Here is a 576,716-nt window from a genome sequence, read left to right as displayed (position 1 = left end):
GTTGTTTGTGTGGTGGCTTGGCTCAGAGTCCTCTGTCTTTCCACAAGTCTGGTGCAAGTCTGGCAGGTTGTCATGGTATAATATCCAAAGTCTCTGAGCTCTAACAGCTTTTTTTTGTATCTCTGCGGCAAACATACGTGTATAAGGAGGCATATGCATGTATGTAGACATGCTCTGTGCACACACAGATACACGCCGTGAGTCAGGTCAGTTGTGCTGCTCAGCCAATCGTGACAGCATGTCAGTCAAGATAAACCATTTCTCACCAATCAGATGCAGGGAAGGAGGTCGGAATACACAGCGCTGGTTCTCCCTCACTGTGAGCGAGTGTGTGTTATCTTCCCTGGACTAACAGAAGCCCTCATTCATACTCAGGTCTTTATAACTGGCCAAAGAAAGACTAATTTGGGTGGAGGTTTTTTTTTTTTTTGGCGGAGGGGGCAGTATGGGGGAGCTGTATTGTTTGCCTAATCCGCAGTGACTGCGAAGTTGTACGCTGTGCAAATAACGCATATTTGAGCAGCTCTGCTCCAAAGTAAAGCTCCTTCCCCCCCGAATGTTGAGATAAGCATTGGGCTTGGTTTTATTCAGGGAGCAATGCCTTAACGGTCAATTTTCCTTTTTTTTGGCACTCTCTTTCATGCACATTTTGTTTTCCATCGGAGCTGCACAACACATTAAATCACACGGGATATACAGGCACCAGGAACGACTTGAATGCTGTTGCAGAAGCAAATTGTGGAATTCTTATCTTGCAGCAATTTTGCTTATCAGCACCTGTATCTGTTGAGAGATAGGAAAGGATGAGTTATGGCATTTTTTCTTTTCTGTAGCAGACACTAGAGAGTGACAGAAGAGATACGGCTCATTGATGGAAAATGGGAGGAGGCTGCATATCTGAGTTTTTAGTTATTAGAATTTCTTTCCCACTCACTTTGTGCCTTCTTCTCTTCACACCTCTTCTCCTTTACATGCCCCGCTGTGGGGTTAAATGTGCACTGCATCCATCCATCCAACCATCCATCCGTCCATGCAAAAAAACAAATGAAAACAACCACAAACAGACGCTAAACAAGAGCACTTAGAGAGCACGGACCACTGCCAAGGCTAAGCAATCCCCCACTTACATGTTATTCCACCCAAACTTCTCATTCCCATCTCCATCTGACCTTCATATTTTTAAAATGTTATGTATATTTGAAGATATGACTCAGAATGTCGAGGTTTGCCCTATCTCGCAATCTTCAAAAAACATTCCTGGAACCAGATCCGGATCTGGATCTCTCCCAAAATTTGATCACGTGTTACCATGGGCCGAGACCTATCTTTGAGGAAAATATTCGTCAAATCCGTCCCTAGCTTTTTTTTGGTAATCCTGCTAACAAACAGAGAAAAGACAGACAAACTGAACCAATCACATACCCTCCCTCGCAGAGGCAATAACCAGCTGATGAGTCGGACAGTAAACCAGTTAGTCATTTTTGATGCTGCAGTAATGATGCCATCCTCCTTTCTTAGTTAATGATGATGAGACAGATGTTTATTGTCTGACAGTAAAAGTCACCGGGCACATGCGTTGTGTGTGTCTGTGTCTGTGTGATGGTTAGTTGGCACAGTCAGGCCTCAGTGAAATGTTTCACCTTGACGTGGAGCAGCCCGGCTCCTGACGTGGCCCCGGGCTGGATGCGGAGTGTTTTGACGATGCGTCAGTGTAAATCTAAATGCCCTGACACATGTGGCTTCTCGACAACTTCACAAGTTTCCTTTCACATGGCCCCCGGGCTGACTCTACTATCTTGCCCCACTATTTGACTCTCAGATCAATCTGTAACATTACCATGGCATTGGTTGTCAAACAACAGCAGAGTCTCTGGCTTGGAGCACATAAGTCAAACAGAGTGCACCAAAAAGGCTTGATAAGGAATATGGGACTAACAGCCAAATCCCCTGTTTATTCTATAGCGTTTTAAGGCTCAATAAATTCAGACAGCTGCAGCGGTTAGTGCCATTGTGTTACCTTTTGAGTTAGTGCGATAGATCCCACTATCAGAACTTTAAAGGCCTTGTGTAGTCCAGGCCTTTTCCTAATCTCCCAGTCATCTGCATAGAACTGCATAAAACTACCGCTCACAATGGCAGCGCACATCAACACCAACAAGGCTAACTTGTCCAACAAAGTGCTGCTTTATTTCAGCCACCCTTTAAAACACACACACTATAATCTATGGGGGGAGTGTTTGGATTTGAGGTCTGAATCTCTCAAAAGCAGTGCTCCCCTTTCTTTCCCTTTTTTTTTGCTGTATTGAGGAATTCCCTTATCTCGCCCCACCAGTGGCGTAGTGCAGAAAAGAGCAGGCCGCTCCATTGTCAACCCCTTAGAGTTCCAGTCTTGTTTGATAGTGTTTTCTGCGGGTCACTTGACAACCCCCCCTCCTTCTTCTTTTCCAACACCACCCCATGCCCGCTCATTGTTTTCCTCTTCTATTATTCCCCTAACCAGATTCAGGGTGTTTTGGGGCTCTTTTTGAAGGGGGGTGCTGTGGGGCGTATTGAGAAGTAGGATGAAGGGAGGATAGGGAAGTTTGTCATCATTTTGAAACAGTGAAAGGCCTCAGTCTGCTCGCAGTCAGCCAGGGTGAACCGAAAAGCCACGGAACCATATGGAGCCTCCAGACAATCAAATTAAGGTTTTTTTTTCTCCTCTTGTCTTCCACCCGCTTCTTCTTTCTTCCTTTCAGTTTCTTAAAGAAATTATCACAGAGCCCTGCATTCGACACCCCAAGGCAGGGATGGCATAAGTGAAATATGTGACCAGATTCCGCCGCTCCTAATAAGTTAATGAAATAATGAGATCATCTGTTGTCCATCACGTCCTAAAGAATTCTGGGGGGGGGGGGGTATTCTATACCTCCATAGAAAAATGTGTCCTTTTTAAAAAAAAGGTTTTACAGCACAACATAATATGCCTATTCATGTTTCATAATTCAGATTAAAATTCCAATAGATAAATATAAAATCTATCTTCACTACATTTCTCCACACTTCTTGTGCCCCTAATAATTATCATATTATTCAGATTTATTCAGATGAACTGGCTGCAGTGACACAGACAAATGAAACGTTGAAACGCATGAAACATTTCATGCTGTATGAATATTTGCAGTCACAGCTGCAGACAGGACCAAAGCTGATGTGAAGTATGACTTTTTACAGTCCTACTGAAAAAAAGGTTTTCACTATGTCTTCTATTAGTCGCTTCTACTTGCCATGGTAACGTGCCCCCCCCCCCCTTCCTCTTCGCCATTTAAAGGGCAAGGTGAGTGGCGAACAGCCAGTGGGTGTTTCATGGGGCTGAGGGACATGCACGTGTTTTGGGAGTAGAACTCATGCCAGAGTCAATGCCTGGGTGGCCAATTAGCCAAAAGGAAAGAAAAGACCCTGTGCCATCGACCAATGACGGCCGGGAGAGCAGAGAAGGGGGAAGTTTTTTTTGTGTGTCTGTTTTCCTCTCCCCTCTCCTCCCTCCCCCTGTTCCTCTTTTACTCTCTAACTCTGTCTGTCAACTTGGGAATACCCAATGAGGATTACTAGACTGGAAGCAGTGGGATTTCTTGAGTTGTGTGTGTGTGTGTGTGTGTGTGTGTGTGTGTGTGTGTGTGTGTGTATCACTTGTTGGTGGAACAAAAATGTCCTAGTGTGTCCCTCGACAGACATTTGGCTGTGTCCCATTGGCCGTAGAGGATTACAAACCCTCTCTTTGCCTCTTCACACTGGCCCACAGTGCTCCACTCCCCCCATGGCTAATGACCCAGTGAGACACATTCATTCCTTCAAACAGTCCTCAGAACCGGCCTCATCCCCGATATTTCCCCTGCATTAAACATTTGAACGCCAGAAGGCTGATGATCAGGAAATCAGTGGATTCTTGTGCACTTCCTCGGGCTATTGCTTCACAAATTTTGACAAGTTCAAGTTGCGGTAAGCGTCTGCTAAAAACAATTTTCCCCATATATTCTAGTCCGCGGATCTTCAAAGCACCACAGAGTCGAAACTTTATCTCAAAATTGAAGGGCTTGCGGGCTCGTATTGACGCCAATGCCGTTAGGAAGAGGTCTTGCTGTTCAGCGCCGTGGCTGCTCTACTGCTATCGGGAGGTCAACGAGGCGGTGGTTTGGGCCCAGTTAGCCTCGTCCCTCCCAGGGCCTGCTCATTAATGATTTGGGGGTAGATGGAGTAAGAGAGACCTGTGGGAGCCTGTTCTTCAACACTTCTTCACTTCAAGTCTTCATCTTCTCGCCCAACCCCTGCAGATATTCTGCTCCTCCCTGATGCCACGCCAAGCCCTCAGCATGTTTCTTACTCCCAGAAATGTGTTGTGATCAAAGAGAGTTCATTGGAACGTTGAATGTGAATGTTTCGATTTTTTTCCCCTATACTTTGAAAACATTTCATTTCATTTCTTGAAGGAAACACAAGACGCTTCCCACAAATGAGTGAATACTACTGGGAATGAACGTGCATTAACACGAGCTGGTTTGCAATATCCTAATCGACCTGTCGGACAAAGGCAGTAAATGCGATTAAAGTGTAGTGCTTCATGTACCGTATGTGCATGTGTGTATGAGAATGACTGTGTCCGTGCTTTTGCACCGGCAGCTCACTTTAATGACTGCGGGCCTCGCTGTTAAAATTGAGAATAACTAATGAGTGTGTGCCGGTGTGAGTGTGTGTGTGTGTGTGTGTGTGTGTGTGCGTGTGTGTGTGTGTGTGTGTGTGTGCATTTGTGTGCAAGCATGCAATTTTGTGTGTGTGTCTTGCGTGTACGGGTGCGTGTTGAGGAGCACGGGCCTGGAGTGGGGTGCTGCTACTGCATTTGGGTCTTTGTGGCGCTCTGTGAAGCGAGGTCGACCTTGTGGGGCTCTCCTCTGGGGCCCAGACAAAGCCAGTGCAGGATTATCCACCCCGGGACAAAGTGTGTGATTACCATGAGAAAACGGCCAGCTCCAGCCCCACAGCCAAGGACTGCCAGGCCTGCTGGAGAGGTGGGCCGCCACTCATTAGCCGCAGGGAGATTTTTGAATGCATGCGCACACTCACCACGTTCGAGGCGCACACATGGAAACACAATGGACACACACGCACATAGTGATACGCATGCTCATAGTGATACACAGATGCAAGGCACCGACGCAGGTTTACACAACTTTTAACTGTTGTATACTACATAACTTTTCAGAATTTGTGAACTGTGCCTACAAGCGAGCCTGAATTTAGCTCATGAATGCAAAAGATTTGAGTTGTCTGGACTAAACTTTGAACCTAGATGAACAAAAACCAAAAGCAAGCAGACCTACTAACAATCTTATAAACTTACTAACGCAAACTCAACTTAACTTCAACTGTTAACACCACGAATATAGAAAAATAACCACATTGCTTTTATGGAAAAATTGCATCTCTTCATGAATAATATGATGATCAATTTGTGCTTTGTGTACAAAAATGATTCTGACAAAAAGGAGTATGCACCTCTTAGGCCTGGGTGAGAGCAAAATTGCCTTGAATGTTATTATTTAGCGATGGTATGATCCTAGTGTGAATTAATTTTTTCAAAAGGATGTTGCCCAAATTAATGATTCTGAGTAAATTGTGACTCAAAACCAACAAAATCATAAATTCAGGTTTTTGTTTAGTTTTTGTAACGACGTTTGTCAAATGTAATGTAGAACAGCACTTCACTTCACTGAACATGAACCAGTTTTCGTGTGCATTTTAATGTATATTCACCATATCATTCATGATATGTGTCAAAATTGGCAAATATGTTGGATGTTGGATGACAACATATATTTCTATTTGTGTGTCTGTGTACGAATGCGCCACATGATGAAGGTAGTGTTACTATAGTGTGTGTTTCTCAATGTGCATTAACTCTTTTATCAAGTATGCTGTAGGTGGTTTGAAACTGGAGTGTGTGCGCTCCACAATGCAGAGATTGTTGTCCCAGCCTGCGGCGACGACAGCCACAGGTCCATTGTGGCGTTTGTGTCCTAAGCTCCAGATCAGTGGATTTCCCACCTCTTCACTGAAGAGTCTCTCCGTCCACCATGGATTAAAGGGATGAGCTGATACTCCTCCGTCTCCTCATCCCCCTGTCTCCTCGGAGGAGGACGAAGGGGAAGGTGTCCTTTGTTTGAGGGAGAGGCAACCCACTTGAGCTGAGCCCGGAGAGGGTCTGCGACGGAGGAGGCCTGGAGAGGAGCAGAAGGAGGGGAGGATGGGGAGACATGATTATTGATGAAGAAAAGTAAAGACGCCTACCGGGAGCTTTCTCAATCCAAAGGCAGTGAAAGACGAGCGCTGAGAGCGAGGGCGAGAGATTATGAGTGTATTGTTTTAACTGGGTGGCAGCCCTCAGTCATCGGGGAGGTCAAGAGTTCGGTGCCCTGCCACTTTGACCCCTCACTGTTACAGCAGTTTTTTGTGCGAAGCAACTCTTTTATATTTCTTTTCTTTTTTACAACTCTGTGCTATTTTACGGCCTCTTTGTCTCCTCGTGGTTGGGAGGAGTAGAAGTAGCAGTGGGCAGGACGGATTGAGCTGGTGGGGAAATGTGTTGCTCCAGACATATGCCTCGCCGAAAATGACTTCTCTTGCTCTGTTTGACGTCATCTTTGTTTTTTTGTTCTCGTTGCTGTTACTATTGTCTGACTGATTCAGGACTCCTTTTTCCTCTTCCCCTCCACTTTCATTTATCCTTGAAGAGGCTTCTTTCCTTCTTTCAGTCCGACTCTTCTCCCTTTCTGTTCTTCTTTTCCTCTCCAGGGTGGGAGACAGGTCACAGCTGTAGGGGGACGGCGAGCCTGTCACGTGTGGCTTTGTCCTCGGCCCTCACCAAAACATACCGTCACAAGTTGCCCAGGCAACTGCCTCTCCGTTTAACCACCCTACTGTAGTTTGGTGGAAATGGCAGCAGCATTCCTCCTCTGGCCAGTGACTCTCCAGTGACTCCCCGAAAAGGTCACTTTGACTTTTAATTTCTCTCCTCCGGGTATGATTCGCATTTTGCTCCCTTATATGGCTGGCGTGATGTTTATATTTGACTTGTAGAAAAGCTCAAATAAATTCCAATCCGATTGGCCCACTCCATTTATCTACCTGAAGCAGGTTGCCAAAATGCTATTCGCTGAAGCAGGAGTTAGTGAATGTCGAGGGAGAGAAATGAATCCTGGTGCGTTGCTCTATAAATATTTGACTCTCCTTCCTCGAGCTCTCACCGTAAGAGGAGGCTCTGCCTATTCCTGCTCTCCTCACCAGAGGGAACAGGGTGGCAAGCCGCCTGATTAATTGACTTGAGGAAAACATACATCATGTTTTTTGGGAGACCTAGAAAAAGTTTGGGCCCATTCTCTGTATCCTACAGAACCTCTTCTTCAGCAGTAAATTTGAGCCTGTTATCAGTAAAATGCCGCTAAAGCCCATGGCCTGCTTCTTCCCACATTCATTTTGCAGTCTCTTCACAGACCTGAGCCGTGTACGAGTGCAGGACCCGATATCTCGGAGATGGTTAGTGCAAAGGTACTGGAATTATTTCAGTTCTGAGAATAAGACACTTTTCCTCTTCAGTCTAAGACCTAAATTTGGAACATATGTTGTGTCTGTCACAGACCTGGAAACGTGTGTATATGTTCCTCCTCTTTGCAACATACTTCCCAAGGCGACAGCTTTCACATGAGAGTGAATGTGTGTGTGTGTGTGTGTGCGTGCGTGCGTTTGTGTGTGCGGCGTACACGCTATGAGATCATCTGTGAGTATCACAGATGGCCTGAGGTCCCTTTGCTGACATGACTCTCATTTATAACCATCAGGGGTGGATGCTGCACCCTTGTCTCTTCTACTTCACACACACACACTCTCTCTCTCTCTCTATCTTCACACACACACACACACACACACACACACACACACACAAACTATGGACTAGTGCACTCTGCCTAGCAACGCTCTGCACTGGAAGGCATCACACTGCTCCGTGGTCTATAGTCAGCTGAATCAATGGACGGCTGATGCTTGAGGATCTGGCTGCTGTCCACAAGGGGGACTGTTTGTCTTTGCTGGTTTTGTCATCACAGTCACGCCAGAGTTATGTCACCTTCTATTTATTCCGATTTCCAGATTTAGCAGGGAGGAAAAAAAAAAATGGAATTATTGTCAAGAAATCTCCAGGTTTTGGTGGTGTTTAAATCCTTTTTTTTTTTTTTTTTAACTCATCCTCTGCTCTGTTCAACAGTTACTTTGAAATTTCGAATTCCTCAAGTGAGGGAACTCAACAAGCTGTTACACACACGCCCCCCTCCCCACCTTCCTATCCATCTAGAGCAACCAGTGTTCACTGAAGAAAAAAGGATCAGCTCCTTCTGGTGTGTTCCCTCAACCCGTTTAGCATAGGTCCCCACCCCGGGGCCTTACAGGCATGGCTCTGTGCCCTGACACCAGAGTCTGGGGGAATGCGCACCCTGCTGAACGCTTTCCAATGGCTCCGAATGGCCTTTAATGAGCTTGAAGATGCAAGCGCTCCGTATGGCGTTGTTCACCTGGGAAAATCACAATCTGTGCATCGGACACAGGCCTGTGTTTAGTAGAGGCACACACTCACACACACTCACACAAGCGCGCGCGCGCACACACACACACACACACACTCTCAACGTTTTTGCAGCCTCAGCACACTATTGTCCTTTAAGTGAATAGAGCTGGAACGTGGTCAGTCACGGTTCCATTAGGGTGTGTTGTGTGTTTGAGGACTGATGTGTGCTCCTGTGTGTGTGTGTGTGTGTGTGTCTTAATGTTTTTTTTTTATCGTATTATGTCTAATTATGGGCTTGTCTTCTCCAGTATGGCGCTCCTTGGGACTAACATCTTCAAAGGATAAATATTGTATTCACGCAATTCACCAATATTGCCAGCAGATTATGTAAAAAGACATCACCGCCCTAATTAACAATAGCAGTGCCACATATAACCTCCGTTCGTTCCCTCGCTCCACCCCTCCAGCCCCCTCTCAGTTCCAACAGTCTACTCTCTGCCTCACAAGTCTCTGGGGTCTCATAAACTAGCACACTGAATTTGGACAATCCAACATGTGATTTGTTTCCCCTGACCGGGGCTTTGTCCTCATTATTAATTTCCCTGTCATCCAACCGTTTGGGTTTTTCTGTGCAAAAAAGTTTTTCTCAACAATTTGGGTATATATATATATATATATATATATATATATATATATATATACACACCTGCATTTTAATTTTCTGTATTTTATGTCAACCCTTTTTTACCCTTCGTATGCATATAAGTTGGAAATCAAGGACGTTTGGTGTGGGGGTTTGTTTCTTCTTCATCCTTGTCTTAAATCCATCTTTTACACTGTACATCACTCTGCTGCTGTGTCTGTCTTCCCCTCCCATCACCTCCATTTGTGCCCATACAGCTGCAGCCAGGGCTTTCTAACACCCGTGTCCAGCAGTGAGAGGTGCTCTATCAGCAGAGGGTGTGGACGTGACCAAGCGGGGACTTCCCTCTCTTCCTTGGGGCCACAAAGGCAGGACGGCCCGCTACAGAACATCAGCACCGAACAGAAAGGCACCCGCTTTTGTTTGCACTTAATGGATGCTGCCCATTCACTTATACGCTCCCCTCGTCAGTCTTAGCTCCTTTTATTTTTTGGGGCTTTCTGTCTTCGGTTCTATTGTCCTTTTCTGTGCCGTCAGATATAAAATCTTTTGCCGGGGCGTGAATACAGTTGAGTGAACTTCTCACACAAAAGTCAAAGGTGTCTTTTGATGTCAACCTATGTAAATCCTCGACTTTATCCATCTTTCTGTTAAAGCGCCCTGCAGATGTGCGCCTCCCCCTCCTCCTCACCTGAGCTTTACTGTTCCACTTCACAGAGCCTCTGTGGTCAGGTCAGCAGACCACGGTGAGCCGCTACTTGTGGGCCCCCCTGTGTCAGGAGTTCAGGGTCCCTACTGCCCCCCAGAGGGAGTGCCCATGGATGCAAGGGGAGGGCCGGGGTGGCCCCGTTTGACAGCTCAACACACAGGGTCTGCTGGTGACCAGGGGGCCATCGAGGGGGCCACACTATGCTGCTTTAGATAGAAACACACCCCGGTTCCATCCCCCAAACCTCCGGGCTGTTGTTCCCCAAGAGAAGAGGGTGTGTTTGCAGGAGAGACCAGGCGAGGAGAGGCAGGGCCCGGGACAAAAGACGATCCACCGGCCAGCACTGTTCTGCATGGTAGCGGCTATATTCTTCTCCCCTCTTTTTTTCGCCTTTTCTTTTCTTCGGGTTAGCTTCCTTTGTGGGGACGTGATGGAAGCCGGGGGGCAGATATGATGGATGGAACTTGGTGGGGGTGTGGGGGCCACAGGGGCCCAGTGTCGTGCTCCCTGTCTGAGAGGAACGTGCAAGGCATGGGGTAGCCCTAGGTGGTAGGCGGACTTGGGCGGGGGGGGTGGGGGGTTATGGTTTTCTATGTTTCATTCTGAGGGAGTGTGGATGGAAATAGGGGGAGGAGGAGGAGGAGGAGGAGGAGCAAGCCTTGGTGAGAAGAAGTGTGTAAGAGATGCGAGGGTCCGTGCAGGAAGAACGTGTGAGGAGGGACGTTGCTGCGGGTGGGGCATGTTGAGGAAAAAGAATCACTTTTGAGCATCGTGTGGGATCCAGCTCCCGTGATGAATCTGCAAAAATATCTACCAGAAGCAGATACATTATAAACATTACCTACTATTGCAAAAATGTATAGGATGTTTATGTGATGCAATTAAATACAGAAATACATTAAATATATCAAATATCTTTGTTTTACTTAGATAAACTGGTGTCAAATTTCCATACATTTTTAAGAAGAAAATAAAGTAAATTTCAGTAGAGAGAGACGATGTTTGCATTGTATTAACTTAACATGTGTGCGCACACATAGCGGACGCTGCCGTATGTGGAGCTCCACTCTCTGGGGGTTAAAAGACAGATGAGGGTGCAGAGTTGGGATGAGGCCACAATATTTCATCACAGACAGTATAGAACCAGGGCTGGGTAAATTGTTTAAAATAATCATCGTGTGGCTATCCTTTGGCCAACGACACATAATACCACACACGCGGTGCACGGCGCTGTCATCAATTCTGAATGCCTCACTCTCCTCTCTGTTTCTCTTGTAATCTATCTGACATCTTCCATTTCATAAGGATTAGAAATACTAGTATTCCCCAGGGGACCGACCTCCTCCTACAGCTTCCTAACTGCACCTTGCACTGCGGAATGTCCTCTCTGCAAATCAATGACAGCTCTCCTGCTGCCCACCTTGCACTGTGGAATGCCCAGATCCATACAAATACATGAGCAAGTGCCTATAACCACAGGAATACTTTTCACCAATTTGCATAAGCCTACGCCGTTCAAATTCAGAATTTTTCTCGTCATTAATGCTGAGTATTTTGCAAAAAATGAATTTAACGTTGAGCAATGTCATCTTATCAGGAGCAGGATGGGCTTGATCTCTCTGGTTAACAGGTTATTTGTTTTCCATACGGGTTTGAAACGCCTCGGATTGTTGCTGAGGTCATTGAATGGGGGCTTTAAGACAAACAGTAACAGTGAGTAGCAACCTCATACCACTCGCACTGTAGTCTTTCAGACGAACTGCAGCTCTTTGTTGACCCACGCAGACCACCTGCTGCATGACAAAGCGCCCCTACGCCACACTTTCACTATCCTCCGGCCGAGAGAGATAGCGAACCTCCTCTCGGAGAGGAGGGGGGTAAAAAAGAGAAAGAAAAAAAGGCGAAAAACAAAGAGGAAATCAGGACAGACGCCAAATCTTCCGTCCATCAGATACCAATCGGGTCCTGGCAACCTGCTGGCATCCCTCTGGAGGACTGAGATCACTATCTGGCAACATGCTGGCTGTCCAGTAGCAGGCAGCCTGGTGGCTGTCACCCAGTGCCCAGAGAGAGACATCCTCTGAGGGCTGGGACAAAGGTGGCTGGTCCTCAGGGATTACCCATTAGCATGCTAGTCTGTGTGTTTAACACTGGCCTGAATGGAAAAGGACAAGAGCCAGCACCCCAGTCTATTCTTAAGCAGGGAAGTGTTACTGTTTCAGCTGCTAATGCCGCTCTGACTTATGCATATATACGCATACATGCATATATATGAGAGGAATTTTTGTTTCTATCGGTATTTCCTCGCTGATTTAATCACAGCTCTGGTATTTGAGAGTGAAAATTTGATGAAGTCAAAGTTTGAATTGCAAAAATGTTGATTGAAACATTATCATTCAACTGAATTAGTCATTCAATAACCGGTTATCTTTATCGTTTACAAAAGAATTGAGGCTATAGTCCAAAAAATGGTGTCCCATGAACTTGTCTTTGACTTCCTCCCAACAATGTGTTTGTCTTTGAACTTGTGCACTGGGCCTTTGGTGATTATCAGACTGTGACATGCACTGGTTCGTCGACAGATGTGCAGAATCAGCTTGACTAGACACTTTATGGCATGAAAGAATGAATTGAACATAACTATGAACATCACTGAGAGCACAAGATGACTGCATGCACCATCTCTGTCCCATTCTGGGATTCATTCTATAACCACAAAACATGGAAGCTGAAACCAGGTGATCGTCTCTCAGTCAGTGAAACAAGCTGATTCCCTGGATGGTGATGTGTGTGTGTTTTGCGGTGACCACATAATCCTTATTTTTCTGTGCGTACATGTGTAGGCCTAAAGATGGGTAAAGACGCCTGTATGGAAATGTGTATTTGCAATTCCCCTCGTTGATTGTGTTTTTGTGTGTTTGTGTGTGTCTGCGATTGTGTCAAATGTTCCTCTTTTTCGTGCTGCTGCTGCTGCCGTTGGATGTGTGTGTGTGTGATTATGTTCTCAGACTTGCTGGCTGGTGGCTGATAATATAACACAAGAGGCCGTGTGTTTGTGGATCTCTTAGCCGAGGAGATTCCCACCGTGCTCAGCGTGTCTGGGCTCTGTGTGTTTTCGGGGTTGCACGCGTGACTCCGCCAGCTGTTCTATTCTCCTGTTGGCCCCCTCAACCCTGCCCGGCCCTCGCCCCTCGCCGGCCCCTCCCTCCCTCCCTCAGAGGCCTGCTCTTCATCTGATAAGGGCCGCGCTGGCCAAACCCTCGGCGGAGCTCCTCGGAGCCCCTCAGAGCCGCTCCGCGCTAACAATGCACCCGCCTTCCCCTCCACGCTCACACCATTTACATGTGAAAACAGTGGGTCTTATCTCCAGTTCACTGGAGCTATGGCACAACAGCCGAGTGAGTGTGCACGTCGGTGTATGTGTGAGTGAAAAGTGGACTTGAGGGAGAGAGAGAGAGAGAGCTGCATGTGTCGAAGCAAAGTGAACAGTGAAACACTCGTGGAGCTAAATCTTGATCTATTTACGTCCCTACTTGTGCTTTAGTTCCCTTCCCCTTTCCAGGAAGGAAATATTATGAGACATTACACAGTATCGCTCAGCATTAGTTGAAAGAATGAAAGGCCTTTGTTATGAGTAGCATATCAGCCAGTTTTATCACACATCCAATAGCTAGCGGCTGCGGTAATGCCGAATGAAAGACCCCCAAGAGAGCAAAACTAGTCTCTCTCATCCATCATCTTGGACTATTGCCATGGTGTCGGTTACAAATAATCCTCATCTGCATGAACATGTGCTACACCCAAGGCAACTACGACTATTGCTGCTTTTGTGGTCATCTTTTGCATCATTGTTTACTTTCCTCATCATCATCGCCCTCTGAAGGTCCACTTGGTCTTGGTCTCATCTCCAGCATCAAACTATTTCGCGGCACATTTGCAAAAATTCTCCCCTCTGCCGGGCAGAGCGAGGGACGGGGACGGGCGGCAAAGAGAGGAGCGTGCAGGCTTTTAATTAAAGTCTGCATGGTTTAGGGTGCGGGCTAAGCAAACACGGGGGCCTCCAGCATCAGAGTTTAAGATGAGTTAGAGGACGGCGGTGCGATGAAAAGAACAGCTCCGCACAATGAACGAGGGGTGAGGGGCGAGGGGACTGAAAATGAGAGATGTGTGAGGGGCGAGGAGATAAAAAGATGAGCATAAAGGGCGATCAGGAAGCGAGGGGGCAGGTAGAGTGATGGGGAGGACAAGAGAGGGGATGGGTGTGTGCTGTCAGGGATCGGTATCGCATGTTATCTAATGCATCATTATGTGATACGGATATTGGGACGGGAGGGGCAAGATGAGATGTAGGGCTAAGGGGGAAAATTTAAATTAAATCTGTGTGTGTGTGTGTGTGGGGGGGGGGGGGGACTACGACGACGACGACGACGAGTGAGATTGTCCAGGTTGCACATAGTTGCCATGAATCCAAGATATATACAAGTGAGCTAGAAAAAACAGCTTTTAAAAAATACCAAATACATATTAAAAGCTACATGACTAGACCAGAACTTGAAGATCACACCGATGTGGCAGAGCTGACGACTCTGCTCTGAGCTCTGTCCATCATGGTGACATGGTGCCATCTATTGGTGGAAATGTAGAACTGCAGGGTTCCTCTCAGCTGCCACTATACATGAGTGGGGGGATAATATGGATATACGAGGGGACTCCAGATGTTTGCTAAATGATTATTACCTCAATTTTACTGGGTTTTCTTGAGCAGTTTATTAAAAAACGCAGGATTCCGTTGATTCCATTGTCATGTTTCATTTGTCTACGAGCTGTTAACAGTTCCACCCAAGAGAGAGATTTCCCATCTAAACTTCTCTTGTGGTTGGATTTATGTAAAAGGCTCATGACAGAGAAATCATCCAATATTTCACAAAAAAGATTGGGGGGGGGGGGGGGGGGGGGGGGGGAGTCAGCACAGCTCCAGACTTACCAATAAACACACTCTGACTCTATATTAAGCCACTCTAATTATAAAATCTGCAGGGAGACGTCATACACATGAATTCATGAGTCAATATTTTATATTACTTTAAATATAAGATATACAGGGGATAAAGAGATCACATTGGGCAAAATTGCAAAATATGTAAATATCTAATCTAATGAGAACAAATCAGAGAAAAAAATGGAATTTGATTTTTTAACATTACTTAAAAACAAAACTAAGATATAAACAAACACAGACAGACTGGTATCAAATTTTCTCCTGAGAAATATTTTCCAGTTTTACAGCAAATAACACAACTTCTGTTTGAATCTCAATAAGCCTTTGCCCACATTTTCATATCATAAAGGTTTTGATATAATAAAGGCACAAACGTTTGTGACACAATCATTCCTTTGGAGGGTAATATATCCTGGGAGAAAAGATCAATAATGATTATCTTTGGTTTGATTGTTTGTCTTTTGCCTGCAGTTTTCGCTGCTGGCTCCAGAAGAAAAGGAAGATGCAAAACACGATCACATTTTACTGTTACACATTCGACTCTTGCTTTAAGCTTCAAACTTTTTTAGATTTCATTAATTTCCAATCTCCTATGTACAGTGCCATAAGAACCACTTCGAAATGCACGAAGGTCAAACGACAATAGTAAATGTATAACACAGATCCTTCAGATATGGATTTCATCAATCACTGTTTAATACTTCTGAGGATGATTTTCCTGCATGCCAAACATCCTACGTAATGTACATTAGCTGATCCCGAAACAGAATTTGAACAATTTGATCTAAGATGAGATCATCTTCAATGGTTGTTATGTCAAATCCCTCCTGTTAAATCTCAGATCAGGCTGCTTCCGCCTTAAAACACATCACGTATAAAGGCACCACGGGCCAAGCTGGCGTTGAATAAGGCCTCAACAAAATCCTTTTAAATCAATTTTCTTTTTGTATTTACATAAAAAAATTATTGGCCTGTTTTTCAGACGGAATTGTAATAAAACTTTCCAAGCAGAGCTGTTTCTTTTGCTCAGAGGAATGATATATGAAATGTAACTTGGTAAAGATATATACACATAATCTATGTCGAGCATTATTCAATCAAAACTCAATGGTCCTTTTTACCTCTTAACTGGAATTTAATTGATATTGTGAAGAAAAAAACCCCTCAGTAAATCCTCGGCTGATCTTTAAGGAATATCTCTAATTTTTAAGTTCCACTAAAACAAAAGAGGGAACAGAATCTCTGACTGGGCCTCGCCTGTAGATCTCAACTGCACGTGTTTCTGTTAACTTCTTAATAAATCGCACACAACACCACTGTACCATTTTGGATCAATCTGAAAAACTGTACCAACTTCACCGAGAGTGAGGAAGCACGACCGAGTACAGCAAGTCATCTCAAATGTCCGTGGGTGAGTGAGCCGTTACTCGGCTGCTTTCACACACATGCCCTGCGTCTCTGAACTTTTCGAGACATCAGCCGCAGGAGCTGTTTGTGTGATTCGTCTGAATCAGTTGAACCAGACATTAAACTGACTTTTACTCTCCCAAGCTCTTTGTACAAAGTCTGCGTACAATGCCCCAACTCAGCTGATGTCCAAGCAGATGAAAGGACCGATAAAAACCGACAAGACACTAAACGCAGAATGCAAATACGACATCATAACATCATGGATATGCTAACTGGCCAATTGGGGTTCCAGTTTTCAACTATGTCCAACAGTATACTAACTTTTTGACCTATAGCCTTGTTATATAGTGTTCAGGTATTTTACAATTTTAACACAATAAATCAATGATCTCTTATAAAGTTTTCTATGGAAAACATTGTATATGTGAAATGTAAAGTCGCGTGAGGAGTATTAAAAAAAGGCTGGGTGATCTTCATTGACGTCTTCAAGTGCTGCCACTGGGAAGAAGAACACCACTCGAACTTGATTTTATAATAACACAATGACCTTTTTAAGTGCTGCCACTTCCTGCTCTCATCATATATGATGTGTTAACCAGTGGCAGTTTACTCCCTCTACTTTGGGCGCGCAGACTGTAATCACAGCACTCCTCCAAGGGGAGCGCAATTGTCCCTTGCAGTGAGCTGAAATGATTGACTATAATAATTGAGGTGTAGTGCAGCCATGACCCCAGCAGGGTGAGCCAGCATACCGGATCAGTCCCAGCAGGAGAAGCTGGTCTTGGTCCAGCGCTTCAGTACGCCGGACGATGTGTGGGAAGAAAGTTAGGAACGCGGTTGAGTCTCCCAGTGCCCGTTGAATATCCTCGGCAGGTCTTTGTCGAGGACTGTCCCCGGCCTCGGGCGACCCTCCTGGCGCTTCAGTCCTGCGGTCCCAAAAGTTCCAACTGTTACCAGTTTACAAGAGAGAGCGAGAGAGTGCGGCTACAGCTGCTCCAGCTCCTCCCTGGGGCTCGAACTCGGCTGTTGTGTGCCCGAGGCCACAGTCCGGGGTGCGGAGGACTGTGCAGTGGGACGCGCCGGATGGAGGCTCGGCGGGTCTTGTGAGGCCTCGTACTGAGGCAGCTCGTCGGCTGACGGAAGTTCCCGACCTGGGAGGTACGGAGGAGGAGGGAGGTCGAACCAAGGAGGCCGACTAGGGACAAGTGGAAGGGTGGAAAAGATTAGTGATTTTGAGAAAAAGATGTCAAGTTCATGAGGTATCACATAAAGTTACACACCGTTCAATTACAATTTTGAACGGTATCTAAAGATTCAGGCTGTGCAGGCCTTTCCCGGAAATAACGTGGTTATTTAGGAGACCCGCATTATTTAAGGACGCCTGTAAGCCAGTCTGATTCTCGTTTGTGTTAAATGAGTTATTGTCATTCAACCCTTTATGATTTTTCACAATTTCCACCATATTGTGATTCTCTACGCCAATTTTTTTTGAGTGAAGATGACAGAAGCAAACAAAGGGATGTTTTCCAGTGGAATATTATTGAGGTATTAAAACAAGTGCTCTCAATTTACTGATTTACAATTAGTGTTTTATTGGCAGCACGCTGCTTTCATTAAATAAATGAATATATGATCTAAATGAGTACTATGAGTATGTAGAGGATTGATTGATTTACAACAGATTTGGTGTGTGTATGGAAATTGACAGCATGGGACAAAACTAGCAAAAGACTAAATTAAATTACGCTTTTATTAGGATGTATTATACTGAATTAGCTCATAATCTGCAATCCTGCAACTCTCAACATAGGCTTTTGGTGTCGTCTTGGATTACAGTAGAAATGATACTTCATGGCTACAGACAAACGATAATGCATTTCTATAAAAACCATTAGCATCATTATTCCTTTCACCTGACATCCAGAACAGCCTGTGAGTATGACGGAGGTGAGTCCATGGAGAGTCCGGAGGGATACAGGGTCCCAGACAGCAGCTGCAGAGCCTGCGTGGTTGAGCTGTACTGGCCCGCTGCAGTGGGCGAGCCGGGGGAGAGACCAGGACCTCCGGGATGGACGTGGCCGCGGTCCAAGATGACCAGACGGGACAGCAGCAGGGGCTGGTGGTGGTGGTGGTGGTGATGTGAGCCCCCTCTCACGCCCCTGGGCAGCAGGACGCTGCGCTTCCTCTGGTGATGGAGCACCAGGGCCAGTAATGCCACCACCAGGACGAAGATGACAGCGCTGCCGATGACGGCGTAGGTGATGCTGGGATAGTAGCGCAGACGGTAGTCCAGTGTCACAAAGTCCTGGCCAGGGGCTTCTGCAGGAGAGAGGGAGGAGATGAAGAGAAAAATGAACGACGAATGATGTAGGAGGATGTGGAAGAGGGAGAGCGAGTGGTGCTGAGGGAGACACAGAGGGGAAAGAAGGGAGGAAAGGAGGAGAAGAGGTGAACAATTTAGTGGAATAGGAGGCTGAGTAAATGGGAGGATGAGTTGAGGAGTTGCAGAGCCAGGGGATTGGAGAGGGGAATTGAAGTGGATGGCTGTGAATACCAAGGAGTAAATTGTTTTCGGGTTCATTCTGAAACGCATTCCATATGATTCAATAGAGGCAGCCTCTCTCGGAGATGAGAGCGCAACATAATGAGCATGACAGCAGTCAGACGTTTCCCCGAGCGCTCCCAGAGATAAGGAGAACAAATGGAGCAGCGTGCACAGTGCAGAGGCTACTTTTGAAAAGCAGCGGCTCAGTTTAACATTTACGGACCCCACTCTTCATTGTGAAGGAGGAGGAAGAACAGAGGGGCTAAATAATTCTTTGCGGGGGCAAAAGCGCTTACAGCTGGCAACTTGAATCGCTCGGTGTGGAGAGATGAGAGAAGGCAGAGGACCACCAGGGGCCGTCACAGATTACCACAGTGTGCAGACTACTTAGTAGTCCAGGGAATGTTCACGAAGGGATCCATGGCCAGCCGTAGGAGACGCACAGCAGCCAACTGGCTGGCCTGGAATGAGGAAAGGGACTACTGTAATGCCAGCGCGGCTTATTGTTCCGGATGGGGGGAGGGAGCAGCACTTAAACATTTCCGCCGACTGATATTGCAGAGCGAGAATTTCAATCAGGCACTTAGCGTGAGGCTCACGTAAATGGTGTTTTCCGCTGCTGCTTACCGGCAGACAGTCCTGTTGTACTACGGCGCGAAGGGAGGGTGGGAGGATGGAAGGGAAACCTATTCACTGTGCAGAGAGGCAGTGCTAATGAGGAAACCTCACAAAAGGTTCCAAACACGCGTTGGGACACCTTCTATATTCTGCGGGTTTCGTATCGCTGCTTAATGCGCCGTGTGTATCAAACTTGAAAACTCCGAAGAACTCACACCTTTGGTCCACTAGCCGTCACGCTGACATTCGAGGCTACTGTGCAGAAAGCTTGCCGGGAAACGGACTATTACGAGATACTGTAACTCGAGGTTGAATCAATAGCGCGAAAAAGAGGCTTCCATCTGCGAGGATTCGATCTCCTGGAGATTTTCGAATGTATTTCAGGCTTACAGACTCTTGGGGGGGTATTGTGTTTAGCACAGGGATGAGATTCCCTCCGGGTGGCCAAGCGTGAGCCCACGGGTCGGGAGACTCAAGGCAAACGTGCACGAAAAGGCAAGTGTGAGGCACCCGGGTGAACGAACGCCCCACGAGGAGCGACCGCAGATGCTTGGGCCCAACCCGCTGTCCTGTTGCTACATGTCGTAACCTCGCCACTGCCCCCTTTCAGTCTAGTATTTCTGCCAAATGAATATTATTTATTCATTTCAACAGGGACAGTGCGTATCAATGCACATTGCTGCGAACGTGCCAGAGTTAGCCAAGAGGCTATTTTTCATCTGCAGTCCCTGGAATAAAGGTTAAGATGCACCAAAAATGTTCTTTTTAACAAAAAGGTGCTGGGGGTCAGAGAGATTGCAACGCCTCGCTATTTTTGTCAGAGCGTTTAATTGAGCATTACGTTATCATCAGAGGAGCAGTTTTTGTTCGGCAGCTTGCTCTGTTTCTTCCAGACACCACGCATGTTTCCCCTGTCTACCTGACCTTGAAGGCCTTGCTCATATGTGCGTGGGCACGTACTGTTGAATCCTCAGCAACCAGCCCGGCATACGGCCTATTTTGGTACCAATGTGTAGTCAGGGGCCCCATGCCTTAATTAAAACTAATCTAATTCAGATGCTCCACCCGCCCGCTGCCCCCAAACCAGACACCAGCCAATAAAACAAGGGCCCCTCGACCCCTCCCTTGTTATTTAAAATTGGCAGGTCCTTCGTGCTCCCAATTAATTATGAACTGGACCGTCAGCAGAGAAAAGGCCAAAACAAAGAGGAATTATTTCCATAATTACCTAGTTTGAGAACCAACAAAGAGATCCCACCACTGCCACCCAATGCCGCCTATCAGGTTTCAGTGCGCTGCTCCTCTGGGAGCAGAAGAGCAGCGCACACAAAAGGAACTCATGTTGTTACATTCACAATGGGAGCCCGCTCGGTATATCCGCAATAGAGGCCTGAAAGGCTGTTTCAAGAGATGAAAAGACAGGGAGGAAAAAAAACAGAAAGAGGGAGAGGGGTCCTGTGTGTGTGTCTGTAAACCCCTCCCTCAGAAGCTGAGGAAGCTCAGCGCTCTGCGTCACAGCCAATTTTGTGTCGTTATACAAAAGGTTATACGAAAGGTGTGACCGACGCGTGTAACGATAGGTGAAGGGAGGACACACACACACACACACACATGCATTTTACACACTTTCAAATAGAAGTTACTGATACACAAATCCCTTTGCCTACACTACATGAACTCAAACATGCCGGTCCCCGCGATCATCTCCTGACAGTTGTTGCTTTGCACCACATTCACTCGATTGAACTGTCATGATGATCAAATGTTGCACATCAAAGTTCACTGGATGCCTTTTCCTGTCCTGTCACACTTGACGTGAGAGAATCAAGACCATTCGCGCATCTCGGCCAATCGCGAATCGTGGTTGGACACCGTTGAACCGTTGACGGGGGGGGGGGAAGCCCAAAGTGATGGAAGCTTTTTACTTCAATCTCATTCAATTTCATACACGAGTCTAGTGTGACCAAGCAAAAATTGAAAGTCTAAAGAGCTCGCTGACGTGACTCGTCATCAAGCTGAAGTCGACAGCTGAAATAGATATCTTGTACCGTACTAGTCAGCAAACAGGCAGGGAAGTTTAAACAGTTTTCATTTTAAGTCTAGATAAAGAATCAAATGTTTCAATGGTTTAAAGTAGTAGGTAATGGTTAATAAAACAAGATCAGTTCAGGACAATGTCCGGACTTCAGTGATGTCTCGACTTTGCCTCGGATTAAAAGAAAAAAGAAGACCACATTTCTAAGGTTTCAGTTAACTTTTTTAGAAAAAAATAGTAGCCGGGAGTGTCACAACTGCCCAACAAACACTGCCCCCCTCACGAAACCTTTGGAGCATTTCCAGGTGAAACTGCTTGAAAAAGAAACAGAAGAGGAAGAAAAGGTCGGCACACAAGTGCACTGGTGTTCCACATTAATAACCTCATACTCTGCAGTTCTCCTGGAGACGTTGGCACCTGCAACAATGCTCCCATACTGTCTTCATATACTCATAAACCTGCCACTGTATGTAGTGTACAGGCTTGGGGGGGGGGGGGGGGTCCACTTCAATTACTTGAGAGTGCCTTCTCCCCACATCTCTCCATCTCATCCTCCCCGGTCCTTTTCTGCCCTCTCGCCTCCGCTCCTCCACCACTGGTGCCTTTTTTATGTCCCTCTCTTGTTCCTCCTCGCATTTCGCCTCCCCCCTCTCAGTTTTGTGCTCTCCACAGCTCTTTCCTCTCTTCTCCACCCTCCTGTCTTGTTGGTAATTTACTGACATGAACCTGACATGTTCCTTGTTGCTTTATAAAATGCAACAACTGCACTCAGCCACAACAACAACAACAACAACAACATAAGACCAAACATTATAGTTCAATGTTTCTCCACCGTCTCTTTTGCACTATTCATCCCCGTTCCCATTTTTCGCTGTCTTTATTTCTCCAATAAAGTCTACTATTCTTTTTCTTTTTTCTTTTTTGCATTTCATTATCCCCCCGCCTGCATCAATCTTATTACCCCTGCAAGAGAGGAGAAAAATTATAGGGACGCAGAGAGGTCACAGGCAGCACAATAGTGGACAATGGTGGAGGAGAGGAGCTGAAAGAGAAGAGAGCTGGAGACGGATGTGAATATGTCTGATGGGAAAGGTAAGAGTCTTTTGTGTCTTTTTAAGTTACATGTGCACACATCTCCTCTACACAATCTAAAAAAGAACAACCCCCAGCTCCACATGCGCTGCACCAAACAGACCCCCCGCTGAACGCCTTCAGTGCTTGGAATGCACTCTGTCTGCCTGCATCCTTTCCTCTTTTTTGCGCCATCTTTTTTTAAGATCCATCAGTTCTCATTTTCCTTTGACAGTTTTTTTTGTCTCTCTTCAACATTTTGTGTAAAATGAAAGGCCCTATGCTCAAGGACTGTGGTTGTCAGGGTGCAGACTATAGACCTCGCTGAGTAAAGTCTCCACTAATTTGTGCTGCAAATACACACGGCACAACACATCCAAAAAGACAAGTAACACAGAGGATAACGAACGTGTTTCCAGGCCACAGGAAAAAAGTGATGAACCCAGCAGGGTTACTACATCATAGCTTATTTTCCAACTCCAGTAACTTCAATAAAGTCACAAATTCAAAAAAATCCCTTTTTGCAAGAAACTAAGAGCTTGTTTTTTTGTATTTGCAAAGGCATGTTTTGTCAAATTGATCAAGATGTTTTCATGACATATTGACATTGATGGCACTATAGGCCTATTTAAATGTATCATATACATGACACACTGTACGTCTGAGGCCATTTTGAAAGTGTGTGGCAATTAAATGATATGTTTGTCCACCGTAGAACCAGGCACACCAGCTAAAAGTCACAGTGAAATTAATTATTCAGAAATGGGATGTATTTCCATTACTATTATTGGTTACAGTGTACGCAAATATCACCAAGGAAATATATCACTATCATTTATTTTTTTATCCTCATGAGACTGTAATGATTCCGTCCATGTGACAACATCTAAATTACTATCTCTGATAATACCTTTTTACTCCCTTATTTGTGTGTGTGTGTGTGTTTTACCCACACATTACTCTGGAAAACACCACCTTCTAAAGATTTGCAGTGCAGCAGAGCCCCCGAGCAATAAGAGAAGAAGCTTTCACATCAAAAATATTTCTCAGTTGCAGTTAAATGAAAACAGAAATCCATTGAGAGATGCAGAACAAGATGACACAGAATACTGTAGCACACATGCCCACAAACACAGCTATAGTGTGCAGCTATACGGAAGCAAAGTGAGGGCCGATGTAAGTGCACAACGGGCCATTGAGCATCCAGTGATTAAAACGATCTATGGAGCACTCTATTGTCCGACGTTAATCAAACTATGCTGCAGATCAACAGTGGACGAGCCATTAGGGTTGCCGAGATTCAAGCTATTTCTTTTAACGGAGCGCATTCTTTTTATCCTGATTGGCTACCTGGCACTGAATATTTGAACCAACAACTGTCAGAATACACTTTTCTGACGATGAATGAGCGAAGATAAAATTAATGGAAATCGGGGCTAATAAAAGACTCCGCATATCCTAATTGCCACACTTAAAACGCCCCCGTATAAAGGGAATGGAGATATTTCTCCCCCCTCCGGCTCGTTCCTGGGGGAAAAGACACGGGCTGCACAGATGTGCTGTACTTTCCCCATGCACTGAAGACTCATTTCACATTCACCGAGTGCCATCTTTGAAAAGAATCCAAAGTGGTTGCAAAAAAAAAAGAAGAAAAAAGAAAAAAAGAAAAAGGAGTTCCTTGGCTTCAGCCCTTTCCAGGGTTTCTCTGCTGCATGTCGGGCACGGCTGAGAGAGGCCGGTCCCCGCAGTGCCTTCTCTTAATGCAGAGTCACTTCTGACTTGACGGTAATTACAGGCGTGCGGCTGCTCGGCCATTTGTCCACCCTGTCGCCGCAATTACGACCGCGGCGACAGAGTGATGAAAATGAGGTGCGGGACCTCGTGACAGCTCCTCACAGTAAATTCAAGAGAAGAGAAGAGAAGAGAAGCAGCATCAGGAACTGGGTTTCGATACAGATGCCCCAACCGAGAATAGAAATATATACAGGCCTTAAATTGATAATGATAAGATAAAAAGATAAGAATGTAAAAAGGAGAAGAGAAGAGAAGAGAAGAGAACCACTAGGGGGCAGACAGTTCACAGTTTTACTTGGCTACATGTACATAAACTGCACACCGGATCTGTTAACGTGGGAAAGGCACCCGGGGCAGGGGAAGGGAGGGGGGGCTCGTGACATCTGGCTTCAAACATACCGACAAAGGGGTGCAACACATGTGCGATTAACATGCAGTCCCCAAATGCAGAGTGCGTGCCAGCCAGGCCCGTACAGTAGCGTACAGCAAGTTGAAAGGTAAAGTTCAAACGCCTTCACACACAGTCTGCTTTCTGACGACGAGGCGAGCAAAAACAAGCAACACGAGCACAAATCCCAGAAATCCTTTCATCCCGGTCCAGAGAGAGAGAGAGCGAGCGAGCGAGCGAGCGAGCGAGAGCTAAACCCGTGTCACATGGTGGCGGGGAAATGGGAAAAATAAAATGAAAATTTGCAGGGGACACAACAAACAGCCACTCACGCCTTTGCTCTGTGCAGACGTGGAATCAAGATGGGGAAAAACAAACTCTTAAAAGTGAGTGTGGTGGCTGTGGTTCCAAAACCCCCCCCCCCGCGCCCCCCCCCCCCCCCCGCTAATAAAGGACTGAAATCCAGCTTTTCCAGTCTTTCTGGCCCAATTCAGGATTTAATAATCTCAAGTCATTCACTTATTAATTCCCTGCACGACTGTCTTTCTCCCAGTCTGCATTGTGGCCGCTTTGCACTTTGGTCCCATTTTGATGCGAACTATGGCGGACAGGCGAGTGGGTGGGAGGTTTCATGTGGCGTCAAGGAAAAACATGAAGGTGACGTGAGGATACAACACCCGAGCGTGTGCTTTTCTCTTTTCTCTCCGGGAGCCCTTTGAAAACAAGACGCTGATTGTGTTTTGTAAGCAACTATGAATGTCCCATTGTTTTGTGTTTTTTTAACGTCGACGTTGGTTGTGAGGATCGTGCTTTTTTTTTTTTAAAAGGGCACGTCGTCATGGCTGGCAGCGCAGCGCGAGTGGACAACCAACGTCGAATGCGATCTCGCGTGTCTGCCGGCATGATCGACTCCGGAGGAGGTCTGTCAGATCATGTCCCGTTCAGCACTGGCAGCTTCCATTGACATCCCGTCTCCTTCTCCGTCTCAGATAAGATACAGACCGAGCTTTAATTCCATGCACAAAAGGACAAAACATGTCTCATCTCCATCCCAGCTCACTTTAACAACTGCACCCGAAGTGTATGATATTTTGTTTGTGTGCTGTATCTTACAGATGAGACACGTCCACTCGGGCGACTCTGACCAATGGCTTTGGATGCACGGCGTCCCTGCGAACAATCTCTGAAACACTGCCGTGTGCTTTCTCCCGACACACAAAGTTTGCAAGCAGACTCCTTGCAAATCCGCAGCTCTCTGGGCGAGCGCGGGGGATTTTTTCATCAGGTGGCTGCTTTGCTTCACACAATGTATTTGCGGCGAATTAAACACTTTATCGCTCTGACCTACGCCCACTGCTAAAAGCCCTTTGAGCATTTCCCTTCAGGCCGGCTGCTTTTTAAACCAGAGCAGAGCGCGGGAGCTTCATTCAGTCCAGTTTGCTATCAACACACTTGACTTATGGAATTTCAGAATAAAAATGGCCGTTTAAAGAAACCCCAAAACATTGAGCAATTTCATCAACATTTTCGGCCTCTATACTCGCTCGATACCTCGGCGGTTCGCACCCCTCCGATTGAACACGCGAGCGGCCTCGTCGTCCTCTGTCATGCGTTATTGTTTTTTAATAAAACCTTACCGCCAGCAGACTTCCCCCTGGCGGGACATGAAAGATTGCTCGGTTGGAAGCCGCTCTGCCAAAGCAGGCCTGTCGCAGAGCGCGTTAACGGCTCTGCGACAGGCCTGCTCCAGATCCCCTTGGCATCCCGGTGTTAATATTCATGTCCCATGCTGTCACCCCGTTTCCTCTCGCCGTGCCCTGTCATGTACTCTATGTCTGTTCTCGTTAGCGTGCACAAAGAAAGAAGGCATTAATGTGCAGGCTCTCTCTCTCTCTCTCTCTCTGTGTTTGTGCGTGAGCGTGTTACATTGTATAATCAAATTCTGATTTTTTTTCTCTCAAAAGGAACTTGTGTATGTCTTTGTCTTGTCTTGGGATCTGTAAAAAAAAAAAAAAAAGTGCCTGAAATAATTTGTGTTGAATGCGCTTGCGTGTGATTTGTCTGTATATCCCACAGTATATGTGTGCGTGTGTGTGTGTGTGTGTGTGTGTGTGTGTTTGTGGCGCTTTGGGGAGAGGAGGTTTTCATGCTTCATCGGGCCTCTATTTGCCTGTCCTGTAATAACTTGTCCGCTCTATTGCTTGCCCCTATCAGACCCCCACCATAACACTCAGTCACAGCTTACTGTGGGTGGCCAGAGGAGTGTAAGGGAGGTGGGTTAGAGTTAATGGATGTCTTGAGCATCTGGAGAACATCCACAGAGCAGAGAGGACGCGGAGATGGGGAAGGAGCCGGGACACGCAAGGTTGAAGGGCGGGTGAGAGAAAGAAAGACGAGTGACTCATACATTTATGGAGCAACGCTTGTGTATGAGCAGGGTTAAATGCTGACTGTGAAATAATAGAGAGCAAGGTTGGAGGGTAGCACAGCTGATGAATGCAGTAAGTGCTACGACAATAAGTATTTCTAATAACAGCACCGTGAGGCTGATTTAATAAGCCATAACAAAGCAAATTACTGCAACTGCTTTACTATAATAACGATATTTGCATGATGATGACAGCACAAAGGGCAGGACAGACACAGGCGGGCTAAATATAGTTAATGCCTAATATTGAAATTAATGTATGAAGCCACATTCAGATGCTGTTAAAGCGAGGTGCCGTACTGTTTGCGTATGTTTAATGGTCCGTGTATGTATGAATATATGTGGATATGCATACAGTATATGTGAGCTTATACAGTAGATGTGTTTTGTTTTATGTGCTTTGATCTTGTCTAGTCCTTGTTGTTGCAGTCAAATAAAGAAAAGAAAGAAAGAATGGAAATAATACAAAACAAAACAACAAAAGAGAGACACGGGTCAGGTGAGTAGCCGCTGTAGCACAGTGGGGATAGACTCCGAGGTATGTTCGTGAATAAAAGGCTGTGGGTACTGGTGGAAAAAAAAAGGGCTTTGAATATCACTTTTGCTTGAATATCACAGAGAATCAGACTCTCTGGGAGCCGCGGCAACAAAGAACTCGTCACTCAGCGCGCTATTCGTAACATGTTGCACACTTTAACAGAGGCAAGACAAGTGGGAGATTCCACTCTTTTCTTTTTGGAAAACCTTTCAATTGATGTTTTTTTTCTTTCCACGGAGGACATGAAAGAATGGGGAGGGTGAGAGGTTGCACAGGAATCGTTGAGAGGCTTTGACTGGAAGCCCGTCCCACCAAACCTGACGGGTGCAGTCACCATGGCAACTACTCTTTGGGGGCGAAAGGTGATTTAGGAAGCCTGAGAGCAGAACTCACACGCCTGAAGCACGCACGCACGCACACACACACACACACACACACACACACACACACACACACACACACACACACACACACAGGCCCAAAGCCTGGATGTGATGGTGATGAGTGATAAGACTGTGGAGAATAATAGTCTTATCCAGGACAGTGTGTGTGTGTGTGTGTGTGTGTGTGTGTGTGTGTGTGTGTGTGTGTGTGTGTGCAGGGACAGGACCTGCAGGCTACAACCAGCCTGCCCAGAAGGGACAGGAGACCATTACAAACTGCAGCCTGCAGCAGCCAGGGCGACATGCAGGAGTCACGGAGGAGATGACGACTCATCCGACAGCCCGAGTGACAGGAGGATGATAGAGAACGACCGACTGTTGGGTGAAAATTGGATTCGGTGATTTATACAACTTTAATATAAGAAACAGAAGAAGTGCAAGTTGAGGTTCAACGTTGAAGAAGAGCGCTGGCTCACATTCACAGAGAACTGGGAGGATCATTAAGCGTAAGTTTGGAAATACAGAATGTGAATAACTTACATGGATGTATTCTTTTTCTTTCTCCTTTGTTGAAATATCTTCCAGCCAGGAGAATGATTTAACACCATTAAGTATGCCATAATCTGTTAAAATCTGCGAGGACAGAGCTATGTGAGAAGCGGTGCTGAATTTGAATGCCCTGCTTTCACATCAAACTGCTATACGTCCTGGAGCAGAGAAGCAAGCTGCGCAAATGCTTTGCAGGGGCAATGGATGAGCATCTTTCAACCATAAAACTCCAGGATCTCAACTAAAATGCCACATTTTATTTTCCATTATCATTTGGCTCCTACTATAAGGATTTATTAGTTGTCAGATATAAGGTGTGATGAAATGGCGGCGGTGGCAGCCTGGCAGGAAGGACGATGAACGAGATTTTTTTAATGCAGAGGACGATAAGAAGAGTTGATCAGCAAATGATGCTGCCACGTGGTTATTTGGAGACACTTTCAGAAGCAGGCACAGTGAAGGAGAAAGATATTTAAAACTGGGTCCAATTACTGAGAGTCTGGCAGGGTGTTACTACTGTAACAGAGCCAGTACTATGGGCGGCCCTCGTACTCCCCGTTCTTCATCTTACTCACTCTCAATTGTTCCTTATTTCTCCATTCTCACGTTTCTCACTCACAGAGATGTTTTTTTGTTCTCCTCGCCACTAATTTGAGTTTCACTGTCAGCTAAAAATCTTTGTTTCGTAGCTCTTCAAAGCATTGGGAGATGTGTCATCGAGAGCTTCGGCTGAAGAGGATTTCTCAACTTCAAGTGTTCTTGTCCTAAACCAACGACTAAGTGTGCACCTTTTCCCAGAAGATGAAAAGCATCTCTGAAGGCGTTGATGATATTATTATTATATTGATGGTTCAGATTGTTTTAGGTCATCACCTCCTGGAGGCATGGTGAATATTGTCCAATGGTTTCCAGCACACATGAAAGAATTTAGAAACATCTCCTCTTCCTTTCGTTTCTTGGTGATTTACTCTTTGGAGAATCAACTTTTGGAGACAGAAAGCTTATTTGAAATTGTTCATCCATCTCAATGACCCTTTCCCTTGTTTAGTCATTGCTGGATGTTGTTGCATGGTGATTTAACTGCACACAATTCCTTCAGCAGTCTAGTCAATGAATTCAAGAGAAAACAATACTACGGAATTTAGAGGCGCTACTTCTGAAAACGGCAAAAATGTTGCAAAATTAAGTTTAAAAGACACAACCAATAAATACTTAATGAACTCGGATGGCTGAAGCCCCACGCTAACTTTGCATAGAAGGGGGAGCTGAAGATTTTGTCACCCATCATTTGTAATTTGTAATTTTTAATACATCCTTCGATAGAAACTCCAACGTTTGAGCATATAGAAGCTATGTTGTTGGGAGGCAAACGCTCGAAGAAGCCCGCAGAGATGACATGAAAAGGATACTGCGAATATTGTCATTTCTGCCATTATAACATTTGCATTGCAGTAGATGACGCTCAAATCCCCCATGTCACAGCGTCCTTGAATACACTAACGCTGAAAACTCTCGCCTTGCCAGGAAATCAATCCTAAAATGTCAAACACTATTAAAAATTGTCGGCAGGAACGAGGAACGGTGTGCAGGAAAGGCATTTTTTGCCAAATCTAGCTGCAGAGGTGTATACAGTTGCTGTCACTGTTGTCCCAATACAACAGTGTGAGTTAACCCTGCTACCACACATCCAACTCTCCGAAGGCAGCTAACGATCACGCAGGGGCACGGATACTGCTGCTTGTTTTTTTTACGGTGAGCGTGCAAATTTCATGTCAACGTTATTGATCACATCAGTGGCAGCCGAGCGATCAGTCATTCTCAAGCTGCCGCTCAACGGTGCAACCTGCTGAGTTTGTCACAAAGTGCCCTGGTGGCTGGCAGGTCTGCAGATGACATCAGAGCTGGTTGATGCCATCTTTTAAAAAAAAAAATTCTGTACAGTGTTGGATTCTATGGGGGGGGGGGGGGGGGGGGGGGAAATCCCCTTGTGAGAATTTCATGACATCTTTTTTTAATACTTGTACAGAAAGTTGCAATACTTTGAAGTGAATTAATGTGACCACATTTCAGGATGTGTTAACGGTTGATGCTTGACGGTTACAAAAAAAAACGTTCAATTTGAATTCCTACACAGGAATGTCATAGTGCTACAGGTAAATGACGCAGCACTCTCAGGTGCAACTTTGAAACTGATTTGTTCACTGAGGGACGACCACACTCACTCGCAGGCACATGCACTGGCACACAGGCAAAAGCAAATACATTCCTCCTGGTAACCTCATCTGCTGAGGAGCGGTGGCGACGGGAGCGAGGCTCCACTTCAAAGCACTTGAGTGAGTCCTCAGAGCACAGATCACAGTTGCACACACAGGATTAATTAAGGTATGTAGAGAACATTTTTTCGTAATCACAGTGAAGAAAATCAACCGCCGTAGAATAATTCAAGGAATTTTCTACCTATAGTTTACCATATTACCTACCAATATCAGATTGACAGATTGACTGTCACTTTCCTATATTGTTGTCTAAGCTGGCCTTCTTCAGAAAAATGTGACAAGTTGCAAATAAAAAACAACAACACATGCACACGTATGTTGTTTCCTTGTGCACCCATTAGTATGCACAAGGGCCGACGGAATGTCAGTCGAGGCCAAAGGACGGCAAGGACAGCCTGCTCGAGACTTATCTGTTACAGGTACAGTGAACAGCAGCTCCACCGCACACGCATGCCGACTTCACTCTGGCGAGCCACGCTACAGTAAGTCTGAGCTCAGATAGGGGAGGGGCACAGGGAAGTCAGGCGCACACACACATGCCAACATGGGCGCACCGGAAAAAGCCTGCAAAGGGAAAGGGGCGTGAATGGTTTTTTTTCACACGCCATGCACATACACACAAAATATCAGTGCCCGCTTACAATGCCCGCCCTGCCTCGGCTGAGCTTTCGACACCGTTCTTCTCCTGGTTAAGAAACAGAGCGGGGCCCCTGATGCCCATTCCACCATCTAATCCGCTCTCCGACAACAATGGCACTGGTCAGGCTGGTGGAAGGAGCCCCTGCCTCTTTTATCAGTCAAACAACAGAACAACACGGCCCGTTGCTGCAGGTCCGTGGCTCCCGCTGATATCTCTGTGTTTTGCCAGAGTGACATCAATGAGCCCCTGTCTGAGTGATAAGAGGTGGACCATGATGGTCAGTTGTTGTGCTGCTTGTACATATTTACCCCCACGTGTGACAGCATGGGTTGAGGGAAGATCGGAGATTCGCGCCTAAAGGAAGGCTGGTAACTGGAGGTCAGAGATAAGGCTGGTTCAACAGCGTTCTCTGAGATTAGTGTTTGAACTCGTGACCCTTTTTCACGCGTGGGACGGCAGGGAGGAGCTGATCTGTGAAGAATACCGCTCATGTGCGGTCCAGACAACAATAAGGAGCCGAGCTGACAATAATGATGAGAAAATTCCCGGCAGGAAGCTTCTGGTTTGCATCACCAGAAGGTATGCTAAGCATGTCATACTTTTGTAGTCTTTTGCATACTTGCTAGCTACTACTCCTGCATCTCAATATTCCTCTCGTCTGTCACCGTCTTTTTTTCTCTCCCCCCTGCACATCGCCTTACATCTTCTCACACATCAAGCGAAGCACACGGCTGGAAATAGCTGACTGACGTCTTCTTGAAGACCACAACGCAATTGGGAATATGAAGTGAACAGCATTCTTCGGCACCTCTTCTCATGGCTATTTAAAACACAGCCGCCTCATTAACCAGAACAGAAATAGAACAAAAAGTCCTTTTGTCGCTGAAGGGAAAGGCTTTAACACAACACAGCCAATTAGGATCAATGGTTCTAAAAATCAATTATGCACGTACTGTACAGCAGGGGTGCTCATGCTATTCTCACTGAAGGACCACTTGTGTTTTTTGAAGAATTCCCAAGGACCATCTTCCCAAATAAATGAGAAAAAAAAGCATAAGATGTTACAAAAGGAGAAATAATAATAAACTGGGCTGTAAACATGTTGTTATGCCACTGTGAACTGCACTGACCAAAACAGCTGCTTACCATCAGAACCATCACGAGACATTTGGGCTTGCTTCAGGGATGAGATCAAGTCGTGGTGGGATGGGTGAGACGCTGACTTGCAGAGCAGCATTCAAAGTTGCCTTTGGTTTGTTCCTTGCCTTCGATTTTGTAATGGTTCACAATGGAAAAGTCGAGTTAAAATAAATTTGATTGGCTGAGAGGGATATTGCCTGGCAGCCGCTATTCAGAGTGAAGCAAGCTCAACTTGAGCGAGTTAATTTCAGGCTGTGCAGAGAGTCTTCTGAAGGAGTATCCACAGAGAAAGGTTACACAATCCAAAGGTTTTTAATGTCCTGGGTCCTATAGGGAAGTTGTCTGCAGACCTTTCGGGACAACAAAGTTAAATGCTGATGATTATAGTATTGGATATGTTGGCATATGTGTTTCACTTAGGGGTGAAATGTGATTTGGGAAGGTTTCGGAAAACTAATCAATGTTGTGTTACTGCATCTGCGGAAACATCAGCTAGGGAAGAGTGAAACAAGATATTTCTCTATATCTGATCATTGTGTTCGTCAAAATTTTAGTTTGACATTTGTTATTTCTGTAAATTCTTGAGCACATATGCATAGACAGCTTTGTAGAAGAAGAAAAAAGAAAACTAGGCATTTCTGAAACCCACCATTGGGCCACAGCCCATTGGTTGGGAATGGCTGCTCTACAATACCTGTATATTGATCGTATGCATAATAGTCCATTGGTTATTGGTTTGATCTAAGCAGTGGGGCTCAGTGTGTGTTTTTTTCTTATTCTACACTTCCTATACGGGGTACTTGTTCAATATCTTTTCCTCGTTCCTTCCCTTGTGTTTTCATTCCTCCGCACTGCCTTGAGTTATTTGTCCATCTTTATTGACGGAATTCTTTCCATCGTTTGATCACCAAACCTTCAATGAATGTTTGTTTTTGCTTTCTCTTTCCCAGAAGTCTTTGTCGGCTGGTATCAAACAGTGGTGTTCCCTTTATATGCCTTATTCTCAGCAGGGGCCTGTTTTAATGGGTCTGACATCCACATTAATGGGTATACGTTAAGGTACAGAGCTGCATCATTACCAACGTCATTGATCCCGGTCTATTGCTCACTTTCTGACACACGTTTGTTTCACACCCTGTAATTATTGCTTTCGAAAGTGTGTACATTTGTTGAAGATCCCATCAATCAGCACCATGCTCAGGCATGTTATGCACATATACTGTAACAACGGAACACAATCTGTCGCCCACGCAACCGGGGAGATGAGATGAGACCACACTTCAAGCTGTGGCACACCGTGCAATTGACTCAACTTCACGCCAATCTAACCGTTAATGCGGGGTGATCATGTCGCATAATTACCCTTTTTCTCATTTGCACACATCTAAGGCTTAGTGAACAGGAGGTATTTTGATCTCTTGGTGATGCTTAATGAAACATATGGATACTACTAAATCAATGAAGCAAAATTAAACAGCAATCCATCTGAGGTATTTTACTTGGAACCACCGTCCTGGACAGACTGACACGCCCACGTACACCGGCAGCATGGACAAAGGGTGAAATGAAATAAGAGCGGAAACAATGACATGAGAATTCAAAATGATAAATACCACTTTCTAAAAGGTGAACAACATTCACTGCGCATTTCGGTGCAATGCGCTAAATAAGCCTGCTGTTTTAGAAGTCCCGTAATGTGTCAAGACATTCTTGGAGAGAAAGTGAAAAAAAAAAAAAGACAAGTTAAGGAAAATCACAGCCCCGAGTTTTGAAGACATTTCCATGAATACCGATGCTGCGAGGAAACGTCTCCCAGTAGACTGGCAGAAATGGAAGATTGCTGCTTTGAGGAAACTAGGCTAGCGACTATAAAACATCACTCGGATACCATCCCTCAGGAATACACCCAGTTGGTTTAAACATGCATGTCAGTTGAGCATACACTACATGGAGATCACCTATAGCTCGGCGCACAAAAAACAAAGGCACGTAAAGAAGTATTTCACATTCAGAAGAGTGAAGAGATGCACATTAAAGCCGAGCGATGAGCTTTTGCAGGCAGTAAGCCAGCGCAGAGAGTGGATGGCAGATAACCCAGAAGAAAGAACTGTGATGCTTCACTGTTATTTACACATGTAAGAATATGTGAATATGAAGCTATTCTTCTGAATGCAATAATCCATTGAGAATAGTCCAGATGATATAGTTGGATCTTCATATATCTGAGATTATTGTTGGCAACGAAGCTTGTTTAGGTGATTCATACCCCACGTAATAATTTCTCATACAACACCGAAAATGTACTGCATTTTGCAACGCCCTAGCAGAGGTAGCCACACGTACATTGTTATTGTTCCATTTTTTATCCTGCAAGTAATGGGGAAATGCAATGCTGCAACCCTGGACCGCCATCTTCTGACAATCGAACTGACTACTGACCAAACCAGAACTGTAAGGAAGGTACGTCAATATCTGTAATTGATTCAGTATCAAACTGTAAATGTACAATCAAGTGTGCTGTGTTTTGCTGTTGTCTTAATATTATCTCCAACACATTAACAGTCTTTGATTTATAATGAAATTCATCATGGAAATACTCCTCTTTGTCCATTCACAGGGCTTCTTTTCAAAAACCCAGGTCACAGTGCTTCACACAAGGCAGCAAAGTGAAATCAAGTCCAAAATGCATTTCTATACGCTTCAAGATTTGCGCTCATCTCAGAGTCAGAACAGCTTGTGATTTGTGTTTTTCAGATATGCAACCCCAGCAGATATCATATCCGTGGATCACACAAACCAAAATGTACTCTCATGCAAAACTGATCGCTGGATAGATACCGCTCCAAATGAAAATACACGTATGTTTAGCCTCCAGTCATAAACCAATGTAAAGAAGACATGGCGTCGATAACAAGGTTCACTAAAATGAATTTTACTGTCTGGATTGCAAGTTTTACACAGGTTTATACTATGTGAAAAGTATTCAAGAGCTGACAGCATGCCGATCAGTTTGGTTTAATCGCTTTGTAGTCTATTGATTTATCAATCAATAAAAGATTTGCAATTTCTCAAGTGCACTGTCCAAGTTAGGATTTCAGCCTTAAACTCTCTGCATCTCTGTCACAACCATCTACACTGTAATTGCATCTACCCAGCTGCTGACATACAGTACATACACCCACACACTTGTCCTTGCTTTTTATACAGTATACATCCACCAAACAAAGCTGCTTAGGAGAAAGGCCAAAGGTGAAAAAACACACCACAAAAATCTCTTGTTCACTGTATCCCTCGCCTTTCACTCCCCATCCCCGACGCTCTCTCTTAATCCCAGACATGGCTCTATAACATGCCTCTGGCATGGGGGCGTCCGTGTGAGAGCATCCGACAATGGAGAGCAACGGAGAGGACGGGTGAGACAGAGACAGAGACCACAGGCTGCCAGGGGAAGCAGGAGCAGAGAACAGAGGCGAGGGGAGAACGCCTGTGATGAGAGGAGACAGGACAGCGGGGCACGAGGAGGTGAAAAAGTAAGAGGAAGTGATGAGAGAAGGGTGGAGACGGGGGCCAAACATCAGAACTGCGTGAAGCTGATGCGAGGGTAATGGTACATGAGCGGAGTGAGTCAGACAGAAAGGGGAGAGAGGGCGATATGAAGAAAAAAAAAAGGGACTGCAATTGAGAAAGAGTGCTCAGAAGCCGGTAATTACCATGAATTAGATCACTGTTCCATGCAGGGACCACTCGAGGCCCCTATTCACCGTCTGAGCTCCAAACATGACCCCCATCGGAACAGCCCGTAGTTCCCCTCTCATCCCTCCTCTGTCCTGTACCCATGCACACTCTTCTTCTCCATTTTGTTTACATATTGTTCGCTCCCCCGGTTCGTTTCTCTGCCCAGCGTTGTTTCATTCCCACCTCACCCCTCTGGCTCGACTTCAGTCGTCCTGATCCTGATCACTCGCTTTGTTGTTTCCCATTCCCCCAGCGCTCCCCCCTCTGTTCTGCTCCTACCTTTGCTTCCTGCACCCGTCTCTCTGCTTTCTGTCTGCTTTATTCCCATCTCTGAACATGTCCAGCTTGCTTGTCTTTTCCTCCACTCGGTTCCTCTCTTTACCCTCCTTAGTGGGTTTTTTTGTCCTCTCTCTACCAGCAACCATGACCCCTTCCCCAGCTGCTGTTTCCATCTCCTCTGCTTCTTTGTCCTCCCCCTTGATTCCCTGTCTTTCTGTACAATGAATCCTCAGGGTTTTTATCTTTTTTTTTTTTTTTTTACCCCTCAATGGCTTTGCCACTCTCCCTAATCCCGCATCTCCGTCAGCTTCCCTCACGCTCTCTATCACTCTCTCCCTTGTGCTTTCCTTCCCTCATTCGCTCCATTGCCCCCCACCCCCAACCCCATATCGTCCTCCATTTCGGTCTCTCATACACTCTGACATGCAATTCCTCTTTTATTTCTCCACAGCACTCTCCTCCCCCCCCCCCCCCCCCCCCCCCCCCCCCCGTTTTACCCTTAAGCCTTCCTTCTTTTTGCATTTCACTGATGGACACACACCAAGCACATACAATATATGGACACTCAAACCACCAATGCATCCCATCGCACCTCGATTGCAGTGGATCCTTCTCTGTCAATCTTGATATTTTCAGCTCAACCATATCCTGTGCGAACACACACTTAAAGAGTATTGGCAGAAAACGCATTTGGAGAAAATTCCCCCGGCCCATTAGAGTGAAAGGTGACTCGCCCCTAATGCATCACTCAGGAGTATATGTCTGTTTACTACTAATAGCTGCACACCTCCTCAGTAGATGCATGGGGGATAATGCTGTCCTGGATACTTAATACTTCAACAGTAAACGTCAGACGTACCAATAAATGGACGCACCATCACGGAGAAAACATGCATTGACAGGTTTCGCAGTATTCAGTACTGAGACTGTCGGTGCCAAATAATTCATAGCGACCTGACAGGAAATCAATGGGATTTCGTGGCTTAAAGTATAGTGGCAGCAGTGGGACTTAGTTGTTTTGATGAGATGCAACAGAGCACCTGATGCCTGCGTTGATCACTCCCATTTCATATTGATATTTTAGCCACTCTCATTTGCATTAAAACACGATATATATACGATATACTCCAGCAGACTAGAGCTTGTAAATGCCACTAAGGGATTCTGCCACTAATACACGGGTGCCTTATATACAAGCCGGAATAAAAGATAAAAAAAGTTATGAAGGCGGAAATTAAATCGAGCTCTGGGTATACAACCATCTCATGAAACGGCTGCATGTACATTTTCGCCAATAACCATTAAGGCTATCCTAGAGGATCAAATCCATTTCAGTTCACTCCTTCGCTTTCATTTTCGTAATTTTTTCCAGTTTGAAGTCAGCGCAATTCAAAAGTGCAAAAACAGCATTTCACTCTTCTCTCAGGCCACGACAAGCCCACACAGATAAAAGAAAAAAAACATCCAGCGCAAGCTAATGGAAACATTTCTAAGAGAAAGCGAAAACAAGGGGTGATTAAATTTCCCTTTTAAGTTTCTTTTGCTGCACACAGACCCTATCAAAGACTTCATTAGTAATTTCTATTTCTTACTTTTGCACAAAAAAAAAGAATGGTTATAGTATCCGCCACCATTTTACAGCTAGTGAGGACTTCAGCAGAGAGAATAATGGGCAGTCGATATCTATGTAGTTGCAGCCACAACACCTCTTGGTTTCTCTTTAATGTGACATCGTTGTAGAAAGATAATGGCCTTCATTTGAGTTTGCACAAAGCAAAGTGGGTAAGTTCTTCTGAAAAGGCTTGTGTATTGTGAAGAGAGTGACGGTAGAGATGGAGAGATGAAAAGGAAAAGACTTTGAGAGAGAGAGAGAGAGAGAGAGAGAGAGAGAGAGAGAGAGAGAGAGAGAGAGAGAGAGAGCCTCATTCAAAAAACTGCACACTTTACATTGTGATCTCGCCTCCTTTCTGCTGTCAGCCAACCGGTGTGTCCCCGCCGAGGGGCCACAAAGGGGCACGTTTTTCAAGCCAAGTGTCCATGGAGCAGGGAAACGCGGCAGCGGAGGCCGAGGTTAACGCACTCTGATGCAAATGCGACGCTCGGACAAGCACAAATCAGTGCGCTGATGAGCCTGTTTTGGGGGTTTTCCATTTTTATGGTGTCAAAATTAGACCACACAACATGACTCAATGCTTCGGGCTGGTTCATGGGCATCGCAGGAGCAGCCAGCTCAACCAGAGATTGACACTTGTGCTTTATCAACAAATTAACCGCAAACTGGGACTTTTCTCTGCACTCATCGGGCCAAATTAGACTAAAACGGTAGGAGAGTAGAATGAACGGTTTCAAGAAGTGCGTGAAAACAATGACTCGAACGCCCACACATGAACACAAAAGCACCCTCGCTCAAAGTATAACTCATTCAGCACCGACAGCAGAGCTTTTGTTCACGGTGAAATTCCTCCACTCGTCCGTGGGTGCAGGTCGCCTCTTGACCACCATCACCATGGTGATTGAACGGGGAGATGTTTAGCAAGGAGAGGCTGTTCATTTACAGGAGCCGGAGCAGCAACGGCTGACTGGTCCTGATTCAAGGACGGGGATGATTCATGCAGACTCTGGTCCCGGGAGAGCCCCCCCCCCCCACTGAGCAGCCATTGCCAATGGCAACCAGGCCTTTAAACAACAGATAGAGGCTCTGAAAGGACCGATTCTCGGAAGGAAGGAAGGAAGTACGAGGAATAAAAGATTAAAATAAGTGTGAATATAATCTCAGGTAAGGCAGAGAAAACACACACACATGACCAAGATGTAAGAACGTAAGAACACGTATGACCCTAAAGGTTACCCCGACTATAAAATGCACTCTTATAATCCCACACAACAGTTTTAACTACAGTTCAACGGGGCCAGAAGCAACAGCAGCAGCAGCTAACAGCGTCTTGACATCTTCTCCTCGTGCAGACCAACAGCCAAGAGCCCCTCAGCACTGCTTTCTCTTACAACTTTTCCAGAGTTCAAATCCATGTGCAACCTCCCCTATTTGTGCCTGTCAAGCGTGCGTCGGCCCTGACAAACTGACGCCATTACATTCCTCTCCCACACCTCAGTCTACTGCCATTGTATTAACCGGCGCCATTTCACGCTGCCTCCCACACCTCTTCTCTCTTACCGCCAGAGCCACGGGCGAGGGGCATGAGCAGATCAACATCTCAGCGGTGCGCACGTCTCCCCCGCAAAAATTGCACACGGATTAACTTGTCATTTTAATCTATGGAGCCTTTACTATACTGGCAGCAGTCAATGGGGGATGACATGGCACGTGTGAAAAGCTATTAGCAGGCTTAGAGGACACTGATCATAAATCAAGACCAAGGGACTTTTAATTTTTTGTTCTTTATATATCTGACTGGCAGTATATTCATTTCTAGTTTACTGGTGATGCACATGGAGAGGCCAGAGTTACGGTTATGTCAGAAGACACACACACACACACACACACACACACACGTATATATTCATACAGCCACATCTGAATTACTAGTATTTATTGGCCGTGTAAATGGCAGGGCTGTGAAGACAGGTTGTTGAATACATAGTGCTTATGCAAAACACCAGATGCAGTGCTAGTGGATCTAGCGCGTAGTTCTGACACAGCCTTAGGAGGATATAACAAATAGAAAGCTGCAGATTACTCACCGTAGGATGGGGAACATCCCTGGAGTTTAAAATGAGGGATTTGACTTCTCAGAGAGAGAGCCTCCGCACACATTGCATATTGCAGCCTGCTGTCTGCGGGAAACGAAGAGCGGCTGTGAACGCGTGGCGATGTTGGCCAACATGAAGCTTCCGAGAGTATAAGTGTTTTACTGAACAGACACTATTAAAGTAAGATCCACCCACAAGCGCCGTGAGAAGTAGTTCTCACGTGAGAAGCCAAACAAAATGTACAAAAGAACGTGAAAGGTTTTATAATACCAAAGTCGTGTCTTGGTGCCACAGACCTTCTTTTTTTTTCGTGGGTGGGCTAACATTCATCAAACCAGTGAGGGTCAGGGGTGGTGTCAGCTGCCAATGTTTTTGACAGTATAATCATGTTGCAAGCTAATGTTAATTGTCAGACTGCTGCTCAACATCTCGCTCTGACTGAAAGTTCTCTGAGGACCTGTAGGTCAATGATTACTTTGATCGGGTCACTGAAAACCATATTACGAGAAAGAAAAAGAAAAATGATTGGGAGAGTTCTGTTTCCCGGACCGCACGGGATGAGCCGCCTTCAGTTTGCTACGGGACGCCCCGGCTGTCTCCACAGGGGTCTGGACATGACATGAATATGTTTATTAATACAGCACACTTTCAGGCAGTGCGCAAACAAAGGCCCACCCTTGGGCAGGATTCCTTCATTGTAGGAGTGATACAAGACAGCCCTGAGCAGAAAGACAAATGTGTGTCTGCAGTGCATTGTAAATGAAACCATGTGTAAAGGGCTTCATGCTGCAAACACTGTAAATGTATTCGAAGATGTGATGTGTCAGGGATGTCGACATTTTTGTAACCATCTTGCAGATTTGAAAACTGGCCCTTTTGTAAAAAAAAAAAGGTGTTTCGGTAGTTGTGTCCCTCTGTTCCAACCTCAAACCCCCCCCCCCCCCCCCCCCCCTCGGTTACCTCAGAACAACTTGACTTCGGAAGAAGGAGAAGAAGAAGAAGAAGAGAAGAGCCAAGATGAAGCTCCTCCGAGATGGAAGAGAGATGTGAGGATGAATCACTATCACGCCATCTGATGCTCTTTGTCTGCTCGTGTTCATTAATGTGTAATGAGAGACGCTGATGTGTGCATTTTAAAATCTATTACGTTTGCTAAGCAGCACAAAAGGGATTCTCTTTACAGTTTTTTTTTTTTTTTTTTAAAGGCGTCAGCTACTGTGCTGCTCATCACTTTTTTCCTAGCGGTTTCTTGAACTTGTCGGAGCCGTGGCCTTCATGACAAAGTTCCTCCAGGAGTTTACAGAAGCTATTTCTTGCAATAAAAATAAGCAGATCAGATGGATACTGGACTGGACTCAGTGAGTTTTGGTCGACCCGGTTGTGTGTATCTTTGTCTTCCTTGAACATGCAGAGTAGTGGCCCACTTGTTCTCAGCTCCCCCCAGCATTCAGCCAAGTCCTGTGTGCCCTTGGGCTGTGCTTCAACAACGATTTGTTACAGGGGCAAACATGCGCTCTGTCACCGAACTCTCTCTGCTTCCTGCTACGAGCAGACTGGAAGACCCGGGCACCGCGAAGAGAAGCTCCGCGTTTTGCACAAAACTAGCTTTCATGTCATTTCTCTTTCGAGAGTTACACTGCTCGGCCTCAGGGGCTCGACTCGCGATGGATGCCCCTCTCATCCTTTGCGGCTTATCGCTACCCCTCACTCAATCCAAATCCCTGCCTCTCTCTTTCAAATCGCCTAACTCTCTTTGCTTACCTCCATCTTCCTGCCCATTGCTATTCATTGCTCCTCGCGACTCCCTTTTCAGGTTCACTATATTGTGTTTATGTGGTGCGCTTTCCATTTCCTTATCGCCGCTCTCCGTTACAGACTCCCCGTCCCACTCCGTCTATCTCTCTGCGCGACGATTGCACCAATGCATTCATAGAAGATTGTGTATTGTTACATTGCAATGTTTGCCACTTTGCCTCCTCTCTGCTATTTCAAAAATCAATTACACATTAAATAAAACGATACCAAAAAGCAGCTCTTTCTGGGCATAACGGTGCCAAATTGTTCAAAATCAATCAACAACACGGGACACAAAAAATATCCAAGATGGTTTCTTATTTTCTTTCCTGATCTAATTGTCTGACACATTTGGCAGGATAACCAATCGCTAGGCACGCCATAATGATCAGTCCGCCGACAGGCTGCGTGCCGGATTGCGCACCGAAACCCCGCGTGTCGAGGAAGCAACTGTGGACACGTTGAAGCAAGTAATTATGGGTGAGGAGAAGAGACGCTGAACAGAGCGAGGGAAGCAGAGGTACAGGAGAGGACGTGAGGAAGGAGATGCTGCACTCAGGTGGCTTAGCGGATATTGTGTGCCTTATCTGTCACCTGCAGGTCTGTGCTTATTATAGAGAGAGGGAAAGTCAGCGCAGAACGTAAGGTGAGTGTAAGGTAGGGTGTGTGTTTATGTGTGTGTGTGTGTGTGTGTGTGTGTGTGTGTGTGTGTGTGTGTGTGCGTGCGTGTCTGTGTGTGTGCAAACAGGAAAGAATTAAAGGGAAATATAGAGATGCCTTTATATCCTCCGAAACAGGAGGTGATGATATAATAAATAAATAAAGAAAAAATCAAAGAAAAACAAAAGAAGCTTCACTTCCTTGATCTGTTCTGAAGGCCACCGCGAGCTCCAAAGTTTTTTCCACAGCAAAATGAGCAGGAGAATATTTAGGGACAGTTGCGCTTCATACATGCCGATACGACTAAAAATTCAGCGGTGACAGGGAGACCCTGGGAACGCCACAACACATCCAAACAGGCTCAGGTTACAGGACGGTGCAATGAAACGTTCCGCAAGTGTGAAACGTGCACATCTACTCTGCTGCCGCCGCCGCACAGACTGCTGCAGGCGTCTCAGTCAACCAAAGAGCACCGGGCCCTGCTAATAAAACTTTGCAAGGCTGAACACTGGCGATAGGATGTCATGAATCAGCCCATTGATCTCCACTAGGCACACATTAAGTTGGACAAACATTCTGCCCGTCGAAACAGAGTGATAAGGTTTTCTAGTGCTACCTCGATTCCTTAATTGCAAACAAACACTGTAGCAGTAGAATCGTTATCTCCTGCAGTCATTATCTGGTCTGTAGTTTGTCGGATCGCGCGTCAGATCAAAGGCAACTTTTTCCGCAGCCGAGGAAATTCAAAGAGACGAGTGGTGTTGAAACGTTTCACCGGGACTCAGTCTTCATATTTTGAAAGTGTACGGTGCGACTGCCGCCGAGCTCCTCCCCTGTTTGTCAGAGCTGTTCTGCCTCTTGAGTTTGGATCCAGTTTCTGCCGACTGCTGCACAATCTTACTACGGGGTAATAACGTTATTGTCTTGTGGGCCCCCTGCGCTCCAAAGTTAGCCCGTTCGGACAAATCTTTCTTTTCTTACAGAGTAAAATCAACATTACAGCAGCACCTCAACACAACACAGAAAAGATTAAAGGGAAAAAAAAAAGAATCCACAGACAGTGGTCCACATTTCATTGCCTGGGGGTTTTATGCACATTCAGGGTTGGACTGCTGGCAGAGAACGAGTCGGCTTGGCCAGTGGAAGTGTGGCTGAAGTGGTGACAGAAGCCGACTGTGGAGCCCCGGTGGCAGGAGCTGCCAGTGGAATTATCATGGCATTCCAGATGTAAGTGGTACCTGCCAGCGAATAAGACATTTGTTGTTCATTTCAAAACAGAAGACTCCCTGTCGGGGGGAGATGATCCATCTGCTACTTGGGCTACAACAAGAAACTCATAATGTCCTCAACGGCATTGTGTTAACAACATTATGCTAACGATGCCATATGTTTTAAGTTCAACGAACATCGGAGGGAGTGCTCTTCAGGTCTCAGGAGAGTAAAATCACAGCAGCTTATGTCTTCTGAAGCGTTGAGTTTAATCCGTCAGCGGTTTCCGCTGCGTCTTCATGAAGCGCCGACTGTAAAATACATATCCAAAGTGACGCCCACGGAAATATCAGATGCCGTGACACACCGAGTGAAAGAATATTTCAACTGCTCTATCATCATTGTACCCTAATAGAAAAGAAAAATATTGTTATCAACAAGCCAGCACCCGTTCTGAAATCTGCTTCAAAGTTCACCGACCATATTTTTTCTGTAGACGGACGCATCCTGATCAATAGAACAAACACTGGTCTGTCACAACAGGCGAGAATATTGACACCGTTCACATTTCTGAGACAGTGCGAATGAACACCGGATGGAGGGAACTAATCAAATGATGGCTATTTTGAGACTTTCCCCTTTTTAAATGCGAGACGAAAACATATCTAACTTATTCGGCATAATTGGTCTCTGCAGCTGTGTCTGCCAAGCCGACTCACAGCACATCAAGGCTCTTACTGTTTCGTGTGCAGTGTTTTCCCCCAATCAGTATCACCACAACCCCCCCCCCCCAAAAAAAGATAATGACCTATATGACCTAGCACCCTTGGTACTGTGCAATGGCAATACACGTGAAAGGAACGACTCATTATCATCTCCACACCGAGATATGTTAATATTTTCATATTTCATGGAATATATTTCAGATACAATTTTCTAGATTGGCGATTATACTTAAAAAAAAAAAAAAAATCTTTTCACAGATGATGAGTACATCATCAGGCCCCTCCATCTGGAGTTTATAAACAGCCTCTGGTTTAATTGATTACATATTGCCCTTGTTTCAATTGTATTATATTGAAATGTGTCTGTTCGCAACCACAACTACGTGAGTGAGAGGCCAAATCAGAGGGATCAAGAATGTCTCTGACCTCAGCGTGTCCCTGTGTTGGATATCAATGGACTGGGTAGATGTTCCATTTCCAGTGTAGAAGATCCTTTTTGTGACATCACAACCTCGCCTTTTGACTCCGTGACGTACCTGCTGTCGTCAGGCAGAGCTCCTCATCGCTGTTGTCCTGGCAGTTGTCCTGGCCGTTGCACAAGAAGCTGCGGTCCACACAGCGGCCATTTCGACACTTGAAGCGAGACTCGGAGCACACCAGTGGGTTGCCTGCTGGGGTGGAGACAGAGCAGAGGTCAAACGTGTCAGTTCATACAAGGTCACGGTGAAAAGGTTTTCGTGTCAGAGTTAACCGAGAGACAGAAGCACCCGCGTAACTTTCCCCTCTGAGAAACCAACTTCTGTGCATAAACAAATCATTTCAAAAGCGAAATTCATTCGCATTCTGTAGCGGTAGTTTGTGCAATTTGTTAGAAGTCGATTCTGTATACTTGTTGATCGCATCCAATCTGTAACACTTTGATATGATTGAATTTAAAATAAAAACATGGGTGTTAGATTTTCACAGGGATTTGAGAGAAAAAAAATATGAAACATTGAAAAGCATTTCATCGGGGGGCGTCTGATAAAAATCAAAGTTAAACTCAAAGGAAGGAGAAAAAAAATGATAATTCAAAACCCTGTCCTTGCCCTACCACTTGTTTTTATCTCGTGTCTTTGTCCTAGTTTTCGGCAAAAAATGAGACAAAATGATCTTGTGGGAAGATCCAGACAATTGCACCGTCGTGACGCAGTATCTGCTGGGAGTGTGGAGCAAAGCCCCATTTAAATGGCTAGATTAGATTTGTGGTCCCTTCATGCGGGGAACACTGCCTCCGACAATGGCGAGTGATCGGCTTGATGCACTTTCCCCCACTGGGGAAGCGGGGACGAGGTCAAGTGAGGACAAGGTATGTCCCCGATAATACAAACCGCAGCTAAAATCCCTCTATCCACCTTGTCTTTGAATTAAATGAATTTAAGCATTTCTATCACCAAGTGTTGATATTCCCCCATTATTGTGCACTGGTCCTTTTTTTTTCTCTGTTTGCAGTTTATTGATGAAGCCAATATCTTAAAGGGGCACTCCAGCACGTCAGTATTGTGTTTCAATTACGTGAGGGGACTCAAAAGAGACAGATTAAATTGTTGTTCCGGATACCGCGGCCCCACATCACAATCACTACTGTACAGACTCTGGGTCCAAATGACGTCACCAGCACAACATGGAGGCAGCCGCATTAGAGATATTTTGGCATCAGTTTGTGGAGACGTGTCGACCGTCTTTATAAACAGTCTACGGTTAAGAGCCACAAGCACTTGATCCTACATTTCCTACACTTATCTTTCAGACTACGCATTCTGTTTGGCTTATTTCATTGTGCATTTTATATATAAGATGAAAAAACATTGATTACGTGCCTATGACATGATGAGTAAACTGACCATCATGTTATGGTTAAAATTGCTTATGTTGCTCAGCTTTTACAGCAACTTTTTTTGGAAGAACATATTCAATACCCTCCCGTCCACCAACTGTGTGATGAGTTAGCTGCAGCAATAACTGTGACGGCTGGAGGAGTAGTACATCACTGAAAAGGCCGCGGCGCCCGGTGTCATGACGGCATGAGACTGATTGCTTTCATCGGACTCGGTTGCTGTGTGAGACTCACTGCAGTTCTCCTCGTCACTCCCGTCAGGACAGTCGCTGAAGCCGTTGCAGCGGAAGCGTCCGATGATGCAGTGGACGCCGTTGGCGCAGGCGAAGAACGTAGGAGCGCACTTCGACTTGACCTTAGCTAAGAACAGATGGGAGTTGGGGGGGGGGGGATTTGAGGGAGAGTAGAAACATGGATTAGTCTGTGGGCGATGGGAAGATGATGCAGCAATTTCCAAAGCAATTCCACCGATAAGGCCCGCTGAATTTTTTATGATAACAACGTAACGACCATGACATTGTAATCTAAAATGAAACAGGAAACAATTCATGGTTCAAACGGCCAAACAACTGCTGTGTAATAGAGACCAATTAATTATTCAGCTCATTCTGTTCTCTAATGCTCTATCTTCAAGTTCTCTTAAGTATGACAAGTAAAGGGGTTGGATCCCCAGCACTCAGTGCTGATAGGAGAGGAAAAACAACTGAATTGCCAAGACAAAGAGAGCAAATGGTGTGGGAGAGTGTGTGTATGGATTCTGCCATTGATCAGCCTAAGCAGGCCACGGGTCTTATCTCCCAGGACAGGCCTGAGACTGAGTGACGAGCCTGCAGAACATCAATGTCTGGCGTCCTCCGCTTAGCGCTAACCCCCAGTTTTGACTCATACATATTGATCTTCGCCGGCAGAGTAGAAAAAACAAGATAGCAGCAAGATGCAAGCAAAGGCTTCGCAAAATATTAGAACTGGCTTTATCTTGATTTCTTTGAAGTGAAGATTTTAACGGGGCTGACGGCAGGCGAGGAGAAAAAAAAGACACCAATAGGACACAGCAGTGCACTGGGGCCACCGCCACTGTATCTACAGTTTGTGATAATGAGCCACAACTGTATGAAATACAGAATTAGGTCCCAGACATCTGTATCTGTACATTGGCCTCGGTCAAACTGCAAATGGATAATTCCCGTCTTGGAATTTGCATCACAATATGAACTTTGTAAATGTGGCTGAGTGGGAGAACGACTCCTGATGAACTTCACTGAAGACGGAGAAAGGGAACAGCTACCGATAACAGATATCGCTATAACAGTCGTTAAATAAGACGCGAAGTAAATTCCAGGGAAGGAATATTATGATAAACACTGCATCACATCAACAACAAAAGGCTGTAAAGGAGAACAACCCACACACACACACACACACACACACACATGAAGGGGTGTGTGTGTGTGTGTGTGTGTGTGTGTGGGCATCTCAAAATGAGCCACCGCACAGTCTTGCTGTTTGTTTTTTCCCCCTCTATGCCGAATACAAAGGGTGGAACTGGCCTCCTCATAGGTTGGCATTGTGCCGTCTCAAATGCCAGGGGCGCACATTTTTCCCTCCACGATATAGTGTGGTTGGCTGATTTATGAGCTCTTTCAAGCTGCGGTGATTATGTGTAGCGAGGGGGGGAGGGCATGGGCATAAAAAAAAACAACCCACGAGGGTTTGGAGCACCCGTCAACGGGATGAAATGCAATCCGCCGAACGTGGGAGGGTTGCTGGGACCGAGCCCAATCTGTGTGTCTTTAGACTGGGAAGCTTTTGTTTACCTGGACAGCAGAGGCCCCAACCACCCAAAGCTCATTTTGCATGGTATATCACAATCATTAAATCCGGGGGAAAAACACAGACATGGCTTCGAGCTGCGGCGGCACATGGAAGAAGAGATACAAAAACATACTGCTGTTGGGGGGATACTTAAATTGGAATTCCTCTGGTTAAAAACAAAGGCAACATCCTCCTTTTGTTCTTGATTTCTTTTTCTTTTGCATGTCTTGAATTCATCCCTGTATTCCTAGATTTTGTGTTATTTCAACGTGTTGTGGAAAATGAATGGACGCATGTTCCGGTCTTCTGGAGACACACAGTTCCCCGCCGCACGCCCGCCTCAGAGCACCTTAAGGCAGCACCGCGTGCAATGAAAGAGTCTTTTGGTCGTTTCTGGAACCCAACGCAGTTTTCCTTTTCCTGTCCAGCGCGCATGATGGTGATGGAAAAGCAAATGCACTTGTGACCGTGGCGTGTTGGTGCAAAAAAAAACGTGGTGCTGTCAAGCTGCATTGTTTACCTCATGCCTTTTCTGAGAAGGTGGAAAGTGAATGTGCTTTTCATTTACAGAAAAACCTGGTCTGAGCACCGGGCCCCCGACGCTCTGGAACGACCTGCCCGGGGAGATCGGGTCAACTGAGTCAGTGACCTCTTTTATCCCAAAGTCTTCACTGATTTTATTTGGGTTTTAATTTTCCTGTTTCTGTTTTCGCACACCAGATTGGTTTTTATGAATCAAATTTATTTTGACCTGTTATATTTTATTTCTGCTGATTTTTTTTTTATGGCTAATCTGCTTTAATGTGCTGCCATCGTAAAGCACTTCGTAATGTGGATTTTGAAAAGTGCTCTAGAAATAACGTATATTATATTATTATTATTATTATTATTATACAGTAATATGCTCTCACATTAGTCGGTGCATGATGAGGTTAGACTCTGCTTGTTAAACACACAGATAGAGCTGCAAAAGTTAATTGATTAATCTATAAGTAATCGATTACTAAATTAATCGCCAAATATTTTAATAATCGGTTTTCATGAAATAAAGAGGTCAAAATTCTTTGCTCCTCTATGACGTGGTGTGTGGACAACACAAAACACTGTCTTGGAGCTTTGGGAAACACGACAGATTCATTGATTATGAAAAGAATCGTAAGTTGCAGCCCTACGCACAGATGATCTGCTTGTGCGCAAAATGAAACCGTTTCCTGAAGCCTGTATTCTCTCAAATGACCAGCAGAGGAGATCAGGGAGTTGGTCTTGATTGGTTTATTGAATGTTACGCCCGGAAATACACCTACATGAAGTAATAAGAAACCAGGCACGCCTATTTTGAACAACGCACCTGGCGTAGCAAACTTTTTTTTCTCTCCATCGGGGCACGGTCACACACACATATGCAAATGGGGCAACGGCGAACCCTCGCCACCGATTCATTTCCAACCAGTGTGAGCACGGGGGCGGATAAAACATTCGCATGATTCGTCGAAGCAAATCAGCATCATGACTTTGCGTGGAGTTCCCTTACTGTAGAAAATGCAGATTTGGACACGCCCTTAGTGCACTTGTGCCATGAGCTTAGATCATTAAAAACTAGATCTCATAGAGTTTCTTATTGCAAAATGCAAATGTATTTTCCCTGTATAGTCATGGATCCTGGCTGCTTTCTGTATCAGCTCAGCAGACCTGGTTTAGAAAGACAGCTCTGTTATTGCTCTGACGTTCCTCATTCACCGCCTCCCTCATCCGAGTCCTCATTACCACTGCTGCCGCTGGCGGAAATTCTTTTGACCCCGTGTTTGTTTTCCAAATTAGCTCGAAAGTCACACGAAGGGCAGGCTCACAAAGGGGAACTTCGTGGGCAGGAGAGACAGCGCTCATCGGAAGGACAGAGCTAATGTGCATGGCTTTGTTTTGGGGATGCGTGGCCCTTCATAGCCTGTGCCGAGCAGATTTCGGAGCAAGACGAGATTTAATTAGAAGTAGCAAGTTGAGGGTGGAAGAGAACACAGACTTAATACGTTTCATTGGGTAATTCTGTATATTCCATGTCCAGGACTTTGTCCGATCAAATTGAAATACCAGGCAATGCCGATTCATTCCAGCACCTCAGCCTCACTCTTCAAACTATAACCCTTCCCCGTGCGTTGCGTCGTCACAGCGTTCCTCGGTTTGCTCCAGTTTCTTGCCAATTTCTCATTTCGCTCCTTCGAGCCTTCCGTAGCAGTTGTTGGCGTAAAGCAGGCGGGGGGTTGGACGGCTTCCAAACTTGGCCCAGTTGTTCACCGAGCAGCACAAATGAAAACGAATGACTCCAGCAGCCGCGCTGATTCCTTCAGGTGAAACTATCACTCGCAGAAAAACGTGGCTGCGAGATCACAATGAAATGCACAGCTAGAGGACACACAACCAGCACGCATAAAAGACACGGAGAAACCCTTTGTTACTGTCTCCTACACACACACACACACAAGCACACACACACACACGATATGGAGGTTTTTGGGGATTTATGAGTAAACCATTTGATATTCGAACATGATGCTGATACAGAGTACGACTGTCTCTTCCCCGATGTGCGCCTCGGTGCCCTTCTCCACACTTTTCTCCTCTCTTTTTCTCACTCTCCTTTATGTTCCCCAGAGAACAGAATAAGTTGTTTTCGGCACAGGTAGGCCGAGGGTCGTGACGGGCATGCGTGATTGGCAGGAGCGGGGGAGAAGGACCGGGGGAAGAGGCCGACAAGAAAGAAAACAGCGGAGCAGCGGAGAAAGAGCAGAGGCAGCTGAAGACTTCAAAAGGTTCCTCTGACCTTGCTGTGCATTTCTGAAAGGGAGGGAATCAATAGGTAATGGAGTCAGGGAGTAAGCAAGAAGGGCAGGGGTAGTTTCAGTCTGGAGGGCATGGGGATCAAAATAATCATTCCGCACATTTCACTGTCTGAGCCCTGCACTGCAGTTGTACATTACAATAACCTTATCTGTGCAGAGAGGGGCATTGCAACATTATAGAGCTGCCTTCGACTCAGGGAGCCGAACGCTTTCACGCCATCAAAGTTCATAAGGGATGTGGCCCGTACACTGTGCAAGAGGCGCATGTGCAAAAACGCAGTAATATTTCAAAGGCTGACGATTAAAAAGGGAGGGAAGCCGGGGGGCGCGTGGACATGTCGGATAATAACTCTGCTGCAATATTCATCAGAGAAGGCGACTTACTGCTGAAATCGCCTTGTTTGAACTGCTCGTGTCCAACACTGTATTGGAAAAAATGACGAGATGGCGTTCCTTCTTCTTTTGCCTAATTTGTGACTATGCTGATGGAACAAAGACAGCGTCGGACCTAAAAGAGAAGACCAGAAAAAGATAGAGGAGAAAAAAGACGGCAAGAGACGGAACCAGAGTAAGAGGCTAGACCCTAATCAGTATTTGATCCAGGTCCCCTGGTATTAATTACACTTGCTCGTTGATCAGTCAACCATCTAGCACATGTGATGCCCCAGACTAAGTCCCATGAAACCTCTCTCTGCTTCCTTTACTCTCCGTATTGCTGTTCCCCAGTCTCTCCATTTTTCCCCCCCTTAATTATTCTCTTTTCTCTCCTGTCAGTTTTTAATCTGAGCTGGGCTAAACACACACACACACACACACACACACACACACAAACACACACACACACACACACACACACACACACACACACACACACACACACACACACACACACACACACTAAGACATACTCCAGGTCTTTGTGTTAAGAGTCAGTGCATTGGTCATTGCTCTTATCATATAAACGCACACTCCTAATCTCAACGGCCCGTTCCCGTACCCGTGTTCCGTTTGATAAAGCATTGTCAGTGCCCGAGCCTCGATATCTAAATCATAACCAACCTTGTCTCAGGAGTCTTCTTAGCTGTTTACGCCCCCTTCTGTCAAGTAGAACTTTGCTGTTAATAAGCATTTAGCGGCTCTCCTGAACTCAGTGTCTCGTGGGCATTTTTGTGGAGGTCGAAAAACCACCAAAAAAAACAACTATTGATGTCGCTCCAGGCTTTTTGGCTGGGTTATGACTGCAAAGGGTGATAATGTGATAATATCAGAGTAATCCAATGAACTGAATTCATTTTGCTCCAAATTGACATGATCAATAAACAGTGCATCAGGTAATGAAAACTCCAAATGGCTTTATCTCTCTCCGTCTCTCTGTGTCACGCTAATGAAGTATTAATAGACTTATAAAATAACTGAAGAAACAGCAGCCCTCCCTGTGCCCACTATTGGGCTGTACAGTGCATTCCACAAACGTACATATCAAAGACTGTATGTACAGATGGACAATGCTCGTCCGCTTCCTCCCACTGTACAAAAATGAAGCCAAAATATCCTGGATATTCCACGTGCCGCCATCTTAGGCTTTGGACTTAATTTTGGAGCTAGAGCCTGCACCAGTAGTGGTCGTGGCGTGGAGCTGCAGTGTCCACACCTCAGTCTCATCTGTCAATCACAACGTTTCACCCTGTTTTTATAGCATCAAAATGGCTGATTTGACCCATGTCCCATCCACTTTAACATGGGAGGCAGTGGGATTTATGACCTGTCCTGCAGCCAGCCACCAGGGGGCGACCAAGGTGATTTGGCTTCACTGTCGGAGAGCTGCTGTGTTGTCCCTCTTTGGATACAGTCGATGGTACAAATAGATTTGATCTTGCAGCAAATCCCATAAGCAAAAAGAGAGTTTGCACCATGGCACAGGTGTGACTATGACTGGTGACCAGTTCAAACAAAGTTATTTTTCCTTCTCATGTTTCTAGGGCCAAACTGCTGCAGTGTGCAGCTCCAGTAAAAGAATCGCCCAGTGTCATCACGTTAGCAAACTCTGCAATGTCTGAAATATTCATCTACACTCAGCTGCCATTTGCCAAAATTTGCCATCATCAGCTCCTGGACACTTGCAGGCGAAATAACGCAGCTGTAGCAGTAAAAAACCTCGCGCAAGTATTTTAGTGAGAAATTATGCATTTTACTGCCTATGAATTCAGGATCCCGACTGAAGTGCAAGACCTATGTCTTTCTAGTCTTGGTTTTAATGGCCAGACGACCACAACTATCAAGCATTTCGCAGGAAAAAGGGAGTTGTTCGAGAGAACCTTTTTTTTTTCAATATGAGGGGGGAAAAATCTCCTTCCAAACCCAACCAAGAACAGGACACACGGTCTGCTGAGGGCAAAATGGACAACTAGAGCAAGTGACAATGAAGGCACATCAGCCTCGACCGCCTCGATTCATGCTGACATGAAAACAACTTGATTTTGAGCAGCGTACGGGGACACGAGCAGCTCCTTTTGTGCAGTTGATGTATTCTGATGTTTGTTCGTGGAGAGCCGGTGGCCCTGCTGTTGGCTCTTTTGGTTTGAAAAGTTGTATAATTCTGGATTCAGCCTCAGCCTAAAGGACTGCTAGTTGAGAAACTCTGTCTCACTTTCTCTCAACGACATTGTGATTCCCCCCACTTCTTGCTTCATACATCATGTCCCCTCTCCCTTTCACCCCGACTACATATCACTGCTCTCTCGCCCGCTCTCGCCCGGCCCAGACAAGGGCAAAGAGGCTAATCCTGGCTCTGAGGCCTAGTGAGCTCAGTCAGCTCTCTGCTCCTTCGCTCCTCTGTCAGTTTCCATTTTGTCCGACGCTCTCCGAGGCCGTCGTTATGGACACCAGAGAGCAGGATGGTACTCTTGACCTCTTTGTGTGAGGAATTAGTCAGCAGCCCGTATCTGGAGCATTGCTCGAAAACCCCTCAGACCTGCCAACACATATATACACACACACTAGCACACCCGCGCAGAGCAGATGGGAGATATTGTAAAAAAGAATACTGTAAAAATGAATAAAACAAGAATAAAGATTTTTCTTTAATCTAAAATGTTGACACATCCATGTGGAGCAAAGCAGAGGTTACACCCCATAAAAAAACTGTACTTGATGAAAAGGATTTGAAGGGGCTCCTCCTCGCAGCAAGACAGTAATACAATAAGCGACATCTTTAATGCAATAAGACTCGGGCCGGAGCTGTTGCCTCTCTTCTTACATCATGTTATTTAAGAGCCGGCAAAAGATATTTACATGACTCAAGTTGACCCCCGTGCCAGAGGGGACCGGAAGAAGCAACAAACAAGAGGGGAGCAGTGGGGCTTGGCGGAGAGAGAGAGAGGGGGGGGGACCCGTATATCTAGGTGAATAAACATTCAAGAGACAATTCCTGGCCCATGAGGCGTAGCAGACTGGGACACGTCTACAATACGTAAATAAATAAAGGACAGAAGCGAGCAAATGTAGACCGGGTTTGCACTGTTCTCTACTGAAACCACCGGTAGTAGTAGAATCAAATCTGAATAATGTTTTTGGGCCACACAGTGGCATCATAAGCTCCTGGGTGAGTGGTTCTATCTTGTGCAAGGGAGTGATGTTTTACACATTTCGCACAGGTCCAGATAATTCACAAGGCCAAGCTGATTTGTTCTTCTTTGTGTTTCCGCAATTTCACTACACGGGTTTCCGAAAAACAAAATCCCTCCTTGACGCGCTGCCGAGACAGAGGGAGATGTTGTCACATGTGACCTTTACCTCGGGCTCTGCAGATGAATTCCTTAGATCGGAGAAACCCGCGTCACAGCACAGTCTGCTGGCTAAACGCCGTGACCTCACAGGGGATCTCCGCTCCCCAACTTTACATGCAGCTGATGCAAAGTCATGTGGTGAAAATACCTTTTCACCACATGAATATGGTTATTGTGCATATTGTATGTATGAATGCAGAAAGCAAAAACTGCCAGTGCCTCACAGCGACAGTAACAGAGTTACAGAAAGAGAAGCCGGGGGATTGCTAATAACATAATGCTTGGCTGATCTACATTAGTCTCATTACTTACATTTTCCATAAAATTTGACTAATCGGAGACAGAAGTGAAAGAGAAATGTAAAAAAAAAATCACATCGATGGTGAATTACGACACACGTTCCTGGAAACCTCCTGGCAGAAGCCAGCGGCTCATACAGACGGCAGGAAATTTAATATCCTGTGATGGTCAACACTGCTCTGCCTCCATGGTAATGACTGTGCTTGCGAGGGACAGTGGGCGGTGGACGTCATCAGATACCCCGTGCGATTTCTTACTCGGTTGGATAGACGTAGACGTAATAATAAAAAATAAAAAGCAATATTTCACAGAATAAATTGTCTGAGCGGGCTGCAGCCTCAGCGTTTCCAGGCATTGTGCTCCTCTCAGATAAAAGACACCCAGACAGAAGCCCCCGCTGTAGCCAGCATAACGAGTCCTCGTCTCGGTCTCCCTTCCTTCCCTCGCTCCCTTGTTTCCCCTCCCTCCATCTGTCAGTCCGTCCCCACGGAGGCCCCTAATGGAGCCAGAGGTCTGTCTGGGGACCTCTGTGAAGCAGTCGCCGGAGATATCGACTGACAACTGGCCAGCTATCTGAGGATAATAAGCCCCCCCACTTACCGAATGCCAGAGCGGAAAGTGTGAACGTCGAAAACAAACACATACAGTCCCTCTGACGACGGGAGACGCTGAGCGGTGATGCCTTATGATATCTTGCTTTTATCTACAGCGGTGTTGTGTGTAGTGTTGGCAGCTGCCAAAAACAGGGAGAAGTGCTCAAAGCACTTGAGGTGTTTTTGATTAAAAATATAACAAACTGACACTTGAACTGCATGATGAGATGGAAAAAGGAAGATTTACCGTATTCACTTCTGATGTAATTTGTCTCATTCGTTGACAGTTTAAGGTCACTGAGTGATGAAATTCTGCGGCACACAACCCATCAATTGAAGTTGTTTGTTCACGCATAAGACTCGTCAGTAATAAAGGAGTGAAGACGACAGCCTGGGACACCGAATTCTCCCGTGTACACACAGTGTACCTTAAATGACCAAGGCAATGCAAACTAAAGAGATTGATGACTACAAAGCCTAAAGCTTTATAGGGTGTGTGTGTGTGAGTGTGTGTGTGTGTGTGTGTGCGTGTGTGTGTGTGCGTGTGTGCGCATGTGTGCGTGTGTGTGTGCCTTTGTGCGTGTGTGTGCGTGTGTGCGTGTGTTTGTGTGTGGTGTGCGTGTGTGCGTGTGTTTGTGTGTGGTGTGTGTGTGTGTGTGTGTGTGTGTGCCGGTATGCCAGCGGACACAACTTTGTCAAGAGTAGTCTGCTTATTCCCTGATCTGAAAACAAGAGACAACAATGAAGAAGAAGAAGAAGAAGACAGCTGGAGGAAGAGGAGAGGAGCAGGAGGAAGTGGCAACACAATGAAGGGGCAGACCATAAGAGATTTCTTTTTGGCAGCAAATTAGCTGGAGGGGGGAATAAGGTATGCTTTTTTTTTTTTGGCGTTATGCTTTTTTAATTGAAAACAAGCCTCTATGCAGCAATTTACAAGCCAAAAGCCCAGAAATCATCAGATGAGACAAAGAGGGAGGGCGTGGAGTGGAGTGAAAAACGGTAGTGTGAGACATTGGGAGAGATGAATACAACAGGAGATGGGGGGGGGGGGGGGGGGGGGGGGGGGGGGGGGGGGGGGGTCCATTCAGTGTGGCAGGGCCTCAGAGTCAATCTTCATCAGCGATCCCATCTTCGTGCTCGTCTCTCGCTGGGACGCAAGGGGGGAGAGGGAGGAGCAGCCCACCAGAAAGATCAAACCCAACTTAGAGTGAGGATCAAATCTGAGCTATTACTGTAGCATAACAGTCGAATTATGCATGCACTACTATTTCGGCACACAGAAGTAATCGGCCCTCTGCTTTGATGGTATTAAGTTTTGCCCTGGCGCTTAACTCGGGCCGAGGGTCTTGCAGGGAGGGGAGGGAAGAGGAGGAGGAGGAGGAGGGGTGCTCGCCGTGCGGGAGAGCGAGCTGAGGAGCGAAGAGGGGAGTCCATTCAAGTTGGCCTAGAAAATGAGGTTTAAATGGCCCTTATGGCTCTGTGGATAGGGAAGGGAGACAAACTTTGATTGCAATATTGCACAGTGAGAGGCGTTCAGGAGCTGAAGAAGACATGGCTGAATTATCAATCTGGATACATTGCTCCAAGGCACGGCTAAGAGCTAAAAAAAAAAAAGACTCGATGGAGGAACTGAAACTGGACTTACGACAGCCCTTCTCGTCGCTCTTGTCAAAGCAGTCGGGCAATCCGTCACACTGCCACCCGCCCGGGACACACTTCCCATCTCCGCACATGAAGTTTCCCGGGATGTTACACTCTGTGGTGAAGTTGTTCCCGGGAAGCAGCTGGCTCTCTGGTGGATAAGAGAGAGGGAGAGAGAGCGTAAGGGGAGGAGGAAAGCAACAACAAGAGAGAACAGACAATTACATTCGTACTCCGTAACGAAATCCGACAGGTAAGGGGATATTGCATTCCGGCGATATTCATCAACACAGTCAAAAATGAAAAGACCCTTGTTATCTCCATCCCGTGCTCTATTCAAAGAGCCCTATGAATCTGCAGGGGCAAACAAACAGAGGGACGACGCCATGAATACAGAAGCACAGGAGGTCATCCGGTGTTAACAGCCCTGTGGGCATATGCGTCACGGTAAAGCTGGGCAATATCATAATAGGGTAGATAAGAATACAAAAACAAAAGACAGACAAACAAAGCCGAAATGTTATGCCTCGGACACAGATGCTCGGATACCAACGGCCCCGAAATAAACCCATTCTGTTACAAGGGATGGGCCCCCCCGAAAGTGGTCCAGGGCATTTCTAGGTGACGCAGTGCAGCTGTGGCATAATGGGCCAGGAATGTGAAACAAGGCCCGTTGGCTGAGGTCTGACACTGCGTGGCGCGGAGTTCAGCTCGTAAACACACCTATAGGGCAGCGGGACACGGGGGCTGCGCAGCCTACCAAGGGGTGCGGCCCTTTAAGTCTTAAAGTGGCGGCGTGGTTCACCCAAACACACCGACATGAATATTGATGTTAAGTATTCCACGAATACCAGCGTTTTTTTAACATGTCAAACAGAGAGATTGACTATCCGAACCCGTCCTTTCGCTGCTCCTGCTCTTGCGATATTTCAGAAATGAATCACATGAATGAATTCACTTTGTGCAGAAGAAAGGGGGTTTGTTTTCTATATTTAATCATTACAGGGACACAGTCTCGACAAGGCGGTATTCATTACTGAATAATCTGCGAATAGGAAACTTTGACACCCCCCCCCCCCCCCCTCTCGAACGCTTGTGAATTCAGAACCAGAGCTCCCGGGTTCAACGCACTTCGTTGATATTCAGCTAGTAGACGTAGCCGCTTCCCAGAGAACAGCCGAGCGGCTGACACAGAAATCGACTGTTCGTACATCATCCTGCTCCCGTTGCCCTTTTACCGCAGCAGGTTCGGGAAGAAAAACATGCATAGGTCCTCGTGAATGATGCAGCACGACCCTCCTGAACCCTTGGGGGATGATGCAAAACCCTCTTTTGTCTCTGACAATAAAGAAAAAAAGGGAAGTGATGGATGAGACAAAATTAGGCTCTTTGTAATTTATGAGGACTGGATATTTTTTAGATCATTTAATTGGTGGGAGAACATGTCAAACGCAATAGATGACAAGTAGATGCGACCAGAATTGTTATAATAACACCTCTTCTTACCCGCGGTATGACGTTTCAGCCAATAGATTTACATAAATCTCAAACAATGCTGTGGAGACCTATTGCATGATGCAGAGCCTCTTGGATACACAATGTAAACTGACATCCAGATATTGTATGTGGGGAAAAAATGTACATTTTTGGTTATCTGTTTGAGAAAACACCCCAGTCTCCACGCGTTCTCCCCTGGATGTTCCCCTGCCACCCGTGTTTGTTCAGCTCTCTCTCTCACAAGGGGAACTGAAACAAACACGGGGCACTTTGGGAGGGGAAAAGGAATGAAACAACACAGTCACAGTTGCGCCGGAACGGGTAAACTGAGACTGTGGAGCTGCTGCGAAGGCTCAAGATAAAGTTAGTCCACTAATTTTGGTGAGAATGGAACTTTTCAGCAAAGTTCGAAACAAAATAACAGGTGTGAAATGGGACAATGTCCGGACCAACAGACGGCCCCCGTCCGTTTGTAGAGTGAAAACAACTTCGGATCAGTTGTAGGAAGTAAAGGCAGGAAGGAAACAAATAATGGTGTGTGGTACCACACGGGGAGAGAAATATTTAATTGCAATTTTTTTCGCAGCAATTGCTTGCAGTCTTCGCCTCGGACGATATAAAGTAGCGTCAAGTACTTCGCCTGAAGTCGGTGATGCTGGTTGAAAATACCATCGTGATATTACGGTGGAAAAGAAATTAAGAAAAATATACCATTTCATCAATGTACTACATTCAAACGCTAAGACCACTGCCCGCCGAGTTGACAGCACGCTGATGTCAGACGCCCGGCCGTCTACACACCGATCAACGTCAAAGATAGGCGGTCGTCCATGTAGCTGTTGATGACAGGAAGTACGTGTATCAGGCAAAATTCTTGGTGCGCTCCCTGAATTGAAATGTGAAAACAAAACTCACCCAGTCAAATGTAAACAACGAAAGACATGAACCTCGGTCAGGATTTCCAGTTGTTGACCATCTTTCAGGCCAATGGGACAGAGGTCCGAGAGGCGTCGGGTTAATTGGAGAGTTGCTTGGAGACCATGTGAGAGAAAGAGGGAAAGGACAGAGGGAGACGACTGTGTGTGTGTGTGTGTGTGTGTGTGTGTGTGCGTGCGCGCGTGTTTGACAGGCAGCTTATCTTTTCCTAAGAGTCTCTCCGTCACCGCCAAACCTTTTGCTTCCACTCCTCACGCCCGGTTTCAGACCCTCTTTTGGCTTCACACACAACTCATCCCAACGTCCCTGTCGTTCTATCAATACAGTAATAAGCCTGAATACCTACAGTGGTTTACCGTTGAGGTAAAAACGAACAAGCCCACCTCATTGCCGCCGCGAGTGGGGCTACACGGCGGCTCATTGACAGGCGTCCCTTTCAGCTCGTTAGCGGTGCCATGGCTCAATGCGGTAACTCCGCACTTCTCTGTGGGCCTCAGCTGCAGAGCACACTCCCAAGGTGACGCGGACAATTTGAACGGACACGACAGCGTCCGCGCCCGGTAGCGGCGCTCATTCATCTACAGGCTTTTAACTGTTATGTTGCGGACGGCTCGGGGCGTTATCCGCGGCGGCACAACAACACCGCTGTGTGGAACTGTTGTCCTCGCAGCGTGAGGGAGAGCTGGAGGAGATAAGGCAGGCACAACGCCGGATGCCGAGCGTATCTCGCAAGTGTAGCCCAAATTACTTGGGGTAAATATTGACTGTACCATCCTTGCCCTTGATCACCCATCTTCTGCTTCCCAACTTTTTTTTCCCCCAGCGTTCATGGATGTGTCCACTGAGGCCCGTTCGATCCGAGGACCTTATCTTCAATTGGTGCCAAACACAAAGTGTCTGGCTAGTTTCAGTTTGAATGGTTTTACCAGTGGCTTCCTGTTTTGTTAGTGGTGTGCGCATGCACAGGGATGCAAAACCCTTTTTTTGCTGCTACTTCCACTCCACCATTTTTGGGGGGGGGGGGGAGAAATGCACAAAAGAAAAGAAACTTTTCTGGAAGCGAGGATGTAAACAATGCTGGATTCGGCAGTTGGCTTTGTGAATGTTGTATGAGGAAGGACTTGTTCCCAATCTGTTTGTTAGACCTTGAGGATAAGCGTTGTGGGGTTTTTTGTAGATTAAAAAAACTAGGTTTATAAGAAAACTCAACAAAAAAAAACTACATTTCTTGGTTACATAAGTGAGGAAAAATGGGTTATCGCACATGCAAACATAATCATGAAATTAAATTGTTGTGGCTATGGAACTGGAACCATCCGGCGAACGTGTTCCCACAATCTCTTAAAAGGCCCGTCATTTATTCAATAACTCTGACCAACATTGCCCATTTGAAGGAGCCAAAAAAAAATCCAGTCAATGCACAAATGGCAAGCTTCCAACTTTTACGCCAAGAGTTTTTTTTTCTTTTATGGGTTAAACTTCATACATAATGATTCTGTAAATGGCAGCCGGGAGAATTCAGCGTACCCCTTAGCAATTCTCTGCATATGCATATAACAGGCCAAGGCAAGCCGCCTACGGTCCAGCCACCCACATCTGCCACTGTCTCCCAAGTCTTATGAATAGTTTCATACCAAATGTCAGCGTACCACCGCCAACACTGGACAGCTAATTTGACAGTAAAATCTTAAACTTATATCCTCTACAGTGTTTCCCCTAGGTTTAATGGTTGGGGGGGGGGGGTTAGGGCTCATTAGGGTTAGGTTTCACGAATCACGTTTCATCCACAATCTTTTATACAGGAATGAGGAATAAGATACATATGGAAAGTGACCATGAATTACTTCTGCTTGGCATTATGTATAAAAAATAAAATTTACATTTTTTTTAAAGTTAATTATCATTTTCAAGGGGGGTATGCTCTGTAAGATCGTACGGGCTATATTAAGGACTTTTGGGTTGTGTTGCCTGTGATGCTCAATAGGGTGGTTGTGGAAAGTAATATGTGGTGGGAGGGAGAAGGAGAGCGAGAGGATAAAAGTCAAGATTGAAAGCTCGTTCAGGAAAAGTGGAGAGGAAAAAATAAAAGGTGAGTAGATAAAGGGCAACTATGGTCAGGGAAGGAAGAATCCAGGTAAAGGTGGACAAGAGTTATATGGACCAATCATGGGAGAAAAAAGGAGAGGGGTATGAGAAAAAGAAACAAAGAGATGGACAGTTACATTTATTGAAAGTAAATTGTTTACCCTGTGTTCTGGAAAGGTCAGTGATATGAATATGTGTCTCAGCTGCCGCTGCTCTAACCCAATCTTCTTCAGCGAGTTTAGACATCTGACCTGCATTGATTAGCCCCGGTGGAAAGAGTGAGCCCCAACCAAAAAGTGGCTGCTTTACGAGCTAGAAGTGAAAGTTATACCGAGGCTATACGGAAGAGGTACTGCAATAAATTGTTTATAGAGGGGAGCTGTTGAGCTCTCCGCAGGAGGAAAACATGTTTCATCCGTATGAATATTCCCACGTTCTCATCAACCGTCCCTTCGCGTCGGCTTTTTGTCCTCAACAACACACCTCGCAGGGCAAAACAGTCTCAAGGGAAACGTGCACTTGGAATAAAAAGAATTTAAAAGAGAACTTTTTCAGGTTTGAGAGAAGAAACTTACTTTTCAGTTACACACTGGGCTGGATGTACGAGCATGGCTCTGCGGGGAGCGGGGGGGGGGGGGGATTTGGCTGTGGCTCTTATTGTGTGTGGGTGGTGGAGAGAGAGTTTCCCAGAAAAAGGAAATGCGCTCACTGAAGCACCATGTATATAAATAAGCACTGAGTGTAAAGAACCTGGTCGGCATTACTTAAAGACACCCGACAGACAGACGGGCAGACAACAAAGTCAGGACAGCATGGGCTCAGATCAACAGAGCAAGCAGGGCCTTAATGGAGAGAGATGAACAAAAGGGGGAAGTCGTGCATTGGAAACAGTCAGAATAATGTGGCACTGGCTACATTTCGGCCCCGGCCTCTTTCAGACACTGTTCAGTCCTTTTCTCAGCTCTTAAAATAGAGTTACGGTGAAGTAACTTTTTTCTGCTGTTTTTGTAGCATCACTGAAATGCTCGGGTCAACAAATGCACGCTTTGTACACACTCACTCAAATCACTCAATTATTAAATCCTCCGCAAAATCCGCATCAGAGTTGACCCGGTGAAGAGAAAATACGAAAGAAATGATGATTATGAATGTGAATACTGCAATTAAAAAGTGGAGTATCTAGTCGTTATGCAGATTGCAGAGAGGGCAAACACTTGCTCAACATTAACATACTTAGACAAAAGAGCTAATTGCAGTTCGTGGATCGAGATTGGCTATTCTACAAGTTACCTTGGCGAAGGATTATATAATTTTTGTTGCATATTATCACCTGTGTCTGCAAAAAATTAATGAATTTTACAGAACTTAGCGGAGGCATGGGACACGGGAAGAACCCATTACATCTTGGTGCAGATCCAGTTACTCTCCTCAACATTGTGAAATTAAGCACTCAGGTATAAATTATGGATCTTGATATTAAAAAAACCCATCTCATATAAACTAGGATAAAACGTTGAGATGATGAGTTTGTACAGGTCGGTACAGATCCGCATAATAAGAGGTATCTCTAGTTTTCATGTGGTGCTCATGGGTTTATTCACATCACAAAGCCGCTATAGATTATAGTGAAAATATGATTCTATTGATTAATTCCTTATCTAATTCAGTACAGTTAAATAATGCATTTGCACCATCTGCATCCCGTGTTCCAGTATAATATAATCTTAGACAAAGACTCATTTGTCATGTGTGCACAATATTGCTTTCCCATATGTTCCAATTTCCATGTATGCGCAATGCCGTATTCCCATAGCCTCCCGTCTTCAATGCAAAAGTTGTGCCTGTTTATTTTGCGGTGTGTCAGGCATACTTGATATGTAGGCCATATCTTTTATTGTTGCTTTTTACTGTGACTCCCAAAAATAAGATTTCCCTAAAAGGGAAAAACAGTGAGGGTGTTGATGTGCGTCAGTCTTCAGCCTCTGTTGTTCCCAGAGCCGAGGAGCGTGGATATGAGCGGCCAGGAAAGAAACGATAAATCTATTTATTTTTTTCAATAGGCAATATTTTGGACAGCGGTTTACATTCTTCCACATGTTTTAGACACTGCTGGTGGTATGACATGACAGCTGTCACTTATAAAACGTATGCACGCTGTCGTCGGTGCTTGTCAAGGATAGTTTGTGAGGGATGAACCACCACTCCAATGTAGAACTATGAATGTTTACAACAAATGCTGAGACGTCTTTTTTTCCTGCTTGCGGATCACATCACATCACCGTCAGCGGTGCCATTCTCCCAACTGAACGTTCATTCATTTCATATCAGCGATCGGCAAATTAAAAAATGAGTATTCATCAGTGAGGAATGATGGCTGAACCGGTCACCAAAAACCACTCTAGCAGTAATGATGAGACAAAATCATCTGTGCCTGTGGTGAACCTGGAGCGGCTGTCGCGAGCATGCTTTTATGTAACTCTGATTAGTGCAATGCTACAAGCGCCTCAAGCGAAAATGTGAAACAGCTCAGAGGCCGCGAGGTTTGTCATTTTAAATCACGTCTCAAGCTGGAAGGCTTTTTAAAGTGAATTTGTGATGGAGACATATTGATCTCTCATCTGGTAATAAGTTAATTTGTAATCGTAAAAAAGAGGAAGTAATACAGTGAAGACAAACACCACCATTAGATTTGTAAATCCTTTTTTACAGAAGACAAATGAGATGATTCTGATTATTTTAGATCCATGATGTCAGTCCTGTTCTAAAGTACGATGTCTGCGACCTCACTTCTATTGTGTCAGGCAACATGAGGTTCGACTTAAACATCACTTTTCTAACTTGGTGAAACAAAATGTAACTAATATACCAATAATATAAATACATACACGCAAAAGAAATGTGCGATGGTATTTATCTGTTGAGATATATGCTTTCCAGGTGAACCTGGTGTTGCTTATTGGTGCAGTATAGTAATATATCAGTTTTGAATATTTCCCTTCCCTCTGTTTGACAAAGAAGCGGAGCATTCCTGTGAAATGGAAATGCATCTGCGGTTCGTGCATTTTATTTTTATCAGGGTACTATGCACATATACGCACAGAGAGAGACAAACAGTAGAAACAGAGCGGGGGAGGCATATGAGCAAGAGAGTTAAACAAAGGCAGCATGATAGCAGATGAAGAGAGTCGAATAAAAGTTTAAGAATGCTCCATCAATAAAGTCTGTGGCAAGACTGTGTTGTCCCCATTTAGGCCCGTGGAATTTAAAATGTTCAAAGGACAAAACAGAACTTAGAATGCTCTCTAAACTGCACATACGTGTTTCCACGACTAATGGCATGAACACTTTAGTGCATGTATATGAAAACAATATGTAGCTGCTATAGATCAGTGGGTTATACCGCTAACTTTGGTGCAGGGGTTTGGGGGGTTCAATTCCCGGTCAGGGCGTGGCTAAAATCAAGTGTGAGCCCTTAGGGAAGGCCCTTGATGCTATCTGCCTGATAGGACTGAAACTGGTTATTGTAAGTCGCCTCGGACGATGAATTTAATGTAATGTGATGTAACATCCTGAGGAAACTAATATAATGAAAATTCTTCAGACTTTATTGCTTAACTGCAGAGCCTAGAAGGTGGACATGGGATGTTATTTTTATCAACCCAGGGGTGCTAGTTATAACTCGTGGGCACAGTTTAGTAATTTGACAGGTGAGGTGCCCGCCCCCCCTTCCCATTGGCATTGCGGTTCACAGTTTGCGTGCTACAAGCGGGGACGTGCATCTCAGGAAGTCGCAAACCACGCATGCAAATTAGAAAAACAAATTTGGCCCATATCACCTGCCGGGCTCCAATCTAAATGATCATACACTAAATGCAGTAGAAGTTTATAATCATAAATGATACTTAATCTTTGGAATGAAATCTGTGATTTGTGTGACTGTGTTGGCGGTTAACTGTGCTCAGGGTGTATGAGACACAGTGGCGGTTGTAACGTTGGTGCACGCCACGCGTGCCCGTCGGCATCTCAAGGTTTTGCGTATTCATATGGATGAGGACTAAGGAGTAGATGCAATATTAATACTTTGCAGCAGTTTGTTAAAACATGTTTTCGGGGGGGAGGAAAACATATTAGGCAAAATATTATTCAGTGATGAGTATTTTTACATGTATTGAAAAACGTAACTGGAGGGGATCTTAACCAAATAAAACAGCCGGGTTGAGACTGAGAAAAGAGAAAAGTGAGACGAAGGATTCCCTGAGTTGTAACAACACAGCAACAGCAGAAAGCGGTGAACATTTTGTACAGGCAAAATTAAAACTCCACGACAACCAGGCGGATTGATGCCAGCTAACTCCACGACCCTGGGAAATGGAATTAAAGTCTATTTAAGTCCATCTAATGGAAGGCGGATGAGGATGTGAGCTATAGATTGTATAGTACATAATATTGAGAACAACATAGCATAAATTATTTTGTTATTTTTGACGCACAGTAAGTGAACAACAAAGACAAAAAGGTTTGTAAATGGTTCATGTGCTTTAATGGACAATAATTGTCAGTCATTGCCTTCTCGTCCCTCTTTCTGTAATTCTGTTTTTGAAAATAAGGATAATACGGCAACATCAGGGCGCAATCATTTTCCAGAGGGGCATAATACACAGATACTTTTCTTTCTGCACTGCAACTGCCCGCTAAGACTCACATCAACCATGGCACTGTGTTTTCAGTTAAACAGTAGTTTTCTAGCCTCCAACAGCTTATGGCATCCTCACAGATATTGGAGGATAACCATGATTTCAGAGAGCATTACTCAGAATACAAACACGCCGCCATTCATCAAGATCCCCGCGTAAATAATCCAAACACACACACACTCACACACACACACACACACACACACACACACACACACACACAAAATTAAGCAGGCTGCACCACTTGGGTTTTGCCTGAAAGGAGTTGAAGTTCACAGACAGTGCAGCACGAGGCTTTCTAGGGTTTGCAATATGCCACACAAGCCTTCTGTTGTCGGCGTAGAAATGCAAACAAAATATGTACGAGTTAGAATATGAACTTTGGAGAGCAACGGAGCGGCTGTGTTTCCTTCTCCCTCTATGCCTACAGCTACGCAGTCAGTGCTTAGTTCTTTGCGTCCCTGGCGAGACAGCGGCTTCTTGCCCTATCAGTATTAAGTGCTCTCCAGCATTGTTGAGGTTCAAAAAGAAAAAGGCTCAATAATGACAAAAAATAAATTCTCTGTTCACGGCGGGTTTATTTCTGGTTTCAGAACAAAATCTTAGGACTTCTCAGCCAGCGTGTGGCCACCCGGCGTCTAGCAGGCATCCTGAAGGGAGGGGCGCAGACAAAGCCCCCCTTAACAGCCTCAGCTTTGTTAAAGGGGCTGCATTATTGATGGTGCATCTGTGGTTTGAAATAGCACCAGAGTGGGTGAGACGGAGAACACCAGCCCACAGAGACGACGTTGGATGGAGAAATGTGGTTTTCAAAGACCAGTTGCTTCGTGTGAAAATTGCACAGCCTCAATGTGAACAACTGATATTCCATGGTGAATGACTCAAATCATCCATACTGTACATACATACGAAAAAAAAAACTACAGAGCCATTTCTTCCTAGCCTTAAAATACTCTTCATGGACAATGGAAGTATAGTTTATATTATGCAATATCAACAAATGTAAGTTTAGATTTATGTCTATTTACATTTTGGAATCCTTTATTAATGTGTGAAGTGTGTACAAAGGTAAATGATGTGGCATAACAAAGTGTAATGTAAACTCATGCAGGGTAACAGATCTGTGGAGAAAATAAATGAGTGGGTGCAAAAAGTAGCGGATATATATATATATATATATATATATATATATATATATATATATATATATATATATATATATACATAGCCATGTGTGTGTGTGTGCGTTATGTTTGTATTACAAAATGTACAGTTGACTGTTTAAGTAATGATTTCCTGCATCTGGTTGCCTGAAGCTATTCCTGTGCTCATGTGTCCATCCATAGAGGTTATTGGAAACATGAAGATGCATACGTTGCAGACAAATAAGCGCACACACACACACACACACACACACACACAGCTCCCTGGGAACACAACACTGGTTGGTTTCATCAGCCCCTGCCTTATTATTATGCATTCATTTAGCAGCCTCTCCTTTATCAAATAAGCCTTGATATGACTCCCTTACACACCGCCTTTGGTTCTTTGGAAGGGTGACTGGCCAAAGTTAGCCCGACTTGGCAAAACAGGGCCCCCTATTAATCACACGCTGCTCCTCTATTAATCTGGGATCACGAATCACACTGAGCCTATAATCTCATTGCATCGGTTTATTATGGCTGTTTATGGGTCCATCTGTGGTTAATTATGTAGATCACAACATACAGAAAATGCGTTACAGTGGAAACTCAATATTCAGGGCGTTAAGTCCAGTACAGTGCCCAAAAAAGGCTGAAAAGACTTTGCACTCGCACACTGACGCAACAAGGCATTTTGAGAAAAGCTGTTTTGTTGCCGTGTCTTTTAAGCACTTGGCTTGGGTTTCAGAGAAAGCAATTGTCCATCTAATCCTGTGAGAGATGACAGTGGCATTTTCAACAGCATCGTAACATAGTAACATCACCTTGGGATTACCTTCACCGAGAGGGGGACCTGACGGAGACGGGGGTCGGGGACGAGGATGAGGAGGATAGAGATGACTAAAAATGAGATTTAGTTGTTGGCAGGCTGCTCACAACTGACAATCAGACCAATAAGTGACACTGTTTAACACACAGGCCGAAAAGAAGGACAAGAATGCACACAGAGTATGACCACGGAGAGACGGGCGCCCATCACGCCCACGTACAGACACACATCCTCTTAGGGCCTTGAATTCTACATCCGCCCTGAGAGGGACGCTTCTCCTGTCACAGACACACATCCGTCCCATTTATTCTGATTCGGCACTTCGGCCCTTCAGCGGCACCAAAACTAAATGTCAACACTCCCCTGCATCCCTTTCATCATGTGTACATCGGTAAACAGCGCGCAGCGAACACACACCCTTCATCCACCGCTACGCCGCCAGACACTTTGCAGAGCAAATTGGCATTTCCGCAGAGCCAGTCAGACGGTGAGAAATGGTGCAGACAGTGGCACGGAGGGAAGCCGCCAGAGCTGACCTCCTGTTACACCTCTGAGACTCATGTTGCGCAGTTTGCTCCGAGTCACACCAGCCTGAGCTCTGAACACGACGGGGAGAAAACAACTGCGAATGAAGGCATCAGATTGTACAAAGCAAAAAGAAAAAAAAGGCACTTTAGCTTACGTGATGCTAAATGAGCCAGAAAATGGCACGTGGAAACTCAAATGTCCTATGCGTTGATAGCGTTAATCAATTAATCGATTAGTAATCGACTGCCAAATTCATCAACAACTATTTTGATAATGGATTAATCGGTTCAAGTAGTTTTTATGGAAAAGAAAGTCAGTTCTCTGATTTGTGAATATTTCCTGTTTTCTTTGCTCCTCTATGACAGTAAACTAAATATCGTTGATGTGTGGACAAAACAAAACCTCATCTTAGGGTTTTGGGGAAACACGATCAACATTTTTTTACCATTTTATGACATTTTATGGACCAAACAACTGATCGGTTAATGGAGAAAACAATCGTCAGATTAATCGATTATGAAATGAATCGTTAGTTGTGGCCTTAGATGAGCGTACATTTAATTTAACTAAAGCAATGCTCGAAAGATGGAAACTGAGAAGGAGAAGGAAGAGAAATTGCACCCTTTGACTTCAAAAGTGCCTTGGGAGAGAGAGAGAGATAAAGTAATGGAAGACAACAACAGGAAAAAACACAAAAAACACCACAGACTGCTTTTGTCTGTCATCTCGTCTGTGGAATTAGCAAGTAATGAGCTCCTTGTTGTGAAGCTGGGCCACGGTGTCACAGCGGGGGCTGAAAAAATCAGTGGGAATGAACTCTGATATCTGCCGAGAACGCCGGGGCAAAGGGAGCGATGGTGGAGCAGAGAGAGAGATCACAAGGTGAACGGGAGGAGAAATGAAGGGATGCGCGATAGAGACACCACTTTAAGGGAACGGGGTGAACGGGGGAATGGCGACCGCACCACAGTAGAAATGTTTATTTCGGCAGGATGTGGATGAGGGGAAAAGGGTGCCGGAGCGCCCGTGCCGCGTGCTCTCAGTGTCTGGCTCTGCGTCTGTCAATCTGTATAATGTGATATCTCCCCGACCGAATGATGATGAGTCGAAATGGTAATAGGTCCAATGGAGGGCCTGGGTTCAAAAGGCAGCAGGTGTATGAATGGTTGGCAGCTGATGGTTGTAACTAAAGGTCATTCCGATGAGATTCGTCTCTGTGCTGCCTGTAAAAGGCCAACACAAGAAGTGCCGTGACAGGAGAAGACGTGAACGTCGATGAGAGAGGTCACATTAGGTGACCAATTTTTTTTCCAGCTGGTAATTACAGCCATGGCAACGAGTTCATACCGTACGGATATCTCACTCATAGTCTCCATGCCCCCCCCCCCCCCTCTTTCTTCTGTGTGATAGAACGTGGCAGCGCTGGAGGGCTCCATTTCTGTTTTCTGTCGATTCATGCGGTGCTCGTTTTGGCGAGTTTACGTGTGCAGTATTTGTTCATTTAAATCGGTCTCGACGCGATCGCAGCGTCACAGTCCACCATCTTTTCTCCTGGCTGCCGCTTAGTTCATCTTTGCTGGTACGGCCGCGTCATGCGGCTTCACTTCACCTCTTCGGCCGCATTACTCAGACCCCTAATTCTGTTATACCCACTCACACACAGAGCCCCGGACCTTTATGTTGTCATGGTTATGGCTGAAATGTACTCTCACACTGCATTGAGAAAAAAAAAAGAAGCTTCATACGCTCATAGGGCACGAATTATGAAAGCCATTTCCTTCTCACAGCGTAAGATTGGTACCTTCCCCCTGGGTCAATTCCGACATCTGCAGTATATTCTTACTCTTGAGCCATTGTTTCTGATGGACTTTGGTCCACTTCAAAGCAGGGAATAATGCAAAAAAGCAGAGCTTTTAGAGGCTTGCCGACAAGGAGATGAATCATGCATCAGCCTGCACCAGTGGTTTTGCGCCATCCACCTTATTTCTCCTCACTGTGTGCTGCTACACCAGCACGGCCCTTGGTAACGGAACCAGTGGCAGCGCTGGAGGGCTCCATTTCTGTTTTCTGTCGATTCATGCGGTGCTCGTTTTGGCGAGTTTACGTGTGCAGTATTTGTTCATTTAAATCGGTCTCGACGCGATCGCAGCGTCACAGTCCACCATCTTTTCTCCTGGCTGCCGCTTAGTTCATCTTTGCTGGTACGGCCGCGTCATGCGGCTTCACTTCACCTCTTCGGCCGCATTACTCAGACCCCTAATTCTGTTATACCCACTCACACACAGAGCCCCGGACCTTTATGTTGTCATGGTTATGGCTGAAATGTACTCTCACACTGCATTGAGAAAAAAAAAAGAAGCTTCATACGCTCATAGGGCACGAATTATGAAAGCCATTTCCTTCTCACAGCGTAAGATTGGTACCTTCCCCCTGGGTCAATTCCGACATCTGCAGTATATTCTTACTCTTGAGCCATTGTTTCTGATGGACTTTGGTCCACTTCAAAGCAGGGAATAATGCAAAAAAGCAGAGCTTTTAGAGGCTTGCCGACAAGGAGATGAATCATGCATCAGCCTGCACCAGTGGTTTTGCGCCATCCACCTTATTTCTCCTCACTGTGTGCTGCTACACCAGCACGGCCCTTGGTAACGGAACCAGGGGCAGTGGTTGCAGGTGGAGGTGGCTGGTTTGACAGAGAGCTGGCCGTCGACCGCTCTGAACTGACCTCTGAGAAGGTCAGTTTAAAGCAAGATTCCGTGGCACCGCACGGTGTAAAGTTGCATAACACGTATGTCAAGTGCGTGTGTGTGTGTGTAAACTCACTCTGTGTCTATATGTGACTGTATGTCTGACCTTGGGTGAATATACCTTGCCACTGCAACACGAACATGTCTGTGAAAATGTGCACACTTTTGTGTTTTAATTGACATTTGTCTGGGTCCATAAAGTTGAGTTTCTATTTGAGTGAGTGTGAGTGTGTGTGTGTGTGTGTGTGTGCGTGTGCGTGTGCGTGTGTGTGTGTATGTGCGTGTGCGTGTGTGTGTGTGTGTGTGTGTGGGATAGTTTGTATGGAGAGAGTGTGTGAGTGGCTGCAGAGGTCAGTCAAGGAGGAAACTATCATAATCCATTATAATCAGCTGCTGTGCTCCTCCTTCAGGCCAGATGAGCACCAGATCCGTGGCGGACACAGTGGAGATGTGAATCACATGAGGTCGAATTGTGACATTTATCAGATTGTCTACAGGACATCTGCAACTCTATCGGAGGCTACGTGCTCAACGCAGCATGTTTAAAAGCATGTGGCTATTGAGGAAGCACAGGACATTTTTTTGTGCACTTTTTTTCCCCAAGTGCCACTTGCACCTCAAAGATCAGACAGGACATGCTGTTGTTTGTGAATGGTTTGTGTAAGTGGGCGGTATAATTACCAACACAAACACCCATGGGAATTAAGTTAAATAACTTTGCACAGTATGTCAACATATTTGGAGGGAGGATTTTCTCACTGGCACGGGTAGGAGGAATGAGAAGCACAGGGCATTTGGCAGAGCTCAGCTTCATTGTCCAAAAATTCTTTATGGCATGGATAATTTAATGTCGGTCCAAACTCAATAAGGGAGACTCGTACTATAGAAATACTGGCATGAAGATGAACAGAAATAAAACAGCACTTACGATCAGTGGCACAGTGTGCACTGACAGGACATCAGGAGCCTTGTAATGCCATCACGCAAGCCCCCCGAGTGCACTTACTCTCAAAGTACAATAATACAGAGCTCCATCCGAGTCTCGGAAGATTCCACCAATCCTTCATTAAGTCCTGGGAGTCATTAGGCGCAGGACGGCCAGGCTGACGTACCATCCTGGGCATATAAGAAATTAGTCAAATCTTAGGCCTGCAGCTCCTCATTAGAGCAGGCTGCACAGTGACAGACTCAATTACCGTCTCTGGCCAGGACTGAACCTTTTGCCCCTTCCCTCCACAACGAACCAACCCTCACTTTCATTAGCCAACCCGCACCGCTCTCCTTGTCACATTCTTGCCTGGACTAGTTTTTCCTGTTGTATTTCGAAATTACGACATTTTACTTAATGTCTTTTGGCTGTGTGTCTGTATCACCAGAGTCTCATTAGTCAGTCGGTCCGTTGTTCTTGTCTTTCTCCCTCTCAGTTGCCTGAGTGTTATGTTAAGCTTAGTTGCTGTGTGTTTCTTTCCCTGGTTCCTCGTGTTATCTTGTGTTTTGACCCTGAAGCCCTGCTGTTTGTGGATTTTCAGATTCTTGCCTGTGCCTTTAGGATTTGTTTGCCTGTTTTTGGACTGCCTTTGCTGCCTTACCGCCTCACCCTCCCATAAGCCTTTTGTTCTTCTCCTTTTTAAAAACTCACTGACCTGTGTTCTGCTCCCTAGGAGAGAGAATAAAGAGACTGTACAGATGCAGGCAGGCTTAGAAACATCCTCGAAACCGTTGGCCGTGGAATTCCTCACCTGACTGGCTTCAGGACGTTCTTGACAACCCTGTTGGCCAGCCTCCAGTCTGTGCCCTAGTTTGCAAGCCGTCAGCCGTCAAGTCTCCAGCATGCCAGCCATCAGTATGCCATCAGTCGTCTTAGGTCAGCTACCCCGCCTGCTAGCCTCCAGCATAGCCCTCAGCCTGCTCAAACAACCAACCAGATTCCTGTCTGATCCTGATTTGCCTGGCAGTGGCTCAGAGATGAAGCCCCAAGACGGAAGCGTAGGTCTCAGAGACGTCAATCCCCCGAGCTGCCCGGCACCACAGATCCTCTGTTGCCCAGCGTCGTCATCGACGCCCTGCCGCCTCGGACATTCGTTCTGTTACCTCATTGGAGGTCCTGTCTGCTTTGCCAAAGCCTGGATTTGGGTCCGAGTCTCTGTGTTTAAGGTTACCCTTCCTGCACCAGTTGTTGCACTTCTGCACTTCCCAAGTCAATATAGAAGCGGGTAAAAGATTGATGCAGAAAAAGAAGATGCGGGGACCGTCTTTTCCTCTTTGGTATTCATTGAACAAGGCCTGGCGCCGGGGGCTTCTGCCAAGCCATGGTTGACAGGGAGGCAGCATTAAAGCAATTAACATGGGCTTTGCATTTGATTTTGGCTGGCGAGACTGCCTCTGTAAACAGCAGGCGGGATCGGGTGATTAGTTCCTGTGAAGATGAGCGCCTCGCCTCCCCTGGTCCCTGTCCAAGAGGGGATTATCCTTTCTGCATATTGTGCATACACACTGCACCTTAAACATACAGCAAACAAACACACACACACACACACACACACATACGGGTTTATATGATTTAGCAGGACATTTTCTCCAAACAGGCCCGGTGGTGGTTAAGGTGGACTACCCTTTCCTGAGGTCCTAGAGCTATGGGAGTTAGGTTAAAACGCTCTAAAAAATCTGAAAAAAATTTGGGTGACTTTAGCTTTCAGTTACACCCTTCCCAACCTCATACATCCTCATAGACAGCACCCAGACACTATTATGGTTTATGTAGACCGTTCTCTTTTTGAGAAAAACGTGGTTAATGGGGTCCAAACAAACATTAAATGGACTTTAAAGGGACAATGATGTCACTTTTTTAAATGTCTCATTAACATAAATACACAACATGACTGCATCAAGCATTAATGGAACAGTCATGATATGATGATGTTATTATCAGAAGAAATGCTCTAGCACATGAACTACTGTCCTACCTCTACATAATACTCAAATGTATGAACATATTAACAAAAATATGTGAATGAAACAAATGTGTTAAGATGTGCATAAAAATAAGTGCACTTAATCCTGAGCATAAGAAAAAAGAACACCCACAATCAATTGAGTCTTGACATTTTAAACTATTGCATTTAAATTGTAAATGTTAGAACTGTCATTCCACACAACTTTGAAAATATGTCATCCAAGATTAACACATCAGAATATCCACAAATAAAAATAAATTAATTAAAACAAAAGAGATCACTGTAGCTTCACAGCTTATTTTAACTGTATATTGGCAACTTTTTTTATAGCTACATTAGCTAAAAAACCAGACCCCTCACCCCCACACATTGTGGGTTAACAGTTTTTTTTTCTAACTTTTTGTTGCCCTCAACAAAAAATAAATAAATTAAAACAAAAGAGAATTGCTCTGGGTTCCCAGCTTGTGTGTGAAGACGTGAAAGTTTAACATATCAGCATAACGAAAACATTAAAAAAAATTATAAATTATAACAAAAGAGATCACTGTAGCTTCATATTATTTTAACTGTATATTGGCATAACTGCACAAGAACCATTAGCTTTCCTGCTTCTAACAAAAAACCCCCCCGACCCCTCACCCCCACACACAGTTTTTACAGTTTACAGTTTTTGTTGCTGCCTTTTTGCAGCCCTCCCTCTGTTTCTGACAAAGTCCCTAATATTTTGGACAGTTCTCTCTGCCAACACGGGCCCCTCTACCTCCTTGCAGTGACTGCACTCAGCTTTGGTGGCCAGTTTTCCTTCTTTTATTTGCTTGCTGAAATAGCGCATCACTGCAGCAACCTCAGCCTTAATCCACACTCTCTTCGGACACAATCTTCTGGCCCCAGCTTCGCGATGGTCAACTTTTCCTGTAAAATATTCAAGGTAGAAAAAAACCTGAGTTGAATCAATGACACAATTGACTAAAATATTCTTGTTAACTTGTTTCTTTGATGAATATGAGTATTTGCTTTAGGTTTTTATTTGATGGCTCACTTGATATAGTTCACCCTGTAGACAAGTCCACTTAGTGTGTGGACACTTTGGAATACACGGACAGGGGAAAAATTTAAGGAAAAATCTGAATAAGCGTGGAGAAACATTAACTGCAGATGGTTTGATGAAGATGAAAACAAAGTGAATCCAATCCTACAGCCTTTACAGCCACAGGAATTCAACCCAGCTGAACACGTCTAAAAGATTTTGGAGCAGCATGTAAGATGTTCTCCACCACCATCTGCAACACCAAATAATATCAGAAAAACTTTGATCTCTAAATTTTAGTTTTGTCTTGATGCCTAGTGATGACACTATGTCCCTTTGTTATGTTTGCACCTGATCTTTCTTGATCTCAAATAGATGAGCAGATTAAATAAAGATTGTACATATAAATGAGGTAATATCATTTTGAGGTGCATCTCTCCAATAGTGAATTGTGAAGCGCATTGCAGCTGTTGTCGGCTCGCCTATTACAACTTCAGCATTCCGAGCTGCAGGCAATATGGTGGACCTCTGGAGGCCAAGAGACACTTACATGCTTCTGACGTCTTTACATTCCCAGTCGTGTTTACCTTTTTCTTACATTCCAGCAATTTGAAGATGCTTACCTTCAGATGGAGGGGCAGTCTCGATTACTGTGGATGACACCGCTGACACCATTTCCGCAGCTGTGAATGTTGAGTCTGCATCATCCACAGGTTTGCTGGTTCCACACCCTGCTTCATCACTCTCAGGCTCACTTTCCCTGTCCTTGGCCTCAGCATCACTTACCGCGATTTCTTCTGGTAAATTGATAAAAAAAACAAAAACATTTTTTACATTCCATGCTTAATATATAGTAGCATAATTTCAGACCAAAATTCTGTAAATTGGTTTACAGTGTTAACTGAAGAACCCTATTAGGTGAGTTAAGAATCTAAAGCAGGGTTCTCCAAACTGACAATCATGATTGACCGGTCAGTTTTCGTGAGGATCAAAATGCATTTCACTTGAATTATCATCATCATTTTCACCTATCCCAATTTCCTATTGCCTATTGGGGCTGGATTTGACAGTACTGAATTATTCCTAATTGAAATCAATCACTAAACTTCTCTGCTGCTCTTCGTTCACAATAAAAGCTTTCAATGACAAATTACATAAAGGCTTTTTAGCAGCTACAGGAAATGCAGTCACTGAGGTTAGCACTGACTGTTATCGTTTGCTATAACTTGATCCACACAACCAGTTATGGACATATATTGTGTGCATTTACCCCTAGTGGCTCATTAACAACCACAGAGAGCAAGCTGATAGATGTTGAACTTTAAATATATATTAAAGATGTCTGTGACTGTCTCACCTCTGTGTCTTTTGTTTTGGATCAGTCTAGTTAAGTCTCAATGTTGTGGTGTTTGTAAATTTGTAATTGTAATTTAGTCATTGTAAGTCATTGTTTTTTGTTGGTGTGTGAAGCACTTTGTATACTTTTTAAAGTGTTAATAAATAAAAGCTTTACTTCCTTTCTAAATAGATTTGGAATTCAAAATTTCTATGATTTATTGGGTATTGGTGGGGGTAGAGAGCATTGTCTTACATGTTGGTCCAAAATCTTTTTATTGTTCAGCTGGGTTGAGATCTGGTGACTGTGAAGGCTTCAGGATTTTATTCACCTCATTTTAATATTCATCTGAAGCTGGGTGACAAATTAAGGTAAAAACCTGAATAAATCACAAGTAAAACCATAACAAATGCAGTTGATTCCACACAGGTGCTGACAACGCGTCATGTGACGAGACTCTCTGTCCAATCAGCAGTCGGCAGTGTTTTCACGTCACATTTTAGTATCGGCTTAGCTCGATTGGAACCTGGCCAGATGTGGGACTAAAAAGTACCAGGTTCCATCCCTAGTGGAAAAAGCTAAATAAAGCGAGCAGAGTCGAGCCAGTACTATGCAGTGGAAAAGCACCATTAGAGGACCTGCAGATCAATACAAAGCAGTTCTTAGAGACCCCCCTTATCCTATGATGAAACATTTCTATCCTGATGGGAGTGCTCTCTTCTAGGATGGCAATGCTTGTGAATCATATGCTGTGGCCTTCACAGTCCCCACGTCTAAACCCAGTTGAACTCTGGGAGATTTTGGACCGACTTGTTAGACAATGCTCTCTAGCATCATCATCAAAAAAGCCAAATGAGGGAATATCATTTGGAAGAATGATGTTCATCCCTCCAGTAGAAGCAATGCTGAGGAGTACTCTAACTCCAGTGGTGGCCAAACACCACAAGACATTTTGTGTTTTTTTTCTCTTTCACCTCATCTGTCTGTAGAGTATTTAGTTTCTAGTTAGTTTGCTTACAAATATTTATTTGGACAATATATATATTTTTTTAAAATGACAAAATCACATTGTGATTCAGTTTCCACTGAAACAATAATGCTGAATTATTACCAAGCCCTACTGTGGGCTTTTATTCCCGTTTTTCTGAACAGTGGACCTTATATATGGATATGAAAATGAAATAAATTCAAATCCTTTGACTTAAATAAGAAAAAGAAATAAACACTCAGAAACTTATCTACAAAAAAAATTTCTGTACAAACCTTCAATTTCAATCTCATCCAGTGATCTCCCCTGCATGCTGGAAAGATCTCCTTTTTCCATTGACAAAAGCAGTTTGGAAATCTTGGCCAGTTGAGTTGTGGGAACTGGTAATCTGTAGAAATCGCGGTGAACACGGATGTCGTGACCCAAGAAATCTGCAACCTGATCAAGTTCATTGTTTTTTAAATTAAGGACCTGCGAGAGTGTAGCAACATGTTTCCTGAGATGTGTTGACCTAAGGTACTCAGGGTGCTTTGCTCCACACTGACTTGCATGAACACGTAAACAGTCCTGTCCTCTGTAGTAGCTCATTGATTTGGGTCTTGCAAACAGGAAGACATTTGTGGCACAAACATCACATTCAGCTCTGTTACTGACAAGAAGTGACAGGGCATCAACCATTCTTGGTGTGAGCAGAACTGCAACCTTTCTGCCTCTTTTTCCCATTATTTCGATTCGGCTAAAATAGTTGCAGAGTCTCTTCTCAGTCTTTGACAAACCCATGGCCACATCGTCATGGAGCTTTGTGTTGTCTCTTTCATGAAAACTTTTGAGACGCATTTTTGAAACCTCCCCAGCACGTCTTCGATTGAACACAATGATTTGTGCAAGAGTGACTTTTGCAAGTTGAGCATAGTTCTGAGTGGTAGCTGTCTCCTTCAAGTTGCAAAATGAACTTTCTGCAGATTTGTCAAGGTAGCGATGAAGGGTCTGAACATCTTCTGTGAAGGGCAATGTTGATGGCTTGTTGTATTTTGCATCACTCAGTGTGTTCAGGGCTCTATGAGACACCAACTCAGACCACTTGGACATTTGCAACTTCTTGAATATTTCAGTGGACCTGATCAGTTCTTGATCTTCTGCCATGAGTGCCCTACAATGAACAATGTCACAGATTTTCTGTAGTGCATGTCCCAGTTTCAGCGCAAGGCTTGGTGTAAGGTATGAGGCTTTTTCTTCATCAAAACCTGCAACTTTCTTTACTGCTTGCACAACTCTCTGGAAGTTAGCAGGTTTAACAGCTTCCTCTAAGTTTTGTACTGAGAAATCTGTGCGCAGACATAACAACAAACGCCCCACTTCACGCAGCTTCTGTCGCAGGTACTCATGTTTTGTAGGGTCTTGTCCGTGTTTGTTGTAGAGCGACTGGGCAAACTGAATAATAGATAGGTCATTTCGCACAATGGAGGCAATCTCATCCTGTTTCATGACACCAAGGAGCTTCCACACTCCACTTGAGATCTGCTGAGAGAATGCAGACTCGTGAGCTGCAGCCAAAGCCAGCACTTTAGTTCTCCCAGGTTCTTTATCCAAATCTTGGTTTTCTGGCTTAAAGGGGCATCTGCGGACATGTCTCCAAAGCTCCTTACGAATGTACATCCCTTGACAGTGCATACAGTGAATGAACTTTCCTGGTTGTGATTTAGCTTTTGGTTTCCTTTTCACTTTGACTGGTCCTGTTCCACCTTGTAAAACTTCAGTGTTGTGTTGAAAATTTCCCTTATTCCTCATTTTTTCTAATATTGTCTTGCGCTCTTTTGAGTCTTCTGGAAGGGAAAATGCACGTACAACTTCAGCATGTGTCTTGTGTGTTCTCAAATGGCGGGAGATCTTGCTTTGTGGCTTACCACAAATGTAACAGTAATTTTTTTTACTAAAAATGAGATGTGGCAAGTCTTGTTCATGAAGTTCACCTTTACCCTCTGGATCCCTTGATGAGTCTTTGATGGAATTTCCTGAATCAGATGCGACTTCCATGGGATCTTCAAGAGGTGGATGTTTTGAAGTGCTGGGCACAACTAGGATGTTTGTGTCTGAGGCATCAGATGTTCCAACATCGGGTTTTACCACTTTCTCTTGAATTTGTGTAGCTTTCAACAGTCTTGGCATCAAGTGTATGCTTGCATCTGAATAGTCATCGTCATCATCGTGTGAGTCTGAGTTGGGTACGTAGTCCATATCGGATACGTAATCATCATCATCCAATATTTGGTTCAGTTCTGAATGTGGAAGGTCGTCTTCATCTGAAAGCAGTTCATCCCCAGAAGACCTAGGGAACTTTTGCTGCTGAAATGATGAGAAAGCAAATCATTTTATGTGGTGATGGACACTTAAAGATGGTTCAAGTTCAACAACCTTTAAGAGGATACTCACCTGTGATGGGTCTTGGATGTAATCAGTTGTTATTTGTCTGAGGCAGGATTTATGCCAGACCCCGGAACAAACTGTAACACATTTTGAGTATATTAATTTTAGCACTGTGCGGCTATATACGTTTTTCTCTTGTCATAACACTGTAGTGATCTAGAACACAAAAAACAGCAAAGACTTTTAACTGTTTAAAAAACAAAGGTGGATTCAGGAAAACAATAAGCATAACAGTGTCCATGTCAATTAGGCAAAACGAAACATCTTTAAGTAATCTGGAGCACATGCCGCGATCTAGACTCAGAGGTAGCAGTGTTCAGTTTCATCATGATACCTTTTTACTCATCATAAAACTCGAAAAATTGTTTGTATAATAGCCTATGAAAAGGAGAAGTTTTCATAGGTGTTTCTTTACAGAGTAGTTCATCATACATTAGAGCACATCAAATATATCCACTTACTGCCCTCTGTCACACTAAACATCTCACCTCTGCAGCGATAGCCAAGCCACTTGAAGGCAGATACTGGTCCCACACACTGAACGCATCTGTCCAAAGAGGAGACTGTTGTGCACACCAGGCGATGTTTGCAACACTGTTGGCAAGTGCAAGAGCAGTAAGATGTGAAAAACCTTTACATGTTGATATCTACTGAATCCTGAGAAAAATAATCCAATCAAAGACATTATAAATCTGATATTCAATATACCTTTTCACTGTTGAAAACTGTATCAGTCTCATTTGGACTCGTGAGCTGATTTTGGTTAGTCTCAGTGGTCAACTAAAAAAGAGAACAAGAGCAAACAGGTAAAAAAATTACCACAGTGTTCTGTGTCTAATTGGTTGGTTTCCTTTCTCTATAAATTGTTTAAACCAGAAAAAAGATGTAAGTTTAAAAGTGTGGGCTTTTAAAGTTCTCTGAAGAATATCTTTGAGTATTGTGGAGATTGGGACATAAAAATAATCACACTCTTTGCAGAAGTATGAAAAACAGGAGTCAGGTATGATGAAAAAAAGGAATGATGAAAAAAAACAAACTGAAACACTGTTCTCTGAATTTTTTAATTTGTCTTTCCCATACATCTATGGATTGTCTCTACGAGACCAAATAACTGTACATCGCCGCTGTTCAATTGACTCCTATACCTTCAGCTCTGGCAACCAGAGAAAATACAGACACCACAGATCAGTGTGCCCAGTCTATATTAAATCTACTCTGAAATGTGGTAGATGTGATCACTAGGTTAATAACAAAATAGCCAGAGAAAACTAGTCTTAAAACTAAAAAAGTAGATCAATTTACCTTTTCAATCTTGCCAAGTGGACCCAGAACTGGACTTGGCAGATTCCAGTAAATCGCAGCCAGCTTGTTCGGGCTGCCCTCAGCCATCATCTGTAGCAGATTAAGCAGAGGAAAGGGACAATTAACAGACATGTACTGGGGATGTACCACTAGAGATGATATTTGGGTTCTAGATAAAAGAAACAATCCAACTGTTTACAAAAGCATGACAGGGAAATTTTTGGTTTAAAGCTCACTGGGTAATTTTATACGATATAGAACAACAGGGCAAGATATTAATGGAAGTCTATGTTTTATGACAACATACCTCTTCAACATCTTCACTTGACGAAGGGCAATTTGTGGCTTCACAACCCCTCTGAGACGTGTCCTCGTCAACATACTGTAAGAAAGAAAAAACAGTAAAGATTACCATTAACATCTTGAAGACAAGGATGTTCCCTGTCTAACATTAAATGAAAAGTATCATGGTTGTGTTTTTGCATGTGTTTTGAGGGAAACAAATCTGCTTTGGAACAGGCAACATCAGTCTATACATTATGAAAACTACAATCTCCAAAGTTAATGTTAACTGATGAATTCAGCATTTTGTTGTTCCAATGTTGCTGTAAGGCTTTTTCACTAAGTGACATCATACCTGTAGACTTGTTAGATTAGATGTGGTTCATTTAAATTATATCTTGTCATGAATCCCATTTATTAATGTTGACTGGGTTCCTATTCATGACATGTAACTAGACAACTTACCATAAACATTAAACTAACATGCAGATCAAATGTAGGTGGTCCAAGTAATCTTAAAAACCAAAGTGATGCCACTATGAACACCACCTGGAGTCAGGACCACATAAACACTGAGGTCCTCCTAAGACATAAAAGGTGTTTAACTGGTCGACACACACATACACTGATATATCATAGTAGCTTGGGCTTTGAAAAGCATTTCATGTCAATGTCCTTATAAACTAAGGTCCATATAAACCATATTACACTCAGACAACTGCAGACACACACAGCATTTCCTTTCAATGTCTTTAAATATTAAGCTCCATGTAAACCATATCACACTCAGACAACTGCAGACACAGCGCATCAGTGAAACATTTTGGCAATTTCAATTTTTTGCCACAAGCAACCTCATTAATCGGTGCATTAGATTCATTCACCTTTTCAACCTTGCCAAGTGGATCCAGAACTGGACTTGGCAGATTCATGGAACTCGCAGCCAGCAAGTTCGGGCTGCCCTCAGCCATCATCTGTAGCAGATAAAGCAGAGGAAAGGGACAATTAACAGACATGTACTGGGGATGAGCCATTAGAAATGATATTTGGGGTCTAGATAAAAGAAACCATCCAACTGTTGACAAAAGCACGAGAGGGAAACTTTGGTTTAAAGCTCACTGGGTAATTTTATATGATATAGAACAACAGTGAGAGATAAAATGGAAATCAATGTTTTGTGACAACATACCTCTTCAACATCTTCACTTGACGAAGGGCAATTTGTGGCTTCACAACCCCTCTGAGACGTGTCCTCGTCAACATACTGTAAGAAAGAAAAAACAGTAAAGATTACCATTAACATCTTGAAGACAAGGATGTTCCCTGTCTAACATTAAATGAAAAGTATCATGGTTGTGTTTTTGCATGTGTTTTGAGGGAAACAAATCTGCTTTGGAACAGGCAACATCAGTCTATACATTATAAAACTACAATCTCCAAAGTTAATGTGAACTGATGAATTCAGCATTTTGTTGTTCCATTGTTGCTGTAAGGCTTTTTCACTAAGTGACATCATACCTGTAGACTTGTTAGATTAGATGTGGTTCATTTAAATTATATCTTGTCATGAATCCCATTTATTACTGTTGACTGGGTTCCTATTCATGACATCTAACTAGACAACTTACCATGAACATTAAACTAACATGCAGCTCAAACGTAGGTGGTCCAAGTAATCTTAAAAACCAAAGTGATGCCACTATGAACACCACCTGGAGTCAGGACCACATAAACACTGAGGTCCTCCTAAAACATAAAAGGGGTTTAACTGGTCGACACACATACACTGATATATCATAGTAGCTTGAGCTTTGAAAAGCATTTCATGTCAATGTCCTTATAAACTACTGTCCATATAAACCATATCACACTCAGACAACTGCATACACGTAGACACACACAGCATTTCATGTCAATGTCCTTATAAACTACGGTCCATATAAACCATATTACACTCAGACAACTGCAGACACACACAGCATTTCATTTCAATGTCCTTAAATATTAAGCTCCATGTAAACCATATCACACTCAGACAACTGCAGACACACAGAGCATCAGTGAAACATGTTGGCTGTTTAAAATTTTTGCCATAAGTAACCTCATTAATCAGTGCATTAGATTAATTTACCTTTTCAACCTTGCCAAGTGGATCCAGAACTGGACTTGGCAGATTCATGGAAATCGCAGCCAGCTTGTTCGGGCTGCCCTCAGCCATCATCTGTAGCAGATAAAGCAGAGGAAAGGGACAATTAACAGACATGTACTGGGGATGTACCATTAGAAATTATATTTGGGGTCTAGATAAAAGATACCATCCAACTGTTGACAAAAGCACGAGAGGGAAACTTTGGTTTGAAGCTTACTGGGTAATTTTATACGATATAGAACAACAGTGAGAGATAAAATGGAAATCGATGTTTTGTGACAACATACCTCTTCAACATCTTCACTTGACGAAGGGCAATTTGTGGCTTCACAACCCCTCTGAGACGTGTCCTCGTCAACAAACTGTAAGAAAGAAAAAACAGTAAAGATTACCATTAACATCTTGAAGACAAGGATGTTCCCTGTCTAACATTAAATGAAAAGTATCATGGTTGTGTTTCTGCATGTGTTTTGAGGGAAACAAATCTGCTTTGGAACAGGCAACATCAGTCTATACATTATAAAACTACAATCTCCAAAGTTAATGTTAACCGATGAATTCAGCATTTTGTTGTTCCATTGTATGTCTACGGACAACTCCGTTACTAGAATGATCTCAGACTCTACCTTGAAGAAGTTGCTGTAAGCCTTTCTCACTGAGTGACATCATACCCGTATACTTGTAAGATTAGATGTGGTTCATTTAAATGAGACCTTGTCATGAATTCCAGTTATTACTGTTGACTGGGTCCCTATTCATGACATGTAACTAGACAACTTACCATACACATTAAACTAACATGCAGATCAAATGTAGGTGGTCCAAGTAGTCTTAAAAACCAAAGTGATGCCACTATGAACCCCACCTGGGATCAGGACCACATAAACACTGTGGTCCTCCTAAGACATAAAAGGTGTTTAGCTGCTCGACACACACATACACTGAGATATCATAGTAACTTAAGCTTTTACAAACATTTCATGTCAATGTCCTTATAAATTATGGTCCATATATACCATATCACACTCAGACAACTGCATACACAGACACACAGCATTTCATGTCAATGTCCTTATAAACTACGGTCCATATAAACCATATTACACTCAGACAACTGCAGACACAGCATTTCATGCCAATGTCCTTAAATATTAAGCTCCATGTAAACCATATCGCACTCAGACAACTGCAGACACACAGAGCATCAGTGAAACATGTTGGCTGTTTAAATTTTTTGCCATAAGTAACCTCATTAATCGGTGCATTAGATTAATTTACCTTTTCAACCTTGCCAAGTGGATCCAGAAGAGGACTCGGCAGATTCATGGAACTCGCAGCCAGCTTGTTCGGGCTGCCCTCAGCCATCATCTGTAGCAGATAAAGCAGAGCAAAGGGACAATTAACAGACATGTAATGGGGATGTACCACTAGAGATGATATTTGGGGTCTAGATAAAAGAAACCATCCAACTGTTGACAAAAGCACCAAGGGGGAAACTTTGGCTAAAAGCTCACTGGGTAATTTTATACGATATAGATCAACAGTGAGAGATAAAATGGAAATCAATGTTTTATGACAACATACCTCTTCAACATCTTCACTTGACGAAGGGCAATTTGTGGCTTCACAACCCCTCTGAGACGTGTCCTCGTCAACATCCTTTAACAACAGAAAAAACAGTAAAGATTACCATAAATATCTTGAAGACAAGGTTGTTCCCTGTCTAACATTATGTTTAAATTATCATGGTTGTGTTTCTGCATGTGTTTTGAGGGAAACAAATCTGCTTTGGAACAGGCAACATCAGTCTATACATTATAAAACTACAATCTCCAAAGTTAATGTGAACTGATGAATTCAGCATTTTGTTGTTCCATTGTATATCTACAGACAACTTCGTTACTAGAATGATCTCAGACTCTACCTTGAAGAAGTTGCTGTAAGCCTTTCTCACTGAGTGACATCATACCTGTATACTTGTTAGATTAGATGTGGTTCATTTAAATGAGACCTTGTCATGAATTCCAGTTATTACTGTTGACTGGGACCCTATTCGTGACATGTAACTAGACAACTTACCATACACATTAAACTAACATGCAGATCAAATGTAGGTGGTCCAAGTACTCTTAAAAACCAAAGTGATGCCACTGTGAACACCACCTGGGATCAGGACCACATAAACACTGTGGTCCCCCTATGACATAAAAGGTGTTTAGCTAATCGACACACACGCATACACTGAAATATCATAGTAACTTAAGCTTTGACAAGCATTTCATGTCAATGTCCTTATAAACTACGGTCCATATAAACCATATCACACTCAGACAACTGCATACACACAGACACAGCATTTCATGTCAATGTCCTAATAAACTACGGTCCATATAAACCATATCACACTCAGACAACTGCATACACACAGACACACAGCATTTCATGTCAATGTCCTTATAAATTACGGTCGATATAAACCATATCACACTCAGACAACTGCATACACACAGACACACAGCATTTCATGTCAATGTCCTTATAAATTACGGTCGATATAAACCATATCACACTCAGACAACTGCATACACACAGACACAGCATTTCATAGACAATTTACCAAACACATTAAAGTAACATGCAGATCAAATGTAGGTGGTACCATACTTTTAAACGCTTCTCCACTACGATTCTATTTGATTGTGTTAGCCTTAGTTTCAAAGAGTTGAACCAATAAATGGCCTGTAGAAGCACAGTACAATTAACAGGGTCCCAGTCAACAAGTGTAGTTTTGTTCATACTACAGCAAAATGTCCTTTTATTTTTTCCACTTTAAATTCTCAAACCTGGTCATTTTAACAAAAAAAAACTACAAGTGGGTAACTAGGAAATGAGAAAAATTTTCTTTGTAGTTAGACTACAAAGAAATCATTTCTTACTTTTTCACTTGTACAAGGCTTTGATGTGGGTGGTCCCTCACCATTTATCGTCTCCAAAGACTTGCCAGGATTCTAAACATTTTAACAGACATCAGACAAATGAGATCAACTAAAATGACATTTTATAACAGTCAGTATTTTTGATGTGGCAGTTTAGTTGTTTTGTTTTACAATATCAACTAATGGTGTGAATAATGCTGTAAAGATATTTGGACAATATTTAGTATTTATGTGCAATTTTCTGTGGTTAGAGCATTTCATTTATGAGAACTATCAATTTCACAAAGTAGAATTTTAAGCACCTTGCATCTCCATGGCCAGTTTGAGTCACCATAATTGTAGGTGATCTCCTCTCCTGGACCTATGTCTCTTACTGCAAATAAGCACAGATGGGGCTTCCCTTTTACGGTAAAGTACTTCATCCTGGCATTAGGGTTTAAATGGTCATCATTTACCACTCTTCCAAATGACCCATCCTCAGTCGATGCATCAACACTACAAAAACACAAGTAACAATTAATTTCAAAACACACAATTTAGACAAGGTAAATTTGCCTGACTTAAAAATTTATGTTGAGCACACAAAGCAATTATTATCAAAATAAGCATATTAACATTAGTACGCACCACCACAGTTTTCCATTGAAATGGAACTCAAACATAAAGACTTTGAGGTGGTCATGGTAGACTCTCTGTCTCCTCTCACATTCTTGCTTGGTTATCAGTTCACCTCTGTATTCCACCAGAAAGTCTCCTTTTTCAAATGGAGCAGAGGTGAAGATACCACGACCTAGGTCATACACAAATAACAAATAAGTGACAAATAGCAAGGTGACATTTAAAAGAAAGTTTAATTATGATTATACAGACAGTGATTCAACTTACCTTTGATGGCATTGATGTATTTGATGTCAAGTGCCACTTTGTCCCTTCCAGCAGTAATATAAAATGTTGCATCTTCCTTTGGGTTAACACGTCTTCTCCTCTGCATGTTTTGCTTTCAGAAGGCAATAAACTTATCTTAATTTGTATGACAAGCATGATCAGAAAAAAAGTATAACTGTGAAAAGGCAGTGAGATCCACCTTAACTTTTTCAGTCTAAAAAAATAACCCCAACCAAACATTTCAACAGTGATTGTCTGATCTTCAGAAAATAATCTAAACTGTGACATTCACAGGACGCTCAATGAACAGACTTCATACCTCATACCTACCAGTAAAATTAGTAAAAACATTCAAACTGTGAAATAATATAAACCAACACTCACAAAATAAACCAGATAGCATGGTTTCCCCTTGTTCTTTTGTTTTTTACATTGTTAATGATATTACATTTTCATTCAACTAAATTAGAAACATCCTCTTACAGGCCCAGAAAACCAAAGCAGTTAAATGAACAGAAACTAACAATGACAATAGTCAAAACCTGAGCTCAAAGCTTGCTGCTTTCTACTTCTTCGTACAAGGCCCATTTCCACTGGCACATTTGGCCGCACCGAGCCACATTCAGCTGAGGTCCGGCGCCCGACGCCCCGACGCCCCGTCAACCCGCCGCCGCCCCGCCGCCCCGGCCCCGCTGCTGCCAGCCCCGCTGCCCCACTCCCGCTGCTGCCAGCCCCGCTGCCCCGGCCCCGCTGCCCCGGCCCCGCTGCTGCCAGCCCCGCTGCCCCACTCCCACTGCTGCCAGCCCCGCTGCCCCGGCCCCGCTGTTGCCAGCCCCGCCGCCCCGGCCCCGCCGCCCCGGCCCCGCTGCTGCCAGCCCCGCTGCCCCGGCCCCGCTGCCCCGGCCCCGCTGCTGCCAGCCCCGCTGCCCCACTCCGCCCCACTCCCACTGCTGCCAGCCCCGCTGCCCCACTCCGCCCCGGCCCCGCTGCTGCCAGCCCCGCTGCCCCACTCCGCCCCACTCCCACTGCTGCCAGCCCCGCTGCCCCACTCCGCCCCGGCCCCGCTGCTGCCAGCCCCGCTGCCCCGCTCCCACTCCGGCCCGGCCCCGCTGCTACCGGCGCCGCAGTAAAGCGAACCGGACGCCATTTGAGCTTCCAGAGTGTATTTAATCAGCTCTGGTTTTACGTTGCGCAGGAATTACACTTAACTCTGTAAGGGCAAATGTGAGGGCACCAGACCACAGTTTCCCCCCACAGCCCAAAGTGCGGCTCCGGGCGGCGCATCATCAGTTGAGAGCACACCCACAACCAGGTAGCCCTGCTGGGATGGAGAAGCAAACACCTGCCGGGCCTGGCAGATGAGCCGAGCCAGCACGTGTATATGGCTAGGCAAACGTAGCAACAAACATATTGACTTTGCCTAGCAAGCTACCAACAATCAAATAAAGGTAATTTTTTTCTGTGCTGTATACTTTATTGCTTGGTTTTGAATTAAAAAATACCTGAGCTGCCAACTTATGTTAGTTACTTCTGCCCTGTTCTCTGCCGACTGTACTCTGTTTTAATAGCAAATAAATGTATGTTCGTGGCTTAACGAGCTGCACGAAGCCGCTAAGAAACTTAGCTCTGCTAGCCTAGCACATGCACCGACTAAAAGCAACTTTGGCTTACACTGCAAAAAGCATAAAATCAACCATATGTATGTTATATTTACAAATTTAAATCCTTACCGTCGTGTACAGCGCTGTCCCAGTAGGCTTCATCAGTTACGCCATGTTGTTGTTCTCCAGGTACATTTAATTTTTAAAAGGCGACAGCCGAAACGTGGTCAGGAGTAGCGTCGACTCGTCTGGCTGTATGCCCCGCCCACATAGGTCAACCACCCAATCACAACACAGCGCGCGCAAATTGCACTTGTGTATCAGAAATGTGTAAGAAACTGCAATCTACGACCCACCGATGGGGTCCGCTGTGCTATACACTGGGATACACTCAAAATCAGGTCAAGTGGTAAAAAAGGACTTTCAAAGAAAATGAGAATATATGTTAGTTAGACACTAACAAATGCTTATACACTCTTTGAATTAGGCGGACCTTGGCATAGTCCGCCTAATCCCACTAGGTCCGCGGAGCCCAGGTGAAATGTCAGGTACAATGTCCTTCCAAACCACATATACCAACACACACACACACACACACACACACACACACACACACACACACACACACACACACACACACACACACACACACACACACACACACACACACACACACACACACACACACTGACAGAAACGCCATGATCTCTGCTGGAGAAGAAAGAGAAGAAGCACTGGCGAATCAAAGATTGTGCATATTTTAGGCAGAGAGCTTGAAGGGGCTAAGTCCTGCTTTTTGACGTGACGGAGTTGGAGTCGTGTCCTCTTCACACATTAACTTCCACCTTCTGCACCACTTCACCTCTTCTCCCTCAAACAGACAGGGGAATTATCACTGCCTGTCTTGACCCTTTTCATCATCCATTTAACACACGGACTAATTCTTTGGATTGGGCTCCATTTAATGAGCGGGTTTTCAGGTATGTAATGATGGGAAATCCAATATAAATATCAAGGGGTCTTGAGTCAAAGCTCTGAAATTAATTGTGACAAATAGGCAATTATTTCAAGTCAGCCGAATTGAGATTGATCTTATTTGCTCATTTATACGCTCGCCTGGAGGAGAGGCATCAAGCGCATAACAGCTTTCACGTTCCCTGATCGGAATTTCACCTGAGAGGTTGCTGAAATCAAACGTGCGTCCGTGTCGGTGAGCACGCGATAATAGGTGAAGAGAATTCCATTGGCACTGTCAACTAAATCTCAAGCCAGTGTGAAACGACGGGCAGGTCACATCTCTCCTGTGGACGTTTCTCTGTATACATCACAGTAACTGAGGTTTTAACCCGACTTCTTCTCTCGCTCCGCCAAGCCTCGCCAAATGCCTTTTGTCTCATAGTCAGGTCACTGAAATAAGGCGCATAAAGGCATCCAATCATCTATAGGCACGCAATCGTCACACCTGAAACAGAACCTGTCAGAATAAGAAATACAGCTATATACCATGTTCCGAAGGGGGGAGAAGAAATACAGCGCAGTCTGCACATTACAAAAATTTCACACTCGCCGCCGCCTCAATTATAGCTGCGGGGTTTCATTTCAGCAAATGGATTGTTTCATGAGCCAGCATATCACGCGAGTCCACCGCTGACCTTATTGAGCGATCCTAAATCATGGTGTTGTGTAATAGAGGCGGGGAGAGAATTCTCCATAATCCTGAAGCTAGATCTAATTCGGCAGATAAATGCATTAGCGCCCAAAACAGGTTTCCTTTATAAGAGCTAAGGCGATTTGCATGACACTGAGTGCCGGCGGAATCACACTTGGCTCGCACAAGGGACAAATATGTAAAAACAAATGTGTGATTGCGATCAAAAAACTGTGTCTCGTAAAAATAACCATTTTTACTCTGATTAGTTGTTTGGAAAATTGCTTCTAATTGCAGTGCCCAAAGCCAGTGCATGGACACGGGCCACTAACTAGAATGCTGAAACCGCCAGAGGTGTATCGCTGCAGCAAAAACAATTATACACGAGGCGGAAGGTACGCGCAGCAGTGCAGCTATGGCCACAGACCTTTGGAAACTGACAAATGCAATTCCCAACGTAGGTGATGACGCACTAGCTCACAGTGAATGATCTGTGAGCGGACAACACATAAGCACATCGACACAGTCACCTTTTGACTTGGTTCAAAAGATTGCAAATTGCTGGACTTGCTTGTTTCCGTGAATACGATCGATATCCTTGACAGTCAATCAATAAGACCAGAGTTCACCTCATGACTTCGTAACAAGAGCAAGTCGGGCTATCTGACCAAGATATCATATCCCAGCAGTCATTTCATATCCAGATGAGGATGTATGGCGTCACTCATACATTTTTTTCTTGACCATGTAAATTGGGGCCATGTCTGCTGATGTAAGTTACAAGGCCGGCCGCTATATCTCCTACCATGTTCGTGATTCACTTATTTTTTTGCCATGTGGTGATTCCTGGCTAGAAGCCTCTTACAACTTCTGACTCTGGGGCTTTGTTTTAAGCAATCGGCTGAACTTTGGTGGCTCTCACCCACAGACTCTTTCAAACTCTGTTTGACATTATTACTGTGTAGGTGGTAAAAAAAGAGAGGTTTGTGGTGTTTGAGTCTATTGTGGTCTGTGGCATAATTTGCACACAAAAAAAAGCCCTATATATCATAGTACTCCTCATACCCAAACAATGAGACAGAAGTAGAAAAATGCAACAATAAATGTTTCCTAACGTCACGTATATCGCCATTGCGCACAGCCCTGTGAGTCGCATGACGCGTCCCAAATAGTTTCTTTTTCAAAATGGACAAATCAAAGTCATATGAAGATGGAAATACACAACAAACACCACCTGCCGAATGTTTTCACATGGCTCCACCGACAAACAGAGGATCAGCTGGCCTGATGTTATCCGTGTTTCTCCCCGGGGTTTTTTCGTTGACCTTTGAGGCGGTGTTTGTTTGGTTTGACAGGGGGATGTTGGAATTCCAGACTGAAATAGCCCGTCAGCGTCCACGCCGGCTGCGGCGGCGGCTGCGAGACACAGTACAGCAAATGACTGCTGATCACTGGGCTCAGTGGGGGAGCGCCAGCTGTCAGCCTGCCAGGGTCCTGTCCCGTCCGACAGCAGGATAAAGCAACACGAGGGGACACATACAGAAGGTCGTGTTCTCCTCTGAGGAGGCCCCGCGTGGATGAAGATAAAATTGGGGGGAAACCAAGGTGACTGGGCAAAAAAAAAGAGCAAACGTGCTGTGTAAGCTCTAAACAAAATAATCCATAAATAAATAGCTGATTCAGGGTGCGGATCGTTCAAGGTCTACATTTCTAGACTGTACACGACCTAACAGGTGAACGACCTCAAGGTCATTACAAAAGGCCGCGAAACGTTGGACCAAGCCCAACAATTGCTCCTGACTGGAGCTGCAACAGTTAATCGATTAATCGATTAGTAATCGATTACCAAATTAATTGCCAACTATTTTTTACAAAAATTCTCTGATTTCAGCTTCTTAAATGTGATTTTTTTTTTCCGGTTTCTTTGCTCCTCTATGACAGCAAACTAAATTATATTTTGTGATTGGACGAGACAAAACATCATCTTGAGGTTTGCGGAAACACCATCGACATTGTTTACCATTTTATGTCACTTCATGGACCAAACAACTCATCGGTTAATGGAGAAAATAATCTAAAGATGAATCCATTATGAAAATAATCATAAGTTGCAGCCCTACTCCTGACTGCTCAGTCCCAATTGGACGACTCTAATGCAACGTCCCTGATTTCTGATTCGGTACCTGCTGAGATGCAGGCGACTGGGGTGGAACTGACCGCGTCAAACACAACTTAACTTTGCTTTGGGAAAGATATGGCTGTGCATGAATACAATATGATTTCATCAAAGATCCTGCAACACACACACGTGCTTTACTAATCACAGCGTCGTAGCGTGTTGCTACATTGGACTGATAAATGAGGAAAAAGAATCCACACAATACATGTTTGCTGTAGTTAATGCCGCACTGTTGCCGAGGTCTGCAACATGACTCCGGTCATGTGGCTTTGTTTAACAGCTCTGGGAACTAAAGCCACACTGGCCCTCCCCTTAATCCGCGTCCTTCTCGGTGCGACTATGGCTGGAAGCATATCAACCATGTCGACATCTCCTTCTCCTTTTTCCTCTCTCTCTGTCTTTCCGTGTTCCAAAGAGACACAAAGATTATCACGGGCACACAGCGGTTCACTGGTCCGACCGGACGGTCTCTGCGAGGAAGCCACGGTGCGAGAATACAAAGCGCCATTAGCAGGAGGAAATGTGATTCTGTCTGTGTGTTTCAGAGGGAGAAATGACCCGAAGAGTCGGTATTTGGTTATGAATCACCCGGCCTGGCAACACAGGGATGGTAATGAAGCGCACATTCACGTGGATCCATGTTTCATACGAGACACCGGAAATGAATTTTGGATATTAACCGTTATAGGTTTCATTCCAAGTTCCTCGCTGGAGTGAGACGTGGTGTTTGAGAGCACTGTGAGTTGACTTATTTATGAAAAAGGGTAGAATAGTCATGAGGTAATGTTGATACAAATATAAGTAGTTCTGAATCTTGAACACGTGAAGACGAGCTGAACGGGAGTCCTGCATCTTATAAGTGCATATAAATCAAAGTACACATATAAGCACAAAGCGACAGATGAGGAAATGCATTCTGAATGGTAATATCTGATGTCAGAGATAATCAATTGATTGACTGTGGGGGAACAAGAAGCTGAAATGTGAATATAACAGCTAGTAAAGAAAATATATAAATATACGCCGTATTTCGTTTACCACACACAAATCTATAAAAGTCCTAAATTTAAGGACAGTTGACCCCAGCACCACTGGGCATTAGAGCAATGTCATCATTGCATTTAAACATTTCACGGTGCCGAGCCCTAACAAGCAATGATCGTCCTCAGGTGTAGTGGGAAATAAGCGATGCAAAGCTAATTCATCTCTCTGATTTTCAACCTGAGTTTGTTTATATCAATAATCCCCCTGGTGCGTGGCAGAGCAGACCCACGGAGCGGCTTCTCTAATATATTTGCAGACTGCACACTACAATACCATAAACTGGCCTTGTTTGCAACTGCACTGCAACGTTCTACTGTCAGTGGATTATGTGGCTAAATACAATGTTACATAATAGGATGGATTTATTTCACGGCGCTCTGGTGCTAGGTGCAAGGCTGCAAGGCCGCAAGGCCACAGCTATAGTCCATTGCAATGCCAATTAAACTACAGAGTCTATTTGCATTCCATGAAGGGGAATACAAAGTGGTCTTCATTAGAGTGTTATTGTATTATGACTATGGAACAGAGAAGCTATTCATGCAGAACACAGGTTTCAATGATCCCGATCATTGAACGCAACCGCTCACGTACACTGGGCATGTGCGTACCTGAGTACACAGGAAGCAGTTTTGGATGTATAATGATTTGCAGTTGGTTGCTTAGTTGCAAAAAATACTACGAAACGAGACAGCAGCAATGGTGAAAAGTGAGAGCAGGGATTTCTAATCTTGGCCCGACGATGAAATGGAACTGGGTTCACAACGTTTTGCATTCACTGCTGGTAGTCGACTCGTGACTAATAGGAACCAGGAAGCGAATGCAGGTGACTGCGTTTCCAGAGTTCTCTGTTTCTGTCCATCCATACTACAACGATGCCCAAGTGTTTTGAAACCGAATCGTAGCCAGCAGCTTTTCCATCCAAATGTCCCGTTTTTTTGCCGCTCGAAAACTCTGCAGTAGTGCGGACGGCTGGTGTGAATCTAGCAACAGTGATGCTGATTAAAACTAACACGTAGTGGTGTGGGTGCTGCCTCAGAGACATGACTCCTTGATTCCAGTATGGCACCATAGTTGTTGGAAACCGACTTATCATAGGGTGAAGAGTGTAAAAAGACAATAGCGCTCACATGACAACTGAACGTTTGCAGATCTGCTGCATTCTGGTTCGCAATGATGTGTAGGAAGCAAAATGTTTTGAATTCTGAAGTGCATCAAATTTGGAAAAACACTGAAGCTGGTGCACAAAGCACACCTACCGTGGAAATTGTAATCCATTCATGCAAATTTAATTTGCCTTATTATTTATAACAATGACTGCGTGGGGTGCAAATTCTGCCAGTGTCAACTGTCAACTACCATATCTTAATTTGTCAATATGCTGATCATTTTAACAGGTATTACCTTAGGCCAAAATATATCTTGAAATGTATTGAAGCTTTATGCCTAATTAAATCGAAATTATTATGAAAGAATACTCAATCAAGACATAGTTTTATTGGTTTGTATATCGGCTGAAATAGTATCCTGCAGCGATGAATTATGACTGGTAATATCTATTTTCCTTTCTCAATGATATACAGACTTGGAACACGATACACGGCTGATTGTTACCCTGGTCAGGCTTTGAGCTAATAAAATACTGAAGTATAATCTGTTTTATTTTCAAAGCTGACAACACATAAACAATGCTTAAGTAAACAAACTACAGTAATATTTAGAGGGAGGGAGCAACTCTGACATCAATCATGTGCCGAGCTCCTTCAATAGAGGAAAAAAAAGATGGTGGGCGGGTTTGGCAGCCAATTCCAAAACTCTGTCCACACCTAATATAATCATATTTGCGCTTCACTCTCGCTGACATTGACAAAAGAGTTTTCGGACCAACGGACCAAAATTTACTCCGAACCAATGAGGTTTACTCGGTCCGGATGAAACGGAACCACGGCTGGGTTCGTTTGCGGTGGGACAGTTTGGACACTCGCACTAATTGCGGGAAGCTGAGACAGCACTAAAGGACAGAAGAAGAAGAGAGGTGGAAGAGAAGCAACAAATAAGGAGGAGATGAAATATTTAATTGCAATATTTGCGGGATAACTTTCAGACTCCGCCTCCGACCATAGAATGTTTGAACGACGAAGATCGAGTTCATTTGGTGCAAAAAGTCAAAACAGTGTCGGGTGCTGCGCCTGCAGTTGGTGATGCTGGTAGTGATACCATGAGGATATTACAGTGGCAATGGAATTTACATTATGAACTGGTTCATTCATATTCATCCACTCAAACTGAAAGACAAATTGACAACACACCGACATCTGACACACGCCCATTTACAAACCAACCAATGTCAAACAGATAAACGTAGACGACGGGACGTGCTTAGGTCATGCGAAACTAACAGGATCAAATTTACACAATGTAAAAAAAAAAGAGTATGAACGCTGGATGAATATATGAACTTTGCAGGTGTGAAAAAGTCCTAAAGGTGAGTCTGGCCTCTTTACATGAAGATGGATTAAAGTACATGTGCTGAGGTTGACTGTGGTCCAGCACTGGGAATGGGGCCATTAGTTATTGAGCACACTGTGATTCGTGGATCGATGTTATTGATAAAGGTTAAAGGGGGACGTGACAGTAACTGTCTGTCTGTAAACTCCTCCACCAGCAGCTGCCATGGGGGGGGGGGGGGGGGTTGTCAACACTGTCCCGTCAACAACATAACCTCTTGGCCACGACTTACAGCCACAGGGAGTCTGTGGATGGATGAACGCATGGAGGGTGTCTGGAGCAAAAAGATGACACTGACGTACATTTAAATGGACACTCTGTTCAATGCTCTGGACATGCACGGAAAAGCCCGAAGCTGCTGCTGCTGCTGCTGCTGCACTAAGAAGCCCCGGTTCAGTCGATGCAAATGGAAAAGTCATGAAACTTCTTTTCAAAGAGGTCGCTCCAACAAGTTTGCGCAAACTCGTCGAAGGGGGAAGAAAAAAAATCAGAGCAAATTGTGCCGTAGCTGCAGCGAAGTCTTCAAAAGACTTTTACGCTGCCCCCTCCTCCTCTTCCTCCTCCTCCTCCTCCTCCTCCTCTCACCCACACCGAGGCATGTCGGCGCACTGACAACACCATTAGTTTCCGTTTGCTGTGAATACAAAAACAAGTGAAAACACCACAACTCACCAGCAGTTCTCGAGCCGGACCCCGAACCAAGCAGAAGGTACCAGATCCACATCATACGGTCTCCGTGTTACCTCCCCCCGGCCTGCCCCTGCTGTCCTGCCCCGCCGCGGGGCCAAAGGCTGGGGGCTGGGGAGAAGAAGAATGAAAAGGAAGAAGGGAAAACTTGTGCGATGGCAGCGTTCTCCTTTTCCTATTGTGTCCTTCCAACTGGGGCTCCTTCTTCTTCTTCCGGCGCAGTTACGCGTTCGTCGGGCGCGGGACGGAGTTCGCGTCGGGACAAGCGGTGCGCGGAGTCCGAGAGGGGAACGGGTTGGAGAGGGAGAGAGGGAGGGAGAGAGAGAAAAAGAGAGAGGGAGAGAGAGAGGGAGAGGGAGGGGGGGAGGTGACACACGCAGGCTGGAGCTGGAAGGGGCTCCGGGCTGGCGGCAGGCTGGCGGGGGAGTCGGTCGCTCGTGTGTTGGAGCGGAGAGAGGCGGAGTCGGACGCACAGAGCCGGAGAGCAGAGGTCGACCGGTCCGGGACAGGAAGGGACGGGACGGGACGGGACGGGACAGGACGGGAAGAGACGGGACGGGACGGGAAGGGACCGGACGGGACCGGACGGGACGGGACGGGACAGGGGTTCCCTAAGTGCGGTGCTTGGGACCGTTTAACGGTCTCCAAAAAGAAAAACAAAAAAAAGAGGGACTGTTCCTTTAGATAGATAGATAGATAGATAGATAGATAGATAGATAGATAGATAGATACTTTATTCATCCCAAGCAGGGAAATTCCGGTGTAGCAGCAGCACGTTTCACACAGCACACATCAAAATTAAAAATATATACAATATCTGCAAAAGTTAACTACTGGCCGAACATTATGTCCACAGTATCTCATTGTGTTATTACTAGTGCTGTCAAACGATTAAAATATGTAATCGCGATTAATCGCATTAATGTCATAGTTAACTCGCAATTAATCGCACATTTGTATCTATTCTAAATGTCACTTGATTTCTTTTTGTCCCATTATTTTTTCCCATTTCAATGCTCTTATCAACATGGAAAAGTGGATCGGCTGGCTTTTGTGCAAATGTGTTTTTATTGAAAACAACATTGGCATAAACTGTAGTGTTCAATTTCACACTAACATTCACACTTGGAGCAAATAATCTCTCACACAATGTAACACTGTCCATCAATAAAAGGGTGAAAGAAATACTTTGTCACACAAGCAGCCCCTTCAACAGCCCTTTCTAAGGGATCAAAACGGGGCGATACAAAATAAAATAACAACGTGCACATGTAAGGTAAACTAGGACTCAGCCTATAGTGCAGTTAAACCATGGCTTAATACTTTCTTTTTCTCAAGTTTGCTTTGAACATAGCAGTCAGGCCACTGCTCTTTGTTCCCCAGAGGCTCATCGACCCAGACTCTCATTTCTCTCCAGAAAGAATGAACATGGGCTTCTGTCCCAAGTCGTCCATTGTCGCCTGGCTTTGCCGAGGGGGGGCGGAGAATTCGCATCAGCCGTGTGCTTGGCCATCAAGTGGTATTTCAAACTGGACGTGCTGCGATGATAGCTCAGTTCACGACGACAAAACACACAGATCACTTTGGTCTTGTCAATGGAACCATTTGGCGACTTTTTAAAAGTAAACTTTCCATTCAGAATCTTATTGGCATCCATTTCGGCGTCTCGCGCTCGCCTACCCTTTGGCCTGTTGTTTTGTTTCCGGTCTAGCTAGATCCGGTGTGTAGTTTTCTAACGTTACTAGTTGTTGCAACAGCATGTGACAAAACTACAAAGTTTGCTAGGCCAAAAAGAACGTTAATCTCGCGATAAAAAAATTGACGCCGTTAAAATGGGTTTGCGTTAATGCCGTTAATAACGCGTTTATCTGACAGCACTAGTTATTACATCATTAAAGTTAAAGATTGTTCTTGATTTATCAGCTAATCTGTGCATTTGAATAATTAAATAGATTAAAATGTAGTTATGGTACAATGCCTGACAAGGATAATACTGTATCCCCTTTAGGAAACAGAATTATACTTAATTATTAAATATGACAGCAGAAATGTTTTTACTCAAAGGAGTGCTTTTACTTGAGATACAGTCAGCGTGTTAATATGACTTATTCTTTTCAGTGTTTCAATTGCCCCCGAAGGCTAAAACTTTGAATTCTTTTATGAAATGTAATATTGTAGGCTTGTCCTTATTAGTGAAACCATATAAATTGTATTATTAATAAGTGCACATTATATCAAAAGATGAGGCGTGCATTTCAAGTAGTCTGTGAGTTAGGAAGGAAGATGTTTAAAATAAAAAATTACAATTGCCAACAGGTCTCCCCAACTGTAATAAAGCAGGCATACAGAAAGGCCTGCTTTATAACGCCAGTATGCATAACACGAACACTTCCTCGCGAAATAAAGTAAACTTATACTTTGTATTTGATACAATAAAAAACAAGATGTGTACGGAGGCAACAGATGACGCAGGAAGAAACAGTTTGGAGCGATCTTTTAGCAGATGGTTTGCCTTGATGAAACTTAAAAAGATGCAAATACTCGTGGAAAATGAAAAAACCATGGAGGCATTTCGGTGTTGGCACAGAAAACGAGGAAAAAGACTCTCAGAAAGAGATTTCTTCCCTCCCATTGTACACCTGGTGCTCACGCACGCACTCAGCTCAATTAACTTTGACGAACGGCTGCGCGGACATACACAATGCAAACATACAGAGATTAAGGGTTTATGGTTTATATCGGTGTTTCTGCTGCCAATGTAAGTTGAACGGAATTCAAAGGAGACGGGCGGGGAAAGGACAGGAGGCCTCACCTATCAAACCCCCACCCTTTATCGTAGAGCTGCAGCTGTGTGCAGACCTGGTTTCAAACAAACCAACGCTTTTTGATTGCATGCTTACCTGGAGGCATGTGATTGGAATGAATCCCAATATCAGACTCCTCCAGCTCACTTTGTAAACACGTAAACACACACACACACACACACACACGCCCTTATCAAGCCGAAGCCTCATGCAGACTCAGACTCCAGGGGAGGGGCTTGGCACGTCAGTCGGATTTGTTCAAACTTTGTTAAAGATTCCAGCTCGATAGCCTTTCTGCGGGGGCCTGTCGTCCTCACGTCCCTCCCCCTTCCATCGCTGCCTGTGGGACCTCATGTTTTTCCAATCTGGTAAGACGAGTCCTGGGGGTCTGCGGCTGTGCATGTGCACGTGCACTGCATAGGCGCTCTCGGAAAAGTCCACTCTTGGCGGACATGAATACTTGACTGATCTCCAGAGTTGACGAAAGGAGACGCGAGTCTCCTCGATGCAAATCCTGAATACAATCAGCACCAATAAAAACCCACTCACTCGGTCAATGTTAAATGGATTTCATCCCGCTCGCCTGGAGTTGTCATCAATGTTAATGCCGAGCAGTCTCACATATTACACAGGCTGATCCTTGAACCAGAACGGCATAATCTGTTTTGGGCGGCTCTGCACAGGCCGCAAGCTAAAAAGCAAAAAAAAGGGTCTTCAATAATGCCCATCATTCAGTTTCAGATATCTATAAACAGACCTAATTACCCACCGGGCAACAATGGAATCATCCGGGTATGAAGGTTGTTATGAACTTAATCGCAGGAGAAACCCAATTAGTGGCCCGAATTTAAAAAATGACTCTGAGGTAGTAAGATGATCTGATTGGCAACGAGGGGGGAGGGGGCGGAGCAACCTGGGATGACTTTGCCTGTGGCTGAGTGGCGGCACAGACAGGAGGAGAGAGCGAGAATCAGCCAGAGATGTGGCGAGAGCGACACAAAGGGAGTGAGTGTGTGGATGTGGAGACTGTGGAGAATACAGCACTCGCAGAGGACACGGGAATGAGCAGCCTGAGGAAGCCAGGAGCAGTGGAAGGAGGAAGTGGACGAGGAAACGGGGAGATGAAGGAGGTGGAAAAAACGTCTGTGAATAAATAATCAGGGGAGATATTGTAATGGAAAGCGAAAGGCAATGAGATGAGAAGTGTGTTTGAATATTGCATTTCTCAATGCGCACGGTATTACGCCGCATTGCCGAATATAACATGCACACTTTAGGGTGTTAATAAAAGTCAAAAGGAGCGGTTGGGTCGGAGAGGGCTTCGCTAATGTTTCACTTTCATCTAACGAGAGTGTGAAATGAGAGGGAGGGGGGGGGGGGGGGGGGGGGGGGGGCGAGCGAGAGCCACGACACAACTCACTAGAGCTTCAGAAGGGACACGTCCTTGTCATGTCAGGCCTCCGACCAGGTATAGCTGTGAAATGCCAAGGGCCCTGGCAGCGGCTGCTCCACTCTCCCGCGTGACTCTCTTGACATTTACCTTACATTTAATGACCAGCGTTCCGATGTGAAGGACGTTGTGAGTGAGTGAGTGAGTGAGTGAGTGTGGGTGTGATAGAAAAAGAGGAGAGAGGACGCGCTGGTCGCTTCGGCAAATGTTCCTGCTGGCCCGTTGAGGAGTTGACATGGTGGCTGTGAATATTCTGAGCTGCACACACACAACGCTCTGCAAACAACACTGCACCCTCACAGCGACCAATCATATATGGAAGCGCACGCTCTCTCACACACACACACACACACACACACACACACACACACACACACACACACACACACACACACACACACACACACACACACACACACACACACACACACACACACACACACACACACACACACACACACACACACACACACACGCACACGCGCGCACACACACACACACACACACACAGAGAGTGTCCTTCGTGCTCCTGCGGAACGCATTAATTGAGCAGTCATTCAATGGTGCGGTCGATGCCCTGCTCCTTTGACATTAGTTGGCCGAGCTGACGCCTTGGTGGCACTGCGGGGACATGAGAGAGGCATCGACGGGTTGAACCAGGGGGAGATGGAGAGGGGTGGCCGGGGGGCGGGCGCGCGTGACTGTCAGTCTACAAGACCCGGGCTGAGCATCAAATGAGGGAACAGATATTGATTGGGGGATTTCAGAGGCAGGGGTGAATAACAATTTGATTGAGAAATGCCCGAAGCATCAACAATCGCTTCCTTAAAGGCCGCTTTTTTTTTATATGCAAAGTATGTTTCCTGTGTTCTATTTTAAGGTTTTGGTATTCACAAGAGGAGATTTGTGGTTTTCAGTCAGAAAAACCCATCTCCCCTCTCCTGCTGTCTGTCTAATGATTGCCTGACTTTGACAACCACAGGTAAAGGGACTGTAGTCTGCTGCCGTCGCTTGTTGAAACTCACAAGGGACAGCAATTGTCAGACTGTGCTGGAATGAGCCAAACAGTAATTCTGACTAAAATGCTCTGGTATTTCAGAAAAAAACAACAAAAAAAAAGCTATTGGTCTCTAAAGGTGTAGTACGGGAGTTTCTGAGAACGCAAATATATTGCACGGCACGTTTCCTGGAAAGTTGCATGCCATCCTCCTGAGTAAGATTTCCGGAGTGTTCCGGAGATGTTCCTGCTGTTGTAAACGCGTCTGACTCAGACAATCTCCCGCTGGGTTCTTCATATGTGAACAGCAAACTGAAAACACCTTTATGTTAATATCCGGACAGGAAATAATTGTGCAGCAATTCCGCAAAAAAAACCCATTTCTGGATTGTAGCTTGATCACTGGGGGGCGGAATTCCTGACACAGTTTCTGACCTTTAAGAACCAAAAATCGAGCTTTAAAGACTGTGGGAACTTTAATCCACCGAGACAAACTGATTTGAATGATTCTACGCGTTACATAAACGTACAAAACACGTGGTTAGCACAAAATACCTGAAAATTAGCACTAGTATAAAATGATCGCGATGGAAAACCACAAGGAATTAGTCATCAAAATGTTCGCAATTAAAGAGGCCTATACAGAGGTCCTTACACCGCCATGAGAGTAATAACAATGTATTGATCAAATGCAATGCTTCGCTCTAACACATGTATAACGGTGAAACACACACACACACACACACACACACTCGGGGGAAACAGGACCACGTGGCAGTTAAACTGGGGACCAGCATTCCCTTTTGGCGAACCAGCCCTCAAGGCCGCAGCAGTCCATTATCACATCTGGGTTTCAAACAGCAGACGGTGGCGACAACAGCCTCGAACAAGGGCCAGTCGCGCTGAGCGATGGGTCATTTTCTCTCACTCAAATGTCATCGGCGCGCTCGTCTCACCCCTCGCATTTCTGTCCCTCTCTTTAGACAGAACAGTTGCTCGTTTCAATTGTAGACGTGACAGGAAATTATTGTCACTCCAGTTTTAAACTGGGGCGGATCACGGAGAGCAGATGCACTGCTTCAGCAAGTCAGGATGAGACCTTCTTCACGTGATGCCATCGGAGCTAAAGGCCGTGGGAGATCAGCCGAGGCAGCTGCGGGAATGTCATTAGTTTGACTGGCGGTAGGTCGTAAACCAAAGCGCTGGACAAAATTTAAATTCTGACCCGAGGGTAATGCCAGATGAAAAGTCAGGGTATCTATCCAAAGTTATTGCCTGTCATCGTGTGGGCAGCATAAAAGGTCTGTACCAAATGCCATTGCCACTCAACTAGTGTGACATTTCACGTTGAACTCAAACTGCCGGCTTGGGAGCGATGCCATAGGTGGAAAGTCAGGGGACCACCAGAGACTCTCCGGGCGTGGATACTTCACTGAGTTGTACAGTTCGCAGGGACACCAGAGGATGTCTGCCCTCTGTCCCCCAACAGTCAGCAATGGTTTCCCTCAACATGGACCAAGTATTTTGATGATCAAGGTGCAAATCAGCAAATGTTAATATCGTGTGATTTCTTAAAGGCACTGACAAGCAATGTCGTGCAGCAATATGGATGTCAGATCTGTGTCATTCTGGAAGGAAATTAGTCAAAACATCCGTTGGGTTGAGTGCATAATGTTCCATCCCTCTTTCTTCGCCTCTGCCAGATGTTGCTATTTTAATCCATCAAAAAGGATCCTGGCATTTTCCTCCGTCACTCTGGTTATCTAAAGGGGCTTGGCGTGGAACGGAACAAAAGAACCGCACCACTTCAAATTTGCTCCACCCCCTGTAAGTCCGGGCACACGTGACCAACCACGCAGAAAGAAAGAAAAATCAAATAAAATATTCAGCAATAGCAGGAGTAGGACTATCACAAATATCCCGTCGAGCGAATGACTGAGAAAATAAGCACAGACAAGAGGACCGGGGGCCAGAAGGTCCCGTGACGGAGCGAGCAGCCGGATGAAAAGGGGCAACCCCAGTGCTCCCAGTTGGCTCGGCCTGTTTCATGGCAATTATTCGGGCTTGGCCCACTGCGCACATCTGCAGGCCTCCTTCGTTTAGTGGAGCATCAGCCTGCTCAGCGCTCCAGGCTATATCCGTGTTAGATAAAAAGGACCCAGATTTGTGGGTAACATTGAGGGTAACCTTGAGAATATTACAGCAGCGCCGAATGAGATGCCAGCATGAGCGAATAGGCATGGAGCCAGTGCGTGAGTGGCACATGTGAGCTATTGAAGCGCGAATTGGAATAGAAGGAGCCGCAAACAGAGCAGTTGAGAACGGAGGAGAACGTCGGTGCAAACAGGGAAGAAGGAATCAGAGCACAAATATAGACAGGTGTTTGAACAGGGGGTCGGAGGGAAGGGGGCGTGAAATATCTTATCTAGACTGAACGTTACGCGTGTTAAGAGAGATTTCGTCCTGGGCATGACAGACTCCTTCACGTGTGGAGATCAAAACTGTTTCACGAGGCTAAAACAGGAGGGGGGGGGGAGGCAAGAGGTGGCGGCGCAGCTGGCTGTCCAAGGGTTTTGCAGCAAGGCCAGGACTGAAAGAGATTGTTCAAGTCTGCGTGCAGCCGGAGCATGAAGATGTACCACGACAGGAGGAAGCCGGGTCTGAAGGGCCAAGAGTCGGCACGGCGGGGGGAGTCGGGAGGCGCCGGTAAGATCGGCAAGACTCAGGGTTAATAAGCAACAGAGCCAAAGGCTTATGACTCATGCCTGGCTGCTTTGGGCTGTGATTGGAGCAGTGTGGAGAGGGAAATAAGGGGAACAGAGAGAGGCTGGTTGGGGGAGCGCAATGGGAACCGGGCCTTTGATCACAGGGCGCAGAATTACCAGCTCAATGCCCACTGCTGCTGGACCCCGGCCCCAAAGCGTGTTCTTATTTAAAAAAGAAAATCAACCCTTTTCTCGCCGCACATCTCTGATTCATCTATTGGCAGGCGGGCCAGACAGACAGCCACACTCAGCGCTTGACACACTGACAAGACACACATGAACAAATAAACGTCTGTCTTTTCTTGCCTCGCCTCGGGCGACCTCTCATTGGACTCACCGCCGAGGAGCTACAGGGCCGCGGCGCCCAGTGACACGGTTGCGCACATCTTCACGTCAGCCAGCACTGACACGCCGAGACTGAAAAGGAGGGCAGCCGTCAGAGGCATGGAAACAATAGATTGGGGGGGGTAGAACATAGTTGAAATATAGGACATCTTTTGAAGTGCAAAGTACAACACGGTTGGAAGACTGAACATGTCTCCGACTGAATGACGAGGAGGGAGCCGTTCCGATTCGAAACAATGGAGAAATGTTCGGGAGCGACATGACTCACCTTTAAAATGAGTCCCCTGACGGGCACGGAACACGGCAACCAAGCACACTGGAACATCCCGAGGATTTATGAGCGGTAATAGAAAGTTTCCAGGCAGTGTTTGGTTGCATATCTGCCTGCCCTCTCATGCATGCCTGAAGCTTACCCTGCTGGTTGATACAGAGGTGTGTGTGTGTGTGTGTGTGTGTGTGTGCGTGCGTGCGTGTGTGTGTGTGTGGCCCGATGGGGGTTTCCTGGCTGTTGTTATGAGGGGAGGAAATGTGAGCGTGCAATGAGCATGGCTTTGATCATTTCTAATCCTCAAAGGATGGGGGGGGGGGGGGGGGGGGGCACCTCTGCATGTCGGCGAGGGAGAGGCAAATCCCGCATTTAGGAAAAAAAGGGGGAGTGTCTGTGCGTGTTTGTGTGTCGCGCAGTGCCGACACAATAGCTCAACTGCAAACTTTCAAAATGGTTATTTATGTGTTGGCGTAGAAGAAGCTGAAGGAAAGCGACCGCCCTCGATAACATTTGACGAAAACTAAACACCATGCGCATTCTTTGACCCGTCAGTCGGGCTGCGGGAAGCGATGGCCTTCGTCTTTGTTTCCCCGCCGATGATTCAATTGAGAAAGTCCCATTAAATGGCGTTGCTGGCGGTGCCCGGGCTCAGACACATGCCGGGCCTGACCTTTCATCATAAGAACAATTAACATGAATGGATGCCCGTTTAATCGGCCCGCCGCTTTATTATCATTATCTTAATGGCGACTCATATATCACTGTTAAAAACCCCTTCACCAAGTTTTGGCCTCCCGCGTGATGAGGAGGGCACGGGGGTTAAATGAGCGTGATTTGCGGCGAGATGCTTAAAACGCAATCTCCGGGCGACCGCAGAGGACAGAGAGTAGATGCTAAATATGGGCGAGAGAGAGGGGGGACTTTTTATCGCATCCACTCATTATTCCACTCAGTCATACACAAAAGCTTTCGTTGGGAGAAGATTCCATGTGAACGGCGTGATTGTGACTCGAGCGGGCGAGCTGGTTATTTCTTTTTCCTTTGTTGCCGTCAGATTGGACTTTCAGGGAGCGGGTGTTCTCATGCTCATCTCTTTTCCCATTATCCGCAGTGCATGGCCCATGGTAATGGCGATAGAGTCGTCACATCTTTAGTGATTATATCCTTTTTTTTTGGAGACTGACCTTTGTAGGTGACATGTTCTCCAGGGATGGGAGTTTGTGCGAGAGGACGCAGGAAACATTCAAAGAGGGAGAGGGCTTCTTTTTTTTTTTTTGGAACGTGAAATTGTGCAAGTACATTCATGGCTGTGCGTTCCATATGGCAGAGCTCAAGAAAAAAAGGCCACTCGGAAATAGTCCGAGCCACCTCGGGACGGCTCCGCCACTCACTTCGCAGTCCTCCTGTACAACCGCGAGGCCCCGCAGGGCACTGAGACGGGTGGTCAGGACTGGAACACATTCATCTCAATCCGCTGCCTGCCAGCACTAATGGACGTCGGCCTGTTTTGGAGAGACAATGAGAGCGAAGAAAGACAGGAGTCAGGGCTCCTGGTGCTCACGCGGACTCGAACGAAAAATACAAACACATTTGCTGCCGTGTGTGTATCAGGCGATTCAAATTCAACAACAGCATCTTCTTAAGCCTTGAATGCAAAGCTTGCTTCCCCCCGTTGTTTCTCAGTAGTAGTCAGTTTACTGGGGAGTAGAATGACTTTTCATTCGCTTCCATCTCCACTCTGCTGGCCAGTTGTCGTGTCCCATATCCTATGTCCTCTACAAATGAAAGACGCATCAACGAGGCTCAAGGATAGCTGCCCACAGCTGGGAAGATACTATATATTGAATAAACCTCATGCCAAAGCTCACTGAATGCAGCAGCACCCGTATGTATGAAGTTCATCTACTCATCATAATACATTTTGTATATGGAACCAAGTGCAGAATAATCTGCCTCATGCGTTGTTTGCAGGTTTTTTTTAGTCTCTCCAGTCTTCATGGCTTTCAAACTGCAACCTCAGTTCACACGCCATACATTATGTCTCTGTCTCTGCCTGTAATGCAGTTGCTTTCATTTCTGCAGAGAAATATCACCCGTACAGTATATCATCTCCCTTACAAAGGAGAAGCAAAATCACAAACGTAACAGACTGAAATATCCATTCTGCCAATTTGCTGCTCCAGTTTCGAAGAAATCTATCAAAAAAAAAAAAAAGCATTTCTCCCTCGGTAAAATAAGAAAATCCCAATTTCTCAGTCATTTCTTTTTATTTCTCTTGTTCGGCTTAAACTTATAAAAATCTAGTGAGATGTCTACGGGGTGTTTGTGGGCCCCCACTTTCAGCCACCCAGAAATTCTAGACAACACTGTAAAAAAATGAAGATTGTAGTCTCTCAGCGACACTATCATGATCAGTGTCTGGACTTTGATGCAGAGGAAGTGTTGAAGTGTCGATGCTGCAGAGACAGTCCCGTCTTCCCTCTTGTTGAACAGAGGTCATTAGCACATCCGCCAAACCCGCAATCGGCGGTCGGCGCCTCGGCGTAGAAGTGGAGCAACACCCAAGGAGTGATAGACACATCAACAGGAAATAGTGAAGTGAGAGGAGGCTGAGCCGTTTCAAATAAATTCATGTGGTGACCCTTTTTTTCTGCACAAATTTCCAGTTGGGAGCAGGTTTTTGTAGAGGGGATAAAGAGAGACGTGTTTCTTCTATGTTGTTGAAAATACATAAAAGAGCGCATGCTTAGTGTCTTATCATCACAAATCATCATCAAATTAGGATCTGATATTCAAGCTGCCTGTCGTCTCGACTAAGTAGTCACCACGGGGAGTCTGCTGAGGAAACATTCTGCAGAGGCGGGGAAGAACAAGGACAGACAGTAAATACAGCATGTCAGTAAAGAGCAGGCCGGATAAAAATCATGTTTACTCCGCAAAACTCTTACTGATATTGTTTTTTTCTCTATTAGATCCTTTCTGTTGCGCTGTCCAAGACTCGAGGTTCTTTAGAATCTGCTTGCTCCTCATTTAGGAATAAGGTTGGTGGTGTGACCTCACAATGTGTCACTTCTTCATCAGTTCTCACACAATAAATGTGTGAAGTGATCGCAACAGCGATGAATGCACTGTCGTCAGTTCTGGCCAGCGTTTGCCGGGCAATCGAACCTGATCTTAGAATGAGAACATTTGCTTGGACGTTGCTCACACACACACTGACTTCAAAGCGGCAAAGCGGCTCAATTCCTGACATCACATGCAACATTCCTTTCTCTCTCTATCTCTCTTTTAAACGTTTGATTGCACAGTGTAAACCAAGAGTTGACTGGCTAATCGGGGCACACCCACAAAACCTCCACCTGGTTATTGACATTAACAGCCATGGTATGCTACGGGACCCGAGTCATATAGAGCAAACACACACTGCGGCAGGTTTCACGCGGATTGCTCTTACACTCAAAGCAACATTCTCACGTACCTGGAGATGAACAAACTGGCTTCTCTCTCTGTTGCGGGTGTTTGGCAAATTTGTCCTGGTAAGCTGAAGAAATACATGTACATTGTGTATACGGGGTATTCCACACCAGTGTCCGAAAACTGAACAGCGGAATTGAAGTGCAGACGTTGTGGTGTGAGAATGGCAGGATCCACTTAGCTTCACTTTTTTTTTTTTTCATTTTTCCAAAAAGGAATCGTGTGTCCTTACATTCAAAACAAAGCTGACTGATTAAATGAATGCATTCTCCCTAAACCTGGCAGCAGCTCATGCAACCCTTCCAGCTGGAAACATCTGCGAGGTTACGCTCCATTAATCACCGTGAGGAGACTGTCATCGGTATCTGACCCGTGCAAACTATTTAGCCGCGGTGGTCGGCTGTGTGGCAGCTCCGAGGGACCAAATCCAGTCCGAGGGCCTGTGCATTAGTCAGGGGTAATGATAGGTGCATTCCAATCTTAATACCTTGTTATTTAAGGACACATCCCATTCAGCACTTGCGGGGCTCAGACCCGGGGGCCTTCTTGCTGCTGCGGAGACGCGCCGTGCTCACCGCTCATCCACCGTGCCAGGTACCAGAATCTCAACTCGACAGCAGCACCTGAAACAAAAAGTACCTACTAGAGAAAATGTCAGCGAGATGTACAGTATGTATTTTACACAGCCGAGCATCCCTTTTTAATAAATCAGACATTTGGGGTGTTTTATGTATAAAGGGCCGTATGATTTCACCGGTTTCCCTCCAAATGCCGCCTTTGATTTATTTAGGATAATTTGCAGGGTAGGATATCTGGTCTTTTCCAGAGCCTGATGAAGGGGGGGGGGGGGGGGGGGGGGGCTGACACTAAGCTACTTACTTACGGCAAGAAAGCTATTGATACAACAGCAGGGAGTTAAATCTGCTGTTCTAGTGGATGGTTTGCGATGGGGGCCTGCAGCTTATGCGAAATGATGGCATTTGATCTTGGCTACTTGGCTACTACCCATGTATGCCAAATTGGTTTGGCCCAAAATGGGCATTTGCTTCCCCCATGTTATTCTCTCACCATGTTATACCTGTTGAGTTAAAATTATATAAATTCTAACTCAATTTACAGCACAAAGGAACCACGTCGCCCACTGCCTAACCAAAAAACAAGGAAGAGAATAACGTTCTCCCGGTGTCTGCCCAGCGATGGACATGGCAGACGGTGCAAAAGCAAGTTTCTCACAGTATTTTTGCAGCCAATGGCGAACTACACAGCCAAAATAATATACGGCGCTACAGTCAAACCCAATGAGGGGCAGCAGCACAAGTTTGACGGTCGACTCTGTCCCCGATAGAACTGCGAATGCCATCCATCTCATCAAACATGGACGCAGGTATCTAATCTCGTAGCCTTGGGGCAGACCCGGAGGCCAGACAGACGCAGCCTTCCCCTCCTCGGGCCAGGCCAGAGCAATTACGACTGCTGCTTCACACGCAGACCCGTGTCACCGACGCAATTAACAAGCTCCGGAGGAGCCTGGGCAAGCAGGAGGGGACAGACCGTGTACAAGGCATGAATGATGAGAGGCGTGGGGACGGGCGGGGAGGGAGGAAGAGACGGGGGGGAAAACAAGGGTGGATCAAATCGGGCTGCCACAGGGTTTTGGCGGAGCAGTCAGTGTGGGCAGATGTCGAGCACTAGTGACAATAAACATGGAATTCGAGTGCATCTTTCATACACACGCAGACACATTTGTGTCAGCAAAATCTTATACCATGAGTTGACATTGCATTATATGTTGTTCTGACCTCAACGTACCTTTGGGCCGAGATCTCGGAGAGTGAGCCTGCAAATGCTGTCGTTTGCCGCCCACTTCTTTGCATTCTGCATTCGTCCTTGTTGTGAGGACGATTCATCATAGTGGTGTCAGAGGGAGCGCAATGTGCTACAGCTACCGGAGAGCAACAGCAGTGAGCGTTATCTGGGCGAGATGTTCATTTTATTCAGAGGCACGTTCCACTATCAGCTGGAGGACACCAAGCATCCCGGCTCCTCTCCACTGCATCAGGATCAACATCTCTATTAACTCGCATGTGACCAATTTCTATTCGAAACGAATCCTCATTCTAACCCCCTGCTACGAGGCGCGCTCATCTGCTGCTCTTTTGATCACGACCTCCCCTTCAGTCCCCTTTCCCTTCCTGCTCTACAAGTCCTTTGCGATAGCGTGAGTAGGATGCTCAGACAGGGAAAGATTGCGCAGAGGTTAGAGCCCGAGGACCTCAGATGTCTCTGCTGACTCCGGGATCTAAGAGTGATGGAGGCTGTCGAGAGCAGAGATGGATTCCCCGGGCCGTCTCGTCTCCACCCAGTCATTGTTCATGAGCTGGGGGCTGCCAGACAGCTGTCTGTACCTGCCTCGTCTGACGGATGCCTGCTGTCAGTCAGTCAGGGCTGGTCCACAATATGCATCGGTTTCTCATCAGATTTTTGTTAAAAAATTTATATTTTTTAAATTCTTTATCTTTAGCCATTTGTTGAACACGTTAAATGAAATGCGCAAGTTGTTAGTGCAGGTTGCGGCTAAATCCAATGTAGAGAACACATCCTTGAAGAAGAGGCAGTTATTTTGTTGAATCGTTTCCGCTGCGCTCACCTGTTTTCTTTATTGATACATTTTTTCTCCACACCTCAGGTGGCGTTTTGAAGTTACAGTTGTTTCTTTGCCCATATTCTAATTTACACCCACACTCCACCTCCCATTTTTGTATCCATAATGCATTGCAAACACACCGGAAAAGGCACAGAACCAGACAGCTGACGATAAAAAATGATTAAATTCAAAAGTGACACTATCTTACAGTGTTCATAACGCTATGTGTGATGTTAGGTGGTGTAAAAGCCATCTCTGGTTTCAGATCAGTGAGTGGTTGTACCCAGAGCAAACAGTGGAAAATATGAAATCCGAGCTCCTATATTTCTGTGTGTGTGCGTGCGAGGAGGCTTAGGGGGATAAGATGAATAAGAAAGTATATTTACTGCGAGACAAGCAATACATTGTTTTGAATGGTACGAGAACGTGCAATCGCAACGGAGTTGTGGGTCTCGGCAAATAAAATATCATTTCACACGCGCTAATGCACATCCTCACAAATAAGCAAACACATAGACATACACATACACATGCAGCGATGCCCTCCACACACCAACCAACAAAAACACACAGGGAAATGTGTGGTTTTCTATTAGACACAATTTCTATTTCTCTTCCCGCTCTTGCGTGCTCATAAACACAGTCATTAAGGCATCTCACAGTGGGCGGATGTGTGGTGGAGCCGTTCCATTGCTGTGATACCAGAGCCTGCGACTGTCTTTTAAATGATGGCAGAGAGGAATAGGCTCGATTAAAGGCGGCAATCAAAGCTCCATCAGCACTAGCAAGCATGTCACGTAGCTAATTCAATCTCACAACCCGTGAAGCAATTAATTCATGTCAATATAACTGCACAAATAGTCTCTTTTTGCCCATCAGCGAGGAGGAGGTCTTACAGCTGCGCTCGTGTTGTGATTTGTGCATCCTTGTGGCTCGGTGAAGTGAACCTGGAAGAGCAGGTGTAATTGGGTGTGGAGGAAAAGAAAAAAAAAAGGGAAACCTTGTGGTCTCCCAGGCTAAATGAGATCAGACAATCTTCTCCTCTCCATTTCCTCCGTAGACAACAGGCACACTGCCCCGAGCCTCGGGTTTGTTACTATTTCCTTGATCAGATTGGCCTCCACCACAGATGACGGGTTAATGATTGTTCGCTGAAATCAGCCTCTCCCTCTCAGGCCAGGCGCTTGTATCTGTTGCTGTGCCTCTTCCCATCTAACTTAAAGCAACGGTGTGTAATATTTAGAAGAACTTATTCACAGAAATTGAATATATTGTCGATAACTGTGTGTTCATATACGTATAATCACCTGCAACAAAGAAACAATGTTTTTTCGTCAACTTTGAATGAGTTAAATATAGTTACATGAGGTGGACTCGACCTCCGTGTGAGTCCCCATGTTTGCTGCGTCGTGTTGAATACGGTTGTTGCCCAAAACGGTCCAGAATAGATCACATTCTCGTTGAATTTTCAGCGCTGCCGGAAACTGGAAATGGAATCAGCGGTGCGCCACCATAAAGTGTCCCCTGTCGGCTTCTCAGTTGGTTGCGGTTTGCAACTTTACCACCAGATGCTGCCAGAAAATTACACACTGGTGCTTTAAATCACTTTTGCCAAACTAAAACGCACACAAGCGACAAAATAAAATCTCTGAGTGGTTTGGGATGCTAACGTGCTTGATCCCTTGATCAGCCAGCAGTGACTTCGTAATGCTGAGGATCAATGGATCCTGCGGTAAACCATTAAGCCCCATAATTTCTGTAAAGGAAAACTCACAAGAGAATGCAAACCCACATGTGTTAGCGCTCGGATAGCAATGACCAACAGGCTAAATTAGTTTCTCTGAGTCAATATCTCAATGTGCAGAGACTGGACATGTTGAGAAATGCTTCTCGGCTGGAAAAAGCAGCTCTAGCAGGTGGGGAGCAGGTGTGAAGCCATTAAGTGCCACAAAGTGTGATTCTGACAAAGCAAGAGCAGTGGAGTGAGAAAGAAAAATGGGAGGCAGAGGTGAGACAAAGCTTTCTGATTGTGGCTACGAGATGAAAAGTGGGTTCTGGCTGGTCTAGGTCTGCAGGCATGAAACCAGTGTGCATTTGAATGCATCTTTGGAGAAGCAGAGACCATGGAGAGCTCTCCTGCCCCTCTTTGCTCCCAAACCACCTATTCCCAGTCCTATCGGGATGGGTTGCAGCTTTGAATTTCGATGAAAGAATAAAATGAGAAAGAGACAGAATTTCTCCCATTTCTGATTTCCGCTTTCACACTGCCTCTCCTCCTGTCTCCATCCATCATCACGTCTTTTAAGGTTAAGGGTTGTCTGACAATAGTGTCTAGGATAAATAAATAATGCAGGGGTGGTTCTTAAAGTGGATATATATATATATATATATATATGAATGTCAGCTGCAGCAGTCAATCTAAGAAACAGACTCTTTATTTATAGATTCAAGACAAAAAAGACAAATGAAAAGTGGAGAGATAAAAATCTGACTCCTGTCTATTGTTACACTAGAATAAAGAAAGAGCTGTTGGAGTTATTTCAATAGGCTGTTGATTCACCATCATTCCCCTTGGGTCGGCATGCAACTCAGGGGAGACGTCTCTGTGCAGTGCTACAGTAGTGAAGTCGTGTTGTTAAACATGTCCCGCATTTGTAATTTTTCCAACCCAGTTTAGAAGCAACGACGCCCATTTCTGTTTCTGACGACCGGCCCCAACGACCGACCGATGACCTTAATCAATACCGAAGTGGGCATGGCTTCATCTCAATGAAATTTTGAATCGAAGACAACAGAATCAATCACATTAAAGCAAACTGCTGATACAGACAGACCTGCGGTGGTACATCATGATGGAAAACTATTGCTGAGCGGGTCAAGGTAGAAAGTGCATTTACTTTATATATGCTAGTCTGAACGACAATCTGTCATACGCTGCAGATTGGCCGGGAGTAATGGTCCTTTACATTACAGTACACAGGAAGCTGATGCTGTGAGAGGACTACTTTGCACAGTCAAATTGCATTTCGATTTTCACCTAACAGAGACTCAGCAACATTTACCAATCAGAGGGTGTCAAAATGCCTCCCCCACTCCTGCCACTTCGGATAATAGATCTGACAAGAAGAAAAATAAGAAATCTACAAGCATAAAGAATCAGGAGGTTAGGGCAGGAGGGTGATGGCACCAGAGACGACATTATAAAACAGAAACAAGAGACACTTGCATTTCTTTTTTCTTTTTTTTTTACAATCAAAATAAGTAATCTAACACCTATAATTTATTTTTAATATATTCTCTTGACGATTTAAGGCGTTGCGTCAAATGTTCCCTTTCTGTGTCCACAAGTGTTTGTCGAAACAACCGAACCAAAATGATTCTCTGAATAAATGAAGAGCGAAGCGCAGAGTGTCACAGAATTTTCCCACTCCTGACATCTGTTGGGTTTAACAGATGCTCCGCTCGGCTGCCTACCCAGGCTTCCTCTCCGAGTCGGCCAGGCTCACCAGCATGAGCTGGCTGTGGAAACTGAGCCTGACTGTAATTGATTGCACAGAACTCTTGTGCTTCAATTAAAGAAAGTTAGCAGCTACTGGGGGGATTATAAAAAGGTTTGAGAGCAGAAAGGAACGTGGCCATCCGTATTTGTCACAGCAGCCTCCTTCAAGGTCAGCTCTCTGCCAGCGGGCAGCGGGGAGGGGCGGGGCGGTACAAAGGAGACGGCTGACAGAGCGAGGTCCAGGCTGACAGCCAAGCTGTGCTGACGGCCGGTCGGAGCAGACAGTGAAGGACAGGTGGACGCAGCGCGAGCGGGATGTGCTGCTATCAGGGGGCGTGGTCCATGGACGGTCCAGAATCATCATCTTCAAAGTCCCGTGGGTCGATGGGGGCTGCCCTCGGCTCTGGTAACCTGGAAGAGAGAGAAAAAAAAAAATAAACATACTGTACAGTAGATATATTTGATTTGGTTCTCCAACTCTCTTCTCTTTGCAGAACACCGGCATGCAGCCACACAAACAGCTCCGGCACCATGAGCACATAACATGGGAATATAATAAACCTTTGTGAAATGTAATCAGTTTCAATCAGGCTGCGCCTTAAGTAGAAATCATCCATTCTGTCCGTTTTATATTAGCAGTTCTGCGGTGACAGAGACAAAGTGATAGCCCAACTGTGGGGACCTGTAGCAATCCGAGCCGAGCTGATAGATTCATTTTCACTGGCGACAGTCTACACTAATCATATGCTCTAATTGGACAATGTCACGAGGGTGATGGAGCAGCGGTCCCACCTCAGAAGTGACTCTCTCCTGTAACTTGTCTATTTTTTACCCTCCATCATCTTTCTTGTTACGACCCCCCCCGCCCCAGATCTACCACATCCATTTTCAAAAGAATAAATCAGCATGTTTTTTTTGTAAACATACTTTGGATGCTTTTTAATTTAATAAGTTTCAATGCACTTAGGGGGTACGTGCCATGATTTAATTTCCACAATCAAAAATCTCTTTTGAAACAAACACTTCTTATGAGTTCCATATAGCATTCATAATTTGAATGTACTGTCGTCTACTGTACCAGAACAATAATTAATCCAGATATATTGCTGGTGTCATGCAATGAAGTAGAAGGAAAGTCTGTCTCTGAGTTTTTCTTTGGTTTAAAACTTGCAATACATACAAACACACAGGAAGTGAATGGAGAGCTTGAAATGAAATGAGATCAGGTAGAGTTAGCAATGGTGCGAAAAAGGCAGTTCAATGCGCAAGTTCTCAGAACAAGGTATAAAAAAAACAAATTGGTTTAATTTGCTGAAATCGAAACTGCACTAATGAGACCCTACAGCTACTCATGGGGCTCTGTCTGGCTGTGATAAATGCTTACATATCTTCGCAGGTTACACAAAGAACAGCTGATGCTGATGGCGATGATTAGTTTCACAGTTATTTTGGACAAATCAAAATTTTGACCCGATAGTGAAGCCAGATGTAAAGGTAAATGTGCTCTGAAGTTATTAAAATTCATCCCGAGGAGAACACGGATGGGACGCAATTACCAAGTTCCACAGCAAATCCATTCAATGGTTGTCTATGCATTTCACCCACAACCCCCCCCCCCCCCCCCCCAAATGTGAGCCTCATGTATGTGACTCACGGGAATCACCAGATGTATTGGGATACATCCTCTGGGGACCCTGAATTTTCTCTCATCCATCAGCCATTTTGTTTGAGGCAGTTAGTCATCCATTTCAAATAAGACTAAGAGTGAAATGTAATGTTACACATTTAGTGTTTGCAAAGTAAAATGGAACGGTTGAGTGTGGTTAACCGCGGGTTAGGGTCACCAGAGATGCAAGAAAATGCATTCTATTATTCATGGGTTCAATGTTTTTTGGGGGCTTTTAATGTTGTTTAACTTTGCTCACCTGCTGGTGTTGTGTGTGATATTCTGTCAGTGTGTGTATTTCTCCCATCTCCCTGTCAAGGACACATTTCCATCCATTACTGCCTCTCTGATGCTTCCCACTAGAGCACACGCTTCAATTCTGTTCCGCCTCCATTGCCTCAGTTTTTCTGCGACATGCAGCACAATCTCCGATCTCCTAAATCTCCCCAAAATCCTATATGTTGGTTAATGGGCGACGATATTTCTCGCTGAGCACCACTCCCAGAGTTTTTTTCCGTCTGACACACTTCTGTTGGCAGAAACAAAAGGGCTGCTTCGACTCCCTTCCTCCTGCACCTCCTCGAGGAGCACAGCGTCACAACACGAACTTGCCACACGGCATCTCATGAAAGGGCAATCACAAATATGTGTGCATGCGAGGATGCATGCTACAACACGTGTACACCCATGAGAAGAATCTTTGTCGCCTTTCAGACTTTAACAGTGCAACTCAGAAAAATGCTTAGAGGTCAGGCTATAAACACTTTTAGGTTTTTAACAAAGTATAGCAACAACAGAAACATACATATACACACACAACCTGGCACCAGTTGCCATCTCACTGATGAAAAATTATAATGTTAGAAACACACACACACATATATATAAATACCAGGTTAGTTACTGTATGGTTATGCCATTTCCCTTAAGCAAACATCTGAGACATTAATTATTCAAGTGCTCCCATTCAAAATCTTGGCAAAAGTTCCCACCTGCACTTTTCATCCACCACATACATTTGACTCGGTATTCAAATTGTCTACAGCGTCACACAGACTCCGTTCACGTCTTTGTTGTCGGCACGACACGGCACGGCACGGCACGGCACGGCACGCACGCGCGCACACACACACGTCTGCATTGAGCCATAAGCCCTGCGCTATCGCACGGCTCTATCCTTTTCCGAGACAGGGTTTGGGGTAAAAACTTATTTGTGTAAGGCAATTTCATCTTGCATCTCCAGTCAACCAAAACAGTCACCCAGGTCTTTGTAAAAAAAAAAAAAAAAGGAAAAGAAACAAATATATTCATATGGCACAAAGCAAGGTCTCTACTACAAATTGAACTATTTATATTCAGATCGTCCCTGCTAAGCCTTAGGACACATGTATTAACTTATTTATTCCACCCACAGGGAAAATATGCCATTACTTGAAAGAGAGAGAGAGAATGGCAGTGAATAGAGGGGGTGGAAGATAGAAAAGACAGAGCGGAGCTTCAACATGCGACTAAATGTCAGTGGGTGGGTGATAAATTTTCCTACCAGTTAAAGGCCTCGCTTTGGTCTCTTTTTCTGACTGTTCATCTCCCCTGGCTTAAGTAAAAGATCACCTTTCTGTGTGTGCATGTGTGTGTGCGTGTGTGTGTGTCCCCGAACCACGACTGGGTTTCTTTCCGTCCATGACTTATTCATCAGCTTTTAATGCAGTCGATGCATTATTGATCATCGCCTCCTCCCCTTGGTGTGACCATGGTCTGCGGACAGGGGCGAGCTCAGGACTGAGAGGCGAGCTGCAGAGATCGCTGTCTGGGGTTCGGTGAAACATACTGGCAGTGCTCACTGGGGACGGCTAGACAACACTGTGTGGGAATTTGGAAGAGTGTGTGTGTGTGTAGGGTTGTGTTTCTGTTTCTGTTTGTGTGTGTGTGAGAGAGAGAGAGAGAGAGAGAGAGAGAGAGAGAGAGAGAGAGAGAGAGAGAGAGAGAGAGGGAGAAAGAAGGAGAGATAAGAGAGTAGAACAAAGCGAATCTTATCAATGTCACTTTGCTCAGTGAGACAAGAGAAGTTTCTCCAATAACCCTAAAATTAACCCATCGCTCATGGAGGGTAAAACCTCTGGCTCCCCGCGAGGAGAATCAGAGGGAGGGAGGGATTGTGCATGATGCTGCCTTGACTTTGGCTTTTGTCTCTCTCTTGCTATTCCTGTTTTTGGCCTCAACCCCGCCGAGCTCTATGGGACACGGAGGCGGGAGGCGTCCACGCCCTGATTGAGTTTGAATTCCCTGCTCTTGGCAGAGAAGCGGCAGGACTCCTAAGTCATCATCTGGAAACACTCCCGTCGCGCTGTGGCAGCCCTGCAAGCTTGATCCAGCCTCATTGCCACAAGAATAATCGTTCAGCAGTGTCTTATATGCTGAATTGTTTTTTACGGCGTATGTGTGTGTGTCAATAGATGGAGAGAGGGAAAAGGAAGGAGCCGAAGAGCAAACTGGGGGCTGGTGATAGCGGAGTGAGGTTCTTCCTGATTAAGCAAACATTTAAAGGTTAAATGAGAGTGAGGCTGTGTACACAACACTGGCGGTATGAAAATAACTTTTGCAATTTGCATTTTCCAGTGATGCCATATAAGTGTACTCCATCACATAAGATGACAGGGCCCATTTCTCAAGCCCTGGGGGCCTTTGAGGTTTGGTCTAATGAGAGAGGATCCTTAATGGTTATTGATAGACCCTCGCTCTTACCCTCAATCTCTGGTGAAGCAGTGCACTATGCCACCACTTAATGGAGTAAAACTTGTCGCTGATGCAGGATGATTTAACACTGCAAACAGCTCTGCGACTAGAGATGACTGTGATGTGGAAAAATAGATGATATGAAGGAGTGAAAGAGGGGGAGAAAGTGGTGCATACCCTTAATGATGTGAGGAATGGAGAGGGGTTGAAAAAAAACAGGTATCGATTTGTAGAAAGCAATCTAATCTTGAAAAAAAAAAAAGAGAAGTCATACTGTAGGTTATTATTAATGCTCTGCAGAATCTAATTGGCCTATGTCCTGGAAAGGTTTACATCTTTCTCTTTCTGTCTCAACGTCCCTTCTTCTCTCTATGGATTTATGGTCCTTCTTTTCATCTGGGAGACCTGTCTAGGGATGTGTAATTTAGAAATGGCTCCTGCACACACACCTTTCATTTAGAGCAACCCCTCTGATCTTCCCAACACGTTGTACCGTGTTGATCCAGCCTGCTTTTTTTTTTCCACAGACGGATGTGTCCTAACAAGGAGAAATGTGAAGGAAAAACCATGGAGGACAAAGGACGGAGCGAGTCAAAGAGGTGGAGGATGGCATACGAAAGGGAAAAGACACTTTATGAGAGTTTCAGAGAGAACTGACACCATCTTCATTGGGAATTGTTGCTGAGGTTAGGGCACGAGAGAGAACTGATGTGAGACAGCCACAACTAATATATTTTTCAGGAGTTCCTATTCAAATTCCACAGTCATGGGGCAGCCGGATATCTGAACGGTTAGGGCACATATGCCTTGAGCAGCAGGTCCCCGGTTCAACTCTAGACCAGCTGGACCATTTACTACGTGTCATTCCCCGACTTTCTTTCCCTGCATTTACTGTCCTTCTTCACTGCCCCGGTCCAATAATGGGCATTAAAATACTCCAAAAGTGCATAAGAACTTTAAAATACATTTACACCTCAATTACAAAGTTCTAATTTTGAATATAGTGTGGGCATGTGCAAGAACAACTTATTTAACAGGAATGATGATATTTTCTTAACCTTTTATTAAATCTGTTTATTTTAAGGGAGATAAAGCATTTTAGAGTTGATTATACTTACATAAAAACAAATAGTATACTAGGTAATACTTATGTACAGTGATTGAAGCATGTCTAAAACATGCAATTGCACACCACACATTTATCTGGATCCAATCCAAAATTTAATTGGGTTCTTCCTTGGCCATGGCCCATCCCTCCACAAAATTTCGCAGAAATCGCTTCAATAGTTTTTGAGTAATACTGCAGACAGACAGAGAGACAGGCAGAGAGGCAGACAGACAGACAGACAGACAGACAGACAGACAGGCAGACAGGCAGACAGATAGACAGACAGGCAGACAGGCCATTAAAACATAACCTCCTTGGCAGAGGTAATAATAATGATAAACTTTAGCAACTGACATCAGTTTTATTCCTCCAGGCACAACATTTTAAACAGCAGCTCACGCCGTCCTTCCTGTCCTTGATAGATGCTCAGTGTGTTTCCCTTGACGAGTTTGAAAATCATTTAAATCTGAAAGTTTCGAGACAGGTCTTTGAGTGGGGAGAATATGCAGTAGGTTTTGACGCACACCCAGGATTTCTGGGGTGTAGCCCAGGGGTTTGTACTAGGTTGTCTTTTTTTTTGTAATCTATCGTTAGGCGACCTTGTTCAGAAATGAACTCAGTTAAATTAGATAATGCACCTAATGTGTTATTCTGAGCACAATGTATACAGTCAATGTTGTCAGTTTATCTCTTCAGAAGCATAAAAATTGTATTTGAGAATATGGCTTTTATTATCATTAAGCATTGCTCCTCATCTTATTTTGTAACTGCAGATTGCATAAATCTTGGGCAAAGTTAACACTGTGGACCAGTATGATGCGGATTGTCACTTATTTCCGCTCTTTATGTAATATAACACAGATTAGAGACGCCCACTAAACAACAACATTAAAAGCGTCCGTACTGTCATCTTGTCACATTTCACTTTGTTCTCTCTGCAGGCAAAATGAACTTAGAATCACTTCAGCTCATTCAAAATTCAGCTGCTCAGGCTTTCATTGCCAAAAAAAATATAAGGAAGAGGACTTTGTCGTGACTCTACTGACGCTTCACAGGTTACCTTTTTTTTTAGAACGGGACTATTTTAAAATCCAAGCGATTACCTTCAAAGCGTGACTGGGTTGGCCCCTTGTGATCATCAGACGTAGCCCGTCTGTTATTTTAAAAAGTAAAGGTAACCATGATCTGCACTCAAGGCTTTTCAGACTTCAAAATAAAGAACCCGAGGAGACAAGACTATGGAGAGGTCAGTGAAATCTTTTGTCACTTCTCTAACACCTTTTCATGCTTGATTATCATGTAAATTGTTACAGTTCTTATTCTTTGAAAATTCCCATTATTTCTTTTAACCTGTGGGCAATTTCATTTCATCCAGAACCTGTTTTATTTCTATTAAAATACATCTCATGTATTAAACACCATGTTCTTCGTGACACTGAGTTTCTGCCCTGCCCTGGAAGGAAGAGAAATCCTCGGCGAGCGTGACAGCAGTTTTTTTTTTAAAGGAGCGAGGACTCTATTAAGATTCTGTGGTGAGAGGCTGCTATGTGGGCACAGGTGTTACCAGCTGTGCAGGTGTTGGTCGGTTTCACAACTGTCTCTCTTAGGACGCACGTTTGAATAACTGATGCTATTCGATTTGATTAACTGACAGTTACGAAATGTGACATAAGCAGGTCACATGTGGACATTGGATGGAGGACACTCCCCTCAAAACACAACTGATGTTGTATTTGTTTGCTGTAGAAAATGCTCTGCTTTGCCCAGATTTATATTAAACAACTTGATAGCCTAAGGTTAACATACAAAAAAAATAAAAATAGATGGCTTTCCAGAATTTTATCTCCTTAAGCAAAAACTGTAGCCATGTCTAACTTCCCCTAATGCAGTCATACACACATGCACAGTTCGCACACACTGTAATTCCTGATACTAATGATACGCCTCGAGACAAAGAAAACAACCACAACACTCTTCATCCTCCGTGAGATGGAAGAAAAATCTACACGGGTTTCAAAACTCCCTGGGCATGTTAATGATGAATCCGTAAAAATCTCTTTATAGACCACATCTGTGCAGCGACTCCCGTTGAGCCACAGATGCAGAATCATTGGGTCTGTTTACATAGCTAGTGATTTATTGGGCTGCGGACGATATTCTCCCAAAGAAAAATAACACACTGTACACACTGAAAATAAATGCTGCTACAATTTAATATCCAAACTCAGCCTGATCAAGGCAAGATAAGTCTTCTCTTGCATCAGTTCTGAAGAAAACACAAGACTTCTTCCGATGTAATTTCATTCTAGGATGAAAATCTCTCAAATCCAAACAAATGTATGATCTAAACCCGGATTACAAGAAATGTATTATTGACTGTAGAGCCGGAAAATGAGTGGAAGATGAGTCTGATCACAGAGAGAGCTTCCCATCCTACTCTGTGACACACACTCTGAGCTGACTGCTACAAACAGTGACAGTCTGCTTCTTTCAGAGTCACTGGTCTATTCATACTGTTCACTGGGACTGGGACAATGCAGCACCCTGTGGTGTTTCCATGCTGTTCCAAAGACTCAATCAGTTCGTGGAGGAAGCAAAGAGACAAGGCACAACAACAGGGCAATGCATCATGGTACAGGGGACAGGGAGCCAGGGGCTGTTTAATATGACCCTTTGTGAGCAGCGCGGCTTATTCATCAGAGCAAAACGGGAGCGGCTAGGATAAATCCATCTAATCATCCACCAGATGTATCGCCTCAAGTAGCCCCCATTCAAACTCATGTTCATGCATGCCATTATTTCAAAAATGTACACGAGGAAGTGCGGTGCGTACCCACGATGGCGTGCAGTCAAAATCACTACACGATGCCAGAAATATGCTGGGGATGCCTTCTCCTGCATGCACAGTGAGGCGGAAAAGGTCAGCGATGCGGAAAGAAATTGTGCGCCGACGCTCCTCCAATCAGAACAATCACTCAGGTTCGTCGGTGCTGCGGCAGCTGCGAGCGGTTGGATGAACTCATTTCCCGACACAGGTACCTGCTGTTAATCATACACAGGAATTAATGCAGAGCAATTCAGATAAGAGCATTAGAGCACTATAAAGTCTCAGTCTTACATCGGCTCATTTAGTGATTTTCCAATTTCCGTGGCCATGGAGGGCAATTGAGGAATTAATTGAGTAGAACTGCCCATGCATGCTGTCCACAAAAAATAAAACTGCTCGTCATTGTAAACGTCAAATCCAAACTGACCTCAACATGAAGATAAGCATCCCTGTGTTGTCACTTGCTTTGGGTTTATGACTGTGTGTGGACCACCATGTGGACAAAGTACACCGTAATACTCCCTTTAAAACTTCTTTCTCACTGAGATGCAATCTGACAATCAACGATTACCCTGAACAGCACAGACAAGGGACTGTGCTTTCCAATTTTCCAGAGCTACTACCCTTGGTCACAAATTAAATGGCAATGAATGACGTTACGAAGATCCCTGATAGGAGAGCAAGGGGGAGATAATAAAATTGCCTTAATGGTTCCCCACTGTATAACAAAGAGAGGTGAGATAGTACGGACGTGTTGGATGCAGTCTGCTAATAACAGATCTGATCTTCAGGAGCTTAAACCCGTGTCATTTTCTGCAACTATTTAATTGAAATACATACAAATATGCAGCTATTCACTTTTTAAAAAACACAGTAAAACTCAGATCCATAAAGAAACCCACAGAATGTTTATGCAGCAGGATACATGGCCTCGCTGTGAATGCTATTGTTTGGAGTTTCACTGTCAAAGAGACAAGACCCATAACCCTCGAGTTGGGCTGCTCAAAATTTTACAATCTCAGAGTTGAGTTTACAGAGCGCAACAGAGGTAACAGGCCATCTGTTAATGGCTTAGAATACATTTTTTATTGCCAAAAGAGGCAGCAGGGTTCTACAAAACTGCTAAAAGCTTAACCAATGCTTCAATAACTGAAAATGACCCCATCAATAAAAGCCAACCATTAACAAAGAAATGCAAAATTTTAATTTGCTCAAGCCTGAGCTAAAAATCTTAAAAAAAAAAAAATGAGCAATACTGTGAATTATTTCAAAACATACATTTTGAGTCCAACTCAATCTCCTTTTGAAGAAAATCACCTTTTAATTTCCCTTTGTTCTTATCATTTATCTTATTTTTCAGAAAATTGTAGAGTGTCAGGGAGATTTAACCAGTGTATTCCAAATGCAGATGGGACATTTGACACTAAGCATAAAATTTCTAATGCGTAATTACTGCAGAGCCAGAATTTCGACACTATATTCATCCAAATCACTCAACTTTGGGACGTCATCTTTCCATCGAGGCGAGGTGAGAGGTGGCTTAGCATGTGGACATTAACCCCTGGAGAAATGATCGGTAGACCCCGTATTTTAACTTGCTTGGCCTACACTCAGATTGGCCAACTTGAGGGCAACTATTTGATATTTCCGTAGTAAATACTACTCCTCTGAAGCTCACAAGAGTGAGGAAAGGGGAGACAAACACAGTGGAGAGATAAACTTTTATCTGTCCTTCAGAAAGCATCGGCTCGCAGGTAAAGAATACTGAGCACCTACACTGTCCCTCACTCTCCCTTCTATTTAATTCTCCCTACATTCTTCCTTCCCTACATTCCTGTATTTTTTCAATCTGCTTTTTGTTGACTTTTTCTTCCCATCTTTCCCCTCATTTACCCACGTCTCCTTTCTGTCCCTCGCTGCCCTTTGTGGTCTCCATAGACACCATCGATTCAGGGAGTCTTTCCTAGCCCGATCTGCACAGTCTGTCAGGTGACCACTGAGCTGGCTCTGCCCCATGGCCAGACATCCATTATGAAGACTGACTGGTCACAGCAGCACCCACACACTTGGCAGGCTGGCAAAGCCGCCCCCTGTTGCCTCTTTCAAACAACCCCCTTCACTAACAGCAGAACGCCGGCGCCACGTTAAATCACTGGACTGCCCAGGTGCCCCGACGAGCTGTCTCGGGATCTGGATGGCTCTGGAGACATTTTTAAATTAACAGCCTGTTTACAGCACACTTGGAGCGATGACATGGACTCCTCCTTGGTCTGCACTGTCCTCCATCAGAGATGGAGGACTGTCAGATGCACATATGGCCGTGGGAAAAGGAGGAGCAGAGGAAAAGGGGAGAGAAAAGAGTGTGACAGAGGAAAACTGACAGAGTTGGGGAACAGACTGGCCATTAGGCAAAGCCTTCTGTCACATGAAAACTCCCCCCTCCCTGTCATCCAAGCCCTCAGTGTGAAGGACGCCCAGACAGACAGCACAGAAAACCTGGGCTCCTGACTATCACAACTCTCATCTCAGCTGATAAAAGTCTCACTCGCCTCGTCCATCGCTCACTGCTTTTTTCTCTGCAAAATGTTCGCCACACCGTGGAGTAAAGGACTTTCCTCAGGGTGCAAAATATAAACGTCTTCCTCTTGCAACAAAAAAGGATTAACTTTTATGATTTCTGTACCACAAAGAAAGTGCAAATGCAAATAGTGTTCTGTAACACATATCAAAGTATGAGCCTTTGCAGACAGTGCTGTAAAAACTGAAACTAGTTTGGGCTTCATCTGAGCTGAAATCTGTTTTTGTGTTCTTGCAGAAGCAACATTGTAATGACGTAATTCGCGCTGCGTCCGGTGTGGACGTAGCATAAGATGAAACATTGCAACAAAGTGAAACACAGGCACGGGGCTTGACAGCTCCCCAGTGCTCCCTGACTAATAACGTTTTATGTGTACTAATGCATCCTGTGAAAAAAGCAGCCATAAAAACCTGCCAAGCCTCTATTAGACATTTCATCATCAGGAAACTGGAAGCAATTTCATCATAATTCTTTTTCTTTCTTTTTTTAAAATCAAGAGGCATGCCGTTCATTTGGCAATGGATTTTATCTGTAACCACAGGTAAATTCAACTCAATTCAATTTCTAATTAAAACATGCAAAAATCCGCCTCTAACACAGTTCCACAAAGATCAAAAAGCAGAGATACTTAAAGGTTTACAAAAAACGACCAGTGAGCACACTCATGGTTCAAAAGCCCAACTCAGACCCCCATCAGAAAAAAAAGCAATTAATTTTTCGCTCACATCCCTCCCTTCACAGACCAACGCTGGATTAAGGTGATTTTGTAAAGTGCATGCTAAATCTCCCATTAGAATCCTGGGGTTGTTAAATCCCGACCATCTCCTCATCCCTCTCTAGCCTGCACTATAAATCTACATGGTGACAGGGCTTGTCTTGAAGCCGCTGAATTAAACATGCCGACATTCGCGCACTCCTCCCTTCCCTCACTTGGAGAATAACTGAGCAGAAGGACGAACTCTGGACTGGGAGAGGGAGAGTGACCCTGACAACGGCCCCGCTGAGTCGCCAGGCATGTGCTGCGACGTTGTTGCTATATCCAGCTGTGGAAGGGAGATGTTCTTAACGCTGTGTGTATGTGCTAGAGCTGGTTCTGCGTTGACAGTTCATACCTACGGCAGCAGGCTTGATAGGACACTGATTCATTGCCCCTTGGTTCAGCCTGCCACTATCATCCTCCTACATCTCCACCAAGCTGAAATCAGACCTGCAATTCCACCCAAAGGGTTACACAATATGCGTTTGTGTGTGTGTGTGTGTGTGTGTGTGTGTGTGTGTGTGTGTGTGGTTGGGGAAGCATAGCAGTAGCATCTTCCTGTCTGGTCTGAGAATAGACTATGTTGTTTGTCTTTCCATTAATTATCCTAACCATGCAAGTGTGTGTGCGTGTGACTGTGTGTGTCATGTTTAGTTGCGATTTCCAAATGAATAATGAATGTTGATACACAGTGTGACATTTTTTTTTAGCACTTTCACTTGTGTGTGCAGGAGCATTGCATGCGTGATAGGGTGCAAGGCGAAATCTCTACAGATCCACTATGGCAATCTGCCCTGTGGATATATCACACAGAGAGTGTGTGTGTGTGTTTGTGTGTGTGTGTGTGTGTGTGTGAAAGAGAGAGCGAGTGTAAAAGGACGTGCGAGAGAGAATACTGTATGTGAAGAGTTGCCAGAGAACCTATACTTCCTGTTTGCAAATGGAAATAATTCCAGGACAAGATACAAAGCAACAGAAGATCGCCTTCTTTGGAAATGTCCTCGTCAACCTAGTTTACAGAGGGTAATTTGAGCCTTACTCAAGCCAATTAATGTTTTCTCAACTAAATTCAGAAGCAGCTGCAGATTCCCTACAGCATGCAACATGTCCGTCATCAGACCAATTAGCAACTGGCTGATTGACAGGTGCTAATTTCCTGAGGTGGAGATTTCAGTTGAAAAAACAATTGTGTAGTTAAGCAGTTGAAAAGTACCAAAATCATAGAACACCAGGGACTGTATGGTTTGTTTGAAAGAGAACGTGGTTGTCTGACATGTAAATTTAGTCGCACTGGCGGCGTAGATCTGATCTGTTGCTCAATCCACCATTTTGGCCCATAAAAGTTGGTATCACACCAGCTACTGGATTAATTGTTCTGTACGAACACTCACATTCTCCAGAGGATGAACTCTAATGATTTGGGTGATTTATCGTCACCAGGCGCCAACACGGCAATGACATCTGTAGTTGATGATTCGACAACTATTCATTGAATTGCTATATTTGGTTCTGACGTGAATCCCATGAAGAAGAATCCCTAGAATTGTGAGCCCCAGAATGTTTTCCCTGGGGCTGTCATCAGGTCAAAAATACAGGCCTAACTTTCGTTCCCATCAATCTCAGCTGCACTTTGCTAATTGGCAAATGTTGGCCTGCTAACATGCTTAATTAAAATGGTGGACACGGGAAGCATCAGAATGCAGGCATTGTTTCTCTCCTTAACAGAACTCCCTCATACATGTCCTCTTGATTCTTTTATATCTCTCGTCTCCGCAAATAATTGCATGCATGCATAAATGACAACATCCACACACTAACAACAGAATCTGTTTTTGGAAGGAGAAAGTGAGCCGTAATTAACACATTTGAATTCATCATTTTTTAATACCAACTCTTGCAGCCTTTCTCTCAACAGAACACACAAACTGCAGAGGCTTCTGTGACAATGTGATTATGAGTTGGGACAGCTGGAAAAATATACGTGAGTAATTTAACGAGCAGGTGCAGAGAAAAATTATTTTCCAGGGCAGGTTGGGGAAAAAGGATTGCAGCACATAGAAATGCTGTTCTGCATTCGTAAATAATGGATGTAGATAATGACGACGCAACACAATTTACTTAATTTACTGTCACAGACAGTTAAGGAACGCGAGACCTGAGAAAATGTATTGTTGCTTGTCAGTCTAAGTGACTCAGTGCGATGTTGAACACTGAGCTACGTGTTCGATAGCTCAATGTTATCCTGTAGCGTATTTGTAGAAGCAGATATGAGAAAACATGGACCACTGCAGAGACAAAATGCTCATACCAGGAAGCTAAGTGAAGTCCACCATCAGAGACTAACCTATTGTTGCTGTCTTGTGCACTGGAGGCTTGTGAAATATTAATAGCCATGCTCTCTTTTATTTTTCATGCCTGTCCCTTTCTGTATTACCAACCTGCCCAGAAAGCTTAGTCTATTTCTCCATACAACACCCCCGTCCATTTTTTTTTGTAGATCTTTTCTCTTCAGCAGTTGCCCCACATCTCCAATGCTGGAGTGCAATAACGTCTCTGCAGCCTGGTTACACCATACCTGTGCTCAGTGTCATTGTCAAAAAATCACCATATATACCGCTACTGAATTCCTACCACATTGTTCCTTGCATGTCTTTATAATTCAGAAGCCTCCACTGATGTTAAAACACAAATGTCTACTATCTTATCTTGCACAAATTCCCTCTGGTTAAGAGCATCAGATATGTGAAATATGAATTGCAAGGGGTTCTCAACCCATTACTGTACAGCCTAGACTTTTTTTTAATACTCTAAGGCAAGAGTTCAACAAATATGAATATTTAAAGAGTCCTGTGGTGCTCCTTGTTAAATTGTTAAATCTCTCTTTTTCAATGTCAGCAGAACAAAACCGACAATCACTCGTTTTCACGCGGTATAACGTCACTATGCAGATCTTGCTCTAAAATAAAAATGACCTTCAGCACTTAAAACACATTAAACGCAGATTTAATTTCTGTGTCAGTAGAAACACACCTTTGCACACATACAGCAAACAAAACTAAAACGGAGCAGAAAGGCAAGAAAAGGTATGTGGGAGAGAGATGTATTTTACACACATGAATTAACAATCCATTATTCATAGGCACAATGGGCTCTGAGGCTCAACACAAACACAGTCGTAACCCGATTCTGCCGCACTACAGCCTTGAATGCATCACAGGCACTTAACGCTGACTCTCTGCATCCTGGGATCACAGACAACACACACAGCACTTGGCACAGCCCTCGCATCTATCTACACAGTAGATCAATACTGGAAGCACTCTTACGGCTCTGTTCAAATCTCTGTACACGGTGCCACTGGCCCTCATAGGCTTGTACTGAAGGAAATGCACTAAAGTATAATCCAGACCTACGAATTCAAAATGCTGAAATACTTATCAGCTGGCAATCGCACTGCAGTCAAATCCAATATCAAAAGAAGGAGTTTCTCTCATACCTGACATTGTCTATTTCACAAATATAGTCTTACCTGTTTGGTATCTTTTCGCATTATGACAGGTGGTGCGCAGTCATTTTTCGTACACACCACTTTAATAGGATATTCAATTAGACGACCTCCATTCCCCAATTTGCTCTATGAACCATCATATTGGACTCCAAGGTTCAGATGGAATCCAGAGGCTCCCACATGCAAACAGTGAAATAGATGGATAGTGCTAAACCAACCCTAACTCTAAACCAGAGGCCTTTTTGTAAGCAAATTACCCAATTTGTATTCAGGAAAAGTTTCGAGAGACACAAATACCTGCCATTAGTCAACACAAAAGACAAAGTCAACTGAAGCGTACACACACTTATCCTTTACAAAATTGTTCCTCTAACACCACTTCTCTCACTCCTCTCTATACTCATAACCAAAAAGTTCTCACATACAATTGAATGACGTCTAAAAAAACAAAAAAAAACTGGAGATACGTTGTGCTAGTGGCATGAATTATGCATGTTTATAGTCTCTTATCATCTAAATGCATATCTCTCTCTTTATCAGTTTGGTTTGTGTGCTTTGCATTGATGTGGGACCTCAGATCCACCCCCTGTGGAATGGTGATGGCCAAGAGACAGAAAAGACAAGAAAACAGAGGCAGCGAGAGTGGGAGAGAAAGAGAGACGGAGAAAGAAAGGGGAGAAAACTGAATTTGTGCTGTCTTAGCACAAATGGAAGAATCTCTTGCCTGTCGAAAACAACTTTACAGTCAACACTGCACTTTCTTTGGTCCTTACAAAAGGCCCGGGAAGTTTGTAGTCGATTGGACGAACGGTTGTTAAGAAAATCGAAAGAAAGAAAGACAGAAGGTAATAGTTAGGTTGTATTTGCTATGATGGTTTCTATTTGCATAATATTGTACATTTATAGTGATCTGTGAATTGATTGTCAATTTTCTGTACTGCATTGGGAGAATAGGTCTCGGATCTGTCATGTCGATAAAGTGAATTAAAGGTTAGGTTATTGTTTTCGCCCCTGTCCATTTGTTGGTTGGTTGGTTTGTTGGTTGAAAGGATTTCCAATAAACTTGGTGAATAGGTGGAACATGGGCCAAGAAAGAACCCATTTGATATTGGTGCGGATCCGGACAAAGGGGAAGATACAGGACTATATCTTTCTTTAACTTTGCAAGGTTTGGGAAGTTTTTTGACATTTTTTTATAATGGATATTGATATTTTATGGGATATTTAGGGAACTGATATCTATGAGTGTTTGCAATTTGGTGCGGCTTGATTGGATTTAAGGGGACTGTTGGGCTTTGGAGGCGGTTGGCGCTCAACTGAGTGCCATTGTAGTTTGAATGTGAATTTGAATTTAAGAGAGACAGAGGAGTAGGTGTATCAATGAGGTTTTGGTCCAGCCATAACAAGCAGCTGGTCCTTACACACAGGAAAACAGATACAGATGCATCTAGCTGAAACCTTTTAAATTATTGAATAAGGGCATGTGGACACACACACACACACACACACACACACACACACACACACACACACACACACACACACACACACACACACACACACACACACACACACACACACACACACACACACACACACACACACACACACACACACACACACACACACACACACACACACACACACACACACACACACACACACACACACACACAGAGAGAGAGAAAGGCACAAAGGCTCCTTTTGTATGAGGCGACATACATTTTTAATTAGAGGAAATGCAACTCAATCCCTCCAGGCCCTCATCTCTGGGCTCTGTCCAGTGTCCTCTGACCACACTCTCCTGACACTTCTCCACTTCACTCAACTCATCTATTTGACCCAGTGAAGGGCAAGCAGCTCAAACAGAATGATAAGCCGTGTCCCACCCATTTGGCCTCACTGTCAGTTCCCCTTTTCCTTGGTTGGTTTTTGTATTGGTTGTGGATGTTCAACATGATCGAGGGTGGTCTACAGCCTTCACTCAGTGAGACATGGTGAGCGATTTGCCCCGTTGCTCCCATCTGCTAGTGAGCATACAATGGAAGGAGTTTACAAGTATGGACTTAAAATGCAATGACTTGGACCAAAATTCAATATGTAAAATTGAAAATCAAACGAAATAGAGGTAAAGGACAGGAAGTGTTCATGACACTTCAACTGTTCAAAACATATCTGCTGCATGGATTGGATAGATTAAACATTTAGAACAGAAACTCTCAAGCTATCAAGAATAGCACGTGTCACAAAAATCTTGAGTCTTGAGGAGAAAAAGATTAAAAAAATTCACTCTGTGTCATTTCTAAACTGTCAGATTGTCTGTCTGAATGAGGGACACTAAAAATTCACTTGAAAAGATCCGGTGTAGGAATTGCCAGTACCATTTTAAATTTAAAACTAACCAGTGAGGTGTTTGTAAAAAAAATTATAATAATAACAACACCAACGCCATTTAGCGTGTAAGATATTGCAGAGCCTCAATTATCTTAAACTGGTAACACTGACAACTGCAACAACCTTAGTCAGCACATGAGATGATTGTTAGAATGGTGAAATATTAGCCATGATGTTATCCTCTGGTTGACAGGTGGACTTTGCCCCAAGGGTTGGAAATACTTCTCCATGTCCTCTAAAAATACATTTTCCAAAGTCACAACAGAAGAGGAAATTTGAGTCCAGCGAGAGGAATTCCTTAGTGTGCAACTCTTTTTCTCTCATTGACCGTCTCACTGTCTTTCAATCCATTCTCCTCTAATGCACACCATCTCAGGAGACGACATAAAAGTGGGTTTCTGGAATTAAAACTTTACTGCAGCAATAATTCCTTTCTCCTCATCCCTCATTGTGTGTGTGTATGTGTGTGTGTGTGTGTTTATGTGTGTTCAGATAGTGGGAGAAGCTCTCCTCTACTGTAATTATGCATGGCTATGCTAACTATTTATGCAACGTGGCCCTATGAGATCACCAAGGACTCAGACTGTGCCAGGACTTCGAGAAATAAATCTTAATTTAATTGTTGCTTTGAATTATTTCAAACACACAATATCATAGTACACAATAAGATGCTAGCATAGCTTATATGACAACACTAGACACATCATTTCATGTATACGCACACACAAATGATTTATGCTGATTTGCCAATGAGGAGAGTTCATACATTTACATATGCAAATAAAAAGATAAACACATAAAAGGTGTACGATAGGGACAGGGATTGCAAGGGAAGTGAGGGGGAGTAATGCAAGTGAAATTTGCATTGCAACACATTGGAGGCAGGAGGGTGTGAGCATTGGGCTGAGGGTAGTAGAGCTAGATTGATATTCAGAGGAGAACAAATCTTGGCAGGCATGGAGTACCTATGTCGAGAGGCTTGAGGAGAAGCAGGGGATCGTATTGATGAGGAGTTCTGGGAAAGATGCGTGTGGGTGTGAGATTGCGGTCCTGTGGGGACGCTCTGACTGTGGCGGTGATATGGGTCTCAGACAGCAGATTAGTGTTTCTGCTCCATAATCAATTTGCCGTCTGGATCTCATTGCACATAACCCTGAACATCCACTCCTCGCTTGATCCTGCAAAGTCCCTCCCCTTCCACTTTCTTTCTTCCTCCACCGATTTCACTTAATTTTCCTTTGTTTCCTGTTCTCAACTTTGTTTGCTTCTCCTTCAGACCCGAAGATGTTCAATCTCTAGCGCTTAAATTATATAATGCAAAACAACCAAGGTATATGTGGACTGGTTCAAGTCGAATTCATTTTCTCAAAACCTTCCCTTCTCCTATTATTTCTCTTCCAGATGTGTGTCATTTTCCACGAGCCATCGATTCCGCACCCGCTGCATTTTAGGCCGAGCTGAGGGACTTTGGGAGTAATTATATCAGGGAGTCTGTGTGTGTGTGAGAGAGTGTAGAGATGTAGAGGTTAACCTTGGCCAAGGACACACTATTAGCTCCATCTCACCCTTGGGTCTAAGCTTGCTGCCATCTGCTTCAGAGCTGAGGGGTCATAATACTGGTTGACCAATCAATAATATATTACATGTTGAGTGCCAGCCTTGGTCATGAGTTTCTTTGCTTATTAAAAGTGAGGCAGTACAGAGAGGAAATAAGAGTTCCTTTTTGTTTTAAGCAGGTAATGCTGCAATATAAATAGTACAAGGTGAAATAAAAAAATCAATTTATGTTTGCAGAAAAAAAAGCACGTTGTCCATCAAAGGTGTATTTTTGTGGACTAAACTATTTTTTTGTATCGAGCCTTCATTTTAAATATAGTATCAAAGAAAATAAGGTTCTTATCTCTGAGGACAGACGTGTTGGCATTTGCTGAAGGTATCCGAGTCTGTGTGTGTGCGCGCCTTTTGACATGAAAGCCCAGGGAGAATGTTAGGGGGGGGAGGCAGAGAGACAGTAGGGGTGCTAGGTGCGCTCCTGCAGTGTGTGAAGGAGGCAGAGAGGTTTTTTGTGTCAACAGATCAATAATGTTGGACTGGGAGAGGAATATCCATTTCATATTGTCTGACTCAGACAGAGATGAAGGCAAAAGGTGTAGCAGAAGCAAAAAAAAAATGACACAAACAAAGTGTTATAGCAGCTGAAAAATAGGGCGGCATCTGTCTAGTCTGCTTTTCTCACTCTCCCTTACACATGCCTGCAGGCTTTGGGATAGCAGAAATGTAAATTATATGCAGTGTCAGAGGTTGAGACTTGACCCCGCTAATGACAACAGCTTGTCTTAATCACGCACATACAGAAAGCATACACACAGTTACAAGCCACTGTCCGCAGCCCTGTGATTGGACCAGGCAGATTGCCACCTCTTCTGATTCCAGCGGGCGCACACACACAGCTGAGCGCTACTAATTGCCTTGCTGGGGCACGCATTTGACCGAAATGGTTCAGAGGCATGGGGTGGCTGACGTGCACAGGTGACTGTCTATGCAGTTAGTTTTTAAGTCTTCTGAGAGTAAAAGCTGGAAGTGTAAAAGGGAAAAAGAAAAGACTCAGAGAGTGTGCGCATGCGTGTGTGTTATTTTGCAAGGTGAATACTTGTCAGTCTCATGACGGTTGGTGGCACAAGGACCTGAGCAAGGAAGCTCTGAAGGGTCCTCAGTCACTGCTAAAGTGTCCTGCAATAGTGAGTAAGTGAAGTGAATCACAGTCTTACCTTGGTCTGACCTCAAAGTCCTGCTGAAAACAATGTGTGAGAGAGAGAGAGAGAGAGAGAGAGAGAGAGAGAGAGAGAGAGAGAGAGAGAGAGAGAGAGAGAGAGAGAGAATTAAACATATTTGCACAGGTGTTGTGGATGACAAAAAAAGGTAAACAACATCATTTACATTACAGCTGGTGGCTCTAAATCTGACCAATTAATTTTCGGTTTCATCCACCGGTGGTGCTCATGTATATTCATGAACTTTTTAAAGGTGCAGTGGGGAACAAAGCAGCAGATGAGCTGCGAACATTATTCATGTGCTGCCTCTTTTTGTTTTTGTTTGATTCCAACTCAGACAGTAGAAGATTTCTCAATGTCAAAATGATGGATGTGATTTATTTACTGCCAGCATGCGACACGTTGACAAACACTGAAAGGTACAGGTTCATTCGTGTGTGAAATGCTGAAAAAAAATTCATATTTGAAATTCTGTAAATTCCTGGAAGACCAAATTATTTAATTTCACAAGGCAAATCCCCATTGTTAAATTATAGCAGATATTTTTTCATATGTTAAATGGACTACACTTATAGGTTGCTTTTCTGTCGACCACTCAAAGTTACAATGCATGTCTTATTCACACACAAACGCGCGCAGGCGCGTGCACGCACACGCGCGCGCACACACACACTAATGGCAGCATCAGGTGCAGTTGGGGGATCAGCGTATTGCTCAAGGACACTTCAACACAACCACCCTTCCGCTTGAATCAGTACTTTGCATGCCAAGTTCCTAGCTCTGGTATGCATGGGTCACACTTGAAATTGCTTTTACCTGATCTCAGTCACTTTATTAATAGTCATGATGACCTTGAGCTCTCTTTCGTTACCTTTAATATTCTGCCTAGCACTAATTGTACTGTCGCAGTGGACCAGAATCACCAGTGCTAAGATGGCTGAGCCAGAGAGGAGAATTTTGAGGCTGTGTAACTAACTCGGTCTTGCAGGCAGAGGGCTCGTAGGCAGCACAGCAGATGAGAGGAGAGCTGATGAGTGGAGGCTGCGGAGCCCTGACTGGCTGTCTGCCTCACTGACTAACATTTGGCACTAACTTCAGATCTGGACAAATACTTTGTATTTTTTATAGAAATATAACACCTTTTCACTAAGTTGCAGTATTTGAAAACAATTAAGTTGCTCGGTTAAAAATATCGTTAGCAGGTGAGCCAATAAGTGGACTGTGTTTCAAAATATACTGAAGTGAGTAATGGCTAAAAATCTAAGGGGAAGTTGGCATATTTAAGTGTAACACTGGTATCATCAATTAGTCCTCAACAGCTGAAACACAAAGCTACTCCATTCATACATTAAAAACTAATTATTGAACTGTATGAATGTGAACTTTTTTTTAGCTGTTATATTAAAATAAAACATGAGTCCAATGTGATTTGATTTTAGAATACAATTCAGTGACCTCTACAATGAAAAATACATTTCATTGGCTCAGACATTATCATTAAACTGTAGAAAACAGTTGGTTGTAAAAAGTCAGAGGGCTTCATTGGTACATGGTGTATTTTTTAAGCATATAGGGTTTCACAATCATTATCACCAATTAAATATCTATAGACTACAGTTAACTACGCTGCAGGGAAAAGGGCTGCGTCGTTTGAAAAGAGCACCTTGCTGTGACCTGCATCTTGAGTCAGGGTTGTGTGGCTAATGAGCCATCTTGGCTTTGCCTTCGTGTCAGCGGGCCTTTGTAGCTTAAACGGTGTTGAGCCTCCGCCTCCACTTTTCTAAACATAATCACATAATGAAGGCAACGTACGGAATCTCTGCGGCGGAACACGTGGAAATGTGGTCCAACACAATTACACAGTGATGTAGGTGATGGAAACACAGGCACAAATGCTCAAATGCTGGCTTGCAGGAACATGTAAGTGGATTTTATATACTGTATTTCTCTTCAATCAGGGAAGAGTGATGGGCTATGTCACCTACTGTAGCATATTTACAAATCCTACGTACACAGTGTCTATATTTGTACACATCTCAGCATTTCTGTCGTCTCTTTTTAATGTGTGTGTGTTTAATAACTGTGCACACTATGCTCTCTGTATCTGTTTGAATGCCATGAATGGCACAAAAATCTTCCTGCGCCTGTGCCAGCCAGGCTCAATCCTGCCAAGTGACATATCAGTGTTTTTAATTGCTGTGTAGCGAACGGCAAATGTAAAAGTGAATGGCTGTACAAATGAGTAGTGAGTAATGAAAATGTGGAGGCAGAGTTTTTGATGATAAATGGACTGAGACCAAGTTTTTTAATGTATTCTTCCTCTAGCTGTTGCTGATTGATCCAGGTTCACCCTGCTGACCCTGCTTATTGCGTCTTCATGCATCTACACCTGTGTGTTCCTGTGCCTGCATTCAAACTAAGACGGGAGATTATTAACAGAACCGGTGGTATTTTGTTTGTTTGACCTTAATACTGAATACTAACCTCAATTATGTGGTTTATTCTTTGGGGAGGAGTTAAATGGATGGATTTTATGCAGATGAGCAAATATTTTACATCATAGTATTTTCCGCAGGCTTGCTGTTACATGGCTGCATTTTACTTGCTTGATGTTCTTACAAAGCTGCCATCACTGTTCTGACTTGGCTCTGAAGCTGCGTGTCTTGGAATTTTTTATTTTTTTTTGGAATCAGGGCTACACTTCCAAAAAGTGCCGGAGGCTGTAACTGTAGCACCCTGGCAATAGGATTAGACTGAGAGGAGAACCAAACAAAAAGCAAAACAGCAAACAAGGTCAATGTTTTTAAATATGAATTTTCACTTGAACAGAGCTGAAGGTAATAGCTTTGTTTCTAATGTCAAATCTGCTTCTATCATTGTTTCATTTATGAATTTTAATTCTCTACAGAGAGAGTACAGCGAGAATAACTATAGACTTCACACTAATGCAGTGTTAGTGGATGAACACGAAACAAAATCTTTTCAAATATGAGCAGTGATTTTCTTCTTTCTTTTCATCAATTGCTCATTGAATTTAAGCTCTTTTTTTACTGTTGGCAAGATAAAACATCAAAACATCTGTTAAGCTCTGGCAAATCAAGCTTTGTCATGTTTGACATTTTAGACAATTACTGTAAGAAATAAATCAAAAGAATTCTTGATATATTAATTTTAAGTGTGGCAGAGCCAGGGCTGAGCCGTATACCCAGATTTTTTTTTGCCGCACACATAAGAGCTTGCTTTAGAATCACTTACTGCCCCTTTAATATAGTTATATACTACTTTAATAACTAAAGCATGAAAACAAACAGGGAAATCATTTGGAATTCAATTAGGGCCTTAATGAATCTGGCTCGCGATGGATTAATTTCTCAATTCGAAAAGCAATCTGCACATCAGCTTCCACCATTACTGCGGCCTCGCTCGCACTGCGCAGTATCGCCAGGGAACACTCGAGCCTTCTTTCGTGACTGTGGGGACTAAAGTGTGGCAAGTGACAAATAGACCAGTGGCATATTTTAATTCGGGGGCTATGAGCAATAAAAGCCTCCTCTTCAGTGTTCAAATGAGGGACGAGGGACTGCGAATGCTGCAGAATCTGATGTCATGTAAGTGCATAGATGGTGCACACTTCATGGCTGACTAACGGGCTGGTATATAAAAAGAAAGGGAACAGTGCACCCAACTGCTGTGTTCAGTACCAGTCTGCCCCGAGGGGCTGAGGGGCTCCAAATCTGTTGACAAGTTTTAAAGGAAGCCAATAGCCTTCTCCTGATGTTTTTTTTTTTACCGAATGGTTGATTCATTTTTATCTCATACTGTTGTCTTAATTCTTTGTTTGAAAAAAAAAAAAATATAAATATATATATATATATACATATATATGTCTAGTCTTAACTTGCTATGTATATTACATTTTAATTTCCTTTTCTTTTGTATCGTTTTGATATAAATGGATTTAACTGCTTTCATATGAAGTACATAACGTTGCATTTTATGCATGAATTGGGCTCTAAAATTAAACTTTATAATTATAATTATTAAAACACACATTTTATATTTATTTGCATCATACAACGTATGTTGCAATGACACAAGTAACTGTATAAAAGGAAAACTGCATTTCCCGAAAATAAAGATAATTCATGTCTGGATGAATACAGCCAGTCTCTCCTTTCATTTAGAATAAAATTGTGTATAGTGGCCACAGTCGTTAGGAAGATAATTCTGTAAGTGGAAAGCCAGAGAACCATGGCTGGCTGATCCTAGGCTGATCTATGGCTTAGCCAGCATCCAGGCGGCTGAAGTATCTTGGAGCAAATCAGGAACTTTCTTTCTAGGCCACGTCACAACCACATGAAAACAGACCGAGATGCGGGTGATGACTATCCAGTGCAATTAATTATCAATAATAATTATTTATAGCTTCCAAAAAAGCTTTGCGCTGGGTGGACAATTGCCTCTAATCGTTTATTGACAAACGCAATCTTGCCTGGTTTTTAAATGGATTCCCTTATTAGCAACTTTGGCATTGGAATACAAAGTTTACATTAATTAATTATTGACCCTGCTTACTTGTGTTCTCAGCAGACCTCATGACGTCACATGATGTGATCTTTTAGGGTGTCACCTTTATTCCAAAAAGAAATGGGACAGTGGTTCAAATGCATTGTTGTTCTTTTTTTTTTCGTGTATCTGCTTTTAGGTCCAAGCTTGAATCTAATAAGTTTAAACTTACAACTTAAGTGGATCCAGTATACTTTGTTAGAGAAATTCCAATAGGTACATTTTAAAAGTTTAAAAAGCCTTCCTCAAACATAAAGTAGATTGTAACCAGGACAAAAATCCCACAAATTCCCCTTTCAAAGAAAAGTCAGAGGGCCTTATCAAGACCAATACATTCAACTACATTAATATGGTGACGTTTACAGAATTAGACTGTAGCTCACATAAAGCATACAGTATCACAATATGAGGACTAAATGGTGTGTTTCCAACTCTCCATAAAAAGGCAAACTTCAAGTAAGGCATTTCCCAAGTTATGGTTATTCAAAAAATGTTCACGGAAATTGGTACTGTGACATTCACCTTTGATGTTTAAAGGTCAAATGTGGTATATGACCTCAGAATTGGCTCTAGTTTAGATATGTTCGTGGTTGACGGGTCACCTGTAAATGTATTTTTGATAGAAAGGTCAAATTTGATGAAAATTCATGAACTTTGACCTCATTTTTCCGACAGACATATACACGCCCAAAACAATATTTCACACACCCTTTCGGAGAGGAAGTAACAATAAATCATGGAATGCTGGACGTCATTATAACTTCTGTGATATTTTCAACTTACTAACCTTTCCTTTACAGTGCAGTGAGTGAGACTCAAATATTTAAGAAGCAAAAACAAAAGAAAGAAGGAAGTAAGGCTGTTCTCACCAGCACTCTGTGGGCTGGTCCGGCCGCTGCCACGAGGGCCTGTGCTACCAAAGCAGGACCTATTGCCTGTTCTTCAGCTTGTTCCAGCAGGCAAAGCTGGTGTGTGATGTTGGCCATCTCCTCCTGCAGCCGCTCCGTTTGAACACTGATCTCTGCGATCTTCTCTGCAGCGGACGCCGTCAGGAACGCCTCTTTGAGGTCAACCAGGTGAAGGGTCCTCTTCTCTTCCAGACGCACCAGTTTGCGGAGCTCGTCGAACTGGCTGTCCACATAGGCCTCAAGCTCGTCTGTGGACATCTAAAGATATGGGGGGGGGGGGGGGGGGTAAAGGAATCAACTGGGTGAATTTATGTAGAGAAAAGGACAGCGATACTGGGTTGTCATTTCAAATTAACCTGAATTAATCATTTCAGTGTAGGTATTAATGATTGAGAATGACTAATGAAAGAGATGGAATTGAAAAATAGAGGTTAAATGACAAAACTATTTTGAAAGGTAAGAATTGTAGATCTAGCAATGAAACACAGAGATACATACAAAATGACCACAGTATTGAGGGGAGACAGAAACTTCCCTTTTTTTTACTTTGACATGTGGATATCATTGTAAGAAGCCTCTGACATGCAATAGTGAATTGTTAGCTCGTGGCACATCCCCTGAATGTAAACTGCATGCATCCCATCTGTAGATAGAGACCTCAGAGGCTCCCTCTACCACAGCAAGCCATCTGTTTGGCTTTCAAGGCAACTGAACTGCTCACTGAGAGATCGTTTTAATTCCTCTCCCTGTTCCCTGATGAGGCGCTCTTTAGCTATGACTCATTAGGCTAAAACACCTCAATAAACAGATGCCTCCCTACAAGATGGCTCCACCTCCACCTCGGATGCTGTCATGATGTAAAATCTGCTTGTCATGATCTCTGCTCCTGAACATGTTATAATCACCTCGATCTTTGAACATCAGCCGCTCGTTTCTCTCCTCTCCCCATTAGCAGAACTTCTCTCGCTTTCCTTTCTATCCATTTTATCTTGTTTGCCCTCAGCCTCCCTCTCTCCAGTGGAGCAAGGAATCATCTGTCTTCAATGAGGTTGGCAGAGCCGTGGACCCGAGGGGTCCAAAGTTTTATTGTGTATTTGTCATTTCTGCACAAGCAATCAGATTCCCCAAATTGCCCATTAAACCAAGTGCAAGACGTAAGATTTTTTAATTTACTCTGAGCAGAGACAAACATGCACGTTGTTAATTCTGACGCAGACAGACAGGGTTCATTAAAATGTTATTGGAAAACAAAGAGCCATTTTCTCTTTTTTGCCTCATCACGAATAAATGTCTTGTACATGAGGAAAAACTGGCCACAACTGGGTTGAATTACCAACAAGTTCCATTCCTGTGAAATGTATCTGTGGATATTGAAGACTGGAGAAAATGAAGCAGCACTTTCTAAATGTTTTTATGCCTCTGAAATGATAATTATTATATTTAGATGTACAGTGCAATAGAAGGAAGTGCTAAAATATAACTGATCCATACTAATTTACAACACGGGCTGATTAAATCTTCTGGAAGACTCATCATTTTAAACGTGAGCAGTGTGCACTTAAGAAATGACAAGCCATTTACTACATAATTTTGTGCCGTCACTAGAATTTAATGCTTAAGCTGTTGCTCATGTTTAGATTTCTACGACATTGTGCTCAGTGCTAACTCTGACTGAGGTGTCAGGGACGCCATGGAATATCAATAGTTCATAAACAACAAGTCCAATTCCTCAGAAAAAGCTAAATGACCCTTTAACGCATTCATTTCTAAAAGCTTTGACATCTGCTAGGCATTTACATTTATTATCCGTTAGCCAAGTCAACTAATTTCAGTGATTTGTTTTCTTTAAAATTTGAATCCATTAATTCATTAATAGCTAGCAGGAGCAGTTATCACTTCATTCATTCCATGTCAGGCGTAGCTGTAGCATTCAGCCATCATCAGGAAGATGAAAAGGCAATCCTCTTTTTGAAAAATAAAAAAAAAATTGAATTCATGGCTAGTGGCATATGGTGTTTAATGTTGGAATGTTACACAAGGTTAAACACCCAAGTTTGCTAATGTTAGCAAAAGTGAAATACAGACACATATTTCAACAGTGCATATACACTTCTAAATAAAAGTTAAATAGGCTGATTTACAGTGTGGAAATGTCTCCAGTATCTACATAATTTTGCCTTCACAGAAAAAAAACTATATATTTTTTTTAGCTGAAATCACAAAGAGCTTTGCTACCCAAGAGTAAAGCTACAAGATGAATAGGGCCGACAGAATAACAACACAATACTGATGATGTTAACCATCTTGTGTCATTAATCTGACACATTCCATCACCACAACTCCCAATCTCCAGGACCTCTGCAGAGCCCCCCCTGTCCCCATGGCCTCATCGGCAGATGGTAGCCATGATCCTGGATCAGTGCTCTTTGTGTTTGTTGAGCAGGAGCCCTTAGCCCAGGGACCTTTCACTCAGAGACAGAGATTCTCTCTGAGAATTTGTCCTGCAGGCAAGGAAGGAGCATTCATGCGAGCTAATAATCATTTGCATTGCTGCAAGCGGAGGGCACAAAATGAGGCCTTGGGAGAGATGACGGCACAGAGTTTACAAGGGCAGAGGACAGACAGACGTAGGACAGCAGATTGAGAAAGCTAATATCTCTTTCAAGCAAAGGTAGGATGTTCGGGAAGTAGATTACAAAAGCTAAATTCTTGTCTTGAACAAGCTTTGTATCATTCCTGTAAAACCTTTCTAATCTGAATAACTCCCTAATATGGAAGCAACTAAATCGACTCATATGTACAATGTAATCTGCAGCCATGCCGAACCAAAATGTTTTATTTTAACATGGCAACGGCAGCTCAAACCTTGATTTCATGGACATTATATTGCAGATGTGAAAGGTGGGATGAAAGGAAAAGAGAGAGAGAGAGAAAAAAACTTGACTGTAAATGTTTCTTCAGAAAGCTCCGATCTGGGGTTTACTAAGAATAGAAAACTTCTAAAACATTGCACTAACACTTATATCAAGGCATTCAAACTGAATTTACTTCACACACTTTGTGACTGGCTAGAAACATGGTTTAGCTACTCATAAGTGTTGATGGAAAAAGCTACAGAACCAAGGCCTTTGAGGATGAAAACCGAAAGCTGAATTACTTTAGTGAGGACACTAGAATGAGAAAAACATTATAAAAAAAAAAAGCTGAAATCATCAAAAGTTCCCCCAGCTTTTAATTGTAATCGTTTAAGTGACAGACACTTTCAGTGTCTGTCATCACAAGTGGTTTTTGTGGACAAAAACACCTTTCTTATTGCCAAGTGTATTAGAATCAAACAAAATTAGAGAATATGATGTCCCATTGACACAATGGTGCGCTGAACATTTGACCATTCTCAATTTGAGCATATGTATCGTGTCAAGTAACGAATAAGCATAAGCAGTGGAAACAAACAGTCAGAGACCACTTTTACATGAATGGTCTCAGACTTATGGAAACCACAGTTTACAATTTCAAATATGACGAGAAAGGAACAATTGTTTTATCCAACGTCGATGCCTCTGGAGGAGAGAGTTCAAATGTTTAACTTTCTTTGAATGTTGTCACTATTAAATCATAGCCCGTGCTGCAGCTTTTTCAGAGGTCTGTTTTGTGTGATGCCTTTTGCAAAAAGGGCCTAGAAAGCATTAATAGAAAATTAGGAGTAAATGAATTTGAACTGTCCTTGCCCTTGGCAATAGTGGCCCTGTTCCAAGTGAACACTACTCTGTCTCTCTCTCTTTCTCTCTCACGCTCTTTTATCTCCCCAGAAATTAGATTCTCCAATTTGGCCTCTAACACAACACGGTAATACAGAGAAAGTTAATTTGAAGAACACCAGGTCTTCAAAAGTTATATAAGGTAACAGAAGAGATGATGAAAGAGAAGTCTAAAAATAGAAGAAAAATGAGGGCCTTGGGTTTTTATAATAGTAGAGTTTCCGTATCCAGCACCTTTTATTGGTTTTGAGTGAAGAAGTGTAGCAATGTCAGCCGAGCAACTTGCTGGGTAATGATACCGAGTAATTCAATTAAAATGCTGTGAGCAGAGATAGGGCTGGAATGACAGCCTTAAAGAGCAATGGGAGAGTGGGTAGAACGAGGAAGAAAGGGGGAGGGGGAAGAAAAGGATGAGGTAGAGGAAGACAAGAAAAAAGCAGAATGGATAAAGCTAACAGCAGCAGCCAAGTCCTTTCATGCCTCTCCTGCCTGTTCCTCAGCTTTGGCTGGCTAAGACAGCTGTAATCTGTCTGCTGCTCTTGTAGATTTTATGAGGTGGGGAGAATGGATGTAGTTACTGCACACACACACACACACACACACACACACACACACACACACACACACACACACACACACACACACACACACACACACACACACACACACACACACACACACACACACACACACACACACACACACACACACACACACACACACACACACACACACACACACACACACACACACACACACAGAGTTTGGACTGGGCTGATGTTGCTATGCTGCTTCCAGATATCTGACTTCTCTCTGTGGCTGCGGAGAGTAGCTCCAGAGACAAATGTGCCCTAGATGACACCAGGCCACTGCATTAAAGTGAGTAAATAAAACATGAGAGGGGGGGTAAATATGCTTGACTACCTGCTGTCCCGATCTGAAGCCACAACCTGGCTTCACATGTCATATCCAGCTCTCTGATGATAAGTAACGCTAGCTGGCCGGTTGAGTGACAGACAGTCATTTGGACCCCTCGTGTTACGTGACGCCTCCGGCCCGCCATTAATATGTATGCAGCCTCATCACTGTTTTTGGCATTATACTCAATTCCCCTGTGGGGAATGGAGATATGAGCTTTGTGAGATTGAAAACTCCACACCTGCGGCAAAGTACATAATTAAATAAGCTAGATTTAATAAGCAAACGGCAGTTTAGGGTTAATTCTCTCCATCCAACCTTCACCTCCTCACAGACAGCTGCACACACACCTCTTCTTCCCTGAAGTCCTTTAGGATGCCAGTACTGTGCAGTTTAAACTCTTTCAACTTCTAACGTCGACCTCTTTCTGCCTCCGTCTCACACACACACACACACACACACACACACACACACACACACACACACACACACACACACACACACACACACACACACACACACACACACACACACACACACACACACACACACACACACACACACACACACACACACACACACACACACACACACACACACACACACACACACACACACACCTGTCCTCACCAGGAGCAGTCACTCTGATGGTTGCCTGTCATGCATAATAAAAAACGCTGACATTTCAGGGTGCAGAGAGGACACTGACAAATCCACATAATGTTCTCTAACACAGTGCCCTGTGACTGAGCAGGTAAGTGGATTTTGCCAAACACACTGCAACCTCCACCAGTGGAGCAGCACAAGACTAAATGTCCAGGGAGTCCTTGGGGCAGCGTTGATATTTCAGGATGATAATAGACATCAAAACCTATCAAATTAACCTTCTACCTAATCCCACTCGTGCTTGGTTCACATCTCTGCAGGTACTGAGCAACGCTCCTGTGTGCCAATGAAGCAGAGTTGTGAGGCAGAGCAGGGAGCTGCAGGTGCAGTTGAGAGAGAAGGTGCAGCCACTATCAACTGTAAATAGCTGAGACCACAACGGAGACCCAGCTGTATGTCCCTGATCCTGCCTGTAGTAAGGTTTTATTTTCAGAGGCAGAACATGACCCCACTATGTTCCCTGTACTGGAAATACGGGCACCGTTTTCAAGGTTGACTTGTCATGAAAATTCAGTTTGAGTGTAGCTTCTGTTTTGTTTGATGACTGTGGTGACTGCGTGCGAACGCACCGTGCACCATTCTTTTTCCAGTCGGCAACCTTGTATAGGTTACTCAAAAAAAGGTTGGAATAAGGTTAACGTTATTATTCGTTATTATTCCTTATTTTTTATATTTATAAAAAATAATTCTTAAGATGTTGTTATCAAACGGTTATGAATAATACATGTAACTGAGGCCTGCTATTTTACAGTTTAACCATATGCACATAAATAACTATAAATAAAAGGAAATCACAAATATAACTGAAAATGTCAAACTGGAATTAAGAAAATAAAGTATTTTTTCGTAACAAATTGTTTTTTAGATAAAAGTTTTCCTATAAGTGCATATCAACAAACAAGTGATATGACTTTGTGAATGATAGTATTGATTCATTACAGAGGGAATTTTTGAGGTTGCAGTAAGCACTGGTGCTGTAGTGGGCTACATTATATTGAAAGGGCCTTTAATATTTTTTCCACCTCATTTATTTATATGGAGGAGTAAAAAAAATATTACAAAGCCTTTACAATTTTACACAGTGTGTAATACACCATATCCACCTTGACTGAATACAAGGATTTTTGTCAACTTACCAAGTGCAAAACAGCTCGAGGGTGTTCGGTATTCAATGTTCCTCTCTTCCTATTTTATACATGACAAAGCCTGAGACACTGTCACTTTCCAAATACAACCTCCGACTTTGCACGAAAGTGCTGAGTCAAAAAAAGGGACATCAACCGAAGTCCGAAAATGACACGAGTCAGTAATCGCACTCTGATGCCCTCTCTCCCGTGCTTCAAGCAGAATTATATCTGCAGAAACTCAACAAGCAAGATCTATTATCTGTGAATGGGGAGGCAGGATTAATATATGTATTGAAATAATTGGCATTCATGTTTACTACCCCGTGCCTTTATGACATAATCTCTTGTTAATCCCTCTTTATCTCATTCTAGACTGCTGTGTCTTCATCGCTGCAGTGTCTATGCCGCTGCAGTGCTTGCTGCTGTACCCACTCAATTAGAAATGAGTAATGGTTATTTTATCCCCCTCTGTTATGGCTCCCTAAAGTTTGAGACCAGGTTGAGTCAAAAAAAAAAAACATGATACCAGAAACCTACAAAAGATAATAAATGATAGAATCCTATAGACTATTACTTTTCTGAATTATGGTAAAGCCATGAGAGATATAATAATCGCAAATACACAGCTTTTAAATCGGCTTGTGAGCAATATGTATAAAGTGGGGTCCAAAAGTCTGAGACCACAGGTCAAGATACAGTAATACTTTTGTTTTGCATTTGTTTCAAATGTAAAGCCATTTTTTTTTTTCATGACAAATGACCATATCTACTTGATTGACACAGCATGCACTCAACCTGGCATGGATTCCCCAAGTTTGTGCCAAACCTCCTGGGCTATGTTATTCCAAAGTGCTTCTTGGAATGTCACAGAATGTTTGGCTTCTCATTGAGTAAATGTTCAATGGACTTGAGGTCAGGTGACTGAGGACCATGATATTCAGGACTCCTTAGTTCTCTTTGGTCTTTGAGGTGTGTTGGGGCTCATTTTCCGTATGGATCTATCTCTTTGGTCCTGGTGTAGTCAGACCGGAACAGGTGTCCAGCTCCAGAGAGAGAGAAAAAAACCCACCCATACTTGTATATTCCCACCACCATGTTTCAAAGAGTGCAAAGAGTTTTAGAGATCCATACTTGATGTTTCATGAATATATTATTTACCTGCGTGTTATCTTCAATGGAAGGGATATAATTCAAGGAAATCTGACCTTTGGTACACAGGAGTTAAGCTGGTTAATAACCCCAATGTTCTAAAATGTGATTGCTGACCTGGAAAATAGTGCAGAACATTTCTTGTTCATTTATATGATATCATTTTTATATCAAGGTTTACGTGCAGAGATTTTCAATGTGGCCTCAGACTTTTAGACTGTGCTGTACACATGTGTAAATAACCGTGGGTCATGGAAACCATGAGAAAAAAAAATCCTGGAAAAAATATGGACCACGTCTAAAGTGAATGAAAAACTTCTGTATTCATGTTATGCGCCAATTGCAGACATTTCTACTACGCCATATGTTTGCTACACTGATTCCGCTTTGTCTGAAAAGCAAAAAGTAAATTTAACATCTAAACACAGCACTGAGAGAAATCTTTAAAAAGTAAGTCATCAGCAATTATAATGAGAGCACATGGCACAACAACAGAATGAAATGCAATGTGATGGGTTCACTGTACGCCGTCCACCACTTATTGTTGCAGAGAACTTCTCATTTATTTGGTTAAGAGTTGGTTGGAGCTCCTCACTAAATGAGAACAGTTTAATGCATCTTTGGGGAGTTGAGTATATAACTCGTATGCAGGGATTTGCACTTACTTCGGCGTTGTTCCACTTGGCATTGATATTCTCAGCAATCTGCTGTGTACAGCCGAGCAGATCATAACCCTCCCTGTTCTACAGGTGGAGCAGACAAAAATAAATAAATCAGTAAACACAACAGAGTATTCCACTACATAAGCAGGTCAAGCACAGCACATAAACATAGGCTATTTTTATATATATACATATTAATACTTTTGATCAAACATCTCAGTATTGATAATGTGAAAATACTTTTGGGATGATGTACATCCTACATGCTCAAGGAACGGTACTCCAACGGGAAATAATATCACTATTTCCGGAAGTAAAGGATTTCTTTCGCATGAACAGACTGACACAGTAAGCAGGATAAAAGCTAAAATAGGTTTAGAGTAAATAATGTGCCCTTGGGCTGTGTGTGTGTGTGTGTGTGTGGATGAGACCCCGTTTGTCTCTCATGAATCCATATGTGGCCATGATGTAAGAGCAAACTGGTGAAGTGAGCTGCTCTACTTTTGTTTTTCACATGTGCAGCCAGACACGTGTACAGTCCAAAGACCATGAGAGTTGTTATTTTCTGTAGCTAAGTGCTCCGGCCTTGCGTGATGATTTTTAAATGAGGCTCTTGCAGAGATCTCTTTGTTGTCAACAAACAAAACCCTTGACTGTTCAAAATATTAATCCAAAACTAAGTCCCGATGTCTGATACTATCACGGCCCTGTTAATTGGCTCTCTGTGAAATAACACGGTCCGCATGTGTTCAGTCAGCTGATAACATCGGACTCTAAATGGTACTATAGTCATTGAAAAACACAATGCAGAACTGAGTCCACAGTGATGGTGTGATGAGGATGGCGCTATTCTCAAAATGCAGCGCATTAACGCGGCTTACTGGAATGACTGCAATGTGAACGACTGGTGACTCACTGGACCTCTTACGTACAGTACGCCTGAAGCAAAGGGACGATCTGGGAAATGGAGGCGGATTGACGCCTTAATTTGAGCCGAGCCAAACGGACATCAGGGCATGTTCATTATGTTCAATTTTCCATTTCACATTTTTCACATTCAATTTTATGTGGCTGCATTAAGTAATCAATTTATGACTGATGTCATGTGGGTGACCACGAGACATTGTTAGGTTAAAAATATTACCAAGAGCTCTAACAGAACCCTGGTGACTTAAGGAACACAGGGCCTACAGCTATTGGCATACTACTTATTATTGACTTATAAATGCAAACCACATGACGCTCTGAATATATTAATGTTACACAGAGCTGCAGATGTTCTTGTTAACTATCAGTAGAGGGGATACAGAAAATCACACAACATTGGTGAACCATATATAAACCTATAGACTCACCTTCTGCCACATATAGGCCTCATGCAGCGTGATGATCTCGTGATCCTTGTGCTCACCCTGCACAGCGCACACCACACAGATTATCTTCTCATCTGGTTTACAGTAAAGGGAGCCTTCTTGTCCGTGCTCCTTGCAGCGCAGCCTCTCTACGGTCACAGTGTCCCTCTTCCCACTCTCTTCAGCAGCCACAGCCTCCTGCCCTGCGTCGGCGCCCTCAGCTCCTTCACCCAGCTCGGCCGCCGGAGGCAAATCCTTCTGGGCTCCCGCCCTTTCCTCAGCATCACTGCTCTCATCCCCATCAACCAACCCCACTCCGATTGGTGCCAATTCCTGATCAGCACCCATTTCCGCTGCCTTCTCTGCGTGAGCCTCATCCTCAGCTTCACCTCCAACTCTGAAATCACTCTCGGTGTCAAGTCTGTTAACTTGTGCTCCATCGTGGTTATAAGGCGTTAGCAGATGATGTGTCCTGCTGGCGTGCCTCTGGGCATGGATTGGGCAGAAGGCAAAGCTGCAGGCATGGCATACTTGTGTGGCCGGCTGGGCCTCGTCAGGCTCGCACGCATCACATGAACCGTCCATCTGTGGCAGCTCCTCCAGTTTTACCCCCTTGGTTCCTTCCTGTGGTTCCCCTTTGTGGTCCATGGTGGCTGATGATAATTCTGGGGATCAGAGGAGTAAATCTTATAAAGAGACACACAGAGCAGAGGACAGGTTATTAATAGCTGTGACATTCGGTGAACTGAGCTCATATTTGCACAGGCGAAAGGCCAAGATCCTCAGGCCTGTAATCCCTTCCAATATGATATTCTCACAACAGATGATGTATGGAGGGAGTCAAAATGCACAGGAGACTAGATACAATGGAACAATCATCACATGTGACAAAAAAAACCCACACCACTGTGCATTTAGGGAGACCCCATCTGCAATCAGTGAACTGCCCTCACACTCACTTTGTTTACTGACTCACATGTGCGCCTGTGCCCTCAACATGACCCATGACACACACACACACACACACACACACACACACACAAAGAATTCTCCCTTTTTACACTTTCCCCCCCTCCACAGAGTCTTCCTCTCCTGAGCTCAGGTTGTGTACTTCTCCCATTGCTGACACAAACAAACGGAAGAAAAAGCAATCCCCCCCCGTGTCTGACTCACACCATCACACAGAGGCATCTCACAAACACACAGAGGCATTTGGGACTTTGAGCAAGTTTGAAACTCGCTGCAGTGTGTGTGTGTGTGTGTGTGTGAGTGTGTGAGTGTGAGTGTGAGTGTGTGAGTGTGAGTGTGAGTGTGAGTGTGTGTGTGTGTGTGTGTGTGTGTGTGTGTGTACTCACTCGTCTGTCTTCCCCTTTCTTTCTTTCTGTCAAGGGCTTGTTATGAGCTAAAGTAGAGTCGGTGACGGTATTAGCTTGACAGCTAACTTCCGTAGCACAGCTGCTGTGCCATCGATTCTATTAATGTCGAATGATCAACTTTCACTTTGTAGGAGGGAGAAGAAAAAAGGCTCTCCCGGCGACTTCGACTCGACCGCGTGTACTTCCTTATTTTCATCAGCTGCTCTCTGCTTTTTCTCTCTCTCTTCTACTTCCTGCTTGCAGCGGTCTCCTGTCTGTGTGTGTTTGCGCGCGCGCGCGCGCGTGCGTCCGTCCGGCAGAGACACTCGGAGGCTGGAGAGAGACATAAGAAACCCGTTTGACGAGCTCAACAACAGAGACTGTGTGAAACAGGTAGAAGTCCAAACACTCCCACAGTAGTAAAGGTTAACAGAAATAAGTTTGTGTAAAGTCTGGAGTTTGAATTTGAATTTCTAGACATGTTAATGTAACCAAATGTTTGTCACGTGCCCACACGCCACACCTGTGCTAATGACGAGGATGTTTAGCTAACTTTAGCGCACATTAGCTATGCTATGGTTTGCTATAAAAAGGGGCTGAAATGTCATGATTTGCATTAGCAATTGAGATTGACTCGTGAATTATCCCTATCGGATCACTACTGCACAGACTCTAGCTCCAAATGACGCCAACAGGGCAAGATGGCAGTGCCCACATATATATGGGATAATTTGGCGTTATATTTATACAATCCGAGGAATTGAAGACATACTCGATATTTGTATACAGTCATCGGGAGAGATAGATTCATCGCAGAGGCTGTGTGCGTGTGTGTGTGTGCGCGTGTGTGTGTGCGCGTGCGTGTGTGTGCGTGCGTGTGTGTGATGATAAAGCAGGTTAGTGAGGTGTGGGGGGGGGGCTTTTTTATTTAGGGCTTTGAGAGAGAACAGAGGGACTTTGAAGGGGATCCGTTGTGGAACAGGAAGCGTGAAGTGAAGCTTCTGGAGGACAGGGGCGATGTGGGGTGAGTGAGCAGGGGTGAAACATAGTTCTGGATGTAGTGAAGTTTGTTCAGGACTTTGGATGATGTACCATAAAGATTTAAGTTAATGACAAGGCGCTCAATAACACAAGCACAAATAACCGTGCTGGTTTTAATGTTTGTGATGAAGTGGATTTATAGGTAAGGTGTATACACTTATTTCAGTATGGGTATAATGATTCCCCTCACATTCAATTTTCACAATTTGGCTTCAACTCACCATTTCACCTATGTTGCCAATTCCCCCCCGGTCTCCAAAAGGTGCTCCCATTCTCCTGTCAAGGTTGTTTTTATCGATCCCAAGTTTTGCATGGGAAGTGTGTGTCGTATGCCTCTTCCAGGCACCATTCTCTGCGTTGGCAACGTATGCAGCGACTTATTTTGAATGATCAATGCAAGAGTTCTATTAACAATAAAGGCAATAACTAGGGCCAGGAAATGGGATGAATCCCCCTGTGGGTTCCTTGGGGGATTAGACAACGAGAACGAAAGCAATATATGCTAATATCACAAAATGCACTCCTATTTTACCAGTGAGCATTTTAACTGTGTTGGAATGAGTAGTGCATTGATTTGAGAATACATACATTTATGAGAAATTACAGCAAAGTGAAGTGACAGCTACTAGACCAAACTAAGATGTGTTTATTGTGTGAATACAGGAAAAGTTTCAGCTGGAAAAGTAAACGCATTGTGAATTTTAACACAGGTGTTAATGGGGGGTTTATAATTATAATGTTCCCCTTCTGTTCACATCCTTACCCTCCGTAAAGCAGCACTGAGGGACAATGGAGCAGGATTAGAGGTCTTGAGAGAGAGAGAGGCAGAGATGAGGAAAAACAAGCTGCTCACTGTAGAGAGATCTAAAGAGGCTATTGAGCTGGGCTTCACACAAGCGGTATTTGGCAAAGAATTGTTGACTGTTGCTCTGATTTCTATGGCACGCCATAAATAACCGTAAGCCACGTTCCAAGTTAGCCTCCAGCAGCATCCACTTTATGTGGATGATGGTGCGTCCTTTGCCAAATATTATCAGAGTTGTTTTGAAGTGGATAACACTTACAGAGAGATTGCTACCAGGAAAGATTTAATCTAAGACCATAAACCGAAAAGATGAATCAATGAAAATATATTCTTCTGGCAAAAATTTAATTTGCCTTGCCATGACACTTGCTAATGCCATACTAACGTTTCACACTGAAACTGTCGGGATTGACAGCACAAACTGTTTCACCACACACACATTACAGTAGAATCACATCCAAACGTGTATTATTTTATGCTATTGACCCACATTTCATGGCCATGGTGAAGTTAAATGGTCAACTGACTTTGATTTAGAATATTTCACTGCATCAGGCTCTGCTAAACAGCGAGAGGCAGCCTCATCATGCACTCTGCAAAAAACAAAAACAATTAAAAGGCTCATTGACTTGCGATTTGTGAGAATAAGCACTCAATATGAATACAATATATGACTACTGATAGGAACTGCAAATTATTCTTTCTCTACCCAGGGACTGTTGGGAAACAAAAATGGAACAAGCAATAGGAGCTAGATTTGTTTACCTAAATTGTGTTTCTACAGCTCAGAAAAAGCCTGTGCTTGGAAGCTGGCATTACAAAAAAAACATCAAGCTGTGAGAAACACCAGCCAAGAATGAAGTGGGGGGGGGCTTTGGCAGACAAGCACAGCAGACAGAAAACACTTACCTAATGTAAGTCTTAAGATTATATTATTGGCATGGGGTTAGTTGTTGGTCTCAAGATAAAACGTCCTTCAGTGCATGAGCACTGGTCTGAGCTCTTTGTGTGTGTGTGTGTGTGTGTGTGTGTGTGTGTGTGTGTGTGTGTGTGTGTGTGTGTGTGTGTGTGTGTGTGTGTGTGTGTGTGTGTGTGTGTGTGTGTGTGTGTGTGTGTGTGTGTGTGTGTGTGTGTGTGTGTGTGTGTGTTTCTACAGCGGGCGCGCGCCTCTCCGTTGAAGTTTTCTTCTGTCTCCCAGAACTTTATTTGCTCTCTGGATCTTTCTCAGGATGCACTTGAATTTCCAACACTAACTTGTCATAGCTGTGCAACATAAATCAGAATCAGTGTGTTGTTATGTAAGGTTGTTTGTGGATTCATGAAACCCATCATGAAATGTTGCTGAATTAAACCCTTAAACCCCGTTCAAACCTGATCTTGAACATGAACAAGTAAGGAATGAGATTATGTGAAGTGCTGTGTGAGATTGGATAATATTTGTTTTGTGTGTGTGTGGGGGGGGACATGCAATTTAAGATTAATCAGAGGAAGTGAAGTCGCAGTAAAGACTGCGATGCAGGTGAGGGAAGTAGAAAAAAAAATTTTGTAAGGAAAGCACACATGAAAATGAAGAGCACCATTCTCCAAAAATCTTTCTATCAAAAATGTTGTAAAATCTGCAATATGTGCTCACTCCGTTTATGGAAATCGGCCCAGAAGGTACATAAGTGTTCTTTCTTACATTTCAGTACAGCAATTCAAATAAGTAAAAAATCTTTTGTCAGTCGTTCCCCCTTAGCAAAGCCTGTAATGTCTGTAATACATATAAAGTCATCCATTACTAATTTGCTGCACTGCAGCTGGTATTTCTTTTTTTCCCCCACATCATAAATATGTCCACATTGAATTGTCATATATATATCACGCAAAGCACCAATTCATCACAGTCTAAAGGGACAAATCTCTTTTCTCTCTGCCTAACCTTCCTCTTCTCCCTCTCTCTCTCTTTCTCTCTCTCTTGCCTCCTTGTCTCTTTCTCTCTTATCAAGTAGGAGAAAAAAATATTTTGTGTGCTCTCTCTTAAAATTAAGACTACTCAAGTTAGTAAGACAAGGTGGTGGTTGAGCAGAAGGCCTATTCTCACAATATTGGTGCATGAATCTCAGATTAGGTGTGAGGATGTTTTTATACTTCTAGCCATGTTGAAATGTCTAAACCTTTTAGATTAGGACAGATATATTTTTTTTTTGCCTTCTCCAAAGTTGGAATTGTGTTAATGTTGTCGAAGTTCCGCAAACATGGCAAAATAAAGTCTGACTGTAGGAGAGTACTGACTCACACCTTTTTCTATAAGCCCAGGTTCTACAGAATGTACTAGAAAGAATTGTTAAGTAAATCTGTATATCTATCCGAATCTAATGAATTGTGACTCCTTGGATTTGCTAGCAATTAAACAACGTTATTTGTGATGATTAAGAATCGGTATTGATTTTTTTATGCACGTGGATGATACAGAAAGACCAATAAGGAACAATATCAGATGGACAAAATAGACAAGTGAGGCTGAAAAACACAAAGCAGATGAACCAGGAAAGCACCATTACTGCCGTGGCATATATTCCCTCTCCTACGCCCATTTGATCTAAACGCTGCTCTTATCAGCCTCTTACACACTCCGTGAACACGGCAACTGTCTCTCACCACTAGTAGTATGGCAGTGATGTGCAACCAGCACTTTCACTGCAGAGCTCACAGTCCACTTCTGCTCAGAGCTGCAGAAACGGGGCGTCGGGGGACGACGGCTCGGAATCAAACATCCAGCTCAGCTAACGTGACAACTTTGAATTCTCACTGCCCAGCTCAGTGTGTGGAAGCAATTAAGCTTATGGGCTTGTTTTCCTGAAGCAATTTAAAATGTATCATACATCAGTAGTCTTTTCATTCATTGGTTGCACATGGGGGGAGAATTTCATGTGGGGATTACTTTTTCATTTTTAATTAGTTTTGAATATATAGCCTAGCTTGTTGGGAGGTAGAAAGAGTCGGGCAACAAGGGACACCTGCACCTTATCATACTTTGTTTTTGTAAGAGTGACTGATTTATTTATTTTGGTTTTATACAACTGAAATGGTATACAGCGTCATTTTCACAAGCAAGACTGCATAAATAACTCCATCACCATTACCACAATTTTCCAGACAAATGAAAGTGAAATTTCCTGCTGTATAATACCACACACCAACAAGATTCATGAACAGAAATTTCCCTTATATTATTTCAAGTATTACCCACATCAGGAAATTTGCAAAACTGGTTCTAGCCAACAATACCAACATCATACCAGCATATATACCAGTTTTTGTGTATCCAGGTCTATTCTTAGTCTCTTTCTCAGTTAAGACTGAAAACTGAGTCAAACACGGTGGGCGGTTGTCTAAGGTTGTTATGTCTCTGCTTTACTCATGACACGCTACATCTGTACTTCATCAGTGGCAAAACATGTGCGTACTTGCCCCTGAGTCAAGCTCAGTGGAGAACACACCACTAACAGTATATGGTTAGATCACCAACTTCCAAATATTTGAGAGATACTGTATGTAAATATTAATATGGCTGCAGATTCAAATGAGCAATTAAATAGAGCTGACATGCAAGACTGCGCTAATAAACATTGACTCACAATGCTAAGATTAAAAGCCTTTTTCAACAGTCATGCGTGCTTGGCCACAGCTGGACCACTAACTTCCATGACATCATGGCAGAGCAAACAGAGCAGATCATTGGCACTATATAACAATGACATTCAGTGTTTTCCCTCTGTGGTCCCTCTCAGCAGGCCCCTAAACGTGGGCGCCGGGTCACAATGCTCCTCTGTGCCCCCTGACGTATGGCATCCTGGCAATGATGTGGCCCTGGAAAGTTCTCCGTGCCAAAGGCCTTCCAATCTTCCAAATTCCCAGATGGCGTCCTATGTGGCTCATGCTTGATTGTCGGCTTACAAAACGCTGAAAGTGAGACGCCTCCAAGGTGAGTGTATAAACGTCATATACGACATACGACAGGCACATGAGAAAAGATGAGACCTTTGAATATTTAAAATTGGCTGCCAGGCCTTCGCAATTTGGAATGTTCTGGTAACGACTTAAGGGTTTCCACACACTTCTTGTTAGGAAAAGAAAAGGGAATTTAATTTCTCAAAGAAATAGGATAACTGGTCTTTAAAGCAAAGCCTTTGACATCACAAACCTCTTATTGTCCTATCATGTTGAAGCTGACCTAAGTCATAAGACCTAAGTCAAAAGGTGGCAACATGAGCCTTATTTCTTTCCTCGTCAGATTGTAAAACTTGGGGATGGGGGAAGATAATGGCGTCAGCGTACATTTGGCACAATTGCTGAGGTAATTACAGATTTAAAGGCGTAAAACAATCACACAATGTTCACTCAAACAGCAACGCTCGAGGCCTAACGAAATGGAGTAGTCTTTTGTGTGTGTGCGTATTGCCTGTGTGACTGATGCGAGTGGTGACAAAGAAGACGGTAGTGAGACGGGTAAGAAGAGTGAAAAAAGGGAAGAGCAGTTTAGAAGACAGAAGCAGAGACAGTTTTTTTTCTGTCAAAAGGGTGGGGTAATGTGGAGAGTAGAGAAGAACTGAGTGAAAGGATGAAGATTGAATTTCGTCTTCACAGGCGAGAACACTGCCTGCGAGCAAACAAAAGGATGAAAAGTTGACCTGCCGCTATTCTCTGAGTGACGGTCGGACAGTCCCCCATCTTCCTGATTGCAGCCCCTCCTCTTTACTTCATGTATTGCTGCAAGTCTTTCACAGCCTGTGTCCAACATCAACTCCTAAAACAATTATTGAGCTGCCAGAGGGTGGACATAGCGCAGAGTCAGCAAACAAATGTGGAAGACTACCTGTCACAGAGCGCGGAGACCGCTGAGTAAAAGGATATAGGATGAAAAGGGAAAAAAGGGACGGGGAGTAGAAAGAGTGCATGAATCATTTCAAAAATGGAAATCTAATGACAATTAAGCGCCTTAATATGAATGACACTGGAGCCGTGTGCATGTCTGTGTGTGTGCACGTGAACAGTGCACACGTGTGCTTGTGCAATCTGTTTATCTCCCGTCTTTGAATGAATACAACACTAGTCACAGGAAAAGCAGATTATGAGATTAAGTGCATCTGGGAAATAAATAAAAAAAAAAAAAACCTGGTAGATGAATGAATACAGTAAGTACACTGACACCAGAAGGAACTCTCTAATTGGTCTTTGTGGAGCGCAAATGTATAGGGGGCCTGTGGGTTTAAAGTATCAATTGGATGTTTTGTTTTGGATGTGCATTTTTGCATTTGTGCATAATATGCTATGGCACGTTGCAACATGTGGCATGGAGGGGGCGGGGGGGTTACCGTCACTTTGTAATGGCTTCACTGAGAGCAGGGGAATGAATCGCAAAATCAGTAGGATTAATAAACGGCTGTGGGAAATAACCTGCTGAGAATCACAATGACTTTGCTTTTATCTCCTGTGCGTACAGAATTGCCCTTCCTGCTCAAGATTGCCTCGCAAGTGCACCATGTAATCCCACGGGATTAAATTGTTTTTGTACATGGGACATGCATAGCATTGCAGTAGACGACTTTGTCAAAGCATTGTAAATATGAAATCAGGGCTTTGATGTTAACTACTGCAGGGCCAACTATCTGCCTTTGTTCCTATCTCTCGCTTCCCCCTCTCCTGCTCCTCTGTGTGTAGAACTAGGATCTTATAGCATACATTGAAAATGGTACTGCTCCACAACAGTCAACACATGGCAGCAGATGTGTGGCAGTATGTGAGAGGAGGGAGGGGGGTGAGATAGAGTAAGGGAGGACTGAAGGAAACAGACAGAGAAAACAGGGGACTAGTAGGAGGGGGGGACAGAGGAAGATGATATAGGTAAAGAGGGCGAGAGAGGGTGGAAATCAACAGACAGGCGTACAAGATGTGTGAGAGAGAGAGGGTAGGGAAGAGGAATGGAGAGGTGTTTAGTGGCTCTCAAACACTTTGCAATCCCAGCACAGCAGATGCCACATTCTGTCTGGCACAGCGATCTGTTGGCCTGCTCTATTTATACCCTCAGTGTGTCACCTCAGGGCCAGCAACACACTCAACTACGCACACGCACGTATCCAGCATCATGCTTTTGCAGAAGCTCCTCTGCAATGACTGAAAGGGGGCACGTTAGCGAGGACCCCTGCAAGGGGCAGAGATGGAAAACAATGCGAGGGCATACGCAGAGACAAAATTGGAACAGGGTAACTACAGGTGCTCAGTATTTTGTATACAGACCCATTAAACTCTTTACTGCCTTGTAGATTTAACTTGAAATAAAATTGCCATTTTACCCATTATTTCACCCTCAATAACGAGGAGTTGTTAGGATCTTGACACATTGGTGCAGATCAGATTTTGATTTTTACCTGAAATGAACGTGAGACAATGGGCTCCACCAAAAGGTGCAATCCCTGAGTTCTCATTCAACTTGATTATATTTAGTTTCAGCAGCAACAGTAGAAGCCTAAGAAAAGAATGTTGTTAATGCTTAATTCTATTTTGGAAATTGACCAACCCTGGTCTCATAGCTGCTGCTTCTATTGTGTGAGAAGGGCTTCTTTAGAACTTTGACAAATTTGAACCATGAGATGCTGTGGTAAGTGTGATACTCTTCTCCTTTCCAGTAGCCCTTGGTTTGACACACTCTCCATCTCCTCCGCTCTCTCCTCCTGTTCTCGCCGCCTCTCTCTACAATACAATCAGCAATCAAACCAAAATCTGGCTACATGTTGATTGTATCATAAACATATATCATTTATACATAGACATATCCAGTTATTTGGCACACACCAACCAATATCCGATGATACAAAGGCAAACCGTTAGTGCTTCATTCCATCCCATTGGGGCAAAATCAATGCTAATTATTCCATATGAGCTGACAGTCACACAGCAACACTATTGGATGCCAACTAGTCTCTTGTGCTCTCACGCTCCCTCTCCCACTTTGTAAATCACATTATTAGTTTTTCATCGCACACACTGGTGTGCCTTGAAATTTGTCTTATTCACGATGATTTATTATGACATGTCAAGGTGTGCTTTGGAAGTTTTTATAAATGATGTGCCTTGTGAGCTATCCAAGGAGGTCTCTTCCTTACCGACCTGAGGCTGTGGGCACTCACTTCCTGACTTGTCTGATGCTACACCAAGACAAGATAACTCTTCCTCCACCTCCTCAAGCCTGGCCTTCGCCTGGCTACCCCCGTAGTAAGATGCTGCCACCACCAAAGCATTTTGGTTCTGTTTGGGAGAGATATTTAAAGTAGGCTGATTGGCAAAAACACAAATTTTATCCATTGAAATGTATAACAATAATTATTATTATTATTACATATAGAAATGGATATCATGCTAATATTTCAGTTTCAAAGTTCCTCTGAAAGTTGAGGAAAAGAAAATGCAGATTTTGCTTTTTGGTAATGCCTGGCTGGTTTTATTTGGTAGGCCAGACCACAAGAAAGAGGAGAGTGAACTAACAGTGGTGTGATTAAGCAGCGGGAGGACTGGAGCCTTGTGGATCGCCCTGGTTACTGTGAATAACAGCCACCAGTTTCATCAGCTCTCCACCTTTACAATGATTTGGGAAACTCAAAGAGGAAAATCCTAGTGAGTGTTTAAACTTTGGTACATTATTGACACTGCAGTATGAAGGTGTTCATTTTATATCAGTCATCATCCAGCTCCATTCCAGTCTTTGCTGATAACTCTCGTGGGCTGAAGTAAACCTTGATAACAGAGCTTTCAGAATCGGCTCGCTGTGGACAGCCACAGTGTCTTTCTTCATGTTTAATGTGTAATCTCATCTGTAAAGCTTATGTTGCATTGTGGCAGCACCCCTGCATGTTGAATGGTCTTTGTTTGTAATCAATCAGCCCTAAAGTTACAGAGGCAAAGCAGGGTTCATTACATATCCGGCTTAGAGGAAAGACACCACTCTACACATCCATCAACCTCACACACCGCGGGCCCCTGCAGCGAAACACGAGCTGGTTGGGAAATGGAGGGAGGTGGGGGGGTCCCTTCCACACCCAAATACAAACACATACACATACACATACAATATACAAATATACATAGATGCACACATCCACGCACTCACACAGTTGTCTGTGACCTATAATGTTATAGGCAAAGTCACATAAATAAATTATTATAGTGCGGCAGGAAGTGGCATTTAAGAGCAAGAAATACTTTATGCAGATGCAATAATAAAAAGCTTGGAGGCAATCATTGAAGGGTCACCTTCAATATAATGAAAAATGAGAGGCTAAATTGTGACTGTAATAGTTCTGCATGTCGTCAACGTGCGAGAGTATGAGAGGCAAACTTTCAAGACTCCACCTATATCTATTCATGTTGTAGCAAAAAAAAGAAGAAGAAATGAAAGCTAAAATAACTGTTTGCGTGACTGTGAGTAAGCCGGTGACTGAGCACTCCAGCTGTCAGAGGGGAAGAGAGAGCCGTGCATGTGTGCACCAATAAGAGCTGGAGAGAACAACAACAAACGCTTCCTCCACTTTGAAGTGGACCCTATCACCCCCCCATCAGCAAGCCATAAATCCAGGCTCTCATCTGCCGATGTGCCTCTGAAGTTTAGGAATGTTCACGTGGGATTTGAGGCCCGGTGAGTTATGGGAGCACCTGGGCGGGGTGATGAGGAACAGGCATGGGGAAAGGAGGGGGGTGTTCAGGCATAGTTATACCTATGAAGAGCAACATGTTGACAGCCAACAAAACTGATGGATTAGTTCTGCTGGTCAACTATCTTAGGTGTGGGTAATATGCCCTTTGAATCATGGAAGAAGCATGAAATCCAATTCTGCTGCCGGCATGCGCGTTGCCCACAGACATATTTTTTCTACCTTTACGTGACCAGATCATGAGCGTGTAGTACCGGCTTGCGTGTCCAGCAGCAACTTCAGATGGAAAGAAATTGCAGAGAATTTGGGGGCAGACGGAGGGGTGATTTTGAAAGGCTGGGGGTTATAAAAACAGAACATGGCTGGGGTCGTGGCCTAGCCTGACTCCGCTGTTCCTGCTCAGCAAGCTTTGAGCCTGCACACTCAGTCACCCATCTGCCTGTCCCTATCCCAGCACAGTCACTACATTGCCCTCCACTTGTTTTGTCTCTGAGTGCAGAGGTTTATTTGAATCTGTGCACCAGGTGTGTCCTTGGCTCTCTTTTAGCGTCTTGCTCTACATGTTGTGCACATATTACATGTATGAGTCTAATGAAACCAATAACTTTAATTGATAACTAATCTTTTGAGTATTTTTTTTTTCTTTAACAATAATTAACAATGTTGTGGAAGCCACAAATACAAAAGGAGACAAGTATAATTGTGTGGGAATAAAGGAAACAAGTCAGGCCAACACGATAGCAGTCAGTAAACAGTCAGTTTGTTTATTTTCCCTACAGAATTCACATTAATTCAATTTAGTACTGCTCTATATTTTCCCTAGTCATCAACACCTCTCACTATAGTAGTCCAATACCCAGTTCGAGAAACACTGGTTAAATCCATTTAACCAGTCCGTTTGTTTTTGAAAAAACAAACACAAAAAAAAACTATACCTTCCAAACCATTTGGCTGCTCACTCATAACCAATGTAAACCACTTGATCGTGCTGTAATTGGATAATCATCAATTGGGGAAGGGATATAGTGAACGATCAAAACCGATGTCAGTAAATTTTCTGATGTGCAACAGGAAAATTTAATAACTAATTATTTCACTGTGTGTTCTTGAATGGGTGTGTGTGTTTTAAGAAAATGTAATGAAACCATGAAGGTGACAACTGTGATGTCGTCTTGACATTGTGACATTCAAAGCAGGAGGAACATAAATTCAAAGCAGGAGGAACATAAAAGTCAACAACACACAAATTAATCATTCACTTTGTCGCACTCTCTTTGCCCTTGCTGGAGATGTCATTTTTTTTGGTATTAGCGCATCTCTTAGCCAATCTCTATATCCGATCCATTACCTGATGGGAGGCTATAAATTTTGCCATTAGAGTTGACTCATACATACGAGCTGATCACAATGATATATTTCAAACCTCAAGTGTCCAATAAAACTCCCTCTTTTCTCTTTAAAAGGATAAATGATATAGAATAAATGAGGTAGTTCAAAAATCGAAGCAGTAGGGGGGAAAAAGTAAAGGAGATGTAATACTGTATATTCCCTTTGTGGTACAGAGTGCTATATTACAAGGGATTGTGGAACCCTAAAAGGATTTAGTTTGTCTTTCAGTGGCATTGATTTTGTGGGAGATATCTTTGTAACTAGCCCAGATGATTTGCCCCCTCCCGCAATCAATCAATGCTCGCTGGATCTCACAATGGCAATATTTGCACAGGCCAAATGGATGGGAAGGAGCAGAATGAGCAAGAAGGAACGGAATAAGGGACAAGGGTGAGAGAGAAAAAATACAGAAAGCAGAGAAGACCTAATAAAACTGGAACAAGGACGGGAGCCACATCACTAAATCAAAGCCTTGTTTTGTGGAATTCAACCTTGCTGATTCACAAAATGATAGGGCTCTCTGAATTTTTCTGTATCCCGCCTCGTCTGTCAAGTGCTCTTTTTTTGTTTTGTTGAGAGACTACCGAAATCTCCCACGTTCAGCATTTCAGTAGTGTTGCCAAAGGACGTGTGTTGTACAAAGTATAAGGTTAAACCCTTTCAGAGTGTTTGCTACTTGAATTGACTCTCAAAAGTGGTAGGATGTGAACCGCTACACCCTGTATTGTTCTCCCTTTCGTTTCGGGTAACGTAAGGGTGTCATGAAGTGCTAGACACCAAGGCTCACCCTGCAGTCGTGTCAGAGTACAGTATAATTGCAGTGGCTGCTGGCGTGGGAGGCCTGGATCTCTCAGACTTGTTATTTGAGATGAGTCAGGCTACAGGTGTGGAAGGAAAGACATGTCTTTTAAGTGTACATTATAACTTATAATTAAAGTTGTCCCACAGAATACAAGGGAGAGACAATGTATCGGTTTTGTCCACTTTTTTCTTCCCAGTTGAGTCTCTGCCAGATAGTCCCTGTCATTGTCAGCCATTCTGTTCGCCTGATGTGGATGTAAGACGACAACATATATCATCGTAGATCATAGAAGTATTGAGAGAGACTGTTTTCCAAGATGGAACCCCATTAATTTTCTAATCAAAGTTGCTCTCAAGGCACAAACACTGAAGTAAATGTTTGCATCTTTGTTAGCTTGTGCTCTTCTTTTTTGTCAATCAGTGGAGTACTGTGAACCAGACGTGTTGCTGTTGTGCATGTGCATGCATCTCATTATCGGGGTCCACTGGTTAAAAAATAAAAATTGACAGGATACCTTTAAGTTCGTGCGATCACAGACGATATTTCTGCACAATACCAAGATGCCCTTGAGCCTTGTGGGGGGGAAAAAGACACTACTTATTGTTCAAAATGACAGATCTCTATGACAACAGATAGTGTGTACACAGAAAACTGATTTTCTTTGGATAAGTCGAAGTAACAATACCATCATGTGATATTGTTGCCAAGGACAGAGAGGATAATAATGTCGTGGGAGCTGAGATAGCCCGACTTGCAGTGCTGCCGAGATTTGTAACAGGGTCTAAGTTTATGAAATCCTGCAGTGGGATAGCCGTGAAATCACAAAAGCTTTTATTAGGTTATATGTATATAATTGCATCACAATGTTTATACATTGCCCCATTCTTCTGTATCCTATAGGCAGTCCCATCTCGCCTTCATTAAGGCGTATCCACTGTTGAAATGACAATGATACTGCAGAGTCAGCCATAACCCCCCCCTAATGTTTGTCTCTAGTGAGCACTTCCTTCTTCCCTCTCTAAAGAGAGAGGCCAACACCTGGACACAGCCCAAAACGACTTCCAACCTCTTTTGCCTGTCTTCGTTGCTGCTAAATTCCCTCCTCTCGCTTCGGTCGACTTATCTACTTAACTGACTGACTGTCATGACATTTTTTCACATTAAGCTTTAATCATTTCAGTATAACAGTGTACCATTATGGAACATAGCTAGCCAGAGCATTTGTATGGTACAACAGCCTGTTATGGTGGCAAAGAGGGCAATTTACATAGAAATGACCAAATTACTGAGCACCGGCGCAGCCATTGGGTGCTATAATTCAAAACGACTATACGGCGAGTAGCTACACACGACAGGGCACAGCCTCCAGCCAACACTAACATTCAAAAAGCAAGTGGTCAGCCCGCAGGAAAAAATGTGCTGTTTCAGCAGGCTTAAGGTATTTTGTCATCAAGTATCACACACGTCCTCTTGCCCTTCTGTATATCGATTCTCTCTGCACTTCAGGCATGGAGAGGACGTATCTCTTATGACACAGTCGCAGCACACCAAAGAAAAACCAAAAAACCAGAAGCTCCACTAGACAAAAAAAGTATGAACAGATACTGTTATGCTGTTAAGTAGACGGAAGGTTTTCATAAATGCTATGCGGTAGCAGTCGTATGCAGCAGTCCAAATGGTGCAGCATTTGCATACACCTTTTAAGTATTAGAAAAGTCTTCCTCTCATCATTGTTATGCACACATGACCATATGTCCAGCCGGCTAATTTGGACCAATCAACTCTTTGTCTGGCAGTGGGGATGATTCATATTCTCCCCTCACAACATTTGCATATAAATATCTTAATAACGGCCACAGTCTCAGCTAGGTGCAGGTGGCCGTGAAAAAGATCCCATTCAACAGCAAAAATAATAGATAATCACCCCGTGAATGCGATCAGTCATTCTTTCCACCAAAAGAGTAATTTCCATAATCATGCCAATTCAAAATCACACAGAGATGAACTCCGATGCATACTAATGAAAGTGTATGTACTTGAAACAGGCCCACTGACTGTACTGATGTTTCAATAGGCATCTCCCAGAGGAATATCAAAATCCTTCAAGCATGTCACTCAAATGCTGTGCAACATTTCAGTTAATGTACAGAGGATGGAAGCTGGGGGGGGGGGGGGGGGGCATTTGAACACAACAAGGTTCTTACAAAGCAGCTAATGTCACGCCTGGGTAATCCTAGATTAGATAAACAAAACAGAATTTCAAGACACGTTCTCCATGGTGGAATAAAGCACACGCTGAATTTAGCTCTTTTCCTAACTTTCCATTTGGCGCTTCTGACTTAAAACTATGGCAAACTTTTTCATTTAAATGTGCTGTTAAATGTGTTGAAAGCCATCATTACACAGAAAATGTATTCATAATGTCACGGCATGTACAGTTCACATTCTGGAATGTGGCAGTAAACCTATTTTCTTTTTTTATAAAATGCTAATGTTTTACATTAAATCAAATGAGGCTTATGACTTTCTGCAGGCTATGCTCTGACATTTTGGAGACAGCTCGAGGGACAAAGCATAACAAATAGGATGGAATTAAGTGGTGAAATTAATCAGGATTTATTTTTATGTATGCTATGACTGGCATGAAGCAAATCGTATTAAGGGAACATAGAGGGAATCCAAACTGAGGTTAAACAGTTCTTGTTACAGAAACAGTTTAATGGATTATATGCAGATCTCTTTCTGTTTGTATACATACGGTAGGCTATATTACTGCTCCTTATCTAATTATGCAATTAGATGATATAATGAGCAATATCACAATGTCACAAGTCTTTTTTCTGCTGTATTTCTGTCAACATACATTAGCCTACATCAAAATCTGACTCGCTGCTTGTTGTGAAGGAGTGGAATAAATAAAATAAAAACCTAAAACAATAACAGCAACAGATTTGGGATGAAAGGGACATGGCAGCTGTAATCTGTTCCATAATCTGCAAGCGTTGCAGCCCTGAGAGGCTGGACAACAGCTGGACAGATGTATTAGTCTTTCCCATGTGACCAGAGCCAGGCACAAAAACATTCTCAACACAAGGACGCTAAGTTTATTGCCACATCAGAATTTATGGACATCTCTTGTTCATGAAAGGAGGAATCTGTTTTAGTTTTTACATGGTCGTGTGAGAGACACTCATTGCCCTGACACACAATCCATCACTTCACCTTCACTTTTGAACCTTTTTCTCAATTCACTTTTCACATTTTCATTAACTCCCATTCATCATACGCTTGTGTGCTATCACAGCTGATTGTAAAAGAACATCCATTTGGCAGAAATTAAAAGAGCTGGGTGTCCCTTGTGATGTTTCCAGGTGCGTAGTAGACTTGTGGTGACCTGTAGCTATACAAAAAAATCCAAAACTTTGTCCTATCACCAACTTTGCAGGTAAAGACGGAGAAATGGACAGTACGTCTTTAGATTTAACTTAATTTAGACATGCTGAGATGAAAACAGAGGAGGTCACTAGTACTTTCCTGCTTATTAGTTGAGGAATGTGCAGCCCACTTCTGTTACTCATTACCTTCTAATTTGTCTTGAGAAAGGCCCTGACCTTATGCTTACAACGGTGGTTTGGACAAAGCCATGCTTTGTGCCAGCTCTCCAGGCCCACCACCACTGTCTGGATGTGCAGCCCGTTACCACTACCAAATTCCCTCCAGTTGTTGCCCAAGCCCCCTAGTTTACCCTTTGTGGACCGTATCCATCCAACTGTGGCTAAGTGACTCTCCCCCTTGTGTTTCATAATGAAATCATTCAGTCATGCACAGGAAGTCCCCTGCACTGAAAGAATGTCAGTTGTGTCCGTCTGCTCGCACATGGCAGGTCCACTTGGGAAAAGGGACAGTTTCAGTCAGTCAGTCACCTGGTGTCTGGCAAAACTTTTCTTACCCAGCCTTTTATACTTGGTGTAATTTAGCAACTGTTTGGCTTTTTTACAGTCTGTCAAAGAAATTCTAAGCATTCTAATTTTTGAGTGATGATATTTTGACATTTTGTTTGAATTAATGATTTAAGTGTTAAGAGGAATAGTCAAACATTCAAGGAACAATGCTTATTTGCTTTCTTAATGAGAGTGGCATGAGAAGATTGATACATCTGTCTTTTCAATACAAAGATGCTGGCAGCCTGTTACATTAGCTTAGCTTAAAGACTAGAAATTCTGAGAGAGAAAAATTGCGGGGCTCTGTTCGTCCATAATTATCAGCAAGCAGTTTTACAGGGCTTGTGGCCTGAACTATTTCTTGGTCAGGAACAGTTACTTTCAGAGGTAACTGTTATTGCCATGCCGTTGCAAGGCAACCAGCAGAGACTTTGAGAAGTTACCCTGGCCAAGAAATAGTCTGGCACATAAACCACAGTGTGTCTTTTTGTATACTTCAGTTTTTGTGCAGATAAAAAAAAAAGCAAGATAGAATGTGTTAATTGGTGACCTTTGGTAGGCAGATGTTGTCTAGACCCAGATAGCTAAGCTGAGATAACTAACGCTTGCCTGTGTTGATTGGACAAATATAAGCTGTTTTCAGACATGAACGTTGCAAGATGTCTGCAGCAGAAGATTGTCTGAGTCAGACACCTTCACAAAACCAGGAAAATCTCCGGAACATACTGTGGCTTTTGGGTAAAGCCTAGTTAGATAATTTCAGATTGGGAAAGCAGTGTTTTTGTTTGCAGTCATCAGCACGCCCACTCGCTCACTGCGAATTCTCTGGAGATTGTCCTGATGTATTCTCACATGCGCTCACTTGGACATTCTCCAGGCATTTTAATCAGGTGCTGGCAGGGAAAGTTGTGGACGATGTCCGGAGCAACATTTTTAGACATTTGCATTCTCACATACAGCCCCTCCAGAGAAGTTAAGAAGTAAGAAAGAAGCTATATTGCATGTCTTGTCTAAGTCTCAGCTAGAACGCTACAGAAATAAGCATTAAATGCCATACAATGTCTTTGAAATGTTCATCAATATTAATACTGATAATCCCAAGTTTAAAAAGGTTAAATATCATGAAGTAAGAACTCAGCCAACTCAGTCAATGGTTTGTGTACACAGCTGGGACTCCTTACACTTGCCTGCCTGAGAAGCGCCTGTGTGCATTCGTGTGTCCATGGAGATGATCCTCCCTCGGCTCCTCTGGAATGTTTGCAATGTGCACAAAGACGGAGGAGATCAGCTTGAGTACCTGGGGTCTATGCTCGGGCCTGTTGTGGGCCCCTGGCTGTATGACTGTCTGAGCCTGCGATTCAGTCTACTGACACATACAACAAGCACATCTGGGAGGAACCACAGAACACTGGCACGTATGAGGGCATAACTAACTGCCATATTCTGCGGTGCATAATAACCTGCTGCACTGGTGCCACAAATTGCCTTCATTAGACTCTGTCACAAAGGTAAACTCAGTGCATGATGATTTGGCTGCCTCTTTGAGGGGGGAAGAAGGGGGAAAGTTTGTGCGGTGATCTGAAAGAAGCCAGGCCTCCCTGAAGAGTGAGGGAGGAACATATGCAAACAGTTAAAAGGGTGATTCAATAACCTCTTTGATATCCACCATTAGTATGATTACAGCTTGCATGGTCCCTGGTTGAAGAATTACGTTCTTCTGCTGAGGGAACCCACAAAAAAACTCATTAGGTAAATGAAAGTTTCAGTTTCATTTGGTGAATAAATGAAGTTGACGATCACCGTAACGGTGACGACAGATGTGCGACAGGAAGCGCGAGATGTGGGTGAAATGCAGAGGAAGGGAAATTGTTTGTGGCTGGAAAGGAGGAAAGGTCGTGGGTCTGGTTTAGACCTGTGGACCTAAGGTTCAGCATTGTGTTTAATCCCTGGTGCCTGCAGCCCGTCGTAAATCTCCTTGCAATGTTTGGCATTAACAGACTTGCTTAGAGCACCGGGTCCAGCTGTGCAAATGCAGTCTCTGCAGCCGCCTCGATACACACATGTTAACCCTAAACCCAACAACCAGCACATTAACATGACCTGCTTTTCCCTATACAACTGTTAGTGCATATATTGATCCCAAAGTCCCTGTTACAGCTGCAGCAGGCAGTTAGTCTCCAAAAAGCCTCCAGCTACACCTGCTTAAGCCTCCTTCTCCGCTGCTCCTCTGCGACTATGTAGTGACCTAGTGGGGAAAGCACAAATCACTGACTTTCATGCTGTAATCCATTAAATGAATCTCTAGAACAAATCAAGTCACCATATTTGAACAAGATAGATTCATCCCCTCATCCCTCTCCCAGGAGCTGTTCAAGCATGTAGTGCTGTGCCCTGAAGTTGGCCCTATATATATATATATATTTAGAAAAGTTGTAAAAGAAACCAGATGATGTGGAAGGATAGTGGAAAGGCTGGAAAGAATTAAACCTCAAAGTTTCATCATTGACTTTTCCTTCTGATGTGCTAGAACCAAAAATCAGTCAAAGGGTTGGTTTTGGGCTGGAACTAATAAGGACAGGGTGTTTCCAAACGGGTCGAATTCAAGACTGATGTGAAGTGAAACGGTAAAAAGGCAAAATCATACAGCTGACCTCCAGGCACAATACCTGCACCTTTTTTCTTTTCTTTTGAACTTTCACAAATTCAGCCTTTGGAGGAAGTGTAAATAGGACTGTCCTATGAGAGCACAGCTCTCATTAATTGCGGGTTTGGCCTCTCAGCGGCGCAGGCACCCGCTGAGGGAGTGTTCTTACTTTTCAACTGAACAGATTGAGCCAATAAGCCATCCAGCCTTGGCTGTGGACTGGCTGTTTATAGAACTGCCGTGACAAATATTCTGCAAACTCTCCTGTGGGCCCCGAAAAGGAGTATAGGTTTTGATTTAGCGAGGGCACAGTAAAACCCCTTTTCAGAGGATGTCAAACGATGTCAGTTGTCTCCTTCAGTTCATCACTCTGGGTGAGATTATGAAAGGGGATTTGAGATTCCTGTGGTAGTGGGCCTGCAGCTGACAGAATGGCCCCTGAGGAACAGCGTGCCAATACAAGACATTTTCTACAGCACAATGAGAGCACTGTAATGGGAAAGTACAGCGCTTTTTAAAATGCCCTGCTCTCTACACAAACTAGGTTTTAAATATGTGACACGCTCTAATATACAGACACGGACAACAGTTAAATTAAATTAGTGCATTTATCAAAAAAAAGAAGAGGTTTTGGAATGTAACAATGCACATTTAAATTAGTGGAGCATCAAATATCCCAAAATGGGTCGGCGGACAATATTTACAACGTACTTACAACATGTACAATAGACATATATATACACCTGTGACTTTAAGGCTGAATATGTAATTCCAAACACAATTACAAGAGTGCAGGTGCTGCTATAACAAGGTACTGTGCAAAATATTTTCTATAAAAAAGCGAGCCAGATGTCATATACAGTATTCAAGAGTCAATTCATGTTAAGGCCTAGGAGTTTATCATTAGGATTACTGAACAAAAAGGCAAGAATCCAAACAAACACACACAGACGGGGGCTGCATTATGACACCTTATAGTCACAACTACTAATACTCTTTACATTGATTTCTATTCAGGTGAGCATCAGTGGAGTGAAGCAAGACGAGCTAAAAAATGGCCTTAATCATTCCTCTCCGCGAGGCATCCAGTGGAAATCTGTGCAGGGAGTTTTATAAACGCGTGTCAAATTTGACTTATTCATAAAGTAGGCAACACATTCCGTTCAGAGGAGGTAGTTCAGCTGGATACTCAAGATGGTTTGTGTTGTCTGAATCGGAGTGTTCCACTCGCGTTGGCAGAGCTCATTGTCCATGTGCAGACACACAAATCCGTCGCCTGTGCGCGCTGGGTGTTCACAGCTGGCCGTACTTGCCTTTGCAATGCAAAATGTGTTCGTGCAACCTGCCTATCCTGTCCTGGAGGACAGCGGCGTGCTCGTCCGACAGAAAGCCCAGGTCCACGGACCACGGCTCGCTGTCTCGGTAGAGCTCCAGCAGCCGTTTCCTGGCGTCGCCGCGCCCGTGCAGCTCCGCGACGCGCCGCGCGGTCCTTCTCCTGAACACGCACACGGAGCTCAGCACCGTGCGGTGATACCTCTCCCACATGTCCAAGACGCGGAACCCGTGCACGAGTCCGGCCTCGTTGTCGATGAACACCAGGTCACCGCGGGCCGTCCGCAGGAGGTTGTTGGTCTCCCGCTCCATTACGCGCGGGTCCCACTGCAGGCTGAACAGATTGCTCACGAGTCTGTCGAAGTTCGCCGTCAGGTAGTCGAACGCGATCAGGTCGGTCCACTGCAACAGCTCCAGCAGCTCCGCCGTCGACTTGCTCCGCAGCTCCCCGAGCGCAGGGTGCAGCCCGCCGCTCTCCTGTCTGAGGGGCGCAGGTGTGACCACCCCGGTCAGGTTGGAGACCCACTGGGTGAGGGAAACCACGGCGCGCTCGCTCCACTGCAAACCGTCGATTTGCGCCCTCACAGCCCCCCATTGCTCACTGTCGCTGTTCAGCTGGGACAGGACCAGAGGCGGCAGGTTCGTGATGCCCAGCAAACTGGCGAGGTAATACGTCAACGTTTCACCTTGCACCTGGTCCGCGTTTATACCGTAGCGCACACACGCTTTGGTCCCGTCCGCGAAAGTGGCGAGCTGGTTGGATATCCTGCCGCATCCCGGCTCCAGCTTCGCCACCCGGTACGTCCTGGCTCTCTCTCGCCAACCGCGAGCGTACTCCTCCGTGAAGCCCACGGGCCGGAGGTCTTCCAGCCATTCAGCCCAAAATATCCCATCCTCCACCGGGAAGCCCGACTGGACCGGACCCTCCCGCCGCGTTGACCCCTTGTCATCCTCATGCGTACGGTAACCTCCGCTTCCTGCGGGGACAGCTCGGTGGCTGAGGTTGTGCGCCTCGAGTCTGCCGCCCAAGTGTGGTCTCTGCGCTGCCGGGACAGCGAGCAATGCCCGGAAAGTTTTGGCGGAGAGGTCCGCCGGGAGACCCTGGTGGTGAAGGGACCCTCCGCCCGGCGCCGAGAGCCTCCGCGTGTGCCGCTCCAGGCGCTCCTCCAGCGGGCTCCACACGTAGAGAACACTCGCAAGTGCGCACAGCAGGAGCAGCGCGAACAAGTTTGCCGAGACAGCCCTCATGGCGAGGGAGACGCACCGAGCTCCCGCAGAGTCAGATGAGATACAGAGCGAGAAAAGAAATCGTTCAAGCCGCAATTGAGCCGCAGCGACCGCGAGCTGCGCGCGCCGCGTCCCGCGCAGCCCCGAAGCCCCGCGGCTCACAGGCGGACTGTCTGAGATCAGAGGATGACGAGGATCTCCGGAGCACTTCGAGTCTCATCTCCCGTCCCGTTCGAATGTCTTGACATACCCTCCCTCTGCGGGCAACAGAGATGGACACTTGGTTTCGCCGCGGATATATCCTCTCACCGAACGTCCTCCTCCCTCGCAGTCCACTGGCGTGGCAGGGTGTCTCTGTCCACGGTCACCCCCTCCGCCTCTCCACATCCCTCTCTCTCTCTCTCTCTCTCTCTCCCTCTCTCTCTCTCTTTCTCTCTCTCTCTCTCTCTGTGGTAGTGTCGCCTCGCGGAGAGACAGAGAGAGGGAGACTAGGCGGTGAGTCACGTGACTCCAGTCCCGAGATGGTGGGCGGGTCGTAGGAAGGAGCGTTCAGGCGAGAGCGGAGCAAGTGCACCGTGTGTGTGTGTGTGTGTGTGTGTGTGTGTGTGTGTGTGTGTGTGTGTGTGTGTGTGTGTGTGTGTGTGTGTGTGTGTGTGTGTGTGTGTGTGTGTGTGTGTGTGTGTGTGTGTGTGTGTGTGTGTGTGTGTGGCAAAGACATCCATTATTATAATTGATACCCAAGGCAGAAATACTTTGGGAAATATAATGCCACCATTTTAAAACAAATAATTTGTGGTACCATGCTGAATATCGGAGGAGTCAACGAGAAGTGCAGGGATGAAGTGGATGGTGACGAGCCTGCCTCTGAACTCAGTTTGCCCCACATCTGTGCCAATTGTTTTTCAAGCCTATATCTCAAATGTAACACCAACAAGAGATTATTATTATTATTATAGATCACAGAGAGAGCGATAAGAGGAATCAGCAGATTTAATTTCCTGTTTTATTGTTTTGGCTCTGTGCTTCTGCACATTGGATTTGTTTTGGGGGGGGGGGGGGGTGAAAGAGTAACTGTTGGATCTAACTGCTGATTTTCAGCTGACACAGTTTGTTCACATCCATCAGTGTGGACATGCTGAGACCCATTTCGCATTTTACACCTCTAATTTTAGGACACCGTGTGAATTATAAAGACAAGGCAACCATTTGTCTCAAATATGTTGATGTTCCTGGCCAAGTCAGTCACCTGACATGAATCCAGCCAGTCATGTGTTTTACTTCAGACTAGACTGGAGGCAAAATGCTCCAGTGCAGCTGCATTAAGGCTTCATGGCAGAGGAGTTACAGCCTTCAGCCAGTCACTGAATAGAAACTAAGATGACTTAATTTTGGTTTATATTCATTTGTCATATTCATTATGGCCCCCCCAATTTTGGGAAGCGTTGTATTAGCGTGTATTAGCGTTCTATTCATCCCAAAGTCTTCCCCGGGTGTAAATACTTTTAAACAATATTCGCAGTTCTTTTGAGATCCAGTTCAGTGGAGAACAGAGCCAATATGAAAATATATGACTGTCCCGAAGACTGCATTGTATAACAGTTTCAGATCTTGTAATGTTCCGGTTATTCCTTCCATTATCACTATTTATACATATAAATAATATTTTTTTGCTGAAAAAAGTAATTTAAAATAATCTACAGTGTGATATTTTGAAAAATTGTATTTATTCCAATAACCTTTTATGTAATCTAGACCCAAAAAATACACAGAGACATTTTCAATTTTTTTGTATGTAGTGCATTTTATTATAAAGCAGCCGTCCATCCATCTAGTATCTATACTTTAAAAAAAATGTAACACTCTTTCTATGGCATTTTCAACTACTTATCACAATTCTAAAAATACTTGATCCCAAATCCTTTTTTCAGTATTTAGTAGTGTATGCTTGCTTTGTTCTCATAAGGATCTTTAGTTATTGTGTCTGGTGTTCATTTTCCTATACCTGGGGCATTACAAAGTCAACTCCCACTTGTTTCATCCTCGTCCAAGGCGTTTGTGAAACCAAACGAAACGTGCAAACTCCTTCACACACATCCGCCTTATTAAATTAATCCTCATTAGCCGCGCCTCGCTCTCTTTGCCATTCGACTCGTGTTTTCACACACTGTATCTTGAACCTTCGTTTCCTAATCAAATTAATTGGGTCATTTTTACAGCAACATCCCGGCATGCTTAATTCCCTTAGTTGAGAAGACGGCCACAGACAGGAATACTCAATTACGATAGGTCCACTAATGTATGCTCTAAACGCCGGAACCTCTGACACTCTTATCTCCAAGCTTATATTCATAATAGTTTATAACTTCAAGATAGAAATACACAAAACCACGCTAGTTTATCTGATAACGTGCAGACATAGACATGAGACGACTTCTCGGGGGCGGGACCGGTGGAATGATTCTGATGTGGCCATGTTGCTCATGCAGCCTTCAACTCTGCATTGCCGAGTTGGATCTCAAATTTGTTTTGCCATCAGAAAAATAATTTGTTCAATTCAAAGCCTGTGCTTGATTCTGCAACGCAGATTGACAGCAGTTGCAGCGGTCCAGCGGGAAACGAAAAAAATCCGAGGGGTGTGTGCGAGTAGAGAAGCATTTACAAACACGGTCGACAATGAGTTTTTCCATCTGCTGTGCTAAATAAATTAGACTTTGCAGATTGCACACTAGGTCTGTCTCCCAGAAATGTAGACATTTATACTCTCTAAATACACAACATACATATTTTGTGTGCATATATATATATATATATATATATATTAGCATTTTAAGTTGGAATCAACATGGGAAATTATCTCGCTGCATTTTCTCTGGTCTCGTTTTTACAATCCTACCTCAACTTGGTGTAGAAGATTCACTTTCACTTTCACGACCACTAACTGCAAGAGTCGAGACTTGAGGGGTCTAGACATGGGAAATGAAGAAGGCTTAAGTGCATTGCTGGAATTCCGTCTGATGTCTGTCGCTCTGTGTAGAGTGTGGAGTGACTGTACCGACCGGCTTGGTCCTGCGGCAGCGTGGCCGGTGGTTCCCCTTTTCTCTGAGCACAAGTGTGGGCATGTTCACATATCAAACCTATCTGTTTCTTGCCATGTGTTATCTGCAGGTCAGGCAGCCTCTGAGCCCACAGTACGCCCCCCTCCTGCCGCATTCCTCCCTCTGCTTTCCTCGTAAATCCCACAGCGGTCCCAGGAGGGCTGTAACGCCGGCAAAAGCTTTGCTCCACCACTCATGACTGTCCCTGGTCAAGCGTCGCAGTGACACACGAGAGGCCAGACCGTCTGTCATTCTGTCCACAGCGACACAGTACACCCATCGCCGGCCGTCTCGCCAACGGCGCAGCTGTGATACGATCTCGGGTTCTCAGTGTGGTGCCTGTCTGCCCGTGCAGATGGACGAAGGGACGCAGAGAAGACATTAAGGGGATGGGGGCAGAGGAGGAGAACGTGCACTGGGCCTTCCGTCACATCCCTTGTATTCTGAGGTTAATTCACGGTGAGCAATAACTCATGGCTCCCTTGACACTTTGCAGCACTCTGTTTCCTGGACTGAATAATGAATGTGCAGGGCTTCCATTAGTGTTGAAAGCCACGATTATTTCACAGGGCCTGACAATTACTCATGATCAGGGACTCGGGGAAAGGGTGGGGAAGATCTATTGGGACAAATTCATCGCCCCCCTGGTTTTATGTGTGTGATAAAGATTTCTGAATGTGTTCTTTGCACATGTGTGTGTGTGCTTGTATGTTTTTATTCTGAATGGAATAGTTGTGGAATGAATGGAGCAGATTATAAGCAGGAGTAATGGTGGTTTAATTTAGTATTCTAGTGGCGAGGATGTATGCAGAACTGTCAATAACTGCCTTGAATGTAGGAAGCGGGATATTGCCATCTGCTCAAGAAACCCAGCATGAACTTCTCTCTATATACAGCACGCTGAAATTTGGAGACTCGGTTGTACCATCTCAATAAATACCCCAGAGAACGATAAGGCATTTCTTTTAACTACTGTTGACGGAGACAAGATCTTGTCAGCACTTATCTCTACACAATCTCAGTTTTGGAATAGCGTATACATTTCACAAAATTTCTTCTTCATTGTCGGCCCGCTAATTTCTTGGCTTCTATTAGCAGGCAGATGCTGTTGGTGTTGAATGTGAAGTTACCCAGTTGAATTCTCAACCCTAGCATTCTCCGCTGTCTCCGTACTGGCTTTATCCTGATAGGAACCAGGCTCTCGGAGGCAGCGAGAAGAAACAAGCAGCCCATGCAGTATCAAAAACGAAGCTGTTGCTCCAACGAGAGATCTGCTGCACTGCTGGGACAGAACCATTGAGCTGCTGCCTCTTTCCACCATTCACTGCGGTTTCATTAGCCCGCCTTTGCCAATTTCCTGATGCACAGGCTCAAGGTTTTTTCTTTTTTTGCAGTGACTTTTCGTTTGCTATTTGATAATGAATTGGTGATTCTTAGTGAGTGCAGTATTATTCTCCGAGCCATGGAGAAGAAGCAGGAGGCTTGGCATATTGATGTACTTTTAGCCCTCATCCCTGTCTGGTTTCCATAAAGCAGCAGTCAAATAGGGGGTTTGAACCAGCAGAGGAGCGGGGCCATTGAAATTCAGTGCTACACAAGGGAGACCCCTCTTACAAGAGCGAAATCGGGAGGGAAGGAGGAGATGTACCATCAAGCCACTCGATTAAAGAATCAGTGTCCAATCTCCTGGATTACACCCCCTGACCTGCCACACCAAATCCCCTTTTAAATAAGTCAAGAATTGAATTCTTTTTACTTTCCCGTCTGTTAACAGGCTTATTGACTCAAGTGTGCTCAGTGCTTTGTGGTGAGGCTCGCCTTTAAATTGGCTACAGGGAGAGCTTAAGAACACCTGATCATTATTAGCAAAGTCATGACATTCACATGCCTCAGTGTATGTTTTGCAGATGAAATGCACCGTCTGATATGGCTTTGCCCCGGCTCTTATTGGGGAGGGGGTCACACAGTCGGTTAAGATTGGGGACGGAGGTTGAATGTCCTCCTAGTGTTTCGGCGGAAACATTTAGCAGCTTCAAGTTTAATGTGCAATCAGCGTGAAGCGCTTGCTCTTATCTTATCACATCAGAATGAGTATTCTGCGTGCGAGGGGGGGGAGTGCTGCGGTTTTCATGCCTCCTCTTTCTTAACTCCAGCCCTTTCTTATCTCCAGATTTCAAACCGAATCTAGCAACCGCTAATGACAAACATTTCGCCTTCTCAGCATATGGCCCGAGCTCACACGGAGGGGATTCAGTCACAGTCTCTTTTGGACACTTTTTATAGAGATGTGTTAATCAGCAGGATTCATTTTTTTTTATTCTTTGTTCCTTCTGCACCTTGTTCAGGTCGGTACAGTGTTGTACTACAAAGCTACAAGCTTTGTATATTCCAAATTCTGATTAACACATACTAGTTGGCAAGAAGCTGCAGCACCATGTGTTCTTCTTTCTGCTTTTATTCAGTTGTGGTACTTGACAGCCTGAAATGCCGCTCAGATTTAATCTAGACCTTATTTTAAAAAATATTAAATAAATATAGCCATGTCAGCAGAGAGAGGCTCATAGAACATCTTGCACCTGAAAATGTTTCTGCTATTTCCATAAGATTTCCTTGTTTTCCTTTTTACAGCTCCTCAGCTGCAGTAATACTAATAATGGTGTTGGAGGGGTGAAGGGAAAGAAAAGGCCAGAATCCTGGACACAAATGTGACCCCTTGGCATCTTGACCTTTTTCTACCCATGAGGCCGGTTGTGTTGACAGGACCCCGGTGGGGGAAGGGTAAACAAACGCGCCACATTGAAAAGACCTCTAGGCAACCGCTGCAAGTAAAACCAAACTACTGGAAAACCTTAGAACTCACTCCAGCTCTCATTCCAAATGAGTGTGCAGTGTGGGATGTTTGAGTGAGCTGGCTGCAAGTGCAACCTGACTCACAGATTTGCTTAGTTTTGGGGGTGAAATAAAGTTTTCAGCCTGAATAAATCAGAAATAATCCCTTTATTCTCATCTTTTCATCTTTGCTCATTTCTCTGAACTGTCTTCATGAGCCTCGAATCAGCACAACTGGGTTAAGGTGTAAGAATCCATCAGTTAAAACCCCTGAGAAGAGGCTCAATTCTATATGGGCAATTGATATTGGCTTTACTCTCACTGAGAGTCGGCCACGGAGCGAAAGCCTCATCATTTATGGCTGTGGCCTTGTGGTATGATAACTTATTTTTTTTTCCACATGCCTTGATGTTGAGTGTATTTTACTTTCCAATGCTTCACTGGTGCCTGGAATCTCTAATGTGGCAGATAGACGCTCACCACTGATAGATTTGTGTCCCCCGGGACGCGTTTGTATCACTGTCGGCTGTCAGTACATACATTATGCTGTTTAAGCAAGAATGATCACTGCTATTAACAACAAAGCGGACCTCAGTTGAATAATTTAAGTGGTGGGTAGTGGCAGTGGCTTGTTGCTAATAAAATAAGGGAGGGGAGGATTGATCAAACAGCCAGCCCTCACCCAACTATGGGAATATAAATAATAAAATTACATCAGAGTGATTATACTCATGGTGCCCTGTTCTGGTCTGGTGCCTACTACTTACATTTATCTCCTGCTGAGATTCTCACTGTGGACATCTTGATTCCACTTTGCTGCTTGAAATGGCAAATCAATAGGTTCCATAACAGATGGAGGAGGAAACGATGGGGAGTGCTTCCTGTGAAAACCTAGAAAGTGATGCGCTGTGGTAGTTTTTTCCTCCCTCACTCTGATCTATACAGGTTTTTGTGACTTGGCTGCAGAAAAACATCAGGCCTGTTTTTATAAATCCTCAAAGGCTACTTTAGATTCATCCCATGTCTCCCTTAAAAAAGGCTTCTCAGGGATTTGTAGGCTCTGACGCCCTCTAGAGGGAGTGAGGTTTAACAACCGAGGACAAGGAACAACACACCACCTCCTTTTAACCTTACTTAAAATATAGATTTCTGAATTAGCACCACGTGTCATTGATGAAATGAAAGCACACAAAATGTTTGATTTGTGCTTTAATTGATCTCGGCGGCTCGTGGGGTGTTGATATCCAGCCTCGGCTTCTTGTTCCAAAATGAGGTTTTTGGCATTCGTTTTTTTGCTCACTTTTTAAATTATGCGACCGCTCCTGTGTGAATATTCATTTTTGTATGAATTTGAAAGAATTGTTCCCTGATCTTTCTCATGAATATTCCTCCTCTGTGATTGAGTTTGGCGTCTTGTCTGAGGTATCCCTCTGTCTCATGGTCATGTGCAGGCTGTCCTTGTGGCAAATTTGCCCCATTTACTCTCACAAGAACATTGGACTAAATGATGGAAGGGTGAAAATAGGCATTTACGTCTTCATCTGAAGGTTAACGTCCCCACAGACACACTACGGTTGATGCAATAGTGTGCCTGCGTGCTCTATCTTGAGCTGCTTAGACATCAGTATGAGCAATGCATGATGAAACAGATCTGTAAGCGTGAATTTATTGGAGACAGAAACACGCGCTCAGCTATCAGGAGGATTTATCAGTTACTTGAGATCACGGTGCTATTTCTGGCAAATGTCTTTTTAAGTATCTCGGAATAACAGGTTTTGATCTGAGATACAATCTATTTTTTTAAGGTTATGGTTTTTGCGAGAGCATAGGTTTGCTTTTATCTTTTTGGTGGGGGCATTTATTTGTTGAATGACCAAAATAGTATGCACATTTGTTCTCTATCTCGGTTTTCATTCACATGCACTCGAGCCTCGTGAGGTGCTTGACTCTGCCGACTCTGATGTAACTTCCCTGAAAAATGGACTGGATGATTTTATCTCTCATTTCCACAGATGTTTACTTTTTTGAATCTACACTTTGATTCTTCTTCAAAGATAACTTGATATCTTAATTTACTCTGGAGGCATTTTCCCCTCACAAATTAGCTAACGCTAAACCACTGAAATTTAATGATGGTTGACTATTTTTGATATTTGTTACCTTTGAAGTATGAATGCAGTCTTAGACTCACCACCAGTCACCACCAGCTCCACACTGCTCTGCAGCAGCTGGTCAACAACGTGTAAAACAGTTGAGGGTTGTCAGATTATAGTTTCCCCAATATCCCACACAAACCCTCTGGCATGTCATAGTTTGTGAGTAGTTTTTACAACACAGAGGGATGTGAAAATGCCAAGATTGTATGAGATAGGTATGAATATGGGTAGGGATATTGGCTTGACATCGCAACTGTGCGGTGCTGAACCTTAGGCCTCTTCACCACAAGAGGCCGCTGTGTATATATTTCCCCTTTGAAGGACTTTGGCTTTAAGAACATTTAAAGCTGTTTAATGTACTTTTTGCTGCTGTTCATCATCATTCATCAGTGGACTTAATAATGTCATAGAAGTAGGGACATAAATAGTTTTATCATCTCAATTCGCTGAAACACCTGAAAACGTTTCCCCATCCTGTGAATTAATGTAATATTCCAAACACGATCACTTGATCACAGCCAGCTTGTGCACATATTAAAAGCAACACGTAACTTTATATTTTTTGACTCAACAGCTGTTATATTTCAGTTTCTGGTTATTATGGAAATTCTTTGTTTAAGTCCTCAAAACCAGTTAAGTTTTGCAGTTTAACTTGTGATTACTCATACTCATATTATTTGTGATATTAGAGCCAATAAACATTGTGTGTTATCATTTATTAAGTACACATAATCTCTCTCAGTATTGGACTTCTTTTTTTTTTGTTTTTCCAGTAACATATCCCATTTAATTGCGCTGACGCATGCTACATGGTTGGCTCAACATTTGGAATGGCAGAAAAAAATACCACCCAACATCCAATGTTATTATTATGGGTGCGGAGCAACAAACCCTCCCATAAAACTAAATTAATATCACTATAAATACACACGACAGATCAAGTATCGAGAGGGTGAAGCTCCACTCCACGCCTCCGCCCTGTACACCCTGACGTCCAGCACAATGAGCATGATTTCCCTCCCTGTTTTGTTTTCCACTTTAAGCCTCATTAAGTGGCTCTGTAAAACTGTGAATTCCTCCTGTCAACTGTTCCATTCCGCACACAAAAATGCCACTTGTGTCACCGGGAGCACGCTGAAATCACCGGCTCCGGAGTCTCCCCAAGAGCTGTAACCAATATAAAGGAAAATAGAGATCAGAGAGGAGAAACTGCTTGTGGAGGTAATGTGCTGTAAAAAAGTTGGGTTTCTGTTGATGTGCTGTCGGCGGCTGTTCTCTGCTTTAAAGTGGCTTAGTGGTTCCAATTTTGGTCTCTAAATCGACCTCACACAGCCCAACTGTTTCACCATTTTATTTTTTTTCTTCTTCTTCTTCTTTATCCCACCTCCTCTCTGTCTCTGACCAAATTATTTCCACCACAACGGCACGGCCTCGGTGCTCCACTGTGCACTATGACAGGAAGGGGATAATAAAAATAAGATGTCCAAAACAGAAGCCGAGTTGCCATGGTACACCAAAACAAACTCTCTGTGTGAGGTGGTTGTCGGGTCCATTTTCCGGCGAGGCTATTCTTTGGAGGCAGTGACACGACAAGGGTCACTTCATGATAAACACGTACGAGGGGAAGGAAATGCAACTTTCCAACAAACAAAGGCAGAGGCAGGTCTGTGGGACGCCGTGTTGCATGTCATAAACCTCATCACTCCCTTTTGGAAGCAAGAGCAGATGGAAAGTTTCCTCTTTCCGTCTGCATACCATACTCTCCCTCTGGTGTTTCCTTCCATGTCCTTCTGAGGTCGCCATTATGTGGTTCTGTCCAAGCTAGGAGCTTAGTCAACAATCACTAGAGGAGCTTCCAGTGCTACTAAGACCAGGTCCAGGTTGTTCTGACACATTCAACAGTAAAATCTTCAGCCGAGTTTTGTGGCTGTGCTCATTAGACCCGGTTTTGGACTGCACAGCCCGAGTCTACAGTCTTCCCTATAAACTTGCACTGGCTGGTCATGATTTACGATCTCGGATGACGGCATGAGACCATTCAGAGACAAATCTCACTCATAGTATTGAAAGAGAGGTTGACCTTGTTCAAACACAGTCAGTCTCCAATGTATTTTCGAGGGGAGGGCAAGTGTTCATTTGGACGATATTCAAATAATTAACTAATTTCAAGCTTTTTAACTTTTGATCAAACAATTGAAAACCAAAGTCAATATGTTGTGTGTGTCTGTCACCACGGGATGATTTTTCTTTTTTACAATTGGCTCTGAAGGGATTTGCATGCAAAGCTGAGCTCTGTTGATATTTCGCATATGCTGTAATTCGGATGAGGTTGATTCCCATTTAGATAAGTTGTTTCATGTTAAAACATTATCTGGTACGGATCAGCTTCAAAGTTCCCAATTTAAAATTACATTTATACTTTGACTTCATGCAATAGAGACTGACAGGACTGTACTGGATGTACCTCGGAGATGCACACGGAAGAGGTCATGCCGCGTGATGCTTGATATTATATGGGTGTGGAGCTCACAAGGTCACACACACACACACACACACACGTGCATGTGTTCAGATATGTGTGCACCGTATCTCTAGCATCCCATCTATAGGTAGCTATAGTAATCTTCTCTTTAATATGGTCCCCTGCTGTTGCAGTCAGGTGGACGTTTTGCTGTGGGATTGAAAGGATGTGAAATCCAAGTGTTTGTCATTTCAAGGCCAGAGCTTCATTGCATAGCTTCACTGGGTGGACAGACTCCTGCGGCCAGATTTAGAGTTTTATACAAAGCACGATGATTCGACCTGACTGTCTGTATAGTTTTAGGTAAATCAAAACCAGGCTGGGACAATTTGGAATGTGACTCAAAAGCAAAGAGCAGGTACACGTGAGCCAAAACTACGTTTGATGTCTCTGCATATAATATGCATTTGAGGCACTGAGGATACTTTGAAGTAAATCGGAGAGCCGGTGACAAAAAAATTTAATTCCCGAGGCACAGACTAATTGGACCTTATTTATTTTCTCTTTAATATTATGTCTTTATCGAACCTGTTTTTCCTCCCTTCGTATCTTTAACTTGCATGTAAAGCATTGGGACTGGTGAGGTAAGAGGACCTGCTCCTCTTTCGGGACAGATGTTAACCTTAAAGGAGTTCATTTAAACAAATTGTCTTTAAAAAGTGGAGTGTTTTCTTTTAAGTGTCGCGAATAAATGAGAGCATTCTGCATTTGGCATCCAGCTTGACGCCGCCCTGCCCTATTAAGTTACTAAACTGCACATCGTCATGGCACTTTACTCCTGGCAACAGTTGTTGCGGGCTCTGCTAAAAAGCTGCTGCAGGCATCTGTCTTACCTGTGAAGCAGGCGGCCTCCTTTCCATCCACCACATCTAATGGTGACGCCAGGCCTTGCCATGATAGAGTGAGCCAATTAATTGTTGGGGGGGGGGAAATGTGGCCGTGTTTACTCTGTGTCCACTGTGTTACCATGGAAATGGAACGAATGTGATTAGATTCCGATGTTCTGAAACCACATGGCTCCACACTGTAGCCCAGACATCTTCATCGGGTCTGGCCCTGTGAGAACCCTGGGGCCTCAAAGACAAACACAAACAAGTTAAAGCTAAATGCACTGATCAGACAACACTTTGTGACTGTACTTACTTTTACAAATAGCCTCCGAAATACGCTTTGTAATGATTGTGCAGTCAACAGTGGATTTCTCATTGCCTGTCATTAAGTGTAATGGCTCCTAGGCAATTTATTTAGCCCCTACTGCACCACTTCCTTCATGTACTTGGTAATGAGATTTTACTGTGGGCAGGGGGCCCATTCTCTTTGACCAACAACAGTCACTGATGTGCCAAATGACACACCTCTATAAAGGATGAACATGATCTGTGGGTCATGAGGAAATAAAAACTACAGTAACATGATGTATGAAGGTATCCGTAGGCTTTTGTTTGTCTCCTATAGTATGGGCAAAAGAAATACGAATGACAACATGACAGAATCAGAATCAGAATTGACTTTATTGTCATTGTACATACATACAACGAAATTAAAAATAAAGAATAATACAGGTCAGTGTATTATTGAGTTTAATGACGAATTTAACATGTGGCCACCATTGTAGGAGCCCAGTGTAATGTCTAACTTTACATTATTTGGACAAACAGAAGATGTAACGGCTGTTTCGTGTGGAATGCTAAGGAACCAATAGTTTGCACAGGGTAGAACACCAAAGCCGCACATAATCCTACAAATCAGCTGACTCATTCGTACAGCGCTTCCATACACAGCGTTTTCTCTGTCACACATCATTCGTCCACCACCGACGCAACCATCAGGGGAAATGTAGGGTCAAGTGTCTTGCCCAAGGGACACATCGACATGTGGACTGGAGGAGCTGGGGATCTGACCATAAACCCTCTGCTTGGTGAACGACCCTCTCCACCTCCCCACATCCTCCACATCCACCTTTCGCCACCTCTCTGTTGTTTGTCCAGATGCCTAATGGTTTATTATGTGAAGCCCAAGGCTTTCAGGTCGATGTGGACACTAGTTTAGTACTTTGAGCAGGACTACAGCTGTGTGAGTCTAAAGTTTTAAACACGGAAAAAGTGTATTTTCAATTGGACAATTACACACGTTCCAGTTATTCTTCCTAATTAATCAAGATGTGTGTAACTCCCTATTCACTGTTAGGTGATTTTGTGAGATTCTCCTTGAGATGTCGAGGTTTAAGATATCTGTGAACTGTCCTATAAATACCATCTAAATGTAAATGAGCAACAAGAGCACTGTTTGTAGCTTGAAACCCAGCTACTTTGCGTTTCTCAATGTTTTGTGTATAGCCTTGAAAGTAGGAGACGGGTATTGCAAGGCTCTAACACCAAAAAACGTAAGTCTGACATTGTGTAGTGCAAGCCCATTATTTCCAATGGAGAGAGCAACTGAGTTCCCTTAATTAGGATTTTGGACCTCCACAGCATGTGTCCAGTGGGATTAGATGGGAGCCAGACGTTACGGTGGTGGAAATATTACACTAGAGATCAATCATAATGCAAATTTTTTTATCCTGGTGTCCATCCTCAATTCTCAGTATGATCACAGTAGATTTACGTAAAGAGCCCACATCTTCTCTACTGTAAAATTGTATGAATTATCACGTGAAAATAATTGATGAATAAATATTATGATACATGATTGCTTTAATACTGTTTCTGTTAAAAAAAAAAATTAATAATGAAGCATTCAACTCCTTGTTCTTCTCAAGTTCACACAGCTGTAGTCCTGCCGAAAGTACTAAACCTAGTGTCCACATCAACCTGAAAGCCTTGGGCTTCACATAATAAACTGTTAGGCATCTGGACAAACAGCTAAGAGGTGGTGAAAGGTGGACAGAGGTGCAGCAAGGTAGACAATATTTCCTTTCCCCCTATCTTTCTTGTTTTTTCCCCCTGCATCCCGCCGTCGTCATTCCTGTTTTTCTTCACAAACTTTGGTCTAAATCCTGCTGTTTTAGAAAGAAAACCAAGGATATTTGACTCTCCTGCTCTGAGCCGTTTGATCTCTGTTCCCCTGTCATGCAGTTTTATTCCTTATGGGCGAACAAATTAATTAATTCCAGTGTTGCGTCCGGCTGAAATAAAACACACCCAGGGATATCATACAAAACAACAACTGTTATTTTATAAAAGCATCTTGAGCAACAGTGTTTTCACTGGCTTCTCCTCTGTTGTTACTGTAAAGTCCTCAGGCTTTGAAGAAAGAAAACTATCTAAAATAATATTCTCGAACCATTTGATTTGCATTTCCAGAGTCATAAGAAACTTAATTATGTAATTTTCATAGTCTTAGTATACTGGTGGAGTTTAGGAAACAATGCTCAACAGAGAAGCATCATTTGTGTATCCTATATTGTCGCACAGTGGTTACTGTAAAACTTCAACACTTTGTAAAGTATGCTTATTCGCTTACTGCCGGAAAATTTGATGAAAAGGTCAAAACCAATCTGAGTAATGTAGTGGACAGCTCTTAGCTTAGCAAAGCAAGGGAAACACATTGTCTGGCTCAGTCTAAAGGTAACACAATCCAAGGTCACAGTCAAGAAATAGTCTGGAAAATAATCCTTCTTTTTCCCTTTGGACTTTTCTTTTCTTACAGATATATGAAAAGTTTGTTTAATTGATGAGCCTTAGAGGCACCTGTAGTTGGATCTTGCAGACTGCCAGACTGGCTGCTCCCTCCATTTTCCAGTCTTTGCACAAAGCTTTAGCTTTAGCTTCATATATAGCATACAGACTTTAAATTAATGTCCCTCTGTGAGAAAGTTAATATTCATATTTTGCAGACTGTCAAAGTATTTCTTTTTAAGCTTTCCGAGACAACACACAGCCGCTGTGTTCGAGCTGACGGCTAGGCGTGAATTTTGAATGGACTTGACCTCGAGATTTTTAAGGCATGAACAAGTAGTGAAGCAGACATAAATTCTATCACCGCATCATTTGCCTTGAAAGTTTGGCCGGCACAGAGTGTGCAGCAGTAGCTGGTGATGTGCTTCTCCTCATCTTTCGTGCGTGTGTGTGCGTGCGCCACCATAATGAGTTAAGCATAAAGACCTGAAGCCTGCATTCATTCATGAGCAGTGACGTCGTCCTCGGAGTGGAGCGAGGGGAGTACTTGGGACACCACTACAAGTGGAACTCCTTGCGAGGCTGGGCTGAAACCTGAAGCCTAAGAGAAGTGAGAGAGAGAGAGAGGGAGTGAGGGGGAAATGGAGAAAAGGGGAGGGAAGGACTGACGGGCCGAGAGAAGATGATGTCAGCTGAGTTCAGAAAGTAAACAGAGTTCCAGGCTGCAGCATGCTGTCTGCGGGACGGGGACCACAGCTGGGGCAAACCCAACGGGGCGCCCGCACAATCCCTCGGAGCTGCACCGTTATCTCTGGGAAGGAGGGCTGGCTCTTCTTCGTCTCCTTCTTCATCTTCATCTCTTTACCCCAAGGGAGAGCCTGGCCCCACGGTAAGACATTGGCAGAGACGTTACCTCAGCTGCTCCCCTTTTCCCTCCCTCACCCTGTCTCACATCCTCTCGGTTAATGTTCTTTGTTCTTAAAAAGCCGGCATCAGCAGTCTCTCCATCCCCTCGTCCCTTTGATCCTTTAAAAGCATAACAACACTCAGAAAGGCTTGTGAAATAAGACTCACTGTAAAAAGTAGCTCTTTTGTTTTGTTTGTTTTCTACATAGGAAGCAAAGGCAAACAGCAATGACAAGTTTCTGCCATCGTTGTCTTTGCAACTTTTTATCATGAAATACAGAGTGAGGCATAGGCCCGTGTTGTTTATTGTCTTGTTTGAAAAAAAGGCTGTTGAGTCTTTGCGCTCAATCCCTTGATTGTTTACCCTCGGTGACCAGTTGAAATGCTGCAGGAAGACGTGAGTCATGTTTGAGTCGATCATGCTGACTGCGGCGATGTGTGTACCATACACTGTCTCCTAGACACAAAACCTCTGCCCTCTGGCTGATTCCCTCTCGCATAGTAACCACGGAGCAAAATAATACCTTCAATTTGTAAGGTCGGTGAATGTGGCGAAGGGCTGGGCAGTGCACAGCTGTGTTCGAAAACTTCAGTGATTCAGGGAGTTTCTGGCGGATTTATGGACTTACTGTATGTTGTTGTCAGCTGAGTCACCCTCGGCACGGCGTGTTTTGTAATCGTGTTTAATCAGCTGATGACAGATGTTTTCTGTTGAGCAACCTTCCATTTTTTTTTTTGTTTTAAAGCCCAGCAGAAGTGTTGACATGCAAATCCTAACTTCATGGAAGGGTCTGTTTCGGTGTGTGTGTGGCTCTGTGCCTGTGTTTATGTCCATTTGTGTATGTTTTTGTGTGTGACTGTTTTTTGATGTATGTAAGGCTTCCTGTTCGGGATCGCCCGCCCACATGAATCCTGAGATGCCCTGTTAGTCTGAATACACTCTGCTGATTGTGTGTTTAACTTACGTCCGCAGGGGGAAGTTGTCGGGGCTTCGGTGGGCAGCCTGGAGCAAAGACCAAACATTAAACCAATGGTATTAGAGTAGAGAAAGTGAAACACAAGAGTTTAGTTACAAGAAGAAAAACATGGCCACTGATTGAGCATTTGGAAAAATAACGTGTCAAACATCGGATTGAAACATCAAGTTTCAATTCAAGTTTGTCCCGAGTTGAGGGGCTAAATCCTCAAAACACATGTGCACACCTCTGACGGCTGTTTGCCCTATATATCGGAGTGTGTATACATGTCCCCAAAGTGGATAATGGAATGATATGTTATTTCATTTGGTTTGTGGTTTCCTATAGAGGGACATTTATTTAAAGCGAACTACAGGATGAGCACTGGGATCGGACTACATTTTAGATACACAATACTCGCAGAGCCCCTCTGGGAGTTTCCCTCGGCCGTGATGGCTAAATCACGCCGACCTCAGAATACCAGACAGCTGCTTGTGGGCAGTATGCAAAAGGAATTATACACTAGCACATACATGGACGCACAGCTGCTATAAAAGCAACTTTTTTTTCCATGATACATCAGTATGAAATAAGCACCATGTTGTCAGGAGGAAACGATTCAGACCATCATTTTTAATTCTCTTGACGGGGAACTTTTTCTGACAAGTTGTCCCTTAAAGATTTAATATGTAAGTTTTCCGCAATAATATTTTTAAGATTGAAAAAGGAAGCTTAATATTTTATTGAGTTTGGGTATTTTCATTATCCAAAATGTTTTCAGCATTTTTCAAACCGAGAGAAATCTGTAATTATAATAAAGGTAGCGGTCCGTTTCAGTTGGTCGCCTGTCAGTTGCGTTATTGCCCCTTTGCACATCGGTCAGGGTTGTGGTTGTTTGCCAGAGGCAGTAAAAATAAACAACAACAAGATTCAAGCCATTTTTTTTTTTTACTTTCTACACTTTGGTCATATTTATATTATTCAACCGGATTAAGGAATTCTGTTATCTGGATCATAAGTTATCAGAGAAATAAGCAGAGCAATCGGATCACAGGCCTCCCAGACTCCCTGTGTCTGCTGAACTGTGCCGCAAAAAACACCGATTTCTGAAAATGCTTTATTCAGTGTTGTTTCTGGATTTAATCGCCGGGTCTGTACTATTAGTGAAGAGGAGGATAATACATCTCCCAGGAAAAACCTTTTAACTGGGCGAGGCTGACTGCAGTGGTGGTGAAGACAGCAAATCCATTGATCTCATGCTGCTTCACGGCATCACCAGACTCTGTCTTCTGTTTTTTTTTTTTTTTGATTGAGAGCCATGGAGACCCGTAGTGACAGAAAATTACCTAATGTGTGTTTTAATATGGCACGGAACACATTGACCTAATGATGATGTAGCAAAGTCTATGCAGAACTTCATGGTCAATTACAAATTAAATTATCTACATTGCTTTAAGCCACAAGGGGTAAATGAGAACATATCTATTTTTTATATGTCGTTTTTGTTGAGCATGTTGAGCTCATCCTTCAGTTCTCACTGGGCGTCACTCTGCATTGTTTGGAGTTAAAAATTAGCCTAGTGGTGTTAAGCAAGACAAGACAATATCAAAGCCGATAACATACATTTTCTGATCAGCGGGCAAGGAAAAGACACACTAGGAAATAACTGGTGTAAATGTTACAGATAGCAGTGCACAGCAGCATTTCTGATAATGTTTTGAAGTCGAATTAATGCTAAGTTTCCTGAGTCTCTGAACGGCTGCGCTTGGCTGTGAAGTGAACTGGGTCAGAGGTGGATGCTGATGTGAAATCACAACAGATAAAAGAGCGGCTGCTGACCTTCAAGGTTTATTCTTAGCTGAGACAGTTGCTTGCAGGAATTGTTGGCTCGGTTGAGCTTATGACTCACTTGCAAGGTCAATTCAGCACCTACAGCACATTTTGAATGCAGTTTGTCGATGTATAAGGAATGGTGACGTCTGTGAGCTTCGCATTTGCACAGGATATGTTTTTTATGGTAAGAAAAAAGAGACCCAAAACTGGACAAGATCACAACTCCACCGAGACTGAGCAATCCCCCACCTATAAGCAGTTTCACCGAAAACTTGCATCCGGATCGCCATCTGACATGTTCTTTCTTTTTTTAATGTCATGCAATTGTGTTGTGTTGTCAAGTTTTTCTCACAAAAAATTCACGGATCTGGATCCCTCCCCAAAATTGTCATCAACTGCTACCATGACCGAGACCTATCTTTGATCAAATCTTGGCCCAAATTTGTCCACAACTTTTTAAATAATCACGCTAACAAACAAAACCAAACAGAACTAATTTCATAACCACCTTGGCGGAAGTCACAATAATGTCAAAATTCCACGACAGGAGTCAGGGTTTGCTCTGGCTCTCTTTCAGTTTAGTGGGTCAACAGGGCAGTAAGGTCAGACACTAAGGTCACAGGATGTGAGTTTAACTGACCACTTCACCCAGACGTAACGATGTCAGTGTCTGGACCCACATCAGTCTTTTGCAGCTGCGACATGCCGACAGGACTGTATGGAAGCTCTTTGTGACACTTCCATCAATCGATGGGGAGCGTTTGTTCTGACGCCCCGTGTCCGTCCTATTTTCATTACTATTGTCTCTTGACATGTACATTTAGGAGCTCAACATCTGGAATGGCACGGAAAAGGCAGATATCACTTACATCAGACCAGGGAAGCCAAAGAACCCACACAACGCTCTGTACGCTCAGCTACAAAACTGAGGAGGATAAGTTGTGTTTACATGGCTTAGTGCCAGTTGTCACTCTCTCTCTCACACACACATACTAGTCATGTGTGCACAGTGGAAATATGTAGACACCATCAAGATACAGGTTAGAAATACAGTGCCAGACAGTCGTGACGCACAATAGAAGCAAACCTGTTTATCAGATAAATATTTTTCCTAGATACCACTGTGAAAGCTGTCTGTCAACTCTTGCCGTTTGCATTGACGTACAAATCAGGGGCTTGCACACAGCACAACCTCCGTCTTGTGTTACCTTACAGGTCTAGAGGAACAGAGCCTAATGATGAAGTTTCCATCTTGTCTGTATTTGCATGAAACTGTAAAAGTATATAATGCTAAAACCAACGTCCACTCGCTGATCCGCTTGCTCCTGTGCACGTGCACTTTCACACCTGTTCAGACTTGAAAATTCAAACTGGAAATTCTTACCGTCCAGTCAGTAGTTATTGGCAGGTGTTGACCTGGAAGCCTCACTTTTACGAGGTGGCGAGCTGAGCTGGGTTGAAACAGGTAAACGCACATTTCTGGGCTGCAAGCCAAAGCAGGGGTAATTAAAAATTGCTGCTAATCAGTGAGCATTTATTACAGATTGAGTAATAGCATACAAAGAAAGATAAACAACGAATCTCAGTGTGAAATCTGTAAATCACACTCCAGAGAAGGACGTAAAAGCCTCATCAGCAGATCTGTCAGCAAACTGAATCTGTACACTGTGTTTAACGAAGGAAAAGTCTTACCTCAAGGAGGGGGGAAAAAGCAACTTGTGGCAATCTGGAGGCTAATTCTATCATGAATGCATGTACTTCCTTGTCACTGGCCGTCTGAGGTCAGTGAAAATATGATTTTCTAGCCCTTGTTATTATATTCTAAATCAGGGCCTCCGTGTGGGATTGTGCCGATGGGCATTTACAACCAAAGGATGTTTATTTCTCTGTCGAAGGGCAAGACGCACGGCAGCAAACCACTGAATGACAATACCAGACCAGCTCATAAAGTCCTTTGACACTTTCATGTTTGTGTCCCATTAATCAGGTTTCACAGTCTCCCCAGCCAGTGTTGTCCTTTACAGACTTCAATGAGGAAGCAATCAACTGGGGAGATGGTCAGCTCCTCTGTCCCCACGTGGCGGGGCATCACACCTTATAAACACTGTTTTCATCCTGCACTAATAATCATCACAGGGAAACAAATGGCTGCAGTTTACAGGCTGAAGAGTCAAATTGGCTAGTTACACAGTTGGCGACGGACTTAGTTCCTCCAGACTCTCTGGTTTGACAATCCTCAGCGTCCGACATATGTAATTTGGGTCTTATTGCAATTGTAACAAAAGTACAGGTTGTCTGAAATGTCCTGCTTTTTTTCTTGTATGTGAGTGAAAGCAGAGTTGAGTTGGACTCATGGCGTGCAGACCGAGTCAGGATACACTGCAATCAAATAATTAGCAGCCGTAATGTTTCATGGATGATGCAGTGGAGCATTGATAATTGATTTTTGTTAACACTTGCCATGGGTAGTCTTATAGAATTGTAGGAATAAAATCCTAAATCAACGCAGTACTTAAAGCATGGACTAGACTTTTTGTTTAGAATGTTGCTCGTCTCTGTGCCGTTTCTGTTTGTCAGTTAAGTGACAGTACAGTGCATAATGTCATTCTATGCACTGTGTCTTCCGCAGACTCTCCCTAAACTCTCAGGCCACGCTCATGCCGGACATGTTTGTGGTCATCACACATGGTCAAAGTAAATCCACAAAAAAACAGACAATCTCACATCTTATATTTTAAACCACAAGAATCTTTTACTGGTGGTCGGTGTGGCAACAGGGGCGTTGAGCAATTGACTGGTGTTGTATGACGCCGGCCACAAAATGTGATTGACATTAAATCAGTCGTGAGATTTACAACACGCCGCGGCACGGAGAGAGCAGACGGGTCCGCGTGTTGTCACTGGCTTGCAGCACATGGTTTAAGGGTAATGCACAAATAAAGCTGAGCCCATACTATCAAAACAATAAATGACCCGAGGTACAGGGGAATCATAAAACAGCCAGCTTTATGAAGCACGAACCCTGTTCTGGAGAAACTCGCATTAAACTTGACCCACCGGCGTCGCACCACCTACTTTCTGTTTGATTAATGGCAGTGTGCATGTCGTCCCTCATTGTGTCTTTTTGGTGGCAGAGCTGAGTCGAAGGCCAGATTTTAGCTGGACTGAGACACAATTTATGGTATCATTTATGTGGAAGGGCAACAGGGAGGACACACGCCATTCCGTCATCCATATCTGTGCTACAATGCGCTACCTCACCATCTGCAAAGCAAACCACTGAGAGATTATTCATTGGTGCTTGCTGAGTTCATTTTTGTGTCTTAAATTCCTGGTTTCAAAAATCTCATGTAAACAATAAATATATCTATTGTACAGCTTCACAAATAAAAGCAGCATGCAAGTGTGTCAGCTTGTTTTTCAGGGGGGAGGTACATTGAGAATAAACGGTGGGAATCTGTAGTTGATGCCAGCAAAGTTATCGTGGTTGCAGGGTTGGAGGGAGGGCACACACACGCACACACACACACACACACACACACACACACACACACACACACATACAAACTACTTCAAGTTTAAAGTGCAAGCTCTGTTAGTTTTCTGTCCACATCTGCCACGAGATTTTCCACTTGTCTGTTTCAGCTTTAAAAATCCATTGTTACGTAATCATAACCACTCGGGCTCAAAGGTCCTTAAATCGCTGGTCTCCAGTCCAGTTAATCATCACAATCATTGGGTGGAAAACTACAAAGAAAGAAGATCACCGTTTTCACTCGGCTTCATAAAATATTTTCTCTCATTGATTATTTGATTCCGTCTCCTTTGACAGTGACTTTACCTCTGTAGTACCATGTTGCCTGATGTTATACAGCACATAGAGGAGGTAAACCTCGGAGACTCGCGGCCCCTCCTAAAGAGGAGCTTGCAAACACATGGCTGTGGAAATAACCAGAAAGCACGGTGAAGAGCAGCAGCTTGGATAAACACTGAACTCGCCAGAATCCTTCCACTGCTGCTCAGCCTTCTGCTGACCATGACCCATGTCTGCTCACTCTTTCCCACAAGGCCAAAATATTACATCTGATGGATTTTCTCCACGTTTGACTCATCTCTTTATTGTTGTCTACTTATGATGGTTATATAAACGTGCGTGTTTGAGTGATATTGCCTAGTTGCTGGCGCTGATGTGTCGTCTTCTTTAGATCACAGGTACTTGTACAACCACTGCCCGGGCCCGGAGTGGAGCGTCATGTGCAGGGGCTGCTGTGAGTATGACATCATCCGCTGTAAATGCCCACTCCAGGGGACACCGGTGGGCTATGCTGTGCCCTGCTGTCGCAACGCCATCAACGAGTGTGACCCCTGCATCATCCATCCAGGTAGAAACATTGTGAATATGGAAGAAATACTCCCTTTGTTAATCCCCCCTTTCCTCTGTCAATTTAAAAAGTTGCTAGAATTGACCACTATCTTTATAAAGTATCTGTTGATTCAGCCTATGAGAATTTGCTGCCCATCCGCCGCACAGCTGTTTGCATTGTAGCATGACATGTAGCGTGACAGAAAGACTGAAAATAACTTCTGTATTTGTGTCTGATCTAATTTCCTGGCTAACTTCACACTGACTCCCTCTCTTGACTTACTGGCAGAATCCTCTTGGAATTGGCCGAGTGTGGGAGTGCACGATCGCACTGAGCAATGGCTTTGATTTGTACAAGAAATACCTCGCAAATCCCTGTGTTTTTGTGGTCGAAGATTAGCACACGACATTGTCTGTGTAGAGGATATAAATATGTAAGAACACAGTCACCAGCAGATGTTTGCTCAACACGCGCTGCAACTCACGCACCTAAACTCTTGTTTTCTTCTTGTTATTTTCCTACATGCCATTCGCCTAAAGACGTATGTCATGTTTTCTTCACAGTTGAATGTTGTCTTGCCTATCTTTATGAGGGAAAAACAGCTATTCACAATGAACTAGATACCTGTACATCACAATTTGCTGTTAAACACTAAAAAGAAATTTACTCTAACCTGTGCGAAGGATCATAAATCCCTGTGTGTACATCTTCATCCCATTTTGTTGTTAAAATTCATACCTGTACTCATGTTAAATGTTGGTCTTCAACTCCCCATGGACAGAGTGGCCTCTTAAGTAAAAATCCATCCTTCCTCGAAACCATTTCAGGAGGTTTTTCCCGTTTCTATTTTAGGAGGCAGCAGCATGTACGTGAACGATGAGCTTAATGAGTTTACCAGAGCTAATGTTAAGGAAATGTATGTTAATGCAAAGTGCTCCCAACTCTGACGAACAATAACAGCTCTTTTGAAAGATTGATCGTGATTTGTTTGTGTAGTTTGTATTCTGCGGGCCCGTCGGCCTGACTCCTGTTTTACAGCAATTTTTCTCCTGGCTCTACTTCTTTCAGGTTGCAGTGTATTTGAGAACTGTAAGCGCTGCAACAATGGGACGTGGGGCCCGAGGGATGACTTCTTCATTAGTGGCAAATACTGCGCCGAGTGTCGACCCGGCTGGTCCGGTGGAGATTGCATGAGTGAGTCCCTTTACTCTCCTAATTACAGATCCGGCATGGCTTCACTATAAATAATTTCCCTCTATAAGCAAAATTAATACCATGTACTCTCTTTCCTTCCCCGCTGATTTATCTTCCGTGCCAACTTGGAAGGCTGCCATAAGCCCAGGAGATTTTCCATAGAAGAGCTGAGTGACAAGTCAGAGTCAACATTCAGGAATCCCATAAAACAATTAAGCGTGTTACATTTGGACACTGACTGTAGCTTTCTCAATATGGAAATATTCCGCTACGGGGCACAAGAGAAATGCATTTTAATTAAAAGCAGAGTCCTTGAAAGCAGGCTGAAAGAGTTTGTTGGCCCGTTGCATATTGTGTTCATGCTTATTTATGTTGTTGAACACAACCTATGACTTTTTACAGGGCCCTTGGAAACTCAAATGCAATTACTTTTGGTTTGAATGGTAACCAAAGCAGCTCTAAGTAGACGCCTAGACTAATAATCAAGCTGTAATTAACAGCCTCTGAAATTTAAAGAGCACAGCTCCCATAATGAAATCCCCGTGTGTTTCAGAGTGTGGGGGAATAATCCGTAAACGACAGGGCCACTTGGTGCTGGAGAGTTACCCAAACAATGCTCGGTGTGAGTGGACCATACAGGTGGACCGTCCCTTTACCATAGACCTCAGGTAAAATCCTATACAGTCTGCTTTTGTGCTTGTGTACTTGACCTCGTTTCCAAAAATCTGTCAACATTTTCGGGTTAATATCAGCTGGGTCTCGTAACAGCAGCCAGGTTATTGAGGATATTCACTAAACTGTATTCAGGCAACAACAATGCCTCGAGCTAAATGCTAACTTCAGTGGATATACTGCATATGCGATGTTAATGCCAACATACTGATATTTCGTTTTTATAACATTTACCATGTTCACAATCATAGTATAGCATGTTGGCTTGCTAACATTAGCACCGAACGTCAATTCTGAAATTTTGTCTTTTAAGGTATTTTATCTAATACCTAAAAGTATTGACCAATTAAATACTTTTGATCTGTGATGGAGCTAAAGCAGAAAGGTCCAGATCCAGAATTTTTAATCTCGATCAAGTGATGGACTAATTGATAAAAAGACAAACCAACATTTTTATGCAAAGAGCCACGTACTCAACTTATGTGCCTAAAACCAACATAGTCAAAAGCAAAGTGTCCCACCTGTTCTGAATAATCCACAGTCTTCGCTGTCAGCAACTCCTTTATGTTACTTACCGGCCAACATATAATGACCACAGAACGAATAAATATGTGTCTGTGGAAACTAAAGGATGTGGCAAATGTATTAGTGAAATCCAGGTCACCACAGGTTAATCTGGCACTAAAGCTTCATTTTTTTGGATCCTCATTGTCCATCTGCAATAGTTATTAACGACTGGCCCACTTGAGTCAAATTTCCCCCTTGGTTCAAATATTTCAGCAAGATGTATGTCGCAGCCCGGTCGGCAAAGTCGACAACAGAGTTTGGAAACCACAGCGCCCTCCTTTTTTTTTCAGGAAAGTTATTACTTTTCAGTACTGTGATAGCTTTCTATTTCTGTCATTCTCTCCATTACACATGCAGCATTTCACAGGTCGACTGCCTGTGTAGGGGTTTAACGGAAAAAAGCTCCATACAGTTGGATTCAGACTCAGCATGCAGTCATGGCATTTGGCAGTGGTTTGTTGTGTGCATAAAAGATATTTAATGATATTTTTTCTTATAAAGCTTTTGCATTAAAACCATGAACCGTGACATATATACAGGGCCAAATACATTTGGTTAAGACAAAAATCAATTAAAATTTTCATATATCCTCCACATAAATCCAGTAAAATCCCTGAATGCAACAGCACTGCTGTGATAAGAGATTGTCGAATAGAAAGTTATTATATTGTGCCTGAGACACTGGGGGGTACGCTAGAGTTTTTTGTGTCTGAATTTACAACTGACATTAATTGCTGGAGCTGCTGAAGGCTAACATTTAGCATTACTGTAAAGCTTGTAAGCCTGAGCTTCCTTGACCTGAGGGTCTGTGAGGATAAAATTGGATGATTCGGGAACATGTCATTGAACCAAAGTTCATCTGTCCTCCGTGTCTGTTCCAGTCTTAAACTGAGGAGATTGCATCTGGAAATGAAAGCGAAGGGGAAACGCTTTGAGTTTTTTTTTTCTCCTAATCCAGCTTGCAGTCATCTCAATATCACACTGTCATTGCAACAGTACCAAACAACTCATGAATCAAAGTGTGTGTGCATTTCTTCTAACAGAACAGTCACTTAAATGCACATTTTAACAGGCCCTAAAGCCATGGCTTATGGTGTGATGAGGGAATTAATAAAGCACACAAAAAATGCTTTGGAAATGCCAACAGATTACTTTGAAATTTCACACCGCTAATTACAAAGTTGAATGACTTTCTCTGAAAATGATGTTGTGCAATCAACCTGTTAGTTCAGGATTGATGGATATATTTTATAGACATTTAAAGGCTGCAGATCCAAAATACACAACATACCTGTTTAAACTGGAATGAGTGACTGCCATTTACATAAATGTTATGGCAGTCGTATGTGCACTTTAATTTAATGAGCACATAATTAATGGTGTTAATGGTAACTCATCTATTAAATATATGGGTGAGAGAATTCTTAAGAAATTTCTAAAGCCTGCCAAAGCCATTCATCCAAAGATAGGGATCTCTTTTTTTTTTTCGTGATGTGCTATCACTTTTATTTTTGCTGTCAAGTGTGCGTCTTATCAAATGTTTAATCTTTGACCATGTAATGTTGAGGCGGCGTCAGTGCACACAGAAATACTGCGGCGGCCTTGATTGCCTTTACTTGTGCCATGTGACTGACGGTTTCATGTATCGGACTCCTTCGGCGACTTTTCTAAATTCTGGGACAGACAAATCAATTGACATTTGGGACAATCCTTAGCAGTGTGCAAAAAGACGGAGGGACAGAAAGCAAATATGATGACATATTACCATGAATGTGTTAATTAGGGCATCAGCCTTTGTCACGGCAGACATTTTGCCTAGTCACAAAGACAGAAAACCACAGCAATAAAAGGAATTGCCATAAAACTTGAATTGGACAGAGCCCCTGGTAATGCTGCCAGTCAAAATGTCTGCTTTGAAAAAGTTAAATTTATTAAACTACATCCTCAGTCTTGCACATTGACCATACACGATCCAGCCATATTGTTCTTGGTTTTGACCTGGTCTTGTTTATCTTTACTGCTGAAAACAACTTAGCTCCCATAAATCTTTGTTCCATTTAAAAAGAACTGACTGCTGTGGTGCCTGGTATAAATGAGACACATTTCACGCAACATTAAGAACAGAGAGTCATCAAATAGAGGGCAAATTGGATTCCGCTGTTAATGTATTCAGTACCTGTAATTATTGTCCATTATTGGTTTGCTAGCTGGAAATTTTAAAGCTCTTGTACCTTGATGCCAAGGAACACAGGTGATCTCATGATCTGGGAAACACACAACAGAACAATTTAGACAAAAAGTGTAGAGTTATTTTGCTTCGTTTCACCATCATATTCATAGAAATGTGTCAAATAATGAACAGCAAAAATAATTTTCAGTGCTGGACAGTTTAAATTTGACTTTTTTTTTCCTGCTTTTCTTTTCTTATACAGGTTTATGATGATGAGTCTGGAGTTTCACCATTCTTGTCGATATGACTTTGTGGAGGTCCGAGATGGTGACAGCATCAACTCACGTGTCATCGGTCGACTTTGTGGGAGCAACAGACCCGCCCTGATTCAGAGCTCCGGCAACAGTTTGCACATACTCTTTGTGTCTGATGGTTTCAAGAATTTCGATGGATTCTTTGCCACTTTTCAGGAGAGCTCAGGTAGGTCAAACGGCACTGTCAATTAAAAAAACAACGGGTTCTAGCATATGTTGCTTGCATGTCCTCTAAGGTGTCGGCGAGTGAGGTTTACACACACTGGACAGCTCAGCACTCGACTGGCTGACCAAAGTTACACGTGCACAACAAACTTTTCGCGTTACAACACTTTACTCAATTAAATTATTTAGTTATTAATTATTTTAGTCTATTGGTGAAGTAGCATTGATCACTTTGAGGGAGGGGGGGGGCATTTTGTCCCCACTGGGGATACAAATAATTCAGCAGAGGTAGGACTACATTGACCAGAAAGGGGGAAATCCCATGCATCGTCCCCCTCCGGCAAATAACCCTGTCTGTACGTTTCGGCAAAGCCTGCTCATGGACCACTGAGAAAGTGAGGTCTGACCAAAATGTCCTCCCTTTCTATAAATGACCTCATCCTCTTGGTCTAAAACCCAAAACCAGAAGCACACACACACACACACACACATACACACGTTGCCTGTAACCCATGCCAAAGCCAGATCTAGTAAAAGTAAACAGAGGCTTTCTGTGTAGAAATGCCCACACACCTTTAGAAATGAAAGGCATCAGCTTTGATCATTAATCCCTTAATGTGGCTTCAGCTGTAGACAGCCAAACAGACGGTGTCATATTTCTGCTAATAAATACAATATTCATTGTTATTTTTTTATTGTACCCCAATGTCACACGAGTACACTTGTATGTTTACAGCTTGCAGCTCCTCCCCTTGCCTGCATGATGGGACTTGTATCCTGGACAGTTCTTACTCTTACCACTGTGCTTGTCTGGCTGGCTACACAGGCAAGAGGTGTGAAGATGGTGAGTGTGTGACATAACTGAAGTCCCTAGAGTATGATCATCCTTGGAAAATGATGATATTCTATATTTTTGCGTGAAAAAAAAACATAACCTGCAGGCTCTAAACTCAGGAAGGACTAGAGAGTCTTTGCAGCAAACTGTGGGCATGACTTGAATTTTCCATCTCATGAGGCACGCGAAAGATATGCACTTTATTTTACTGACACTTACAAAATCCCCAAGAATTTCAGTATTTTCCATCTCAAATCAGACACACCCAGTTACATCGAGAGCTGACTGCAATCTGACATCCGTTCCGTTGTTGGTGATTCAGTGTCACAAGGCAGAGGTCTGAGGTTCAAACTGGTGTCAGGCCAGCCTTTCCCCATCTTTGGTTTTGGCCTGTCAGCTTTTCAAGAAATATGAAAAAAAATGTCATCAGATGGGCTGCAAATCTAGATGAACCCCTTACAGATATGTTCGCATTAAATCAAGCTGTACTGAATTGATTAATATATGAACTCACGCTGCTGCTCTTACTGCCACAGACTGACTGAGGCAAGTAAATAAAGGAAACAGATATCTAGAGATTTAAGGCTGAGGTGAAGATTTAAAAAAAAAAAAAAATTTGAGTTAGGCATTTGGGCGTGGCTGAAGTTGTTTTGGCCTACAAAGTCATTTATTTATGAGTGTCTGGACCCTGACTTTTTTGTACCTCCCTTAAGATCTTGCAAAAACAGACTTCCTGAACCCTGCACACTATTTTTCTTATGGTGTCGTTTCAGGGATAATGTCGTCTCTATGTAACTGATGGTGAAACAATTCTACTTCTAAAGCACGTGCCAGCTTTTTTCATTGGAGGACGTACCTGTAAAAAAAAAAAAGAAAAAGGCAGGCGTTTTCCTCCAACACATTGTGCATTCATCTGTGTTCTCATGAATCCTCAGCTGTTAATTTTAATGGAAGAAAACTGGAATAACACGAATGAGTCAATTTGTGGAGGAAATCTGGTCTACATTCTGTCCCAGAGTCAGATGAAGAATTTTAAGTATGTACCTGACATCAGCTGTATTTTATGTCTGCAATAATCAACCTGCCATCTGCTGTAATCCTGAGCTAAAACTTATTCAGTCTAAGAAAATCTGACGTGTTATCATAGAAACTAAAGATTGGAAATAAATTATCTTTTCCCTTCTCTCTCTCTCTGGAACAGTTTAATCTCTTTTTTGAGTCTAATCTGTTTTGGAGGGCAGTGTTCAACATAGCTTCCAGGGCATTTATGAAAGGAATGATGATTCACTTACAGTATGTGTGGTTATGCACACTTTTTTTCACATTCTACCCTTAATGACTCCAGATTCATCTCATTATGTCTGTGCACACAATCTCATATGGAAGATGGATCATGTAAGCAAAACACAAGAATGCCCACAGCACTTCGGCATTTTTTTTTTTTTAAAACAAAGGAGGTCAGATAGAGTTTACTTTTCCGCTTTTGGTTGGCCAACAGACTTCCCCTGAGGGACTGAAGGTTGGAAATGCCATAGGGCGCAAACACCCAGATTATAAGGAGGGTTCCTTGGTTTTGGAGCTATAAAACCATAGACAGTGCATCTTGTGGATCTGACATAATTTAAAGTCAACAACCCAGAAAGACCCCTGAGGGAACATTTCACAGAGATTGTCTTAATAGTATGATAACTGTGGTGTTAACATGTGTGTTTAACTCTGTGAACTCAGTTGTGGATAGTGAAGGCCTGCGCCACAACATGTTTGTCTGCACATTTTCAGTAACATAGGAATAGATACCTCATTCACACTCATTTATGCTAAAGGAATTACCCAATAATTCCCCCATTTATGACAGTTATGTTGGCAGTAGGCTGCCATATAACGGCGTTACACGTGGTATTCCACAACCACATTACCAATCCTTACTTCCCCACTTCATAAAGTCTAGCACAGGAAAATTTAACAGCTTTTATTGCATCTATTTCTTCCTCATTTACAAGCTGTGTTTAAGGCTCGCTGTGAACTGTTCACACTTTACGCTATGATCTGTGAAAATATTAATGAAAGAGCATCTGAGGTAGCAGGCGCTACGCTTTTAAAGTGCTGGACATGTTTAGATTAGGAGTCCGAGAGCAGAGACTTTGGTTTGTGGGCTCCCCGTCTGACCTGCAAACACCAGAGGGCAATGAAGTCACTGAGGGCTTATTTGTGTGGTTCTTTCCAGCAGAGAGGTCCAGTAAAACTGTTGTTAAAGGAATGCTAGAAAAAGGCCTGCTAAATCCTCTGTGCACACTAATCTTTTAATTTAGCTAAGAAAAAGAAAAGTAGGACAACATGTGCTCATAAATAAACTGTGCATGCCTGTATTTCCACTCAGTGGTGGGATGCCGCAGGCCTCCCGTGCCCGCCCATGGATCCACGAAGGGTGTGTTTCACCACTCAGGGGCACGCATCACTTTCCATTGCGACACTGGGTTTGAGCTGCGAGGGTTTCGCACCGCCATCTGTCTGCGCGACGGCACCTGGAGTGCGCCCGTCCCAGAGTGTGGTGAGACAATGATGTGAATTGCTACCAAATTATAAAAAAAATTGGGATCTGGGAAAGTAATTTGTGTGTCATTTGCTTGTGTTTGGAGGATTTTCAGCTGTTCAAAGTTAGATTTTTTTTCCTGTCTCCAGTGCCAGTGGAAAGAGTCTGTGCTCTACCACCCAAGCCAACACACGGCGACCACTTCTTGGTTTATGGACCCAATGATGTCCTGATTGCACTACAGTACCTTTGCTACCAGCCCTATGAACTCAGTGGCACTTCCCAGAGAACCTGCCTCCCCAACAACACCTGGAGTGGGACTCGTCCTGTTTGCACCAAAGGTCAGACTGCGGATTCTCTACTATTCCAGATAAAATGCATGAGTCACGCAAACGGTTTATTTTAGGATACCAGTTTTTACTGGATCAGAGAAAATGTGTCGGTGCCTGGGGATATTCCACGTGACGAGTCAACTTTGAACAAAAAAAATAAGATTTGCAATCAGCAACTAACTGACAATTCAGCAATGATCTTTCTTTTATGTTCTTTACCCACAGTGAATAACACCCTCACTGAGAGAGAAAAGGACAAAGACACGGCAAAAGAGATGGAAACCGGCAAAGACAAAGAAATATACAGTGAAAAAGACACGAACAAAACTGAAGAAAGGGGTCAAGACAACACAACTGGAGAAGAAGAAAGTGTTGGAGGGAAAGATATAAATACCGGGCATGAGAATACAACAGCAGTCGACAGAGATGATGAATATACTAGAACCATTCCAGAGAAACCTGTGGCAGAGGATAGGAATGAAGGAGAGCTAGAGGAAAGAAATACTGGGTCACAGAAACCTGCCGGAGGCAGCAGAGATAAGTTGGATAGTAAAGACCCAGATAACAGCCTGAACACAGTTGAAAGGGAGGAACCTGAGGAAGCAAAGCCGCCTGAGAAAAAAGGAGGCAGCCCAGACGTAAACCTGGGAACAGGAAAGACAGATATCACCAAAACAGTCGTAATAAAAGACAAAGGACAAGAAGAGAAGGAAAGAAAAGAGGAGCAAGTGAATGGAAAAAGAGAGGGGGACAAAGTGGGCCCTAATGACACCAAGGTGAGGACGGTCATATCCGAGGGTGAAAACACAGTTGAGATATTTGAACTGGAGATGACAAAGAACAACACGGTGACATCTGATAAAAGCGACTCAAAGAAAGAAAATAATAATAATACCATAAGTTCTGCAGATCCCGGGAGGAAGATCATTCCCACCAGAGTCAACAATACACAGTACACACTGTACAGGGCAGGAGGCGAGGAAAATGGGAAACCAAGGGAAAAACCAACAGTTGAAGAGGATAAGACAGAGAGGAAACCTGCTGAGAAAACAAACGAGGAGCTGGATAGAGAAGAGGAGAAAGAAAAGGAGAGAGAGGTCAACCAAAGCTTCCCTGGTAAGAGACTTAATTAAAACGCGTAGTACCCCAAATTTTTCCTTTTCCATCATCCACCTAATGTCCCGTTCCTCTCCCGCAGAGAAAAGCTGCCCTCCTCTGCCTCGCCTGTACCACGGCTACCAGCAGGTGGCGCCAGGGTCGGAGCCTGAAGCAGTCCAGTTCTTCTGTAACCACTCGTACGCTCTCAGTGGTGATGCCCGACGTACCTGCCAGCCAGATGGTACCTGGAGTGGAGAACAACCCCTGTGCCGCAGAGGTACCGTCATCTGATTCTTTCATGCTCTTTGGTACAGATATCTGCTACTGTTGGGAGACTTGTGGTGGGTACATTTGTGTAGATAATGTACAGTTCATAAACAGATTTTTCCCCTCGATTGTTACCTCATTAATAATTGGAAACCACATACTATTAAGGCGTCCTTCTAAAGATTTATTAGCACTGACATTCGTCAAACTCACTGTTTTTTATTAGAAAAAATGATTACTTAAATAAATGATCATGGGTTTTCTCACATTGCAACAGGCCATGAAATGCGTCGTTTGTAATAGCTTGTAAGTAAAGGGTTCTAAAATGCTAAATGAAAAATAAATGCCTAAATGCCAATGTTAAATGCCAGCGAGTAAATGATTCCTGCGATACAGCAATCCATCAAGTCTGGAGCTGTAAATGTTAATTAGTTCTTAATGGATTTTGGTCTGTCTGCTCCGCTGCTCTTTGCCAAAATGTAAATGGCTGAACCGTCTTATTAGCTCGACTTTCCTGATGAATAAAAGACGAGGTTACGCTGAAGTAGACCGCAAGTTGTTCTGAAAGTTAGATGAGGAAGAAATAAACAAGATATATAATGTTTTAGTTATACTAATTAACCTTCAAACAGAGTCCCAGTCTTCATGCTAGGCTAATCTAACTGGCTCGTGCTTGAACGCAGCAGGAGATTGTCAGATATGTTTACAACAGCAGGAACATTTCTGGAACATTCAGGCGAGGGGTTGCACCTGGGTACAGCGCCCACCCACTCGCTGCAAATCTTTTTACTCGGGAGCTGGCAGGAAAAGTTCCGGAAAATGTCCGGAGCCTCACTTTGTGGACATTTGCGTCCCGACATACAGCCTCTCCAGAAAGGTTCAGGAACGTGAGAGTGGTATAGATCTTGTTAACACTTGGGAAGACAGGAAAATATGCGTATATCCCAAAATGTCAAATGACATTTCATTTCACAATTTCCCAAAGTGACATCCCTGTTCCAATGACAGTACCTCCCTTCAAATCAAACCAGATGATAAGAGACTTTGGTATTTGTGTTGTACTTGTCATGTGTGATGTGTGTGTGTGTTCATGTGAGTGTGTTTATTTGCAGCATGTCGGGAGCCCAAAGTGTCCGAGCTGGTTAAACAGAGAGTTCTGCCTCCTCGGACACCGTCCAGGTATGTTTATCAGCACATGAAATACTGTATAAGCTGCTGTATAATATTCCAATTAGAGACTTGGAGAATAACTCCTGCACTTTGATTCATTTGGTCAAGCTAAGCATTCTGTTCACCCCTCTGACCACCTGTTTTCCCCCACAGAAAGACGCCGGTGCTCAAGCTCTACTCCTCCATACTTGGCCCACAGCTGCAGTATGACGGCCCTACTAAAAGCCCACCGGTGCTCCCTCAGTTGCCCCCGGGCTTCCACCACCTCTACACACACATAGAGTACGAGTGTGCTTCTCCGTTCTACCACCACTCCGGCAGTCCTCGTCGCACTTGCTTAAAGACGGGGAAATGGAGTGGGCGTCATGTCTCCTGCTCACCAGGTGAGGGCAGCAGAGGACCACTAGTTGGAAACAACAACCACGCAGACACAGGGCAAACACACTGGCACATAAGAGAGTGGTAATAAATTGAAGGGAAAAAAACAACAAAAAGTGTTTTAGTTAAGTGTTGTGCCACCAAGAGCTGCCAGAACAGCTTCTGTGCAACTTTACATTTATTTTCCTGGAGCAATGGATTATTATTTCTTCCAAAACACATTCCGTCACTTAGTGTTTTGATGATGGACGTGGAGAGTGCTGTCTAACATGACAGTCTAAAATATCCCATAGGTCTCTGATTTTACACCCAAACATGGGTTATGGGATATAAAACGAATGTCCACTACGGGCAAACGCAACAGCACTTTCTAAAAATAAAGTTCACTTCCTCTTATTCCTGACATTGAGCAATACCTCGTCAGCCCCCACGCTCGTCTCGTAGGGACTCTTGCCAGGCGAAGAGCTGCAGGCCTCTCATTACTACTCAGTGAACGTAGAGATGCCATTAGCTGACACATGATGTACAACAGAATTGTGAGATAGAAAGGAGTTTGAGAGCAGCTTTGATAAAAGAAGGCCTCCTCCAGACTGTGACCAAACTCCCGACAGTCATGTCTCCTCTTTGTTCATCATCAGCAACAGCGACATCTTTTGTCAAAAAAGGTGGTTTGCAGAAAACCAGAGTTTTCAACATGGGGGGGGGTCACAGTGTTGTTTTAGTTTTCACCCACATGATGATAGAATAGTTATGTATCCACCAACCCAGCGGTTTTCTCATTGATTCTCTTGTTTACTCAACAGCCACGCATTGGGAAATATTCAGTAATATTTCTGGTTTCCTTTTGGTTTTGGTCGTACTCGTTCAGCATATTCAGAACGTGGGAAACGCGGTGTAAATCCATTCTCACGGCAAGTGTTTCTAAAACCATAATATTGCAAGCTTTCAATTTAATAATAATAATTGATATTTGTCGGAGGTAGGTAAACACCTAAGGAAGCGATTATACACTAAACTTATATATCATAAAACCAGTGGTTTTCCCGAGGTTCTTTCACTCAAAATGTTATATGTGGAGCCTTTTGGCCACCAGGACTAATCGCACAGGGAAAGATAAGATGTCCTTTATTACACTCTCTAACAAACTGGTTTCTGTCTCTGTGCAGAATTTTGAAGGAATCAGATCGGACCAGCCACATTAATCAGCCTTTGTAGCAATCACAAAATGGCCGGTGACTCGTCACGGACAGCCTGCGTTATGACTCCCAAACTGAAACGTAGCCGGTCTGTGGGTAACCTTAATAAAGGAGCTCTGCGCACATCTATAACAGTGTCAACACACAGTGGAGGTAGAGTCTTCTCCTTCTTGTTGATCACGGTCTGGTTTGAAAATCTAAAACTCCTTCATGTTGTTTGATCTCTGTTTTTGGTAGGTTAACAAGTGTCCATTTATATTATTCTGAGATTTTCTCTTTTCCCTTTTAATTAAATAGATTCAATGTGCTATGGCTTCTTTCATGCATAAGGGGCCCTCACATTTAACAAGATTGTACATGGCAAGACTGGTTGTTTCATATGTTTCTCTGTCTATGCCACTGCTTTGCATTTTGGCAAACAGTGTTTCAAATAGGAAGCTTAGGTGCAAGTTTGAAATAAGAGCTCAACAATTCAAAGGCAGCGGCCACAGCAGTAAATGTTGACACAGTCTCCGTCCAAGTCTAAATTTTTCCTGTCTTTCTTTTCTCCCGTGCCCTCCCCTTGATCATGGTCGGCCTCTCGTCCTGTCACCTCCTCTTTGGAAGTGTGTGGGAAGCATCCAACCTTTGACCGCGAGAGGCCAGCGGAGGCTCACTGGCCTTGGCTGGCAGCCATCTACCGCCGCTCAACCAATGGCATAAAGACCAAGGTGACCAAGGCAGACAGCCTGGCAGGGTCGCCGAAGAAGGATGGCAGGGCAGGAACTGGAAACCACAATCAGGCTTCTGACTGGCAGCTGGTGTGCAGCGGGGCTCTGGTGAACCAAAGGAGTGTGGTGGTGGCGGCTCACTGTGTGACAGAGCTAGGGAAGGTGTATCCTCTGGTTGCAGCCAAGATCAAAGTGGTGGTGGGGAAGCATTATCGCGATGACAGCAGGGAAAGTAAAGGTCTCCAACACCTGAGGGTAAGCTGTCGGAGTTCTGCCGTACATTTTTCAAACCACACAATCAACATTTACCAATCTTTCTTATGAAATCAATACATGGCGTGCAGCAACTGAAGCCCATTGGATATTCCCTGTTTCAATAATTAGCTTTTCATCGTCTCCGCCACTTGGTTTCTAATATTTCACAGTAAGTCTGTGTCTTTCTCTTCTAGGCGGCCTCCGTTGTAGTTCATCCAAACTACGACCCCAATATCCTTGACTCTGACATCGCCGTGGTGAAGTTACTGGACAAGGCGAGGGTTGGCGAGAAGGTCCTGCCCCTGTGCTTCTCAGAAAGCCAGAGAGAAGAGGTGAGCTCTGGACACGGGCTCGTGACAGGCTGGTCCCCGCTGGCCGACTCGAGTTTAGGCGCTGATGAGAGGGCGAGGGTTGGACTCGTTCACCTCGCCGACGTGGTCCCGTGTGAGCAGCAGTACGCTCGCAACGGCGTGCCGGTCAGCGTCACAGAAAATATGCTGTGCGCCAGCCAGAAGCCCGACTATGGACTCTCCAACATTTGTCCCTCTGACACTGGGGGAGTCCTCGTTCTCCCTGCCCTCTCTGACGACACGGCCAGTAACAACCAGAAGGCCTCTCTCAGCTTCACACAGGTGCAGGGGGCGGGCAAAGGGCTGTGGAGACTCCTGGGATTGGTCAGCTTCGGTTATGACCAAGGGGATTGTGATCCTAAACTCTACACGGTTTACACACGTGTAGCCAACTTCAAAGACTGGATAGAGAGCAATATGAAATAAAATCGCCAGGTTCCCCCTCCATTCCCATTACACTTCTAAAATATTTAAACTGTCCTCTCCCTTACGTTTGTCCAATTTCACTCTATTCCTCCTTTCTAATCTTCTTTTTTTTTTGGTCTTGTGCACAAGGGCATTTTCTTATCAAATGCAGAAGCAACACTGGACAACACAGTGCTCTAACTGAAGGGGGTGCTGACGCATTAGATGTGCTGGGCATCAACCTTTTCCCTGAGAAGACCTCAGCGTCCAGGTCCCTCAACCTGAGGTTACAGACTTAAAAAAATGACCAGAAGACCATTTCAAGGCCTCTGGCTGACGATGGTTTGTATTGTACTCAACGGTATATGTATATAAATGTTACTGAATTATTCTAACTGTTCATATGACTCAAGAGATGTACATATTGTATTGAGAGACTCTACAATTTTTGACGTTTTTGATGAAAGAAAATGCTGTTGTATGTATGCACAAATGCATTCAACGTAAAAAAAAAAAAAAGGGACAGAATTTAAATCATTACATTGACGTGATGTGAAAGGAAACACCTCACATTTGCTCCGTGGAGCACACACTGGGCCTTGTGTTGTGAAGCAAACGAATCCAGGTCAGAGCAGAACACAACCATAAACGGAGCACATTATTCACAGATCAATTCTCTCTTCTGCGCTCAAATTAAATCAATTACTTCCATTCTGACCCTCCTCCATTATTCACGAGCGAGTTTACATAGATGGAGGCGCTGCATCTTATATTGACTTCCAAAAGGGGGCAATAAAAAATATATATATTTCTCTGTTTGGGAGCATCCATGGAAAAGCTCGGCTTGGGTTGTTGGTTAATTTGTTCAAAACACTTTACATCAGTAGTATATCAGTGATTAAAATAAGACTTTTCTTCAAATGGTTATGAGACTGGTGAAATCTGTCAATTAGATTCAAAGGAAATAAGAGAAATCACAACGAAATAAAACAGAATTGAATACTCAAACGGTGACGAGACATATTATAGCCGGAGAAATAAAAATTGGGGTGCAATGATTTTAAAAATTACTAAATCTGCCAGCTTCAGGCAAGAAAATCCAAAGATGACGTTTCCTGGGCATTTACATCAGGATTGTGATTCAGGAACAGTCATACGAACCCTGTATGAAGATCTGTTCTCCGGCTCATAGAATACAAGAAATCAGCAATAAGCGTCAGCTAATGAAGACCTTTAAATTTTAATTAGTGAAGTCACAAAGCACATATCTGATTTATCATCTCTTTATGTATGCTGGCTAACAAATTATGCATCCACTAGACATGGAACAACGTTAGCCCCTCTGATGGGTCGCCTAGGTTATTATTATTTATTTTATTTTTTTTCTAAGGGTGGAGACTGTTGAATGAAAAGAAAATTACCAAAATTAAGTGCTTTTGGAAGCAACAAGATAAAGCACCAAACATTTGTATTACCAGCAATCCACATCACAAAGCTTCCGACGTTCCCTATTCTTCACCCACCTATAATCTATAGTATTTTGGCATAACTGGTGGAGACATATGAAGCTTTTAAAGTCATCACAGTTTGTTTTTACATTTCTGACTACCATGATCCAACCTAGAGCAGCTGCAAAGCAAAGGCAGGCCTACACATTTTAGAATTTTTGCTCAAACTCGAACCAAAGCTTCCAGTCAACGACTCAAAAAAAATCCTTCTATGACTCGGTCAATATCAGTTCATCCCCAGAGTAAACCAATTTTATCAAATCATCATGTTTCTTCAGATAAGAATTATGTCATAATCCAACTCTTGTATTGTAGTTCCATTTCCTTCCCAAACAGCTGATCTGTTACTTTTGAGAAGAAGAAAAAACGTCATTTTTAAATTTTGATTTATTATTTTAATGAATGTCTAATGAATGATTGGCCCGGGGCTCTGTAAAACATTTTTTAACATCTTACGGGCCTGAGCACGCCTCGACACTTCCCAGATTTAACAATTTGACTGTGCTGTCATAGGCCATAAATCTGTAGTGCAGGAGAGGGTTGATCCAAATTTTAGGATGGTTGTCAAGGTTTATTTACTTTTATTTTACTACAATTAATTGTTGATGAGGCCTATTTTACAGCTATGTTTTTACTAATGTTTTATTTTCATTCACATTTTACAAGTATTTCTGATTATTTTAAATAACCCATCAATTGTACTTTGTAAGGTCTATTTCAACACGTAGAATACTGTCATTCTTTTCAAAAAACAAATATCCGGCTACTTATTACAATCGGAGACAATATGTTCGGTCACATTTGAATGCAACTGCCTCATTGCCTTTTTTTTGCGCTCCACAGCAACACCCATCAAAGACTTTCTGTCTTTGCTTCCCCCCCAGTTTACTGAGGCTCAACAACAGCTCAGTATGGTCCCATGTTTCCCAGAGGACAGTCTTGTCCACTTGGGGCTGGGAGACCGTCTTGTTCACAGGCCCCGGTTGAGCTCACAGGGCATCATCAACAGAAACACGGGCAGCACTTAACCCAAAGCTGACCGGCCTGGGAATTGTAATCCGGAGTAAAGTACCTGGATAATGATGAGAAACGGCCACCATGAGAACTCCGTCGTGCACAAGAGAGGCGGAGGGGTAAAATACTTAACACCGGACTTAAACAAAAATGTTTAGGTTTCGGTCCAGTTTCCCAGTTGGGTTCGACGGACCCTCTGTGCTTTGTTCTCGGAGTGAGGAGAAAAGCCCTCCGGACTAAAATAACTTGGCACCAAGAATCTGCACACAGCTCCACTGTTGGGCTGCTTTCAGGCAGGCAATGAAGTCTGGACACTCTCCTGTCCTTTATACCGGAGGGGCTGCATGTGAGAACGCAAATGTTGCTCCGGACATTTTCTGGAACTTTTTCCTGCCAGATGTGCGACCGCTGATGTGATGTCCTGAAACATTCCCATTAAAAGGATGAACCTGTTGTAATTCGTTAGTTTCTTGCGGTCGTGGTCCAAACGGGAGACGAGTCTTTAAAAGTAGTGATTTTTTTTCGGGGACTACTTTCAGCTGCAGTTTGATGAACTTTTGTTGCACTAGCAAATATTTTACGGCAGTAGCACTTTGTATTTGGGATTGTCTCAAAATAAACAGCAGTACCTGTTTTCATTGGGAGGAAGTGACTTGGTCTTCTCTCACCCGGTGCGAGAACGTGGCTCGTTTGTTTGGCATTGAAAAAATAAGCCGCTGTGCACAGAGAACTGGCTCCCTAAGAAATACTTGTTGGAAGGATCAATTCATTTTTGATGTTAGTTAGTTATCTAGAATCTGTAACCTTATTCTTTAAGAGGCAATGTGTTTTACTGCCCTGTGATATTATCCTCCACATCCCTACGCTTTTACCAAATGCGCCTTTAGCATCGTGCTGCTCCCAGAACCATTCTTATTCCAGCCCTGTGTTACATACACTATGAACCTAAACAGCGCAGGGCATTACGCAGGCATTACCTGCCACATACGACCATATCAAATGGACCAAAGTCATTTATACAGTGCCGCACAGCAATGAATAAATATACAAGACACTCCGTGTTTCGACACACAGAGCAATTTTGCCGTATTGATGCAAAGCCCCAGCTGTGTTTTCATCCACATGCAGGCCTGTGACTGGATATAGGTGGCTGGATGTGATTTAGAGATGTGATCGTTTGACTCTGACAGCAGCTGCAGAACGCCTGCATGAAATCTGGCTGCAGCTATACGGAACTGAAAAGAGAGTACGTGTGTGTGTGTGTGTGTGTGTGTGTGTGTGTGTGTGTGCGTGTGTGTGCGCGTGTGTGCGTGTCTGAGCAATAGGGACCCGGAGAAATGTGAATGTAACAACGGCGAGATAAGAGCGTGAATGAATGAAAGAGACAGCAGGAAATATGGAGGATGTGCGCGCAGGTGTCGTTCCTTTTCTTTGGGCAGCCATGTAACGTGCTCTCGGTTTAGTTGTTCTTTTAAACGTACCATTTACTAGCAGAGAAACCAATCTTTCAAATATACAAGGCTTAGCCCACTGTTCAACATTCTGAAGACATGCCAGTTTTATCCCTCATAACTACAATCTAGTTTTTGTGATTTATCCTCAAAAGGCTTTTATGTTATGTAAACCTTTTTTAGTGTCATCATGAATCTCGAGCAGGACAAAAACAATTGGCTCTGTACTGTGTATATACGATGATGCAAGGCATCGCCCCTTCCATGCTTTCCATTTCTTTCAACAAAAAAAAAAGCCCAAATCATGGCCTCGCTCGCTCAAACACATTTGACTTTCTCTTACAGGAATTCCTCCCTGCTTCTATTAGACCGTGCCCTTACCTGTTCGTTCATTCCAACACTCGCACTCAACCACTGCCTCCGGTAAGGGTTTGTCGGATGATCGTCACTGTAATTTTTCCGTCTTTTTCTTCTTCCCACCTCAGCGTCAGACGGAGCGTAACTCTGAGAAACGGATTCCTGCATCTAGACACAGTTGTTGCTTGGAGTTGCTACGTTAACTGATGGGTTTTCCACGTCACATTAGAATATTTGATGATTTAAATCCATGCATTTATTAATATCTTTACGGTTGAATGCACTTATTGAAAGTCGTTTTTTGGACAAAATGTGTCGGCTACATGAATGTGATGTAATGCACTGGCTGAATAACACTGTACTCTCTCATGTGGCTTCCATACGAGCATTCCTCTTTCCAGTGTTGATGGTTGCGAGGCGAAAATCCTTTGGTCTGATTCAACAATGCGAAAGTTCGAATTTAGCAACTTGCAAGGTGGAATATCATCTGGAGCAGTTTGGGGAATTTTCCTTTTCCATCACTCCCCCCATGATCTCATCTGCAGCCTAATGTGCTCTAAAACACATTCAGAGCACCGACCCGGACAAAATCGCTTGAACAAATTTCAGTTTTACTCTCTTGATGAGTTTTATCCTCTCAGAACTCTTTCTCTTTCTTAAATGATCAGCCCAAATAAGGTTACTTCTGGTTAAAAAGAAAACAAACTGGGGTTGAATAAAACAGTCTTGTATTACGTTGTTGCGTTGTGGGGAATTGCAATGCAATTTTTTTCACAATTCATAAAAGAAAAAATTTAAAATAATAGTTAGTTACGGCCCTGACACTGAATAACAACGACTTGTTTCCACCACAGACAAGTTGCTGTTATCTTCTGTAAGTGTTTCCCTCTTCACTCCTCTGATTATCTTCTTCTTGTCCTCGTCTTTTTTGCTCATCATCATCCTTGACTCCATGCACAATACTCTGCCATACTTTCTCACGCTGCGTCAACTCAGTGCCATGCCATCACCCACACTGTCCTGAGGTGTCAAACAGGTTCCCGAGCACCTCTCCTCCGGTCTCAGTTCACATCCACCGTGCAGCCCGTTTTTGCGGTGCACCCATTAGGTTTCATGAGGATTGACAAGGGTTCAAATGTGAACCTCAGCACCAAATGTGCTGTAGGAGATATTCTACACCTCCCAGTCGTGGAAATCAAACACTGCTCCCAGTCTCTATGAGCCACGAAGGTTTTTAAAACCTCCCATATTGTCCAATAAGAGGGATGAGGCTGAGAGCATTCACACCACATCCTCTGCATGTTAATACATGATTCAACACACTCGGGCTGTGGGGTTGGGGTTGGGTTTTGTTTTGGCACTTCATTTCCTCATAAACAGGTTTTGGGACCACTTGTGTGAGAATCTGTGCGTGAGGGAGAGAGAGGGGAGGGGGGGTGAGAGGAAGAGAAGAGAAAGAGAGAGGGAGACGGCTTTACGGTATAGGCTGCGTCTTCAACCAACGGGAGTTGGCATTCCCATGCAGTACAGACAAAGAGGGGGGCCACGGGCGGGGGAGGGTGGGGGAGTAAAACGCCGAGGAGCGAGGTGAGGCAGAGCTCATTCAGTGGGATTGTTGAGCTGCGGAGCTCCTCGGATTTTTCCAGCTGAACATCCCTCCGTGTGGTGGTCTGTGAAAACGCTGCGCGCCCCGTGGCCCACCGACCCAGAAGCGGATGCGACAAGAGCCTGCGAGGGGACCAGACCAACAACTTTTTTTCACCGTGGTAATCGACAAAGGTAAAGATGCAGTTTGTTCCCCCCCCCCCCCCCACCTGTTCTCCCCCCTCTGCACAATCTAGCTGGAGGTGAGGAGCAGGAGGGCGACTCGTCTCCTCGGTGACTCGCATCGGAATTGGGTTGTTCGTCGCCACAAGTTACGCGTTAATTGAAACCTCCGCGTTAATTGAGAAATGACCTCAGGTGGGACACGTCTGTCGGGGAATAAAACATAGAATAAGCTGAGCGGCTGTTGTCAAACCTCCCATTTGGACAACAGAAACGCGCCAATGTTTATTTCGTGCGCATTCCATATTCATATTCCATATGGATTGTCATCGATTAAGATGAGGGTTTGAGAGCTGCAGTGAAAAGTCCCGGAGCGCCTTCCGTCAACAATATAGATGCACATTAACATCACAAGGCTGATCAGACGGGAGTTGCTTTTACTCTCCATCTTTCTTCGGGTTCTCACAAATTACGCACTCGTGCGTTCATCGAATGAAAGTCGAATTGCTTTGCTGCAAATATAAAATCCAAACTAACATTTATAGATATGCATATTTATTTTATTTTTTGGCCCTATCAATCGCATCCTAGGGAACAAACAGTCAAAACCGTGCATGCCAGTGCAGACTCGGTGAACAGTTGTAGATCTTGATTGTCTCTCTCCTCCTGTGTGTTTGAATTGTGCGTAAAGCAGCTTCATCTGAACCCAACGCCGGACTCGGTCTCGGTCCGCGGCCAGTTGCGCGCATCATTCCATCTTCTCAGCCAGGTGACGTGTTTGTGTGTTTCTGCACAGAAAAGAAAGTAGCTCACACAGTGCAGCACTTTAGGTGGCGATCTTACAGTCAACAAGTTGTTGCTCGAGTTTACTTTAGTTTAGGACTGCTGCGACAGATTCACCATTAAATCATCCAGATTGGAAGACGGGGATGGGTTTTGGAAATGGTCAAACCGATTTAAGGTGGGGTTTTTTATTTTCTTCTACAAACTAGTTCATCTTCCCTTGTCGTTCTTTCCCCGTGTCCGTGTGTTTTCATCACGGGAGCACTTCATATGTTTTGCGCGGACCGGGGACACGGCTCCTGTTGGGAAAACTGGAATGCTCATTATTGCCTTACCATCGCCACCCACCTCTTGAGCCAATCGCGTTGCAGCCCCTTTCCCAGCTCCTTCATAACGCACACACACGCACGCACGCACAGTTTTCCGATTGCACCATCAGTGTCACCATGGAAACCAACTGTCTTGGCACCATCAGTTGATCGCCTTCAGTAGTACTCTTGGCTATGGTCAAATTTCAAATGTGTGTTTGTACAGTATGTTGTTGCAGGCAGTGGTGCTTCTCCATCTCCATGGGAACAGATAAGAGTATGTTTATTTTTGATATTTCTGCGGACATGTTGCCTTCCATGTCGGTTGTGTATTGTGTGGAAGGGGATGTGATGTGAAGAGGCCTCAGCCCTTCGGCGTTATTGTCGGCAGAGTCTGTGAAGGAAAGTGTCCATGCATCTAATGCGTTTTGTCCTTTTCCCACAGGCTGCTCATTACTGTACTGTGGCATTTATTCTGCCTGATGTGGGAATGAAGGATGAGTCGTTTGATAGAAGAAGAAAAAAACATATTTCTGTCATTTTCAGTCTTTTTTTTTTAATGAGGATGTTTAAGCGGCCATCACAAACAATTCTCACCAGCGGGAATTCCCATCCAACATCACTGGGAGTGTTGGGGCCACTTCATGCACATGATTTGCATTTGTTTACAGAGAAGAGCATCATTAGCGTTCGGCAATTCATGCAGCGACTTTTATCTGGGCGTGTTCCATTAATATTTTTTTACCTGCATTTGTCAGGAAATGATAGAAAACAAATTGTTTTCCTGGATGTTTAATGATTTCTCAAATGTCTTTCTGGCTTACATCTACTATTCTTCTCAACATATTAATGTTGTTGTTCAGCTCAAAAACGTAAACATATTTAATCTGTCTGAGTGTTAATGTAAGTAAATGAAATATTTGATGGGATTCTGCCCGGATTACTTGAAATTTCCTCACAGATAATGCAAGCTTTCACATCCATGTCCCTCATTAAGGAAGCTCCTCTCCAATATCGTTGGTGAAGCAAAATCAAGTTCCAATTCATTGTGACGTCAGTATTCAGATGTGTTTGTCACAGTTACCACTGATGGTGATAAAGAACTGCTTAAAGATGTAACGTAACTGTCGGAGGTAATCAAGTCTGACGTTGAATTATGAAAGCACCAGCCTTTCCTTCACACACACACACACACGCACACACACGCACACATGCACAAACACACACACACACACACGCACGCACACATGCACACACACGCACACATGCACAAACACACACACACACACACACACACACACATACACATGCCCAGAAAAGACCCCGCAGGCATCGCCGATCTCAGACTGGAAGTCCAATGAGTCAAAAATCATATTTCTCAGAATCTGTGGTGTTAACCATCTGTGAAGATGTAACCTTAATTAGGGTAATTGCTCAGGGTACTCGGGGGCAGGGTAGATGTTTACATGGACGTGTGTGTGTTTGTGAGTGTGTCTTTGTTCTGTTCAACTGTGAGGTGCACACACACACACACACACACACACACACACACACACACACACACACACACACACACACACACACACAAACGCACACAGGGGGAGGGTAGTTGTGTCAATATGCAAGCCAGGAGTAAATAATAAGGCGAGGGAAAGGGGAAGTTACACCATACTGGTCCAAAAAAATCAATTCTTTGTTGACTGTGAAAATGAAATTTCACCAATCGATCTCGGTAAGCTCTATGGATCGCCCGTCGTAGTGGTCTGCTGTGCTTGATAATTGTTGAAATCCGCTGGATGGATTTGTGTGAGATACTGGTCGTGCGATGGCTGGTGATGGGAGGCCAGAGGCGGAGTGATGATCAAAAGAAAATTGCATTTGCAATGCGGAGCAAGCTGAAAGATTACTGTGATTGAATCTCATAGGATGTTCATATGTGACGGAGAGAATGTGCTGATATGTTTTAAATGGCAAGAATTGGTTGTATACTGTAATACCTGCAGATACAGTGGGGGCCCCTCTATTATCCCTGTCGCCTTCTGATGTCGTGCACCGCCCCACGATGTTATGCGGTGGAGAAACAAATGAAGCCCAAGAACAATGTGGAAAACACTTCAGCCTCTGCCAGATGAACGGAGATCTTCCACTGCCAGAGAAGTGTTAGAGAGAGCGGGGGAGTAACTCTGAATATGTGGGAGTGACAGAAAGTGAGAAAAGACGAGGAGGACAGACAGTAAAATGTAGAGCTCTCTCTGTTGTTTCCGAGGAGATAACGGCCAAAGGATGAAGTGAGCGAGCGAGCGAGCGAGGGGAGGAGGTGGGGTTGTGTCTCCTCCTGGACGTTCCTCCGCGAGGCCTGCCCATGCGCGAGGAAGTGAGAAGTGGGAAGCATATGTTACCTGTCTGTCGCCGGCCAAGTGAGACCCCCACCGCTCGCTGCTGCCTGCAAAAAGGAGAGAGAGAGAGAGAGAGGGATAAAGTGTGAGAGCGCAGGAATAAAAGGAGGTGGAGAACAAGCTGAGGAAAGAAAAAGGAGGAGAAAAGGGCCGTCGGAGCGTGGGGAAAAGAGCGAAGACGGGATATAGGTGAAATACAACAGGAGGGAGACATCTAGCATGATGTTTGTGCGTTCACGTGCACGTTAGTGTGCGTGCGTGCGTCCATTCATGGAGCTTCTCTGTGGTCTTGCTGGCAGTTTGTGGCTTCTAGTGCTTGAGTAATCCTCATGGGAACACGCCGAAGCTGCCAAAGTGCCATCCAGTTCCTCTTTTCACTCTTTACCGCCCTCATGCTCGTCCGTCTCTGTCTCTTCTTTTCTCGCTCTCTCAATACTCTTTCTCTTTTTCGTCTCTCACGGCCGCTCCAATCACCCAATCTCGTTTTTTGCACTTGATTCCCCCCCCCCCCCCCCCCCCCCGTGCCCGTCTTCACCAGCTCTTGAATCGTGATTCATCTCCTCCTCCTCATCGCCGCCGTGTTCCGGGTGTGAATCTTCCCACTATGAGGGATTCATGCTCACTTTTTTGTTTTTGTTTTGTGCCCCTGTAGCCCTGCCTATAGAATCAGTGGTTCAGTTCTCAGAGAGCTGAACAGAGTGGGGCCTTTCCCATGGGGTTGACCAAACAAAGAGCCCGGCTCCCTTCACTTCTGTGTGACTGCACAGGAACAGAAACAGAGGCATTCACCCAACGAGTCTGCTGCTGGGCGGCAAAACGATAGATCTCTGCCGACCTCGGTCGAGGCATTTCTTCAGCGATCATTAACCTGCCGGAATATAGTCTCTTTATTTCACAGGACGGGAGGGAACATAACCTCCATGAGTGGAGACCACGTGTGTTTATCATTGAATGAACACTTTTCTGCTATTAATCTATATGGATTTGCTTCTCTTTTTTTTTTTAAATAACATTCTCTAGATGGAATTATATTTGGCCTGAGGATTATCCCGTATGCTGTCGTGCCATGATGACAGCTGTCATGGGATGGAAATATAGTGAACACAGATGTACATTTAGTTGAGTTATGTTAACTTATAACACAACATATAATAAAAAAAGCATTGCATATAAGAATAAAAGTATACAAAATAGCATTATATTACACATAAGTTAAAAAAAACTAAATTTACATGACACTAAAGGTTTACAAATCACATGACACATACATCTAAATATTAAAATACAGAAAATACCTTTAATTTGAAAGAAATAATTATGCAAAAACAGAACAAGAATAAGGTTTCCAAATTTGAATTCTATCATATTCGTGCTAAGCAAGCAGTCAAATTGATTTACATTAATTCTGATGAAGATGATGATGACATTTTATCGTTATTATTTCAACTATCTTGTTGTGTATCACGTGTAAAAGTGAAGTCGGACATTTTACAAATGGATGTGTAGCCTGTGCATTTGGGAAGTTTTGAGTTTGGTCCCATCTGGTAGAGACAGGTCAAAGGTCATGGTAAGGGTAGCTGACCTGCCAGGTCCTTCTCCGAATTGTCGAATTTTAAAAACACTTCTGAGAAATGTCTTTTCAGTATGACTCAGATGCGGTAGGTTCTCACAGTTACCGTTAGACATTCACACACAAGCTTGGGGCCCCCGGGGGGGGACTGAGTCAACGTTTACTGGTACAGTGACGGCCTCATCCCACCCACCCCGCCACCATCGCCAATGTCCTCCGGAAACCCCGAACCACCCACATCCCACTGGCACCTGCTACGTCGGAATCCAGGTCAGCAGGGGGAGTCACGAAATTGCTCCAGGAGCGATTGGTAAAGGAAAAGATGGGGGTTGGACAGGGGGGGTCTCGTTTTTGTTCTGTTTCGTTCCTCTTGGCACCAAAGACCATGCCACTGAGAGACAATCTGCCCATTGTGCGGCAACAAAAGAATCATAATTGAAGCACATTGAGTGATTTGCTCAAAACAAATTGAAGACTCCATCTGAAGGATCGTCACCAGATTCAGTCTGACAGACATTACATTGGTTGCAAGGTGGAGGTGCTTTGGTTTATATGCCATTGTATCCATTATGCCTCGAGACACACCGGGAGAGAAGTTCAACCGCGGACTTATCCGCTCGCACAACTTGGTTGTGACTGGCGGGTGAGGCCTGGGGAAGAGACTGACGCGACTGGTCGGTCCGTGGACCCACCAGGTGACAGTCAACACGCCCACCGATGCGGCGGCCCTCGGGGATCTGTCCCGGTGTTCCTGCTGCTCAGTCCGGCTTTGATGATATTGCAATACGAAACAATAAAGCTTTCTAATAGCTTATCTTCACTTAAACTCTATAAATCTGTTCAATAGAGCTGTCGCTGTTTGACTGCAACATCATCTCTTTAAAGAATCACGAGAAGATTCAAAATATGTGTGAGAGAAATGCGTCAAGGAGAATAGTTTTTGTTTAATTCTGTTTGTAGAAATGACGACTGAATTTATGTCCTGCAGGAGATGCTCTCGCTGCTTGTCTCCTCAGCCCCTTTTCCTTTCTAGAGCAAAGCTTTTATGACAGTTTCATAATGAGGATAATGGGGCGGGGGGATCAGTGAAAGGGGAATAAAGAGGATGAATTGGAAAAAAAGAAGGATTTGATAATGCCTAGGGGCTCCATATGGTGACAAGGATGAGGCCAGATATTATTTTTGAGCCATCAGCTGAACTCTAAGGTGACTGCCAGCGCGCACACACACACACACACACACGATCCCCTATAAATAAATAAAAAGAGTTAAAATTCAAATGAATCCATTGTCATTACCCACTTCACTCACTGCCCCTCCCCATCTCACCCACCTTCCTCCTCCTTGGCCCCCTTCTTTTTTTTTTTTACTAGTCCACAAATCCTCAATTAAGTGCGTAATGGGCCCCCGAGGCAGGTCTGTGTGCGTCTTTGTTCAGCTTTTCAGGGGATCGGTCGGCATTAATGTTCCCCTTGAGTATGTAAATAGCCCGAGCTGTGGGAGCACCGAGCCGAGTTGCCACTCGTCCGCTTAATCTCGGAGGAGCCTCCATCACTTTCGGACATTTTCGGGAGCCAGAGCGGGACACGCATGAGAACTTCAGCAGAACAAACACAATGCCCACACTCGGAGGACGGAGCATCAGCACCCAGGTCCACCTCCTACTTCTACCGGAATAAACCCCCCTCTCTCTCCCTCTCTCTCTCTCTCCCCCTCAGGACCATTCACCCTCACCCCGCCGCCCCCCCCCTCACCCCTCCTACCCCACACATGCCCCGACCAATCCCCCTGCTGCATGTGCGCTGCTCCCCACTGCTCGGCCTATCCCCGTCCGGAGCAGCCCAGCTTGACGAACCCCACAGTCGGAGTTTTGTTTACCTCAACCCACTTGTCCAGCGGAACACACAACAATCCCCTTCATTGCCTGTTTGTCTGCCCCCGTTTCAGAACTGAAAGAGGAGGGGGGGGTTACAAAAACAAAAAACGGAGGAAACAATTAACTTGCCCCCCCCCCCTCCCTCCCGATGAACCCCGTGCTAGCGGTTTCCCAGCTCTAGATTCTGTGAACTAACTTGGAGGCCCGTAAAGTGGCCCATTATTCTGGAAGGGGTGGCGTGTTCCAAGAGCGGCCTGCCTCAATGGATGATTAACACAGAGAGGGTTTTGTTCGAGGTTTTTGGCTCACCACATTATGCACTGGTTAATTAGGAGCTGCATTTATCTATCCATCTATCTATCCATCCATCTCTCTATCTATCTTGACATCATTCTGGACATTCACCTTGGAAGTGTCTGACGAAGTCTACAGGTGCTTGTTGACTACATGAGATTGTCTTTAATAGTTTCCTTGTAGCGAGGCAAGGTTATGAATGGACCTTTTGCATCGAGAAAAAAACACAACAATCGTAAATAAGACGAGAGATGAGATTAAACTTCATTGTGCAAATAATAAAAGTATACAAAAATAAGTGAGCATAGAGATGTCTAGTGTAATTAAAAGCATCAAGTGTAAGAAGTAAACGCAAGCAGACCAGTGCCTGAAAAGAAAAACAAGTAAAATGAATTTCAAAAAAGTAAAAGAATGAAATAAAAAAATTAAACTAAAATATAAGAAGTGGCAGCGACATTGACTAAGGAGAAGAAGTAATATCGCACACGATATTAATGTAAGTGTTATGGTGTAAATATAATAATGGAAGTGATTTGATAAAGAGATAATTTTGCACATGGTCATGGTGTTACTGTTTTTCAGTGTCTGATGTTTCGGTTGTCCGTCCTGCAGAAGTGGGAGGAGTTATATAGTTGGATGGCTGAATATTGTCGAGGTTCACTGTCGAGTGATATGAATCGAGATTTATGTAGTACATTTGTATACACTGTGCGGACTCCCGCTTGCACAGATCCACCCTGACATCAATGGGAATCCTCTCTCCTCTCATAACAGGAGGATCACGGTCGACGGGGATTTCAGGGGAATTTGCGTTGTGTTGCCTTGGATCTGGACCGCAGGGGGTTTACGGTCGTCTGAGCATGGCCACGATGAGATCACACTGTGGAAGTGTGTCGAAAAACACTTTTTCTGCCCAGACCTTCTGATGCGACCTGCGACTACAAGGCAGCCTGTCGGAATCTGGCAGCGGCAGAGCGAGCGCGTGTTCTCTTTAAACTCTCGGTGGCATTCCAGTGCTGCGTGTGACTGAAGAAATATTGACATAGCTTGGCAAAAGTATGCGGCGAATAACGACACGGAAAGAAAAACAACGACCTGAGCAGCGGCATGGGGTCCCTCCTGCGGCCGTTCACGGGTAACGGCAGTCGGCAATAGGCGGCGGTTCGCTCGTATTATCTCAGGATCTTTCTTAGGGATCTTTGAGGAAAAACACAGGGTGTGGATCTGAAGGAAGAGAGTCAGTGCAGTGGTCCTGAAAGGAAAGCAGGCGCGCGGGGCTTAGGGCTGTCAGATCAGGCTTGATCTTACAGCACACACTCCAATTTTGCTTTTCCAAAAGGGTTAAAGGAGTCATTGTTTAAACACAAGCCATATGTTTCCCTCAGATTATATATCCACTTCTTATTCACAATTCAAAAGGTTTTGTTGGTCTGTGTCAGTGTCCTGTGAGCTCCGGTGCCGAGAAACAAGACAAAATATCTGCCTCTGCTGAAAATGTGTCGCCCATCATCACACTAGCGTGTGTGTGTGTGTGTGTGTGTGTTTGTTTGCTTGTGTAACAAAAAGGGGCGAAAAAAAACCGGAGTGATGAAGGGACGAGAGCACACACACACACGCACGCACGCACGCACGCACGCACGCACGCACGCACGCACGCACACACACACACACACACACACACCATGAGGCAGAGAGAGTGAGACGCTGACAGCTCTGTCACACTTCCCTGCCTTCCCGATGCGCTTCCCTGTTTTGTTCTGGTCATCCTTGATGTGGTGTGTTTTCCGCGGTGCAGATACGGAGTGACAAGGACTTTTTTTTAATGATCATACCTCTTGAATATGATATGCCACAGGCCATGTCTACATATGTACCAGCTTATGTTTACAGTAATGAGCATATAGCATGGCATGCAGTCGGTAAATACCATATGGCACATTTCCAGGAAAGCACAGTTGTGCTTATTATTCAAGCAGGTCATTATGAAATAAGTTGAAATCTATATCTATGAATTTGCGTCGGCTGTGTGGAGAGCAGTCAGTACAGTTTGGCACTGTAAGTGAAAGAATGCAGCTACTATAGTTTCACCACTTATGCCTGAGGATGGTCAGCATGATACTCACATAGCACTTTTTTTTTCACATCTCTAAAGATGCATTGAAAATTGTAAAAGGTGTCTTCGATCAATCTATTTCGGAACCTTTGTCGAGATTATCTTATCTCTACACGGAAAACTCTTTCTAAACCACTTCAGATGGACAAGATATAACATCCTATTTACATATTTAATGAGTTGTGTGCAGATGTGCAGGAATGCCCTTTCTGGCGACACTGCGGGGTGGTGTGAGGAGAGCAGGGCACGGCTCAGTCTCCGCAGACCCCAGTGTTTAATTAGTGAGAGAACATCCATCCTCCTTAGTCCTGTTATTGGCAAATCCTGAGTGAGACTGTAACCCCCCCCCCCCCCCCCCCCCCCCCCCCCCCCCCCCCTCCTCCTCATCCCGCCGCAGATATACCACAGGACTGGACCCCTACACATTATTTTGAGCACAGACAAACAGTGCAGTATTTTTGTGTGTGTTTTGGAGGTGGGGTGGAGGGGCGGAGGGGCGTTGCACAGTGAGAGCATGTCTACATATATCTAAGTTTGAGTGTGGCAGGTGAGTCTAGCGATGTATGAAACGCGATTTGTGCGGCAATCGCAGGGCCAGCTGCCCCAACACAGATGTCAGCGCTTCATGTGGCCACAGAAGATAAAAGCTGGTAACACAGACGCTCGTCACATCGCTGGGGGGAAGACCTCCGTCTCATTCCCCACTTCGATTGATCACTTCAGTCTGACCCTCGTCCAACCCGTTCTCTCCACCTTCGCTCCTGTGTTTTGCCATTTTATTCCTTTGTCTCCATCCCTATACCTTCATCAGCCAAACCCTTTTCTCCTTCACCCCTCCCCCACACATTGCTGCGCGTCTATTTCCTTTTCGCCCCTCCCACCCTCCCCTCTGTCTACTATACATCTCTGTCTCTGACATCCCCTCCTCGGCAATGTAGCGGGTGTGCCATAACGGTGGTTGCAGTAGGGGGTGGGGTGGTCCTGCCTTACTGGCTGATTTAATGAGGCCCCGTGGGGATCGGGCCGAAGCCATCAAAAGCCGCGTGCTGCTGTACAGGCCTGCTCTGTCAAACACATGCGCCTTTGCTAATGATTCTACTGTAGCACTGCTTCATGCGCAGCTGACGACGTGAACGCAGGAGCGGGCTATAGGAGAAGCGGGATGAGGGATGAGCGAGAGGTGTGTGGCACCTCATCCGACGGAGGCGGCTGCGGGGAGGTGCGGCGGGAATAAATCTCACATGACTATGGATGATCTTCTTTGCTCCGCTGACCTTTCATCCGAGCAGCTTTGGGCAAACGATGGGGGTTGGGCACGTTCGGACAGTTTTGTGACTAATACATCTTTTAATATTGTGTGCGATGGATATTTTGCCTGAACCAACCTCATGTCTCGCAGATTGTTGGTCCGGGCGCCTCTGCAGGAATGCTTTGGATTGGGCAGCTTCGTGATTGTGTGGAACGACCACCCTGTCCCCGGCACTGGGATAAAATGTGTCAGAATAACAATCCTGACAAGACTTTAGGATACCTAGACCTGTTATCTGCCCCCTCCTGTTTGATATAACACTGAAATGCCTCTATTGTCTTCATGGAAGGCTTTTGGTTCGGCTGTCCTGAATGTAAGACCAAGAACCTTCTCCGTACAGTTATGTGCTGTACTAAACTCATATTCTTGTAGGGACAATTGAGGCTCATTGAGTTCATTCTCTTATTCACCACCGGTCTTCACCGGGGACGGGGGACACTGGGTGGGCAGTAACAAAGTCCCTTCAGTGTCAATTTCTCGTACAATCATGTATTAACATATACTCTGTTTAAATTGTGTTTCTGGTATGTGGGAAAGACTGTTTACGGGAAGTTAGAATTAGCTGAGCCCGGTGTGGAAATGCAGATAAGGGAAGTGGGGTTTATGAGGAGTTAATGAACAGCTGGTTTATATGGGGTAGTAAGACATTTTGGCCATGATAGAAGGATTTAGAAAGATAAAAAGGGCCAAACGCTCTTGTTGACCCCGGCCGCCCCTGGCCTTGCTATTTAAGATGTCTTTTCTGTGTGATCTGGGTCGGACCTCTGAACCATCCCATGGTGAACGAGCTCTGAACCTGCTGAACAGACTCTGTTGTACTCTTGACCTTTGCTCCCGTTAAATATGACTTGTAGACAAACTTGTTTTATTGGAATGATTTATTTGTCCGTTTCTCGAGGAAACTAAGATTTCCACCACAGCAGCTTTGCAGGACCCAACTGAAGAAGAAAAAAAAAACAGCCTCACCGTTAAAACAGCGGGAGTTGCACAGGACGGCACGCGGCACGTGAATTACCTGCGAGTTTTTCCGGGGGGTATTTCACGTGGAGTGCAACAGAAAGAGAGCAAAGATGAGACCCGAAGGTGCACAGGGAAAAATGTGGGGATGAGCATGCCATTATATTTGAGTTCCCAGCTGTAGCTGGTGAGCTGTGGTTTGATTACACGCCATCAAACTTGGTTTCCCTGTCGGTATTAACCAGATGGATGGGAATCACCATACTCATTTCTATGACAACCACTCCCCGGCATAATGGGCAGTTATTGCATAATTACAGTGGGACTGGTCACATCGGAGACGACTACAACACTGGCCTCGGGATTCCCAGAGGCTCCCTCTAATGACCGTCTCATTATTGACACAAAGAGTCGAGGGAAACAAAGGGAAACCTTAGAGGATGCTGAGGGACAGGCACGTATGGTTCAGTCATGCGTTGCCCGGATTGCCGTTGCACCCCGATTGTAAAACAGAATGGTAAAAATTGAAAAATGTGATGAAAGCAGGAACCGGGGGGGAGAACGCATGGAGCGTTTCGCAATGCTCCGGTGGCGACCGATGATACTTTACTGTTTCTGTAAACAAGAAACAGATATACATTTACCTGACATAACGTTACAGTCACAAAAACATTACAGTCCCTTCAATATGCATTTGTTCTGGACCTCAATGCCATATTTAACTGTCGGATTGATTGATTATTGCATGCAAAGTGTGCGGCAGTCTAATCTTGTCATATCATAGAAGCCTGACCTCTGGTTTGATGGCATCAGTGTGTTTTTTTTACTGTTCAGGACATGTTTGGTGTCAGAGACAATGTTGGTGGCCACAACCCATCATGACGTCACCTGTTGGTTTGTCAACTGACGTTTTGAAGCCTTGAGTTTACACATTTTTATGCAACCGAATGGTAGAACTGGGGGTGGGTCTGACTGAGAGCTCGTCCACTGCGCGGACCACCTGTCAATTGGTGATTACCTCGCTCCAATGTATACGATGCTTTATCGTCCATTTTAATCTAAATGAGACCACAAATGACAAAATGAACATCATGCTGTATTGAAGAAGACTTGAAACTAGAGATTAAGACGGTAAACTCCTCAGGAAAACGCTTACTGACGTTACAAATCAAGTGAGAAGTAGAGTCATTTTTATTTATTATTGTGAGTCGTCCTCTGCTGGGGATTCCAGAGAATACAGGCTTCAGGCACTTTCGCATTGGCTTCATTTTTAGATGCGTCAGTCTATGGGCCAAACACTTATATACCATATGATGTTGCAATACTCTTGGGTAGTCACGATCAAAGAATTAAAAAATAAAAAAAGAATTTCTTTACTCGCCCCAAAAAGACGACAGACTGAGCATCCTATTGCAGACAAATCCAGTGTGATTTTTCCAAGAGAAAAGACGATGTACTGTATCATTACATCCCAATATTTTCACATATTGTCATAGAAAATCACACAATTTGCTGCCAGATGTCAACATATGCATGTCTGTGAATTCCTGTGAAAACTTTATCTCCCGACTGATACTTGCATGTTCCCTGCTACGCTCAGGGTCATTTGTGGTAACTGCGGCCCCTTAGTCTTTACAATTGAAATTTAATGGCGTTCAAAGAATCTCTATCTATGTGCATAAATAAATCCGCCTTCAACATTTCCAATGACATGCTCTAATAACTGTTAATATTTGCTCTGTTTTGCTCCGTCAAGGCGACAGTCTGTTCAACACTAAGACTAAGTCAAACGTGACAAACTTACTCATTTGATGTTTTGAAATTGGACCTTAAACTGACATATTGTGTGACAGGTTTATGTCCATTTAGTCCGGAACTGGTGAGTAGGCAGCATGGAATGAACTTGGGTGAATATCAGCAAAAAAAAATCTGTTCATTGTGCATTCCCTTTGGCTCTCGGCCAGTCTTTGATCGGACTGTGTTCTCCCTCCAGGCTTCGCTTGGAAGCAGTTCAAGATTGCTTTTCAAGTGGACCACCGAGTGACTCCGCACACCTACATTTGTTCGGGGTCACTCTCTTAAATCAACCAAATGTAGAAAACAAAGACTGTGCTCTTTTGAACAGATACAATCTGCTTTAGCTGGGGCCAAGTGTGTTTGTGTGCTTTGGATGAGTGCAGTGAACAGCTGAGATGCATGAATATATGCAGACAGCGGACGGACACACACACACACACACACACACACACAAATTTACAAATGATTCTTCTGCCGGTCAGAGGCAGATATCGAAACACAGATTATTTTAATATTAATCTAGATGAATTTTCTTTTTGGCAGCTGTTGGAGTAAAGGCGACAGTGTTGTGTTGATCAGGTTCTGGTGTTTTAGCGTTGAGGCTGTGACGAATTTTGAGACGACGTTCACCTTCTTCCTCCATTTCAAGGAGATACCGTTTCTTGCTAGGGTCTTCTTCTCCTCTTTTGATTGCGCCAATAAAGAACAGTAGGTTCCACTGCTGATGGAGTAAACCAGATTTGCATGACGGTCCACACATCTCGCTGATCTATCACTGAAGGCATTCATCCCAACAACTATCTAGGGATACATAAATGAGAGGCGCAGAGAGACAATGCTCCCCTTTATACGAATGCTGGAATTTATCTTCCACTTCCTATGCACAGCACAACCTGAAGTGTTTGCTAAGAGCTTCATTTGTGGGGGGGGGGGCTTTTTCACAGCCATTATGTGTGAGCCCATTTCTTCCCACTGCATGGCAAGTGGTTGTGAGGCCCAGGGGGGGCCAGATATATCCGGAGTTTCTGGCCCCGCTCCAGTTGTCTTTACCTCACAGTATATTGTGATGCACCAGTCATGAGAACGGGCATCGGGCCCCCTGAGAAACCAGTGGGAAACTGGTGTTCTCATTTACATCTCCCTCTGTGCAAACGCATGGATACCAATTTATTGAATTAGACAAGTGCAACCACACAACCGGTCTCCAATGCAAACTTGTCAATTAAAATGTAAGCTGTGCCTCGTAGAGTGGCATTGATTTGCAAAATTGTGAGTAGCTCATTGACAATGCAGATGCCAAAAAAAAGGGTTTGAATACTTCATAACTCATCGAATTTTCTTTGGTGAGGTAAATGTATTAGTTTGTCGATCCATTCAAGCTTCATCCCATCTTATTATGGTGTGTGTGTGTGTGTGTGTGTGTGTGTGTGTGTGTGTGTGTGTGTGTGTGTGTGTGTGTGTGTGTGTGTGTGTGTGTGTGTGTGTGTGTGTGTGTGTGTGTGTGTGTGTGTGTGTGTGTGTGTGTGTGTGTGTGTGTGTGTGTGCAGGCTGTGTGTTTGTGTGTGTGGCTTTGAGCTTCCTCTTCCCCCTTCATCCCCTTCTCTCTTAGCCACCAAGTGTTGCTAGGACAACCCCTCGTGGTCCTTGCTGCATCGCGGCGGCCCTCAATGCCAGCACTCAGGGAGCCTCCTCACACTGGGAAGGCAGCATAAAATCGGGATAATCGCTGTCGATTATGGGACACAATGGGTGCCGCTTCTGAGAGATTCATTCATCCTGGAAAAAAGAGACTGCGGAGGGGGGGGGGAAGGGGCGCCTCGGTCCCTCCGCTGCTCTCCCACGGTGGGCACAGGCATGACATCAGTGGCCTAAAAGAACTGGCATTCTGGACATGCCCACTGCCCTCCCTCTCTCGCCTATACCCATATACCCCCATCTCATTCAAGCCCCCTCCTTTCTTTTCTCACCCCTGCCAGTTTGGATGCGGCGCTTGGCCGGGCGAGTTGGGGCCACTGCCACTGTTTGCGTGTGAAACAAAGCCCCTCAGAAGGAAGAGAGAGGAAGCAGAGAGCTTCACATGGTACCAGCCAAGAGCAGGGATGGCTGCCTCGGCCTTCCCCTCGCAGGCCCCTCTTTTGGCTGGTACTGGTGTGACCCCAGTACCCCCTTCTCCCCTAGTGTCCCTCTCGCTCCCCCCGTAACCTCTTCTTCTCTGTCTTGGTCCCTCGCTCTCGTCCCAAAAAAATGCTCCCTTTTCCCCGGGAGAGGGCCCTTTGAATGAGTATGACATGTCAAGGGATTTAGGATGAGTGATTTCACATGACACAACCTTCGCCGACGGAGACGGCATTCCTCTGGCTTTTGTTGTGCAGCCGGTCGTTTGTCTGAAGAGGAAATAGCCTTCCAACACATTTCCCTAATTAGAATAATGTGATACTGCTCAATACGATGTAAAGTCCCATGCTGCTGGGAGACTAGAGGGAAATCAGTGTGACACCATCCTTCACATGAATCACGTTGGTCATTTGTGCTTTTGGACTTCAGAGCCTTTGGAGTTGTATAGGTAATGGGGATGTGTCGGAGAGTGTGTGACTCGATTCATTTAACCGGTACCTAAAAGACGTACATTTTGTCTCCGTCTTCCCCTTGATTTTTAAATGATTATTTATTGAACTCGCCATGGTGGCACATCACATACTCTATGTCTATTGTGTCTTCGAATCGAATGGTATTAACGAGGGGTCTTATGTGACCACATACCCATTTGCAGGGAGCTTTACACAGTGGCTCTAGTGTGATATGATAATATGATGCAGCAACTACAGACAACATTAACCTCTCTCTGCTGTCCATCTGTGGCGACCTCAAAGCCCCACAATGACAACATTATGGATATTAAATCTTCCATCCCTCATTCCTTTGTCGTTTATTCCCTTCTCAGCCAAAGGGCTACTCTCCTCTGCTATCCCTCGATGCTGGAGGATTCCGCGAGTGTGATCTCTGGGGGGATTACAGGGTCCAGGGGAACGGAGGATCCCTGATGGATTTGACTCTTAAGCTCCGATATTGACTCCTCCCTCTGCTTTTTTCTTTTTAGGTATTTATTTTCTCCTAGGTGTGCGTGTGTGTGTGTGTGCGTGTGTCTTGGTGTGTAGCTGGCTGTGTGTGGCGTTGATAGTGCTGGAGTCAGGGCGGTGGGGGCTGAGAGAGGTTGGGGTGTCGGGGGGTGTTTGCAGACATCGGGATGGGGCAATTCAGGCTGCTGCGGCTGCGAATGGGTCTGCCGTCTGGGTTGTGTTGACTCGCTCCCCTCCGTGGACGCTTCGGACGGGCCGGTGGACGGACGGCTGAGAGCCTCTAGCTGTCAGCAGAGCTCGGTGTTTCCAGCCACCGGCTGTACCTGGGAACTTTTACTCGCTGACATCTGGCAACAACTCTTTTTTTTTTTTGCCGGGGGGGGGGGGGGGGGGGGGGGAGGATGGAGCAGTTTTGATCCTGCGCACAGTTTCACTCTTCAAATACCAAAGGCTGAAGATTTGATCCTAGTCAATGTATATAGCACTTAACTCAACTCCACCAGAAATGAAGTAAGTACTCTGCCTCCCATTTATAGCTCCAGGCATAATATACTTTTACTTCTATTTGTCGTCATTCACTTTAGTCACTTAATGGTTGAGTACACACACACATCCAATGTCAAGCTAAAAGTTGTTATGCATCAGCAGACAATGGGGGAACTTCTCTGGCGTACAAGACAACAGCAAATTGTACATTTCGGATCATTTGAACATCTTTCAGTTTGGATTGTGTGTCACCTAGTTGGACATCAGGTGTAGTTTTATTAAGACCTGCCTGCACGGATTCTTCATGGCTTCACGGTGCTGTAATGAAATTAATCTGACTAACCCTTTTGGATTAAGTGGATTAGGAAATGATCTCATTAGAAACCGAGGAGTGTGTGTGTGTGTGTGTGTGTGTGTGTGTGTGTGTCAGGACTTTTGAATTCTTAAGTTCTACTGGACTTTTTTCGTCAAAATCAATCACAGTCACAGAAAGTCACACAGTTAATGAGAGGCTATTAACGTCGCAGTGAAGGCTTTTGTATTCACAGCTTCCATAAGAATCAGCTCAAATCCATTTAAGTATGAGGCTGAAAAAAAATGTAATATCTCAGAATTATTCTTTCTCGAGTCGAGAGGATCAATACTGAGCTAATGCCGTGTTAATGAAAGTAAGTAAATGAGAGTAAAATTATTCTATAACATAAAAGAAACAAGGAATAACATCTCTCTGTTGCAGTGTAATGTTCTGCTATATATTTTCATTATCATCTCTCATTGGGATCGCACAAGCCCACTCCCTCATCTGTCTCTGACTCGGTGAAAGGAGTGCTAATGAGAGGAGCATGACAGAATAATATCCGACCTCTGTGACGTCCAACATCTGCTTCCTCTCGCTTTCTTCGTGCTAAAAATAGCGAAAGGGAGAGAAAAAATTCAATTAGCGGCAGTCATCCCTCTCGTGGAATGGGATCTCATGGTAATCTTTTCTGCCTTTTATTTCTGGGCCTTTTTTTACTAATTCATCCAGCTTCTGTCCGAAGCATGAAATGACGCAGCGGTAGAGTGTGATGGTGGCGACTGTTTGCCGGCTGTTTGCATGTATTTTCTCCATTTCACACCTCACTTTGAAATTAACAAGACGAGATGGGACGCGTCCATCTGCGCGCCTGGAAGCTGCCCAGGTGGTCGTCCTATGCGGCCAAGCTCACAATAATGCAGCAGCACACAAAGCCGGGGGAGGTGTGTCTTAGTGTGTGATTCCTTGTTGTCTGTGTGCTCATGTGGAATTATCAGCGACTACTTGCCCAACAACAATAACGTCATAAAGAGCCTTTGGTTCGCAAGGAAGTCCTCCGAGCCTATTGATTTGAGCTTCCTCTCTTTCCTTTGATCAAGTTTTAGCTTTCCCCCCCAAAAAAAGAAAAAGAAACCCGACAGCCCACATGATTAATATCGATCAGGTGTTCTGACTTCTTCGTGGACTACGGGGGGGAGGGGATGAGGACAAAAAAAAATTGACTCCACCATTGAGGCTTCTGTTTTGGAGTTTTAGGCCGTGAACCCCAGGGGTGAGTTGAGAGGTCAGAGTCACATTATTTCTTTCTTTGCTTCGCTTTGAAAATCCGTCACGGCGGCCTGCTGTGGAGATGAATAGCAACATTGGGATATTTCTATTTCCTCGCAGACAAAATATACGTCAAAACGAGTCAGGCAATTTGATCGATTGTTCCGGCGCCTCTCGAGGGGACAATGAATATAAAGCTGTTTCTCCCTTTCTGTTTCACTCCTGCGATTGTGCTCGAGGTTTTGTGTGATTTCTAAATGAACTCTGTTGCCGTCATCGCTGAGACAGAGGATGTATAAGAGAGTATATACGTACTAACAGACGATACGTTTGCTCCTCCTCTCTGTTATTCGTGCAACGTCTGTTCTGTCAATTTGGAATTTTCTTGTTTTGTTTTTTAGTCTATCCATCTGTTTCTCCTTTTCATTACTGTCTTAAATTATGAATACCCAAAGACATTCACTGGGGGATTAGTTGTCAGTGTCTGTCAGTGCTTCATGCAGTAATTCATTAATAACATTACATAAATACTGCTTGATTTTGCAAAATACCGCTCTGTTCTGTGGATGCAAATGCAATGTGCAATACGGCACCTCTCTGTAGAATGCTGCTTCAGAATAGAGTTAATCTGCAAAGTTGTTTTTATTATTAATCCTATTTCTTCATGCACAGTAAACCTGTCCAGGAAGTTGTTTACAAGTAAATTATTCCAAAATCCCAGAAAATAAATGCAGTTTTATCATTTTACAGAGCAACAAAGTGTCTGAGGTGTTGCTCTTCAGGCTTGTTGTTATCTTAGATCTGTTGTATCTTACGATAACCATGAATGGTTTTGGGCTGACAGCTTGAAAACACGTTTTTCATCATGCACTGCTTTTTTTAACTATGGTTGTCAAACACTATGCACATGCGGAATATCTGATTTCTGTTATATGTTGCTCTATTTTGTGACCACAGGCAACAGAGCGCGACCACGTGATGTACGCTGATTAAGAGAGTGTTCACCTCGATTGCTGTGCATTTGCTGAGTATTTTTCTTGTCGTCTGTCGCAGTGCCAACAGTATGCCTAAACAAGTGGAGGTGAGGATGCACGAGAGTCACCTGGAGCCCATCGAGGCCAGGCCTCAGTCCAAATGTGCCAAAATCTGCTCCTCGATGTGCAAGAACCTTCTGCTCACACTCACCGTTCTCGGTAAGTCGCCCCGTCACTGTTTAAAACTTTTCATTCTTTCATTCTAATTTTCCCAGGGCGTGCCGAAGGTGCGCACCACCACTGAGACCGGCGTTGTGTTAAATCTGAGCTCCATTATGCAGCTCGCTCGTGAAATGAGGTGGAGATGCCATCTGTGCTCGCTCAGTGTACCAGGCAGTGAGATGACTGGGTGTGCTGACCTTCCCCAGCTCTGTGCCACCTGTTGCCGTCCTTCAGCTCTGCGGCACTGGACAGCCAAACTGCGGAGCATGACAAGTCTCGTGATTATAGCCAGGGGCCTCGCTGCGCCGCGGGGGGAGGTTTAATGAAAAGAAGAGGAAAGGGCATGAAAGTAATGATGCAATTTGTGGTAATAGGCCTTAAATCAGAATAGTGTTCACAACCAACACATATCATTTAGACTCTGTTGTGTCTGACACCTATGTGGTCCCTTCCCAATCTGACCATTTTATATGGCTAAGCTATGAGCCAAGAATACAGATGTGTGTGTGTGCGTGTGTGTGTGTGTGTGTGTGTGTGTGTGTGTGTGTGTATGTTTCCTTTAGCCATGTGTGTGCCTCCCTATCTGCATCCTGCTTTCATGTGTGTTGGTGTGCACGCATGCGTACATCTCTCCCCACTTGGCCGGACTCTAGCAAAGCAAGTGAGCCAGCATGATCATTGATCATCTGTCACTTGGCAGATAAGAGGCTGAATGGGAACTTGCAAGTGGGCCACAGGGAAGGCACAGGAAATCAAGTGCCATCCAAAACCATTGAGTGTGCGGAATCCACAGGACGCTGCGAGACTGGAGGTCAAATTGAATCCCAGAGCACAGCTCACAGCTTTTGATTCCAGTGTGTGTGTGTTGTCAAACAACATCTTTGGGATGTATGATCTTTGGCAGTGGTGTGGTAGCAGAGGAAGTGCAGCCCAGGGAGGTGGGGAGGGAGTGTTGTGTGGCCTGATACAGACAGAGGCCAAGTACCGGGGAACTAGTGGGCCGCGCTGCATGGAGGTCAGAGGACACAGAGGTCATCTTTACATCTGGGCAGAAGTGCAGTGGAGGAGGCATACAGTAAGTCAAGGGTCAACAGTGGCTTTGTGAGAGAGGGGCTGAACTTTCAAAATGTTCAGGCTTCTAGAGTAAATGGGGTAGGCCTAGAAAAACCAATTAGATAGCTGAAATATCCCAGTGAGGCACAAGGTGAACCGGAGATTGGGGTGAACTACCTCTCCCCGTGTGTGCTAGTATTAGTCTCTTTTCACTTTCATTGGTGAATATAGAATCCTCAAAAAAAACCTCTTAGCCCCAATGCTGCAAAGAGATCTGATCTTAATCCTCCACGAGATCTACTCTCCCCGAGCAGGTTTCCATTTTATCTCCTCGACCGTCCCTCCCTGACAGCTGACAGCCTCTTGTACAGCTCATAACAACTCAATTGATACGGCTGGGGACTGTATTATTTAAGTCAGTGTTAAGGCGAAATTGTATATATACTTATATATATATATATATATATATATATATATAATATAATAGCAGAGATGGATATATAATATCCGTCTCTGCTTTTCTCTGACTTCTCAATGTGACTTCATTCACTCACTCACCCTCTCCGCTCTTCAGGTGTGATCTTGGGTGCTGTATCAGGATGCTTGCTCCGTGTCGCCTCCCCAATACACCCGGACATCGTCATGGTGATCTCTTTTCCTGGAGATATCCTGATGAGGATGCTGAAGATGCTGATCCTGCCACTCATCATCTCCAGTTTAATCACAGGTGCGGTGTGACCAGCCACGTATGGCATTAGAATTTCAACTTGATATTGTGCGTGAGCAGCTCCTTTATTTATTGAGTTTAATTGCGAGGGCAAATGAACTCTAAATGCTGTAAAACTGTTAGAAACATGATGAAGAAGACCTGTTGTAATTGTAATCCTGATTGTGAAATCATAATTGACAGTATTTCATTTCGTTCATCGTGCACATGATCCAACCCTGTGATGCAATCTCCTAATGGTCTTTGCGTTCAGCCCCACGTGCTCTGCAGTATTAAGTCAACGTTTCCATTCAATAGGACCAAGTAATGACCAGGTAAACAATGATGTTGCTTGTTTGGGCCGCAGGTCTCGCCGGTCTGGACGCCAAATCCAGCGGTCGCCTGGGCACCAGAGCTATGGTCTACTACATGAGCACCACTATTATTGCCGCTATCCTGGGAGTCATCCTGGTGTTAGTCATCCACCCTGGCAACCCCAAACTGAAGGAGAACCTGGGCGAGGGCGAGAAAAATGACGACGTGTCCAGCTTGGATGCCTTCTTTGATCTGGTCAGGAACCTGTTCCCAGAGAACCTGGTACAGGCGTGTTTCCAGCAGGTAATGGTTGGAAAATACAAATGATACGCATCTATACATAGAGCAAAGTTTAGCATCACTTAGCATAGAATATCATGTGCGGCAAAACGTACAGTTCGCCTGCATGTCTAGAAATTTGAGGGCTTGTACAAGGGGTTGTCATTGGACTGTCTTTATTGCTTTGCAGAGGATTTATCAATATACATTCCAAATACACATTAGAAAAAGAATTTCCTCGTGATACGCCCACTCTGGTGCCTGTGGAGAAACTCATTTCAAACTCGGGGATTGTCAGTGGAGTTGTGATTTAGGATCGTAATGGGCCCCAGTGTCTGTCAATAACCTCAGCACTGAAATATTTTCCCTTTGTGACCTCAGATCCAGACGGTCACAAAGAAGACGGAGGTGGCCGTGGTGGAGCAGTTCAATGCCACCACCATGGAGGGGCTGTTGGCCAACATCACCAAGGAGCCTCAGATCATCGTCAAAAAGTCCCTGCAGTACAAAAGTGGCATGAATGTTCTGGGTGTGTGACATTTCCCCCCCCCCCCCCCCCAAAAAAAAACTGTAATAAACAAACTATATGATTATTGCCATTAAAACCGAGACCAGCAGTCTACAGCCACGCTAGCCCCTGTGTAAAGATGTACAGCATGCAAACATTTTTCACAACGACAACCCTAACATGCTTAAGCTATGCGGGCACACATGTTAAGCATGTCCACCATCTTTGTCAAGTGTCTTAGCACGCCACCGTTGGCTAATTGGTGCTAAGTACAGCTGTGGCTAACAGGAAATGTCATCAGATTTTCATTTAATGTATTTAACTCGATAATACGTTAAGGAACCATGAAAGTCATTACAGTTCATTATGATTGTCTGTATGGAATGTCATAGCAATCCATTGGATATTTGTTTGGCGACTTTCAGGTCAGGGGGGTCGCCAAAGGTCATCAGGGTTAATTCTCTGGGTGCCAGGAATATCTGTAGCAAATTTAATAGAGATTCATCTGCTAATATTTGCTGAGATATTTTGGTTGTGGACCGGTGCGGTGGCCCCATATTATTTTTCAGTAGTACATCTACACAATTTGACAGAAGCAAACACCTGAATCAAACCTGACGGTTTTGGGCTGTAGATGTAAAAACGCCTCACATCCTGGTGAGAGTTCTGTCATGGCTTAGTGATGTCAGCACACACTCACACACACACACACACACACACAGACTGGTGTTCAAATTTAAGGATACATTTATGATTTTCTGTCACAGGTCTGATTGGTTTCTTTATTGCATTTGGCATCTGCATGGGCAAGATGGGAGAGAAGGCCAGACTCATGATTGAATTCTTCAACATCCTCAATGAGATTGTGATGAAAATTGTCATCATGATCATGTGGTTTGTATCACTTAAGAATCTCATTGACTCATTTTGAAACTCATTTAGCTCTCTTTAAACAGACATAAGCTGTTTATGCCAAGTTATATCTCAAGTCATTGCAACATTTTACGGACACAGCATAGTTCCAAGCGTCGGGCCTCCTGACCAAACTGTCCGTCTGTCTCGTTAGGTACTCTCCCTTCGGTATCGCCTGTCTGATCTGTGGTAAGATCATCTCCATCAATGATCTGGAGGTGGTGGCCCGGCAGTTGGGCATGTACATGGTCACTGTCATCATTGGCCTCATCATTCACGGAGCGATCTTCCTGCCCAGCATCTACTTTGTTATCGTCAGGAAAAACCCCTTCACCTTCTTCCTGGGCATCTTCCAGGCCTGGATCACCGCACTGGGCACAGCCTCCAGGTCAGCATCAGGATGAACGGATGGATGGATGGATGGATGGATGAAGGCTACTAAGTATTTATTCAGTTAATACAATGCCTAATTCAATTTTTCTGCCTTTCCCTCCAGTGCTGGAACACTGCCCGTCACCTTCCGTTGTCTGGAGGAGAACTTGGGCATTGACAAAAGAGTCACTCGTTTCGTGCTCCCAGTCGGTGCCACCATCAACATGGACGGAACTGCTCTTTATGAGGCCGTGGCCGCCATCTTCATTGCACAGATGAACGGCATCCACCTTGACCCGGGTCAGATTGTCACTGTCAGGTCAGGAAACACTTGAAATATTTGGTGTTGATGTTGATGTCAATTGCAATGTTGGGAAATGATGGGACCTCCTATGAAGTTTCAGAAAAGAGGCTTCTTTAGTGGACTAAAATGGAGCTTTTCTCAGTCATAACTCGAAGATTTCTTTATTCTCACTTATTTAAATCATAATAATGAGGACAAACACAGCAGCAGTGTGGTGGCATTGAACAGGAAGAGGAAAAACCTCAGCTGATCAAAGTGGATACAAAGTCTAGGTAGCAAATCCACCACATGGAGGAAGTAGTACGGTGCCCCACGTTATGCAGGTAGATGAATACAGGCCATTTACTTTTTCTAGAGTAACTGGAACTAACTTTCCCTCAAATGCTCTTCTGTTAATAGAGTGAGTCGAGGGCGTTTGACCTTAAAGCTTGACATTTTTATGGCGTATCAACTCATGAAGCCCTTCAATTAAACACCCCATCCCTCACATTTGAACCTCTCGCCGTGCGCGATGGAGGACCCACTCTGACACTCTTCAGCGGCTGCTTGTTACGCGAGCACCATAGGGTGGATGACTGTCTTCGCCTGCAGCAGTGAGGCGTCGCCGTTATTGGTGTCTGAAGAGTTGCATCAGGACGAAGAGCACAGTTGTGGAGGGTGCAGTTAGATGTAGCGGGGGTTTTCGGAGATTATGACCCTGTGCTGCTTTGCTGTGTCTTCATCCAGTCTCACAGCCACCCTGGCCAGTGTGGGAGCAGCCAGTATTCCCAGTGCTGGCCTGGTGACCATGCTGCTGATCCTGACTGCCGTGGGCCTGCCAACGCAAGACATCAGTCTGCTGGTTGCCGTCGACTGGCTGCTGTGAGTTTGACAAGACAAATGTCTATACTGTGGTTAACTATTGAACAGTTTGGGTTCTTTCGGCGTTGGCAAATTCCTTCGTGCATTCCCCTACATACATGAAGTGTGCCAAACCGTCTTCCTATCCGGGTTTCTTTGTCCTCAGGGATCGATTCAGGACCTCAGTGAACGTGGTGGGTGACTCCTACGGTGCAGGCATCGTGTACCACATGTCCAAGGCGGAGCTCGATGAGCTGGATGCGCAGACGGCCAAATCCGACGACATCGAAATGATGACGAAGACCCCCTCTTACTACGACGACATGAAGAACCACCACGAGAACAATTCCAACCAGTGCGTCTTAACCGCTACCGCAACCGCTTCCACCACTGCTAACAATTCTGTCGTAGTAGATGAATGCAAGGTACAATTAACGCTTACGGACATTGAGACTTGTATATAACCCTCTCCCTTGTTGCATGCTCACCCTGCACTTTTGCTCGACTATGTGTGTTTTGTTTGTTGCATCTTTGTATATGATAATGTAAATACACTCACTCTTTTATTTTATGACAGAAGTGACGGAAGAGAACAACAAATGCATGTGCATGTATGTATTTAGCTCTCCTGGAATAGCAGCTTTTGTGTTGACTGGACATCTGAGAATTTAAAATCGCTCCTACCGAAGGGGTGTTTTCCCCCAGAAAAATGGAACAAACCAAAAACGGAGTCAATTTCATAGCATGCTAGTGAGGGACGAATCATCTCCAGCTCTACAGGTAGCTAATCTGATGACTGTAGGCTCTCGGGGTTGGGCTATTACTCAAAAGGCAGCGCCACATATTCCTCACTATGACCCTGAGGAATTATTTAGCAGCTCTCCCATCTACCAAAAGTTCACACGAAAAAGTGTCACGATAAAATAATCTTTTCCCTTTTTTCCGCAAGCATTTTTTTTTTTGGTCATTTAGCTTTTATTCAGTTCAATGTCCAATTCTGCTTTCAATGGAAATATAGATGATTTTAATTGTTACACAGATTTATTTCCTCTAGAACTTAAAATGCAGAGAGGGAAAGTGTTAGAGCTAATTAGCAGTTCATATATGCCCCACATGCACACGTCTACCACGCTTATCTCTGACTCATGACACCATCTATTTCTGCCCATTGTGAAGACGATGTTGTGAAATTGGAAAGCTGTGAAGGAGCTGCCATTACGTCAAGACATAACCGCACTTTGCATTCCGTCTTTGAATGTACTCCGGGGCTTTTTAGAATAATGTATGGGAGTTCAGAGTGCTTATTCTCTCGACGCACTCTCGCGCTGGCAGAAAAGGTCTACTGATCAGCCTATTCATTTATTAAAGGGTGAAAGATGTTGCCTAGCAACACTGACAACTTGTCACACGAGCAATCTGTCCACAGTAAAAAAAAGAAAAGAAAAGAAAGTTATATCCTCCATTCCGGGTGTCCATTTATCAGCAGACATTTACATATAAATGTGACACAAAGGCTCGCTATTCGCAGCGTCCACGTGACTGTTTCCTTTTTTTGTTTGCCCGTAAAATTGATGGACTCACATTTCTAACACCACTTTTCCAAAGATGCATTTCACTGTAGAGCGCTTGCAAAGTAGCAAAAAAACGTAACAACGCATTCATTCTGTAGTGTTTGCGCCGCCGTTTTCCGCGTCATCTGTCTATTTTGCATTCATAGTGTGTTCATTTTGTATTTCTATATCAAGTGCTTTGATCCAAAGCTTCGTATGAAATGTTATATTTTGTTGTGCATCTGTGCCTTGGGTGTGTTGTTTAGATCTCCCTGCTAACTGCTTGCAGGTAACCTCAGCCACTAACGGCTCTGCTGCGGAGTGCACACTTGTTGAGGAGGAACCGTGGAAGCATGAATAATGGCAGCACAGAGATCCCCTGCTCCTGGGCTCCACAAGCTTTCCTACCTGCTGATAAAAAAAGAGTGAATGAAGAAAAAAGTCACACGAACAGAACTACTAATTGTTTATTTTTGGGGTTGTTTTTTTTAATGTAGTTTTAGTCTTCTTTTTTTTCCATTAGTCCCTTTAAAGGTTTCTGTAACTGTCTTACCTGACTGATATGTAATACTTATTCACATAACCGTGAAATGATAACAGAGGTATACTTTACCTGTTAGAGCACAATTATGTCCTTTATAGCAGATACTTGCACAACATACTTCAAGGCTTAGGGAAGGAAGGAAGAGAGAGAAAAAAAGAAGGTTATTCTCAGCAATACACCCTGGTTTGACATGACAAGTGAAAGAACAAGTGGCCACAGAACATGGGATGTCCTCGAATCATCCTCCAAGTTTCATTCAGGTGATTCATTATTGTAACGCCAGAGGAAGAGAGTCGGGGCATTAATCATGGCAACCAACCTAATCCTTGTACCCAACTGATCTTGCTTTACGTCCGTAAACGCAGAAAGGCCACTGCCTTTCATTTTCAGCCCAATCTCTCATCTTAAGACCATGAATTATCTGTCCTCTGTCCGCACCTCTCCAACATTACCCCATGATCCCGAGGCCCCGGAGAAGTGATGCAAAAAGGCCACGAGGGCAGGGAGAAGAGTAACGGACAGGAAGGACCACGCTGAGCCTCATAACCTACAAGCACAGTCACTACAGACTTATAAAGCACAAATGATACTATGGAGCCCTTTTTCTTTTTTTTATCCCTCTTTTGTTTTCCTTCTTTGACTACTGTAAAGGAAAGGGACTTTTTTATTTGAGTCACCTGTTGATGTCAGATGTAAAACTTGTTTGTGTGCGTGTGCGTGTGTGCGTGTGTGCGTGTGTGCGTGTGTGTGTGTGTGTGTGTGTGTGTGTGTGTGTGTGTGTGTGTGTGTGTGTGTGTGTGTGTGTGAGAGTGTGAGTGTGAAAGTGTGTGTGTGTGTGTGGTAGAGAGAGGGAGATCATGACCAAGTCAGGTGTAGGGACCAAACAGAAAACCAATCAACTCACAGAGGCCTTTGAACTGCCTCCATCACGCATCGCATTTTTCAGCCGTCCATTTCCAACAGGCTGCCACCGCCGCCGATATTCTCACTTTTCCTCGAAACTTTGAGCGAAGAAAAAAGGCACAACGCCCTTGATACGGACCTTTTATACAGCAATGGATCTCTTCACACACACACAAAAAATTAATTCTGCATTGCCAGTGGAATTTAAAGTGAAACTAGCGTCAATGTGATTCATTTGAGACAGATGATTGACACAACTGAAAAGAGATTTATAATAGAGCACAAAGTGACAGAGCACAAAAAAAAGCCAAAAGGCGAATGAGGATGATTGTCAGTCAGAGGTATAATCCAAGTGGTGCACATTATCGTTCCACTGAATCGCATTCCAATATTTGACAAAATGATTTTGACAACACAATAAGGGAGAGAGAGAGAGAGAGAGAGAAAGATACTCAGGCGTGTACGTTTACTCTCTTACTGAGAGAGAATATTATAATCCTTAAATGTTTACTGGCTCACTACTTGAGCTTTTCACCTCGAGAAAAAATAGCCACTTGACAGCACATCTGTGGAGAGCTGCGACTTTGCAAATGGGACTTTGTCGAGAGACGGTAGCTGCGACAGGATACACACGACAGGGAGGGACGCGCGCATGCTTCAGACGACACTGGCATCTGAGAGCACAGACCGACGAGAGCACCGAGGGAGAACCATTAGAATAAAGAAGAAGAAACAACTTAGGGGAAGGTTGCCAGCTCCTTGTTTAGCCCGAACGCAAAAAGGCAAAGTACAGTATGTATATTGTAGCCTCCAGAGCTCCAGACTGTTTCTACAAACCCTAGATGCTGCAGCTGCGTGTCCACATCGGTCAGAAGACGCATTAAGGACAGAAAAACAATGGCCACATACAGTAACGCACGTGATGCCAGAATGTTGCCAACTATCAGGTAATAGAAGTATGTTCCTCTCATGCAACCAAATGGCTTAAAAAAAAAAAAAAAAGGATCTGCAAACGTAAAAACAAAGTTGGACTGCTGGCTGTTAATCTTTTCTTCTTTTTTTTTGGGCCTGTGTGAGTGAGAGGTGAGACTTCTGTGATTCCGTGGGAGTGGATTTCTTTATCAGCGCCTCGTGTCTTTCTCCTCTGTCCTGTTTTTTGTTATCTCTGTTTCAATTTCTTCGTATTTTTTATTTCTGCTCAATGACAACCTTGCCTTGAAGATGTTCACTTCAAACAAATGCCAACAACGCACGCCACTTAAAGTACCACTATAGGAGACTTTTAAAAAGACAACACACACACGCAGCGCAGCAATCTGTCCTTTAGTTCCTGAGAGACTTCCCTTTTTGTTATTTTCTTAGCTCAGCTTACACACGACACGGTGCTCACTCGGTGTTCCGCTGGCCACCGCACAGACGGATGCACACAAAACAAAGAGAGCACACACACTCACACACACTCACACACACTCACACGCACATAAATTCCTATGTTTTTTTTCCAAGTGCGCACACAAACGCGCGTGCCACCGCTCTAAAAACCTCGAAGGTCACTACGCTTAGGAATTGAAATGGGCGAGCTGCAGAGCTCGGCAGTGACACCGCGACCTTTGAGCCTGGTCCTTTGACCTTGTGATCTCCAGGAAACAAAACAGAAAGAAGAAGAAGAAAGGAACATCTCCAGTAAGGAGAAAATGCAGACCTATCGTGTCACCACTGGGGATTGAGTGTTGGACCGATATTATGTTCACACTCACAGTTTTAGCAGCATGAATAAAATAAAGTGATAATTATTATTTTTTTGCACCACTATCTTAAAAAGCATGATATTTTGAAGTGCCTCCTTGCACTTTGTGTATATATTGTAGGTAACAGATTTTTTCCCCCCCTTTTTGTTTTCTCTTGGGGGACGTTGAAGTGGTATGTAGGAATATAGTTTCATTGCTGTGACATTTTTTATGTAATCCTCTAGAAGAAGAAAAATGTCATCTGTGTCCTGAGTAAAATATAGAATAGACAAAAATGTATAGAGAGCAAATTGTGTTATAAACTGCCTGTTTTTTTATTCTCTAATAGCTCTTAACTAGTCGTTTTACTTACATGTCACACACCAATATATAAATATCCTCTTTTTTTTTTGTATCTAATGTAAGCGTTTTGAATGTTCGTTCCATGAAGATATAAGCGGTGTGCATTCAATTTCATTGTACATAAATAAATATATAATTGTTCTGTTCAGTGGCGATGCAGATATTTCCAGAGGTTTACAGTGATCCTGAACCAAACGCTGTTTGCATGACGAAGAGAGAGAAAAAAATAAAGGGATAAAAGAGTGTCAGAATGAGAGAAAGAGAGAGAGAGAGAGGGGGGGGGGAGGAAAGAGAGCAAGGGGATGTTTTCGCTTTGACGGAAGGGGCCAACAACGAGTTATTTTGGTGGGAATTACTGCGACAGGGGCGGCGGAAGAGAGAGAGAGACACACTCAAGGAACAAGGTACAACAATTTTTGCCCAGGATGTAGAGTAGAGTGAGGAATCGAACCCAGCGCGGACGTGGTGTATCTCAGATGCCCGACACAAGCACAGAGCAACGTTCTTCAGGCGACTCATCTGAACCATTGTGTGGCTTTAGTCTCAGGCATGGCGGTTCACCAGCTGCACGTGCATTGAGAGCTGGGGGACCCAGACGTCCATCTAGAGTCTGCGTTAGGCCCGTCTGCCTGCCACGTCGTCGTCGTCACACGCTTGACCCCAATGACACTCGACGTCGCGCGAGGTTGAGAGAAATCCCAACTCGGACGAAAACCTGCCTCGACTCCACTCGCCTTCCGTTCGCTTTCTGAGCGGAAACCGTACGCACACACCGACACCTGGAACTTGCTGAGTTGAACGCTACCGAGTACGATGGATGTCGATCGGCGCGGCGGTTCACACGGAGAGCCAGTATACTGTATCTTCCAGCTGGGCCTTTTCTACTGTAACCTGTCCCTTTTTTTTTGTTGTCGAAGAAACTCCTACGTAGAGCTGATAACCCGTCTCACTCCTGCCTACTACGTGCTTTTTCCTGATCTTACTTTTCTAGGCCTTCCTTCTTTGTAAAGTTGTTGTAACTCTGATGTAAAGGCAGAGCGTGTGCGTGGGGGAGATACACTATCGAGAGAGAAAAAAGACAAAAAAAAAGACAAAAAAAGAAACATGAATTCTTTCCTCGGTCTATGGTATACACAAAAAATACTGTTTCTACATATCAAGTGTTGTACCTTTGGTGTACATATACAAATATAACTAATAAATGTTGATTCATAACTAAATTCTGGCTACTCTCATTTGTTCAAATAGACGCACAGTTACACATAAATAAACTTTTCCTATCTGTGTCTCATTGATTTGGTCTCATTATGACTCCCGGGCAGTTGGACAACATACTGAATGCAAAGCCTTCCAAGATTGCGTATCAGAAAGTAAATGTCATGTCTGCAATCTTTTTTGCGAAAGGCTCAGGGTTTGATCTGCTGAGATGGACAATAAACTTTTGATTGGCCTCTTTAAGCATGTCTTGGCTGCATTTGGTCATCCAAGTCCTCGAGTTGCTCGGGAAATAAGTGCTCATCGACAATTTTAAAGGACGACGCACATGTTGAAGAAAGAGAAAGCTTTGCTGAGGCCTCAAAAAAAATAAAAAAGAACATGTCAGTCAGTCGGACAATCGGAAGTGTCATACAGTATGAATGACTGACACATTTTACATAGAGGAATATTAGGTTTTTAGATAGAAATGGTCAGGTGGTCCAGGTAATTGTATAAACTAGAGTTCGTATGACAGTGTGGACGAAACGGCAACAGCAGTATCATCATCTAAACATATCGTATGTGTTCACAAGTAAATACAATTCAATACTATTAATTACTTTTTGCTTAGTAACCTTTTAATTCACTTATGTTTAGAAAATATTTTTAAACAAAGGGAAGATGTGAAAAATGAATGATTGGCCGTATCAAAGAAAAAATATATGGTATTTCCTTTACACATTATTCATGCATGTTTATATGAATCCGTTAGTCTCAATTGCACCACATACAGAAATAAAACATTGAAAGGTTTAATAAGCTCATGCAAAAAATGAAAAATGAGTGTCTTCAGGAAGAGGGAGCATGCTTCCTCTTCCTCAAGACTGAAATTCTAGTTATAGTTATTGCGCCTTTAAAAAACATAAGGACATGTATCTACACTGCATCATGCAGTTTAACGCTCACAAAATGGCCATCTTTGTATTCCGTGTCATGCGTGTTTTCGCGTCACGACCCCGGTGCCATGGAAACCTCACTTCCTCTTATGCGGGGGTAATGTAATCATGCCATTCACCCGCTGCTCTCTCGCCCTTTTTGTCTCAGCACATTGGGAGTAATCAGTGAGCGAACACCACATTCCAGCACAGTCTCTTTCTATATCACATTTATTTTTTTCGTTCATGACTTTACACATCTTTTCAGCGACATCTTTTGTTAATCGGTCATGAAACCTGACTCTTACACTACTTACGTTTGCTGCTTCCGCCTCGAACTGTATCACGAAAGAGCCAAAAGCAGGAAATAACAACGGAACAAGTCAGCAACAAAATCTGTTAGCAATTGCCGCATGTGATTCAGCTTTAGACCGAGGGTAAAGAAGAAGAAAAAACAAACAGAAAAAAGTAAGCTGTCACACAGGGAATAAAATTGAAATATGTACATAATATTTAACCAATGAGATGGTCAGTAGCAAAAACTGCGACATTTTGTTTACATGTCAGTGGCACGTTGACGCCGGGCTCCATTCACCACCCTCACCTCCAATCGGGGGCGTACAGACCTTTTACAACACATTATAATATGTATATTTGATATTTAGTTCCTGCTGAATATCATATATGATATTTAGTTCAGCATCTAAACTTACTCTCGCATTTTAAAAGTGATCAATCTGCTACAGATACGGTCCAATTCTTTCTTTTGCTCACCCCCCCCAATCCATGTACACACTGTGTATTCAGTATATATACATCATCATCAATATTCTGCTTATCCTCAGGATAACATCAGGGACTTCATATCACCATATTGCCGACTCAAGTATAAATTTATACCACTTTAACTGACTTCAGTCGTGCACAAATTGCACATTTTTTGGAAGCCGTACATCAAGGTGATTCATGCAACACACACTCCACTATTGCAAAATTCATTGTTTTTGTCACTGTTTACCTCAGAGGTACAGTGTCTAATTAAATGCTTCTCAAAATTGACACATTCATGTGTTTAAAAGGGATACAAAGCCCTTTCCTAATTAAAAAAAAAAAACGGGCAGCTATTGCTAAGGTATATCCAAAACATACGCTTTATATACAAAGACCAAGGGAAAAGGACTCAACGCTGCATAAATTAAGGTAGTATACTCAGTTTTCTTTCAAATGAAAAAAACAAAACAAAACTTCAGTCCACAGGCAATATCTGAAATATACACAAGGTTACGACAATCAGCAAACAAATGAAATGAAAGACATGGAAATCACCAGGAGTTTTTAAATTTCATTTTTTCTCTCTGCAGTATCTAAAAACACCCCCCCCCCCCACCCCCCGCCCTTCAGTCTCCTTCATTGATTTCCTATTTAGACTGATAGGTCCTACATTTTTTAGGATTCACCAATTCTATTACAAAGAGAATAATCTGTAATTAATATGTTCTTCACTAATGAAACCCCGACCACCCCCCCCCCCCCTTTAAATCCATGCCTCTCCAGCCCCATCGTTAACACACATACCCACAAGCCATACACACTCACAAACACAAAGAACCGACACAAAACACACTAACACAGCCTGCTATGCACCGATGCGTGACACCCCCACCACGCACGACACCCTCCGACCGCCATCACGTCCTCTAACTATGGCTCACCAGATGAGGGGCACCATGCGGGGACGACAGAGAATAACGAAAATGATGCACGTGTCGGTTTGAAAGGCCTGGTCCACCTTGAGAGGCAACAGATTCCCACCCGAAGCACAAGTTAGACATTAAACGACACACACACACACACGCACACACAAAGACCCCCACTCAGCGGCCATTCACCGCGGATCACCAAAGCAGTTTATAACCCCAGTGCTTGGATCCCCCCCACCCACCCCTGTCTACTCTCTCCACCTTCTCCTCACTCTCTCCCTCCGGCCTTCAGACTCTACGACTCCTTATCTCACGCCTGCTGTTCCTTATCCGGCGAGGACTCCTCTAGCGTGATGACGGTGAATTCCTCCGTGTTGCCGTTCTCCTGGATCTTCTCCTTGTTCATGAGGGTCACCATCTCCTGCTCTCTCTCCTGGGAGTGGGAGCCGGACGCTGACGTCGCGGCCCCGTTGCCCTCGCCGGCGTCCTTGGATGTGATCATCAGCGTCTGCCGTTTGCTGCACAAGCTGCAAATGCACATTCAAATGCACATTTACTATTGATTTTCTTTTAAAACATTTTTTTTGCCATCATCAGCCTGCAGCCAAATATGTGAAACTTGAGACTATACTGTGTGTCCAGTAAGACGGAGAAATGGGGGAGGGGTCATGTTTAAGTTCCAAAATGAACGCATTACACAACAACATTTGTCAAATCATTTTAAAGTAGCAACTGAGGTCATTACCTTTTTCTTTTGGCAACAGCTGCACATACGAGAAGAATAGCAGCGACTGCCACGATCACCCCGATGATAACCAGCCAGTCTGGTGGGAGAAATAATAAGTCGGCAGTATTACTGCTGAGTCAGTAGGAAATACAAATCACAGTCAGTTGGGGAATAAGAAATGTGAGCGTGCTTTGCTCACCCAGCGAGCTGCGGCTCTTCTGATCAGGTTCAGGCTCACCAGGACTGAGGATCCGTCCTTTAGGTTGCTGTGGAACTGTGTGTGTTTAAACCAAAAGGTAAAAATCTAATCTCAGATACACATTACTCGCTGACAAATTGAAAATAAAGGCACATTTAAAGTATAAACCTGCATGTGGCTGTATCACAGAGGATGTCTTTACATGGTCTTAAAATAAAAAAATGCATTTTCATCTGTGGCACGAGTTACTTCACGGTACATAATAGTAATCTGATTTATGGATTTGATTGGAATTTACTTGTGCGGCCAGCTAAACTACATATATATACATATATATATATATATATATATATATATATATATATATTTCAATACCTTAAAAAAAACAGCTTTACATTTGTTGTATTTGTTTAATTCACTGACTGATGATTGCAACTTCTCCTCTATGACAACTGAGGCCTGTTTTGTGGACAAATTTGCTCCACAGCTCAAACTAACACAAGGGGGCGTCGTGTGTTCTTCAAGTTCCTTCAGTCCTCTAAAACCTGTTGCATCTGATGTGAGGATGTGGTGTTCTGAAAGAACATATACCACTCTAAAAGTTATAGAGAGGAGTCAGCATTCATTCTCCTCGTGTCAGTCTCCATAAAAAACATGAATATAATTTGCACCGCTGAGGTGTTTTTCCATTACATAGACTTTGTGCAGGATTGCAGTTTTAGTCGGGTGTTACATGATTCACTGAGTTGTAATCACAAAACACAACCCTGCCTGTGTTTTGATTTTGATGTATGTATTGGTCAACTTTTGACAGTGTCTTTTTCTTACACTTTGTCGTGGCACCGTCTCCGACAGTCTCCACGTCCCCAATCCGCCCCTCCACGTCAATGGGAGGCTGTGTTTCCACCGGCTCACCAACAGGGGCCGTCGGAGAGGCTCCTTCCTCCTCAGAGAGGCGTGGCGCCATCCCAGACCCAGTGGGCTGGTCCAACTCCCCGAGGGTGAAATTGATCCCCCCGGTGCTGTTCTCGCTCCCCCCGAGGGGGTCTGCGTCTGCACCCCGATCCAGCGCGGGAGCCTTTGGATCCTTTGCACTCGCGTCGTTGGGATAAGCGGCGCCTGCGGTGGTAGTTTCATACATTTCCCTGAGGACACCGTCCCCGGGTGCTGCTGTGGGGAAGCCACCCTCACTGTCAGAAGAATCCTTGGGTTGTGTCTTGGGAGAGGGTTCTGGCCCCGTCTCACCCTGTGATACTGTTGGGGCCAGTGGCGGCGGTGAGGACTCAGCTGATTGGAGAGAAGCGAGGATCATACATTGGTTATTGTCGCCTATATATTTCACATACATGTTCTGACATTTTTTTAGCAAAATGGCAGCATCTATGTAGATACAATTGTATGGTGTTATAAAGTCTGATTATAATATTGTTGGGTACTCTGGAATGTGCTAATATATATCTATATATATATATATATATCTATATATAATATTCTTTGTAACGTCCATTTGTATATATGGTCTATAGTGTGAAAGGCCTTATTGTATTGGCCTGTTGTACTGACCTGGTTCATCTGAGGGTAAATGTACGGTTGATGCAAATGCTTTTTCACAGTTCTTCTCAGGCCCAGCTGGAACATGGGAAACAGGGAGTAGACGTAACCAAAATGAGGAAGCGAGTAGCGACAGAACTCTTGGGTGATTTGAGTATCAGAATGAGTGTGATTGACTATTTCCTGTGGTAAGCCTCACCTTTGTCGTCATGGCAGTAGGCATCTGAGTGTGCATCAGTTTTTACCTTCCCATGAACAATGAACCCGGTCATGTTCTGTGCGCAGTTATCATGGTGCGTGAGTCTGAGGATGGCAGTTTCCCCGTTGCTCATCCAGCCATACCTGAATGGACACAACAATGTTATGATTTGAAGACATGTCTCGACACAATGTGGAGACATTTGTTGTATGATACATAATCCAATCTGTCTCCAAGTAACCACATCGAAACACATTACATCATACTAAAAGCTGAACTAATTCACACTGCCCAGAGAAGTAGCGATAGAGGAACAGGTCATGATTTCAAAAGCGTCGTTCACAGTGATAAATGTAAATTGTTATCAGACATATTAAGACTTGTATTCACCTGCAGGTTTCCATGCCTTTATCAAAGGCCTCCTGGACTTGATCTCGACTTGCTATGGTGGTCCCCAGCTGCTCACACACCTTTTGAGCCATGGTAATGTCCAGGGAGTAACGGTATGCTCCCTCGACCATAAACACCCTGGCATAGCTGCAGCTCCGAGAATTCACTGTAGGAAGGGATAAAGAAAAAGTAGATCTGAGGTCATTTAGATACAGTATATGGGAGTGGGAGTGGAGGTTATTGTAAGTCACTTTGGACAAAAGAATCTGCTAAATGAATGTAATGTAAAGGTTATAGAGTCTGTCAACAGACTTTTTCTTTTCTTTGTTTTAATAATGAGTTTAAATAGTGAATTTTGTCTGAAACTTTTATTGCAGAAGTTTTGGGCTACAACATTCTGTAGATGAGATGAGAAACTGTTGCGGTCAGTCAATAAATGTTTCTTCTCATGACTGTGTGACACTGACAACAACCATTTAAAATACATGTTAAATCAATAAGTCATTTAATTTTGTTCATTTGGTAAAGATCTAAACATTTCAAAATCACATTCTTGACAGCCCAACACTGAGATAGAACATAGTTTGTGGACACACATTACTTTTAACAAAAAAACACAGCTAGGATGTGGATACTGTGACTTGTCCAATGAGAAATGATAAAACGTGTTAATTCAGCAGTTGTGACAGAGGAGCTCCTCACTGCTAATTGGCATTTTTCGTGCAGGAAAAATTTGGGGTATCAAAAGGGTTTCATCAACATGAAAACTAAAATGCAAATCTAAGGCCGCAAACCAAATGAGTATGTGCACACGTGAAGATCACCTCATGCGAATAGCCACACGCACATGCACTCTACACACCTAAACAAAAGCAGTGCTTTCAACGGGCAACAATTAGATTTCACTTGCGGTGTCTTCCTGATATGAGCAGGCGAATGTAAAAAGAGAGACAGAACCTGGGAAGAGTCTTGGAACATGAACAGGGACACTTCACACTCTCACGCTGACTATTTACCCGTGACTCTGTCTCCATAGTGATGTTTGTGCTCTTTGCGTGGTTCCCCTTCCCACACAGAAAAAAGAGAAAAGTGCAGTGCAAGAAAATATCTGTGTAAATGGATTCAAAGCCATTTTTGAAAGCATATATTAGCATGAATGCAACTAAAATCTGATGTTTGCAATTAATCATTGGGTCAGTGGTTCATAAAATTTAGGCTTAGCAAATACTTTTGACGTGAAGTGGTGAAAACAGGCATGCGACAACGTTTTGAGCAGCAAGACTCACGCGAACAAAATAAATGAATTGCACAGAGCCTGTGGGTCCCTAATATTGTGTGCTGGGGAAAAGAGGAAGATCTTTTTGACCATATCTGCATGAGCTGCTTTGCTGCTTGTGTAACTGTGTTGCCATGGCGTTGTGAAATTGTAACATACTGTATTACACATCATGCCACTTCCATTGTCAGCTTCAACTAACTGGAGGACTAAAGTTAAAGAAATCAAACTAAAAGACATTTAACAATATTGTTTTCTTCCTATTTTCTTACCTGCAGTTTAAAAAAAATAGTAATTAAATAACTTGGTGAACACCCATAAACCTGCTTCGCAGTGATCTAACTATTTACATTTTGCAGTGTTTGTGTAGTTGTGGATCACATTATATGGCATTATATTACTGCCTCGGGTATGTGCACAGCCCCAACAGACAAATTGTTGAGTTAGACCCAGTGAAGAAGGAAGTGCACTGTAAAAATACAAATTAAAAAAATACTGCATTCTGCCCTTGACTCTAATATTGAGATGAAAAAAGAAAAAACTCCTCCTGATATGACATTACACAGTACAGTAGCCCACACATACAACAGTCTTGTACGTTGCAATTATCCCCACAGCAGGAACTTACATTCCAGCTGTAAACCCCCGGGCCCCCAATGGTGATATATACATGTCCTTGTTGTGGACCAAACCTGGTTTGTAAAACTAGATGTGTTTTTTTTTTCTTTTTTCTTTTCTTTTCTTCCGGCTGCTATGAGTAAACAGATCACAGGCAACAGCAGGAAGTATAACTCTCTGCTGTTAGTGGCAGCTGGGCAACAAGAGCACCAACACTTTTGCAAGGCAGTTGCAGTTCTTTGTTGTCTCTCTCTCTTTCTTTCTTTCTTTCTTTCATCTCTCTCTCTCTCTCACTCACACACACACACACACCTGACAGCACTATAACACATGCCGCCACATGCTGCCAGTGTCCCTGAAAGTAAAAGGGGTGAAGAACAGTCCTGCACAGAGAGATCTAAGAGAGTATCCCCCGACGTGAATCCGAGGCATCGGCATTAGTATGCAGAAGGAACGGTCATGGGTGTCTTTATACAGTCCAGAGTCCTGCTACGCCAAAGCACAGACTCTCCCAAAGGCTCCATTGTCACCTAATGGAGTTGAAACCAAGGAGACCGCAAAGTCCGAGTGTACAGAAACTGGGAGAAAGGGAGCCGTAACACAGTGTCTTGCCAAGAGCTCCAGCTGCTCCAGGAGAAATAGACTATCGCCCGACTCTCACTTCACTTACGCACTCCCTCTCTTTCTACGTGTCTCTTGTTTTCTCGCAGTACTCCGTGTTTGTCTTCCCTGTGCCAGCAATAAAGTACAAATTACCCCCTGCAGACAGGTGCACACACGTCGACTTTGGCTGATGAATCGTCGCGTGGTAACCTTTGTTGAGCCATGACACAGCATGGAGAACAGCAAAACAGTATGCTCAGATGGTTAATAACCTTCAAAACACATTTTTGTCCTATCATCCGCAAAAAATCATCTTTCTTGGATACACCGTACTGTAACTGAAAATATCACGAGGGCACAATCGTATGCTTGAGCTGAGAATCTATTACGTGAATATTTCCTATCTGACCTTCTGTTTTTCCTGAATCTCCACCAAACACTGTAGAAAAGAACCACAAGTGTCCTTTTAAATATAACCCGCAGATTCACTCACTTGCCTTTCAACAACTATTGGCCTCACCGTTCTCTTCTGAAGTCAATAGAAAAGGATTCAGTGAATCCAAATGGACAATCTGCGATAAGAAACTCGACCTCTTTCGTTCTTTTCAAACATTCATGAAGGACACTTTATAGAGGAAATGACAAACTGCAGAGGGCTCATTTCACTGGTTCGTTTGCACTATTAAATGTGAAATTGGGATGCAATGTTTTCCGCCAAACTGTTGTCATGAATATTTGTCCCTCTTTCGTCTTTATTCTTCATGTAAGGTTTTAATTAAAGGTTTTCTTTGACTCTGTCCTTTATAAGAAATGGAATGAGGTTTTGGAAAATTCAAAAAAATTCATTTTCTTAAGGCTGTTAGCCTAGCTTAGCACACAGACTGAAAACAGGGAGAAACATAACTCTTGCTTGCTACAAAGAAGAAGAAAAAGAAGAAGCTTACCAGCACATTTAAAGCTTCATATCTTGTTTGAGTATTTGTATTCATGAACAGGAAGTTCAAAATATCACTTTGGACCAAGTGAGCCTTTTCCCTCTGCTTCCAGTCTCTATGCTAACAGCTAAGCTAATCACCCCTGACTTTAGCTCCATACCTACATGAGTCGTACTCATTTTTTAATATAACTCCAGGAAAGGAATTGTTTCCTTTGTTTTCTCAAAAAATATTCAATGAAACAAAGTATTTTTTATTTTGGTATGTCTGTTTGCTTTTGTTGGCCTACATTTTGTCGGTAAAGAGCATGAAGCCAACAGCTAAGCTAATCGCCCCTGACTCTAGCTTCATACCTACATGAGTAGTACAATTTTTTTTCAAGTTTAACTTCAGGAAAGGAATTTCTTTTCTTTATTTCTCAAAAAATATTCAATGAATAAAAGTATTTTTTATTTTGGTATGTCTGTTTGCTGTTGTTGGCCTACATTTTGTCGGTAAAGAGCATGAAGCTAACAGCTAAGCTAATCGCCCCTGACTCTAGCTTCATACCTACATGAGTAGTACAATTTTTTTTCAAATATAACTTCAGGAAAGGAATTTCTTTTCTTTATTTCTCAAAAAATATTCACTGAATCAAAGTATTGCTTTTTGTCTGTCTGTCTGTTTGCTGTAGTTGGCCTACATTTTGTCGGTCCAGAGCATGAAACTCATAAAATGGTGTTAAAAAGTAATTATCAGGTTTAACTGTGCACAAAGAGAAAGCCAAAAGCTGAAACTTGAGGACTCTTTTTCAGCTCAATCAGCGTCGACAGTGAAGAAGGGAAAATAAGGAGAGGACAATACGTAAGATGTCGCTGCAGGGCCATTTAGCTTCGGGGTATAAGTTGCTTTGCAAAGTACTGCAGGGTACACACGTGTCTGAGAGTCTCTCAGGTGGCAGGAGATGGTACTCTGGCTGCACAGGCACAAGCCCTCTTTGTCAGGGCCCAGTCCCAGTCCACGGGGGCCCCTGGTCACCCGTCACCTTGAAACATGACACGGGCGCATGCAGAGCGGCTTGTTCAAGCCACGGAGGCAAATACTGATCTACACTTGCCGTCTGTACGGGTTACCTTAAAAGATTGCAAGAGCACACATGAGCTAAAGTCACTGAGACTTGTGGATGTGTCGAAAGCTCTGATGTAGATCTGTACGGCTTTGATCGTCAGATCATCCCTGTTTAATCTCTTGCTGAGAAATTGGGAACATTTGCGAGGTCTCACCGATTGGTGATAACTCTTCACAGTATCGCGATCGACTAAATTATTAAAAGTCAGTAATTTAAATGATTCTAAATTGGGGTTTTTATGAGATTCCTTGCAGAGGTCGTGCCGCGAAGCTACATAATTTAAATGCATGAGATTAATCTTATGACCTCCTGAACAAAAAAAAAATTGAATGCCTTAAAGTCAAGTTCCTTTAAGAGCAACCAGTTAGCAAAACGTCCTTAAATGACTCTTTTTTTCCAGTCAGTTTTCATGGAACCATTCATGCTATTAGTGGCCATCCAGTCAGAAATGTAAAAAACCCTCCATGAATCTCATCTCGGTTTACATGGAGGTCTGGCCATGACCACAAGTCCACAAGTCCAGCTCTTAATGTTGTAGACACACGGGCCACGGGTTTAAAGTTCAAAGGCAGCGTCTGGACCAGGACCAGCAGCAACCACTTCAGGGCACTTCTCACCAGACACCCATTACTTTCAACACTCAAACGTAGAGATACAAGTACAAGCCACTAACAAAGGGGGTGGGTCCACCCTCTCCCCACATACAGTGCCCTTACAGGCTGTCTAGGCAGTCTCTTATTTGTCTTTGAATACTAAAAAGTACCGGTCAAATATATAGATTGATGCTGATCATTATTTGGTTCAGGAGTCTTTGTGAACAATCCCAAAACCAGAAACAAGCCAGAACCTGTTTGATTCAGCACCAACTTCACCTCCAGAGATAAATCGCCCCCGAGCAATAAATCCAATCAGAGCCGTACACAGAAAAGCACATGTGAGACGGAGACAAAGAGGGAGACAGTGAGGGGAGAAAAAAAAAAGCTATGGCAACTGCCGGACATCCTTTGTGTCAGAGAATGGAGCATTAAGCGTGGCAGCAGAGACTCCGGCTGTAGCAGCATGGCAAGAGGAAGAAGAAAAGAAGAGAGGAAAGAAATCTCTATTTCTGCTTCTAAGTACAAAACAAGGGCGGCTTCTGAAGACTGAACGCTAGACCGATCATCGGAAATCGCCGTTCACTGTCCGGCGTGTGAGTTGCACATGAGACGGGGAGTGAGCGAGAGTGCCGGTCTCCTTTGTGTCTGACAGGAGTCTGGGACTGCCAGACGTACGCCTGTCTGTGCTGGTGGAGCACGCGCTCTCTCTTGCCGGCATCCACTTGTCCATTCTACAGGCAGCAGAAGCAGCTGCAGAGCACAGCCTCTTTCTTTCAATGTCTTATCCTTACATGAACACACATTCTCGACTAGGCTCAAGATGGGGAAAAAAAAAGAAGAAGAAAAAAAAAAAGAACATCACCCAATATTGCCTGGTCCCAAAATCTGGAAACAAAGGAGGGTCTGCCAGACTGTCTCAATTTAGGCAGAATAAGATGGGGAGGCAGAATAAGAAGAAAAAAAATCCACAAACAAAAGCCCTCCACTGGGCAAAGGCACCGTCCCCTCACCTTGAAGTTGTTCTGACCTGGACGAGGCCAGTAATCCAAAGGTGACCCCCAAGAGAAGCGTCCACATCCTGGGCGAAGCGTCTGGCGATGAATGGGCGAGGATCTGGTGGTAAAGGTGTGTGGCAGCGCTTCCGTGGTCCTGTCTTCTCTCTGCCAGGAGTGACGAGTGGTGTGTGTGTGTGTGTGTGTGTGCGTGTGTGTGTGTGTGAGAGAGAGAGAGAGAGAGAGAGAGAGAGAGGAGGAGAGAGAGAGCGTGAATGAGTGAGAGAGCAGTAAAAACAAAAATTGAGAGGGACAGAGAGAGAGAGAGGAAAAGTGGGACTGTGGAGTGAGTTGCCGTGAGTGTCTGGTGGCTCCTGGAGCTCACTCAGACTTTGCCCCAACTTTTTCTCCCCTGTGCCCGAGAGACGCAGGGACTAGTGGCAGTCACGCAGGAGGGGGAGAGCGCTTCGTGTGAGCACACGCCCTTCTGCCTCTCCCATCTTTCTGCCCCACCTCCCGTCCCGCCCCACCTCACACAGCCTCTCTCTTCGATGGCTTCTCTTGCCCACCACCTCGCCTCTTCCTGCCTCGGCAGGATGGGAGGGGGGCAAGAGAAGAAGGTAACATAGGAAGGAGGGGATCTCTCCCTCTATGACCTCCCTACTCGTCTCATGTGCCTGACAGCAACAGATTCTGAGAGCCCTTTCCTTTTATCCAGCCTTATCAAATGATCTGTTAAAGCCGTTGGTGGCTCGGGATCACGCTGAGCCACCAATTGAAAGCGTTCACATCCATTTCAAAGAGTGAACCATTATCTTCAAGTTTTATAGATCAGTGACAGAAGACTCTCTGAATTGTGGGGCACGTTGCTCTCTACTTCCAGGTCTTCATCTGATCACACAGTAAACGGTTTACTCATTAAAAACCTTTGTCGACCACAGGAATGGCAAAAGTGATGGCGGGGAGCCATCTTTTTCCGGTTCCAGCCGAGGAACCAAGTGCTATCTGCAGAATCTCAACATCCAGAGCACGCTCCGCTTCCAGCACTCTACCCTCGGGTTACGCATTTTACTCCGCCAGACGACACGATTGAGTCATCTCAGGTTCCCGGAATTTCCCTGGCAAAAACCGTGTCTTGTTTTGTGCGCATGTGATGTGCAGTATCTCCAATAACAACTGTGAATAGAAAGCATGACCGCTCATCTCTGATCATGTGACTTCCTCTCGACGACGATAAAGCATGTGTAGTGTCTCAGCACGGCCAAGTGACTCTGTAGTCATGGGAACGGCACTCAGATACACAGATGTGAACTTGCTCGCCCCTTTCACTATGAAACCGCTATTGGAGTTTTATCATCGACAGCTCATGGCCCTTGAAATAGATACATTTGAACCCATCTATGTCTGAATGGGGTTATAGATACTATGTTATCGCAGTTTTAAAGTGTTTAAGACATTGGTGATATATAACTTGCAGATACACAAAAGTACATAAGAAGCGGTTTGATTTTGATTTTATTTCTTTTTAAAAAAAATAAAACTTAATTCACTACAAAACAGAAAATGAAAAATAAAGGCCAGTTTTCACATACCACCAAGCAAGATTTCCGGTTATGGCGTAACTTTTGGTTTTGACTCCCCACGAAGCTGGTTCTCTTCTTATCGGGGTTAATGACCATGGTAACTTACGCTGAACAACATTAAGTTCATGAGATCAAAACTATGGATCAAAGCCAGTCACCTATCCAACAACTGACCAATCGGATCACTGGAAAACCAGAGTCACCTTGCTACAGGATCCTGGCTGGAACAAAAGAGTTTCGAGAAGCATGGCAAATAATAAAGCGCCAGGGCCTCTCTGTGTGGAGTTTGCATGTTCTCCCCGTGTATGCGTGGGTTCTCTCCGGGTTCTCTGGCTTCCTCCCACAGTCCAAAGACATGCAGAATGGGGTTAGGTTCATTGGAGACTATAAATTGACCGTCTCTGTATGTGGCCCTGTGATACCGTCCTGTCCAGGGTGTACCCCGCCTCTCGCCTTAAATGGATAAAGCGGTAGACGATGAATGAAAAAAAAAAAAGATTCCCAGTAGATTGATGGGACTTGCCCCACTTGAATTCCTTAAGCTTTCACTGTTTTTTCGGTTTGGGGGCAAACTGCTGAGAGTTGAGTCAAGTTTTGCGAGCGATTATGAAAAAATAGACAGACTCACAGCCAGATTGAATTGATTGACACAGACTCTGACGCAGATATTCTGATGAATTCACACCCAGCTATGATTTAAAAAAGAGAAGAGATGGTTCTCACCACCTACCCTACAGTTACAAGTGACTTCCTGTTTTACCCCGTTGCCATAGTGACATTTGCTGAACGGCCAACTTTATCTCCAGAGAAGGTGAAGTTCAACAGATCAAAGCCAGTCACCTATCCAACTACTGACCAACCATCACTGGAAAACCAGAGTCACCTTGCTACAGGATCCTGGCTGGAACAAAAGAGTTTTGAGAAGCCAACATGGCAAATAATAAAGCGTAGCAGATTCCCAGTAAATTGATGGGACTTGCCCCTCGACATCCTTTAGCCGTCACTCGCTCCTGGTTTGGGGCAAACCACAGATAAGAGAGCTGAGTCAAGTTTTGCGAGCGATTATGAAAAATAGACGGATTCACAGCCAGATTGAATTGATTGACACAGACTCTGAGGCAGATATTCCGATGAATTCAAACCCAGCGTTGATTTAAAAAGAGATGATTCACACCTGCTTCCCCACAGATACAAGTGACTTCCTGTTTTACATTGTTGCCATAGTGACATTTACTTGTAGTTCATCTGAAGCAATAACAGCAAAGAAACAAGCATGTTTACCCCATGCATGTAACCCAGGTTGAACTTATGCTCTGTGTATGAAATGAGTGACATAAATAAAGTTTTGCTGAGCGTAATTAATAGATTTTCTCTGCAATATGAAGATGATAAAAAAAATATTATAGTCCAAACTGTGAGGTAAAAACATTGAAACAGTGATGATATAAATCCAGACGGATAATGAAAAATTGAGGAGACGGAAAAGAAACAGAGTGATAGAAACTGCAAAAAATTAATGATTATCTAGCCTGAGTTTGTTTCCCTGCTACATCTGTCCTATTTTTTTGCTCTCTCTCTATGGAGAGACAGCACTGTTGCAAACTGCAAAGAGCGATCAACTCCTCTTGAATGAATAGTTGAGTCAGTGCGGGACGTTTGCGGTGATTGATGAATCAGTTGAACACACACACTGTCCCGTGTGTGTGTTCAACTGTTCAACTCCGACACGACGGAATTCACCAAACTCTCAATCCCCGTCAGTCTAGACAGGTAAAAATAAACTTGTTGAACTCATGTGTCCGTACAAGAGCTTGTGTGAACCTGGGCGTGACCTAAGTGGGTCATATTTCCCATTTTAAGTGTGAAGTGGCTTTTGAAAGAAGCGGGACAAAGCCTGTTTGTGAGAGGACCATGCGCCTTTGCGGAGGCTGCATGGTTGTTATTATTAGTAGGGCTGACTTGGATGTCCGACGTCACGGCGGCGAGGTGAACAGCTGTATATGGGCCATGACTGTGCCCCAAATGAAACATCGGCCTGCTGAGTCAGCGCCATCCAGCAATGAAAACAAAAAGATTTCCATGATAGCTGCTCGGCGAGGACGCCCGCCACCACGCACGCATCAGACAGACGTCCCCGTGGTCGGGGATCCTTGTGGAAACAGCCGACTAATGGCAGCTGGCTCCTCGGCATTCCTCCGAGGCGACGTGGCTTTCTCCCCCCTAACCAGCTCACTCACTGGAATGTGAGCGGAGGAGAACGCAAGATGTCCATATACGTACGCGCGGGGCAGCGAGATGAAATGCAACATTCACTAAATACAAAGATTGTGGTGTGATGACTGTCAACTATTTGGCATTCCGTTTCTGGATTCAAGGATTTTTGTGTTAACTATCGGCTGGAACCACTTTTTTTTTTATTTGAGCTACTTAACGAAGGACATGTGAACCGTTTGTTTGTTTTCCTTCCACTACTTCCTCTGCAGTGAAGCTACTAAAAGTTCGAAAGTCTATGTTGCAGCATGTGCTGGAGTTCGAGGGAGGTGAGGGAGGTTGTCAGGAGTGCGTATAGCTTTGGCCGACGGCAGTGTCTCTCGGACTGAATGAGCCACCCCAGCGTCACGGGGGCATGACTGGCCTGCTTCAAAAAGCCGGGCTTTGTGCACCAACAACAAAGCAAACGTCCCGCCGCTTGTGTTTGGGTACTGGGACAGCGGAGCAGGCGTGTTTGGACAGTGGCCCGTCACGGACCGACTGTATAGCCAACTGGAATGTCCTGTGTCATGCCCAATCTGGGTCGGACTTTCAGTCAGCGTGGTCATGATAAGCCTCGGTACTAATGTTTGCAGATGCCACACTTTATTTGTTGTGTGGTGGGGTAATTCACATTACATGCCTGGGCATTTTGAAATACGCCGTGCCATCTCGGAGAGACTCGAGCTACTTTAGGTGTATTTTGGTTCGTACTGGACTCGATCTACATCCGATCTCGTCGAATTCTACAGTGTTTGAAAGCTTTTCAAAATCAATTTAGGATTTCCATTTCACTGCGACATCAGAAGACACAGCATTGGCTCAGACTCCACCTAAGTGCTTATCACACAGAGGAACAATACAGGACTTTTATTCCCCTTTTTGTGCCAATGTTAATGCCTTGATCAGTATCTCTTATACCCATTCAGTTTTTTTTTCAAGCTGGGCTTTATGAAGAGGCTTTTAAAATAAATGACAGAAAGGTCTAAATGTAGCACAATGTACGTGGAACTCAGACAGAAGAAGGATGTGGAAGTACAAGGTGGTAATTTTACAGCAGGCTTTGTATGTAAAGTCCAAAACCTGCAGTTAAAAGACGACTGAATAGAGAATTGTCGGCAGAACGGGAAAACGGAGAGACAAGAGGAAATCCTGTCAACAATGGTTTGAACAAACTTGAGCGTGAGATAATGTGGATGAGAGCAAGCCACTCCCTGACCCCGGTGATCATCCACTAAGCCTATTCACATAGGGAAATGTGTGTGTCTGCGTGCGTCAGAGGCCATAGAACAGGGCAGGGGACGGATTTGTTATAGAAAGTTGCCTGTAAAGCACCAACGCCAAAGGGAAGATTCTCCTACAAGAGGAAGAGGAAGATCCATAGTTCCAGTCAGAGCAGCAGCAGCAGCAGCAACAACAACAACAACAACAAAAACAACAACAACAACAACAACAACAACAACAACAACAACAACAAAATCATTAAATGTTTAAAGAGGAAATTCGCCCAACTGAAAACTTCACCATCACGACGTGATGAGTCAAGCGTTCGACATCAACATCGCCCTTCAGTAAACACGACTGACAACACAAGTCACAAGCTGATCACGAGGATGAGATGTCCCAAGAGCGCCTCTCTCCCCAGTGGATATACTGTACATCCCAAAGGCATGTGACAGGCATATGGTATTCACATCAATACTGTTACAAAGGCATAGAGAACAGAAACTTCATGATTCACTTACACACATTCCTGACTAACAGGGTTCATCATTGGATGATGCAACCATTAGAATTTTTCACTTCCTTCCTCCAGAAGACAGGATAATCCATTATATTCAGAATATCCAGCGGCACGGGGACTGCACCACACCCTCCTGCTGTTACTGTTTTTTTTTTGTCAATCAATAGGTGCCTCCAGCCCCTCATTGGCTGTGAAGCCAAAACCCCCTCAGACATGGACTTCAATCATTTAGACCACGTCTGCTATTTGGACCAACACGTTCCTCAGTCAGACAACATATCTGAAGGACATCCAAGTATCAGCTCAGAACAGAAGTGCCCACTTTGGTCTCCATAGCAACTGCCTCCATCACTCTGCACCACGCTGTGTGTCCATGAGTCTGACCTACACGCCTGCCCAAGCACCCCCACCCCCTGCCCACTCCCCCCCAGACTATCTTCAAGACCCCATGCACAGTTCATCAAAACCTCAGCGGGAACAAATCCAATCCCTTCTGTCTGGCGACTCTCTCATCCAGCTGTTACATATAACAAGATCGGTGGGCACAGATTGGCGGGCAGCAGTCAGAGGAGGAAAATGTCAGACTGTGAGAGGAAACCCGAGGAAATGTCAGAACCTGTTTGCTGCTTTTTTTTTTGCAGAGCTGATATTTGGAAGGGCATTGTTCAACTGCTCTGCTGAACAGATCCTGCCGCCGTCGAGCTGATTGTACAATGTGACCGAGAACAATAAAGGTTTAATAAAAGTAACATATGATCTTGACGTACAGAACTGCACTAAACATAAACAACAAACAGAACAATTATTCATATTCAAGCGCAAGAACGTCATAATACCTCAAGAAAAAGATCCTGCCTGAAATATACTGCATACTAATGACACAAGGAGGCTTCGTCCCAACACAAATATTTCATTGAGAGACATGAGAGACAATTAGCATGTGATTATCATAAGCCCCTCCCTCAGCATTTTTAACTGTCAGTGCTACTGGGAACAGATCCAACAATACTAACACAAAAACCCCTGCACATTCTGTAAATACACACACGTTCACTTCTTCCTGCCATGTTATGTTCTGTTTTTGTGAGCTGACGAGTTCACATTTGTGAGCAGTTGTGTCAATTTCTGCATTTGTCTCACCTGATACAGCGGCCAGGTTATGAGCACAGCTGACCGCGCCGTACCACATTTAAATGCAATAAGGAAGAGATGACTGGGGAGGAGGAAAGAAATAAGTCTGGTCGAGGCCCGAGAGGAGATTTTGTCAGATGATGGATTATGGCCTCCGATGTTTTATGTCAGCTAAAAAAATAAAAAAAAACTTAAAGTAATAATTAGTAGTGATTAAAATGTAGTTTTTAAAGATATTTCATTCTCAACAAAACACAATGACGAAGTAAAGCAAGGCTATGTTTTTTAAAAGTGTCTTTAGGGCAATATTTCTGTCAAATGGCAAACAGCACTTGTACTCATGTCTAGACACTTTTGGCAATATGCAATGTGTGGAAAGGAAATCTAAGACCCAGACTAATTAGTCTGTGATCATGGCTCTATCATCTTTTGTACTTTCTTCCATAATCTCTAAAAGAAACAATACCAGACTCCCGCTCACGCTTATCTAGGATAAGCGCTGCCCGACTGGTGCTGATACATACTGTATGTAAACAGCTGTTCTGCCCACGCTTACAGCAAAGATACACATCTGCCAGCAGAGGCTGACCTGTATACTCAGCCCAGCAAATTATCCTAATTGGCTTCTTTTGAAATAATAATTATGTAATCTCTTTAGATTTTAATTAAATAGAAACATAGACACACACACACACACACACACACACACACACACACATCTGGGGGTACCCTGGTAGCCGTGATACATCATGTAGGTGGGGAGAAGTATTTTTTTAATGAGCCACACAGACATCCAAAGCTTGAACAGTGTGTTTTATTGGCATCTCAGGACACCAAAACATAAATGATTGAATTTAGTTTGTATACACATGGACTTTGATAGATTCGTTTTCAGAGATGTCACAGCATCGGTTTTTAAATAAGTTATAACATATTAACATGAACGAGTTCTTAAATTTTGTTTTAATTCTGTAACAATGGGAAATGGTTTACGATGCAAGTTGACCCTCATACTACACAGCACTGCCAATGATGTTGCGTAATAAATATCTCTGACAAATGTACATAGATGGTTTTTACAGTCCCACGTTCTATTGTGCGTGTGTTGACACAGAATAGATGCACCGGTGCTGAAAAACACAACCTAGAATAACCACTTTATATATACAACACTGGTGTGATAGAGGAGCCATCGCTGTTACGCTGTACGTGAGCACCTTGCCTTGTCAGTTCTGTCTCGGTAATATTTGGCACCACCGCTACGATCCTTTGTCACAGAGGCCCAGTTTTTATTTCTGCATCACAAAGCTCGGTTATTATGTGGGAGACGAAAGTGACAAACTGAAGTTTACACTATGTACAAGACTACTTTGTAAGCCTCAACCCAATGGGAATTAGCAGGTGTTCCTTGCTTTGTCTTTCCAACAACTTTCATAGAGCTACTATATCTCTTTGTTGTGTTTTCAGGCCAGGGCCATGCGTCGCGGTTGTTCTAGGTTGGCACGGAATTTGTCAAGAAACCGCGAGGCTACTTCATCATCCACTAGCCGTCCATCGCTGGACAGTGTCACTGTCATGAGCTGATGGGTGTGCAGGGTCTGGTCATCCTGGCGCAGTCGCAGCTCGGCCCTGGAGGTCCCGACGGCGAGGATACACGCCTGGGGAGGGTTGATCACAGCGCTGAAGCCGCTGATACCGAACATCCCGAGGTTCGATATACTGCCACAGAGAGAAATGGAAGAGGGAAGCAAGAAGTTAAGCTCAGAAGGGGGAGAACATGCATTAAAATGATCTAAGTGGACATTACAGTGATTCTAAAACCAGGAACATTACCACTTGGAGTAAGTAAAAGAATAATAACTATAATTGGCTGTGAACATCTTATATTATAAATGGAACACTGATCCGAAAAGATTAATATAGAAGAACCAGCCGCCCAATTGTTTCCCTAAATGCCGTGCATGGTCAGTACGACTGATCGGAGGGCAGCTAGCCGTTTGTCTTGATGAGAATACTAGCTCAGGGGGAAACAGGAAAATGAGTAGAGGAAGGGCAAACACACGTATCCTCATGAGGACAAGGAGGGCTGCATCACCATAGGAATTCATTGCTCCTGCCTGACACAGAAACCCCATTTATGTCTCACTGACACTATTAATTCTAATGGGCTGAAGAGCCTCCCTTCAACTTTTCAGCAAATTGATGGCACATTAACTTAATTGTCCTCGTCATCCACCAGGACCACATTTAGTTCAGCATCACATGGAATGTAGAATTTGTAAATATATTGACTCAAAGGAAATTCATGACAACTATCTTGTCAAGAAAACTGAGAGAAGATGTTAGAGCTGAACATCAATTTTTTTAATGTCATGACATTCCATGCGTCTCTTTTTTACCTAAGAAATTATGTGTTTGTTTACCTGAATGAGCCTCCCTGGTACTCTTCAGGAAGAAGTTTTCCATCCCGAGCCTTCTGGGCCAATGCCTACAGAGGAAGCATAACATACATATCTTACGCAAGAGATGAGATATATGAAAAAAGGCATCAGCAATATAGCACAGCAACAGATACCTGTACAATATTCCAGGGCAAGCCATCCAAAACTTGTTGTGATATTTATGTGGTGGAGCCAAGTCCATCCCCCAATGCCATGACGCTAGCACAGCTAAAAACGTGAAAAGACCATATATATTTTCCTGGTAAAGCTAGACACGAAATATTCAATTTTTGCCACAATTTACCATAAAGTTATGCTGTACAGACAGAACATCAGAACTTGTCTATCCTAATTTATAAATAAGCCAAAAGGGACTTAACTTTTATTCGTGGCAATTCAGCAAAAGTGCTGAAAGCCTTTGAGTCAGAGTTTTACACCATCCTGAGCTTTTGGTGAAAAGGCTTTAGGGGTCAATTTTGAAAGATGTTTTAGAAAATTATCCAATTTTCCAATAACAACCACTCAGATCAATGAAATCTATCAGACTGCGTGGTGCTAAAATGAAGCTAGGGAACTGAAAACACCGAGAATGGAAAATGAGGCTCCTGGTGAGGTTAATTAGCACATAACTGCAAGCCAGTTCCTGTGAATTCATGTTCCATCAGAGCAGGAACAACCTTGTCACTGCTGGTGACAAACATGACGTTCACCCGCCCTCGTCTTCAAAAATGTCTCCATTAGGTTTTTTTGTGCCTCCGCAATGAGAAACAGTGTGAAACTCGAATCATGAGTGTGTCTGTATAAGCATGTCAGATTTTTTGTGTGTGTGTGTGAATAAATGTCTGTCCCCAGCTGCTGACTGTGAGCACGAGGTAGAGCAGGCCACTGTGACTTTGTACTCCGCCCGTGGCCAGTGACAGCTGAGACCCGCAACCTTATCATCAAAAAAATCAAATAATCTTTGATTTAATGAGATCTATCAAGTTAATTGACTACTTCTCCTCTAAACAATCTGAATATGAGGGGAAAAAATATAATAAAATCTTAGCCAGGGGCCGAAAGAATTTGTTTTGCCATACAGCTGTGCTACAGTTAGGCCTCAACTCCCCTATATATTCCCATGTAGAAGCCAACTGCGAGCCGCCATGTCCTCACGTGATGATCATTACAGAATGGTTTGTAATATTTTCTTGCCTTTAATTCCTCTCAACCTGGTAATTTTTTACCTTAGCGTTAGCTGAGATCTCCTGGACTCCTTTGTTGGCAGCATCCTTGATGATGGGGGTAATGAGGCCTTTGTCAGTCGCCACGGCGATTGAAATGTGGATCGAATCAAGTGCACGGGGTCCATCGCCGGACCAGGTCACGTTTACTTCTGGCATCTCCTGTGATTAAAAAGTCAGGGGTGAGCAAAGGGAAAAATAACTAGACAAAGACAGAGATACTGTACAAAAGCCTTGCATGCAGTTCATAACTGCAAGTCTGATACAATATATTTTATTGAGTTTTCTCCCAAAAAATATATTCATTTTACAGCAAATGTGGAAAAATAGTGAATCTATTTGGTGGTGAATGTACACACTTATCTATACAGATGCTGAAGATACATGTACATAAATAATCAGAGGATGACTTTGATCGTGGTTAATCTTCTGTGGTGGAGCATCTGTAACAGGTTCATCTACATTGCAAAACATCCATGTTGAATATTTAGGTCATGTGCCCACAAAAGGTTGAGCAGAACAGATGCCAATGCACACACCAATTTGTTAAAAAAGGGTGACACAAAAGTGGCTTTGGATGCCACTTCCTGACAGGTTATGTCAGAAGTTGCTTTTTTCCCCAGTTTTATGACGTTACATAAGCGAATCACTTATCTCAGTATTGAGCAGTAGCCAAAGAGGATTTTTGGCCATGTGGTACGTTGTACTAACAGTGACACGTCGTGTTTGGACACCGAGACAAACTTGTTCCACATTTCTCAGATTTCATGTAACACACAGCAATGTTTTACACGTGTCTTCTGGCATCTGGTATATTTAAAATACCTTAAGGTTGACACGTTCACTGAAGCGTATACAATATCCCCCTGATTTAAGTGATAAACATGCGGGAGTTGATAGGCAACGTTTTTTTGATCAGAAGCTGACCAGACATTCCCTCTGTGAAATAACTAAATTACCAGAGGGCTGCATCTATGTTTTACCTGCATTTACCTTCACACATTCCTCAGATCAAACAATTGATTTCTTTGCAGTATTCCCTTAGAAATAAAAAAAAATGTAAACAATCATTTCAGAGATGTCCTTCTCCCTCTGTTAAGGTTTTCTTACACTTTTCAGGGAGATAAACAGTTTCAGAAATTCCTCAGAACTTCCAAATGATCTGAGACTCTGCGTCTATATTTAGTCTCATCTAAAGACGGCAAGGCTACTGCTACCAGTTGATTCACCCGCTGGAAATTAACAACAGGCACAACAGTGTTGCCTAGGACATTATTTACATAACAGACTGTGTGTGTCCACAGGCTTTGTTAACAACTGAAAGACATCCTAACAATACACACTGCAATATGGGATGAATCCACAAAAAAAAGCTTGGCTTCCACAGGTTAAAGGAACAAATGACAGACGAATGAAAGACTCAGCACAATACTTACTTTGAGTGTGACAGCAGCAGCCTTGATAATGAAATCATTAACAGACACTTTGATCTGTTCTGAAAAGACAAAGAAGATACAGCATGTGAGCCCGATTCAAGCTCTAATGAGAAGAACTGTCTGCTTATTTCAACTGATTAGAGCTGGTCTGGTAGAAAGCGTCCTAAAGAAGACAGAGATGAAAATATGAGCATGTATTCTCAACAAGAAGTGTGACATATGATGGCATACAAAGCCGTTTGTTTCGGGCAAATTTCTAACTATACTATACTAGCAAAGCGCTGATAAAGGCTTTTGTTTCACACACACCTTTGTAAATAAATGATGCTACACACCCAGGCGTCTCAAAAAAAAAAAAAAATGCATATCATGTTGAGTCTTACTCCAGCTGAGTGGAATACGTTTCTCTCTATCTGACTCAGTCACTAGCATTTGCTCTGCATCCCTCTCTGTGTGTGTCACCCGCAGACCGAGCCGGTTTTGGGGTCTGGCATCGCTGCCAACTTTTACTAGTGTCCATTAGTGCTGTACTAGACAGTTATGAACGCTGCGAGCGGGGTGATTAACGAGCTAACCGTGAAATCGCCCTGCTCCTGAACAATGAGAGTCCGCAAAAACAACCGGAGAGAGAATCCCCCATACACACACAACCGCGCTAATAGGTCTGGAATGGCAAACCCTTTTCCTCTGTCAAAGGGGCAGGACGCGTGGAGATTTACCGTTTGTTCGACGGCGAGGCAAAGTTGAGCTGAATAAACCACACTGTGTGATAGTGTGTTGAACTGTTTTTTGTTTTTTTTTAATGTCGGAAATTTGAAAAAAAAAAAAAAAAGACTCTTGCCACAAAAACTGTCCCACAGCACGTACTTTTAAGGAATCCTTGAAAAGCAGCCGTTAAGGATACATATTCTGAGGCCTGAACAGCAAAATGCTAAAAAGGGTGACATCCTGATGGGTGTTGCTCAAGAACTTGTGGTTTGCCCAATTACAGTTGCCAGAAGAGGAAGTAAAGAGCGGTGCAGCCAAAACATGCAGAAGGTATGGCCAAGTCCCGCTTGTGTTTAATTTATTACTCAAGCTCTGCCAGACTCACGCTCACTGTTGGGGATGGATAGTGCCATTTCCTTTTAGCACACATTACCCTTCTGATGCGCTTCTTTATCATGAATACTGTCAGTTACAACACAGGGTGTAGCAAAGAAGAGCAAACACCCGAAATAATCCATTTGAAATACTCTGAACCCGGAGAGAAACGATTACTCTGGTAGAAAACTTAACTCTCATGAAAGCTCAAACAACTACACAAGCACATTCTCTGTTGTGAAAGAAAACAGTTTTCATTCATACAAATATTGGTTAGTGAACTTGTTTGTTGAAATATTTTGTCATTTCAACTGGAGGGAGCCACCTCAAGCAAGGAGAGGCCGCCGTGACATTGATAAAATATGAGAAGCTTTAGATCAGTGCTGATGTGCTTGACTAACTATGTGCATCTTATCAAGACATGATGAGCCTTATGTTGTGACGTATGGTGTAAACAAAGAGCAGATCTGATAAAGATCCCACAAGGCAATATTCAGCCCCATTTCTTTCCACTTCAGAACCCATAAAGCATGTGACACCATACAGGGTTGTTGTACTATATGATGTACTATGTGCATATTACAAATATATGTCTATACAGTATGTATGTAAACATCAATTTATCTGTATAAGCAAGAAAAGCCAAACATCTGTGGAACGGAGATACGGGTGTGTTAGTTGGAGCAGGGTACCATGACTGGGAGGATATGTTCTTTCTATGATTGTCATCTTTGTCAAATGTGCAGTCATGTGAAAACCCTGAAATGTACATCTTCATGGTAACGTTTCCTTCAAAACGCTACATGTGTATGTAAGTAATACTGCTAATGTGTGAGCAGTCAAAAGTCTGGTGTTTTCACCTTTTGCCAAGTCTTTGCGGAGCTGTATGATGGCAGCCATGTCGCAGTCAACGGAGGCGTAAGCATGGGGGATGGTGGTCTTTGATTGTGTCAGCCTTTGAGCGATCACGCGGCGCACATTTGTGGCTGGGATCTCTGTGAACGTGCCCTGAGGAGAAAAAGTGGAGGGGAGATGCTGGGGTAAATATTCAAATGAGAAAAAAGATGGCACTTTGAGAGACAACGGGGAAAATCAGGGACAAGAAAAAAAGCAATGATGTATCTCACCTGCTATTAATCAATCAAAAAAAAGGCACAGTACCGACAACATACAGATTCTATTCACACGTGTGTTAAAATTAGTTTAAGATTGATTAGGACTGACTGGTTATGTAAAAAGAAAATGTGTCTATCTGGTTATTTATAGCCTGTCTTTTACATCAATAGGGAATTTACAGCCATGGAAAATAAAACAGAATATGGTACAAAAAAAGAAAAAGGGGTGACAACAAGATTTGAATCCAGAAGTTCATAGCACGTGTGTGTGTGTGTGTGTGTGTGTGTGTGTGTGTGTGTGTGTGTGTGTGTGTGTGTGTGTGTGCGTGTGTGCAAGAGAGTGTCTGTGAGAGAGATGGTTTAAGGAGTGCTCACTGGTGCTCCTGGCTTCCCTGGAACAGAGAGAGGAGGTATGTTGGGTCTGCTGCCTGGGGGCGGAGGGGTAGCTGCCGGGGTGGGAACAGGACTCGGGGCCGCTGGGGCCGCCATCGCTGGGGTTGCTTTGGGGGCAGGAGACGTCTTCAAAAGATTCAATGCATCTCTGTTAAACAAACAGATAAAAGTAAGATTATAAGACCTCATCTAATACAGTAAATTTTTTACAATAAATCTATTAAATAACTCATTAATATAAACAAATTGTTCTCTGACTAGAATTCCAAATATAACTGCTCACTTTCTAATGGGATGTCTGTAATTAGTGATTTGCCACATGACTGCGCAAATATTAGATGTGGGTAGGATGACATATTCATGATGAACAGATTTTTAAAACACAAACATTGACTTGGGGAAAAATTGCTTCTCTGAGCCTATTCCCCAATTTTCTCTTTTTTTGCAGTCTGAAAGAATGTTTTTGGGTCAATTTTATTTTTGGGTTCATCTTTGTTGAATTGCACGCTGGCTGATTCCCAGTGTAGTTTCAAGGAAAACTTTTTCTTTTCATCATGTTTTTCTTCATTTCTGATATTTATTATGGTGGCCTAATTTCTTTTGCTTTGAGAGAAATGAATCAAACTTTTTCCTTTTGCATGAAAAGTTTTGTCATTTCCTCATTGTCCCTTGACCATTATTAACGGAAAAAAACCAACAAGTGTATAAAACAATATACAATGAAACATTATTAACCCACATGCTCCCACTTGGCAAAATTATAAAAAGCAGCCCTCTGCCCCTTTTGTATTGTTTCTATTTGTGTCAGGTCTTGCAGAGAGCGGGGTAACTATCGGTTGTCCTCCAGTGGATGGGCGTCATGAGAATCATTTGCAAGTCACAAACAAACTCCACCGGACCAGGAAGGATCAGGTGACAGCTGCAGCAACGGACAAGCTGTTAATTTTTTACTCTCTGCTGGTACGGTGACGCACTGACATCCCTACTTTTCATGTCTCCTCAAAGGCACTAAATTAAAACGGCACAGACCTAATGTTAAGTTGTATGTATCTGCTCTTAAAGGCTGCATACGTGAGTGCAGACTATAGAGTACTGAGAGAACTGGCCTTGATTATTTATTTTCTTTCACCCACTAGGTTTGGCAATGGAAGCAGTGGGAGGGGCAGGTATCAGGTGTGCCTGCTTGAAGCGCTGTGGTTCTAGTTCAATGCACTGGGGTCCACCAACCCATATGCATCCAGTCCTTTGTCTGGACCAGCTGTCTCTGACCTCTCTATGTAGCCGGGAACAGTCTAGGCCCAACAGCTATTTTCTTTCTTTTTCCTCTCTGAACACACTTTTTTCTTTTTCTTCCATCACACTAGTTCCTCTTTTTCTCTAACTGTTGTGAGTATTTGTTTGTGCAGGGGAAGAGGCAATTTGGAAATTCCCCAGCTAATCTGCGAGGATCTTACTGACCGTTTAATATTTGCAGATCACCAAAAACAAAAGAAAATTCAACATAGAGGTTGCAAAAAAAAAAAAGTACAGGCATATAGCAAGCAAATCGCAAAAAAAAGGTTGGTACAGTAAAGACAGAGAAAACAAAGACAAAAAGAAAGCAAAGTGCTGAGCTGTGCAAAAATTGCAAGACTACATTTAAGATCCTGTTTATAGATTCAAACAATGTTTTCACAAAGTTGAAATAAGAGCAAGTCAAGTCAACAGCAGCCTACAGTGGCCATTTGACAATGACACCATAGATACCTCTTATGCTTGCCTGTGCTTTTCACACAGACCATTTACACCCCTGCTGACGACCGAAGCAAAGGAGCCTCTGAAAGAGTGGGAGAGGGTGACTGGAATATCAAAAAGGGAATCGGGCAGCGCACACAAAATGAGCAACCGATGCAAACAGACAGACTTGACAGTCTGCTACTGCCACCTAAGGCAGGCTCAGACTGGAGTACACATACAAAAAAACGTGTGTATGAATGTGTTAGTTTAGCATTGCTGCTGACTTCAGGAGTAACACTGGAGCATTACATAAACATGTTTTCTTTCAGTGGGATTTTTTTTGTGTTCTCTGAATAATTTAAAGTAAAGTTTTGAGCTTCAGATAAAGTGTGGGGTCTGAAGTTGGACATGTCATGGAGCCGGGGAACAAGCCAACCTAATGAATATTTGTCTTGGACAAGGTCAAAAAAGGACATTAAAAAACTGCCCCTTGCTCTTTTGGGCCAGCGCCCATCACTATTTAACTCTTTTTTGTGAGTTTTGCTATACACAGTACTTAAATACTGTGACTTGAAGTAATATGATAATTAATGCTTAATGAGTGAAACCACAAAAGTTTAGATAAATGCATACCTACACTTATCTATGATATATAAAACAATTACAAGATAAAGCTTTTTACACAAATCCAGAAATGAATGGTAGTGTGTGCATTCACACAGGTTATAGTCATACAGTCATTTCTGCTTACATAAAAAACACAACCAAAGACTGGTCCAGTGTATAGTGAGGTAAAAATCATCAATCATCTATTACCCATTACTGTGTTCACCTTGCCTCTTGGCTAACATTGCTATGTATAACAATGATGAAAGATAAGTGAGAAAAGGTTGTGATACGAATGTGCCCGATCGTTTTTTTAAAACCCATAGCTGTGGATTATGTAACATGCTATGATCTCATCCCAGGGATGCATGACCTCTGCTATTCATGTCCACTATAGAGGGGCCCCACCGAGCAGAGGGTGGAATGGGAGGGGTACTTCTCCCGGGTTTCAGTCTTATCTGATGTGCCACAGGACAAAAGAAGGAAAATAAGGGCTATTCTGCCCTCTCTTGAAGGAGCTTAGCCGATGTGAAACTATTCGCATGAGGAGATCTGGTTTCCGACAAGAACACAACTCCTCAGTCTCACAACATGGCTAGGCCACAGCCCATATACCATAGGCTTAGCCATTTGCATCTAAACTTTTAAAAGACATTGGCTAAAAGTCAAACAGCAATTTTATTTTGGATGTGTCCTAAATATGAATATTTGTGCTAAACAGACAACTTCCAACCAATTTCTCAGCCTCTGGTTGGTTTTACCAAAGTGGTTAAACTAATGCTATGATTTTATGAGACCCCACACATGTCATCTACAGATTTTACCGGACACCCCTCCACACTTTACATTCACAAATTTCTGAAATGATTTCACGCTTTTCTCCAAACAAACACAAACACACAAACCCATTAGACATTTCTCTGCCCTGGTTTAGCAAACTGAGTGAAACAGCTCGTCATTCAATTGGTGAAGGCCGCTCGGCAAAGACACACATTGCTTTTTATTAAACCACTTTACTTGCAGAGTCTCTCATCTTCTCCTGTCATCTTCCAGCATTAACCTTCATTTCCAGAGACTCTGAGCTAATTAGCCAGCTGAGGTGTCAATAGGGGAATAGGCAAACCATTCATGTAAGTCTCAAAACATAGTTTAAAGAGAGGTAAATAAGAAACTGCATTTCTAAAATAATCTAAACTTCAGGACCTAGAAATCTCACAAGTCGTTGTGGTTATATCATAAATCCAGCTGTAAATTAGCCCTCTGTGTTACATTTAAAACAAGGTCTAGGGGATTTCAATGAATTGACAGTCTTTACAGTATTTGGCTAATTACCCATCACGTTTATTTCTCTTCTACTGCATAACAAACACAAGCCCCAAAAACATATGGTCTGTGTTATTATGGTCACACGTGGGTCTTGGAGAACCGGTTGCTATGGCAACAGAAGCTCGCTTAATGAGTTTCCCCAGCAGGGTGTTAGGTGGGTAACGAGAGCCTTCAATCAGGTCCCCACTGACAGCAGGTAGCCATTAGAGCTGTGTGTGTGTGTGTGTGTGTGTGTGTGTGTGTGTGTGTGTGTGTGTGTGTGTGTGTGTGTGTGTGTCTACAGCTTTCTCTAGTCTGAATTCACAACTTAACAGGACAAAAGCACCTGAAATCTAAACCACCTCTCTGTCACACTACATATCACACTGAATCTATCACCCCACAACCTAAATCATAACAGATTTGTTTGGCATAATTTTTATAATGTTATCCTCACCAGGAATAGAGACAAAATTTAAATTACAGATATATTATTCCCCTTCTTTTTTTGGTGTAAACACAGATGTATATTATGTAAAAAAAATGTCAGTGTGGATGTAGCCCTGAAGCCAACTCATTCATTTATACTCACTCCTTGGTGATAAGTCCTCTCGGTCCAGTGGGTGTGGCCAGTTTTGGGTCTAAACCGTGGGTGTCCAGGATGTTTCTTGCTGCTGGACTGAGACGTAAGCTGAAGAAGAGAGTGTATGAAAGCTTTCTTTAAAAAAACGTATCTTTAATCCTAATATTCTTGATTATAAAAATGTCAAAACCTACCTTCATTTCTTAACTTTACAGTTAATAACGGTTAGAAACACACTGATGAACGTATCGTCAAAGTCAAAGCTGTCCAATTTAAATTTTTACTAACACAACACTCAAATCTACAGTGGGGTCCAAAAGTCGGAGACCACATTCCCACTGTACATATTTGTACACAGCATCTACTGTAGCCTAGAGTGAACAAAGTTAGTGTCAAACTGTCCATCAGTGGTATTTAGATTGACATCCTTAAAATTGCCAATTTCTGCATCTATTTCCTAAAACTCCTGCTCACTGCAAAACACAAATCTTTCACACCTGTCGAACTGAAGCAGCCATGGTGCAAATCTCAATACGTGGGATGGGCTCGGCATAAAACGTTTGCATAACAAATAGTCCATCTGTTTGTTCTGTGGCAGCTGCTTTGCTTTCCACAGGAATAGGTAGGATCTCATCCAATTTGAAATGTGAACCGAGACAGATCATCTTATTCATAAAGTTAGATGGTGATGGAAACGGCAGAACCTTCAATCTGAACCAAATGAACCGAACCTGAACAAAAAAGTATTATCTTTAGTTTAGTGTTCATGCCTCTTTATGCAACCGGATCTGTTGAAAGGTTGTTTTACTAACAGAGGTAGAAATTTTAACAACCAAAGTTAAAAAGAACAAGCATGACCTGATTTTAATGCTTAAACCGCTCAAGTCTAAAGTATTAGCTTATTTGCTAAACAGATCTTTTAAAGCCACTGTGACAATGAGCTGCCTCAAATTGTGGATATCTAAACAATTCACTGACATATGAACATAATCATAATCCATCTTATTTAAGGATAAAAAGCAAATAAACCTGAATTATGTTGGTATGGATGAATTGTTATTGAGCCTTCCACAGCCACCACAGCACATATGCTGAAACCCTCTATTATTTACAGTTCGCTGTTAATTGACCAATAAAAAAAATCTATAAAATAAGATAATCCTTTATTAGTCCCACTATAAGGACATTTTCTGTGGTATAGTAGCAAAGGTTGTAGTAAAAAATATACAGTAGACCACGTGTATGATTTGAACAGGCAGCAATGAAAATGAGAGGCAGCACTCACGGTCCTGACGTGGCTGGTGTCGGTGGAGAGGGGGCTGCAGGGGGCACAACTGGGGCAGCGGCTGCATGTTTAGCAGGTGGAGCTGCGGATGGAGCCGCGGCATCTGGAGGGGGGATCTCAGCCTGCTTCCAGTCCTGCCCTTCCTCCACCATGAGGGCAATGAGAGTGCCCAGGCGCACGTTGCGACTCCCCTCCTCCATCTGTAAAGAGAGGGTGAGAGGGGGTACTTACACGGTGAGGATTAAACATTAGGCAAAACTGATAAATGCAACTAGAATAAAAAGGTTAAAGTCTCTTGCTGTATAATTTTGAAGCAGAAAATTGAGAGAGGGGAAAGTGATACCGACGTTAAATCAGTTGACCGGTGGTCCTCGAACAGATAAACCTTTGACAGCCATTGTTAGGCGGCCTCTTGAAAAGTGACACGACCTTCTCCTTCACATCAATTTCTATCACTCTGTTAACATGACAAAAGCATGACTGTTCTGGAATGGGCTCTCGGAGTGCAGTGGATGTGTTTTCATGCTGATCAAAGCCGTTAACCATTGATTCACTATCTTGTTACTGGGTAATCCAAATCCACAGCAAGCCTTGTTCTCCTCTCTCCCCAAGCTGTGCAAGGTGATGTAGCTCAGTCAATATTGATCAGTCTAAATGAAAGGCCAGGCACAACACACAAGACTGGGCTGCTGCACTCAATCTCCTTTCAAAACGGTATCCACTCGCTGTTCTGTCAATTGAGGATGTGGCTCAATACAAGGAAAGATTTCTGTCCAAAAATGGCAAAGAGACATCTGAATCCTGCCGTGCAATTTTGTTCATTCCATCAAACTTAAGTCACCGCTGACTAGCCAAGAGGTGATGACCTGCAATTCTAAACAACTGCCCCGAATGAGAAGAGAAGAAGACACAATTTCACAATAAAGCGGTGCAAACAGAAAGCACCATTAGTAGATCCACGGTTATCAACCTACTCCACCTCTACCTCCTTCTTCTTCTCACAGGCATGCAGAATCAAAAGCAGCACTCTAATAATCATATCCACCAAACTGGAAAGAACAGCAGGAGCATAAGAGCATCTGCGCTCTCACTGTTAGAAGGACCTGCTTTTCTCTGCTTATGCCATGCTGCTTTACTTCAATGTAAACCTAACTGTGCTGCAGCAAGGTTATGGATATATACGCACACTATAGTGTGATGTACGCGTTGCATTGAGGTACTGACATTTATATTTACAGACATCTGATTTAATAAATGACAAAATAACAGTTTTTTCTGTGAAAAAAAAAATAATAATGTGCAGGACTTAAAAAAAGTAAGTAAAAGTAGTAGCTATTTTAACCATATACAAAGCAACACAACATAATTTATGTGAGGTTGTAAAAAAGGAAAACCTTAAGATAAAGTAGAAATCTTAAACAATATGTTTGATAGGCGACAAAGCAAAGTTCATTGTTCTGATGTTTTTGTGCATGTGTATGCATTCATATGTTCTGCCTTTGTTGGTCATGTCTAGTGTGTCTATACATCTTGGCCAGGAGGAGGTGATGGATAAGGGTAAAGCCTATAAGGGCTACTCAGGAAAATCTAGACTTTTGTAAATTTCCACAGAAAGTGCCCATCATCAGACCTACGGGGTTTTTTCCCACATGGTAAAAACCAGACTCACACCATGTTTCCCACAACACTGCGATATGTGATCTGTTTTATATGACAGTCGTCAAGATGTATGAAGATATTTGAGGAGCATACTCCTGAAGAGACTAAATAATGTATAATACACTTGATGTATTCAATGCAGTGTGAAAGGCTTACACGTACACACATACACAAAACAGCATGTGTCATCATTTAATAGCCACAAAAGAGCATAAGAGAATGTGTCAGTATATTAACACAACTCTGTATATCAACAAATTTACCTATCATATTGTATAGAATTTATAATTCATACCTTCCAAAAAATGCTGCTTCCGTAATTTGCTTAAGTTTTTGAGGAAGTACACTTACAAGCAGAGACTGGCCGCCTTAATAAAAAGGGGAACTAACTATGAAATAATTATTAGTCAGCTTGTGAAGCCTGCTTTTGCAACTGACTGTCGTTGCTCAATACAGAGCAACTGACAATCAGAGAGAAAATGATTTGGTGGATTACTGTAGTGGTGTGGGGCTCAACACTGCCATCAAATGGTTAGAGAACAAAGTGAAACCTATGAGAGGCGTAAATGATGCTCACACTTCAGCAATTGCAATGGATCAGACACCGCTCTGCGTGAGGCAATGTTGGTTTCACTAAAACCCAAAGAGGTACAGCTGACAGAGAGGAAACTAACAATACAATCCCACATTTTGTGAGGTGACACACAGTGAACTCTTCTACGTGAATGGGGTGCAAGACTTCTGAATAAAGTAATTGGCAAATTTGTGAACCCTAATCTCCATGCCGTGTCCTCGTGGCTCAACGCAAACGTCCCCGTGAGCGTGAAGACCGTTTGCTGCCCTGATCCATTCGTTCGCCATTTTTAAATGGCAAACGTTCTCACTGTGCAAAATCCAACATCTCGGATGTGGCTCTTCAGGGACCTCTTCAGAGACCATCAGCAAGCCTAATGATATTACAAAGCCAGACAAGACCTTTCAAGAGGTTTAACCTACTTATCACCAAACTGTTATCATTCAAGCCCCCCCTGAGAGTCTTAACGGCTCAGCTACAATATGCTTTAATTTCTTTTAACTTCGACAAGGTGGATGCTCAGAAGCTTTTGATAGAGTCCATGAAAAATGTCAGCCTTGACACTCAGTTGTTGCAGCGGACATCAGCTTATGGTCAAACAGTGCACAGACGAAGGTGGTAGAGTGTGTGGGTTGAAAAAGGAAAAGAAAGAAGAGAGACTTCTCACTCAGGGAATGAGTAACGGGTAGTCTGTGATCAATAGTGCATGACAGATAATGCACGGTTTGCAGCAACATCCTTTATGTTGGCATCAGTAGTCTGCCAGCCCACTGTAATACAACACACACTTCAGACAAAATTCAAATCTTTTTCTTTTTGGAGAGTGGGTTTTAACTGTTAAGGAACCTTTATTACACATTGTCATTGAGTTGTATTTTATGGTTTAGATCTATTTTGTTCTTTACAAAGTAACCACATATTTGTGTTATAATACAGACTTCCTTCTTCTTCCTTCTCCGTCCTTAGGACCCAAGGAAACTCCACATAAAGACTAATGGAGTGCGGCCAACTTATCCTTACAGGCTTATAATACACGTTCTTGCAAGGACAGCTCAGATTCGGAAACGACAATACAACTGCTCCCTGATGCACCCATATTGACAATACATACTTAAAACAACGTAATTCCATCACCAAGCACCCTCGTTGTTTCCTTTTTTATAGACCTAAATATTCTATCACTGTCCACTTCCTGCTTTTTCTGAAGGCAAGAAATCATAAACACGTGTCAGCTCACCTTGAAGCAGACAATAGACATGGGCTTTTCACCAATTTTGACCTCAGAAGGTTAGAGAGTGATTTACAGAATATATTGATTTAGAGGACATATGGCTGTTTAAATTGATCACCTGGTTGACAGTGTGTAGAGATGAATAGTGGAAGGGGAAAGGGAATGATGAATGGGAAACTGACAGGTTAGTATCGCAGAATGTGTTGGATATCTTCATCAATTCATCCACCTATTTAACGATCTACTGCATTTTGTATCTCTGCCTAATGTATCTACCTATGAATCCTTTTTTTTATCCACTTCATCCTCAGCAGCATACATTTTTAAATACATCTTACCACAGAGGACCTATGTGTAAGTCTATGTACTGTATTTGTATTTATCATTTCCTACAGGCTATGACTGATTGTACCCAAGACAGTTTTTCCGATTGAAGCCCTCGGGTCAGTGTAGAGCCACACAGCAAGAGTATGATGAGATACAGTAATCTGCGCTCTTGGTGCTGGTGCTGCTACCCCCCAACCCCTTACAACCCAGTTTAAGCAGGATCTCTCCCCCATTCTCTCACCCCCAAGAGCCATGGTTGGAAATTGGTAGAGGACCATAGCGGTATTTGACCCCCATAAATAATCCCAGTGGAGCACAGGAAGTTCCACGTCTACTGCCGCCCCTCCAGGCATTTGGCCGCAGGCGGGTAATTACTGTAGTCTTTAAAATTAAAAACCTAGTGGGTGCATGGAGAGCCACAATTACACCACTGAGGGCTAATGTACTCAGACAAAGTGGAAGCCATGTAAAGAGATTGTACAAACCTCTGAAATAACGACACAAGCTGCTGCTTTTTTCTTATTGAATAAACACATACTCTCTGTCAAAGAGAGAGAGGGAGAGAGTGGTAGGGGGCTTATCTAATGCAGACCATCTTTCTCTGCCAGCTTCAGCGGTAAAGCCCTTACCCCCAGTTCTTGGGTGGTTGCTATGGAAACTACCTCAGCCCCACAGTAGCTCAGACAAGGATGGAGTAGCGGAATGTGGAAAAATGGTGGCAAGTGAAGTGAAAGGCAGGAATAATGAGATATAAGCCTATGGTTTTATAATAGATGCTCCTCCCTCTGATTATTAATTCATTAGTTTAGCCACTTCTACGTGTATGACTGTTTTTTTTTTTGTTTTTTTTATGTTGAACAAACAGGGACATCGCCTAATTAAACTCTGCTTCACTCAGGCGTCACCAGAAGGTGAGCATGTCCAAAATGACACGGCTAAGGAGCATGTTGTGTTATTAGATAAGACACACTTTATGGCGTGGAGCAAGGCTTTTGGTCCTTGTGTGAGAAAACATGGGAGCAAGCACAGTGACCCCTCACCAGTATCATCCTGAAGTTTTTAAAATAGGGAACTGAAACTGAAAGAAAGTGGACTTATATTTTCTTTAATTGATCTTCATTTCCTCCCACTTAACATACCGTATTCAGCTGTCTCGCCAATCAGTCAACAAATCAAACAAAGATAAAAAAACATCTTCATCTTTTCGTTCAGGCGAATGAGCATGTGGTGGAATACTGATGATAGACAGCCAATTGCTCCGACTTTGGCAGCCCATTAAAAATTCAAACAACAAACAGCACAATGGGGGGATGGAAGGAGAGAGATATTTGTCGCTGAAGACATCTTGTCAAAGCTTTGCTGTCACTGCATATGGAAAACAGATTTAACAAGTGTAGGCAATTAGCATATGCAAATAATTAACCACGAAGGGCGGGCACGCAGCTATTAACAGGACTACTCTCTCAATGAATTCAAGCTTAATAAAAACATAACCATACCTACAGTAAATTGCTGACTTTATATAGTTTGAAGGCAGAAGAACTTAAACGCAATCTAGTTAAGAAGAAGAATTTAAAATCCAGAAAATGCAGAATTTAAATACACCCTCAACCCTCTAATTTCATTGGCAAAGCCCCCAAAGCCAAGGCCCAAACAAGAGTGACTGCTATTTGCAAATAAATTTCCTCATCTGATCAGAATTTGCAGGTGAAGTCTAAGTGTGCTTATGCTCACTCACCAAGATCTTTGCCAAGACGCCATCATCATTAGACTCCAAGGTAACAACAGCCTTGTCGGTCTCAATCTCACAAAGGGCATCGCCCGCTGACACCGCCTCACCTGGAGAGGAAAAGAAACACAACTTCTGATAAATTATAAACATTTATTTGGATTTCCAAGAATCTAATTCCCAAACAAACGTTCCTTCATGAAAAGAGGTTTAAAGTGCAGATTAATAATTTCAGCTGGGTTTGGGAATGCACGCATGTATGCATCATAATCATCCGAGGAATGTTCAAAACACCGGCTCTTTCACCAAGGCTTTTCACACAGAGAACAAATTATTTGCTGTGAGAATGAAAGAATTCCACCGAAGGGACAAAAAGGTTATGCGGGAAAATATCTGCTCTGGCTGTGGCTGACGTATCAAAGGAAGGGCCCTAATCAATGTTTCATGGGAAAGAATGTGAGATAGGAAAATGCAGCACGTCTGATGGAAGGCGAGATCTTTGCCTATCCTGAGAGTCTCAATAGACTCCCATTGGTCTACTACGAGAGAGCTGGAATATATTAGCATCTGCTTAGCAGTGAAAAAGGATGGCAATTAGGAACTTCTGCTTCAGTTCCTCTGTACGCACAAATGCATTTTTTTTTCCATTTTGTGGAACAGCTCAAATGGGCTTCTAATAGAAATATACAGAGACAAATTGACCATATTGTCGCCGTGGACATAAAGCGGGGGAGAGGAAAACTGCTGTTCAGGGGTCGACAGAGCCAACAGTTTACACTGGGCAAGTTGACTGACCAGTCCCCGGTCTGCTCCGAGCCCAGTCCACTATTGAAAAGATGCTTGCTATTTTTTAAGAACTGTTGACATGGGATCCCAACACCACAGATGTTGGAATGACGCAGGTAAATTAATGTTCAGAACTGCTGGAAATCTGCTCATTAAAGTATGGCCAATTGAGGGCGTCAGCTTTATTTTGAAGCAAACGAGCTCCGGTAACCACTGAGGCTGTTTCAGGTTTAGGGTCGGGTACCAATATATAGTTTAAACGAGCAAATGTGACTTCCATGGGTTGTGATTGACACCAGCCGATGGTGTTCTTAGCTTCTTCCGAAAGACACACAGTGCCTGGCAGGGTACGTTTGATTTATTGTTCCCATCCTTGCCAAAATTGTGGACTGCCTAGCAATTCAAGATGGTGTTTGCATCAGGCAAGAATAGACAATTACAATAACAACGCAGTCAACAAAAATAATAATAAAAATGTTGTTCCTAAACTATTCTGTACCCTTTAATTAAATAATAATAATTACCAAGGAAATGCTTGGTCGAATCAATAGATTGATGTTAAAGTTAAATAATGATTTGGTTACATTATAGCTCCCCTGCAAATTTATAGACAGTCAAGCTCAATATGATTGAATCCTGTTATCGACATATGCCCATTTGTTAAGAAGCGAATAGGAGGTAAGAGTATATGAGATAGAGGTCATGGGCTATCTAAATCTGACATCTGGTCACGTTTCTATCTTTTGGTAGAAAAAGCTGCATCATCTGGGAATATAGCAAAGAGCAGAAAAATCAAGGGCGGTGCAACTGCGAAAAATAGTTCCTTGTAAAATCTCAAATTTATACCTAAATTGAAAAAGAAATGAGTATATAGGGCGTGTTTAAGGTCAGGAGAGGTGTGGGAAGGAAAAATGGGTGTGTCGAGGGAAGAGGAGCTGGAAATGGGTGGGGGGAAGGTTGAAAGACCACAGGCAGTATTGACGTTGGAAGCCCCTGAGAGCGAGCAGTAGTGGAGTCAAGATTGGATTTGTATGAGGTTTTAACACCATATGACCCCAGGGGTGAGGTTTGATGTGCAATATTAAAGATTAAACATGCGACCCCAAGCCTTTTCACCTCTCGCTCTACCAGAGAGGATGTGGGAAAACAACAACAAAAAAGGACTACTGACTACCTCTCATTTAAGTTAGTAAATAAGGTTAGTGCACATTGTTTGTGGTAAATTATCATAATTCATGCTGAAACATTCTATCCAGATAGAATCACAGTATCCCAATGAACTTAGGACGAACCTTAATTTTGCGAAAACAAATTGTGTGGAGCACAGTTGTGTGCATGGGGACACTTTCTCCTGTGTTTCACACTTTATTATAATGTTGCAAAAATGTTACATGGAAATGTACGACAAGATCAGCATATATGTTTACTGTAATTCTGTTGAACGACAGCACTTCTTGGCCAGCGAAGTCACTGTTAGCATAAAGTCCCACAGCCAAGAGGCATTCTGAGTTTTCTGTTTTTTGTTAATTGGAGTTGTTAATCTGTCATAAATGATGAAAGTCAATCAAGATGTTAACATATTAACCGTAAATAACATGTAGCAGGAACAGTACAACCAAGTGGCTACATAGCCCACTTATTTCCTGCATAAAATAACACAGCTACACAAAACGCCTAACAAATGTTCACACAATAGTCCCCTGCTGTTAATCGTGGTAACATTATGCAACAGAAGTCCTTTTTGTAAGCGCTCTTTAAACCCTTTGATGAACCCGGGGGCAGAAGGTAGCATCCCGGATGTGCTTTGCTTGTCACTGAGAATTTATCTTTCCTCCTTTCCCCTTTTCTCACTTACAAACGTGTACATATCTCACCCAGAGCCACAGAAGCACATGGCAACACAGCCGAGCAGCCAATCAGAACGCAGTGTGCTGCCTCCTGATAAATGAGAATGTGGCTGAGGCGCATGGCGACGCAGAGTTGCTAAGCAGTGATGAATAGTGACTGCCGTGCTTCCTTGAGCCAATTAGCCACCAGAGACCCTCAGGTGCTCCACTGCTCAGGCCTCTGCCTCGCAGAGGAAAGTGGTGTCAAAAGAGTAAATGATTAGTGCGGCTGTTACGCCATCATTGTGGGGGAAATAAATGTTGCGCTTTAGGATCTGGTGAATACAGATGCAGAGATTGTTACTCTTATTATTATATATGTTTTGACTGGGAGGGAGCATTCAAATAAGGTTAGCATCAACAAGAAGGGAACAATTACATGTAGAAGTATAGTTAACCATCCATTCCTTAAAAACAGTCAATAAAAGGAGTCAAGCAGAAAAGTGTGGTGATGAGAGCTGGCAAACACATCAATGTAATTGTATTAGTTTTACCTTCCTTCTTCAGCCATTTGACTATGTTTCCCTCCTCCATGGTGGGGGAGAGAGCAGGCATTTCTACTTTTACTGGGGTGACACCTAGAGGATAGAAGCAGAATAATACAACTTACACTGAGGCAGTAACAATGTCATTGGGCCATCAGGCTTGAAAATAAAGCAGAAATGTTTCCATAAAAAAGCACGTTCAGAATTTTTTGAGTTTTTCAACATGGACAAGGCTAGGTGACAGTCAAAATAAATCAAGTGATACATCCAGGAGTAGCAGTGTTTTGTTGCAACCAGGCCTCAGGGAGGTTGACAGAAGAGCGCTGGCGGGTCACTTATGTAATTGTGATTCTGGCTGACAAGGCACCAGAGGCTGCGGAGGAACTCTTTTTTCTCGCAGGCCTTCGAGGAACCACCAAAGACCCCATGCCGAGTGTCACCAGCTGCAGCCACTCAGAGGGCCAGAGTTTAACTGGCTTCAAGCACCATGTTGGTCATCAGGTCTTCAGGCCGCCAGAGGAAGCACAAATCCAAGCTGCGGAGGCATCACTGCTTTACTACAACTAGCCTGCAGCGCTGCAGATGTAAGAGCAGTCTGGGTAATCGCTCAGACATGACACACTCAAAAGAAATACCCCTTTGTCTCGTGTATTCTGTATGCTCAGTGAACTGCACAGATTGTATAGAAAGCGACATACATATGATAGATGCTAGAAAAACTAAATGTCCTTGAGATATGACGCTGCTTGTATATATTTTTTTAAATATTCACCACAGAAACTAGATACGATTACTGGAAGACATACAAGACCAAAAAGCTGCTCTGAGGTATCTTTACATGACTCTCAATTGTGGACTGCAAACTGTTTTTAATCCAATAAATCAAGAATTAAAAACTCCATGTGGCATGTGTGCATACAAACACAACTCAGATATTAATCAGCCAGCGATGATACATCAGACAAAGAAAAAACAATTCACTCCTAAAAAATAAAAAATGAAAAGAATTTAATCAATTACACATAAAATATGAATTATGTCAGGGGGGCTTGTAGGGTTTCCATCCTTGGATCATGCAAATAAATCATTTTTTTTCATAGAAATGCATTTGCGGTCTACGGTCGTTGTTGTGTGATGCTGCCCCCTGCTGGATATTTGGCAATGTCACAAAACTTGAGTGTATAAAAAAAGGGGCCACTATTTATTAGCTCCCATAACGCTATGCTGTATCACTTGTTCTATTCATCTATATTATCTGAACATTGGGATCGCCAGTAACTGTTTACACGTCAACTGTTGAACAATAAACCTTGCTAAAAATCAATGTGAATGTCTTCCCACACTGGATGGTGGCCATTTCACTACATCATTTTCACACTTTATTTGATACAGTAGTGAAATACAACGGTTCAATACCGAATGATTTGTTATGAACCTCAACAGCACTGTCCATCTTAGTGACGCTGTCATAGTGGGCAAAGTCTGGTCAACATTCTGAATATGATAATGTGACACGATTAGCCCAAACCAGAGGGTGAAGCTAGTAGGCGTCAGCAGTAGTAAAGGACACGGGAGTATCTTCCCGTGAAGCACTCACCGAGGAGCCATGGTGACGGAAAGAAACGCCTGACTTGCTCCAGCCACGGGTTCGTTGCCCGCGCACATTTGTTAAAGTGTGATAATCTGAGGCCGAATAAAATCGCCCGACGACCCAGACGCAAGGAAGCCGCCATGTTGTCGTCCGTACCCCGTCGGTGAGAGGTGCCCGCGGCGATGCCTGACTGGAAATCACCGGAGAGGGAGGACGGTGGATAATTCGCAAAAACGTAATTATTTCAAGGGAATCGTCGACTCCGGAAAATCTTCAAACACACACAATGAATTGTACCTTTGTTTCGTTTGCACAGAACATATTTTACTGATTCATTCAAATATAAACGTGTAGGCTAAAAAGCAGTAAGTCCTTTGGGTCCTTCAAGGACATATAACTGTTCTTCTGTTGCGTTCAAAATGCCTGGAATAACCAGTACTCGGTAACGTCCTGCCCCCTGCTGGTACAAGGTCACAAGCTCATGTAGAAAGTAGTCTGTGCTTAGAGATTGTGAATTAAAAAGTTTTTGTGTGGAAAGGGAGTTAATACTGATAATTATCCTAGTATTAATAATTGCTGTAACCCTATTCCCATCATCTTTTGGTTTTTAATTCTACTCATTTATTGTGAATTATGTATATTGTTTAAGGTTCAAACCATGTAGCAACGGTTTTAAATTATTACAATAAAATTTCATTGCTGGAATAAATTGGAAGTATGTTCAATTTTACTAATACAATAAATGAATCAGACAACAAAAATAAACAAAGATAAATATAAATTTCAATGCACTCAAAATCAGCTGAAATTCAGTTTGGGTTTAGGCCTCGAAAAACAAATTCCATTTTAATCGAAAAGTAAAGAAAAACCAGAAATGTGTATGTGTGTGAAGGTGGGGAAACTTCACTCAAGAGCAAGGAAACGATGGAATTCTTCTTCACGCCCTTTGTGTATGTGTGTGTGTGTGTGTGTGTGTGTGTGTGTGTGTGTGTGTGTGTGTGTGTGTGTTTGTGTTTGTGTTTGTGTGTGTGTGTGTGTGTGTGTGTGTGTGTGTGTGTTTGTGCGTGTTGTCAATTCTAAACATGTTCATGAGATAAACATGCGTAACAACTTTATTTTTTTCATTTATTTCCTCATTTGACGTGTGAGCCATTAGTGAATTAACGAGAGAATGTGAGGGTAGGAACATTAAATGATAATTTACAAAAATCCAAGTAGGACTTCATAACTGGCATTACAAATTACCTTTGAATAAACATAAATATAAATACTTCCTTGTACTTCAAGTTTTTTAGTCATCAGAAATGCAGGAAACAAACACCTGTCTGTCAATCACATATTAAGTATCAAGTGTTGACATGAGCATGGTGACTTTTTTCCCCCCCCCTGTAAATGCCAAATGAGTTGTTTGATTCAGCACTGTTGCATCTAAACTTTAGGGGGGTTTGGTAGGTTTACCACTTCACTTAGACATTTCATCGTCTTTGAGGAGATTATAAAGTGGTGTGTTGTTTCCAAATGGGCAGTGAACTGCGACGCAGTAAAACTGGCATAACTGGCACCGTTTCTAATCTGTCCGCCTCACTCCGTCTGTCGGGGCTGAACGCCTCACAGGTCTGGTGTGAAGAGAAAATGATAAGGGGGCATGATAAGCCGGGCCCGTAGATCTGCTGAGAGAACACAATAGCCGCACTGATCAGGCATGGGGTCGGCACAAAATCCCAGCTGCCAACGCTGAAGCTATCTTTCATCACTTCCCTGTCCTTTCGCCTGTCATCTATCTGATTGAATAAATGTTTCTCTTTTAAATGAATATTAAAATGCCCCGTGCGTTTGTCTGACTGTCAGAGATAAAGCCACTGGTCGACTGATATTGCATGATGTTATTTTTGGCAAAACAAAATCGGCCCTTGTTTTATCTGTGCAGCCTATTGTAACACAGGAGGATTTTGCCTGTACATACATTTAGTTGTCATCCTCCCAGACAGTCGTCTGTACCATTCGCGTTATAATGCTCACCGGGGAGGTGAGCCCCAGGCATTAAATAACTCAGGTGCACAAGGGTTTCATTTTCTTCCCTCCCAGGTCTCTTATAACTGGTTTGGGTTCATGTTTGCCTAAGGCCATCACCGCCCACAACCAGTGCCTGCTGCAAGTGCCAGTGCCCTCCAACCAAAGTTCTGCAAATACTTGTTACACTGGTTTAACGGTGCTCTCCCAGACTTTTTTTGTTTTTTTTTGTTTTTTTTGATAGATGTCTTACTGGCCTTTAACTCTTGAGGACCAGTTCAGTAGTTCTGAGAAAACACACACAAAACTCACTGCGCACAGCGTTGTGCTGCATCTCAAAGTCTCGTGACTCTGAATCAGATGTCAGGAGCAGACATGTCCCCTCGCATGCTGTGGGTATGTAAAGCTCTGGGTTTTGCCCTCACAGGGAAGTGACCCGCTAGGAAAATCAAGCTCCTGTCTTTCTTTGTGTTGAATAGGTTAGATAAGTCAAGGCAATTTGCCTAACTGTTCCCTAATCGTCAGCCAGTCCCTTCAAACATGTTCCCATATCAAAACTCGCGGCGGCATCCACATTATTCAAAAACATCAGCCAAATTTCAGAAGTTCATGCCTTTCTTCGCTACCGATCATTTAATGGAAACTATAATTTATTTCCATAATCACCTATTTGTGCATGGCCGCTCAACAGTTGCACTTTGCTTTACAGCTATCAGAAATAATTTCCTTCTCACTGACATTATTCAACATTTAAAACATATTCAACCTATAATAATAACTATAATAACAATAATCATAATATGAACATTAATCACACATTTGTTGAAATTTTGTCTATCCTTAAATGTGTGTCATGACAAGTGTTGCTCTAGACTAGAATTGAAGATGTGTGATCGCTCGATGGGAACAAATGAAACAACATAGAGTCTTAACAATGGTATATGATGGATATGCACTTGAATGTTTCATGTAACATAACAATACGGCAATCAGTAGCTATTGTCCCAAGCCAATCATGAGCAGTCACTGACTGTGCACAATTTTATCCAATCAGGGTGACCGAACATAGAGGCACGCGACAATGTGGCGATGCACTGGGGTACATTTTGAGAGGCATCAAGTAAAGATAACAGCAGATCGTGGTGTCAATCAATGCTGCACTATGTAAAGCATGGATAAAAAAGCGAGATACGTCAGAGTGAAGATTAGACCCTGCTTTAATCTGGAGACCCAGTCATTCAACTGCTGCCTGCGGGAACCAGCGTGGCAGCGATGGCACGCACTGGCGTACAGTTGCCTGTGTGGCATTTCACACTGTCACGAGAAAAACAGTACAGCTGCAGATCTAAGTCACTCTGTGTGTGAAGTCAACATTGATCGAGTCTGGGATAGAACAGCTGCAATTTGGGTTATGCTGTATAGATTGAAGCCAAAATGCTGATTGATTTCACCGTAACTGATCAGAATATTATCTCCTGGTGTTTTTCCTTCATTCACACAACGGCAGTCAAACCGTAGACATCCGATTTTGAAAGAAGGCTTTCATAAAATAAAAAGAACACAAGCTTTATTTGTATCAAACGTCAACACACATTTACCATCTTTCAGTTCGGCTCAACGAATGCAATCTATGACATGACAAGTTAGACAGAACATTCTTTTCTTCTGCCGTATACAGTTTTTGTGCAGTATTTGCACTTCATCACTTATGTATGTATCCTCATGCATGGCTGCATTGTGCTTACAGCATGTCATTTCTATAATTATGATTTTGTTTTGTTTTGAGGCCGTGATCGAGCGTCCCTTCCAAAGGTATCAATCACACTATCAATGACAAAACACTCAAGGGATTTTTCCTCCACATGCGTTTGAATGCTGTATCCACATTTTCTTGTTTGGGACTTGAACAGTATAGAAAACATCTGACCTGGGGGGGGGGGGGGGGGGGGGGGGGGGGGGGAACGAAGATTCATCAGTATTTTGACAGTTTTTTTTGACGTCTGATTCTTCAGTAAAAACCTCTTTTGAAACACGCAGCGTTGAGGTTTGACTGCCGACATGTTTTCTTTAATAAGGCACAGTAAACAACATGTCAGTGCATTGTCACAACAAAGGGATTCATTTAAAGAAAAAAGGCAACACACACAAATATCAACAATGTACAAATAGTTCAAGCATCAACTTCATCGCAAACAGTCGGTTAAACTACGGTATGATAAAAAAAAAAATTCACATTTGCACACAACGGCAAGCAAAACACAAATGAATGAAACTGTCACTTCTCCGACTCCCTCCACCCTCGCGCGTTCCTTCCGAACTTGTAAACCAGTCTGCGTCCGTCTACTCGCTCCAAGATCTCCCGTTTGTAGTAATATCTGTAACAAAGGACAGGCGCATTGGCTGGTGAATTCAAATCACCGTCAGTAGGCATTTACACACCCGCTGAAGCCTGCTGCAAGTTCAACTGCTCACGGCCTCAGTGTGTGTGACCAGCAGACTGTACACTTGTTGTGCATATTAGTCTCTAAAGTAACTGAATTGAAGCACAGCAGATTTTCAGACAAGGGGTTTTTGTTGCTTCAAGATAGCGCTGCGCCAACCAATGTGCCGGACCACACCTCATTGGCTGTCCACACGACAGGGGTGTTGCCCGCAAAAATGACAACTATGTCGGTCAGAAACTGTCAAGGGGCGCTTTCGTGGCGCGTGGCACTTAGTAATACACAACAAATTACTGTCTTCAGTTCTTGTTATTCAAGCGACACCTCCCAAAGATTCACTGTTGTGCTTATAATTAAACTGCCACTTCACACCCTTTGAATGAGTCGTCACTTCAGCTGCTCTACATGCTTCAACCGTAAGTGAAACTCCTCCACAAAAATCGGGATATTACAACTGACATTTAAGGTTTGATTAGAAAGTAACAGCTTGTAATGAAAAAAAATAAAGAAGCAATAAAATCCTTCCTTGTAAAGGTAACGTGTGTGCCAAAGTTATTTTTTTAATTGATCGAAATAATAAAAATTATGATAATAGTCTGAGACAAAGTTAGTTTGGTTGTCCCGGCTTGTGTTGCTTTTAACGGAGAGCGCAAAAGCGTTTGGTGACAATCTGCTTTGTGGTTCACAGCGACTGTACCCGCGGGCACATCTTGTAGTTCCCAGTGGTTTTGCGATACATTGAAATTAAGCTTCATTAGATGAGCTCATTTGAATGTAAAGCTGTAACTATTGCAGCAGTCGGGAAGACCTCCCGAGGAAAGGGCCATCTCAGTTCACTGTGGGGGGAAAAGTGAAACGTGTACGCGTTGTAAAATGGGTCCATTTAAGGTAATCGGCGATTGGGAATGGTAAAAATGTGTGTTTTAAAGGGTTGAGTTCACCGGTTTCTAGATGTGTAACTCCGAATGATGTCCCCAATAAGCACCTATTAGGGAAATTGGATTAGCAACAGTGCAGTTTGAATGTTATAATCCCCCTCATATATTTCACAAGCTATCGTCAGACTAAAGAAATGCAGGATGCTGAATGTATTAAGAGTTCCACTCCCTTAGGGGGGACATTTTTACCCGTATACACTTATATGATAACATTTAATGGTTTCTATCGCAGCGTATGTTTACGTTCAGCAAGCGCAAGGTTTTGTATTTGTGCAGCAGCAGGTTCACCTCATTGCCCGACTCAGTTTCTCGTAAGTCATGCTGCTGTTGTTCTTCTTCTTGCCCCATAACTGCGCCACTGCCTCCGACTTCAGGAAGCGGAACACCCCCTCCGTCCGATCCTCCCACTTGATCAGCCCCGGGTTCCGCTCCGGGTTCAGCAGAATGTCCCTGATGAACTCCCACAAGTGGGTCCCCCTTGGGTCTGTGGGAGAGGGATAGTAGGTCAAATGGTCTGATTACAAACACAAGTGTTCTCAAAAAGGAAAAAGAAATTAAGTACGAGTGTACTTACTGTGTCTTTTGACCTGATGAGGGCGACTGTAAGATCTCTTTATGTCTGAGGAGGAGAAATGACATCATTTGTTGAGTCCTTTGAGCTGACGCCAAGCTCAGTTTGGAGGGTGAACGTGTGGTTGCTGCTCAGCGTGGCAGCACAGAGGAGCATGATGGATTTGAGTTCATGTAATAGTCATTTTACGCTGGATACATTATGAATTCCTCACCTGGACTGGAAGGGGTCGGAGAGACCGCAGGTGCCAGGGGGTGAGTCGCGGGATTGAAGATCTCTGAGTTGACAGAAGCAAAGAAAAGAAAAAAAGGTTGTTATGTGATCTATTTCAAACATGTAGCATTAGTAATGAAGCAGATATTTACCATACCTCCAGGTGGATAGCTGACATCTGGAAATGGACAGGGGAAATCTACTGTGAAAGGACAAAAAAAAAAGGTAAGAGGAAGCAGTAGTAATATTTTGAATTTGATTTGATTTGGTTTCCTTATAACATGTTGGAGAGACACTCACATTCTGGTTTGAGTTCCAGTTGCCCTATGTCCACACGGCACTGGCCTGTGTCGGGACGGGAAGGGAAAAAAATGACAAATCAGGAAATAAAATTGATTAGAAAATATTTGAAGATTGATTATTCACTTCCACGTTCACAGTCAAACATCATAAAATCTCCTTTCATTTCACGTATGTATGTTTATCTCTCTCTGACAAATGCCCGTTGTAGTGCTGCTTAATGACGTCTGAGCTGCCAGTTACACCAAAAAATATTAATAATACACATGGCTCTATCTTAGCAGCCCATAGGTGAATCTGAATGGTTGACGTGTCTATCGAACCGTCAGAGTCAATATAATCGACTGACAGCCTCAAAATGTGGAAAATGATAGGCCGACCTCATTTCACATTATAAAACAACCCCCCTGGAAGCAAAAATGGATAAAAAAAAAAAAAAGGCAGGCAGGCTCTCATCTCAAAATGACGAGGAGTCTTTGCGCTAGCTCACGACGGCAGACTTTTTGCTCTTCTTCGGCTGCTGGTCGGGTGACTCTCATGTGTACGAAGCCGTTTTCCCTGGATACTGAGCTGGCTTCTCGCTGTAAGTCAGAACAATGGCAACCTTGTGCTCTGGTTTGGTTTACCTGGAATTTTTCCTAAACCTGGAGGTTAAACCTGTTGTGCCTGGTCCCCTGTGCTGTTGTTTTGACACGCCATCGAGTTCAGATGCGCAAACTCGAAACAATTAAAAATGCGGCCTGGGAGCACCGGTTTCCTTACTAACCCAAACTCAAACTCAAATTTAAAAAGCGGATGGACAAATTGTCAGCGTTTCTGTCAGCTCCACACCCCCTCTGGGCCTTGTTAGACGAACTATTGTAGCAAGAGCAAACAACAAATACACCCCCCCCCCCCTTCGCTTCATGCCTCTACAGCACCACTTAGTTCGACCCCTGACCCGCTCTGTGAAGACGCACCGTTCCACTTGAGCTCTGTGATGCTGTGGAAGAGGGTGGCTCCCATGCTGCCGGCAGCGCGTATGAAGTCCTGGTAGCTCAGGCTGCAGAGCTGATGGCCGTCCATGTCGAAGTTTTGGAAGGGAATGTTGGAGGCATCGATCTGGTGCATGTCCATGACTTGCTGCAGCCACTCCCACACCTGGTACTTACTCCAGCATTGGGGCTGGGAGTCGTGGGGCCACAGGTAGGTTGTGTAGCCGGACATCACCAAGGGCACTGGGGACGGAAATCGGTGGTCTACATTGGTGAATTCGTTTTTTTTTTTCTTTAGTGCAAATTTAAATCTGATGAGGGGGACACGTGATATCCACCACCAACGGTATTTGTCAATAATAATAATAATCTGCAGAGCGGCTGACTCAAAAGCGCTGCTGGGTGACTTCTCAGTGGGGCTATTCTTAATCCATGTCTCACGTTGTGGAATGATTCTCATTTGCGCAGTTGCACTGTCACAACCCAGTCTGAGGGCGCGACTGATGAACAGAGAGCAAATTTGCATATTTTCTAGGGACGTTTTAGGATATTAGTCAGACAAAATGAATTAAATGGATTTGTGTCAGTGGAGAGGGCATAACGCCAGGAAAGGCGTAGGGGAGGATTCATAATGAGTGTGATAGCGTGGACCCATATCCTCACCTTCAGGGTAAGAGTTGTTTGGGCCCCAGGTGGGGGTCAGCTGGCTGTCCGAGGTGGTCATTGGAGTAATGCTCATATTGCCGCTTCTGATCTCTGATGTACCATGGCCCAGGGGCTGAGGCAGGACAGGAGTAGATACAAAATGAAACCATAATCTTGACAGATTCAGGGCAGCCGGTGACACAACAAACAAATATTCCAACGTCTTTTGCTTAAATATGATCAAACTATTTGAGTCACACACACAGTGCATGTATGTTGGTGCATGTCTCATTCAGCTGGATGTTGAAGTACATCAACGTTATTGCCATCGATTTTTAAAAAATACACACTTTTTTTTGAAACTCTTTTTCGTGGAGCAGCCAAAGCAAATGCAACGTGTCTGTCATCGTAGTCAGCTTAAAACACGATCTGTAAAAGTAGCTGCACATTTTAATTGCAGCTACTGCAATTAAATGAAAACAACCTTAATTCAAAAGGTTGTTTTAAAGGTGTCTGGTTCAGTTGCACCAAGCAGTGGAGTTGACTATTATAATCAAACAGACCCCCCCTCTCCTCACCCTTCGCTTCAAAGCCTAATCTAAAAAGAAGCAAAAGACCAGTGATTTGTTTGTGTGCTCCAGGCTACTGTACAAACATATCCAACTACACAGAAGACCACCCGCTGCTGATGTAGATACAAAGGGCTCGTTTTAAGATAATACGACACAAAAACAAAAACACGATAATTCTTAGTGGGATTATGTGCTAATGGACACATTGGTATCATGTTCCATTCATTCCAGTGAATCCCATCATACATTTACTCTGACTGGACCTCTAAAACATTTATATTGCCATGCTTAATAAGTGAAAAGTGGTAACCGAAAGGAATTCTACGTCAGCAGTTTATGGGCTGTTTGAGAAAAAAGTTGCAGATAAATGGATCAGTTGAGCTTTTAATGGAGGTTTATTTGTTTTTACAGCGTGAAACATCGATTTCCATCCGCTGCCATCAGTTCTGCAGTCAGAATTGTTTTGAGCTGCTCGTCATGGTTTCAGTTCAGAAAATGCTCAAAAATCGTCACATGACCGAAACTTACAGGACATGTTTCTGATGTTGTTATATTTTATATACTTACATTGCTGCATTCTATGCTGTTCACAATGTGTTTCTAATGTTCATGGGCTTCACTCCCTCACATGGCTCAAGTTTGCAGTTATTACTGACGAGTTTGCAGTGATGTATACACATCAAAATATAGGTATGCCTAAGACTTAACCGCAAAACATATTTGCATCTGTATAAATGCAGCCTGTCATCTCCATTGAGTTGCCCAACAAGAGATGGAAGTTACACACACACACACACACACACACACACACACACACACACACACACACACAAACACACACACACACATGCTGCTCTGTCTTCTTCCGTCAACACTATAGGTTTTGTTTCATTTCTTCTATTATTCTGTTGTTCACTCCGTGGCTCAATCCCTGTCCACATTTTCCAACTTTTAAACAAAGCCTAATGACTTCAGCTAGGTTATTGACTCATCATATCATAGTCAAACTCAAAGGTCAACACGAGAGACACCATGTCTGCACGATGAAACTTATTCTTTACACAGTGACCCACATTTATCACCTGTTCCAGAGAAGAGCCTGGTCACACCTTTTGTGGTAGATTATAAACAGAAGAGTGGCTAGCCCTGTCAAACAGTAAATACCGCCAGCCAAACAACCTCCACAATATGCTGATGTCATATCAATATACTTTACCCTTTTACTGTAAATATTGCTGTTGGATCTGACCTATAATTTAAGCTAGATGCATGGCACATGCCGACCTTTGTGCGGCACCAACGAGGAGGGAACCTGTGTGGGACAGTGTGCTGAATAATCATACAGGATAATGTATTAAAGCAAAATGCATTATTCTGCGCAGTATTCAACGTGTCTTCACTTTTGTAACTGAAGATTGTTGCAAGAACAAGATACGGTAGCCGGATGTCCAAACCCACTGCACAGAATTAGAATGAAACGCCACTAAAACATGCTGAGCCTGTTAGAGCTGCAATCAGTTTGATCAAAGTCTGTTTTCCCAGCACCACCACGACAGCCTACCGGAGCAGTGGAGTGATGTCCGACCAGGCCCGATGGAGGCAGATCCGCTCTCGGCTGAATGGAGATCAATACAGTGTCCGGAGCTTCCAATCCTCTCCAGTGTTTACGGGGAGAAGCGATGAGTCCCTTTTTCTGCCCAAATATTTGACTCAACTGATGAAACTATGCAGACACACTAGGTGCTGCCCCACCACAATAGGTGTTTTATCCTCCTAACTTCCTTATCATGCTCCAATTGGATACCTGTTCAGGCTCATATCAGGTGAATGTTTGCATAATGCACACCCACACAGAGAAATATAAAACACACACGCGCGCGCGCGCACACACACACACACACACACACACACACATACGCACAAACACACCTTTGACATCATTTTTTATATTCCCTGTTGGCACTGTTCCCTCTCACTCTTTCAGAGAAGCACGCGCTCGTGAGGAGGCACGGATCCAAACGCTCAATAGCCCACGGAGGGAGCGTTAAACTTGCTTCAAGTCATTGTTGGTATGGCTGCTTAAAATAGGGTTTAACCTTTTAGAGCAGAGTTCCCCCTGCGCTATTGCGTAGCACAACATTTGTTTTCCTCATTTCATCGTGATGAATGAGCTGCTGACAGTTTCGGTAAGAGGACTTGCTAGGATTTGTTTCGTTTTTTTCCTTTTTGAACGTCGCAGAGAAAAAAAAGGAGGAGAAAAAAAAAGTTTAAAAAAAAACAAAAAACACATTAGTGGCTGTGTGCCTGAAAGGACTGTAAGAAAAATGCCTTCATTGGGTTTACACGATGGCAAAGGTCTCTAATGTTCTGTAAGTGTGCGTATGAATATCAAATGAGTACTCTGCTCTCCGTTCGAGAGCCGATCGCTATTTAGGTCGAGCTTATTTTCGCGTCTGAGTCACGGGTGACCTCACTTCAGAGCATGGCGCGTCAGACCTCGAGCAGCTCTTTGAATACATTCCACGGACTTCCAGCGACCCACAGGTGTCTGAGTGGAGACTGTCAGTTAATAATTAGCTTCAGTTCGCGCCCTGCAAATCCCAGTGAGCGTCACCCCCGGCAGTGACAGTAGTGGAGAATCAACACAAAAAAAAACTTTGTTCTTTTGCCAGCGTTCACATGTGACATTCGCAAGACGTGCGCCCTTTTGAAGAGCACATCAAAAGTGCAGGTGGCGCGTCACGCTGAGCCGAGTCGGTGCAAATAATCTCATACAAAAGCAGAAATCACGTTTCTGCACGGCAGGGCTGCGCCAACAAAGTACAGTCGTAGCTCCTTGTTCCTCCAATTTGGTTGGTTGTTGTTGTTGTTGTTTTTTTGTTTTTTTACAACTGTCATCAGTCGAATTCAAAGAATGTATTTTCCAAATCAAAATTGCACACACTATACACTATCCGTGCACAACAACCACGCCACCCTTAGACACGTATCTGTCTCTCTGCTGTTGGCTCGTACCGACAGCGATCAGAGGAAGTTCAAACTGTTCTATTTTTGCATGACACCAATTAGGGTGCGGGCAAAGTGTCACATCTTTGATCTGAGATCCAAATCCGATTCCGTGGCGTCGCACCACCGCAGCACAATACCTCTCGGGACCAGAGGCGCTAACGGTAACGTGTTGCCAGTCAAAGTGACTTTGAGCGGGGGTTGAGTCGTGTGACAGGCTGAAGCGGGGTGAGGTCTGTGAGCAGAGCATGCCAGGTTTTTTTCCGCGATGCCGAACAAGTAACCACGATTATTTCTGTGTACCCATATAATACGAGTGCACCGAGCCATGTGACCACATAAAAAGAAACTGCGAGTTCTAATGTTTAATCCTCTCAAGGGAACTGGGATGAAACATGCCTTACAGAATATCTTATTATTCCAAAAGCCTGAGATGAATGGTCCTAATTCATTCCATGGGTCCCTGTGATCAACATACCGGCCTCTGTGCTCTCCACAGTTCACACTGAGCTCGCTTTGGAAGCTCGCTCGCTCTCTTTCTCTCTCTCTCTCTCTCTCTCGCCGAGCATGTGTGACTTGGACCCCTGCCCACAGCTCAACCTCAGAGGTAATGAGGGGAATTCAGTGTCAGCATGATTATCTCGGAGAGTTCCTCTCATCTGGGGCTGCACGGTGGCAAGGTGGTTAGCACTTTCGCCTCACGGCAAGAAGGTTCTGGGTTAGAATTCCGGTTCAAACCAACCAGGGCTTTTTCTGTGTGAAGTTTCCATGTTCTCCCCGTGTATGCGTGGGTTCTCTCCGGGTTCTCCGGCTTCCTCCCACAGTCCAAAGACCATGTTAGGTAAACTGGAGACTCTAAATTGACCGTAGGTGTGAATGTGAGAGTGAATGGTTGTTCCGTCTCTGTATGTGGCCCTGGGATAGGCTGGCGACCTGTCCAGGGTGAAACCCCCCGCCTCTCGCCCAATGTTAGCTGGGATTGGCTCCAGCCCCCCCCCCGCGACCCTTAAATGGATAAAGCGGTAGACGGTGGATGGATGGTTCCTCTCATCTCCCTATGCTCACTAGATCGCTATTCACTACTAATGGTAAAAAAAAGATCTGATCCCCCCTGCAACTCTGTCACCATCCAACCCACGCAGGTTATGGATAACTCAACGGTTGCCCCCTCCCTGCGGGCCCGTCTGCCACTAATTTGTATTTGTAACACACAGGTCTTTTCTGAATTCTCCTTCCAGAGGCTGAACCGCCTCCAAGGTGTGATATGGGACCTAAACTTCGTGTGGCGCTCGCCACTGTGAATGTCTGATTCTGATACTTTATTGAAGTGAGATTAATGAACCCATCAGCAGTGAACTAAACTCCTCATTATTGTGCACCAGTGTGGCCGGCTTCACAGCTTCTTCTTCTTCTTCTTCTTCTTCTTCTTCTTTCCTCTTTCAAACACGTTTTTTTTGGGGGGGGGGGGGGGGGGGGGGGGGGGGGGGGGGGGGGGGGGGGGGGGGGGGGGGGGGGGGGGGGGGGGGGGGGGGGGGGTGTTGCCATGTCACAAGGAGTGCCTGGTATTTGGCATCTCATTTCATGGATCTTCGTTCTGCTTTTTCAGGGTGGATGTGGGTCGACATATGCAGAAGCCCGCCGGGGGGAATAGCAGAAGGGAGAAAGGGAGTGGGAGAGATCAAAGTCTGTCACATCAGCACCACTCTGGCGTGAGTCAGCCCACCAGCATCGGGAGAGGCGGTGGAGACGTCTTCCCAGACACAGGAAAATGTCATCAATAACGCTGGCGCTACAGACGGCCTAATCTGGTTCTAAATAGGAAATCACGACGAGGCTTATGTCACCCTCTATCAGTCGTTCACTCCCTGATCCGCATAGAGGCCGATAACCTGCTTACTGGTACGGTGAATTATTGATGCTTTATTTGAGGATGCGGTCAAAAAGTATCCCTTTTTGACGGGAGAGGCTGTCAAAGCTGTCAGTCAGGGGAAACAGACAAGACAGGAGGAGGGTACAGTTTGCACGCTCTAATGAACAGGAACTTATTAGCGGGAGTATGTCTGTCACTGTCCCACTTGCCTCCCCTCTTTCATTAGCTGCTTATCACGCCCGTTAGTGTCATCTTTAATACTTCACATTTTGATTAGCATATGATCCACAGGGGAAGGAGGAAAAATCATTTTATTAGTGTCAATTACGGCAACAAATCACAATTTCACTGCCTAAATCGTAATTTTCACGATCCCCCCCCCCCCCGTCAAAGAACAATGGCTGTGTGATTACAGTAATGAGAAGTGCAACAGAAAAAAATGAATTATTCACAACCCCCTCTGCCTTTCTTGTTCTTGTTTGAGCGCCACCGTTTCCCATTTGCTTGGCATCTGGCCGGCCGTGTTCATCATTCCGCACGGAGGGCGATACAAATTCTGTACGTCCCACAAAAAAACCCTGCCAGCGTCCAGGAAACCTCCACTGCACATGAAGAGGCCGTGTGTGGATTTTACTTCACGGCCTGAAGGTGACACTGTTGTCTCACACACCGCATGCACAGGCCGCGCGAGGAGTGGAAAACACAGATGTGATATGAGAATGTGTAGGCAATGGAAACGCGCTCCCTGACAGTTATTGCCCGCGCTAGCTATGGATGGTGCTGCCCATGTGGCTTACAGTAACACATACATTATCAGCTTTTACACGGAGGTGTAAGAAGGACACACGGGTGAGAAGGAGAGAGCGGAGGAGGCGGGCCGGCGCCCACTCCAAGGCGCGCAGCACCAGTTTGTGAGCTATAGCGACAGCCCCTCGTGTGTTGATAACTCCTCTCACAGATGGGCCACCGACACAGTTCGTCTGCTGTTCTGCCAGTGTCCTATACTGCAGGTACAAAACATGCCTGGGTCTTTCAGAACAAGACAGTGAAACGTACACTGAGGCAGTAACCTGTAACCTTGATATGACCATATTTAGATTCTAAAAATGTATTATTGTCATTATTTTCTATATTAAAGGGATATAGTTCAGTGATTTTGAAGTGGGGTTATATGAGTTACTTATGCATAGTTAATATGATACCTTATGGAGATGGTGATCAGCGATGTCATTTTACGTCATTGACGCCGTTTAAGTTTGCACTTTTTTTTCAAGCGTACTTCGGCCATGTATTACTGCGCCAACAAAAAAGTGCCAACTTGAACACCTGTCTGGCGGAAAACTGAAGCAGTGAAATACATCCTTAGGTGTACAATTGAACGGATGTATTTATTTTTTAGGTAACGTTTTAAAACGTTTTTCGTTGGTCCCCTCTGCGACAGTGGGACTGAGACTTGCGCTACTTCCACTTCTCCAAACATTAAATGACATCGCTGATCACCATCTCCATAAGGTAACATATTAACTATGCGTAAGTTACTCATAAAACCCCACTTCAAAATCACTAAACTATCCCTTCAACAATACACTGAAAACCCCATAGGTAAACATTACATGGCTTTTCCTTTTTACGCAGCTCTATAAAAAAACTATTGTTTCACTTTTTCGGCCCCTGGTCTTGGTTCCCGCTCACTTATCTCACTGGCTCCATTTGCAGATGCAGCAGGTGTTTCCAGCGACTACCTGCGCAGCCCCCGATCAGCACGCACAGTTAGCCACTGGCCGGTGAGCACAGTCGAGCATTTAGCCGCCAAAGAGCCAAATTTTTCACTCAGGAGTTGCTGGAGAGCGAATAGAGCGAAAAAGCAGTGTGGATATTGGACTATTCGTCTGGTGGGCAGAAACCTGACTCCACCTGTGCCTGGGTGGGGGTGTACCACCGTGAGCCGATTTCAAATGGCCGAAACATTAGTAAATGCATCGGTGGCAAACGTGCTTATTCTCTATCTGAGAAGATTGATACCAGCCTGTTAAACATGAAGATACAGCAGCGGCATTAACTACGGTCAGCTATAGAAAAACCCAAGTGTCAGTTTCTTAAGGGCTTGTGTTACAACCTCAGTATGATCCAATAAAAATCAATGCAGCAAAGGGCAAAACCATTTTTTTTTTTTTACATCATGACAAGACTAGTGGCTACAGACAAACCTATAGCATAAGCATGGAGTACTACACCAGAAAAACAACAATGGAACAATTAAAATAGAAATAAAAAAGGCTCCGAACTTCCCCCTCTCTTAAGAAAAAGGGCATTGCAGAGATTGTTCTTTTATCACAATAACTTACTGGGCATGGAGAACAAAGTTCTATACTGTTCATTCATTCAGAAATATCATATTGACGTATACAGCAACCATTTGTTTTTGACAGCTGCTGATTCGCTATTCGCTCTCACCCTGCATTAACATTTCAGTGCTGAGTCAGCCGACACTGAGCTCCCTAAGCAATTAATCTCTCAGGGAAAACAAATATATTACATCAAATAATTCTTCAACTTCACAACTTGACATAATGACTCAATTTATTCCAGGGATTTCCCAGAGATTACTTTGTTCACACTGTGGCACCAAACCGTTGCCTGACACACACAAAAAAAGCAGTAAAAATCTATCATTGAATTTTACCTTTATTTCAATTGTTAATACTATATCCCTATACATGGTGATGCCGTTTGTTTCACGCAGAAGTAATAATCAAATAGATTTTATTGATGATTATTTTGATGAGTTTTTGCCGGGATGATTGATCAGTGGATTGACTGACAGGCAGAGGAATGGACATCAAAAGAATCGGAGCTCGTGCAATTAGTCGGATGTAGGTGAGGGTCGTAGTTGCCATGGAAACACAGAGTATGCATTTGATTTTTGTCCAGCTCTTATAGAGTAACACCCCTACTTTGTACAGGCGGTTGGCCATCAAAGAGCTGAAATGTGGTGGAGAAGCGAATATATAGAAGATCATTTGACCTACCAGCACTGAAGGCTGATCCATACTGTCAGCTAACCTGTGCCAGCAGGGGGCTGATATTCTGGTCTTGGTGAATTAGCTGCAGTGCCTTCACTGCTGGCAACCTTTCCTGAAATTACCAGATACCCCTCTCTGTGGGCATATGATTCTGGCATGATAATTCGGGGAAACCACATGTTGCAGGGCAGATTAATCAATTCTGACCCCCCCCCCCCCCCCCCCCCCCCCCCCCCCCCCCCCCCCCCCCCGCTGCGTTAAAGCTGCTGTCATAGTTCAGGGTAATGAAGGTTAATATTTTTCAGCTCCGCACACTTTACATGTACTTTACAGGTAACATAAATCAGAGAACAGCGGGCCTCCGCAATAACGAGGTGTAATGTTGGCAGTTTGGCATATTTCATTTGTGAAGAAAGTGGGGAGCGCGGCTTCCGGTTTCCGCATGAGTAACACTGGTATTTATTTCTCCCGCATGGAAGCCGGATGCAACCAGACCTCCGCACCCTTACGTTTTACCTCCCTACTCACTCCACTGTCACCAACATTAAGACCTGTAGCATTTTAATAATGCAATGTATGTGTATATTTGATATTTGAAATTTAAAAGAAAACGGGGGTCCTGTGCCTCTCCTATCATGACGGCTCTGCTGTGAAAAGGTTTATTGCTGATTCGTGACTCTGGTTGTAAGCTGTGCAAAAATCCAAATAATTCCTGGAGATGGTTGGCTCATCTAAACCAGACCGGGAACAAAAAAATCTGAACCTTTGATCAAAGTATCTCATTGAAAATGTTATACTTCAATAGTTTGATGGTTGGATTTCTCTGAATATTTTTTTCTGATCAAACAGAGTCGTTCTATAAATGCAGCGATGCAAAATCACCGGTCAAAAGCAGCATTAACGCCCCCCTGCCGTCCCTCTTCATGCAGGAACTGACCCATCTGTGATGGCAAACACTCATAAGACTTAAGAGCTGTGCAATTAGTGACCCCTCCCGCTGACCACCTCCTCATCGGCGTGCACTTTCTTTGCTGACCTTTTCCCTCATATGAGCAGCCATCGATGGATGATGAAGTGAGAGGTGGGGAGACAGACAACATTGTTTCAGGACATGTGACTAACACATGTGGATTCTAACAGTGACTAATGTCTACGGCGCCTTCGTGCCTGCCATCGGTACCTTTGCTGTTCTTTTTTTTTGCCTCGCTGTCCCTCTCCGTCTGTCTCTCTCTGCCTCCATTAAGAGTTAATCGTTTCTCAGCTGGGAAATTTAAACTGTAATCTGGAGGCTTTCATGAACAACATTGACAGTCTTCAAGTGGCACACTATGCCACCTGCAGAGCCAACAAGCAAGGGGTAAGAGGGAGGATGTGAGAAGCTGCACAGAAAGAAATGCGAGACGGGGAGGAGGAGAGCAACAATTAGCATTCCTGGGGCTGCATGTGTAACTAATTATGTGCGAGTATTGTGACAGGGAGGCTGCAGAGTGCAGTAATGGGATCCCTGTTTCTTAATGAACACGTCACCAGCTTTTGTCTGCGCTGCAGGAAATAGACAGTGCTTGATGACAACTGGCGAACATGTGGGCAATGTGTGTGTGTGTGTGTTGCATGTGTTTTTGTGTGTTATGTCCCCTTGCATTGATGTGATCACGAACAGGCATAATCTATTGCAAAAAATATTACCATTCAACCTATTGTTTGAAGTCGCCTCACAGCAACAGGGTTCTGGGTTCGAATCCCGGTTGGAAAGAAACCAGGGCTGTTATTGGGTCAGAGTAAATGAAGATGGAGCACAACATAAATGAAAGATTTTGTGTCCGCCTGAAAAACAAAACTATTTCAGAGTGAATATCTCCTATGTAATTAATCAGATGAGGCCCATTCCTCCTGGAATCCATAGAACAACATCTGACCAAATTTCATGCTGATGAATCAGTGAATCAGGGCAAAGTTACAGGCTTTAGTAGGGAAACGGTCAGACGGAGCATCTGTCTCTCCATAAAGGATCTTTGAAGTGCGACGAACAGACTCAAGTCAAGTACAGAGGCATGTATCTCAGCAGCGCATTGGTCAAGCTGGGTGATTGACACATCTATAGAACCGTCAGAGCCAGTAGAATCAACGGACAGCATCAAAATCCCTCCCAAGCACACCATTCGCTATCTGTGAGGGGGCGAATCCACTGTGACGCCTTTTTCCCCCGCCGCCGTTTGACGTGTAACTTCCGCATCGAAGTGTGACGGACCAGGCCGATTTAATATCTTGAAATGAGGAGCGGCCTTTGTGCTCGCTAACGGCATCGCATTTCTGGATCAAAACACAACTTTTTCCTGCAAATACTTCCACGGTAAGACGTCATTTATGTACGTCGCTTTGTTGATGCGAACATTCGTCAGCGGCTGGCAAGCTGAGTGTTTGTCTGAGAGTTAGCGAAAGGAGGCAGAGGCTGGGCGTTAGCATGATATGTAGCTTGTGTTGTTAGCATGTTGGTAGCAGCAGCTATCAAGTCTGACACCGGTGATATGTTATCACGTGAGGTTGTCGTTTTTCGTGCGATATGCTGACTTGGCTGCTTGGTGTTTTAATTATGCTGCGTGTTGGTGAAGAGGGTTGACGTTGGCGTGTAGCCGGGTGTCTCCCCGGGCTATGCAGATGCCACGTGGCTTCGTAGCTTCATGTTTAGCATGTAGCACATGTGATTCCAAATCAAATTTTTAGAAGTCACTCTTTAATACAAACATTTTTTTGCTCTTCTTCGGCTGCTTGTTCGATGACAGTTGATCAGAGCGTTATAATAACACCACTGTTGGAATCAGCGCCCATTCACTTGATGTGTAGCGTGTGTTGTTAGCTCGTGTTGCTAGCTTGGAATATCACGTCAAATCGGACATGTGCAATTTTCGTGTTTATGCCATATGCTGATTTTGTTGCGTGTTGTTTTAATTGCGTTTCATATGAATGGTTGATGTTGAGGTGTAGCCGAGTATCTAACCTTTCTGTGAATATGCTGTACGGCGTATTTTGCTTCATGTTGAGAAAAATGATGAGTGATTTGGTCCAATGGTGTCGGAACCAAGGCCCGGTCAGGTTCCTATGGGGCAGGTGTTCTTCAATAACGGTTGAAGAGTTCAGCAGTCAGGTGGTTTTCTCTCCCACTAGTGGATGAAACCGAGAAAACGAAGAGCAATTGGTACAATTTGTAATTTGGTCATTTTTTGCCGTGCCATCCAGGGTTGGCAATCGTCTGTAATTTGGTTAGTCAACCGCTTTGTTCCTGGCTGAAGTGTCTAAATAACTACTCATGTCATGAAGTATTTTACAGATATGGAAGTTCCCCTAGTGACTACTGACTCTGTTGATCCCCTGACTTTTCCTTTAGCACCAGCAGCAGATCAAGGATTCCACAGGGAAAACTTTCAAGATCGATTGGGAAAAGTAGTCACTGTTCCTAGGCAGCGTTTCCTATAATGTTTCTTCTAGTGCGTCCATGAGGCCATGAGTGAAATGTTAACAACTATTGACTACATTTCCATCACTTTTATTTGGCACAATCATCAGGTCAAAATCTGTATTGGTCCAATACTTTGGCTCATACCTGCAAATACCTGTAATTCAAATGATATAGCATTTGTGTGAGGCTGCACTTTGTGTTTGGCACTGAGCTAATTTGTCGTGATAAAATTAGGCATTATACATGCGAAACATGAGCATGTTCGCATTATCTTTGTGATCATGCTGCTCAGAGCATATGGCTGCCCATCAGATTCAGTCTGACCTGCTCATTTATGCCACGAATATAGCATTATGTACTGATATTTTCAATATTACATAACAATGTGAAACTGTGAGAATCTGAAAAGGGTCGCTCACACGGAAGGTTTACTACAACCGACGGAGAAGACACTGAGCTTTGTGACTTTCAACTCATTGTTTCCTCTAGCAACACTTTAAGGTTGAAAATCTGAAAAGCTGCATGTTGGCATATGTATATGTTAGTATGTGCACATTCAGTAGAACCTATTGAACCCATGGTGTTACCAAATCAAGTCATTACTATTTCAAATACCACCCCTGAAGTCTAAAGTGACCCAAGAGATATGTCGCTAATCTAAATTCCCAACAACTGATGATTCCTCTTATAAGGTAGAATATATATACAATGTAGAGAAACTACTCAAATACAATTAAGTCACTATAATCACTTTCTCGAGACGACAGCGAGAAGAGAAAGATTAATGGTGTGGAAGAGTTGTGTGTGCGTGTGTGTGTGTGTGGGGGGGGGGGGTATTCTTCACCATCTCGGCCCTCGCGCTCACATCCTTTCAGCCCCCGTCCTTTTTGAACAGCTGAAAAGTCTGAGATACATTATTGGAGCTAATCAGAGTCGAATGAGGAAAGCGCTGAGGTGAGACAGCAGAAATTACCTTTGTCCTCAGCCTGCCTGTTCTCCGTGCCCTCTTTCACTGAGCCTCTGTCCACATGTTCTCTGATAGAGGTGGGGGGGGGGGCGGAGAGGTGGTGGGAGGTAATGGTGGCGGGAGGTAATGGTGGCGGTGGGGGGCATCTGAGGTGTATAGTCACAGAGCTGCCGACGATTGCACCCCGAAGTGAGGGTGATGAAAAGATTCTCTAATACAATGAAGTGAGAATGAAAAGAAATGAAGGTTACAGGAGAGGATGATTAAGGGTTAACGTAATTTAATTTCTCCTCTCCATTGTCCAGCTGGTAGTAGTTCCTCGTGGCCGAGCTGACATGCAGCGACTTTTACCGAGTTTACTTCAATAAATCACCCTCTCAAATAATGATTAAACATCACAGAGTAGACTTTATACTGACTCCAATCCTCATGTAGGCTTATGTGATGGTATGCGGGTGTCAATGTCTGTCTGTGCAGCAGTGAAAGTGGAGCTTGGCATCCTCGGGTTCGGGGGGGGGGGGGGGGGGGGGGGGGGTGATATCCAGGGCTACGTTTGACAGAGAGTAATTGAGTCTGTGTCCTGGCAGATTCCCTCAATTGATGTTTGGCACCGGGCAGAGTCAGCAACCGTCTGCATGCTTACAGTAAAAGCACTGCACAATTTCCCTTTAATCGCATCCATTATGTCGGCCGTTACAGATAATGTTTACTTCTGTGTTCCCCTCCTCAGAAACCAGGAGCAGGTGTGTAATTGGCGTATTCAAGCTCTGTTAGCCTGGTTACTGATGACATTGTGAATACTGACACTTTTGTAATAATGTTAGACGATAGTGTTATTACTATTAAGATGTAAGAATGTTACAAATAATAACTGTAATTATGGTAAATGCAAATAATAGCAGTAGTAGTGTTAGATCTGGATCCTGCAGCTCTGGAGTGAGAGATACCTGCTGAATGAGGACTGGGACGGACAGAAGGGGAAAGCACAAAAGACGCCTGTCCTTATTCCCTTGAGAACAAGTTTTTCAGATGCTCTGGGAATAGTAAACACGGCAAAATTGGTGAAGTAAAACCAGAAAAGGGGCTAAATTTAAGGTCACATAGAGGCTAGACGAAGGGAATTTGTGGAGGTTTGCTAATTTGAAGTTTTTATTCTGAACGGAGGAGCTTGAAGGGGCTGTCTGAAACCGAGCGAAAGTGAAGCAACCTCAAAAGATTGCTTACCATGTTTGTGATTCTTTTCTGGTTTATTGACCGGCCATCGTATAATGGCTGCGGGTGTTTGTTTAATATACATTTGAGAGTAGATGAGAGGTCGACTCACCCACCCACACGCGTTGCCCTGCGATACGTGCACCAGTACACTATCACCTCCTCAGCATCTGTCACCTCAGAGGAGGATCATCAAGTTTTACCAAGCAGTGACAGCTCTCTGTCTGTTCTCATTGTCCCTGCTGCCACACCACTTCTCCCCCTGTCCTCTTGCATCATCTATTTGCACGTGGCGCTGCTAGCCTACGGATGGACACGAGGGCTTAAAAGGATCGTTTGGATTTATTTTTGTTCATTTTGAGGATGCCCATGGAGTGTTACGGTGGCTCCGAAGCAGGATTGACCCTGCGGTTCAAACGCTCTAACAGCCCATAAACAGAGACGAGGCCTGCAGATGACAACCTGCCACTGCCCAGGCTCCATCATCTGCAGCTCACCAGGCCCTTTAAATAGGTGTCTGGGGTGTCATCGTCTCTGAGGGCTGCCTTATGGGGAGGCGTATAATAAAACCTCGACCATAAACCTGAGTGTAAGTGGCAGAGCCTCGCCTGCGGCTCACGCTGCAACTTTTGAGCAGCAGCAGCGGCAGCCTGCGGGCTGTGTTGGTTGTATGAGAGGGGGCGGGAGGGGGAAGAGCGAGGAAGGATGAGAGAGACGTAATGAAAGAGAGACTTTATGGCATTAAGAGATGGAGGCGGTAAATCAGCATTAACGTCAGACTCGTGCAGTCTCCGCACATTCTTCAGGCATGCACGCTAGCATTTTGTCACGATCGTGAAATGATCCAACTGTAGCTGCTGCATACAGTTGGATGGTAGATCCTAACTGTAGCTTATACGTGCGTTATGTGAATTAAAAAAAGAACATTTTCGCTCATTTAATTGAGGATACAGGAACTAAAACACCACTGATTGATTCCATTATTCTAAAACTTACAGAAGAAATAGACAACTTTTAGCCTTAACACTTCATGTCATTATGATGTTGAGTGATCGCACAGTGGAGATAGAAAAATTACACCACCCGCACTTATATTGGTGTCCTGTAAGCCTTGTTTTCACCTCTTAACCACAGGGACAGGGTTTTTTTGCAGAAAAAAAAGACGACTCGATTCACGGCACAAATGAACTTCGTCACCCATTGCCTAACCAAAAGAAGGAAGGGAATAATGTTCCTCTAGAGTATCTCTCCCCGGTGAGGGAAAAGGTAGACGATGGGACAGGTCAATTTACACAAAGCAACTCAACCTCACGAGAGAAAAATAATCCTGTTGACGGAGGAACAACAGCGGGTGAAGAAGGAGAGTGATAGAAAAAGAGACTCGGGCAAGCATTTGATCGGTTATTTCTGCTTTGTACAGTAGCCAGGCTGCGGGCATTGTGTTAGCGATGATATTAACGCTGCCGCTAGTTAACACGAGGAGCCAGAAAACTAAGTAGGAGCTTCAGTGAACGTACTCCTTCTTTCTTCTCCTCCACTATCTCCAAAGTGGTGTTGTCGACAACTTCCTCAGGAGCTCTGAGGAAAAGAACCTTACGGTGTCTTGCTACTGCAGCGTCTTCACGACAATAAAACCACCTGGAACCATCAGGGGAACGAAAGTTGTCTGTTGCCTCTCCAAAGTTCTTGGTTGTAATTTTAAACCCTCTGAGCAATTTTTTCTCTGTCTGAGGTTTCAGTAGTTTAAGGCTGTTTTCCATCACAGTCAAAGAACTTGGCAGTTGCAGTCTGGCCAGGAATGATGTTTTCTGTTCTCTCCGTTCACAGTAAGTGAAAGGGAAGATGGTCTGTCCTAAGCCTTGGTTATTTTTGCAGAAGCAAAAGTCCTGTTTCCCAGCAGCTACAACTGCATATAGTAGTAAGATCCAGGGAGAAGAGAAGCATGAGCGCCACCTGCCAAAACCTAAACATCACAAGCAGCTGCTGTACTTTTATGCATATACTTTTACGCATCTTATTTATGTTGTTGGTGTCTTGACCCTCGGATCCAGATGGAAGCATTCAAGTGGCGGGGGAAAATAATAAATACGGGAGCAGCGGCTATTCACAGTCTTCCTGCTGATTTATGAATGCAAATGTTGCAAGAGGGCTGGTGCTGGGACATAATGAGCTACAGTGTGTGTATCTGCAAAGGATGAATGACTGATATGGTTATTTTCGCCTTCACATCTCCTTCCTCCATGATGTGTACTTGTGATGGCAAAGGGGGAAAGGGTGAGGAAATGATGCACGGCATTACGCGACTATAGTGACTGATCGTGTTTTCTTTCAGCTGCCGTATTTGTTGGTTCCTCCACCACATCAGCGTAATGGCTACCTTCCTGTATAGGGTCCCTGTGAGAGTCATTATCTCTGATCCAGTCGTCGATGACAGGGAAAAGGGGATGGAGGGGACGGATGTGAGATGACAGGCGCGTTGCTGTCTGATGTCCCCCTCATGTCTCCGGGGGGAAGACTCACTGCCCCTATTTTCACAACGAATCCACTGAGCAACAAAAGTAATCAGGCCTCTTCAGCATCAAACTCAGGGATTATGTTTTTTGTTCTTGGAAGCCACATATTTAGCTATTGATGTGCTTCTTGAGCGGCAGCCTACCTGCTGTGTTCAAGATAACGTCCAGGTCACTGGGGTTTGGATGAAAAAAACTCCTCACAAACCACATGTTGAATTTGATGTTTCATTGTGAAACTGTTACTTGACCCAGAGGCTGTGTGCATGTCGCAACGCCATGTTTTGGCTTTTCATGCATCAGCAGGCCTTGTTTTGGTACATTTTGAGAGCGGAGCGCATCTGACATCAACACACGCATGAGAATATGAGCTGGCTATTTGATAGCTGTATTATTTCAAATGTCCAAAACCAAGCAAAGATTGAGATTGTGCTGCATTTCAGTATTCCAGAAATTTGATGTTAAATCAAAAAGTGTCATTCTTCATCTGTGCGCCGAAAAAAAAATCAGGGTTTTCGGCTCAGCCCTGGCTCTCCTGGCGGACCGCAACACACAACACTGCGAGTGGCGTTTGTAAACACCGGAAACAAGCTTTCTCCAAAAGCACTTACTGCCCCTTTAACCCACACAAATCAACCCTGTCACCTATTTTATTTAATTTATTACATAAATTAGTTACTGTAAATATATCACTAATCTGCATTAGACATTTTAATTTACTGAAATGGTTCCTGCCAAGGCAGGAAGTAATGTGATGGTCGTAAAGTGTTTGTGTACTGTGTATTGGAAGTCATCATTAACAGTTTTGGTAAAATCATAGTTTAGGTATGTAGGCTATTCAAAGTTTTGGTGTGTATACATAGTTTTGATATGTATGACTATGATATATTACTAATCTTGTAATAAATAGTGGTTTTAGATGCGCTAAATTAACCATGCTATACTCGTGCCTTAGCACATTTTTAAGCAAGAAATGTCACCGGGGAACATTTTACAAATATAAATTCAGTGAGACCGTTCTGCTTGATAAATTAATCAAATGTAATCTTGAGGCCCATTATGTTTCCCTCAGATACTGTAAATGAAGTGTAAACTCTTGTGAGAAAAGACTGGAAGAAGAGTATTTAGTGCATTCCGTTCAGAAGTTGTGTCTCTTGTTTTCTTGACTGGGTCGGGCTGCGCAGCCAAGCCGTGCCTGCTGACGCTGCACTTTGTCAAAGTGGTTTTGCATGTAATGCCATTGTCTATAGTCAGGTAGTCTGCCACTCTGTTCTGTCTCTTTAGGGCCTCAGTAGACTGCATTTGGCTTTGTTATTTCCCCTTTGTGTTTAAATGAGTGCTGAAGTTTTGTGGAGTGTCGTAATTTGCTTCAGTCTCGTTGGAACTGCCCTGCTGAGGTTGAAAAGTGAACTTGTGTCAGGAATAGTTAAAGAGAGGATGAGAGCTTTTTTTCTCTTCTCATTTTTGGCTTTGCAGAGTTAAAAAAAAAATAATTCTGAATTGTGGCTATTTTTAGCCATATTTGTTTGAATCCATCCAAGTAATGGGTATGTGCTATGGACTTGCAGAATGCCTTTGCAGAAGTCTACAAAAACAGTTTGCATTTGTCTCAATGGCAAAAGATGTAAACCCTCACCATCATGAAGAGGAATTCGTCAAAGCCACTGAACAAGGCTTTGGCTGTAATTACTTGTTGCAAGGACAGATGTTTGAAAACAATGTGCATGTTATGTGTCTTGTTGGGACAAACGTTAGAATCCAATGATTAGATGATGATGCTTATAGAATTGACGATCTAATTGAAAAATTAAATGTTTTTCTTTTCACCTTCAAGATTACAGTCTGGTTCCATTTCATATGCCAAAGGGTTCAAACTGGATTTTCAATATTAATTGGGAAGAATTGTCATAACAGCTTGAACCACAAGGATTTTAGGACCATAAAGTTCAGACATAAACCCAGGAGACTCAGACGGACTGCAAATGAAATGGTGGGTGTGTTGTACAGAGAGTAAATGTGGTCAATAGTCTTAGCTGATGTGAGCATTGGGGCTGGGATTCCTTGGCTGAAAGGTCCTATGATCCAGTGAGCACTAGAGCCCATGAGTGAAGGTGGTCCAGGTCCAGGCAAGAGAGTCTGGTTGTTAGTTTCCATATGGTCGGGGTGCCGGAGCTGGGCTGGAGGAAGTAAGGCAGGGAGCCTGAGCATAGCATCAGAGCTCAGTACAATCCAATAAGTTCATTTCGTAGATGGTTGTAATTTTAACAATTATGTAAATGAAAAAAGTGTTGTTGTTTTTCTGTTTACTGTCACTAAACTTATTAATTTCTCTCCACACTCATGCAAGACCTCATCCAGTTATTGTATTGATATGTGGTGTGTGCCCCACTGTGTTTGTGGACTTGGTAAATGCATAGCTCTGCATCAGCCTGCATTATGTGTTAACTCTTTATAAGTCCCTGCCTCTATGCAGTGGTCTGTCTCTGAAGAGCTAAATGTTTTGTTACGGTGTAATCTCATTTTGGAAAAAGATAAAAATGTAATTTAGAAGAGCTGATATAAGATGTGCATTATGAACTCTATGGGATTCCGTAGTGATAGGGTAATATTATACAGGCTCAGAGGTAGTGTCCTTGGTTCAGAAACTAAGCATTATAGGGTACTGATGTGAAAATGTTTAGCTGCATTCTTCTTCTGCCTCCTTGCCTGATAGCAAGACATCTTGGACTCGGTTGAGAATATGGAAATAACACCAATTGATTTGAATTATAACACAACATACATCATTAGTAGTGACAAGGAAGTGACTAGGATCCTCAACCAGATTCTTTCTCTGTAAGGCCTGTTTTTGCTTACAGTTCAAAAGTCCTTATAGGCAGAGAGTGCAGGTTGTTGATGGTTAGCTTGGTTGGGCTCAGATGACTATGCAGCAACACTTATCTGATTGCCATGAGATGGTTTTATCACAAGGAACCAATTGGGGGGAGCTTTGCCCTGCAGAAATCAAATAAGATGTATCTCTGCAGATTAGGCGGCTGAATAAAGAGAGAACTATGAAGGAGATAAAACAGGTGTGAGATAAAATGGCACCCTGGAGGAATATCTCCTGCAGGCCTCGACAACTTTCATGCACAAACACTCTACACACAAACACATCTATGAATGACAAACATTATACACATTTTACGCTTGTATTCTCTCTACAACAACTGCATGCACTCACGGTGTGACTCACACCATAAAGTTGAGAGAGGGAAAAAAAGAATCATGCCAGCCATATGACCGGAAAGCACAAACCGTTCGAGAAGGAGAATGGCCTTCATTAAAAATGATCTTACGAAGCCTTGTTTATGACCTTGAACGTGACATTGCAGCTTCAACCCGCCCGATGGCTTTCATACAAGTCCACCGCCGTTAATTCTCAGTCCATCAAGCCGTATACAACAGACCTCTTGTAAACCATTCCCAGGGTACATTTATATGAGACATTAAACACAGCTTGACTCGCTCTCGGTATCTATTTACTTGCACTTCATTGTGACCCCAATCACATTAGGTAAACCGCTGAATCAAACAACAGGCATTTAACAGACTACCGACAATCGTGGTGATAACCCAGATTGAGCCGAGAGATTCTGGAAACGATAATTACTGACTCTGACGTATAATAATTAAAACGTGTCACGTGTCTCTTCCTGTGTCACAGGCCAAGAGTGAATTATTAAATTTTGTCTCCCTTATTTTGGCACTGAAGACTGTGAGATGTATTGCATCTTATTCTCACTGGATGGTACTCAGGTGCTGTCAAGCTGTCCTTCATTTCACACATCAGCAGCCTCTCTGACACCAGTATTATAGGAACAGCGGGGATGCTTTTAGGATTGTTGATATATTATAATACTCACAGAACATTATACAGGCACAGTGAACATGACATATGATTTGGCCTATTATGATATCAAAAATGGAGATTAGTATGTCATATCAGCTACATGCTCAAGATAAGTGACAGTAACACTATGAATAAATCACATTTTATTGAACCTACCAGACTTTATTTCAGGCCCTGCTGTTATTCATTATGAAATTACAGAAGTTAATTTTCTTCCTGTGCTTTTTCTTACGTGCACATTTTCACCAGCTTTCAAGAGAAAAGAAAGTCGACCAGAGGAAAAGAAAACAACATCTGATTCCCCTGACATTGGAAAACCACCTCTCTTATCACCTTGTTTTTCCCGACACGCAAAAGCACAAATTTTCTTGGCCATCACTTTGTTTGCACTCTTTCTTTGTGCCTCACTCCAGCCTAATGCCCTTCTCCTCCGCCTGGTGTCCTCAGACATGCACAAGTTTTTGACCAGTGAAGTTGCAACTCAGGATCAACCTTCCATCAGGAATCTAGTCTTTCACTTCAACACCTGCAACACCTCCGTGTGGCAACAACATGCCATTAGTGGTCTCCAGTCAACATGTGCACTTTCACAAGCTGGCGAGGAACCCCGCAGGGAATTATCCACTCTCGATGTGTGTGTGTGTGTGTGTGTGTGTGTGTGTGTGTGTGCGCGTGCATGCATTTTTCATCCCCCTGTAAATCCCCAGAGGAAAAGCGTTCACTCTACCTAAAAAACACAACACTGGGGGCTCGTCACACCTCATTTATCAACCTGGAATCCTTGTTTTTTTTTGCAGCCATACACCTGTATCCTTTGTAACAACCTTCACAAATCTATCAACACATAAGGAAGACACAAGGCCTGGCCTGTCTTGCGTGCGTACACACACACACACACACACATACACGTGTCGTGGTAAGGAGAGGCAGGCTTGATTTAACCACGGCTTCCTCGTTTCTGTCCTTCCCCCCCGTGTTCTCTTTATGACTACTGTCCAGGTCAGCCCAGATTTATAATTGGGTCCGGGGTGGGATTTGATATGTAGGTAATGGGACATCCCCATCACACACACACACACGCACACACACAAACCCCACCTTCACCTATCATCCATTCTCTCTCTTCAAGGCTACGCAAAGCCTTCTCTGTGTGCGCACGAGTCCTTTGAACCCATTAAGAGGAAAGTTAATGTCCCATTATGCTCGACCATACAACCACCTATTAACTAGAATAAGTAATAAAGGGGAACTCTGACCATGCCTTGACTGAGGGCTTCAATCAAGGCTCCTCCTTTGTTCATGTTTGGTTCGCAGTGAAGCAGACCAAACCATCTTGCGTCAATCATCTTGTATCGCCACCTCTCCACAGCTGCCTCTGTCATAACTGCAAGACCGTAAACAGGAGCTGTCTGTTGGAGAGAATGGAAGCGTGAGAGTGACTGTTCACCTTCAGGAGAGGTGGCACTTCATACAATCCAGCGTGGGAGTGTATGTGTGTGTATGTGTGTATACTTCCCTGTGTTTCTCTCCGACTGAATTATTAATACTTGACAAATGACAGCCATCTTGAACAGGACCCTCCACTCGACATCGATTAAATATAAACAATGCGCATGTGTGAGCAAATGTGTTTCTGCCACTGCCACAGGAGCTGCAAGCCACTTTCAGCTGGGGAGAGGGAGATTGTGGCTGACGGCAGGGTGAAATTTATGGCACCAGACAGTCTGACAGACGGCTTTTCTCATAATTGTTCCACCATCATTTCCTCAGAGATATGCTTTTGTTTCGGGAGGGTTTTTTTCCCATGCTTCTGTGTGTATTTTTGTGTACGTGTGAGGGATACAGAGAGGGCGTAAGTGGCAGAGAATGGAGCTTAAGAAAATATTATAAAGAACACAAGAGTACACATTTGTGTTTGTAAGAGAGAGGAATGAAGTGGCAAGAGTGAGACAAATTGAACATTTAAGAATATGAATAGAGTTAATTACAACACTTGTTTTTTTTGAGTGTGTGTGGGTGTGTGCGCGTGAGTCCATGTGTTCACCTGGCCACGTTCACTTGGGAGGGAGAAAGCTGAGAATGAGATCAAAGGCAAACAACTTTATTGGCGCTCTCCATAATTCAGCAGCTATACCAGGGGTCATAGTCTTTCCTTTGAGGTTGAGCTGCAGAGATGAATCTTTAATGCACTCCTGCCTTGGAATAATGGATGGCACGGGCCAGCTACTACCCAACTCCGCTGCAGGAGCCGAGTGCAGGGGACATATAAATGGGGGTGAGGGGGGAGTGGATGGAGGACATATGGAGTGCGGACAAGGAACGAACAAGGTGGCGGATGAGAGCACGCGAGGGACAATTTTGCGTTTAGCTTTTAACATAAGTCAGCTCTTTAGTGCGTTCTGATTGCCTGTATGGATACAGCATGCGAGTCTTGGTGCAAGCATCCACTGCATGCTTTATCACAACACTTGGCTGTTCATGAGTAGGCCGAATATCCCTGGATGACAGCTGTGTAGCTTCGAGGTGCCCTCAGGGTAGGGGGAGAGATTGAGCCGCATCACCCCTTCTCACTGTGACCCACAAAGCCTCTCTGCCCCCTGTGGTCCCCTGGCGGTTCCACCCCTGTCCACCTGCTCTCCCTGCACCTGGGCTGGAACGACAGGCTCACTCACAAACTATCTCTGTCCACCTGCAGGACGGTATGTCTTCGCGAATAAACAAAGCTGATGCTGCACAGCGGGTAATGCAGAAGCATGAGTTTTGTGGCTTGGCACGGCAATGCTCAATGCCCCAATGAATCTAGCGAGTTCACGTTACTGATAGTTACTCAACTAAGCTGTGTTTTACAGCTTCCCCGAAGAAAAAGACCCTGTTCTGTTTCCTCAGTGACATTAGTCAGATTGATCTCTACTAATTAAGGAAGGGAACTTTCTGCTTCTTCAAACACTGCCAGTGTCACAATGTTGCAGGTCGAAAAATGAACCCAAACAACCATCTACTGTAGAGATTGGACAACTTTATGTTAATGTACCCATATGTCATGTCCCTTATATGCTTCTCTGAACCCATAAACAGGCCATCTCTAAGTTCAAGCTCCCCATGTTCATCCTGACGGCCCCAGATGAGCTTTAGTCCCTGTGCTGTCATGCAGACTGGTGTCATGCACTGCGCTAACATGCTAACATACTGCAGGGTTGTGCCTGAGGGGACGATGGAAAAACTATTGCAGTGCAATAGCCAGAGTTTGTATTTCTTCTAAGTGAACTAGTTTGTAGGTATATTGCATTAAAACATCCACACAGTGCAGCTTATTTACTAAAAGTAATTTATTAAAAGGGGAATGTTATATTATTAGAGAGAGAGAGAGTGAGAGTGAGAGAGAGAGAGATTGTTGTGAAACTGGGTCACCCGCTGCCGGAATGAAAGGAGCCGGCTCGTCTGAGCCGAAATGAGGTATAAAATACAAACAAATGAGCTTGCGATGCAATAAACCATGCCTCACACATTACCCCAGTCCTTTCCCTCTCTCTCTCTCTCTCACTCACAAACACACGCACAAGCACACGCACAAGCACACACTTTACATTTCAGTGTGCACAAGATTACATCTCAGCATCTTAGTCAATCAAAACCTCCCATTCCCTCCCTCCTCTCGATCTCTAACCCAATGCAGGGGGGAGGCGGGGGCGAGGGTGGGGGGAGGAGTAACAGGTTTTTGGGGTGGTGACCGAGAAAGAGAAGGGAAAGGGAGAAAAACAGTTGTCTACAACCTGACAAGGGAGAGAGAGAGAAGAGATACCCTTATCCCCTTGCTGTAGCTCAACATATATTCCATGTTCAGTGGGTGTGAAAGCAGCCAGGCGAATGGCAGCAGAATGCTCAGAGTGGAGGAGAGTTCATTATGGAATGACATTGACTCAGGCTGATTTCCTAAGACGAATCAGATTGCAAAATGAGACATATGCGTTTTTTTTCCTCCTCCCTATTCTCATTCCCTGGTGTGCAATGAAATATTAACTCGCCCTGTATGGCAGCCCCTTAAATTGCATGTGCAGCTCACACAAAGGGCCCAGCAAATGTGCCATTACCTCATTTTAATCTGAACCATTTTCTCGGCTGCCGGCCTGCTCTCGCCTGTACCAAGAGGACAGATTGTTGATCTGGGGGATCGAAAATGGGGAACAGAAAGACAATCCTATTCCAGACTCTTAAATTCCACTCTCACCTCAATTTAAGGACATCCATCAACCCATGGAGATCATGTCTTTCATCAAAAAGAGCAGCATAATCTGGGAGATGAGCTGTCAATGAGCATGTGGTGACAGGAGGATCTTCACTCTGCTCACAATGTCCTGGTGTTGTTGATTGAGATGTGGATGATTGTTGACCATATCACTGCTGAGATCATGTTGACAACGGCCATCTGTTGTTATTCTGCATCTGGAATTTCTTTTGCTCCTCTGGTCACACTGAGCTCCAACCGGCTCCAACACAACACAATATAAGGCAATATGCTGTCATATTCAGAATGCATAATGGCTCAGTTTTTGCAATAAAAAATCATTTCTGTGGAATGGGAGATGTTCAGACACTGGAGGTGAAGACAAAATTTCACAAGATTAGCATGAATTTCTGAAGGACACAATGTTGAGCACTGACAATGTGAAGATAAACTACTTTTCTTCCCATAAGAAAGGTTATATCGCCACAAATATGATCATATTAAGTTTACCTCTCTGATATGGCAAATGAACACTCACATTTGTCATTCCCAACACAACACCTGTACTGTACACTTAGTTGTTTACTTTAAAGGACTTGTTGCTTCCTTTCATGCCTTTTTTAAAACTTACGATATTGTAGAACCTTTAGAAAAGGAAAAAGGTGATTAAGGGAATGGAAATACACCTTTTTTCCTCATCGTAGTCTGCCACCACCACCAAAGTTGGCCACCTTTCTCAGGACTAAGGCTTAAAATGCTCAGAAAACATGGAGGAGCTCATTAGAAAATTCCCTGACTTAAACATTCATATTAATTTGGCAGTTCCGGATCAGGTCTGTTACCTGTGTTGCCACAATAGATTCAAACCAGCCAGATAATTTCCCAACAGTCTAACTTTATTGTATTCTTATTATCTAACTATGGGGCCAACACCACACCTCAGGTTTCTGTCCTAATGTGTCTCCCAGGGATTTTGTAGGGGCCTAATTAGCCCTGTTGATGGATTGTATAGACCGTGTGCTATGGTCTTTACGCAGGGTGGTGGGCTGTGAGAGTCTCCAGAGTCTATGTTAACGCAGTGGTTCCCTTTTGGAGAGTGCTAGCCATTAGCAGGCATCTCACCCAGCCAACACAGGGGATTATGGGAATAAAGGAATGAGACTGCGTGACCTTGGCCTCACACAGCCACTCCAGCATCAGCACATCACATTGGGGTCGTGTGTTTGTCTGCTGCACCGTGTGATGTTTGTGTGTGAGTGTGTTCATTGCTTGTGTCTATGTTGGGAATGTAAGCTCTTTTTCTCAGCTGTAAGAGAGAGAAAAAATAGACTGAAGGATTCACACATAAACACTTCCTCCAAGGTCAGCCCCCTACAGCAGGGACCACCTATTCCCTGAGACCCGTGTGCCATCTTTGGCAATAGGTCAAACATGAGAAAAACTGAGATCTGAAAACTAAATGAAAGCTCACCGCACTGCACGCTGAGACACTGACATTCTCCACAGGATGAGCAGACATTTCAAGGGAGACAATAGGGAATGGGGAATTGCACCTCAGCATACACAGCAGGGAGTCGCACTGTCTTTATCAAGCCATCAATTAACATCGAAACAATCCCATGGAACCTGACAGCACTCCAGGAGCTCCAAAGTGTTCAAAGCCTTATTCTCCAACTTTTTCCACTGATGTGTCTTCCGTGCTGTACCCAGCAACAAATGATTTGTGTCACATCCGATACGTTGCGCTGAACCCTTCCTCTCAGCTGCCAACAACTCAATTTAAGGTGAATGCTTATATACATCCGTCACCTGCAGAGATGAACTGCGGGTGAGCACAACATTTACAAACCATTTTTGTGCTGCTTTGTCACTCACTCCCTCCCTCTGCCACTGCTATTCAATTCCTATTTCCCTGTCCGTCTCATTCTTTGTCTTTTGTGACACCACTTACACGTCAACAACACAAACGCATGCACGAGCTCACTTCAAACGGAGACACTGGAAAAACATAATTTTGCCTGGTGCGGACAGTGGTTGTACCGATAACCAGTAGAGGGAAACAAAGCACTGTCATTCCCCCCAGTGCAGCTGTTGTCATAGTGGCACTTATCTGCTGTTGTCATGCAAGCAACAAGCACACCATTCAAGGTCCCTCTTCATCCTCGACCCATGTTTTGGGAGCTTTTGGATGACTTTCATGAAACTGAGCTACAAGCAACATGCAATATAAAGAGTTGCTCTGCAACGATATCTGTAACGATAGTCAATCATACACCATATATGGATAAAAGGCTGTTAAACAGTTTTTTGTCAGACACTATTAAACAGGTCTAACTCCATGATGGTGTATTATTCTGCCCAGCAGCTTAAAACTATGATTACGTTGAGGGGAGAGCCTACACTCCACATCATTCACTCCTGCCCACTAAGCAGTATCGAGGTACAGGTGATCCGTCTCCAGTCCAGAAGCTTATTCTGCAATGCATTTAAAATTAATCAGACCAGAATGTGTGCAATGGAGAGACCATTTATTATAGTTATCTGCACAATCGTAGAAAAAGATTTTTTTTTTCTCTTCCCCTTATCATTTTCCACAAATTCTTTCTTTTCTCATTCACCACTGAAAAAGGAACAGTGAAGTGTCTTGAGCCGTGACCTTGCGGTTTTAACAGCAGCAGAAGAAGAAACTAAGTTAATGTCTCCCCACTCCACCACTCTCTTCATTTGAATACTGCACATCATTGGAATACATTATTCATACAATCAACTTGCTCATCATCTTTTACGGAAGATCATCTAGGGAATGGCTATTTTTACTTTGCTCATTTTGATGCCTTGCATTCACTTCCAGCTGAGCAGAGTGACAATAATAACAATTAGCTTAATGCAAAGAAGGTAACAGGTGATGCACACATCGAGGGAGAGAAAAAAATAACAGCAAAAGATTATAATAAAATGCAATACAAAGCCCACAACCTCAAATAATACTCATGAGTTTAACCCTAAAAGCCAACTATGTAATGCATATCACAGAGATTTATGGCGTGCTCTTTATTGTGTCCACCCTGTGTGTACAAACACCTATATTCATTGGAGGTTCATCCTATCTGGCTCAAAAATCCTCGATCCAGACAATCAAGAGCCGAATTTCAGAGAAAGCCACATTACTTTTCACCTTAAATCTCCAGAAAGAGAAGAGAAGAATTAAGGTGGGCTAATGTGCTGTGACAGGTGCCAATGTCCATTATATCACTGTGCTGATATGCATGCTGCTGCTGTAAGCCATAGTGTCAGACCCAAGCTTCCATTGCAACCCCTCACTCAGTATTGACAGGATGAAACAACCTTTTCACCAGGATAGACAGTATATGGTTCGTAAGAGCAGACTGTTAAAACTTGGAACAATCTTCTGATATTGTCAACATCAAAGCTGTGCTCCGTGTCTTAAGATTCCAGACAGCTTTGCTACGATCAAGGTGGCTCTGGGTGGACTATGTTCATAACAGTATCTACACAATCATATATTCATATATTCCTTACAACTTGGCAAGACATAGTGTAGCTCAGGGATCCTGATGAAAGTGCAGTTGTTGACAAAGTAAGAGAAGTCGAACACGTAGTATTACTGACAAACACTTTCTGGTTGTCTTTTATCATTTATTTCTTCATTCTATATTTGTTTAGGGTGGAATACACATTAAATCCCATTCATGGGGGTGAAGATGCAAGGTTCGTGCTATTTTACATTTCTTACATGTTTGATGTTTTTATTCCTACCTGCTCACTATATTGTTTTTTTATTATTAGCTTTCTGATTTCCTTGTTCGTGATATTTTTTCGACGGGGAAAAGATTCATATATATATAAAGTCTTAAAACAGGCTCTGTGCAGGACAGATAGCAAAAGGAATTAACAGCCATTTCACGCTAACACCTCAGTGGCTGAGCAGGGCACCGGGAGAAGGAAGCGGCTTGGGTGTAGCCGGGGCGCTGACGGCCCCCGAGACACTCTGTAATTGTACTGCTCTGAAGAGCAGGTAGGTGTGCAAATTACCAAATGTGCCGTGTAAGCCCATTTCAGCCAGCTCAATCATCGTCAGGCATTTCCAAGTTTCTCGCAACTTCATTTTTGGTTCATTTCTGGATGCCTCAGTGTCATGAGTGGACCAGACCTGCCTGTTAAGGTTTAAATGCTATAGAGATAAAATGTAAAACGCGCCCCAGCTCTCTTCCCGGTGAACGTGTCATTTCTTACAATACCAATTTAATCACTTCATCAATTACATTAATAAACCGCCTTTGAGCAAAGGAAATGTCAGTGTTTAACTGCTATACATATAAATATTGCGTTAACTTGGTGGTCCGGGCTAAATTAATCATTTCTAAATCATACCTGACATTACTCCTCACAAGAGACTGAGTTTATTATCGTTCAATTAAATAAGACTGATGTTACATTATGAATCTTTTGCAATTCTACTCAGAAAAGGTGGAACAATTTCCTTACATGTCGATCAGCATTACATTTTTCTTCTCATTCCACACATCTTATATTTCACTTTGCCACTTTGTCCAACTTTTTACTCGGCAGAAATTCCTTCCCCTTGATGTATTGCCTTTATATAAGAAAGTGTCAAACCTGCGGGAATGTGAAAGATTGCAGGGCGACCTGGAAGTGCCCCGGGGTGGGCAAAAAATACCAGCTGATGTCACTTGGGCTTCTGCTAACAGAGCTGCAGCCACTGTAGGTGGCATTGGGGTTGGGGACCAGAGAGAGAACAAAGTAAAACACTGACCCCTGGGTGTGTGACACGACCGTGGCACTGCAAAACAGGGCAGACACAGTACACAGAGTATAGGCCTCGCACAATGCACCATGATTTCTATCTGGCCTCACCAAGTATCTGCTGTCACCCACAGGCCAAGTTCGGGGCTGGTGCCAGGACTTTAGGGGCATAGATCCTGGAAGCTGTCTGGTGTGGCGAGTAATGCTGACTGAGCAATGGTTGGAGGTGAATAGTCCACGCCACTGACCTGAAACACTGGGACATCACCGACGTCCTTACACAAGGTAAAGTCACTGAGAATTATCTGCTGCATTCAGCTTTTCAGTGCTGTGTTACATTAACAGTAACACATGTATTGCATGGCATCACCTAAATTGAGTCATTTGTATAGAATTTTGTTTTAATGTGCATTTTTATCTCTATTGCGGTTGTAAGTCCAAGATCGAATTATTCAAATTAAGTCTTTTTGATAGGTTTTACTTTTGTATAGGGACAATCTACAGTAAAGAACATTGGAATGAAATACAGATATAAACTTTACACAGTAAAACTGACAGTTTGTGATCTATATTGAATATGGAAAATGTAGGATTATTGTAGGTGGAGACATTATCTCCTCAGTAAATATGAAGCTGCACTATTTATGCATTCTCCTGCCTGGCTTGGTTCAGTTTTGCACAACAGCATATAGTGTAGACCCACTTGTTCTTGTAAATGGACTGTATTTTATATTGCACTTTTCTATTCCTATAGACCCCTCAAAGTGCTTTACAGGAAAGTCACCTTCACCCATTCACACACATTCATACAGCGCTACTATTTACCGCGCATTTCTCTGTCACATTCATACACATTCATACACTGTCGGAAGAGCCGTCAGAGGCAAGTAAGGGTTAAGTGTCTTTCCCAAGGACACAATGACATGCGGACTGGCAGAAGCCACAAGCCGCCATGTGTAGCATCCTTTGTGTGTACCTCCTCACTGCAAGCACAGGACCTCCTGGCCTTGGGGGGTGCTCAGAGCGGGTCGGTGAGGTTTGAAACTTGGTCAAGATTGGTCAGTAAGTCCAGTCCCAGTGCACGCATGCAGCATGGTCTCATGCACACCCTGAATGACAGGTACACATAGAGGGCCAGTAAAGAGACTGACAGGGCCAGTAAAAGCTTTGATTTGGCTTTTTTTTGATGGTCCATGGACCACGTATCGGGCGGACCGCCAGGATTTGTCCTGGTATGCCCGACTGCCAGTCCTATGCTACGTCTGCCATCTCCTCAAGGCTGATGTGTTAATACTAATATTCAGTACTAGTATTCCATCCATGCTCTGTGGATTTTAACGAGGCATGATATGCAGAAGAGTTTGAAGCAACTGCAGACAACTAATCAAGTGACTGACACATGCCAAGGTTTTCAAACTTCTGCATTTTCTGTTAAATTCTCACCTCCTGTCCTGACATTTTTATTCTACATTTTTTTCTTAACAGACTTTATACAAAATGAGATGAAATATTTTTTTCCAATAATGTCAGGGATTTAAATTGATCATCACACCTTCCAGAAGATATTTTGAAGGAGCCTTTTTTTCAATAGATTTACATGAAACTTCTGGCCTTAAAATAAATTCTGACCAAATCTATAAATTCAATAATCCTTTGTGTATTTTCTACTCTTACGGTTTGGTTGGTCCTCATTTACTTCATATTTTCCATCTACAAACCTCTCACAGTGAGATCTTACAATAGAATTCTTGTGTCAAGTCATGTAGCTTTGATGCCTGAACAAATGCCTTGGCAATAACAACAAAGGATAAGATAGGAACCAAAACAAGAGCAAAAAAAAACACCACTTACTCCATTGGCCAGATTCCGCCACATTTTGTTGCTTCGAGTGTCACTCAAATTACATTTTATTTGGAGCGTTGAGTCGGCCACCCGCCTTCCATGGCGAGGAGCACACCTCAACTGTAAAATTGAGCAGGCATGTTGACCCATGAGTTTCCGCTTGGGCCTCGTCTCCGCAGTATTCAGCAACCCAACCAGATCAGAAGCAACACTGTCTCCTCCACTCATCTCACAGTAGAGAGCCTCCCTGCCCATTTCACTCAAGTCCGCGGTGCAACGATGAGACAACCTGTTGACGTGTGGCACCTAACTCTAAGTGTCATGGTCTACAGTGTTTTTCATTCTGTGCCTGTCACTGTAGTGGGTGGCCGGTTGCTACACTTGATTGGTTCTCTGAGGTGGACATAGATACTTCTACAGTGTTGTCGAAAAGAAAATGGATAAAGAAAAATCGTTGAGATTCCCCAACAGCAATCTATGTAAGAGAGAGACTTTAGCCGTGAAGCTGCCCTGGTTCTACTTTTACTCATCACCTAAGCAAAAAAAGTGATGAATGTGGAATTGAAGGCCACTGTAGAACGAGTATTGGGTACAGGGACAAACGATGAATAGTCGGTTCTACTTTCAGCTGAGTCATCTGTGAAATCCATTTTTTTTGCTATTTTACAACTCCCACTGCTCATTCAACATGTTTTAGCTTTTTTTCCATCGGCAATACTTGGCCTGGGAATACAATAAAGTCACGACTAATGAAATCACAAACACAGGACAGCAGGCATTTTTAGGACTTCATCCCTCATCCACCAAGGGAGCCGAATCAACGGGGCTCTTATCTAAATGTTGACATTTGAACTTCAGAGTAATATCTCAAGGAATTATGGGTTTAAACCGCCATTAATGGTCCAGCGGATTGATCGAAATCAGCAGTCATTGCAGCAGCGGGCTCGCTGCCCCTAGAAACACAGGGAAGTGGAGAGTCTTGATGAATAATATATCCAAAAGGGAAGGCGATATGACAGCAGGAAATTAAACACACTAATACTGGGAATGGAGGACAGGGCGATCAGGACTTAATTAAAGACTTTGAGGAGTAGAGGGCATGATTTAAGGCCAGAGATATACTACCTTCCTGCTGACATCAACGATGAGCCAAGGATTATCGGGGGCATGGCAACTGGGTGTGTTTCAGACCTTCTGCCCTCTTATGACTCTCGTAATGAGCTGCTATTTCTGCTGGGGGATAATTACCACTCTCCACATGTTAACATGATCTAAGTGTCTGGAGAAGAGTCAGTTTTCTAGTAATAAATGTGTTGGCACTGCATTTCATTTCACCTCTCATAGACCTCTGTTGTTTAAACACTGAGCCTCTTAAAAGAAGCTAAAAAGAAATACATGCAGAATTGTTTTATGGGCAAAGACTCAGTTGTTTAATTGTGGTGTAAGTAAGTAAGTACCGACATCTATCTCTGTAGAGCATCTCTCTTGTTGTACAGTAGCTATTTAATAAAGATGCAGTGCACATGACAGATTTTGGGTGTGAGGCAGACAATCGCTCAGGGAAACTAAAGGTACAATATATTTGACAAGAGGAGTTAAAGAAAAGGGGAATAAAAACTCCACTACTCTCCCTCAGCTTTTAACAGCTGCATCATACATCTCTCTGGGGGCCTGTGAAAAGGTGGCCCAGGCTGCTATTCGTCTTTGGGTGACGTATTTATTTTTAGTTACACTTCCTGTCCGGCTATTCAAGAATAATAATAGCAACAGCACATGTTGCCATGGTGGTGCCTGTGTGTTTCTAACGACTCAGATATTGGTAAGCATTTTCACAACCCTTTTGTCACAGAAGCTGATACCCCATTAAAAATGTATTTTAGGTGATCGGATTTGAATCGGATAACTTTTGAGAGATTGTTGAACTTTACAATCTGGCTATGAGATGCATTTTAATGTGCAAAATCTGTGAAACCATCATCACAGAGAAAATCAAATCATTTACTTTGGATTTTAACATAAATCACTGCCATTTTATGTATTACATGATGCTACATTAATAACTAATAGAGGTTGTGTCAGTAAGAAAATGTGACAGGATATGTTTGAAGGAATACTGTGAATTCTACCCTGCTGTCTCATCCTGCTGTGATGCTTTTGGGCTCTACCCTGGTCATCTCTTTTTTACTGTTTTCATTTCATTTTTTACTGATGTTTCAATTTGTCATCTGCATGTGAAGTTTTACAATTTCTCTATTTTGGTTCTCCAGCTCCAGCAGTGGCGCTTCAGTCTTTGAAATGCTTCCATTTGAGAGAGGAATCAGCTGCCGTTAATACAGATTTTTTGTTATTTGTTTTTTTCAAAGTTGAAAGTTTGTTGCTGTGTCACTCATTCGAGGTGATTTAATTCCTCCTTTTAAACATTGAGATATATTTTCATCAAAGCAGACACAATGCCATTTTGAGGCAGACTTAAGCAACCAGAAGAAATCAACAGATGAAACGGGAACTGATGCTCATCTCTCTCTCACTCAGCTCTCCTCCACTTCCACATATCTTACGCCCAACTGCTCCTCCTTTCACAGCACCTCTCCCTCCTGCCTTCACTTCCCCTTCCCATAGATGCTAGATGTAAGGTTGATAAATGGAGTTAATTGTTTTATGGCATGGCTGGCCTGATGCTGGCAGCGCAATCAGGCTGAATGAGGGGGCCTTGGGGAAGCCATTACCCTTCCCATTGTTATAAAGGACAGGAGGACAAGGCTAGGCCAGTGCACTCTGGAGGGACCGGGTCGCTTGGAGAGATCCTCTGGCACTGTGCACTGTGGCAACCTCTGAAAAACACGCGCCCAGTTGGCGCTTGTGTGATGACTTTCCCAACACTACTTTTGTCAATACAACAGCAGCATAAATAATGATTTAACCATCTTAGTTTTATCATGTCCATAATCTCATTCATAGCTAGAAATGTTTCGCCTGTCCTGATCGATATTTTGATATTCACAGTTGATAAAATGGGCGTGTGTGTTGCATAAAGAGTCACTCTCATTTCCATTACCATTGTTTTACCATGTACTACGAAGGCCCCCCCTTGGTCATTTTTAAACTGTACGCATGGTTTTACAATCCATACCGAGATTTGTAAACCATGCTCACAGTTATGCAATCTGTGCCTACAAATTTGTAAACTATAAGGACAGTTTTGCAATCTCTCCCCACAGATTCATAGTTTTGTGGGCACAGTTTTGTAACCTGTGGCCACAATTTCTTATCTTGGAACTGTCAGAAGATGTGCAGCATCTGTGTTTCTGGGTGGCCTGGGTTCCCATCAACTGTTTTTAATTTACATCTGATGAGCTTAAGGTTCATGAAAATGTATACGTTAAACTGAGATAAAAAAAAATGAGATTAAAGTAATAAAAGGAATGTGTGTCAGACTGAATTAGTTTTTTTGATACATGTGGGATTTCTGGCAGTGTAGACAGCTAACAGTGTCACCCACCTATAACACACCTCCTACGCACTGATTCATGTAATGAATGCTGCATTTAATGGAAGGTGTCAATAAAGTTATGTGATGTACAGAGATGGTTTTTCTCATGTTTATTCTTACCACACAATCTTACATAATCTTGTCAGAGAGCCTCTGGAAGTGGATGTTAATTGGTATTTTCCCATCATCTTAAATTTTGTTTAAATTTGTGCAACAACAGAAATATACGTGCTCTGCCCTGTTACTGTCAACCCAGACGCCACAGCATCCATCTGTCTGGGCTCCAGAAGGTCTGCCTGAACTGTATTGTACTACAGGTCCACTGCCAAAATACAGCGTCGGCTGGCAGCAATGGAAAACATTGCTCTTTCAGTTAATAGCAAATCTGATCTGGGGGTCAGGTGTTCAGCTGGACACTAAAGGACATGGCTCAGGCTGTGGAACAATTTAAGACAAAGAGTTTTTTTGGGTCACAGAACACGTGTATGACCTGACCAAACACATTCACTCTCCAGTCAAAAGTGAAAGTTTGGTTTGAAAGGTTTTGTGAAAACATTTTTTTTTCTTTCCTGGCTGTGCCTAATGCCAGAGTGTTATTCCTCTCGATTGCTTCAACAGAATGTGACCTAGGATGCTAATATTGATGCCTGCTAGAGTCTGTAGACGAGAGAAATGCTCACTTTCCTTGTTCTGAACTAAACAGGGAGAGCCGCAGGTAGTGGTCAATTCAGTTGTAGGGCTTTGTGCTGTTCGCACTGTCAATGTAGACAAAACAACTGCATTGACTCGCGGTGACTTGTCTGATCAAGGTGTGGTGCCTGTTGGTGATTGGAGGGTTGTTGTGGCTCCAAAAATCCAATAAAACGTCTTCTTGTCAAAGCTTTTTAAAAATGGCTGACATGGTTCTTATACTGTATATTGAGATTAATCTTTTTTCTTTCTTAAACTCTTTTCTAATCTCTTTTCTTTTTTTCTGTGATCATGTTCCTTAGAGATAGTGTCGTTTTATATGTTGTCTGACATTATTTCTTTCTTGTAAAGACTTTTGTGACATTGTTAATAATATGTGATATAAATTGTTATTATTATTATTATCGGTAGTAGTAGTAATTATTATTGTATCATAATAAACACAAATTAATTAATTAGATGTAGTCTAGTTGGCTGCTAGGAACATTTTGAAACACTATGATCTTGCTAAGTGAAACAAACTTGACCCTGTATCCTTGTTTTTGGTAAAAATTCCAGAGATTCACATGTTTCTGTTCCCTATGTTCCTCTTCTTGGCATTGGCGACATTCACACGCAGCAGGAATTTGTCATATCACCTGCCAACCCCTTTGTAGAGCACAACTAAACAGGAAATTTACAAATAAAAATATTGCCTTTGAAGGACATTGATGCAGTGGTTAAATATAAGCCCTTTCTGTTATTACCATTGACTTTGCTTCAAAGGCAACGTGCCCTTTAATTTTTCATGTGGGATTTTGTTTTTTCTTCTCAGTTATTGAAAATAATACTATCACTGGTGGTCAAAATATCCAACGGTAACCATAAAATTTACGAGTCAGGTGTTGTAAGTAAATTGTTCAAGTGCAATTTGCATTGGTGAAATATGATCTGCTATTTCATTTTGGTGTTGTAGTTAGAGTACTACATATCAAATTTACTGGGATCTGAAATTTTATCATGAAGTTTTTGACAGGATTAGCCGTTACATGTAAGTGATTCTTGTTTTTCCCATTTTGTTTCTTGTCAGACAGGAAATTATTTTCTCCTTCCCCAGTTGTGTTTGTGCCCTCTTGTTCGTACAGTTGCAGCAGAACAATGATTTTGGATTTAACCATGGTAATCTCTCCCCTAAGAGACATCTGAACAAGAACATTTTCTGTTCCATTTTGGTATTGTGTTCCTGCTTTCTGTTCCAGCAGAAATGTGTTTCACTGTCCTTTCTAGCTTGGTCATTAATGTTTTCTGTAAAGCTCAGTTCCACCCCTGTAAACCCAACACACAAAGTGCTGCCGCTGCCAAGAGAAACACAAGTACACTACCTTTCCTCCAGCAGAGACAGTGGAAATGCTGAGTTCCTTCCAGCTGTCTTCCAAATCAAGGCCACTCTTTTCCCCGCTGCCGTTTTCCCCAATCACTGGAGCCGGTTACAGCCATAGCTCATCAGTTTCACAATGGCCATGTATATGAACAGAGTTAGTTTGTCAGAGGGCAATCAGTGCCAAATGGAGCCTCTTCACGCTGTGGTTCACCATTGCACATTCGTTAATCATGATTATCTCCTTCCTCTAACAAGTCCCCAGCACCATTTAGATCTGAAAACTCACTACGCAAAGAAACTAAAACTTAATTGATGTGTGATGTTAACATGTAAATCTATCAACTTGATTAGACCTTTATTCACTTATCATCTTCGGTTTTGTGTTCTGCTGAGGTAAAATTCAGCAATAAAATAGGAAAACTCCACATGAAAGGGTGGACAGAAGAGCAGTCAACTTAATAGCCTCCATACATTGAGTTCAGAACCAAGATCTGGAGATGATAACGGCCTCAGATGGATCTTAACATGTCAAGAAATTCATTACAGCAGCATTTTCTTTGTCAGACAAGTCACTAGCAGTTGTCAAGCCATAAGTACAAGTGAGTGTGAATTTCCACTGAAAATGTCTGTATTATATTAGTGGGTAGTGGTAATTATCGATGGCTCGGCTCCCTGTGGACTGATAAGGTGGCAGAGCTGAGAGATGGATTGCTGTGCTATGCATATCTGAGGTTGGAAACATTGATCCCTGGGATTAATGCTCGCCCCTGAGGAGTTGATGGCAGTCAAATAGTGTTTCTGTAATTATACATTTACATGGGGCTACTATCTTGAAAGGTGCTGAGACTCGCATTTTAATGTTGCACGGCCACTCAGGTGGGAAAAGATTCCCCCCCTCAGTTATTCCAATGCCTCTTTGGGAGATGGAAATGGTCTCAGCACTCTTCTCAAATGGAATAATTTAAGCTGTTTCTTAAAGAAACTTTTTTGTCTCCGGACACAAAAAATGTATGATCCCAAGTGAAAACCCAGCACTACCCTGGCAGCCAAAAGGGCAAAATCCATTCTCCATTTGTTTTAGTGAAATGGCTGCTGATATATTGAAAGGGCTCACTTTGAAATTCACCAGACTGTTATTTAGGCAAAACCTACCTGAATCAGAATATAACTTACGTCAGCCTCACCACCATTTTCCAACTCAAGCCTGAAGGATTTACAGCACATGGCAGCTTGGCCATTGCAACAGTCAGCCGACATCAAAGAGCTGGGTTCTCGCAAGCCAGATATTATAATGGTGGGTCTGGCTGCAGTGAATGCAGAGATTTGTCCAAGAGAGTTTGTAATCAGTGCAAAACAGGTCCCTTCATCCTCACTATGACGGGAGAACAAACCTGCATAGTTACTATGTGGCTTTAGATCCTCACATGAGGGTTGGGGGAGGCTTTGATAATTTGAAAAGGCCTCCTTTCCTAAACACATGACTCTTTGGAAAAAGCAGAGCATGTACTTTAGTTGTCTCATTTCAAAAGTAACCTTAATATATTCCCGACACACGTTCTTTACTCAATTAAGCTGAAGGTATAGTTTGGTGCAGTATGGATGCAGCAAAACTGTTGCTCATGATATACCAGTTGAATTATTTATGTTGATGTTTGCCTCTGTTAATTGGCAGAGGGGCAGCTAACACTGATTCCTGTGAAGGACAGTGATGCAGTGTTTAAAGATAAGCCCTCTCAGTAATTACTATTGACATTGCTTTATAGGTAAGCCACGGAAGAGTTCCTGTGGGGTCTCAGTCATTTCTTTTCTCAACAATAACACAACCGAAGGAAAAAGATAATATCAGTTAAAAACAAGAACAAGAGTCACATTAAAAGAGATTTTCAGAAAATATGCAACTTTATCGTACTGTTTACGATGGATGGATGGCTGGAGTGAGAATTTATTGACACAATTCACTGAGAATAGTCATGCCTGTTTTGAGGAGTGGCCGGCTATGTTGCCCCCTTGAGAACACAGGTGTTGGCACGTAGATGTTGATCCACACTGATTTTCGAGGCCAGGGGTGGACTGGGACTGAAAATTGCCCTGGATTTATTCACCCAGATTAGCCCATCGCATAAATAATTAGAAATATCATCATTTTTACTCATTCTTAAACAATGAGGAAATATTTACACACACAAACAAACTGGAAGTAATATATAAAATTAACAAAAATAAAGTACTATATTAACTCATTTATTGGGTTTGGCTTGCAGCTAGAGCCCAGACCGATACTCCTGGCCCAGGTAATATTGGTCCATCAACAATAAAATTATAGTACACACATAATAACCGCAAGCAGCGCACGCAAAGCAAAAGTACCCCAATTCAGTAACACATGACATCACACATGCATAATCTCAGTGGCCCGACGATGCATCTGTGGGTGGCTTAAGCAGAAAAAAAGAGAAAAGACCAACCAGGATTTCTCCCGGAGCTCATGATGGATAGTCTATGAGCTATGGCAGGGGTCTCAAACTCAACTTACCTGGGGGCCGCTGGAGGTAAAGTCTGGGTCAGACTGGGCCGCATCAAGTATTCAACAAATTGCCTGTGCTCGTCGCCAACCTTTCTCTTCACGGCAGGTTTTGGGAGAGACATGACTGGAACTGGGTGATGGCATATATTTTTCGTCCACTTGGTGTCACTCCGGAACACGGTTCAACCAAGTGACTAACGTTGATACTTCCCCTGGTACTTCCATAGATTTTAATTAAAACCTAGATACCGGATGTCGCCCGGACAAGATGGTGGCGCCATTCATTCCACGAAAGTTGCTCACCATAAGGTACTTCGCAGTTGGTTAGCTTGACAACCAATGTTGACAACAGTGGAAGCTATCGCGAGTCAACGGACTATGTATGGTAGCGCATAAGTGATAAAAAAGTGTGGCAAGCGCGACTCAGCAAAAATGTGCGTTTGACAACAACGCGCGGGCCGCACTAATACTAAACTTTGATGTGAAGTAGGGGGCCACAAAATATCATCCTGCAGGCCTCGATTGGCCCGCGGGCCTCACGTTTGAGACCCCTGAGCTATGGTCTATAAGCAAGGCCATGTATCAAAGTAATATATAATATGTTATATACACAATATACCTGTATTTTACCAATCAGCCCTGCTGCTGTTTCCATGTGTATTTTTTTCACACAGTTAGAAGAATAGAATCCATGTAGTGCGTTTCATCACTATATCATTACATTTTTGCTGGCATGAGCAGAGCACCATGTACCCGGGCTAGAGCCCACCGAATATTGAGAAACTGGGAGGCAGTGAAGTGAGGTAAGTCACATCACATTCAACTGAGGGCCCCTGTCCTGTCAAGCTAGATTTTACTTTCCCTAAAGTGTTGCTCACATCTGAGACAGTATGACTGGAAAAGGCAGCGCGGCAGGCATTTCAGGCTGATGTGAGCTAAAATAAATTGATATTGTCCCAACATTATTCTTGATTGTCTTTTGTTTATTTTTGCCTTTGGACCTGAACCATTAACTCATCGTCGCTGTTATTATGGTGCAATACCACTGCCGTGTGCGAGGCATATGCTTCCATCAAACTCTCATTAACCTTGTGTCTGATTATGTCCTGCATGGTGAGATAACGCTCTGAGATTCCCCTCACCCAACAGAGTGGCCATTTACAGCTTGATGATGATTAACAGTCCAAACAAACAGTTGCCCTCCAGGCTGAGCTCAGACAACTGTGACTGCAATGTGGTCCTTGGGTGCAGGAGAGAACAACAGCCACGTAGACAAACTCCACCCCATTAAAAAAAACTGAGATTCAACCAGAAATTTAAATCAAAAACAGAGTAGACAACAGAACTGAACATGCCTGTATGTATCGTAGCACTATAGGATTATCAGTCACTGCAGAATTTACATTGCGTCGTAGGGGTCTTCTGATGATTGGGCGATACTTGTGTCACGTGTGCACTCCATGTGCATCACAGCAAGATATGAGGCGGGCAATTCTTGCTTGCTGGACCCATTCCTACTGAACTTCCACCACCAGTTCACCAGCTGTAGTAACTCATGTTCATCTTCACCTTTTGTGGATGTCATCTAGGCTAGGAACCACAATCTGAACTTAAGTTCTCGGATCAGGACGAGTCCTCGATTCCAAAAAATGGCCGATAACTATGGATACAGGGCTGCATGGTGGTGTAGTGGTTAGCACCTTCGACTCAGAGCAAGAAGGTTCTGGGTTCGAATCCCGGTTCAAACTCCTTTCTGTGTATCCCGTGTATGCGTGGGTTTTCTCCAGGTTCTCCGGCTTCCTCCCACAGTCCAAAGACATGCAGAATGCATGGTTGCAGGTTAGGTTCATTGAAGACTCTAAATTGACCGTAGGTGTGAATGTGAGAGTGAATGGTTGTCCGTCTCTGTATGTGGCCCTGTGATAGGCTGGCGACCCGTCCAGGGTGTACCCCGCCTCTCGCCAAATGTTAGCTGGGATTGGCTCCAGCGCCCCCCCGCGGCCCTTAAATGGATAAAGCAGGAGACGATGAATGAATGAATGAACTATGGATACAACCAGTCTAGATTTAAAATGGGAGTCACCGAAACAATGATGTGAGCAATGATCCCTACTCAAGCCCTCAACCAATAACATAAGTCATGTGTTTGAACAAGAGTGTTTTTGTCAAAATTATTAAACAGAAATTACTAGTGCCCAACCAGAGCAGTAAAATCACAACAACAAAGAGAGTAACAAGCTTTCTCCAGAATTACTGCCTGTTTCAGTCTATAAAGCCGTATTGCCTCTGACTTACCATGGCCCCTTAACCTGCAGAGTGCAAGCTTCTTTTTTGTCATGGTTGTTGAGGAATTGTTAAGTAATTATTGTTTTGTTTTTTAATAGAGCTCGTAACAGGGAGCAACAGTATTGCTCCCAATCTGACCCATTTCACAAATGTGATTCAGTTGACCCTCTCTACTTGGTTCTACTTGTCAAGAAATTAATAAACTTCTGTAGGTCATGCTCCGAAGGAGCTAGAGAGATAAGGTTATTCATCAGCCTCTTTAATTCACAAAGCTAATGCATGAAATGGCTTGGTTTCTAGAATGCCTCACAGTGTTTCATAATCTTTAAAGTCTATATGTTTTTATATGTCCAGAATCTTCTACCCGCATCTATTGTGTTGATCAGATGTAGGGGAGACACACACATTGCACAAACGCCTAAGCTTATTCATAGGCTGCTCATCAACACGTTCTAGACCGAAAAATGTCAAATTTGACTTGTAAAATTTTAAACAGTTAAATAAATCTCCTACTCTTTAAAGTGAAGTAGCCTAAAGACTTAAAGACATTTTGAACATGCTCAATGAATTTAAATTTTACACAATTTCCATAAAATGTAACACTGTTTCACACTCAGTGGCATTTCCTCATATTTGGATTTTCGTGATTCACAGATGGCCTATTTAGAGGTCCATTAACGCTCGCCAGACAGAGAAACTGAGATGGGTTTTAAATGCTATAAGACGGAAAGCCATCTATTTTCATTGGAGGGTATGGAAGGTCAACAATTACACAAGCTAGTGGTGGGTCCAACTTTCCTTTTTTTCTCAGAGGGCAAATGGGTGATGTCCGTATGCAAAATCAGAATTGATGGAATTTCACAATTTATGCTACACCACTTAAAATCTGAATTGACATGGATAAATGGGGTGAGGGTCTTCCAAAATTGTGGGCTATCTGTTTGCATTCATTATGGCTCTAATAAAGTTTGCTGATGTGCCAGCATTTGATTAATATTTGTTTTAATTTCATTCAAGCTCTGAGTTAACATGCTGTAATGAATATTTAATGTTTTCAGTGAATATTTATAATTGTGCTGTGAGAGAGTTATTGGTTATGGCAGTGAATTGGACTACATTATATTAGTGTGTGTGAAAGGAAAGGAAAATCTAACTTGTGTGCTCTCTATTTCAATGAAAGCAGAGCGGCGCTGCAAAAGTTAATGCCGGCATCAACATATTGAATGAGCCATGTATATGCTAAAGCAGGAAGTCGTGCATAACATTGTAATTCAAGTATTTGTTGTCGAATTGCAGTGTTAATTTAATGTGCTCTGTCAGTTCGTCAGCGGCAAGGTCAAATTATTATACCAAGTAACGCAAACATGAAAACACAGACAAAATATGATCCTAATTTTTTCGTACTGTTGTAATAATGTAATTGATCTTAAAATAATCAATAATTGTTTTTCAATAGCAAGCAGGCGGCTTGATTATTATTTCTTATCCACTGGCAACAGTCCAGCTAGACTTCCTAATGAAATGGATTTGATGCAAGAAGAACTTTGGATGATGAGCTGACTTAACAATTTTACTCTATGTGAAATTGCCCTCAGAGTCCAAGGTTAAGTGAGGAGCAGGGAAATGAAGTGAATATCTCTGCATTGTTTGTCTTTTAGGATTCAGAGACAAGGGGGCAGGATGACATTAACTACAGAGCTGTGGGCAGGACAACTGAAATGTCTCTGTATTGGAGTACTAGTCAGTCAACATAACAATAAACTGCATATTAAATGAATTACAAAAATGAACAAACTGATAACCATAGTGGGTTTATGCCACCAGCAATAATTTCTACATTATATATCATATTTGTATCTGTTTATCTATAGATATACATCCTGCTTCATTTAGAATTTTAAGTTACAAATAATATCAAGTAGATATTAGGTGTGTTTCCATACAAATAACAAGCCAATTTGATGCAAACGTTTAAAAAGCCACAAACCAGAAAGAAAAAATGAAATGCAAATTAGGTGCGTTTAGCCATTAGCTGGTTCGGAGTGAATACAGTAGGCTGCATAGTGCCATCAAGGGTTCCAGTGTAAGTTACATTATGCATGTCTGTAATAAAGTATAGTACATATAGTATAGGAAAACATGTTGTCCAACCTCTAAAAACCATGATGAAGGAACAAAACCAGTTGACTTAATAGACCATAATAGCATCTCAGATAATGTCCATCACAAATTATTTTTATATGATTCATCTTGCAAAACGTCCAACAGAAAATATGATATATTATTTTTCTCCCCACTGACATCCCTTGTTATGTACCTTAAAATACTATGTAAAGTCAGTAGTACCTTTTTAATTCTTAATCTGTAGTAAAATGATCTGTGCTTGATGATTTCATGAGGGTCGTGGAGAAATAGAGATCTTAAGTAGAAAAAAGTCTGATGTGAAAAAAGAAACCCTGCGGGAGTGGGATGGGTTCAGGCAGTGTTTCGAATATCAAGCTGAGATCTGCCAGCGATGCTAAAACAGGGTCACACAAAAGGGGAACAGCAAAGCAACAGTTATTGATCTAGTAGATAATCAGATCTCCAATGAATTGAACAGATTTTTATCTTTGCCTCGATAAACAAAACACTCCCTGGGGTGCTTGATGTCCGCAGTCTCCTTGTTTTGTCTGCTGCTACGACTGGTCCCTTTAATGTACCACAGCAACAGAATCGCTGTAAACACAGGGGAGCAAAGCTTCAACATGCTAACAACCATGCCTCCTGTATGCTTGGTCACACCCGCTCCTGAGTCCACGTTAGCCCTATTCACTAGTATCTCACTACAATCCCAGATCAGTAAAACTGCACCAATCAACTTTATTAATCAATCCCAGCCCAAAAAGCCTTCCAAGGTCAGTTCAGGACAACTTTTTCTCATATAACTTCACCAAACCTCCTTCGTTTGGAGACAAAGAAGTCAGGAAGTCAGCGTAGGTCAACAAAAAGCAACACTTTCACACAGGAGACTGCTGTTCATTCCCTTTGTGAAACCGATCGTCTATGTTTTCTCTTTTACCAACCCACAACCTGGACAACCTATTTAATATTCTGACCTTGACAATGAACATTATTATACCATAAGGAAGTACTAATTTTAAACCTAACCAAGAAGTTTTTTGAGCCTCATTGTGATGAAACCATGATGACCAAGGTCCAGTATGCCTGGCACTGATGTGGTGCTATTTCAGGAGATTCTCCTATGGACTGTCTCAGAGTGTACGGACAAATAACCTACTGTATATGGTTGTTCAGGTTTGAGGACTAGGAGGAATCATTTTTAGAAATTATGACTATTTGATTATGCACAAAGAATTCTTCTGCATTGTAACTTCAGAACAATTAAGCAAGCGGATATCCAACTACAAAGGACTTGGATGGTGATAGTTTATACTTAATAGTTACCTTGTTAAACTTGACGGGACCTTTGTCTTAAATTTGATCTTGAACTCTATGTAGATAACAATGAGATAATGACAGCATAATAAAACATTTGATTTTAGTGTCTCATTTATGGGACGTCATTATATTGCAGTTTAACCCTAATGTTAGTTGGAAAAGCAACATTTTACTATATTAGACCAGGAAGGAGATTTGTCGCAGCTGTAGAATTCACTCAAATGGAATCCACTTACTTACATGAAAGGCTTCTGCTGCTTCATGTTTGGGTTAAATGTGGTTCATAACAAATTAGACAACAAAATAGCTAATATTCCTCACACATTCAAACAGCAATTTGAAGCTTTAGAAGTCCTTGAAGGAATTGATCATTGTCTTTTATTAAAATGAGTTTTGATTTGCCAGCACATTAAGCATGCACAGCTATCGGAGAATTTTGAAGGACTTCTTTGTTGTTTGTCTGTATGCTTGCATCGCTGTGCGAGTGAAAATAAAGGATCAATTTCATACAGGCTTTGGTCTGTAATGAGGCTTTGCTGGCTTAATGACATCATATCACACTGTTTTTGTTTAGCTTTTTTTCCCAGCCAATCGCTGTTCTCTACTCCAAGGCTCTATATGCTCAATATAAGCATAGCTGTGCCCTGCATACACTTTTCCGCTGTACAAAAGTGGTGAGGTCTAAAACTTTGCTAACTAAATAATGCCTGGCATGTCCCAGACTGATCAATGCAATTGATTTTACTTGTCTCAAAGGACCAGCTGATATCTGATTCTCCTGTAAGATGCTGGCAGTGTTGGAGCCACACTACAGAAATGTGGTTAGAATTCCCTGTCCAAAAGTGGAACTGCAGACTTAACTCGTTTCACTAATGATACATTCAACCACAAAGTGAGTAAAGGTTGCAGTCTGCGGCAATTGTAATCAATAATGTGGGTTATTAGCAATGTTTCTGTCTTAACTGCTTAGTTTCCTTTCGGTTGATGAGCATGATGGGAAAGCCAAATCGCCTCACAAAGGCTCTGTCAGTCTTCCGGGGTAATTTTATGGCCCTGTTCACTGCTGCGGTCTGTTGAACTTGTGATTATACTCAACCATCTTGCATCACAAAACAGTACATTGTAAAGTGCTGCACTGCACAGGGTGGGTACAAAGTGAGCAGTAACTGCTGTCTTGCAGTACCAGCAGGGTTGTCAACCAGAGTAGTTACTCTTTAAAGAGTAAATTCTCTCTTTGTCATCTTTTCACCTGAGAGACAGAGACGAGCAGCAGGTAAACTGCCACTTTCAGAGCCCACATTTCACTGGGCAAATGGGGTCTTGGCGCTGAGCACAGAAAACTCCCACTGAGGACTGATCCTCAAAGGCACTGACTGCACTCTCTTGTCTCCTTGAAGAGAAACGAATGGCAGGTTAGCCACACCTCTGGAAGCCTAGAACCCACTGGTAAAAAGAGTCTTAAATGAAGCAAACCCCTGTGGAGAAGCTAGCCCAAAGCCTTTGAGATCAGTGAAAGAAGGTAAGGCACCAACCCATTGGAGATAATGCATGCTGTCCTCAACTGACCAGTGTTACTACTTGCAATCACCAATGGTATGAAAGGCAATGAAGCTTGTTTTACACTCAGTCAGCCAGTCCAGGATGACTCAGCACGGTATTAGGAAGTGTCTGTATACAAACTCGCTCTTTCTACAGTTTCCTTCCACTTTTGACAGTGATCTGCTAACAAACCTGAGTGTTTTGTGTTAATCAAGAAATTGCGGCAGCAATAAACGATGTGTTTATTTTGTGTGCCTTCTTTACCAGATGCTGTTATACCACTTGGATTTTCCCCTGAAGTCTTCAAGAAATAAGTCAAGCATTTCGACCATCCCTTCCTAACTTGTATATGTGCATTTACTTTAGACCAGCGGAAGACTGAAGGTGGATACTGTTGACACTGGTTCCAGTTATTATTGCCGGAATCTTCTCTCTATATCACATGAATCTATACTTTGCAAGGTGACTTTGTGTGAAACGTAATAAGTGTGTGTAACTCTCACATGTTCGAGGGACTGCAGTATTTATCATGTTTATTTCAATTGTTGTATCAATCAATATGCAATTTTATGAGGCAATTGCCTTTACAAGTGTAAAGTAAAAACAGAAAATAGGCCAAACGTGGTCAAAAAACTGTTGTTATAATATGACTATTGTTGTTATATTTCTGTACAATTTTGACAGTAACCATGAATCTATAAAACCAGAGATTCCTGAAAAACTAAAACAAACAAAAAAAACTACAACCTGAAAAACAGAGAAAGGAGAGACCAGAGTGGAGGACCAGATATATGGAAGCATTTTCACAACCAGCTGATCAGGCACAGCATATTAGACAATGTGTAGAAGAGGACTTGGCGACCCGTGTCCCCCACCTTTCAAATCCCATCTCCCTCAATGAAATCAGGTGTCAAAGTTTGCAGAGGATGTAGTGAAAACAAGCCAAACTGGATCACGTCTGGAGCTGTCACAGCTGTTGAGAGGGGCAGTAAAATAACCTAATAAAGAAGAGAGACTTGTCTTCAGTTCAGTGTGGACAGCCGGGCAGAAACACTTTACAATGTCATCAGTGCATGAGATCGTTAACTAGTAAACCCCTTTTCAACATCTTTAAGGCACAACGGTAATTCTGTGTTGTGTGTGTAGAACGATTTGAGAAGCAGTATATAAAGTGTTATATTATTATAAAATTCAGATGGCAAATGGTTGATGTGATAGAAAATTCCCAAACAAAGCCTTTCAAATACTGATTTTACATCAAGCGCTCTCCCAAAAAACTGTGATGTAATGAACTACAGTATGACATAACGACAAAAGCAGTTTCATTAATTCATTCCTAAGATTTCAGACCAAAAAGGGTTTGGTCCGAGTGTTGCTAGGAAAAAAACATATGCAGTTATGATTTGAGGAATGAAAACAGCTTCTTTTGACATATTTTCTAAAAACTACAAGCTGAGTTTCTAAGACTTCACCATTGTGTCAGTAGGACTGCAAAACAGCCCTGAAATCATACATGAGGCCCGGGGTCCTCCAGAGAAAAATAGTTTTTCCAGAATATTTTTATCACTTTCTTTAACATTGTGTTTTTTGACATGTACGCCAATTTCCTTGGGAATAATTAATGTTGATGAAATCTTGATGAAAAAAATACTGAAACATTAAGGGGACTGGTATCTATGATGTGTGCAATTTGATGCGGCTTGATTGAATTTAATGAGACTGTTGGCAGAGGTATGCAATCTCCTGAGTGCCATTCTAGTTTGAAATGTTTTAATCTGTCTTTGCTGCAGAGCACTTCCATTTGTTCAGTCATAAACACTTAAATCTAGAACAAGCAATTTGTCATAACTACAGTAATGAGACTAAAACTTGTGTTCTCCAGGTAACTATGTGACTACTGTGCTATATTTATTATCTGTCATACAGTCACTCAAAGAATAAGATAAGAAGCAAGGGGAAATACTGTGTACAGTAGACATTACAAATTCAAACACCTCTGCGATATATCACAAAAATGTTATATGATTCCAAATTGTGTAATTACACAGTACATGTAATATTTAGTGGGGTAGGGTGTCTTACATATAGGTTGGATTAACTACACAGAGGTTTAAAAAAACAACAACTGACAACCAAGCTTGGCAGCAACGCTACAATGATTTTAAACACAGTGCAAAAATCTTAAGAGTTTAAAAAATATATATTTCTACTACCTGACCAAGTGTGTCCCTGGACTCGAATCCAATAAAATTTTCCTAATGGGAAGGAAAAGTATAAAAAATCCTCCAGAAAAGAGTATTACATAGATTTGTGAAAGACTTGTTTCATGCATATCATAAGAGGATAAAATATGTCATCAAAAATAAAGGTGGGTGCACAATATTTATATATACAGTAATACGAGAATAATTTCACTAATGAGAAAAACAGATTTTTCTTGCTGCAGTTGTTTTCTTTAATAATGTTTCATTAAAGTGTTGTTAGTCAAACATTTGTTTTTCAAATGTATTGGTTTTATTTTCTTTGGCTTTGGCTTCTTTTTATTATTTTCATTAAATGATTAGGAATTTAATTATTTAACATTTTAGTGATATTGACCAGGACTGTTGTATATTGTATAGCAGTTACCCTGAGAGCAAGCACCGAAGGCAGCATATTGTTCATGTTTGCCAAGTTTGGCTTGAATTACGATTCATATCCAGAGGCCAAGCCTTGGCATTAGTTTTACTCCTAACCTTTGAAACATCTCGTCTGCCAACTCATGGACTCACCGGGGATGATGGATAGCACTGCAATCTGTCATTCTCCTTTTTGAAGACATCCTCTTCTGTCCCTCTATTGTGACACAGTAAGCTAGTCAAAGGTGACACAACTGATATCATATATCATATATCTCCTCAGCGTGTGAAAGGCAAAGAGCAGGCGTTGATGTTCAGCTAATTATTGTTTCCTTCACAAGCCATTTTATGGAATTTAATATACCCACCGTGAAACAGCCAACTGCCCGTTAATTGTACCTGTTTGAAGTTACACTTTTTACGCCATTTTTGGAAGTGTTAAAGTGTAAAAGGTTGTTTATTAATTACCCATTGTTCCAGTAAATTAATATCAGTTAACAGGAACAAACAGTAACACTATTTATTTAACTATAACTATTTATTTGAAATAAAGCAATGTTCTGTTTCTAATGAGTGATTAACCTCTGTTATCGTATTGCCAGGCTGTGATAAATTGTTGTTTTTTAGCCAAACATAATCCCAGTCAAATTAGGCAACATAACTCATGAGAAGAGCTGTCTGTAAGGCAGACCTATCCATGGCTCCTCTTTAGCTGCCCTCTTTCTATTATGTTTTAAGCGGATACATGTTCACAAATTAGTGCAAAGTAGTGCCATTAATTACGGGCTAAGATCAATGGTTGAATTATTATTTTAGCCACGAGTCTGATATCAGAAGTAGCAGAGGCTTGGGGATAGTGTGGAGGAGACAGAGGATGACACCGCAAGGCCATAACGAGTTGTGTCTCACCCATTAATCAATGCCTTCCACACAATTTGCTCTCTGTGAATTGGGACTGACCTGTCTCAAGGGTCACTTGCCAATTTTCGGCTGCAGTCAGCCCACAGCCTGCTGAGCTCTGTGCTTATGCCCAGTGTTTCTTTTGAGTGATTCCATCTTTAAGATCACGGCTGCTGCATTCCTCTCGCTGTGAGGCCGATATCATTCTCGCTATAGGCGCCCCAGCACAACGTCACACGAGGATTTAAGGAGGATATTTAACTGCTGCAAATGATGACCGGATAGGTATAGGATGATTATGTGTATCCTTTACAGTTTTGTTCATTCATGTGTGGCACCTTTTTCTCTATGCAAACGGCTCAAGGAACCGCAGTATATAGCTCAAATTAACATTTACCAAGAAAGAGAGCAACAAATTAAAAGGACACAATGTTGCAGAGAAAAGCTGCAGCTGTGTCAGTTATACTATCTCAGACCATCTGAAGATAACTGAGGAGTTTAATTTCCCCAGATCATGAAAACAAACAAACGCAATATAATGACAGAAAGACAGTATGACTATAGCTTTAACTGTCAACTGTCACATATTATTACCGCTGATGCTTTTGACCATTTGCTTTGTCCCTTAAGAAACTGCTGCTACAACTTTCCCTTTCCCCCAGCACATTATTTAAAATTCGTGCATATTCAAAAAAAAAATATTTTTATAATGTGTAATTAAAATTGTTGCTGTTTGTCTATCTGTCAGCAGTATTACTCAAAGACTACAGAACTGATTTCAATGCAATTTTGTGGAGACCCAAGGAAGACACAATTAAATATTGGAGCAGATCCAGATAAAGGGGCAGCTCCAGTTATCTAAGTGTTGTTTTTTTTCTTCAATTTCTCTAAAGGAGACATATCATGCTTTTTTGGTTTTCCCCTTTCCCCAAGTGTGTTATATAATTTTTTGTGCATGTACAAGGTCTGGAAAGTTAAAAAGCCTATAGTCTAAAGGGAGCTCTTCTCCCCGACTGAGTGCATAAAGCATGTCTAGTGTCTAGTCTGACACGTCCCAAACAAAGCCGGGTAAAGTGCGAGCGAGAGAACTTCTTACATACGGCCAATCACAGCAGACTGGGCCAGCTGGCCAATCAGAGCAGGCTGGGCTTTATCGGGAGGGGGGACTTAAAGAGACAGGAGCTAAAAACAAGCATTCCAGACAGGCTGAAAAGAGGAGCAGCAGGAATGGACAGTATGAGGAAACTTATGTATTTACTGAACATTAGAACATGTCAAGCTTTTCAATTAATAACCCAAATTAAAATTATGAACCTGAGCATGAGCATAATAGATTTCCCTTATCATGGCAAGATAGGGTGTTGGCCTTGGCGGAGGTATGTGCTCTCTGAGCTCCCCTGTAGTGCAATAGATTTGTTAAATTACATTATTTGTTGAAGGGACACTGCTGCATGGTTTATATTTAATTAGTACATTTCTAGTGTAAGCAAAACATGTCTAATTGTTGTTTTGAATCCATAGGAAACAGTACGCTGCATGGCTTACATCTCATGTATCAGCACCACTAACTATAGGTTTATCAGCCATAACATTTGACTATGGTCTTCCTATTGATGCTTCTTTTTATGGTAGTTTCAAACTCCCCTTTGGCGCACACACACACACACACACACACACACTTGTGTAATCAACAGAATGTATCACCCTCAGCAGTACAGAGTTTAGCTGTGGTGCTGCTGGGCCAAAGATTTGGCGGCCCGAGCTGCTGCCTCTGCTGGTTGTATTTTCTCAGTGGTGGACCTGGGCACATAAAGGTGCTCTGACAGCATTTTAAAATGCAAATAAGTGAAATTGCAGATATTGTTCAAATGCATATTCTGGGAAATCATGCTGGCTTTGTTTAGCCTAGGTTTCAACTTTAAACGCTGACCAGTTGATTTTTTGCTTTTGGTTCATTGTTTTACAAATGATGTCAAGGGAACATCACACGGCAGTTCATTTCAAAGGGAGGACACAATTTTTACATTTAAGCTGAATACCAAGGATACCAAGGGATATGAAGAAACCATAATGTCTATGCAACACTGCACACGGGCCACTCTTCTGCAATTATGCACAATTTTCCAGTGTCAAAACACATCATTCAATCTTCTTGCTAACCCTCAACACAAATCAATGCACAGATCAATGAAGTTCATTAAGTTGAAATCCCACAGGACTAACTGTAGTTGCTTGGTCACCAAGAAAACAAAAATACGGACCCACAGTACTCTATCACTGTAGCTGGAGAAAAAGAAAGAGACACAGGGGCAGACCTGGTTTGCATTAATGGGTCTTGCTGCAGCTCAGAAGACAATGGGAGGGTTGACAGAGTAATATCTATGTTCCCCCACTGATTTGAGTCCTATTTTTAAAGCCATGGCTTGTCTGCTGACTTTTGTTGAGTCCATCAGCTCTAACAAAGCGCTTTGAGCACTCAGCAAAGCATCATCAGTGTGAATTCAAAGCTCACATAACTTTGCTAAATCATAGTTCTAGAGGAGGACATTTCAATGAACCTGTTGTACCTCCAATAATTGAAACGCAGGTTTAACTAACGTCTTCGTAACCTTTTTATACTTGCGATCATAATCAGAATGTTACGTAGGATATAATCCATTCACAAAAGCAATTTATCCTAAAGGTAGCATATGGGGTTTTGCACAATAAATGTATTGCTTATCAAAGTGGAACACCTGAAGCACGAAAAAAGGAAAATCCCTTTGAAGATTGAAATCTTGGGAAGGGGATTCATAGCTGCAACAGATAAGTGTTATTGGAATATATTGTGTGATGGTGATAATCTGTAACCTGTCCTATGTGTGTATTTACTGCATGTAGCTGGTGAGCAAAGTTTACAACAATTAGGAAGCTGATCCTGGTTCGGTTGGGTGTAGCAATAAATCTACACTCATTGTTTACTCACATTATAACATCTATGTTTTTTTTTTTGAAGTGACAGCACACTGTGGCAGGATAAAGACCTGCAGCATTATTAGCCAGATAGCCAGTGTCAGATATTCACACATTACTCTCCCCTTCCATTGTCACTCTTTTGATCTGATGCTTCTCTCAGATGAAACATGCGGGGGGCCTGATTGGTGCAATATGACGGCACGGTGACATATTAGCCGCACACATCACCGAACATCCACAGGAATTTATTGATCTAAGAACATAACATATTTTTCTTCTTTTTCTGTGTACGGCTCTCTATCATGTCACGGCGTCAGTTGAATGATCATGTGATTGATCTAGTGTGGTCTAGTCTGCTGTCATAGAGCAGAAAAGGGCTACTTATATCTATTGATCTCCTGTCCCTGCAGCTACTGCGTAGCGGGTGGAGTCATGCTGTAGATCTGAGTTTCATTTTACTAGTCACTTTTGACAAGCAACGCCAAACACTTGCTGATTTCACACCCTCACTGACGATGCATGTCTCCTGCAGTGTGTGTATATATACTGTATATTGTTTCATCAAAGGCTGGATTGTACTTGTTTTTCTCACCAACATTGTACTTAAGCTTTATTTGGCTCCTGTATGTGTCTGTGCGCGTATGCATTAACAATGTGAGAGCCCATCATCAACTTCAGAATCACTGGCCTTGAAGTACAGCTCATTCAGTCTGTGCCGCATCCTCTGAAAAGCCTATTCATGCAGACCACCTTTGGTTGTTATGAAAAGAAAAGGAGAGAACTTCTTGTTTAGGCCTTTGTTTGCATGGTCAAATTATTTGAGAAGAAGGTTTTAAACTTCACATTTGACTGAAATGTAATCAAATTAATAGTTTGATAGCCAGGGCTACTGGCAATTTGATTGAATTTTGGGGGGATTATTTTGATGTAGGTGGCATAGAAGCTCCAGACAAGAGAAGACATAGACAACGCAGGTAACATATCCCCATCTGACAACTGCAGTCAAGGCTTTTTTATCAAACAGTCAGTCGTTTAAAAGTTCTAGAATGCATTTCTTCTTTGCCATTCCAGCATAGCTACAGTTAGTTGATCAGAATTTGTTCCACTGCTATAAATCAGTCAAGCAAACACATACACACACACACACACACACACACACACACATACACACACATACACAAAGTCTCTATAGTAGCTCATTCATAACTGACAGGACCTCACTTTTGCATACCCCCTCCTTACTATCCAAGGCTACAGTCAACAACTTAACAACCCTACTGCAAATTCTCCTGGGCATTTTCTTATTGCCTAAATAATTAATTAATTTTTATAACAGCTAAGCATATACCACTCTCATTATAACTTTGATGCTCCGACATTTCACATAAATCAAATTATTACACAAGCAGTCTTGGTTTACCATCGTAGCAAAATCACACTACATTAAAATCAAACTTTGTACCACCAAAGAAAATAGTTATAGTGAAAGTAACATCTATCAATGTGATGAACTAAATTTAAAAATAAAATATAGGGGTGGTATCAAAAAAGACATGGTGGCAGGCAGTCAGAAACTCAGTTTGCTAAACTTTCATATGTAATTGGGATCTGTTTGAACATGTCTTCAAAGTGGCTAACGGCCCTAAAAGGAACAGTTTATCCTCACTAACTCGCCTTTCAACCCCCCTGGCCATCTCCAAGAAGTGTTCTGTGAGTTTTGAAGCACATGTTGTATTGATTCAAGCCCATGTAGTACACTTGCTTTTTTTTTTGGTGTAATGCATGAGTTGCATGGAAGGATGGATGCTTAGGAACAGCTGTGCTTCTTTACAGTAGCACACTTTGCTGCTTATTTTCCAAACAGGTGGCTGCAGAAAGAAGAATAACTATGTGTTGAGAAAAGCAAGATAACATACAGTAAGTTAGAGCACACCACAGACCAACGAACCTTGAATAAAAACTAAAAATTCTAAATCTACTTTTGTGTCTGTTACCTTTTTTTGTCCCTGGTGACACATCAGGGCGCAGGGTAACATCAATACTCTTCAGTCCTAGATTAATTTGTCTGTTAAAGAAGGATGTAAAAATAGCACAGAGCGGTGCGGACGGATCTCACCGAACCTTTTAAAATTGCCTCATTCCTGCAGCAGTTCTGTGGGATTTCAGCCAAGGAGACTGCCATTACACTGTGTGCTAAAGGCCAAAACACATGCACTGGGGATTCTGAGAGGCACAACGAGTAGAATGAAACTGTAAAAGGCCTCGCCAAAGGGCGCATGAACCTTGAATTATGGAACATTCTAGGGGGTGTCCACATATACTTTAAAACATCCCAAACACTTTCTGAGGAAAAGTGATGGTGATGATTTGTTAATTATCTCACAGCCATGGACCCTGGTGTCTCTGGGAATTTGAATCACATTTTGTCGTCAAGAACCTCTAACCTCTAACTCCTGTAACTACTGTAAGTGATGCTGCTCAGTAGCCATCAGAGAGGAGAGTTGCTGCACTCATCAGCTTCCAGTGTATTATTATCTCTACCTGTGACCTTAAAACATGAGCATTTGAACAAATGTTTAAAATTGCACACAGAATTGACACTTGTAGCATTGTTTCTTTGAGAGATTTAGGGCCCTATGCTACAGCAACATATCAGCCATCATGTCAATTGTTTTGCGTATATCAAGGATGCCACTTGTGTGTCTCTGACTAAAGGGGACTTCAAGAGCAGTTCCGGTCTAAACATCATTCGTTTCCAAGACAAGGAAGGAAGGGGTACGAGCTAAATGAAATGTCATGTCTAAAATAGGAATATTAGATAAATGTGTAGACATAGAAGCACTCGTCTTTTAATTTAATACAGGGATGACACTGTATCTAGGAGAAAAAAAAAAGAATCAAAACTAAAAATCATAGATCGCTACAGCACACCAAGCTGTAAGCTGCCCTAAAGTTCAGTGAACATACATCACATTGCAAAGCCATTTATAAACCTGTCAGGACGCGGACCAACCTCAGCCTGACTTTCGTTACCACTGTCACCACTTGGGTGGCGGCTGAACTATGCCATTGACACAATCCCTTCCTCTAAAAGCATGAGCGTAGAGAGGCTACATCCCCCAGTCTTTGTTGGCGGTGTCCTGTATGAACTCCCTACTGCGTACGAGGGTAGGGGAGAGTGACGCCGAGCCTACAGCTACACGGCAATGAAAGTTTGGATGTGTGTAGCCGGTACAGTAATAGATCGGTGGTTGTTTTGATTTGGTGAGCCATCCTGCACAATTACTATTGTAATGTAATACTAACGTATTGCATGCTATTTGTTTGCGAGCAATCTTTGATAACCATACTTTATCCAACATCACACTGTCTTTTTTTTTTTAAACTAGGGGCGGTAACAAGAGTCTGTCAAAGATTCATTTCAATACCTGACATCCTTAGCCCAGAATTCCACCAGTGACGTCTGCTGTTCCTTCTCAAATCAGGAAGCTTCTCTGTCATTGCTCAGGACCCCATTACCCGGAGCCCTTTGTGCTATACCCCACTCCATTTTTTATTAGCAGCATAACGCCACAGATACATTATCACAGCTAATCAGAGTCAAATGAAGAAAAGTAGTGGAGTGAGACTGCAGGAATTGCCTTTTCCCGCTTTCCTTGCAGTGCTGCCACGCTGACATACACGTGTTAAACTTTTCCAACCGCATTCTCTCTACTTTTTTTCTCTCTCTGGTTTCGTTTTCACCATCTAAGCATCCCCTTGTTTTCATGATCTCCATTTTTTTAGTCCAGATGTTTGTCCTTTCTTAGACTCCCCCCTCTCTCTCTCTCTCCTCCACATCCTTCTCTCTTCCTTTCCTCTGGGATTGCCTGTTTGATATTCCGCTTGTGTGGCAGGGCGGCAGGATGGATTAGAGCATGGACAGGCCCCACAAACCAGCCTGATCCACAGGACAGCTTTTCAATCACCCCTCCATTGCTGTTCCACCTATATAAATACAACACACAGTGAGGGAGCCACGAAACAAGTGGCGAAAAAAGTGATAATAATAGAGCGGAATGAAAACAAACAGGAAAAGGGACAAACGCAGAATTATGTGAAGCAGCGTTGTTGCTGTGCAAACAGATTGAAATATGCCAGGGTGACACCTCTATTGAGTTTGAGCATATCGAGTGTCTGCAGGCACCGTTCGGAACACAAACCAGCTCAAAGAGAGAACAATGGCTCATTTGCACCTGTAATGGCTCGCAGCAGTTTAAGCTACACAATGGGTGGCCTGTGCCATGGAGTCCGTTTGGCTTTTGTTCTCAGGTACAAGTTTGTTTGTTTTTCTCTCCCCTGTGTGTTTATACTGTTCTACCTTGATCCTCGGGACCTTTTATACCCGTTTGTACAAAAATTACAGATCCCTCATGTGAATTACCGTGCCTCCCTTTTTATTGGATCAATAGGGTGATCTTCGCAGCCCGACATTAGGGGGCATTATACAAAAAAGGTTACAAATGAGAGTGTTAAGTCCATTGCACTCTCCTCAGGTACTATAGAGAGTATCGATCCATTGTGGCTCATCAGCATGTTTTGTTGCAAAAGTGACACTCGAGCAGTAATCACCTTCAAAAGGTGAGAAAGAAAGAAAGAGGGTGCGGAGCGGAGTAGTTTAAAACGACTAATGACTAATGCTGTCAAATGCCAAGCAGAGCATCATTGTGTTGTTGCTGTGTGTAATTAGAAGACTAGAATATACCATGAAGAAGAAAGTTTGAAAGGATTATTTAGTATGCAAGTAATATCGGTCACATCTTTGACAGACAGGCATGTGATAGTGGTGAATACCAGATTTGGTCTCCAAACAGAAGGAAGATCAGACTGACTCTTCCTCAAAGGAATCTGGTTGACCAGTAAGACCTGTAATGTCATATGGACTAATGTTTTGCAATTGACTGATATATACAATGTCTCTAACTGAGGTTAGTAAGTAAGGCTGCCTTTAACTAGATTTGGTTTTGTTTGGCATAACTGACTGAAGCAAAAGCTTATCAAAGATTCCCTTAGGGCACATTTAAGATCTGCAAAATAACTGTCTCTCTAAATAAATTAATATGGTTTACTACCCAAAAAAAATAAATAACTCTCCTTCCTTATTCTTTTCCCACAGGGCTGGCTGCAGTAAAGCGCAACCTTTAGATGTGAAATAAAGAATGACATTCATCTTTTATGTATTGGGGTGAAATTATTTTTTTTAATACTCATTTGATTCACTGCATCTTTACACGTGATAAATTAAGGGAGCAGTATGAGGATGATTTTAGAACTTGAGCACTGGCTTCACCTTCAGGTGGCGCAAGAAAACCGATCTGCTCATAATATCAGACAGCCATTACTATCACCACATGCTTGAGTGGATAACATTATTATTTTTGCCGTGTACTGATTTAGCATTTTTCACACAAAATTTAAACCTTGCAATCATCTTGAAATATTACCTTTCAAGAGATTTGAAAAGGCGAGTTATTAATCTATGCCATTATTACCCACTGAAAAGCCCTCATGCATGTCTACACACTGACATTATTTAACAAGTACACATTTGTTCTCTGCAGTCTTATGTATGTGAGAGTGTCTTATGGTGGAAAGTTGATTTTATCACTCACAATGATGCCTTGACACTTTGTCACACAGCAGAGGAACTCTGGGAGATGAGCCAGGCATCTATCCACCTCTGTAAGTGACAGCTCATATGCGACATTTAGTGCTCCTCCCCAGGGCACTGGAGGACTAATGAAAGATATGAAGTCCCAGAGTCACTGGGGTAACCTCTACTCCTGAATATATGAAATGATCTTAATAATATTATAATGCTTTGCCCCTCCCACCTTTGAAAGACATTTCTGGGCCGGCTTCTGAATTAATGGACGTATGTGTTACACCTCCCTTTCCTATACAATCACATCCATAGTCTTTATGCTCCGTTGCCTGCGAGGTTTGATTTCCGACCAGGAAAGTGGGCAACTGACACAAGTTCCCTGTGTGCATTGGTGATGTGTTTGATTGCAGATTTTTTTGCTTCTGTGCATCACTAACTTGCGATGTCAACTAAAATGACACGGTCCTTCAGCATCCTGCAGGCTCTGTTTTATAGAGTCAACATCTAGTTTAGTACCGATGATGAAGGGCGTGTGCACATTGGGCAAGTTGAAAACTGCGAATATAAGCGTTACTGTATTTGTCTGTCTATAAACTTTAGCCTTGTGATAGACTGACGAACTATGCGTGGTCTTCCCCAACTCTCACTCAGCCGGTGCTGGAATGGGATACAGACCCCGTGACCCTGAACAGGACTCATCATTCAAATCTGACATAGCGTTGTTAACGCAACAAAATTAAATGGTTGATATGAAAAAAATTGATTATTTTAACTAACATGGTTATTCATTTTTATCATTCTTTGTGTGTTTTTGTGTTTTTGTTTTTTTTAAATACCACAGTGTCCTGGTTGTGAGTTGTCAGCTTTATGCGTTTGACCATGAAAACACTGTTGTCATTTGACATGATGCCTGTGGTAATGTGGATATGAAAGTTTGGGTTGGAGTCGATGGCATGTGAACGCCTCATCAAAACTGAGTCGCACAGATGTGAGTGACCAAAACGTTGAATAATCTAGACACACCTGCAGCGCTACAATCAGAAACCTGGATACCAGGTTTAACATGCAACATACATGCTGTTATTGGATTTCGAAATGAGTTTTCATAGCACCAGTTCAACATATGTAATATTTACACGACAGTATTTAAAAAAAGAAGAATGTTGCTGCACCAACGGCACATACTGTACATTCCATTTCTGAAGATGAATAGATTCTTTCTCTCTTTCTCATCCCATTTGCTCTCCCATTTTGAGCCATTACTGTCAACACACTGGAGCTCTCTGACTTTGATAGTGCATGAACATGTCCTGTGCTGAAGTGTTAAGGGCAGGAGGGAATCAGTGACTGATGTGGAGAGCGGCAACGCTCCCCCCGTGTCAGGCGGTGATTGATGTTCAAAGAATGGTCCAAAAACCCATGTCCAGCTCGCCTCCCAGCCAGAGGCACCTTCCTCTTCCCCCTATATGAAAGTGATATTTACAGTAATATTTGATAATTATTGTACAGAGTTATGTTAGAATGTCTCAATATATTTTGAAAACATTTCATATAAAATCCTTGAGAGATACAGTATTACAGCCAGCTAAGATACACACTACCAAAGTACAATGGATACTCAGATTTTTGCAAATAACCAATAAAAGATTCTGAAATATGTAAATATAAGATGGCATGGTCCATTTTATACACAAATTAGATTGTGCTAATTTGTGTTGTTTTTGTCTCATGTACATTAGGTCTTTTTTTGTCTGTGTTACTCTGACCTTCACAAGCAAGCAAGCAAAAAAAACAACTTATTGGGGTGAAGAAAAAATATGTTACAGATAAATGAAATGCCTCTGTCAACAATGCTATTTTTACATTGGTGGTCATTTCGATTAAAATGTCATTGCATCTTTTCATTTTCTTTGATGTTTCTGTTGAACTTTACACACTCCACTTGTTCAGTCCATAAAATATGAATTATCCTCACTGACTTCACAGGACCTCCTTGTGTATCTACAAGCACATGTGACTGCACACACAAGCAGACACGTTTTAATGCACGTTCCCACTGAGCTCGCCTGTGAAGTATCAGGAGCCTTCAAAGGGGAGTTTTACGACGGGAATCATGCACTATGTAATGTATGTCGACAGGATAATTTGCATAAACGATAATATATTATAAATATGATGAGCCTATGTGTGACAAAAAAAGTTTACCTAAAATGATATTTGGCGGAACACAATAGTTGTTGTCATGGATTTGAAAACAACTATACTTTCTCAGCTAATCACTCATTCAAAAAAGTTTTATCCAATTGGCTGGCTCCAAATCATTAGTTGCAAATTCTGTGCTTATTGTTGAACACAACACAAAGTGCATTCATTTATCCCAGGCACACAACTGTGAAGGAATACAAATAAATAAAAAATAGGGCTGCATCCAATGATGGAATAAATGGAGAGGCACTTAAGAGAGAATGACGAAAATGCTTGTGCATCCTTTGATAAGGTGGCCGGAAGAAACTGCTATGACAGATATGGGCTGAGAAGTCTTGTTAAGATTGACACAGGTAAGTGGTAAAACGCTAGCCGGGTTGCTATGTCAATTAAGTTGCATAGAAGGCCACTGTCTGTCTGCGGGAAGCTCATTAACACCAAGGTCATTTTCATCAGGCCCCCAAGCTGTCGTTATTCTCATATTACCGGCAGGCCCAGAAATAAAAAGGCACATTGGGCTCGCATTTTCAAACCTCAGGATCGTATTCAGATCCTGGGTAACAGATGCAAATGCAGACAGTGCATGTGGAGATACAACGCACATTGTCATACAGCTACCACCAACACACGTGCACAATAATGGGTGTATAGCTGTTTCCCAAAAGGGATTTCGAAATGCAGAGCAGGTAGCAGGTGCTTGCTAAAATGAATACTGCTATTGTGTCTTTGTAAAACAATTTTATCCGTGACTGCGCATGGTTCCATGAGACTTGAGGACATAGGCTCCTATCTTACACCCCGACGCAAAGCAGCGCCAAGTGTGATGCAAGTGTTTTTGATAGGCACAGTTGTCATTTTCGCTTCCAGTGCCACATTGCTTCAATAGCAAATGCACTAGTGTCCATACATTAATGACACAGTATAACACACAGTTTGTAAAAGGGTAATAATGAAAACTGAAATCCATTGAGACAAACACAATTAAGGAAATATTTTAGATGTCGAGCACAATCTCATCTAACGTTTAACCTCCTGCCTTTAACCATCAAATCAAGCATGTGGGAGATAAACAGTTAATTGCCTGCTTGTTGGTGGACAAGCAGGCAGAGTGCCATTATCACTGATTGTGGGTAGTTTCAGCAGCCAGCGTTTCCTTATATCGCCTGACACAGGGCCCTTTTCTGTCTCCCCCGTGTTATTGGAAAGCACTGATGGGAAATATATAACAGCACGACAGGGTAACTGCCACCTCTGCGCCCTAAGCCTAGCTCTCAACTCAACTGTCAAGATCTAAAAGACAAAAAGCCTCTTGTTACTGTGCCGAGGTGCATGGCTACAACTCAATTTGTTTTCAGGAGACAGACTTTCAAAGGGTGAGAGTCACCTGCATGCATCCCTTTGCGCTGTTTGCTCTTGCTCTGAATTGCCACTGAAACCTCTTTCCCTTCCCTCCAGTTAGTTTTGCCTTGGTCTCTCTATGGATATTCCCAAGCAGTTTGTGCCTGCAGGCAGCCATTCCACTTGTTTATCCCTTTCTCTTTCAATAACAGACTGTGGAGGACAGATTCAAACTCTTGTCGACAATACAGCCAAATCCATTCTCTTCCAAATTCCATCAAGCGCTAAAGTCTGCGCCCCTCTCCTTTTAAACCAAAGGTATTACAGACTGAATGGCAGGTGCAACATACAGTGATTCGGGCCAATAAAGATAAATTGCTATCCAATTTATTTAACTTAGTTTACACCACAGATCTAGAATCTGTTCCTGACATGTGCAGCATAGTAGCTAAAAACAGGTTAAGCATGTTTGGATTTTGATCTGGTAATAATAGGAGTCCACCCTTAATATTCAATCTGCCAACTTAATACAATGAGAGAAATAACAGTTCCTTATGATCAGGCACGTTGCACCAGTGTGTGTTAGTGGTGTTGCAACACCCTCACTTTCACAGGAACATGATTGATGTTATGAAAGATACAAGGACATGTACAAAGGCAAAGGGCAGAAGAAGATTGATTTCTTTTTCTAGTCAAGAAGTAATGTAAGTGGAGTAATGTGATATTGGTTCCCTAGGTCTATGATTTGGAAGGAAACAGAAAGCTTGTAGTGTATTATTGCAATAATTCAGTTTTATAGTAGTGCATTCATTTTGTCCTTGAATTAATGTAGACGTTCATTTAGGTACGTTTAAGCTATTTCTGTTTTCTCATCCTGGTGACCGCAGTGTTTGTTTACGATAGAAATTCACATCAGGCATCATTCTCAATGTAAGAGGATGAAGGTAAAGTTGTACAGCTGAGAAGTCACTTTAAATTAGTTTTAAAATGTCCCCTCATCTTATCACAATCAGAATCAGAAAAAAACTTTATTGATCCACTGCTCCACCCAGCCAGTTCTCTGCAAAGTTCTCTGCTCAGTTTTTTGCTAAGTCCAAAACTTTCATTTTATGCTCCAGCGAAAACAGTTCATAGATCCTAGCGTGTGGAGATTTCTTTTATCACTGATCCCCGTAGGGAATTACGTTCTATGGTATGTGAGTGCTAATGAATGTTGAATTGGAAATCAAGACGTCTAAGTTTAAAAGTGTTAAAAAAAATAAAGAGCGTTTGTTTAAGAGCGTAGTTGTTTTAAAAAATATATAATTTCAATATACTGACTAAAGCATTAAGCATGGGGGTGTTGCCTAAACATAACCATAAATATTTCAATAATTCTGTAGTCCCTGCGAGTAAATATTGTGCTGCAAGAATGGATATTTTGGTGGGGGAAAAAATAAATAAATACAATATCGCTGTGGCCTCTGTGTCTTTTTTGAGGTGTTAAGATATTTGAAAAATCTTAACTATCTGGGAAAAAAGTGAAATGTAATCAGGCAAAGCTGCCTTTTGCTTTGTTGTAAATTGCTTCAAACTGAATGAAAGAAGTTGCTCACATCTAATAATTAATACAATTAGATAGGCCTTACTGCATCTTATATTGTGTTGTTAAATGACCCCCTTTGATTTTCAATGTACATAATATAAAGGCTGAAAGTGATGTGATAGTATCAGTCATTCTCATTTCTAATGATTTCATTATTTTTTGATGCACCCCCATCTTCTCCAATCTTACCCCAGAGGCTGGGGACTGAATACCATTCTGCCATTAAATGGAACACTGATTGTTTTTCATGTTTATTCAAAACCCACGGGTCAGCAGCCTCCCATAATCTGCTGTTTCTTCCAAGGACAATTTGGGGGATATCATGAATAAAAATGATCTTAATAATCTCATAGTGAAAGGACCCATGGCAACTATGAATACCATTAGATCCTGATCAGAGGCCGTTACTGTCAGATTTATATGGCCAGAGCAACAGCACAGGGCCTGCATGAGTGACTCTGGAGGCTGGCTGTTTACACTCTTTTTGTCATTGGTTCTTTCATGTATTTTTCTCATCCTCAAAGTACAGTGCTTCAATGAGATTTTTCATGGTTTAATGGAGTTTTGATCCCCGGAGGTATTGTTATGTATATTTGTATTAGCTGAAGTATTCATCTTACTTCTCCAGTTTACCTCAGATTGATAATATGGAAACAGAAATAAAAGAGAAAGTCATTGTGTCTTTGGACGTATCCTTACTGGGAAGCAAGCTGCATGGAGCAGTCACAGCAATTTGCCTCCCTCCAATACCCTTGACCTAGATGGCAAAACTTCCAGGGGAGTAAAGAATTAAGAGTGAGAGTAAAATACAATTATATGCAGGGGGGGGGCATATTTTGTGATCAAATATAGTATTTTCCTTGAACTGTGGGGTAAGGAGATGACTGTTCTTATAATATTAACATAAAGATCAGTATAAGGACTATATTCCAAGGTGTGTGTCCTACCTGCAGTCTCCTTGGGACGGAGGGGTCACCACAAAGGTTCTTGGGTACCATACAAATTACACATACTGTGTCACACTGTCTTGATTCTGACATTATTAAGCTGGATAGCCATTATTATGCATGGCTTGGAGTTTCAACAGTGACCATGGCTGCTTTCTGTTAATATGGTATGAAATTAATCCTGAGGTCAGACCAATCTGTCCTAACATCCTTGTCATGTTGAAACATTTTTTTTCTCTTTTCTTTTAAGTATTCCTGCTTGTACTGATCCATGTTTTATATGATTTACGTTCTCGTCTTTTGACTTTGAGGCCTCTACCATAATGAACCAAGTGCAGCGCGCAAAGCACAGCCAACTGTGCTGTGGCAATTGGGTGGGATGAGAAAGAATCCATTATCATATATCATTTGTGGGTGTGTTAGGGGTTGTAACATTCGTGGCCAATCACATCAGGTCACTTCACCCCCTTAAAAAGCAATACTGTCCCACCATAATATCCTGGCAGCCTGGTAATGGAGTAGAAAAAACAGACAGCCTCCCGAACAGAAAGCTGATATTCCTGCCATTAAGCAAAATTATAATTTGATAACTATTATTAATTACATAATTAATTTCACATGCTTGTTGAATAAAATAGCGGGTGACAGGTCAGTGCCATCTTAAATTGACATTAGAACCTGCAAAATGTATTAAAAACGAGTGGGATACGGTTACATCCATTAAAAAAACAGAAACAATGCTATTGGCCATTGGTCGTCAATCACTGGTCCAATTAAACCAAATCTCAATAGAATGATACGGTAGGTGTATGTTGCCATGTTACCTGTTTTTACTACATTATGCAAATCCAGCAAGTATGTGAACTATTACATTCACAGCACAACTACTAGATACAGTGTTTATGTGAGTGTTCATTTTGACATATATTGAGGAAAAACTGTGTAATTAACGACTATCTCCAATGTCGGGGGGGGGGGGGCAAGACGTCTGGCTTAACCCATAAGGGTTACCAACATAAAATCCAGTTCAGGGCAACTTTTCAGGGTTGGTCTGTCTGGTTACAATGTGGTGCATTCATAATTTTGTAATTAGCTACATTTAATTGTTTTGTAGGATTACAGTGTCTTTGTAAGGCATTTGCTGTCTCAGTTCTAGCAGTGCACTGGATAAGCCTATACTTGATTTTTTGGCTTATTGTCCCCCCCTCCACTCCCTTTTTAACGTTCTTACTTATTTTCCATCCTTCTCTCCCTAGGTTAGCTGGCTCACTACTAAGCCTCAGTAGTGAGCAGTAGCATGAGATATTAGACCAAGACAAATGATTCTCTCGGTGCCTCTGACCTCTAAGCCAGGACCTCTTAGTCTTTTATAAGGTCCAAAGCCTTTCATTATATTAACAGTAAACAGGTGCATGTCTGGATGTGTTTTCATAAAAACACTTTTGCCGATCGGCTCATCTTTTTTACTCTAGTCGTCGCACTGTATTTGTGTGCTGAGACCTTGAAGCCTGGGCTTGGATCTCATATCTCTAGACCCAGGGATATTCTCCCAGACTTTCAGGCCGAGCAGAGACAGTTGATTATCAGAGAAGCCTTGGGAAGAATTTGGGGACTGCAGAACCAGCAAGCCCACAAAGGCGATAATCTGGGGTTTTATGGGTAAGCTGAGCAGTCCAACATACCCCAGAGGGATGTGTGTGTGTTTAATGTATATGTGCAAGCACATTATGTATGAGTGTATATCATATTTTTGTAATGTTCAAATATGTGCAGTGTATTCATTTTTAAGCTTTGTCACATATTTGTGTGATATTTCCTGAAGAATATAAATTTGCTTTAGTGTGCTGGAAAATGCGCTTGGCAAAAAAAAAAAAAACAGGAGGAAAGATACAGCTTGCCTCATAAAATGTCTTTTTTTGCACATGGGTGACTTGGACACACGGTCCTTGCCAGTCTTGCTTTCATGGGAGAAAATACCCTAGTTTATATTTCTTCTGTTACCCTTCTCACTCCTCGCTCCCTACAAACATTTTCTCTCTCATCCCCACACAAACCATGTTTTAGAATATATTTTTGAAAATATAAAAGGAGATGAGATCAGTCAGTGGTCTTGGTGCTTAAAGTGACATGGGGTTTGGCTTTACACATTCATATCTGTATTCTCTGATTTTCTCCAGTATTACTGTAGATTAGATAAGCCCAAAATAAACTATTTCAGTAGCTAAAGAAGGACAAGGTTTAATGAGTGATGGAAAAGATGCAGAAGGGGCTTCCTACCTACCTGTTGAAATCTCCTTTGCCCAGTCTCCCATCTTGTGTTTGATATAGACTGGAGATGCAGTCTCAATCAATTTCTGTTATGCTACATTCCTTTAAAGGCTTAATGATGTGAAGATTGTGAGCAGAGCTTAGTGAGGGGGTGTCTCAGTCTGCGCTCCTGAGATACTACAGTACAGTAAAAGAAGTGTTCCGAAATCATTTTGACACTCAACCTGATTAGAGAAATAATTGAGTTTGAAAGAGTTGATTTAGTATGTAATGACATCAAAAGCATGAACTTACCCCCATATTTCTGCGTCTCCCCTGAGAGCTGACTTAGCACCAAGATTTGGAAAATTTTACCATCAAATTGCTGTTCTTGAATATGAAACGGCACACAGCTGGGTGACAAGTTGGCTGGATGAGTACTTCTCAGCTAAACTGAAGGCCTCATATTACTCAGATAGCTAGAGATTATTTTAAGAAAATTAAACAATCTGTCTGTATCCTTAAGAGATGAATTCAGGCTATTTGGTATCTTCTTTGAACATGAAGTCTCTTCCTTTTTATTGTGGGGCTCCCGCTGTAGAGGTTTTGAATGACAAGTGTAATTTCAGGGGCACCAAACAGTATGTGGTCCTCTCCTGCCTCTGTCAGAGCTTCAGTATGTTGATTTGAGCAAGCCAGTTATTCTGAGCAATTGCCACTTGACCTGTATAACTATCCTGATCCTTATGACTATTAATAAGAAATAATGCTTTATGTACTCTTATTGTAATTGTTGCTGATACATTATGCATTGCATACAATGCATTATGCATGTGTCAATGCATTATATAGGGAAACACGATGCATTATACATATTGATTCATGAAAAATGTGTCAAAGATAACCATCAGAGCTTTTTTTTTCCGAGCTTGGCATGTAAGGAGCATAGACAAATATTGGACGTTTCCATCCTTGGTCGTTATGATAACACTAAAGACTCATTCATTAGGAGACTGTAAAGATGTTCTGCAGTGCAGAGATGTGACGACTTTAGACTACAAAGATTCACGCTGCTCTGCTTTCACACTCTCGACACACAGATGTCAAAGGCGCCAGCATGCAGAGTAACACTGTGATTGCGAGACACGCTGGCAAGGTCACATTGTAGACGTCCTCAACAAAGCGACCCAGTCTGAAAAAGGGGTTATCTCTGAAGAGAGAAACTTGGAAGAATTTACTGACTATTTTGTGATAGAATGGTAAATTAACGGGCAAGTGCATGTACTTGATCTAATTTAAAACCGACAAATCATTCTTTAGTTTATTGACTTTATAATATGACTTTGACTTTGACAAAATTGTTCACAAGATGACCTGTAAATCTTTTGTAATTTCTTCATTTCCCCCCTCAACATTTTTTCATATTATAAATAGTATGATGCAGACATTGGAAGTAGTCAAGAATCTGTGTTTAAATTTGATGGACATATATTTCCTAACAACATAAATAATATTTTGCTTTCATAGCCTAGTGATGTGATGGCCAGAAATGCTAAGCCTGTCACCTCATATAGATGTCACATATTGCATGTTAAAACTTTTGATGCACATCATGCATGGACATGTTGACCTGGTTAGCTTTCATGCGAAGAGCCAGAAACAAGTTGACACCAGCACCTCCCAGATCTGTGCCAGTAGGCGGACAGCAACGTTAAGCAGTTCTACTCTACCTTCCCTGTCTCCAGAGACTACTCAAAAGGCAACTACAGTGTCCTTCAGAGCAAGTTGGTATCAGAAGCCGAGAGTCTCTTCTTGAAAGAGAAAAACTTCAGAAGAGCAACGGAGAAGATAGGGATCACGGGGAGTCTTGCATTCAATAAGATGCAACTCGCAAAAAAATGACTGCACTGCAACCCAAATTAATGCGCTGTGATCTGAAGTCATTGCACAAGAACAGAGGACTGCGCGGAAGATGCTGCAGCGCCTTTTTTCAGCTGCACATGACTCATGGGGACGCGAGTGGCTCCCACTGAGATGGTCTGCAAACGGGGATGGGATGTTATTGCTGCTGGTTACAGAAAGAGTGTGCTCAGATCCCTACTTGAATACTTGGCTGCAAAGGAGAGACGACATGCATGACAGCATCCAAAATATAATCCTGGAGTTGTCAGCCGGTGAAAGACAAATCAGAGCCAAGGTGTCCCAAAGCCCTTTTTGACTGACGGAACCACATATATCACTTGCAACAAAATGTTGTCATGCAATATGCACTTTTTCAATGACACATTAGAAGGTCAGGTATCTTTTATAACAGCCAATATCCTATTTTTGTCAATAAAAGACACCCTTGTGCAATTGAGTCTGCCCATGGAGAGGCTCAAAGACTGCTTTTACGATGGAGCCATTGATATGTCTTCGAGGTTCAAGGAGTTACAGGCTTGACTAAAGGGAATGTGCACATATCACCCACTACATTTAGTGCTGTAGGAAGTGAAAAGATTAGCGCGCCTGGTTTCTGATACACAGGTCTTTTGTGCAAGAAGTTACATGAGGTAAACCTGCTTTTGCCCAACTCACTGGTGCATCCGAGTTGTGGCATTCCTACGTCTGGTCGTCTTCCAATGGGGAAATGTTACAGACTTTCAGGACCTCGGAGAATGACAAGACTTTCAAGGGGGAGACTAGTGGAAAGAAAACAGAAAGGTGTTTATTTAACATGACTTTGTCTATTTGCATCTGTAGATTTCAGCCACAATATCATATACATAATACATATCTTGGCTTTTCTCACACACTGAGCCATAAATCTCCACTTCAGTAACACGTACATGAACACCAACTTTCCACTTTCATTCCTATCTATATTCTGTTTGCTTTCTAAAGAAGAGTTTGTTCATGTATAATTCGTAGCTTGATTTATATAACATCGCATTCCTCAAAACATGGTGGAAATGGATTTTCTCATGGCTGCTGACAGTAGTTTCTGATTAATGGAGTGCTAAAAGGAGCTCCAATGTGTCAATGAAATGAAACAATAATTTTTAACCTGATTTTTCCATAATGTTCAGATGTCTGTGATGAAATTAACGGAAATTGGCGTATATTTAATTGGATAATGCATAATTTGCATAAAGATTTTGTAACACAAAAAATATTGTCTGTAAGTACTCTACTAGGAAAGTTATATCTAGTCTGTGAGTTAAATAATGTTTCCCCATTTCACTTGCCTCAACTGTCAAAACGTTTTCACACTTACATATTATACACTTTTTTTCCGTCTCATTGTACAAGCTACTTGCTCTGTTGCTGTTTCCTGAGAAAATATGTCAGTATTACTGTGGTGATGTCAATCATATGTTGTTCTAGAGATGAAAGAGAAATGCACTGATGAGGAGGAGGAGGAGGATTGCAATTCACTGCCTGTGACTTCTTGATAGAGGTCACCATACTTTATCCTCTTAAAGCTTATAATTACCAACCATGAGAAATGCATCGTTATAGAGTCTCTGCTTACTCTGTAATAGTTTGAGGTCAAATGCAAAGCTTACTTACAAGGTTATGTTGCATGTTTTGCTGAGCAAATTTTTTTTATCTGTGTTTTCAAATAAAAAAAGTCTTCTTTTTTTTTTGCCACTTAGATTCTGCTGATACTTATACCCAACTGGCAACTACAATCATGGCTTTTATAAAGGCTGTTCTCTGTCATCTGTTAAAAAAAAAAACAAGTATGGAAATGACTGGCTGTTGTGTGAACATGTAGGTTTTAAGATACATATGCAAATGGGAGATTGGGCAATTTTTGTAATGTCCCTGTATGAATGCAAGTGAAACAACGATGAAAGTGAAACAATCATCCATAACTTGCATATATGAGTAGTGGTTGTGAGCTATTAAATTACCATACGTACACTGGCAGATTTGTCTCCCGAACTATTTCACCACCTCTATGCCTAATAAATATTATACTGAGTTGTACACTAAATAACACAGTATACAGTATGGAATTACTGCATTGGTTGCATTGGTATAACCCCATAAAAATATCTATAAAGTTGATTTATACAGTGAAACAAATTTGCTTTAAAGAAATAGTATTTTTTTAATTACACGTGAAGAAGTCTTTTCATTATAACAATGCCAATCAGAGACAGCCTGTCCCCCCCCCAGCTGTGACTTTCTGGTGTCCTGTCTGACATGATTATACTTAAATCTTCAATGGCCCGCATCTGGAGCGCAGCCCGTAGAAAAAAAGGACCATATTTCAAATGGCTTTTTCTCCCCATTGTCTTTTAGTACTTACACCTTACATTCCATCTGGTGGGCTATTTTCCCTGGTACACTTTTGCATTGGTATGAGGCAGTTGTGAAATATTCAGTGAAACACTAAACAAGAATTCTGCGATTGCTCAAAATGGATTTAATTTACAAAAGAAAACTGCCCCAAAAAAATGTTGCATCAAATATTTATTTATTTCATTACAGACTTGTTCTTTCAAAGTGAAAATGCAGACTCTGTGTCCTTACACTTCTATGAAAGAGGGCTACAACATGAGAATTCCCAACATCCAAGAGAGAACAGAACTGGGCACGCTGAACGAGATAAACAGGATGAAATCAGATCACAATGGCCTTGATGTCTAACTCAGAGATTTAGGAACCAAGGGACAGGATAAGGGAGAACGCTGACAGCTTGTACCCTTGCAGGCCAAATCCCGACCCCTGTTGTCCTTCCAAGCTAGGGAGCAGTCCCAGCTGAGAGACACTGTGTACTGTGTGCCCTGTCTGCAACACAGATTTCTGTACCCTTTGCTATTTATACTTTTTACAACCCATATTTCAAATGAATAATAATATTTGTCCTTTTCGGGGTTGCTGTCCCTGAGCCATATCTTCACATCCTTTGAGTGAGAAGCAGTCCAACTCTTCATTCCAACTATCCATCTGACATAGCACCATATTCAGATTTCCAAAATATAGTTCACTATCTAATGCCTTACTGTATATCACGTTGACAACAAATCTAGCAAATCAAGCATTATTTGTAAGACCTCTGGAATAAAATATCTTATTACAGTACAGCTGATCATTTTTTTTACTTCTGTGTCTTTTCCAAATCGTGTAGGTTAATGCCAGCTTTTTTTAAATCAACAAAAACAGTATAGAAGGGTAATACAAGATTGGAAATATGCCTTAATTGTGGTGAGAAGAGGACCAGTCACATTTCATTCACCATTACTGTATGAGGAAACTGGCTGCATTGTGCAATATAGCACAATAAAGAAGTTCCATTGGATAGCCTCTCATTACATTTTAATGATGTGGCTTCAGAGAGGCCCTTAAAAGCTGTATGTCTCTTTGGGGCTTCATGGTAATTGAAAAGAGGTTTCAAACTGGTGCATGGAAGCCAACAGGGATGTGTCTGAAAATAACCCACATTTTAATGAGTCTGTTCATTAAAAGTTTAACAATTTTCTCATAAAAGGAGAATGAACTCCATGCAGAGTAGGGAAATCACATACAATGGCAAATTAGAAGACAGAAATTAGAATGATATTTTTCTAACGGCTAGCCTGGCATCACCTAACCTAGACATCCTCAGTTTATGTCTGATTTCCAAAATATCATGGATGTCATTTAGTCATGATTTTATCTTGTTATAGCAGTGAACCCCACCATCAGTCCCATTATCACGATGAATCAGGGAAATTATATATCTTATTACAATATGTTATGCAAGCTAATTGGACACGAAATTTAATATTAGCTGTGTCCCAATTCAGGAGGCTACATTTGAGGGGCCGATTGCATCACAGCGGCACGTCTCAGCTGTCTCGTTAAGAAAGCTCCTTCAAATGCGGCCGACAAATGCATCCTTCCAATCCTGTGCAACGAAGGATCCAACAGGTGGCTCATTCCCAGCCCAACCTGCTTTCCCAAGATTAAAATGTTTCTAATGATCATATCATACTGTCGCAAAAGCTTATTTTAACAGAACTTTTCAGTAGCACCCATCTTTGGTTGTCAACAAAAATGTTTAAGCTGTGCTCGTGTCAATCATAATGTCAAACACTTCTTTGCTTTTATTTTATTCACTCACTATGACTCTCTGTCCTTCAGTCTCTGTCATCCTTTTTACTGACAATTACCCACACATATACACACAATCAAATCACAACCGTCAAGTTTTATTTTCTACTGTGTCATAAAAGTTTTAGCCATAATTAATGATCTATTCTGTTTAGGTTTCATAACCTACTTCATTGCACATCTTAAAGTATTTTTTATGAGACACACATTTTAAGGCCAAAGATCTGAAATCGAAACCAGATAATAACATACCCATTCATGATAATACTGGCAACGCACTGGGGCCTGCCCACATTCAGTTTTCAATTATCCATTAATAATTGCATATGAGCATTCCATTAGGGTTGATTCTCTGGCCATTTAATGAATTACGTCCAATATTCAGTCAACTTTTAAAACTTTTTAAACTAAACTTTTCAAGTGGTTTCATCCGCCAACTGTCAGAGCAGTAAGAGTCAAACACAGTGTATGTGTGTGAGTTTGTGTGTTCACAATTCTACAAGTCTGCTGCCCCGGAGCCGGGGCATTCGGGGGCACCCTACACCTTCCTGCAATAGGTCGGCCAACAGGTTGGTGGCTCCATGGCTTCTTTGGAGTGTTCCTTAAAAAAAAGCTTGCCAAAAAGCTCAGCTACCAGGTCTGTCTTTAGGAGAGTGTTCCATTTTGCCTAATTCAAGTGAGGTGAGACACTCTTGCAGAATGCCCCCTGTTTAAGTAACTTGTGGTCTTTTTTACGAGTGATGTATGAATGGGGCGATTGATTGACAGGCAGATAGGAGAAGTGTTCGGAGTAAAACAGGCACTGTATCAGGCCATTGTGGTAAAGAGGGAGCTGAGCAAGAAGGCAACGTTCTCGATTTAACAGTGGAGAAAGGCCATGAGCTTTAGGTAGTGACTGAAAGACCAAGATCCGTATACAAGTGGCTGAGATGATTTTCCTCTGCGGGATAAATGGGCTTAACCTCAGACATAGGTTGAGGTGCTGCGATATCCAGGGCAGGCTTGGAGATTGGAGGGAGCTGCCTCCTGGGCGCCTTCAATTGGAGATCTTCCTGGCTCATCCAACTAGTAGAAGGCCCAAGGGAAGACCTAGACCATATCTCATCTGGCCTAGGAATGCCTCAGGAGGAGCTAGAAAAAGTTGCCAGAGATAGGGATGTCTGGACTACTTTGCTTGACCCACTACTACTGTGATACAACCCCACATACGTGTCAGGAAATACTGTAGATGGATGGTCACTAGTTCACAAGTTATAGTACTTTATGGACAGTATTTCTTTTATAAAGAAGGGAAATAGCAAGGGGATAATGATGAAGAGTATAACACACAATTCTCGCCTTCACTCATCTGTGTTTGTGATCCCCCTACTGGAACCCGAAGGCATTACCAACAGATTGATGAACAATTTACCAGAGATTAAGATCTCTTAAGAAATGTAAGCTAGCCATGTACCTTGAATGATATTTATTTTTACAACCCTGTCCATACTTTCTCCTCCAGAGTGTACCTTTTTTCCCGCCACTTTCAGGAATAAGGGCAGCAAAAAACACCTCTTAAATTATTTATCATTACTTTCGGAGTGGTGGATGTTGAGCATGGTATACTGCATGGGAATACATGCTGTTGGAGATTCAGGACATGCAAAGAACATTAAGTGGAGAAGAGATTTTCTTCATTCCTGCAGCACAGCAGAGTCAGGCTCTGGTGTATAGTCACAATGCCAGGGTCATCTGTAAACTCATCGTAGGAGCTATACTTAGACTTTTCAGTGTGGATTATTCAGAGCCACATTAAATTTTTTCCTCTTTTTTTTTAAGTCAATGTGCTAGTACCTGTGGAATCAAAAATATCTATTGTGTAAAGCTATGAAGACTGAGCCATTCCATGAAATACAGTATAGCCATCTAGTCCTTTTAATTATACTGTGCCATGCTCTTGAACCATACTTTAACATAACCATACAATATATATATATATATATCATACCCCTTTGAAGTCTTAAAGTATATCCTTGTATGTTTTACTGACACGCCTACATATAGACTCTTCTCCTGCAGTAGCGAGTTTAAAATAGTCTTCTTGAGTTCAAAGTGTTTTATTTTAATTTTTTAACAATCTAATCATAATCTTGCACCTGCTGTTCTTATTCTGCATTCATGTTCTCATATGTTACCTGTAAAACAACTAACTGAAGTGTGTTTATGATGTTGGACTGTGTTATTAGACCTACTGACTCTCCCTCCTTTTCACGGTTTACTCCATAAGCACATTTGGTGCCTTCCACCTTTTTCATTCCAGGTCTCTATATCTCACACAGCTAATGTGACATTTATCTGTAATTAGACTCTTACATATTTTAATAGAAAATGATATCCCTTAAGGTCTCCCTGTCATTTGCATGGGCAGCTCTGATGATAATCAGGTCCTAGAAAAAACACTCTCAATGACATGGGCTGTCATCCCAAATTAGCAGGCGCAAAATCCTTATCACGGGAGTGACCTTCCAGAGCACTGCTCAAACTTCTGCTTTATGTGAGAAGAGAATGGTCTTTGTATCTGTATAGACATTATTATTTGCATCTTATCATATGACCCTTTTTGGAACTACAGTACAATTTGTTAGATATTTTTTAGACCACTGAAGCCATAGTTTGTGGTGTTGTTGCATTATATTGTATTGCATTGTACATTGAACCTATGTATACAGTATATTGACAAATAATTAGATATACATTAGTATTTATTGCAGTATAGCTTTCAACCCACATTTTATGGCCGACACATTAGGACTGAGGCTCACATTTTAGTCAGGTGCTCTTTATTGGTCTTTTTTTTTCTTTTTGTAAAAATATGCAGCAGCCAATCTCTTTGTTGACATGATGGGCCATGAATATTCTATGTGAACATGTGGGTTTGCTCAGCCTGCTCGTTCCATAATGCTATTCCGGTGAGGGTTCCAATCTTATGAAAAACTCCTTGTGAGCTAGCCTGGTTTGCAAATGACTGATTGTATGGCTATGCGACACGCTGTGATAAAAAAATTAAAATTAAAAAAACTGAAATATGAAACTCAATATCACAGCAAAGTATGTTGCACTTTGAGTGATATTCATTCAAAGATCCACCAGTCGACAACAACATTAAAAACTATTACCGGTTTTACGGTTAATTAAATGTAATTAAAGGGTTAGTAAGCGACTCTAAAGCAATACAAGTTTTGTAAAAATCAGCGAAGTTTTTGCTCACCGTCCCTCAGCTGTCGCTTTTGTGTGTGCGGGGAAAAAAATCTGGGTTTTCGGCTCAGCCCAGGCTCTGTAAATGGAAAACAAAACAATGGTGCGCACCTCACCACACACCACAGCAAGTGCAGTTTGTAAACATCACTCGTCAACAACTTAAGAGACGTGCTGGCAACAAGCTTTCTCCAGAATCGCTTACTGCCCCTTTAACTGTGTTTTCGTTGCACAGTTCATCATAGCCACCTTGTCTCCATCGAAGGTTTTTAAAGCAGTTTATGTTCCCCAAATGCAGATAAGGTGGCAATGTCGCCTGTTGTGGGACACAGGGTGAAGTTAGGCAAGTACCATCCTATCATGGATTTTCCCCATACGCAAAAAGAGCCAAAACCAACAATGAAATGATGACCACTCACAAGTGTTCCTTTCTGCCTGATTTATTTTACACTCTCAAGTGCTGCCACCACTACAATGGTGCTGGAGGGGATTTAAGTTGACAGTGGGAAACTGAGCTACTGACCGTGATCACTCATGGTCCTAAACTTGATTGGAAGCCAGGGTAAAGATGATAAGATGAGTGTGATGTGAGAAGTCCAGCAGGACCTGAAGAAAAGTCTTGCAGCATGGTTTTGGACCATTTTGAAGATGGTCCAGAGACAGCTTGCCATGTCAGGTGAAAAGGATATTGCAATATTCTATCTGTTGGGATTAAATTGTATTAGTTTCATCAGGCATCAAAAGAAACATATAGCTAAACATCATCAGTATAACAGTGCTAGGAGATGCTTTATACATTTGCTAATGATTCGACTAATTGTTTTTGTATATGCTACCCTTAAACATATAAAACAAATAGTGAAGGACCTAGATTAGAACCCTTTGGCACACCACAGGAGAGGGTAGTAGTTTTAGACATGAAGGGACAAAGTGAAACACATTAGCTCCTGCCAGAATCAAAGGAGGCGCACCAGTCCAGGGCAATCCCAGAGACACCAACACCTGTCTGAACCTTTCAATCAGGCTGTTGTGATCTACAGTATCAACATCTGTAGCAAAATTTAAAGCATCATCAAGAGCATTTTCCAGCATCAAAAGACACCTTGATGCCATTAGAGACTCTCAGAATCACTATTTCAGTGGAGAGGCCAATTAGGAATTTGTCAAGAACATTGTGTGGAGACAGGAAAGCACTTGAGGCCTTTACTTTCTAATTTTTTTCCTTCTCTCACAGTTTGTTATTTGACAGCTGCTAGCATCACAACCTGTAATACTTTCTGCCACCTTTTTTATTGAAAAGTTAAAATTTTGTAGATCATAACCTCTTTTTTATTGTCATTTGATGACTATATTTTCAAGAGATATCTGGTTCTCAATGATATGCCTGACATTTTTCTTGGAAAAAGCCTTACAAAGTTGAATCTGTAACATATACGATTATATGAAAGCTTACAAATGAAGTGCAACAGTAGTAACACTCATAACAGTGTATTGTGCACACGGATAGAAGAAATAGTATGAATATACCTAAAATATCTAATTTCAACATTAAAACAGATCGTTTTTGATACTAATAAAAATAGATCTATTTGCATATGCAATGTTGTGCTGGCAACACAGACCCATCTATTTTATTTATCCTGTTAAGTCCCTAACCCAGTGCTATCTTTCATTCCCTTATCTTCAATCTCTCTTTCTCCATATCAGGGGAGCTCTTTCTAAGGAATGATATTAGATGAGTAAGGTGGTCAAGTGTGGCAGATTGGGAGTAAAATGCGAGACAAAGCAATTGCATTTCATATTGAATTGGGAATAAGGGACAACATGGAATCCCCCAGCACGGCTCTCATCGTTTGGACTTCTTACTGAGGCCAATGAAAGTCCAGAGGAAAGTGAAAGGCTTTATCCCTCTGTCTGATAACCCCACAAGTTATGGTACCAGTCCTTCAACTCTGACATTTTTTAAATTTTTTCTTTGCAGAGAAGTACACCTGCTTATCATCAAAACGATGCAAAATTCTTTAATTATTCTTTCATCTACCTCTTACTTCAATGCAAATCATCATATTGAGTGTTCTACATGATCAAAACCAGCTGCACCTGACAAAGTACTGTATTTATATTATACATTTACACAAAGTAAATGTAAGTCAACACATAGGTGGAACTACCTTTCAGCCTAGCCAAAGACAAACTATCTACACAACAATGCTATGTGAAGTCATGTGGACTTATGGAAGATGCCCATTAAAATATATTAGTGTAAAGAGTATTGGGTCTGTACACACAGTGCCAGTCAATGTAATGTATTATTATTTTGTATATTCTACAAGAACTGAATAATAGTAAAACATGTGTATTTAACTTAATTAGATTGAAACAATTGTTGAACATTTCATAAAAAGCATAGTATAAAAAAAGATATATCTTTAATTATATTACAGATGTCTAGTCTGAAATGGTGCCAAACCATCTCACTGCCACTAACATGGAGAGAAAAAAATATATTCTGCTTTGGAGACCACTTATTGGGTGAAGTGTTAGGTTAAGTTGCCCTTTTAACAGTATCTGTTGATAAAGATTAGACTTAAATTGCCCCTGATATAAACCTTCTACTTTTGCCCCTGCACAGTGTCTGAGTGGCTTTTTTTTCTGGATCACATCTGCCATGAGTCTTAAGAGATAGATTGGAGAAAGGAAGAAGGAGAGAAAAGGGAGACAGAGATACAGAGTTCTGTGTGACCCTTAGTGTAACATCTGCTGTTACATTGGGAATTTCCTCTTATGCAATTTGCTGTGAGGAGCAAAGAATGTGTAGGCTCTGCAGCCTGTGGTGTGGAATTTCTAGTTCTCTCTACTCACTAGGAGATAGAGGTTGTGCTTTGCTTCGTTTTTGGAGTGGACCTTCAGGAAAGAAAGAAGCTGAGAGGGAGAAAGAGAGAGAGAGAGAGGACTGAAATCGGTGTCATGGTCAAATTTTTACACCTTCGCATCAGATGACTCGCAGCAAACCATGACACTTTATTGTGAGGCCTGTAACAAAATTAATAATATATATTTTTTGTCGTATAGTCCCAACTCAGCCCTTAAAACCCATTTTAAATGGTAAAATATTAAGTAAACAATTGGGGTTCCCTATTAGTAAAATGCCACTGAGGTTATTCTTCTATCATACCTAATCGCTTTTGAGCTCAATTGTTCATAAAATGTGTCTTGTTTGCAACTCTTTCATGTTTACTGAACCTGATTGCATTTGCTTAAGCATGACATCTCATTTAATTAGATAGCTAATGGAACATTTTGAATCTAAGACAAGCAACTCCAGAAGGCCAAATCAGGACTTGTAAAACATTTCAAAACATAATCTAATCATACATATCATACGTCAAATGGGGATGAAACTAGTTAAAATTTAAAAAAAAAATTAAAAGCCTTGTGATCTGACAGTGGAAATTATATCACATCTAAATTATCAACTGAAAGGTCCTAAGGTCACACTAAGATCAAATGTGGTAATATTTTCTGATTAGGGTCAAAATCGCATTGAATAAAGTTAAAGGAACTAATTAAAGAAAATTTCTGCTGCAATCAACCAAGCTACTATAGTACATCACTGATCTAAAAGAAGCATTCTGACCCCTGTCTTGTATTTTAATCTCTGTTGATGCTTCTGAGCCAATGTTCACTGTGGAGCAAACGGTATTTTGCCTGATATTCATTGGAATTAGTCTTAGCAGAAGCTTAAATACTGGCCATCTCTGTTTAAATGATTGGTCTTGCTATCACTGTGCACAATCAGATGAGACATAAGAAAAAAAAAGAGGGAGCTTATGCCAAAAAAACTACTACTGAAATTTCCCTGAGGAAAATAGTTTGGTAAAACTCAACATGTGCCTTTATGGAGCAACTGCTAGATAAACTCTGGGATGTCTGATTCAAACAACAATAGGACAAAAAATGTGATTGATGGATGCTACCCATGCAGAATGAACTATGGCTGAGGACAGTGTAAATGTGCGGAAACCAGTGATGACAAGCAAGACATGGACTGTAGTAACACAGTTACACTGGGTGAGCACACACAGGGCTATGAGCTTCAGTGAATCCTACTGAAGACAACAGCAACAGGACATGCAATGACAGAAAATGTTATGTTTGACAGATTTGCTTGAGTACGGTTGACTAAACTGGGACAATGTGAGTCTGCCAACACTACTACATATCTGGGTAAGATGGTCCAGTTGGGAAAAGTAGGTAGCACTTTAGATTGCAGCTTGTAGTGTACATTGTAATCACTCTGGAGATATAGTGTAATCTTTTGGACTAGCGGTGTACCAGTAGAGTATGTACAAATACATATACTATCTTGTTACTGGAGAACAATATGTGAAGCCACTGAATAAGAGGGGGGAGATCTGGTGTCTTCCAAAGAACTAACTACTGGGTGTATACATGCATTCTATTACCATTCCTGGGTACAGTATTCTCAGAAAACGGAGCAAAAATATGGACGTTTCAGGGAGAGTGGAGTAATAACTATCGCCTCATTTATTAAAAGATTTAAAAATGTTGTGAATTTATTTTAAGTAACCTACAAACAGGCAGATTACTTTTTCTTTTATAATTTTAGATAATAGGGTTAGGGTGTTGTTGGGTGATGGTTATCATTTTTTGCTTTTACTTCAGAACAAAGGTTAGGGTAGATAATGTAGTTTGGCTATACAATTAGAACAGAATAAATTATCTCTTTGTTTCTCTCAAATGTCTAGATTATATAGGTCATAAATACCCTGTAATAATTGTTTTTTTTATGTCAAAACTCTGTTTTGAGTTCTTTCTAAAGGCAAATGTATGCTGGCTTTTACATACAAGAGGTTCTGATAATGTAAACCTTTAGAAAGAGACAAAAGCAGTTACTTTGTAAACAATGGTATTGACAATGTTTGTAGTTTCCAATTTTTTTACCAACTCGCAGTCTCTCATCAAAAAGTTTGGCCATTGTTGTAAGCTCTTCCTTGTTTCCTGTGGTCGTATCGCTTGAGCTATTGGTTACAATGCCCCCCTCGATTTCCGGTGGAAATGCTCTGTTGTGTCCTTTCCATAAGCTTTTGGAAGACGTGCACAAATGCGGACTAAATAAACGCAAAGAGAGGAGCGGAGGCTCATCCGTCTGCGAATACGTATCTAACGTTGAGCATAAATTAGCCTTGAGGCCCTAAATTGTGTCTCTCTTATTCCAAAGCTTGACATCTTCCCAGTTTGACATTCAAGTATTGGTACATCCTGTACTGTTACAAAAAATAACTCGGTGTACATTGCGAGCTGCAATCTAAGGTGCGACCAAAATGTATAATACAGGATAAAGTTAGTTATCAATCACTCTCTGCCATTCTTTACTAAAAAAAAAAAAAGAACTCTAGCATTAAATAGGTATGATGTGTCATTATATATAAAAGAAAAGAAAATCCTCCTCAGCTCTTGCTCCCTTGACATATTTGATAAAAGCCCATGCCAAGTATGTCTGGAACACATTTTTGACAAATGTCAAAAGGTGTTTAAAAATGTGCAGCTACTCTTGTGTGGTGCTCTGGTGCTGGCTGCTCTTTAAGAACAGGAACAATTTTCACTGCAGGTGGAGAGCAGTGTGGGAGCAGTTATTGTCCTGTTACAGAGGGATTATCATGGGGTTGATCGACCTGTCACCTTCTCCTTCTCCTCTAACTTTATAAAATCAACCAGCTCAATTATATTATATTATGTATCAATGTCAGAAGGAATCACAAACGTTAATGTGAGCTCTGCAGCTCTTGAACGTATAAATGTGATAAAGTATGTCCCAGCATGTCGTCTTAACAGATCACAAACTTTTAGCATGTTGCTGGTGTTTGAAAAATATAAACAACCACATTTTAACCCAGTCAAGAATTCATAGTAATTACATTTGTATTGGAAAAATCTGCACTTCACAATTTGGTTTGTTCAAATGCAAACTTCATGGTCATTTTATGCTCAAAAGTAGAGAGATAACATGAAACAAAGGCAAGCTGTGATTGTCCTTCCTCGAGAACCTTGAACATGTTGGCTGACATTGGGCGAGAGGTGGGGTACACCCTGGACAGGGGTCGCCAGTCCTGTGGGTGGAAGCCGTAGAAACCCGTAGAAAAACCATGCAGACACATACGAGGAGAACAGGTAAACTCCACACAGAAAGTCCCTGGTTAGTTACATTACATACATTTTTCCCAATTCCTTACCAAGTGTTTATTCTGCCTAACCTTAACCAAATGTTTCAGTTGCCTCACGATGGCCAACCGTTAACAGTGTGTTTGCCATAACCATGATCTTTTCTTGAAATTAACCCTACTTTACTTGCCATGATTATCCAGATATTGCTAAAGTGAGAATCTTGAAAATGTCGGCAACAAATAAAAAGTCAAATATCGATTAGCATTCTTCCAATCTTCTGATTTGTTCCTGTCTGTGAATCTGCCCTGAGTTATCCAATATCAGAAACAGAATGTGTGACATCTTGTTGGATCATTCCATTAAATACAGTTGCTTATACTATATGATTTTTCCATCCCAAAAATATTGAGTGACTTTTTGTGTAACCTTCATTCAATCACATCACTCCCATTGCTGTTCCTGTCCTTCCTCTCTCACTCACCTCTCAAAAGTGTTGTTGACCTTATTATAAATATTTTGACCTTTTCACCAGCTGGCTTCTCCAGTTGTGGACAAGGGCACAGTACAGGTAAGTGATCAGTTGAACAGAATGGCTGACAACCGCTCAGATGGACAGGGCCGTGGGTGGTAGGATGCTCTGGGTCGTGCTCGGGCTGGGAAGGCACCTGAATGTCAAAGATGACGAGAGCGATGAAGAAGACAGAAGATGAGAAACACAGAAGAGTCGAGGCTCCACAGCAGGCTGTTCACTGCCCAGATGACCCTTCTCTCTATCTCTCAGCAGAAGGATGTGCCTGCCAGCAACTCAGTCCATCATCTTGACTCCAGCAGCTGAGCAACATCTGTTCATTAGACTTGACAGATGAAAGAGAGGCGCGTAAAGATGGGATGAGTAGATGAGAGCGAAATCCCACATCATATATCTCTCATATCATTATTAGGAGCTCATGTAATATAGCAGCCCTGGTGCGCCGTTGTGTTTCCATTCTCTTGTGCGTGTGATCTGTACACCAGGCTGCACATATAGAGGCGGGGGAGGCGGAGGGGGAGGGGGTTGCGAGTGGTAATCGAGGCGTTTGCTTCATCCGTCACGATTCTTTCAACTCTATTGTGCTGTGCTGAAGGTCTTTCTCTCCATTACATTGTTTTTTTGCTTTTTTCCCTCAACCTCTGAAATGTCACTGGGAAATGGGCATAAAGCATTGACATGGATGAGAACCGATAAATAATGTACCCCCCCCCCCCCCCCCATACACACACACACACCCCACCCCACACACAGGGGACAAGGCGGAGGGCAGGTAGCCAAGGGATACTGTTGAGAAACACTTCACTGCACATTACTTACACATTCACAAACAGAAACATGCATCTTGTGCACGTTTCTCATTTTAATTTACAATACTGCAATACACAACGTTAATACTCAAATAACATACAGACACATGCGCCTGATAAAATGAAGTCAAACCTGGAAACGCACATAGAACCTAACACATAATGTACCGTAGTCGATGCTTCTTTACTACCATACGTACACTTTATTGAAGGTGCTTGTGAAGGCATGTGTCAGGATGCAGGTTGCCGTGGCCATGAATCGAATGAATTTGAAGTTATCACCCTGGTAAAGCAGCTCACACCATCCAGGACCATGACAAATACTGTGGCTCAGAAAGGGAATTTGCAAGTAAGGTCAGTGAGGGCAGGATTGAGACAGAATTGAGAAACAAGTCATCACTATATTTGACGTTCAATCACACTACTCGCCTCCAGTCTTATTTCACTACAGCTGGTGGCTGTGGGCTTGTTTTGGGGTTTGATATCAAATATCAAATAAGTGATGGAAATACTGATCCAGTCTTGCCTCCCGTAATAAGGAGCACAATCAAGCATGATGATATGGTTCTTTTATACTTAACATGACTCACGTTGGAAAGCACCACCTGTTTATATCTGCAATATGTTTTGTTTTTTCACCTCAGCCACTGAGACGAAATGAAATATACATTTTCTTTTCTTCTATTTTATGGGGTTAGTATTGTCATCGTCCACTTCTTGACTAAACCTTAAACATGTCTACACATCTAGGTTTTATATTTTTATAATCACTGTGGGGAGGTTATTAACCACTGCATTGTTGTTGTCATTAGCTTAATTTTTCCTCTCACCCATCCGCTAATCTTTCAAGGATCGCCCATCCCAGTTGACATTAGGTAAGAGGTGGGATGCACCCTGACATGCAGAGACAAAAAAACATTCACATTCACTCTGATGGTTTTTCAAATCTGTAAAAAAAACAAAAACTTAATTTGTGTAAATCGAAGCCTGACAAAGGGTTCAGTGTCATAGTTGATGTCCCCTTGTCTGGATGGAGTTCTATGTTTTGGAAAACACACAGTGCTCCTACAGATACTGTTCCACATGGCAAGTCCTCAAGTTTCACTTTTCAGAAGAAAGCGCTGTTGACTGATGGCTTCTGACCACTATTAGTACCAACCTGATCACCTGCATCATCTCATTCTGTCATGTGCAAAACTGTGGGATACATCAAGGAATACACCTGTCACCACAGCTTCCCCTTGCAGGCTTTACTCATACGGCCATGCTTCACACATCACAAACACAACGCCTCACCTTCCACAAAAATCTATTTTCTCCTCGAGCAGTTTGCTTCTCATCTTTCTGCATGACACTAAGTGATGCTCTCCTTTACAAATTAGATAGTTATGTCAGGGCATTGAACATTTTGCACACTTGGATAAGAGTCCATTTCTCGCACAAGCAGCGTGCATGGCACTTTACGCAATGCTGACATTTTCTTTTTTGATTTAAGCTCGTCATGGTCCTGGATCTTCAAAGATCACATACTTGTTTTAGCAGTTTGGCCCTGCTCCTTTCTGTAATAAGTTTTAAAAAAGGACAGTTCAAGATGAAATAGTGTGAGTAAAAAAGTTTCCCTTTTCTTCTGATAAACAGCCAAATATTGTACAGGCTCTGTACACCTCTGGACTTGGCAGATTCACAGCTTTTGAACTGTGAGTCATTAGTCTCAATTACATATTGGGAAAAAAAAGGTGATGGAAATTGCTTACAGCACGAGAAAAAAAGGCAAGTTCAGAAGCTCAGAAGCTCCAGAGACAACGATCCTTGGCCAGAGTAGAACATATGGACACCTGCCACGTGCTGTGGCCAGAGTAAGCGCTTGCCAAGGTGGCAACCTAAGAAAAGAATTTTGGACATTGGGTGAGTGAAGCTGTCTTCTCTGCAGATTTGAAACAAAAGCCCTGCATGGCGAGGGAGGAGCTTGGAAAGACAAAGAAAAATGGCTCCCATCAGCTGGCCGAGGAAAAAATTCTGGAAACCTTTCAACAATTGAAGGGGGTGAAGGAGGGACAATAACCAGGTTCAATCTCAGTCAAGATTGGGAAAAATGCTTACATGAACTGGAGGGATATTTTCAGAAAATGAAAGAAGACTTTGGAGGAACTGCTAAGCTCCATGAAAATGCTCTCTGGGCAAGAGGTAGACATGTATTTGGAGAGATTCGTCATCCCTCTCGAAGCACCCAGTGTGGTACTCATGCAAGAATCCACTTGATGTTTTTCTTTTTGCACTTGCAAAGACCTCATTATGAAGTACCATAGCTTTTATGTGAAGAGGGTATTTACAGTAAACAAGGTGGCAGGAGTGAGTAAAAATTTCAACATTAGGTTGGAAAGCTACTCAATTAGAGAGGCTTTTGGGGTCTTAAATTAGACTCAAAAGTTAAAAAAAAAAAATCTTTAATTGGTGCTATGACTGTTGCAAAAAAACAAAAATAGGGCAGAAACTGATGCTTCCACTTAAAAAGTACCTACAGTGTAGAGCAAGTGGGAAATGTACAGAATATGCTTTGATAATATTATAAATGCTTTTTCTGCTAAACTATGTGCTTCACTATTTAACAATTTCACTGTCCAACAGTGATGTCTATAATGGCCTCATTTGTTTCAAATGGGGGTTTCCAGAGAAACACTTAATTAAGTAAAAGATGAATTAATTAATACAAAGTAGAATGCTTTTCTTTCCCTGTCTCACAAAAATCCACACTTATGCAAATCTTCTTTTAATGTATTTCTGTGTGTCTTTACCCTCAACACTGTAAGAACATCCCTCATGCTCTATTTACTCATTACAACTTTGGACTGCAACAGTTGCTTGGAAAGCCCCTACGTGCTTGCAATACCAGAGCTCTTCCAGAAAACCCCCAAAATAACACAGACAAAGTGATTGGAAAGGGGGGGGGTAACAGAGTATGCACTACCATGTGTTGCCCTAGGAGGCACTGTTGCACTGTTGTTCCTATATTGAGGGGCGCTGGGTTGCAGCCTGTGCCAATTTATTCTCCATCTCTCTTGAGTATGGACACAAATTAAACACGGGGTGACTTCAAGTATAAAATACAGAGAAGGCACATCTGAATTACAGCACAATATTCACCAACATTACTCATTCCATTACACCCAAGAGTCCATATTCATCAAACCATCTATATATTCATAAATATGTGCTTACATACAGAACACACAGTATGACAAATTTCTGAACCACAACTGAATACAACTGAGTATTTTGAATAAAAAACAAAACAAGATATGACACTTGCACAGATTATAGTATTGAAAATGAGGCACATGCAATACAACGGCAGGAATTATTCACTATAACACGCAGTACATCATTCACATATGCAAATGTTACACAATGTTCTGTTTTTCTTGTACATCATATGTTGAGGCTATAATGTTGATAATGAGGAAACCTGAAAACCGTAAACAGATGCATGAAATGTGTTAGTATCAAAAAAACACATACACACATTTTTAGGAGCTTTTACTGAGAAGGTCACATTGCGAAAAAAGGTCCTACATTCTGGCGCTCCACACACATGCAGAGAGCAAGAAACTTCAGATTTGTTTCAGCTGGTCTGTAGCATGGAAGAAAAAAAAAAAGAAGAAAAATCTGTCCTTGTGTCAATTTGCCCTCTGTTCCCTAGAGCTCCTGTGTTGTCAAAGAGTGACAGGCCTTAGTTCTTCCTGCTCTGTGAGCGGGAGCGTCAGCCGCTGATCCGGCCTGGAGATGCGCCACTGTAGTTCTAGCAATGCTTCTTTTTTTCTTTTTTGCGACACAAAAGTCACCGAAGAGGTTAAATGTTCAGCTATTTGCAGAGAGGAAACAGGCAGTTCTGGTTGCAGACCCAAACAGGGGCAGGGGATGTGTCTTCTTCCAGGGCAAGATGCCAGCTGGATCGCGACTCACAATTACACCCTTCTATCCATTCCACATTAGCTGGGCTCGGTTTCTGCTCTGAGCCTGGAATGAGACGTGAACAGCTGCTTCAAGAGGTGAGACAGTTTTTCAGGACACAGATTAACACCACATAATTGCAGATCAGATTGTACGTGGAGCTTGGTATGCAGTTGGCTGTATTTATAATGATTTGTTTTATGGAAATGATCAAAATGTACGGCATCCACACAAAACCCAATCCACCAAGAATCACGGTGTTGAAACCTCCTCACATTGATGTATTTTCGCAATCAAAGTTGCTCTGGTCCCACTGATAAAAATGCCAAACATCCTCACCTCTCAATCATTAATAGGTTTTCTAAAAAAAAAAAACAATGCAGAAAGATGTTGTAGCATTATATTCAAAGTCTGACCCTTACAAGGCGGTTACACTTTGAAGCCTTTGTTTGCCTGCTAGAGCTCCACTCAAGAGATGTCTTGGTCCATTGCCCGCTGCCATCTTCTTGATACACCTTACTGTCACACCCCCGTGATCCTACTGGCACGCAGCTTCCCCACATCTGTTTGCTCTTCCTCCTGGGCCAGACAACATCAATGTTTGCTTTGCCGATTTCACATGATGCCAGGGGAGAGGAACTGTGGCATTTCATATCAGCTGGCACATGGAAACAGATTGGCAATAACACCAGGATGTAGGCTACACAACCAGGCTAATTTATGCTGAATTTTTTTTATGTGTTTTTCATTACTTACCATCATCTGGTTACATTTTCCATCACTGGGAAAAAAATAACAGTTCTTCTGATTGGTGTGTTTGGTGCTACTGGGTCCACTAGAATGATTTCCATACAAAGTTTTTATAGGTAAAAAAAACACAAATCGCAGTGTTGCAGATCACAGCAATGCCAAAAATATTGTGTAGAGACACCTAAGAAAACCTCCTATCCTTCAGTAACGCAATTGAAACCTATAGAGCCGGCAGAGTAGTGTGTCAGTGGAGCCCCTTAAATTCAAATTACACACAGTCTAGGATTTGCATGACAGAATACAATACAACAATTGGTTCAGTTTTACAGGAATGCAGAATGCTTTTTAATCCGACAAAAATACATCATTCCCCTGGTGTCCAAGCAGGGGAAGTATCCAGTGCGCCAGCTGTAAGGAAAACAATCCTGCACTGGGAGTTCAGTGCCTCGGGAAGCCAAGACGGAGGAAGTGAGAAATGGATGGGAAGAGTGACAGGGAATAAAGGCTGTAGGCCAAGGTGCTAAACAGGCCGAACACGGCGTGCCAACAGATGTGTACATTATTAAACTGGCACACTGTTTTGAGTGCCGCATTGCCTCTTTTGTAGAGAGGAGTGATAAGAAGATTATGATCATTCTGTGCATGGCGAAGATGTCATATTGGTCACCGTGTACAGAACACACCACCAGTCTCCTGTATAGAATTTCCAATAATAGACATCTTGACTTTTTACTGTACAGGTCTTACTTTTTGTGTGTCTATCATCAGTGATTATTCATTGAAGTTAGATGAAAAATAGTACAGCATTTTTTCCTCCTTGTTCTGTGAGTAGATTGATCCAATGTGTGATTTCCATATTTCAATGATAGTTAGAGAGAAGAGTGAGTCGTTTCGGTATCTAGTTTAATCTAGTTGCAACTTGTATGATATCTCCCAGCTGGCAGAATGAAGGGGACAATGGGATTTTGCAGCTCAAGGGAGTGGAGGGTGTCCCCACTGCTGTCCAAATGGAGTGAACTAATGGGTTGGCCGATCCAAAAGCCATGAGAATATTCATTTATGCTACAGAGGTGTCTTTGTCAGCCAATTCCATTTCAAACATTTGACCTTGGGTGATGTCGGCTGTAGGGATAGTTTTATATTGATTAATTTGCCAAATTGTATTAGTCATCATAGGAAGAGGTTTTTACAGACTTTTATCCAGAACTCAACGTTGGGAGAGAGAGAGAGAGAGAGAGAGAGAGAGAGAGAGAGAGAGAGAGATAGAGAGACCAAATTTGTAGAATGTTGTGGTATCTGAGATTGATATGAGTTTATCTTTTTTGTGTATTTAGTGATTTTCATGATCATTTCTTGTTGCTTATGCTAATTTGTGATTTTATTAGGAATTTTTATTATAAATTAGAAACTGGTATTGCCATGATGGAAAGTACACAGGGTTGTTGTGTTATTAGTTTCTTGGGAGGGAAGGGAAAGTTTTCAAACTAAGTTTAAAATATATAAATATATTTTGTTCTAATGTTAGCCATGGGGTTTTGTTTTTGGGTCCATTTGAATTAATATTGTAGTTGATTTGAAAATAAGTAGTGGAGAACAGACCTTTCTGTTGCCTCCAGGCCACCATGCAGTTTTGCTTTTTGTAATGTTCTGACATGACTTCTTTTTTTTTCCTCCTAGTTTTCCTGTAAAATCGAATACTAATGAGCCAAGTGCTTTGAACCATTTGTTGGTGATGCTGGTGGGAAGCATTGAAAAAAAAAAGATTAATCTGAATAAGGTTTTCAGTTAAACTTTAGCAATATGCCCAGTGAGAATGAGTGAGGCTTGGTCCAGCATTTGAAGTCATCTATGTTTTTAGCAAAGGGGTGTAATTGAGGTTGAAGGGCTCCGACAGCCTAGCAGAACTATTAATGCCTAAATATTTTATAATGCCAATGTGTGTGAGTGGGGGGGGGCTGCAGATTTCCAAGCTTTATTAGCTTTATAGTTAATTTGATCCAGCTTAGTGTTTTCCAAGGGAGCCTAAATTGTTATCATGTTTAAATAATTATTGTTATTATCGTTCTTGGGTTTAGCTAAATAATAAGTTGTATATGCATATGCATTTAAACTTTATACAAAACAAATAGATGAAAGAAAACAGAACAGAAGCACAAGCAGAAGTCATACTGAGAAAATTCTGCAAAAAAATGGTTGGAATTCGGATTCCCCGCTCACAGTAACGACTATGCAGGTGAAGATAGGAATTATTATGCTCCTGTAGGGTAATGAAAAATCTTGATCTTGGTGAATATAGTGTTATTAAGAAATTAGAGATTGGCCAGCAGTTGCAAGTAAGAGACTTATCTTGCATGAGTGCTCTCATACAGTACTCTCCCCTTGAAGACCGCAAACAATAATACAACTATTAAACTACACCACTGGATGCAAATAAACACAGGGAATGGATTATTAATCTGTTGCATCATATACTCCCACATCTGCCCCTTGGTTTGTGTTCATACACCAGGGCAAAATTTTCCTCTTAAATTTGGTTTCATGCTCGTCAAGAAATTGAGCTAAACTGTCCAATTGTCTGTCCAGTTGAGTTGTTTGGTTCTTTTTACAGTTGCATTTTGCTTGTTCACTGGTTTATGGTAGATGTACATGCCAACCAACACTGCTGCATATATAGATTGGCCAGCAATCACAGAAACTGTTGTTTTTCCATTTTAATATCAAAATATTAAGTTCTACAATTATTAGCATGATAAATAAATACAAATATCAAGCTTGTGAACAAGCCACTGCACCTGTTTTGTTTTTAAAAATATTTCCACAGAGATGTTGATTACTTTAAATCATGATTAAACCATTATTTAAATCGAAACTGAATTCTATGATAAGGCCTATTGATTTTACCATCCATTCAATGCCCATCTTCACAAAGATATTTTATTCTTATTATTTGTCTTTGCCAAAGTGTCATACCTACTAATGGGATTAATCACACCCCCTAACTATGATTAAAGTTTTGTCGGAAACTTTCCGATATCCATCCTAAGCTCGGTCCCCTTGTTAGAAGTGTTTGGCTGGTGGGAGCCTCGTGAAGAACATTTGTGAATACGGCTCTTGGGGCGTGTGAAAGACCCTGGTGAACTTGTAACTGGATGGTGGGTCGGTCTATGGCTCTGGCTGGAAGTGTCCCTGGCTCGCAGATAAAGAGATAAAGTGGTGGGTTAATGTCCTCCTGGCCAGCTGCGACTAACTCTTTGGCAGTGTTTCTGATTCCCAGGCCACTTCCTGCAATTTTCCAGATTATTGCGTGTTCCATGCCACCTGCACCTCTCCTCTCTGGCTGACTCGTGGTGTTTAAACCGTCCTGTTAATGGCAGATTTTACTGCCACATTGAGCGGGTTGGTATTCCCGATGTGTGTCTTATATTCTGCTGATGGTGTTCAAGACAAACTAATGCATTCCTACCTGTGACAGGAAACAATTGTCTTCACTGTTTCAATTCTGGATAGGACGGACATGCAGGCAAGGGTATACAAACAAATTAAAACAGCCCCACACATATTGTGCTTTTGTACATATACAGTATCATCAAATGGTATGAAAAACATGACTTCGATGACTGTCAACATGTTGTTTAGGTCGACCAGCTGAATATGTGAATACATTACTACCTTGAGAATGTGTGCGTCTGCCATTTGTTCTCTTTCAGAAACACGGACACTTTGTAACAGAGAGGTGACACCTTCGATAACAACTGAAGAGAGAAGAGAGAAAGGCTGACGGGACACTACACACAGGTGTGGTCTTAGATTGATCCAACAGAAGCTAATCAGATGTTTGCAATCTATAATTCCAATAGTTGGCAGTTGATCACTTAAAAACCAATTCATTTACAACCGCTTTCTCTCCCTCTCATTTTGTTTTACCTCGGAGGCATCCACATTTTAATCATCATTGCTATGATTGTAATTACCATTCACATCATCATAATCCTAAAGACATTAAACAAGCTGCTGCTGATTCTTCATGACAAAGAGCTTGGGTGCATTCACTGGCTGCACTCTGCTTAAAATTGCTTTCTGGCCCTAAATGCTTGCTGAAGTCCCAAATGAGGTTGGCACGAAGAACTGACGGACCTTTAACCCTGACTATTACAATTACAACAAAATATAAAAAAGTTCATTATTCATCAGTTTGACAGACTCTAATTTGAAGAAAATGTATTAAGCAAAAATGCCAGAATGATTGATGAATTTACCAATTTGAATTTGCAAAACATGTCTTTACATTATGTCGTTTTTTGCAATTATGGCCGGAGACCAGCTTGTAGAGCCAAATGTATTTAAAAATGGTGGCTAGGGATTTGAATTAGACATATTGTGCTTTTTCGGTTGTTCCCTTTTTTCTAGTGTCTTATATAGTTTTGTTGAGTATGTAAAAGGTCGGAAAAGTTAAAAAGTCTGTGGTTTACGGAGTTCCTCTCCCCTCCTGGAGCTCTTGAAACGGCTCGTCAGTAGTCCGACTGACACTTCAGTAACATGGTGACATCACATTTCAAAGTATTACTAAAGTAGGGATCTGTAGTCTAATGTAATGTACAGTGATAAACTGTATAATGTAATAGCAAAGCTGTACAGTACAATACCATCTTATATTTAGTATGATAGAAACACAGAGATGAAGGAACTGTAGGAGCAGCCCATTTTTCTATCACTGGTTCTCTCTCTCTCTCTCACACACACACGCACGCACACATGTTGTTATTCAAATTAAAGATGAGTTGGCACTCCCAATGCTCTATATATCACAGTAGCTGTGGTGCCACAGTGTCCATCAGTTTCCTTAGATCCTGAGCCACAAACCATAATTTACAGCCGGGATGGAGACACACTGTACGTGCAGAGATCTCGAATGCACACCCTGTTCAGTTTTTCTGAGGACAGAATACCGTGCAGTTTTGTTTTAACACATGCACACATTGCGGGAAAGAGCCTCTTCTGCACAAAATGTCAGGTGGTGACATGACAGCTACAAAACCGATTCAGCTCAAAATGTAACAGCTTGTCTTATTAAACACGGTCTCAAATGAGTGAAAACTAATAAAATGAAAACACTCATATTTGAGTAATCGTTAAGCTCATATTTTAGTGGTAAATGGCCCACAGACTGCAGACCATTGAATTTTTAATAGTGCAAAGGCCAAATGCTGAGTGTAGTGTTAAGGAAACAGGGGACACCTGTCAAGAAAGAAATGTATGGTCCATCTATGGCAACACCACAAATAATTCTAGCAGGTGGCTGATAAACACTTGAGGTGGATTTTTCTACGTTATGAAGACTGTTGACTAACCAATTATCTTGCTTTGTCCCAGCTTCAGCTTTTACTCAGTCACATTATCCACAATCTAGATGAATTGATAATTGATACTGATAACTTGATAATTTATACAAACAGCAATTCATTTATTAAATTTTTTAAATCTGATAACTGGATATCCAATTCAGTAAAAAAGTTTGCTATACAGTACTTTAGTGAGTACTGTTGCTACTGAGGCCAGTGAAAGTCATTGAAAGTCAGTGAGTATAGTACATTTAATATAGGTCCTAAAAAACAAAGAAAGAACAAAATGACAAGAAAGAAATGAAAGATATTTTTTTTTCTCTGAGCAATGTTTTTGTGAAACTTGCAACCGCGCCCACTGTCATGCGGCAGGAGAAGTGCTATGAGGTCTGCATCCAGTGTGCCTTTAAGATGCTGAGGAGAGATCACTCCAAACTAAATGTGGCAGCTCACATAGATGTTGATTTATGGTGCCCCTTGTGCCCTCTGCACCTCTGTCTTTCTTCACCATCAGGCTGCATTTGCAAAGTTTGTACTGAATATGAAATGCCAACCACCCATTCAGTCTTTTTTTCCAGTGAGTCAAGTGCATATGTGCCGCAGTAATGGAAGTCAGAGCGGTATGCCTAAATTATTGGTACACAAGGTATCCTCAAATGAGAATTGAAAAGTCATCGACCTACCACCGGTTTTGCGCCAGGCATTTATTAAAAATAAACAAACCCTTCCTCTGTGCTGAAGCAAGCAAAGTCTTGATGGTGTTTTAACAGGCCAAGAAGACGAGGCAGAGGAAGTTTAAATCGGATGGACATGTGGAAGCTTTAATGTACTGTTTAAAATTGTAGTTTCTAGCTACCGCCATTTATTTTTCCTGAATGCATTGTTTGAACACATTTTCTTGCAATTTAACCAGTTTGTCAAATTACCACTTTCAACAGTTTATGGTATGAGGTGGGTTAACCTTATACATACATAACGTAAGGGGAACTTTTACAAGGTAATGGTCTAAAAGCTTGTCACATTAAAGGAGGAGGATGCAAATCTGGAGAAAAGGGTTAGGGTTTGAACTCAACAGGGTAGGGTTTGGAAAATCAAATCCCATTTAGTGGATGATCATTGCTATGGCAACCATGCCAATAATTGGTCTGGCTGACCAAAACAAACAATATGATACACTAGGGCTGCAACTTACAATTGTTTTTTCATTATCAATTAATCTTTCGATTGTTTTCTTGATTAATGGATTAGTTGTTTGGTCCATAAAATGTCATAAAATGGTGAAACATTTTGATCGTGTTTTCAAAACCCCAAGATTATGTTTTATTTTGTCCACACACCAAAGATATAGGGGTGCAAATAAACCAGAAAATATTCACATTTAAGAAGCTGAAATCAGAGAATTTTTACTCCCCCCCATAAAAACTACTTGAATCAATTAATTGATTATCCAAAATGTTGGCGATTAATTTAGTAGTTGATTACTAATCGATTAACTGCTGCAGCTCTATAATACACAGGAAAAAAAATAGCTTTACAGCTTAATGTAAACAAGTTTGGACCGTTGATAACTTTTTTCAGTTGGTAGGCTATTGTTTTTTTCATTTTATAAAATGTCATCAAACCAACAACATCACAGCATTCAAAACACAGTAGTTTAACAGCTAGCGAGTCAGTTGTTAATTTTTTTTTTTTTTAATTGCAATGTTTGGTCTTAGTGGCTATGAAACCCTGTGCATGTCTCTCAGACTGTTACCATGATACAGAGCAAACAACAAGATGCCAAATTGTTGATATAGTAGTTGCTGCTGCAAAGCTAACAAGCAGAGAGTATATGACAGTGTCCCAGAGCCAGCACACTGCAGCTGCAGATAGCAACACTCTGAACTCTCCTGCAACTATAGCAAATGTTACCCGGCTGTCAGACAGAAACAGAGCAACCCCCGCATCCATCTTCATGCCTTTCAACTCCCCGAGGTCTCGCCACTATAGTTGGACTGACCACTGTGACCACCAGGACAAATCCCAGAGTGCTGCTGCGGCAGGACCTTCAAGTGGTCCTGCCGCACCGGTGGACCGTCAAAACATCCATAAAGTTTTTTCCCGGGCCTGTCAGTCTCATTACTGGATCTGATCTGTCTGCTCAAAACTACACACCCATCCCTACCTCCTACGGTGGTGGTGATGTGTGCTTGCATCTGAGCCACGTTGTTTGTTTCCTATTTACAGACTGTACAGACACCAGATTTTGTTATTTTTCAGTGCGTACACAGAATGGATAGGAAGTGGACTTTGAGGAGACTTTTACTTAACCTGCCAAAAACGGTATTGTATATAAATGCTGACTGTACCTTTAACTAAGCAAGGACATGTTTTTCTGAATGACAATTTCGTCAGTACAAGCAAAACAATCACACAACAAAACATGTTGAGTCAGGCACTGTGACTTGGACAGGGGCCTGATGTTGTGTTTTTCTAACTCTACAGTATGTGATGTACATTTGTCCATTTTTGTACAAATGTACATTTGCCTCTTTCCTCTGCATCGTGAGACTTCATTCTGGCCAGCAACACTGTTTCCACTCCTCTACTTACGTTTCACAAACCAATTTATTTCTTTGGCTTTCTGTACAAAGACAAATACATAGAAGTGCTCTGTGAAAGTGAATGCAGTGTAGATTTCAGAGACATACCCAACAGCTACCCAAAAGCAGGCATCTGTAGTTGAGGTTTTGCTTTTGCAATTCTACCGAGCAAACACACCGCTCCTATATTGCTGTATGGATCGTTTCAATGTCTTGCAGCAGCAACAGCAAGATCAACACAGAGTTCTTATTTCCACCCAGATTCTCTTGCAACCTGTCATTGAACATTTAGCTCCAAATTGTCAAGGTGGTGCGATGTTGCAGTCGCTAAAACAGTATTTAGATACACTTGGTTTGGCTTAAGTTGTGTTTTCCAGAGAACATGTACCAGATGCATGTTCCAACTAAATTGCTATTCAAGTCACTGACTGAGTGTCAAGAGTGGTACCACCCTTTAAGCAATGAAAGTCACACATAATCGTCCTTCACAATGGTGGCTCTGTCAAGAGAGATTACAGGGAAGTGTAGTGTTTTGCTGGGTTTTTTTTTTGCTGGATAGATATAATGGTTTGAATCTTTTTTTAGATTAGCAGGAGTAGGAGGACTCTAGTGGCAACACAATCAAATATCACCTCCACTGCCAAACATCAGCATCAGCCCTCACTCTTTCAACATAAACCACTTATGCTCCAAGCAAAGCCTTGGCAGCCAAAGCAATGCATGGTGGAATATCAAAGACGTAAAATGAATAACCTTGGTGTCACAAAGTACAGTGCCTTCAAGTTGTTATTTAAGGCCATTTTACATTGTATATATCAGATCCATTTTTTTTTGTCCATTATATGGTATAATTGCCAGCATCACCAACTGCAGGCACAGTACTCAAAAGAACGCCCTTGTCGTTCAAGCATTACATCGTCAGATTTGATATTGTTGGAGGTAAAGACTGCAAGTAATCCTGCAAACATTTTTACTTAATATTTTGTCTCATATGGCACCGCACATCTTTTTTTTCATCTCTACTACTTCTTTTTTGTTCTATCCAAAAAAGGGTTTTCACACTGCAAACGAACTGAACCATGGCTCAGTTTCATCCGAAATTGAGACCACCTCTTTTGGTCGGTAGGAATTTTGGTATGTTTGTCCAGACCATGGTTATTTTTGAATTGGATTAAGCTGAAAAGTCAGGAAGTCCGGACCAAGGAAGGTGCACTAAATGTATTGTGAGAATGAAAGGCTCAAATGAATAATAACATACATAGTGTTACTTGGTCATTGTTGGTTTCCAGATGCAAACCCAAGAGGTCACACTCATACACATGAGGACATAATCCTTCTCTCTAGTGTGTCATTTGGTCAGAAAAACAACAATTTGGACAAGCAACTTTAAAAAACACCACCACTGAATTCCACCCCTGTTTGTTGAAACGTAAATCTATACTTTAATTACAATTTGTTCAGTATAGATTATAATCTATACTGAACAAAGACACGGTTCTTTGATAGCCCAGATGTGGTTGACTGTACTGTACCAATTAATTAAGCTTTTCCTGAGCAAAACAGGGCATGTCTTAGTCTGTCTAATACACAAAATTGCAAATGTAATTTGTTGTTTATATGCTTCCGATTCTGTGTTGATTTCAAAGAGGCAAAGTTGCTCTTTTGCCAACACGGGGAGTTGATATTCCTCGGAGAAATTAGAACAAGCAGAATGTGAATTATCTTCATTTTGGCAGAACCAAACCAAAGTAATAATTGGATTCCTATTTGTTTCTTTCCTTATCTTGCAATTATTAAAAAAAAATGTATTTTCTCCTCTTTTTGTTTTTGTCACTCGACAATCAGAAACAGCTTATGATCAGCAGGGGGAAAAAGTGCCTTGTTGACATTTGACAGCACTGGTATTCTTACCTCTACTTTCAACTATTACTTTAAATAGTCAAATCAAATTTTGATTTGTTGCAGTAATCTGCGTTGATTAAATACCATTATGTGTATGTGTTTACTGTTTTCCCATATCTCCTGTCCTCTGCGTAGCAGCGTGGCCTGTGTGTGCCCTCCCAGCAGGTGGGCATGTGTCCTGCCTCCGTTATCTCTGTAGTTATTCATGGCGGCAGGTGCTTTCTCTGACATTTGTGGGGCAGGCCTCCAGCCTTTGTCTTCCGAGCCCGTGGGGAAGCGCAGCAACCGTGACTTCACTGCACCTGATCCCCTGCATGGCATATGTACTGGTCCATTACTCCCCCACCCTCCCCCCAAATGTCACTGCACCAGCGCAAGACGCTGATTATGTAAACTGGAGGCTGGGACGATTAGCATGCAGAGAGGCGCAGGAACTCCTCCTGTATTTTCATATGAAAGAAACTTTCTGGAATAAAGTTCAACATCAGAGTGTTAGATTAATGTAATTTCTGCTTTGATGCTAGTGCTTTGCATTCCTTGGAGACAAACTGGGCGGTGGAGGAAGAAAGGACTACAGAGACGAGAGCTATGTGATTTATCCCACCACTTAGCACAGCATTTCATTAAAACACCACAACTGACTTGGGACTTTTTCCCAACGTATACTCAGTAAACAGATATATTGTCTGATATTGTCTCACACCTGCCTATGTTTAACAGCTATGTTGGATATTCTCATTTGTGGATTTAACTTGCCGTGAATGTAACCATAGTGTGTACTGTGGTTTAAGTAGTCAGCCCTCTAACCCGAACCCTATTCTATGGTCCTGTTTTATTTCCATCACAAATCATTGCACCTTTACGGGTCAATACTATTCAGCTTGTTTTAAATTAACGACCATTATTTATAAAAACATTAAACATTGCTAATTCTGGATTTTATGTGGAAATGGAACATTGCTTATATGATATTGACCAACATCAGAGATCTGCTTTTTGGGCCTGTACTGCTTGTTTAAACATAAGCAGTGCGGGCCCGAGAACCTTGATTTTTTGGGGGGCAATTTGACGGCAGGAGAAACAAGATATGAATGCATCACATCATCAACATATCACTGTATAATTCAGTTCCTCACTAACGTGTGGTTAGTTTTAAATTGCATCACTTGCATGCTATGTATATGCCTCGTCGTAGTGGTCTCTCTCTTGAAAAAAAAACAGGCTTTTTGCTGCTAAATGCACCACTATGATCACCAGCTTGTCACTGTATTTGTTACAGGTTTATGTATAAAGGGCTTTTAGAGCTTTTTTTTTCTTCTCATCTGCAGCAGCTGAAAAAATGCTATGGGGGCGAACGTAAACAGTAAGTTGCAGGTCGGGGCAGCTGAACAGTGAGCATAAAACTGCACTATGAAGCTCCATTAAGCCTCTTGGAACACAATATTCGGATGATAATAATTCATTGACATGCAAGGTCTTTCGTGGTGTCACATTGAATTCACATTACATCCGCATTGTTATTATTAATTCATATGGATTATAGTTGCTTCAAGAAAAAAAAAAATAGCAACATTATTTGTATGTTCCACCATACAGAAAAGTAAACAAACAAATCAGGAAAAAAAAACACATTCACTAATAATACCTACCTATCCTTTATCAGATCTGCTTGTTACAGAAATCATTGTGTGGCATACTGATACCTGCCTATGACTGAACAAAAATAATAGGTAGTACAAATGATAGTCACTTCACACAGAATCTAAAGCAGAACAGGAGAAGCTGCGGCTTCTTTTCCAGCTAACTTAGAGTCCTTATGTCCTTTATTCCCTTTCTCTCTTCTGCTGATCCAGCATCTCAGCATTCACTCTCGTTCTCTCCGTTCAGCCCCATCTCTTCAAACCCTGGCCCTCTCTCCATGCCAGCTCCTCTGACACCCTGCATTACTCTAGCAGCAATGGACACCGCTGTTGGACCGCTTCCCAGTGCCGGACGTCCTCCAAGGGGAGAGTCGTTGTGTCACAGCAGATTAATGCCTTGCTTGCTGACTGATCAACTCCCGCTGGTTTTGTGCTGTGGCATGGCCCAGATAGGGAGTTGACACTATCCCGACGCATTGCCACCTAGGCGGTCTGGCCCAGGAACCTGTGATCCTTACATTTAATCTCACAGACAGAGTGTCATGGCGGAGATGCGGGATGCTGTTGTGGAAAAGGCTCTGACGGGTCTGCGAGCGCAGTGAGTGGGAGGTAATCAAGCTAAGTAGCTGTTTATGAGAAAGAAAATGGTGAGGTCACTGCCTGTGTAATTTAACTGTGAATGCAACACAAACACTGTGTCATGAGAGATTTCTTTCAAGAAATATACCCCGCCTCTAAACTATGTCCTACCTTTATCAGCATGCCTGTCTAACTTTATAAGCAATAAGAGTGCATATTTTAAATATAAAAATGAATCGTTATAGTGGTGTTAGGCAGATAAAAACACACATTGAGTCATCGATATACGTACGTCTCTCCAATCATTAACTTATGATGTCAGTGCGAACCTGTCTGTCCCATTCTGTCTCTTGTCATAAAAGTTTTTGAAATACAGAACATGAGTGTATTTGAATCAGTTGTGAAATTACCATCTTATCATGCGACTGTCTCTTCAAGCCCTCTAAGAACCGTATCAACTGTAACAGGAAGTGAAATGGAAAACATTAACATTCTCATATCTAAGAAGCTGCCACAATGATAAAATAATAGGGGGTCATCTATAATCATCCCTCACCTCGAGATGATGATGTCTTTTCAAACTCAATCACATGGGACAATTCCTCTCCTTTTCTTTTAAACTTCATCAAATAAGGCTTGGCTGCAAACGCTGTCCTCCTCATTAGCAATCACTCCATCACTCACTAATAATGGCCTATCAACACTGTCTCAATGACCAAAGTTAAAGCAGGGGAGACTGAAATATTAACTTATAATGTTAACCCAGGGTCGATTCAGTCAAATATAGGCATAAATCAAACACAAGACCGTGGAAGAGGGTAAAAATAAAAAGCAAACATGAAACTCTTAGAGGCACGGAGTGATTAGAAGTCTTGTTTAACTGATTTCTGGGCATAAGAATAATGATTTAAAAAATTGCTTAACACAGAGACACAGTGCGGCGATGGGGGGGGGGGGGGGGGGGGGGGGGGTAGGCAGAACATGGGGCAGCCACCTTGGTTTGTGTCTCACCATTACCATAAATGAATGCTGACTGCCTGCAGTCAGGACCAATACTCTATCTATAAGGGCTCATTTCTCTCAAATTTACTTTGCCGCCGGTGTGACGGACGGTCGCTAGTCTTAGCAGCCCAAATCAGTCCACTTTCACATATCTCTCCAGGCATGCCCGCCATAGCCTGAGGTACCGGCAATGAGTGTCACCTCCCCACCCCCTCTTGTCCTCTCCCATTACCCTCACAGATGCCATGGTAAATGGCTGGCTTGAGGTTACAGACATGGGTCTGCTGTTTTATATTCAACTCAGGATAGTGGGCTGTTGGGAGTGTTCGTTCAATACAACTGCCACGCGAGAAACATATCCTTAGGCTGGTGTAATGACGATTATAAAATGAGGTGAAAACTATTATCTGTCTCTCTCTCTGAAACACACACACACACACACACACACACACACAACGAAAAAGTCCACATCTGCCAAGGAAGCACTAAAGCACGACTGTCATAGTGATTAGGATTTTGCAAGTATTATGTTTTATTCCTAAGGGCCCGAACCAATGTCAAATAGACACTTCGACGGCCATTACAATGTCTCCTCACGTAAATGTAGTTTTCATCACACCACCAATCTGTTTTCATGGGACTGTCCTGTTTTAGATAAGCTCAAATAATGCGCTAGGTTAATTTCATGAAATAGAGTAAAATATGACGCCTACTTGTCGTGCAGTTTCTTTAACTGAGTCATAATTCCTCTGATGAACTATATATTCAGCAGTGCGGTCTGGTGCTCGCAAGAGAATTACTTCACACAAGCACAGGTGTGACGACATTTTTTTCTTTTCTTTTTTAAACGCAAGTCCGTGTTTGTTTAAGCTTAAAAATGGTCAAAACCGTTGACAGTATATGGTTTAAACTTAATATTTTAACAACGCAATTACAACAGCTAGCTAGAAATTCTTATGTGCTTGTGATCTATGGTATACTGTCGATAGGAAATGCACTTGCAAGGTTTTGATTTTCTTTTCTTTGTTTTAATTTCTGCACTTTCAAGTATTTTCAAGACCTGGGTGACTAAGATGGGCTGGATTTTGGAGTTAGTTGAGCAAATGTTCAAATACTCTTCATATCTTTATTTATTTGACTTGTATTGTTTATACCTCATTATCTTTTAATTTGAATACAATTTAATTTGTAGTACTTCGTAAACCAAGTCAAGCGTTTGTGGCTCAGCATTAAAGTAAGTTTTCCAGTCACAGTGATTTCTCCTACCCAAAAAGTCTTCTTTACAAATGTGGGAATGATGGTCCAAAATTACATTAAAATGTACATTTTTTTTGTTTAAAAAACAAAATTAAAGGGTGCTCAGCATCCCTAAAGCTCTGATCGTAGAATCGCCCCTGCACACAAGCCTCTTACAGTTGCTAGTATCTGCCAGGAAGAACAGGTCAGAACACAAATGTAGAGGCGAAAGACAGACTGATGCGGTGAAGTAGCTTTTAATAAGAGTAAACAGGCTCACAGACAGACAGGTGGATAATCAGGCAGGCAAGTAGACAGGCGAGCTGACAGGGGTAGACAACAGGATACATGACACAGGTAGCTGGTACACAAAGAAATGCAAGGAACAGGAAGCAGATGTATTGGTAAAACCCTCAGGAACATACACAGACGAGCTGACATGGAGTTGGTGACAACGGGCAGGTATAAGTATTGGCTTGGGTTTTGGGGAGTGGGGGGGTAGACAACTGGTGAGCAGATGGAATTGGGAAAAGAAGGTCCGGGGACATCTGGTGGCAGGTCTTGGGAGAAAACATGGCCTGGGAGAAATGAGAAGGGCCTGGAGACGGGGGGGGGGGGGGGGGGGGGCCGAGGGGAACAGAGAAAGCAGATTGTGACAGACCCTCGCTCACATGGCTGTCGTCAAGCAAATGGCATGCTCACAAACAACAGCATCCGACAGACTAAAGAGCGAAATTTACAGAGAGTTGTTTGAATTGTATATACAGAACTGAATGGATAGAAGAGAGGACCGTAGGTTTGTAGCTTTGCTAACATGGACAGATATGTCACCTGGCTTACCATTTTGGATTATGCATCCAACCAAATGGAGCAACCTCCACGTCAATCTTTATCCCAGTCATAATCCATCCCATTCAAAACTCCTCATTGCCTGGTAGCAACATAGACTGCATATAAAAATGGACATAGTGCAGAAAGTGAAGCCATAATGAAAGTGCTTAATACCTGTATTCTCTGGAATGAGCAGGAGAGGACGACTCCACTGGTTGCAGAAATAATGTTTTTGTAGAAGTCTATGAGAAAATGACTCTACTTCTCACTTAATATGTAACATGGTCTCAATCTCTAGTTTCAAGCCTCCTTCAATACAACATCATGTTCATATATAAATTATGGTCTCATTTAGAGTCAAATAAACGGTTAACCACGGTATGCATTTAAGCATGGGTGAAGCATGATTGACAGCTGGTACCATCCAACTGCTGCAGGTCGCAGGTGTACGTAGGCGTGCAGTGTCCTCAGTGTCAGTCAGTCCCAACCGCCGCTCCACCAAACATGGTTACTTCTGGTTAGCAAATCAAGATGGGGCTGACAAAAATGTTAACTTGAGGCTTCAAAACGGCAGATCACAAACCAATGGGTGATGTCACCACTTACTGTAGGTAGCAACAGAAGGGTAGACTGCTCCTTCTCCTTCCCCTTGTTATCCTGAAATTAGAACTAATTTTTAGCATCCTTTCTTCCCCCACCTCCCCTCCTTCTCTTCCCCTTTCCTTTGCTCTGTGTACAAGCACTATGTAGCTGATTGGCTGGGTTATTGTTTACTTTCTTTATTGTGCATTTACACATTCAGGGGCTGTGTGTGAGTGTTAAAACCAGATCCCCCCCCCCCCTCGCACATACAGAAAGGACAGCTAATAGAGAGGCGATACTCACTGGATTTGATAAAAGGATTAATCACTCCCTCTACCTTTAAACGGGTAGCTAAATAAATCCTTTACAAACTAAATGTCAACCGAGTGGTTAGACTTGATGGGTATCTTCAGCATTTTACATGACAGAGATAAGATTTCAAGCTGCATGAGCACTGCTGTGCATTCATTTCTTGCTTTTGTTTCTTTTGACTGAAATTTCTTGTGGTTTTCACAAACACCCCCACAGACACGCTTTTACCACTACTACTGGACTTCCCAAACGGGGAGTTGTCTTCTGTCTCAGCTCACCTTGTACTCCATTACGGGGTCGGGGCCCTGCACCTGCTTCTCCAGGTGTGAGAGAAGACTCCAATGGTGCACTCTTAATGACTAGCCAGAAGGAGAGGGGGCTCTCCATGCAGCTGCATACTTTACAGCCACGTAAAGGCTGTTCATTACCATCCATCTTCGTATATGTCAGGATTTAGAGAGCATGCTTGGTGTTAGGCTTCCCTTGTTAGGAAAGGCATCTACAATCAACGAAAAAAAGGGCGTTTATCACTGAACATGTGCGAACACCGGTGAGGCATGAGACACTAATAAAAATCAATCAAACAAGTAGTGATGCGGCGGAATGTGCTTTATTTCTGGAGGGGTCATCACTGCAGCGGAGTAATTGATGCTTCTTACCTGACTAAAACAACATTATCACCAGTCCCATTTAATGCAGATGAGCCTATAAAAATTCTGCATACAGGGCCATCATGATTTAGCACCACCAGTCTTACAGAAACTCCTGTATCAGATAATTTTATTTTCAACAGTGATAAATCAACATTTCAATGGAAAAAAAAAATTGACTATGAATTTAAAGCAAGTAGGGTTTAGACTATGGAAATAAAGATTTCAATGATGTAAAAACAATAATTATGTTTGTCTTACTAAGTAAATTGGGTGTTAAAAAGGGAAATAAAAAGACATAAATACACCCTCCTTGTAGGAAATAATGTGAACAGACTGTCAACATATGCTCATTTTGCCCTTCAATTCAGTCACTCCGGCTTTGTTGAACACCCCTTGACCTTCATATCCTTCATGTTCAACTGATCAGAAAAGAAAATTGACCGCAGACGCCAGATACCACAGCTTTTATGAAAGACTGCAGCTATACTAAGGTCAGAGCAGAAAATCAATTCATGAATTAGTTGTTGAGCATATATATATATATATATACAGTATATATATACGTCGTTTTATATTTCTTTTTATGTTCATGTTTCTTATTTATAGTACAGAAGTGTCATGACCATTCATTCCACCAATTGAATGTTACTTTTCTACTTGACTTCAAGCTCATTTTTCCATGCCATTAAATTGGCAGGAGAACAAATGAAAGAAAGAACTAAACCAAAAACTTAAATAGAAAATTTTTAAGCCAGTAACACTGTCTGAGCATCAGTCTTTTCTCAAAAAAAAACAGATCAGCTGCAGTGTCCCCATAGGCCTTTGTATCCACCGTAGAACTTCACTCGGCAACAATTTGTAGATTAAACAGTTATATGTTTGCACAGCCGTGGGCAAATTCCATAAACTAAGTAAATACCATCCCTGCCGCACGCAGACATTGAAAATGAGCACTTCTTCAAATGTTAATGGACTGTCACAGTTTGATTTTATGCACCCATGAAAGAAAAAAAAAACAGTAATCGTAGCATGAACAAAGGTTTAAACACCCTTTACGTAACCAGCTGCAGATCACTTAAAGGTATACTCTTGGCTGTCCTACAACTTATAGACTTTCCGTGAATTTCAAGTCAGATTATGTTCCAAAAGCTTGACGAACTCTATGTCATTTGCAGCTAATACTTGTTGATACATTGTGGAATCAAGTCTTCCCTTTATCCGTGCATGATCAAATGATGTACCTTTTAATCCTCCATACCCACCTTTAGTGATTATATGCACAAAGCTCAGTCTTACCTTCATGTGTCAACAGCAATTCTGGACATTGATGAGGTCGCAGCTAAGGTTTTGAGATGACTCTTGTAGACACTGTTTGTGCATCAACACTGCACATGAGATCAGTGCACCACCACTCCTGTGTCCCCTGCAACTTCGTTTCAGTCAATTGAGGGTTTCACTTCACCTTTTTGCCCAGCAGACGAGTGGTTTCATAAAAAATTAAAAAAAATAATTATCTTGGCGTCCCAGATCTTGTCTGGACTTCCACAGTTCCCCAGAACCGCCATTTCTTCATGACATTTAGACAGTGGAAATTTCAAGCTGAAAGCACTTTGATACATTCATGGTCTCTTCTGATAGGTTTTAAGATTCAGAGAACTTATTGACTCTGGAAATATCATCAGCTGACATATGCTTGTGCCAATTATTGACCTGTACATTGCAAGTCCTAATAAATCAATCTTGGCATATTTAGTAGTGGTGTTCTTACAATTCACAAATAATCCTTTTTTAAGCTCATGAAATTAAAAAGTAGCAACATTAACATCTGAAGAAAACCTCACTCTCAATGTGTTTTGTTGTAGGGATTTTATTTCCTTTTTCTCAATTCAGTTAATGAACGGTGTCATTCCGAAAGCTTCTGTTTATAAAAAAAAACTTCTACTACTTCCTTCATTTAAAACATAAAAATGTAGGTCTAAAGTTCAGCCTTGCTCATAGAGCCACAGCCCTGCAACATGCGACCTACCACAAACTTTCTCTCTCTCTTCATCTGTCTTTGACACTATAGGTCGAAAGTACTATACAGTTTCCCTCTACCCAGACATATTCCCCTTCCTCTACTCTGACCTTCAACCCTCCAGTCTGTGTATCACTGTTAACTTGTCTACTTCCCTGACCCTCACCGTCTCCTCACACTGCTCATCTCTCCATTTGCACCCTGACCCTGTTCTCTTCAGCCTGAGCTCATCTCTGGTGACAGCAACCGATTGACATTAATGACACTATATAATAGAGAGGTTAATCAAGACCAACTTTTCCCTGCCCATTCCTCAGCACCATCTGCTGCACAGCGCCAGTCAAACAAAGACAGGCAAGATATTGCAGTGAGGATATTGTATTATAACTTAAAAGTATCTCCAGATCACTCACACCCCACAAACCACACACAGACATTGCAAACCTCACTCAAAAATGCAAATATGTGTGGTTTCATTTTTGATACAACTAGCTTTCTACTTGTCATCACAGTATCACAAGACATATATGCCTGTTGAATAGTTATTGCATAACTTATTAAAAAAACACTGCCTCAGGCCATATATGAGACAATCACATTAAGCTCTGCCATCATAGTGTGGCTGAAAGTCACATTTATAGATGCTTGCAGTGTGCTCCAGCAGTAGAAATTCTTTTTCATTTACTCTGTAATCTGGTGAAACAGTGGCACTGTGGTGACACAAATATCTGCACAATACTGATAACCTTGAGGAAAGATATTGTAGACACCACTCTATTATTTTCAATGTCAATTTGACAAGGACACTCATTAACTGATCGTGCCAAAGGCCATATATTTAGATTTTTTTTCTGTTAGCTGTAAAAAAGGTTTGTTATTTTATATGACAACAATTTCAATTGGATGGTGGTTAATGTTTAACTAAATAGCTGTCAGGTTCCTTAAACAGACCAGACAAGGATGAAAGATGCAACACCTTGGAAAAAAATAAGGTTGCCACAAAATACATTAACAAAGTGATGACAAACAGCTAAATATGGAGACTGGAAGGGGTTTCATACTCTCTTTATGTGCACATTAATTTCCCCTCTGTCTTTAGCTCCACTGGGATTCTCCGCTTTGATCTTTGAACCTGTGAATTTCACACACAGAGGCACTCTCGACAGTAAGTGCAAAGGCAAAGTGAGGGGGTGAGTGGAGGATTAGATGCAGAACATGGACGTCAAGGGCAGAGGAGGCAGATACAGCTGGGAGCGGCTTATCTGAATATGGGTGGCTTTGGAACTGTCGCTAAACTAAACAACAGTGTTCCAAATGATGAAATGATGGAGCAAACAATTGTAAAGACATCAGGTACAATTATGCCCCCCAGTACATCAAAGCTGTGGACAAGTTGAAGGGATCTTTCTTTTCTTTTTTATATGAAAAAAAGGTTCAGACATACCAAAAAAAGAAAAAAAGAACCTCATATACATAACACACTTTTGTTTGTATCTATGAAGTTAGATTAGAGTTAATATTGGCCATTTACTTTCTGTTTATGTCATTATTTTTTCTTCCTTTATCTAATAAAATAAACTACCACTAATAACCCAATAAATAGAATCAAAATGTATACAGTCTAAGAGACTAGCCAAAAATGCTATAATCATCTTTTAAGGCATCCATGGTTGTATGTAAGTAATTGTGAAAAAATCCCCTTAACTGTGGATCCTTTAGCCATTGATATGTATGTCATGATGAATGCTGGTAATTAGTACTTGTTGGTCTTTTTATCTTTCTAATGGGCTGTCAAGTCTGCACTTAAAGATGTCGGTCGGTCATTAATAATGAGTATTTTTAATAATATTTTGTTGTTGATGAATACATTTTGGCCCAGATGCTCTGCAGCTCTTTTGCAGGTGAAAAAAAGTCATCAAACACTTTTGTGAAGAGAGCCACTGAAGATTTTAAAATTACATTCTGGAGAAGGAATTGGTTTGGTTTGGGAATTGGGTTTTTCACAGCCTGGCAATTCCAGCCAAGCTTGTAACTGACTAATATATTATTCAAAATGTACTTATTAGCCATTAGCCATCAAACTATATAAACACTTTTAAGGGGAGGCCTTATTAGGAGATGGCAACAAAAAACTTTATTTAAGGCGTTGGCATTTGATTGGCTACAGCTGATCGATCATTTAAAGTGGGGCTTTGACACGGATGGGAAAATAAGAAAGAACCTTGTCAGATGGTGCATCCCGACTTTGGGTTGCTCGCTGTGCTTACGTGGATGGTTAAAGTCAACCAATGTACGAAGCCCCCCGTTTGGATTCAGTGGTTACGATTGAACAACGAATTCTACTGCTTCTGAATGTACCCATGTTCTTGAAAACAACCAAACACAGTCTGTATCCGCCCAGAACAGCATACATCTTCAAAAAAGGTCGCATTTAAATGACACATTCTGTCAAATCAGTTGGGTGGCTTGTGGCGGTAACTGAGGCACACAGTATAACCGGAAAATCCATTGAGCATGCTGTGCCAGAGAATGCCGAAATGAACACCATTGAGAAGCATCATTGCATGCTTATTCTGCCATGCCTTCACATTGTTTCTTATCCTTTCTTTCTTATTGCCAGAAGATTAAGTGATGCCTTATACCCCATGCCAAGGCCTTCCTCCAAACAAACCCATTCACAAATAGAAAAAGCAATCAGGCAAATGCAGTTAGTATACAAAGAGAACTAAATGCACGACTGTAGACAGTGAAAATACATTTTAAGACTCGACTCTGCATGTTAGAGCGATCCAGGGCATGAATATTCATTTACCCAATTTCCCTCCTGTGTGTATTTTATTCATTTTTCATATTATGTTTGTGTTTTGCAAACACAATGAAAAAAATGCATCGCTCTCCCTTTTCAGGCCCACAATTCGACGCACATGTACATTGCACAGTCATGTCGTCGACTCCCAATGACATCAACAGTCATCAACAGACATTGACCAACATCCTTCAGGCTTAAAAGAAACAATGTAATCTGTTCAGATTATACTCACTGTGTTGTTATTTTCACAGTTCATGATTTCAAGCCCAAGTGGAACGGTTTATCACAAAGATGGGGTGATGATGATACAACCGGTTCTACGATCTCTGAAGGCCAGTTGCTAACATAACGAATGAGGATATTTTGCAAAAACTCATTGTTAAACTCATTCATGCTTCCCTGAGAACAGTCATCTGATGACTCACGGAAACCATTTAGGTAATAGGTAAATCAAATCCATCTGTTATATGTTTTTCTATCTCATAGTTGCTTCCCTTTTATACCAGAAATTCTGCTTTTGGAACATTGTGCATTTACTGTATCCTGCTACCACTGTCACTAAGGCTTTGTTCAGACACTCTTGTTTTGGTAATAATCGTTTAGTCACTGAAAAAATGAAAATAGACATATTTATAACAAATGTTCAGCTTTTTTTTCTCAACAGATGGCAGCCAACAGATACTTCCACTGACAATTTGATGCAAAGGGATCCGTGCATACAGTCTGTAGTTATCTGTAGGGAAATTTGTCATATGGGATTAAAGAGCCCTTAGAAATACATGAGGTTAGAGAACTGGGAGAGAGGTGGCATGTTGAAAATTCATGAGATACCCACTGTGCTATCACAAATGTTTTCCTTTCTCATCCATCCTGCATGCATGTTGTTAGATCAAAGAATGGCCTTTATTCTTGTATTTGTCCATTGACATTTGCACATACAAGCACACACAAATACATGTCCGCACTTACACCACCACCACCCAGGGGGATTGTGTATTGACTTGATTGTTGCTGAACACAGTGGTCAAACTTCCCACCACCTGGGGAAATAAAAGTCAGTGACAACAATCCGACAAATTAACATTCTATCCTCAGGTTAAATTGATAGAACTACATTTTCGTTTTAAGTGTTGAACGATCTCCATCCACACAAGCGTTTTAGCTCCTTATCAGTACTAATCCCCGTCGATACTAACACTTGAAAATGTATATCATCATCATCATGTATATCATATTTCTTGGAGTGAAAACAAGGTGGAACTAGTCCTTGAAGTAAGTATTTACAATGTTTGCTTCAAGTCGTGACTTAAAATAGTCAGGAAGCGAATGCGGGTGACTGTGTCAACATTTCCAAACATCTCTGTTTTTGCTTTTCCATACTACAACATAGCCCCGGAGTTTTCAAACCAAAACAGGACGAGCAGCATTTCAAAAGTTCTGTGTTAGGCCCAGCAGCAGTGCTGCCTTTTAAAAACGAAAACGCAGTAATGCAGCTTGTGTGCTTTCCAAATGTTTTTTCTAGGGGCTTTAATTCATTGTCTTCCTTTGGTAAATTTGAACAGATTTTTGTTAAATTAGTATGACTGCCTTTCCACACCTTTCATGATAACATCTACAATGCTTAACTATTTCGTCAAGTATCATTCACTGACACAGGAAGTGACGAAAAAAATAAATACTAAAACATAAATGTGTCTAAAAAGACAGAGCTTGCTTTTCATGTTTGGTTAACAACTACTCCGACTAGTCACAAAATATATAATTTAAAAATATAATTCTGATAGCCAAAAGGTACAAGCAAGAGCTTGGCACAAGACTTACTTTGTAGTTGTAGACCGACACTGTTAGCTCAACAGAAATGGAATCTGTTGCATTGACAGCATCTGTCCTTGCTTTAGGCAATAGTACACAAAATCCAAACTGCTAAAAAAATACCCAACTGAGTGGCATTTTGATTAGAGCTTTTTATTGTTAGACCTGGGTGAAATGAAAGTCCATCATATTTCCTTGATGCTTTACATCAAGCATTACATGCGGGTTTGGACATAATTGATAGACACTTAAGCTGGGCTTGGTTGTTGCTAAGATTACATGAAACTTAAAAATATGAAGCAATTGCTCTACGAATGCCAGTGTTATTCATACAAGTTTTCTGCGCTTGCACCATATGGTAATTTTGTGGCTCCAATCCTGCTTGTGCTGAATGGATGCCCCGCAAGTTTGGCACCCAGACCACCTCATTTGGTAAATGCAAGGTCACAAAATATTTTTGTCTTATTTTCACAAAACACACAAACACACACACACACACACAATAAAATAAACTTAATCTAATATGAGCAAACGCTTTGCTTGTTTCATTTTGATTTTGAAATGTTACACTTAAATACAGTTACAGCAGAGTCTGAGCTATCCTAGAATAATTGGTGACTCTTACCAATAATATCATCAATAACATTTTTTGCGATTCACATTTCATTATGCCTTCCTACGCAGCTTACATGAAGACTTTTGATACTGTCATGTACTGGCATGTACTCTTCTCGTTTTTATAGCAAGGTAGAAATATGTCAAAGTATAGAGAAAGACATTTCAGGACTAACACTGCTAACATTTGCATTTCACTTTGTGGGGTTTATGCACTGAATTTGAAAATGGGTGAAGTGTGCTCTGCATGCAGCATCAGTTTACTGTGGATGCATGTGTGCAAGCATACACATTCAAGGTCATTTGGTTTCATTCTTCCATTCTGTGTTAATGATGTATGATCTCACTGTTTTCAGCTCATGCATGGTCCCCATCTGTAGTGACTGCCTTGTCCGATATAATTGCTTATACTCCAGATGTTGGAAAGATGGAGCTCAGAGGAGCATTTCACTTTAAACCTCAGCTGTAGTTTTGATCCTCCACTAATAGAATGGTCCACTAAACATCTGCCAGGACTCAGGTGCCAGTCAAGGCCCTGCTTATAACCAATTTATTATAATAATAAAAGTCCTCCATGCACTGGGTTGGTTGAGGGGGAAAGGCCAAATTGCTGGTAGTTCAGTGTCAGCTGTTATTGGAAGCTGTGCAGTTTGAAGGAAGGCTATATTATCTGTATTGTTATGCTATTTATGTTTTTTTTTTGCTTTAGTTTGTGTAATCGGTGTTGCTGCTACAAGAACAGTGTGATTATACTGCCCCCCTCATTTTCTTGTTTATATTCATTCTTGTATGATATGGATTCATACTTACTTGCGATTTGCCGAGGGGGCCGTGGACCCGGGACCTCAGTATGGGAAACCGACACACAAACCACTAGGCCAAATCCGCTAAAACCAGAAACAAACGCTAAAGGACCGTGAGGATATATTCGCTGATTTTTACAAACGTGTATTGCTTTAGAATCGCTTTCTGTCCCTTTTAGTTGTCAACAACTGGCCTCCTCTCCAACTGAAAGAGTCTGATTCCAATTCAGATTCTGCTAATCATTTCAGGTTTCTATTCAGGTATCAATTCTGATCTTTGATTCCAATATGGTAAAAAAAGAAAGGTGTCTAATATTTGGAAAACAAAAATATCTTTATTCTTTTAAATGTTAACTGAACACTTAACTGTTCCATCTGAAATTTCCCAGTTTGGGATCAATAAAGTTAATCTATCTGTCTATCTATCTAAGTGCATGTTAAAGGCCTTACAACTCTGTTTTTACCACAAAGGTGCATTACAATGCTTGCATTACTGCTGACGCTGCACTGGTCTGCCAGAACATCTCCTACTCATCCTCCTAACATTAATGAACACTCATGACCCAGAAAAGTAAAAAGAAAAAAAGTGACTCCTTCACTTGTCGCAGCAACTCAACCCCATCCTGGAGAGGGTGGAGAACCATGGCCAAGGTCATGGTCTAATAAAGCCAACATTATCTGCAAAGAGCATGGATGCAATTCTGAGGTCCTGAAACCGGACACTCCCTTCGCTTCGGCTGTGCCTTGAAACTCGGAGGTGTCCCCAGTGTAGGCCTGGATCTCACTGGAGGGATTACATATCCCATCTGGCCTGACAGCGCCTTAGGATCCGTTAAGAGGAGCTGGAAAGCGTTGCTTGGAAAAGGGATAACTGGAATAATGTGCTTTGCATGCTGCCTCAGAAACGTAGAAGAAAATGGATGGATGACATTAAAGTGTTATCTTTGATTGTACTGTAGCCTAACAGAGCACTAGAACCCTATCTTGGACATGATCCCCAATACTCACCATTAATGATGGTAATTTGTCTTGGTTGCTAGATCTTGTCTAAGCAGAGGCATGTAGTCTTAATGATCTTAAAACATCTGGCTCTGCATAATATGCATCTTAATCTGTACTCCGCTACTGCCTGGATCCTGTGTGGTGCCTAAAGACCTTTTCTCCTCTGACCTGAATTCTCTCGCTCCTACAGTGGTGGTGTTAGTGTGCCACATTAGCATTTAGGCCAATTCTTTGGGGTTCTGATGAAATAAATTCAGAAAATGAGGGGATGATGCATAAACCTCCTAGGGGGGAAATGCATTTGTCCTACTAATAATTTATTAGCACAAAAAAATAAATAAGATTATCCAGCCTACAAAGGCATTTTAACAATATTGGTTTTTTTTCTGGTGGTAGCATGAGAAAGAACTGCATTTACAGCAGAGTGCCTCAAGCTATTTGTGGAATCCTAGAGAAATCTGTGAGTGACACAAGTCTGAGTTTTACTTTGCAAGGTTATAAATTAAATTAATTATTATTATTAAAACCTCAAAATGGCAAAAAATGTGAAAAAAATCCAGGAAAAATTTTTACAATTTTCGCCTGGATACTTTATAGCCTATCATGTTGCTTCAGTAGGAGTGCCCCCAATAGCTAACTGCTGAAGAAGAAGACTTAATCTCTAAGTAAATCAAATTTAAAGATTTGCAGTATACAAATGTATGTTTTGTTGGTAGACTTGTATCTGTCACTTCTACTTGTCTTTCTCCTTTAACAAAAACAAACAATATTTTAGTGGTGGCCAGGATTTTCTTTTGTTTTATTTGGTAATTTGCTATTCTTGAAAAAATGTTAAAATAAGGGAGATATTCCATAGATTGATAATCATTAATAATACATTTAAAGTTGAAGCATTGTATCTGTTCTCAGAAAAATAAAATTCTGATGCCATGGATTGTCATAGAAAGCTGGAATAATTTTTAGCCAGAGTCGAACTTCAGCCGTGATTCCTTGGAGTGAGTCTGATAAATGTGGGTCCAGCTCAGGTTCAGGAATAAATGTCAAGATGCAACCGATGTCGTTCAATGATATAAAGCTTACATTTACATTTTACATCCGAGCCATTTAAATGATGTTCTTTCCAAGGGCGACTCACAATGAGGGCAACAGCAAGAAAGTTTTGATTCTAACTCATTGACCGTACTTACATAATATTAACCTCAATACATCATGTTCTAGTTAATATTAACATTATGGAGTAATGGCTTCAGCTGCTGATTTGGCCACGGCTTCAAGAGTGCAGAGCTTCATGTCCAGGGGCGGCAGCTTCACTCAGCTAACACTCTGGAAAAGGTGCAAGGTCTAAAATGAAATGTATTTGTTTATGGGTAGACAGTTGGCGGGTAGTGGTGCAGTTGCGCTGGCCCAGTTTGTTGACAATGCAATAAAATTAAAGATGATGTCAGTATGGGTTAGCTCTGTTTTTATGTAGTCTATGCCTGTTGATATGTTTTAGTCTGCCCTCAGACTTTACCCTGCCTCATGGTCCCCCTGTTGTTGAATAACTCCCGTTTGCAATTTATTGTTGTTATGTGTGACTGTTATTATACTAGAGTTAGCCAAAAATTTACCCCACTTATCTTTTCCACTCATAATTTTACAGGTTCTTTACAAATTTATTTTACACTGGTACATCCGTAAATAGGAAATATTACTACTCCACTTTTATCCATCTAAACTAACTGCCAACCATATACATGAGAGAATTGCAGCCTTAAATAGTATTACAAACTCTCTTGAGGTCTGTGTTACAAAGTTTACCGTGACTGACATGTTTTCCCCTTAGGGCTTACCGTAGCTGTGTGCTCACTGCTGAGAGTTTTCAGTACTACATACCCAAATCTACCTGTATACTCAACTGCTGCTGCTGACACCAGCTATCGTAAAGACTTGCTGCCCTCAACACTTCCTGTGCATGCCACTCTGCAGCCGCTACTGTTGTGATAAAGCATACATAGGAGATGGAAGAGTTTTGTTTATTTACTTTAAAAACACAGACATAGAATCAAAACTTTAAGTTAACTTTTTTCAAGTTAATTATGTTAATACAATACTTAAATACTTAAAATAATAAATAATAGAGCATCTGTACTGTACACTTTATTTACATGCTCTGGATTAAATATGTTTGTTTTTTTCCCTTTGCAACTACCTTGATTAATAGTTTTCCTTTTAGTGGAAATCATATGGCCCAGATCTGGCCCAGAGCCTCCACACGTTCCGACCCAGATCTGTAAAACTGATCAAGGCCCCTGTCTTTTGTCTTCTGTGATTATGTTGATGCATATGTTTATAGTGTATTAACGAAACTCTGCCAACTTGTATTGTATTAACTACAGTGTGTTGTATCGTGACAGTAGCAGAAAAAAATCTAACCTAGAATCAGTCCAATCAGATGATTCTTTTTTTTTGTTGTCTGGGAAGAGAAAAGATTAGCTGGCTTACGCATTGGTTAGGATTTCATAACAGGGACAGAGATCTGAAAGAAAGTGCCTAGCAGATTAGTCAGTCAGACAGCACTGAAAGAAGAAGAAGTTGCCCGACAGTCTGCAATGGATTTCCCATGACAATATTCCAAACATGGAAAAAGCCTTCTGATTTTTTTGATAGGTGTACCTTTACGGACTAAAGGAATGTTAATAATCAAGGAATGGACAGACAATGGCCTCTTCAAAGGTAGGGAGTTGTAACTGTTTTCAACATCTTAGTGGTTTATGATGCTGTTAAAGCAACACAATGGAAGAATTGCTCTTAGGTACACTGGGGGTCCCCCTACAGGTGCTCATGGTTTTGTTGACAAGCTGACAGAAAACAAACTAGTCAGCAATGTAGACATCTTTAGATCAATTTTGGCATCGGAATAAAAGCTAGCTTTTTCTAAGAGCTAGGTGCTAACGCTGGCTCTGGTTGTTGATGGGTGACATACATAAAGCATGTGGTACCACAAGGTCCAGTGGGGTTCCACTCACCAATATCCAGATGCATCAGAGGTTTCCAAAATCAATCCCCAAAGTTGGTAATGAGTGAAAGGAGTTGAGAGGGTTTCAACTGCTAGGTGTGATCTTTCAGTTCCTGTGGCTGGCTAGGCAACATGTGAAAGATGTGTATAGTGTTTCCTCTTTCCACAGGTAGTGAGGCAGATGCAAGGTTGAGAAAGGTGATTGGCCCACAGATGTGAGGTGGAGGGAGGTTCAGGTGTGGCTCAGGTGTTTTGATTTACAGATGACAACTATGGTGGGACAGCCATGAACTATTCCAGAGTGAATGTTTAGTATTTTACCAGTGTTACACGTGTTCCTGCATGGAACATCACAATTACAGAGATGCCACTCTGACTATTATTTGATTTGATTTTGATATTTTGATTTTGAAGCCATTATTTTATGATAAAAAGAAAATACATTGTGTTGCTTAAAATGTGAATGAGTTCGACAGCTTTGCACTTTAAACAGGTCACCGGTAACTAGGTGGTTTGTAGGAAAATAGCATAGTAAAAAAAATCACAGTAAACTTCATCACACTACTCAAGGTAGATTTTAAAGATTTTCAGGGCTATTATGTTTTCATTGACTCTTTTTTTTTCACTCTCTTTTTTATTGCTGGCAGTTAGGTAGCACACATAAGTCGAGTGGGTGAAGGTGAAAGCTGTTTCCTGGAGGCTGAAGGCTATATACCAGTGTAAACTCAAACTAGTTGGTTGTTCAAGTGGGTGCTCGAGCAGTTCATTTTCGAACTTGTACCTTCAATGAGGTAAGTAAGACTGCTGGTTTGACAATCACTGTTGAAAACTCATTCGGCTCGAAATGTTGAGGTCGAGTGAACTGATTAAAATATTGTGTTGAAAACTTGAACCTAGTGCAGAGCGTGTAGGGCTTCATGATAAGACTCACAAAATGCTGTTCAGACAGGTGAGTGCAAGAACAAACTTACTGATTCACTCCGGAGGAGAATGCAGCATTGTTTGTTCCGAGCGGAGTGTAAATAACTGCAGTCATTTTGCTTCTTGCAATGTGTTAGTGGACTGTAGCTGCCGTCGAGTTCATACTGTCCATACATCTCTGTGTTGTCTGCCTGAGGAATGCATATTATGGTTATAGTTTATACTGAGTTGTAAACATAGGCTGCTATGTTTTATTTAAAAGTATCATAGTGTTGGCTTGACTTTTGAAACGTAAGTTGTTCTTCAATTTAATATTTAAACCATATATTAGTATTTAATATAATATTAACTCTATCTAATTAATAAAATATTTTTGAATATTGGAATGGTTAAGCACATTCAATGATATTTCTCATGAGTGGAGTCTGTTTCCATGGCCCAGAATAAATACATTAGGTCAAAGGAGACTGCTAAAGCACCAACACACTCTGTAAGAAAAAAAGAACATAAATGCATTCCAAGTAACACCAGCAAGCTGTAGATGTCATGGAAACAAGATAAGATAATCAGAGGGAAAAATTGCCCAAGATGACAGAAACATCTGGGCCCTCTGTAGATGGAAAATGAAATAGCACATAAAACCAGGAGCTAGAGGTCATACTTTACTTGACTTGAGGTTTTTGACCTCTATGATTTAATTTTTGCTGTGCCCCTTTCACTTTTTCAACTTTGATCTAGAAAACTACTTCACGCTTGTTAACACTATTACACAGGAGCTGCCTTGTACAAGATACCACACAAATGTTAATGTCTGAGCGGCACATGCATCCTCCACTGGTATCTTTTGCAGTTGCTTGGCTAGTTGAAGAATTATGGGGTTAAATGTTACGTATATAAAAAATAAATATGTAAGATAAAATTCTAATTTATTATTTATATTAAGTTTTTTTCACTAATCCATAAACCGATGGAACCATTTCGTAAACAATGGGTCGAGCTGGGTTCAGACATAAAAACATTTAAATTATGTTCATGTTGGTTCATGTTTCCATCGGCATGAGCCTCCCCAGATTGTACCATCCCTGCTAACCACGCCTCCTCTGGAAGCAGGCAAATGGAGGTTACCCATTTACACTGAATTTAAAAACACCTAGTATGGTACCACTCGCCACAAAGCATAAAATAAACAGCTTTGTGTACCACCCAATGCTCAAAATACAGCAAATAATACTAAATAAAACCCACTGCACCTCCCCTCACACATGGTTGTGCCCAGTGACATCACTGCTGCTGAAGGGTATAAATACAGGAAGTGTTCGAGATCCACTCCTTTGGTTTCAGGAGCACATGGTGGGAAAGGTGAGTATCAAAGAAAGAAAAAGTAACTCATGTAACACTGGCCCAATAAACACTAACTAAATTTAACTATGCTTTATAAATATACTTTTTTTATTTGAATGAAGATGGTTTGTTAACTGTTACCTAACATTAAGCAAAACACAAACAAACCTGGGACATTGTGTCTTCAAGCTAGAACTTTGAGGTGGTACTATGGTTGAAACAAACAATTTACAAGCATGGTTAACTTATAAGAGGGACTTATGTCCTGTTCTCAACCACTTTGTCACACTTTTCTCCAATGTCCTTTACAACTGAGGAACAACAAAGCTTCAATGAAGTACTAGACCTTGAAGTAATCTGTTAAATAATACAACTTGTTGCAGATCAGGTGCACAGTAACAGCTAGTTAGGCTTGTGAGGGTGTACACGGTCTTAGGTGAGGAGATTGTCGAGAGATTTTTGAAGATACAGTTGCACACCCCTGTTTTGATAGTGTACGTAGTCACATTGAGTGACTACGTACTGTCCTAGGACAGTCTGGATTATGGTTGTCTTGTGTGCAAGGATTTCACTGCTAGATAACTTTCCTCATGGTGGTGGCCAAGGAGTGTGAGCCTGCATTAATGGGTTTGTGTGGATGGGTGACATAGAACTCTTTAGGCAAGCATTAATAACATGAATTTGATTCCACAGAAACATTTGGATATCAGTAAACATGTATCCTTGGTGCCGTTTTTTCGAGAGACAGAAGTAGTCTCATATTTCAGCGCTTTTGAGCGTTTAGCAATGGCTCTTATGTGGCCTTCAGTTGTCTGGTCTTTTACTGTTACAATGTAAGATATATGGTAAAGCCCAAGAGGTACTGTCAGTGCTTCCTCTAGAGGACAATCTAAATTATGTGATGAGTGATTCTGCGTGTCTATGAATTGGTACCCGAAGCCCATAGACCAAAATTTAGCAGTCACACACTACGGACCTCCCACAACGAGACATTGCCCAGTCATCATCCAGTGTTTACCCCTCAGCAGCCAATCGCAAGGTCCACTGACAAGATCTACACAAAATAAACCACCTGGTGAAGTTGTCAGTGTATTCACTGTGATTTAATTGTTAACTCGTTGTTTAGATAAGATTTTAACTTGTATAAGGCACTTGTTTGTTGTTGTTTTTCTTTTTGCATTATGTGTAGTGATTGTATGTCTAGTTTACACAGCTGCCTCTGTCTCCTGATCTTTTGGTTTTGTTTTAGAATTTTTGCTAAACAATAAACGGCTTGATTGCTTAATTCCATCACTATTGTTGCTTCCCGTCCCTTATCCCTGGAGCGCTTTAAGTGTTGGAACAGTGTTAAAGGGTAGCCAGTGAAAGTCAATGAGAATCAGCGTAATGTGTGGCTTAGCCAGTGAATTGCCTCTGGTGCTGGGACTTTAAATAAAATTAATATTGCTGCTTATTTTGTTCAAGCCAAACCAGATTAGTTAAATGTGCGGGTTAGGGTTAGTTTGAGATCATTGTACCACAGTTTTTTGTGACTATATCTGTCAAATCATATGTTATAAAAGAATTTCAAGTTTCCTTTGCTGTATCTTATTTATCTGGAAACAGAACATGGGTTGCTTCTATTTTTTCTGCCCAAGTCCATTTCAGATTAAATATTTATAGAATATGGCTGTTCACTGTGCTTGCTGTTTAGGGCTTTGTTGACTTTTTTCCAGTTGGAACGCAGATGCTAATACGCCAAAAGTAGTGGCATTATGCACATACCCAGAGACAAAGTAGTTTTCCTTGACTGCTCTGTCGTGTTGTGTGGAACAATTTGCAGTCCAGAGTGTCAGCGGGATTTAAAGGCAGCATTGGAAGTAAGTTATAGGTAAATGATAGTAAGCCACAGATCTAGAGATCACATCTACTCCATCCATTCCTTTTTCCCCTTTGGCTTAAAAAATGATTAAATTCAAGGAGCACAATCACGTCTTTAAGGAAGTCAGCCTATTTTATATTCTAGGCTCCCACTGTGTCTCCTCACGTGTGACTGAGCGCAAGTGAAGGAAGAAGAGTGAGCAAGGAGGGAGGAGGACAGAGAGAGGGAGGGAGTGCATGAGACGGAGGGAGGATGAATCTAAAGCGTTGCAGCAGAGAACTGTGAAAGACCAGGCATTTATTTGAGCAGAGACTCCTGCTACAGCAGCAGCAGCAGCAGCAGCAGCAGCAGCAGCAGCAGCAGCAGCGTCGGCAGCAGCAGCAGCAGCTCTGCTGTCACTCAGCATCTCCACCAAAGCTGGGGACAGGGTGGACACGAAGAGGCAGAGGCACAGGGAATACACACTGGGAGCACAACACTCTCCAATACCACCAGCAATATGATGTCTGGAATACCATGTGGGCTTATTCAGCTTTGCCTTGCAACGTATAATTTCCCTTTTCCTCTTGATACTCTTCAGACCATCTTTTACCCTTTCCTCTGTCTTGATTTGAAGGGCTATTCATGCCATAGGAAAGCGTGGCTTGAATGAGAATCAGTGTCGGTCTCTCTACAGGTCAGGACATTAGTACCAGCAGAAGACTCGAGAGGCATTCTGCACATTATGCAAATCCCCTGAGTACTCCTCTGTGATCTCCAGGGACTTTATCACAGCTCCGTGTCTCATCCAGAGGAAAGAAGTCAGGCTAGTTATTGATGGTGAGAAGTACATATGCGAAGTCGTGCTCCATATAGGCCTCAACTTTTCTATTGATTCTTTTTTTTTTTGCTTTTCTTGTGTGGCTCTGGAATTTTTTTGTCAATGTGAGGAGAAAAAAAAAGACCGGAATTTACGATAATCTTAATTAAATCTGCGTTATGAGGAGAAGAATTCGGCAACGGAATTCTGTTTTTCCTGAGTTCCACTGTTGGTGAGTCTTATGCTTTCCTACTGAGGGACACCCAGGACTAAGATGTGACCCACTCTGGTGAGTAATAGAAATTTCCAACTCATGTAAACATTTTCAGCTTGTTGGACGGCGGACAGACATATACTTCCCATTTCTGGCATCGACGACTCAGATATCAATGTTAAACACAGTGGAGTCAAGGTGTAGTTATCTATTCAAACAGGTATTTATTGTGCAAGGTCATCTTACTGGACAAGGTTCATGTTATAAAACAATGTCATGTGGGCGCCCTCTGGATTATTACGTCTGTTATTCTAAAGTATTTTTAGTCTATTTTAAACCTGTTATTTATGTCATCCTTGTTAGGGGAAATGGTAAGGATCCCCACCAAGATCAACTTCTTGTACAGTTCCCTTATGCGACAGTAATCATACTACCGGTCAGGAAAGACCTGTTTTACTACATTTGTACATCAGCATAATTCATTACTTTAGGTTTGAGAGCTTGTTTTGAACAGTTTTGTCTACATATTTAAAGGAAACATCTTATTAGCTTGCCCTTAAAGGTTATTGCCTGTTTTGTGGCTGCACAGTGCTGGCTGAATTCTATACCTACGTGGTCAGGTTTGTGAATAGTAGAGCTAAAAGTGTATCTAAATATTTCAGGTTATTAAGCACTCTTAATGTCATCGCTTAATGAAACACTTGGAACGGGATATGTATTGATGTTTGAAGTGAAAGTCAAAATGTTTTAACAGTTAAAGTACAGCATTAGGACTGTACCTGACCAAGAATTGGCATTCACATCAGATTTTGCTTTCAAATACAAACCATTCAACAATGTTCTTCCAAAATTTTTAAACTGACAGATTTTTAAACAGCATTCGAAATGACCTTCAGGGTGACAGTGACATTCTCATTTAAAAGCCAGAGACTGTATTGCATAAAGTTGTTCTCTCAGACTCATCACGGGTCAGCCTGTACACGTATCATCTCTGCCAAGCGACAACAGTACAATTTAACATACTGGAATGATTTAACCCTGGCGATTAGCGTGAACACGAGGAGAGTTTACTCTGCTGCTACCCCTGGGGACTGAAATGTCCCCACAACTAGCTGTTGCTGCAAATGTTCGACTTGAAGAATCTACGTCGACTGAGGGGTGTCAGACTGATGATTGGACTCTCCGACTTTCAAAGGCTTGTCCTTAAAGAAATGAGCATGGTCTCTACTCAAAGCGCGTGCTTCTTTTCTGTATTATTGTCTTCACGAAAAGGTCTGATGATCCGTATCCTGACAATTCAATGTCAATCACTCACAATCCCTCTTGCTCAGTCATGTTCACTCTAACTATCAGCTATAATTACACATTACCGTAATTGTCCAGAACTAAGCAGATTGAAAATCAAGTGCACAATGCAGTGGTGACCTGTATGCTGGAGGACTAGAGTGCAATCACACTCCTGTCACCCTGTCGAAATAAGAGCGAGCATTGCACACACACATTTAGATTACACCAGCATTTGCTTTTTTGTAGTCAGGGCTTTTGAGATGCCGGACAAGCGCAGTACCCATGAGAGAGCATGTGGTAATGAGCCGTGTGTACAACCCTTGATGCCACTTGTGATTCTTGAAGCACTGAGGTGGTGATGAAAGGCTGATAACTGCTGTTGATTAAGAAATTAGAAAACACATTCAACCGTGAAAAATAAATTTTATGCATTATCAAAATCAGAGCAAACGCACTTCAATTTTATCAATTGATCAAGTCTTTTCGTCAATCACTTGAAAAAGGGAGCTGCATTTCATTTATCTCTATTCATAATGAAAACTCCGGATGTAATTTTGGTAAACAACACTCTGTTTAAACTGAATACATGAAGGGCCGTGGCATTGCGGTACAATATTGTAATCATCACAAAGAGGTTCTTATTCTCGGTTTACCATTAAGCAGTACGCCTCCAGCTGCATACACCACACACTATGTCAAAAAATACTACACGATTGCATAATATCAGCTGTATATTAATCTTACAAACCCAAACTGCACTAAGCCAGGAGCCTTATGGGGAACTGAGCGTGCCAGCGTTGAACAATAGACTGTCAGCCATTCTTTTGAAGCTTAATCCAGCACAAATCCCACACGAAAAACATTAGTCTCAGTGGCAAGCATATGTGGCATATATTATTGAACAAGGAAAACAATAGGAACAGCATCAAAAACAAGTGAGAAACAGGAGCACACCGGTGGACCTCTAGAGTGAACCACAGCTGGTTTGATGTGTACTTATGCTGTAATAACACATCAAATGCTTTTTTTTTCCTACAGCCACATTTATTCCCCCCTTTTATCCGAGTAGGATGTATTAAATCAACTCTCCTTGGAAAAGTTCTCTGAGGTACTGTTCATATATTTAAAAATAAAATAATACAAGCACTTGTTCAACAAAGAGAAACATACCAGTTAATTATTAACTGAGACTTATTTTCCTGTTTTTTTCAACATTTTATTATTTCTGAAAATGTAACTGCTGAGATCTGAGAATATGTTACAATATAAACAAATCAAAGGTTTACCTAGATTATCTCAAACACTTTTGAAGATTGATCTGAAAGCACACCCAGGAAATAATCCCTCACTGTGCAGGATAATAATATCTTTAGATTTTGGGCAGTTGGTTGGACAAAGCAAGCAGTTTGATATTGTCACTTTGGGCTCTGCTAAATTGTGATAAACCTTGTGAAATAAGTGTCAGATTAATCAACAATGGACATGTTTTAACGTTTGACAGAAGATGTCTTCTATGTCTTGAAAGTTGATTATATGGCAAACTGTGTATCTGCAGTTAGGGTGTGTAATCAAATCACTTGGTGGGCTTTTGACCCAATCCTAGAGTGTCATGAAATATGTAATTCACTGCCTCCTTAGACCTAAGCTTCTGGATGTTTCTGTGTGTCTCAGGCCTTATCTATGCACTTCATTCTCCCCTGGTGAACGGTTAAGTGGCAGGTATTGCAGGTTGTCAGGGAGGTGGAGACAGAAAGAGAGAAAGAGAGGTGACCTCTTAACTCCTCTCTTCTATGCTTTGCTGATGATATTGCCCTTGCTATCGTGGCAGTTGTGGAACAAGTGCAGAGGCGATTGGGGAGCTTGAACAGGAATATTTGAATGGCTCTGACATTGCAAAGAGATGGGGCCCTCGGAGAATAAGAGTCTTATTGTTACCTCACTGTAATGTCATATTCTATCCCATCAAGACCGAGTTTGGTATATTCACAAAGTTTAAGAGTCTGGTTATGCATAAAACTACTCTTAAAATTCTTTGACAACATATTGTTATCAAAGCATGTTGGTCCAATTTGCACACTGCTTTGTTTTGTCATGCTGTGTCATCCAACACTGGTGATCTGAATACCCCTCAAAATATTCTCAATCAATTTGTTGGATTTGCTGTAGATTTATGACATCAACTGTGGTGCATTAAGCACTTTGCCACTTCATGCACTCCGGACAGATGAGATAGCTGCGTAATACCAAACCCGACTAAAGCTGGAGTTAAGCTTCACAGGGCTGCGTAAAGGTGAACATGCCGGGGGATTTCTGAGATCTGAGTGGCTGTTTCATTCATACTTGCATACTGTGTTTACATTTATTTTGAACTAACCCTGTGACAGTAGTTGAATAGACCAATTAATTCAGCAATTAAATCACATTTTGCATCAAGTCCTTCATCAACGTGGTTGGGTTTGGGAAACAAAAGCGATATGGTCAAGACAAAGACTGCAGTTTTTGATTAAAAGTACTGTAACACATCATGTCACATGTTTAAACCCCAATGTCAACTTGCTGCTTTGTGCCCAAATCGATGGAAAACTTATTTTTGTTAACTCATTATTGAACAAAATGGAATATTGGTTCGCTAATGTGTTCAATATCAAGGCTATACAGAGTATACATTTAACCAATCAAATTTGAAATCTACAGCTTTAGAAGGGTAGGGTATACAAAAATCAGTTTAGAGGTCAGTGCAAGAGGTGTGTTTAATCCCAGACCAAACCAGTCCCTTTATTTTTCTACTATTTGTTGAGATAGTTTTTTAGGACAATGATGTATAACACACGTCATGTTCCACCCTCCTTAAATACACATAAATATACACTACACTTGCAGCATTTTTGTAAGGTCTCAATGGACCCATGGGATTTACACCTGTAACTCGCTGCAACAGACGTAATCTTTCTGCTTATTGGCCGGATTGCTAGTTTGAAATCTAAACCATATGAGACATGTTTAGAATCTTGACAACCTAATAGCACAGGTTCTCCCTATGATAATGTGGACAACCCTCGGAAATGTCTCTTCCCCTGGCATTCTTTGTACCTGCAGCCATCTGGAGTAGACATTTGAGAGTGTGGGCATGTCTGCGCAGGTCAGGTCTGCTCTAATTAGTATTTCATCATAATTACACTGAGACTGCAAACTGACAGCTCTATTCAAATAGGTGTAATGCTGCAGGTAGATGGTGACTGAATGAATAGAAAACACCTTCCTGTCATAGTGTGAGCCAGCACGTAATGCTGGTGACAGCTCATTCCCTGATGTTAAAGATATTCAAAAGAAGAAAAAAACAACAACAGACAGACTGTGAGAAGAGGTTTGTCATTGCAGCTGGAAATGGAAAACATATTGTGAATAATGCATACATTACATATTGGACAAATAATTCATTTGTCATTGATATCTAGATCGTAGGGTCATAATATTCATTCCACATCACTGATTTTTTTTTTGTGAATTTCCCACTAACATATGTCATTATATATGCAAATTTCAACTAATTTTTGTTTTCCTTTTGCAAATAGGTGATGGACACATAAACTCTGGGGATAGTAATCATTCAAGAAAGTCTTGAAAAAAGCAGGAAAAAAAAAGAAATGTAGGTTACTCAGCATTACAGTACGACAAGCTTTCTTGTCAAGCGTGTTGAGGAAGACTGGATAAGCAAGAGAGTGTGTGCCTTGTAGGAACAGTGCCATCAGAATTCTCCATGGCATAAATTCTCCTTTTGAATTACCAGAAAAATACCTGGTATGAATGAACGTTTTATCATTTTTAGAAGAAATAATTAGACTAAAGGCGCATTCATATCTTTTTGGACATATTCTACTGATTTAGAGAGGTGCACATGCAGCTTAACAACAGACTATTTCTCAGTCTATTATTAATCCGTTTATGGAATGTCACAATGAGTGAATGCATGATTTATTGGCCATTGGCAGGGGTAAAAGCAAGCAAAAAGTCAGGATGAATATGCAACTGGCCATTTAATTTTGAAAACCAACGCTTAGCACAGTCCTGGCACAATCTGGAAAAGGGGCTGAAGCAGGAATGAATACATTGTTAGTGGGAGGACTATATTAAGTTGGGGAAGGCTTTCATAGTGTCTAATCACATTAACTCCTCTCATCTCCTTTAAAAGCAGCTGACAGTTTACTAATGGGTAAGGAGCTGAGTCCAGAGCAGCTTCTTCAAGGAAAGGTAGTCTACTGTGGAGTTCAGGAGGTGCAAAGGAAAAGAGAAATTAATTTGCAGGCCACTACATCTACTACAACCTATGTTTAAATAGTATTCCTCCATCAGTGACATAAGGGCATTGGCCATGTTCAGTGCATAAAGGGAGATGTGATGTTCATATTGTAAGTTAGGATAAAGGCAGAGACTATAAGGGTCCCATTTTCAATCCAAAGTCAGTTTAAACAAGTTTAAGCCAAACAACAGAAAATAAAGCACAATTAATGAATATTAATGTCAAACAAACATCTTATCAAACATATTCTAAAAATGAAACATACAAAAAGCAATACAACAGATAAAATCAATTAAATTCTGCTTTGTGACATTGATATAGCACAATAATTAACAAGAACACACAAACTGGAACTTCAAAAAGTCACAAAGTTGACTAACCCTGTCTTAAAGGGATTTTTATATTTTTCCACTCCCTCATGAAATGTAAGCCTTTGTTCGAAATGGGTATCCATTTCCACTGCATATTAGCACAGTGGCATCATCCTCCTGAAAAATACTGAATCTTCTTTCTTCAAATGAAACCAAACAGGGGATTTTCTAAGAATAAAAGAGGTGCGATTGTATCACTGTCAGGACAGTAACTTGCCAGTTTGATCGTAATAACGATCAACACGATAACAACTATGCAGTAGTTCAATACCGTGATGTGTGTGACATTGATGCTATGGCTCAATGTCAAAAACAGTCTCTCTTTGTCTTACATCAGGGTCAGACTGCAAGCCACCGGCCACTTGTAAGTACTGTAAGATATTGTAATGAGGCTTAGAATGTCATTCATTTCTCAGTAGAGGACCGCTAACAGCTTGAAACATATGGAGGGGAAATCACAAACCAGTGTTGCTGGCAATTCATCGCTGATTATTAAGGAACACCTGTTTGGCTGGCTGGCAAGGCGACTCGGGGTCCCGCTGAATAGCAGCAGGCTAATGAAGGTCTTTGCAGCTTAATTGTTTGGGCTATAAATAGTGACGGATAGAGTGTGACTCCACTCTCATCCATTCTTTTGTCATACATACAGTGTGTGTGCCATTAGCGGTTTGTTGTTGTGGGTTGTAAATGGGGCACAGGAGGCAATTGTGTAATTGCCATCATTAGCAATTACAAAAAGTCATTAACAGTTAACAGTAAAATTAAACTTTGGCGAGAGGACACATGCAAAAAGTGACGGTTGCAGCAGTTTGAAGGCATGAGGGAGACTAATGATCTCTAACAAACATTTTTTTTTGTTGCTTTTAGATTGCAGCCACGGCAGAGTACAGGTCTTTCTCATCAGCAATTCAAATCATTGGTCAAAGTGATTTCTTCAAGCGTTGGCCTGCACAGTCCCCAACTCTCTTATTTCCTTCACTCTGACAGAATCTCATTTTGAGGGAAATTGAAACTAGAGCACATCACTAATTGCAACATTAGACCTACCCATAACTTGATCTAAAAATCACTCTTTAATAAAATAACCTTTTAAAAAATAAAACAAAACATCTCTTATTTGCAAATTAGCCTATATAGCTAACTCATTTATTTAGAGTATTTTGTGTGTCACAGTCGACGTTGTCCAAATGACTTTGGATGGCATTGTTTTCCAGGTCAACCGTTTTGAGAGGCGACAGGTGTTGGTAACCTAACACCTTGAAGATTCATAATGAGCATAAAATTAATCATACCATTGAAATTTTGTTTTAGTTGTAATTTGTTTGGGGGGGGGGCTCTCTACAAACATATATTTAAGAGAGGTAAAAACAGTATTAGGTGATAAAAAACACTAATATGGAGGAAATATGGGTCTGCATTTCTCCCTTATAATACAATCCAGTACATTTTTAGATGCATGCACCATGACACAATGCAGGATTCACCTTGCATGTACTTTTAAGGAATCCGGCACGGCTCACAGTATCAGGGACAAGCACAATGCGAAATGTAATAAACGCCAGATCTGCACATTTATTGAGGCCAATTGTTCCCTGATTTATCAGTAACCTCCACTGGCGTCATATTACTGCACCACAGACAAATGGGCAACTACTTTAATAATCGTGGTCATATTCTTCAGTCTACAACTGAGTATATTCTGCATTCGGCATATTCTGATTTGCTTTTATTTTTTCAATATTTTCCCATCAGATACTGCATTAAGTTACAGAAGGAGAGGTGTTGAAGGGGAATATATATAACAAATACAGGACCTGCAATAGTAATCATTAATTTAGCAGAGAATAGGATCTTGTCTACACAGTAGACTCTCAAATAAGCTGCTGGTGTGGGATATGTACCACAATCACTGCTGCTATTATAGTAATCTTTCTAATGCTTTACCTGACAAAACCCAGACGCTGACTGCTGTTTTTGTCTTTTATGTTATATCACATTATCAGTTGTCTAAATTAAACGTAAAAACTAATTATTCTGTATTACTAAAATCATATGTCACTCGTATGACCGATGACCGATGCATTGCAGAAGAATATGAGCAATGTTTAAATTTTGATATTGAGACTGTCAGCTAAAATTGACAAGGCTACACTACAAGGTCTGACTATCTTTCATTATATTCTTTTTTTTGTTGTTGTTTTTGCTGACGCTTTTATCCAAAGTGACTTACAATTTTTGACTTATATTATAGGTAAGCATGTAGCGCTAAGGGCCTTGGCTTATTAGCCACTCTGGATTTTGCCATGCCCTGACTGCAAATTGAACCCCCAAACCTTTGGTACCAAGCAGGGCAACCCACTAAGCCATACCAGCCGCCTTTTCTACTTTAGGTAATACATTTAAACATAAATGTGCAGTAGTTGAAAACAGAGGGAAGGGTGTGAACTATACTCCACTCTTTACTGACAACAGCTGTGTCACACAACTGCAAGAGCTAATACCCAACTGAGTGTCAAAGACGACGATGCAGAGAATCATGAAATCCCTGTTGGATACCTATTTAGGCCAAGTGAGCTGTCTCATCAATTGCCTTGAAGCAACTGTGCAAATCAGTTTTTTGACAATGTAATTATCCTGGTTGGATGGTCCGGGTCTTTCATTTCTTCCCTATTATTTTCTTAGTTTATCCTTTTAATCTCTGTTTCTGTGGTGGAATTATTGCTCAACATTGGATAAAAAAAATTTTTTAGAAGCAAACTGTAATTACAGATCATGTTCTGAGTGTACGATAAATACGAGGGACACAGTGGTTATGTGCTACCCGACGATTCAACTCTGAGTGACCCTCTTCTCCTCTTCCCCCAAATACCCTGCTGTTCACTGTAAAACCAACAGTGCCAGTGCACTATCCCCATTCACCATCAGTCAGACCATGTCATCCTCCAGGAGAACTTTCACAAATCTTGCACAATTTAGGCATCTGGTGTAATCTTGCCTTTACTCCAATGGAATTATTGAACTGCTTAATAGCGAACCCCTGATACCCACTGCCATTCCCTCTCGGGTCAGTATTGATGTTTTGAAACTCAACTCGTTTTGAAATGATCCACATGGGAAATTGACTGAACTACTGTGTTATGCAGTACAACAAAACCAAAGGTCAGTAATAACAATGGAATGAGAAATAAAAATCTACTCTTGTCACTTTTATAGCTACTAAAATATAAAACTATGGAGGACAGAGAGCGAACCCACCATTGAATTTGTTTTCTCTTGGTCATATCTGACAAGAAAATTGATTTTGAAAACTATTTCACATTACCACAACGTAAAACAGGAAATAGAGAATAAATAACTTTGACTCAAAGCAGGTCACTCACTTAAAGCTCATTTCAATGTGAATGCCATCTCCCACTATAGGGTTTAGTTATGTGACCAGTACCTTGTCATTTGCACAAAAAAAATGTTAATAAATTGGAAACAAATATTAGATTTTGCAATGACATTAAACATTTGAGATTGTCACTGACAGAGATTTAAACTTCATTAATGTTTCAAGTATAGGTTTTTGTTTTATTTGTTTTTCTTTGGCCATCCCTGCTCTCACCAAAGTGGTTCATTTGAAATAAAATAGTCTCAAAAATGTGATTTTATATATTTACACAGTTAAGCATCTCAACCTAAAGGATAATGATTCACTTGCATAAGGAGACTGAAAATAGGAGAAGATCAAAGGGAATGCGCACTGGCTTCACACAACCCTGTTTAAAACTCATGCATAATACAAAGACAGAAACCAGAGAGAAAGATTGTAGGAGAATGTTCAGGGTCAGATCCAACACAAAACATCATTTGAAGGCATAGCATCCTTTATTCAAGTTCTTCACTGTGTGCGTGCGTGCGTGCGTGCTTGTGGCGGGCTGGCCCCATGTTAAGGAGTTGAGAGCAGGCAGTGGGAGTCAGACATTTAAAAATGGCCTCTGCCTCCTCTCCAAGATCCCCCTGTCAAACACAGTTTGCAAAAGTATCACAAAGAAAATAAAACTAAATATCTTTGGCTTCTAAGTGGGAGAAAATAAATAAATTGCAAAGTGTGCCAAGTGGTGTGTATTTTCTGTCATCCGTGGGGGAGTGTGTGATGCTTAGCAAAACGCCTGAGGAAATTTTAATATAGAGAACTCAGTCAAACGATGACATATAAAACCAGATTATAAACCATATACATGACTTGGTAAAGAGTAAATAGAATATGTGTCACTAATCAGCAGGTACAATAGATAACTTTGTATATAGGAGACATTAATATGTATGTAAAATCAAGTACAAACGAGTACGCTGAACACTTTTTTGGATCAAGAATACGTTTGCATCCTTGGAGGTGTCACTGAAATAAACTTTTTATTTATTTAATTTTTTTAGAACATTGTGGTACAATAAGGTTTTTTTTCTGTGTGCGCCACCTTCTGTATTTTCTTCATTCCAATGTGCACCCATTTCCACACTGAAATTACAGCCAGACCTACTCCGGGGAATCCAAGGCTTCAGTACTTGGCCAAAGACTGCCTCCTTGCATCATCACAGACACACAAATTCAACTGGTTTAAATATGTATTTTTAGTTTTTAGCTATTTATTTTAGATCGCTCTTCGGTTTGTTGTGTGTTACAAACTGAAAGTATTTTTGCTCCACAGATGTGCTAATATCTGTAGCAAACACTGGCCTCCTAAGCATATTTTACAGCAAAACAAGGAATATAATAACGTATAAATCTTGTCTGACTAAATATCATCACTCAAGGCCATTCAATTAGTTACATGTATGCATATTTTATTAAGATTACCTTTTGACATATTTGTTCAAGATTTGTTGAACATGTGATACCTATTTAAGTAATAGTGCTACATTTCATGGATGTGTAAAGCACAGTTGCACTTCTGCCCACTGTGATTCTATAAAACAATGCGGCCTGACTTCGTCACAAATACACCAGAGGTCGTTCAAAAATATTCACTTGTTTGATTCATCTACCCCACCATAATTGTATTAATTTAGTTCATTATCAGCTTCATCAACTTGAATCAGTCATTCAATAATACATAGAAAAACTAGTGTTCCCACTGCCAGACACTATTCTCAAAAGAAAGGTGGTTCTATTTTTTTTAAATTTCCATTCCAAAGACAGAAATAAGTCTAAGTTCCATGAAGTGCTCGACTGAATTAATTGACTATTGTTGTAAAATGCAAAGAACTTCATTCAAGCCATTAATTAAAGGTGCATTAGGTTGTTGGAGTTCTGAACTGGCAGCACTGCTATTGACTTGAAAAGGTTGCATGGCTCTGCCCCATCTATAAGAGTGGAATGAAACAGGGTGTTCTTTACATTTCACACTATCGCCCACATCCATCTGGCTCTATGTCCTCCTCCTTTATGTATGTCGTGAATTAACTGTGGTTTAATATTTGGGGAGCGTTAGTATGGAGAGTAAATCAACTTAGGTGCTGTTGAGATCATCCACAGCTTGTTGTCCCTGCACCTGCAATATTGTCTTTAGTACCTAAGACAGAGGGAGGATGATTGTGACATCCCTGCGGTGTATGCCACTGCCTGCACAAAAGACCTCAAGGCCAGAGGATCACAGGGTTGCTTAAAGTTTGTCTGGCAAGCTTTCCCTTGATCCGTGATACAAAGCCTATTTTTCTTCCAGTTGAGATAGGACTGTAAGACTTGACCTGCACCTATTTGTCACCTAATCCTCTTCTCTCACGCCCCAAATAGAGAAAATGTGTGAATGAAACACTGCCGCCTGGTCCCTCCCTGCGAACATGGCCACGTTACAGCAAGTGTCGGGATACTGGCCATGGTTCAGTGTGATGACAGAGGCTCAGTGAAAGCAAACACTACAACCTACGACTCAACTGTTGTAAAATAGCTTGGAAAACAAAAACACTTTATTTGCGGGAAAAGGATGCAAAGTGTCTCGATAACTTTTTTCTTACAACTACATATTTTCATATCTTTATTAATGTGTATGATGTATTATACCTCACCAAAGTTATGTCTCTCAGATAGCTGACCCGGCGAAGGCTTGAATGACTTTGATTCAGATGTTTTATGTTCATTTTAGCAGTTGCCACCATGTCCCGGGCATAGGGATAAGATGTGCCTTATTGAGACAGTCTCAAGAAGAAGATAACAATCCTGACATGACTTCTAGTGACCTAGTCTTGTGATCTGCTCCCATATATTTGGTATAAAACTGAAATGCTTCTATGCTACTTCAAGCTTTTTGGTTTTGGCCATCAAGCATGTGAGCTGGACCAAGAATCTTCTCAGTACAGACATGTGTTGAATGAATGAATATATTCAAGTAAGGATAACTGAGGCTCACCAAGTTCATTCTTTTATTCACCACTGTTAACAGTGATAATACGTTAAGCCTTCTTTCATCAAACATCTGCGCACATGAAGTTTTTTCTTCATCAAAAAAGAAAAAGTGGCCAAACAATACTCAAACAATCACAGAAGCTCAGAGTCCATCTCTTTTATGTGGAACTGTGGTGAGCACCATGGACGGTTCTCCTCACTGCTGACAAAGAAAATGTTTTTTTCTAGCCTTTATATATTGTCCCTTGTGTAATCTGGAGTGAAATCATGAGTTTTTGGTTTATTGTATAAGATATGAGTCATAATATTTTTTCCACTATTTTAGTTTAGCACAGATGTTTTTGGCTTGTTATTATGCACAGTTTCAAGGACGCACCTAAATGAATTAACATAAGGAAATAATAAAATAACCACATATATATGGGTAAAGCCAGTAATCGCATATGTTGACACAATTAATTATACATACCAAAAATGTATTTGTGTTGTGGAGAGAAATGCTCTCACTTGGTACAGATAGCATGCAGTATACTATTAATATGTTTGTGTTGGAGCCTGTTCTCCTTACTACCACTCTGTTGTGGTTCCTAAATCTGTGTTCTAAATTGGAGTTTTGGTCTATTAGTGGACAATATCTAGTAGGATTTATATGTAGGTGTGATACTTTGGTGGGTCTTACCACACCTTGTCTTACAGTACAGCTGTGGTTATGAGTCCGGGCATCTTGATTTGCCCCCTGAGGCCTGGAGAATCCTTCATAAAGTAGAATAATGGTAACATACTGCAACCATATTTCTGTGACAGCACTCCGAACACTACATTTAATTTACCCCGTCTTGTGCTGTCTCAGGGCACGTGGTTGCTGAATGTTTCAGTTGGTTCACAGAAATCCAAAACGTTGCATGCAGCCGTGCACACGTACGCACACACTAAGGGGCCTATCCAAACACAGGCAAACTGACTACACAAAAGAACACAATGGCTTAACAGTGTTATCTTGATGGGAGAATTAATCAAAGTAAGCTATATGTATTGATTGTAGCACTGAGTAAACATACAGTACTGTACGTAGGAGCAGCAGAGTCACAGGTGTTGTAATTTTTGTGTGAGTGCATCTAAAAAGCAGCAAACATTGTTGTTACGCTTTAACTTAAATTTCAGGATTCTTTTTACTCATTACTTTTAATGTCAAAGTCGCCTAATGAGATCGGTGAGCAATATGCTCGGGGCACAGCAAGTCCATTCTGGGTTTCACTTTTTAAAGGACTGCCAGTTGGAGATCGCCCTCTGCATTTAGTGGCAATCTGTATTTTATTTTGAATGCATTGAATGCATTTTTAATGAATTTTAATGTCAGTCTTTTCGCAGAAGTACCAAGAGCCAAACGGCACCAGTCCATCCATATCAGCCTTGAATAGCTGTGGTTATTCCCTCTAGATTGAAATACCAAACTCAGCCGGTGTCTTACATGACTTTCTGCCACTGATGCGGTCGCAAACCTCTCGTAATCACCCCGGGGGTCATGTGCGGACACAAAAAATGGGAAGGCTGCTGAATGTATATAATGCAGACAGGAGATACGACACTCATATAACACTAGCTTAGCGGCCCAGGAAAATGACAGATGATTGCATAAAAATTTATTTCAGTGTTCTGTTGCACCGTTATTGTCCTGTTTTCTCCACACGTGTTTTGTTTTTTCTGAGACTTGAAGATGCACATTTTCAAGGCTATGTGTTTTGTATTTCACTTTTAAACACAGTCCTTATTTTACCTGAAGTGAGGAGAGGACATTATTAGAGCACTTATTATTTATAATTCCTCTAATTCAATATGGAAACTGACAATTAACATTGTTGAAATGGTATTTAATTGCAGGCCTTTTTTCAGTCAGTTGTTGATAATTAGGCTAGATGTCGATACAACCATACAACCAACTTCAATATGTCACTGAATCATAACCCAAATTTAACATGTTCCCGACCTTTAGTTGAGGGAAATTTCTCTAACTGGACCTCCTTGAATTTTCAATGAATACCCCTGGTCTACAGTATATAAGGTAACTTAGATTAGTGCCAGGACCTGGCAGTTATTATATTATTATGTTCTAAATGTGGGAAAAGGGTCACAGAATCATTTCCTCGTTGTAAGGTCTCTTTTAAAATGTTATTCAATGAAAATGAAAATCAAACGTCAGACATGTGTTTATGCATGCATTACTTCAAATGCAGAGAGCATGAATCCGACTCTTTACTGAGGCAGTGTGGGCAGTTTAAAACCTCACTTTTCTTAAGATAAAAACACCTAAGGAAAAAAATAGTCTCACTCATGCTCCTAAACCTTAATGTTAGTTAATTATTTATTTACATTCATCCTCTGACTCTCATGGATTTCCTCTGTCCCAATGACAATGTCCATGGATGGCACTGAGCCAGGATCCTCATTTCTAAAACCTTGCTGAGCTGTGCAGGCTGCTCTGTGTGTTCTGGCTCAGTCACTCTGTCGGCTCTCTGTTCATCATTTTGAGCATGACTTATGTAATATTGAATTCACTATTTACGATGCCCGGCTCACATACAGTTAAATATACATGGCCCAGAGCCTACTGAATTCTGAATGAAAACAAAATATGGCCCATACTGGCAAGCGCACGGCATACATTTTTTATTCAACTTTGGCAAGCTAAGGTCAATGCTCATTAGGCCAAAGATTCTTTCAAAGTAAAACCACGAGGCTTATGAAATAAGTCAAAGAACATGAAAGGAGGTTTACTCTGCTTTGTCTAACAAATTGTTTTCATTCTTTCAGACAGTTTTTTTTAATTTAAACATATTGCAACAAAACAAACTGTCTACAGTTTGTGTCTCCTGTCATCTCATTAAAGAAAAAAAAAAGACATAATAATAATTGAGCGATGAGATTAATTCAGTTTTCTCTCTGAGGCACACAAATCTGTCATTTCTATTCTAAGTGAGGAAAGGAATGTGACTGTATAGGAGAGCCTGGAGTAATGTCCTTCCTTGGCTCTTGTGGCCCTAATTTAATACATCCGAGTTGTTAAGCCTGACTGGAAAATGCACTCTCTGTATACAAAGTTATGTTGTTTCTTAATTTGTACACCAGTATTTCACCAACTTACTATTTGCCCAAGAGTTGCTGGATCATTTATATATATTCCATCCACTGCAAACCACCTCAGCCGAGGTCAAAAGAGGATGTATGGTTTTGGCTTTTCTTCCCACTTTAGTTGTCAGAGCTGTGTCCATATCCAGGATAGCACAGTTGACAAATATATGCAATGTGTGTTATGCTTTGATGCACAATATGTAATCTTTTGTACTTCAAATCTTGTAGAAAATTTAGACAACAAAACCCACTGCATTGTAGGAAACAATCACCAGTGCGAAAGCGAACTTTAAATAATCAAGACAGCAGACCTGTACATATGCATGAGAATGTTAATTATTAATATAGTTATCAATTTTTAATGTGATGCACAAAGTTATGCTGCCGACCTTACCATACCTTTGAACCTTCTCCACAGTCACTGTAACGGGCCTTACCGTGTGATGTTGCCAGACAAAGACGGAACTGACTCTCCTTATCTGACCCTTTGTAAAGACAGTAAAATGCTCTTGCAGGAAATTAACTAATGGTCGTTTCGCATCAATTAATCAAAGCTAATGGTTGAGACAATACTCCAGACATGGTACAAGTACATTCCTGCAGTCCATAAATCTGTCTAACAGATGATGTATATCGCCTAATCTCACACTGTTCCTAACTCTGGTGCAGGTGCGCCACATGCTCTTGCCATTGTCACAACCTGGCTCAAAAGTAAGTGTTAAGAGGGAAGATTGTCCTACTTTAGTAAATAGCATGAATGCAATGGGGTGTGTCAGAAGGCCAGTATGTATGCAGTGTCTGTGTGGGTTACCTCTGATTCTCAGGGGGTTAGCATACTGTCACAATGACCTGATATGGAATAAATGGAAGAAAATGGACAATGGAATACCTCTGCTCATAATCTTTGAAATCAACTACGCCGATATTTCACAGATAAGAATTCACGTCTTTAAATGCAACTTCCTTCTACTTTCACTTCTCAGTTTTCTGTGAGGCTGGGGGGGAAACCATTTTGAAATATGGAACAGGCTGACACGAACAATAGACCAGTGGCTGATGTTTGAGGAAGGCAGCAGCAGCAATATCCGGTTGAAATGTCAGCAACCGGCAGTAACATAATACTCCCACATATTGCTGATCCCAGTGGGCAGTGTAATAGAGCTGCGACATTTAAAAAAAACAATGCCAGAGAATATTGAGCAAGCGAGATGCACTGGTTAGATCTGACGTGTTAATGCGGTCCTGCTAGTTTGTTTGCCATACAAAATGCTCCAATATAATTGGCATTTTAATTATTGCTGTTATGCACAAGTTTTCAATGGAAGCCAGACCCATTTATGTCTGGTCTGGGTATTTTCCATAGGGACTAACAGTTTTTGTTCTACTGTCTGCCTGTAACAAGATGCACAGAAGCCCCATCAGTAGTGAAGAATATTCATTTGACAGTGATGAATGGCTTGTTTAAAAGCATGAATAGCTCTTGACTCCACAAAATACTGGTGTGCCTATATAAGCGGCTTGATCATCTGGCATGTAATTGCTTTGGTGAGCAACGGACATAATTGTTTTCTAAACAGAGGGAGGTATCTTTTAACCACTGTGACGATGGCCTTGCACTGTTTCTTGCTGGCTTGAGAGATCCATTTGCCCAACCTGGGTGTACATGTGGCAGTGAGTTTTGGCATATGTGCAATTTCCCATATGCATGTGTATAATTTTGTTTGGAATATTATAGAGGCAAGAAAGAAACCACACATGAACAGAACCTGCAGTCACCATTGGAGGGTTTGCTCTCCCTGCCAACATTATTGATGGTAGACAAAATATCTCGAAGGCTTTATGTTCCCATGTGTGACAAAAGGAGAGAGACAGCATCGTCTGCAAGAAAATATTTCTGTTCATCAGTCAGCACCGCTCACCACAATAAAAGACACTCTGTTACATACTGTACATAAATGGCCCAGTGCAATGTCTCCCTTGACCTGATTGCTTCCCCCTGTACTGTCCCCTGTTGTCCCTTTTGACAGAGGGGCTTGACAGATAGATCACAAAGATGCACAATCATTGCTTGGTGGGGACTTGGATGGAGTGCACCCATTATTCTAAAGCAAAGCTGTCTGGCGGGGCAAGGCCTGCACGCCACATGGTGCCGTGATAGATGGGGACCATTAATCAAAGCAGGACGGGGCCCTGAGATTGATGTTTAGAAATTCAAATGCTCAAACAGCATTTGGAAGATTAAGGCTGTGTGGGCAAGGTTAGGAGGCTACCTTTCTGCTGTGGAGAAACAGGTGTGGTGGTGGAGCCACTACCCAGGGGTGACATGGTATGGGTGTATAAGAGATGCTCTGCCCTATAACTGTGCTGCTTTCAATGTTATTTTCCCACAAGGCTCTCCCACATTTCATATTGAATCAGATGTCCTACATTTGTCATTGTCCCAATGACTTTCTTTCCATCTGGTTGCTGAAGTCATTTCAGGAACAAATAGTTTTTTTTTATGATACCAAGCACTGACATTAACACTTGGGAATTTTAATGTTTTTTCTTTTTCATAACTACAAATACATCAGATGCCTCTGCACATGCATTTAAGGCATGCAGGAAATTATATGAAACAATTACATGATACCAGGAAAAAGATGAGGTCTATGCAACTTTTAAAAGACCAAAGAACAAGATTGAACCTATATTCCAAATAGCTTTGATGAATATTTGATTGTGATTTAGTGGGGCCTTATATATTGCTTTGTAAAACATTAACAAAATGCTCAACCTTTCAAAAGACACCAATGAACTGTAGACACCATTTCAAATGAACAGACTAAACATTATTAACCTCTTTGCTTCCTGTGTTGCTTTCTACTTACCAGAGCTACTGTCATTTCCTCGCAACTGCACTTTGCCGAGAAAGCATCCTGCTCTAAATAGGCTACAGAAATGGATAACGACTACGGTGAACTAACTAGAAATAGTAATTTTGCACCCTGTTTTGCTTAGGTTCATTTGTATCTGAGCAGGAAACTATATTAGTGATGGCAACCTTATATTGTTAGAATTAACAGTTGTATGTGGTCATTATTCATACACAAGCAGAAGCAAAGAAGTTGCACACTGCAACAAAAATGTGCTTAGAAAGAAACTGTGTCAAAGCTCTTGTTGCCTTGAGTACTTTCCACCTCATAAACGATCACAACCATGTGATACCTATTGAGTTTAAATACATTGAGCAGTAATACTGTATTTTGGCAATGTTTTTGCATCAATGACATGACATTAACTTGATGGTGTACAGATGGGAGGAGAATAGGCCACTTGGCCAAGAGAAAGAGAGCAAATGTAAAATGGAGCATAATCATTACACATTATTTTTCATAACATTTTAATACGGGATGGATAATCAATTTAAATTACGAAACAAAGCAAAGTCAAGTATGCAAAGGGCAGTATGTTGACAGCAAAATACCAAAACAGCACTTCCGTCATTTGAAGTTTACCAAACATAGTAGTAGTAGTAGTATTTAAAGAGTAAATCCCATAAAGCCCTTTAAGATATGAATAAACCACTAAATAATGCAATAAAGTTTGACTTAACAATACATTTTTGTTAGCCACTTGAAGCTGGACCTCTTTTCTTTGCCAAGCATCAATTTTAATTTAATTTTGTTTAATTTTCACTGAATGGATTTAACTGCTTCTACTGGAGATACAGACATTGGTCTTGTTGCCTTAATAACCCCTCGGTCCTGGAATAAGAAATGTGGTTGTTGTTTATCGGTCAAGATGGGCAGCGGTATTCATCAGTCATGTTCTATTGCCTTTGGAATGACATGGCACATTTGTTAAAATTGCTGCTGTTACATTTGAAGGCTCCCATGTCATATCACTTCGTTCAAGAATGGTACGAAATAACATGCTCACGAAATGGTAGAAAATCATTATTTTGACCAACGCAGCACTGTGTGTTTGAGTGTTAAAAATTCCTCCATGTTGCAGAGCAGGTTAGACAGTTTTCTCTACTGTTTCTTCAGGCACATTGAGTCATGCTGGAAAACACCGCCAGCTTTTTGCATTACTGCAAATGTAGTTTATTTTGTTTTTTGATGTCATTTCAGTCTGCTGCACTATTTTTAGACTGCTATTATGCAAGACATGCAGTGTTGCTGAAAGATTGTCTCTGTGACATGAGCATGTTTGTCAGAAACCATCTGTGAAGCAATTTTGACGATTACTTTTTCAAACACTTGAAGAAGCCCAAACATAATATGTGAAACAAAATGAAAAAAATACCAAACAAAACCCACATGCCTCCATCTGTTCACCTTGTGTCATCAAGGTTGAAGGTCATCCTCATCTGCCTCATGAAATGTCCAGATGGGAATGTAGAGGATCATCACCAGTGCTAAAGTGCTCAGCAGACAAGATAAATAAAAGTATCTTAATATTTACTGCAGTTTTCTATGTTTTCTGTGACCTCCATTCATTAAACATTATTGCATTTTGAGTGCCAACCTCAGCCAATATTAAGAGGGTGACGTGTCATTTTCTCAGCTACTATCTAACATCATGCATCATTGGACAAATCACCTCAGATGGCTGTGACCGTGCTGTTGCCTCGATAATTTAATCCTGTCAAATATGTTATTAACATGTTAGTAACACACATGACACTCACGCAGACACCACAGATATGGCACCTGGTCTGTACAACAACTGGCGTTAATCACCACTACATGTAGCCATCACCAGTGCTTACTCATTTAGTTTCCATTTAAAATTAAAAACATGACCCACCTTCATTTCACAAAAATGCTCATTACAGCTTCTTAACTATGGCTAAGCTACATTGTGTTGAGTTATGAAAGACTTGATATTGTTAATGTTGAATCGTTGTTGACGGTTAATACTAATTGTTCGCCATACAAAAAAGAAGAAGAAATTTAGTAGTCATTTCAGTGAGACATGCAGTGCACCCCCTTTCTGATTGGCTTACACTTACTGGAGTAAGAGTCCACCATGTAACAGCTATTTTGTAAAAAAGATAGATAGGGAACCTCCTCATTAAACAGACTTTACGATTGCAGCAATGCGCAGTTATTAAGGAGTCGACAGACAGCTACATGTTCAACAAAGATTTTTTTTGCCAATAAATTAGCAGTCATGCAAACTTAATGTCAGATGCCCAAAATCATATTTGTTGTAAAAAGTGAAATACGGTGCAGTAGAACTCGTAGTAGAACTAGAAATCATACCGGCTCACTGCCCATAGATGTGGATTATATCATTAGAACAGAATAGGGAGAGGGAGGATGCCAGACAAAAGGAAGCTGTGTAGACTCTAGTGAGAATCAACAGACTCTGACAGAAGAAAATTGTGTAATTTAAAACAATGAATCAATTACCATCATTGTTGTTACAGTGCGAATAAATACATCCAGAATAGGTTTTAAATATGAATGGATTTTTACAAATTATTTTTTACAACAATTCACTTAATCATACTACATACTACTTCAATCAGTGTGGCAAACTTATTGGATATGCAATAATTTAGATGTGTTGGAATAGTGGAGTAGTTGGCTGCGGAAATCCTTGGCTCTTATTCATGGTACAATAAGAAATGTGTGCACCTTTAGGAGAAAAAGAAAATATGAATATGTTAAATGTTCTTCGAGACGTTAGTTGTGATTCTCATCTGGTCATACAGCTAAGGCAATTGCCAATACAATGGAGGCAATAAAGAACAAGATAACTAGGAGAGACAGCTTGGGAATATGATTCAAAACCAGACCAGGGCCATTTCCAAGCAGAAAGCAGTCAGCTGGCTTGACAAAATGAAAATACATCAGGAAAGCCCTGAAAGAATCCAACTTTATCATTTTTATATTGTTCCCATGACAAGAAAGACCTTCAGCAACTCTAAAGCCATACACAGAAGCATCATCCCTGGCTATCTTCCCCCCAGGGAAGACTTAAGCCATTAGAGGAGATGGAGGGAGAGAGGGAGAGATACAGAGAGCTAGATAGAGGAGGAGGTTATGAAGTGAAAGCAGCCAGCACTTCAGATGAATATTTCCAAAAGGAAAGTGCAAGTAGGGGTACAAACATCCATCTCTCACAAAAACAAGCCTAAGGGGATGTGGAAGGGATAATGCTGTATTCACCACGTTTCACATTTTCTTTCATTGATTCCACAAAGAATAATCTTGTGCATACACAAACAATGTACTCGGCAATTTTTTTTTCTGTTGCAACTGAATCCTTTGGTTATTTATTACAGTGCGCAGCCAGTTTTACAGTATGTCCTTTTTTTGCTTCACTTTGTTTACTTATTTTTTTCCCCCATTAGGTGTAGTAATAATTGTTATACCAACCTAGTATTAGAGGCCTCCTTCTGCACTTACAGGCACCTATTCTCTGATTCACACATAGACTTGCTGCAGTGCTGAGACAGTCGGTTATTAATCTTTTCATTATTAACCGTTTTGGTAACTAATTAATTACTTAGGTCATCAAACAAAAAAAAATGTCAAAAACAATTCAGACCATTCAGATTTTCTACTTTCCTCTATTTTGCGCTTTTGTAAATTTATGGTTGATTCAATTTCAATTTCGATCTGTGGTCTGGGAAATTCTGATTTTGAGAGTGTGGTTGTTTACAAGACAACTCCACATGGTATACATGAATTCAAAATAGAAACTATTTGACTTTTGGATGTAATGTGCCCCAAGATTATACACGTGCCAAAAACTGAGTATTCATTCATCAGGCATAGTCAGGAATTAGTGTGGAGGTGGTCTCTTTGCAAATGATGGCAGCATGTGCAACATGAGAACAACACTGGGTCAGGAGAAGAAACATTACATAACATGACTTTCTTTTTAACTGTCTTAAAAGAGTATGCGTTGTTCTTTCAACTTGTATGCCACTGTTACTGTGCCACAGTGACTTTCTTTCATGATATCTGTACCACTACGGACCTCCGAGGCCTCAACTCTGTTTGAGAGCGAGCCGTCGTTCGTCGGGCCGCACTGTGACCCTGCTGTGCTCTCTCTCAGCAGCACCTCGTTAGTCCAAATTGCTTCTTTTAGTTTCACCATTTTCCTCCAACATCTGTAGAAAGTAAACAATGCAGCATTGTAATGAGGAATGGCAAGCGGGGAGAAAAGCGAAGGGATGAGACCTCAGAACTGCAACCATCTCTCTCTCTCTCTCTCTCTCTCTCTCTCTCTCTCTCTCTCTCTCTCTCTCTCTCTCTCCCTTTCTCCCTCCCCCTCTCTGTCTGTATTTCTATGTGCAAGTGAAAACAAGTGGACTGCCAAAGGGGGAGAGGTACCAAAAATTGCTTCTGTTGAATGCACTTCTACGCCTTTATTGCTTCCTGTAATTGCTTCTCTGAGCAGTAACTGGTCTTCTCTTGTCCGTTTTTTTTTTTTAACTGAAGGATTGTACCCTGCAAACATGGAGCAAACCACACCTGAGTCATGAGTCCTATTTGGTAAAACAAGCCCATGCGAAATGCATGTTAAACGACTACATACCAACCTGCAGTGGATTCATATTCAAATATTATCAATTTACTGGGTCCGATAGAGAGTTTGTTATTTACCAAATCCATCGCACTCGATGAAAAAAAGCCTCAGAGTAGTTTCCAGTACTTAATGTAGATAATAATATAATGCAACTTTCATCCATACATCCTCCTCTGGAATAATCTCTTGCTGTCATATTTGAAATCATAAATCTGCAGCTTACTGTTAAGAGAGAATAGTAGTAGATCATATTATTACGATGAACTAAGGCTAACATCTTGTGAAAGACATAAGGTCAAGCGTGTACGTCTCGTTCATATTCTCTGTTATCGGTGTGTGTCTGTGTCTGTACGTTTGTGAATGTGGTGTGTCGATGGAGCAAAGCACTAACATTGTGTGGGTTAGAAGTTTAATCCCTATTGGGAGCATTGATGCTAATGATGCATGCACTCTCTGCATGATGAATGCAATGGAACTTAACCGCGGAGCGAGCGTGCAGTGGCATATGTTAAATAGCTAATTTAAGAGGAAATGGAGGTAAGCCCTCCAAGAATGGCTTCATCCTTGTCTCCAGGTGTTCAATACGAGGGTTTTGTAGAACACATGGATATCCAGGGATTAGAGATTACTGTCACTACAGTAAAGTTCCTCTGCTTGGATACCAGAGAGGCAGCAGACTATGAATACGAGGACAGAGGCGATACGCAGGGAAGTGGGGACGCAGGCGGGAGACAAGGGTTCTGTCACACTGTGTGTGTGTGTGTGCGCGTGTGAGAGAGAGAAGGCCAACAATACAATACAGTTAAATAAAAGTGCACACGTGCTGATGTAATACCAGTTCTATTCAGTTTTCCCAAGGCTCTATTTGCAGATGTGGAATGCCAACTTGGAATGCATTCATATTCAACAGGCAAAGTTACAACCAAAATATCTCAAACATGTATATTATGTACATAAAATGGCATGTACTCCTTAACTAATACCAGAATAGTTCACATCACTTACAGTTTATGCATAGTAGATATCAAACTGTTGTTATTGCAAATAAATATAGTCTTGTTGACGCGAGTAAAAGTTCTGAGATTTTCACATTATAGACAATCAATCTGATTTCTCTTGTGTCACCTTCTATTGGATCAAACTTTTTTCTTTCTTTAAGGTGAAATATGGCTATTTCATTTATATGACTGTTAGCTTTATTGTCTGGGAAAGTATTTACATGTGGCCCCTTTTCCAAGAGCGGAGTCACAGTGAATTTGACTGGAGTCATGTTGCCAAATAATATTAAAACATTTAAAAAAAGGAAAATAGATTAATGTCAAATTACTCGTGCAGCATATTCCAAGTAGCAGGTGTCGACTACTCGGCGTGTAACAGTGGAGGTTGTTTTTACGTTTAAGCAGACATCAACATGGTCGTACAAATCCTTTTAGTACTATCTGAGACTGCAGCAAATGCAGCTCATAACCTGAAGCTTAATACCAAGTTAGCATTGTCTTTTAATATATTTATATGAAAAATAATGCCACAATATAGACGGCGCCCAATGTTGTTTATCTATCTTATATTAGATCAGTGGTATTTGACGTATCATGTACGAATTACTAATTTTGACCTTTAATTATAGATAATAAATGTAGCGACTAATGTAAAATACATGCTTCACTGGAAACTATCAGCTGATGTGCTGGGCATAAAATTTGAGGTGTTTAACTGTCCTAGCTGCTTTGCAGCTAAAATAATGGCTTAGCATTTTCATGAATGTTTGGGGAAATATCCACTTATGGTATTTATTGAAATACATTAATCAAATGTCCATAAAGTAGACATTACTGTACAACATGCACTGCTGCATCTACATACATTTTCGACCAAATCGACCAAAGCAATTGTACACATGTTAACACGTCTATCAGTCATGCATGGGTAGTTGCCAAGTAGTTGCCATTTGCAGCCATTGCATTGTTCAATATCTCTGCACATATTGTCATGTGACGTTGCTGACTTGTAACGCATATGTTGTGGCTGTGTAATGAGTAGCCCCAATCTGAAGTTGCGTGCTGGCCACATCATCTGGAATGCTGCTGCTTCAGAAACATTGTCGTATAATATTGATTAACACAGCAGGTAAAATACACTAATCTAACTATCTATAACATAAATATAATTACATTGTTCACGTATACTTTCCCGTAGTTCATTCGGGTGTCGATCAAGCCATATACGGGTCAGGTGAAAAAAGGGCAAACCTGATAGAACACAAAGTCAGGTTGAAAGGAAGTTGTTTTCCCCTGTTGTTTGTTGGTGTTCCCTGTTGTTCGGGTAACCTGGTTTTCGAAATAGGGGAAATGAAGTCATATATACAGTGTTTTGATATGTGTGTATTTTATTTATAGTAGTATGCATTGTGCATTAACACATTCACAAGCATATGTGCTCGCTTTTTCCCATCTGCCTCACACTGACACGCGCTGTGTAGTTGCTTAATTTGGACGAGTGTCTAATAAAATGAAACTGTACCTTTGCATCGCATTGGGTGTTGTTCCTGTGGAAGTATTTTCGAATTGACATGAAAAAACCCCCATCTTAGAGTGCATGTGTGTGTAAGCGTGCGCCCAGGAACCACATTGATTTTTATTTGTGTTTTCCTGAGATTGCCGAGCCCAGAGTGAAACCCAGAGCACCCAAATAGTTTTCAGCAGGTGGTGTTTGCACACTGAACACACCATGTTGCCGCGTATGCCTGGGAGCAACAATCTACTCCTCGTCCCAGTCCTACATGCCTATCATTGTCGCTGTCAGTCCCGCAGTTGCCTGTCACTTGCATTTTGTGTTTTAAAGCTTTTAATTTATTCATCCTTTTCACCAGGCACATTGCATTTAATTTATGATGAAGGAACTGGAGCAAGGGACATAATTTTCCCATAATATGGTTGCATAAAGCTGAAGGTTTTTTTGGTTGTTGTTATTTTTTGTATAATGTATGTATAAAGATGAGATGCCTCCTGGCATTAGAGGTTTTCATCAGCAGTTTTGCTGAAATAAAAAGAAGCGGAAGGAGAAGGAACCAGTTGCTTACTGTAAATTGCAGCGACTTCATAAGAATATTTATACGTATTTGCTTCTTATGCTTTTGCAGTTTTGCAGTTTGCATGGGCTGTTCGTAAAATATGTTGGGTTTTTAAATTCAGTATTCTAAAAGTGTTCGTCATGATGGCGAAGAACATCACTTAACTTTCATGGAGACCCAAATATCATGACCATACAGTGACAGCAAACATAGAGAAGGGGACATATCTTTCTCTGGTTTGCTGGTATCGGACAGATTATTGAGTTTGACTATACGGCAACATTTTTTTTCCTTCTATTTTTTTTCAGTGGCATCAAATCACAATCCAAACGCCTTTCTTGTGTTTTTTTTTCATTTGTTCATTTGTTTTGCCTAACTGTTCCAGTCCACAGAAGGGCTGCTTGAAGACAGAACAATACAAGAGTAGCATTTTTGGACAATATCAGGTTTTGTAATTTTGAGAGCTTTGCATATTGGATACATGTGTGCATTTTTGCCAAAACCTAATACTTCTAAGTTGTTGGTTTTGGTTTTGTTTTTTTTAATGGGCCCAAAGACATCTATACTTATGTTTTCATTCTAAAGAATTGACTTTGTATTGCCTGCTGTTGTTGGGTTGCTGTCGTAACCCTTGTATAAGATTACTACACATGAAGATTGAATAAAACATCTTGGCTTGAAGTGTTAATTGGAGCAAAAATTTGCATTTTGCCATAAACAAAAAAAAAATAATATTAAAAAGAGGTTTGCTCAAAAGGTATCCTGGAGGAAATCACTGGTAACCTCACTGTATTTGCTCATGCAATGTTACTTTTCCTCTTTGGATAAACAATTCAACCTTGCACCAAGCTGCACTCATTTGAAAACCCACAGCACAGTAGTGTCTGACTTTGACTCTATGCTTCTCGGTGCGTCTGTGTCTCACATATTTATTGCCCACTACCATTACAAAGTGCATCAGGAAAGCTTAAGATATATTCCCCCGCAATCTCTAGACGCCCTGCGGGGCTGATGCAGCACCTGTCGCCAGGATGAAGTGTTGTTCACGCTACTTTGATGGGGACGGTGTCGGCTGTGAAGTGTAGCTCTGCATATAACTATGCAGGAGACGGCACTGCATAGAGATCTATCCAGATACTGTATACTGATGGTGTCTATTACAGTCAGCACATACACTTTCTTGGTGTCTCCTTTGATGATTACTTCACAATCAGAAGTGCAGGTATTACCGGACACTTATAGACTGCTTAGCTGTCAGCTTATTTCAGGCATAAATACAAAGCTAATGCCAGCCGTCCGGGGAATTTTTTAAAAGTTTTTGTGAGGCAAGAAGTTTAAGGTCTGACTGTTTTTTAGATTTAATTTATGAATACCTAAATAGTTTTGTAAACCAAAATAAGGCGAGGAATGTGTGAAGAAACGACTACATATGTTTGTCTTCATATGAAGTGGCATATGGAAATGCATAGATATCTCAATTGCACATTTGCTGTTGTTGTTGCTTATTTTTGTTGTAAACCCTCGATTAGAAATTGAAATAGCTGGAAGTTTGAAACAGGTTGGAAGCAGTTTGATTTATTTTTCTACTGACAGCTTTAACACAACAAGTTTAACAAAATGATTATAACCATTAAGACAAATTAAGAAATGTAAAATGACTGTCAATGTGTTGGTAAAAAAAAACAAAAAAACATTGAGAAAATAAAATCACCTTTTATTTTCTAAATCAAAAACAAAGGCTAATTATAAGAAAACCAATTTGTCAGTAGTTCTATCGGTCTTCCCACCTCATGCAGTACGTCTGCAGTTGGTATGGCGGGGCAGCGGGTTAGATATTCTCAGATCGGTGTACCGATGCACAAAAGGAAGAAAAAAAAAAGGAAAGTTGATGAATTGCTTTTGATAGCTGTACATCACTGGCTACAGAATGTGACCCTGCAAAACACTGATGGTTGGAAGCTTGAAGTATGAACAAGCACCAGATCCACATTATTCACTGTGATACTGAATGGTACAGAGCACGTTGACCTTCAGACTCATGGGTCCTCAGGGGTCACTGTACGTTCTTTAATGATGACTGAGTACTCCTGTTAGGATAAAAAGAAAATATTTGATTTCAGAGGCTTTAGAAAAAAAAGTGATATTCATTTTTGTGTAATTTGAGTGATCTGTTGTTTGTTGGCTCTTTAGTCTGACACTATATGCAAATCACTTCTGTTCGTGGGTCCACTTTTGTCTGTTAGCTTTTTTGTATGATAAATGCAATTCAGTAACTTTTGAAAAGGAGATGGTAGCTGTCTTGGTAACATGCTTAAAGTTTTTTTTTCCTCTCAAATTTCCCACAGCCTTCGTATGGTTAGTTTGTCTTGGACTTTTTTTTGTGGCTCATTTTCTATACCTAGAGAGCGTACATGTCTCTGCTGGTCAGCAAGGGCAAATCCACATTTACCAAAAAAAACATGCTGCCCGGTGAAACAGCCTGGACCTTGAGGCTCCACTCCATTCCCCTGATGCAGCAGCTTCGTTGCACCCCAGAGCTCTGAACGCCAATATGTCGCTTCCGATAAGGATTGGAGCAGAGACACAAGAGGAGTGTTACTATCGGCAGGCTTTTTCAGTCTCAAGGGGATTTGGGCTGTTAGGAGTGATCCTGGTCTGGGTCATAGAGAAATACATAGAGGGATTTATGAGCATAGTGTAAGCACCCCCACCAGCACTTCCTACCTCTGTCACATAGCACTATTTCTGCTCCAAAGCTCCAAACATGACGAGGAAAAAGAGACGTGGAAAGTGGAAAATTAGCGATTGATTTCACTCTTGGCTCTCCTTTTGAGGACGGTACAGGACTAAGTAGATGTCTGAGGGAGCTGGGCAGGCTGGTGGGGGGGGGGGGGGGGATAAAGGCACAAAGCACAAGATTTTTAAGACACTTGTGCTCAGGTGGAACATGAGGCACACGGTGGACACAGATGGGGTGCATTTAACAATTTTTGGCAAACTTTACTGAGAAAATCCGCATGGACAGTGGAGAAGGGGATTGGTCTGTAGGACTGGTTTCAGAAAGTTTCTATGGATGTTTTGATACTTTGACGTCTTTCCTGTCTGTAAGACACGCATTGGAACTTGAGTTTAAAATATGTTTGGTGTCACACTGTAGTCAATTTTTTTTAAAAATGAGTCCAATGTCAGTATATTCCAATTTAATACACTGTTTCATAAACATTTCATCAACACATAGTAGCCCTTTCCTTCACATCCAATGTTCTATGTGTGTTCTCTTTGAGCCAGCAAGGCCCATGTAATTTGATAACTTTGGTAACTACATCTTACTAAATGTTAGATTACAATCAAATCTGTGACCACTGATAAAAATTCAAATTAAGCAAGAGATCCATGACGAGTAATTAAGCAAGAATTTATACATGGCCACCCGCTAATTATTAAAATGTATTTTTTTTGGAATGTTTTGAATTAAGTGTACCCTTTAGTAATACAACAATTTTAAGTTAAAGACACAAAACGTTGTCTCTTGAATATCAAGCTGAGTTACTGTAGCTAAAGGCTAAATCCAGCTGTGCTTTCATAGAAAGTGAATTCTTAAAAATCTAACACAAACAACCTGACCCCCGGAGAGGAAAGATAACTCAGAAGACATGATTGTGTTTCTTCAGCAAATGTACTAAGGAGGATGCAAGTAAGCAATTCCGCAATCACATTTCTTAAGTGATGTAAGTCTTATTCATATGCTGTCAGTGCGTTTATTTCAAATTGTCTACATAAGTTTGTTAATAAAGTTAGGTTTGTGTGTACTGTACATACACAGCCTTAGTACTAACGGCTACACTGTGACGCCAGAGTAATCGCGCCACTTGGGGGCTGTAATTTAAAGTGTTACCTTTAATGCTATCAAGAGAGGGCAAAACATCCTCTGGGGACCCAGACTCAAGACGAAGCACCAAATCTGGGGATTGTCCTTGGAAGTCCCGGTCACCCTACTAGAATATTAACACTTCATTTATTTCCCCCACATCAATTACAAAGGAACATGCTGCTGCCTTTGCATTAATAAGTGCCATACTTTAATTCCTTGCCTTAAAACACTGTAGGTAAATACTTTGATTTGTGATATGAATGTCGATTCCAGTGCATGGAGCAACTTCTCCCTTTTGTCTCAATGAAAGGTTCAAAATCACTTCCTTCCTGCACGGAAAAGAAAGAAGAAAAAAAAAGGGACAATCCCCCATGCCACTCACTTCTCACCTGAGTGGTGTTTTTGATATGTTGTGACACGGAGGTCGCGGTGCATTACAGGAATGCTCCGAGTAGTGTCTCACTCAAGTGAGACGAGCAAAAAAAACTACATGCACCCCGTCTATGAATATGTTTACAAAATCCGCTCGCTTCTTGCATTTCTCACTTTCTCTGCCTTGGACAGAGATGCTGACATTGTCGTTATTAGTGTCAGTTTCATGCTTCCATCCCTCCCCTCCTCATTCTGCTCTGTCAGCTTAGCTCTTGTGTAATTATACTAATGGAGACTGACACAGGTGTAACATGTCAGCAGTCAGATGATGACACGCGCTTTGGCAATCGCAAGCAGCGGGCAAAGGCTCGCTCGTCTTGTCCCCCTCTTTATCCCCGCCAGTGTAGTGAAACCTCTCGTGATAACCATTCTGTGATTTTCATAATTATAATCATGTATAATCTCTGTGCCGAAAATGTTTGAAAACTCTGCACAGTGCGCAGTGGTGTTTCACAACAATTTTTTTTCCACAACCTGAATATCTGATTATTTGTAATTATAGCTCGTGGGATACCTTTAACATTGCTATTCTGTCTCAAGCCTTTTCTGTTTTTGTGAGGGCCAACTATCAGCGATAAAGGCTCTTTACAACAGAAGACTTAATTGTGCAGGATTTAAATGGCTATATTTAGTAAAAATGCACCATGTCCTTTAATCACTCTACAGTCAGAAGAATTAATACCTTATGTTGTGTTTTTATTTTTATGTTTGCAAAATGGGAATTCATTCAATATTTTAATTAAAATACAGATTTTTAATTACAGGTATCAAAGAAACTGACAACGTGCGCCTGCCTCCATATGCTTTCACAAACAAACGTGACATTTTCTTAGCAGCAATTCTTGGAATTTGAGGATTGAAATAAGTAAAAAATGCCCGCAGTTTTACAAGAGGGTAATATCTTTGCAAACACCTGGAAATGGGGTGACTTATCACCACCATGATGAACGCATCCTTTACAGATCAGGTTATGTTTTCAAGAATGTCCAGCTTTCACATTGCACTTGATTCACAGGAGGCAGACTGCACACAATACCCCAGTGAAGCACAAGCACAGCGGTGAGAGCCCCTGCAATGCAATCACTTTCATTTGCATCCACATACGACGGTGGCTTTTGTTTGCCAGCGCTGCTCTGTGAATTGCGATAAGGGAGCACAGCTAAAAACAGCAGGATTAGATGTGCCTCTTCTCAGCTCGCATGCGAGGCTCCTCACCTGTTTCTATGTTTGCTTGCTTATGCATCTTTGTCAGGGAAACGTCGTGAAACAAAGGACAGAAGGCAGAAGGAAGACATTTTCTGCTTGGAATATGTCACAAAAAAAGGAAAAGAAAAAAAAAACTATAGCACCAACTGTAATGCCATTTGTCCTTGAGAAGCACTGCATCGAATGCCTTGGATTTTTAATTTAATTTAAGTTTTAAAGTTGGTAAGTTTTACTCAATTTTGTAGAAATAAGTTCACAAGCTGATGAGAGATGTTTCACCCCTGATGTTGATAAGAATACAAACTAGAAAGCCTCCCCATCCAGAGTTTGTCTCTATATCTCTTAAAGGGATTTATAAAGTATTAGGGATAAATAAGTAGTCTGGTTGATTCTGGGTCACCACAAGGGTTGTTTTCTTTTTTTGGGACACCCATGTTGGCAGTCCTCCAGTATTGATTTGCAGAGCAGGGGACAAACAACAGGCTTATACAGTCCACTTTCACAGAAAGCAAACTGATCCTTTTATTTACCTGCATTCAGTCACAGAAGAAACAGAAGCTTTCAATTGTAAAAGGCAATTTGTGTTGCCCCCTAAGAGGTCATTATTTATGACTTTTTTTGTTGTTGTTGACTTTATTCTTTAAGTTCTAGTCTTTAAATGGTATTGGAAAGTGGGAGCCTTTGAGTTAAGGAACTGACTGATTAATATTATTAATACCCTAACCCACTGATAACAAATATAGGTTTATGCTCGCATGATGTTATGTTATGTTATTTTTATGTTCTGCATGAATCTTTATTTACATTCCCATTTTTTGGGGTAGTTGCTTTCTCCCCATGACTTTCCTACCTTCAACTAATCTAGCCTAGCATCCTCATTTGAAGAGCATGAGCTCCACGAACCATATTCGTCCCCAATAATTTGTTCTTCCATTTTTTTCGTCTTTTTGGTCATCTGTTTTCTTATTTCAATCTTTTCCCCAAAATATGAGCGGTGAACAGGAGTAGTGGGAAAGTGATGGCTCAAATGCCAATCTTCCTCCCAACAGTTGTGTTATGTATCATTTCTATACTTGGCTAGAAAGACACGCAGGTAAATGGCAGTGCTGTAATTGGGCATTTAATTTTGCCCCAACAACACTAAATGGGACTCAAAAAGTGAAATCTCAAGAGGAATTAGGGTTCAGCCAATATGGCACATATAGTGCTTTCTTTGTGGTTCTCTCCAAATCTGCTTCCTGGAGTGACTAACACAAAAATGCAATACAGGAATCTTTGGAAACTGAATTTAAAAGATATTCAGATCAATATATTTAATTTCCATGAGAGTGAAGTTTAAATTATTTCCTTTTTTGCTGTGTGTAAACTTATTTTGTATAATAAAAATGAAACCAGTGACAACAGGGGATAAACCTTTGTTGTTTATGTCAAATTGTTCCTGTTTATTTTGATGCAATAGCATCTGAAATACTAAACCCCCCATCATTTGTTCTGTATTTAATCGCCACGTTGGGGACCGCCGTTTATCCTGGCATGCGCTGAGTGAAATGGAAGACCTGGTTGCTGCTCTCATACTTGGGACTATATTCTCACTCGCACCTCCCGATAGACCAGACTGACTGCACATATGTTTGTAGGAGGAAAAGTCAAAAGACAATCTTGCGGCACAAAAAAATGAATTTAGCTCAAGGTGAACTAAACAAGACTATTTGAATCTATAAATTCAAAAAGCCCGATGGAAATTCAATTGCTATCGCTTGAACATCTAAGCTGCTTTGCTCACAGAGAAGACATTTTGTATGTTTTAGTAGACTGCAACTATGTCAGCCAAATCCAGTCTGTCCAGGGCTAACACATAGACACCATCAAGTAATGATGATGGTCATCCAGAATACCTCAAATCTGTCATGAACATTTATTTATGAGCGTTTTTATACTATGTAAAGTAAAATGTGATTTAAAAAAAAAAAGAAGCTTTATATAGAAGACGCGAATGGTTATGTCCACTCTTACAAGGACAACGAAAGGCCATAATTAATAAGAATTAATCAAAACCTCATTTAAAATTATTAAGTAACTTCATGGCTCATAGCATTAAATAAAGAACAGTGATGATCCTGAGAATCCGCTCCTTCCTCAAAAAGCACTGGCAGCTTTTTCTAGCTTGAACAAAAAGAAAAAGAATTAGAAGAAACCATGCAGTGCTTGGTGAATCGTCTGGGTTATGCCCGAAAATAAATAAACACATCACAACCCAGTCCTCCAGTGCAGTGTTGAAACCAATTCAATTACAGGCAGGCTTATCCATTGGAGCTGAGTGTAGCTCTTACCCTCATGTCTGGAGGTGAAATCTATGGAGAGTTCAGCCCATTTTGGTGGGTACCCTCAGGAGAACAGGTACTGAAAAGCTTTGCCCACTCTGTCTATTAAAAGAAGCCCTTAAACTTTGGCAAATAAACACTTTTGTGCCCTATAGCACTGCAGTTTATTGGAGCTTTGATTTCTTCCAGAGACATATGGCCTTGAATAAAAGAATTTCAAAAGAACACAAACTATAGAGGATTTGTGGTGGTTGCGCTCGCTCCTTGTCAAATCCTTGAACAACACAGATGGACAGATCACTAAAGGACAACTTTGGTGCACCCAGAAACAAATATTCTTCAAATGAGAGCTGTAGAAATATTCCAGCATATAAAGAGACCGGTCCACACAACCTTGCCCCTCTAATTGTCAGGTGCAGTGCAGACCACACTCGCACGGCCCCTCGAGGGCTCGGGCCGGGGAGAAGACGAGACCGAGCATAAAATCATAAGCATCTAAATCACAGTCCCCGGTTCCAGACTGTGTATGGAAGTATAAGGTCAGGAACATTATACCAACATGTCCTTCTGTGTTATCTAAGTGGTACTTATAAATCGTGAGTTTGAGATGTATATTTATATTTCAGTATTTAGATCCGACAGACCTTAATATATCAAAGCAACCATGTTTAGTTTTTTTCCTATATTGTACTGTGAGATTATTCATGGTACAATATCTCGAATGTTCCACAGTGATATTTTCATGTTCAAGTTATATCTCCCGTTTATATGTAACCATCAGTTGCTGCAACTGAAGTGCAGTATTTAAGTGTTTTTCTTATCTCTTATGCTATCGTCATCGTAATTACGTAATTGCTTCTTCCCTTTAGTCATTCCGCACATGAGTTGAGGATTGTTTGTATCCGGACTGTATGCATTTCACTCAAATACTCCCCATTTCCGAGAGCTTTTACACATGGAGGCCCCGCTTGAATGAGAGAGGTGAAGCTAGTATCCCATAGCAAAGACGCCCCCACAGAGTTGGCACAGAGTACAGCTGTGGCTGGAATGAAAGCCTGGCTAAGGGGAGCATCCTGAGGTGCACAACGTCCAGTGTCAAAGCCAAAAATGCCTTTACCGAGCAAACTTGCGGTTTTGCTATACCAACTTTTTTTCTTTGGAAAAAAAAGAAAAAAAAAGAAGAGATACAACTTTAAGGGGGTTGCATGTCAGATCTGACCATAAGTTGTTTTACACTTTCCAAACAACCGACGGTGCTGTTCTTCTGACGAGAACAGCCTCGTTCAAAATGAAATATTCCCTGGCACCAGTCAACGTTGACAGCTAGTGTTGAAAGCAACAAGAAATGGTGTCAAAGTACAAAAAATAAAAATGCAGTCCTATCAAACTTTTGTTGTTTTTGTGGAGCGGGTTGAAGTGTGGGAAAACGCTCCCAGGTTTTTTTTTTATGTCTGTCCTCACACTGTCCGTGTGGGTCAAGTGGAATGGAGACTCTAAACAGCTCGTACAGTAGATGAGAAATGTGAGTCGATCAGCCCTTCAATAGACTGCTGATCTGTCCATGATGATTCTCTGCCTGTCACCCACTTTATACTTGGCTAGCCTCCAGTCTTCCCATGACCTGAGTAGCAGTTAAAGCGGAGTTATAAAGCAGTGATAAATGTTCGATGAATATGGGGGTCTGCTCTGACTCTGGGAACTTATGTCTACTGGTTGTTTGGCTGCAGTGTTAAACTGCAATCTCCAAATTAATAAAATATGCTAATTCCATTCCTACCTGCTCCATATTTATTTTTGCCCCTAATAATCCCGTGTGATGTGTCCTGTACTACGTTTCTGGTGTTGACAAATTAATTACCGCCAGCCTTTTAATTACTTTTCAATCCATAAACAAAATCTCTTATAGTTGATTGCAGCAGTGGAATATTGGCATTTGCCTGTGTCACCCAACTGATTGCGCGGTGGCAACATTTTGCAAACGCTTCAATAAACAATCACAGAAACATAGCTTTTATTGGAAAGATGTGACCTCTTAGCTTGATTAATGACTTCATTACGATTTGAGGCTTTGGGGATGACAATCCCGATTACATTACGGCATCCTCTACATCATAATTTCCATCATTTGTTTTAATTAAAGTGAGTGGGCAAGCCTGTCATTTTAAATGTAGGGGGAAACATTTTACAGGGGGGATTTAACGTAAGTTTGATGTATGCCACTGGCATTCTAATGTTTGTCTGGTGATTATTTAGTGATTTAACACACCCATGCTGTTCCCTCCATTCAACTGCATTCGGTCGCTCACAAGGTTGGTTTGAGCATTTCTTTCTGTAATGCAGGTTAGTAAATATACCTTTGTAGCAACAACGTAACATCATTTATTCATGAATTTTCCGTCAGGTCACAACTCGGGGCAGCCGTTTCTTTCCATGTGTAGGATCCGTCACTGCATCTCGCTGACCTACTGTGGCGCTTGTTGTGCGTCAGCCCGACACGGTCCCACATAGGTGACTTTGACAGAGACATCTCGGAGGTTGGGGAGGAATTGAGGCTTGCGGAGAATGAGATGCCGGCTGCAGATTTACACGCCTCCACTGGCTCACTGCACATCATTAAACCCAGAGTCCGCTTGCAGTGGCTTCATCTCTGTCCCAGCCCACACAGGCTACATCAGGGCCCCACACGCTGATTTATCTCAGCTGTCTCTCTGACCGGCTTTCCCCACCGACAGAGAGAGAGAGAGAGAGAGAGAGAGAGAGAGAGAGAGAGAGATGGGTGCTGATGAGATGTACGCATGTATATGAGATGAAATTCATTTTGGGAAGAGCACATGCTTCCTCTGACAGAGAGAACCCTTTGTTTTTTCCTCCCGTCTCCATTCTCTCCATTACAATGGCAGGTTTCCCTGCCATACACACAACCATTCCCAGAGTGAGAACCAGTGATGGATGTTCATGTGCGCAATGCCTCTAAAAATACCTCCATGACACCAGCATTAACTCCCCATGTTCTCTATTTCTCAGCTTGTTCTTATATACAGTATATATATATATATATATAGTATATATACATAACAGACTGCATGATGTGCTCTGGGAACTTATATCTCCTTTGTTTCTCAGCTTGGAAACTTTAACATCCTGTTAACTTTAAATGCTAACTTTGGTCAAAATGAATTCAATGTGACAGTAAACGTCCAGTGTCAAAGCCAAAACTGAACATGTGTAGGTCTTACAGGTTTATGCAGGCTTGAGTGTTAATTTTTCTTATCGGGACAGTGTGAGTGGTACAAGCCCATGTACTGTGCAGAATATACTGTATATATGCATATACACTCAAGTCCCAAGTCACCTCCCACTGTTCTAAATGCAGGCATAGGACAGCCAAGACATTGGGGCAATTGTGATTGTGTGCCCAGTGGTAACATGCCTCCGAGCTGGAAACTCCAACCTCAGTCCTAGAAAACGCTGCTGCCCTTTGTCTACATAACTTTGCTGACCAACTTTTAAAAAAAAAATCACATTTGAGAACCCACTATCAAGCAGCTCTATCAATAATACATTTGGCAGTAAATTAAAAGCATACACAAGGGGTTTTCCGCCAAGAATAAAACATTAAGCATAGATTTTTAATGGGCAATAATTTATTTTACATCAGTCGCTTTGAAGTGGGACTGGGATAAACTGCAATGCAGGGCCATTAGTTCAAGGGACTCAACAGCTGTCACACTGTTTGCAGTTCCAGGGGTACAGGCAGGAGAGCAGTGTAGTAGCATATTTTTGTCTGCGTTGCTTACATATTATAAAGATTAATAATACAGAAGTTGAAGCAGCTAGGAGCTGTCAAACCCCACAGTGGCTTTTCACAGCTGGCTACACTAGTAATCCCACGGTGAGACACAAATCTTTGGTTGAAAACTCATCATGCGAAGGTCTTTTTTCAACAGAAGGACACGTTAAGGCTTTTATCTGAATATAAGTCATCCTGTGGACTCCTTCACATTGGAAGATATTCGAACTGGTTGGTACTCAGTTTTATTATTCCCATCCTCATTCAAACCAAAACCATAGCTGTTCCAGAAATCTACCTCCAGTCGACTCTGTGAAACTGCTTTTGTCAAGAACCCTCTGTTAATGCCAAGTAAAACAGGTTCAAGAAAATCATTTTGGCAATAAATACTTGGTTCATGCGTCCTTATTATTTGAGTACAAAGTATGAGGTCCTCATGTCAAAGTGGACCTTGACTCGGTTCAATTTGAGGGCCCTGCAGCACTGTATGGCCTTTTTCAAGTCCCATAGTCCAATAAGGATCTGAGGGCCAACAAACCTAATAATGCTGTGGTTAAAAAATAAAATAAAAAAAGTTCATCGGAAATTTTATTATGGAAATTAGCCTCGGACAGTAAATTATTTTACAAATTAATTATTTTACAAATTAATTATTTTCCGCTCAGTACATGCTCCCCTTAGGTGATGTGAGAGAATTTGCAGATATGTGCCTACAAAAAATCCACCACTGTATATCGCTGTTGAACCACTTGACAAATGTACAAGGCCCATTGCCATCACTTATTATAAATTGGATGACTGACAACATTTAACCCAAACTAAGACTGAAATTATTCTACTCAGACCTATAGGGGTAGAAGGAAATTCTTTTTTTTAACAAGCTTTGCAATTCGATCGTTCACGTCAGAGCACAAATGGGATGTATTTTTGAATTATGAGTTTGAAAATCCCACAAAGTGTCAGTGAAGGCACAATTTTCTTCACAGACATATTCCCTATTTACGACAGACAAATCCATGCATTTGTTTCACTGAATGACTGCTATCGTCTACTTTACAATTCTGTTTGATAGAATGGGGTTATCCCTGCGGATTTTGGAGGCAAAGAGCATAAAAAACAAAACAGCACAACAAAAAAATATTGAGGGTGGTTATTCGAGGGTTAAGGATTCACAGTAGGTCAAGGTTTGGTATGTCAGGATTATGGTTCAGGTGGAGAATGTCAACCAAACTAATGTTGTCATTAACACGTTTGTATTCATGGGTGATGCTATTAACTCTCTTCACAACAACCATCGTATCAATACACTGATCTTAGTGTCTCGTATAACTTCATATCAAGGTCAGGAGGATGACAACTCTTAAATCTAAATTATAATGTATTTTTTTTTAATTTTCTTAAGAGCGTCTTCAATATTTCTAAGAACAGAGCTTCATATAATTTTCCACTTACATTTATTCATGTCAAATATTGCATCCTCTAATTGGACTTATTGTTTCCCAGTAATTGCCATGACTGGAACTCAACTTATTGTCCTCATATAGTGTCTGGGATGAAATGAAATGAAAAACTAAGTACACAGGCGGTGGCCAGCTGGCATTGCATTTTCGGCAACAAAAGAATGTCAGATCAGCCAAAACGCAAGCAGTAATACTTCTGACCTTTTCTTAACCTGGTGATGAATGGGACTTTTTATGTGAATGTATATTAAACGGGACAAAATATATTTCCTTCATATGCAAAGTGTGGGAGCTTTATGTGGAATCTGACCTAACTCAGCAAAAAAAAAAAATCTTTACAGTCTATATGCAGTAAAGATTCAGAGACATCACAGATCTGTAGTCTTACATAGTTTGAATTTTTCGGCAACTGGCCTACGAGGACACCACATCTTGTTTTGTTTTTCTCCTTACCTACTATATATACAGCCTGACCGTAATACTCTGTGGTTATATAGTGAAAACAGTAGTACATGGAAACATTTACCTTGTGGTCTGCTCCTATTCAACATCTGTCTGTCTTTGAATAATGTAAAAAATTTAATAAGCAAATGAATTCATGATGACCTATCAGACTGTCTGCTCCAACGCGTTCAGATTTTCCGCAACTGCTATGAATGTTTTTAATGTTTAATTAACCCAGAGTTGGACTCGTCCTATCTTGTACTTGTTCAGCAAGGCTTATACAAAACTTCTGTTTCTAAATGAATTACCCTAAGAGTCTCGATATAGCTGACAATTTTTTTCCCTTCCCTTTACGGCTAGTGGCATTCTGTATGCATGGTGGATAATACTACACACAGGGATGTGTCCCATGCTGTCTCTTCCTCGCTGTTTTCCCCGTCATCCCTCAGTTTCACTTTATCAGCTCAAAGTACAAATTGGGGCTTAGTGGCTTGATGGTAAATTGAAATTCATTGAGGCATTTACATGACATTTAGCAATGGTTGCATAATGCAGGAATAATAAAACATGTGTCGAATTGAACGGATCCGCTCTCTGCCTTGTGCTGCCTCATCATTAAGCCGGCACATGCACCACCAAGAAAACATTTCCATATTCAGTGAGTTTATGTGTGTGTTTATTTGTGTGTCTATGGTTTTGAGTGCACAGGGACAATGTGTGTGGGTGGAGATGTTCAAGGGGGAAATCAAGTCTCAGAAAAAATACATTTCTTCAGTACACTGTGTGTGTAATTTTCTGTGAGTTTTCAACTTAGCTTCGACAAGACTTTCGATATTTACTGCATCTTGCATCAGTAGACTACTTATCGCACATGCTGGGTCATTATACATTTTGACGTGTGACATAAAACTTCTCTTTTTCCTGTTTTTGCAGGTCCTTGAGGACGAGGGAACTATGAATGATTTGGGAAACAATCGACAGCATCTGAAGATTTGAAGAGTAAGTCGATTAATCTAAAAGCCGTTTTCTTTTTTTTGCACTTTGCTATGAATCAGTCATTTCTGCTCTGCTGATGGAAAATTGATTTAGTTTTGTGGCTGCACATTCTGATAAAGGCAATTTTACCAAAACACAAAGAATAATTACTGTACAAAAATGAGGTTCAGGATTAATTTTGCTCGGACTCTAGAGTCAACCTAAATGTACCGCAGCGTTCAAGAATAATAGAAATGAAACAGTGATTTAATAGAGTTTCACTCTGCAGTATATTTTCTATATCATTTTGCAAAAATAGGAATTTCACTCTGCATTATGTTTAGCAAGTGTTTTTTTTTGTTGGTATTTCGGTGATTTGTTGCAAGAAGCCTTTATATCTTAGACACTGACATTTCATACTGTGTGTGTGTGTGTGTGTGTGTGTGTCTGTGTGTGTGTGTGTGTGTATACAGTATATGACCCTCCACCACCTTCAAAGAATCATAATAAATCTTGTTGTTCGACCAAATTACAAAATGCACCCCTGGTGCGCTGTTCGCCCTTCAGCTACAGAACTGCGACAAGTCCACATTTTGTGTCCCTTTCTATTGATTTAGTTTCCTTCAATGTTGAATAATTAAAGGGAAGGAACACTGATTTAATCAGTCATGCCTTAATCAGCCCCTGATTTCACCCTGCATTTGCATATCCTATGTTTGGACTCATATTGGCAGACTTTGATTTGCTAAACCTTATACATATTTCTTCCATGCCCTTAAGAATGTGTGCATTTGTTATTTTAAGATATGAAATTGTCATACAGGAAATAAGCAACGCATTTTTCATCAGTTCCACACACATCTAGAGCATTGATTGACATTTATTTTGGGCACTGTTTTGTATGCATCATTCATGAGAGTCATTTCTCCTCCCCTTCAAATGGCCCTCGGAGAATACTGAGAATTGAGTATTTGCACCTCATGAATTGTGAATTTCGCTGTTGCAGTGGTTCAGAACAAAACAGAACAGAAGTTTGTACAATGTCAGAAGTCAGCCATTTACAAGCACATGCACACACACACACAGAATATGAACAGAAATATTAATTTCAAAATGAAAGGACAAAAGGACACGTGAAAAACATTCAAAGCAAATTGAATTTATGTGTCTTTGCAGAGCTTTTCACAGTTCTTTTGTGCCACAGTCCATGGGAAATTACTGCGCATCAGTATGAGAAAAGAGACATGGAGAGGATTTAGAAAAAAAACAGGTGCAAAACAGAGAGATTAAACCTTGTGTATCAGCAGTGCAATCCAGAGCCAATATAAAAGGCCTCTCTCCAAGCAGCGCGCCCGCAGAGCAAGCAGGTGTTTGTGCTCTTATCGGGTTGGAGTCATGCCATATCATCCACAGCCTTTGAAATGTGAGATAACGTTGCGCGATAAAGAGCATTTGATGTTGAAATAGACTGATAGATGCACACCGAGTGAAGCAGAGGAAAAGTCTTCAAATTTGCATGTCGTATCCCTGAGATTAAGTTTAAGGCCTTCAACCATCTGTGATGATTCTGTGCTGGAGATGCCGTGGATTGTTATCTCCGGAATCAGATGCTTCAAGTAGATTGCACTATGAATAATTTGGATTGGTACACTTCAATTATACATTACAGTAAGTCTGCTTGACAAGTCTCCAGACGGGTGTCGGTTGAGCATTTTCCTGTTTCCTCCATTGTATGGTTTAATATTGAATTGTATTGGTAAAGCGACATTGCCGGTAAGTACATCGAGGGAAGTATCACTTAATCATATCGTTTGTCATTTGAGGAGGGTAGATCCTATTTTTTTCTATTGAAAACATTTTTTTTTAATTTTTTGATTTTTTAAATGATGTCATATTTAATAGAGTAGAATACATAACTTAGCCTGACTGAGAAAAAAAGATAAACATCACAACTTGCAACATTTCAGCTTTAGTCTGCGTGTACTAACAGGGTTCTAGGTTAATTGGTTGGATAAGACACGAGTGTGACACAAGCTGTACGCCATGGTTTCCTTGATGCATTTAAAACATCTTATGAAACAGGAAGTAACACAACATGCTGCTGATTTGAAAGGAGACAGCTTCTGTTACTCTATTTAGCTCAGTTCTGCGCCCGTCATTCCACATCTGTTGAAACTTTTTTTCCCACTCAGTGTGTCTCCTCCACTCTGTCTTTGTCTCTCTGACTGTGTGCATATTGTACGATTGTGCACCGAGCACAATGCGCTCTAACGTGCCTAGTTTGGATGAAAGCCTAGAAGATTTCACTCAAAAAAAATGTAAGAGAACGAGAAGAGGAGAATCAGTGATACAGTTAAAAATTTACGCCATCAATCATTTTGCTTTCTTCAATTTTCTAATGGTGTAGTTTTTACACCATTAGTATCAAAACTTTCTCCAAAAAAAGCTTCATATTGTGTGCAACGTAGGCAAGGATCCAGGTGTTCGCTGTGTGTGTGTGTGTGTGTGTGTGTGTGTGTGTGTGTGTGTGTGTGTGTGTGTGTGTGTGTGTGTGTGTGTGTGTGTGTGTGTGTGTGTGTGTGTGTGTGTGTGTGTGTGTGTGTGTGTGTGTGTGTGTGTGTGTGTGTGTGTGTGTGTGTGTGTGTGTGTGTGTGTGTGTGTGTGTGTGTGTGTGTGTGTGTGTGTGTGTGTGTGTGTGTGTGTGTGTGTGTGTGTGTGTGAGCGAGGCTGCAGCTGGCTCACTGCTGTATGCTCCTCTACACTGAGGCACTCGGACAGACCCCTTCAGCATTAATTACTGCGGCCATTAATCAGACCAGCACAGATAGCTGTGTAATCCCTCCATAATGCAGTTTTCTGGAGGGGGCCACCAGTGTTAATTAGATTTGATTGGATACTGGTATGATGCTGCACACAGAACATCTTAAGGTAATAATTAGAAGATAGATCAATTGGTGCTTTGTGGCATCGGTCCTATAGTGCAGGCTGCGCCGTGGCTCTAAGTAAATGGTATAATTTTGCCCTCAAGAGGAATACAGATTCAGTACGGTGGGAAGTCAGAATTTCTGAATTGCCAGGCGACTGGAAAGTCCCCATAAGATGGATTTCCGACTTGGAAAGTCGGGAAACCCTCAGCAAGAACAACCTCAACTTAGGACACGGACGCTCTGTGCATCAACTGTGTTGAAAGCTGTAGTAATATACAATGTCTCATTAAGTCGGTCATGCACTTGTACTGTCCAACTTCTATATGTCAATATGTAGCTACAATGTTTTTATACACAAAATACCCCATCATGTTGTTGTTATCAACCGGTATTGCTAACATCCGAGGTAAATGAAAAGCAGCATAGGATGCTACCTCTATTATACTTGAATGTAATAGATTCATGCGGTGTGGGTCTGTCTTTGATATTGTCTCATACAAAATCCCTGAAAGGAAAAAGTCTTAGAGCTACGATTTACATGATTTTTGAAATGACATGATGGAGCTGTTATCTGTGCAAGTCTTTCAGGTTACCCTTAAACAACAACAGAAAAAATATATATATTAGCACCCCACAGTGAATTACAATATAATGTGACAGAATTACAAGATAGTATCTTTTCTTTTCTGTTATTCCTCAATGTCCTATCTGAACCTTTTTTTTACAGACCTGAATTTAGGGCAGACGTGACAAGCATTACACCCACAGATGTTACTAGTGTCTGTGATATTCGAGTCAAGTCAACCCAAAAATATTAAGCTTCCTGCACTGATGGAACTGTCTATATTATACAGTATGAAATACGTAATTTAGGAGTTTGCGTTGTGATGGGAAAAGACACAACTTTCATTGTGATGGGAAAAGACACAACTTTCATTCATTCATTCACAATTTGTAACCACCTAATTTTTTAAACAACCAATTAAACAATTTCCAAATGCGGCATTAATCTGATGTCATGTTCTGAAAGTCTCAAATGCCATTTTCAAAAAATAAATGATTCTATTATAACTAAAACATGTAGTGAATATTCTCACACCTTGACAGTTACAAAAAACACCTGCACCTTCCGTCATCTTTAAAAAAACGACTGTCACCAAAAAAGAACATAAACCTTCACAGAATCTACATGAATACTTTCAACCCTGACTCCTTCATACGGCCGTTGTGTTGTTGGTAAAGCAATATGCTATGGGGGGGGGGGGGCGGGTAATCAAAATGACCAAATGAGGCCATGCAGGCAAAGGACTGGCCATCTGGACAAGGATTTGTATGGATGCCCATGTGGTGTTGTTCTGTTGCATACTGACTACATACAATGTTAGTTCACAGGGTCATAAGTTCATCATATCTCATGGGTCCAATATAATTTGTATTACTTCTACATGCTGAGCTGACAAAGTTAAAGTGATAAACATGTTAATTCAACACATTAAGCTGTTGCCTCTGAACCGCAGTTTAAAATATTGAAATCATGAAATAGTCATTAAAATATATCATAATTAAATTATAACATTTTGACATTGGCTGCCTGGGTTGCAAAGCTGTTTGAGCTGCACATTGTAAACCATACCATCAATGCAATGAATAATGAATCATTCATTCAGTTGTGACTGTAAATGATGGCAGATACTATTTACATGTCTCATAACACAAAGGTACAGAACCTAACTTTGACTGGAGAAACCCCAAACACCCAAATGCTCTTAAAGTTGTAGTTTAGCACATTCTTTTTTCTTTTTTTAAAAATTTATGTATACAGTGTGTCACAGCAAGATTCAGTGATGGTAATGAGTAATGATGATTGTTTGTGTTCCACTGCTACTCAGCGTCGCATAGCTGGAGGGAAATATTCCGTAATCGTTTCATTGTGCTGTTTACATGCAAACATTTTTAACAAAGGAGAATAATGACATTGAACCTCTGGGTTTGTGTATGTGTGTTTGTGTGTGTGTGTGTGTTTGTGTGCTTGTGTGTGTGCTAACAGTCACATTCCCCAGAAAAACAGAGACTCAAACTTGTATTGTTTGTTGTTGACCGAACAGCTGACCCAGTAGAGCTACCTCTCATTGTGTTAGCCTGAAAAATAAATTTTAAAAAGTCTGAATATAAAAATATGAATGCCTTGATGAATAATCGATAACACACAGTCCTTACAATTGCCCTTGAGATTCTTATCATTGTTAATCCACATATATAGTGCCTTCCCAACTCCATCCATACATTTGAAAATCATTCTCATTTGGAGCTGGAATGTGATTGCTGGTGGAGAGATATGCTATTCTTCATCCAGCCCCACTAATTCCCGAGCAGCATCAATCAATTTGAAACACTTTCTCCAACAGACACTCTCATTAATGCGTAACTAACCCAGAGTGAGCACGGAGTGCACTGAAACAGCACCAGCCATTGGGAGCATTAACCTGCTATTTGTCTCCATCGTACTGTACCGCTCATATTGATTCGTTTTGCCTTATTTTTCAGTGTAGTTAATTTATGTTTGAAATACAAAAAAAAACAAAATATGGAAACAATATTCAGAAATGTGGCTCTGCAGGCCTGGGATGAGACTGCAGAATAGGATATTTATTATTATTGTCATTATTTTTTTTAACCCTTGACTTTTAAGTTGAATTCTAAATTTGTTCTCATGTTTTCCACACATTCTTTCTAGAATGCTTGATAGAGAGGTTCTGCCACTGTTTTAACTTTTTAGAAATAATTTACACCATGCAAAAAAGTAGAAAGCACAAAAGTACAAACTCAAAAATGTATTTTATGATTAATAACCATGAGGTTTTAGATAATGTCATGAAAGTTTTGCCAATTAGTTTTTCAACCAAGCAACTAGTAAAAAAAAGACATTCAAAATGATCCTCTGGACCAGGCCACAGCATATGCAATATGTGAGGAACTTTAGAGAGGGTCAAGAAAAACATTTAACCACAATAGCAAATTCAGAATATGTCTTGTGTTCAAGTGACATTGAAAACATTTTTTTTTGCGCTGGCAAGTTTGCAGTTAACTGAACACAACATTAACTTTACAAAGAATAGGTTCTAGAGAAATCCAGATTACGGTGTGATATGTATCAACACAAAATCGTATTGTGCAAGGATGAAGCATACTCTGTCATACTGTATGCATGTCATGTAATTCCATGTCATGATGAGACATTCCTTGAAAATGCAAAGCGCTCCATGTTGCACACTGAGGTGATTATTCAGAGGGTGAGAGTTGCAGAGCTTGACACGTGTTGCCTCTGTTGCGGTACAACTGTTCTCTTCATCTTCCCTTTTTCCCGGCTCTTATTTGTGTCTTCCCTGCCGCAGCACACAGGCATAAAGAACAGTGCACTTGCCAAGACAGATTTATTGCACAAATAGAGAAGTGTGTTCCATACACTGAAGGACATGAGCCTCTTAAATGGCTACATTGTCTCTAGATGTCCTCTCTCTAGAGATGGTACTTGGTGTCAGTGACTAAAAGATATTTAATCTAACTAATGCTGGGCTGCAGTTTTGTTTTTCTTCTTTTTTTAAATCCATCTCATTACTGTGTCTGCCTCAATGGGCTGAGAGAAGTTCTCAAGTTGGCAGAGTCCGGACTTAAATCTGAAGTCCGAGGTAAACACAACCAACAACAACAACAACAGTGCCAAAGCCATTATCGAGGCTGTATCAGTCCCACTCTGCAGTATGTCTGACAGGGAGTGCCCTCTGGATCAGCAAGGTGCAACATACCAATCTTACCAGTGAAGTCTGACCAGTCCAGAGTATAGATTCAATGTTGTTTCAAATAAAGATTTTAGTGAGAAAAACTGTTCCCTCACAAAATGCATGAACTTATGTTTTCTTTCTTTTTTCCTTTCTTTTAAGACAAAACTGAATATCAGATCATAAACAACAAATCCACTAGCTCACCATGTTCTTTTTTCCCTGATAATTAGGCCAAATGACTGCATTTATGATATGAAAAATCGATGCGCAAAAGAAACAGCGAATTATATTGAAACTATAAAACTTTTTTATTTATTTATGTGTTTCCATTGCAACAATAAAATCCAATGAATAATTTTATTTTGAAGCTAGCCTCCATGGAGTTGAATGACTTCGCAAGAACACAAGGTTTAGTGTTTTACTTTTCTTTCTCTTTTTTAGAAAATGGAAATGACAAGTTCCTACACTCTCAATATCTTTACTACGCTATTGATATAACACCGTGCTGAGACTTAATAGCCAATTGGAATATATGAAAATATGAATCAAACCGACCACAGTTCTACTGTATTTGTGCATCAGTTTTTTCAAGAGCACACTGCATTTCATTAATCACTCCGTAAATGCTGTACACACACGTCTCCAATATTATACAGTAGTTGGAGAAAATCAGAGGATTGATATTGAAGCACAGTCGACTGTTTTCATGATGCCATGTTTAACTTGATATTGTGTTACAGTAATAGTATTAGTCATATTAATGGTGTGTAAGCAGTGCATGAGAAGCATTGTTGTGCACATGGGGGTTTAATACTTATGCATTATAGATAAATTGAATACAATAGGAACAGAACCTCGTGAAAATCCAATTAATATTTTCCACATCTCACTGCAGTGTTCAGAAAAACCTGTGCAGAAAAAATTGAGGAATCTCTGTGCAGCTGCTCTGTCTTTGGGCTGATTTACTCTCTCGTGTCAGCATTAGATCATCCGGGCCTTGGTGGAATCTGATTGAGGTCTGATTGGTTCTTATCTGAGCATGAAAACCTTAAATCCTCCCATGTCCTTATCCCAAGTGCAATTTATTGCACAATGAGACATTTATTAATGTGAGGCATAAATTTACATAATTCCATCCGATTATACATTTGTCATATTATATCATCATCTGACGATTTTTGTGAACATGCGAGAAGATGGTATTTATTGGGATTTGAGGGACCGGAGTGCTGTTCGTGTCACAGCGGCGTGCACACACACGTAGTGTTAGTGATGTTGGTGATGTCAAGGTAGAAATTGCTTTTCTGGAACCCCTGCTGTACTTCAAGGGGTCTTACTCAGGGCTCATGTGGTTTCTGTTTTGAGAGGAGGGCCTCCTGTTTGCTTGGAATTTGAAGAATTCTTTCTGTTTAGTAATCTGACTTCATGCAATGTATTTACTAAAATCAAAAATGTGGAACATTACCGTCGCCTCATGTGGTTCATGCGATACACACAGCAATGGTCTTTTAGTCTATAAAAGCACCGATTATAATCGTGGTTTTTTTTGCAGCAGCTTGAGTTTCGTGTTAAGGATGATGACACTGAGCGATAGCTCATGCACATTTCCACTCATTGGATTCAAACAGAAGCGTCCCTGATGCCAACAGGAATGAGAATTACGCAGTGTGAGAAAGTCTTCCAATTGTGACCCATCACTTTGACGTAAATGGATAACGTGTCCTCTCTTCAAGTGTTCACCTTGTTTTTATAAATGGTGTCATCATAAAAATTCTGCACCAGTTAAATAATTATCTCAATATTGTTTCTGTTCGTCTCTCTCTCTCTCTCTCTCTCTCTCTCTCTCTCTCTCTCTCTCTCTATCTCCTCTAGACTCTCCATGTTTAACATACTTAGCCATCTAAATCTCTTCCTCTGTTCATTTTGATGCTAATCCATTATTCTGCTGAGAAAGAAAGACTCTCTGGAGCCCAGATCAAAGGTCTGGCTGTGTTCAGCAGGGCCCAGGTTTCCCCCTATTAAAAAATATTTTAATGATGAAAGCTCTTTCTTGTCCTTGCTTGTCATAGGATGAAAACGTGACCCTTTTAGTGGTTAAACACAAACAATGAGAAATGGAGTGCTGACGTTGAACGAGGAGGACAGTTTATAAGGTTCATTCGATTCGACTTTGGGCCTTGTTGTTGGTAGCTGGGCTCACACTGTAGCTTGCCCTTTGCAGAATTGTTTGCATTTGAAAAAAAGCTTAGCAGAAGAGCTATTTCAGAGTTGTACTCATCATCCAGGTATGCACTTTAATCCTCTTCACCTACACTAATACATGCAAGAGCATGATGCATTCATCATGGGGACCAATTTCCGTTGCATGTCTGTGACCATTTTTTTTAATACCATCGAGTGTATTTGCAGAGTATATAGGCAAATAATAATAATAATTTAAAAAGGTGCTAGAAGCTCACATTTTTATTCATTCACACTGCTTTAATAGAATTGAAGATTCATTGGGCCAACATATTCACAAACCCAACTACTTATAAGCTAAGTCTGAAACTCCTCTGAATATGATCTAAAAATCCTAGAAAAGTTTTGGTATTATAATGGTCCGTGGTTATGGGTTGGGATGGATCTGTGAAAGGAACATTTAAGATGTACTTATATTTCTTGTGACCAAGGTTAATTGTTTTTTTAAATCAGTAAATGAGGTGTTGTCGTGATTTTAGATATATAAAATGGAAGGCAGACTCAGCTCTGTGACAGACGACACCTTAGACTGGGACATGGACTAATCTTGAATGTGATCAATCACTGTGAGAACATTGTCTTCTCAAAGGAAAGGGATTAAAATCCACATTTTTATCCAGCTTAATTTTCTCAGTAGTACCACTAAGGTTTAAATTGTTTTGAATCCACCTAATGTGTGTGTGATACATGTTTTTTTAGAATCCCTTCCCGCATATCTAAGAAAAATCAATTCTGAGTAAGAGAACACCCCATAAACCTGAAGAAAGCCTACATTTGCATATTGCAATTCTTGATATATGTTTTTTTTACATCTGTTTTATAAAATGATGAAATGCCAGCAAAGAAAAAAGCAGAGATTGCCACCCACAATCTAAGCAGTTTCACACTATTAAGTTACCAACATCTTTGCACAAATTGCTTGTTTGCTTAAATTGCTATGGTAGCCGTCGTCTCACAGGGGCACTTATCTCTACTGGAACTGCATTTCTGAACATGATTACAGGTTTCAATCACAGTTGGAAGATCGACTGCCAAACATGAAAAAATAAAAGGAAAACAGGAAAAAAGCGATAGGTAGCACATCATACACATGTTCTGGTTGTGGATAATAATCGTTGTTGTTGATTTCCCCTATACACGATTTCCCTATACACGATGACTTTCTTGTGTCGGCATGATTATGCTTGAATTTCCATGCACCACGTTTTGCTTTTTGCTGGATTTTGCAAAGGTCCCCTTAAATTGGTTTGATTTACACATGAATTTGGTTCAAGATATTTTAATGTTGGGGCGAAGCCTACGGTGAAATAAGCAGGTTTGAATTGAGTAATTGCATGCAGAGCTGATTGTTAGTGTTGTAATACGAGGGAGCTTTAAAATGCAACAGATAGAGCAAAAAAATGGGCATATCAAAATGTGGGTCTACGTGCTCGGTGTCATTGAACACACCAATCATGCGTGACTCATGCTGGCTCATTGCCTATTTTTATTTTAGGCTCCTAGCGCCCTGTATTTATAGGCGTCTGGGTTGTCGGTGGATTAAGACCAACTCGGTTGGTGAAAGCAATGGGCAGTGTGTGTACATCCTCATTCTGTGTGATTGACTTTTCCTCTTGGTACAGATCAATAGTGATTCAGACATAGTCAAGCATTAACTGTTTGTTTTTATTTGCTCTGCCACTTCAGAGGAAAAATAATCACTACTCAAAGGGAAGAAAACATTTATATCCACATGCTTTACCAGTGGCTCTCATCTTTTTTTACTTGTGTTTATATAGACTATTGCAGTGCCCATTCAAAACACGCCCGTGCCTATGTGTAAAGGCACACTGCCAACGTAGAAGACATGCTCAACAATGTTGAGACGCGCTGCCCTGTCCCCACTAAATGATTATTAATATTGAACATATTTTCGAGTCCAAATGTCACCAGATTCTGCATTGCACCTCCTTGTGCTCATAACGATGCACATGCCAAGTGTAAAGCCAATAAGAGGAACAGTTCTCGTGATATGTGACCCACACATAGAGAAAGATTCCTCGCGTAGTATGATGGACAAAATATATTGTTTGAAATCATTTCCTATAGTGAGGTACATTTCCTGTCCACTATTTTATTTGAGTGTCTGAACTCTTGAGTGTCTGTAAAAAAAGTAGTGGCCATGGCATGTGCTCTTTCTGCCAATCTCTGTCCAGTGCAATGCTTAGCCTAGCTGAGAAAATGTGTGTGACTCAACAGCCGACAGTGCCGATGTCAAACGGTGATGGTTTGTGTGAAATGAAAGCCTTATGCAGCTCTTTTCTGAGGTGTCCACTTTATTTAACAGTTTTAAGGGACATAAAATATGGTCTGCAGCATTGCAATTATCAGTTTGGAGTCCAATTTAATTCACCCCGATCTACATCATCTTTCCTAAATTATGCTTCACCTCATTCAAACTGATCGCATTAACAGATCTGAGCGTAGCCTATCAGGTGCTGAGATGACTTTGGTCTCACTCAGAGGAAGCGATGGAATGTAACAACATTTCCTTTACTTTCCCCTTCACTTAAAAGCCTCTTGTGCCTCCATCCTTGAAGTCATTATTAATCATCCTCGCCTCCCGTGAATTATACAGCTTGGCTGCAGACGAACACACTGAGCGTTTTTAACAGGGCCTCACTTTTCCACTTCATCATGGCACATTTGTTATGGTGACACATCCTAATGCAATGACATGGAGAGATGTTTGTACTTTACAGCAACTTGCATTAGAAATGTCAGGCTTTCATTATGCCTTCATTTCACCTTAGAAAATTTACTTTGAAAAAGACAATAGTATCAAGTTTTTCATCAAACACAGAGCACACAACCAAGAGAAGATGCCGGCCTGGGGATGTACAGTTTATAATTTTTTTATTTTTTCAATTATTCAATTGAATCTTTGTATGGTTAACTCTGATATTGGCCATTTATTCAAATGAATGCAAATGAATAGACACAAAGATGTATATATTTAGACTAATAATATTGCTTGCATACACGCATCAAATTCTGAGTCCTTCTGTTGTCTATGGTGAGAGTTTGAAAGATTAACTTTATATAAAAAGGTATGAGTGCATATCAGGTTTTTCAAAAAGTTGCTTTGTATGGGCCCTGGCTCGCTGAAACTCAAATCCAGACAGACAGAAGAGGAAATCAACGTTCAGTCTGCCAATCACGCACAATTAAACCAAAATGCCTCCTGTTCCCCCAGGGTGACATCCCACATCCATCGGTGAAACTTCGACAAGGCAAACACGCAAAAAAACAGAACGAGCCAAGGTTTGGAATCTAAATACAGGCCTTGGATTAGTGCTGGATAACAAATTGGCTTTTTTATGTACCGAGATGCATTATACATGAGTTGTGGTTAAATTAATCCATTTAAGATGAACAAAAAGTTGAAATATGCAATTATACAACACACTTTGGAAAAATGTCACTTTAAAGTAAACTGGTGATGCCAGTATGGCATTAAGGCACATTAAAATTGATGGCATTTAAAAACAAATGTTAAAACATCAGAACCAGAGGGCCCTTGAAGATGTTTACTGATATGAAAGTCATTGTTGTTCGTGGAGAAAAGCAAAGCCTGTGGAGTTTTTTTTCTTCTCTTTTGTGGGGGTGTGCATCTTTTAATTGAGTTGTGTCTGAAAAAGTAAGTCAGTGAGCAACGTGGAAGAGAATTACTCCCAATGTAGAGCAACCTGCTTAGCACACTCTGGCCCTTACAAATTTTTGGATCAAAATTTAAAACATACGTAAATCTGTTTTAAATCAATATGAAAATATGTGACATTTTGATTGTCAGACGCAGTCAGTGTCCTAAAGAGCGAGTGTGTTACCATACACTGGATTCCTATGGATGTGTTTCTGAAAGTTTTGAGTCAAAGACAGACTCTGCTATCGCCTTGAAAAGAACCAGAAAAAATCTGAACAGATGCAAGATGAGGAACGCAAAATGAAAATGCTTTAAGTGGAAACCACACTCATACAGTGATCGTAGTTATGGAAAAGTGTTCAGTGGGGACAATGGGGGATACTGCACACAGGCCATGGCTCTGCTGCTGCTCACACAGGGATTAATTATCCATGACATTCTTCTGGTTGCTTTATTCCTGGAAGAGGTTCACAGCCTCATCGTACCTTCTCCAGGTGTCCACAACAAGCAATTCACTTGCTAACTTGCACTTCAGCCAAATCAGCAGATTTTGTTTTTCAAAATCTGTGCACACGAGAAACTGCCCTTTTTTTTCTGAACCGATGTAAATTGTCCAACAAAAACATGGAAAAATACTAACCGCTAATGCCTTTTAAAATGAGCTCCACAGGTCAGTAGAGGCTTTCCGTGCTGGGATTCAAAGAGTCCCCTGCTGTGCGCTGCAGATTCATGCTGTGCGTAGCTATAAATGCCTGTCATTCAAGTTCGCAAATTTAAAATAAGGCGGGAGATATGGAAGCCGAAGCGCGGCAGTTGTTATTGCCGTGGCAAGCATTTCAGTTCAAGAGCTATCATTTTGTGAAATCTCAACTGTCACTTTCTCATATACAACATGGTGTGCTGTACATTACCGCTTGACGGGGGGAAAAAAGTGCAGCACTAACAAATTTGTATATGTGGGTGACACCACCCGATTACATATGTTCAGACAGTCAAATTGGGCCACTTTTTTTGCACTCTTGTGCTCTATCTATCTAAATTAAACTTGTCATGCTCCAAATAAGGCGGCTGTCAAAATACCAGAGTGAACCTGCAATGACTTGACAAGGAAATAAATAAGTTATAACTGAGCAGGTTGTGGTCAGCAAAAGCACCAGCCATTACTCCTGCTACCCCTTCCTCAACTCTGAAAAAAAAGAGAAAAAGTTAATACTTGCATTACCTCAGCAGTGCCAGGCTTAAATCATATGATTAGGTTGTCAGAACCTTTTTTTCCCCCCAGAGAGCTATAGTCACGGAAGTATGGGTAACCCACGGGGGCCATGTGTCACTTTAAACATTGGACAGAATTTGATATGGTTGGAGATGAGCCATTGGAGATGAGCCACTGGGGAACAACCTCTGGCTCTGGGCAGCTGCAAAGTTATGGGACTTCTAATTTCCCCTCCAGAGCAGAAGATTGGTATCAGAATTGGCAGAAATCCAGGCCTGATATACGTATGGGAAGCAAGTGGAACAGAAAACACAGAAAACAAAAAAAGCAAGTTTGCCCCTGACTCCCTCTACCCTCACTAAAGCCATTACATTAAAACATATTAGCTATTTCATCCATTTTTCATCTTTCAATTATATTATGATCTGCCTGGGATTAATAAACTGCAGATTTCTGAATTATAGCACTTTGGGTAATTTTCACTTAATGGAATTTCAATGCCACAGTTTAAAATGTTTCTTTAGTTTGAATATGAATTAAACATATTCTCACACTGGCTGGCACAGTGCTGTTATCTTCTAGCGGTACATGATGCTGAGACTTCAGGCAGCTTTATAATTCATCGGGCTTCTCCTGTCGTCCAACACAGGATGCACTGATTGAGGCATCTCATAAACTCGAGGATGAAACTTTCCCATTAAAACTAACCTTTCTCAGAACATTTTAACATGTGCACATCCATGGAGGGTAGATATATAAAAGTCATGAACACAAAGTACACAAACCACAGAAGTGTGGATCAGAGCCATAAAAATTATGCAATTAGGGCGGAAGCGACATCTCTCAGCCTCCCTTGACGAATTTCCTTTTTATCTCAGACAAGCTGCATTGCTGGAGACTTTCACACATTCATGAAAGGCACCAATAGGCATGGAGCACGTATACTACAGCTATAGTACCACATGAACAGTATAATTAAGGAATAATTTATTTGAGATTAAACAGCTTAATTGTTATTATTATTTTATTATTATTATATCAGGTACACTGATATTTCCCAGTAATTTATTTTAAAATTTTCTTGATTTTTCAAAGACAATGCTCCAACTCCGACAGGATTAAAGGGTATATAGCCTGCAGCCAGATAAAAGAGCCATAAAGATATTCGCTAGAATATGTTGAATCACTTTCTGAGCTTAAAACCCTCGCATCAGGGAGGCGGAGAAAAGTGGCTCATATAATAACATCTCCAAGTTCTGGTTAAAATATTGTTGCAGCAGAAAATTGAAAAAAGGCGGTTAAAGGAAAGGAATATGGAAGAAGAATGAGTAAAAACATTATAATGCAGTTAGATTAGGTCCCCAATTTAACATGGAATTCCATAGCTTCTGGACCAAGAGTTAGCTTCAGAAAGTATCTGCTGACTTGTTTGATCTTGTTGGTGATGGATGGATATCCCCATGTAGATCTGTCTATAAATTGCAAGGCATATGCCTCTGTGATCTTTTAATGGAGACGGACTGTAACAACAATAGCACAGTACCGCATTGTGTTACAATAATCTGATTGATGCATGTGTACTTCTAGGGATTAGATGATAATGTAGACTTTCTCTAAATTACTTGGAAAGTTCTGCTTTGTGAATTGGGACAAACAATCTACTTACTCTGCTGTGTCCTCCTCCTGCTCTCATGTTTTGAGGCAAAATGTCACAGTTCACTGTATTGTATTTTATTGATTGCCACACTGGTTTGAAATGATTTTGTCAGTAAGCAGTAAGCAGTTGCTTATCTTAAAAGAAGACACTAGGGCCAGTCTGCAGGACCGTCTGAGAAAAGGTATTAACTTTTTTTTGTGATTATTTTTCCCCATAAAATTGTACTGGGATTTGGATTAGGGGTTAGGCCTACAGATTATATTCGAGGTTCAAGGGACAAATCTTAGAAAAACTAAAAAAATCAATGTCTAAAAAAACCTAACAAAAGGAAAGAACATGTTGATGCAAGGCCATTGTTATATATCAAATAAAAAAATAAAAATTCATAAATTATCTCTTTCTTACGTTCCAAAGGAAAACTTGTGATGATGATTCTAGTTCAGGGATTTCATTTCAATAAGAACTTTATATTTATTTTCTTTCTGTCTATCTATATTTGCCTGTTTTGTTTGATTTGGATGAATTCCTTCTTGTCAACTTTGTTTTTTTTTCCATCAGTGAGGGCTGCTACAAGAAAAAAATAAAAGGCCACTTCCCTTTTCACTTTCATGGTCTGTGGCAGAGATGGTCTTTGGCTCTATTTTTTATCCTGGAGTCAATGCCGTTGTTTATACTTTGGCCTGCTGGCACCAAAGCTCTGACTTTTACCTGGGAGAGCCTGGGGTGTGTGGCTGTTGTTGTGGCTGGTATGTGAGACACAGAATGAATCAGACTCAACAACACAGGTTTTGCAAGGCCACTTTCCCACTGGCGAGTTCTGGGGAATAGTCACAGCGTCTCTCTCCAGAGGCTGTGGATCCAGTGAAAAAACAAGCACAGGGAACAGATGTTTTTTTATTTTTTTGGATGAGTGGTGTTTAGGTGGGTGAGGGTGTGGTATGATTGTGGTTGTGCTTTGTGGACATAGACTGTATATAAAAATGGACATATTCGCTAGGTACTAAAAGGGAAGTCAATGGGCTACTTGCAAAACCATGTCTGGGTTCTACTTTCGCTGATCGGTACGGAAGTGTCTGCTGCAGACCTTCGTGTGAGAGGTGACGGAGATATGATCCCACCGTATGTTTACCAGCCATCGTCTTCTCAGGTCGGGATGGGTCGGAAACCAATGAAAACTTAGTATGCCATTACATTTCGATGACTGCTTTACCATACTATAATCTGGTTAATTTCACAGGTATAGCGGCCAAAAAATATTTGTGGCGGCATGAGGTTTTCATCTTCATGGACTGTAGCCTCTTACCAGTGGGACGTCTTTCAAAGCTGTTTGAAACTGTGACTGAAGTGAGTAGGGTGGATTATGATTATGATTGTGACAACTCCTGATTCAAAAGGTATGAGATTCCTGTAGAGAAAACAAGTTGCAGCCAATCACCCTGCCTGTAGACTAGGTGATCACACTGTATTGTCAGCACTTTTCTTTGGCAGCGAACCCGTTGCACACAGTCCAATCTTTCTGGAGTTTATCATCTGGGCTGAAAGTCAGACTTGAGGAATAAAGACTTGTCAGTGGAATGTAGTGAAGGATCTGTAGACACATGAATGCTGTCAGTAACCAAGTACAGAGTTCAAATGTTGTTCATTCATCCGTCCGTTTTCAACAAACATAACATGGGTCTGTGTTGAATGGATGGTTATCTAAAGCAGAAATCTTTTACCCTATAGTCAAATCCACCACCCACTCATGGGGAGAACAGCGGTATTTCTAAATCAGTTGGGCTTTACTGGAGAGCCTTCTGCCTGGAAGGCATCGTCATCGATGCCTGATTCACCCCAACTGACTCTTCTAAGAGCAGAATCTATTCTCTGTGCTATTTTAGGGTGTTTGAGCTCCTCGCCCAAGCTCTTAACGGAAACATACACAACCTGTGGAAGCATCTAACTACCGAAGCCTATTTCAGTCTTTCAGTGTCTACTGGAACAAGCTTAAAGTATACGCAATTGCATGCAGTAGATTGTGAGGTAATCACTTGAGCTTTGCCTTTATGCTCAGCTCTTTCTTCATCACAGTGGTGTGGCTTATACAACTGCAACTGCCGCATTGAACTGCCTGATTGTGCTCCATCATACTCGGGCCACCCAAAGATAACAGAAGTCCTTCGCTAGGGAAATGAGCTTTTCACGGCAGACAACCGTACCCTTAAACTCAGAAGATGCTGCCTCTTATCCTGAATGCTTTTCACACGACCACATTCTGCACCGATGTGTACTGGACATAGGCTCACCTTGTTAAGCCAGCAGAACCAAAGAGCAGTTATGGAATCTTGAGACTGGGCAATTTCTGTCCATGAAAATGAAAAAGAGCAGGTGACAAAGCAGTACCTTGGAAGCTGGAGTCGTGACCTATATGCTAATGATGCAGTCGCAGCAAACATTCCACTATTGCAGCTACTTGTCACTGCAATGAACACCAACGTAACCTGCTACATGGGATGCAATGCACTAGAAATATAGACAGTGATTGAAGTAGACAGCCGTCTTCCCATTTTGACACATCAGTCGAGGAACATGCCATGACATTTAGCTGGCAGGAAGGGTTAGGTAGACAAAAGGGCAGAATTTTCCCCTGGAAAAGGTACACGGCACACGCAAACACATAAAGGCAATCATAGAGGCTTACGGCAAAATATCAGGTGCAAACTTTATATAATATGAAATATAACTTCATGATGTATCATGGAAATGAACTAACTGAGGCTACCTTTTGTATGACATGATTTACAGAAGGCTTGTAAGCGGGAGCAGTGACCTCCCCTACCCTCCCTTTTGTGCAGAAACACATAGCAACACAAACACAACGCCATTGTGATTATTCTGGATGTAGACACAATAGAGAATCAACCTTTATATTTGTATGGAGAATACTGGTACTTATTGATTTTCTCTCCTAACAAAAGTCCCGTAAAAGGTGAAAGCAACCTATCAGTTATTACTGATTGGGTCGACCCAGATCTGGACCTCTTTGCTATTGAGAGGCTGTCAGTTTGCCTTCTCCTCTCCATCCTTTTACTGCTGCCTGTCGGCTGGCAGACTGGACAGAAGGTCAAAGAGTTGATCTGTGCCAAAACTCTGAGGATTTAACCCCACAAACCCCCCTTTCTCTAGTTTCCCTTTCAGATATGCAGATTCTGGACCTCCTAATGAGAATATGTTACTCCCAGATACCATCTGTTCTGCTTGCACTCTGTATGAGGAAAATCAGGAACATGTGACATCACTCCAATGAGACTGATAAATCAAAGTCATGGCATAGTTGTCACAGTGTCTCTACAATATGTTTCCTGTATGAAGCTGACAAAAAAAACATATGAGGCTATAGAACTTAAGTTTGGAAAAGGGAATATCTTAGGTTCATATTTGTGTAGTAATCAACAAGTTTGACTACGTCAGGCTTGTGAAGGGTGTCAAAAATACTCGAGTGGTCACAATATTCACTCAGGGGAAGGGGGGAAAAAAATCTGGAATAATTACTTTATCTTCAAATAGAAGAAAGAACACTGTTTGAATAATGAAATACACGTATCAAGGGATCAGACTAATAATGCAGGGGTTGTTGCTGGCCTCTGTCTTTTGAACCTGGTCATGTTATAAATATGCAATACTCTCATTTCTTTCCTTTTATGATCCACTGATCTCTCTCGCTCTTTTGTCACACACACACACACCCACAAATGCGCATGCACACACACCCACATGCAATAACTTGAATCAGTCTATTGAGGAGCAACAAATTTACAAATTATTATGATGGAAACTAATGTAGGTTTCAGTGACGAAAGACATGCTTCGTGTGCTAATTGATGTGCTATATGGTGTTTCTTTCCACTTACTCAAACCTCAAATTATTCAGGTTGTGTATCATGTGCATATTTGTATTTCCTGCACACCATGTCTTCCACAAAATTAAGTTAAAGCTTTTTGATGATTCTCCATGTGGCTGCCTTCTGTTTCTGTTGCATCCAGAAACCATCCTGCAGTCATTGTCAAGATGGACACTCCTGCATGCTCAGTGCACACCAGTGTTATTCCAATTAAATCTAGTCCTGTCTGTGGGCATGAACTTCCTCTCTTGCCCAAATAAGAAATGACAGCCCAGAGTGCTGCTCTGGTAGGCCAATCAAAGAACGGCTCCAGCTTGTTTTACAGCGATTACCAAGGCAACTGAGTTACAGTCAAGTTGCTACACCTATGGCTGTTAATTGGGAAAACCTGTTGAAAAACTAGTTTGTTACGATTTTTAAATTCTAATTTTTTTCAGAAATAAAATTTATTTAGGAGTGAAGAATAATTATTTGTTACAGATTTAATAGATGATATGTGATGACAAAGTCTTGATAGTCTTTGGCACTAGACTAGACTCAATGGGGAGATTTAGACATGTTACTTAATATATTGAAAATAAAACTTGTGTTCTGTCCCACTAAAAGATACTAACTAACCCTGAGACACAGAGACGCCAGGCTTATCAGCACCCTATCAGTAAGGTCATAGCTATCGTGTAAACAAGCAATGAACTTTTGTTTACAGTAAATCACATTTGTGTGTGAGTGTGGCCTGAGCACAGAAGCTTGGCAAAACACCAAATTGAGACCTGAAAGCCTAAAATTACAGAAAAACAACAAAACAACAATTGATGAATGAAATATTCTAACACTTTGTTTTTGTTGCATTAACCTTAGCACAAACCATGGTTTGTGGTGTGACAGTCCTGAACTTTGTGCACCCACAATCACCCCCTGACACCTCAACCGTTGTTAATAAATGTAGCACTTCATTTATTCAAAAAAGGGAAGAAAAAGAGAAAAGTTTGCCCCTGAACATAATCCAGCCAGCATAACAGGGGAAACAGTTTGGCGGTAGAAATGCTTTTTAGCCTTTGGTTATTTTTCCCCCCCTTCAGACAACTATGTCTAAAACTGTCCCTGTGTACAAATATAATAATACTAATAATATGAATAAATATGTGGTAAGATTTTTACATAAGTGTGCCCCTTTATTCGCAATTTCTCATTTGCATGATCCATCGTGACTCCTTAAAGGCTTTTCGAGTCAGCATCTTGAACATACTGTCTCTCAAGTCTGTGTGGCGCTCATTTCAAGTTCCTATTCTGAGGATGTACGTCTTTTAAAATGCCCACATATGCTTTTTTTTTAAATTACTGCACATTGGAGTTTTAAAGAAAATGTGAAAACAGCAGAGCTAACAATTTTAAAAAAAAAATGTTATATTGCTTGGCCAAGGTTACCCAAAGTACTTTCCGGATAAGTTTAAGGGTTAAAGTGAATTTAATAAGGTGTAAAATGCCTAGATTAAGCGCTGTAAAGGGCTGCAGCCACTGAAACTTGTGCCATTCATTTGGACTGTCCCATTTTAATTTCCATTTGTGATTGGAATCAATCCCATAGCAGAGTATACATCCAACAGTTCCAAACATTTGGCCAATGTGTGAGGTGTATTGGATCAAAACAGGCAGGAATGTAGACATTCAGAAACAGGCCCAAACACAACATTGCTGCTCCGCAATACTTACTGCTGGGAATTTCTCTGCTTGAAGGGGTCTTTGGATTTAGTGTTAGGTTTGTGTTTTTTTTTTGGCAACAAGTCATGTAGTTTCACAAATATGAACTTGCATATAGTGACATAATATCTTCAGATCTCTCACAACAAACAGACATTTTAACTCAGACAAGAAAACTAAACAAAAGCCTCTCCTTCTATAATCGTTAGTCTTTCATCTTTCATAGTTCATTGCTTTTCCTGCTTGCAAAACATTTCTAATGTTCCCACATTTACTTGTCTCAAGTATTGCAGTGTTAAAATGGCAAATTATAATTTTAATACTTCATCCTCATATACTGTATGTTTTAGATAATTTAGATTTGTGTGATTAGCATTGCAAATATCAATGAACACTGAAGTTATCAGAAAAATATGCAAGAAAATAAAGATTCACAGAGCAAAAGTGGGGCTTTACATCATGGGAAAGTACCACCATCCCTTGTTGTTATCGAGGACAATCCTTTGAGAAATCTTAGTAGCAAATTGCTGAAACCATAATTCAAAGCATTCAACAATGTTAAACCATTAACCGCAGTATGTTTTTTCTCAAAGTTTCACAAACTCCTCTCCTTTTCCTCTTCAGACATTTAAGTGATTTTGCTGAGGTGCAGTTTGCTGTTTTGAAGAGTTGGATAGAACAAAGAAGGGACATCAATAATTTAAACATTTTTAGCAAGAGGCTGCAACATGAAGAAATGTGAAATAAGCATCATTCAGAGATTATCAGACAACTACAGTTCTTTACATTTTGTCATGTTGCAACCTCTTGCTAAAATTGTCTAAATTATTGTTTTTCTAATTCTGCATTCAATACACCATAATGACGGAGCAAAACTTTTTTGAAAAAAAAATACTGAAAAAGAAAAAGAAACCCTGAAATATCACCTTGACAAGTATTCAAAGACTTTGCTATTAAAATTGCCTTGATCATCTTCAAGATGTTTTTACCTTGATCTACCTGTGGTAAATGCAATTGACTGTACATGATTTGAAAAAGCAGACAGCTGTCTGTATAAAAGGTCTCCCAGCTGTCAATGCATATCGGAGTGAAAACCAAGCCATGAGGTTGAAAGTACTGGCTGCAGAGCTCAGAGGCAGGCTTGTGTCAAGGCACATCTGGGAAAGGCTGCACTGAAGGTTCCCAAGAGGACAGTAGCCGCAATAATTCTCAAATGAAGACATTTGAAACAAACAGGACTCTTGATTTCTGACTGCCAACGGCCAAACTGAGCAATCATGGGAGAAAGACCTTGGTAAGAGGGGTGACCAAGAAACTCACTCTCGAACGCTCTCTAATCTGAGCTTTATGACAGAGTGGACAAAGGGAAACCTATTCTGAATGAAAGAAACATTGAAAGCACATAAAGGAATATATTTTTCTGGTCTGATTAAATATTGATTGAACTGATTGTGCTCAATTTTAAGCATCATTTCTGGAAGAAACCAGGCAATGCTCACCAACTGCCAAATACCATCCAACGGTGAAGAATGTTTGTGGCAGCATCATGCTGTGGGGGTGTTTTTTAATAATAGTCATGTTTGAGGGAAAACAGAAACAGAATAAAGTACTGAGTTATCCATAATGAAACCTGCAGTAGAGTACTCCGGACCTTCACGCCGGGCAGAATGAATACCTTCCAACAGTATGATGACCCTAAGCTCACAGCCAAGACAACCCCAGGAGTGGCTTACGGACAGCTCTGAAGGTCCTCTATAGGCCCAACCAAAGCCCTGACTTAACCCAATTGAACACCTCTCGAGAGATGAAAATGGCTGTGCAACGACGGTCCTCATTCAACCTCACAAAGCTTGAGAGGATCTGCAGAAAAGAATCGCAGAAAATCCCTAAATCCAGGTGTGCAAAGCTTTTACCCAGGAAGACTTGAGGCTGTAATCACTGCCAAGTCACTTCAACATAGTACTGATCAAAGGGTCTGAATATGTTTGTCATTGTGTTATTTCAGTTTTTCCCATTCAATGAATATAAAATACAAAATTCTGTTTGTTTGTCACAAGTGGGGCAATGGGGGATAATGGGGAACCATGATAAAATGTGAAAAACTGAAACGGTGTGAATACTTTACAAATGCTAAGTATATTTTTTGCACAATTAATCAATAAATTGAATGTACATCGAAAAACTCAATATAGGTGTCATGATCAAGTAGTACATGATGTTCTTTTAAAAACTAATGCAATGAGTTACCACATTGCAAACTGATTACTCCCTGTCATTTTACTAGTGATTTAAATCACCATTTCCTTTAAAATCTGATTCAGTGTCGTGTCCTGGATTTCTGCCAATTCTATGTTGACTTCCACTTTGTTACAGAAACAATGCATACAGATAGATTGGTGGCAGCTGCTCCGTTGTTTGTGGCCAAACAAAATAAAACAGGTATATAATTTAAACTTTGAAATAAAACTTGATAAAACAGCACACAGCAAGTCCTCATAATAGGAATGCTAGCAAGAGAAGGCTCATTGAAGCAGTGGCAGCTCATAGATACAGCATCAGTGGTGTAGTGGTAGCGGAACAGCCTTGGTTCCAGATGAATTTCCTCTTCAGCACCATACACGTCGATGCACAGTTTTCTACTTTTCTCTACCCATTATTCTGTCCATCCGCATTGGTTAAAGTTGTTTGGTTTCTAGTTTTTTTATGCTTATCGAGCAACTGTACGTGGGGATCGCACACATGACAATCCTGGACCTAAGGGTGGCATTACAATGTGATCGAAAATAATTTCAGTGTTGAATAACTGACATGAAGCAACTAGAAGGCTTCATTCATGAATGTGAATTTACATATCAGGGCCTTTTTCTACAGTCTGTGTTCTTTGTGGAGGGGCAGCTTCGCAGTGCATGGAAGGCACTGTCTTCATCAGAAGTCCTAGATTAGACAAGAAACAGAACAAATTTGCATTCGCTGCAGAGATTTTTCATCAGAACATAAACGGATTTCCACATGCAAGTCTGATTTGCCAATTTTGTGTAATAGGGGTGCCAGGGTCTGAGCAGTTAACAAATCTACTGACAACTTTCCTATTATCACCAGAGAATTGAAGAAGCCATTAATTGCTGACTAGACTTTTAAAAGAGGGAATTTTGGCCATACTGTGTTTTGACCACAATTAAATCATGCTGATTGAAATGAACTAGGTAACACAAAAATGTAGATTTTACATATTTAAAAATATGTTGAGTATGTGAATCCAACTCAAAGGCCAAAACAGAAAATAGTGGTCACATATTTTCTTAATTGCCTAATGTACCAGACACGACGGCATTAAATGAGTCACAACAAATTTCGAGTTTGAGCAGGAGCTAATTATTATCTGAAAAAAATGTCCACTCAGCATTAGAGTTAGCAAAGTTCGAATGCATGGACGCACAAATGACCCACCAAAAATGAATTTATTTTCTATCAAGTTGAAGCACATACCCCAAGTAACTAAAGACCCTCAGTTAAACGACCGTGTGGAAGAAGCAGCAACAGAACATGAAAAGAATGAGTGCTGGTTCCTACTTTCAGACACATATAATGAAATACCCAGAGAACAGGGTATATCATTTTGTTGCCATGTCACTGTTTTATTTCTCTGCAGTTTAAAAGGCCACATGCCGACAAACATTATGATGTTGGATGGATGGCAACAGCGACGCACAAGAGAGACATGTGATCACTCATTGACTCTCCCTGCCTTCTTCCTCCACACATTTAAACATTTGAGATATCAATCTTTTCTACTCTTGAAAATATATTACCTTCTTTTTAAAGACCAAAAGAGGAAGTAAAACATCCAAAAGACACACAAGCTTTGAGATATGTCAAAATAGGGGTGGTAGTTCATTACAGAAGTAAGAGGGACACAGGAGGGATAGTTGGCAAGAGAAATTGAAATGAATCATGACTAAGGGTTTTACTATTGCTTCATATCCTCAGGGATACAACTCTGCTAGCTGCTACCTTCCATAATGGATGTGTCACTAAAGGGCAGCATGTATATAGAGGGCTAATCATATCACTGTCACGTTTTCAAAAGTGTGGCTATAGATAGAGCAACTTGAAAATAGTGTGCAGTGAAGTGTGGATGGAATCAAAGAAAAGCAATCTGAAAACTTTAGATTAAATCAGTAATGCCTTGTTTTTATTATAGCCCTGGCACATTTTCCAGCTACAGACATTAGTTTACATGCAAAATAGTTATACCCTAAAAATAAAATGTAGATTTATTTATGTGGGATTGTACTTTCTTCTTCTGGTATTGACTTCAAATCTATTATTTTTATTTATTTTTATTTATTAGGTCTATCTTATGTGACAGTTTCCAGTGGTCAGTGGCAGATAAAGTGACAAACAATTGTCTGAGCCTCTGGTACATTACATTACCAACATTTTGCTGACGCTTTTGTCCAAAGCGATTTAGAATAATTGGTAACATATCACAGGCAGACAGGTAGCATTAAGGGCCTTGCCTAAGGGGCCACACTGGATTTTAAGCCAAGTCCTGACCAGGACCAAAGTCAGTGGTGTAACCCACTAAGTTATACAGTTATATTTATAACGAGTCGTAATCACTTCATGTGGATAAAAGCAGAGAGTGAAATAGATGATAAAATGAATTAGCATTCCATGTTTCACCTCCGCTGCTCACTGTCGTTTAGCTGCTTTGTTTAAGGTATACTGTGGATCTCCTCCAATTTCCAGGCAATCAACTCTCACAGGTGAGAGTATCTTTGCCAGTAAATGGGAAGGCAAAGGATGTTGGTGAAATGGTAACAGGGAGGCTAAAATCACTTATTTAAGGTTCATCTGCCCGGGCGAGAATGCTCTTTCCTTTTTCCCTGTGTCTCTGTTTAATTATGTGAGATCTGCAAGCTGCCATTTGGGGGTATCGATTTGTACTAACTGTAACACACACGGCTCTGGCCCCTCAGGAATTTGTCTGGGGAGGGTTTGTCCACACCATGTAGTAATACTCGGCTCACCAACTCTGTTGTCCGGGATATGAATAAGTGTCTAAACTACAGGTAAGCCATTATCATCCATGATGTGCCTCTCCTGAGGTTCTGTGTGTGAGCAAAAGAGCAGCCGAGAGGAAGAATAAAGAAACGACGGGCAGTGAGGCACATCAGTTCTACATCAGGATATTTTCAAAAAGGTTAATGTGTTGGGGAGAGACTGAGGCACAGGGGCCAGAGCGAGAGATGAGTGAAGACGTAATGTAGCACGTAATTCAGCCATATGTTGATGTCACCTGGGGGAGAGGCGATATCAAATGAACATATGTATTTAGTTTCTAAAACTGTAGAGGGCATCTCAAAGGCTTGAGGTATCATCATCGGTGTCTAGCCTTTTTTCCGGTGTATGCCTTTCAGATGATGAAACACTAAAATAATAGTGAGCTTAATGTACATGGTCATGAAATCCTTATCCTCAAGTTATTTAATAACTTGTTTTTACTCTGTGATTCTTTTTTTTTCTGCTTGACAGTTTCTACATGTCCAGAGTCCTAAAGTATGGGGGGAAATTTTAATTTCTATGCAAGATAAATTTACTTAGCATTTGCATTGTACTATAACCCATGTTTTTTTATTGTGACCCATTTTGCAAATGGGCTTCCATATCAAAAACTACTGCATTCTACCTTATTTTCTTAATGTATTTTTTCATTTACAATTAGTCAGATAACCTGTCTCCCCAGTTCCTCTCAGCTCTACAGTGATTCTAGTGCAAATGTTTTGTTTTAAATCGCATCATTTTAGTCCTATAGTTGCCTCTTGCTGATTTCATGTTCACCAGGCAGTTCTTTCCAGACAAAAGGCTCAGATGAACCAGTTGTACACTTCCCACTCAATACCAAATAGGAGACTGGAAAAGTTAGCATGTAGTGGAGAATTCAGCTTCTTAAGAGCCAAATATGTACTTCGGGTACTTTGGTGGAAACTGAAATAACTCTTGCGAATAGCTCCTTACATTGCATGAGCCATTGCGCTAAGATGGTGTATTAGCAGAGCTGATATTGTAACGCAATGGTTTTGACTTGATCTTCCAAGACTGATGAACCATGAAGGTAGTAAAAAGTTCAATAAATGATGAGGAGAGGGGGTGTGTTGCTATGACTGGGATCTGAGTCATGTTAGGGGCAGCCTCAGTGAGATCTTGCTCCATCAATTTCTCAATATAAATGACCTGTTTTCCTTCTTTAGCAAAAAAAAAAAAAACTGACTATAGGAAGTTTATCCCAATTAGACCAGGAAGTATGAGGGCACATTTTCCCATCAGTCATTCTTTACTGTCCTGGCAATGAATGCACAATAATTTGAAGGAAAGCAAACATGGTTAAATGGTTAATCTCCTCCATCAGGTATCTCATCCACCTAGTCCTGATCCTAGCCTGCAACTACTACACTAAGAAAATTGTTTATGGTTTTTATACATTCATATATATTTTTTTCACCCATTCACTAAACTCAAAGCAGAACATTGCCTATGCACAATGGAGTTGACTGAGGCTGCGTTGTTATGTAGGTTAGATTCCGGTAAGGGAAGAGCCACAGGGCGTCTGTTGCAAAGTGATTCGGCTTGTGACTTGTGTCAAATCAGAGTTCATAGCTTCGCTTTATATGAAAGCCCTGCATGGCTGCAGCTCTGGCTGTGGGAATACAGCTAGCATTAAAACAAATCTGCTGTCTTAAGTATACGATGCTTATTGAAGCGCGCGTGTGTGTGTGTGTGTGTGTGTGTGTGTGTGTGTGTGTGTGTGTGTGTGTGTGTGTGTGTGTGTGTGTGTGTGTGTGTGTGTGTGTGTGTGTGTGTGTGTGTGTGTGTGTGTGTGTGTGTGTGTGTGTGTGTGTGTGTGTGTGTGTGTGTGTGTGTGTGTGTGTGTGAGAGAGAGAGAAAACAGAGGGAGAGGTTTGTTTGACTCACCTACTGTCAGCACAGGACACTGTCTATGTTTATTAATGTGCCCCTCTCATGCGTTTGTGCTTGCGTTTAATACCACAGAGGGAACCTGGGAACGCTGAGAAAAAAACCACCACATGACTGTGCAGTTTGTTCAAAAATCCTCTATGCTACAACACTGCAACAATTTTCTGATAATTGCAATACACTTGCACTGTTGTAAATAGTGCTATGATTAGAATATCATAATTTCAGTAATGAGTTTAAATAAAGAAACGTGGTTCTTAACCAGTACAAAGCGCTCATTAGTGTAGTTTCAACTGTTCTGCTGTGGTTACTCAGCAAGGTCAAAGGTGAAACTACTTAGTCCGGTCTGCCATCATGAAGGGTAAACATTGCGCAGTGTGAGGAAGAAATCACACGATGCGGTGGATACAAAACTCGGTGCGCTGAAAAGTGTACGTTTTTTTCACCTCGGTTTTCAGTTCCACAGGACACAAAGATGTACTGTATGACTTTGAGTTTAAACAACAACCGGTTAGCCATGTTAGTGTTAGAGTGTACAATCAGTGGAGCAACATGAGAAGTAAACACTGTTGTTGATGATAGTCTTAATGAAGAGCATGGATTTTAATGTGCGACAAATGAACAAATAACAGTCATTACTATTTTGACATTGCAATGCTGGGCTTTGTCCTAAGTGTCATCAATTATGCTGATTCAGCATTTTCACAGGTATTGTGGTATCACCATCTTATTACCAGATTAACACTCTCTCTATAGACTGCTTTGTTCCTATCCCTATTTTAAAAAAAAAATCCCATATCAAAAAACAATGGCAATATAACATCGAGCCTTTCTTTTGATTTTGAAGTAATAGTACTTATCATATACAAAGTCAGTTTTTTTTTAAATTATCATTATTGTTATTATTTTGTTCCTAGTTACCTTAGCACTTAACTATTTTTGACTCTCCCCTGTCTGTGAACAATATTTGAAAATAGGTCACAATCCTTTTTTCATTTTTTTTTCTCCATCTCCACAGCTGAAGATTTGCATGTGTATGTGGGTGTTCTCGGTCGAATGTGATTATGTGTGTACACTCTTTCATTTAAGCTAGTGTGTCACAGGCCTATCAATGATTCCTTGGAGGTTCTGTGTATAAGCACTGCAGCGGTATCGTCTTATTTAACTGATAATGGTGATGATTGACGAGCTGAAGTTAATGGGATGCATGCTTGGATGGCACGTATGATGCTTTATAGAGTCTCCCGAATGCCTCTAGACATTGTGTTGGCTTTTTTTATGATCCATGTAACACCTTACCCCGCTCAGCCTGCCCATCACTCAGCTGAGGGAAACTCAAGCAAGAGGTATCATAAAAGATGTGCTGTGACACATCGCAATGGTCCAAAGAGCTGTTAAAGAAGAACTTCAGGGATGGAGCATAATGTTTTCAGGAACTCTGTTTATGAGCTCTCGCGACTTTTGCGGAAACGAGAGTTTCCTTTATTTTGATCTATTGACAATTCAGATATTCTACTGTATCTAAGCTGCTCGCTCACAGGTAGTGATACTCAGCCATGTTTATTAAATTGATACCAAGTATTAGCCTATTGCATTTAAACTATAAGTTGACCCATCCTGAGTTGGGACATGAATCACGAACCTGCTCAGCCACACTGCTGCAGACACGTCAGTGATGTCTGAGAAGCAGAATCAGGAGGAAGGAAGACAACTAAATTGCCCTCTTCTCTTTTTTTTTATGGTAAACATTGTGTGTGCAGTGTGTTTTACAATGTTTCTGTTAGCAAAACCCTGTTTGCTGACACTGACATTCAATGACTGAGAGATCCCCCCTCTTTACAATTCCTCACTCAGGTTGAGTAAAACCCAAACCACTTCTTGTCAAAATATCCGGGCTCTTTCTCGGGAATCCTGCTCAAAGTGCGGTAAGCTTGAAATTACAAAAGCAATAATCACTGAAAAGCCGAGTTACTCATCAAGCTGTCGAAGTTTACTGCGGGATGTATAAAACCTTGATCTGAAAAATTGATTTGTTCTGTGTTTTTGAGTCTGTGCATGCACCACCACTATGCCCCTCTTCTCTCTGGATGAAGCTGTAGTAAATGCTAAAGACTAGTTTCAAGGCACAAGTAGCGACATGTCTGCTCGTCTTTTACTGAGAGTGGAGTCGAAGGAATACACAAAATCCAATGAAAGCGAAACACTAAAACCCCTTGATCTTCCTTCCAGAGTTGTGTGGCTTCAACAAGGTGTTATTGCTGTCGGCTGTTACACATTGTTCTGGACATTAAGCCAATTATAAAACAACCGTTGCAAACGCAGATCATGTGGACATTGAGTTACTGAAAACCATGATAACGCTTTAAATCATTCAAACAATAATATCCGGATGGGTTTGAAAATATACTGATTGTTATGTATGTATATGCATTGTTATATTGAACATTGAAATGTTGCAAGGATGGTGGTTTTCAGTGAGTTATAGCTGAGGGTTAATCAATGAAACGCAAAATACATGTCTACAGAGGTTCACTATGCAAATAACAGTCAAACTTATGGTTATGACTCTAATGATTATAACAAATCGTTACATACAGTACATCTCAGGCACCTCGCATCCATAACGTTATGCCCTTGTATTAAAGAGTCCCACTCACTTGCACTTAACATTCCAACAAATGCAACAAAAAAAAAACATAACAGCCTGGTCGTGTGTCCACAGAAGATAAGAGCTCTAATTTTGGACTTTGACAGGATTTAGGTTTGTGTTCCGTACTGTTTCGACTTTTCCAATCAAAGGGAATGACAGGATGTGTTATGACAGAAGTGTCAAAACACAAGTAAGACATAGCACGGAACAGCACTATCACAGGAGTTCGCATACATGGGTCCAGAAGATTAGCAGCAGGCACAGTTTGGAGACCATGTCAGAGCAGATGCTCTTCTGTGTGTCAGCCAATGGCGAGTGTGAGAGGGATTGTGCCAAAGGGCAAGGCTTAAATTGCTGGCCGAGGGTTTGGAGAAATTGCTTATCACTGGTGTCTGTGTGCTTTGGCCTAATGTTATCATATAGGGTCACCCGAACTCCTCCACTAAGATTGTAAACAGAGCAGAAACTTGCCTCAAACTCAGGCCACAGAGAAAATAATTTGTTTGTCAGTGATTGTAGTGTATGTCTCTATTTGTCCTTTTCTTTATTGTTTTTCCCTCTGTCTCTCTGTGCCTTGACCAAACAGACAGGTGCACGTAACCACATTCAATTCTATTCCAATACACCAACGCTATGACACCCGATCATAATGAAACCCAATTACATCCAGTCGTATTGTGACTGTGCCAGAGAGGTGTTAATATGTTCTGGCACTGTTGGAATATATGTTAATGAGACCTTTCTTGTGCATAGCTCTTTATTCTGAACCAAAGTTAACTTAGATGCAAAGACTCCAGAGCAGTAGACTGAGATTTATCTCGATAGAAAGCTGCAGGTCACTCAAAAGAGCTCCAAGTTTTGCTCTACACTTCCGACTCTGTGCGGTCTGTCCACGCATTCCGCTCATGGATCTTCTTTTTTTTGTCGGCACAGGGAACTGAATACCCAGCCCACTTTCCTCCTCTTCTACACAATACTTTCGTATTGTGTTGTTCTTTTAATTTTTGTCTTACTGCAAGTGGCAGATATCCAGAGGATTTCTTCTTTTGCCCGTTGCTTTTTTTGCCGGGAGCTTTTTCAGGTGCGGTGGAGCAGCTTGTGAACTGAAGCTAACAGAGAAATGCCTGAAAGCGATGTTTACGTTTCAGAGGGAACACCGTACAAAATGCTCTCCAGATTTCTGGCCACACCCGCTAAGTACTGGCTCCGGTTCATCATGTTGACTGTCGATTTGCAGAAGTAATGTACACTACGTGTGAAACACTGGATCGCATGCGTGTATATAAATGACTGTGAAGGTGTGCTGCAGGAATTTTTGAATATATTCTACCATAGAAAGAACTACTAAAAATATATGTTTTCCTCACACCTGTCTAGCCTGAGATTAAATATTGTTTTGATTACAGAACAATAACGATCAGTGCAATTGAATTTCATTGTAATGCGCAGAGAAGATTGATTGTGCAGTGGGTATTGTGTAAGCGTGTGTGTGTGTGTTTAAATGTACAATGTATTGTGTTCAAATAATGCTTGATACTAAAAACATGAACTGACGTTGTACCCAATACTTTATGCTTGAATACAAATTCAAAGTCATTATAAAGTATATTTAGTCAATATCATAGAGGGATAGTTATACTTTATGAAAACATTTTTTTTTTTGTTAAAATAAGAATTGTCTAAATCTTATTTGCAATGATCATCAGAAGCCTGTAAAGACATACAATTTGACAGATTTATTTGACTGGTCAAAAAGGTTAAAAAGTAATCATGAAGTAACCATTGAGTAACTATGGCGAGAGGGGAGCTCGTGAATTACTTTCCAGTTATCCACTGTGTTTAACGATCACAGTTTTTCATGCAATGTCACATCCGGCACTATATTCTATTCCTCATCTTGCTAATCTCTTTAAAATAGTGTTAGCTTGCCCATTAGACATTACCACAAGCAGCTCAAGCAGAATGTCATCATTAACCAGTCATTGATTCTTATTGTCCGTAGTTAACCAGACTGTAAAATGACCTTTCTCTTAGAAAGGCGATTAATGTAATCAGGACTGAACTTCATGGTGTTCAATTATTCCCAACCTTTCAAGGTGATACCTCGCTGTGGCCAAATAAAGCTCTGACTGGACTCTTTATCACCCCTTAAGGTTGCATTTTCTTCTCCAAGAAGATTAGGGAATGTGGCATTTATGATTTCAGCTGTTCTTCCTGATAACCATTGACAGATGTTCCTTTCAGGCCGGATGCCATTTAAGGACACGCAGCACAGTCGCTGGTGTTTTAGTATCCCAAGGAGTGCATGTGCTTTATGTTTTGCATCACACAAAGTGAAGCCACCGCAGAAATCACATGCTCTTTTCTGTCTGTAACCTGTGAAGTCTCATGCTCCCACGCATTTTTACCTTTTTTTGCGATACCAGCCTGAAAAGAAACTCCATTTGAGGGCTCATCCACCTATCCCTCATTTTGAGAACAGCACATTTTGTTGGTCATCTAACATAACGCAAACGTAACCGATAAAATGTGCGGTTCCTTCTAATGTTTTCGTATTGATTATGTGACCATATTATGTTTCCTCCGCTTATCTGCCCTATGGCAGGCAGGCTGTGAATGGAGGGCCCACTCAATCCCCCATGTGTCTGAGCAGAAAGACAACCACACGGAGGATTAGAGGGAGAGGGAGGATCAGCAGTCACATCCAGATGCTGCAAATCTGCTCTTTGCTCTCACATGTGAATAGGTACGCCATTGTCTGGAGCAACGCTTGTTTTGCATGTAGAGGGACACAGCCAAAGAAATAAACAAGCTAAAAGTGAGGTTACGCGGAGCATAAGTCTGCTATGATACGGGATTACAAGGTTTATGTCGCGATTACAGCTTCAATCCTCTGATTGCCAGTCAAGATTTTCTCAGTGGCAAACTTGGTAAGCCTTTAATGGTTGTGCATTATTAGACAGTTCTGGCTAGAATGTGGGTGTTGTCGAAGGGCGTAAAGCATGTTGATGCTGGACTATCACAAGGAAGAGACATAATGAACTGCTGCACATGGGGTTGCATGACAGCGGCTCAGAGTTGGCTCTTCGTGTGGAATTTCCTGACAACCCTAAGCCTAACCCTATTTTTTGATTCAAAGCGAAACATAAATTGCACCAATCCTCCCTTATTATATTCTATCATGATTACAAATGTAACAATGCACGCTCAACACTAAATAGGTACTCGCCCGTTTCAAAATCATTCTCATCAAAATCTGTACCTACTGTCCGTACCCTCCGTGGTTTGTCATGCGTGGCATGATCCGGTGGGCTTCTGTTCACCTGCAGAGAAAACAGCGGGTCATGCTTGACTCGAAACATCTGACTATCGTGGCAGAGCATTTCTGCAGAGGATGCACTGTTGAGGTTAGAAATTTCTTCTAAAAATATGTCTGTCACCGCGATGAAAGATGAATATCCATTAGTAAACTCAGCATGTTCGAGGCACATCTCTTGCCAGTTATCCATTTCTACTACTGTCTGGATGGGATATTTTACACTGTAATAGATGGATGAATTGCAGATTTTTTTTTTTTTAAATCTATATTTTAATGTTCCAGTGAGCTCACATTAAAATTATTCATTGGGGGATATAAAAAAAAGTTTAATGAATGATTGAGGAAACTTCTAATGACTAATAAATTCAAGCTTAATTCCTGAAATAAAGTGTTGGGGATAGCTTCTGGCTTCAGCACGATAATCTCTCAATGCTCAACACTTTCTTCATTCACTATTTGATTATTTTTGTAAATGGCATCAGGTTGCTGCATGGCTCAGTATGCACTTCATAACAGTGAGGGATGTGGAGCTGCTGGCACATGTTCACATCTTTCATCTTTGAATTTGTGGCCAATTGACAAAAACTCTGTTTTAATGTTTGTTTTGTATGGATTGATTTTACTCTTCTTTAAAATTATATGTACCTCAGAAACTGTAAGTCATACAAATATTAGATTTAGATGTGAAGGTTCATGTCTCTGAGAAACCTATAACCAATTCATCAAAACTATACCAACTGATATAATTGTGGCATTACCGTAGAATAAGAAAGTCTATGGCAATGAATTTATCAATTGTAATATGTACTGTAATATTACTTGGCGGGTGTATTTCTGAAGACCCAAGGAATTGCTGTGTAGACTGTGAAGTACTTTGGATGCGTGGTTGTCGGGGCCCTATGTCCCATCCCCTTACTAATGAATCCAGAAATCTCTGTCATTTGGTCTTTCTGTCCATCTGTCCTTTGATTATGTGGACAGTGGTTCATCTGAGATTTAAACATGGCAGAATCTCTGCTGATTTTGTCAAGAGCCACTCACCCAAAACACTCGACAATGCACATTCCCCGTGGTTCTCAGAAAAACACCCGCCAATTTTGACGTCTATCTGATGAGCGCTTGTTGAGAAAATGCGGGGACAGAATGAAAGACAGAGATTTCAGGATTTTTAAGTAGGAACAATAGCCTGTCTGTGCTTGGCATTTTTAGAGTTTTTTATTTTAAATAGTCAATGATACACTTCAGTGTCAACGATGAGGTCACAACTGTGCACAGCAAGTGCAGTGCGGGTTGCTTGAACACCAAACACAATAATGTTTCGCTGCATTCAATTTTTAATTGAAAAAGGCTTGGCCTGCGAACCAGCGGGCACCTGTCAATCAGCTGCTCAATCTGGAGCCAAATCAAAACAGGATGTATCACTTAAAAATAGAAGAACAGGCCATCCAGTCGAAAATGATTCAATTTGTGCTCTGAGTGTTCATGTGTTTCTAATGCTAGTTTGATCTTGTGTGTTAGAGGACACCAATGGAAGATGATGGTGCTCTGGGACATGATATGTAATATACTTATTATATCGAGCTCATCAACCGATGCATCCTACATCTTTCAAGGAGTGTGGGCCGTCTTGTGATGCTGCCTTGAGCTGCAGCCAATATCCACCATTACTCTGTATTATGCAGCTGAAGCGACTTAGAGAGTGTTATTAGGCTGAAGCATGCTTTGAATTATTTTTAATTTAGCCCAGATACAGTACAGGAGCGGATGGAGAGCTCCAGCCAAAATGGGCTAGAACGGAAACTACAAATTCATTCTTCAATCACGAGCCCTATGGGCCAAAGCAAGAGAAGTACAGTTAGAGATTAGTCTGGATCAAAGTGGAGATTAAATAGCATGGCAAACATATCGATGCACCTAATTATCAAGCCCAGGAAATTTGAGCAATCGCTTTGAATCTCATGCAGAGACATTGTAGCGGTGGTGTTTGTGCAATTTGTCTCATTGACTCTGTGATCCAAACTAATGCTGTGGTTGAATTTTATTTTTGCAATTGCAGAGAATACAGTGGGAACAGGGAAAAGCAAAAAAAAAAAAAAAGGGAAAGCAAATATTAGACGGACAAAGACAAGCTTCCTACGCTTCACAACCTGAGATGACACTAAGACTGATGGAGCAGAATGGAAAAAAGCGACGGGCGACACACTCGCCGGCCCACGGATGTGCTTCTCCGTCTTACCTCTCAAACACCTTAACCACATTATTTCATTGTCTCTCAGCCCTGCAGGATATCAGCGGTGATGTCTCATACCCTCTCCGAAAACAACATCATGAATAATGAATGCCAGATCTCAAAATAAATAACACACATTATTAATGTATTCCGAGCCTGCTTAAAAAGAGGCTGCTGTAGTTGCCACATGACCCCATTTCACTCATCAGACAGGGGTAAAAGTATTTTAATGTTGTATTCTTCTGCTTTTTAATCAAATTAACAAAGTAACTCTAAAAATAACAAGCCCCAACTGATGAAACACACGTTTTAAACTGAGACAATAATTTCTCCATTTGTGGGTTGGATATGTATATTTTGCGTGATATGGCATCACTGTCATCACTATCATGACATTTGTGATATGTTCTCAACCCTCTCATGTTTGAGTAAATACATTGCTGTACATAATTACCTCCTCATGTCTTTTATCTCTCACCTGAAACTCAGCAAGGTGATTTAACGACAGGTGTAAACATTGTTCTAGAAGAACGGTTGATATGACAAAGTTCACATATTGCTTTAAAGTTGTTTGAAAAAAAAAAGATTACTTAAAAAAAAAAATCACATCTCTCTTTTTGTTTACTTTGTTAGGAGCGAAACGGGGTGACATTTAGTCATCTTTTTTAATTTTAGCATGCCTCCCTTTAAAAAGTAGCGCCCCATGACATGGAATACACAACATGGTTACTACATTATCTAATTGCATCCCAACACATGTATTATTCAAGCTCTGACAACATTACACTCTCAGAGAAAGGAAGAGATCTTTGTGCCTTGAGCATGTCTCTGAATTACACGTAACTGCATCCTCCTCTCTTCTGTCAAAAGATCAGCTTTCCAGGGTGGTCTTTAAAAAGTGTTGGTAGTGATTAAAGTAATTAAAAGCATTAAAAAAAAAGAATCTATCAAGTCTATGACACCACATCTGTACTTCACTTTGTTAATGACAAGCAACCTTTATTTTTACGAGGATACTGAAAGCATAACCAATAATCTATACTGGAGCATTCCCATAAGGTTTCTTTTTTACTTGTCCTTGCCACTCCAGGAATAACTGGCCCCTTGAGTCTTGCATGTTCCTTGCCCTTTCTGGGAACAAGGTCACGTTGTTTACAATGGCAGCACAACACCTCTTGAACGTGTTCCAAGGACAGAGTGATCTATACCATGATATTTCTGTACTGTTCCGCATGTGAGCTCACCTCCGTAAAAAAAAACGTAAAAACTCGCGTCAGCCAAAAAGTTGCTCAACAATGTATTTTACAATTATCTCGCTAATGTATTGCCTAAGGTAATGGATTCCAGTAACAGTCTTTTACTGTCCCAAAGCTTCACTTTAAAGAGGCAAGTGTTTCAACCCGGCCAAGACGCTGTGGTCTCAAAAGCTAAATAAATCAAGTGAAAGGGCCCAAGTGATTGTTCTTACATGCAGCAAATAAGAACTTAAGTCGCAAGGAGCGGTCACCAGAGATCGAGAGACTCCCCGGTGATAGAACAGCAGATGCTATGAATCAATACCCTTTGACAAGCTTTTCTTAGCAGTAGCATGACGCAAATTGTGGAAGACAGCACTCGGAAAGACCTCAGCGATTACATGTGAATGACATGGATGTACTCTCGATCTGAAAGGTTTAAAACAAACACTGCCTCACTATCTTGAGAAGCGACGCGGGCTTGCACTTTGTTAGATTTAATTTACCCGCTTGGCTAGAACCTATAGGAATATGTGAGGTGAGAAGAATGGAGCGAAAGAAGAAAGGGAATCATTTGATGCTAAAACTGGAAAGCAAGAGGGCGGTGCTCTTTACCACACTATATGCCAGACACACAGACAGGCGGGTCGACAGTTATGAAGACAGATGAATGACGCGACGCCTTCAGCACTGAGGGAAATGAGATCAGGTGTTTGCACCTAGACGGACAGATCCCAGGTCTCATGGCATTCAAATGTTTGCACGTGCTCTGCGAATGCAAACCCTCCCCAGATGAGACACGCTCCGATCTGCAAATTCACCCTTTTTTCTTTTCTTTTTGTTTTAGCTCAATTACACATGTTGCATAATGTGCTGTTTAGCATAATATGTGCAGTGCAGCAGAATAACTCAGACATGTGATAGACTTAATTTATGAAGGCCTGAAGTGTCAGCTGCCGTGCTTGAAGTGTGCAATGTGTGTTTTTCATATTTCACAATACAGAGCCAGCATCTATGGAGATAAACTGTTATGAAGAGATATGCACGTCTCTGGAACACACATGACTGTGTGTAGTATGTGATTTGAAAACACACACACACACAGACACACACACACACAGACAAACACACACACACACACACACACACACACACACACACACACACACACACACACACACACACACACACACACACACAGTATATATATTATGGCAATGACAATCACCCTGAGGCCACTATCGCACCATCATACAGGAAACAGTCGCTGGGAGTCGGTAGGTGGCAGTCGTGTCCCATTTGCACATGGGAGGAATCTATTCCTCTCTCAATGTCTCCCCTGTCCGTCTGCACCTCTCTCTTCCTTTCTCTCATGGCCACACACACACACACACACACACACACACACACAACCGCATGCAAATGAGTGCGCGCCTTATTTGCATTGACTTCCTCCCTTTAAACCAGACCAATAGATCAGAAGGACGGTGGCGAAGAATCAAATGAATTAACGCCACTCTTCTTCAGGGTGGGTTTCCGGCTCCCTGCGGTCAGGTGAAGAAATGTTGGGAGCCCCATAAGTTGAAAAAGAGCGAGGTGAAGACTGGAAGAGGTGGGGGGGGGGGGGGGGGGTGCGCAATATATCTCCTGCCCTCACCGCTTCAGTCCTGCGGCTGACGGCAGCGCCAATCCACCAGCAGTGACTTGCGGAACAGTCTCACTTGGAGAGCGCAGCTCGTCAGTGGGAGGGGACCTACGCGATGCCCCCCCCCCCTCGTACACTAATCAATCCAGTGTCCGTCCCTGCTGCGCCGCGCGTTTGTTTTTCTTTTTTTTCCTTCCTTCCTCTGGGTGCGTAAACGCTGAGCGCACTGTGGTACTGTAAAGCGCACCGACGGACGCAGCCGTGCGCGCGCGCGCATTTGGATCGGTGGTAATTTGTGATCACAGTTGAAGCGGGCTCAAACAACCACAGAGAAGGAAAAGAAGACACGGGGTCTCGGGCTGACCTGCGCTCTATGTGGATAATAAACCCTGAAGCCAATTCTTTCCGTGTGGTGCATCGCATCGAGGGATAGGCGAGGCTCCAATTGCGCGAAATGCACGAGGAGCCTGAGCGAGGGGCGCAGAAGTGGTGACAGCCTCTGGTGAAGAGTAACACTGGTCCGGACAGGGTTAAAGCAGAGGCTCGGGCAACCCATGCAAGAATCGAGCTTTCGGTGAGGATGCGTCGTGAATAAACCCACTGCCTTGAGTGCCTGACGTGCCGCTCGAGGATACCTGCTGGAATTTTTCTTTTTGTTTCATCTCGTTTGACGTTGCATCCCAGACCGACGCATTTTTTTCTATCTCCCTCTCGCGAAAATGGAGAATGAGGCAACCTGAGGAGGGAGAGATCATCTTTAATCTCGACAACTTTATCGGCTTCGATGTGCAGGATGCCCCATCTGTCACCAAACTGCGGGGACTCTGTGTCACCGAAGTAACCAGGGATGAAGACAGACATAAGCTATCTTGAATTCCGCACTGGGTTGTGAGGTGAAACCTAATCAGATGATTCAGCGGGGGTCGGTGACTGAGAACAAGTAATTGGGACTTCAGAGGAAGAAAAAAAAAAAGTTGCAATCTAAAATTACACCGAGCGAGACATTAAAAATAGCCTGTAGGGATGAATGTATACCTGGGCATTGACCGCGTGACGTTCTGGCATGTTGTAATTTAGACCCGGGAGGGAAGAAAAAAAAAAGAAGAAAACCCAGAGTTTCTTCTCACTGACCCAGCTCATCGTTTGGACAAAACAAAATCTCCCTCTGCATCGGGATAGTTTCAACACTGGCACTTGTGGGTGCCTCCGTATCGTGCGCGTCCTGAGGAATTATCGGACGCCTCATCATGACTGTGAGAGTAACCACATATAGCCTGGCGTCCGGACTGATGAGTGGATTACACGCCACGTCCTTTTTGAGAGTGGGAGCACGATGTGTCTGACGACAGACGCCTCGCCACGGATTCTGTGAGATCGCCTGAGAATTGCGGATGTTTTGTCGATGCAGTGTTTTTTTTTTTTGGGGAGGGGGGGGGGGAGAGGAGAGGGGGAGCGGAAGAGAGACCCACATCCTGCCGACCTCGGCGTCTTCGTGAACAAGTAAGTTAGTGTTTGTGGTTTTTTAGAGAGACGCCTCGGTCTCGGGGCCTCACTTTGTGACTGTAACACATCCCAACTGCCCCTGCAGCCGGATCGTCCTGTTGATTCCTCAAATGTGGGAATCAACATTTGAGGAATCAAATGTTGATTCCTCCATCCTTCCTTGTCTTTTGATGACTGCAGTGATAGAAGCTACACCCCAGCACAGTGTATTCCCGGTGCTGGGTCCTCACTGATGCTGCGCCCTCGTACTGAAAGATCCGTAGTCATGCGCTGGTGTGGAGGACGAGGAGAGGATGTGCGTTTTGCGTGGGTCTGCTGTTGCGTTCCAGCGCGCGTCCTTGACGCGAGTGCGCGCGTGTGCGAAGCTGAAATGTCGTGGAGTGTGAAAGAAAGAAAGAAAGAAAAACAGAAAAAAAAACCCACGACGAGTTTATGGTTGACCACAAACAGAGCAGGGGGAACATTTGTTCCCACGCGGGTGCAATACATGCAACTGGTTCGGCTTCTCGTGCCGCACAGCGAATCGCTTCGAGGCAACTGCAGCTCATCCATCTGCGTGCGCTCAACCATTCAGGATCTGAAAATCTGCCATATTTAGCACGTGTTTGCCGTCTGCCATAGTAACCATTTGAGAAACATGTCATGGGACATAAAATATCTGGTATTTGAATTTAAAAAAAAAAAAATCAAGGATTAGAAGCCTCTGGCCTTTTCCAGATTTTTTTTGCTCATGTCTCAGACATTTCTGTTTGTTTGTGTTTTTTTTCTCCTTCGCATGGTTCCTGCAGAGAGCGTCTGTTCACTGCCTCATGCTGTACAGTCTGAGAGGGAGCTGTCCCTCTGACGTGGTGCTGAAATTAAAATCTGCCCTCTCTGCTCTGCTTCTGCTGTAGGAGGCTCCACTGTTGTAGGTAATGGCTCCACAATCTGTGCTATATCAAACTGCAGAACACAATCCTCTCTTAGTATTCAACAAAGCAACAGATGATACGTTTGAGGATGCATATCTGTGATTTGTGAAGAAGTTGCAAAGCAAATTGCAGTGCCGAATTACACTGTAAAAATAGCATGGTTCAATTTAACATGAAGTGCAAGCAACCTTCTATCTATCGATCTATCTTATCAATCTATCTATCTATCTATCTATCTATCTATCTATGAATATTTTAGGATGAGCATTCCTCTTGACAAAGGTTTTTACAAACATTAACCATCTCAGTGCGTTAGAGCCTGGTATTGGGTGATCTTTAAAAAATGGATGCATGTCATGTTGTTGATGAACTAGTGTTGGTTGTAAAAGCATAAATAGAGTTGGCTGTCCGTCTTCAGGAAAAAAAGAAGAAGAAGAAGAATGAATTCCATCGCTCACCTGTGAAAGTGAGAAACGTGGCCGACATTATTCACCCAATGAAAGAAAAGCCCTGCATATGATGGAGTGACATCACCTTGGGGAGACAAATTAGACGGCTGATTTTATGTTTTGGTTCCTGTCGGAGCCTTTAACGTGATAAATCCTCCCTACATATTTCCAAGATTGCGGTTGTTTTGCTGGCAGCAGACAGAGAGTGATTCATAGACATAAGCCGAGAGACTATTCTTCTTATTCAACAATTCTCGAACCATCTCATCCATGCGGAGATTTTCCGTGGAGACGGGTGTGGGCTGTATCTCTGGGGGTGCCATGGACTATAAAGATCCAGCCAAAATGAGCTGCAGCTGACTTCAGAACTGACTGATTCGGTGGGAAACTGTGGATCAGTGTTTGTTTATTTCTCTGTGCCGGAGTGACAACAGCTGTATCCCCTGTGTTTCCCCATTAGTCCGTCAGTGGGAAATGGCCTCGGAGCAGGTGCAGCAGAGGGACCGAGAGGGACTTCCTGCTGCTTACACACAGCCAGTCTTCAGCTGATAATCATGCAACCATAGACGTCTGTTTTATGTCCAATTCCTTCAGCCATTGTCGTCTGACTTATCTATTGAAATTCATTCTGAGCAGCCGTGTCGGAAAATTAAAGAACTTGTCAGCTGGAAAAGGGCACTACTGCAATGAGGTGCCAGGGTCTCGCAAAGCGACAGACTGTAAACGCCACGCTCCCTTCCCCACACTCCCATTGTCATTTCTTCCCTCCTCAGCCTGTGACTCAGTTCAGATCAGGGCCAGCACACTGCCATATAATAAAATGTTCATTTCTCAAATCGGATTAATCTCTGTAAAGCCCAGCTTAGGACACTATTAGCATTCATTTCTTTCACTGCTGGGGACTTGTATCAATAATGGAGCTACCCCTACATTTTTCATCTTCTCTGGATAAAAAAAAAAACCTCTCAGGAGGTTTCATTCAATGAGAAAGGGAACAGTGATCTGTTATCTGCTCCCTATAGCCTTTTGTGTTGGAGACCAGCTGTGGGATGCAAGGGGTCTGGAGCGGCAGGCCCGGTTAGAACCTGGAAATCATAATGCTGGAGGTAAAAGACGCCTCATGAAGATGAGGTTGTCTGCCTCCACATGATGGATTACCAATTCAATTTACAGTACATTGGTATTAATTATTGTAAATTTGTTCATGAATTCACATGAATATTAAATTAAATAATGAGCGCATTACTTCCAACAGTAGCCCGCGGAGCATATTTCCCACTGCAATTAGCAAAGGTGAATGTACACTGGAATGTGTACTCATTGCTCGGACGTTTTCTTCCCCACGTATGGATATTTGCTGATCAGAGAGGGCTGAAGCCCCGTGGACAATGTTTCACATCAACTTGACTTACAAAGGTCATTGAGGTTTTGCAAAAATATTAGCTGTCTTTCACCCGGTTAAAGAAAACCCACACAGTTATCTCAGCTATAATTATTTTTGAAAGTGTATGGACTTTGAGAGCAGGGCAGAGGGAGCAGTGTTGCAGGTTTGTGCAAAGTGCATCATGGCTTATGATTGCTGCTTTTATACATGAGGGCAGTCACGTGGCAATAATCGTGCACAGTTGCGGAGGTTGGCAGCAAGAGTCACCTTAGTGGTAAGATTGGTCTCCGGTAAAAAAAAAAAAAGAAAAAAAGTAGCAATTTGTCACTGCAAGCTCACCGTCACAATCACATCCCCACATAGTCTTTATTGAGAAAAGAGGGAGCTGGTCCCATCTCCACCACTGCGGATGATCATCTGAACCCGAGACTGTATGTTGGCCGACGCGTGCGTAGTATAAACCCACTGTATCAACCAGACACGAGCGAGCATTTTGGCCACGGCAAACATACACAGACAGACATGAGCGGTATCTGCAGTGGCCTCGCTCATTAGTCATCCTCTCCAGCATGTCCGTCTGAATCCTCTGTCCAGGGGAAGAACAGCTGAGCAGGGGGACGGCGGCAGCACATTCCCCCAGTCGATGGATTAATCAATTGGTATTACAGCTCAGCCCATCCATCTCGGGGAATAATCTGGGAGACATCATAAAAGTGCCATTCTGTCATTCCAGAGGCCGCGGAGCATTGCTCCCTTTTTATTTTTTCTTTCTGTCTCACTCTCTCTCTCCACTGCCACTCTTATCATGGGAGCAGGAGTGGATTAAATAGAATATAGATGTGTGTTCAGCATGGCAACATTGTGAGGTGTTTGCTAGTGTTTTTTTGTTATTTGGAACACCACTTGAAATATATATATTTTTTTTGCAGCTGTGACTCAGGGCTAAAAAGGAATTCTTCCAACTCCACCACTATCTCCCCGTTTCCTTGCTTCCTTCGTAAAATTTCAGCTAGGAGCAGTGACCTGAATTCTGAATGCATCATTACTCACCACTTGCCTTACATCACCCACCCTGCCAGTCGGGGATGATGGTGTCTTTTTGGCTTAGTAATCCTCACCTTCCTCTCTGCTGCCAGTCTCTCTTTCTTTGACCTCCCTGGAAAGTCACATACCGTTAAAATGACCGTGACATCCCCTGAGGTAGGGCCGATGTGATGGTTCCATTAATAACAGCGTGCAGGAGTACAACTCCAATCCCCACAAACATTCTCCCACACACACACGAACAAAAATTATACATATGCATCACAGTGGAGTCATTCTTCCTGCCTTCGGGGGAACCTGGGTAGCGTCTGTTTAAAGTGATACTTGCCCCGGCCACCACATTAATTCCTGCTAAATTAAAAGTTTAAATGGTCTGTCTCTTACTGGCCCTTTATATTTTTTCCAAATTGTGCCGTATGGAGGTAAGTAATTTAAGTCCACCTTAGGGGGGAAGAAAGAAAAGAAAAGAAAAAACTGAATGCCTTTCTCGCAAGTGCTGTCTTCTCAATTATTTGTTTTCAAATTTAAAGTGAGCTGGGCATGGTCGCAGCTCTGTGCTCTTCACACGTAAAGCTCAAAAAATGTGAACTGGGGCGATGCTGTTTTTTAGTGGTCGCATAGCAACAGAGCCATGACTAGCCCTTCCCTTGAGCTGCTACCTGAAATATAGGCTGCGATTGTCAGAGTCGATTCTTGAGATCATCGACGAGTTTCGTCTTCAGGAGGAAGATTGAATTCAGACACTTGGATCAGATGGTTCTCAGTTCAGACACAGTGTTTATTACAGATCTGGATCGAGACCCTCTCTGAATGCTGCGAGGAGGGTTCCACAACGAACAGAGCAACACAAGAGTTTATATACCACACCATGAACTCACACACATTTAGACCATACCATACAAGGTTGAAACTAGTCTTCCCAGACAGACATCCATCACCCAGAAGATATTACTTTCTCCAAGCATGGCGATATCTGTCGCGTGACCTTGACCTGTTCACTTGAATCGTCTTCCTAGAAGCAAAGGCATCCCATGCATGACGCATGTGCATCTAACATGTCCAAACTTGGAACATGCTATACATAGTCAATGTCAAATCTTAATAACAGGTTGTCAATGGGCAACAGCCTTCAGTATAGCCTATTTTAAAGCAGAGCACAGACCATGAGCCTGATATCTGGTTCTTATCTAGGTTTGTTTATGTGTTTAGCCTTTATTTAAAATCTGTGTAATAGTAGACTAACACAAGTGCATGCAAGAGAATGTGCTTCTTCCCCTTTTAACTTAGTAGTGTTGTTTTGGGACTGAGAAGGAAATATCCCGTGCTGTGAATGAATATTTGACCCGTTGAAGGGCTTCTCCATTTCGAGAACCTCGCTCTCCAACAAAGCAGAAATAGCGTTTCACAAGGATCCACTTAATTTTCAGCACAGTTTCCTCGGGTGAAATCATCGAAATACGGGAAACCTGGAAGTAGGTTGGACTGAAGTGCAAAAAAAAAAGCAGCCTTGGTGCCGTTGCAAAGTGCATGTATCAAATGAGCTAAAAAATTTAAATGAAAGAATCCAGGCTGGCTGCCCTTTGAGAACACATCACAAAGCGCTAATATTAAAAAGAAATGCGTTCAGCAGACATTGGTCAAGACTTGAAAAAAAAAGAAAAGAAATGGTGGGTTTGGCCTCTATGGTTGTGAGTGTGAGTTCCATCTTGAGTATCGCAGCATGCAGGTTGCATGTACACGCCGCTATAGGTCCGCTTTGGACCTGGTGAGTCAGTCAAGTTTGTTTATTTAGATGGATTTTCCTTATATTCTGTAAAGTCAACGTGCTAACTCCCTGCCATGTCATCCTAACCCTAACCATCCCCCTTACATTTGCAACCTCATTAAGCATGCATTGGAAAAGCCCACGATGCCGTCAGGCAAAAAAGTATTTTAGGCTTCCTGCTCGTCACCGGTAGAGGGCGCTATCTTATGAAACGGTCGATACGGTTGTTTTTACCACATAGTCTGTTGTTTGATAGGAGGACTTGTTGTACTGGCCCCTAATTGTTGTGAAATCTTTTGTCATACCTGTGTGTGTGTGTGTGTGAATCGGTGCCTTCTGCAGAGCCAGAGGTGCAGGATGATTGTCTCTGATCTGGCCCAGCGTTGCTGTCTCTCTGCTAGATCTGCTTTCGTTTCCTCCTTTTGAACTCAAGCCCAATCAGGCCGACAATCAGAGGGTGGCTCGGCTCCGCAGCAGGAGTCTGCCTGTAAGTCAAAGCACCTGAATACAACGCAGCGTGGTCACACCCCGGCTAGCTGTCACGCATTATCAGACTGTTGAGCCCTACAGACATTGCGTCTTTCATCTCAGGGAGAGAAAAAAAAGCCCCCTGTGTCCAAAACCACGGAATCTCACACCTATAAAGACATATCAGCTCGCTAAATCGCAAGTGAACACACCTACTGTTAAATCTGTTACCCACACAAAAGCCTTTCAGAAATCCAAAAGACTGCGCTGATTCCAGGCCAGATTTCACACTGTGTTCTGTGCTTATTAGCCTGGGACCCAGACAAATTCTGGGAGCTCATTCCACGTGCTCGGCCGGGTCTGAAACCCCTCCATTGGAGAGTCATTTCCCTCCGGCAGAAATCTCGCCGCTCCAATCACGACCGATTGTCTGATAATGGGCGGGGGTTTGTACCATGATGTGGAGAGAAGCGACTTTTGTAAACCAAGGCTGCCGCTGATGAACGAGCAAGTGACTAAAAGTACCTTCCTCCCACAAAAGCGGCGACACCCGTTCACAGGCGTTGTGGAATCATCGTCACAGGCATCTCCTCTCTGCACGTCTGTTGACATACGCGTCGCTCAACAGTCGGTCTATCCGATTGTGTCCGGAGGGGCATTCTGCTCTGCGTCCGTTGGTCACGTCTCTTGGAAATTGGAAATGAACTGAGAGGTCCCAGACTAATACGCATTTGTGTATCATGTATTATGTGTCAGACTTTACGCCAGGCTGGTGCTTCTATCATTGTATCTGTTTTCACTCAGGAGTCAGTGGGCATGCATTGATGTATGCTGTTTGGTTTATGTGAGTGTATTTGTGTGGGTATCGGTATCTTTGTGGACGTCTCTCCCTACCTGCTCGCTCACTCGGCCTGTTAGTCTCTGACCTTAATGTGTCACTCAACCTGGCACCTGCATGTAGGCAAGGCTGCTCTACTATGATAGTTTTGATCTGACAAGGATAGACTTACACTTGATTTAATCTAAGTTGTCTGAATGGAGTCTGCTGAGGTACCAGTCTGTTTCACTGCTCAGGTCAAGGCCTTGTGACAGGGGCTGTCGGCCCCTCCTCCAGTGCATGCATGGCAGGGAAGAAAAAATGCTTTGAGCTTCGAAAATTGAGCGTCAGAGAGGCCTGGATGAATTGGAGGGAGCTCATGCATGCCTGGTTAATGGGTAATCTCCCTCATACACAACAAGAATTAATCCTGAACAGATGCCACCTCGTGTAATGAAACACCCACTTGTTTCCAAACACACGGCTTGTCAAGAGGAGATGGGAAAAAAAGGGCTTTGTTTTCTGTTAATGACAATTCTGTTTGAAAGTTTTAAGGGCTCATGTTGTTAAAACTTACTCGGCTCATTGTAATGGTTCAACGGAGGCCAACGTGAATTAAAGAAACAGCCCAAAAAATGGAAAAATGAAAATCACCCTTTCATTCTTTTACTTAACAGCAGCTGCTGGAAGGTCTCATTTATGGATATGTTAATCTAAGTCGACAGGTAATATTTCTCATGAATGAAAACATTAAATTAAATTGATGAATATAAGTAGTCGAGAGAGGCAATAGAGGGGCAGCCAATCATGCTTAATGGGTAAAGGGGAAAGTGTGTGTGTGTGTGTGTGTGTGTGTGTGTGAGTGCGCGTGTGTGTGTGTGTGTGTGTGTGTGTGTGTGCGTGCGTGCATGCGTGTGTGTGTGTGTGTGTGCGTGCGTGCGTGCGCGTGTGTGTGTGCACATACAGCCCAAAGTCTCCTGCAGCCTGTGCCAGACTCCTCAGCGTTTGGCTGCAGCCCGTCTGTCACTGACTAGAGAGAATGGTCACACAGCATTCCAGGCCTTGTCGTATTTAATTTCCTTTTAGCGAATAACATAACACAAGATATGACAGATACAGTATGTTCCATTTGAAAAGTGCGTTGTGTCAAATTAGATGGAGGAAAACTACTATGCAAGTAGGACTATATGTGGAAATGTATCATGACGGATGATTCTGTTGTTTTTGAGCATCCCAAGCAAACAGTCTCTGAACAAATACCTCTCTCTTCGTCATAACTCAATTTGTCCTTTCTGATCTTTATTGGCTAAAGATCCAAAAGTATCAATGCAAAAGGAGGAAAAAGAAATCAGCCTTAACAAGTCATTTTAACTGTTATAGAAACCCTTATTTTCTAAGAATTAATCCTGTGAGCTAAGATTAAGTCTTTTCCAAAAGAAATCGGAATTTTTCAAAATTTTCTACATATGAAGCAGATGTCGTACTTTCGCCTGACAAAAAGCCCTTCACTGTACAAAATCCCTAAAATAAACAAGCTTATTGTTGTTACAAGGAAGTGGCATGAAAAGAGGAAGAGCCAATGTGATGAAGTTATTGGAGTTTAAATGACAAACAACATTAAGTTGATGTAACTAGCAACATTATTAAGTCATCACAACTTATCAAAAATGTTTGCAACATGAAAGATTTATTGAAATCAATAGTTTTGAATGTCCAGTGAGTGTGAGGGAATGTTTTCAGAATTCTTGTCGAACTGAGCAAAGGGGGGACTGAACCATTGTCAAAGAGGTGGAGGTTTCATTTCTTATTTTAAACTTTAAATAACAACTTAACCTAGATCAACCCACTGTACATACACTTTTTTTTCTATTTGTGGAAACTTCAAGGAGTCTTATCTTGTCATGTTTATCTACCCATTGGAGTGATTTTGGCTCGATAACATTACATAACATTTCGTATATGCAGCAGAGGATTTCACGCAGTGTTTATTCTCAAGCACCCGTGACCTCCTCATCTGTACAAGAGTGCTTGCTATTTCTTGTTCTTGTTTGTGATTGTGTGGTTTGATCCTCCCCTGCTCCGGAGTGTGTTGCAGTGATACAGTGATTATGTATAGTAACAGAGGCTCTGTGTTGCCTGCTAATTGGGCTCCAGTGTAATGACTGTGTCATATTAATGACCCAGATCCAGCTCATTGTAATATTCATGAGGTGTGAGGATTGCCTTCTCTCTCCGGGACTGCACGGTGCATAGCTTTATGAGTTTGTGTGAGAACGGTACACTTTGTATGTTGATGTGGAAAAATGTGTGGGTGCAGGGGACAAAGGTTGATCACTGTGTACAGCTCCTCTTCAATTTATTCCTTTGTGTTCCTGAAAGGTGGCTGCAACGCTTGCGTCCTTGCATCTACATACGTATCCATGCGTTTGATATGAAAAGGTTTGTGTGTGTTGATTTGAATCTGCATCCAACCTAGAGAGTTTTGTAGGGTAACGGCACTCCTTGTGTCACGTTTTGCTGAAAAAGACGGGGGAAGAAACAGACTCGAAACCAGGTGGTCTATGTTAAATCATCCGTTTCAAAAGAAAATCCACAATGAGCTGTTTTTGCAGAAGATCACGAAGCCCTTTGGGAGACGTGTGCGCGTGTGTGTGTGTGTGTGTGTGTGTGTGTGTGTTTAGGGAAGCGTGGACAGGTGAAAAGGGTCCTCTGTGCCTGATGAAACAGGTGGGACCCCCACAGTCACTGGCATGCAATCCTTCCTCCTCCCTCCCCCACCGATGTGCTCTGAATTTGTATAACACTAATCGGAGCATAAAAGTGAGTCCAATTCTTTCTGTATTCATTAGCCTCATCTTGCGGTGTTTTCTTTATTCAACGAAGGCCCTCACATGTCCTGGCCATTGCATATTTCTCTGCTCCGAGGCACAGTTCCGCTGTGCTTTTTCCTTCTGTCTTTTCTTTTTGTGATACTTTAAGTACGATGTGGCATTTTGTAGTTAAAAGAGGTCGTGTGAATGTGAGGTGTCCCTTACGGCTAAGAAGGATAAACCACTTCAGCAGGGAGGCAGAGGGGGAACAAGTTCTTCCCATTGTAGTCTGGACAGGATCACAATGAACATGCCTGGTTGACTGATGAGACAGGACAAGGTCTTTTGAAGGACAAATGACTGTTACATCCTGATTGTGGGAGGAACAAGTCCTGAATCGCTGCCTCGCCGTTTCCTTATCGCGGCGGACATTGAGGGACATTAAACCACAAACTTCACCCTGCTCGGCACTTTTTACGTGACTCTCATTGAAATTCGTCTTTTTGTTTCATTCCAGTGTTCAGTTTTCGAAGATGAACCTTAATGGCAATTTGTGTTTCCTTGTACGGAGCGACACAGTTCATACAATAACAGGTGGTCTAACTCTGGCTTCTGGCTTTCCAAACAAAAAATTAGATTTTAATGAAGAATGAAAGGGGCCCTGTGAAGTGTCTAGCGTAATGTCAGATCCAGCACAGGACGTTTTGTGCAGTGATGAGGCATTCATTATAGCCAGTTAAGAATGGCAGCTATCAATCTGTGAATGAGCCGTATAAGTCATATAAATTATGCCGCATGTGCACGAAGCACGCCCATAAATGTCGAAAATGCAAATCGATGACTGGGCAAATGGGGGGCATGTGGAGGAAGGCTCTTTTTTTCCTCATCTTCATCCCAGAAAGCTAGGTTCCTCCATCCTCTCATTTAACGCGACAATGGAGGATTTCATCATTGTGAGGGGAAAGAGATTCACGGACTTAGGGGAGATCTAGTTTCCTCCGTGGTGAAATAGGAGAACAAATCTTCACAAGACTGCGCTGCCATTTTCCTGCTCATTCGTTCCAACATCAAAGGATTGTCTGCATTGCGATTGCAGCCTCTGTGAAGTGGACCCTAATCCAAATTAATTGATGGAGCAGCGCTCGAACATGCTAACAAGGGCCGCGTTGTTTTGTACGCTTCAGCGAGAGAGTTCAGCATTGATGTTTTTTAAGTGGAATACTTTTATTTTTTTTATTTTTATGTTTAACGCCTAATTGCCTGTTCACCCGACTGTCAATAGGATTTGATTTGATTTTTTCTTTAGTTTAGTGGCAGGCATATTGGGCCTTGACATGTAGAAAAGTCATGGTGGACTGAGCTGTAAGTTACATAGAAAACAACTAAGTGCTATTGAATCAATCAATGCAAATGAAATCAAATAAAAAAGAAAAAAAAACAGAACTAAAAAGGAACCTTTCATTCAAACCGAGCGAGCAATGTACATTAATTCAACTCCGTGGAACCGGGTCAGCATATCGTATTTTGGACCTTCCTACTGGCACATTACTATCATTTTTTTGTCTGAAATGCATCAGCCGTTCAGTCTAATCTCACCTTGAAAATGGTGACAGGCCAATAAGACTGCCGTGTGCACCAAATGTCCGCTGTGTTGCCTGTGGTCGCTGTGACTTTTGGCGTGTCGGACCCGCTCGTGAAGTCTCACCTGCTGGCGCGTGTGACATTGCAGCAGTTCTTCCTTACTGGGGTTTTGGTTGTCATTCAGTTTAGTGGGATTGGGGAACCTTCTGTCCCACTCACTACCTAATCAAGGAAGTGTCTGCACTGACGTTGCTGTTTCTGGACCTTTCAGCAAAGTTTGGTTGCCGTTTCTCGAGTGCTCGATGACGTATGCAGAGGCTCTTTGAATAACCCGCAGGTGCAAAGAAGTGAAAAACACAGACAGACAAATAAAGCAAGGTAGAGGGAGTGTGTTCAAATGGAGGATTACGCTTTGACATGCCGTGGGGGGAGGCACTCCCCTTTTCTGAGCAGCTGAGGTCCAATGTAATTTGCCGTGTTTTAAACTCAATGCCCAGGGGCTGTAACAGGATTTAAAGACCTTACAAAATGTGCTAGGCCACATACGTCAATACGAAAAAAATTCAGGGTGCAGGAGTGTAAGGCTGAGACAAAAGAGAGATCATATCCCGGTTCTCATATAGCTGGGTATCATTAACGCACATAGATTTATGATCCCATCAAGGCATTTAAATGAGGGTACAGTATGTATTGGGAAAGCATTAAATTGCAGACTAAAATGTGCGAAAATAAACTGCATTCCGTCAATGAAAGAAAATCTATGATTTCAGTTCAATAGTTTCATCGTAAAGAAGCATCACTTTCCCCGTCTGCTTCTATGTGTCTCAAAGGTTCTTTGGTCAGTCCGTGTTCCTAAGTGGTGGCGATCAGTGTCATCTGATAAGCAGAAAACACAATACTGATGTGATGTGTGGACGGAAAAAAAAGAAGAACCTTTTTTTTTTATAGAAAATCCAATAAAAAAAACAGAGTGGAACTTGTTTAAAGCAGATTATTGATGGTAGACGCGTGTGTCCTCACGTAGCAACCATCAATATCATTTTCTCTATGCAAACAATGCGCAAAGTTGCAGCCTGCGAATTGTGTAATTGAATTGCTTGCATCATTTTAAAAGGTGCTTATATTAATTTGTCTAGCCACTGAGGTCTCCCAACTCCCTCGCTCTTTTCTGACAACTCTCTCCTCCTCTCCCTGTGCTGTACCTTTCTCTCCCGTCTCCTCTGTCCTGCCTCACATTTTACTCTCTTTCACCAATCGCAATTGCGCTTCATGCAAAAGTAATAGGTTTACAGATCTGTTTATCCACATCCTCCGCATTTTTTTCGCGGCTCATGCGAGGCATGAATCCGGGACTTCAATCGCGCGGACTGTCCAGGGGGAGCGACAACGCCCCAGCTGATTTCAGGCCTACTGTTTCCTCCAGTAATGGGAAAGCCGAAAGACGGCCGGCTGCTGGGGCAGCGCGCAAACAAGGCAGGCCTCGGGGGCGAGCAAAGCTCCTCCGGAAAAAGCGAACACATCAGCGCTATTGTTAGCTCACGGCGGGAGATTATCGCTGATTGCTTTATGCGGGCTCCCAGGCTTGGCTGGTGTTCTGTGTGGGATGCTTACCCAGCCCACCCCTGCTGCCACGGCCACCATGTCACAATTAGCCAGAAAAAGCCGCAGACACGATTGGTCGGTGCACCTCCAATCACTGTGACAATCGGCCACTCTCTGCGATCACTATCAGCAAAAATGAATCGTGCGCCCGTTTTCACCGACGAGATTAGGCATTTCGGAGATGCGCTGTCCATTGTTCATTGCTCCGGATTCTCGGGCGAACCCGCTCCAAATAGGCACATTCGGCCAGGAGTCAGTCATCGGCGGAAGATTAGCGCAACGCGGACCAATGCGGCAACAAAGTGACGTCTAAACTGTAGTTTCCGGAGCATGAGTGTGACGGGGGAGAGACGTGAAACCTATTTGCAAAAGAAGTGTCAAAGCCCGATTGCTGGGACATTGTAGCCACAGACGGAGACAGTGCAGCGGCGAATAACATGCAGTCTGTTTCTTTCATTCTCAGTGTGTACCTGTTTCTCTCTCACACACACACACACACACACACACACGTTCGCACAGTGCCTCTGACTGCTTACAGTGCATGATTAATTAGCAGACAGATTGCTAAGCGGTGGCGAACAAGGTTTGATGTGCAGAGGTAAAGACCGGACTCTCCAGGGAATACAATAACGTCCTCTGTGCCCTTCTCTCTCTCTCTCTCTCTCTCTCTCTCTCTTTCTTTCTCTTTTTCTCTTCTACTCATCTTCCTCTTCCATCAATTCTTTTCATCCTCCCCTCTCGTACTATATTAAACTGTTCTGGGTTAATCATTCCGGGAGGACGACGGTACCACAGGGCCGGGAAGAAATGAAACCCACAGCTGCGTGCAGTACAGCTGTGTGCAGTCATGTTCCCGTGCGCCCACTCTCGGTGATTACAGACCCCTTTACGGGATGACCACAGATCTTGCAGCCCAGCCGCGCTGTCTTCAGAAGAGGGGAAGGGTTTTTAACGCTGTGTCTCGGCCCCCGTGTCCTTTTCACATACCACAAAAAATCGTGTCTCTCATCAATCCTTACATTTGCCCGCCCCTTTCATTTTGGCGCCACAAGAGGGTTTTCTAATCTGCATCTTATCATGTGACATTCCTTCACCTCTCCCAACATCCTTGCACCCTGTTTTTGCTCCGCTGCGCTGTGGGCCCGGTGGGAGGCGACTGCTCTAATGCATTTGTTTGCATACGGGGGATATGTCCAGCTCTGATGGATGGCTCTGGCTCTCGCAGTCCCTCAGTAGCTCCGGGTTTTACAATAGAATTTGCTTTGAGTCTCTCAAAGGACCGCATCCTCAAATAGAGAAAGATAAATAAAACACCCCCATACAGTACATACAACATACTGGCATGCGGTTCCCCTACTATAACGACACAGAGATATATAAAGACACACACACACACGCACGCACCCATAAAAGGACAGATCTATACACATCTCTACACACAAATAATCACACATGCATATTGAATGCATTATTCACCAGTGCCTACACATGCAGGACATGAATAAAACAAGGAAAAGCTGCGTTGGAAAAAAAGGGGTAACGTCTTTTGAGGTCCTCACGTGAAATCAGTCCGTAATCATTTAGTCTGCTCCATGTCCAAATTAGTCTGCATGGTGACTCTCTTAATCAATGTGGTTGCCAACTGTGATGTGATCTGACTGCTAACGTGGAGTCTCTCTGTCTCTGTCTCTGTCTCTCTCTCTCTCTCTCACACACACACACACACACACGCACGCACACACACGGTCCCTGCGTCTCCAGCTGTGTCCCTCAGTCAGGCCCTCAGTCAGGCTTTTGTCCGTCTCCAGCTGAAGCTCTGTAATTTGTCGGCCACCGGTTTGTCAGCAATTACGGTTTACGGTTACAAAATGTGTCCCAAAAAAAAACCTACACACATATAAATGCGACGCTTTGAACTTTCAATCACGTTACATTTTGCTACACTTGAATTTTGGAAAGAAGATCAAGAGATGCAATTTTTTAACATCTGCTTAGAGGATCCCACGCGATGACACCAGAACCTACACTGCTTCTCTGTCCATTTCTCAACCCGTCACATGGCTCCGCCATGTTACGTGTGGTTTTTGCAGTTGAGTCTCATTACATTTGCAGGATGTAAAAATTCAGCAGTGGCTGAAGTCACGGCCTCCGACGACGACGACGACGACGACGACGACGACGACGACGACGACGACGACGACGACGCTTTGGTGCAGACGCAGTTTCCGAGTGGCAGTGTACAGCTTGTAGCACTGAGTGCTCTGGCGTCGTCGGTAATGAAATACGTGTTCGAGATCAAACGGAAACATGCAGCGACCTGTCTGGTGCACCCGTCTCGAACAAAGCGGTGCACTCTGCTGTTTTGATCCATGCTTTTTGATGCCGAAGTAAATGCACGGCCGCTCGAGACATTTCTGCATCTGTAAAAGAAAACGCAGAGGCCGAGACGCCCATGACTCTGCAGGGTGAACGCCAACATGTGCCAAGGGAGATGTACTTCTTCGGTTCATTTCATATCTCCACACTCTCTCTCTCTTGCCCCCCCCCCCCCCTCTACCTCTCTCTCTATGGCTCTCTGCCTGACTCCTTCTCAAAATAGAGCTACAAACCTGAGTATCCTTTCATGCACAGGGAGCACCAGTAGTACTCTAGGAGAGCGTTCGCGCACTTGCTCTATAATTAAATCCTAGTTATGTAAACTACCAGGAGACGACACCGACGAATAATGATTCACCATAATTCAATTGTATAACTGGCCTATTTCGACAAGGAAATCAGAGGTGGTGGTGTTGGTGGTGTGTGTGTGTGTGTGTATGTGTGTGTGTGTGTGTGTTTTTGCAACAATGTGTAAGGGGTGGGATGCGTTAGTCGGTTGATTTCCTCTTCATTGAAATTGTTTTTTTGGTGGCTCTGAACCTATCATTCAATCTGATTTCAACCTCACCCTGTCAGACGTTAGCTGGTTCAAGCTGTACAGTGGCAGTTGATGTCACTTGACCAGATGATAATGAGAAAAATGTACGACTGCGTTACTAACGAAAAAGACTAACCAATGTTATCGAAGTTAGTTTTCTGTCTTTCGGATGTTCTGTTTTTTGTAATGCTTCATTCTATTTTAATATTTTTCATTAATCCCATACCTGCCAACACATGCTCAGTTTTTTTTTTTATTATAGACTTCTTCAAGTATTTTTCTAATGGAAACTGTTGGTTTCTTCAGGAAAATGCAATTTAACGCTAATGAGTTAGTTAGCACCAAAGAGAGTGAAGTGAGAGTAACAAGGGTATAGTCAAGTTTCTTAGCAGGGAACCCAATTTGGCTACTTACTATTTGTGTGACTAAACTATATGGATGTAATCTGTAAAAGGCCACAATTCCTCCAAAATTAAAAAAAAAAGATCATTGATTAGATCATACTGAAAGACAAAACAGGTCTCTATTCTTGACCCATGTGTCTTATAATGTATGTTAAACAACTTTATCTTAACAAAGTTCCACATGGTTGTCATTAAAGCAATACTTGGAGAAAAAAAACGAAGAATAAGATTGACATATGATTTCCTATCTACTTGGCTCTTTGAGGTACGGTTATATATATTAGATCTATGTTAAAATCATGTGCTTTGCACACACACTACCCCCCAGCTGCCACACATTGCTTCCTGTATCGGCACTGAATGTATTAATTGAATTTCAAGCTATTTGAATAAATGGCCAGTGGTGTTGTTCTGGTATCAAGGGAAGGAATGTGGGTGTACAGTTTGACCCCCATAAAGAAATTTGCTTTTCTGAATTTTGGGGCAGCAACATCGATCAAATACGATGACACGCGTGTGAGTAAATTACCAGCTTCTACATATAGTGGTTATGAGAAAAAAGATTGATGTTGATAAAAACGTTGGTTTGGAAAAAGCTATTTGAGTGATGACTCACTCGGCCTTACCTTAGTAGCCTCGTCTTGATGTCCTTCACATCTGACTGAACATTTTACTATTCAGTCATATTCCTTTGGTTGTAAACATGAATCTTACAGAAACAAAACCATTGAACAGAAAATTGACAAAACACAGTCGAGCTCAGTGCCACTGCTCTGATGTCCTTCAACTGTATTATATTGTACGCTGCTATTCTCTACCACCAGCAGCAACTCGCATGAGTAATGTATTCTTTAACCTTGGTGTTTAATCTCAATTAGAAAATTGAGAATCTGCGGCGCCCACTCATGAGAGCAGTATATGTAAACAAGGACATCTCCAGCTTATCTGTTACCTGTAGCACTACAGTTACGGCCCCTCTCTTATCCTCTCATCTCACTCCGATGTCCTTGATATCCCCAAGTTCTCCACGTCCATGAAGCCACACATAACTTCAATCACGGGGCATCTGGAATCCTGGATTACTGCGTTGCATCGTAATAATGTGTGTGTGTGTGTGTGTGTGTGTGTGTACAATCTCGTGATAAGATCAGCTGTGTGTACACAACAACACTAGATGAGGCACAATCGTAGATTCGTATGATAAGACTGTGTATAACTGGCCTATTTCGACAAGCTCTTTGAGATTGCTTTTAGCAATGAAAAGTGCTCTGTGAATGAAATGTATTATTATTATTATTATTATTATTATGAAACAATTTGCCTTGAGAAATGGAGCAGAAAAAATCTAAATCTCAAAACCTTACTTTTTTTATTTGTCAAGAGAGGCCTTCAGCCATTGTTATTCCTTCAAGTTTTCTCAGCTCTCTACTGACAGTTTATCGTTGCCGGGAAGACGAGTGGATTTTTTAATGAAATCTTGCCACTGGCATTCCCATCAGGATCCTCCACAAATGTCAGAATTTACACTGGGCCCTTAAAAGAACGAAAGATAAAACACTGGCAGTAATGGTAGTAACATTTTACACAGGTCACATGCCATCCGACATGGCACCGCTCCCAAAAAACAGAAATAGAGGGGAGGAACCGCAGCTGCTGTCTCGCGCTGTCTCTCCCCTCGCGGTGTCTTGCTCGCTCCCAGACACACGCGTTACCCCATCCATCCAATCCGCATGGGGGGAAGCGTAGTCTTAGTTATCATGTTTCATTTGTTTCCCACTGTGTCTCTAGTGTTCTCAGCTGAATTATCAAAGCGGTTTGATCTCTGCTGTTGCATACACTGTGTACCCTAACCTAGTTGGAACGAGAACACAAGAACCGAATGAGAGAGAGCAACAATGAAAGGACTTTTTTAACACGTGACAAGCTTTTTGTTGTTGAATAGTTCCTCGATTTTCCTCGGTGAATCACTTTATTAAATAGGTTCCATGTGAAGAGTGAGAGGCTTTTTGAAGGGATGTGGAAACATGCGGATTCTTTATACGGATGCGAGCATTATAATCTGTAGGACTGTGTGCAGAGGAAGCCAAGGATGCACTCATCTGGGATGTCTGACCGTTAAACGTAAGAGTCAATTTGTGACATTTACATCTCTGTGCGGATCAAAACGGCGGACCCCGAGCCAGCACATGTGCAGTTTGAGAGCACACAGTGGGCAGCAGTGTAGGGAGCAGTGACCCGTGCTGAGGTTTGGCTTTGATAATTAAAGTTCATTGCTTTTCCATTGCTCTTTTTTATTTATTTATTTATAGTGTAATTTAATTTGGCACGGTGGGGACAAAAAAAATAAATAAAGTGCACTTTGGAGTCTAATTGATGCTGGTTTCTTCTTGGTCCTGCATCCTCAGCATTTTCTCTCTGCAGCCAATGTAGTTAACTAGGCGGGGGAGGGGGTGCAGGGGAAGATGGAGGGGAGGGAGAAAGGAGGCGACGGGAGGGACGGGCAGAGGAAAGAGGAAGAAAATAAGGAGGTTATCATGTGGGGGGGGGTTGGAAATTTGATTTATTCTATATGTTGTTAGAGAGGCAGCAAAAAGCAGAGTCCATTTTCTTGTTACCGTTGTGAGGGAGATTAGCAGAGGCCAGGCTTGTTTCTACTCGAGGAATAATGGCAATGACTCTTGCAGTTGGACCTCTATTTGTTCCCCTCTTCTCCTACACCATTCCTCTCTCCCTCCAGGGAAACGCAAGATCATGTGATGGTTCATCATTCCTAATCCAACTCATGAAGTTGGATAGCAGACGGGCGTCAGAATGTAGACAACATTAATGGCAATCTTTACCAGAGTACCGGCCTCGTGCCAGGTGAGAATTCCAAAGACGCAGGAGCTCTGCTGCCGAGGAGCCCTTTGCTGTAGCAACAGTGTCATCTTAATTATGTGCTCGCCGGGAATCTGTCCTGCTACAAGGCCTGGATCCCTCCCTAGATGGTACAAAGGGGAAGGGATTGCCTTACATTGGAGGGAAAGTATGAGCTCCCTTGCATACTTTCCGCAGCACTCTTATTTTTAGCATCATGACTTTTTGCAGCGACGGGGAACCTCCCAAATGACCTGAATGTAAGGATGCTTTTGACACCTTTGTTCATTAAGAGAAGAAGGGAGCAGAGAGGCAGCCTTTCATGGGCTCCCATGACAACAGCCGCATACCTGGAACATGGCACAGAGAGGCGGCTTCACAAAGCTCTTGTAGCCCCACTTCTCTGCCTCACAATAATTCACTCTGGTCCTGGTGGAGTAAAGGTGTCAGCCAATGCATCCACACCACAGGCTCATCCGAACAGAGAAATTGAATGATGAAAGGAAAACACCCGCGGGGGATGGGGGAGGACAAGTGGCTCTTTTAATGACTGGAGTGTGATGGGAATGCTGTTAATGAGGAGGGCTGGGATAAGAAGCTATGCTTCCCACGTAGAGAACGACGAGCCTGGGAGGAGTCTGAAGAAACAACCCGGCTCAGCTTGTGCGGCGCAGATGTGGCTGAGCAAAGCCAAGCATGAGCCCTGCAGACCACAGGAGTGTGGGATGAATTGGAGTTTGACTGTGATGCGGGCAAAGATGGCATTGAGAATGAGCAGCTCCTCTTGCTCTGTTCCCCACCCCCCTTCTCCCAGAGAGACAGTGGCAGCGCTCTGGTGGAGATCAGAACGGTGGGAGATGGAAGGTGAGCGTGAGTGGGAGAAAGAGGCAGAAGAGAGAGACAGTAGCCCCAGGAGGGTACATCTCCAGTCGGTAATTCCACTGGGGCTCTCCGCACCACTTTTAAGTTTCGGCACATGATAAAATAAATAACCTCTCCAGACGGCCTCCCTCTCCTCTGAGAGAAAAAAAGGGAGCTTTCCCAGGAGCGGCGTTCACTTCCCATGTAGTCATCGCTCTGTCTCCCCTCTTTAACACAATCTTTTTTTTTCTTTTTTTTAAACTGTCACTTGTAGAATCTCTTCAATGTACTATAGATGGAGATGACCAACCCTATTTCAAATATGAATTTACAACACATGAATGTGTAGTCACAGTAGACACAGTGCAGTGAAAATATGATTTATTTAATCTGCTGTATGCATATAAGTAGTAATGTCCAAGTAGAGAGCAATGTACTGTTTTATGTTTAAAATATCCTTGTACGAGTTCAACCTTATTTTTTTGCCAACAAACAATTTTGACCAACAGTTGGGACAACATGTTTTTCTAAATGATGACTCATATACGTAGGTATTAGATTCTTCTCTCTGAGTCCTGTCTGCTACAAGCCCATGTTATCATCTCCGACTGGCGGAGCGTAGCGGCTGGTGCTGCCAGGCACTGAAGCTAAAGGCTAATCTGACGCAAGAGCGTTTCCTTGAAGGCACCGTGAGGCCGATGGCCTCGTCGAGAGAGGGACTGGTGGCTGATTGTGTATGACAAGTGCCCCCTTCTATCTGATCCCTCTCCTGGGCCTTCATGCACAAAGCTGAGCAGAGGGCAGAGGAATAGGACTTCCCTCATGTGCATGTCTATCATTTTTTAATCGTAACTCTGCATGGCCCGCTGGCACATAACAGCCAATGTCACGCCCGGACAATTCACTTGTTAATACTATCAACTGTGCGGACGCCTAATGCAAACGTCTTCCACTCCCAAGTGTCTCGCCTTGTTATCACGAGAGTTTTGTTACTTGGCTCTGGACAGACGCGCATTAACAAATAAAACATCCAGATGCTCACATCGCTTTTCTCTATCTCCCACCGCCTGCGTTCAGCGCGATGATTTTCGGCATTATAATCTGGCCCTTCACATTACCTCCTTCCCCCCAGTTATATGTCAGCAATTGCTTTGTTAATTCTGCTATCAACTTTAACTCCTGATACCTGTAATGAAAGCTCTGCGCAGCGCTGATATCGTTCTGCAAATCCGCTTAGGATCCCCAGCGTAGAGTCCAACAGGGAACGGGGGTTGCTAGATTTCTATATGCTCACTCTCTTGCACGGTTCATAGCTGTTCACAGCCCGATGACAGGTCCTTTGTGTGATTTTATGCCCATCACGGGGAAATGTGTCGGCATGAATTTTCACAGAGCTTGGGGGACAAGTCTCGGTATGTGGAAACAGACATGCATGCACTAAGAGGTTGGTATAGTTGTGATAGCGCACTGGGATCTCGCATGTCAGGCTGAGAAAAGACTGAAAGGTAGGAAAAATAGGAAAAATAACTCTGCATGTATTGCCAAAACACTTGGGTCACTTGCACATGAACACTGCAAACACACTGTGTAGACAGTGATGCAGACACAAATGAACACGTTCACATGTAAAACAAACACTGAAGTCTCGAGCCCCGCAGCGCTCTCTGGAGAGTGTAACGTTACACCACGCTGTTATTGAGCGTTAGATGAAGAAATAAATAGAATATAGTTCATCCCAAGGGTACCGTGACAGGAAAGGTCATGGGAACATTAAAAAAATCAATGCTTTCTCAAAATCGTGAATACATTTACTCGTTCATTGCAATTTGCCTCGTAAATTATGCGATTTCTTATTTGCAGAGTTAGCACATGCACGGTGTTGCTGAAGGGGAAAAGGCCACTGGGTCACTAAAATCCAAAGGGTTGATCCTTTGATGAACATAAATATGCATTGGATTTAATATTGCCTGCGTACAAGTGGATAACACTTGCTTGTTAATCTTAATTTATTCAGGCACAGTAGGATCACAATATGAGAAAAAAATGGAAGAGACATGACTCGTGATCTGTAAATTACATTAGAAGTCAGTTATTTTTAATGTATTGCTTCTAAATTTGAGAGCTTGTCTGTATATGCTGCAACAGAAAAAAAACGAATTATGTGTCTAAAATGGGAGGGGTTCATCCTCTGGTGAGTGGATATGTTCTGGGAGACACTTAAAAGCCTGATGTTGACGCTAGAGGAAAAGGTCACAGGGTCACCAAAAGTATTGGCATTAAAGTGCAATGGATCTTTGTAGCAATTTTTTTCTACCTAAAATTATTGCTACACGAAAGGGCAAGAGGGGTCATCAGAATCAACCTGAATCACCCACTGGAGACCATGAACATCTACAGTATATAGTAAACCTCAGGACAATCTAGCCGTCGAGATATTGGGCCGAATCAACGCGCCTCTACCCTGAGATTCAGACATGATATGAAGAATATGTGGGTGAGCCAATCAGAGGCAGGGCACAGGGCCAGGTTCTTCCTTTGACGGTGCTGCTCGCCGGCCACTTCAGCGTGGAGAGTCTCAGGAACTGACACACACAGTCTCACCATGATGTCCGTCACAAAGGAAATTAATTGAATCAAAAAAAGAAAAAGTCTACTGCCCTGCTGACTCCTCTTTCTCATTTCATCTCATTTGATTCTCACCTTCTTTGCTCAAGTATCACACGCGTCTGTCCCCAAGATTTCGTCCTACCACTTTTTTCACCTTCACCCCAACTCCAAGTGCCGAGTCCCAGCTTGAATGTCATTCTTTTCCCTGTCCTCTTACCTGCACCTCTGCTCCGCAGGACTGTGAATTGTCTCTCTTTTCTCTCTCGTGTTTAATAATTAACAAGAATGTGCAGCGGCCGCTTTCAGTTATTTTCCCTTTTGTACAATTGCAATTGATTTGCGTTACGTGTGCTGAACTGGCTTAGTGTCCTGTGTCCCCCTATGTTGCATTGCATCCATTCTCATGCAGTTAGTTTATTTTCTTCATGGGTTTTTGCCAGACTTTCATATGAGAGCCAGACATTTCAGGGATGAGATTTCATATTAGTAATTTACCTCCCCTTTCTCTTTCTCTCTCTGTGTAGTCGGCGCCTTTCATCTTCCCTGCTTTTCCCTCAAACTACCCTCTGCCTGACTTTTTCTTCTTCTGCCTTTTTGAGTGTTGGTCTTATGTCCTTATTTACCTCACTCTGAATACCCCCCTCTCCGTCTCCGTTCTCATATCTCCGTGTAATTCTCTCATCCACTAATAGCAGTGGTCTCCGTGAAAACAGAATCACAATGTCTTCAAAGACTCGAACATTTTTTGATGGGGCCAAACCAATTACCTCTCATATCGTGGAGAACTCACAGCTGGCGTGCATGCTGGTGGAAAAACCTAGGGTGACTACGAATCCATTTCACAAGCAGATGAGTAGATGGAAGAATTCCTTGTCAAAAGAAATGAATCAAAGCAACAAAACTTGACTGGGTGAAACCGAGAGCCACAGGATTGTCTGAAACTCTTCATGTCACAGTCATTCTACCTTTTCTCCTCGTCTTGTCTTTGCGACTCCACTTTCCTCTGCAGTCCAGTCCGTCAGGATTTCTCCCTCCACCTGTCTCTTCCCTCCCCTCCTGCTTCAAATCTCGTTGGACTCCAAATGCAAATTGTGTCAGGCTCTTAATCAGACATATTAATTCCATATCTCCACTGATTGCACTAATTCCTCTCTGCAACGAGTTCCTCCGCGACAGCCCTTTGGTAAGGCAGAGTTTTAAACTGCGGTGCCGAACAGACGTCTGTAAAAGCATTTCTAATTCTTTCTTTTTTTTCAAACCAGTAATGTCATGTGTTGACAGCAAATGTATGACGAGGATAATATGTCGAGCATGGCGCTACATGCTCTACTCTGTATTCTATTATGTTTTGCTGTTATCCTTCAGCCCTACAGTCATTTCAATTCCAATGGACTTGTAGACAGTCATGTTTTGTGTCAATCTGAGAAGTACAGGGAGCCATCCCATTAAAATAAACAGACTCCATCTCACGCCAGTTCTCCAATCCCCCCCTCCGGAAAAAAAAAGAAATCTGGCAAACATGTGCACTGCTTCTGAATCGCTTTGGCTAAGTGACATACTATGGAGACGTATCAGTCTATATTTTAAGAAAGTCTGGTTGTCTGTTGCAGTTTAAATTGACTGTTAATTCATCATGCAGGCACATGCATTCCTGTGTAAACACACACACACACACACACACACACACACACACACACATGCAAAGCACGCAGAGATAAACAGAATACGGCAGAAAAGCCTGCAAGCTCTCATTTTGCCTGCTGACAAATGGTGTACATGGCTGGGTTGTGTATTAATTAAAATCATATTAAAGTACTGATTTAGCTGCCTTCTAATTTAATTAAGTCACAGATCATGTAATTTAGAGAATTACAAAATCGCATTCCTTGTTCCAGATAATTGTATTCCCTTCTTTAAGCCTACTTTAAAGTCCGTTAATTTGTTTTATCTCGTCTTTTGGCTTGGAATCCCTGTTTGCCTTCGCATCATGTCTGAGCGAACCATAGGGATTACATGTTTCCTTTCCCTAAACATCTTGATATGATCCCTATGCCGCAGCAAAATCAGATGGAAAAGGCTTTAGTATAGTATCTTAATAATTTTAATACCTTTTCATCTAAACCCGTCTGTCTGTCCGTCTATCTTTCTATCTATCTATCTATCTATCCATCTATCCTTCTTTTCCTTGTTGCTTACTGTCTGGTCACTTAGTGATTTGGCCTGGCGAGGGCCCTCTACAGAGATGGATTTACTATTAGATAATGACAAATGGCAGGCGCAGCTGAGCTGATTTCAGCACTTACTGCTCCTTTGGGAGCGTGCGCTCACCACACTGCAGACCACGCTGACCACCCCGCCCGAGATTGAACGAGTGGCTGTGCATCCAATTGATTCGGCCTGACATGCATTTCTGGTCATTTCCAGCCAGTGATGTAGTGTGACCCGCGGGTCAAAATATGCTGCGATCTGGAGCAGAACGCATTGACACACAGTCTTGATTTGTTGGACTACTACTCTTTCAGTGAGGGACTTTATCTGTGTGAGTTCACGGGAGATAAAAAGGAGAGGTGAAAAACGGCCGAGTAGATCTCTGATGTCCTTCAGACCCCTGAAGATACGGCTAGAAGTTTTATTGGACTGACTGATGTTGAAGATGTTGTGGGGAAAAAAAGTGCTGCCCTGGGCTTCTATATGCAAATTACAGGGTGGCAATAAAATGTTTCATGGAAATGTACTTGGTGAGACATAAACCTTGGTGATTTTCAGTTTTTAGTTTTTTTCTTCAATTCATGTCAACTGCGAAAACCTTATGTTTATAGGTTTGTGTATCAAGATGGCCAATCTGATATGGCCCACAGACAGGACAGCGCTGACCAGTGCTGTTAGTCTGCACTGGGTGTTACTTCACAGAATTGGCAGTGTATAAAAGTCACATGATGATCTGATGATATTTGCAGCAACATCTGTAGCACATTTGCCTTCGTTAAAAATGTTATGTTGTATCAATATATCAATATATATATCACTATATATCGATGTTGTTGATAATAACAACAATGATAATGATTACACCGGCAAAGCCCATATTCATCACCGCTATCATCTACACTTTGCGGTTATAATTTGTCATCCTTTGGTAAAGTTAAGAGAGAGAGAGCACAGATTTTGAAAGGTCTTCAGATTTAACTACACAGCTTTTAAACAATATCAAAATCAGCTTATTGATATGTCATGGGAGCAGACTTTAGAGCTGTATAGACTTGACACTTGGACTGAAGTCAGACTTAGAGGTTAATTCACCAATTCCCTTGAAAAGACCAAGACATACACGGAATTGATCCTTGTTACAAATGTGTGCGTGCGTGCGTGTGTGTGTGTGTGTGTGTATACACAGGCTGACATAATGGCTTATTCCACAGAGATCCATTGTTTTCCAAAAACTAGAAGAAGAAAAAATCTTCAGTGAGCCCCACTTTTGCACTGGGTGACATGTCACTTAGATAAATGTGGGCACTGGAGTTTATTTTGGTTTAAACCCAGTGTCCTTACACGACTATTTACTCTCTATTACTGTAAAGTCCCCAACTGTTTATGTCTGGCATTAAACATTAAATATGCTTTATATATATATATATATATATATATATATATATACACAATAGGAGTAACGTATACTGTAAAGATTTACATCCTAAGTAGGAACGAACAGAATTCGGGCTAATTGCATCAACATCCAAGTGTTGGGAAATACAGATTAATGAAGTACTGATGTTTTTTTCCATGGGATTTAATGCCAAAAATGAAATACAGAATACTGCCTGTCTTATCCTTTTGGTCACTCATGTGAGACATGACTCTTTAAAGGCTTGACCAGACTTCAACCAAAACACGTCAGTATAAAATTGTCTGTCCGGCAACAATAAAACAATACCTAGATAGTGCCAGACAGGCCTTGAATGTTCAATTATTTGGCCTGTGGACAGCAAAGTCTCCGATAAAGACTCGACTTGAATGATATGAGAATTGTCTCTGACTTATTCTCTGACCCCAATCGTCTCCAATGTGACTGTTGTTTAAGCCTTCTATTGTTTTCTCCTCTGCTCTACTCCATTTGTCATCAGATGCACATTAGATCGGCGGAGATGTGTTTGCAGAGTTTTACGGCCATTAGCCGCTGGTCATCTGGAAGTGATGCAGGCTCAATGTGGGCAACAGAGACGGCAAAACTGTTATCTTAAACAAAGTCTGTGCTCATGATCGGCCCACACAGAGATGTTGCACTGGATCAAACACGCATTTATTTGCACTTACAGTTTCTGCGCTGCACTAATGGGATGGCAGACGAGATCGAGAGCTTTATCTCCGTTTGCTTTTGTCCCCCATAATTTATTCAGCAGGGTCCATCGTCTGTGTTGCGTGTGCACGTCCTTGTGTACACAGGCTATGCATGTGCATGCGCATGTGTTTGTGAGGCTTCATGGCTTTGACTGTCCCCTTGGCCCCGGGGAATGAGCTCTTTTTCCGACTTACAGTGGAAAACTGTTAAGCTCCTCTTGTTAGATAGAGGTTCTCAAAGGCCCGAAAATATCGGCATCAGCACAGTGCTGAGGAAGTGGTTGAAAGGAAAACTAACAAGATGACTCAATGATTATTTAGAATCAGTAAAGAGAATTTTGAATTAGATGTACTTTGTCCTGGGGGTTTAAAAATTGCATTTTTGGTAGCTGAGTAGATACATCATAATCTTTCCAAAACAGTGCATTATTCATGGGCTGTACTCCGTGGAGAAACATAAAGTGGCCTACGAACTGCATCACTGTAAATGTGCTATCTATTTTAAGGTGTTCTTACATGCTGCCTCTTGTCTTTTCAGGGCCAGAGTTACAGCTCTTTGGAAGTTAACATGAGGATGACCAGAACCCCTTGGAACTGTGATTGAATTGGCAGGTAAGAACTGAATGAGACAGAATGTTGATTTAACATAGTCAATGCAAAAACAACAAAACAATCTGCAGAGTTACTATGTGCCATGAGTTAAAAATAGCAAATTTTAACCAGATAATTTTCAGTCATTTTAGAAGTGAGTAACTACTCCTGTGTGGATACACCCTGTGTTTTTAATTCAGTATTTTCTGAGAATGGACCCTCTCAGACAAAATAAATCATCCTTATTAGCTCAGAGAAACTACTTCTGGTACACTTCTTAAATTGTGGGAACACAGCACAGTCCAAAGGTGTCTGATTCTGGAGGATCGGAAACTATAAATCACTGGCAGGTTTCTCTGCCATCGCCCCATGAATGCTTGGATTACCATTCAGCCCACTGTGATCATGAAATGGACCAGGGAAAGCTGGAGGTATAAACTGCAAACTATGTCAATTTTTTTTTTTTGCTATTTCATGACTGTGCAATTGAATGTCAGATTTAAGATAATATCCATAGGGCCAGCAATCAACAGCATCATTTCATAAAGTAAGAAGGGTTAGCCATTGACACAGTGGGCCTTGACTCCACTACCTGGTCGATTCCACACCGACTCCGGCTGCCATTACTCTCACAACATGGCTGCTTCCATATCTGGGACATTTAAACTATTTTAGTAAAGTGGCAGGATTTGTCAATCTTTATATTGTCATTAATGACAACCACACCTTTAATTAACATTAGGGTTTTAGTAGCCCTGTTTCATACAGGTTTCACCTCTAGTGGTGTGTTCACACTGCACATGACGTGAATTTATTTGCACTCACTCGAGTTGAAATATTTGAACTTGAGCAAAAATTAGCGTGACGCGTTGACACGAACGGATTGGCGTCGAGATCCTCCCTGACGTCACTGTCATCCGACGTCGTGACATAGTGTGTGTGTGTGTGTGTGTGTGTGTGTGTGTGTGCTTACGTGCATGTGTGTGTGATAACCATACCATTGCACATACATGATTAATGGGTGAAAAAAGGAAGAGCTATGAAAAAATTTAAGTCTTTTTTTTGGTATTGATCCTAATGTGTATTTGTCCATTCGCCTTGAATATAAGTGGTATGGAGTGTAGCATGGCTGCAATACTGAAACTGATTTTATCCAAGGCCACAATACTGACTGAACACTTTTGTGAAATGGTAGAACATAAAGTCTATGTTGATTTATTAGTGACTTCTGTTTTTGCAAGTTCTGTTACTATTGTACATGTAGCAGATGCATACTGTATGTGGTGCAGATCCATATATATACAGCACATAAACCCCAAGCTGTTTCATTAGTAATGTTGAGCACAGTGGACTTTTAAAATAAGGCACGTTTCACAAGAAATGCAAGTGAAAACTCATAATATTAGGTGTTTAGGATTGACTTGATTGAAAAAAATGGACAGCGAGAGAGATCCGGTCTTTACCCAAAGAAAACTTCACCCAATCGCAGCGCAGCACTGAATGAGAAAACAGCATATTGAAGCTTGAGAAAGTCTGTGGAGGAGAATGGAAAGAAAAGAACAGCACAAAGTCATTGAAGCGGAAAAATAAAAATAACTTTATGACACTCCGCAGTGTTTCTATGCTGGAACTTCTGCTACACATTGTAAGAAGTCTATTTTCACAAGACATTTCACCTTAGTGTCAAACGATTTTTTTTCATTGTTGTTCAAAGAGGGCTGCTGACCTGGACACTGAATTATACCTCTGGTGTGAACGTCCCTGCTGCTACTCATGCGTGCAACTTCCACAATACACGTCTGCTTCACTTTTTCTGTGTGAACCACTGTCGCGGTGTCAGGCAGCTTTTACATGCGAACACTGCTCCTCCAGGCCGATGATGCTGTTTGTCTGTGCTCTGTTGTCATAATTTTTCGATCTATAATCCGTGCCACAATAAATCATTTTGGAGTTTTGGGTTGTTGTTTTTTTTTTGTTTTTTTTCAAGGCCGATGCTAGCAGCAAATCAGGCACTCACTCCCTGGCCATTGTGTGGCATTGAAATCTCACATAAAAAGGTGGTGATTGTCAGACCTCTATAAAAGCCTAATGGCTCTGAACTGATTTGATATGACTCACCTGAATAGTTGCTTTTGTGATTCACTTACTTCAAAGCTCCGTTTCTTGTGCTGTTTCTCTTATTGTACCTACCCTTTATATCTCTCCTAAGGGGGATGGGAGATTCTTCGTGGACCTTTTATTGAATTTGTGCAATTGATGTATTATATTTCTTCCAAACTACGGCATTTTCCTTCGGCAACACATTTCAGAAAAGTATGTTGTTGACATCCCATGTCTGTGTGTTCCCAGGTTGTAATTGAAGGAAACCCATCATAATTTGTCAATGTTTTAATACTAAAAATAAATCTTTATTATACGTCTCCTCACAGAGGCTTTCTGTTTTCTGAATCTGAGCTTCACTGTTCTTCTGTTTGATTATAGTATTATTAAATTAGAAAATAATATGACAGTAATATTTTAATATCCTGTGTTTCTTTACAGCTGCAGAAAGTGATAATGTTATTTGAGATGAGTATCATCCTCCTTTCTCTCCATCGCAGTGAAGACACTTATTCATTTAATTACTGTGGCTCATATTTGCATTCATATAATTCAAAATGTAATCACCGCATTGTGTGTGTGGTGACAGAATGTATTAAAATGTAAAATTAATTACAATACATTCACAGGTGGAACTTATAAGAGGCCAGTGGAGGCTGAGCTTCTCCACTGCTCTTCAAACATGCATTGATATTAAAGTTAAGATAGATTTAGAAATTCTTAAGAAATTGTATTTTTTTATCATAATGATTTGTTTAAAAAAATCCAAAAGGTCAAACCAGCCCATCATAAAATGCATCCAACACATTTTATTTGACATTTGACTCTATTTCTCTTCTTACAGTCACCTTTTCTTGGTAGATGCTGTGTACAGCTGACCTTCACTTCCACCGATGTTGACACTGGTATACTGACACATCAATCGAGGAGACATTACAAGCATGTGTCCTTGGACATTGCAACACCGTGCAGATCCTAAAATCAGTCAAATGTTCAGAGATGGGGAACCGGGCAGTGGTGTTTGGCCAGACATCGAGTTCTGCTCTTTTAACTCGCTGACACTTTGTGGCGATGTAATACTTTCGTTTCCCTCTGGATTTTGCCCGTCCGAAGGGATTAAAAGTATACAAGAATTAAACGTGAAGCCAGGCAAATTAATACCCACTTTGAATCTCAACACTTACTTTTAGTATATCCAACACTGTATACTTTATTATTCATTTTTCTTTTCTCAGTGTATTCCCTATCTCCTCCTTATCTCTCATGGTCCCTTGAGCTCAAACTCAATCACAGGGTAGAGACAGCGCTGCCTGGACGTCCGGGTTCACAGCCTCAGAGTGACCTCCGCGTGGCTCGGTCCGACTCTGGGTGATGCATGCTAACCCTGACCTCAACCAGACACCGTAGACTGACAGCGACATTATGGAGGGACTCTTTTCATCCTGCACCCTTGAAGAGTAGTTAGCAGCCATTTTCTGCCCACAGCCTCCCCGAAATGTTCGCAGTGTGAAGGATGATTTTATCAATATCTCTTGTCACCCACAAGCCCTTCGCTGCCAAAACACTGCTCACTGTGTGAAACAAGGAGGCTGTCACGTACGCAGCTTGTGAAAATTTGCACATGCTGAAAGCACACACCACTGACACACTCTCCCGAATGAACAATGGCGTGATTTTTTTTTTCCTTGAGGCACAATGGGAATCAAAACATAATGTAGGAAGATTAAAGAATTCATACTGGATATCACTTTTACTGGTGTTAAAATGGGTGAAGAGTTGCATTTGTGCAATATAACTAGTGTTAACTAGTGTGTGTGTGTACCAGCTAATGCAAATGTGCATACATATATCCTTGCATGTTTTTCCAAGGCCCTAGATGATTTCCTGATTGGGCACCTCTGTCCGAAGAGGCCAATTGAAATGACTGCGGCTCATTTATCAGGAAAATGTGTCTCTGCACGGGTCAACCTCTGATTGAGGGGGAGGCCACTTGCTCTGTCTCTGTGTAGAACTTGTCACGCACCTGAATAGTGAGTGTGATGCCCTGCAGTAATGATACACCTTCCTCATCATGTTCTGGTGACACGCCGCTCTCTCGAGCAGATACCAGAGCGTTGACTCACAAGTAAGGCATCGTCACCGTCAATGACCTCATTCAAAAAGTTTCATCATCGTACACCGCAAGATTGTTCGCCTTAAGAAGCACTGAGGGAGCTTGTGCAAATAGAAACTTACTGGATATTAACTGTTATTTACAAGCTTAATTGAACCCAAACACTGGAACTGCAAGTAATGAAGCACTTGAAGTTAATTTTCGGTTTTAGTATTTCATTGACTCATGCTGTGCCCATGCTTTTCATTGATTCATTAGATTATTCTAACAAAGTAAAATGCCACTTGAAATGGGTTTTGCTTATTGTTACTTTACTTAGATTATTGGCTTTTAAATCAGAATGGTTAAAAGTTGAATGCAAGTTATTTGCCAGAAACAAACTCTACATTATGAGAAATTGAAGCCTCTAGTGAACATACAGTGAGAAAGGACTTTTCAGTGCTATAGAAGACATTTGCTGTCTATTGATTAAACTGTGGAAATGTCCTTGGTCACAAGGAATAAAAGGGTAGATAAAATTAAATAATTATACTTGGGGTAATTTAACCTTTTGAGATCTTTAGGTCTGTAATTAATTGAATATTTACATTTAGTTCAACCAAAATATTTGAGTTGTCTGTGAAAGTCGGCTGTTGCTTGTCAAAATATTGCAAAACAGTGTTTCCAATACAAATTAAAACCCACTCTACTCACTAATATTCCATAGGGAAGGAAACAAGGTCTACCCCTCCCGTGTGAGCCCTATCACTGCTGTAATACTGATAGATGCATGGAGTATTATAAATCAACATGCAGCCAAAAAGCATTTCAACTTGAGAACTACTGTATGCAAAACATACTGAGCGATGACCAAATGGTTCATCACCATTTGTATCCAAATGATTATTTTCTAACAACCATTAAAATCTTAATAAGTTCATGTGATGTTTTTAATGTATCACAGGCCCACAAGTCAGCTTGTCGTCTCAGAAGAGTGATAATTAAAATCTAGCCCGCATTCCACGAGTCTGCAACATTCCTGACTGGAGATTGTGTTGTGCGTTATATTCCTTTAATGCCGCCAAATTTCCGATCTACATCTAGCGTTGCGATGCATAGTGCCTGAATCACAGAACCGCACATACACTTGAATGGATTTTATATAGTGGAAGGAAACCTTGCAGATTAAAATCACTTATTAATGTGGGTAGAACTGAAAACACCCAATCTAGAATCATCGCTTTACCAAGTTACGTTCAACTCATATTTACTACATATTTCCCCTTAATGAATGAAACTTGTGCTTATTTTTCTTACATTTCATGGGAACACATGAGAAATTTGGTAACATTGTCTAAGCTCATTCACCTCCAGATCACAAAGCCCTAGTCGTATACCACTTTCCCCCCAGTTATTCTAAAATATAGGATTTATATTGTAAATCTAGTGTTTTATTAACGTGTATGCCCTTGCTGAAAATATTTTATGAGCTGAATTATAAAGAAGAAGAAAAAAGGGAAGGCTTCTAAGAGGAGTTTTCCTCTTTTCTACAAGTCATTTCCTAACCCATTTACATCTCACTCTTTGCTCGTTAAATCTGTGTTTGTTGGATGAATCAAATTTAGTCCAGCAGCTTCTTATGGATGAGATAGACAAGCTGTGAGTGAAGGGATATCAGGCTGTGGGCAGGGAGCAGCTGTCAGTTTGTCACAATTAGCTAGTTTGCACCAATTCAAATCTTGTCTGTTTCACTTGGCTGGTCCAAAGTCGAAACAGCTACAGTATATGACCATTAGCTTGCAGCTGTGAGTTCTTCCTCTCTTGATCTCTGTTTGGGTTTGTATGTAATACCCGACTATGATATCAGGCATGTCAAATCCCAACCAAAAGTCAGTATTGGCTTTAAACTGATCTGACAGCCTAATGTGCTTAAGTCTATGTACGTCCTGTGGATCTAGTTCGTACAAAACGTGTTTGAGCTAGCTAGCAGTTTGACTACTTTGTGCAGAAAGTGATGATCATGTATGGCTTTAAAAGGTTTGCATATTGCTATAGTACCTTATTACATTTTGATGCAATGAGTAAAGTATTTTGTCTATCACTATCTGCAGTGATTGATGAAAAATAAACACCAACCAAAACCAGAATAACAGTTGTAGTTGTCAAATGAGTGCATATTCAGTGGTCATCTGCAGGTAATTTAAAGGCTTGCAAATTTGCTGGTGTGGGTGGGTGGTGGCAATGTGAATGAGATCAAGAGGTTGTCTGCAAATGGAATGCATCTTTTAATATCATGTGTGAGTGAGAGTGAAATGAGTTTTTACTTAGGAAAAAAAAAAGTATCATGAATAAAGACAAATAATTTAAGATAAATGTAATACTGCTGCTATCACTAAAAACAACCAATTAGTGATATCCACACATAACCAGGGTAATGTATTCAATTAGCTTGTAAGGGTTTGGAAACTGGGTTCAAAGACACAGTAAAAATATATATATAAATACAGAAGCAAAACAGTTGTATAGTGATATTGAGTGACATGTTTGTGTCTCAGCAGATACACAGCAGCCCCTGACACTGGCTGAAGGGAAAACGGTGTGTCCGGTCACTACCCTAAGGGAAATAATGCTTTTGATAAAAAGTGACCAAACACTGCATTGCAAAATATGATGATGTGACGAAAAATGATGTGATGGTAACTCGTTGCACAGGCCTACCTTAATCGAATCTATCCATTGCACTAATCGTGGTGTGTTCTGCATGTTTATGCTGTGCAGCTGGAGTGAGGAGAAGGCTTGGGATGCATGTGGTGGGTTTCCCACCCACACTGGAATCCATAAAGTATTCTGGTTTATATTTGGAGCTGTTGCAAGCTTGCTGGCATTATGAAGAAATGACCTGATTTGATTTATATCTCATTATTATTCTCCTTCCCACTCTCTCTCTTTCTCAAGAATAGGATGTGTGCCAACCTCTCTCTGTCACACACGTCTCACTTGCCATAGAAAGCCAAAGACTCTGTTAGTTACTTTTCTCTAAAAAGTTCATAATCAGCATCATAATCGAGCATTAACTAATTGAACAGAGCTCCAGTCTCCTCTCCTCTCACTTTCACCTTCAGTGGAAACTCTGAATGTGTTTGTATGTGAACGCTGAAGACAAGAGATGTTTGTTGACTGTGGAGAGAGAGCAGAAGGAAATCAACAGCGGCTACATCAGACCTATTTTAGGGAACTTTAGCCCCACTAGAATTTCCTGTAGTCTCGTTGAATAATTCAATCAACCTTTTCTGGCTGATTTATGATGCAAAAATATGATACAGGCTCGAGAAGTACAGTACTCGTGAAAAGGGCTGCGACTAGGACCCAGTGGTAATTGTTGTGGATCACACTATATGTACTGGTGAAAGCGGCTGCAGATTTGTAACTGTGCATTCAACCATAATAAAATAAAAGAAAGGTATGATGGAACACAGAACCTATACAAGCTTAATGTCTTATTTAAAATTGTGAAATCACGGTGTTATTCAGCTAAGGCAGGGTCATTGCTTTTCAGGTTGTGATCAAAAGCTTGTATGGAGACTGAAGACTGTGGTCATTGTACTGTGTCTACAGGAGAGCAGACCAATATCGGCAGGACAGCTGCCGTATTTATGCTGTAGGAGTATTGAGTATTGATTTGTTGTGTCATACAAAGAGATTAGTGTCTTGTTTCTTTGGCTGCCAGCATTAATTTCCATTGGTTTCCTTTAAGTAGTGTGATGGTAGATCCTCTGCGAGCTGGTTGATGTAACTACACCCTGGTGTAAGGAGTAATGTGGTACATATGTGCTTTTACAGGTACAATTGCAAGTGTCGCCTTTAATTAATTCAGACCAGGCTGTTGCAGTAAATAAAATATACTTTGTGGTCAACATTGAAAAGAATTGTGATGTGTATATATAACAATATCAAATGACACATCGAGACCCGTCACTGTAGTTTCACCTAAATAACCTGCTGCTTGTTCACAGTTAAACCATAAAGTTAAATGATGTAAAACAACTTAAATAATGTTACACTCCATTCTACTTGACTTTATAGAGTGAGTTAAGTTAAACTTCTTAATAATTGAGTCTATGGAAGAATACAGTGTGTCTCAGTTTAGCAACATAAGTCATTTTACAAATAAAGAGGGCCTACTATTTCGAAAGTTTCTTTGGCTTCTTTTGGCTTTTATTTGCAGATGACACCCAGTTATGCATTCATGTTAAAACCAAAATATACCGATGTTCTCTGGGAACATTTAGCTAAAATTAAAGTTGTATTAAAGCCTACAAAAATGACGAGAAGGAACTTTGGGGAATTCTTTGTATCCTCTGACGTTTGCAAGATGTCATGCTTTTTTGTTATCAAATATGGCTTGCTCCTTAACAGTTGAGCTGTACACAGTTGTCCATAGAAATTCCTGTGTATGGCTGTCTTCAGAATAATTCTCTATTTCATAAACCAGAAATTAATTTAGAAATGTTGCAGATTTTGCTCTTCAATTGTCTGCAGACCTGTTAATCTGGGTCACGCTTTAGTTCTCTTTATACCAGACAGAGACAGCTGGCAGCTGATAATATGTTAGACAAAAGTAAAAAAAGAGAGAAAAAATCATTCTTCTCTTAATCTCATTTTCCTTATCTCTTTTTATCTAATTTCTTCATTTCACCAAGTAAATCCAATTTTGCTGCCTTCATTGTCTGCGTGAGGACGTATTGTTTTTCTTAGTAAATCAGCTTCATCTTTTCTGCTGCCACAATTTGGATTCTGTTTCACTGATTCATTGTTTATGTCTTTTCGAGGTTTGATCTGTTGAAAAGGAGGATGAGCAAATAGTGGATGAAGATACAGGGATTTCTTTTTCAAGGAAACGTTATTTACAAATCCAAAGTGTATAACCATAAATATAGAAGAAATATATGAAGACATTTTTCAGCTGTATTCTTTCAACTGACCGGGTCAGTAGAACTTGGAAAGAGGAAAGTCATATCGCACCCGAGATTGTATTGTAAAGTGCAATATTTTGGAGGGAATCTCCAGATGAGTAACTTTTGAGCCGATCACTTTCGGGAGTGGGGGAATGTTGACACATGCTCTCAGAACGCTCATACAGAGCAAGGGGCTGGTGTTAAGCTGAGGTTTGCTGATGAGTATAATGTTTGTGAGAGAGACAGACATTTTATGTTGTGTTAAAAAAATGGAAAGGAAAACTACATATAGTGAATACATGTATATAGAGTCTACATACAATGCACAGGGTATACTCCTCCAATGCTTTCTTTTGTGATTGCTTTTTTATGTGCTTTTCAGCCTTGTGTTCAATTCCTGTCACATTTGGTCTGGTCCCCAGCATGAAAACACTTTGTCTCCTCCCTCAGGCTTTGGCTGCTTGGAATTTGAATTTTGTAATTGAAGAATTAATGATGTCATTAATCAAGCAATTAATCAGTAGTTACAGTAATAGAGTGATAGAAGTGAAGAGCTTTCTTTTTCAGATTAATCTGTGTTGAACACATTGTATAGGAGCAGAAAATAGGGTAATCCCACAACCTCAATCATGTAGCTTCTATTCTGTTCAGAAATCAGATGCCACGTCAATGCTGTTACACTGTAAAAATATTTCAAAATCTTTTTTTTTGCCTCAGTCACCTGTCCATACAACATGCAAGTTTTCACCCAAACAGATGCTCGAAGACCTGCTTGAGGCCATTAGTCCTTCAACAAGTCTCGGCCATAGTGGCCCATTGCTTCAACTCAACATTGTTTTGGCTGCACAAACACTGATAAACTAATCACACAACCTCAACAAAACATGAAAAACATTAACACATGAACACAGCATTTGTAAAACCAAATACAGAGGGGAACCCTTAGGGACTTCTAGGTCTTCAGAGAATGTCCAACATATCAGCATTTTAAATGTCATATTAACATATTTCAATTAATAATAATTATCTCTTTTAATTCCAATTTTTTGCTTATTTTCAATCATGAAAAAACGTTACAACTAGCTCACTCATTGGTTAGGACTTCATGATCAGGACAGAAGTCCAGGGCTTGTGTGTTTATTTAGTAAGTGATGGTTAAATCAGCCAATCATATTTTGCTATTGTACCGGGTCAGACAAAAAAACATCGCCCTACGCCTTCCAGAAGGCCACTGACATCTAGACGGGTCAGTGAGCGCAAAGTGTGAAATGTGTTGCTGGCGATGATTGTGTATGCGTATGTGCCTGTGTGTGAGCATGCGCACCAAAGCGGTGTTGGTGCAGTTGTGCGTTGTGTCGGAGCTTTTTGCCTTGTGGTGTGACAATGAAAGTGTGTGTGTGTGCCTGTGTGTGTGTGTGATGCAGCCGTGTGGCGGAGCTTCTTGTGCAGGGTGTTAGAGCTGTTCACATCTTCAAAAATATCCCCAAAACATTCTGACTTGTGCCCAGTGCCAGACCCCACGGTAACCCTCTCTTGTGTCCTTGCACTTAGGACTGTCAGTAACTGCAGCAACCAATTAATCTGCCTGCTCAGTGTCAGTGACCAATGAGTAACAATTGCGTATATTTTTGATTACCTTATTTAAATGTGATATTCATAAAATGAATCCCAAGAGAGCCTTTGTTTTGTAGAGCTCATAGGATTATTCTGTATCTACATTAAAACATGCTTGTGTGACAGCCACAGTTCTCTTCATGACAAATTTGGAAATTTTCTGCAGCATGCTGCTCAGTAGATCAGTGTTCCTCACTGTCATTTCACTATAGATTATAATTCTGGTACTTTGTGTTCACCATAATTTTCTGAATTTGTTCCAGTTTCCTAACACAACTCAAAACAATCAGATCAAGGAGAATCTGACTCTGCCCAGAGTCCTTCACTTACACAGGATGAAGCAATCCAGCTTTCTGTGACAGTGATAAAAATATTTATGAACTTCTAAACATTATGACACTGAAGCAACATCTCCTAATGAATCTTTATTTCTACAAGGGGGGTGGTTTTTGATATTCAATGCGTAAAACCTAATATAAATCTATTCTGGAATATAGCTTTTCTCAACTCTCAACTGTTTCCCCTGGCGTCATACATAAAGAGTTGCACATACAAATCCCCCTGTCCCATTTTGGCTTCCTTGTTTGACATTCCAGTTGCATACATGCCTTTAAGGAACTGTGACTTATAATCAGACCTTTCCTGATATCTCAACTTGATCGAAAGACTGGTGGGTGGCGTCAGCTTTCTTATTATTAATGTCCCCCCCAGTCTCAAATATAAATCACACAGCACAGCAGTCATAGCTGCTTTTCTTCCCTCCCTTTCTCCTCCTGCAGAGGAATAGCACAGTAGTTGGCGGCTTCATTCTGATTTTGTTTTATGTGACTGCAATTGAGAGTGTGAGGACAGTGCACCCAGAAACAGAATGGGATATAAGGCACTCGATCAAGATGCAAGTGTGTGTCTATGGTATATGTGTGTGATTATTATTAGCTACAACAGATACACAAATTTGATGAATATTACTTGGTAAAAACCGGGAATTTTAATTAGCAGTCTTCAATATTTTATACTGTATACCATTGAGTATTAAACCCATACATTAATTTGTCTAATGTATATCCTTCTGTCTCTCATTTCATTCCAGTGGGCCCAAATACTCTTTCCAAAGAGTGGAAGACCAGTCAACAAATTATGAATGTTAAACAAGATGACCTCCTATCAGCAGCAGCAGATGATGCGAGGTCCTAGGTGGAACCGGGCCTTGTCCGACCCTTTGCTTGTGCTGCTTCTTGCCCTCCAGCTGCTTGTAGTGGCAGGGTTGGTGCGTGCTCAGACGTGCCCCTCTGTCTGCTCCTGTAGTAACCAGTTCAGCAAAGTCATCTGCACCCGTAGAGGCCTGCGGGATGTCCCCGATGGCATCTCTACCAACACACGCTACCTGAATCTGCAAGAAAATCTAATTCAGGTCATAAAGGTGGACAGCTTCAAGCATCTAAGACATCTGGAGATCCTGCAGCTGAGCAAGAACCACATACGCAAAATTGAGCTGGGGGCCTTCAATGGACTGGCCAGCCTCAATACCTTGGAGCTTTTTGATAACCGCCTCACCACTATCCCAAACGGGGCATTTGAGTACCTGTCTAAACTAAAGGAGCTTTGGTTGAGGAATAACCCCATAGAGAGCATTCCCTCCTATGCTTTCAACAGAGTGCCCTCATTACGGCGGTTGGACCTTGGGGAGCTCAAACGGCTCACCTACATTTCTGAGGGGGCCTTTGAAGGGCTGAGCAATCTCCGCTACTTAAATCTGGGAATGTGCAATCTGAAGGAAATTCCCAACCTTATTCCCCTGGTGAAGCTGGATGAAATGGAGATGTCGGGGAACCAGCTATCTGTCATCCGGCCTGGCTCTTTTAAAGGACTCATCCATTTGCAAAAGCTATGGATGATGCATGCTCAGATCCAGACCATAGAAAGAAACTCTTTTGATGACCTACAGTCACTAGTGGAGCTCAATCTAGCCCACAACAACCTCACCCTCTTGCCCCATGATCTCTTCACTCCTTTACATCACCTGGAGAGGGTGCACTTGCACCACAACCCGTGGAATTGTAATTGTGACATACTCTGGCTAAGCTGGTGGCTTAAAGAGATGGTACCTGCAAACACTAGCTGCTGTGCTCGTTGTAGCTCACCCTCCCACCATAAGGGACGATATATTGGCGAGCTGGACCAGAATTACTTTCACTGTTATGCTCCTGTTATTGTGGAGCCTCCCACAGACCTAAATGTGACAGAGGGAAGTGCTGCAGAGTTGAAATGCAGAGCCAGCTCATTGACCTCTGTTAGCTGGATTACACCCAATGGTTCCATCATGACACACGGTGCATACAAGATCAGAATCTCTGTGCTGAATGATGGCACCCTGAACTTCACTAATGTCACCATGCAGGACACGGGCACATATACATGTATGGTCAGTAATTCTGCAGGTAACACAACAGCATCGGCCACACTCAATGTGTCCTCTACAGAGAACAGCAGCTTCAGCTACTTCACCACGGTAACAGTGGAGACTATGGAAACGCCACATAATGAAGGCTTCACCACAACTGTGCAACAGAAGGTGGGCCCCACCCCCTCTGCTGGTACATGGGAGTCTGTTTCCGTCACCTCGACGACTACAACCACATTTCGGACCCCACTATCCACTCGTGCCACAGAGAAGACTTACACAATCCCGGTCACGGAGCTGGGTGGTGAGGGCTCACTTAACGGCTTGGATGAGGTGATGAAGACGACCAAGATCATCATTGGCTGCTTTGTTGCAATCACACTAATGGCAGCTGTCATGTTGATTATCTTCTACAAGATGCGCAAACAGCATCACCAGCAGAACCACCACGCACCCACACGCACTATTGAGATCATTAATGTGGACGAGGACTGTGTAACAGGAGGCCCGGGCATGGAGGGCCACCTGACACTGCCTCCTCTTGAGCATGAGCACCTCAACCACTATAACACCTACAAGACTGCATACAACCATGTCTCCACTATCAACTCCATACACAGCTCTGCGCACGAACCTTTGTTAATCCGGGCCAGCTCAAAAGACAATGTACAAGAGACCCAAATCTAATACTTTTATTTCTTTCTCTTTTTTTTCAAAATTACACATTATAAAACTGACGGAATTACATAATACATTGCTGAGAGGACATTACTGATAACTCGTTTGGATTATGGCTCAAACATTGAGAAATAGACTTGTGTTTGGCAAATCAGTGGCTGATGATGTTTATTCAATGACTTTTGAAATTAGGGTATGTCTACAGTTTGGAAAGTGTCTTTACAAAAAAGAAGCTATTTATTTAAGAAAAAAAATATTGTGGTTAAATCAAGAAAAACTGTATTCTGCAGTTATTTTTTCAGCACTTACAGTTATTCATGTTTTCTTTTCTCCCTCTCATTTCATGGGATTGGTTTACTAATATACCTTCAAATCAAGGCACTCTGTTTGAAGACATACGTCAAGAAAATGTTGAAGCTAATCATTGTTTTGTGTTGTTTTTTTTTTACTTTTTTGATAAACTGCAGACTTTGGATCAGAGGAGATAGTAACCCAATTTGCCCCATGTATGAATGAATCTAGAGCACATTAGTGATTTTCTCCAGCTGTGGATTAAGTGATGAAATCTTTGTGACCATCTGTATCTGGGATGAATTAAACACTTGTTCATTATTTTACAGTGATTGACAGAACTGTCAGTGATGGAACTTGATCATAATTCACAATTAAATTATATCTCCTACATACAAATTAGGCACTTTGCTCTGTCATCAGCAGACTGAGGATCCTAAATGAGGGATATATGTCCTTCTACTTTACAAGCCAAGGCTCACTTTTAAAAGTTCATTTTAGTTAATCAAATTCTATAGATCACCTATGAAAGAAAAATGCTTTTCTTGTTATGTGGCTAATGTATATGCAAAATATAATTTTATCCCTGATTTCCACTTGTTTTGACTCAAAATTCCAAGCTTCTTGGACATGATTATCATAATGAAAAAGTTTCTGATTGCCTTTAGATCAATTCTGATTTATTAAAGTTATGATATATGAGCAACATTAATGGGAACTTTAGAATTAAGAAAACTGTTTTTGAAAATATTGGTAAAGATTTAAGGGTCAAAATTCGTGAAATAATTTAGTCCACTGCCTCCAAATGTTTCCAGTGAACAATGGCCTCACCTTTAACTGACAATACTTTGTACAGCTGCATGTGAAGATGATTGCTTTGAAGCCACCTTTTTTTTATTCTGGGACCCCATACCTCATCTGCAGTACTGCAGGATTGAGTGCTGTCAGAAGCAGACTGGTGAGCGGAAGAAAGAGCGTAAACCCTTTATACAGCTGTCTGAGCACACTGCCTGTCATCTGTGTGCCACAATTCCACATGGGCAGTGCTTGGCGGTTCCAGATTCACACCCTGCCCCTGCCAACCATAGGACTTGGCCCCGAGTGGAAGGGCTTATGCTGCAAGAGGCTTTAGGGGTGAATGTGTGGGATCGGGCATCAACCAGATGTTTGGGTTGCATCTGTCTCTCTCCCCCTCCCTCAGCTACAACACAATTTCCATTTTAATTGATGTGCCCATGGGCTTTGGATGGACACAGCTCTGCAGGCGCCCATACCCTGGAAACCATTTCAAAGTCCCCACCATTAAAATGGTGCCAGGCACCAGAGATGCAGAGGTTAGGCAGACATTTATCAGATTCCCCAGGTAAATTTAAAACAAACATGTGCATCTTGTTCTCCCCTGATAGTAAAATATACAAAAGGGTCAGGCTATTGTCATGCTTCATTCAGATTTGTCCTTTACAATTAATGTCAGTGTTACAGTAAGGAAAAAAAAAACTACTATCACAGATAGTTGCATTTACTTTCTGTGGAGTGATCATGCATACCACTATCCTGAAAACTGGAAGTGGCACTAAGAGGATGTTGCGGGTTTCAAAGATTCCCCATTTATGTTTTTTAAAGTGTTCTACAGTAGAAATAAATTATCAACACATCTACGTTAAATTTGCAAACAAATCCTGCTGCACAATGAACATCCCTGCTGTTCGCCTGCTTTGTTTTTTGCACACTTATTCTCAGCACTGTCAAGCTTAGGCAGTGTGATGTTCTTTGGCCCATGCATAATATCTCCTCCTGCTCTTACATCAGTCAAAACAACTCTAACCATAGTGCTCAGCCTTACACTAAACAGCTAAGTTGGACCCAGTTGAGTTCACAGTTATGCATTTGAAAATAAAGACAAATTAACAAAACTGTCAACAGATGGACATGAGCATATTATGACAGCATTTAAAGCTAGACACAGATGAGTGCATTCTACTCAAAAAGACAGATTTTAACCTAAAGGACAAATAGGCTACTTCCCATTGCTTATTGCTTCAGCATATTCCATGTAGTAGTGAGAATAAATGAAGAACATTAACAGAGAATTAAACAACCAGATAATAATCTAAAGCCCTACGCCCACAGGACTACTATTACCTTGGGCCCTCCTGTGGTATGTAATGCAATAATTGCATGGATTATATGTGTTAATACTCTTGGGCAAACTATTCTCATATCTAATACACAGGTCATGTGATATTAGAAATTTGTGATACAGCATTACTTAATTTCATTTTACTTTCTCCTTTACATTTGCCTTTCTTCCCCCGGGTTAAGAAATATGGAGGCTGTTGTGGAGATAATCAGTGGGAACTGTGCCACCCTTTGGCGTTCAAAATGGTGTGCTAGTATATCTACTCTGTAAGGCAAATCATATAATTTGATGATCAAGCTGATGGTAATGATCTGGTTTTGTTTAGTAAATTTAAATTTAACACAATATTTCTATTATCTTTAAATGTGCTGCACACAACACTGATATGGAGGGCTGATTGTTAAATAACAAGGTCCCCAGGTGACTTGTGTCCAGACCCAATGAGTCAAATTTTCCCCCAGGACACTATTTATCCCGTAATTGCACTTCTGTGGAGTCTGACACGTTTGTGAACCATAGAACCTGGATGTGTGTCATTTAGTCTGTGTTTGAATTCCTATTGATGGGATGTGGATCACAAATTTCTGGTCAGTGGACATAAGAGAGTGTAACCATCTTCCCCCTTTTGCCTTTAGTTGGAGGTAAATCGTCTGAAAATTTAAATGGTTAATTAGTTGCATTTTAGTCGAGCTGTCTCATGTATGTAAGATATCTAAATATTTTTGGTCAATATTCTTTTTTTTCCACATTCTTTTTTATCTTATTTTTTCCAAGAGGGAATGCTGTTCTAGTTGTAGATTTATATATATAAAAAAAACATTTTGAGGATAAAACAAAAACAAAAAATTTTAAATTTTGATTTTACATGTGCCAACAACCTGTTCTAAAAGTGGAAAAAAAAGAAACATGCTGTAAAAGAATAAGAGGCTGATTTTCATGTAAGCATTCTTTCATGACCTTTAAAAGATATGGAGATCAATTATAGAGACCAGAGTTTGTAGTTCATACACAAAATATGGTTAAAATAAACTATTGTTGTTTTTCTGTATTGTCTGATTCTTGTTTTCATCCTCCATCTGCACTGATAGGGATAAAACAGTATAATACTGGGAGTCTAATACATTCACGCACTTTTGAAACCATTAATTATCAGCAAAGCCAATGCTTATCAAAGACTTGTAAAACTACTATTTGGACAATTCAACTGACAATTAAAGATAGATTCAAATATTTTAAGTTAATGAATTTTAACAGTTTCATCATCAACATTAGGGAAGCATAAGAATCATTGAAGGTTGAATTCCATCTTTTTAATGGCCCTTGCTATTTTCTTTACCACATTATCTCTGAAAGTGTAGTTTCATCGTAACAATGCAATCAATTATTTTTTCAACATTTTTTCTCTCTCCTCTCTCCCCCATTTTGCTTCTCTCACACCAACCGGTCTCGGCAGATGGTCGCCCACAACTGAGTCTGGTTCTACTAGAGATTTCCTGCTGTTAAAAGGGTTTTTTTTTCTCCTCAACAGTTGCCAAGTGCTTGCTCACTGGTGGGTTTTCTTTGCAACATTGTGAGGTCTCAATCTTACTGCCTTGAGATGATGTATGTTGTGATGTGGTAGCCCGGCGTGGCCAGACTTCTACTCAAATGCGTATTATCTGGAACCTCTCAGTTATTTTTGAATTTTTTAAGAGGCAAGTTTTCTTATATTAATTCACAGTAACAATCAATATCACTATCATCTTTGTGACTTTAATCAATCTATAATTATACCCAAGCTCTCAAAGTTAATTTAGTTAGGTTAGTTAATTCAATGCTTGATCTGATTATCTAGTAAAACTTGGTCATTACACTGTTTTGTCAGCTTATGGAGAGCTAATAAAACTGCATTAGTGAGACATCATGTGATTGGGATTTTATCCTGAGCAGATTCCATCACAAGCTAAACAAGATGAGTGCACTTCCTCTATCATCAGCATTCATGCAACTGCTCCACTTGGTAATTAGCCAAATAAAAATAAGATTGTGATTATCATGTGATCAAGTCATTTCACAACGGACAAGCCGGGAGTAAATATTTGGACCCAAGAGTAATTACCATCTCCTTCCAGCCAATCAGTAGCAGGTAAACACAAACACAAACTACAGTAGTAGTGCCACACTTAAATTCAAGATATATTTTAGTTAAACTGAAGGGTTCATATCAACAGTTCTTAGAAAATGAAGATTTTGTTTTTGTTTTTACACCACCTCGCTCCATTCCACAGAGAACAGTCAAATATTGTTAGTTAATATTTTCTAAATATGATTGCCCTAATTATTCCAGAACTGCATGCTGCACTGTACCTGATGCTTTTTAGTTCCCTTCCTTGAAAAAAAGAAGTCCTACTCACATGCTTAAGCAATGTGAAACCAAATGCAATATGAAGAGACAAACCCACAATCCAACTATAAAGCTGGACAGGGTTTTAACTTTGTGGTCCTTTGCGTCGAAGGGGTCAGTTGATGTGGTTCAGGCATCTCATCAGGATGCGTCCCGGGTGCCTTTGGAGGTGTTACGTTGCACACTGAACTGTGAGGAGGCCTTGGGGCAGACCAGAACTTTCTGCAAGGACTACATATCCCATCTGGCCTGGGAGCACCTCGGAATCCCTCAGGGGGCTGGAATCCCTCAGGGGGCTGGAAAGCGTGGCTAAGGAGAGAGATGTCTGGAACACCCTGCTCAGGCTGCCTCCGCCACCCGATCTCAGATAAGAGGAAGAAAATGAGTAGATGGATGACGGACTACAAAACAGACATACTAGCTTGAAGGTACCCCATTAATTAATCAATCGATCAATCAAACTGTCAATTTATGCACTGACATTCCAACTTTGTCTCTACTCGGCATCATCCATATTCTCACCATTTCTTTTTTTCCCCTTTTTTAAAATTCTTTATACAACAAGGTGTGTGAGGCAGGTAAAAGGCGATTGGCGGAAACTTTTGTTTTTGCTTTCACAACAGGGAGCTTTGATTTGATGCACTCTATCAATCAAGCTGCTGCATCGGCAGCATCACTCGAACCAAGTAAGAAAAATAGATAACAGCAAAGCTGTCCACATCATTCTGATAACTGAAGTGTGGAGAATGCCCAGCATGATAATAAATATGACAATGAATCTTCTTAGAAACTTCATCTATAATCACATATACTAACAGGTGAACACAAAATGAAAACTCCTCCAGGAAACGTTGTATTACAGTGTACAATGCCAACTGGTCTGCTCTTTCAAGTGTATGACAGGTTGGTTTTATACTCTACATTTTTAATAGTTGCTTATTGAAAACAGCCCAGGGCCTGTTCCACTGTCTCCTCAATAATGCACCATTAAACTCCTCATTTTCTTATTTATTCTGCCCCCGAGACTCGGGTAAATTAATGGGTCCTTAATGCCAGTGCACCGTTTGGTATGCTAGTGGTTTTCTTATGTGTATAATATAGAGCAAAACTGTGTGGGAACAGTATGTCACTGACAGAAATGGTGGAGGAGTAGTTAGGGTATATTGACTATTTTCTTATGTTAAAAAAAAATAAAATCATACATAAACATATATTTCTATTGCAATTTATAAATTATAAATAAATAAAACTAAAGTCCAAGAGGTATTGTAAAGATATACAAGGAAACAAGAGTTGATGATGGGTGATGCCTTGCTGAGACTGATCTGTTGAGTCTGTGAGGACTTTTGGATAGATAAACAGCTGATCGCTGAAATGACAGCCCAGGCAAATTACAGCAAGAAACTGAGAGTGTGCTTGTGTAAGAGGAGAAAAGGCAGGATGAATCAGAATTAAACTATGACCATGCAAAAGTCTACATGACTGAACTTAGCAATGAACAGTGAGCGACAAGTAACGGTGCAAATGTAACTCGGGCAAGAAGGCAGGAAAAAAAAAAGCAGCTGCTATTCGGGGAGGACTTCGCCCTGTGGTCAGACATCCTCTGTGATCAGTTGGGACTGTCCCACTTATTCAAAAAGGAAGAAAACATTAAAACTGTTAAAAAGTGATATCTTACAATGTTTAATTTATTTGACGATGTGCCCTTATTTTCACAACCTGCCACATGTCCAGAGATGATTGTGCCTCTTTTGAGGCCTGTTTCCTTCAGATACTACTGCATTGTGACAGACAAGCTGAAAACAAGATCAAAGAAAATTGTATATTCGGTGTCAGAATTCGTATCATAAATGTCTGGGACTTGAGAAGCCCTATTACAGGAATATCAAGAGATATTGATGTCATACGGCAACATCAAGTTCTATGAGTGACCAGTGTCAAGGGATAAGTCTGGGTAAATATATATGGAGAAGAATTCTTTCTGCTCCGAAGTTGAGCACACTGTATTGCAGGCTAAAGCCATTGAGTGACGAGAAATCTCGTATATCATATACTGTGGTCATAGTTACTGCTTAAAGTGATGGAGCCCCTGACTCCCTATTTCCAGGTCTACATCGACAGATACGGGATCGAGCGAGGCAGACTGCAGTGGAGGCTGGAAGTCGGATTCCTGCAGCAAAGCGCTGCACCGCGGCAGCGAGGGATCCGGCACTGCAGCGAGATTAGGACAGGAGGTACACGCATGGCGCCACTTCAAAGAACAGGAGACAGGGCTATATCATTGAGAGGTAAATCGCCTCATTTGTCACGTTGCTCTTTAATTCACCTGAGGAAAGTGATGGTCGGGTTTACAGTATGGATGTGCTGTTTATATGGCCTGCGCCACGGGGGCTGGTGGGTTCGCCTTAACTGAACTTGTGCCTGCAGATTTCAGTTCCCACTGCTCCACAGGGGGGAGTGAACAAGTCTGGAGTGCCAGTTATCGCCTATATATATATATATATATATATATATATATATATATATATATATATGCAATTATCCGCATTACTATGCCAGAGATCAGTGAACAGGTGCAATCTGCTGTGATAAGCTGAACATGCAGCTAAAGACATTGAAGCCGGTGCAGAGATTTGTGACAGAAGCTTCTGCTCTATAACCAGGACACATCTGTTAGAAGATGATGGAGTAGAACACAGTCACAGTTAAGCTATTGTCATCATCCTGCTTTCCAGGAGTGCTAGAACTCTGCACTTGCCGGATCCCAAAAAACCCAAAACATAATAAAACCCTCTTCATCATAAAAACCTTCCCTGTGAAGAGAATTACTCTCCGAGGGTGCGTTCACCATGTTTGGAACTTAGCCGCAGTACAGCGAGCACCCAGCTGCTTGTACGGTTGACGTGGCTAACCAGCCATATAAAGACGAACACTCCCTCCCTCTGTTTATATGCTCCCATTTGCACACATGCACCCAAACCAGTGTTATAATGGCCGGGTTTTGTTCTGTGTGGGCGACCATGGGAGGCAGAGTCTGCTGTTGCAGCGCTTACGTGTCTGTGTTCCCGTGGAAACTGTGATAGCGGGATTCACTGACTGACCCTGTTTAGCATGCCCAAAAAAGAAAAAATCTGCCATGCACAGAGCTCCTTTGCAACTTTCACCCTTTTACAGGTCAAAATACATATTTCAGCATTTTAATTTAATGAAATCAACTTTTACATTCATTGCAATCTTCGGGGGAAAATTTGCTAGAATGTCAAACACATACATGTAAAACAATAATTTACAATCAGGTTGAAAAAGTATATAGATATTTGTAATCATAATGAAATAGGAAATCAATCAAAGGCAATAACACACAAAAACATGTAGAGATATAAAAGTGAAGAAAATATTATACTCACAGGTGTTCTATTTTACAATATACAATAAATTATAAACTGAATGAGACGTGCCTCATTGTCTGTTTGAAACGGTGCAGATTAAGGTCCATTTGAGGTTCGATGGACTTTCTCGACGTGAGGAACACTGACACTAAATGTTCGGAAAATTGGGCCTAGATATTATACGGAGTTTGCCTTTCACATATGAAAAAACGCAGCAGGAGATTGTCTGAATCAGACACATTCACAACGGCAGGAGCATGTCCAGAACATTCCGAGGTATCTGGGTAGAACTTGCAGGAGGCAAGAAATGACGAACATTCTGCTGCTAAAAGCTATACTTTGGTTTACAGTCGTCAACAAGCCCACTCGTCTGTGAATTTTATGCAGATTTTGCTGCTGTATCCTCACATGAGCTCACTCGAACATTTTCTGGAAATTTTCCTTGGGGGCTGGCAGGGAGAGTTCCATAGGAAAACTCTTAGCAGAAAGTCCATTCGGTGAATTATTTTTATTCAAGAGACATGTCTTGAGGAAATGTTCAGGAGCTGTCAGAGTAAAAGGGAAACCTCACATTCATGTGTATACATATATATATATATGTATACACATGAATGTATATATATATATATATATATATATATATATATATATATATATAAATGGGTCATTGCATTAAAAGGAATGATCGATTATTTGAAATATAATCCGTCTGTTTCTGTCAGCTGGATACTAAACATAAGTAGGTAAAGCTAAATCAGACTTGTGTTTCCTTTTTTTTTTAAAAATTTGTGAATACACCATGATCTTGACTATAATTTCATTTTGCAGTTGAGACACTACTGAACACTAGGGGGCAGTCATAATGCTGGGGAGCATTGCTTGAAGAACTGAGTCTGTAGCAAATTGGATTTGAAGAAACTTACTAGCCAGATTAATACAATACTCACATTGTGCGCTATTATTTGTGAAGTGCACTCCTTGCATACTTATACAGCCGAGGATACAGCAAAGTCATAAATACCACACATTTAATGCCCCCCTTCTTTAGTTGCGTGTGTGATATACTGTGTCTGGTATAGCACTCGTCCTCAGCCTGGGAGATCCATGGAGTCTGAGTTGTTTATTCTTCACGATTGCTTGCAAGTAAAAACGTGCATTTAGTGTGAGAATGAAACTTATAAAGAAGTGTCCTTGCTCTCATGAAAATGTGGGTGGGCTCCGTTCCAGTCTCCATGGTGGTGATAATGCACCTGAAGCTGTTTGATGAGTTGAAAAAAATCCAATAGAGGAAGAATATATCACCACCAACCCAAACTAACATAGATGACTGGAATGTTTGGACTTAAAGTGAGGCACTACTTTTTCTGCCATGATTTTTAAATATGATCTTAATTCTGCTGTATGGCCACAAGATTTTTTTTTATCACTTAAAAGTGACACATGCACTTGACTAATGAACTGACTGTTTTATTAGAAAGTCAAGTTCCCCTGATAGCACGCAGAGCTGTTCTTGGTATTCTGTCCTCTTTCAAGTGTGGAAGAAAATATGCCTTACAGTATCATTAATACACCACTAATGTGATTGAAAAGTATGAATTCATAAGTCATCCAAATCTTTTTGAGTAATGGACACCAACAATAATGACCATTTTAGAGTGATGAATTATTCAAGTGCAATAAATTCAACTTAAATGGTTCTCAATATGTGCGTATTATACTCCTGCATAATGATACACATTGAGTGATTTGATATCCTTGGAGCTTATTTCCAATGCAAGGATAAGGTGGGGCACCAGCGCACAGCCTGTGCTGATGTTATGGCCCCTGATGATGACTGGCAAATGAGATTCCTAAAATTTGCCCAGAGCCATTGGTCCTGTATCTCCGCGAATTGGGTTCAGTGATTAAATGTCAGGTACAAAGGAATGAGACACTCTCTCTTATTAAAGTATTCTTACAGATGTGTTTTTTGGCAGGTGGGACAGTCAAAAGAGAGAGTGGATATTCTAAATCACCTTGTGTCATATTGTGCCCTAATCTTAAACGTTGAGATGTCCTGGCTAAAATGAGAGGAGACGTAGGGGGAGACAGGGAAAGGGGCTGCCATAAGACAACCCTCCTGCAACGGGATCAGCGCATGAGCAATTATTATTATTATCACTATTTTTGTTGCTTTGTTATAACAGTAAGCTCATTCTTCATAGTGTCAAAGCAGAGGTGAGTCACTAGTTTGTTATTGATGAGAGTTAATATGATATTTCAGTGACTGACTAACAGCTAACTACTAACAGAGTTAAATTCATCAATGTAACTGGTTATTTTAAGCATACAATCAAACATTGAGCACTGACTTGAATCCATGCTACAGACTAAAATGTTCATCTCACCCAAAACGACTCAATGTGTATTAAAGTGTAAAACTGCAGGACCTGTCCTCCCTCTTATTACTGGACCTGCAGGATCTGTAATTAGGTTTTGGTTTTTATGGACAGCTAAAAGAGGGAGACAATAATGATGGACATATGTAGACATTCAAATTACATTGGACCTCTTTAATTCCTAATGTAATATTTTACTTTTTAAAATGTATTTCACAAGTGTAAAAGTGATTTAGTATTGCACTTCAATAAAGTTTTGATATTTACAAGACAGATAGGAAAATAAGAACTAAAAAACAAACAGAATTGATGAGTTGATGTATAACGGGCTGCAACACCCTGACTTTTACTCCTACTAAAGATCAAGCTCAGAAAATTACTAAATCCTACATTTCCCATAATTCAACTCAAACGCATCTTTTCTTAGAGACTCCCTGTGTGGTAAACGCTCACAGCCTTCAAATCCCACAACCCAGACTTGTAACACAGGCTGTCAGACCTCAGACGAATGAATGGGATCATCTCCCTTTGCCTGAACAAACATGTCTTCTCCTTCTTTATGGAAGAATGTTTATTCCTCTGCAGACTCTTCATCATCATAATTTCCATACTGTATCACATTATACGCTCATTTTTATTTTATTAAATTTAATAATAATAATAATAATAATAATAATAACACATGTTATTTATATAGCGCTTTTCATAGAAAACATACATCACATTAAAAACAGATAAGCAATAAAACCAACACATAAAACAAGCATATAAAAAGCAATTAAAAACAATAAAACCAGTAACTATCAGGTGAGAAATATAAGACTATTGTATGTGGAAAGCTGATCTGAAGAGTTGTGTTTTGATTAGTGTTTTGAATGTGTCCAGGTCAGTACAATAATAATAATAATAATAATAATAATTATAATATATTGGATTTATAAAGGGCTTTTCATGTACCCAAAGCGCACCCAGTACAGTCACGGATGTGTATGGGTAGGGTGTTCCAGAGGGAGGGGGCTGCAATGGTGAAAGCTCTGTCACCCCAGGTACGGTGCTTGGTCCTGAGGAGTGAGGAGAGAAGGTTTGCGTCAGAGGACCAGAGGTTACGGGGGGGATTGTGGCGGTGGAGCAGGTCTCTGAGGTAGGAAGGAGCCTGGTTATGGAGGGCTTTGTGGGTGAGGAGGAGGACTTTAAACTGGTTGCGTTGGGAAAGAGGGAGCCAGTGGAGGTTCTGAAGGACGGGAGTGATGTAATCACGGGAACAGGTGTGGGTGAGGAGACGGGCAGCAGAGTTTTGGATGTATTGAAGTTTATTTAAGGCTTTTGCAGGTGAACCATAGAGGATGCTGTTGCAGTAGTCAATTCTTGAAGTGAGACCGAAGTTATGGGTGTTCTTTGTGAGGGATTTCGGGCCGATGAGCATCAAGTCGTGTTATTGTAGTTGAGTTGGAAAAAGTTGGTTTGCATCCAGGTTTGAATATCGGTGAGGCAGTTGGTCAAGGTGGAGGACATAGCTGTGGTGATGGATTTGGTAGAGATGTAGATCTGGACATAATCGGCGTAGCAGTGGAAGTGAAGACCATGTTTGCGTATGATATTTCCGAGTGGCAGGATGTAAAGGGTGAAAAGGAGAGGACCAAGCACTGAAACTTGGGGGACGCCTTGTGACAGAGGAGCAATGGAGGAGGTGTTGTTGATGTGTATGAACTGTTGTCTGTTGGTGAGATAGGAACGGAACCAGGAGAGTGCAGTGCCACTGATGTTGCAGTAGGTTTCCAGACGGGACAGGAGGATGGAGTGGTTGATGGTGTCGAAAGCTGCAGTGAAGTCAAGCATGATAAGAATGGTGAGGGGGCCAGAGTCAGAGGAAAGGAGGAGGTCATTTGTGACTTTGAGGAGGGCTGTTTCAGTGCTGTGTTGTGAGCAGAATCCAGATTGAAATGGTTCAAACAGGTTATTGGAGGAGAGGGGGGTTTTAATTTGGGCAGCGACAACACGTTCCAGGATTTTTGATAGGAAGGGGAGGTTGGATATGGGTCGGAGGGTTGGACATGGTGTCCGGGTTTAGACCAGGTTTCTTGAGGATGGGGGTGACTGATGCAAGCTTGAGTGTTGTGGGGACTGATCAAGGCTGGTATCAAGGCTCCAGGTGGAGCTGTTCATACCTGTGGTGAAATGTGAACGCTCCACAGGGGACAGTAGAGAGAAATGAGAGAGTGACTGAGAGGGTGGAGGGGGGAGGCAGGTGTGGTTGTTGAAGGAGCAGGGGAGGTGGTCAAGTTGTTGTAAATGGTGTTGATTTTGGATTGAAAAAATTAGAGAAAAGAGTTGCATTTGTCCACTGTGAAGGCTGTAGATATGTTGTCAGGGGGGTTAAGAACTTTGTTTATTGTAGAGAAGAGAGTCTTGGGGTTGTTGGAGCCGGAGTGTATGAGCTGTGAGTGGCAGTAGGACCGGGCAGTGTTTAGGGCATTTTTGTATTGGTGAAGGTAGTCTGTATATGCATGGAGGTGAACTGTTAAACCGGTTTTATTGTAGAGTCTTTCCAGCTGACGTTTGCGGGACTTCATTTGGTGAAGTTCAGGAGTGTACCGGGGGCTGAGTGTGTGAAGGAGATAGTTTTAGTAATGATTGGAGCCAGCAGGTCGAGACAGGAGGACAGAGTGTTGTTGTAGTAGTCCACAAGGTGGGTTGGATCATCAGACACTGAGGGGGGGAGGCAGATATTGAATTGGAGAGATAAGCTGAGAGAGCAGATGAATTTATGGTTTTGAGGTTTCTGAATGAGATCTTGCGCTTGTCTTTTGGGATAGGAATGCGGATGTTGATGTCCATGATGATTGCGAGATGGTCTGAGATATGGAGGTTGATGCTGGAGAAAGGTGATTTACTGTGAGACCAGTTGAGCAGACCAGATCGAGGATATGACCATGAGTGTGGGTGGCGAAGTTAACATGTTGTGAGAATTTGAAAAAGTTTAACAGTTCCAGAAATTCAGTGGCAGATTTGCAGTTGATGTTGTCGATGTGGAAGTTAAAATCTCCAAGGATGAGGACAGAGGGTGAAATAGCACAGACCTGGGTCAGAAAATGCGTAAAATCTGAGTGAAAGGTGGGGTTTTGCTTTGGCAATTTCATTGCATTTTCATTTTGTTACACTGTTTGATTAAGAACAGTGTTGTACACAGTTATTGCATAATGCATATCTGAGACTTGTGTTAAAAAAAGCTGAAAGGATTCAGTCTGTAGATATTACATTTAAACTCACTCACTTGCTACAGTTAAGTTCATTACTGACTAGTTTCCTTATGAACGTATTAATTAAATCTTTTGGGCTCTAAACAGAGCTCTTTTATATTCCACACACAGCTGTACAACAGCGGGCTTGCTGCGAGTTGCAAGCACACATTTGAAGGTCAGGTCTTAAGGGGTAAAAAAAACCCTCCTAACGGTGCCAATTCATTAATCTTAGGCTCATTGCAGGAACAAAATGTATCTGGATAATAAATGTCCAGATCAAAGGCTTTCGCACCCCCCAAAGGCATGAAATTAAACTGAAGTAAATCTCTAAATTTTTATATGAAAGTAATGTATTTTATTGAAACAGGTCATTTTTATGTGTATATTTATTTAATAATTTTCTAGAGGACACAAAAGCAAAACACAACTAAAATGATTCCTGAGGCGATAGCTGTCACATCTGTCTTGGCATGATACATGAGGACAACGCATAATGGAAAAAAATCAATGTTATACAAGGTTAAGAAACAATAACCCCCCCCCCCCCCCCCCCAAAAAAAAAGGACACAATACAACAATAGGATAAGATATAAAATATCCTGCTCATTTTGGAATAGACAGTCGGGGGGGGGGGGGGCAGCAAGTTTCCAGGTAGTGTATTGAATGAAATGTGGTTGTGTGAGATCTCAAAGCTTAGTTTACAGTTACTCGGACTCCACTTCACATAAACTTGTCAGAAGGTCTTTCAGCACTGCATCTATTGTGCTCACGCCACTTTTCCCTTTGATGGGTGAGGGGGCCTCTGTCAGAGTCCTTGGCCCTGCTACTATGTTGGATGAAGTAATTCAGACAGAAAGCTCAGAAAAAAAGGTCTTATTTTGAAAACCCTGACCTTCCCCTCATATACAGGGCTGATTCCAAAAAAAAATGAACAGCAGCTCCCAAAACACAGAGCAGAGATGTCATGCACTGTTGTACAGATAAACCTTCGACCTCAACCGTTTAGACCTCCAATATTGACCTTTGTTCACGCCTGAGGTTGTAATGAAACTAGCATTTCAATAAATGTTAAACGCATCAAGTTCCACGGTTTCATTCATGAAGTAATATCTCCCTTATGAATTTAAAACGCAAAACTTAATTAGACAAATGCAGTCTTCATTATCACTGCCCTTTTTGCTGGAACACAAATCAAAGCATTTTATTACATAAGATTGCGCTTTGTTGGCTCTCACCACACACCACCACTCCAACATGGGGAATTGGCCTAATTCTCATTTGCAAAATAGATAAGCTTGATAAGCTAGTGTAATGATGTAATGCGGTTGTAAAATTATTTTTTTCTTCTTTTTTCCCTATAGTGAAAAGTGCATTAATCAGTAATGAAACACAACTCTGCTTGCATGCTCAAACCCATTTACACAATGGCTGCCTCCCACATAAACTTGAAACAACAATTCATTATGTTAATGTATTTCAGCCCCGGTTCCATTAATATGCAACCTGAGAAGAATTAACTGTCGTTAACAGAGAGTCGTCTGTGTGTGCTTTCACAAATGCATCACTCAATGTACTGAGGGTGAAGAAAAAAAAATTGAATTGAAAGCAATAAATTTCTCTTTATAAACATCTCTTCTGTGTCTGTGCATATAATTATATATTCCCTGTATTATATTTTCAACAGCAGTGATTTTCATTTTGACAATTTCACGCAATCAGATCATCTATGTGTGTAACAAGCAGAGTGCACACAAGTCGTGCACCCACATACACTATATAGGCGAATGTCACTATCTAGATAACATGACCTTAAAATTACAGTGAAATACTGTGCCAATGACTTCAGACCAAGGTTTTTTGGGGGGTGGGGGGCAAAAAATCTAGTCGCTTTCCACTGCCTCAAGAAAGCAATGTGCCAACATTGCGCCTGACCGCACTCCATTTTAAGAACAAAACACCCATGGGCACTCAGATGGGTGCAAGTGGATTTTCTATGTAAACAACACCGGGTGTAACATAGGGCCCCATGTCTGGTGTAGGGATGAATATTTTTCCATTGGCAATTATTTTTGCAAAATGCAGCACGTAACTCTACTTGGGAAACTTTTTTTTATTATCTTTCCATTGAATTCAAACTCAAAAATCCATAAAAGCTGAAAATCCCGCAGATTTTTTTCTGTGGAAGATAGTTTGCCAAGAAGTCCCAGTTTGCCGCAGTAGGATTCATATAAACGTTACATTTACACCCAACAGAGACACACTGTATATAAATGTAATAGCATGCCATATCATACAATCAATAAAAAGTACAAGCACAAGTAAAACAACACAAACAGAATAAAGCTCCTGAACTCGTGCACTTTTCTGAAGTTTAGCTTTCCTCTTGAAAGACATGCCATCGAATACAAACACACACAAAAAAACATGGGTTCTGTGGGGGACATGATTTAATTAGCATCACACAGATCAGCTAATCATTAACTGACTTACTGTAATAAGCTGTAGGCAATAACTGGCGAGTGGCCACTGAGGCAATGCCAGCTGATTAATGTAATGTAATGATTATTGTAAAAAAACAAAGTTTATGATGTCACTATTTTGATATTATCACAGACATTTAAATACACATTTCAAAATCTAGTATGTTGCCATGTTATGTGTGCAGAAAATACTAACCAGCAATCTGATGCCTTTGACTCAATTAGGTTTAAGTATATTTGCCATAATAGCAAACTATGAAGATAATGTTTCTGACTGAAATACCACAGATATTGTCATCTGAGCAAGTTTGAAGAATGATGTTTAAAAATCAGGTTTGAATTCAGGTAAATACAGTGAGGGCATCATTATAGGAAATGATCTTTAGTGGCAAACGGCACATTTTACCAACTAAAAATAAAAGACCTGAAGCATGTAAAAGCCACAGATGGGTGACAGTATTTTACTGTATATTGATAATATTTACTATAGAGGTTTTTTATAGTAAATTATCTACTGTTTATCAAAACTCACTCAGCAACACTGACTTGGTAATCATGACAGGCCAAATGCTCAGGTGTATATGACATAGTAAATGTTAAAGTGGCACGAAGTAGAGTAGAAAGACTTTCAATAATGTATTTGATCACGTTTAATAAATACAGGGTTTTGACATGTCGGGTGGGGAGATTCTGCTTCTTGCAGATGGACTGTTGTGCTAAAAGCTCACAGTCCGTGGCATTGTCCAAGAAAAAATAATGAACTGATGCGATCCATTTCATCAGGGTGTGGGGAACCATCCATCACACTAAGGTGGGCAAACAAAATACAGTGCTCATGTAAATTTTAGCCCCTGAGAGCCCCTGGCTTGGCCTAGATCATTTTCATTCATCTATTAATTTATTTTGTTCACAACTTCACAACAGCCCGACCACATTCAGCCCAAGGGGAAATGCTTGGACAATGTCTGTGACTGAAGAAGAAGAGAAATGTTTTCTCTTCAAATGCCCCCTGAAATCAATATTTAAGCCTGTGGAGGTTATTGTATATGAAGGGGTCATTATCATGACTTGTCAATATAAAGGCCTCGAATGTGCTAATGACAGATGAATTGGCATATCGATTGTAGCAGGCAGTATTCCCATTATCCTGTACCTGTAGAAAATTACAAATGTATTCCAGGTTTATAAGATCCTCACCTTATCGTGGTTGTTTATTCAGTCAAAACAGGATTTGCATGTTTAAGGAAGTAGAGATGAAAAATCTTGATTATAGTGAGTTAAGCCTATTAATGTTGAAAGCTATAGATTTGTAATAAAATGGATGAGCTCGGCTGTAACGTCAGTCTGTTTCTGTGAGATTGAAAAGACACTTCACGCGAATAGGAGCAAAAACTAAAAACATATTCATATAAAACACCTTACAACCAAAGGAAATCATACAGTATACCTCCAGCTTGTGAAATGTAAATATGAGTTTTTTGGATTCACTTGTCATGTTAGTTAAAAGTTTTAAATATTTAAATGTTCTAATATTTTATTTGTATATAGAAATTTCAATATCACAAGGGGTTTGAGACACTTTTGGGGGCACCTTTTTTTAAAAAAATTTGATTTGTTTTAAATTAAATAAGATAAAATGATACAGTTGTGTCATTATATGGTAAGTACAAGTGTAGCTCTTCTCAGTTCAGATTTCCCTTCCTTCTTTAGGTGGAATATAACATTGCTTCTACAGAAAAAAATAAAAGATTTTTTTTTGTTTTGTTTCAACAAATCTACCAGTAGCATGCTGCTCAAACCTCTAACTCAAACCAAGCAATCATCCTCAGCTACCTTGTCTTAGCCAGCAACAAAGATGAACAGAAGAGGGAAATGTTAAAGATAAATAAAATGGCATCAGAATACAAGGCAGCTTAAAAAAGGTTGTGAAAAAACTTGTGTTGCTTTCCCACTTTTGCTACAAGAAGACTATAGGCTACTATTCTGCTGGAAGTTGAGGGTCAGAAATCATGCAACAGATGCCATCAAAGTATAGTCAGACGTGTCCTTGCAGAAACTCTCTTCTCTATTCATGCACACCTCTCGGTGAAAACCACAGCAGATGGTATATATGAAGCTTAGAGGGAACCAGATTGTGTATAACAGTGACATCTGTGGCTGAATAAGGCTGTATATGAAAAAAAAAAATAAAAATATATATATATATATATATATATATATAAACAACTGTAGCAGGGACACAATTTTTTCCACAGAGAGATCTTATGAAGCAAAACAAAGGCAGGGGGACTGGAACCAATCCCAGCTGACATTGGGCGAGAGGAGGGGTACACCCTGAACAGGTCACCAGTCAAAGACATGGCTGATAAATAGATACAAACAACCTTCCACGCTCACATTCACACCTAAGGGCTATTTAGATTCTCCAATTGGACTAACCACTGCACCACGTTGCCGTGCAGATGTCAAATAACTATAAATGTATAAAATAGCTGCTTATGTTTTAATTTTTAGCGCCATTACACATCCTCAGAATGTTCGTCTCTGGTACTTGATGCACCATTGAAGTAGACTTTATCGCCCCCTACTGGCCCGGAATACAGGTTCAAACATTTGTGGTTGTCTTTCCATGTTTGTGTGCGTGGAGACATTTTGTAAAACAAAGGTTGTGTGGGAAGTTGTCTTTTTTAAAGAAGGATGGGGAAAATGTGGAATAGACGTAAATGGTAGCTATGTTCCTTAGAAGGCTCTATTGTCTAACTTTCATAATTTATGTTGTGCCAATTTGTTACACGCTGTTTTATACTTACATAAGTTATTTAGACGGCCCACTTATCGCACAAGTTTGTCGATTGTATTATTTCTATGCGCAATTGCATAGAAATAATAATGCATTAATATGTGCAAATCCCCCAATGATGAGCTTGAACATGCTATGTTATCATAGCTGTTGCAGGAATGCTGTAAATGGGCTTTTTCTGCGCCTCATGCAGGCAGAGTTCAACTGCACTGAGAGTAGTGGTCTTTTCACAGATCTATGCATCTAAAAGGATTTTGTCTGGGGCAATTTTTACTGGAAGAAGCCAAATGCTGGGAAAAGAGATGGAGTGGAACTGAAACTTGAGACAACATTGCCCAGAAGGGAGTCAGCTGGAGGGGGAGATTTTACTGCAGAGAAAAGCCCAGAGAGGGAACGAAAGACAGTTTTTTTAACTACGACCATGCAGCCGAAACATTTGTGACAGCCTGGAATTACAAGCAGTTGTCCCTGAATCATGTCCTGATTGTCCCTTAAATTAGACCAAACCAGATTTTGATTAGTCATAGCCTAATAAAATATAAAATCCTAATCGTTATGAAACCATTTTTTGTGTCACCTTGCATTGGTTACAGCAATTCGTATCCTACAGGAATGATAGCTGTAATTAATAATAATAATAATAATAATAATAATAATAATAATAATAATAACAATAATAATAATAATAATAATAATAATAAACAGCTTCTGTGAGGGCGGCGTTATGACATGGTTGAATTTAAAAATAACGGAGGGAAATTGAGCCATCGCTGTCATGGAGCCGTTGCAGTCACGAGGACAGGGAGAGTGCAGGCAGCCATGCTAAAGAACGATCTGACGCGCGTTGCACAGACAGACATAGCCGCATTAAATGAAAGAAACAACGGCCTAATTAAATAGTTTTTGGTTGCAGATGTTACGGATAATGATTTACACAGATATTGTTTCCTTTTATCACTTTCATGAAAAATAATTCATTTAAGCAGAGTATTTCATGTTGGACGTTATGGCTCAATGAATTAGACACTGAGACAGTTGAAGCACAGTCATTGTGTTTGTTTGTTTGTTTCATGACAGACACATGACAGACACAGAGTTAATGAATACATACAAATTGTAACACAGTCATTTGTTTTGTTCCCTAATGACAGATGGATGATTTCATGAATAATAATAAAAAATTAACGTTGAGTTTTGACTCATGTATCTTACTGTTCATTGCAACTGTGACCACGTGACCACACCCACCCCCAACTCACCTGTCTCGATTTTCTAGAACTCATTCTAATCTGGTCAACAGATTGCCTGCATAGACAGGCAGTTGACCTCGGCTCATTGAATGGTACCGCATGTTCGACATGCTCACACGTTTATACTCCATTAATTCCCAGATTGTCAGTGTGTCTCCGTGTCTATGCACACATCTGTTTATCTATCTTGATGATGGCCAAAAGAAGAGACAGCTAATTTATCAAGAGCTTCTTCCTTCAACTTCCTCCTACAATGCCAATCATATATGTGTTGGAATTTGATGTGTGGTGGTAAGAGCGAGATTTGAGGCATCTCAAACAAACATCTTGCGTGGACCCTCCTTTTTATTTCTACCCATATTTATTTTTCTTCTTTGCCTTTCTTATGTCAGTCCTTTCTAGCAGCAATGCAATGGTGGGAAGTCAATAAATTACTACTTGCCACTGTGTTTCTTTCTGTCTTTTCCCACCACTGGCCTTTCATAAATTGTGAACATCCTTCTTGTTTCTGTTTAGTTGCCTTGAAAGCTCAACACACTGTAACTTAAGAAAACACATGCAAATAGATGAAACACAAGGACATTAAGAATACATCTTTATCAATCTGACGACACTTGTTCGGCAAATACACAGAACGCCACCAAATACTGACACAACACACACTGTCACAGCATGGATATATGTCTGTCAGAAAGAGAACCCGGGTCTCAGCAGGCAAGTGCCCCTCGCAGCTCTTGTCAGAATCAGTGCAGTAGCTGCCCTTTCTCAATCCCCCACAGGTGTCCTATGATTCAATGGCCTTCTCTGAAAGCTGTGCAACATATTGGCTGGTCTGATGCACATAGTACACTCACAGTCACAGTGTACCACTAGCACTGACCTTAATCTGTATGCACTGGAGCATCCTACTGTAGTTCTTTGCAGATAAATGCCGGTTGTTGGAAGAAGTGTGTACATGGGATCTTATTTTGAGAAACAGACACAGGTAGTATGAAGGACTTCTTAAAGGAATGCTTGAGTGTCTTCATTGTGAACGCCGGGGCTGACTGGATTTCTGCCTGTATAGATGTAAGCAAAAAATTATTTTAATACCGAAGAGCAAAGACTGCTTTCAGATTCTACCCCAAAGAAGTACTGGACAGGCCTTCCATACTTGGCCCTGGAATGTACTGAAATATACTCAGTCCTGTATTTGTACAGGCTCTATTTCTTGGTTGAAAACGAAGGTGATTACACCATTTAGCAGGTAATGGGAAAATGGTCGAGAGTGGGAAGGGACTGACTGAAAAAAATGTCTTTTCTTGAACAAGAGTGGGCTCCTCTGAACAATCTTCATCTCTAATACAGTACAGACTCTAAAAAGACAAAGGCTGATGACTAATGCCAAAGGCTCTGCCAAACTGATGGCCATCAGACACCACTTGAACCCTCTGCTGAGATGTCATTAAGGATCATGTTTCATGGGCAGTCAAAGAAAATGATTGGGACTTTCAGCTTTGCCCATGTTACCATGACTATATAGATTTGCTGAGGCCTTTTCTTTTCCACTGACAGGAGGGATGTGGAAATTGTTTTCAGAAGAAAAATCATTGCATTGAATGGATTAATGCAGGTAATCCAATAAAAATAATGATCGGGTAGTCACCCTGGCCTCTGGAAGGTCCAACCTTGAACAATGTCTTTACTTAAGCCTTCGATTATCTGGCAGGTACAGTATATGTATTTACTTCTTGACTAATGTTGGGAAGTTGTACTTTTTTAATGAATTCATGTCCACTACTATGTACACATGAAAGTACATGCACTGAGACAGACAACATTTCAAATACGGGGCATATTTTTTAAACTAAAGTGAGTAATGAAATATAATCAATAACATCTTATCATTTCTATACCGATGAGAAATGGCCTCCCCATCCAAGTAATAGAACTCCAACTCGTTGCGTGTAGTCTGGGACCCACACCTGTAATGTACAGTGGCAACCACGGTCTCATATTTCTCATAATCAGCACTTTCTGATGTTATGAGCGTGTGGCCTGTTGCCACCTATGCAACATGGCCGGCCATCTTAGAGATTGACCCATTTATTCTCCCAATGTGCATCGATTTCATCCTGACATAGCTGCAAGCACTTGTCTTAGAGCCTTAGACTTAGGATGTATCCCTTTTATGGTGGTCTCTCGTGTCACATTTCTGAATGGAATGGATCCATAATAGTAACATATCTTTGCCACTTACTTTAATGGATGATCTAATATGAAACCTCTCAACAAAAAAAATCGTCCTAATTAATTACAATATCTATCAACCCCCCCATTATTGAATTTAATTATATGTTTCTCAGACTTTGTGGGCCTCAGCTCTGGAGTGAAAGTAAAGGACACAAGGCATTTCCACATGCTTTACTGGGCAGAGATGATTGTGAGAGAGGGGAGCCACAGGTAATAAGCCAACTCAATATCCTGTGACTTTTACTGTCTGATAATTACCCATCAGTCCAACAAAAACCCACAAAGTGTAAAACTGCAATTGCTCAGGCTTTGCAAATGAGTTCTTTGTCAAGATCTGCACTTAAAATGGAGAAGGTCAGAGAGGAATTACAAAGAAACCTTCAAGGTTACACTGTGAAAACTATTTACCAAAGATAACTTACAATGCACAGCTTGAAATGGGTGTTCTACATTAACACAGTAAAAAAATTAAAGAGAGACCGTCATGGCTTCTTAGTTTATGGCAACATTAGAATTTGCATCCATTGATATGTCTTTCCTAGAAGCAACAGGCTGGTAGTCCTATGCTGCACGGTTGTTTTAGGTATTAAATGCCCTTTGGAAGATGATTAATAAATCAAAACTATCATTGTCATAGATGATGACTCAGTGTACCATGCTTCAAATTGCTACGTGTGCCATGTCACTAAGAGCACATAGTACCAGGATGGCTCAGGCTGCAGAAAGGTTCTGATATTTGATTGCAAACTCTCCATCTGAGAATCTTCACAATTACACAAAATAAGGCTTTCACAACAGTATGTTCTAAACAGTAAATGTGTGAGTATATTCCATTGGCACCAGCATCCCATATGGAACATTCTTGTAATTAAAACATATCAATGTCTCCGCCATGAAGTGGGTAATCAATGTGCGCTTAGAGCAAAACCACAAGAAAAACAATACATTTATTGTGCTCAGTGAATCTAATGCAACTCTCGATCCAGATTAATTTACAGTAAAATAATAAATAATTCAGAATTCTATCTCTTACATTTTGTCCAAAATAAAATTCCAGTGGCCAGGGACAGTTCTGGATGGAAATTGTGAAGCAGTGTTGGGAAATGGACAGAATGTAAAATACACTGCTTTTATCATTGTAATCAGAGACACATTTGGCCTTCCTGGGGCTCTACACAAATTCCTGATATTTGTCTCGGTCTTGACAGAATTGAAAATGCTACTTTGACCCTGGCCCTCAGGTTGTGTTGTGTGAGAAACCTGTGCAACTAGTACAGTGTACATACAGAAGGCACGGATGAAATGAGCAAGCATCAACAGAGCATTTGATGCTGGGTGGACTCGAGAGGAGACCAAACACACAATTGTGGAAATTGATTAAGATCGGCCAACACTTGAGCCCCACTTGGCAAAAAAGTGTGTGGGAAGATACACAACCAGACATTAACCAATAGATTACAAAATGGATGTACCAGGCACAGACCCAGAACCCCTGGACCTCCCTTTCTTTCTTCCAGCTTATTGTTGGAATGTCAAACGACCACAAAGGAAAATGAAGGGAGGCCACGTGACCACAAAATGATGCAAAACAACCACAATTACATTCAAAACAACCAGAAAACACCAAAAAATTGCCACACCGGAGAAACGTTTACCAGTCTGTGTACTGGAGCAATTGAAAGCTGTATTTCTACCCTTGTTCATACATGCTGAGATGTAATCCTAGCTGCTAAACCTCTCCCCTTGGCATCCCTTATTCACTACTTCGATTCGACAAATTGATTGCCTGATGGGTGGTCACAGTAAACAGTCTGTTTACTGCAGGGATGCTGGTTCCTGAACTTAATTGATATTAATATTGCATCGTGGCAGTGATTTGACTGCTGTGCTTCTCGGCTGTGGAAAAATAAAGTACAAACAAACCACAGAGTTCCACAGAGACGCTAAACAACCACAATGACACTCAAAATGAACACATAGGCGCTATTGAGACCTGGCACTACAAATGCATCTTGGGTAATTGGACCACAAGGTCACAGCTCTGAATAAAAGCACAAATGCCCCCAAGATACATTGAGATACAATCACTCAGACCACATTCGGGGGCTTCATCTGGCCACATTTGGCACATTTACGGCTGTGGCTTGGGAGGTAGAGTCGGTCGTCCTCTAACCCGAAGGTTGTCAGTTTGATCCCAGCTTCCCCCAGTCGATTTGCCATTGTGTCCTTGGGCAAGACACTTCACGAAAAAGTTAAGTTAAGTTAAAATCCATGACATGCAGGTTAGATTGATTGGAGACTATTAATTGCCCATAGGTGTGAATGTGAGTGTGGATAGTTTTTTGTCTCTGTGATATGCTGGCGACCCGTCAAAGGTGCACCCCGCATCTCGCCCAATATCGGATGGGATTGGCTCCGGCCCCCCCGTTCTTGCTCTCTCTCTCACACACACACAGACAATCACATCGACAATGGACCTGTCTGAGGCCAGGAGCATTTACAAACACTGTATTTGTGCTCTTGTTCATACATGCTGAGATATAATCCTATCCGCTAAACCTCCCTTGGCATCTCCTTTCCACCACTTCGATTCAACCAATTGACTGCATGATGGGTGGTCACCATGAACAGTCAGTTCACTGCAGGGATCTTGGTTTTCTGAGCGTAATTGATATTAATATTGCATTGTGCCAGCTATTCTAGAGTTGTGCCTCTCATTTGTGGAAAAGGAAGTGCCAAAAAAGCCATCACAAAGACACAAAAGGACAACATAGGCCTTGTTCATACCTAGCATCAACATGCATTGCAGGTGATCCGATGTGTGAATATTATATTACATTTCTGCCAATGGATCCGCCTAAATCCTACACACTGGACCTTTAAAGTAGATGTGTGGTGGAATGAGGACTCATGAGATATAATATCGTGAGCACCTGCACAGTATAGTCATGCAATCAAATCCAAGAGCAAACAAGTTGCAATATAATGGATTGCAATTTTACAATATCACAAACTCCAGCCTCATCATTATACTATTTATCTGTAAATTATTTTATGTTGCAGGAAGGAAGAATTTATTTCCAAGCTACTGAATCTCATGACTCTAGTTGACCCATGCACTTATTACGACTAATGGTGCCTCATATTCACAAACTGTCTTTTCGCACACCCATGCCTAAAAGACCTGCTTAAAATCGGCTGATATGTATCTAAAAAAATCATTACAGTGTTGTTATATGCTGTGCTGCTCAAAAGTAGCATATAAATTAGGGATAAGCATGGTTTTAAAACATCTCTCTGTAAAACATATTAACTGTAAAACTGTCTAGAGAGATCAGTTTATCTCTATCTCTGTCATCCTTTAATCTTAAATACTTGATTACAGTTTCTTGACACACTATTAATGACAGTGCTGTTATATTATGATTGTTCTTTTCTTTTCTCTTTTTTTTTTTCACAGTTTGACATTAAGATCAAATTGGAGCATCTTGGATGACAAGAGAGCTGACAGCCCAAACAGGCACATCAGTGTCAGGGTGATGACAGCTCTGCCTTGTTTCAGTCGGCCAACGGCCGTTCCGTGATCTGCCTGTCAGAAGCCTCAAAGGTACTGTATGCACGACAAGTCGCCAACATGATCATAATTCACAAAGGTGCACCTGCTGACTCTGCTCTTTTACAAGTTAATTGCCGAGCACAGATGAGCATGTGTTCGTTCAGACGGGTTGTGAAACTCCTTGAAATTGTTCCCTTTTCTTTACTTGGCCTATATGAGAATGGTGTCATTCAAATAAGAGAGAAACAGGCAGAGCCTTGAGGACAGTTGGGCACACAGCAAGCTCAACATACCAATAATATCTGTTCCTTCAGGGAACCTCCGGCTCGTTAAATCTGGGGTCTTCTTATCCAGCTTTAAGTGTGTTGATGCGGAAGTTAATTACACGAAAACATGGGCCAAGCCATGAATCAAAACCTTCATGTGATATGAGAAGAAACCCTGATATTTGCAGGTGAATTCAGTAATAGCGACAAGCAAAAGTGACATTCAACAAACTGAAATGTCAACAGTATGATCACATAACTAGAATGTACAAAAAAGAATCACTTTGAATCATTTTCATGTTTGAATTCTAAATAAGCACAGGGATTTCTTCATGTTCATTTCAATCCGGAGAGATTCACGGAGAAACAAATAATGATGAGTGAATTAGAATAAAATTCCATTTAATGTGAACAGGAGGGAGGAGTAGACTTTGGCGCTTAGACCCTGAAAGGAAGTAGAACACCATGGAAGGAGACTTAGGAGACTTGGGGGACTTGAAGTTGGGACGTCTCATGAAGGGCTTCTGGTTGGACGGTTTGATGGGAGATGACCAGGCATCCGGAGTTGGATAGTGCAGGGGTGGGGGTGGAGGCTTGTGCAGAGGACAGTCTTCCAAACTTTCCCTAAGCTTCAATAGTGAGTGTTTTTTGTTTTTTTTATCTGATCATTAACAAACTATTATGAACAGACTCGTAAGTAATGTCACACTGTTTCTGCTGCTAAAGCAGAGAGAGGAAGTTTATCTGTGATGAGGTCAGTCTGACTGAAATGTTCATTTATAATCGTTGGTGTGGATCTTGTTTCCCTTCTATTTAAAGACATCAGAGGCTTACGTTTTTTATTTTCCTCACGTTGTTTTGAGCTGCACTGATAAACTGAATAAGAGTAAAAGCTGAATTCTGTCGGGAATCAAAGAATCGTCTGTATTCAATTTAAGCTATTCTAGTCATGATGTGTTTATTTATTTCGTAGTATGGCCCCTGATGTCCCAAGACGATGAAACCCGACTTTGGTGATCTCCTTACATTACCTGTCGCAACAAGGTTGATATTTTCGTATTTAGTGGCAAAGATTTGGGCACACATTAGTATAGTAGTATCAGAAAATGTAATTCATAATAATCATGAATAATCATGAATAATGTATGAATTCATTACATTTCTTGAACTGAAACGACTTACTGAAAAATCTATTGGAAAGCAATTGAACACACAGAGGAGTGGACTGTTTTTTGGAATATTTTCTGGATCCTGGACAGATGCTGTCTTCTAATACTGACTTACTGCATGTGGGTGGAAGCAGGCAAAAAGAGAAAAAGGTGACTCAGAGCACAGAATTCAGTTTTGTTGTTTTTTTTTTTAAAAACTGAACAGCGTCAGACGGGGATTCGGTCTGAATCATGTGGTCAAAGGAAACTTATCATTTCTGTTTCCACAGATTAATCAATTAATCATCAGCAGACCAATCCAATAGAGATTAGGGCAAAGGTTAAATCAGTACAAAGGTCTGTGGGAAAATACTCTTTTTATTGTTGCTGTTTGTTTTTGTTTTTTTTACTAATACACTGTGTGACCTGCTGCTCATGCTTGGAAGAGCAGCAGATCTCCTCCAATAATTCCTAAACAAAAAAAGATTTATCTTCCTTGTCCTGACGATGTATGTGTGTCTGTACCCTGAGTGTGGCTAGAATTTCACTGTGGTCCCTTTGGGCACAAATCAGGTCAGCAGCACCGAGTCAGAGTTATGAGCATCTGCTGTCTACCAGAACATTTGGTGATAAAATGAACCTGACGAGTGGAGTCTATCAACTGTGTCCAGGATCATTTCCTATTCAACGCGAAGTGCATTTAATATGTAAATATAACTGCTATGGCATCATCATTTCCCAAATGCAGTTCTCCACATTTTAGAGATTACAGTTCAAAAATTACAGTTGCGTGACTCCAGAGTTGTCAGTGTTGTATACATGAAATGCATATTTTTACAAAGGTCAAAAGGTTTATGAATGTTTGTCAGGTATAAACAACATAGAAAAACAGCAAACATATCAACAAAAAGAAATTGTAATATATCTTGTAACTGATTCAGGCCATCTCTTCTAAAACTAATTGATAATTTAAGGGCCTAGGTTTCACATTTTGGGAAACATATATACTTTAACTCTTGTCAAGAGTTTTTTGAAAAGCAACGCACTGGAACTTTTGCCGGGCAAGTGATTGCATGGTAACCTCATTGTGTCATGCCTAGTCTTTTTTTTTTCTTTTTTTAACTTTTTGTACCAGAGCCATAGCTCCATCTGTGGCCATTAAGGTAATTTCCTAGGTAGGTAAATAAGCAACATGAAATGCAAGTATGATAGTAGGTAAATAAGCAACATGAAATGCAAGTATGATAGTAAAGAGCATGTTGGATATTTTAGGGTGATAACAGGGCCAATAAAACAGAATCACCAGGGCCAAATAACTAAATAAAAAAATTGTGCAGGGACAGTAACGCCATATGTGTGTAGGTGCAATACACTATGTGCAAAGCAGCTAGATTGAGTCAATTTCATGAATTAGATCCATAGAGAGATTTATGATATTTAGTAATCTAGTTAATAAAAAAACTGTCAGTTGCAATTGAAGTACTCATGTTTGACACCTTTCCTACAGAGTGATTTATCAATCCAAATGAATTATTGCCCGTTTATGGTTGTGCATTCTTTCATGTTTCAAAGTCATTATCAGTCATTTGCTGCTCAAGGATAATTTTGCTGTGTGACAGTGATTATCACAAATTACTTGTTCATATTGATTTGTGTATTCATTTTTAATGTGACAGCCTTTCTGGCAACATGTGATCAATTTTCCAATGCGCGTAGTATAGACACTCCTGGAAAGATGCAGATCTTAATCAAAGCACACACACACATACACAGACACACACATTCACAAGACGAATGAGGATATCCAAACCCAACATTCATCACCGTTGTGTCCTTTACTCCCTGTCAACATTTCAGCACAATAATCTTAATCAATATTTGCTTATACCATAAAGTCCCGTACCAAATATATCAACTGAAGAGAAAAAGGCACAGCAGAGACAGACGTTGTTTGTGGGAGTCACTGAGTCTTGTGAGTTAAAAAAAAAACAGATCTCCCATGACTAGCACCCAATTATTTGACAATTATTTTTGCACAAGGCATTCTACTCTCTTCCCCCGTGCCATTTCTATACAACCATGAGCTACCCCTCAATTTATTTTTTTTTAATTTGACAATCAAGTAATTTCCTTTCTCACTCTTTGTTTCCTCACAACACCCACACAGAGGTCATTTTCTTTTGGTCAGAGCGACTGACACAAAACAAGCTCTGTGAAAACAGAATCTGTAGCAGGGCCCGACTACAAACTGAAAAGCACCCGTGTCTGTCACCCAAGTGACACCTTGGGGGAAGGTCGTTGAGATGAAGAAGAGGAAGCCCCGTGTGTCTCATGCTGACAGCACCCATGACCCATGACTGTCTGTGACATTTAGGTCTCTGGTTCCCCTAGGTCGATCATTTCCAGCCAGCCGGAGGTCAGCCTCGGGGCACATTTGTCTAGCTCCACTGGCCAGTTGCATCGACAAGCACTTGGCTTTCGAGCAAAGCAATGAATTGGGTGTTTCAGCTCCCCCAAGAGCCAATCTATCTTTGGTATTGTCACATCTCGAACCCGAGGCCACTAAATGAATCTGTTACAGCTCGTTGTAAAAAGAAATAGTAGATATTCTCGAATCATTGACGATTATTACAAACCATAGTCTTATAGACAATGGCATTGATGCTAATAAAGATATCAGGCATTATGGAACCCTGAATGTTCTCATCCAGACAGACCCTTAGTTAGTTGATCTATATGTTTATTTCTTTGTGATTTCCCGTGCTTGAAATTTTTGCGTTTGTCTGGTATAGAAGGAAAACAAAATAAAAACACTTTCAAACTCTCCTGTTGAGTAACGAATCGCAATTGCCACCACTTATGCCCTGTCAGTGTGTCTGTTGAACAGGACACAAAGAGGGGGTCAAACCTCTTTGACTTCACTAATGTGATTAAGTACTCGGTGGGATTCTTTGGACTGACGACAGTGATGGAGAGTTTTGTCTCCGTCACTGTTCGGTAGTATCCAGGTGTTGATCTGGGGGATGCAGACAGTAACTACATAACGTAATTCATGTAACACTACATCTGCAGAACTAGAGTGATGTAAAGCTCTGCGCTGAAACAGCATCTTAATCACTTCCTTCATGTTTGTATATTGACATAGGCCCTGTTCAGACCTGGTGTTGTGGCGTCCGTCTCGGGTGATCCCGTCACAAGTGCACACCTCTTAAGTTCATCAGTACACAGTTGGAATTATAATGCGTCTCCACGTGCGTCTTGAGTGACCATATGTGACTGGATCCCACTTCCACGCTCTGTATGCAAATAAACACGTGCATCATTCCCGTTCACCAAGACCAAATGAGGCTGTTTTTAAGCACTGACTGACTGACTGACTGACAGATGGGTCCGTTAACAATGCATTTGGGTCTGTGTGTTTGAGAGAGAGAGCAGAAGCTATGCGAAAAAATGTGCTGTTTGAAGCTCGACAATTTAATACGATTTTCATTTGAAACAGTTCATAAAAGACAGGGAAATCAACGTTAATATTGTGGTGGTGGCCAAAAATAAATCAATGTATGGGAAACACTGAGAAGTCTAAAAAATACTAATCTGTTAATTATAAAAACGGACGTCAGGTGAGTATATGGTCCTTCTCTGTGGCCCAGGAAGCATTTGCACTCACACAGCTTCGCTATTGGCCACATGCTTCCCAGACCACCTCCGAATGTGACCTGAGTAATTTTATCTCTAATGCATCCTCAATGCATCTCGGGTGCATTCGCAGATGCACTCATGGCTTTCCACTTGTGATTAGATCACCCAAGACAGATGTTGATACCAGGTCTAAAGTCGGTTTTCCGGAGTTTTCATGCTAAAACCAGTGATGCCAAGTTTCATCTTTTAGTTGTTGAATTCAATTCAATTCAATTTTTATTTTGGTTGTGCTCCATATCACAAGATGCATGATCTCAACCCACCTGTACATAGTAAGGTTGAGACCTTACAATATTACAGAGATTTATGAAATACAAAAGTTTTCTAACTGTTAAGATTCAAGTTATATTTAAGTTTGCATAAAACAATTAGAGAGCTGAGAAAATAAAAATGTTTTAGCTTGAGTATTTTAGGCCCAGAAAGTTTGTTAAATTTTGTACATTTGCTATGCTGCTCTTCATGGTCTTGTATTACAAAACGTAAAAATTGCTGAGTGGTCGGTTGACAACAGATGAAAACAACAAAATTAGCGAGAAACGGCAACGTGTCTGATGTCAAATGCTACACTCTTTTTTAAAATAAAAATATTTTTTTCCATGATGATCCCAGAGCTACAGGGTCTTTATTCACCCATTAATATCTTGGGCTTGTCTGGCCTCTGCTTCAGTGCCTCCCTCCTCGGGGGAATTTCACACTGGGCTGGAGCCCTGGCTGTAATGAGGAGGTAGCAGTATCTGTTGAGGAGAAATGCTATGAAACTGCAGAGTTTGGTCTAATAAAACACCCTAAAAGATCTCTGCCCGTGTAAACAGGAGCGGGCTGTTAAGTGGTTGACTGACCAACACAATCTGTCATATTTGATGGAGAGGATTGATTGATAACGTCCGTAATCCATGTCTGTGTGACGAAACCACAGTTGCCACTCAAATCTAGACCAATTCTATAGTCGCCAGCATTTATGTCTTATGGGGTAAAAATAAATAATTTTATTTCCATTTTAGTATTTTTATTTATAGATGTTTTTAAGGTAATTTGCATTTAAAATAGGCGTATCCCTTCTTGCTCTCTCTGCCCCTAATAATATGTGTTGACAGTGTCGATGCTAAAACTCAT

General features: G+C 42.2%; 10 protein-coding genes and 3 long non-coding RNA genes across 39 annotated transcripts; 5 read left to right on the top strand and 8 right to left on the bottom strand.

Annotated features, from left to right (window-relative positions):
* Positions 1 to 14,996: 14,996 nt before the first annotated feature.
* Positions 14,997 to 106,907, bottom strand: ldlrad3 (low density lipoprotein receptor class A domain containing 3). 6 transcript variants are annotated; one of them, XM_035641416.2, is made up of 7 exons: positions 106,739 to 106,907; positions 98,095 to 98,220; positions 57,709 to 57,855; positions 46,974 to 47,099; positions 45,400 to 45,534; positions 18,262 to 18,667; positions 14,997 to 17,543 (listed from the first exon to the last, which is right to left on the bottom strand). In XM_035641416.2, exons 2-7 carry the CDS (start codon positions 98,147 to 98,149, stop codon positions 17,333 to 17,335), a joined length of 1,080 nt encoding a protein of 359 aa, XP_035497309.1. In that variant the 5' UTR covers positions 98,150 to 98,220; positions 106,739 to 106,907; the 3' UTR covers positions 14,997 to 17,332. The 6 variants fall into 6 exon arrangements, with proteins under 6 accessions (XP_035497309.1, XP_035497311.1, XP_035497312.1 ...); XM_035641418.2 differs by lacking the exon at positions 98,095 to 98,220 and adding an exon at positions 106,463 to 106,542 and having other exon boundaries at positions 106,739 to 106,905; XM_035641419.2 differs by lacking the exons at positions 98,095 to 98,220; positions 106,739 to 106,907 and adding exons at positions 59,913 to 60,037; positions 60,117 to 60,135.
* Positions 75,253 to 90,667, bottom strand: LOC118313196. 9 transcript variants are annotated; one of them, XM_047333307.1, is made up of 20 exons: positions 90,176 to 90,667; positions 88,446 to 88,557; positions 88,188 to 88,350; positions 87,863 to 88,055; positions 87,561 to 87,632; positions 86,209 to 86,283; positions 85,903 to 85,992; positions 84,912 to 84,986; positions 84,607 to 84,696; positions 83,665 to 83,739; positions 83,360 to 83,449; positions 82,501 to 82,575; positions 82,194 to 82,283; positions 81,600 to 81,671; positions 81,380 to 81,485; positions 80,898 to 80,968; positions 78,743 to 80,810; positions 76,767 to 76,940; positions 76,156 to 76,200; positions 75,910 to 76,028 (listed from the first exon to the last, which is right to left on the bottom strand). In XM_047333307.1, the coding sequence occupies exons 1-19, from the start codon at positions 90,206 to 90,208 to the stop codon at positions 76,187 to 76,189; spliced, it is 3,738 nt and encodes a 1,245-aa protein (XP_047189263.1). In that variant the 5' UTR covers positions 90,209 to 90,667; the 3' UTR covers positions 75,910 to 76,028; positions 76,156 to 76,186. The 9 variants fall into 9 exon arrangements, with proteins under 9 accessions (XP_047189260.1, XP_047189258.1, XP_047189259.1 ...); XM_047333304.1 differs by lacking the exon at positions 76,156 to 76,200 and having other exon boundaries at positions 75,253 to 76,028; positions 76,767 to 76,937; positions 90,176 to 90,666; XM_047333302.1 differs by lacking the exon at positions 76,156 to 76,200 and having other exon boundaries at positions 75,253 to 76,028; positions 90,176 to 90,662.
* Positions 106,908 to 115,275: 8,368 nt separating the features above from the next.
* On the bottom strand, positions 115,276 to 153,387 carry trim44 (tripartite motif containing 44). Of its 4 annotated transcripts, none has more exons than XM_035641411.2 (6): positions 153,159 to 153,387; positions 151,807 to 152,489; positions 150,455 to 150,532; positions 142,133 to 142,429; positions 136,695 to 136,717; positions 115,276 to 116,766 (listed from the first exon to the last, which is right to left on the bottom strand). In XM_035641411.2, exons 2-6 carry the CDS (start codon positions 152,449 to 152,451, stop codon positions 116,682 to 116,684), a joined length of 1,128 nt encoding a protein of 375 aa, XP_035497304.1. In that variant the 5' UTR covers positions 152,452 to 152,489; positions 153,159 to 153,387; the 3' UTR covers positions 115,276 to 116,681. The 4 variants fall into 4 exon arrangements, with proteins under 4 accessions (XP_035497304.1, XP_035497303.1, XP_035497305.1 ...); XM_035641410.2 differs by having other exon boundaries at positions 151,807 to 152,468; positions 153,159 to 153,384; XM_035641412.2 differs by having other exon boundaries at positions 136,695 to 136,714; positions 151,807 to 152,468; positions 153,159 to 153,384.
* A 62-nt stretch (positions 153,388 to 153,449) lies between these two features.
* Positions 153,450 to 215,071, top strand: pamr1b (peptidase domain containing associated with muscle regeneration 1b). Of its 5 annotated transcripts, none has more exons than XM_035641406.2 (15): positions 153,450 to 153,551; positions 158,778 to 158,971; positions 197,145 to 197,321; positions 198,372 to 198,497; positions 199,051 to 199,165; positions 202,169 to 202,386; positions 203,122 to 203,229; positions 205,598 to 205,768; positions 205,900 to 206,091; positions 206,308 to 207,198; positions 207,281 to 207,457; positions 208,560 to 208,626; positions 208,771 to 209,000; positions 210,798 to 211,156; positions 211,351 to 215,071. In XM_035641406.2, the coding sequence occupies exons 3-15, from the start codon at positions 197,192 to 197,194 to the stop codon at positions 211,930 to 211,932; spliced, it is 3,366 nt and encodes a 1,121-aa protein (XP_035497299.1). In that variant the 5' UTR covers positions 153,450 to 153,551; positions 158,778 to 158,971; positions 197,145 to 197,191; the 3' UTR covers positions 211,933 to 215,071. The 5 variants fall into 5 exon arrangements, 4 of the variants coding, with proteins under 4 accessions (XP_035497299.1, XP_035497300.1, XP_035497301.2 ...); XM_035641407.2 differs by having other exon boundaries at positions 153,454 to 153,551; positions 158,781 to 158,971; XM_035641408.2 differs by lacking the exons at positions 153,450 to 153,551; positions 158,778 to 158,971 and adding an exon at positions 189,918 to 190,133 and having other exon boundaries at positions 211,351 to 211,488; positions 212,062 to 215,071.
* On the bottom strand, positions 173,057 to 175,463 carry fjx1 (four-jointed box kinase 1). Its single transcript, XM_035641409.2, has 2 exons — positions 175,171 to 175,463; positions 173,057 to 175,138 (listed from the first exon to the last, which is right to left on the bottom strand). Exon 2 carries the CDS (start codon positions 175,045 to 175,047, stop codon positions 173,761 to 173,763), a length of 1,287 nt encoding a protein of 428 aa, XP_035497302.1. The 5' UTR covers positions 175,048 to 175,138; positions 175,171 to 175,463; the 3' UTR covers positions 173,057 to 173,760.
* Positions 215,072 to 217,806: 2,735 nt separating the features above from the next.
* On the top strand, positions 217,807 to 249,330 carry LOC118314958 (excitatory amino acid transporter 2). Of its 3 annotated transcripts, none has more exons than XM_047333157.1 (11): positions 217,807 to 218,020; positions 237,592 to 237,731; positions 239,362 to 239,514; positions 239,861 to 240,111; positions 240,469 to 240,616; positions 241,363 to 241,489; positions 241,662 to 241,895; positions 242,004 to 242,198; positions 242,910 to 243,044; positions 243,190 to 243,448; positions 244,863 to 249,330. In XM_047333157.1, the coding sequence occupies exons 2-11, from the start codon at positions 237,602 to 237,604 to the stop codon at positions 244,932 to 244,934; spliced, it is 1,704 nt and encodes a 567-aa protein (XP_047189113.1). In that variant the 5' UTR covers positions 217,807 to 218,020; positions 237,592 to 237,601; the 3' UTR covers positions 244,935 to 249,330. The 3 variants fall into 3 exon arrangements, with proteins under 3 accessions (XP_047189113.1, XP_035497666.1, XP_047189114.1); XM_035641773.2 differs by lacking the exon at positions 217,807 to 218,020 and adding an exon at positions 234,860 to 234,998; XM_047333158.1 differs by lacking the exon at positions 217,807 to 218,020 and adding an exon at positions 234,861 to 234,998 and having other exon boundaries at positions 243,190 to 243,378.
* On the bottom strand, positions 242,329 to 243,273 carry LOC118314961. The gene is made up of 2 exons (XR_004794774.2): positions 243,143 to 243,273; positions 242,329 to 243,066 (listed from the first exon to the last, which is right to left on the bottom strand). It is a non-coding gene; the product is annotated as an uncharacterized LOC118314961 (long non-coding RNA).
* A 1,125-nt stretch (positions 249,331 to 250,455) lies between the features above and the next one.
* On the bottom strand, positions 250,456 to 262,866 carry cd44b (CD44 molecule (Indian blood group) b). Of its 2 annotated transcripts, XM_035641775.2 has the most exons (9): positions 262,729 to 262,866; positions 261,155 to 261,304; positions 255,009 to 255,174; positions 254,619 to 254,761; positions 254,432 to 254,497; positions 253,697 to 254,155; positions 252,869 to 252,943; positions 252,688 to 252,766; positions 250,456 to 252,469 (listed from the first exon to the last, which is right to left on the bottom strand). In XM_035641775.2, the coding sequence occupies exons 2-9, from the start codon at positions 261,219 to 261,221 to the stop codon at positions 252,253 to 252,255; spliced, it is 1,272 nt and encodes a 423-aa protein (XP_035497668.1). In that variant the 5' UTR covers positions 261,222 to 261,304; positions 262,729 to 262,866; the 3' UTR covers positions 250,456 to 252,252. The 2 variants fall into 2 exon arrangements, with proteins under 2 accessions (XP_035497668.1, XP_035497667.1); XM_035641774.2 differs by lacking the exon at positions 262,729 to 262,866 and having other exon boundaries at positions 261,155 to 261,592.
* Positions 262,867 to 263,025: 159 nt separating this feature from the next.
* Positions 263,026 to 265,584, top strand: LOC118314962. The gene is made up of 2 exons (XR_004794775.2): positions 263,026 to 263,086; positions 263,493 to 265,584. It is a non-coding gene; the product is annotated as an uncharacterized LOC118314962 (long non-coding RNA).
* Positions 265,585 to 268,643: 3,059 nt separating this feature from the next.
* pdhx (pyruvate dehydrogenase complex component X) lies at positions 268,644 to 291,475 on the bottom strand. Its single transcript, XM_035643019.2, has 11 exons — positions 291,305 to 291,475; positions 289,717 to 289,800; positions 286,560 to 286,660; positions 281,031 to 281,230; positions 279,755 to 279,853; positions 275,518 to 275,683; positions 274,888 to 275,035; positions 272,945 to 273,003; positions 271,512 to 271,670; positions 270,268 to 270,332; positions 268,644 to 269,563 (listed from the first exon to the last, which is right to left on the bottom strand). The coding sequence occupies exons 1-11, from the start codon at positions 291,438 to 291,440 to the stop codon at positions 269,308 to 269,310; spliced, it is 1,473 nt and encodes a 490-aa protein (XP_035498912.2). The 5' UTR covers positions 291,441 to 291,475; the 3' UTR covers positions 268,644 to 269,307.
* Positions 291,476 to 295,347: 3,872 nt separating this feature from the next.
* ehf (ets homologous factor) lies at positions 295,348 to 301,771 on the bottom strand. Of its 2 annotated transcripts, none has more exons than XM_047333508.1 (9): positions 301,524 to 301,771; positions 299,409 to 299,523; positions 298,731 to 298,988; positions 297,772 to 297,816; positions 297,629 to 297,670; positions 297,473 to 297,535; positions 297,262 to 297,306; positions 296,976 to 297,171; positions 295,348 to 295,683 (listed from the first exon to the last, which is right to left on the bottom strand). In XM_047333508.1, exons 2-9 carry the CDS (start codon positions 299,482 to 299,484, stop codon positions 295,584 to 295,586), a joined length of 825 nt encoding a protein of 274 aa, XP_047189464.1. In that variant the 5' UTR covers positions 299,485 to 299,523; positions 301,524 to 301,771; the 3' UTR covers positions 295,348 to 295,583. The 2 variants fall into 2 exon arrangements, with proteins under 2 accessions (XP_047189464.1, XP_035499275.1); XM_035643382.2 differs by having other exon boundaries at positions 297,629 to 297,673; positions 301,524 to 301,768.
* An 8,153-nt stretch (positions 301,772 to 309,924) lies between these two features.
* On the top strand, positions 309,925 to 348,564 carry LOC118315802. The gene is made up of 4 exons (XR_004794947.2): positions 309,925 to 310,211; positions 329,038 to 329,188; positions 345,934 to 346,055; positions 346,343 to 348,564. It is a non-coding gene; the product is annotated as an uncharacterized LOC118315802 (long non-coding RNA).
* A 113,867-nt stretch (positions 348,565 to 462,431) lies between these two features.
* lrrc4ca (leucine rich repeat containing 4C, genome duplicate a) lies at positions 462,432 to 547,831 on the top strand. 3 transcript variants are annotated; one of them, XM_035643331.2, is made up of 3 exons: positions 462,432 to 462,499; positions 530,460 to 530,533; positions 542,364 to 547,831. In XM_035643331.2, the coding sequence occupies exon 3, from the start codon at positions 542,415 to 542,417 to the stop codon at positions 544,359 to 544,361; it is 1,947 nt and encodes a 648-aa protein (XP_035499224.1). In that variant the 5' UTR covers positions 462,432 to 462,499; positions 530,460 to 530,533; positions 542,364 to 542,414; the 3' UTR covers positions 544,362 to 547,831. The 3 variants fall into 3 exon arrangements, with proteins under 3 accessions (XP_035499224.1, XP_035499222.1, XP_035499226.1); XM_035643329.2 differs by lacking the exon at positions 462,432 to 462,499 and adding an exon at positions 503,055 to 503,110; XM_035643333.2 differs by lacking the exon at positions 462,432 to 462,499 and adding an exon at positions 503,060 to 503,110 and having other exon boundaries at positions 530,466 to 530,533.
* Positions 547,832 to 576,716: the final 28,885 nt, after the last annotated feature.

Source organism: Scophthalmus maximus, chromosome 7 (genome assembly GCF_022379125.1).
Source record: "Scophthalmus maximus strain ysfricsl-2021 chromosome 7, ASM2237912v1, whole genome shotgun sequence".
Classification (NCBI taxonomy): domain Eukaryota; kingdom Metazoa; phylum Chordata; class Actinopteri; order Pleuronectiformes; family Scophthalmidae; genus Scophthalmus; species Scophthalmus maximus.
Note: the sequence above shows the minus strand (reverse complement) of the source record. Positions and strands in the feature narration are given on the sequence as shown.

Bases quoted from the DNA above. Each gene is read 5' to 3' on its own strand.
- LOC118313196 (XM_047333302.1), bottom strand. From the start codon at position 90,208: ATGAAGCCTACTGGGACAGCGCTGTACACGACG. The intron at 86,284-87,560 runs GTAAGAAATGAT...CTGTTGTTAAAG, and splicing joins AGCCTTGTACAAGTGAAAAA to GATGTTGACGAGGACACGTC. The intron at 84,987-85,902 runs GTAAATTAATCT...TCTTTCTTACAG, and splicing joins CACTTGGCAAGGTTGAAAAG to TTTGTTGACGAGGACACGTC.
- ldlrad3 (XM_035641416.2), bottom strand. From the start codon at position 98,149: ATGATGTGGATCTGGTACCTTCTGCTTGGTTCGGGGTCCGGCTCGAGA. The intron at 45,535-46,973 runs GTGAGTCTCACA...TCTCCACCCCAG, and splicing joins GAGTGACGAGGAGAACTGCA to CAGGCAACCCACTGGTGTGC. The intron at 17,544-18,261 runs GTGAAAGGAATA...ACTTGTCCCTAG, and splicing joins CAGGCTGTTCTGGATGTCAG to TCGGCCTCCTTGGTTCGACC.
- trim44 (XM_035641411.2), bottom strand. From the start codon at position 152,451: ATGGACCACAAAGGGGAACCACAGGAAGGAACCAAGGGGGTAAAACTG. The intron at 136,718-142,132 runs GTGAGAACAGCC...CATTGTTTTCAG, and splicing joins GACCAGCCCACAGAGTGCTG to CAGGACTTTGAGGTCAGACC. The intron at 116,767-136,694 runs GTAAGACTGTGA...TCTCTCTTCCAG, and splicing joins GACTTTGAGGTCAGACCAAG to GTTACCAGAGCCGAGGGCAG.
- fjx1 (XM_035641409.2), bottom strand. From the start codon at position 175,047: ATGAGGGCTGTCTCGGCAAACTTGTTCGCGCTGCTCCTGCTGTGCGCA.
- pamr1b (XM_035641405.2), top strand. From the start codon at position 189,974: ATGCTGTCTGCGGGACGGGGACCACAGCTGGGGCAAACCCAACGGGGC. The intron at 203,230-205,597 runs GTGAGTGTGTGA...ATTTCCACTCAG, and splicing joins AGGCAAGAGGTGTGAAGATG to TGGTGGGATGCCGCAGGCCT. The intron at 205,769-205,899 runs GTGAGACAATGA...TCCTGTCTCCAG, and splicing joins TGCGCCCGTCCCAGAGTGTG to TGCCAGTGGAAAGAGTCTGT.
- LOC118314958 (XM_035641773.2), top strand. From the start codon at position 234,961: ATGTATATAGCACTTAACTCAACTCCACCAGAAATGAA. The intron at 237,732-239,361 runs GTAAGTCGCCCC...TCCGCTCTTCAG, and splicing joins GCTCACACTCACCGTTCTCG to GTGTGATCTTGGGTGCTGTA. The intron at 241,490-241,661 runs GTTTGTATCACT...CTGTCTCGTTAG, and splicing joins ATTGTCATCATGATCATGTG to GTACTCTCCCTTCGGTATCG.
- cd44b (XM_035641775.2), bottom strand. From the start codon at position 261,221: ATGTGGACGCTTCTCTTGGGGGTCACCTTTGGATTACTGGCCTCGTCC. The intron at 252,944-253,696 runs GTAAGAAAAAGA...AAACACACACAG, and splicing joins AGACGGTGCCACGACAAAGT to TTCCACAGCAACCTAAAGGA. The intron at 252,767-252,868 runs GTGAGCAAAGCA...TTCTCCCACCAG, and splicing joins GAAGAGCCGCAGCTCGCTGG to ACTGGCTGGTTATCATCGGG.
- pdhx (XM_035643019.2), bottom strand. From the start codon at position 291,440: ATGGCGGCTTCCTTGCGTCTGGGTCGTCGGGCGATTTTATTCGGCCTC. The intron at 270,333-271,511 runs GTAAAAAATTAC...CTTCCTCTGTAG, and splicing joins AGATCTCAGCTAACGCTAAG to GCATTGGCCCAGAAGGCTCG. The intron at 269,564-270,267 runs GTAAACAAACAC...TCTCTGTGGCAG, and splicing joins TACCAGGGAGGCTCATTCAG to TATATCGAACCTCGGGATGT.
- ehf (XM_035643382.2), bottom strand. From the start codon at position 299,484: ATGAGCATTACTCCAATGACCACCTCGGACAGCCAGCTGACCCCCACC. The intron at 297,674-297,771 runs GTGAGTGTCTCT...GTCCTTTCACAG, and splicing joins ACTGGAACTCAAACCAGAAT to TAGATTTCCCCTGTCCATTT. The intron at 297,172-297,261 runs GTAAGTACACTC...CCTCTCCCACAG, and splicing joins TCATCAGGTCAAAAGACACA to ACCCAAGGGGGACCCACTTG.
- lrrc4ca (XM_035643331.2), top strand. From the start codon at position 542,415: ATGTTAAACAAGATGACCTCCTATCAGCAGCAGCAGATGATGCGAGGT.